The sequence below is a fragment of the Opisthocomus hoazin genome, chromosome W (assembly GCF_030867145.1).
Source record: "Opisthocomus hoazin isolate bOpiHoa1 chromosome W, bOpiHoa1.hap1, whole genome shotgun sequence".
Lineage (NCBI taxonomy): Eukaryota > Metazoa > Chordata > Aves > Opisthocomiformes > Opisthocomidae > Opisthocomus > Opisthocomus hoazin.
In genome coordinates, this window is record NC_134453.1 from 19,727,011 (window position 1) to 20,249,618 (window position 522,608).

At 47.5% G+C, this 522,608-nt stretch overlaps 6 protein-coding genes and 3 non-coding genes across 26 annotated transcripts; 2 read left to right on the plus strand and 7 right to left on the minus strand.

Moving 5' to 3' along the window:
• Positions 1-17,095: 17,095 nt before the first annotated feature.
• Positions 17,096-44,551, minus strand: LOC104335616 (mothers against decapentaplegic homolog 7). 3 transcript variants are annotated; one of them, XM_075446701.1, is made up of 4 exons: positions 43,955-44,551; positions 43,394-43,447; positions 38,269-38,340; positions 17,096-18,979 (listed from the first exon to the last, which is right to left on the minus strand). In XM_075446701.1, the coding sequence occupies exons 1-4, from the start codon at positions 44,457-44,459 to the stop codon at positions 18,441-18,443; spliced, it is 1,170 nt and encodes a 389-aa protein (XP_075302816.1). In that variant the 5' UTR covers positions 44,460-44,551; the 3' UTR covers positions 17,096-18,440. The 3 variants fall into 3 exon arrangements, with proteins under 3 accessions (XP_075302816.1, XP_075302815.1, XP_075302818.1); XM_075446700.1 differs by having other exon boundaries at positions 38,269-38,343; XM_075446703.1 differs by lacking the exon at positions 38,269-38,340.
• A 51,826-nt stretch (positions 44,552-96,377) lies between these two features.
• LOC142365682 (dymeclin-like) lies at positions 96,378-426,473 on the minus strand. 15 transcript variants are annotated; one of them, XR_012766548.1, is made up of 10 exons: positions 426,258-426,473; positions 373,057-373,129; positions 308,899-309,081; positions 303,859-304,037; positions 291,205-291,330; positions 238,124-238,237; positions 236,416-236,510; positions 226,046-226,210; positions 221,164-222,091; positions 216,282-218,020 (listed from the first exon to the last, which is right to left on the minus strand). XR_012766548.1 is itself a non-coding variant. In XM_075446734.1 (9 exons), the coding sequence occupies exons 4-9, from the start codon at positions 309,032-309,034 to the stop codon at positions 215,938-215,940; spliced, it is 1,086 nt and encodes a 361-aa protein (XP_075302849.1). In that variant the 5' UTR covers positions 309,035-309,081; positions 340,947-341,160; positions 373,057-373,129; positions 426,258-426,473; the 3' UTR covers positions 209,121-215,937. The 15 variants fall into 15 exon arrangements, 10 of the variants coding, with proteins under 10 accessions (XP_075302854.1, XP_075302856.1, XP_075302849.1 ...); XR_012766546.1 differs by having other exon boundaries at positions 220,921-222,091; XR_012766547.1 differs by having other exon boundaries at positions 216,291-216,373; positions 217,935-222,091.
• LOC142365457 (uncharacterized) lies at positions 329,283-338,469 on the plus strand. The gene is given in 10 exon segments (XM_075446290.1): positions 329,283-329,605; positions 329,607-329,718; positions 329,720-330,790; positions 331,045-331,107; positions 331,183-331,407; positions 332,233-332,300; positions 333,234-333,883; positions 334,069-334,172; positions 337,259-337,311; positions 338,421-338,469. Coding segments are annotated over 10 exon segments (2,718 nt in total).
• Positions 426,474-430,726: 4,253 nt separating the features above from the next.
• Positions 430,727-435,220, minus strand: LOC142365568 (UPF0729 protein C18orf32 homolog). The gene is made up of 3 exons (XM_075446450.1): positions 435,145-435,220; positions 433,107-433,359; positions 430,727-432,458 (listed from the first exon to the last, which is right to left on the minus strand). The coding sequence occupies exons 2-3, from the start codon at positions 433,332-433,334 to the stop codon at positions 432,384-432,386; spliced, it is 303 nt and encodes a 100-aa protein (XP_075302565.1). The 5' UTR covers positions 433,335-433,359; positions 435,145-435,220; the 3' UTR covers positions 430,727-432,383.
• Positions 435,221-435,414: 194 nt separating this feature from the next.
• Positions 435,415-439,426, minus strand: LOC142365544 (large ribosomal subunit protein uL22). 2 transcript variants are annotated; one of them, XM_075446389.1, is made up of 7 exons: positions 439,383-439,426; positions 438,948-439,000; positions 438,816-438,856; positions 437,317-437,451; positions 436,928-437,026; positions 435,821-436,012; positions 435,415-435,517 (listed from the first exon to the last, which is right to left on the minus strand). In XM_075446389.1, the coding sequence occupies exons 2-7, from the start codon at positions 438,985-438,987 to the stop codon at positions 435,470-435,472; spliced, it is 555 nt and encodes a 184-aa protein (XP_075302504.1). In that variant the 5' UTR covers positions 438,988-439,000; positions 439,383-439,426; the 3' UTR covers positions 435,415-435,469. The 2 variants fall into 2 exon arrangements, with proteins under 2 accessions (XP_075302504.1, XP_075302503.1); XM_075446388.1 differs by having other exon boundaries at positions 439,328-439,425.
• Positions 435,676-435,742, minus strand: LOC142365729 (small nucleolar RNA SNORD58). The gene has a single exon (XR_012766595.1). It is a non-coding gene; the product is annotated as a small nucleolar RNA SNORD58 (small nucleolar RNA).
• Positions 436,213-436,282, minus strand: LOC142365730 (small nucleolar RNA SNORD58). The gene has a single exon (XR_012766596.1). It is a non-coding gene; the product is annotated as a small nucleolar RNA SNORD58 (small nucleolar RNA).
• Positions 439,105-439,176, minus strand: LOC142365724 (small nucleolar RNA SNORD58). Its single transcript, XR_012766591.1, has one exon. It is a non-coding gene; the product is annotated as a small nucleolar RNA SNORD58 (small nucleolar RNA).
• A 14,007-nt stretch (positions 439,427-453,433) lies between the features above and the next one.
• LOC104335614 (endothelial lipase) lies at positions 453,434-463,639 on the plus strand. The gene is made up of 10 exons (XM_075446557.1): positions 453,434-453,545; positions 453,666-453,862; positions 454,740-454,919; positions 455,577-455,688; positions 456,825-457,049; positions 457,498-457,740; positions 458,233-458,353; positions 458,929-459,147; positions 460,417-460,509; positions 462,115-463,639. The coding sequence occupies exons 1-10, from the start codon at positions 453,449-453,451 to the stop codon at positions 462,134-462,136; spliced, it is 1,509 nt and encodes a 502-aa protein (XP_075302672.1). The 5' UTR covers positions 453,434-453,448; the 3' UTR covers positions 462,137-463,639.
• Positions 463,640-522,608: the final 58,969 nt, after the last annotated feature.

Consider the following 522,608-nt stretch of genomic DNA (forward strand, 5'->3'; position numbering starts at 1 on the left):
ATAACCTGCAGGAGCCTGGGCTTTCTCGGCATATAGCCCCGTGTTCCAGCATCAGATGTGCAACTCCCTGTGCAGGGGCCGGAGCCAGGGTGCTGTGCACAGGTAGGTCACGAGGAGCATCAGCCTGACGTGCCATGGTCAGGCATCAGCTGAGCTGGGTGTTCCCCAGTTCCCGTGTGTCAACCACAACCAAATTATGTCATTGGCACTTTTTTGTCCATGGGATAAAACCCGACAGAAATCCTGATCAACATTTACTACTTGCTGCCTTGATAACATCTCCTGAATCCCAGTGGTTCTCCTGTAGGTTGGACCTATCACGAGTAGGGAGAAGCCCTCCTGTGTGCTGTCCAGCCATGCCCTGGAGCTGCAGATCTCCCTCACTGCAGGTGAGTGTGTCCCAAACAGGTCCCAGCACTGGTGCAAAGGGGAAATCTGTGTTTTAACGCATTGCAGAAGGGCCCATAGCAATGAGATGATCCAGTCTCCTGGAGGTTCATCCCCTCCAGCAGACTTGCAGGGCCATCGTCTTCACCTACTATTTCCTCTCCAAACCCCCCTGGGCAATGAGGGACCATAGCTGGGGCATGGCCCTCCCAAAAACTCCCAGCCCAACCCTTGGTCCTACAGAAACCTCCAGGCATTTCTCCTCATCCATCAGCCCCATGAACAGAGAAGTGACACCACATCTCCCAGTAGTTAACACCACCAGCACGCTGGGGTGAGAAGAGCACCCTTCAAGCTCAGCGACTGATTTTGAAATTTCATTTTTTTTACTATTTTTAAATTTTGACCTCTAAAAGAGCTGAAATTCACCTTTTCAAGCAAGTCTGGAAGAGGCCAGATTGGGTAAATCAACGTCTACGCTGCATGAGGGTGGGGCGTCAGGAGATGGCTTACCAAAAACCTGTCTGGTGGTAATTACCCATGTCATCTGACAAAAAACTGGTTTGAGGGCAAACGCTGTGAAAATACTGCTCTGGGGAGAGAAAGACAACGAGGAAGGTTGTGAAATCCCATCGGTGGATTGTTTTACAGCGAAGGTAACTTCTGTCCCTGGGGCTCTATTTTACAACCCGTGCCAGAAGTCAAATCCCGGGTTGCAGGTCTGCTCTGTTCTTTTCAAGCGCAAAAAACGCGGTGCCATTGTTAAAAAACAAAGTTCTGTGTTGATATCCCAAAGATAAATGCAGCCTGGCTTCTCTGGGGCAATGAAGCGTAGGGGAGAGGGGCTGTGTTGCATGTGGAGGCTGCAAGTGGTCCATCATCGCGTGGACACATCCTCCTGTAGATTGAAAATTGTGTTTCTGTTGCTTCTGTGAGCACTTGAAAGCGGTGCTGCAGGGGCTTCACACCTCTCCCAGCAGCAGCTAAGCCCAAATAACCTGGCTCTGCTGCTTGGGTTTTGCTTTTCAGCCCAATTTACCTGCTTTTTTTTTCCCCATTTGGTCTCCGTCCTGTAACTTCAATTTGATGTTTGCAGACAGGGCTCCTTCCCTTCTCCAGCCCCGTGCGGTCACGTTCGACCACCTCGGCTCCCTGTCTACAGCGGAGGACGTCTCCTCTTCAGGGATGATCAGTTGTCCTGCTTCCAGTCCCCATCTGCACCCACCTTTTTGCGGACAGGTGACCATCCCTGGTCCCCACATCTCCAATTTAGACCCCCAGTGCCTTGTATGAGGGTTTTCTCCCTTTTTTAGCTCTTTCTGCTGCTGCAAATATCATGCCTGGGTCATGCCAGGTTTGCACCCCAAAATCCCACGGGCAGCGTGCATCACTGTCGCCCATGGAAATGCTGCAAGGAGGTTGCAGGGAGCCTCACGTCCCCCTGCTCCTCCTTGCACAACACATTGCCCCCCGATTCCTCCCCTAATCACCTAATTCCACTTCAGCTAATTGCCCCCATGGTGCCGGATCAAAGCACCGCTCCTAAGGGAAGCTCCCAGAGGAGCCCTGAGCAAAGCCAAGTCCAAGAGCAGTCATCATGTGGAGTCCAGGGTGGCTGTGGCTGGACACGGCGGGGGACAACCAGCCCCATGGGATGGGGATGTGCCATGGTCATCTCCAGGAGATGCTCCCAGGGGGGTGGCTGGGGCACGTGGCCTCGTGCTCGCCGTCCCACCTGGTCATGGCAGCTGGTGGGCAGGGGGTTTGGGGGACACCCAGGGGGGGCTGGCGGAGGGGTGAGGGTCAGGGCTGGCTTACCCCTCCAGCGCCGTGCTGGAGCCTATTTTCTGGTGGGAACCGTCGGGATAAAATTAGAAGTAGGCTGAACTTTATCTGCGACTTGAACTGAGGATGAACTCAGCCCTGTTTTGGCTTGGTTTTTCCAAGTTCAAAAGAGTTCACGGGGAGGGAGGCAAAGGGGGGGGCACTATTTTTTTTTTGTTAACTTGCTCTTTCTGTGATTTTGCTGGCGTTTGACTGCCTCATCTGCTTGGAAGGGTTTTTCTCGCAGTATTTCCATTTTGAGATGGTGATGTGGGGGCTCAAATACTGCCACAGTCCTTCATCTCATGTCAGAGATTTGGGGCTGGGGCAGCGCAGGGCTGATCAAGCCTTCCCTGTGCTGCCCTGAGCTGAGCCCTGGGTCTGTCCCAGCCCAGGCTGGGGAGGCAAAGGGGAAAACTGGAGTGGTGGGTACCACACTGTGCGAAAGGACCACAGTACTCCGCACTGGGAATGCTTCGAGGACTTTTGGGCACAGTTTTGTCCAGTGCCAGCTAGCTGGGCCTCCAGGAAACCTTCCAGCATCACCAAGGGGCTCATATGGACCTGACACTACTCCTAATCCTCAGCTTGCACGTGGCCACCCCATAGCGGAGATGAATTTGCTTGCCTGGATGCACATCAAGAGATCTGGGAGCTGGAGCAGTGCTCCACGTCCCTGACCCCAGCCCCGTGGGTTGTGCAAGCTGCTGGCATCCACACGCGTACGGGGCTGTGCACCTCACTCGGGGGATGACCATCCTCTCTGGGCCATGGGTGCTGGTGCAAGCAGCAGCACAAGGACGTGGTTGTGAAGGTTTCACATTGGACCCCTAGCAGAGCTGCAAAGGGACAAACGGCACCACGTCACTCCTGGGTGAGCTGAGTTTCCCAACGAGGCGATCATCTCTTCCCAGAAGAGACGGGAGGCTTTTACCGCGTGGTTATTTCACCTCCTAAATTACTCAAGAATTAGTAGAAACTTTACCAAATCGGACCTTCTAATTTTAACAAAGATGCCTCCTAGATCATGGAGAAATTTAGGGAATGCACAGGGCAGACTCATTTCCTGGAATAGGAGCTACTGGAGAAAAAGTCCCTCCAGGCTGGCTCCTAACTATGACACATTTGATAGCCATTCAAGGACAACTGGGAAACATGTGTCATTTGTCTCTGTGAAGCTTCAGACAGAGTTTCATCATCAAGTCTGATTGCTCCGTGAAATAAAACTAGCTAACATCTACTAGCGGCGACATAACCTCTGGTGTTTACATAGGATGTGTCACGAGGGTGATTTATTTTTCTTTTTCCTTCAAGGTTTTATCTATGGGAGCAAAGTGGCTTTATCCCGGTTGCACCTCGTTTTCTTTCCTCCTCACCGGGTGACCTGTGTCGTCCCCCGAAGGGTAGCACAGGCTGTGGGTGTGCCCGAGCCACCAGGACTGTCATTGAACCTTAAACCATGGAAAACCTGACGTGCCAGAGGGAGGGATAGGTGCCCGGCGTCCCGGAGGGAAGGATAGGTGCCCGGCGTACCAGAGATCGGATTGCCCCCGGGGGATTTGCTGGGAGTCCCATGACGAGCCTGGAAAGGAGCCCAGACGGCAGGGCACCGTTGTGCTTTCCACCCAGGGTGCTCGACCGGGGTCTCCGGAGGACAACCGGTGGCCTCTGTCCCTTACTGTAATCCTTGCGTGTGCAAATCCCAACCCCACAGCAACCCAAGGTCTCATTGCGGGGGGGGTGATTTTCACCCTACCACGTGGGACCACTGATACATGGGATGAGGGCACGCGGCGGTGGGTTGCCCTGGTGCAAATCCTCCCCATGTTTGCATCGCTGGTCCCAGGGGACCGTACCTGTGCTTGCCTACAAGGGGTATTTAACATGGCTTGACCCAAATCTCTCACCCCATGGGTCTCGGGGTGTCTTTTAGGACAAGTCTTCATGTCCAGCCATGACCCACTTTCCCGTGCTGCTTCAGGTGCACGAGCTGCCCTGCTCACTCCCAGTTCATGGGAGCTGCAGCTTTGGCCACCAGCACTGTCCACCTTCCCCAGCCTCATGGGGTCTTCCCACGTCCCCAGGGCCTCCTGCTGCTTTGTTTCGCCTCCGAGATGTCAGATGAGATCTCAGCGCCAGCTGTTTTGCAGGCAGATGAGGAATCCAGCACTGCAGAGGGGGTTTTTAATCTCACCCATCTCAGCTTCACCGTTCCCTGGGAGCTATTTCTAGGAGTCCTTGCCCAAGTGCTCCGTCTCCAGGAAATGCTGTTATCAGCCGCCCCCATCGGCCACTCCATTTCGAGCTCCCCATCTCACTCCCAGGGTGCCCGTTCCCAATCCAATTTCGACTGGAAGCAGATAAGGCAGAGGAAGGAGATGATCAGGGACAGCCGGCAGCCTGATCACCCTGCTGCTCTCCCTCCCAACTCACACGGGACAGATGTTGGCTCAGGGGGACAAGGGGACACCATCGGAGCGGTACTTGGGTGAGCACAGCATGGGCAGCCCAAGGTCCCCAGCCCTTTAGGACAGCCGGGTGGCATCGGGACCGAAGCGCTTGGGGTAGACTGGGGTGATGCATTCACCCTCTTTCTTGGGTGCACGCACCCAAAACTGGCCATTCATAATAATATACCTGGAGAGGGTTCAAGTTCAAGCTGGGCTAAGCGGGCTTTTGCATGGCTCAGTCCCTCATCCCTGTGCACACCATAGCATGAGGCTTTTCCTCTCTTCCCTCCTCAAAAGCTCCAGCACAACCTCACACCTCTTTTCCTAAGAACCCATCTCCCTCCCCTCCTCTGCAATACTAAAAATGACCAGATTAGTGAAAAAAAATGGGTGGACATGGTGATTAGGGACCGCCCAGTCAGTCTCCCAGCTGGTCAGTGACAGCAGACTGGTGAATGCCTTTAATTAAAACTAAATGGTTAATAGGAAGCTGAGCAAAGGTCTCCCGCTCAGCTCCTGACGCAGGTGCCAATGGAAATCGTGCCATGGGCTGAAGTGCTCGGTGTCGTAACAGCCAGCCTCCACCATGTCCCTTTGCCAGGCCGTCAACGTCACCGCGAAATCTTGCTCCCAAATACTGCTGCCCTGGTGCAGATTAAACCCCGCCTTGGAGGTGGGACATCCCCATGGGCATCCCTCCATTCGTTGAACTCCTTTCCAAAGGGGCCCCTTGTCTCTGATCTGCAGTTCTGGTAGGAAATGGTTTTTAAGCCCAGAGTAAGTTATATTTTGGCTGTTGTCCATTTGGGAACAAAAAAAAAAACCCACCAGGGATTACCCAATACAGAGCAGTTTTCCAAGGTTGGGAAGCAGGAGGCTGGAAGTAATAATTAATCAGCAGCAGCTGGTGGGGGCTTTGCTCACCTAAAACGACCTGGACTAAGGGTCATTTCACAGAGGTACCTGGAACTTAGAAAAGATCAAGATCTGGCCTGAGAAAGGGAGAAAGAGGGGAAAAAGATGAGGAAGACAAAGCAAGGAGTGACAAAGCCACCAGGATCCCACAGGGAAATTCATGCCGCCTCCTTCTCAGCCCCCCGCTCCCCGCATTCCCTTTCCATTTCCCAAATGCCTGAGCATCTTCTCCCTCACAAGTAATGGGCTCACAGGGCACCATGAAGCATCTCAGATGTCCAAACTCCCTTGGGATCAGCCACCCCTTCCCAGATCCAACGTGTTTGCTTCGGAGAGCAGGGCTTTGGGGGCAATTCACTGCTCTGCCCATTATCAGCGGAGGTGCCTTGACTCCAGAACAATGTCCACTCCATGGACACTGCACCTCCTCCCAGCTCTTTGAGAAATGGTGGGCTTGAAACTGAGCCTTGGAAAGCTGGATTTGGGATCATCACCCTTGATGGAGCCGACACCATTAAATGCTAGTGAAGATGCAGTTAAATGTATTTTAGTGTGTATTTTAGTCTCAGATAGCCTGAATTAAAATCTGCAGGTGAGTAAATGGAGCTCTTTGACCCAAACCTCTGCAATGGATGCAGACATCTCCACCAAAAACACAGCTTTCAGGCAGGAAAAAAAAATAAACGCACTGCATCGTTTCAAAATCCCATTTTCGTAGAATCACAGAATCACTAAGGTTGGAAAAGACCTCGAAGATCATCAAGTCCAACCGTCACCCCAACACCACCACACCTGCTAACTTTGCATTCGAAAGATCCTTAGCAGGCACGCAGCGCACGCGCAGCAATTTGCTGCTTGATCATACAGATCCCAGGCCAGGTCTTCGAGTGGAAAAAATATGTTTCTAGCTGCGTGTGTTTGGGTAGGGCTGGCCGTTTTTATTCTAGCGGGGGGTCTGACGTCCTCTGTTTGAAACAGAAACCCGCTGGGCGCTGATGGCTGTCACTTATCTCACTGGTGATGCTGCTTCTGCAGTTCCAGGGTCCTTATCTTCAGCAGAGTCAACTCAGAACTAATTGCAATAAATAACACAAAATACTTTTTCTTATCAAAATGCCTTTGTGGAGAAAAACATCATACGAAAATGGACAAAACGTGGTGTTCTCGTCCTTGCTTTCATTTAATGTCTGGCCGGGCTGCTGTGCTCCTCCCTGCCCAGGACAAATCTGAGGACTTGGGACATGGGGACCTTCTAAATGCTTATAAATATCTGCAGGGTGGGTATCAGGAGGATGGGGCCAGACTCTTTTCAGTGGTGCCCAGCGACAGGACAAGGGGCAATGGGCACAAACTGAAGCAGAGGAAGTTCCGTCTGAACATGAGGAAGAACTTCTTCCCTCTGAGGGTGATGGAGCCCTGGCACAGGCTGCCCAGGGAGGTTGTGGAGTCTCCTTCTCTGGAGATATTCAAGACCCACCTGGACTAGGTCCTGTGCAGCCTGCTCTGGGTGACCCTGCTTCGGCAGGGGGGTTGGATTAGTTGACCCACAGAGGTCCCTTCCAACCCCGAACATGCTGGGATTCTGTGATTCCGTGATTCCGTGACTTCACCCTGGTTTTCCACAGGACACTGCAAGGGCCAGTCCAGGGGCTCCCCAAACCCGCGTAGACCTGAGAGGAACCACAAATTCCTGGTGATGTTTCAAGTTCTTTTGAGGACAGGGTCCTCGAGTGATGGTTGGGAAATCTGGGAACCACTGAGCGAGAGCATCTCGTTAACCTCCCCCCCCCCCAAAGCTCCCTAAGATCCTATTGCAATTTGGTGCTGAGAGTAACTGCTCTTAACACACCCGTCCCTCACCTCTGCAAAGCCACAAAGAGCTGGAAGATGGCTGGATGACAGCTATTATATGCTATAATAATGAGAAGAATAAAGATATTATAATAAATGGCATTTACCTGAATAAGTAAGGTCTAATGAATGCTAGCTAATGATTTAGTAATAAAGGTGGTGAGCTCGTAATAGAGGGAATCTGGAGGAGAGTGTGTAAAGTGCTTAGAAAATTAAAAGATGTCCCAAAAAGGAAGCTTGAAGGACCTGGTGTTATTTAGTCTAGAGCATTAAAAACAGCAAGGGGACATAGTAAATTGTAAAATATAGCGGCTGAGGGAAAGGAAATCAACTCTTCGTAATCGCAGAGGAAGGGCGAAGAAGTCATGGGCTTAACCTGCAGGAAGGAAGACACAGCCTGGGTGACGGAGGGCCGTTTGCCAGCGGAGGGGATAATTAAGGTCTGGAAAAAATGCCTGAAAAAATAGTAGGGTTGCATTTAAGATTTCGAAGATCAGGTTGGAAAAACACCGACCACGGGGTTTATGGACGCCTGAATTGCCCTTGGGTTTAGGGGTAGATCCGCTGATTTTTCAGTGCTCTCTTTCAGCCCCATTTTCTCTTACTCCATTTATTTTTCTTCCTTGATTGGGTTGCATTTTGAAATTTAAGGAAATGTCTCACTTCAGCAGTTTTCTCCCTTCTCCGCAGACTGGTCTTCCTGCAGGGAAGCCGTCTTCTCCTCCAGCAAGGCTGACACATCTCCAAAGGACACACACACAGGGGCCCAAAAAAAACCTAGAGCAGAGAGAACTACCGAAAAACCCCAGGGATTTAGCAGACGTTATTCCAGCAATTTAAAGTCCAGTGCTGAACAGATGGGAGCTCGGTTCCTAAAATGTCATCTTTCAGAAAGACGTACGCAGTACCAACCCTGAAGACTTGTTTCCGTGTATCTGCCGATAGCGCGGGCTCTGGCATTCCTGGCACAGATAAAAGACCAGCGTAAGCATGATAAATCCTTTTGATGTTCCTCAAGCTTAAGCTCCAAGGACAGACAAAATGATAGATGGTGATGAGGAAAAAGCAGATGGTGCTTTACAGCTCGGAGGTTGTGGGGTTTTTTTACAGAGAGAGGAGGCACGTGGTACAGAGAAACGCTCCGAATAAAGCTGGGTCTGGAGAGTCTCGGCTTGGGAAGGTCCCAAAAATGAATGAGGTCTTAAGGAGGGGTTACAAGATGAGGGTGAGCAGGGAGTGGTTAGGAGGAATTTTAATTAACATCAGCATTTGCAGTGTTATTTAATAAGGTCCAAAAAACATCTGAGAGCAATGAAAGCTGAAACCGGCATTTTCGGAGCAAACAGAGGCAAGCGTGGGGCTGGGGGAGCAGGGTTGGCTTCCCTGGGGATGAGGGGCACCTGAAGAGGTGGAAGCTCCTGGGGCAAGAAAAGCTCAGAGATGTGGTTTTGGGGGCAGAAGAAGGTCTAAGCATCCCTGGGATGGGAGAAGCCCCGTGCGTCCTGGCTCCTGGGGCCGTGCGAGGGGTAGGGGCAGCACCAGCCACCCCAGGTGGCATTTAGAGAGGTGGGAGACCAGCAGCATCAGAAGCTGAGGCCCTTTTGGGACCCAGGCAACCCCCAGCCGAGGTGCTGGGTGCATTGAGGGGCTGCTGTGTGGATTAAGCACCCTGCAGAAGAAGCCAAGCCTCACATTTGCAAAGGGATGCCAATTCAGGCATAAAATGGAGGAAGCCAACCTTGATGGAGACAGAGTGAAGGCAAGCTGGGAACCCAGATTTGTGGCGTGAAGGTGAGGACAACCACAAGACCACAGCGGCAGCGCAAGGGGACAACGACCAGGCACCACGCGAGTCCATCACGCCTCCCACGAGCAGCTTTGCCCCCCCCCAGGACCCTGGCACGCCTTTTGCCCCACCTGGAGAGGACACCATGGATTTGCCATGGGGTTTGCCAGCCCAAATAACCCTGAGAAGAAGGGAGAGGAGACCAGACTGGGCCGTGCACGGTGCGCAGCGCACCAGCCTCGACCGTTCGGCTCTCCCCATGCCCAAACTTGTCAATGGGGTTGTTCAGAGCAATGACATAATTACAGTTTCAATTGCAGATTAATAAGAAGTGGGGGTTTTTTTTAGCAAACTCCGAGGCATGCCTGAACTGGAAGGGCATCTCACCTCCCCACTTCCTGGGAGCCGAGGGTGCCATACCCTCTTTGATGTCTCCTGGCGTGGAGATTTTACAAACACCGGCAGCGGCGGCGGCACTAATGTGCCTGCTGTAAACTACCCTTCCCATGGCGCGTTCTCCTTTGGGAAGCCACGCAGCTTTCATCTCTGGCACTCAGTTAGGCAACGGGTGTATAAATAGACCAGGGAGAAGCCATCACCAGCCTCTAAAATAAACAGCTTCTGCTGGTGGAGGGAAGTCAACCCAGACGCTGTCAAAAGCACAGGGGCTGGTAACTAGGATGAAGGGGAAACTGAGGCAGGAGCAGCTTTCCCAAGGTGGCTTCTGTGATGTGATGAGCTTAGGGATGCATCCGAAAGGCTGCAGGAGTGGGCGAAACTGGCAGAGCAAGGCTACCGTGGACCATGGACCACTCTGTAACCGTGAGATGCAAAGGAACGATCAAGCCCATGGGCCACATACTAAAAGCCAAGCTTAAAGTCCAGCTTTTAGGGTAGACCCTGAGATATAACTGCTTAAAGCGAAACCACAGAGGGGCAGAAATTTGTTGCTTCAGGAGATGATGGATGTGGAAGGATATATCCATACCCAGTGTGACTTCTTGTCCCTGTGTAAGGTCTCCCATTTTTCCTCCTCCCATGTGGACCAGGTGAATCTCTCGCATCATTCAGGAGGTTTCAGTGCCTGACAGAGGAGCTTTCACAGACCCCTGAGCATGTCAAGCCTGGGGCTGTCCCTCAGCTACTCCCATCGGGAGTCCCAGAGCCCAGTCAAGCCCTGCCAACCCAACCATTAAAAACAAAAAATCACCCATATCCTCAGGATGAGATAAAAGTCAGGATAGGTCCTAATAACCCTTTTCTTTTTTTCCTCTCTATGAGAGTCTTCAGCCTGCGCTTTTCAAATTTCTCCTGCAGTTGGAGGACTGGAGAGTTGTGTGTGCTTCCAGCTTTTTCCTGCCCACACAGCTCCTGGAGCTCTCAGATGCTCATGAGCCTCTGGTAGATGCCCAGGAGCCACCAAGCAGAGCCCATGAGTGGGAATCCTGCACAGAGCTTAAAAAAGCAGCTGAGACTTTGGGGCAGGAACATATGAACAGATCTGCTGTGGTTTCCTGCTCTTAGTATCGACCATCTCCACTTTCAGGTCCATTTTAGACATTCCTGGAATTCTGCCTTCTCATGACCCTGCGTCCCTTATTGCTTCAGCTGAGGTTGTTTTACTGGACTGTCCATCTCCGCTGGAAGGAGGTGAATGTATTTGAAGCTTCTGAGCTCTGAACACCAAAATCGCCCTGTCTCCGTCTTCGTGGAGCTTCCCAATCTGAGAGCAGGTGTGTATCTGGAGATCGGTTTCCTGGAACAAAGCAGGTCCCTATCTGGAGATCTGTTTACCTGCAACAGAAATATGCCCCAGGTGAGAAATTTGCCTCCTGAACTCAGCCTGACCTCCAAGAGCTGAAAGGCTTTGGTTTAGGAGCATCCGGATTGACCGTGCTGAAGATCAATCCAACCCTGGAGCCACGCTGCCCAGAGTGGCAATGCACCCCTGCGAAAGTCCTCAGAAGTCCCAAGAAATGCTGCTTTTGTAGGATACCCACTAAAACACCAGTGCCTGCTAGTGGTCCAGCCCAACAGCTTCTCTCAGGCCAGAGGTCTCCAGGGGATGATCCCAATTGTGGGTTGAGGACCCACTCAGAGGTCCCTCTCTCCGTGGGTGGCAGATGGAGCCGGCAGCGCCTCCAACAAGCGATGCTGCTGTGTGGACTTGGTGCTCCACCAACTACACCCCCAAAAAAAACCCCACCAAACCCTAAAAAAAGGGGCCTGAAGGGTTAAAGTAACAATGAAAGTTTTACGAGACCAGGCTCTAGATGTTGCAGGCAGGAAGATGAAAGCAATCCCCTCTGCCTGGTTGTGGAGGCATTAAGCCCATGAGAGCCCGTCCTGTGGAGGTAATGCCTTGGCTTCATCCCTGCTCGGCTTTGTCTCCCCGCTGGAAGCGGTTCGGCCGGGGAACCTGTGGGCAGCAAGTTCCTGCATGAAGCCTTTCTGTCCCACTCCTCACTCTTGATCAATTATTAAAAGCAGAAAATTCTCCGACCGTGAAATTCATCCCAGCTTCCCCGTGGTGTGCTGGGCTGGAAAAATCAAACGACAGGGCCCCCGCTTCCAGGGGAAGGAGTAAATACCGCTTCCAGTGGGGCATCTCCAAGGGTTTGGTTTTGCTGGAACCAACGTTCCTCCTCGGTTCCCGTGGCCAGCTCGGCCGAGCACCCTTCCCACCCACTGCTATGCGGGATCCCACCACCCTCCCAGCTGCCCCAGCTCCTGTCCAGATCAAGAAGGTTGGTTCTCTTCTTCCACCTCCGTCGGGCTCTAGCAAATGCCTTGGCACCTGGTTTCTGCTTTCTTTCACTGGACCCCTTTTACAGCAGCTTTATTTTCCATTTTCCTCCTCTTGCAAGCTCTCAGCCTTGGCTTGCCTTGCTGATGGGGGGCAAAACTTGTTTTCTGACCCATTTTCCTCTGGAGGTTGGCTCTAAACTGAGATACTGGAGGCCACTTATGGCCCTTCACTGGTTGAATGACGGGACCTCGAGCTGTCCTACTCCTTTCTTTGCAGGATGCCTTGCGCAAAACAGATACCTTTGGGGTTAGAATGTCATTTTTTTCCTAATTTTAAGAATATTCAGATTGGCATTTTCTCATCTGGGCAGCTGTAGGGAATAACAGGGGACCCCCCCCTCAGCTCTCACACAACTCCCCAGAGGTCTCTGGTGGCCCAGCTCCAGCTCCGGGTATGCACATGCCTCAGAATAACTTATTTTCTACAGGACAGAGAATATAAATACATCCATGGTAATACCAGTTTGCCACTGCAGCAAAATTAATTGTTAGTTCCTTGCAATAGATGAGATTTTTTTTTCCTTTTTGCCATGTGTGCTGTAACCCTGGTAACTGGCAGCACCCATATCGTCATCTGACTTAACGCTGCTTTGTTCCTGTCTGATACGAAGAAAGGCTGTGAACACTTCACCGCCACTGAAAGCTAATGAAACCAGCCCAACTTGACTCTCAGAGCTGCTCTAACACCTCGCAGGCCTCAACCTCCCTTCTTTTAGCCCTAACCCTGCCCAGATGCAAGGCTGCAAGTGATGGAGCCAAGAGCTTTGAGCATCTGCCTACAACATCGGGCTCAACTGGGCTCAAAGGGGCTCAGTGTCTTTGGTTGAAGGAGCTCAGAGGCCCCACTCCCCGATGGTGCCTACAGACTGAGCTGTGGGTGGTTGAAGGGTGTAATGGGATTCGCTCTTGTTCCAGCTCAAATGGGTGTGCATTTACAGGAGAAGAGCACATGGGCTTCCCATCCTCTGCAATAAATATCTCGCTGTATGGCACCAGGCACACGCCAGGACTGGGATGGGGATGTCAAAATTCCTTTGCACAGGGTGTCTTAACTGCTGAGGTAGAGCCCTGCTCCTGCTCAGTCTTGCTTTGCCTTGCTCACTGATCCAATGAGCATCTCAAAAGCCCGGCCACTGAAGGCCCCAGTCCAGACGACAGAGCACACCCTTGTTCTCACCACCAGGTCCTTCAAGGAGAACAAGTCATGGCACAGCTTGACCTGCCTCTGCTCCAGAACAGCTGCTAATTTAGGTCTTCTCCCTCCACCCAATCTTTTTCATTTCTAGAAGTGGAAATGGAATTCCCCCCCAGATTTCCACCACATTTCCAGATCTGATGAGGTTGTCACAAGGTTCAGGAGTTCCTGGGTGTGCAGCTGATGGCCAGATGGCCGTGTGAGCACTGGAGACTCTTGGCTTTCAGAAACCAGAGTGTTTAAAAAAAAGAAATAGGGTGGTCAGATTCATCACCAGGAGTAATGCAGCAGTTTATGATGCTGGTCCAGTCAGTGTGGCGAAGAGGAAACGTCCCGGGGTTTTCCACTGAAGCTGATGACAGGGACCTTGGCTGGTAAATGTGACACAGCGGTGACTTCCCTGTTAACTGCAAGAGCTACCTGAGCCTCTCAAGTGTTTCAGTTTTTGTTTTGTTTCATCCTTAAGCCACGCAAAAGTTGCACAATGACTCACTGGAGCACCCAGGGATGTCCCTCTGACTCCCCTGTGCAAATGTGCAAAGGCTGGGCAGGGAAGTCCTCCTGTCAAAGCCTGGTGAGACAGTGGGGTCACAGGGGATAGACCTCTCCCACCATGGACTGGGGGGTTGGATCTGATCCTGGCCTTGCTGTCACCCCCAGCACAACCTCTCACTGCCGCTCACGTGTAGGCTGCTTGGGGCAAGGTCTTTCTCTTTATAATGCCTGGCCCAAAAAGGCTCAGAACCCCATGTGAGTCCCTGTTACTGTACAAATAAATGACACAGGAGTATCTCCATCCATCGCTTCTTGCTGTGAACATGTCTCCCAATGGGTTGTCCGAGCTCACGTTCATCTCCTCCCTTAAACCACCAGAGATGTGTCCTCACCTGCACGTTTTATCTCCAGTCCTGTGCCCAGCAAACCAGAACATATTTTTAAACACATGTAGACAGCACAAAGTAAATTCTGTTTCCATGTACGGGTGGTTTTTATTCATTCATCTTATGCCAGTTCTTCACCACTTTGCCTCCAGAAGCCCTTGCAGACCAGGACATGCATACATAGACCCAACTGAGCTACCAGTTGCAGACTGAGTGAAGCTCCTCTGGGACAACTTTACACCAGTAAACAGTGAGAGCAAAACACAATCAGCATAAAGCAAATACTTTTTCCAAAGACTCACTCTTTGAGTCGTGTGGAGCTGCCAACCGCATCATCCTGCATGGACAGAAGGATCCATTCACCTGATGGGCTTGCAAACGATCTGCAAGACAAGAGACCACAGATGCCTTGGGGAGGATGGGGAACGCTAAGGATCACCTTAGCTCTGCACCATGATCCCAGTGGAAATCCATTTGCAAATGGTTTTCCCACGTGGAAGACCATGATCTCAAGATGGTGGAGTTTTACCTCCTTCTCTTGCAATACGTCAGCCATTATAGATATTATCTTTTATCAGTAGTTGACAGTTTGAGCATATTTAGCGTATGATTTAGCAGCAAAAAAAATCGCATTGTTTGACCCTTCTTTATTGCACTCTTCAATTACTGCTTGGCAACATCAGGGAAAAAAAGGTGCAACCGTGCTGTAATTTACGGCAGTGCAGTGTATCATTAGAAGATTTAGCACTGGTTATGCTGGAGCCGTGGTCCAAAGCAAGAGTGTTGTCAACTAGAACAGACTGATTTCAGACAGCCCAAGTTTCCAGAGAAATCCCTTTATAAGGAAGAGAGGAGGGAGCCATGTCCCACCGTCCACTGGGAAATCAGGACTCCAGACTGTCTCGACCAGCTTATGTCTGAGCCTCTGAAGTGAACGAGCTTTCAGTAAGGTGATTTCCAAGGAGGGAAGAGTGGAAACCACAGCTAAGTCGTACAGAGCATGATGATAGGTGAGGTCCCAGGGCCACCACTGCTCTGTTGGAAGACATCCATGGATGTCCATGGAGCTGGGGGTGCTCATGCCTGGGGAGGTGCCTGTATTTAGGTGCTGTGGGCGTGGAGCAAGGACATCATGTTGCTGGCCAGGAGTGACCTGGACATCAGCATTTTCTTTTGGGAAGCAGCTGGCTGTACCCTCACCCACAGCTCCTCTGTCCAAGGGCAGGTTGGGACTGCGGTTCTGCTCCTTAATCCGGCTGTTACTGGATCATCCAAATTTGACCAGATCAAGAGCGGCCCCGTAACTGCATTTCTGACAAATTACCTCCAGAACTCGGGGTTTAGGTAAGCGCGCATTTAAGTCTGGCTTTGGGCCAGCTACCAAGGGACTCCTGTAAAGCGAGAGCGGTACAACCAGACCAAGTCTCCAGCAGGACCGCATCGGACCAGGTTTATACCAGGTCAGCGCTTTGCTTTATGTGGCCGTAGCTTTGCTGAGCCCTAAAGATGGATTTACAGCATCGGCAAACCCGAGCCAAGGGGAAATTCTTCCTTGCTTTAACTTCCAATCTCTATTTTAACCTTCAGACTACATCCCACCCTGCACCTACCAGCCCTAGAGCTGAACAAGCTCTGGGTGAATGGGGACACACATGAGCTGGTGCTCAGCATCCTTCTGTCATGTTCTTTATTCCCTTTTTTTTTTTTTTGCATTGAAGGAGGGCTAAAATTAGCACAGCAGGAGGTGAAAACTGGAACATTTTAGCTAAAGCTGCTGTCATATTGAAAAGCCATAGTTTTGCTAATTATTTCCCAGCTTTCTTACTGCGAATGGCGTCGTCTGGTCTTTTATTTTGATAGATGAATGCAAGTAAAGCTGCCGTAAAATAAAGTGCTCTGCGAGGTGTTCCAGCTCATTCTCCAGATGATCACTGTAATGTTTGACCTGGAAAGCCCCGTCCAGCTGAAGGTCCAGCCAGCTCAACATGTCTCCAGCCATAGTCAGGGGTAGCCAGGTAGGACAAGGCACAAAAAGGGGTGCATGGAGGATATCCCAGGCCCAGCATGCCCTCGCTGCACCTTGCAATGGATACGATGGCCCACTGGCACTGTGACCGTCATGGGGCCACCTCCACAGCCAGCCTCTTCGCTGGGTTATTTTTCCTCTTTGCATTGTCATAGAACTGTAGTACACGGGGCTTCCGCCTTCCCCCATAGAACTCATCCAGTATCAAGCAAGATAGGGTGGGTGCATCCATCATGCCTTCCGCCTTGACGCTGACTCCCACATGAAGGACAAGAAACCCTCGAAACTCCTGGAAATCAAAACTCCCACGCAAATCTCGCAGATGATCAAACGCCATTCTGAGGCTGGTTCCTCGGCTCAGTGACACGAACCCAGCTGAAGGCACCGTCCATTCAGAGCGAACCAAGCACTGTGTCTCTATAAATCCTCTGGACTGGGCACGTCTCCCTTGAACGCTATGGCCATCAACCACATGAGGGATAGCAGAGGCTGGAAGTCATATTCCTGGGGTCCAGGTGCTTTGGCAAGAGGTACCTTACAAGCCCATCTGGACCCTCCACTTCTCCAGATCCTTCAGTCTGCAGGACTCGGGGTGGTTTCCACACAAGGTTCCTCTCCACAAAGGCAGGAATCAGCTGCAGGGACCTCCTCCCTGGCAGAGGACATGTGCAAGCGGGATGTGACACAGTGAGCAGCGAACATCTGAAGGCAGGGTGAGTGGGACAAAAGGAAGAATAACCTTGATTTCCAGAGGCATAGGAGACAAAGGGCGAAGGATAGGAAAAATCCTGGCTACCTGTGCCAGAGCAGTCCCACACGGGGCTGGGGTGGGTGTCCCCACCGCCGTCCCCATGCCATACCCCCTTAGAGCAGCATCTCTCCTACCTGCCTCATCCCCACCACTGAAAAAGCCACTCGGCACAGCCTGGGATCAAGTGTACGTTTTTATTTTTTAATGGAACATAAACTCCTTTAGAAAAAACATTCATCTGGATGATAACACCCATAGAAAAAAACACCAATCTCGTGTTCTTTTTTATTTTTTTTAATTTGGCATTTGTTATTTGCATTTATATTAAAGCAAAGTGCATCTTTCTCATTTTTTTTTCTCATTTATACACATTGCACAATACATAAATAATGGTGCTTATAAAACGTCTTTGTATTTACAAGTAATAATATATTTATATATAACATAAAATACATTTTTTTTCTTGAATAAATCTCAGGGGTTTTTTAAGGAGTCCTTTTCTCTGTGTGTTTTATTTCCAAAGCACTACAATGCTAAAGTTCCAATGAGAATGCTCTCCTGTTCATTTAACCTTTATATTTAGAAAAATAGCTTATGTTAAGGTCTAAACATGCTCATTGAGCTAAGAACAGTGTAAAAGTATCATACTTGTGTATGAATTCAAGAAGAAATGAAAGCACAACTGCATTTCCAGATAGGATGGTACCGGGATAACCTGAGCAAAGCCAGGTTACAACAGACCAACTATCGTGAACACTTTTTCTTTCATTTTCCCATTTGTTTTTCATTTGTTTTGTTGGTTTGGTTTAGTTTGGGTTGTTTTTTTTTTTAGGCTTAAGCTTCCGTCACTTCACGTCTCCGCTCGAATTGTAAAGCATGGGCCAACGCAGGAGGTTTCTCCACTGTTGTTTTCTCCCCTTGCATCAATCCACGACCATAAAAAAAAAAAAGAAAAAGCAGTGGAAGGATGAACACAGTGACAAGACGTGAACCCAGCAACAAGAAAAAAAAAAAAAGAAAAAAAAGAAAATACAAATGAAAAGGGTGGGTCAAGACCTGGTTGGGAAGGTTTTGCACCATCCTTTGGCGGCAACGTGGGGTTAGCACTGCTGGGGAAGAGGGTCCTCAGTGTCACCGTCACCGGGGACAGCTGGCGGCAAGGGGAAGGTGGTGCGTAAAAAATACAGGTATCTGGTTGTTTTTATCCAAGAGAAGGAGCTGTAACACATGGCAAGTGGCTTCCGGATCCGCTGATCACACAGGATAATCCTTTCAGAGGCATGAAAATAATTACCGTATGCGATCCATCCCCCCCGCACCCTTCTCTCGCCCTTCTGAGTTATTGGTCATTCACACTTTTAAAAAATAGATCTATTTATCAAAATACCCAAGGCAAAGAAAATCTTTCCATAAGCTATTTCTCAAAACAGAGGGGAAGGGGGGGGGGAAACAAACAAACAAACCAAAACAAAACAAAAAACAAAAAGTTTGCATGAAAAGCAAGCACTCAGAAGGAAAGAATAGCAGCAAAGTAGTATAAATGTCATGAGTCCACTCTGTCTCGAGTCATCGGTTATTAAAAATAACCTCCAACCAGCACGGGCAACTGCTGATAAACTGTCTCGTGTAGCACTGGCCCCAGCCTTTCACAAAGCTGATCTGAACAGTAAATCCGGTCCATGGTTGCTGCATGAACTCATGGTCGTTGGGTCTCTGCAAGCTGTACGCCTTCTCGTAGTCAAAAGCCTTGATGGAAAAACCCGGGAACACTTTGTGAACCAGCAACGTCCTGGAGTCGGGGTTGTCCAGTGTGGCCGACTTGATGAAGATGGGGTAACTGCTGCGGTTGTACACCCACACTCCGTCCACTTCCTTGGTGAGCTGGATGCCGTAGCCGATCTTGCTGCGGACCTTCTGCACCAGTTGGCTTTTGTTGTCCGAGTTGAGCTGTCCGAGGCAGAAACCATTCCCCTGAGGTAGATCATAGAAGATATCCAGGGAGGGCTCTTGGACAGAGTACAGCCGACCCACGCGCGTTTTCTCTTCCCAGTATGCCACCACGCACCAGTGTGACCGATCCCCCGGCTCCTGAAGAACTTGGGAATCTACACAACAGGAGAAAAAAAAGAAGAAATTGAGCACCGTGGGGGTAACAGGACCCAAGAGACGCAATGCTGGCACATCCTTGCCTGCCCATGTCTTCACGATGCTCTCCACGCACACACACCACCACCCATAGTACATCCACCGTTTCCAAAAGCCATGTGTTAAGGCCACTACTAAGACCACTAAAGTCGACCCAGGTTTGGGGGACTCCCGCGCTGCTTCAGTGCCAAGCTCTGGTTGGAGTTATGGGTCCTAAATCACCAGGTCCACCTTCAGAAGTGGCTTGAGACCCACAAGCAGCCATCTCTCACCCAAACCATCACTAAGACCACCTTCAGTGCCAACAGGATGGATGAGATGCTCCAGCCAGCTGCATCCAGCCAGACCAAACACCCCAAAATCTCTTATTTGCACCCACGAGACGACTGATCCATTACCATAAATAACTATCTCCATATCCATAAATAACTATCTCCATATCCATAAATAAACTATCGACTGTGTACAGACACTGAAAAAAACATGAGGTGCTGCTAAGAAAAGCAACATTGAATGTCACGCCACGGGATCGGAGGGGACAAGGACTCGCCTGCTCTAGTTCCCGGGGTTTTTCCCAGAGCCTGGGTGATGGAGAGGATGGAGATGGTGGATGAAGCCCAGACCCATGTGAAGGGCCATCAGATGGTGGCAGGGTTAGGACCAGAAATCTCACGCTTGTTAACAAAAATGGCCTAAAAAACCTAAAAAAACCCCCAGAAATTCGTTCTTGTAGCTGTTCTTTCTACTCCCTTGCCCGTAGCTATCCTGTGTGGGCAGTGAGGATACGACGTAGGAGGAAAAAGCACGGGGCGGGCTGAGCAATGTGAAGAAGAAAATAAGAAAAATCCCTAGCAGCCTGGCGCTGCTCACCGGGTAATTCCTCCCAGCCTCGGCAGGCATGTTAAGACCTGGGAACTATTCACCTCTATAATTGTATTTAAAAAATAATAATATATTTTTAAAAAATAAAATAAAATCAAGCTGGAAATACGAGTGAGTGCTACCAAAAGAATCCCCTGCACCACGGGAGCAGCTCCAGGGCTGGGGATGATGGATGACCCAGCGTCTCAAAGCCACCTTAGCAGCCCCCCCCCCAAACTCCCCTAGCACGAGCAACAGCAGCAGCATGCTGGCTGCCCTGTTTTCAATATATTTTTGTTATTAATAAGCCCCCATGCAGGCTTTTTTCCTCCTGTTTCAGAGCTTCAAGCCCTGCACTGTGCTTTTAAGAGAAAAAAAAAGCCCAGCCACACACTTTTAATTTCCTCATTTCTATGCCAGCGAGGAAAATATTTCTCCAGTCGCTGGAGGCAGCTACTAAAAATGAGCCCGATTGCATTAAGCCCCAAAATAGGGACCCCTCGCTGCCGGGGGTGGGGGTTCTGGCAGCGGGGGGGGTGCTCCCTGGGAGAGCACCCGTCAAGGCGTGCCCCGCTTTGTCCTTCCACCTCCCTTTTTTTGGTGCCTCCCAAGAATTTGTGGCGGATAACTTTTGATCCCGCCTGAAACCTGGCGCCGTGTGAGGGATCGAGGGGGAGGCGGGGTGGGCGGCTTGGGTTCCTACGCCCCAAACCCAAATGGGGTGCCCCCCCACCCAAGGGTGCACCCAGAGGGGCAACAACCACCCCCCGGATGGCGATTCCCCCACCCGCCCAGGAGACAGAGGAATTTGGGGGGAGGGGGTGGAGGGTGTTCCTGGATCCAGGGGGGGATGATGCTCTTGGATCCAGGAATTTGGGGGGGGGGGGATATGCTCCTGAATCCAGGGTGACGATGCTCCTAGATCCAGGAATTTGGGGGGAGGGGGAAGGGATGCTCCTGCATCCAGGGGGATGATGCTCTTGGATCCAAGAATTTGGGGGGGGGTGTGCTCCTGGATCCAGGGGGATGATGCTCCTGGATCCAAGAATTTCGGGGGGGGGATGCTCCTGAATCCGTCCCCATCTCAACCGCCCATCGCCCCCCTCCCCGACGCCTGCCCAGCAATGCTCAGAGCTTCTCGGGGTTTGTTTTACAGCAGCTGAGGGAATTCTGGAGCAACAGCCATTGAGCCCCACGGCAATTCCTATAGGTTTTTATTTATTTGAACATCAAAGCATCCCCTTCAGGAGGAGACGGGGGGGGGGGGGGGGAAAGACTTTTTCACCTGATATTTGTGCTTGCGTTAGTGAAGACCACTTAACAAGCAGCTCATTGCCGCTTACAAAGAGTTATTTAATTGCCAGCGCATTAAAAAAAAAAAACAAAACAACACCTTAAAAAAAAAAGAACCAACCACAAAAACTTCCTTGGCTATGAATGAACAGACCTTTATGGAGGGCTGGAAGTTCATGAATGAATCGCAATAGGTTTTTCAATGACATGGGGTGACCAGACCTCAAGGACAAGTCTTAGGTAATCCGGGGATGTTTTGGGTTTGTTGTTTTGTTTTTTAAGGAGTCAATGCCAGCACACAGTAGAAATACGCCAGAGCCTCTTCCGTTTGCGGGATTCGGCTGTTGACTGGACGTCTAGTCAAAAAGCCATGAGAATACATGGCTTGAGCTCAGATAAACAGTCTCAGGCCTCCCTGCCAGCCGCCACCAAAGCCGCTTTTCACGGTCGGCGGGACCCCGGCGGAGCCTTCCCCGCTCCCACCCGCCTCGCCGATTCTGGCATCCGCCGGGAAAAGGGCCGGGAAGAGACGGTGGCATCGCTTGGGCAATGGAGGAAGGAGAGGAGGTTGCAGGAAAGGAGGAAAAAAAGAGGCAGAGATGCTTCCTACGGGGATGGAGGCTTCCCTCCCACCTCCCAAAAGGCTTTTTTGGTGGCAATGCTCATGGGTCTGGGGCAAATGAAGCAAATAGATGGATTTTGCCCCAAAAATGCCCCGCCAGGTTCAGCCGGACCCGCCATCCAACACCCATCGCCGCCTGCTGCAAACTCAGGCAAAAACCCAGATCCTGGGAAATTCACAGTCACATCACCCCCTCAACATGTCCTCACGGGCGACAGCCCAGGAACGGCCGAGCGACGCGTTGGGATTCTTTTTTTGAGTTAAAAGCATCATTTTTTTATGAGCTCCTCGGAGCAAACACATCCCTTTCTAAATGCCTGGAAAACTCCCAGCAAACTGGGAGCATTCCCATATTCCAGCAAACAATGATAATGTTGAACACTATAAATATCCGCGCTGTTATTCCGTTATTAAGCATCCCTCCATTTGCTGCTGTCATTGGTTTATTATTATTATTATTTTCCATTGCAGCCTGCCTAGGGGCTCTGCCAGGCTCCCCCTCGTGCATAGTGCGAGCTCATTGTGAAAAATAAATAATATAAATAACGGAAAATAAAGCGAGTGCCCTCAGGAATTTCAAGAATTGATCGTATTGATCAGTTATAGCTGGGTCTATGGAGCATGGCCATCCGAAGCAGAGCACGTTTCTGCATGAAGAGGGGGAAATTAAGGCAATAGTTTGATACCCCAAAGTCTTCGGGGTAACATCTTTTGGAACTTTGGTGTGGATGGTGATGAAGATGGCGATGCCTGAGCACAACCACACGATTCAACATCGCCTTCCCATTGAGAAACTGAACTTTTTTCCCTATTTTTTACACCCTCCTGAAGGGCTGCCCTGACTTTTACCGGCACGTCCCTTGGAGAAGAAGGAGTGTCCTCCAGAAAAGCATCATCCCAGCTGCTTCCCAACACACCGACCAGCATGAGAGGCTGCGAGGTTTCCCACCACCTGCTTTGAACCTCACAAACATCGAGTCCTGCCCAAAATTGCTCAATAATAGAAGACCGCAGCCAGGATTTCTCTAGCTTCGGGTGTGCACATGCTGCTCGTGGGCTTGGGGCAATCTCCTGCTCCGGGGAGGGATGCTGCAGAAAATGCCACATCCATACAGAAATCCTGGAGGATGGGACACCGGAGCAATAACCCCTCAAAATTAAAAGCTGCTGAAACCAAGAAGGTCCAGATGAAGATGGATCTGGGAGATTCACACCATGGAAACACCCAAATTTATCAGTAACGGCCCCACACTTGGTTCTCCCAAGCTGTGGCAGGAGGACTCACATCTCGCATTGCTTGGAAGAGGCAGAACATTTCTGGTGTGGCTTTTCTCCTTGACACATGACCGCTTTTAAGATGATGAAACCATGTCATCTGTATATTTTCTTTCCAAGCTCTGGCAGTTTTATTAGGAGTTTGGGAAGAAAAAGTTCTTTTTTCGTTCAGGAAGAACCGAAACATCTCCGCAAAACTGAATTTAATAAAAAACAAAAAAACAAACAACAAAAACCCAACGCAGCTTCTGACTGGCTTTTGGATCTCAGCCTTGTCCCGGCGCCAAGTTCATGAACGTAGAGGGGAGGTGGGCTGGGGATCTTTTGTTTTGACATAGCTAAAGGTTTTCCTGTAATCAACCGACCTCTAAAGAAAACAACAAGTTTAGCACACACTGAGCTATCTCACCCGCTGGGACTACTCCCATCTGATCAAGTCAAGAGCTATCTAAACTCTCACCGATATCTGCAATAATAACAACTCGTGGCTGAACATGGGAATACAACTGCATTCCTGATTAGGTTTTTAAATGCCTGTAGTTGGACCTTTTCTCGGTGATATCAGGATTAGAGGCAAATTACATTATCCAACTGTAGAAGTGTTTCCAACTATGTATTTATACTATTATATATATAGTTATAGAATTTTTTTTAAGAGCACTTTTGACCCAAAGCATCTTCTCGTGGTCTTCCTAAACTTCTCACCCTCACACCCTCTCCACTCCCTCGTTCCTCTGTGATCCCTGGGGCTGGATGTCCCACCAAACACTGACCCTGACGCAAGACTCGCCATGGCATCATCTACCCTGAACCCCTAACAAAAGTCTTCTCATTTTCACAGAATGGTTTGAGTTGGAAGGGACCTTTGAAGGCCATCTAGTCCAACCCCCCTGCAACGAGCAGGGACGTCTTCAACCAGATCAGGTTGCTCAGGTGTTGTGGTACCTTCACCTGGGCCACCTGCAGAGGTGACACTGCACACATGACCAATAACCCAACACAAATGGGTAAAGGCAACAGATGAATTAATGTAGATGTCCACCAAGAAATCATAGCAGCAAAAGTAGATTGGTCTTATGAACCTTCCCCAGAAGGACCAGGACCCAGATGTGAGCTCCTGGGGCAGCAAGGAGACCTGGAGGCATGGTGAGATCCTTGCCTGGCTTCCCCCAAAACAGCTTTCTGCTGGAAAACAAGCGATGTAGGCACTGCCGATGAGCAGATGAACCTATGGCCCTTCCTCCTTTATCAGTCAGCACACGTGGAGGGCATCTGTGCTTAAAAAAAATTGGCTGGCCTGGTGTCAGCACAACGTGTCGTCTGGTCCCGGCCAAGGCTGAGACCAAGCTCAGCGCGTCTCGCACCCGGTAATCTCTCTCGGTTGACCTTAAGCAGCATTTGCGAGCCCGGGGCAGAGCCGTGCCCCCCATCTTCTCCTGCTTGTCGAGATGAAAGAGATGGGAGACACGAACCCTGGAGCTTTTTAAGGGGTCTTGCATGCTCTTCTTGAAGGTTCTCAGGGCAGCTCAAGGTACCCCAGTTGCCGTTTTGCCCCTCGTGTTACCGGCAAGTGCTGGTTTTGCAGGATCTCAGGACAAACACACCCCTGAACGCTTCCTCGAGAAGCAAACAGGCATTACGTCAAGGTGAGGAGAACATCAAGCATGACGTGCAACCATACAGCTCATCAAAGCAATGAAAAATGGGCACCAAAAAGGGAAATTTTACTTCCTTTCTAGTCTCTTGGATAATTTACAGGCTACTCGGGCAGGGGAACAAACACAAATAACCCCTAGAAAAATCCTTCAAAGCCGTACTTCCACGTATGCTTTGCAAAAAGCAAAGGGAAAAAAAAAATCAAAAATAAAGGATATATCCTGCTGCAGAAAAGGGTCTTTGTGCCTTTAATGGAGCTTGTGGGCAGCCTGGAGACACCACCCAATATTTGCCCCGAACCTTTTATATCTCCCTGCACATAAGGGCTAGACAGCTTCAGCTTCCTCACCGCCCCCCCTCTCCTGCTTTTGATGGCTGGGATGATTTCTGAAAGGCTAATTTAGAGGATGGTCACGTGCTGAGCTCCCGTTGTCTGCAGAGAAAACAAACTCTTACCTACTGCAGGGATGCCACCGCCCAAGGTGGCCCGTGGGGTCCCTCCACCGCACCAACACAAGAGCCCCCAAAGAGCTGGGACAGTCGGTCACGTCAACACGGACTCAGGGAGCCCTTAAGCTGTGGATTATTGACACGATAGACCATAACATCGCTTCAGGAGCCATTACAGCCCATCGTGTCAGTAGGTACTTACCGAGTCCTTAATCCGCGGATTGACAGGCCAGACCATAAATTTGTGTCTATGTCTAATTAGGCAGCTCATTACTCCACAGTCAGGCAGGCTAAAGAGCCTTAAGATGATTTCTTTAATTTATCAACAAGTTGTCCACCCAATCGCTTAAACGGCTCCTTGCTCCTAGCAAAGTAAGTCAACCTTGCATGAAAATCAATGTCCACCTGCGTTTCCCCGCAAGACTTCAGTTTGCTGAAATTTTCTAAGGGCCGGTATCCAGAAGCTGAAATGTTGCCGACGGATTGGAAACTTTGCAAATCTGACGGGGACACAGAGGATACAATTTAGCAGAAGCCATCAGAGGAAGGAGCCTAGGATTTCCCGGTATTTGTAACTAGGGCTTTGATTCAGACTCATGTTTGTGGCTACCTATGAGCTTGGAAGTGCTCTGCTCGGTCCCCTGGTGACCCAACCAAGAACTTCCATCACCTTCCCCATGCCTGGGAAACCCTCTTGTGAAACCAGGACAAGAACAAGGTCAGGTTAGACGGTGGCTAGAGACGACTGATCCCTGAGGACATCCCCTAAGGTTCCCACCCCAGCTTGGTGGCAACCTGAGTCAACCCAACCAGGAACCCAACCCTGACCTTTGAGGGTTAATCCAGGGATGGGACACAAAAGCAAGAAAACAACTTGAGAAAGGGTCCCTGCAAGCATGTTGCTGCAGACCAAGAAAGCCTCAAGAGCAGGCACCGGCGTGGCAAACAAACGCCAATGCTGGTCCAGGAGGGATGTCCAAGCCTGAAAAATATCGGGTGATCAATATCTACGTGTGAAGGAAGCCCAGCTCTCCCATGTCCCCTGCCTCGAAGGACGGCGAAGAAAGACCCAAGAGAAACTGCTGAGTTCATGGAGTCCACCAAACCAGAAATTCGATTCATAAACGTCCTATTAGTCACTGCTACTGTCTAATTACGGTGATTAATCAATTACCATGGCTAAAAACGACTCGAGAAGAACTTTTTTTTTGGTGCCCATTTTCTTTAAAAGCCAAGCAAGGCTGCAGCTACAAGAGGGATAAAAAAAAAAAAAATACGCAGGCACACACCAAAACTGCCTGTCTGCCTGTCTCCGGCGGTTAGAGAGGAGCCAGCTGACTCCAGTTTCCTCCGTACCAGGCTTTGGGCCTCATCAGCCATGCAAATTATAGAGTACCGTGCTGTCTGAAGGCCGAATTTCGACTCAGCTCAGAGAAAAGCCTTAGAGGAAGGGCGGGGATGAAGAAGCCAGCCAAATCCATTCATAATATTTACAGTAAATGGGCCTCTCTGCTGTTGTTTAGTATACAGCCGGTCTAATTATTTTTGAAGTTTTAATTTAAAGAACCTCCTTTATCTGCCTCTCCTTCTGCACCCCTCAAAGGTGTGGGAAAACTTTTCCCTTGTTTCCAAAAAGCGGTAGGATGGGAATCCCTTCCCTAAGCTCCAAGCCGGCACAGTCAGGCGGGACGAACGGATGCTTCAAGGGGGGAGACCCTTCCAGAGGGGTGCTGCTGACATCCATGGGGTTAAGACCCCCGAGCCACTCGGATAGATGTGAGGTCTGCGTGGAAAACCCCCCGAAATCCTATTTTTGCTGTGCGTTTCCCTGTTACTGTTCTCCTGTGCTGATGGGGATGCCTTGGGAAGGATCTGCTGGCTCAGAAGGTGTTGCAAAGATGCTCCGCAGCCCCACGCACCCTCCGACCTCCTCTCCTGCCTTGATGGCAACCCGGAACAATCACATTTTAATGACAATCAGCCAAGAGGTTCTTCTGGAAAATGCAGGAAGCCCAAGCCAGCGTTCCTGAGACACTGCCACGTGACCCTCGAGCGACTCGGGGCTGGGAGCAGCCCCAGCTCCTGGAGATGAGCAAACACCTCCGTGCTCCGAGTCACACCTCTTCCCCACCCACACCCAACCCAGACCTCAACCAGAAACCTTCCCAGAAAGAGAAACCAGCGCGCAAAGGGCCTCCTGACTTCACGACGATGCAAATCAGACCTGAGGATGAGCTTGGCCAAAATCTCTTTCCCGGCTCGGGTTGTGCCAGAGGCTCCCACGACAGCGTCCTACCTGTCACCTTCCTGGCACAGGGATAAATCACTGACGCCGAAGCCACCAAAGGGCGGCCAAGCCAGCCCCGAGGGTCACAACCAGCCACCCAGCTCCATTTTAGACGATGCAGACCTTCAAACGCTTTTGCAATTAAAAATAAAGCTCCGCTGTTGCGAGGGGGTGGGGGTGGGGGGGTCGCCTGGTACCCAGCGATGCCCTGGGGAGGGATCTGGCCCCCAGGAAAGCCACAGCTCTCCCCTGACAACATGTAGCTATGTGGGTTACACGTTAAAAACCTTGTAAAGACCTTCATAAAAACCAAAGCAGAGCAGTCTAGGATTTCCAAGTGGATACCTAATACTCAGATGTGTGTTAGGATTTCCCCCCCCCCCTCGAACTGCATTCCACGCACACACACGGCATCCCTGCCGCTCTCAATACCAAAAAAGAAAAAGTCTCCTCGCAGCGCACCGACCTAGAATTCTCCCCGAAGACTGAAAATAGATGTAAATACGTGTTTCCTCCACCCTCCCAAAAAAAGACCACCTCCCCCAGCTCCCTTTCCCAGAGCAGCATCCCTCGCCGGGATGCAAACCCATGGAAAAAAGCTGGGTCGGAACAAAAAGTTCTTTTCACGCCCATCGTGCCCCGCTCCCGTAACAATTCTGAAAACTGTTTAGCTGGGCTGGCATTTGGAGCATTTACTGCATTCCTGCCAATAAATTCCAGTCCCGGATCCGATGGAAAAGGCTCCCCCCCCCCTTCCCCTTTCCCCTCCCTCCCTCGCCTTCATTCCTCCTGGCTTTCTTTACAACCTAATACCCTGTCGACGTGGGGCCAGGGCCTACTTAGGGGGGGAAAAAACACCCAGCGCCAGACTGGAGACAGCATGCAGACTGAAAAAGTTAATCATTACTTCTGTCTGCCTTCGTAATCTAATCATGCCTATTCCTAAGAGCAGACGGTGAAGCATGCTCGCGTACAGGCAGGGTCACCACCCAGGGACGGACGGACCGACGGATAGACGGACGGACAGCATCGGCCCCTACCCTGGCAGGAGGCAAGCGAGGAGCAGACGGACAGACGGACGGCGTTGTGGATGGAGTTCGCAAGTCTGGCCACGCACGCACCCCTCCCCTCGCCTCTCACTTTGCTCTGGATTAATAATGTTTAGCAATTAGAGAGAATATTACATTCATTAAGTAATTAACCCTCCCGGCACTCCAGCGGGGTTGGCACCCCCCTTTCGCAGATGGAGGCTGGCAGAGGTTTGCCCTGGGCTATAAAACGGGGCAGGTTGACATTGCACGGATTAAAAAATTACCCAGAAAAGCTCCCTGTGCTCATCCCACCGCGCTTTCGGTGGCAGCGGCAGAGCCGTGTCCCAGGTGGGGACGACACCACAGTCGGAGTGGCATCACCGAAACCCAGCAGCATGCTCCCAGGGGGGCAAAAGCCCTCGGGATTTGGGCATCACCAAGACCAAACAGCATCCTCCCAGGAGGGGAAAGCCCAGGGGATCTGGGGATCATCTAGACCCAGCAGCATCCTCCCACGGGGACAAAGCCCTTGGGATTTGGGTATCACCACAACCCAACAGCATTCTCCCATGGGGGCAAAGCCCTTGGGATTTGGGCATCACCAAGACCCAGCACCATCTTCCCATGGGGACAAAGCCTTCGGGATTTGGGCATCACCACGACCCAACAGCATCCTCTCATGGGGGAAAAGCCCGGGGGTATATGGGGCTCGGCAAACCCAGCACCACGCCAGCTGCTCCAGAACACAACCCTGGTGCCCATCTCAGGTGTGTCCCGGTTTCGTGCTCTCGACACCCAGGATACATTTTCCATGCTCGGCTCTGACAGCGAACAGGAAAACTACGGGCCTCTGCGTATGAAGATTTATTGGTTTGTTCCTTATAATGAGCTAAAAAGTCTCAGCCCGGCTTCCAAAGAAAATGAATTCATCAGTTCAAACGCAGTGATGTAACTTCAGGCTCCCAACTCCTTTTCCAAATAAAACTCCTGTTATTTGATTCCTGCTCGAAGGATGATTTTATGGAGTTATTTACTCCGTCCGCTCTGCCCGGGAAGGTGCTGCCGGAGCCTAGCCACGGGGTCAGCGGCAGCCGTCCTGCGGGGGCAAGTAGCACCCCATCTCATGGTCTAATTTCTCAGCTATTTTGCTATTTTCTCTGCTTTTTTACTCAAACCCTCCCCTTGCACACCAATGTGCAAACAAACACACGACCCCTCCAGTATTATTTTGCATGACCCGCCGTGGAGGGAGCTCCCCCTCGCCGGCAATGCCCGGCAATTTTTCGCATCTATAAATTCAACTCACTGGCTTCCATCACCAAAAATCACCGGATCTGGAGCCAACTTTCACCGGTTGTCAAAGCAAAGGACATTTCAACTTTCACCACCTTTGCAACACCTGAGTTTCTCCAATGCAAAGCCAGCTGTTATTGATGCAGTTTTGGTGGCTCTACAAACAAGATCTATTCAACCTACATATATATATTATATTCCATATATTCTACAGAATATATAGATATATATTCTATAGAATATATAAAGAATTCTATAGATATACAACACATTCAATATATAATGAATATATTGAATATATTCAACCTATATATAACATAAATACAGAATATATTCATTATATATTGAATATATCTTATATAATTATACATCTAATATATTCAATACATTGAATACATTCAAAATAAATATATATATGTATTCAACCTATACATATATATATAGGTTGACTAGATTTTGTTGGAATATATAACTTGTCCACAGCCTCGATTATTACGGTACATAGTTGCAACAAGGTTTAACACCCCGAGCGGTTCCGAGTTACTTGTTTAATGGAGAAATCTGCCTTTCCACCTGCTCAGGTATTAAGGAAAAAGCCAACAAAGCCCATGGGAGCCAGGACTTCACCCCAAAGGATGGCTTGTCAAAATCCAGCACCCCACCGGGCATCTTACTTCATCCCCAAGGGAGGATGAGGAATGACCTCAGAGCCGGGTACCCGTCATCACACGTGGAGGAGAATCACCACGACCTCCTGCACCTACTCCATCGGGCATCTTCTTTCATCCCCGAGGGAGGATGAGGGAAGATCTCAGAGCCAGGTACCCGTCATCGCACATGGAGGAGCATCACCAGGACCTCCTGCAACCACCCCACCAGGCATCTTCATCCCCGAGGGAGGATGAGGAAGGACCACAGAGCCAGGTACCCATCATCGCATGTGGAGGGGCATCACCAAGACCTCCTGCAACCACTCCACCGGGCATCTTCTTTCATCCCCGAGGGAGGATGAGGGAAGATCTCAGAGCTGGGGACCCACCATCATACATGGAGGAGCATCACCAGGACCTCCTACAACCACCCCACGGTGCTTCAGCGTTGCCGGCACAACCCAACTGGCAAGCCGAAGCTGGGAGGTTTTTTCTGCAGCGAGGTTAAAAGGGTAGAGAAGGGCTGAGCCAGCTCTTACAGAGTGGTTTTTTTTTTCTTTTCCCCTTGCAAGTTAAAACCAAGATAATGACACTGGGTGGGGACCAAATTGAAGGGCTGAGCAGCGAAACCAAAATTAGTCTCCCGGCCAAGAGCTTCCTAGGCCTCACAGTTTGGGGAAGGAAGCCGAGAAAAGGCATGAAAAAAAAAAAAAAGATTCCTCGGGAATCTGGAGCGTCGTGCTCAAGCTAAGGTGACCCTGCTAGTCAAATATTTTTCAACATAATAAAAATAAAAATTAAATTGCTGGAGCAGCCTCCCTTGGAAAAGCGGGGCCCATGGAACGGGATTTTTTTTCTCCTTTTCTTCCTCCTCCTTCTCCAGTACTTTCTTTCCTTTCACTAATAACTATGTTTTCTTGAATTTTTTTTTTCTTGGCTCTTTCCTCATAAAAGACTGATGTAATTTTCTGTCTTGTCCTAATGTTTCCTGTGAATTAACAGGGTGAAAGTTATCATCATGTATTTAAATGGCGACCCAAAAGAGGGGAGGGGGGAAAAAAAACCAAGGGGAAAAACAAAAAAAAAGAAAATAAAAGAGAAAAGGGAGAGAAGGGCTGTCTGTTAGCGAACACCACGTCACACCCCCAGCAGCACAAAACCCCCCGGAAAAAAGCTTTTTGGACTGGATGACTGGAGCCCGTCGGCAAAGACCCCCCCAAGGGTGGCTCCTGCGGCAGGCTGGAGCTTGGGGGACACGAGCCCCCACCCCTCCCTGGATGGGGACGGAAAATCCCTGCAATGCTGGCCCAGAAGAGCTCTTTTCTTGCATTAGGAAAGTAGAATAACATAAACCAGAGAAAGTAAAGGGAGAGGAAGGGAGAGGAGAAGGAGAAGGAGAGGCGAAAAGGAAAAGGGAACAGGAAAAAGGAAAAAGGGAAAAAGAAAAAGAAAAAAGGAAAAGGAAAGAAAAAATAAAATTAAAAAATTAAAAATTAACAAATTAAAAAAAGAAACCAAAATCAACTGCAGTGAAGGAGGCAGCCAGCAACACCCAAGATGCTGCTTTTCTTAAAAGGAGAACTTCAAAAAAAAAAAAAACCCCAAACCAAGGGGCTAATGCAAAGCCAGCGGGTGGAAATCCTGCGCAACACCAAGCTCCCTCCCTTCCCTGACCTCAGCTCTGCGCAGGATCAGGCCACTCACTCCTCCGTGCCCTCCCGTTCCTCAAAAGCGGCCGTGATGCAGCCGGTACCCCGGCGGCACCAGAGCCAAGCCGGCGCCTCGGCACGCCAAAGCAGGGTTAAAAAGCGATTTAGGCAAAAAAGCAAGGGTGGTTAGAACAGTGACCGTGCCTCAGCGTTTAATAATATCTCAGGGCTGAAAATAAACTGGAAAGGAAGCTCCTTTGTGACAGTAGGCAGGCGGCCAGGCTGCAGCGTGGGTCATTCAAGCCGGCTGGGGACAGCGGTGGGGTTGGCACCCACCCACGCCAGGTCCCAGCCAGTACCCATCACCCACCCCATCACCCTCCTGAACACCCGGTCGGGGCTGGCAGGGGGTCCACATGCCCCGTTTTTCCCTGTGCACCCTAAAATGGGGTGTACCCCGTCTTAACCCAACGCCAAGGTTTACGGTCTTGGCCGTCGCGGTTAGAAATAGGCATCCCCCCCTCCACGCCGGCGGCGGGGAAATGCATGTGGTTAATGTTACTGGTTCCTCCAGCGTAAGCGATACCCGCTGGCAGACAGCGGGGATGGAAACGATGCAGCCCACATCCCTGCCAACCCCGGGCTGCTCCTCTACGAGTGTTTTTGTCCTGTCAGGTTTTAAATGTCCCCGACGATCAAGTTGCTGGCGCTCATCGGGACACCTTTCATGAGTGGAGCGTGGTTTGAATTGACACCTAACTTCCAAAATTCACCTTTTTGTCTTCGTTCCTCCCTGAATAACGATGGGTTGTGGGATGAAAACCCCAGCGGTCCCCGTCATGGTGCCCACCACGCTGGTGGTGGGGTCTTCTCCTGCACAGGCCAGGTTGGACGCGGCTTTGAGCACCCTGGGCTGGTGGACGGGGTCCCTGCCCATGGTTGGAACCAGATGGTCTATAAGGTCCCTTCCACCCCAAACCAGTCTCTGATTCTTTGATTTTGTTGTCAGCTGCTCTCCAGGCACCGTTCAGTTGGGAAACTCCAGCGGCGCCCGGGAAAATGGATTTAATGGAGCTGGACAGGGATGCATTGAAACACCCGGCATTTAATGGGGGGAGCACCTCTGCCGGAATTTTTTTTTAAAATCCATCCTAGAAGAGTATCTAGGAAAGGACTGAAAGGCTCTAGAGCACTTCAAAGTAATTATTAAATTGGTCCTATTAGCTTTTGGGAGATTTTAATTAGCTAAGGAGCCGGGAGGAGGATACCCCCAGCATCCCCGCAGCAGCACAGGGGCTATCCCGGGGGGGGGGTCCCTGCTTGGCAAGATCCCCCCTAAAAAAAAAACCAAAACAACAATAAAAACCCAAAACCAAACCAAAACAGAAAAAAAAACCCAAAACCCCATGGGGCCAAAGGAGCTGGAGCGGGCGGCCAAGCCAAGAGCCCCGGGGTCGGTGCCAAGCGCCGGCTCCCTCCTCCCCGCCGGCCACGGTCAGATGATGTGCGAGGCGAGGCGGGAGGCTCCTAGTCTGGCAGGCAGCCTGCTCCGCTCCAGAGGCTCCAGTGCTGTCATCTCGGCGTTAACCCCTGATAACCTTGTCCTTTCCAGGAGGGGACGGTGGGTTTTAGGTAAGTGACGGGTGGGGGGTGGTGGTGGTGGGGGTCGTGTCTCCAGCGAGGTTGGGAAGGAAAGGGTGCAACGCCCTGCGATGCTCAAAGCTAATAAAAAAAATATATATATTAAAAGGACATATGCTCAAAAATAAGCCAAGAATAAGTGACTTCAAAAAAACATTCCCAAGCAATTGTTTATCCCTGGGACAAATATACAATCCTCATTACACAGGAAGATGTCTCAATTTCAGATTAGAATAGGATGCCAATTTGTAAATAAAAGGCATTTCGCAGGAGGTTATAAACTCCGGACGAGAGGGAAGTGGAAAGGAGGGGGGGGGCAATGGGAAACCACAGGCAGGACTCTGCCGGAGAAACCGCGCGGGATCCTGTTTACATGGGGCGGGGAGCAATGGGAAGCCGCTTCGGGGGGCGAAGAGCTCCGGATTTGGACAAGGTGTTTCTTCCCCAGCGAGCAGATACCAGTGGGGATCAGAGGCATAGTGAAACATTCCCAGCCTGCCTGCGATTTTGGAATGAAATGTCACTCGGCCAAGAACCAGACAAGGTCCCAACCCCAGGAGAGCCGGGACAGGAAGCGATGTTGATGTTTCTCCAACCTCTGGAGGTCTTTGCCCATCTTTTTGGTATGGAGGAGTTGGGAGGGAGAAACCGAGGCTGCGCTAGCTCCAGAAGAGCCTGGCAGGTCTCCCAGCCTCCAGCCTTGTGGAGCCTGGATCCAGCGCCCACCAAGCATCGGCACTCAACATCTGCTGGCGCCAGGATACCCTGGGGCAGCTCCAGAATCAGGGCAAGTCAACAGGATTGGGCTCAAATCTGGGTAAACCCTCAGGTTGGGTATTTTATGAATACCCCTATAAATAAAAAGCAGTGGAGGTGGCAAGGACACAAGCCAGCGCATCTTGCTTTCCTTCCATGATGGGCTTCTTGGAGAGCTTTGCTATGCCAGCAGACCCAGCACCATTCACCTGTCCTGCCACCTTCTCACCTATCATGGGCACCACAACCTTCCATCAGCCAAGAGCCACCAGCCCTACATCACGCATGGGTCAAGAGGGAGACGTCTGGGACTGGGTGGACAGCATCCCATGGACACCCAGCACCAACACCACCAAGCACCATCAGCTCACACTCCTACCCTCGGAGCAGAGCTCCTCCATGGGTCATATGGGAATTCGACTCCCAGTAATTAGAGGCCACCGGACCATGGGCCAGCTACTTTCAGGCTCTCCAAGCATGGCTTTGCTTGTTTGAAAGAAGACTCATAACCAAACACATCTGCTAGGAACAAGACAGCTGAAAATACAGGAAAAACCACACTGTCTCCTATTTATGGAAATTATTTTTATCTCCAATGGGTTATTTTTGCTCTCTTTAACCACATCGAGGATACAAAGGTTCTGGACTGCTAATACCTGAGCACAACCATCTCGGTGGGAAGACACCATGAGCGAGGAGTCCTGACCTACCCACAGAGTGACCACTGATAAAAATAAAAATACAAGGAAATAAATTAAAGGCAAGACCATGGAAGTGCGAGCCAGCGCCTTGGGAGAGCGAGGGGGGCATCAGCTGGAGAACGAGTGTCTGGGGAAGAGACACTGGAGGTGGGATGAGAAGAGGACACCAGCACAGCATGAAGGACTACACAATATTGCATTCCTGGGCCAGGAAGGAGAACAGCAAGCGGAGGGAGAGGAAAGAGCGGCTCAGATAATTATCCCAAGGGGAAAACACTCCCCGTACATCCCTCCAACCACACCACTCCCCCTCCCACGTCCTCCAGCGCCTCTGGTATCCATCAATGAAACTGCCTTCAGCCTCCAGAAGGAGACCGTGACTCTGGCGGTGGCCAGACCTGAGCCTCCTCATCATCAAAGCATCCTCACGGAGAGCTGCAAGGGCGTTTGCTTCGATCTCCCTTTTCATGCTCCTCTTGCTGTCGTCCTCTTGGCCCACCCTGCGGTTTCCCTGCCAGAGTAGCTGTGAACCTCAGGCTGGCCCCGTTCCCAAATTCTCGGTGCCGAGAGCCATCTGCCCTACTAAACCCTGTCCTTCCAGCTTCCAGACGTTAGGTCTACTGACTCGGAACACCACTGCTACACCAGCAACCACCGTCCATCACTTGGTGGCCAAAGCCTACAGTGCTAGGTGGCCAAAGCAACTTGCCCATGATGCTACGGCAACCCACCGCCGCAGTCTTCCGCAGCCTCCTGCTCCCAAATCGACCAAAACTGAGGGTTTTTTGCTTTTCTTAAAGCCATCCTTTCATCAAGGAACTGCAAATCCAGCGCATACAGCCTGGAGGGGAAGAGGGATGCTGGATTCTCCACCTGGCATCACCAATCCCCATCTACCCAAGCTTAGGTGAAGACCCAGCCGAAGCGCTCCCCACATATCCTGCCAAGAAGTCACTCAAGCCCTCTTCAAATACACCCTTCTGCTAACTAAAATATGCAAGGGGGGGGGTTTAGAAGAAAGACGGAGAAAGCGAGCTTTGGAGGATCGCTGCAACACGCGTTTATTTTCCTTTCTCAACTGGGTCCCTCCAGTTGGGAATTTTCAGCGCTGCACTTCTGCGCGTGGAAGGGAGATGCCAGTAAATCAGAGAAATTCAAAACAAATGCTCTTTCATCTGGAGGCATTCGGCTTTGTTTCAGGGCTTGGGTAGCAAACCGTATCCCTTCGTTGAGTCAACTCTCCTATCAGCTCCTCATTAAACTAAATGGCTACAATTACATTTGGGGAGGGGAAAAAAAAAGAGCGGTTAATGATCGTAAAAGGTTCGGTTTCCAGGCATTGGGTGGGGGGGGAAACCTTCAATAAGGAAGACTGGAAAAATAAAAAATCCAATCTAATGAAATAATAAAAACATAATTAAAAAAAAAAGGCATTTTGGGGGGAGAACGTGCTTTCTTTTGGGGAGGAGGCTCTACTGAGGAGCCGGGGCTCCCCTTCCCGCAGCCCTTCAGGAGGCAGCGGGAATGAGCCCGTGTGATTTCCTGCAGCCCGAGCCCCCGCCTCCCGCCTTCCCTTCGGGAGCAGAGCAGCCAGACGAGATGTTATCGAACCGGCTGAACCTTACAGCAAGCCCCCTTTTAAAAGCGAGTATTTCCTCTGCTTATTTCATGCGGTATCCTGTGGAACCCAACTCTCTCCTCCCCTCTGCAACGGGTGTATTTCAGGAGGAAAATGGAAAAAAAAAAGATCTAACAACATCCTTATTGTGTTGTTTTGCTTTTTTTCTTTTTTTTTGGTTTTTTTCTTCCCTAAAGCTATAGGCTCCAATAGCGAAAAAATAAAGAAAAAACCCAAAAGTCTTCTCCATCAACACCCCCCCCCCCCCCCCCCCGAGATAAGTTTCTCTGTTCCCTCTCCCCTCCGTTTGATTAATTCTCATTAGGGCCTTTGAACAAACAATACGCTCCCCTCTCAAATAACAGACAGGGTATATATTACACCCAAAGAAAAACAAACAAGGCTCACTTCAAGACATCCACACCAAACGCAATTCCTGGAGAGAGGCAGGGGCAGATGCGTGCGTGCACGTGGCCGCCGCCGACCTATTTCTGAAATTCCAGTTACAGGGTGATGAATAAATCATAAATCACAGCGACATCCCCACAAAGCGAAGCACCTTCAAGCATCATTGAGCACACGCAGGTACATAGCTTCAGACACTTTAATTCTGGTAGAGACAGAGCCCGGCCACAGAGTTGGCCGTTCCAGAGTAGGAGATGAGGTGCTGGAGGCATCACACCTTGGAAAAGGTGCTGGAAGTTGGACTAGATGACCTTTAAAGGTCACTTCCAAGCCAAACCATTCTACGATTCCACGAAACGCCCAAGAGAGGTGGGGAAACCACCCTCCGAACCCCCATCCTATAATGGCACCGGGAGGCTGAAGGAGATGGCAAACGGGAAAAGGAGGGAAATCATAGAGTATCTCAAGTTGGAAGGGATCTGTAAGGATCATCGAATCCAACTCCCTCTGCAACATCTTCTGCAAAAAATGGGGTCAACCTTCCTCCCCAGGCACCACGAGCCTCGCACATGAGATGCAGCATGGTGGTTTACCCTACCAGGAGCAAAGCCCAAGCGCGGCTCTCACCCCAGAGACAAGAGGTGCCACCACCACCACCAAGCCAAGGAGAGCTTGACGCCAAATCCTTCTACAAGGCACGACCGCACCTGCTCCGATAATCCATGCATCCGAACGAACGGGTGGCCAACATCACTCTGCCTTCCCCAACACGCCTCTTCCTGCCTCGCTCCAAAAATTAATGGAGCATAAGGCTGGAATTCAAAGGAAACACGGGCTTTTGAGGACGGAGAACCTCGCCTGGGATTTCAACACATCCTCTGCATGAGAGGTACATGGCTGCTATCGAAACGAAACCTAATCCCCCCTTCGAGCATGCCTTTCTCAATGACTTGCATCCCCACCCCCTCCCAAACAACTCCCCACCATCATTTTGCCTCCCATCGGGACCCTTGGTCAATGCAACCCATGGCCAAAATCAAAGGCAACGAGAGATGGCTTACCTGAAAGCCCCCCAGGGGCTAGACAATTAGTTCCCCCTGTTTCAGTGGAGGAAGGCACAGAGTCTGGACAATCTGCTGGAGCGGAGGAAAAGGGGAAGAAAAAAAAAAAAACCAAACAAAAAAATCAGTATATAGGTGGCTCTTCGCAGGCTCCCAGCGTCGCCGCGAGCAGAACACACATTCCACAGGGTTTGGCAGGAAGCGATTACTAATTGTCCGCGCAGAGACGGTAGTTCATCAAGAAGCATCCACCCTAACTCGTCGTCTCAATCAAGGCTGCGTGCTGTGCTTCATCACCAGCCAACGCTGATTATAGACCGGCAAAAAATTACAGACCAGCTGCCAACTCGCTGGCCAAGTCACCGGGTAATGAGATCAAGGTTACTGTCATTCTGATGGAAGCGAGCTCCCAAAAATGCTTCGATCGTGGCTTTACGCACCTGATTTAGTCAACACCTGTAACTCGCCAAAACGGGAACCAAAAGGGAAACGTCTCATCGCCGCCCTTTTGTGGCAAAAGGCCGACGTTTATGTTCCTCCCCCCCGCTCAATTTTTGTCACTGCCAGCTGCTGGCATATCTTACAGCCCAGTGTCACCTCCTGGGACCGGCAGGCAACTGGATCTACTCCTCCATGCACTGCCAAAGGGCAAGGTTAAGATCGGCCGCCCTGCTGGAGGTTGCTCCTGGTGCGTGGAGGGGTTCGAGCTCAGGGTTTGGACCTCTCCATCCCCAGCCTGCTCCAGGTGACAACAGCCAGGAGCCAACACCGATCCCCTGGTCCTACGGGCAAACTCCAGGTTCTCGGTCGCTACCACAGGGGGAGAAAAGCTCAAGGACACTCCACGCCTGAGAAGATCCATGAGGTTCACGCGACCTTCTGGTCCTCAGCAGGTTCTCGGGGACTTTGGGTTTGATCAAACTTGGGCTCCCTAACAACATCGTTTTGCTAATGGCTGTATCTCAAAGCAAGGGCCACCACCAGGAGAGACGAGATCCGTTTTCTCCCTACTGATAAAAGTCATTCTCCCGGATTTTGTGCCCGAAATCCCAGTGAAGAAGAAATTCCTGTCTGCACAACCTCATTTGATAGGAGCAAAGAAGCAGCCCTAACAGGAATATACAGTTTAACAGGATATACTTAATCAAACCAAAAACAATGGGGGAGGCAGGAAATGGACTTACTTGTGAAATACTGTATACGATACGCTCTTGCAATGCCTCGTCAGGCTTTCTACACTTTAAAGAAATATGCTTTTTCTCTTTTATTTAACCCTTTCTAGGCCAGACGGAAGATTCCCCCTGCCCTTTCCCTGAGACGGCTTCAACTGCTTGGGCTACAGACGCCTTCTGAACGCAGGCCAGACCCCCTGCCCTGCGTTGGGCTCCCTCCGCCCCCAGTTCCAGCTCCCTGAGGAGTCCCCGTGGGATAAACTGGCCATAATTTGGCCTTTCCGTGTTGTCGTGCTCTAGGGATCATACGTGACCAGGTCCTCTGCTGGCACATTGGACAGGATGACAGGGGAGAATCCTATCCCTGCTTAAAATGCATCACCCTAGCAATGGGGTGATGTGCTTTCATGACATCTTCACAGCCGTCAGCTCCCTTCCCATGTCCCATCACCCAACAGCCAGTTCCCTTCATCAACTAATGACCCTCTGAAATCTCTAGAGGCCACAGAACTGATGCACCTCGACTCCGGACCAAGCGTGATGGTCAGGCATGGGATAAGCCCAAAAGCAGGACCCTCCTGGGCTCTCTGTTCTCCACGTGGCTGGTTTCATCCTTGCACTCTTCCCACCACCCATGGACCTGCCAAGGGCTCTTGCTAGTAGGGAGCACCTGGGCTCTTATTTTCAGCACCAGAGAGGTCACAGGATCAGAGGCAGGATCAAGCCTACTGCGTGTGAATCTCCTCCCAAAACTGCCTTCCCGCAACATAAAACCATCGTGGAGACATACAACTACTCCTGGTGGCCACCAGCCCAACCTTGCAAGGTGCCGAGCAGTTCTTCGAAGCTGCCAAACCTCCAAGCTGATCCCACAGGAGAGCATTCGGCTCTGCAGCCATATCTCAGTGGGTTCCCTGCACTCTCATGCTCCAGCACCACCATGACCAGCCACCCGGGAGCACGATGGACACAGCCACTTGCAGCCCCTTGTCCCACTTAATGATGGGTCAAAATATCTGCTTGAATTATTTGGGGCCATCACCATCCACCCTGCTTCCAACACAGCCGCAAGCGGCAGCTCCAGCAGGAACATGGGGGATGCTGAGCTCCCACACAGCTCCAGGATTGTAGGGTGAGCCCGGCCCTGTGCAAGCCACCATCACCCATCCCTGCAACCGTCCCATGTAAGGAAGAGGGGAAGTCCTCTCCTTGATGAACGAGCAAGCCAGCCTGGACCTACAGCCTTCCCGTAGGCAGCCCAGCTGTCAAGGGCAGATCTTTCCACTCTACGGCAAGTACGCCAACACCAGCTCCATCCTACCAACACACCGACTGAGGTGCCATTTCACTGCCCGCAGCAGAGCCCCCAGCTCCCTGTCCATCCCTGCTTTCCTCCAGCCAGCCTACCTCAGTGTCCATCATCTCCAAAAAAAAAAATAAAAAAAAAATCTAATCCCCACCATAATGGTTTTAAACTAAAGGAGGGGAGATTCAGACTAGATGTCAGGAAGAAATTATTTACGCTGAGGGTGAGGAGGCCCTGGCCCAGGTTGCCCAGAGAGGTGGTCAATGCCCCATCCCTGGGAACATTCCAGGCCAGGTTGGACGGGGCTCTGAGCAACCTGCTCTGGTTGGAGATGTCCCTGCTCATTGCAGGGTGGTTGGACTAGATGGCCTTCAAAGGTCCCTTCCTACCCAAAGCATCCTACAAATCTATGACCACGAGCACTGCCAGAGTCCAGGCTGGTCCAGGTATTCCCGTCTGCCTGTCCATATGAAGCACTTGCTTCAATACTAATAACAATAAGAATAATATTGTTATTATCACCATCACATTTGATGGAAAAGCAGAACTTTCCTGCTGGACGCACGTTCCCCGCTCCGTTGGCAGATGCGGTTGCCCAAGTTTAAATGGAGGAACCGTTCCCACCCAAGGTCCCAGGGCAGAAGATGACTGGTGAGCATCAGCCAGGTAAAACGCTTCACACCTTCCCATCGTCATCTACTGTCCTTCTCCCATCTAACCAGCCCATGGCGAGCAACCCTCAACAGACGGCTGGGAAAACGCCGCAGGAGACGGCACCAATGCCGGGACGGGAAACCTTCGGTCCCTCCATGGAGGAAACGCTGAGAAACCCTGAGCTTGCAAAACCCACCTGCAACAACAGACTTCCAGGTTCCACTCACGCCCGTCGTGGCCCCGCTAGTCAAGAGCTCAGCTGCCAAACGGATTTTTTTCCTTTGATAAAGGAGGACTTTTCGGTGAGTAACCCAGTAGTTTCGGCGTTTCCGATGGGCAGCGTTAATCACTTCCTATTGGCCGATAGGAATAACTTTTCCTTTCGAAATGGCACATTCATGTTCTGCAGCTTTTCTGTTTACACACATCTCGATACCTTATGTCAACACTTGCTAATGAATAAATATATCACTCTGCTCAGCTGAAAAGGAGGTCCTGGCAGAGGCAGATTGGAAGTTTAAACCCTGCTAATATAGATTGATCCCAACATATTTACAGGAGACTGAAGGCAAGCGTTAACCCTTCTCTCCCACACCTCCCAACCCTGTCGCATCCCATGCTGGGATCATCGTTGGGTGGGAAGAAAGGCAATCAAGGCAGAAACAGAAATATCTGGGGGAGCACGCTGCAGGGATGCAGTCGAAAAGATGCCAACCTCAACCAAACCCGCAAAACCTCGCAGACCCTCAGAGTCTGGCGTAGCCCTTCTGCATCCCGGCATGTGCTCGGGATGCTGAGCCTTACACCCGTTATCCCTCATCCATTCATGAGTTTTTTATCTCCTGTTTTTTCATGCTGAGGCAAAATATTTCATGCTCTGCAAGCCAGTTGTTTGTTCAACAGCTCTGCTTATTTCCACAAGGCATCCAAAGAGTTATTAGCGTTTCTTGGAGGGGGAAAACACCCGTCCAGGCTGCAAGGGAGCAGTAGGCAGGATGGGACCCCACGTGTCCCACGCAACCTCAAGTTCAGGTTCCTTTAAGCCCTGAGAAACTGAAGCGTAGCAATTTAAAAAAAAAAAAAAAATGCTTTTTTTGCCCCCCCCCAAGAAAATGTGGTCTTCAGAAACACATTTATCTTTGCCTCCCCGCACCGCCATGCCCCTCCTGCCTGCTGCGACCAAGGGATGCGACCGCTCAGACCTGACCCGAGCCCCCTGATCCTCGGGGAGCCGGGAGCCACTCCTCCCCGAGCTCCCCCCGGGTTTACGAGTCTCCCCACCTCTCCTCCTCCATCCAGCCCGATTTATCTCGCACCCAGCGAGCTCGCTGCCAACCAAGAGTTTACGCAGATGACCGCAAGAGAGCTGGTGCCAGCCTCAGATGGGCTTCTCCCCTGGCACCCTGACACTCAATTACCAGCAACAGGCATGCAGAGTGATGCTAAAAAAAAAAAAATAGGGGGGAAAACCCCCCCCCCACACACTTTCCAACCCCCTTTCCTCATTTTTTCAACCTGACAAGGTGGGATCAGGCTGCCTTGAAAGGGAGAAGGGTTTCCACCACCTCCATCTGTCGAGGCTTGCTGGCTCCCCGGCCATGGGGGAGATGCTGGGCAGAGCCGCGCCGCATCCCGCCCTAAACCTCTCCAAATTCACCCCGGGCGCAACGGCAGCACCGCTGCCATTTGCAGCCGGAGCCTTTGGTTTTCCGAGCGAACGGAGCGGCCAAGGCCCGCAATCCCTCATGGGGTTTGCTGCCAGGGCCTCGACACCTTGCTCTGCGTGGAAGGTGTCTTCGATATTCTAACGTTCGTTCTTCCGTCGGAAGGCGGAGAGGCACGCAAGCAGCCCAAAAACCGAAACGCATCGCGGCGTGCCAAAGGCAGGAGACGTTTCCCCCCCCTTGAGAAAGGGGCTGGTTTTTTTAAATTTAAAAAAAAAAAAAAATTAAAAAAAAAATTCTGGAGCCTGCATTGCAAAAAGTCCACTTACCAGTTGGTTTGAGAAAATCCATCGGGTATCTGGAATAGGGCGGAGGGGGAGACTCTGGAATTAGAAAAGCAGAGAGAAAATAAAGGCAGAGCCATGAGAAAGAGGAAAGGAAAAAGAAAAAAAAAGATAGGAACTTATGATAACAGTGGCATTTTTTTAGTCAAACTGTTTGTCTTAGCTCTGGGGGTTGGAGGCAGGGCAGCGAGGCGGTGATTGCCTTGATATTTAGCTGTCAGATAAACAAAAGGGGCCGTCTGGCGCCAGTCTCCCTGCTATCTGCCGCCCGGGCCGCCGGAGCGGGGCCTCCCCGGCCGGGAGCCGGAGCCGCGGCCCCCCCCATCCCGAGCGGGGGGGGGGGCGAACACACCGCGCGACCCCAAACAGAACAGCCGACCCCCCCCCCTTCCCCTAAATAACACAACACAAAAACCGCAACACAAAGATCGGCGTTGGGATTTTTGATTCCCCGGTGGGAAATGGAAGTTGAGCTGGGGTACCCGAGCCGACCCCCCCCCCCCCCGCCGCGTTGTGGTTCCCCCCCCCCGCCGCCCCGGCGCCTACCTAGCTCGCAGAGCCGGCTGAGGTGGTGCGGGTTGCAGCAGGCGAGCTCGGGCTGAGCCCCGCCGTAGGACTCGCAGCAAGGCAGGCGCTTCACCTCGGAGCAGTGGCGGAGGTCGGGCCAGCGGAACACCTTGCACAGCAGCACCGGCAGCGGGTACCAGTGCTGGCCCAGCCGGGAGTCGGCCTTGGCGGGCAGGAGGAGGCAGGGGGTCCGCACCCCGCCGCGGGACTCCACGGCGCGGAGCAGCCCCTCCAGCTGCCGCTCCTTCAGCCGCTTCAGCACGGCGTGGGTCAGCGCCTTCAGCTCCCCCTCGGCGGGCCCGGCCGCCCGCCCGCCTCGGCCCGCCTTGCCCGGGCAGCACCCGCGTCCCCCGCCGCAGACATGCGACCGGGCCTCGGCCGCCGCCGCCTCGCCGGGTTCGCCTCCCGCCGCCGCCTCCTCGCCGCCGGGCGCACGGCTCCGCCAGAGCCGCCGGACGAGCACCGAGCGTTTGGTCCTGAACATGCGGGACGAGAGGAGGGGCCCCCGGCTACGGAACGGCCATGTCGTCCGCCGCGCATGAAGGGGCCGGGAGCCGAGACGCGGCGGCGGGCAGCGGCGGGCGGCGGCGGCGGCGGGGGGAAGGCGGCGGCGGGGCCGAGGCGGGCTGTGGCATGCGCCAGTCTCCGCGCTGGGGCCGGGGGTCCCGCTGCCTCCCGCGGGAGGGGGGGGTGGTGGGGCTGCGCCTCTCCCCGCGGCAAAAAAACAACGACGATTTAAAACAAAAAAAATTAAAAATAAAAAAAAAGGGAGAGGGAAAATAAAAAAAAAAAAGGAGGGAGGGAGGGAGGAGGGGGGGAGCCGCCGGCCGCTCTGGCTTTGCCCAAAAAAGAAAAGAAAAATAAAATTAAAAAAAGCAGCCTCGTCTAGAGTCGGCAGCGCATGGGGCGGGGGGGGGCGGGCTGGACTCGCCGGCGCCGCGCCACCCTGCGCGGGTGCGGAGCGGGGCTGGGGCCGCGGGGGAGCCTCGGCCTGCCGGGGGCCGCAGCTCCCATCAACCCGGCACGGCTGGCCAGGGGGGGCCGGGGGGGGGGGATAGGGACTGATGCGACGCAGGGCAGACCTCAAAAAAAACACCACCAAAAAAAACCCCCACAAAAAAAAAAGCCAAAACGATGCCTTTTTTAAAAAAAAATAAATAAAGATTTTAAAAAAGCAAAGCACCAACCCTAAGATTGGGAGGTCGGGACCGGTTTAAGCATCTGTCGCGAAAGAGCAGCAGCAGCAGCGCATCCAGAGCGTTGTATCCCCTTTGAAAGCCCAAGTCGTCCTGATGCGGGGTTCGGGGGAGGGGGGGGTTTGGGGAGGGGGGGGGGTCGAGTTATTCTTTTTCTTTTTTTCCTCCTTCTTCCCAAAGGTTTTAATCCACACGCGGGGAGAGTCTTGATCCGGCCGCTACTACAAAAAGAAATGCAAAAAAAAGGAAAATAAATAAGAAAGCGAGGCTCCGCGTCCCCTCCTCCCCCTCCCCCCCCCGCTCCGCGCGGTGCTTACGGGGGTGCGGGGGCAGCCCGCGGCGACCCTCTCCCCGCTGCCGGCGCGTCTGCCTCGCCGCCTTGCGCTTTTTTTTTTCCTTTTTTTTTTCTCCTCCTCTCTCCTCCTTCCTGCCTTCCTTCCCCTCCTCCTCCTCCTCCTCCTCTTTTTTTTTTTTCCTCTCCTCCCCTCCGCTCCCCCCCCCCCCCTCCACCCCCGCTGCAGGGGGGGAGCCCCGGGAGCGGAGCCGGCGGCGGCGCGGTGCCCGCGCCCTCCCGTGTCCCCCCCCCTTCGCCGTGTGTCGTGTCCCCCCCCCCCCCCGCGGCTCTCAGTGCGCAGCGGCGCGGCCCCGTCACGTGGGCGTCTAGACACCGTGTCGCTCCGGGGGGGGAAAAAAACACCATAAAAATAAAAAAAAATCATAAATATATATATATGTATTCTACCTAGCTCAAACCGCCTTGCGCAAGCGGCGGCTCGGGTTGCTGAAAGGTTGAGGGGGGCCTCCCACCCCCCTCCCACCCCCCTTCCCACTCCCCCACCGCCCCCATCGTGGGGGTGCTGCCCCTGGAATGGGGGGGACACACATACACACACCCCCCGGACGGGAGCGCTGCCCCCGCACCCCCCCCACCCAGCACCACACCCCTGGGTGTGCCGCAGAGGCTGGGGCTCGTGGTAAAGAAGCGTTAAACCCCCACCCACCCATCAAAAAAATAATAAATATATATATATATGATTTTGAGTACTGAAAGAGGGCACGGCACAATAACGCTGATAATATTTTGAATTTTTACAGCACCTGTCACCAAAGGGAGGGAACGCATTTCATGGGGGGGGGGGTAAGTCTACCCCCCAATTCTCACATAAATGAGGAGCAGGAATGACGAGCGTGTCGCACCATGCCTATTCTTGCTACGGGTACTACTAGCGGTAGTAATTTCTGGCACCCGGGGTACTCCACAGATCCTCCTCCCCCCCCCCCCCCCCCCCCCCTCCATTTCGAATTCTGCCAGCGAGAACCCGCGGAGGATGGGGAAACTGAGCCACCAAGAGGCTGTGCAGCTTGGGGAGACCAAAGTCGGGCTTTGCAGGACAGGACGGCCACCTGGGCATCCCAAAGCCGGGCTTTGCGGGGCAGGACGGCTGCCTGGACATCCCAAAATCTGCTTTGTGATAAAGAGTATGAAAAAACTGAGGAGGGGAAACTGTTTGCTGGCATCTGAAAGAATAATTTAGGAAGGTTTGTTACGGAACTGGAGTCTGAGGAAGGGGATGGACTCCTCGCTTCACCTCCAAATCATTAACGGCACAAGTTTAAATTAAATGGCCCATCCAGTTCGGATGCCGCAGGCGAGGCCATTTCGGGAGGCGGGGGAGCTGCGGGGTCCCCAGGGTGCAGCCACCGGGCCTTGGGGTGACACAGGAGGGTGCCAAAGCAGAACAGCAGCATCAGCATCGGGGGGGGGGTGGGGGTGGGGTGGTGTCTGCTGCACTCGCCGAAAAAAATCCCATTGCTTTTAAAATGGCCGCTTCTGCATCCCAAAACAGGGAAATGTGATAACGTTTTTTGTTTGACACCTTGGTCACCAGCCTCCGGAGTGACCCCACGTACACCCAGGCCAATGTCCTCGGTTCCTTGGAGAACCTCAATCCCTTTTCCACCGTGATGGTGGAAAATTGATAGGGGGGGGAGAAAAAAAAAAGAGGGGGAAAAAAAAAGAGCATTCCTTCTCATTCCCGTATCTGCTGGTGAAAGACACACTGGACATGCCCATTAATACATGCATTGCACTTTTTAAATTTTAAAAACTTTCCAGGCGGTTATAAATGAGATTGATGTCTTTAGTGGGGTGTTTTCCCCTCCCTCTCAGTTCCTCTCGTCTTGCCGATGACTTGATGACTGCGATTGCTTTCTTGTCATGAGCAGAGTGACAAAAAAAGCATGGCATGGTGTATGCGGTGAAGGGGTGGAGAATAGGAATGGGGTCCAGGAGTTAATAATATATATATTTTTGGGCCCTGCCATAGGTTCTCTAGCTGGCCTTGGGCACATCCCTTTCCCCCCCCCCCCCCCCCCCCGAGTAGGGACCTGGGCTTCAGCACCTCTGGTTGCCGGTCCATACAGCAGCGCTCGCCTCTCTTTCTCATCTCTGCAGGTGAAAACTACTCCAGAAGTGCTAAATCTTAAAGAACTGATTAAGAACTGCTTTCTAATTAACCCTGCAAACTTCTTTAAACAGACCATATGCATGTGCCCATATGGAAAACACAGAAAGAAGCATAATAAAGCGGATCAAAACGCACGTGGTACCTGGGTTGGGGAGATGCTCTGAAAGGGGGGTGATCCCCTGCTGTGGACCAGAAACCTGTCCCAAAATGTCCCGGGGTCGCTGCTAACCCCAGAGAAGGAATAAAATCTATTTGAATCATGGAATCAGAGAATGGTTTGGGTGGGAAGGGGCCTTTGAAGGCCATCTAGTCTAGCCCCCCTGCCATGAGCAGGGACATCTTCAGCTAGACAAGGTTGCTCAGAGCCCCATCCAACCTGGCCTGGAATGTTTCCAGGGATGGGACATCGACCACCTCTCTGGGCAACCTCTGCCAGGGTTTCACCACCCTCATAAATAATTTCTTCCTTATATCCAGTCTGAATCTCCCCTCTTTTAGTTTAAATCCATTGCCCCTCGTCCTATCGCAACAGGCCCTGCTAAAAAGCCTGCACCCATCTTTCTTACAACCCCCCCTTTAAGCATTGAAAATATTTGTACGATATATTGCATTTCTATAATGGATTTCTATAACGTGTCGCATCCCTCAGGAGGTCCCGCATGTAAAATCCCACCGGGCCCACTGGTGTGGGACCTCAGGTCTCCCGGAGTTTTCTGGGGACCTTTCCCGTACCCAGCTGTCTTTGAAGAGCTCAACCCGAGTTTATTTGCATTGCAATTCAGGCTTTGACAGACAGTTGGAGCCAAGGCACTGTTCACCTAATTGTTTTGCTAACAGCATCAGGGTGTGAGGCTCACCAAAGGCGCTTCCAACAAAGGGGAGAAAACCAGACTTGGGGGGGGGGGGGGGGAAATAAACCTCTTTTCCTGACATCAATACCGGGTACAAACAAACAGAGCTGACCCCTCTTCATACCCTTTCAGAGGCGAGGGTCAAGAACAAACAGGCTTTGCTCTTTTGGGGCGATGTCTCTCTTTTTCAAGCCGTTTAGGGGAGGTAGGAGAGAACAAGCCAGGCTGTGGGCAGGGCAGAGGCAGGCTCCTGGCACTATCCCATCCTTTTGTGTGCATGAGGAATAGCTAAGCTTGCGGCCCTGCTGCTATTTTTATGCATTATTTTCAGAGCAGAGCTCTCAAGCGACGTTCAAAGTCTGGGTTACGATGCCATTTGGGCTGTACCCGAGGACTCCTGCTCCAGCAGCTCACATTGACACAGCAGATTCAAGCTACGAGACCTCAGGTCCGCAAAGTAAACTCTTCTCCCAGCAACCTTGAGCAGCAGGTCACAGGGAGACGAGGACCTCACGTCCTCACTCTTCCCACCCACTGCCGCAAGCTAAAATCATCATTCCAATGCTGGTGCTCCTGGGTGCCATCAGCCACACCACGGTTGCATCTGTTGGAATGAGATTCACTGCAAGCGGGTAGAATAAATGAGGAAAAAAAAGCCTGGCGAGATGGACCTGCAAACCCTCAAACCCTCCTTTCTCAAGCCCTGGGGGTTGGTCCATCGAAATCAAGCGGTCCATCAGTAGCTAACGGCAGGCACCAGCGCTGGCTCAGGGGACTCCAGTCGTGGGAACCAAAATTCATCAAAGCACTCACACACACCTGGCTTTCCATACCACAGAATGGTAGGGGTTGGAAGGGACCTCTGTGGGTCACCCAGTCCAACCCCCCTGCCGAAGCAGGGTCACCCAGAGCAGGCTGCACAGGACCGCGTCCAGGTGGGTCTTGAATATCTCCAGAGAAGGAGACTCCACAACCTCCCTGGGCAGGCCTGTGCCAGGGCTCCGTCACCCTCAGAGGGAAGAAGTTCTACCTCGTGTTCAGCTGGAACTTCCTCTGCTTCAGTTTGTGCCCATTGCCCCTTGTCCTGTCACTGGGCACCACTGGAAAGAGTCTGGCCCCGTCCTCCTGACACCCACCCTGCAGATATTTATAGGCATTTATTGGGTCCCCTCTCAGCCTTCTCTTCCCCAGGCTAAACAAGTTCAGCTCCCTCAGTCTTTCCTCATAGGAGAGATGCTCCAGTCCCCTCCTCATCCTTGTATCCCTCCGCTGGACTCTCTCCAGTAGCTCCTCAAAATGTGCTTTGCTAGCTGGAATTCTGTTAGCTTTATGGTTTGGCCACACAAATACCATGTTGCTGAGGTTTTCTAGCTAGAGAGGGGTTAAACACGGGGCGGTCTCCTTACCTTGACTCCCTTATGCCCACATAAAGGAAATGGCAGATATAAAAATATATATTAAATCACTATAACCTCACCCCAATTTGCTCTTTTGAACATAAAATGCCGGTGTAACAGTATTGGTCGAAGAGGAACATACACAGTGCGGGGATCAGGCCGGACCCAGTGCGCTGCAGGGAAGGGCAGAATGAACGTGGGCCGATATCTGGGGGCAAGTGCTGCTGCAAAAAAGGATCTGGCATCGCACAGCCACGATGGGCATAAGGACCAGTGCCTGCCCTTGGTGGCATCTCCAGCGGTCACTCGCAGCCATACGGTGCCCGCTAATCCGTGGCGCACCTACATCTTCATCCCCCAGATAACCCATGATAGCAGTGCCCCATCACCAGCGGGGCCGAGGGTCAGCCCAGCTCCTGCCGAACATCGCCGGTGGGATTTACGACCAGGAGGTAAGAGGAAAAGGACTTAGGTCAGGCAGTCTGGGAGGGGATGACCCAGGAGCTGGGGACTGCGGTGCAGCAGAACGTGACACCGTTAGGGAGCCACCGGCCAGACCGAGGAGACATGGGTCTGTTGGAGGGGAGATGGGAAGGGGAGGATGGCATATTTGGCTTTACAGAGAAAAGAAAGCCCGCAAATCCCTTTTGCTGGGGCATATTACGCTGAGGAAGAGAACGGCTGCTTCCTCCAGCAGTCCAACCCAGAGATCCCAATGCCTTTGGGATCTGCACGTACTCTGTGGAGCTCCTCAAGATCTTGCAGGGTGGGAGGCTCAAAAGTAATATAAAATATACAACCTTAATGCACCACCTTATGTGCAACTCTACCTTAATTTGTATCATCCAAAACACAGAAGTACGTGGACATCTGAAACAGTAAATACATATTTTCAGACTTGTTTTGATGCATCAGCCCTGAAGAAGGGATTTTTCTATACGAAAACAAAAAGTAGAGCAGCTTTGCTGCAACATTTTAAAGGTAAGCACCTATGGACAATACATCTGGTATCCCCCTTCCAGTTTTAGTCATATAAAGCAAAATCCTCTTTATTTCAAGTAAGGACACTTGCCAAATGCATGAACTGCCATGTTTTAGTTGTAGTCGGCTATGGCAAGCTCTGGACCAGGTAACAGGGAACGTGTAAAGAGCCGGGGCTGACGTGGGAAATAGGGGTGCCTGTTACCCTACGATTCCTCCTCCAGGAACCTCTGGAATCCAGCGTGGAGATGCAGACAGCTTCTTTCTGGTTGCAACTGGTGGTCCTGATGTGCCTGTAGACCTCAGGGTACGTCCCACATGTGGATCCACTGCCTCCTGGATGCCCAAATGTATGGCATAGATGCCATCGCAACACCTATGGCCAGGGGGGGCTGGGGAAGGGTGGGGTCTCCATCACTTAAAAAAAAAACCAAAAAACCAGCATTTCAGTCCTGACCTTGTCAAGCTGATCCCTGGCTTTAGGTGGGGATTTATCAGCTCCTGAGGTTGGGCTGCTCAGACGGCAGCCGCAACGCAAGCGCTGCGCCCTCCATCAGCATCAGCTGCTGGCCCAGACCAGTTCACCAGCAGGAGGAACCCACAGAATCACAGAATGTTCGGGGTTGGAAGGGACCTCTGTGGGTCATCTAGTCCAACCCCCTGCCAAAGCAGGGTCACCCAGAGCAGGCTGCACAGGACTGCGTCCAGGTGGGTCTTGAATATCTCCAGAAAAGGAGACTCCACAGCCTCCCTGGGCAGCCTGTTCCAGGGCTCCATCACCCTCAGAGGGAAGAAGTTCTTCCTCATGTTCAGACGGAACTTCCTCTGCTTCAGTTTGTGCCCATTGCCCCTTGTCCTGGAGCTGGGCAAAACTCACTATTCCTTCATTAAAATAAAATATAAAAAAAACTACCAAAACCCTTTCTGGCAGAAGGAAATAGTTGTAAAGTGGCTGGGAATGCAGCAGACAAAGCAAGAGGAAGATCACCAGCTTCTGTATTTCCTATTGCTAGCAGGTAGGGGTGTAATCTTGGAGTTCCTTCCTTTTTAATGGGCTAGGTCATAACCTTATCATCATTTATGTGACTTTCTGTATTTATGGCAGCGGCCTGGCCAGATGCATTGCGGAGCCGATTCCTCTCCCTTCGACCATGTCCTCATGGGTGGTGGGATACCAGCCAATGCTTTTCACCCTCCTTTTCCAAAAACAGTTCCCACTGGTGCTAATTGGACAAGTTGACCATGAGCCAGCAGTGTGCCCTGGTTGCCAAGAAGGCCAATGGGATCCTGGGGTGCATTAAGAGGAGTGTGGCCAGCAGGTCGAGGGAGGTTCTCCTCCCCCTCTACTCTGCCCTGGTGAGGCCCCATCTGGAGTACTGTGTCCGGTTCTGGGCTCCCCACTTCAAGAAAGATGAGGAGCTACTGGAGAGAGTCCAGCGGAGGGCTACAAGGATGGTGAGGGGACTGGAGCATCTCTCCTACGAGGAGAGGCTGAGGGAGCTGGGCTTGTTTAGCCTGGAGAAGAGAAGGCTGAGAGGGGACCTTCTAAATGCCTACAAATATCTGACGGATGGGTGTCAGGAGGATGGGGCCAAACTCTTTTCAGTGGTGCCCAGCGACAGGACAAGGGGCAATGGGCACAAACTGAAGCAGAGGAAGTTCCGTCTGAACATGAGGAAGAACTTCTTCCCTCTGAGGGTGACGGAGCACTGGAACAGGCTGCCCAGGGAGGTTGTGGAGTCTCCTTTTCTGGAGATATTCAAGACCCACCTGGATGCAGTCCTGTGCAGCCTGCTCTGGGTGACCCTGCTTCGGCAGAGGGTTGGACTAGATGACCCACAGAGGTCCCTTCCAACCCCTAATGTTCTGTGATTCTGTAATGGGAACTTTGTCTGGTCAGAGGCTGGGATCAGCCTCTGGTAAAAAGAAGATTCCCACGTTTATGATGGGTTGTTCGGGATCACTGTTCCTCACGCTGACCTACAGCTTGGCATAAAAAAAAAAAAAAATTCCATGTCCAGGCATCTGCCATGCCAGCCCTTGATAAAGCACTGACATTTTACTCATAGGGTATTGTGGTTCCATTGTGCAAGAGCCTGCTTTCAAGAACAGGTTTTCAACTTGTCCTCAAATCCAATACAGGTTCTCATTTGAAATGACAAATTCTTGGATGCTTCTTTCTATTTGAGCGTTTTACCTCTGTCTGACAGTATTTTGCACTTGGTATGATACACCCCTACAATTCGCTTGAGGGAACTAAGAAGATGCCTGCAAAAAATTAAAAGATGCTCCGAAAAAAAAAAAATCAGGACAATTGCAGACGAGCAATAGCTTTTATCTAGAAGCCTGCACTGATTTGGTCACAAAATATCTGCATGGGGGGGAAAAAGAAAGGTAGGTTTTGATCATGGTTTCTGGAGTCTCTCAAAGATACAGGATGAGCCGAAGGTTCTGCTGGGAGCATGGAAGTGAGAAACGAAGCATCATTTTTCACCGGTAACGATCCAGTTAGAGTAATTAACCACTGGTTGTGGTGGATGCTCTGTCAATAATAGTTTCGAAGTGAGGTTTTGGTGGTATTCAGAGGATGAGCTCCAGCTGGTTTAAACCTGTCTGGACTCAGGGAGTCTTTCTGGGCTGAGTTACTCAGGCGAGTAGTCTAGACAGTAGGGATAGCCCTTCGTACCCGATAATTTATGAATTAGTAGAGCCAGTGCATTAAAACAGATAATTGAAAAGTCCTCGTTTGTCTAAATGTAGGGTTGGGATTTTTTTTAAATACCTTTTTGCAAGTGTTAAGCCCAACAAGAAATGCTTTCATGACAGTCTTCCACGTGGCCCAGTTCCAGGAAAAACAGCCTGCTCAGAACTGGATTTTTTCTGTGAAATACCCAAGTGGTGGAAATCGCTTGAGAACTGGAGAGTGGCACCAAAATGAAATTGGGGCCCCATCCGACAGCGACTAGCTCCAGGATGAGAAATTCCCTTTGAACCTGAAATAAGGGAGTTTCAGGTAAACAAGAAATATAGGATCGGACACGAACTGACTATCCCGATTTCACAATCCAAATTGCACAAACTGAAGGGGAAAAAAAAAAGCATTAATAGTAAAGTGTAATTTAAAGCTTGGATTTCCAAAGGCACGTTCCCCAAAACTGCATGTTCATTTCATCTGGAGGGAAGCAGGCATGCCATTTGATAGCAGTGATTAATCCAAAGGAGGCCCAGACTTGTTCTCCTCATTTAAGAGGAAAAAGCTATATATTCTGCAAGAAGGTTGTTTTGGTTTCGGCTGCCGCCGGCAACAAAAGCGCCATGCGGCCGCCCCTCCCCCCGCCGCGGTGTGGAGGAGAATGAAAAGAAAGAGGCAGAAACCGGTGGGTCGGGATAAGGGCAGTTTAACAGAACAGCAAACAAAGGGAACAGTAACAACAACGGTACAAATAAGGAGAAAACACAACAAGGAACTGCACAACCCAGACAGCTGCTCTCCTGAACAGCACTGGCGCCGCGCCCCCCCAAGCCGCGAGTGAGTTCCCGCCGCGCCACCCCCCCCCACCGGAACCCAGCGTGACGTCACATGGTATGGAATACCCGGCTCTGTTTGGCCAGGTGGGGTCAGCCCCCACCCCCGGGCTGTGCCCCTTCCTGGAGTCCGATGAAAATTAACCCTGTCCTGGCCAAACCCAGGACATTATCCACCCCTTATTCCATACCATCTACGTCATGCCCAGGTCCCTCATTGTCCAGTTGATCACCACCACTTCTCCTGTCTCCAGATATCATTCCCTTAGTCTATGGATCATCACTCTAAAGTGTCCGTTGAGTTCATTTAATCCATGACTTTGGGCTCCATCTGTCGTAATGGTCTTCCGTGGTAGGAGAGGTGATGTGTGGTGATGGGCGGTCACTTGCTGCATCCGGAGCCCACGGCTGATGTATCTGGTGCGGCCCGTGCCCACAGTCTGCAGGAGATGTTGATCTTGATGAAGTTGCTGGGTGCCAGTTGTTGAAAACCAGGTCCAGTTCCATCATCGCTGTGCTCTGCTAGGTTTCATCAAAAAAGTCCATCCTTCTTTAATCTGGACGATTCTTACTATGCTACTACTGGTACTAAATATAACAATTATAACAGTGATAACAGACAGTGACAGGGTTATTTAACAATTAACTTTATACAATTTATTTATGGACTATTCTCGCCCAAAATCAAATCCCCATGAGGTACACACTGGACTTCCCCATCCTTCCGCATTACCCACCAGGTACACCCAGGTCCTTGAGCAAAAGCAATCCCCCGGACGGGCTTGCCTTTGCCCGAGGCAGGATTAACCCAAACCGTCTTCCCTAACATGTTCCGCATGTGCACTACAGGGACTTTATCCCCTTCTACGGGGCGCTGAGGTTTTGACTGGGCAGGACCAGACCGGTTGGTGGATCCTGTGGTGTTCACCAACCAGGTGGCCTTTGCTAAATGAGTATCCCAGTTTTTGAAAGTCCCACCCCCCATTGCCCTCAAAGTGGTTTTTAGCAGCCCATTGTACCGCTCGATCTTTCCAGAGGCTGGTGCATGGTAGGGGATGTGATACACCCACTCCATACCGTGTTCTTTGGCCCAGGTGTCTATGAGGCTGTTGCGAAAGTGAGTCCCGTTGTCCGACTCAATTCTTTCGGGAGTGCCATGTCGCCACAGGACTTGTTTTTCCAGGCCCAGGATGGTATTCCGGGCGGTGGCATGGGGCACAGGGTAGGTTTCCAGCCATCCGGTGGTGGCCTCCACCATTGTGAGCACATAGCGCTTGCCTTGGCGGGTTTGTGGCAGTGTGATGTAGTCAATCTGCCAAGCCTCCCCGTATTTATATTTTAGCCATCGTCCTCCATACCACTGAGGCTTTACCCGCTTGGCTTGCTTGATTGCAGCGCATGTTTCACATTCATGGATAACCTGTGCGATGGTGTCCATGGTCAAGTCCACCCCTCGGTCACGAGCCCATCTGTATGTTGCATCTCTTCCTTGGTGGCACGAGGTGTCATGGGCCCACCCAGCTATAAACAGTTCACCCTTATGTTGCCAGTCCAGATCCACCTGGGCCACTTCAATCTTGGCAGCCTGATCCACCTGCTGGTTGTTTTGATGTTCCTCAGTGGCCTGACTCTTAGGGACGTGGGCGTCCACGTGACGGACTTTTACAATCAACTGCGCTAGCCGGGCAGCAATATCTTGCTACAATGGGGCAGCCCAGATAGGTTTGCCTCTGCGCTGCCAGTTGTTCTTCTTCCATTGCTGCAGCCACCCCCACAAGGCATTGGCCACCATCCAGGAGTCGGTGTAAAGATAGAACACTGGCCACTTCTCTCGACTGGCAGTGTCTAAAGCCAGCTGGATGGCTTTCACCTCTGCAAACTGGCTCGACTCACCTTCTCCCTCGGCAGTTTCTGTGACTTGTCGTGTAGGGCTCCATACAGCAGCCTTCCACCTCCGCTGCTTCCCCACAATGCGACAGGACCCATCCATGAACAGGGCATACTGTTTCTTATCTTCTGGCAGCTGGTTATACAGTGGGGCCTCTTCAGCACGTGTCACCTCCTCCTCTGGCGATGCTCCAAAATCTTTGCCTTCTGGCCAGTCCATGATTACCTCCAGAATTCCTGGGCGACTGGGGTTTCCCATTCGGGCGCGCTGGGTGATCAGCGCGACCCACTTACTCCACGTAGCATCGGTGGCATGATGCGTAGAGGGGACCCTCTCTTTGAACATCCATCCCAGGACCGGCTATCGTGGTGCTAGGAGGAGCTGTGCTTCAGTGCCAACCACTTCTGAAGCATCTCGAAGGCCTTCACATGCTGCCAGAATCTCTTTTTCAGTGGGAGTATAGCGGGCCTCGGATCCTTTGTATCCCCGGCTCCAAAACCCCAGGGGTCGACCTCGAGTCTCCCCTGGTGCTTTCTGCCAGAGACTCCAGGTTGGGCCATTCTCCCCGGCTGCGGTGTAGAGCACGTTTTTAACATCTTGCCGTGACCGGACTGGACCAAGGGCTACGGCATGAAATATCTCCCGTTTAATTTGTTCAAATGCCTGTCGTTGCTCAGGGCCCCATTCAAAATCATTCTTCTTCCGGGTCACGTGGTACAGAGGACTTACAATCTGGCTGTAATTTGGGATGTGCATCCTCCAAAAACCCACAATGCCCAGGAAGGCCTGTGCTTCCTTTTTGTTGTTAGTGGAGACATAGCTGCTATTTTGTTGATGACTTCCACTGGGATTTGACGGCACCCATCCTGCCATTTTATTCCCAAAAACTGGATCTCTTGCGCAGGTCCCTTGACTTTACTTCGCTTAATGGCGAAACCGGCTTTCAGGAGGATCTGAACTATTTTCTCCCCTTTCTCAAAAACTTCTTCCGCGGTGTCACCCCATACAATGATGTCATCGATGTACTGCAGATGTTCTGGAGCTTCACCCTTTTCCAGTGCAGTCTGGATTAGTCCATGCAAATGGTGGGACTGTGTTTCCACCCCTGGGGCAGTCGCTTCCAGGTGTACTGGATGCCCCTCCAGGTGAAAGCAAACTGTGGCCTGCACTCTGCTGCCAAAGGGATGGAGAAGAATGCATTAGCAATGTCAGTTGTAGCGTACCACTTGGCTGCCTTTGACTCCAGCTGATCTTGAAGTTCTAGCATGTCTGGCACGGCAGCACTCAGCGGTGGTGTGACTTCATTCAGGCCACGGTAGTCTATTGTCAGTCTCCACTCTCCAGTAGATTTTCTCATTGGCCATATGGGACTATTAAAGGGTGAGCGAGTTTTGCTGATCACTCCTTGACTCTCCAGCTGGCGGATCAGCTGATGAATGGGGAGAAGGGAGTCTCGGTTGGTACGATACTGTCGCCGGTGCACCGTTGTGGTTGCGATTGGCACCTGTTGTTCTTCAACCCTCAGCAACCCCACAACGGAAGGATCCTCCGAGAGACCATGCAAAATGGACAGCTGTTTAATTTCTTCCCTCTCCAAAGCAGCTATGCCAAAAGCCCACCGATATCCCTTTGGGTGCTTGAAATACCCTCTCCTAAGACAGTCTATCCCAAGGATGCACGGAGCCTCGGGGTCAGTTACAATGGGGTGCTTCTGCCACTCCTTCCCAGTGAGGCTCACTTCAGCCTCCAATACACTCAGCTCTTGGGACCCCCCTGTCACTCCAGAAATGCAAATGGACTCTGACCCTTTGAAATCTGACGGCATTGAAGTACACTGTGCACCAGTGTCCACTAGAGCTTTATACTCTTGTGGGTCTGACGTGCCAGGGCACCGAATCCACACCGTCCAATGAACACGGTTGTCCCTTTCCTCCACCTGGCTGGAGGCAGGGCCCCTCTAATCCTGGTCAGAGAATTTGCTGCTCACCTGCTGTAAAAATGACTTGGAGGTCCCTTCCAGAGGATCGGAATCTAGATCAAACTGCCTACCTGGTCTGGAGAGCTGGCTGCTGGAAACTGGAGCGGCACTTTTCCTAACAGAATCCCCTTTGGTGATTGTTTTACCTCGCAACTCACGCCCTCGTGCCTCTAGACTTGAGGTGGGTTTTCCATCCCACTTCCTCATGTCCTCTCCGTGGTCACGCAGGTAAAACCACAGGGTGCCCTGTGGTGTGTAGCCTCTGTATTCCCTCTCCTGAGCAGAGAAACGCTTGCCCCTAATAGCTGAGATGCTGGCCCGCACAGGTGGGGAGTAGGACATATCCTCTTTGAATTGCTGGAACTCCCGGGACAATTTATTCACAGCTGAGACAAGGGAGGAAGAGAGACTTTCCTCATATTGCCAGAGTCGGACAGCCACCTCGTCCACTGTTGGTGCCTCCTTACCTTTCCAGTCTACTACTGCCAGTGAGTTGGCATATGAGGAGGGTGCGCTCCGCACAAACTTCCTCCACATGGACTGTGAGCACTGGACTTCATCTGGGTCTGTGGGTAACTGGTCATCGTCTGGTTCACGGTAAACCATCTCCCGCACAGTTAATTCTCTCAAGTACTCAATGCCCCTTTCCATATTGGTCCACTTGCCAGGATAGCATACAAAATCGTCACTGAAGGGGTACCTCTCCCTCACGCCTGACAGAAGTCTCCTCCAGAGGCTGAGGACTTGTTCCTTTTTCCCAATGGCCTTGTCAATGCCCCCATCCCTGGCCAGGGATCCCAGCTGCTTGGCTTCCTTGCCCTCTAATTCCAAGCTGCTGGCCCCGTTATCCCAGCACCGCAGCAGCCAGGTGGCAATGTGCTCGCCTGGGTGGCGGCTGAAATCTTTCCGCATGTCTCGCAGCTCGCCCAGGGACAGGGACCGGGTGATGATCTCTGTCTCTATCTCCCGCGATGACCCTGGCTCATTGTCATCCCTCCCGGAGCGATCTGCTCTCTTTGCGTCTTTCTTTAGTTTTACAGGGGCGACTGCTACCGGCACAGGTTGGTCACTGGGCTCAGTCACTGTGCCTGCGGCTGGAGCTGGGGCTGGAGCAGCTGCTGTGCCCGCCAGGGAAACCGAGGCAGACCCTGCAGCTGTGGCAGCGGTGGTGCCGGTCGGGGGGGCTGTGACTGCCTGCTGGGCTGGAGGGGCTGCAGGGCCGGGTGGGGGGGCAGCGCCAGTCACAGTGCCTGCCGCTTCGCTTCTCCCCCCTTTCCCCTTTAGGGCACTGAATCAGGTTGAACAGGGCTCGGTAGGCGTGGGCCAGACCCCAGCACATTGAGGTGATTTGTGTCTCTCTGGAGTTCCCAGGGTGGCAGCACACTTTTTGCGGGTATTTTACCAGATTGTCCGGATTCTGTATTTGTTCAGGGGTGGGTTTAAAACACACCGCAGGTGCCCACTGCTCTAGACACCTTCCCATGCTGTCCCACACACCCAGCCACTCACAGCTATCCGGCCCTGGGGCAGGTCTCTGCACGATGTTCTTAACTACTTGTTTAACCCTAAACAAAACCTGCAACCCATTCAGGAAGCAGAACAAAAGGAGAGTGCTGGCCTGAGCATCCCACGGGTACTCGAAATTCTCAAAAGCCGTTAGGACCAGCCTGAAGGAGAGAGGGAGGGCGAAAGAGTGGGGGGAGGTATCCCCTTCGCTTTTCCCCACAGATTGGGTTTGATTATTAACAAATTCTAAGACATAGGATCCGAGGTACGGAAATGACCGCAGTGCCGCATGCAAATACAAGCCTAATTTCATGCACAGTGATGTTATCATATCATAAGTCGATATCTTACAGTAGAACAAAATCATCATCCTGATCTTTTTCCCCGCGATGATGAACAGCACCACAGGGAAAACATAGCGCAAGTACGGATTCAAATACCACAGCCATCTGATCACAGACATAAACATTTTTTTACTGGCGACTAGTTAACTAACACAGAAAAATGCCTATAACAAAATTTAACAAAATGTAAGAAGGCAGTTTTAACACCCGCTGCTCAGCCCTGCCGTTATCCCCGCCCCACGCTTGGGCGCCAAATTTAATGTTTTGGTTTCGGCTGCCGCCAGCAACAAAAGCGCCACGCGGCCGCCCCTCCCCCCGCTGCAGTGCGGAGGAGAATGAAAAGAAAGAGGCAGAAACCGGTGGGTCGGGATAAGGGCAGTTTAACAGAACAGCAAACAAAGGGAACAGTAACAACAACGGTACAAATAAGGAGAAAACACAACAACGAACTGCACAACCCAGACAGCCGCTCTCCCGAACAGCACCGGCGCCGCACCCCCCCAAGCCGCGAGTGAGTTCCCGCTGTGCCGCCCCCCCCCACCCGGAACCCAGCGTGACGTCACATGGTATGGAATACCGGGCTCTGTTTGGCCAGGTGGGGTCAGCCCCCACCCCCCGGCTGTGCTCCTTCCTGGAGTCCGGTGAAAATTAACCCTGTCCTGGCCAAACCCAGGACAAAGGTGAAAGCAGCCACACTGGCAGTGATACCCGTGGGCTGCTTCTAAGGACTGCAGAACACAGCCTACCATTTCCCAAATGCATTAATATTCTTTTTTTTCAAAGACATAAAAGTAACTTTGGATCTGAAATATCCAAAGGATATTATAGTTTGTTTTTTTTTTTTCTTCTTCATTTTACAATTTTTTTTTCTGAGGGTTTGCTGGCATAATTTAATGCCACAAAGCTGAACCACCCAGCACCACCTATGGAACAGAGAAGAAAACCCATCTGAAGCAAAGAGGGAAAGGGCACTGCAATGCATCCCATGCCAGCTGTGCCTTCAAGTTCAAAGAAAGAGACAACTTTGAGATTAAAGCAGGTCAACTACATTGAGCAAAATTAAAAAGTGGTTTGTTTTTTTTTTTTTATTCGATAGCCCCAGTGATGGTATTTACCTGTGACCCCTCCCAGCACTCACCCCCCCCTCAAATCATAGAGACAGGGAAGAGCGCTTTACAAAGAATTAAAGGATGAGTTTATAGCCATTGTTCAAAAACATAATTAACACTGTGTTTAAAGCAAAAGTGAGACAATTACCACCTCCTAAAGGCCTTAAGAAATCCAGACCTCCTGCCAGACTGAGTGATATCACCGGCACCATAAACAGAGCTTTGCAAGAACCATCCCATTCACAGACCAAACAGCCATTGTCCTTACCTGCTAAGTATTATTATTATTACTCCTATTACTCTCTTTGTTTATGGTGATGTGCTAGGAAGTCTTCAGCTTGGGTTTCCCAAGACCATGCTGACTCCTGCAAGGAGTAGCCTCATCTCCAAAGGGTGTCAATGGGAGTTGCAAGCTCCCAGGGCTCCCCCACCAGCACTTTGTCCCTTGCAAGGTCCAGCTTTGGGTGGTAATTTTGTTAGGTGGAAGGATTAATCATATTCCAAAGCAAGAAGCCAAAGATTTTTATTTTTCCCTGCCCCATCTTGAGATCCTAAACCCAAGTGCCATGGCTTTTAGCTCACCTTGAGAAACGCCATCCAGATTTTCAGTCCCATTTTTCAGACTTGCAGGGGTGCGTGGCCGCACAAGAAGAGGGAAATGCCAACACGCGCTTAATTGATGGGACCAGTTGCATCAGCCCGATGACAGATTTGACCCATATATATGGCAAGCAGATGTACACCTGGCCATTTATGCTTGCAAACTCCAGCTTTTCATGTTCCGCTCCAATAACTGAACCCATAAATTCAATGCAAAACTTGAGCAGAGAGAGAAAGAAGGGCCAGCAAGCTCTCGGCTTCTCGGTTCAAGCTGGAAGCATCACGACATGTTGTCCTGATACCTCCGGTGAGTCTTCAGGTGAGCCCAAGTGCATCATCTTCCTCTGCCTCACCCCGGCGAGCGTGCCAGTCTGCAGGACAGCAGGCAAGCTAAATTGGCACCAATTTGAAGGTTCATTTGGTTCGGACTAGTTAAACTATTTTGCAACACATTCATCACAGCAAAATGTGGTAAATTAGATTAAGGAAAGCCAGAAAGCCCTCTTAATTGTTTTGACTTCCCGTGAACACAAGACAAGTCAGTCTCCAAAGCAAGGCTGTGTTTTCTATACATCTGAACCATTTCAAGCATCACCTCACTGCTGCGTACAAAGTTTTGCTGACAACACCCCCACCCCTCCCCACGGCTCTTGCACAGCACCAGTTGGGATGCAGCCCTGGGAGAAAAGATACGATCCATGCCATGGCTTCAGAGCATCTTTCAGTTGCACAAGTGTGAAATATTTGGCAAGATAAATAATTCGTAACTAATTTTATTATTTAACATAGAATAAAATTCCAACCCATGGTGCTTGCCCCGCATGCGTATCTGTGTCTGTGTGCACAGCACTGGTGGGGCCAGTGGATGCCTCTGCGCTGCTGGGATGGAATTGTCCCAGCATTTAATCAGGAGTATTGACAGCCCTGGTGTGGGGGAGCAGGTAAATAGGAAAAAAAAAAAAAAAAAATCATTTCAGTTTGGAAGTATGTTGTTCTCTATTAAATACTGTAAGTTTCATAGAGATTTTAATAGATTTATAGAGATTTTCATATATTCTGCAGAATTGCTTGTTTAATCCCTGTTACATAAGACCATTTTTTAAGAAATGGCCAATCCCCTGCCTTAGTTTACCAAGCTGTAACCTCGCTAACAGGTTCCTCACTGAGTTACTACTCCAAGGCTGATGAACCACTTGTAGTCCAGAGATGCACAGTTACTCATCCAAGACTTAAAAAGGCAGGTACTACAAAGCAGAACATATTTTTATTTACAGATAATATATATACAGCATGCACCTCTCCAAAAACTAAAACGAGAAATAGCTAAGAGGGAGGAAATCCTATAATGAAGCTAATTTCTCTCTCCCTCCTCTTAAACAAAGAGAAGAAAGTCTGTCATTAGATGACATGGCTTTAAAGGAATGTTGTAATGTACAGAAATCCCATGCCATTATATGCACCCCTGAGGGCAGTGTGTCTTTCTATTCCAGCATCTTCCAAGGCACTTCATCTCTACTCTCTAGGCCGGATGGGGAAAAAAAAATCTCAATTAACTCATCGACTCATTGACAATGACTGAATGAACATCACTATTGGTACTTACCTAGCTGGGGCATTTATGCGATGGTGTTCATCTTACCTAAATTTGGCCAGAAGAAATCTAGATTTCTGGTCTACTGTCATCTAGGATCTCTTCAGTGTCTCAGAGGAGACAAATCCCTCCAGAGGACAATTCCTTTCCCTTCTCCACAACACTCATCACAGTGTGGGTGAGGCACCCTTGGTGGGACACCACTCACTCCCAGGAGACGCCCATGGAGCTGCGTGGTCCACAGGAGAGACCAGGGTAAGGCACAGGTGAGTGACGTGCTGCAGCTCAGCGAGGTTTGATTTGGGGACCACAGCTTTGCACTCCAATGAACACTTGCATCCCAGGAGGTCTGCAGCAGCATGGGGGGAGATGGTGCCACTGCCCATCTGGGAGCAGCTGTGTTCATAGAATGGTTTGGGTTGGAAGGGACCCTTGAAAGCCATCTTGTCCAACCCCCCTGCCATGAGCAGGGACATCTGCAACCAGAGCGGGTTGCTCAGAGCCCCATCCAACCTGGGATGTTTCCAGGGATGGGGCATCTCCCACCTCTCTGGGCAACCTCTGCCAGTGCCTCACCACCCTCATCATAAATAATTTCTTCCTTATGTTTAGTCTGAATCTCTGCTCTTTCAGTCTACAGCTGTTACCCCTTGTCCTATCACTCCATGCCCTTGTCACAAGCCCCTCTCCAGCTCTCCTGTAGGTCCCTTCAGACACTGGCAGGCTGCTCTAAGGGCTCCCCGCAGCCTTCGCTTCCCCAGGCTGAACAGCCCCAGTTCTCCCAGCCTTTCCTCCCAGCAGAGGGGTTCCAGCCCTCGGATCATTGCTGGGGCCTCCTCTGGCCCCGCTCCAACAGCTCCAGGTCTTTCCTGTGCTGAGGGCTCCAGAGCTGGATGCAGGACTCCTGGGGGGTCTCACCAGAGTGGAGCAGAACCCCCTCCCTCAACTCGCTGTACCTAGCCCATGTACCTGGCACTGGCCCCAGTTGAGCAGCTTCAGGCAGTCAGAAAGCAGCTGTTTCCCTAAAAAAAGCTATGGCACAGCCCCGTTTGATAGAAAGCGAACAATGATGTGGCATTTCGCCATGCAATCCTGCTGAGCTCAGAGCTGCTGGAGGAAGGCAGATGTCCTCTTGCAAAAGCCCGTGTCCTATTGCCATCTCCCTCTGCATGGCGGCAAGCCCCAGGAATCCTGACTCCTGATCTCCCTGCCAACTTCTTTTCATGCAACGGCAGCGATATTGCGAAAGCTCTGCATTTTTCTTCCTTTCTGGTTCAAGAGGTTTATCAGTAGGAATAGCAGGGGCTGCGAGCATGGGGAGGCTGCAGGGATTTGAGCCACAACGCAGAGAAGAAAACAATGGTAGAGATAGGACATCCAATGCTCAAACCCCAGATGCTCTGAGAGCATCCATTTACTTGCCTGTGGCAGGGACTTGCTCCCTTGTTTCTCCAGATTTGGGTGCCCTGGTTCCCTGCCTGGCAGCGGTTGTCTGCACCCGCTCTCTCTTGTGCATCTGCCTATTCCCCCAACACACCGTCTCCATTATTCATTCAGGAGATGAAGCTTTCAGCCGAACTCAGCTGGCTGGGCGAGCCACCATGGTGGTGTTCTGGCAGGCATCAATGGGAGTCACCAGCCACTTGTCATGATCCGCAGACGATTACAGAAGCATTCAAAACCCTTTCTGCTTCCCTGTCCTGATTTCTGCTTCCCTCTTCCCACAGTTCATTGAGTTTTGCTCACTGAGAGCTGAGCTCCCCAAGCCAACCCATCCTTAATATTTAAATTACTGCATTACAGATAGCAAATGGCTCCGAGAAACATCCACCTCTCAACCCAGAGCCCAGCCTGACATTGCAAGAGCAGAGATAAGGCCAAATACCACATCCTGGTGACACAGAGGGAGTTATGGTTTTCTTGTGAATTTTCAAAATATCACGAGTGAGACAAAGATAACACAGAAGCAGAGGACTGAGTTACTTAGTTCTCATGCCATAGCGTCGTGCCCTGTGGAACACCGGACAAACCTCGTACGCACAATCAAAGCGAGAGCCCAATGGGATTATTTCATATGAGATGCCAAAATAACCTAAAGTACTTTTAAAATGCCTGGAAACAAAGCTTATTCCCATGGGAGGCAGAGCATCCTCAATTACTACTGATAGCAGGGAGAGCTTGAAAGTATTTACAACTTTTGTTGGGGGGGACAACGCCTTTAAAGACAGAGCTGATGCTGCCTGGAAAGTTGGGTTTGGTCTGTGCTCCACCATGAGGAGTGTGCGGTGGCATGGACCTCATTTTCCTGATGTTGACCTTTCTGGCAGATGGGTAACCATGGGCCAGCCATAAATGAAGCGAGCAACAAAGGTGGTAGGTTCTAGGAAGAAGGAGGGGAGAGATGTGTCTACAACCCATTTCCAGTCCCAAAGCTCGTTGCGTGCATAGGACTTGGACTTACGGGCTTTAATAGAAGAGTAGCCCATCAAAAATCTTTTCAGGTAACCGCCTGGTCATATGTGATTGTAGGCTATGCGCAACAAATAAACTCTTTCTAAGCACTCTTACGCTGGCACGCTGTGGGCGAGCTTGTCTCCTCTCCTGGACAAAGTGACCGCAGGAGTTTCTTGGCTCCAGACTCCCAGTCTAGACTCTAGGAATTTTTTTTCTTTTAAATTGGGAAATAGGCTTCTGTATCATGCTGGCACCTTTGTTAATTTTACCCCAGTTCTGGGTTTTCATTCCTCTGAAGTGTCGTATGCTATTTCTAGATTTTTATATATACATACACACACAGATATATGTATTTTTATATATATATATACACACTACTGCTGTCAATCATAATATCTGCTATACTTTCACTGTATTCATTAACACAACACCTTGCAGACCCTGGCTTTGCTGAAGGCAATTTATCTCCGGTTTGAACTCCTTGACTCCAGCCAGTTAGATGTTGGATGAATTTGGTCATTTATCCTCGCCTTCTGATAACGCTGCTGTTTGAGGGTTATCAGTTATGGTGATTTCATAACCCTTCTGGGTCCCTTTCATATCTTCAAAAGGCAGGAAATAGGGTTTTTTCCTTATTCGAGGGCTACTCGTCTGCAGGTAAAGAATTTAACAACTTGTGGGAGTGCTGCTTACTGCCAGAAATAATGCAACTGAACTTTCTTGGCACTGAAAAAATGCTTCCTAGAAGTCACACTGTGAAAGGCAAAAATTGAGATATTTTCTTTCACGCATCTACTAGGAACACTTCGCACATGAAAACGAACACCTAGCATTGAAAGGGGGCCTGTCTGCATCGATCTCTGTGGCAGAATTTAATTCTTCGGGGCTTCTTAGGTTTTTTTGTTTTCAGATTTGCAATAGGAAAGGAACAGCTTGCTCGAGGATTTTCCAATTTAGCTGTTTGTGGTAGAAAAAAACATGTTTAAAGTTAACTAGATTTGGTTTTTTTAGGACAGGCGGATTTAAGAGCGAAACCCAAATTGCATAGATTGTTGTATGACAGGTATCCAGATGGTTAGGCTGGCTTATCTTGATTCCAGGATTTGTATCTACTGAGCCCCAGTATGTGATTTTGGCATGTATCTTGCTATTTTTGCATTCGGATTTACCTGACGAACTCTTCCTTGGGCGAGCACTGACAGCGACTTCTCTTGTGCTTCGGGAGCTGTACTGTTTTATCTCAAGGCCGTGGTGCAGTATTCCCATTCCAGGCATGTGAAAATAGGCAGAAGCACAGGGTCAAGAGTAGTTAAATAGTGAGGCCCCGTCTGGAGTACTGCATCCAGTTCTGGGCTCCCCAGTTCAAGAAAGACGAGGAGCTACTGGAGAGAGTCCAGTGAAGGGCTACGAGGATGATGAGGGGACTGGAGCATCTCTCCTATGAGGAAAGGCTGAGGGAGCTGGGCTTGTTCAGCCTGGAGAAGAGAAGGCTGAGAGGGGACCTTATAAATGCTTATAAATATCTGCAGGATGGGTGTCAGGAGGACGGGGACAGACTCTTTTCAGTGGTGCCCAGTGACAGGACAAGGGGCAACGGGCACAAACTGAAGCAGAGGAAGTTCCAGCTGAACATGAGGAAGAACTTCTTCCCTCTGAGGGTGATGGAGCCCTGGCACAGGCTGCCCAGGGAGGTGGTGGAGTCTCCTTCTCTGGAGATATTCAAGACCCACCTGGACAAGGTCCTGTGCAGCCTGCTCTGGGTGACCCTGATTCGGCAGGGGGGTTGGACTAGATGACCCACAGAGGTCCCTTCCAACCCCTACCATTCTGTGATTCTGTGATTCTGTGATTTGATCTGATTTGCCTAAAATAACAGGCCGGCGCTGATAGGGTTGGTCCAAAAGAATGAACATACCTGGCTCCGTCTTGCCCAAGGTGGTTGTGTCTTTGGTGACCAACAACAAAGTGTTTATTGGGGCACTTCAATGCTGTTTCCAAGGTGGTTTGGATCATCTTGCTTGAACCTAGAAATACGCTGATGGCTAAATTCAGTCCATCCTGTGGAAAAAAAAAAATTAAAATAACAAGATCAGTGTTATGAAGGGTAACTTTAGTAACATTATTATTTCACACACACTTGCAAAATATTCAGATGAAACCATAGCCACAGTCCAACTGAGCAGAAACGTTACACAAGAACTCTTGAACACGTTTCCTATCTGGCTTTTGGTCTCCCATTGTAGAAGGTTTTGGACTCTGCAGTTGATTTTGTCTGGCAAATGACTACTTAATGTCTGTCTTCCTACACAACAGGAAAACAAATAAACGCCTCCTGCAGGTCAGAAACCTTTTTATGGCTAAGGATGTCTACTTGCCAGACATGGATCACGGACTTTCTCTCAAGAGGAGATGTATGGAGGTGGGAGCACACTGGGATGGGAGCTTTCATCCCAGGGTTGGTTTATACAGAGCTTCCCAGCACACTTGGCATGCAAGAAAAGGGCTCATGAAGCCCCGTTTGCAGTGCATAGTCCTCTCCTGGAGCTGTGCAACAGATTAGCTGACTTCACGAGCTGCTTCCCAAGCCTCATTTTTCATTTCAGTTTCCTAAGAGGAAATGAGACTCCTATTATTTTGGTCCAATGCTCTCATCGGCATGAAAATTACGATGTGAAAATATTCACTAACGATTTTCCTCTAATTAAAACCAATAAAAAAAAGAAATTACTTTTTTTTTTTTTTTTTTTCCATTTTGGGACACGCAGCCTGGATTTGCTTCCACTTGCCGATGTGTCCCAGCTCCTGTCAATAGTTTGGACGTGATGCCAGAAGAGAGCCGGGCAAATTGCAGCCGCATACGTATTGGCATGGCTTTTTTCTCCCAGTTCTCCGCCACCAGTTGGTTTCTACATTGAAGCTTGGGGATTATCTGTGCATATAAGTGTTTATTTCAGCAAGTATAGCGGGGTGATATTTTTAGTGGTAATAGCAGTTAGTAGCAGCTTCATGTGAAAGTCTGTAGTCCGTCAGCCTTTGCTGCCATGTATCTTATCTAGGAAATGTAAGCGTCTGCCGGGGAATATTGTGTACAATGCCGCCTTCGCTGCGCAGCGCTTAATCTACACGCGATTTATTTATTTGAGCAAATAGAGGAAGCAAACAACCTCTGCGTGTCTCATTTCAAGTAACCGCATTAATGCTGTGCGATACAGTATCACTCTGTTTAGGATGCTTTTTATCCTTCTTTAAAAACAAAAACAAAAACAAAACAAAACTCAAAAGCAAAAGCAAAAAACCCACAGCCCCAGGCAATGCAGGAGTTGGGGCTGTCTGGCTTTTCCAGGTACCAGGCAGCAGAAAAGCTCTTCAGCAAGCAAAAAAAATGCCAAATACTATACTAAAACATCTTCTTCCTAACCACTAGCACTGCTTGCTTTCTACAGTGAAGCTGGAAGAGATGTCCCCCACTGAAGTATTTATTTTTGCTGGTATAATTAGCTGATTTTTTTTTTTACTAGTAATAGTGCTTAGTAATGTTTTCCTCGAAAAAGATTTTTTTAAGCTGCTCAGATCTTGGCTTTGTGCGCGTGCAATGCCTTGAACTGGTAGGCTCCCCTCGATGTACTGAGGCAGCGCTGCTAATTAATTCTTGGCTGCAGAGGTCCTGATAAGAGTAAACAAAGAGTGAAATTAGCTCAGGAGAAGACACAGGAATTTGCAGGCAAACCCACATCCTTCCATGATATCATTGGGAATCCACCCATACTCCACCCATATGGTCAACTGAGCCCTGGCTGAAGGCAAAAGAGCCGATTTTTGGGAGGGTGAGCGGTAGATCCTAGAGACTCGGTGTAATTTACAGCCTGTAAGGATTTTATTCCCATACAATTAGCTTGGATAGCAAGATAATTTACATTTACTCTCACATGGAGAAGCCAAAAGCTTGAGCCCCCACACCCACAACGGCCATCATCACACCACCAGCAAACCCCCTTCAAGCGCTTGATCGGGTGAGATGGCTGCAAAGATAGCACACAGCTTTGGTCCTGTTGCTCGACTGAAAAGCTCCGTGCATGCTTGGGGAAGGATTTTAATAGTAGGCAGGGAGGTGCTGTCAAACGCCTGCTGAGAGGAATTCTGGGTTGGGCAGAGCAGAGGCCTCAAGGATGCTCGAAATGGGGCTGGCTGGAGATGCTCCCCCAAATCCAGCAGACCTGGTAGCATGGGTGATGCTTCCCCAGGAACGCTGCTCCCAGGAAACCTCAGCGCTAAACCGCTGCTGAAAATACGATTTTTTTTTCCTAGGGAGGACTGCAGCGAGGAGATGCGGAGATGCTCACTGTGCCGGTATGTGTTGCCATGACACTGCAGTAATGGCTGTCACCTTTCTCTCAGTCTTTCGGAATTAAAGGACCAATTTTGCCAACGCTCATCTGCGGGAGGGAAACAATTTTCCGTAATTCAGTAAATAGATACATTATACCTATACTTTCACAACGGCAGCAAAGCAAGTATTTTTACTGTTCCGACTGTTTGCTAACACCTTGCAGTTTACGTTAGCAAATTGTGGAGCTGATGGTAGAAAATAACAAACAGCAATCTCAGAATTTTCCCCGAAGGACTATAAGAAGAGAGCTCCAGAATACAAAGGTGCAAGGGGGTAAAATTACGTCTAGACTGGCTACCTTGAAAAACAAATCTAGTTCCCTCTGGATAGCCGCCTTCACGTTTGAGCAGCAGCTCTTTGACTTGGCAGACACCATGGATGTTCTGATTTACAGTTTTTTACAACGTTTATTGACCATGCTCTTGACAGAGCTGCCTAAATACCCAATAGCAGGACCCAGGCTCCATCTATCACGCTTTATATCCCAGCAAGGGCTGTTATATAAAAAGCTTGTTCTAGATAAGCCAAGGTAAAAAGCAATTCACTAAAAACCAGCCTGGATCAGGAAAAACTATAAACTAATAAAGGCTTAACGAGCGCAGGGAAACCTGATCTGGTTTAAGGAGCATCCCGATGTCTGGCCATCCGTTGTTCCTGCAAGGAGCTGAGTGCAGCCCGTTGGGTTTGGGTTTAGCCCCATCCATCTTCAGTACCTTCTCATTACCCTTCTCTTCCTATGCTGCGTCCACCAGCTCTTCCTCTCTCTGCTTTCTCGCGAGGTGCGGCAGAGCTTAGCAAGAGGACTTGCTGCAGCCCACATCTCTCCTTCCTCCTGCAAAGCCTGTGTACCCCATCCACCTCCCCAGCCACGGCATCTCGTAGCACATCTCGGCAGCCGAGCTGGAGTCACGACGGCCTTCTGATTTCCATGCGTCGACCTCTTCATCATGGGAAGTGGGTCATGGCATTCCTCTGGGAAACCCTGCCAGATCCAAGGTGGTATCAGATGTTTTGAGACAGTTCCCGCCAGCTACCTTTCCAGGCAGCAGATTATCAGTCTGCTGATGGAAGACTTCTGCCCGATTCCTCCAGTCTGGAAGGGGTCTCATTCGGGATTTGGCAGGTTTTGTCCATCTCCTTCCTTCTTTTGGGAGCAGCTGACACATCTCCTCTCTTGGATTCCCTCTACCTTAGAAAAATCTCTGTGATAATAAGGGGGAAAAGGCCACCTCACCCAGGAACTTTAGCTTTTGCTATGTAACAAATAGTGGTAACACCTCAGATTTCTATAGTACATCCTAATTTTTAAAAATATTTTTTGGAGTTCAACAGTCGTTAAAGGGGAGAGGAGAATACATAGTTTTCCTCCTCATCTTGTAGAGGGAGAAACTGAGGTTAAAGAGATCTGACTCGCAGCAAGACCACCCAACCAGCCCATGGGGGAGCTGGCAGATGAACAAAGCCCTCCTGATTTATTAGCAAGCATCCATTCTAGAAGATGTTGCTCTTTCCTCCAGTGAAGTGGATGGACCTTTAATAGCACAGTTAATTAGTGCTTTGTTTTATTTTTCTTTTAATCAGCTCATATTGCACCCCAAAGACTTTTCGTATTTTTCCTTCTAGTGCCAGTCAGAGGATATTGGAAAATCTCGTTGACGTTTGACCGCTCCAGACGCCCGATGGACTCCGCGCTGTCCGTGCAGCGTTGCTCTGCCTCCGGCACCTTCCACTGGTGACACACTGTGCAGCCTTCCTGTGTGAAACAGCGAGACATTTTGCTGAGGCGTGTTTTAAAAAAAGAGCTTCGGATGTGACCGAATGAGCATCTCGAATATTTCCTTGAAATCCTTTCATCTCCGAGGCATCAGAACTACTTTGGAAAGCAACCAGAGCAAAATAGCCCCATTCTCTCAGAGAAGCGGCAGTCCTGGCTCTCTGCTGGGCAGCATCAGCCCGTCGTGCCTCCACCTTGTTTCCAGACATAAGTCCTTGGTCGCTTGCCAAAGCCAGAACTGGATTATGATTTCCATGGCTGCGTCCCTAGGGTTCGATCGTCTTGCTCGAAACCCATCCTAGGTGTGCAAGACTCCTGAACGTCTTTTGATGATGGCAGGCTCTCTGCGCAGAGCAGCTGGGAATTGAACCTGTTGCACCTCAGTGAGAAAAATCCCAACCAAGCAACAGCCACCACTCTTTGTGACATGTGGACCTTCACACAAGATATACCCATGGGCTGAGAACCAGCTTCCTGAGAGGAAAGCTGGATGGCTTCTCAGCAGCCCGGGAAACCCCAGTGTGAGCAGGGTCATTGCTCTGCTGGACCACAAATAAGGAGAAAACTGGGGACTGATGCCCTGAGGGTAAGGACATCTCTGCTGCTCAGAGTGACTTGACCAGCAGACCATCTGGCTTTACCAGATGACAGATTGTAAAGGCATTTTTCAACATATTACAGCATAAACGTCAGTGCACAAGAACAGCAGTCGGACTACTAAAATGGACCTCATAATTAGACACCAAAATATTACATACAACTTTTTCTTTTCTAAGAATAGCTGGCAAATAAGATGGGGTCCACCAACGCGTATTACTAAAACCTGCACAGTCTTTTCCAAGTGTAACGATTGTGACTTAAGAGCAATCACAGAATCACAGAATGGTCGGGGTTGGAAGAGACCTCTGTGGGTCATCTAGTCCAACCCCCCTGCCGAAGCAGGGTCACCTACAGCAGGCTGCACAGGACCTTGTCCAGGTGGGTCTTGAATATCTCCAGAGAAGGAGACTCCACAACCTCCCTGGGCAGCCTGTGCCAGGGCTCCATCACCCTCAGAGGGAAGAAGTTCTTCCTCATGTTCAGCTGGAACTTCCTCTGCTTCAGTTTGTGCCCGTTGCCCCTTGTCCTGTCGCTGGGCACCACTGAAAAGAGTCTGGCCCCGTCCTCCTGACACCCACCCTTCAGATATTTAGAGGCATTTCTAAGGTCCCCTCTCAGCCTTCTCTTCTCCAGGCTGAACAAGCCCAGCTCCCTCAGCCTTTCCTCATAGAAGAGATGCTCCAGTCCCCTCCTCATCCTCGTAGCCCTCCTCTGGACTCTCTCCAGTAGCTCCTCATCTTTCTTATAGCAGGGATCTTCATATTTGGTGTATACTGGATAACCCAAAGGGCGATGGGTTACTGTTGTCAGGATTGATTTGGACTAGATAACCTATGAAGTAGCTTCTGGATCAGCTCGGCACGCCAAGAAGCAGGAAGAATTTATATGTGACTATACGCAACTGGAGACACAATCCTGTGTTAAAAACACCGAGTCCAGTTCCTTGGGGTAACATTTTGGGTACCCAAAAACACCAACCTGATCTGCCCCCAGTCTGCCTTTGGCGTTGGACCCTGACCCTGGGGGCAGAGAGAATGCCAGCCCCGTGTGATGCTGGGGGTCCCCATCTCTCGCTGTTCCAGGACACATTTACAAAACCTTCCGCAGATCGAGGCCATTTTGATGTCCCCCGGAGTTCAAGCAACCGTGCACTCTTGCTGCCAACAATCCTCGCCAACGAGGACCTGACGCGCAGTGACGCATCAGAGGTGTTGGGTGTAGCTCTGCGCAAGTCGTGGTGCACGCGAGGAAGGCCAGCACCTTTCTGACTTGCTCTGAAAATATTTGCTGTGAAACACAGAGGGCTGCTGCAACTGAGATGTGTCAAGATGCTACAAGGAAGTCCTCCTTTTCCCAATATAAAGAGTATTTTAAAGAACAAGTGCAATCTCTTCACCAGTATGTGATAATATGGAAATATATGTGCATGTGAAGAGGGTGCCCAGGCAGACTGTTATGGGATACAGTTCGGCTGTGCCAGAAACGAGTCCAGGAAAGGTGAATGCACGATTCACTCTTTTCTGTTTCATACATCTGCTAATTGGTCTTGCAAACAGTGTTTTTATTGATTTGGCACCAGACTTTTCCTTAATGGGTTTCTGAAAAGTTTTGATCATCTCAACCATTTGTGTTTCGAGTTAATCACTGACGCTTGCAGAGCCTGAGCTCTTGTTGATGCAAGTGGTCTTTACCCGAGCGAGCAGCTCCGTGGGCTTCAGGAAGTCCTCGTCCGGTCCAAGGTTCGCAGCACCCGGCCATTATGTTGCATTTGATACATTAGTAGGTGTTGTTAAGTATGAAAAAGCTGTACATCAATATCTAATTCATTTTTTGGGGAAAAGAAGCCTCCACCTATCCTACGAAGCGCATCTAATCTAAACAGCAGCAGTTTACAGGAACGCCTAGTGCATTACTTCCGCAGCTGCTGGGAAACTGGGGGGCTACTGGAGTTCTTTTGTCGAGAAGGTTTCAAGACAACGGAGCAGCATCTGAGGTGAGGCCTCCAAGCTGATACCCATGGCTGTTTGCAAAGTAATAATGTGCTTTGCCTAGTGGAAAATCCCCTCACCTTCCCTAACATCGCAGCATTTGCTGTCCAGGTTCAAAAAGGGAAATACTTTTTAAATTGAATGCCAGGGAATAAGGCACACGGTAGGGCTTGTTTTTAAGGGGAAGTTCACTGGCACAGCTTGCATAATAATTTTTATGATTATGGCATAACTCCTCCATCTAGCACCCTCTTCCAGCATGTGAGTGAATTTATTATGCCTCCAAAGCAGACAAGAACATCCCTGTTGTCCGCATGTGGCTGGTTGTGGTTAAGCAATGAAGACACAGCCCCCTTAACCCACGAGAAGTCAAACCACCGCCCCCAGTCCGTGCACCACAGACGTCACTTGGCTCTCAGAAATGTCAATACACATCTCTGCCATTGGCTTGTATCATTCCAATGTATAGCAAAATCAATTTTTAAAAGAGCCTGACCATGTGTTCTTGTTTTTTCCTCAACCAGTTGGATTTGCAAAGGTACATAATACCAGGATAAAGAATAATTTAACTCCGCTAACCCATAACTGGAACAGCAGACTCTCCCCCTTGGCTGTCTGCAGAACACACCTTTCACCTTCCCCTCCCTCCATCGATCTCCAACGAAGGAAGGTCTCACGCCCAGAAAGCCCAGGTTACACCGGCGCTTAGTCCTAACAGAAGTGCAAAATAAATTTTTACAAATATATTTGTAAATCTTGCCCACGTCTGTATTGAGGTGCTGTATTTCAGGCATGTGGGATGAGCTCACCTTCCCATGCAGACCAAGGGTAAAATTAGCTAAACAGAGTCAGGTAATGTTTGGAAAACCAGTGATCTGAAAGTGCTGTCTGCTCGTTGTCTTCATTTATTGTCCTACTTGTGTCACTCAGAGAACTTGCCCGTGACAGCTAGCACTTTCTTCTCCCATCTGCTCTGCCTTGGTTTTGTCAGTAGCAACCACTAGTCACTGTTGTCCTCCACTTGGCCCAGGCTATAGAAGAACATTTCTTGCTGGTGGCTGGGAAAGCTTGCAGCTCAGCATTGCTGATGGTGATGGGGCTTTTGCAAGAGCTGGGGTGCTGCCAGCACCCAACTGCAACCGTGTCTGCTCCAGTGCCGAGTTTCAGCATCCATGCAGGGACAGGAATGACTCTCACACATTGATGCAATGCACAGTCGATTCGCTTTATTGCTCCGCTTGCATGGTTATATACATTTTTCATATCTGTACATGCGATCACGCTTATTCGGATAGGCTACAGACATAAATCACACGCTGTTCACGCACCCCATATTCCCTTATGATTGGTAACTATGCACTAACGCTAATAGCAACAGACCGCCTCCACGTCCTTGAACACATCTTGTTTTTGCTAACCCACATCACGTACACTCTCAGAACTTTCTCAATGGCTATTCTTAGCTGTCTTTTCCAGCAGCCTGTTCAGTTATGCTGTTTTACTTAAACGGCCTAGTCGTGCTAATTCTCAAGCTACATCGACCCCAACACTCCAGGAAGAGCATCCTCGTGCAAACCTCCCTTCGCCAGTGGTTTAACTGATAGGAGGGAAGGTTGATCCAGGTGAGGGACACAGCAGTAATGCTGGGTGTTGCAGAACTGCCTTGCTGCTGAGCAAAGATGCCAGGGTTGGGGTCAAACTTGCAAGGAGGAGCTGTATGAGGCCTGATGCAGCCATTGAGTGACAGGCAGCAAGGTTTTACCATCTCTCTAACTGCCAGCTCTTTGCTTCCACCCTGCTACTGGAGGGCATGCAGCTTGGTGTGGGATGACTGACGAAGGCAGGCTGATGTGTGTGTTCCTCCCCTTCCCCAGGGCACCATCTCCTGGCATGAACTTTCAACAAGACATATTGCTAATTCCACCTGATAATACACGTTGGGAACGGTGACCATGTTGTAGACAACATCTGGATGTCCTGGTCAGCCAGAGACCAGAAGCAGAGTTACATTTAATTAGCACTTACTCGTCAATGCCTCAGGATATTAGGAGAAATTTCTTTACTGAAAGAGTGGCCAGGCATTGGCACAGGCTGCCCAGGGAAGTAGTGGAGTCCCCATCCCCGAAGGGGTTCAAAAAACATCTAGATGTGGCACTTTGGGACATGGTTTAGCAGGCATGGTGGTGTTGGGTTGATGGTTGGACTTGATGACCTTAGGGGTCTTTTCCAACCTTAATGATTCTATGATTCCAGGTACTTCTTTGGCCTCAAACCCTGCCATGAGCAACAAGACCCACAGCACCCCATGGAGAGCTTGGTTGCTCTTAGATCTTCGTACAATCAAAGGAGGGACTCGGCCAAGATGATGTGAGCCACAGCAGGCAGCATCCTCCTGGGACCGCCATGGACCTGGCATTGCAGCCCTTGCTCTGACTGGAGGAGAGCAGATCTGACCTACAAGGGGAGCGGTGATGGAAGGATGCTGACGATGCAGCCTGCTCAATTCCCTGGCAAAATACAAACACCCTGTTGTCTGCTAACGACCACTCGCAGAGGAACTGCTCCTCTGATACTGAAGCACGCTTGCAGACCTTTCAAACACAGGGACTGGAGCATCTCTCCTACGAGGAAAGGCTGAGGGAGCTGGGCTTGTTTAGCCTGGAGAAGAGAAGGCTGGGAGGGGACCTTAGAAATGCTTACAAATATCTGAAGGGTGGGTATCAGGAGGATGGGGCCAGACTCTTTTCAGTGGTGCCCAGCGACAGGACAAGGGGCAACGGGCACAAACTGAAGCAGAGGAAGTTCCATCTGAACATGAGGAAGAACTTCTTCCCTCTGAGGGTGACGGAGCCCTGGAACAGGCTGCCCAGGGAGGTTGTGGAGTCTCCTTCTCTGGAGATATTCAAGACCCGCCTGGACAAGGTCCTGTGCAGCCTGCTCTGGGTGATCCTGCTTTGGCAGGGGGGTTGGACTAGATGACCCACGGAGGTCCCTTCCAACCCCTACCATTCTGTGATTCTGTGATCACTCGACCCATGCGATTACCCTCGTTTGTATGTAAGAGCACATGGCCAGGTGAATGGGGCCAAACAGGTCCCTTCCCTGGGAGGCTTCGGGTTTGAAGACAACACAAGGGCAACGGCCCCGTTCCCCAAACAACTGGTTTGAATAAGTTATGGGCTACAAATCTGGAACATTTGTTCTTGTGCATATTAACGGCCATCCCTGGGTGCCGATGTTTATCTAACCAGGCCATTTAAATAATTGGAAGGCATACGTATGGGTTCAAAGCTGTCAGTTCAGCTGCGTTGCCTTCTTCCGTCGTTAGCTGTGTGCGTGTCAAGCGAGGCAACCTCTGTCAGGTCTTCAGCCTGATGCTTGGGCAGCTTCAGAGACCTCTGTAAATAGCTGCGAGGTGCTGCGCTCGGAGACACCCCTGCCCCACAGAAAGAAATTGTACAGACACGGTTTCTTTACTCTGTTTTTTGAGAAAAAACAGAATTGCCGTTTCCTTAACAAGCACTGATGGGCCACATACAAATCCTGCCTTCCCTCCTTTACTCCCTGCAGCCATGTGGCTGTTGTAATGGTATTGATAATCTACACATCTCACACTTCAGGCAGGTCCCTGATGGCAAAAAAAAAAAAAAATTAATTAAAGTAGTTCAGACGGCGTCTCCCTTGCTCGCTCCTCAGATGCCGGTTGTACAAAGGACATCTGTTTATAAGGCTCAGCTGGATTTTTCTTAAGAAGTTCCCTAAGCATTGCAGTTGCCATCTATGCACCTTTGTTGTTCCAGTGCATTAGCAGAACTTCCCCAGTTCAATCTAAATTGATAAATTTATCCAGTCTCCACTTAATATCACTGTAGAGCAGCTGCTTGCGGAGTTGTTTAATCTCCATTAGAGCGCTTTGGTTAAAATCCAAGCCTGCATCCATATGAAAGCATGACACCAGCAAGATGCTCTGCCTCGGCAGGGCTTCCCAGGCCAAGGGTGCCTGAGGCCGTGCAGAGCTGGATATTTAATATTTGCTGGAAAACCGAGCGGGCTGTGGGTCTCCCTGGAGACCTTGCCTTGCCTAAGGAGGTGATCCTCTTTCCTTGGTGTGTTTTTGCACCCCCCAGTTTAGTTTTTTCATCTGAAATTCATTTTGTGAGACGCTGAGATCACCGCGGCGCGGTACATGGTGCCAAGGCCGGGAAGGAGAGCTGGTGTTTATTCAAGGAAACACGCTCTACCAAAGCCTTTCTCTTAATCGTTGCCAGTGCTTCTGAAGGGATATACGTTACATCTTGTTTTGTCTGCAGGCAACGAAATGTGGATGGTTAGGCTCACTTTGAATTACCTCTGATAGAGAAATGGAATCTAGATTATTTTTAAATCTCCTTATTTTGTTTCTACATCTTCCCATACATCCATCTCAGGTGACAGCTGGGGAGAAATGCCCATCAGAGAAGTTCCTCTCCAGGATTTATGACAGGGCAGAGAAATTATTTTCTGGGATAACATTTACATATTAGAGAAAAAAAAAACCTACTTTCCCTTTCTTTTTTCCTTGATAACTTTTCATCAAACAAAACAGACATGAAGTACCAAGCTTCCTTGGTATTAGTGCCTCGGTCCTCTCTCCAAGCGTAACACCATTGGGATTTCAGCCAGAAATTGCTCCTCCATGTGACCCGCTGCTTTAGGAGAACAATTACTCCCTGCAACACAGCTGGGTTGTCCTTTGTGCTCTGGCCCTCCTGAAGACAACAGCAGTTTGATCATTGATCTCGAAGGGTTCCAGTTTCCAGTTTCTTGTATTTCCATCTACATTAGGTTTTGGCAGGGCTGCTCCTAACAGAAAATTTAAATTTATATTTTTTCCTTAAATTTAAAAGAACTTATTAATTTCAGCCACCAAATACTATTGTCCCACCTGGAGAAAGTCTGTCCTTACTGAGCCACACATCCCATCAGGAAAGGGCAAGCAAGCAGCTCATGGCTGCAGGATGCTGTTATCCAGCCAAAGCAGTGAGTAACCCAGATTTCCCGTGTCCGCACCCTCCATGGCCACCAGGAGTGATGAAGGTGGAGCAACCATCGTGGAGCAGCCTCCCTTCTCAGGATGACGTGGTGGGATGCACTATAATAAATAACAGAACCACAGAATCATTAAGGTTGGAAAAGACCTCTAAGATCATCAAGTCCAACCATCACCCCAACACCACCAGGCCTCCTAAACCTTGTTGCCAAGAAGGCCAATGGTATGCTGGGATGCATTAAGAGGAGTGTGGCCAGCAGGTCAAGGGAGGTTCTCCTCCCCCTCTAATCTACCCTAGTGAGGCCCCATCTGGAGTACTGTGTCCAGTTCTGGGCTCCCCACTTCAAGAAAGATGAGGAGCTACTGGAGAGAGTCCAGAGGAGGGCTACGAGGATGATAAGGGGACTGGAGCATCTCTCCTATGAGGAAAGGCTGAGGGAGCTGGGCTTGTTTAGCCTGGAGAAGAGAAGGCTGAGAGGGGACCTTAGAAATGCCTATAAATATCTGCAGGATGGGTGTCAGGAGGACGGGGCCAGACTCTTTTCAGTGGTGCCCAGCGACAGGACAAGGGGCAACGGGCACAAAGTGAAGCAGAGGAAGTTCCAGCTGAACATGAGGAAGAACTTCTTCCCTCTGAGGGTGACGGAGCCCTGGCACAGGCTGCCCAGGGAGGTTGTGGAGTCTCCTTCTCTGGAGATATTCAAGACCCGCCTGGACGCGGTCCTGTGCAGCCTGCTCTGGGTGACCCTGCTTCGGCAGGGGGTTGGACTAGATGACCCACAGAGGTCCCTTCCAACCCCTACCATTCTGTGATTCTGTGATTCTGTGATGTCCTGAAATATAATCCTATCGGGCCCAACATTGCACGTTTTGGCTGGGATTCTTCTCTCCTAATTATAGCTGTCTAAAAATTAAACCCTCATGATGAAGCGACTTTAATTACAGCCGGGTCAAGGCCAGCGTAGCCTTGGACGCCTGGATCAAGGACCGCGACCTCCGCCAGCAAGGGAAGAGCCGTGCGGCATCCCCGGGTGCTGGGAGCCAGACAGTCTCTCACCTTCCAACCTGGCCTGGAATTTTTCCAGGGATGAGGCATCGACCACCTCTCTGGGCAACCTGGGCCAGGGTTTCACCAACCTCATTGCAAAATTTTTTCCTTTTATCTACCCTAAATCTACCCTTCCTGAGTTTAAAGCCATTACTCCTTGTCCTGTCGCAACAGGCCTTGCTAAAAAGATTTTCTCCATCTTTCCTATAGGCCCCCTTCAGGTACTGAAAAGCTGCAAATCTGAATAGCTTGGTCCGTGCCGTAAAACGTCAGCATCACTCCTGCCATCCTGCCTGGGAGCAAGCTCCCTGCCTTGGCATTGCCGTTAGCACCAGCACGTTTGTCCGCATTTCACCAAGCAGTTCCTCCGTTTGCCCAAGACCTCCTGCCCTGATGGAGGCACTCAGCGTTTGCCACCACTGAGTTCATCTGCGTCGTTGTTATTCACAGAATCAGAGAATGGTTTGGGTGGGAAGGGACCTTTGAAGGCCATCTAGTCCAACCCTCCTGCCATGAGCAGGGATGTCTTCAGCTAGACAAGGTTGTTCAGAGCCCCATCCAACCTGGTCTTGAATGTTCCCAGGGATGGGGCATTAACCACCTCTCTGGGCAACTTCTGCCAGTGCCTCACCACCCTCAGCATAAAAAATATTTTCCTTATATCCAGTCTGAATCTCCCCTCTTTTAGTTTAAAACTATCACCCCTTGTCCTATCACCACAAGCCCTGCTAAAAAGTCCGTCTCCAGCTCTCTTCTAAGCCCCCTTTAAGCACTGGCAGCTGCTCCAAGGTCTCCCCGCAGCCTTCTCCTCTCCAGGATGAACAGACTCAGCTCTCCCAGCCTTTCCTCCCAGCAGAGGGGTTCCAGCCCTCGGATCATTGCTGGGGCCTCCTCTGACCCCCCTCCAGCAGCTCCAGGTCTGTCCTTACTGCTCATGTCCCCTCTGTGGCTCGCCATAATGAACCCGGACTTGACGCTGCGATGGCTGGGCGGGGTCTCCATCACCGCTCTAACCCTGCAGCAGCGCGGCAGCCTGATGGACAGGACCTTCCCCCGTCGCCTCCTCTAAGGTTTTGTTGAATATTTTTTTTTTACCGCAACTGACTTCCTGAATGCATTACCCACATTAAGAGGCTTGCCCTCCACCCCCCAAAACCGCATGCATTACGGTGCCCGGCCCTGCGTCACAGCATGCCGTGAGAAAGAGCAGGAGCCCGGCGCAAGTGGAAAGCCATCCATATGCTCCTGCAGGCTGGGCTCCAAGCATTAACGTTATCAATTTACAGCTAACGGGAGCAGATTAATGCACAGCGTGCCCCACGCCACTGGAGGAATTACCATGCGGATCAATGCGGCACAGAGTGTGCGGCCGCAGGCAGCCCCGGCTCTCCCAAATGCCGTGAGGTGGGGCCGTCTGGGGAGAAAAGCATGGACACAGCTGTGGGATTGGTTGGTACGATCTGAGGGATGCAGCAAAAATAGCAACGGGTGTGGAGCGAGGTGTCTTCTGGGTGCAGGGAATGGGGCTGTCACAGAATCACGCAGAATCACAGAATGGTAGGGGTTGGAAGGGACCTCTGTGGGTCATCTAGTCCAACCCCCTGCCGAAGCAGGGTCACCCAGAGCAGGCTGCACAGGACCGCGTCCAGGCGGGTCTTGAATATCTCCAGAGAAGGAGACTGCACAACCTCCCTGGGCAGCCTGTGCCAGGGCTCCGTCACCCTCAGAGGGAAGAAGTTCTTCCTTGTGTTCAGCTGGAACTTCCTCTGCTTCAGTTTGTGCCCATTGCCCCTTGTCCTGTCGCTGGGCACCACTGAAAAGAGTTTGGCCCCATCCTCCTGACACCCATCCTTCAGATATCTATAAGCATTTCTAAGGTCCCCTCTCAGCCTTCTCTTCTCCAGGCTAAACAAGCCCAGCTCCCTCAGCCTTTCCTCATAGGAGAGATGCTCCAGTCCCCTCATCATCCTCGTAGCCCTCCGCTGGACTCTCTCCAGTAGCTCCTCATCTTTCTTGAACTGTCCCCCCCTAAGCAGGCAAAATACAATGGAAAAAATACGCTTAATAAATATTTGTTGTAGCAGTGGTGGCTTTTCAGCAAGGATTTAGCGCAACGCTTGCCAACACCCTTTGTGAAGGGTGAAACACGGGAAAATGAAGCAGCTCAGCTGAGGTCTCCCCATGGGCTGCAGATGGGTGTCCCCATCTGTCACCTTTCTGCTGGGGCACCGAAGCCCAGACCTCGCATGGCAGCAGCTACGGCAGGCAGAAACGTGGTCTTCGCTATGAGAAATCCTGGGGCAACTCAAAAATGGGGCTGCTCAGCAAAAATCATGTCCTCAGCTGGCCAGGCACCATTGCGGTGGGCTTTCTGTACGCCAGGGCATGAGATTCGATTGTTCAAATATAATGAGTGGACTTTCGCTTCGCTTGCGGTGAGCATTTGTCAGGCTTAAGGGCATTGCTCAAGGGGAGTGTTGACAGCAAAAATAAGATTATTCAGCGTTTCTGTGGCATTTTACATTTTCAAGATGCCTTTCAGGTACTAACCAGACACCAAACATGAGCTAATCTTTTGTTATAGTTCCTCTGCAGCCATTAGATGGGATTAGGACTCAAATTGGGTGGGTACTGCAAAAAGAAAGAGTCAATTAAAAATATCCAATTGCTTTTAATGAATTTAAAAGGGCCCATACCATGGTCCATGTGTTACGAACAATAATGAGCACTCACACACTTCACATCGGGCTTGCGATGTTGAGCTAGGGCAATTCCAAACTAGTCAAAATGGTGGCAAAACCAGGAATGCAAAGAGCCCAACGACCAAACCCAGATGCCTCCACCTCATCTGAGCATTGTCTTACCTCACACGGACTTTGGGACCTGTCTGTGAGCGCTGCTGTCAACCAGCATCGGGTCCCAGCAGAGGGGACGTCAACCAGCATCTTGGTGGAGATGGGTGAGCCTCCTGGGTGGTCTGGGACAAAGCCCTGAAATCTTGGTTCACCATCTGCAAAGTGTGGATGAAAGCCCTTCCACAACACATGGGGATGCTTGACGATGCTCATACTCAATAATGAGGATCATATACAGACCCTAGCTAATGAGTGATGAAGTCCACTGCCACCACTTCGGCTGAAGATTATTTTTTGGTGTCCTCAGTGGGTTCTTGCATAAATGACATTAGGTAGCTGAGGGGTCAGCAGCATTTGTGGGTGCTCCTGGAGGGAATGGCTGCAGGGTGGCCACCCTACAGGGTAGCTTTCCCGTGAGACGGGTTTTGTTCATGGGAATTGTCTGGTTTTAGTGTCTCTGTGCCCTGGATGTGCCTCAAGCATCCCCAATAGGGAGGGGGATGTTGTCCACCTCCGACAGCTCTGGGAAGGTTCTCAGCGGCTTTGGGAAGCCGCTGTTTCCTTTGATGAGTAATGGTTCAAGGAACCTCGCTTTTGGGTTCAGTGTTTTCAAAACAGAAGAAGTCAAAGACCATTAGTAACTTCCCCAAGCCAGAGCATGACCCTGCATTGCCACACAACTGACCACAGAAGGGCTTTATAAGGCAGGAGCCGGCGTCACTAAGGGTGAAGCAACTCACCCGGCACGACACGCGACGTCGGTGGCAATGCTGGGAGCTGACTCAGGAGATCTGGGGATGGAGTCTGGTCCCTTAACTGCAGTCGTCTCCTGCCTCTGACTCTTCCCTCAGCGCGGCTGCAAAGGCTGCTCCGGGCAGATGCTCTGGGAAGCAAAGTAGCACTGAGCTACTCCTGGTGATCTTGACCACGGAAATGATGGTTGGCACTGACCCCAAGGAGAGCATGGGATGGGGCTCCTCAGCACCACGAGGCTGCTCGATGTCCTCAGACCCGCAGCAGACCTTGCTCAAAGGTTGGGGCATCACTTCCAAGTGGGTTACGTTGACCAGCATGGTCCCCCGTGTGCCGTTGCGTTCACTCCAGCACGCATCGCTCCACCGCCCCGCTTGGCTGGAAGATGCTGGTCCCTCCAGTGCCAGCGATGAAGCGGATAGAGGGGAGCAGGAGAGCTCAATAATTCCCATCCAGAAGATTGCCAAGAGGAAATGCACTTCCCATAAAGTAGGCTCTGTTACCGACTTGTTTGCTGGAATTGCTTGAGTGGTAATTATGCTCCCTTAATATTGACATATTTAAATAGTTTCCAAGCATAATAAGAGTCCTGCCCTGCTCCCCCCCTTTTCCGAATTTCTGTGGTGAGCTTTCACTTTGAACAACAGATTATCCGGAGGGGCGTGACTTGCCCACGTCTCATTTCTTGCACAGCACATCCAGATGTTTTGCTCTCGCGCAGCGCATTCGGATGTGCTGGCTGTTTGATGGTGCACTGCCCCGTAAAAGAGCGACAGGTGTCCATCATGCAAAGAAAAAAAATAAATATAAGGATATATATCTCCATTGTGCTGCTTCATGCGGGAGTCTGCTGGTCACGACCCCCAGCTCACCTCTCGATCCCGACAGGGTAACGCACAGCGGCATCAGCATCAGTCCCAAAACATTTGTCTTTCATTCGTTATTTGTCAGAAGTCCCGAGACACTCTGTCCCGAGCACGGCGGCCAAAAAAGACCATTCCCGTCTTACATCATTTCGTGCGTGGGCCACTCTCATAAATGTTGCAAAAGAAGTTGTTTTGGTGTCGTCCCCCCCCCCCCGAAAAACATCTTACACTAACACGTGGTAGGAATCTGGGTTACTCAGTGGCCCCAGTGGCCCCCCAGTTCCCTCCATCTGCAGGACATCCCATGCGTAAATTTATCTTGGTGGATGCAGACTCCTGTCTTGGTTTCGGCTGCCGCCAGCAACAAAAAGCGCCACGCGGCCGCCCCTCCCCCCGCCGCGGTGCAGAGGAGAATGGAAAGAAGAGGCAGAAACCGGTGGGTCGGGATAAGAGCAGTTTAACAGAACAGCAAACAGAGGGAACAGTAACAACAAAGATACAGATAAGGAGAAAATAGGACACAAACTCGCACAACAGACCCTCTCTCTCCGACAAGACCGGCGCCGCGTGCTCCCGAGCCGTGAGTGAGTCCCCGCCGCGCCGCCCCCCCCACCCGGAACCCAGCGTGACGTCACAGGGTATGGAATACCGGGCTCTGTTTGGCCAGGTGGGGTCAGCCCCCACCCCCCTGCTGTGCCCCTTCCTGGAGTCCGGTGAAAATTAACCCTGTCCTGGCCAAACCCAGGACAACTCCCAAATTCAATACCTTTTCCCCACCAAAATAAAATCCCTTTTTTCCTATGCTTCATTGCTGCAGTTGTTGGTTCCTGTATCCCTCTGAGAATCCAACCAGAGTAATGTCCACCTGCTTCTCCCAGTCCCGGGCAGCTTTTGGGAGAACTAGTCTTTGCAAATATCTCCTTGGGTCTTCCTCTCCACCCCAAGATGGGATTTTTCTATCACAAGGGCTGCCTGACTCCAGAGGTAAGCCCTCTTTGACTTTGGGGTTGCCCAGAGAGGTAGTGGAGGCCCCATCCCTAGAAACATTCAAGGCCAGGTTGGACGAGGCTCTGAGCAACCTCATCTGGTTGAAGATGTCCCTACTCGCTGCAAGGGGGCTAGATGACCTCCAAAGGTCCCTTCCAACCCAAACCATTCTACGATTCTATGATTCTTCTGCTCCACACCCAGGGTCATGGTACCCATGCACTGCAGGACAGATGCCCCATGGGGCAGCTCTCTGAGGGGCAGTCATGGTGGTAAGGGACCCGTGACCCTTTCCACTGGGCAGGACAGAGATAGGCACCTTGTAGAGCATCTCCCCTTCTCCAGGAGGCTGCAGTTGCACGGCCATCAGTCCTTACCTTGATCCAAGGGGACGTTTCATTTAAGCCGAGCATCACGTTGGCCAATCTGCTACGCTGCCTTGAGGCTAAAGGAAAGAATTTCTCACCCAGGTTCGGTGAAAGCCACGCAGACCACAAACCACCAAAGCTGGGCTAGAAAATGAGTGATTTCCCTGGGAATCTCTGCAAAGGATGGAGGAGAGACTGCTCATTCTCCCAGGTTGGGTTGCAATTGCTTGCACAAAAGGGTGTGTGTGCGTATTTTAATCTACGGCGGAGGGATGAGCAAGCAAAGAGAAAGCCAGCAAAGTGCCAGGGAGGCAGCAGAAATAGCACTGGGAAACGCAATGGGAAGGCACACAGGGTGTGCGGGAGTGGCTCCAGGCAGGCTTGGGCTTGGGCTCGTGGTTGTTACAGCCTACTTGGTCCTGTGGTGCTCAGGGAAATGGGACTTCACGTACATTCCCGATTAATACGCAGAATTGCATCAAAAAAATACCTGGCTGTCATCATCAGCGTATCCTCCCAGCGCAAAGGATCTTGGCAAGACCTTGAGCTGGCCCAGCGTCTCAGGCCAAGAGCCAACAATATGTTTGGTACAAGTTTCTTCACCTCCCCGTTTTTCATCGTCTCCCACATTCACCCCACCAGCTTGCTATCCCAAAGGTTACTGTCGAGGTAGGAGCAAGCTAGTAAGCAAAGACACTCTTAAAACTTGAAAAGGCAGCACTGCTAAGGCATCATTAAACATCCTAACCCCTATCCACTTGTCCTAAGCCTCACCCCTCTCCATCTGGCCTTCTCCTGGGAGTGCAGGGTGTGAAATCCTCTTCCAAGTCTCTTAAAGCAAAAGGATTCATAGGGCAACTTCTGGTCCTTCTCATCCACGATGGGGGATGGAGGCCCTGCTAGGATTGCCTAGCCACATTGCCCGACCACACGAGTCCCAGACCGTGGAGACCTGAGGAACAAGCCCTGGGTCCACCAGCCTTTGCCAGCACATCTCTGCAGGCCATGATTTGGGACATTTCAGAGATGCTCTCTATCCTACTCCACCTTTTTTGGGGGGATGGGGTAGGGTAAGGTTCTGCCACGGCACGAAGAGCTGCTGCCTTTGCTGATAGCTGCTGCTGGTGCACACCAGAGAGGTGAAAATCAGGGCTTCCCAGGACCAGGTCCTAAATTGTTTTGTCCTGAAGATGACTGTCAGCCCTCAAAGCTTATCAGAGCCAGTTGTGATGCTGAAATACATCAGCGCAAACAGGGGTTTTGCTCTCCGTTGGCTGCTGGACAGCCCAAGGCCATGGGGCAAGACACAGGATTTCAGGTCTAGGTTGGAGGGAGGGCTTCGGGACTCAATGCCGAGGGCTGGGGATAAGCTGCCCTGCCAGCCCCGGCACGAGGAGTGGGGAAGGAGGGGATTTCTTCCTTGCTCTTCATTTCAGCGGGAGCAGAGGGTTATACAACAGCGAGGCAGATGGAAATGTCACAACAGCGAGCTTGGCAGCTGCACAAACACAACTAATCTGCCCTGGTTTAATGCTCGTAGCCACAACATAAACATACGTGCCGCACAAGGTAATAGAGGAGGTAAATCTGTCATCGGCAGCCTCATTACATGGGGCGCGCTGCCTCGCCGCCCGCGGCTCCCGCTCCCTGCCGCCCTCCCGAAGCCCCAGCGTGGTGGCCAACTCAGCTGGGATGGTTGCAACCAGCCTGGGAAAAGCCTGGCATCCCCTAAAAGTCCTGTCCCAAACGCAACTGAGATGCTACCTGTAGTCACTACTCACCCTTCACCTCTTTATACATGTAGCGTACCACCGGGCACCCACCCAAACCCAACCAGCGCTGTGCCTCCACTCATGGCCCTTCAGCAGGTAGGGTGGTACCGTGAAAGGGGGTCATCTTATAGATAACCATAGAATAATGAATAATAACAGTATGGCATTCTGACATCTACATATGCACATCCTATATGTACACACAGACATCCAAGCTGCCTGTCTAGTCTTGGTCCTTTCCTGATCAGTGACTATTAGCTCTTTGGGTCATAGAATCGGAGAATCAGAGAATGGTTTGGGTTGGAAGGGACCTTTGAAGGCCATCTAGCCCAACCCCCCTGCCATGAGCAGGGACATCTCCAACCAGAGCAGGTTGCTCAGAGCCCCGTCCAACCTGGCCTGGAATGTTTCCAGGGATGGGGCATTGACCACCTCTCCAGGCAACCTCTGCCAGTCCCTCGTCACCCTCATTGTAAAAAGTTTCTTCCTTATACCTAGTCCGAATCTCCCCTCTTTTAGCTTAAAAAAACCTGAGCTTTGGGTCAGGACCACGTTTGGGTCAGGATCAGTTTGGGTCAGGACCACGGTTTCTGGTTTATTCTCTAGCTCTGCTCGTCCATGGACTTACTGGACTATCACCTGTATGCAGAGAGGCAGTGAAGGCATTGCTTGAAAATGGTTGTTTCTTCCCCAAATAGTCAAGGACCTCTGCCATCTGTCTCTAGCACACAGAGGGGTTGGTACCCTCATACACGGCATCAACCCACCCGTTCCCACGCTCCAGCCTCCTACCTCCTTCCCTGCTGTGAGGAGCCACAGGCCAGACTCTGCCCCTTTCTTCCCCAGTAGAGGGTCACTTTTCAGGACAGCGTCACCTCTGTCCTCTCAAGGTCACCCTTGGTCCTGGTGGCCATGGTGACCTGGCCATGGGCCTCTTGGTCTTGGTGCTGATGTGCGCTGGTGTGGCTCTGGTGTGGTTGTACATCCTGTCTAGTCCACCTAATTGAACAGAGAAACGCAACGCTGTGATGAGTGAAAGACGTACTACTGGCAAACATCTTCTGGGTCCATGTTAGGGATGGACATGCTGCAGATCCACCTCCCGAGCAGACTAGCTGCTCCGCCAGAAACGGTTGCCAGCCTGAAACTGGCCAGACTCAAACAACCAGGACAATGTTTGTTCAACCCAATTTCTTTGGTCCTACAGTAGTGGTTCTGTAAGGCGCGCAAGCGGTCTCTGAAACTGCTAACAAGTCCTCCAGGAAACCAAAGCAAGCAAGAAAGAGAACGAAAGAAAGAAAGGAGGCAATCCTACCTTGCGTGGCTCTGGTGATGCTCGTGCGAGGTTTTAGGAACTTTCTCCATGCCACCTTCATCAGGAGCTGCCACTTTCCTGGCCCAAACATGCTCTGGCAGGAAGGAGGAGAAACCAAGCGAGGAGATACAGGCAGCCAGAAGTTTATGGCTCTTGTTTAGGTCAATAATGTATTGATTACGTATTTTGTGGGCTAAAAGGTTGACCTTCTAAAGGGCAATTGGCGCCTGCGAGATTTGATTTAGGAGAAAGAAATGAATTTAAATTTAATTTTCACTTTGTATTTCAGTTGGGAGAAACCTGCAAGATTGCAGACGCCAAAGCTGCTTTTTCTTGGGGGAGGCTGAGGGATTTTTTTTTCCTGGAGCCATCACAAAGAGCTTGGTTTCAGGGTGAAAATGGCTCTGTTGCTGCTCACTCTCTGCTGCTCGGCACCGCAGAGATGTGTAGAAGATGCAAGGCACTAGGCAGGATATTTAATCTGAAGCTCAGCCAAGTAAATACACTGAATATCCCATCTCCAGGAACAAAGGTGGGTTCTTCCTCCCTGTAGGAACAGCCCAAACAGCGAGCAACAAAACACACAAGGTTGCATTAGGAAAAAAATCCACTTTCTTAGGCAATTCCCAGCCACCAATACTTCGCCCACCATTTATTCCCCGTTCCCCCAGCCACCATCCTGGGTCCAGCCGCTTTTCCCCCACTGGTTTTGCTGGCCCAGACCCCACCTGAAGAGGCCAGCGGGGTCCTCAAGCACCCGGTTTCGAAGAGGCTTGGAATTTCCAGATCCAGTTTTGTCCCTGGATGGTTTATTCCCGTTATTCTCTGGTTGATACGGATGATACAGCTGAGCACCCCAGGTCCCCTGCGCCCCCAGCACCCACGCTGGGCTGGATTCATGGGGGGGGAGCACGGCAGATTGGGATGCAGGAGCTGCGCCGGGAGCGGGGATGGACCCCGACAGTGGCTTCGGGGATAAAAATAGAAGCAGCAGGGCGAGGACAGCTGCTCCTACTTTAAATTGCCAGCTTTAATAAGCTGGTTTGCTCTTTGAAAAGCATTTGTTTTGTCGTTTCATAAATGGGAGGAGGGGCTGGGAGAGCATCATCAAGGGACATCACCGTTTTGTAGCTCCTCTCCGGATACTCAGAGATCCCCAATTTTCTCCCGGTGCCATCAGATTTAGGGTTTTCAGCAGCACAAAGTGACTATAAGGAGGACTGAAGTCTGCCATTGAGTTTGCCAAGGCAGCTGGCGAAAACTTTATGTATGGCTGAACATTTCATCACGTCTGCCAAGACGTATTCATTTTTGATTAATTTTAAGACAGTTTTTAAAGCGATGATGAAGGGCGCTTCAGCAGCATTAAAATAAAAAAAATAAAATGATCTCTCTTCTTTAAATCTCTCATTTGAATTTTCCCCATTTGGCAGCGCAGCGGTGTATGTGATTTGTGATTTGGAGGGATTCACCGATCGTGACATTTTCATTTATCTGAGTACGTGCAAGTGCTGGCACAACCCATGGGTGGTAGCGGTGCCTTCAATATTAAACACGGCTACTTGAAGTAATTTGTTTGCAAGAAGGCAGCATAGCCCTACCATAGGAAAAGCATCCATCCAGCAATAACCTAGCATTGATGATTAAATGCTGACAAGCTTTTTGTGCTGTAATCTCAGCTGGAGCCTTGCTGTTCAGGGTTAACCTCTCTTAAAGAGCAAAGTATTTACAACGCTGTTACTCCAGAGCGGTCCCAGGTCTTTCCAGTGAGGGGATGCCAAAAATCCATTGTCAGGGACACGCAAACTTGAGACGCAGCTCACGTGCTGCTGCTTTTGAGACCCCCAGCTCACGCAACCGTGCAGCCATTTCCATGATTATCTGAAATCGTTGCCTCCACAGCCTGCAGCACCTCCCCGCTTTGCTCCTAATGAGTCGTCCTACCCGAAGTCATGGCAGAAGTAGAGTTCTGCCGTCCCAGCCAACTGAGGTTGTAAGAGTTGCCCTTTTGCCTTTGAAATATCATTATCTTAGAATCATAGAATCATAGAATGGTAAGGGTTGGAAGGGACCTTAAAGATCATCTGGTTCCAACCCCCCTGCCATGACCAGGGACATCTTCCACTAGACCAGGTTGCTCAGAGCTCCATCCAACCCGGCCTTGAACACTGCCAGGGAGGGGGCAGCCACAGCCTCTCTGGGCAACCTGGGCCAGTGTTTCACCACCCTCATGGGGAAGAATTTCTTCTTAGTATCTAATCTAAATCTGCCCTCTTTTAGTTTAGAGCCACTCCCCCTTGTCCTATCACTACACACCCTTGTGAAAAGTCCCTCTCATCCTTCCTGTCGGTCCCTTCAGGCACTGGCAGCTGCTCTAAGGTCACCCTGGAGCCTTCTCTTTTCCAGGCTGAGCAGCCCCAGCTCCCTCAGCCTGTCCTCGTAGGAGAGGTGCTCCAGCCCTTGGATCATCTTCGTGGCCCTCCTCTGGACCCGCTCCAACACATCCATGTCCTTCTTGTGTTGGGGGTTCCAGAGCTGGACGCAGGACTCCAGGTGGGGTCTCACGAGAGTGGAGTCAAGGGGCAGAATCACCTCCCTCAACAGAGCTGTTATCGGCGTAACGCGTGACACTGGGGAGGTGGTGACGTCTCACGTGGAGGGAGGATGGCCCCGGAGCACTCGGGCAGCGTCTTGCTCGGTGATGCCACGGTGGCCTAGGGACGTCCTGCCAACAGGCTCCTTTCCTGAAAGGGGGGGAAAAAAAAGGCAAACTCCCTGCTTTCACGATCCTTTCCCTGAACCCATCCTCTTGCTGCCACCCCAGAGCGCTGCCGCTGAATCTGAACATTGCGAACGCACCATGAATGAATAGTTTGTGGATTTAAAAGCCTGCTAGCCAAGCCCACAATAATTGCCAGCCCCATCCAGCATAACCCAGACAACCAACCTTGTGACACCTGGGACATCCTTCCCCGCAGAATTCAGTCTCCAGGGACATCTGTACCATACTGAGAGCCCATGGCCACCATGGCTTCTTCTAGAAGATGCCCAGGAGCTGATGCTTCATCATCCAGATGCTCAGAACACACTGAGCAAGTTTGCTGCTAAGAGCTCTTTGGCAGTGGACCCAACTGGCTGCCCCCAACCAGCTCTTAATGGTGAAGATGGAGCAGCATGGATGGATCCAGCAGATGGATCTGGAGGCTGTCTCCCGAGGAGAACATTGCTCCTTCCTGACCAGTTGACTGCAGGGATTGATATTTGCCTCCCCTTTAAATGACATGTGACATTTGACTGCCAGAAATGTTAAAAATGATTGGGTCTGTGTCATGTTGCTGAGGACAACTTTATGGATGATCTGTTGTGTAATGAAAGAGAAAAGAGCCCTCTTGGAGCCTTCAGGGCGCAGGTACGTGCCTGACACAGAATTTAACCCGCTAATATCGGCTGGAGAAACCTCAAAAACCTTCGTGCAATGTTCACTACAAGCAAAAGCTCCCCAAACCAAACAGCTGTAGCAAGATCAGCGCCCTGATCCAGATCTCAGCACCCCGATCCGGGCTCGGGGAGGAGGGGGAGAACCCATAGCTACCAACAGGAATGTACCGAGTCGACGTTTCCTTCCTCTGAAGCTGACAGCTCTGTCGAGGCTGCTGCGTGTTGCTGTCACCTTAAACGCTGCTAGCTGTGTATTAGTAGAGTTCGTTATCATAGAATCATAGCATCACTTCAGTTGGAAAAGACCTTTCAGATCATCAAGTCCAATAATAGATAATAATAATAATAACAACAACAAAACAGACACAAAAGCAGCTGGGACCTTGAATTTTACAGTATTATGGCTACCAGTGGTACACATTTTTAAAGCTCGCTAGATACAGCGGCCAAAGGCAGGGAAGGATTTACGGTGGTCAGGCGATTACAGAAATGCAATCGTATAGAGAACCTCCTGGTCTTCAAGCACAGCAGCCAGGGTTTTCGCAGAAAAAGCCCGATCAGTCAGGAGGGAGCCTGGGGTTCGCCAACTATCAGGCGACATTTGACCTTTCGTTGGCTGAATTCGACAACGCACTCCAGAATAAAAGCTGAGCCGCCCTGTAGAAGAGGTTGTACCAAATGCTTTCGAGTTTCCAAAACAGTGAGGGGCGTTGCTTGCTTCTTCCTTTCCTGTTTAACTGGTAAATCAACAATCTAGCAGGCACGCAGAAAACAGTTTTTTTTGGTTTTTTTTTACAGTAACTTGCCTAATACTCCTTGGTTTTAGGCTTGCAGGGTCAAGAAACGCCACGAAATCTGGAAGGATTTTGGACTTCTTTGACCAAAGTGAATGATGCCCGCCCCATTCGTAGCTTCCAACCCACCACCACCTTTTCAGAGTGAGATGAGAAATTCTCTCAATTAAGTGAGGAAGGGTAATTTCTCCCTCGTCAGGGACGCAGGCATCAAGCTTCACATGCGCAACCTCCACTTGAGTAACAACTGCCTCCGCAGCTTTCCTGCCCCATCTCCCCAACGCTGCACAGACAGAGGAGACTCATGGAAGGGACGCAGCGTGGCCGGGCTGGGCTGAAGGGGACAGTCCCGTTCCTCCTCTGCCTCGCCCCACAGCTGCGCGTTCTCCTCTGGGCTGTGCCTATCGCGACCGCGGAAGTTGAGTTGGCAAGAGCCCTCCATTAGGCGGGATTTGGCATGACATTGCGTGACATATCCCTTCTTTCACCAAGCACGGACTGAAACAACCATCTCTTTAATCCAATAAATAAAACAATATCTTTTTATGACATGTCACAGAGAACGTTGTAAAAACCTCATGCCGATGACCACGCCAAGACCCGCTGGCCAACCGTCACCACGCGGCAGCTATCATGTAAAACAAACACAACTACAGCCTGTATTTACCGTTTTAAATTTACTGTTACGCATCATAAATCTTTCGCGCAAAGTAATGAAAAGGATCCCTAAGGTGATACTTTACAGATCTGAAAGAAAACAGAGTATTGGTGACCATGCCAGACTGCAGACTTCAGGATACTGCCAGACCCACAAAATGCTCCAACTCTTGGAAGAGCCAATGGGGCCAGAATGGATTTCAGCATAAATCTCAGTCTGACTCTGCTCTTTTGGCTTTGGATTGTAACTCCAGCTGTTCCAAAGCAGCTGGGCCCTGGGAGCATTGCATATTAATTAAATGCACAAGGAAATTACGCGATCGGAACAAACCCATTCCTTCTGTACCTCAATGTCATCACAACAAGAGGACAGCGAGAAATCACTTACTGTGCAACTCTTACGTTGATTCAGCAGCTGGTTTGACCTGTTCTATCAGATCACAGAATCACAAAATGGTCGGGGTTGGAAGGGACCTCTGTGAGTCATCTAGTCCAACCCCCCTGCTGAAGCAGGGTCACCCAGAGCAGGCTGCACAGGACCTTGTCCAGGTGGGTCTTGAATATCTCCAGAGAAGGAGACTCCACAGCCTCCCTGGGCAGCCTGTTCCAGGGCTCCGTCACCCTCAGAGAGAAGAAGTTCTTCCTCATGTTCAGACGGAACCTCCTCTTTCAAAAATGCCCTTTCAGATGAAAAATCAGGTTCTCTCCAGTTTGCCACCCGGCTGATGAACGTCTGCGCTGGCTGAGCCTTCCTTCGTGCCGTGCTCTGGGGCAGGGGGTTGGAAGGTGCTCACCTCCAGGAAGATTTGGGCGCTCACTGGTGGTTAAGACAGATGAAAACATAGCCATCCCGGTAGCTTCAGCATCCACAGTTTCAAAGTGCATCTTCAGCCCGACCTTTCCAAAGGCTGGGCAGCCCCCAAATGTCTTTTAATCAAGACAAAAAAACAAATCACTGCGATAACCAAGAGCAGCCATTCCCCATCCATCTTTGCCCAAAGACAAAAAAACCACCCACATTCGAAAACATAGTGTAAACTTACGTGCAGCTCAGTTAGGGTTCATTCATTTTCATATTTTCTGAAGAAAAACTGCATCTCCAGTCTCCCTATCACCTTTTCTCAAAAGCTTCTGCCATTTTTAAGTACTAAATGCTCCTGGGCTGTATACGTCGCTTTGTAGCTATATTTAAATAAATTTGAATAGCTTTTTTTTTTTTTTTAAGCCAGCATTTCCATTTGCGTAGGACTCCAACGGACTTCCACCGCTAAATAAGCAGATAAAAGGAAAGTACAACCCTAGTGCAACCTTCGGGGAGCAAAATAGGGTGCAAGAAATTCTATTTCAAGCCACTGGAAGGACTGTCTGGAAGCAAATGCAGTCCGTTCCTCAGGCCAGTAACCAGAACAGGCTGGAGCAGGCGGTGAATACAAGGGGTTGCCATGTGTGTTTTGGAGCTAATTCCTTGAGATTTAGGGTTTTGGGGTGCAGGACGAGGAGAGGGCGCGCGCATGGGCAGCGGGCACCGTCTGGAGCCTCCCCAGAGGAGGAACCATCCTCGTTTTGCAAAATGAGATGGGCTTTCAAAATCAGGCCAAGTCGTTTCTGTTGTTCTTCCAGCTGCGGGAACAGGTATATCAGAAAAGGACACTTTAAAACAACAATAAAAAAAAAAAAGAGAAGTATTCTACATTCAGATGAATTTATGCTTCTGCCATAAAACCTTTAATAGCAAAGAGGGGATTTTCAACATAGAACTTGGCCAAGGCTCCCCACGACACACTGCCACCATCACACACCTTTTTACAGGACACTGGTCTGTTTTACAATCTACAAACTATTTTCTTTGGAGATTTCTCCCCCCTTCCCCCTCCCCCCCCATTTCCAGGAACAACTTTTGCACAGGAGCACAGTAAAACAAGTCTGTAAGGGACCCAACTCTGGTGTTTCTAAGCCCTCTACAGAATATTTGTCAGTCAAACAACAAGGAAAAAAAATAAAAGATGATATTGAAAATCCTCCCACAAACATTTTGACACAGAAATCAAGTGTTCTGGAACTGCCTGGGAGCTAATCTGATTAATATGCTGCTTGCTTGGGTCACTCGGACGACCGCGTAGGCACCAATTTGACGACTGCAGCCCTGACAGTGCCACCAAATTAAAGGGCTGTGAGCGAGAGCGCGGGATTAGGTAACAAGCAACCTGGGGCAGAATCCAACAGACCAGAGAAAGCTCGACCCAGCGAAGCTGCCTAGCTTGGAAGAAACAAAAATACAAACTCTGCTTCCAAATCAAAGCCCGTGATATCTTTCTTCATTTACCCCATTCAGTTAAAAGAACAATCAGGTTTGTGGTTGGTAGTAACATCATACCCCATGTGTAAGGCCTCATTTCCATCAAACAAGCTCTAGGTTATAGGACTGGAAAGATAAGGTTGCCTACAAGCCGGCAGTTCCTTGCGCCACAGCCTGTTGCCATGTGTCGGTGGCAATCTGCTTCCAAACCATCAACGTCGGGCTGTATGCTAGCAGCAAGCTTCATTCTCCGTAAGCTTTGGGGTCAGAGGGTGCGTGTTGGGAGGGGTCACGTATTAACACGCGGTGCAGAGTTTTGTTTTTTGTGAGGAGACAGAGTTGAGTTGGCTTGGCTGGGGCATCTCCTTCAGCCGGAGTCCATAGTGAAGAGCTGGATGTCATGCGGGTTCCAATACAGGGCCACGGCGGAGTTGTAGACCAAGGACCAAATGTAGGGGATGAAGAACTCCTCGGGCTGCTCCTCCTCCACGTACTTGAACTTCAGCTCGGGGAACTTCTGCAACAAGAAACCAAAGCCCGCTGAGGGAAGTTTGGCATGTCTGTTTGCAAACACACACCCCACGTCAATGCTGCGGAAAGAGGGCTGGCGAAAAAAAATAACGGGAGGAACTGAACCATCAGACGCGAAGGGAAATATTTACGGGATGAAGAGATCATTTATAACTTCTTTGAACAGAACGGGACACTGGTGTATTGTATTCAGCCCTTTTGCCATTGGTCACACTCAATTTGCTTGTTAGCAAAGACTAAACATGTGAATCCTTCACAGGACACCCAGGTCTTAAGGAAAAGTGTCATATTTAGCAGCCCCACAAAAGCCTTCTTGCTTGCGCACGTACAGACCTATTCATTGCAGTTTTCTCCAAAAAGCACTTTGCTATTAATTGTACTCAGTTCCTTAGCAAGGGAATCCTTTGGAAAGGGTAAATACGGTCTGTGATACATTTTCAGGAACCCAGCGTTACAGCAAACTAACTTTTCCCCTCTAATTTTCAACAAGTTTCCAGGAGAAAAATGCTCTTCCTCGAGGAAGCGCGGTGGGAAGCATGGCTGGGCTCCCGGAGGCCACTTTTTTTGTTTTGTTACAGGTTCTTCTACAGTTTTGGGTGGGTCGTTACCTCTGTGCCTTGGCTTTCCCGTCGCTGATGAGCATGCTAATGGCATCGCCGTGGCAATCAAAGTGCAAAACCCCGCAAGCTCCTCAACTGCAACGCATCACGCATCTAACCTATGTCAGCCTCCGAGGCTGTAACCGCAAGACCTGTGCACATAGACCTCCTTGCCCATCCACGCAGATACCTCTCCTTCCTGGAAATTACAGGCTAGATGCTTAGCGTTTCCACAAAAGCCCTGGTTTTCAGTACCAGCAAAGTGCTTTCAGAATTAACGCACATCAGATGCACCAGCCCAGCCCATCCTAACTGGATAGACTGACCGCATCCTCAGTTTTCCAGTTTTCTCTCCTTTCTTCCCTTCCAAAGCAGCGGGAACACTGCAAACCCACCACGTTCACTCTTGGGAAGCACGTGTTTTGGGGAAGAGCCGAGTGTACTTTTGTACTGCGCTCTTCAATCATTTTATCTACTTCTCAATGTTGCCCGTGTCAAGAGCTTGGCAGAGTCTCAGCTGAAAGCCGCATTACAATGATCACTGGGATAAGATAAAACATGACCCATTTTATTATTTATAAGGCTGTGGCTAAGACTAAGAATAAACTCTATGGTGTGACATGATCAGAACAAGCACAGCGATGGCTAAGAAGCCTCTTTGCCCATGAATAATGAAGGCAAACCCTATCATCTTTCTCAGGCTCACAGGGTCCTGTTGCCTTGCGCTCGGGTACAAGACCCTTCTGGCTGGCACAGTCTCCTTCGAAGGGGCACTTCTTGGCCACTCGGCTTTCAGGGTTATTTAACTTCTACATATCCAGGTTATTTGGATTCTTGGGAGACAGAAAACATGGAAACTATTCCACTCTTTCCTTGTGTTGCTGCTCTTACCAGAGCGGTTTGGTGCAAATACCGAGCACACAATTACTCTAAGTCACAAAGGTGCCACCCGCATTATGCTCTGTGAGGAACACGTCTCCATGGACAGCTTCCTTCAACCCCATGCCATCTCCTACGGTGAAGGTGGCAGTGGTGTCACCTTCCAGCACGCTCCATCTGCAACTGCCATGATTTGGCTTCTGTTGGGGTCAGGCCCTTTACCACAGCTCTAACTTAGCTGGACGCCAGTATTTAGCCTGAGAAGAACCATTTTGGCCATCGGCGTGGCTGTCATTATTGTACTTGATGGCATTAGAACGTGTGGGGAGCTCATCCTCACAGCTATCAGGGAGGGAAGGAGGGCAGTATTGCTTCCAGCACTATTATCTCTGTTTAAGGAACTGAGGCAGCTAAAAGATAAGGTTGTTGAAGGCACGTCTGCATCTGACTCCTGGTGAGTTCAAAGCCCAGAACCTCAAAGGTACATCAGCAAGCTTCATTTCCTGCATCAGACAGGCAGTTTGCGGTAGAGAAGCTCTCCCATAGCCCTTTTGCACCCCTAAACCATTTTCTATCTCCTCCCTATAACCTCTCCGCCTCAAGCCTGTTTTGACCAGCCTGTTTAATCTTCTACATCATTTTGTTTCTTCACTCTCAGGTATCTTGCATTTATCTCCTAGTCTAGTCTCATCCTCAGCTCCCTTCCACTTCATCTTTCTGGTCTTTCTTTAGTGTATCTTTCTGTTTCGTACTTGCCCAAGTTTTCTTCTTTCTCATTGGCCTTGTGAGATCCCCCTTTTCCTTCACACCTTCTAGCCCTTCCCATTTCAGCTCCAAGCCCTCAAGCCGTGCCTGCCCTCCACCTCTGCCACCCCATCCCTCTTCTTAGGATACCCCAATTCTTTCAGCATCTTAAGCCTCACTCTAATCAAGCCCTCATGGAGATTTTAAGTATTTTTTTTTAAATAAAACAACTGATGTTCGACTCTGCTTATCCTCAGTGTAATCTTCCCCACTTCCCCCCCTAAACGCTTCCTGGCTTGTGGTCAGTGTAGACAGGAACGCGTTCAGTTCAGCCTTGCATCAGCAGAATGAATGGTTAAACCTCATGATGAAACCACGGCAACGTTTCCTAGCAGAGAAAAGCCCTTATGCAGCTGTCATTCTTCACCCCAAAGGTGGCTGCATGCCAGTGCTGCAGCGTGTAGTAGTCCTTCTGGGAGGGAATGGGGGGGGGAAAAAAGGCGATTAAAGATGCTGATTTGAGTTGAATTAAACACAGATAACTTCTTTCACTGTCAGGGTCACAGATGATAGCTACTGTTTTTGCAGACACTCTGGGAGCCCAGAATGGTCCCACTAGTCTGGGACTATTCTGGACTCTCAAGCAGCTTAACAAACACCTTCAGCTTTAAAACAGTGGGTAAAATTGTATTAGAAATTCCAACAGCTACTTCTGAGATGCTCAGCTCTTACTATCCCATCATCTCTCAGCTGGAAGGACAGCATAAATCAGATAGCATTCATATTTTCAGGCAATAACAGTCATGCATTGATTTTATTATGAAGCCTTTCTTCAGACTGATCAATGTTGCCATCTATTGTGATCGTCCTGTAGCAATTTAATAATCAATTTGAGATTAAAGACCGTAACTCACTGCAATCAGCCTGGACTCTCTCATACTCAACATATGCCTTGAACAGTCTGCAGCGTTATTTTGGGAATGCAGACAAGGATAATAAGACTTTTCAGGAGAGATATAATACACGTTTCCATTACACACACACAATGTCAAATGTATGTTTTTAAAAAAAAGAAGGTAAGTAGGGGCAGAAGTGATCCTTTTCTGATAGTCCCCCCGAACAGTGGACCCAAGACGCTAACGAGACATGGAGAATTTGACTTCCAAATCAGTAATGGAAACACAACTTCTTCAGATGACTTGAATGATCCATGGCTGTGGGGAGGCCATGTTTTCTCCTGCATTAAAAATGAGAAATCCTAGAGCCCCCCATGGAGAGAATGCCATAAAGCTTTAAGGTTTTTGAGGGGTGCTAGTTCAAGGAATGTTTAAATTCAGCTCTGTGCCATTTCTCTCCTGCATGCTCTGCTCCCAAATGAGCGACTGGGAGCCGTCGCCACGTGCTGCAGCCAGACAGGAGATGACACCAAAGGAATGATTCAGGAGAGCTGTAAAACAACCAGGTCACCGGAGTCTCGGGGACACTCGCAGAAAACACCGCAGCCAGCACTGGAGAGGGTTTTACGGAATTCCCAGAGTGGCACGTCAAAGCAGCAATGCAGAAAGCCATTTTCTTCTGCTTTGCTGTTGTTGTGTCCAACTTCACCCTGGAAAGGCATTTGCTCCCCAGCTGGTGACATCCAAATGAGCCCGATTTTTAGCACTGTCTGAAAAGAAGGACTATTCTAAGACACCTTCAATGGCAGTCCTAACTATAGAGGAAAAGTCTTGGCATGGGATAGATCATCCCTTTTTTACCTTCACAGCCCTATTGGTTCAGCTGGACGGTGTCGAAAGATGTACAAGTTCACAGAATCATAGAATGGTTTGGGTTGGAAGGGACCTTGAAGATCATCTGGTTCCAACCCCCCCCGCCATCAGCAGGGACATCTTCCACCAGACCAGGGTGCTCAGAGCTCCATCCAGCCTGGCCTTGAACACTGCCAGGGAGGGGGCAGCCACAGCTTCTCTGGACAACCTGGGCCAGAGCCTCACCACCCTCATGGGGAAGAATTGCTTCCTAATATCTAACCTAAATCTGCCCTCTTTTAGTTTAGAGCCATTCCCCCTTGTCCTATCACTACACACCCTTGTAAAAGTTCTTCATTACCCGCTCGCTTCGCTATTTAAGTTTTTGCACTCACTGCCCTGACATAAACGGGTCCAGCGGAGCCATTCTTTGCATTTCTCTCCAGTCATTACGAGAGCAGACAACCCCAGCTAGTTCACAACAAACCGACCTGAGACAAGGCTTGAAAACTTGCAAGCCGGAGGTAACACTAGGATTTCAACTGCACGATTGAAATACAGACACCACTTATCAGCTCTGGTGAATCAACCTACCACAGCACCCGATCTCGTTTTCTTCTGCCAGACAAAGCAGAAGTCAGATTTAGTGGTTGGGAAGAGGGTATAAACTAGACAGACCAAGAACTTTGCAGCCTGTCTGTGCTGTCAATCAGACGATTTGATGAAAAACCACAGGAAGTCCGATGAACAGATGCCGAAACTGAGCCGCAATAACTCCCCTACCGCAAGAGTTCAACAACATCGGGGTGTGTTTTTTCTCTTTTTTTTTTTTGCAGTTAACGATTATAGGAAGATAAAATCGCCGCATGCCAACAGCACCTGGCATGGCTCCAGGCAACTTGGTGGCATTTCAGCTAGACGACTTGAGCCATGCATTAAATCCAAAAATCCCCTTCACAAATGAACCATTAGAGCTGCTGTGTCATGTCAGTGGATGATCTCCACCCCGATAAACTAAGCAAGGGCAGATGGAGCTGCCTGAAGGGCGAGGGAGCGAAGGTTAGTCTTTGCTTCTTCGCTGATCTAGATGCTTTGCTGGAAGAAAAGCAGCCCTCAGCAAAGAAATGCGGCAGTCGCTGTAGGAAAGAAAGAAAACAAAGAATTGGATTAACAGACAACTGGAGAATCCTCTTTTCCTCGAGTCCCTGGTTAGCAACACTGGTTTCTGAAACAGCAATCCAACGCGAGTTTGTATTTTCGAAAGCATGTGACTGGTTTAGGAGAAAAGTACCATTACCAAAGGACTCTGAAGGCATTTGAGAGTCAAATTCACATTAACTTTCCATCAGTCCAAAGCTCTAAAGTCTTTCTGAGAAGGAGATTTGTGCGCGTTTGAAAAGCTTACCGTGCAGTGGTGCCCAGCGACAGGACAAGGGGCAACAGGCACAAACTGAAGCAGAGGAAGTTCCAGCTGAACATGAGGAAGAACTTCTTCACTCTGAGGGTGACGGAGCCCTGGAACAGACTGCCCAGGGAGGCTGTGGAGTCTCCTTCTCTGGAGATACTCAAGACCTGCCTGGACGCGGTCCTGTGCAGCCTGCTCTAGGTGACCCTGCTTCGGCAGGGGGGTTGGACTGGGTGACCCACAGAGGTCCCTTCCAACCCCGAACATTCTGTGATTCTGTGAGTCTTGTGTGGTAACCTAACGACATGCTGGCAAATTCTGTGTTTCATATTGCTTCAGCTAAATATAGTAGTATTGCCTGGGGAGCATGTGCAGGATTGGACCTTATTAGCAATATACATAAACTGGCAGAGGAAAAAAACAAGTCCTTGGATTCAGCACCATACCCAGTCTTCATTATAGGTGCCATAAGGAATATTTACCCCAGCAAGGTTTGGCCCTGCAACGTGCCTCGCACCAAACATGCTAGCCCGTAAGGAGTTTGGGCAGGGGAAGAACATTTCTACTGGTCTGCAAAATCCATGAGGCCACTTTGAAATCTGGTCCACCCAAATCCCAACCTGAGCCAAATTAATGGCTAATGATCTTGAAAACAACTCAACAGTCATGCCTGCTACACTGTTCATGGGGCAGATTTACACCTACATACGCAAACATTGATATATTTCGTTTCTATACAAATTGAAGCATTGAAGTGCTTTGACATGGCACAATTTACAGACAAAAATTTCTCAGTACTTAGCTTCTAAGATACTTCTAGACTGAATTTTTTGCAATTATTTAATTCTTCTGGGGAGATAATGCTGTTTCATCTTTCTCTGGTTCTTTGTATTTACAGCGCTTCTCTTTGACTTTAGACAGAAAGTCTATGTATGTGGCTTTGACAAAATATCTGTATGGGCTACACCACACCCACCCGATACCATCTTCGGCTCCTTCTCAGGCTTGAAGCACAGACAGCCCGGCAGAAGACGACGGCGGGGAGATGAAGGAAGCAAACAGGAAACCTGCTAGACTAAGCACGAGTTGCACATCGCGCTCAAAGATCTGTGCGAGGGATAGGGGCAAAGTCAAAGACGGAGAAGAAAACAGCAGCGTGTCGGGGGGGGGTTTGAAGAAGAGAACTCAAGGTGACAAGTAGAGGTTCAAAAACAATCTAGGCGCGGGTTAAGAGGAGAGGTAGTGGAGGCCCCATCCCTGAAAAGGTTGAAGGCCAGGTTGGCCTCACTGCAGGGGGGTTGGGCTAGATGACCTCTTGCCGAGTTTCAGCATCCGTGCAAGGACAGGAACAACTTTCACACACATTGATACGATGCACAGTCGGATTCCTTTATTATTCCGCTTGTGCGGTTATATACATTTTCCATATCTGTACACACGATTACACTTATTCGGATAGGCTACAGACATAAATCACGCGCTGTTCACGCACCCCATATTCCCTTATGATTGGTAACTATGCACTAACGCCAATAGCAACAGACTGCCTCCACGTCCTTGAACACATCTTGTTTTTGCTAACCCACATCATGTGCGCTATCAGAACTTTCTCAATGGCTATTCTTAGCTGTCTTTTCCAGCGGCCTGTTCAATTATGCTGTTTTGCTTAAGCGGCCTAGTCGTGCTAATTCTCAAGCTACATCGACCCAAACATCTCCCCCTTTTTCTTTTCAAAAAAGCTAAGCTATCTTATCATTGCCTTAAAAACATTTGCTCAATTTGTGTTAGTTGCATCACAAAAATTTTCTTCACAGTTACCTCTAGTGCCTTTTGTGTTGTGCGTATTATACACGGGACCAACATAATCACTGCCATAATCATTACAACAATAAGCAATAACATTTTGATTAGTGACATTAACCAGCCAGAAATTCCCCATCTGTTTCCTGCTGCATCAAATACTTCCGCAGCCCCAATAAATCAGAATGCAGATACAATAGTCTAAAGGCAGAACCCGGAAAACTTACCAAACCAGAAGATGCAAAGGCAGTTACTTAGTCCAGACAAATCCATTAGATCACAAAAACCAAATAAATCCATCAGATCACAGAAATACAAACACCATAACATAAAATCACACATTTATGGTTGCGACCACACATACACACACAAGCACACCAAGTTTTCAACATAAATCCAAATATTACAAAGACTTATGAACAGACAGCAGGCAGGCAACAAAAAGTAATACTGGAAGAATGCCTTTGTCTTATTAATAGTCCCTGCTCAGAACTTTTTGGTCCAGTGATCAGAGGTTCTCCCCGAGAATCCCTCGGTGCCGGCTGGAGGTCCTGCGATCACTGGGACCACTGATGTTCAAGAGCAGGGTCCTACCTGGGTACCCAAACTCTACTACCAGAAAGGAGCAAAATAACTTACTTTCCAAAACTTAACTCCAGAGCCCTAGAAAGCAGGCACTCATATTGACACTCGTCAGATAGTACAGATAACAGCGAAACATTGTTGGGATGTAGCGCCTACAACCATGTGGTTAGCATCTTTGTTAACCGGGCCCACTGTCTTTTTATCACCTCCCCTTCTTCTTCCGTGTTCATTCAAGATGGGTTTGATCCATTTTGCCGGCACCCACTCCATCTGTCCATTATCTGTAGAAATACAAGCGTATCCCCTCCCCCAAGTGAGTAGTCGTACTGGACCTTCCCAAAGCCCTTTATCCGGGCAGAATACCGTTACTAACACCACATCATTGTCATAGACATTTTTGTTTGTTCCCCTGTGCCGAACAGTTGGGGGGGTCAATATGACCTCCTCTAACATTCAACCAATTCAGGACAAAAAGGGTTTTGTGTAGACAGTCTATCGGGGACCGCTCTCCCCCCTTTTCTAAAATATTTAAATGATCTTTTAGTAAGCGATGGGAACGCTCAACAATAGCTTGACCAGTGGAGTTGTATGGGGTGCTCCGTACATGCTTAACACCCCACCGCTGAAGGAAACGGGCCACCACCTGAGACCTGTAGGCTGGGCCATTATCAGTTTTAATTTGTTCAGGTACTCCCAACACAGCAAAGGCTTGCGCCCAATGTCGTTGGGTTGCTTTGGCATTGGTAGAAGTAGCTGCTGTTGCCCAGATGGCAGCCGAACACGTATCGACAGAGACATGGATGTGCTTCAAACGCCCAAACTGGGGGAACTCAGTCACATCGGTTTGCCAAAGTTGTCTGGGCTGTGGACCTCGAGGATTTACACCACCATCCTGTACAGGAGTGAGTCTCGCACAGTCAGGGCAGGCTGCAACAATAGCACGCGCATCTGCTTTAGATAATGAAAACTGTCGTTGCAGCGCCGCCGCAGACTGATGGAAAAAATCATGCGCTGCTCGTGCAGCATCAAAGCTCGTGGACAGTTGTACGGGAGTGGCTGTCACTAGTTGGTCCGCACGGTGGTTGCTCTTAGGTCTTGTAAGAGTCTCCATTTTTCGGACTTTTTCTGAATGGTAAACACAGGAGTATTCCAAGGACTAGTGGACGGGACCAAGTGCCCCAACTTCACTTGTTCATCCACCAATTCTTGGAGATGGGCGAGCTTTTCAGTAGACAGCGGCCATTGGTCCACCCAGATCAGCTTTTTTGTCAACCACGTGAGCTTCAGTGTAGGCCTGGATGCGCTCGCTTCAATGGCCGCTGTCAAAAATGCGTCTGAATGACACAACCCCATTGTGATAATATGTCTCTGCCTAATAGCCAAATAGTGGTATTCAAGACATAAGGGCGTGCTTGTGCCAGCAACTTACCATCTTGGTCTACAAAAGTAATGAACTCAGTACTCATTTGTGTCGCTGTTGCACCACCGATTCCTGTCACCATGCCCGACACTACCGTCAATGGCCATGACTCTGGCCATTGGGCCCTCGGGATTATAATAACATCCGCTCCAGAGTCTAACAACATTTTCTGGTCTTTTAGTACAATGCCGTTCGGTCCTTTAATAGTGATCTTTCTTATGGGCTGTTCTGTGGAAAGAGATTGTACGAATGCCACCAAGGGGGGTCCACTTGAGCCAAAGGCGTCACTTCCCCTATAGTTAGGGTCAGTTGGGGGGACCTGAGCAATAAAAGGAATCAGTTGGGCAACCTTGCTGCCTCGTTTGATGGTTAATGGTGGCGTGAATATCTTTAATGTAATCCCTATTGGGCCTGTGAAATCTGCATCAATTACCCACGGTAGGACAAAAATTCCCTGTCTAGATGCAGAGGATCGCCCCACCAACAATGCACTCAGCCCATGGCCTAAAGGTCCTGTGGCTACCGAGGGGACGACATGCACCTTATCATCTTCTATAGTGATGTCTTGTCCCACGGCCAGATCGACTCCTGCGGAGCCGCTTGTGGCGGCTCGGAGCTCGTCGAGACAGCCATAGCTGTGGGGAACTTTCTTGTCCTCGCGCCCCCCATCCTGGCGCTGCTCTGCCCGTTTCCTGACAGGGGGGTACCATCCTTTTTAAACTGTGACCTGCATTGAGCTGCTTTATGCTCGAACTTGTCACATCTATGGCATGTCCCTACAAAATCATCAGCCACCACCTTTTGCTTCTTGACCTGAGGACAGTTTCTTTTGTAATGGTCTTTCTCTCCGCAAATAAGACAACCAGTTTTTGCTTTAGCACCTCGATCCCCTTTCCCCGTTTGCATGGCAGGTCGTAAAGCAGCGGCCATAGCAGCCGCATGTATTCTGGCCTTCTCTCTTTCCTCCGCTAAGCGAGGTAATTGGGAACAAGCCTCCACATACCGACTAAGGGTAGACCCACTAGGTAGGGACGCAATTATCTGTTGACATTGAGTGTTGGCATTTTGAAAAGCTAAATCCTTTCCTACTGCACCTTTTGCTTCACTTGGCAGATTTGGTGCCGCATCTAATGCTTCCTTTAATCGGTCTATAAAGTGCATGTACGGCTCATCAGGACCCTGACGAATCTGCGTATAAGGCAATACAGGCTGCCCAATCTGTGGTAACTCAGTTAAAGCGGCCAGGGCTAAGCTCTGTGACTGTTGCAATATTCGAGGGTGTAGCGCCGCTTGAGCTGCCCCGTCGCGGAAAGCGCCAGTACCCATGAGCTGGTCTAGGGTAACTACACGTAAAGGATCATCGGCACCTAGGTGAAGGTTTTGCATCATTGCAAACTCACATTTATCCCGCCACTTATCCTTCCACAACATAAAGGCAGTGGGGGGCAACACCAATTCTAACAAGGCTCGGGCATCAGCTGGCACTAATATCTGATTTTTGAAAAAGGTGGTAACCAGCGTCATAACTTGCTTGTTATCCAAACCATAGTTCATTACGGTTTTTTGTAACTGACTCACTGTTTTCCAGTCAAAAGGAGCCCATATCCGTTGATTCCCCTGCGTAAACACCGGGAATGCTGTTAAACTGTTTGGTAGCATTTGTCCTTCGATTACAGCATTTTCTATTACCCCCCTCCATCGTTGTCCCATATTAAAATTAGGGTCGAGTATCGGGGGCGTCCCATCTCCACTCTGACCTCCAGCGGCCACACCACCCCCCTCTGTACCGCCGGGTCCCTGCAGACCACACCCACCGCGCGCGCAATCAGGCTTTTGAACACCGGATGCCCCCCCTCCTTGCTCTCTCCACTTCACACCCCTCTTCCACGCCTCATGTTCGTCATCCCCCACCCCCTTACCATATTTACTGCGTAAATAGTGATCAGCGTCAGCTAAGCTCATTTCCCCGTCTTCCAGCATTAGCCTAACCCAGCGCCGTTGCGAATGCTGTGCCGGTGCACTTTCGTTAATGCTTCCATTATTTGACCCCCCTGAAATCACCTCCCTCATCCCGTCCGACTCCCCACATATCTGCTGCTCGACCGCTCGCAAACCGTCCATTATGGCTTGGTGAGCCTTTCGATATGCCTGTTTAATCGTGGCGTTACGGGATCCTTTATCTAGTCGTTGCATCTCGTCCAGCAGCTTTGTCATTTGATCCTGTTGCTTTCTCAATATGTCCATAAGTTCACTTTTATGAATCTTTGGGTATAACAGCGATGTTGCTCCTTCGGGCGAGTCAGTATCCATTTCTTGAGAATCGGAGTCTGGGAGCGGCACCTTCTCTGGCAGTGGTGGAGCTGTAGGTGGCGCTGGTGCCCAGTCTCCCAATTCAATACTCGGTCCTCCCCGGAACTCCTTTTCACTAGGACGAACGGGATAAGCCCGAGGCGCCGTACAGGGATCTTGACAGTCTCCAGCGGGTTGACTGATTGCATAAACAGCTCTCGCGGCGGCTGCAGCCACAGTAGCATCATCCTTCATATCGGCAATCATATTTTTAACAGTTCGGAAAACAGGGGCTAATTGTCGCGCCTCTTTGTTTCTGACCTGCACAGAGTCCCACAAGTCCATCCCAACTCTGTGCCACGCATCCGGATCGAACAGCTGATCCATTGTTGTTATCAGCTTTCGGCGGCGGCACCATAATAATAGTCCCGATATGTCTCCTTTAGTTAACTTAGCGTCGGCTCGATCTGCCAATTCCAACAGGCTTTTCTGCGCCGCCTTTTCCAACACTGACACAGTGGAACCCATACTGCCGATGTTCACGCCCCCCCCAGCGTGCCGCACATCCGCTCCTGCCTTTCTCGGGCAGCCCGGCTTACCTCGCCAGCCGGCAGTCCCCTGTGTTCTTCGGCTGCGATAAATCTTCAGGGTCACCACAATGCCAAGTTTCAGCATCCGTGCAAGGACAGGAACGACTTTCACACACATTGATATGATGCACAGTTGGTTTTCTTTATTATTCCGCTTGTGCGGTTATATACATTTTCCATATCTGTACACATGATTACGCTTATTCGGATAGGCTACAGACGTAAATCACACGCTGTTCACGCACCCCATATTCCCTTATGATTGGTAACTATGCACTAACGCCAATAGCAACAGACTGCCTCCATGTCCTTGAACACATCTTGTTTTTGCTAACCCACACCATGTGCACTATCAGAACTTTCTCAATGGCTATTCTTAGCTGTCTTTTCCAGCGGCCTGTTCAGTTATGCTGTTTTGCTTAAGCGGCCTAGTCGTGCTAATTCTCAAGCTACATCGACCCCAACAACCTCTAAAGGTCCCTTCCAACCCAAAGCAATCTATGATTCTAAATAGCCCCCGTTTAAGCAATCACATGAGCTGTAGCAGAAAACAACATTTCTCCCAGGGAGTAAAATTCAATAAGTAACCCAGAGTCATCTAACGAGATCCAGTCTTCCTGGTCCAGAAGGGCAGGGAAGTTTATCTCTCGAGACACAACCGTTTGAGCAAGTTGAGATCATTGATAGGCGATGTCCATTTCCAGATCACTCGGAGTAAAGGTTTGTACAAATTCCAAAAGCACCATACAAAAGTACCAATCTGAGCTTCGGATGAGGCCATCCAGAGAAAAATCCCTCACGCAGTTGGTTTGAGCAAGCAAGGGGATCCCCACTCAGCTTTGGGGGTGCTGTGTCTACCTGCAGACAGTTCGGAACGGGAAGAAAAGATTAAGAAGAAAAGGAAAGATGAAAGCAGGACTCACGTTATGTGCTATCAAAGCATCATTAACCCCTACATAACACTGCATGTATTATACGTGTATATAGTCGCAATTCAAGGACTTACAGTTGTAATTGCAATTTCCTCGCCATTTCTCTATACCGTGTTGTCTAGATGAACACACACCTTTCAGAACATTCCCAAGATGACAGCTCAACAGCCAGGAGCCAGACAGCGCGGTGACTTGCTGCCAGACCACAGAGAGACAGGGAACCGCAACAGGCAGAAACAGGCAGAACAGGGACGTTTGCAACACGGCAGAAAACACAATCTATGCTGGCTTTGCCAAACAGTAAGAAAAAAAGGACTAGAGGCCGATATATGTAACTAGACTTTAAGCTTGAGTATGAAGGCATGATGTGTAGATGAGGTGCTATCAACAAAATACCAGAACTTTCATTCACTTCAGGGTTTAACCTGAAATGCCAAAAATTCTTCAAAAATAAAGAAAAAAAAATTAAAATAACAATAATAAAAAAAATAATTAAAAAAAAATAAAGATGCCTTTTAGAGAAAAGAACACAGACATGGGATCAGAGCAAAAAATGAACCACCTCAAAATAACGACAGGTAAAAAAATGAGGAATTTTTTTTTAAATTGCAATAAATCTAACCACAAAAAGATTTAAATGGGTGGACTGAAGAAAGCTACCGGCCCAATCCAGTAACGGTAACCCAACCAGTAACCCAACCCCTAATGGTTCTAGCACCTGACCTGGCTCGAGTGTTCATGATCCTGTTACGTACACACAGCAACTACTCAGAAAAATAAGCAAAATCCTTTGTGTGCTTTTGAATTTAGGGAATTAAAACCTGAAAAGCAGAATAATCCCTGGACCCATTTCTCTGTAGCATCAAAGGGCACCACTGCACAAACGGGGCCAAACCTCTCAACTCAGAAAACTTTTACCGATATGAAGTGGATGCGTAAATCTTCCTACCGGGGGGGATTTGCAGAAAATGCACATTTCGTAACAGCAGAGCCTATTTTTACTGATGCTAAGGAAGGTGCAGATGAGTTCAAGTCCTGGCTTCCTGCCTTTCAGCTCGCAAGTCATCCTTCCCTCGAATAACGTGCAAAGCTTTGCACACCAGTGCAAACCAGTACGTTAGCAGCAAACAGTTCTGGTAGAAATGGACTGCGTTTAGAAATCACTCCTCCACCGCCAACTTTGCACAGAAAATTTGTCTAGTTGCTCAGAAAAGGTGACAAGATTAGGAGCAGATGTTGGATGCTTTGCTCTGCTACAACTCGCCATTAAGTCAACGATGCTTTCGTGGTACCCTCAAAGCAGGGCTTGGACACCCAGGAATTTTCCGAGTCTCAGAATCCAACCCTGAAACCTCACAAAGGCTTCCCCAAACCCAAAACATCATTGTCCCCCCCAAAAAAAAAGCAGATTCAAGGCTGAAATTTTTCTTTCGAGAATTTTATGAATGAGACAGTTGAAAATCTGCCACTTTTCAAGTATGCTAAATGTAAATTTTAAACAAAGAAACTGGCTTTAATAACTCCACTGGGAACCTCTCACTTACTTTCACATATTGTGTAAATCATGGGGTGGGGGTGGAAAATGAACTCTTTGAAGGTCTCAAACTGGGCAAAACCTGAAGTTGTCCTAAATCCGTACGTGCACTCTTTGGATCCCTCTGCCAAGGACAGAAAATATGAAGTTTAGCAGGCAGGGGAAGATGGCTCATGCACAGTCAAGCTGCAGATCTGCGAGAAGCCTTCAGAGAAAGCTGATGGTGCATTCAGAGCCCCAGCACCACCTGGGCGGTGGGGAAACCCCTTCCAGAAAGCGAAAAGGGCTTTTTATGGTTCAGGACTTGCCAAAGATCAAACGAATACCTCCCATGCAATTTGATTCTTTGCAACAACGTGAAGGAACTCAAAGGAGGGTAAAATAGGGGTGAAAAAGGCAAAGTCTCCTCTTGGACATATCACAGCTGACAAGAGAAGTCTGTTAGGTAAAGACAGCAGAGTATTAACTCATCTATCTGGGGTACAAAATCTGCTCCAACTTCTGGATAAAAAATACAGATCTGTATTCACTTCATCAACTCTTTTAAGAGCAAAAACAATACCATAAATGCCAACCAATATTCCAGTAGTTCTGTCAGAGACAACTATCTACTACTTATTTTCTGAAAAGTGAGCTTGTAGTCTAATTTATATAACTTCTTAAACTTTAACAATAAAGAAAAACTCACCTGAAAAGTTTTAAAAGAGCCTATGGAGCATAGGAACAACGGTAGGTTTGGAAAAAATCCTGCTGAATAATGAATGTATACCAATACACGTAGCTATATACTCCAAGACACAGCAAACCTACTCTACGCAAATCTCAGAGCCAACCATATATTTTAAATTTCTAGCAGCGAGTGCTACTATTTAAGTATTACAGAAACACAGAATCACAGAATGTTCGGGGTTGGAAGGGACCTCTGTGGGTCATCTAGTCCAACCCCCTGCCGAATCAGGGTCACCCAGAGCAGGCTGCACAGGACCTTGTCCAGGTGGGTCTTGAATATCTCCAGAGAAGGAGACTCCACAACCTCCCTGGGCAGCCTGTGCCAGGACTCCGTCACCCTCAGAGGGAAGAAGTTCTTCCTCATGTTCAGACGGAACTTCCTCTGCTTCGCTTTGTGCCCGTTGCCCCTTGTCCTGTCGCTGGGCACCACTGAAAAGAGTCTGGCCCCGTCCTCCTGACACCCACCCTGCAGATATTTGTAGGCATTTCTAAGGTCCCCTCTCAGCCTTCTCTTCTCCAGGCTGAACAAGCCCAGCTCCCTCAGCCTTTCCTCACAGGAGATGCTCCAATCCCCTCACCATCCTCATAGCCCTCCGCTGGACTCTCTCCAGTAGCTGCTCATCTTTCTTGAAGTGGGGAGCCCAGAACTGGACACAGTACTCCAGATGCGGCCTCACCAGGGCAGAGTAGAGGTGGAGGAGAACCTCCCTCGACCTGCTGGCCACACACTTCTTGATGCACCCCAGGATCCCATTGGCTGTTTTGATTTTGATAGCAGGCTGATCTAAAATATGAGGAATGTTGTTTGTTGTGGAAATGCTTTGTGCTCCAGATAACATCACGGACAATTGCTCCACCTAGGCTCATGCACCACCCTATTGTCCTAAACCAAACCCCAGATAAACATCTCCCTGGCTGCCCGACCTCTTCTATTCCCACCGAAATAACCCAGCGGTTGTGCAAAGAAAGCTCTTGCCACGGTCTGTGCCATGCAATCTGCAAGGCAAAACGAGCACAGTGTTTTCTACGAGTGTGGCAATGAAGGAAAAATGAAGGAAACCATTAAACTCCAAGAACACGACCCACCTCCGGAGCAAGCAAGATGGACTCTCCTCAGGACACCTGCCCGGACAATGCACAAATTCTGACCCAGTAATATGTAAATATTACACTTTTTTCACTTTTACATAGCAGTTATCATGCCAAGGATTGGGTTTTTCTTCCCCCACCCTGGGAAAGGAGCTGGAGGGTTTAGACTCAGTCCCACCTAGCACTTGCTGGTGGAGCTGGTGGCCACCGATCAAGTCTCTAGCGCTGACCTCCCTGCTCTTCAGCATCCGAGATGGGAAAGGACTGAAGTCTGCTGACAGCATAAACCCCACTAATTTCATAGATAGAGGATATTTCCTTTTGGAAACTGCTGATGTGAGCCCTTTCTGCTCAGTCCTGGGAGTAGCCAGCTGAAGCACAGAGTATCAGTGCTGGTTTCACCTGCCTGTTTCTTTCAACCAAAATTCAGAGTTACTACAATGTCACAGTTGTTTGTTTTCTCATTTAGTTGCGTAGAACATATTCCCCCAACACCAAAGGTGGCAGAAGAAGAGCAGAGTGATTCAGTTTGCATATTTTTCCCGTGACGATGTCCCAGACATGCTTTCACTGGAAACCGGTGCAATGCTGCAGCAGCATTCCAAACATCCCACCAAGCCAAAAAGAACATTACTTTGGACAACTGGGACCAAGCTCCTCTCTGTTATCACTGTACGGGGGTCCAAAGCAACGCCTAGACTTCGGCTTTGTGTATCACCCAGGGAAACGAGACCCCTCTCCCCGCTGCGTTTAACACCTTCCATTTGCCTCGCGGAGGGCTGACGTTTACGACATGATTCCTCATGCGGAAGGGCTCCTCACCGCCGGTTTTATGAGGTTTGACTTTTACATAACAGCGGCCACAAAGCCGAAGCCCGAGCCGACATCCTCCTCCGGTCCCTCCCACCCGGCACGGCAGCACGCCAAGCCCAAACATCCTTCCCCCCCTCCAGCGCCCAGTGAAGGAAGACCTCCTTTTGATTTTGTCCTTTTTAATCGGAGCGAGCCAGGCCTGTAAATATTAGAAAAAATGATAACAATGACTTCAGAACAGAGACAGACTCGCTGTCACCAACTGTTAACTCTCCAATCAGGGCAGCCTAGGAAGTGGACCCTTATCTGCCCCAGGTTCAGGACATGCTGACTAACAGCCCTATCGAGTCCGCGGACCTTTTGGCTCCCTAATCTCCCCAAACTGGAAACAGGACACCCCAACGAATGTACTCCCTTCTTCAGTATTTCGAGCCTCGGCAAACGGACAAACCATGCCGCGAGACGAGCGGCACTGCCCCACTATGCGCAGGAAATCCAATTTATTTGTCTCGAGGAGCAAAAGGTGAAATGACAGCAAAACCTCTCCAGCCATAGCAGGTAGTGCCAGATGGCAGCCTTATCTCTGCTGGGACCGCCAGCTGAGGAATCAGTGCCAAACGCGGACGTTTACGCTCTTCATTGTGAGGATGTGGACTTCATAACTTGGGTTTTTTTGTTTTCTATTTGTCCTAATGCTGAGAGTCCTGTGCAGACCCAAACTGGGGGGGGGGTTTAAGTTGACCTCAACAGATAACAAGGGTGCCTTTGCTTAAATGCATTTTTAGGTTGTTCATTCTATTCTACAGAGGGTGGTGAAACCCTGGCAGAGGTTGCCCAGAGAGGTAGTGGAGGCCCCATCCCTGGAAACATTCCAGGCCAGGCTGGATGGGGCTCTGAGCAACCTGCTCTGGGTGAAGATGTCCCTGCTCAGGGCTGGGCTAGATGGCCTTCAAAGGTCCCTTCCAACCCAAAGCATTCCGTGATTCTATATTCTATTCATGAAGGACATGTAGGTTGTGACAGCATGTTCAAATTAGCTACTGGAAACCAGCCTTCATCAATGATAGAGGCAAGTAGTGTGCAGGAGGGAGAAAGAGACGGCTACTAATGAGTAGGGACAAGGATTCCTTCGTGGTGAAGGACACCTTCATGGGTCTTGCAGCTGGGCAATGGCATCTGCCTTGACTAAGTCAGGGTAGCAAGGAGCTGACTGCATCCAAAAAGCCATCTGGATGCTTGGCGTCCTCCCGCAGCCGTCAGTTTAAAAAGCAGTGCTCTCCTCTAGTGAAACTGTTCTTTTTCTAATGCAAACAACCATCTCAAGCTGATAAATGGCCTCAGATGAGCTGCTCTTTCACTTTTGCATGAGAAACACTTGTGTTTTCTGATTTACTGTGCTTTAGACATAGCATTTCCACATCTGTTTGCCTTCACTGACCTTCACCGTACGAAGACCTCGTATCCTGCTACAGGCTGTCTTTCGGCCATGAATCTAACAGTTCTAGAGAACTGCCCACCTCAGGCTGGGGAATTTGAAAAATCATTTATTCATAAATGCTATTACGTCCCTTTGTTATCCAACGTAGCTGGCCCTTTCCTCCCTGCGCGTTCAGGTCAAGATTGTTTACTCTGGTGACAATAATCAGTCTTCGCTGGGCTTAGTAAGGGAGGATGGAGCCTGGCAAAACCTGACAGGATAGATAAGCGTGAGGAATTCAAATAAAGTTTTGCTGCCTGACTCCAAGCTCAGAGCTCCAGGCATCACCTGAATCTCACAAGTCTCCCATTAAAGCCAACTCACTTGAAGGGCTGTGCTCTTCTCCCACTCTACTCCACAGATATGAATTTGCCTGCTCTGTTTCGGAGCTGTCGGCTGCTCACACCATCTAGCAGACCTTCCTTCATCTGATACAAGCCTCTGGTTTCCTATCTGCAAAAAGCAATCCTGGCTGGCGCTTTTGATACCTAGCACACTGCAGCAAAGGAAGCAAAACCTTCCTCCTGGAGCTTCTGCAGCATTATCAAGCTGGGAAGTTCTCACCCCACTACTGTACTGTCTGTCCTCAAGCCGAACTCAGCTCACGAGCCACAGGTTGATTGCTCTCCCCATAGTTTAAACAACTTTTGTGACAAAGAACTCGTATAAATTACCCAGATGGCATGCAAGGAGTAAATGCAGTGTATGTGCCGCAGGAATCCCCATCTATCCTCATCTCCCGTGGTCCAAGAGCCCTCGGTGGCTGGAGACACTCAGCACCTACCTGCAGTGCTAGCACGGCCACGAAGAGCAAGGAGAAAAGCTGGGTAGAAGGGAGTATAGTAGGGTTTGTTAGGGTCAGGAGGCAACACGAGAACACGGTCAAGAAAAATCATTCCTTGTTTGCAAGCTCAATGGATCGTGGGTTGAGCGTTACGACCTCAGGAACCATAAACCCAGCCTAAATCCACATGGATTCAGGATTCAATGCAATCATCTGATCCTACGTAACAAATACAGCTACAGGGAAGGACTGGTGACCTAAACCAGCTGCCCTCTAAATCCTAATGGCAGAGTCCTCAGCAGCGACGCTGATACACATTAGAAATCCCCTCGCTTGGCCAGGAAAAAGCCATCTCCACCAGTAACCATCCCAAGCAGGAACAAACAGCCCGTAAATCAACCGGAGAGAAGCGCTGCGACTTCTACCAAGGGTTGTGACAAAATTCAGCTCGGTACGGGAAGGCAGCGGAGGCAGCCAGCAGCTGACAAAGTCCAATCTTCCTCATTCTCCCTTCTTGGTGTAGTCGCTGTGAACATTCAACACATTTCTCTAATTTATGCATTTAATTAAAAGATATCTATAACATCTGTGCTGTTTACATTTAACCCAAGCCTGCAATGAAAGCTGTCATTTTGGTCTGGGATTTATATTCTGTACTCAAAAGTTATTTTGATTCCTTGATTTAAACATACATACAGAAGTGAAAATGTGTCAACTCATGCAAATGGCAAAGATCATACTCCATTATCTAGTTCATCCGTCAACCAGGGCAGAGATCTTCGGAGGACTGTTTTTCTCAATCTGCCACGTGTTACGGAAACGTAATTGAAAAGACTAATTCAGAAAAGACAGCTGACCCTTCAAAGTGGAAGAGCAATTGGACTGGTATCACTGGAACTTGGTTATGGGATTTTTTCCTCCCTCCATCTTGTACTCAGTTGTTAGTAACTCGCCAAACCTTGTACCTTCTGGGATAAAATTGCTGGTTTCTGTCACATTATTTTAAATTTTTTAAAAAAAGAGATTAATCCATTTTTTTTTAAATGGAATGAGAAAAAATGTGGAGTTTTTTAATCAAAAAGTAACAAATTAATTTTAAATGCAATGTTTTTTCCTTTTCAAAAAGGAATATACTATATTCTAGTGTATACATATACTAGTCTATACTAAAGGTTTGCAGCAGAAAATGAACACATGGGTTGCAAACAGCTCTCAGCTGAGAAGGAAAAAAAATAAGATGTTAGAGCATTTCAGCCTAATTTTACTCTGCTTTGACCAAAGTCACAAGATATTTGGAAACACCACATCATGCACATGCAGTGCGTTTGGCACCGGGCTTTTCGTTAGACTCCCAACATATGCAGCCAAGTAAGGGAAGGCTGCACAACACACGCAAAGCAGATTTAGTCACAGCGAAAACTGTAATAAAAGTATAAGGTGGCTTTCTAGGGTACCGAGGAGGGAGACTCGGGAAATGTTCTTTAGCTCGAGCAAATGTAGAGCTCCTCGGTTAATCGGGGATGGGCTCTGGCTCGGAGCTCCTCCTGTCAGATGTTGTGGATGGGGAGTTGTGGGCTGCTCCTCCCAAGCAAAGCTCCGCAGCTCTGGGCAGGGAAGCTCCTCTCTGCCCTCTTTTCAAAAACTGTGATCATCCTCGAAGGTTAACAGAGTTCAGCCTCTGCGGCAGACAAGCGGGGAGCGAAATGGAAGTAGCTTTGAGAAAAGGATGCACGTAGAACGTTATTTACCAGCGTCAGAGGTCTGTTACTATGGGAAGTGGCTTGGGAAGTTTCACCCGGCTCTCCCACCCGCTCATTTCTCAAGCACATTCTTTCTGCCTTCTATTTTCTACGTCTTTCTTGCAGTAGCTTCCTTAAACCAATGAAATCAACCAATTTAAAGTAGCTGGAGACCAGTTCTGGGCTCCCCAGTTCAAGAAAGATGAAGAGCTACTGGAGAGAGTCCAGCAGAGGGCTACGAGGATGAGGAGGGGACTGGAGCATCTCTCCTATGAGGAAAGGCTGAGGGAGCTGGGCTTGTTTAGCCTGGAGAAGAGAAGGCTGAGAGGGGACCTTAGAAATGCCTCTAAATATCTGCAGGGTGGGTGTCAGGAGGATGGGGTCAGACTCTTCTCAGTGGTGCCCAGTGACAGGACAAGGGGCAATGGGCACAAACTGAAGCAGAGGAAGTTCCAGCTGAATATGAGGAAGAACTTCTTCACTCTGAAGGTGACGGAGCCCTGGCACAGGCTGCCCAGGGAGGTTGTGGAGTCTCCTTCTCTGGAGATATTCAAGACCCGCCTGGATGCGGTCCTGTGCAGCCTGCTTTGGGTGACCCTGCTTCGGCAGGGGGGTTGGACTGGGTGACCCACAGAGGTCCCTTCCAACCCCAAACATCCTGTGATTCTGCGAGACAACCAACCGGATACATAAAGATAGACTGTTTCACATTACAATCTCTATAAAGTTTAAAATCTCCTACTCAAAGTCACTATATGTCCCCTTGCTTCCTATAAAGTAAGAGAATGACCCGATCTCTACATGTGCCACTGAAAAATTAAATTTAGGGAATTTATTTTGAAATTGCACAGCTAAATAAAAGTAGATGAACTGACAGGCAATGCAGCCTCTCAAGAGCTCACGTGGAAAAATCAGATTCTGTTGCTACACTCGCTTCCCATCTCGTTGGGTACTTCACCGTGCCCTGAAAGGCCAAGACTAGACCTCAGCTACGCAGAAAGAAATAGTAGATTGATTTCTTCTGGCAATCCAACACTCCTTTCAGTGACTGGAGGTTGTATGTCACCTCCTGACTCTTCCCCTCCGCACAGCTTTCAGAGCACCTATCATCAGGCCTCGCATTTATCACCACTGACAATGCCTCATGCAAGGATGCTGGGCCACCTGGGGAGCAGCAGGAGGAGGGAAAACATCCCTCATCCTGGGCGACAGCAGGAAAATGCCACCACTTACCACCTTTTTCTCCTCCAAAACAATATTCCTAACAGCGCTGGCTCCTGCTCATCACTGCAAAACAGTGTCCTGGGTAAGAACTGGTTGGGAGCATCTTTCACTGGCCACGAGATGAAGATGCTGAAGGTCCCCTCTCACGCTGACTGCGCCACCGGCAAAGCACCACCAGGCTCTTCTGCTTCAAGGAAGGAGAAGATCCTCACCATGGACTTCCCTTGTGTCCATTACAGAAATGCTGCCCTGCTCTCTACAGGACGCAGAAAGAATTACAGATTTCTTTCTTCAGATGCGCCTTTAGTTACCTGGAGACTTATATATAACACCAATATTACATTTGTTGCTCTATTCCGTGAGAAAAGGCAAAATGTTCGCTGGTAGTGAAGAGGCAACCAGCCTCCATGAGAGTACCGCTGCCGCTTGTTCATCATCGTTTTTTATACTTTCCTTCATACTCCCTTCCCAGTTTTTATCACTGGGGGTACAAGGATGCTACCTAAACCCTCAGCAGATGCTGAACAGCAGCTTCTCTGCTCCCACCAGTGCTGCTCCTCCCCAGGCTAGCTGTCAACCAGCTCCTTCACCCCCTTTCTTATTTTTTTTTTTTTATTATGAACTTTAATCACAAACACGAATAAACAACTTTCTTATTACCTGGCTATGCACTGCATTGGAAAATCCTGATCACCAACCCACTGCCTTCTCCTATTCTGCCCAGAGCCCAGCTCTGCCCCTGCTCAGGTTCAAAGGAATTCTTCACAACACCGATAGTTTCCTGATGGCCTAATCCCGGGTCAGAAAGAAAAAAAACCCCAAAACCTTTAATAACTGTTGTTATAGGACACTGTTCCATCCTCTAAAGCCTCTGCATGTAACTGCATGAATTCTCATCTGCTGTCTTAACGGGAAGCAGTTAATTACGATCCACAAGCTGCCACAGGCAAGGCTGAGCCGTTCATCAGCTTGGCTGGGTACGGGGCTCTAATTGCAGTTGTAGCTCTGCGGAGCGGCGAGGGGACTAAACCCAGGTGACGGCAGAGTTCAGCCAAGCCCAGGAGAAACAGCAAAGTTCTCGCACTGCTGATCACCCTGCTCCTCCAAGGGCTGATTTTCCCTCTTATGCTTTTCTTGGTTTGAAGAATTAGTCTCAGAATCACTAACAAATGTGTGTGTGTATATATATAAAATTATATAATACATATTATTATATGTATAATATATATTATATACAAATTATATATAAAGAAATATATTTTATATATAGATATATATAGATATTTAATATATATAATATTATTATATTTGCATTTATACAATTAAATTATTACCTAGTGCCTTTCTCCTGGGCGGGTAGAGAGGACCTTGTCTTGAATATCTTGAATAAAGATATCGAATAAAGATTAAATAAAGATTCCAATCAAGAAATTGAATAAAGATTTCACTTTGTTCTCAAAACTGGCTTTGGATAACCAGAACATTGTCCAGACTTCTGCGGCAGGCTGACCTGCATAACAATATGATTAAATAGCTCTTCTGAAGCAGCTAGGGTATCTCCAGAATAAAGTGCTTCCACTCCAGTATAATTGTTCAGCTTTGTGAAGAAATCAATTACTCTGGAACGAAGCGACTGAATCCAGAATGTGGCTTCCAGAAGGCAACTGGAAGAGTTTTCAGGGGTGGAGGGGACATGTAGACAAGAGCTTGGGAATAGGAGCGCCCTGCACTAACCCACCCTTCGTCTTGGCCAACGCGCCTCATTCCTCAACTGCAGAATCACTGTTGCTCAAGTCACTCACCCAAGGCACCACCCTCCCAAGCTAACTTGTCTTCTGGTGCAATATCCGGCTCTCACTGCGTTCCTTCATCTCCGGATGAAATCCGCTTCTCTGGATTCCAGTAAGCTAAACAAAGCCCTGTGTATGAACAGGACGCACCTTTCCGAGAGAACGGTGATCAAACTATAGAGTAGGATGCAAAGGAGGTCATAAAAATACATAAAATACTGGATTTAAAAACCACAACTGCCACCACAATCCTGGAGCCAACAAAAGCCTCACCAGCACTTCTGAAAACCCTACATGTAAAGTTTTCCTACATTATATTTGCATTTATACAATTCAATTGTTCTTATTACCTACGACCCCAAATTAGCCTATTTTCAGCCTGTCGTTTATCTTGTAGGTATTCAACAAATGAAGGTGTTACGCAAGGGTCGAAGAAAGAAACTGGATTAAACTGTTCAGAGCTTCCCCTAATGATATTAATGGTCTTTTTGGGACCATGACAGGTCCACTGCTTTTTGAACATATAAAGCAAGTGCGGATTTGCGTGCGAGTGCTGCTTTGGCCTTGACCATCAGCAGTCTCTCACCGATAGATGTGATGGCTCTCCAAGCCTGCACAGCCCTGGGCAGTCTTCTGTCTTCCCCGGTTCAGAATGGACAGAACTAACGTTCTGAGATTCTCAGTAGCATACATGGTATGCTATTTTAAAATAAAAATAAGTTTTTTTTAAGGAAAATCATATTTATATTACTAAATCACTTTTTTTTTTTTTAAAGGCAAGGAATGCTAAATTTGCAATATTTTTAAGTGAACTTCAGCTGTAGACACGGCTCTGCAAGCATCTGATTTTCATGAGTCGCAGCCAAGTCAGGCCATGCCATCTCCTTATCTTCCACAACGGCTCAGCCTTGCAGGATGCAGGCACCCACGGTACCAACCGACTCTCGGCGAGCGGCAGATGAAACTTCTGTGGTGCGTTCGTGGGTTGCAGACAAGCTGTTTGCTAATGGACTCAGGATCCAAAATTGTAAGAAAGCTAAATGAGCTAAGGGAGCTCTAAATATTTTCAGTGATCTATTCTTAATAAAAAGGAGAAAGAGCTCTAATATAATGGAGCGCAAAAATTCTCATTACAGGATCTTCATATAAGAAGCAATGAAATGAAGTAAGGCTGTAGTACTTGCTACCGCTATCAATTAATGCAGCAACCACTTCCAGACATTATAATTACCGTGTGTGCACAGTGCTTTACCTCTGGGCTTATTAATTTCATACACAGGAGGTTACAACTATCGATTGCATTAAAGCCTATTGACATGTGATAACAGAAATGCTCCCACCACAACGTGTCGTTGCACAAACCGAAATGATTTGGGTGATACAGGAACGGCCAACTGCACCCAGCAGCCGACAACTCGCTCGTGGTCATTTCTCCATCTCCTCTTCAACACACAAAGACGGTATTGCAACATCGCCTGTAAGGTCCCTTCCAACCCAAACCGCTCTAAAATAAATAAAATAATTAAAAAAACTAAACAGGAGAATGACAGCAGTTTAGCTGCTTAGGGACAAAAATTAAAGGGCTTTAGCAGACAGATGTTGACCACTGGATAAATGCAAAATGACTACCAGTTCCTATCAATATAACTTAATTAATACAAATAAAATGGCTCTGATTTCCTCCGCTGGGTTTCTAACTACATGCAAACACAGCGACACATCCCGAAACAACCGCACCCCGTTTGCATTTGGGGTTTTTCTTTTCATTGCCATCCCACCTGCATGATTAGAGATCTATTTCTATACAATTCTGGTTAAGGTTCTATAAAGATACAACCTGCTTTAAAACCTCCCTTGAAACAACAAAGCATTGTTTGTAGTTTTAAGAAATCTTGATTTTTTAATTGCATTTTTACATAAAAATATGTTTGTATTTTTAATAAACCTTAATTGATTAAGATTTGTATTTTTAATAAATCTTAATTTTCCCTCTTCTACTTTAGAATATGTATTTCAAGCAAGAACACACCGAATTCGGTCGACGAATCTCACATTGAAGTAATTCAACTGTCCTAAAATAACACAACCCTTACAAAATAACCCAACCGCCTTCCAATAAGCCAACCGCCTTCCAATAGGCCAACCGTCCTCCAGTAATCCAACCGCCCTCCAAGAATATTTATAAAGACAGTGGCAATCGAGATGCAAAGGAACAAATGTAACAGGCAAAATCATCGAGTTTGCTGCATTGGTAGCACATTCACATCAGAAACCTTCAAAAATTAGGAGGAACCTGTTTTTTTTTCAGCAAAAGCACTAAAAGCAAGCTCCAAGCACAAAGAGTTAATGCATTCTTCCAACTTCGGAAAGTAGGAACGAAGCCGGTTTCGTCAGCGAGGTTTGGCAATGCGCGAAATCCTGTCACCGATTTCATTTCCTGCTAAACGAACAGTCCCGCAGGGGAAAGTCAGCCAGAGGCTTTGGGAACCGCCGAGAGCTCAGCCGTGACCGAGAGGCTCCTGGCAGGAGCCAGGCTGTCTCTTTGCTTATCGCCGCCCAGCCCAACAGCACCGTCCCAACGCCGGCACTGCCAAACTCCGTCTCAAGCCGGAGCCGCGGTGCAAGGCGATAGCGGGATCCCCCCCAAAAAATAAACCCACTCCAGTGCACGTCTTGTATCAGACTCGAAGCCACCAGGCTGAAAACCCACGGCTGTAGGAAAAAGGCATTGGGGTGGGACTCGTAACGGTCCGCACTGTTTATGTTTTGTTTTAAAGCTAGGAGGGACTCGGTATTCCGGAGCTCGGCATCTCCCTCCCACCCTTCCAACAGGAAAAAGCCAAACGCAGAGGGATAAATCCTTCGTTATCGGATAGGTTTTGGCATTGGTGCAACTGCAAGGATGGGTTTTCAAGTAGAGCGACGGTCGCGTGGAAAGCCGAACGCCGCTCTCAGTTTTAAACTCCTCTCAGACTATAAATTGATTTTTTGAGAAGTTCTCCTCCTAAATGTGACTGACAGTCTTACTGAACGCTAACAGCAAATACCAGTACTAATGGCAAAATGACAGATGTGCTTTAACAGAAGCTCAGCTGTGATTTTGCCAAACTATTTAAATGCCGTCTTTTCATACAGAATTAACCTCAATGCTCGGTTGCTTTTGTATTATTACAAATTGATTCCCAACGCCAACATTTTTACAGGGAATTCAAGTAGCTTGACACAGAGAGACTGGAACTTCTAAAAGTCTAAAGTTTGAGCTTGTAAAAAAAAAAAATATATATATATATATAGCCAGTCTGATGACCCCCGAAGGGAAGATAAAAAGATAAAAGGGGGAAAAAAAAAATTAGCTCAAATAATAACTTCAGGCCCTTCATTACCAAAATCCTGGGTAACTTTTCAAGTGGCTTGCAGACTCATAATAGCAACAAGGTCTGCGACTGATTAGCGACCCCAGCACAACCAGATGCCTCAGCAACAGGGAGAAAGTCCTGTTGGTTCTAGAGTTTATTGGGAAGTAGAACGTCATTTTACTGAAAACCAAAATATCGAAAAAGGAAGTTGGGGGAACTAAAGAAATATTACGCTTGTTTTCATCTGAAGTGTCTGAATTCAGTTTTATTGCGTCTTCCAGTTCTCTGGAAAGCCTGGGATAAATACTTTCTTGCTCCCAAGGAACATGCTGCTCACTTGACTCATTATGCCCTTTATCACAGAATCACAGAATCACAGAATAGTAGGGGTTGGAAGGGACCTCTGTGGGTCATCTAGTCCAACCCCCCTGCTGAAGCAGGGTCACCTACAGCAGGCCGCACAGGACCGCGTCCAGGCGGGTCTTGAATATCTCCAGAGAAGGAGACTCCACAACCTCCCTGGGCAGCCTGTTCCAGTGCTCCGTCACCCTCAGAGGGAAGAAGTTCCTCCTCATGTTCAGACGGAACTTCCTGTGCCTCAGTTTGTGCCCATTGCCCCTTGTCCTGTCACTGGGCACCACTGAAAAGAGCTTGGCCCCATCCTCCTGACACCCACCCTTCAGATATTTGTAGGCATTTATAAGGTCCCCTCGCAGCCTTCTCTTCTTCAGGCTGAACAAGCCCAGTTCCCTCAACCTCTCCTCGTAGGGGAGATGCTCCAGTCCCCTCACCATCCTCGTAGCCCTCCGCTGGACTCTCTCAAGTAGCTCTTCATCCTTCTTGAACTGGGGAGCCCAGAACTGGACACAGTACTCCAGATGAGGCCTCACTAGGGCAGTGTAGAGGGGAAGGAGAACCTCCCTCCTCCTGCTAGCCACACTCTTCTTGATGCATCCCAGGATCCCATTGGCTTTCTTGGCAGCCAGGGCACACTGCTGGCTCATGGTCAGCTTGTCGTCCACCAGGACACCCAGGTCCCTCTCCGCAGAGCTGCTCTCCAGCAGGTCCACCCCAAGCCTGTACTGGTGCATGAGGTTGTTCCTCCTTATCACACCACTGCTCCTCAGTGCTTATCTGGGATCTTTGACACATTCTGCTCCAGACTGTCACAAAGCTAATAATATCAAGAAAGACAGTTCTCTCTCTGTTAAATATCTACCCAGGTTTGTAAAGAAGGTGCTTGGCCTTTGAGGAATACCAGAGCATGACTCCAGATACATCAAGCTCTATGCTCAGAGCAAGCAAACTCCAGGAGCCCCATCCTCATTGCTCCTTCTATGACTTTTATAGCAGCCTGCCAGTGCCTGAAGGGGCCGACAGGAAGGATGGAGAGGGGCTTTTCACAAGGGTGTGTACTGATAGGACAAGGGGGAATGGCTCTAAACTAAAAGAGGGCAGATTTAGATTAGATATTAGGAAGAAATTCTTCCCCATGAGGGTGGTGAGGCACTGGCCTAAGTTGCCCAGAGAAGCTGTAGCTGCCCCCTCCCTGGCAGTGTTCAAGGCCAGGCTGGATGGAGCTCTGAGCAACCTGGTCTGGTGGAAGATGTCCCTGCTGATGGCAGGGGGGTTTGGAACCAGATGATCTTTAAGGTCCCTTCCAACCCTTACCATTCTAAGATTCTATGACTGCTGAGCACCGTGAGCACGGCTGCCCTGCAAAGGCACGGACAGCTTTGGTCGGGAGCCCTTTGAACCACTGCACATGCCGGGATGGGGCTGGTCTCCTCACCTCTACAGCGAAGCCATGCAAAAAACCCAGTCCTATGCTGTCCTTTAAAAGAACACAGGAAAGACAAAGTCAGGACACATCGTCTCAATTTTCTGAGCTACTGCTCGATCAACGCAACTCCTACGAAACAGCAGCCAGGGAAATGAAGGAGAGGACAGTGAAAAGTGGAGCGTAGTCCCTCTTCCCTCCAAATTAATACCGGTCGCTACAAGCCACGCACTCCCCACCGCGGGACATGGCAAGTCCCAGGCACCTGCCCAGCGTCCTGCTCGCATCATGCCGGAGAGCATCTCACGAGCGTGAAGATACGGCTTGAAAACCTTACTAGTGTTGAAGCCAACATTGAAGCTCTCCAGTGAGAGCCGGATTTTGCCCCACGGATCTCTGCAGCATCAGGATATAGCAATGAATGTTTCAGTGACAAGGAAGAAAACAAGGTCAAAGTTTTCAGTTTCAGAATCACACAGAATCACAGACTGGTAGGGGTTGGAAGGGACCTCTGTGGGTCATCTAGTCCAACCCTCCTGCTGAAGCAGGGTCACCCAGAGCAGGCTGCACAGGACCGCGTCCAGGCGGGTCTTGAATATCTCCAGAGAAGGAGACTCCACAACCTCTCTGGGCAGCCTGTGCCAGGGCTCCGTCACCCTCAGAGGGAAGAAGTTCTACCTCATGTTCAGCTGGAACTTCCTCTGCTTCAGTTTGTGCCCGTTGCCCCTTGTCCTGTCGCTGGGCACCACTGAAAAGAGTCTGGCCCCATCCTCCTGACACCCATCCTGCAGATATTTAGAGGCATTTCTAAGGTCCCCTCTCAGCCTTCTCTTCTCCAGGCTAAACAAGCCCAGCTCCCTCAGCCTTTCCTCATAGGAGAGATGCTCCAGTCCCCTCATCATCCTCGTAGCCCTCCGCTGGACTCTCTCCAGTAGCTCTTCATCTTTCTTGAAGTGGGGAGCCCAGCACTGGACAGAGTACTCCAGATGGGGCCTCACTAGGGCAGAGTAGAGGGGAAGGAGAACCTCCCTCGACCTGCTGGCCACACTCCTCTTGATGCACCCCAGGATGCCATTGGCCTTCTTGGCAACCAGGGCAAACTGCTGGCTCATGGTCAGCTTGTCATCCACCAGGACACCCAGGTCCCTCTCCGCAGAGCTGCTCTCCAGCAGAAAAGCTTTACAGAGTGCTCTCTCTAAGCTGAAAGCACGATTATTATTTTCTGTTCAAAGAGATTCTGGCTCCTTTACAGTAAGAAACTGATATGATGTGAGAAACAGTTTAAAGGTCAGAGATTCAGGAGTTTGCTAATGCATACTTTCCTGCGCCGATGCTGCAACGCTGTTTCTATCGCTCTTCAACGGGGAGGTGTCAGAAAAGCATTCATGTTTTTCACTGCGTGCCAGACAGACAAGCAAAACAAAATAGCTGGGTTTTTTGATTTTTTTTTCTTGTTCTAGTCAACAACGCCAAAAGTCACTGTTTATTTTTCTCCACCCCCACGGAAGAATTTATAACCACTGAAGTAAACTAAAGTTAAAAAAAAAGTTAATTGACTGACAGCTGCTATGCAAAAGCAAACCTAACTTGTTTGGGTTCTTGGGAGCATTCGCGTTCTAAGTTCCCTGGAGCCGTTTGAGGGGTGGGGTTTTTTTTGGTCCCTTCCCCAGAACGCTAAAAAATAAGATTTTTGAAGTGTGATACTGTATAGTTTTCCCATGCAGAAGACACTTGGGGAGAGGCAGAGAGCACATCCCCTTTTCAAAATGCCTTGAGAGTGACATATAAACTATGGTATCGGTTACAGTGTTAGCTAAATCTCCTTGGGAGTGCCAAAGAGAGGTGATGAATGCCACGGTGCACACCACCACCATCAGACCTGGCAGGGCTTGTTTAGCCTGGAGAAGAGAAGGCTGAGAGGGGACCTTAGAAATGCTTATAAATATCTGAAGGGTGGGTGTCAGGAGGATGGGGCCAGACTCTTTTCAGTGGTGCCCAGTGACAGGACAAGGGGCAATGGGCACAAACTGAAGCAGAGGAAGTTCCAGCTGAACATGAGGAAGAACTTCTTCACTCTGAGGGTGACGGAGCCCTGGCACAGGCTGCCCAGGGAGGTTGTGGAGTCTCCTTCTCTGGAGATATTCAAGACCCGCCTGGACGCGGTCCTGTGCAGCCTGCTCTGGGTGACCCTGCTTCGGCAGGGGGGTTGGACTGGGTGACCCACAGAGGTCCCTTCCAACCCTACCATTCTGTGATTCTGTGATGTCCTGCGCCTCTGTGTGGTGCAACGGTACAAATCCCTGCTGAATAGACGATGTCCTCTCCCTAGGAGAACATCTGCAGAAGCAGGACAGCCTTTCCCGAGAGAGCTCAAGTAGCTAAACGAAGAGACTGTTTAGATTCCCTCTGTTTTGGGGGCTTCACACGCACTTTCTTTTCTGGCTACACCTTTCCAGAGTTGGAAGTAGCTACGCTCGACGTCCCCCATCGAATTCACTGCCACCTCAGTCAACAACCACGTTATTTTTATGATGTTCTTGGGAGCTGAGCGCTCGCTGCTTCCCCAGGTGCGGGGTGATGCGCCAGGAGCACAAAGCTGTTCTGGCCCAACTACCATCACTCCGATGACAATTTACTCCTTTCCCCTGAGCTCTGGTGCCTTGATGATCCCAGGCTTTTTCCAGTGTAACAAATGGAACTGAAGAAGTTGGAAGCACATCGTTAATACAAGGGGAAACCTACGGGAAGTGCTTTTAACACCTGAAGCAAAGCTTGTTCCGCCAAGCGACTGAAGGCTTTTACCTCTGCTCCTTTTACATATTCTGTGGAATTTTAATGCCCGGTGAACTAGAATGCACCTCAGTAAATATTAAAGTTTGTACCATACCAAAAAGGTGCAAGTTGATGGCATAATGACATGTCTGCGTAACACATCAAGAACCTATGACAGAATGCACACTGATGACAAAATACTCCTTGACATGGGGAGAAAAGGAACGAGAGCAAAATAAAAGCAGCTCAGAATATGCTGACGAAAATGAAATCTCTGCCTTCAGTGGCTTAGCTAATGGGAACTTCTCTTTTCTACAGCATTAAATGTGGCCTCCCAAGAGCGATCATTCCATGAACCGGAATGTCAGCTTCCAGTCACTAGCTGGCATTCAAAACAAGTTCTCCCACTTCTTATCAAAGAGCGGTTATCTGCTGGCTAACTCCCCTCGAAAGCCGGAGATAACTCGCAGACTCCACACACAGCCCCACTCCTCTCACGCTCCTAATCCTGAGAGTACAGACAGCTCACCAAAGGGAAGAAAGGCAGCCTGAGAACTTAAAAAAAAAAAAAGAAAATAAAGAAAGAATGAGGCCAATTTTCACCTATCACTGTGATCTCTAAATTGCCTTTAATAAGCTTCTGCAATAAAACCGGGAGCCTGGCTTTGTGGGCTGCTCGTCTGCGAAGGAGACAGCTCTGTCTCCACGCTGCGGCTTCTGCCTCCATCCTGGGCGTATTCACTTCATTTCTCTCCTCCCACAGACCGAAGGAGCAATAACCAGGTCTCAGCACCTGCCCTTTATCTCTCTGTTTATGCCGAAGTCTTCTAAAAGGCTAATTACTCAGCCTGGACTTTCCCCTGCCTTCCACGGTACACGGCTAAAAGCATGCACTCAAAATAATGTCAATTATATTGTTTGGCTCCAGTCAGGTTGCTCAGCACTGGAAGGAAAATATGAGTTAGATCTCCGCATTTCCCAATAATTATTTGCTGAGAAAATGAAGGATATCTTTCCTAACGCGCCCACTTTTTTATATCTTTATACACACACACACACACTTTTATATTTACACACACACACATGCACAATAGAGAAAATGCAGGATATCTTTCCTAACGTGCACACTTTTTAATATATTTATATATATGACTTACTGCTAACACACACGCTCACTTTGCATCCCATGTTGCTTCCCACAGCGAAAGGGAGCAGGAGTAGCAGGGTGTGCTACAAAGCTGATAAGCACCATTACGCAGACCAGAATCATGGCTCTAAGTGCTGTTATTTTTCGTCGCATTTTCTTCATCTTTGAACTCCGGTCTAAGCAACAGACTCCAATCTGAATACACGTAACGCCTCTTGAATGCTCACTTCCTTGACAAAGGCCAAGATAAGCGACGTGAAAACATTCACCGTATTTATCTGTGCATACATGAAGTACTCATACAGAAGAAAAAAAACCAACCACCGTTGTCTGAGCTGCAGGGAGGCAAGTGAGGAAAAGCTTCAGTCCTCATTTTTCCTAATGAGAACCTCTTCTTTCATCCGCCTCCCTCAGAGGGCTTCAGCGGAAGCTGGTAATTTCTAGGAGGTAGGAGTAACATCTCCGTAGGGTCTCTTGTACTTTGGAGCACTTCAGGATGTTATAGCAAAGGGCACAAAAGGCAAGGATGGCTTGAAAATAACTTCGCAATTAACTGCAAAGCCAATCTATAAATTCTCAGGATTAAACTCCACAGCTTTGCGCATTGTAATTATGCGTAGGTCATGTCACCCCAGGCGCAACAGACCCCTAATTCCTCCAGCCATCGGCCAAGCTGGCCAGGCACAAGCCAACTCCTACCCAGCACCCACTTCTCCAATTTGGCTGTGCTGAAGCCAGCCCGTGCTAGAAAATTGTCCTTTCAGCAGGCAATATTAGCTGATCTACGCAGCCAGACATCTTCCAGCTCGCAGATGCGAGCTTAGCGACGTGAACAGCCACGGAGCCTATCGTGCAGGCAAAGCGACCATGAGTAGGGCTGCTCCCACCCATCCAGACATGCCCAGAGAGTGTCATTAAAGACATGTGGATTAAATCGTTCTCCTTTATTTAGCTGCTGAAATTCCTCTGAGTTGCCAGGGTTATTGTGTAACTATATCTTTAATCTAATCTTCATATGATTTTGTCTAGATTTAGAATAGCTTCCCCTGCAAACCTGAGAGACTGAGGTGGGAAGACCTGAGGAATTGTGAGATTCTCAGGAGAGAGGTACAAGCACAGAGGGCATGAAGACTCCCAAGGTCATTTCATAGAATCATTAAGGTTAGAAAAGACCTCTAAGATCATCAAGTCCAACCGTCACCCCAACACCACCATGCCTGCTAAACCATGTCCCCAAGTGCCACATCTACACATTTTTGAACCCCTCCAGGGATGAGGACTCCACCACCTCCCTGGGAAGCCCGTTCCAGTGCCTGGCCACTCTTTCAGTGAAGAAATTTTTCCTCATATCCAATCTGAACCTCCCCTGACTCAACTTGAGGCCATTTCCTCTCGTCCTATCGCTAGTTACCTGGGAGAAGAGACCAACACCTGCCTCACTACAACCTCCTTTCAGGCAGTGGTAGAGAGTGATAAGGTCTCCCCTCAGCCTCCTCTTCTCCAGACTAAACAGTCCCAGTTCCCTCAGCCGCTCCTCATAAGTCTCGTTCTCTAGACCCTTCACCAGCCTCGTTGCCCTTCTCTGAACATGCTCTAGCACCTCAATGTCCTTCTTGTAGTGAGGGGCCCTATATTCTACAGGAGGGGAATTGCGTGCTGCTCATCGTTACTGTTGGTGCAAAGAAAGGATGTTATCTGCATTTACAAATTCATGCATGACATTACAGATACCAAGGTCAGTCTCACCAGCTTTTCTCCACGCAGGAGTAACCTGCTCTGGCCAAACTGCTGCTCAGCAAAAGGATTTTGAAAAAATGATAAAATCCAGTAGGTGAAAGTGGAAACTGTAGAAGAATTATGTGCCAGATTGACTGTGTTCACTTGGCAAGCCTGCTCCCAAACTCGAGTCCTTCGGAGGAAAGGCAAGCCCTCCAAGTCACACTACAAGCAGCCTTCAAATTGGACGTGCTCGACTGCTTGGTGAGAACTTACAGAGCTTGCACTTGTAAAAAATTATGATCTACTGATTGAAGTGGCAATATAAACCTGTCATTTTGAACACCGAGTATCATTAATGCAGAAAATTTAAACTCGACAGGATTTCACTCCACAAACAACGTTTCTTTAAATTGTGGCCCAACATGCAAATCAATCCAGCAGACTAAGTAATTGATAAAATCTTCATTTTTTCGTAAGCAGCGAACTTGTTTAGTGATGGCTCTATGTCTGGAAGGAATCGCTGTAGTCGTTGAACGCAAGAGCTTTTCATTATCTGTACGTAAGAATAAATTTGTCGCGGAAAAAGCAAAAGGTCCCTGTATTCACCGCATCACAGCGTAGCAAGGACACAACCTGCAGGGCTGGATCTGGATCCAGCCACTCCTCGGGTGTTACTCGCACTATTCCTGTACCGCGGCTCAGGACTCGGGCTCTAGACCCACCTCTCCCGAAGTAATTCAGTCTGAGTGACTAAATACGCCCCATCTCAGGGACACAGGGAAAGACATTAGTCTATGCAGCCAGCTAGACAATCCCCACTGAGTGTTTAAAAATTTCCAGGGTATAAATAAATCACCAGCCGTCGCCAATGGCCATGAGCACTCAGTGTGCCTTCTCAGATGACATTTTTCTAAAGTTATCACAACAGAAACAGGTCTTGAGAAGATGCTCCCACTCTCTTATCATGGAGTAGGAACAAAAACGGTTCTGCAGAAAGTGGACAGTATTTAAAATACACTCGGCATAAGGGAGAAGAAAATTTGTTGTGCGTTTAAAAAACACACATAACTCATTCATTTACTTACCTACTTACACAGATTCATCACTGCAGTATTTAAACATCACACAGCCATTAACGGATTTTAGCCTCACAAAACCTGTCAAGTTGATAAATCGCTCGTGAGATTCACGAGGTGCTCAGAAGAGAACGGAGGGGTCTGGCTGAGGATCATACAGAAAGTTCATGATCATGTTGACCAGACTTACAGGTCCTGAATTGATTTTCAGTAGGTTGGTTAATCCGTAACTAAAGCCCCAGAAATTTATCTTTGCAGCATTTTATAGAGAAGCAGATGGAGGTGCAGAGCACTAGAGAAAAAAGAATAAGTTAAATTAAAAAAAAAAGAATGGTCAAAGTCTGGTTGCAGCTTAACCAAACAACGTACAGAGAGATGTGACTGCATCTCCGAGATGTGAAGAAGAAAGCCTTAGCCTCAGCAAACGTTAATTCCTCCACATCCTTCTATTTAATAACTAATGAAGAAAATTCACCCAAACATTTAGCACCAATTACGAATTTAAATTAAAACATACACCTACAGCAATCCACCATGGAATCCTTTATCAGTCGCTACCAATAGGAGAAATCACAGAATCACAGAATGGTCGGGGTTGGAAGGGACCTCTGTGGGTCACCCAGTCCAACCCCCTGCCAAAGCAGGGTCACCCAGAGCAGGCTGCACAGGACCGCGTCCAGGCGGGTCTTGAATATCTCCAGAGAAGGAGACTCCACAACCTCCCTGGGCAGCCTATGCCAGGGCTCCATCACCCTCAGAGGGAAGAAGTCCTTCCTCATGTTCAGATGGAACTTCCTCTGCTTCAGTTTGTGCCCATTGCCCCTTGTCCTGTCACTGGGCACCACTGAAAAGAGTCTGGCCCCGTCCTCCTGACACCCACCCTGCAGATATTTATAAGAATTTCTAAGGTCCCCTCTCAGCCTTCTCTTCTCCAGGCTAAACAAGCCCAGCTCCCTCAGCCTTTCCTCATAGGAGAGATGCTCCAGTCCCCTCCTCATCCTCCTAGCCCTCTGCTGGACTCTCTCCAGTAGCTCCTCATCTTTCTTGAAGTGGGGAGCCCAGCACTGGACGCAGTACTCCAGATGGGGCCTCACTAGGGCAGAGTAGAGGGGGAGGAGAACCTCCCTCGACCTGCTGGCCACACTCCTCTTAATGCACCCCAGGATGCCATTGGCCTTCTTGGCAACCAGGGCACACTGCTGGAGAAATGGTGTTTTGACGTTACAGACGTAAAGGGTACGTAAGTAATTGAGCGGAACAGTACGCTTTAACGGACGAGGTCTTGAGCACTAACTCTTAGCCTGTCTTTGGGCAAAGCAACAGCTCCTTGCTTGATGATTTCCAGAACTCGCTCCACTGACAGCTCAGCTCCAGCTTGCTCCAGTCGGGAGCTGAAAAAGCTGATCACCTAGAATGAAAAATCAGAGCCCATAAATAAATAGGGAAGAAGAGATCTTTGTATCAATTTACACACGAAGATGTCATCTTCTTCCCCTGGATCAACGTATCTGTACTTCTTAAAGAATAATCACATTATTGCTTGTGTCACAACCAGGGAGATTTTGTTATTTAGCACAATTACCAGTATCCACCTGCCGTCATTTTTCACAGATAGATGATTTTACAATTTAACACACACAGCTGAATTAAAAAAATTTACATTTTCAAGTACTGCCCACCGACACATGCTCATGTTTCTATCTGTCAGTACTTCTACACGTCAGGATTTTCGAGACCTTCCAGTCCACTTTTTACAGTTCGGGCTAGAAATTTACTTTCATTTTTTTAAGCATTAAGGTAAAATCCTTGTAGTTTCAATGACTCCTGGACAGAAGGCTTTAAGATAATGATGAAATATCCCAATACAAGAGTCTGCATGACATCCCAAGTATTTTGTAGCATTCAAAGCCACAGCAACTGGGGGAGGGGAGGAGGTGAAGCAGTCCACAGAGCTCCTCTTTTCTCCAAATGAACCTCTCAAAGTGCCCCATGTACCTTCCCCATCCCAGCTTCCAGGCCCAAGGACCTGTACATGTTGCCTCTCAATGCTCTCATATCCTCCACACATCTCCCTGGTGAGGCCAAATTGATTTTCACCGTATTTCTCTCTCCACTCCCTTTTCTGTGACCCAGCTGGTCCTTGTTAGCTAGAACACAGTTAGGTCAGGCTTTAACTTTCATCCCTCTCCAAGCTCAGTAGGTCACACCAGAAGCAGACATCCCACTGGCAGTTCTCCACGTGGGACATCAGAAAACCTCCACTTCTCTAGTTCCTTTCAGCCAAAAAGAGCGGACTTTGCAAACCCCACCTCTTCTCCCAGAGGAACACATCAGTCACGCCGGGGATCCAAAACGCAAAAAGGGTAGGGGAGAAGTTTCAACACCTACTTAGTCCTTTGAGAGTACCATGAGACAGTCAGAGCCACTTGGTAGAGCCTATCTACACACTTGAGCACCTGCCTACCCCTCGGCTGGAGGCAAGCACAGCTTTTACTCCGTTGCACGTGCTGCTAGTAGGCTCCCCAACATAGAAACATAGAATCATTAAGGTTGGAAAAGACCTCGAAGATCATGAAGTCCAACCATCAACCCAATACCACCATGCCTGCTAAACCATGTCCCCAAGTGCCACATCTACACGTTTTTTGAACCCCTCCAGGGATGGGGACTCCACCGCTGCCCTGGGCAGCCTGGTCCAATGCCTGACTGCTCTTTCCGTAAAGAAATTTTTCCCAATATCCAATCTAACCCCACCATGATGCAACTTGAGGCTATTTCCTCTTGTCCTATCCCTACATCTCGTAGGCTTCAGACATCTCTCCTGTGAAAAATACTGATGTCCACTCGTATCCGAATCCCAACCTCCAGCACATTGAGTAATCTTTGTTAATTCTCCCAAGTAGAAGGGGGGAAAAAAGTGTATTTTGTTACAAAATCTCTGCTGAGCTCTCTTTGTTCTGCAGTGAGACACAGCTGGAGCCAGAAACCATTACCCTAATTATGCCTCCTAGCTCAGCTGCTCCTAATAAAGACAGCTGATGGCTCCATTACTGTGAGATTCAAATTTGTTGTTCCCCTCTTGCAACCCCCCCAGAAACCCCAGCTCTTGTTTTGAGCAGGTAGGTTTGCTGGATCGCAGAGCTGTTTTCTCTAGAAACTGCAGTGCCAGGTGAGATAACAGACAGAGGATGCTTGCTGGAAGTTGCTTTTTGGGGTGGTTGTGGTTTGATTTTTCTTTTTCTTTGACTCTGTTTTGTTTTAAACAATGCAAGTGTGGAAATCAGTCAAGAAAAAATTAAGGTTTAACCTCCTGTACTGTCCTTATGATTATCTTCATACTTGAATACAAGGGGAGAATTTCACTGCCTCTGGTAGCCGTTGCAGGTAGGTTTTGCCTTCTCACAGATAAGGACCCACTGCACCGCTGTGATCTCTGATCCTTGTAAAAAAAAAAAAAAAACAACCCAGGAGTAAGAAGATGTGCAGAGCTCATAAGCAAAGGAGCTGGAGGGAGGAACCAGAAATTACAGAGGAAAATGTCAAGAAGCAGCTTGCGCAAAGAGCGTGAGGACCTCGCGGCAATGCTGACATGGTTTTGGCATTGAGTCTGGGACAAATTGCTGGTAGAGGATACGCAGCTCACGGAGGAATGAAAAAGTTGCCCACAAACTTTGAAAGAAAAAAAAAAAAGCAACCCATCTTCCTGCATTTCAACACTTCTCTGTTGTCAGTAATCACTGGCGAAACCCATCCTTGCCCAGGGTGGGCTCACGCAAAGCATCCATCCCACGAGCGCTGCCTCGTCAGCTCGAGTGCTGATAAACCACAACAAAAGCAAAACGTAATATTTGGCTTTTAATCAAAAGGATGAAATACTGTCCTCATGCATACACATGAAAAAACCTGAATGAAGCTTGCTGATACTACCTGAATTCTGGTGTTTCCTATTTTGGAAAGTTGAAGCCTCCAACCTTCACATGTTTTTCAAAGGCTTTTGTGTTTTTGCGGTAAAGGTACTCATCTTGCTTGGGTTCTATTTCCCAAAGAAGAAAAGCGCAGCAGGCTTCCAATATTTTCAGGCTATGGCAGCATTTCACAGAACTGCAAATGGCTATTATTGGCATGCAGTTTGGCCTGGGTTTGGCCAGGACAGGGTTAATTTTCACCGGAATCCAGGAAGGGACACAGCCGGGTGGGCTGACCACACCTGGCCAAACAGAGCAGGTTATTCCATAAAATGTGCCGTCATGCTGGGTTCCGGTGGGAGGGAGCGGGGTGGCAGGAACTGACTCGCGGCTCGGGAGTGTACGCAGTGGTATAGTCTGGGAGAGGGGCTCTGTGGGTTGTGCAGTTTGTGTTGTGTTTTTCTCCTTATCTGTATCGTTATTGTTGCTGTTCCCTTTGTTTGCTGTTCTGTTAAACTGCCCTTATCCCGACCCACCAGTTTCTGCCTGTTTCTTTCCATTCTCCTCCGCACCCCGGCGGGGGGAGGGGTGGCCGTGTGGCGCTTTTGTTGCCGGCCGCAGCCAAACCATAACATGAAATTTGGCACCCAGCGTGGGGTGGGGATAACGGCAGGGCTGAGCAGTGGGTTTTGAAACAGCTTTCTTACATTTTTGTTAATTTTTGTTATGCACATTTACTGTGTTAGTTAAATAGTCGCCGGTAAAAAATGTTTCTGTCTTTGATCAGGTGGCTGTGGTATTTGAATCCTTATTTGCTGTGTGTGTTCACTGCTGTGCTGTTCATCATCGCTGGGAAAAGGATCAGGATCATGATTTTACTCTACTGTACGATATCAACTTATGACATGATAACATCACTGTGCATGAAATTAGGCTTGTATTTGCATGCGGCACTGCGGTCATTTCCATACCTCGGATCCTATGTCTTAGAATTTGTTAATAGTCAAACCCAATCTGTGGGGAAAACCGGAGGAGATACCTTCCCCCACTCTTTCACCCCCCCCTCTCTCCTTCAGGCTGGTCCTAACTGCTTTTGAGAATTTCGAGTACCCTTGGGATGCTCAGACCAGTGTGTTTCTATTGTTCTGCCTCCTGAATGGGCTTCAGGTTTTGTTTAGGGTTAAACAAGTCGTTAAGAACATCATGCAGAGACCTGCCCCGGGGCTGGATAGCTGTGAGTGGCTGGATGTGTGGGACAGCATGGGCAAGTACCTAGGGCAGTGGGCACCCCGGTGTTTTTGAAACTCACCCCTGAACAAGTGCAGGATCCGGACAAAGTAGTAAAATAGCTGCAAAAAGTGTGCTGCCACCCTGGGAACTCGAGAGAGACACAAATCACTGCAACGTGCTGGGGTCTGGCCCACGCCTACCGAGCTGCCCTGTTCAACATTGTTCAGTGCCCTAAAGGGGAAGAGGGGGGGAAACGAAGCGGCAGGCACTGCGACTGGCGCTGCCCCCCCAGCTGGTCCTGCAGCCCCTCCAGCCCAGCAGGCAGTCACAGCCCACAGCAGCCACTGCCACGATCGCAGGGGTGGCCCCAGTTTCCCCGGCAGGCACGGCAGCAGCTCCAGCTGCAGGCATCGCGGCTGAGCCCAATGACCAACCTGTGCTGGTAGCAGTCGCCCCTGTAAAACTAAAGAAAGACACAAAGAGAGCAGATCGCTCCGGGAGGGATGACAATGAGCCAGGGTCATCGCAGTAGATAGAGACAGAGATCATTACCCCGTCCCTGTCCCTGAGCGAGCTGGGAGACGTGGAAATATTTCAGCCGCCACCCAGGTGAGCACATTGTGACCTGGCTGCTGCAGTGCTGGGATAACAGGGCCAGCAGCTTAGAATTAGAGGGCAAGGAAGCCAAGCAGCTGGGATCCCTGGCCAGGGAAGGGGGCATTGACAAGGCCATTGGGAAAAAGGAACAAGTCCTCAGCCTCTGGAGGAGACTTCTGTCAGGCGTGAGGGAGAGGTACCCCTTCAGTGATGATTTTGTACGCTACCCTGGCAAGTGGACCAATATGGAAAGGGGTATTCAGTACTTGAGGGAATTAGCTGTGCGGGAGCTGGTTTATAATGAACCAGATGATGAGCAGGTACCCACAGACCCAGATGAAGTCCAGTGCACAGCATCTATGTGGAGGAAGTTTGTGCGGAGCGCACCATCCTCATATGCCAACTCACTGGCAGTAGTAGACTGGAAAGGTAAGGAGGCACCAACAGTGGATGAGGTGGCTGTCAGACTCTGGCAATATGAGGAAAGTCTCTCTTCCTCCCTTGTCTCAGCCGTGGAGAAACTGGCCCAGGAGGTCCAGCGACTTGAAGAGAGCATGTCCTTCTCCCCACCTGTATGGGCCAGCATCTCAGCTATTAGGGGCAAGCGTTTCTCTGCTCAGGAGAGAGAATACAGAGGCTACACACCACGGGGAACCCTGTGGTTTTACCTGTGTGACCACGGAGAGGACATGAGGAAGTGGGATGGAAAACCCACCTCAAGTCTAGAGGCACGAGAGCGTGAGTTGCGAGGTAAAACAATCACCAAAGGGGATTCTGTTAGGGAAAAATGCTGCTCCAGTTTCCAGCAGCCAGTTCTCCAGACCAGGTAGACAGTTTGACCTTGATTCTGATCCTCTGGAGGGGACCTCCAAGTCATTCTTACAGCAAGTGAGCAGCAAATTCTCTGATGAGGATTAGAGGGGCCCTGCCTCCAGCCAGGTGGAGGAAAGGGACAACCGTGTTCATTGGACGGTGTGGATTCGGTGCCCTGGCACGTCAGACCCACAAGAGTAGAAAGCTCTAGTGGACACTGGTGCACAGTGTACTTTAATGCCATCAGATTTCCAAGGGTCAGAGTCCATTTGCATTTCTGGAGTGACAGGGGGGTCCCAAGAGCTGAGTGTATTGGAGGCTGAAGTGAGCCTCACTGGGCAGGAGTGGCAGAAGCACCCCATTGTAACTGGCCCCGAGGCTCCGTGCATCCTTGGGATAGACTATCTTAGGAGAGGCTATTTCAAGGACCCAAAGGGGTATCGGTGGGCTTTTGGCATAGCTGCTTTGGAGAGGGAAGAAATTAAACAGCTGTCCATTTTGCCTGGTCTCTCGGAGGATCCTTCCGTTGTGGGGTTGCTGAGGGTTGAAGAACAACAGGTGCCAATCGCGACCACAATGGTGCACCGGCGACAGTATCGTACCAACCGAGACTCCCTTCTCCCCATTCATCAGCTGATCCACCAGCTGGAGAAGTCAAGGAGTGATCAGCAAAACTCGCTCACCCTTTAATAGTCCCATATGGCCAGTGAGAAAATCTGCTGGAGAGTGGAGACTGACAATAGACTACCGTGGCCTGAATGAAGTCACACCACTGCTGAGTGCTGCCGTGCCAGACGTGCTAGAACTTCAATATCGGCTGGAGTCAAAGGCAGCCAAGTGGTACGCTACAACTGACATTGCTAATGCATTCTTCTCCATCCCTTTGGCAGCAGAGTGCAGGCCACAGTTTGCTTTCACCTGGAGGGGCATCCAGTACACCTGGAATCGACTGCCCCAGGGGTGGAAGCACAGTCCCACCATTTGCCATGGACTAATCCAGACTGCACTGGAAAAGGGTGAAGCTCCAGAACATCTGCAGTACATCCATGACATCATTGTATGGGGTGACACCGCAGGGGAAGTTTTTGAGAAAGGGGAGAAAATAGTTCAGATCCTTCTGAAAGCCGGTTTCCCCATTAAGCGAAGTCAAGGGACCTGCGCAAGAGATCCAGTTTTTGGGAATAAAATGGCAGGATGGGCGCCGTCAAATCCCAATGGATGTCATCAACAAAATAGCAGCTATGTCTCCACCAACCAGCAAAAAGGAAGCACAGGCCTTCCTGGGTGTTGTGGGTTTTTGGAGGATGCACATCCCAAATTACAGCCAGATTGTAAGTCCTCTGTACCACGTGACCCGGAAGAAGAATGATTTTGAATGGGGCCCTGAGCAACGACAGGCATTTGAACAAATTAAATGGGAGATAGTTCATGCCGTAGCCCTTGGTCCAGTCCGGTCAGGGCAAGATGTTAAAAACACGCTCTACACCGCAGCCGGGGAGAATGGCCCAACCTGGAGTCTCTGGCAGAAGGCACCAGGGGAGACCCGAGGTCAACCCCTGGGGTTTTGGAGCCAGGGATACAAAGGATCCGAGGCCCGCTATACTCCCACTGAAAAAGAGATTCTGGCAGCATATGAAGGCGTTCGAGCTGCTTCAGAAGTGGTCGGCACTGAAGCACAGCTCCTCCTAGCACCACGATTGCCGGTCCTGGGCTGGATGTTCAAAGAGAAGGTCCCCTCTACGCATCATGCCACCGATGCTACGTGGAGTAAGTGGGTCGCGCTGATCACCCAGCTCGCCCGAATGGGAAACCCCAGTCGCCCAGGAATTCTGGAGGTAATCATGGACTGGCCAGAAGGCAAAGATTTTTGGAGCATCGCCAGAGGAGGAGGTGACACGTGCTGAAGAGGCCCCACTGTATAACCAGCTGCCAGAAGATAAGAAACAGTATGCCCTGTTCACGGATGGGTCCTGTCGCATTGTGGGGAAGCAGCGGAGGTGGAAGGCTGCTGTATGGAGCCCTACACGACAAGTCGCAGAAACGGCCGAGGGAGAAGGTGAGTCCAGCCAGTTTGCAGAGATGAAAGCCATCCAGCTGGCTTTAGACATTGCCAGTCGAGAGACATAGCCAGTGCTCTATGTTTATACCGACTCCTGGATGGTGGCTGCAGCAATGGAAGAAGAACAACTGGCAGCGCAGGGGCCAACCTATCTGGGCTGCCCCATTGTGGCAAGATATTGTTGCCCGTCTGGTGCAGTTGGTTGTAAAAGTGCGTCACGTGGATGCCCATGTCCCTAAGAGTCGGTGCCACTGAGGAACATCAAAACAACCAGCAGGTGGATCAGGCTGCCAAGATTGAAGTGGCTCAGGTGGATCTGGACTGGCAACATAAGGGTGAACTGTTTATAGCTGGGTGGGCCCATGACCCCTCGGGCCACCAAGGAAGAGACGCGACATACAGATGGGCTCGTGACCGAGGGGTGGACTTGACCATGGACACCATCGCACAGGTTATCCATGAATGTGAAACATGCGCTGCAATGAAGCAAGCCAAATGGGTAAAGTCTCAGTGGTATGGAGGACGATGGCTAAAATATAAATATGGGGAGGCTTGGCAGATTGACTACATCACACTGCCACAAACCCGCCAAGGCAAGCGCTATGTGCTCACAATGGTGGAGGCCACCACCGGATGGCTGGAAACCTACCCTGTGCCCCATGCCACCACCTGGAATACCATCCTGGGCCTGGAAAAACAAGTCCTGTGGTGACATGGCACTCCTGAAAGAATTGAGTCGGACAACAGGACTCACTTTCGTAACAGCCTCATAGACACTTGGGCCAAAGAACACGGTATGGAGTGGGTGTATCACATCCCCTACCATGCACCAGCCTCTGGAAAGATCAAGCGGTACAATGGGCTGCTAAAAACCACTTTGAGAGCAATGGGGGGTGGAACTTTCAAGAACTGGGATACCCATTTAGCAAAGGCCACCTGGTTGGTGAACACCAGGGGATCCACCAACCGGTCTGGTCCTGCCCAGTCAACACCTCAGTGCCCCGTAGAAGGGGATAAAGTCCCTGTAGTGCACATGCGGAACATGTTAGGGAAGACAGTCTGGGTTAGTCCTGCCTCGGGCAAAGGCAAGCCCGTCCACGGGATTGCTTTTGCTCAAGGACCGGGGTGTACCTGGTGGGTAATGCGGAAGGATGGGGAAGTCCAGTGTGTACTTCATGGGGATTTGATTTTGGGCGAGAATAGTCCATAAATAAATTGTATAAAGTTAATTGTTGAATAACCCTGTCACTGTCTGTTATCACTGTTGTTATTGTTATATGTTGTACCAGTAGTAGCATAGTAAGAATCGTCTAGATTAAAGAAGGATGGACTTTTTGATGAAAACCTAGCAGAGCACAGCGATGATGGGACTGGACCTGGTTTTTAACAACTGGCACCCAGCAACTTCATCAAGATCGACATCTCCTGCAGACTGTGGGCACGGGCCGCACCAGATACATCAGCCGTGAGCTCCGGATGTAGCAAGTGACCGCCCATCACCACACGTCACCTCTCCTGCCACAGAAGACCATTACGACAGATGGAGCCCAAAGTCATGGGTTAAATGATCTCAACAGACACTCTAGAGTGATGACCCATAGATGAAGGGAATGATATCTGGAGACAGGAGAAGTGGTGGTGATCAACTGGACAATGGGGGACCTGGGCAATGATGTAGATGGTATGGAATAAGGGGTGGATAATGTCCTGGGTTTGGCCAGGACAGGGTTAATTTTCACCAGACTCCAGGAAGGGGCACAGCCGGGCCGGCTGACCCCACCTGGCCAAACAGAGCCGGGTATTCCATACCATGTGCCGCCATGCTGGGTTCTGGTGGCGGGGGAGGGGGGCGACAGGAACGCTCTCGTGGCTCGGGAGCGCGCGCAGCGGTCCGGTCCAGGAGAGCGTCTCTGTGGGTTGTGTGGTTTGTGTTGTCTTTTTCTCCTTATCTGTATCGTTGTTGTTGCTGTTCCCTTTGTTTGCTGTTCTGTTAAACTGCCCTTATCCCAACCCACCAATTTCTGCCTGTTTCTTTCCATTCTCCTCCGCACCCTGGCGGGGAGAGGGGTGGCTGCGTGGCGCTTTTGTTGCTGGCCGCATCCAAACCATAGCACAACTGAAGACTGAAATGAAAAATATCTACTTAAATAACAATACTTATCTCTATGTATTATTAGTATTGTGTAAGTATTATTTGCCTTAATCCTGAGCCAGCAGTGTGCCGTAGTTGCCAAGAAGGCCAATGGTCTCCTGGGGTGCATTAGGAGGAGTGTGGCCAGCAGGTCCAGGGAGGTGGTTCTTCCCCTCTACTCTGCCCCAGTGAGGCTCTATCTGGAGTACTGTGTCCAGTGCTGGGCTTCCCAGATCAAGAAAGATGAGGAGCTACTGGAGAGAGTCCAGCGGAGGGCTACGAGGATGGTGAGGGGACTGGAGCATCTCTCCTATGAGGAAAGGCTGAGGGAGCTGGGCTTGTTCAGCCTGGAGAAGAGAAGGCTGAGAGGGGACCTTAGAAATGCCTCTAAATAGCTGCAGGGTGGGTGTCAGGAGGACGGGGCCAGACTCTTTTCAGTGGTTCCCAGCGACAGGACAAGGGGCAACGGGCACAAACTGAGGCAGAGGAAGTTCCAGCTGAACATGAGGAAGAACTTTTTCACTGTGAGGGTGACGGAGCCCTGGAACAGGCTGCCCAGAGAGGCTGTGGAGTCTCCTTCTCTGGAGATATTCATGACCCGCCTGGATGCGGTCCTGTGCAGCCTGCTTTGGGTGACCCTGCTTCGGCAGGGGGGTTGGACTAGATGACCCACAGAGGTCCCTTCCAACCCCGAACATTCTGTGATTCTGTGATACTCCAGACAATATAGGAGTAATTCTTGACAGTAACCCTGATAGTACAGTACCTCAGTGAAATACTCAGGTACCCAATGAAACAACAAAAAAAAAAATGGCGGGGGAAGGAGGAGGAAAGAAAAAGGTAAGGAGGAAAAAATGAGAGAGATGATTTATCCAGAGGAGATCCTGAAAGAGGGGTTTTCTTATTACCATTAGATCAGTACTAAAACCAAGCAGCGTCCAGTATTCCGTCCCTACTGCACAAGCTCCCATCTCTTCTGTAGCAGAAGATCTATCATCTTACCTAGGAATCCGCCCAAATACAAAAACATCGAAAAGCTTAAGGTAATATTGAGGAAGTGTAGCCTTTTCCTTTGAAAGAGCTTTCATTATCTTTCACGCATAAGAAACAGAGCTACATTTAAAATAATCCTGCAAATTAACAGATTTCAAGGCCATGTCTTCTTAAGAAGAAATCAGAAAAGCAAGCTAGGTAGATAATAAATGAGGTCTGAGTTGTAGCACGTGCTTTAAAACCTAATGCTGAGCATATTATTGATCGAAAAAAGCAGATCTCGGGGCCAAAACTGAGAGACGGACACTTTTTTTTTTATGGTATCCATTTTTTGATATTCTGAATGTTGTTTTTCTCCTTAATTATTTGGGCAACCGGTCTAAGAAAACAGAAAATAACTGCAAAGACTGTTTCAGGAGATGAATAGCAAGAAACTTAATGCGTCGCAGTGATTTATTCATAGCCAAGTCATGCCGCATGCTGAAAGGCCCACTCCATGCAAGGCACACAACCCCTTTTAAAAAGCTTTCTCTCTCCAGTCTGGCTTCCGTATCAGCAGAGATTAAAAGGCATGTCTAATCCTGGATTAGACAACCCCTCGGCAGGACTATCTCACCAGCTCTAACGGTGTAGCTACAGCCCTACCCGCTACCCAGCCGTGTGGTGCGATGGGCGTGCAGCGACACAGCTTGGTCACTGGCAGCTCAGGGATCTCCAGGCTTCACATTAATAGACCATTCATGCACTCAAGATGTCTCCACAAAAACTGATGTCTACAGCGACTTCCAAAATCAGTTTTCATAAAGCTTTTCCATTGAAGAGGTCAGTTTTCCCCCCAGAGACTCATCTTTGGTCCTTTTGTTTTCTAAACAATAAATTTACAAAATATTTCCAGAGATTCTAGCTTTCTTGTAGCACTTTTAACGATTTCAAAGAGACATTTTAGGTTTTGGAGATGTCTTTTTTTTTTTTTTTTTTTTCACAGATTATGACTGAATAACCACAATGTCTGTTATTTCACCCATCTATTGTTTTCGATAGGGCCGAAAGGCCGAAGCAAAAAAATATTTATATTTACTACAGCACGCACCAAGCAGCAGAGCTATCAAGGACAAGATGTTTTCTCCGCTTGGATTCTTTCAGTGGATGCTGAAGTGCCGCGAGGCCCCAGCCCGTTCCCGGGTAGCGCTGCTGCCTAACTAACCCTACAGCTCCTCGCTTTCCCCTTCAGCTATAAATAACAGCGCGATTCACCGCTGCCGCTGTCAAGGTTAACTCGGCAAAAAGAGAAAAAAATAACTTAGCACCAAATGAAAAGTTCTGATTTTTTTTATTTTTTCTTTGGAAAGCGATGAAAAGGGAAAGATGCGCATTTTGACATCAGCTATTTTACATTTCCAGCCGTGTTCACCACTGAGTAGAATAACACGCTGTATTGACAGCACACCGAAAGGAGAAGAACAGAAGAAAACAAACCTCGTGTCGTAAAGTACCGCAGGATTAGCACTTCAGCTAAGTAGCTTTCTTGGGAAAACATAAATCACAGCTACGTTCAGTAGCTGATAGCTGTACCCTCTGTCCTGGAGCAAAAGTGAGGCAAAGCCAACCTTCGCTGATGTAAGCAGGGATGAAACGGCTCCAGATGATTCAACTGCAGGAGCATCACAAAAAGCTTAGCAGCGAAGTTGAACTACCAAAGTTTTTCAGATTCAGCTTGAAACTAGGAGCATGCTACACATGAAGTTTTCAAGCTACTCTGCTCCTCTCCCCACTCCTAGCAAAGAAAGTGGGTAGGAGTGGGGAGAAAAAGAAAAAAAAATCACAGTATAGAATCATTCAGGTTGGAGAAGACCTCTAAGATCATCAAGTCCAACCATCAACCCAACACCACCATGCCTGCTAAACCATGTCCCCAAGTGCCACATCTACACATTTTTTGGACACCTCCATGGATGTAATACTTAAAAGTATTTAGCCAGGCTCTAGTAATCAGTGGGGTCAGTGGGATCAAGGTTTTTCTAAGGGCACCTGAACATGAGGAAGAACTTCTTCACTCTGAGGGTGATGGAGCCCTGGCACAGGCTGCCCAGGGAGGTGGTGGAGTCTCCTTCTCTGGAGATACTCAAGACCCGCCTGGACAAGGTCCTGTGCAGCCTGCTCTGGGTGACCCTGCTTCGGCAGGGGGGTTGGACTAGATGACCCACAGAGGTCCCTTCCGACCCCTAACATCCTGTGATTCTGTGAAAACCGGGAAAAGTTATTTCTCACGTGCACTGCAAGTCCTGCAGGTCTTGAAATAGGAGTTGCTATGCCAGGGCCAAGCCAACTCAACTGATTTTAAAATCTATCAGGGAAACATCTCCGGAGAAATAAATTCCTAAATCAATCGGATCCTTTGCATCACCAAACCATTGCTGCCGACCTCCTGATTTCCATCAGACTACTTTGCAAACAAAATCCTAGCAGCTCCTAGTTAAGCCCGTTCAACTGCCCGATATCCATCACTAGGCTCATCGGAAACGTGAAAGTAATGAAAGCCACTGAGTTCTCACGATGGCCGTGAACCAACCTCATCTTTAGGAATTACTAGCCAAGAGTCTCCACCAAATTCCTGACACATCTGAGGTTGCTGACTGAATTACAGACCACCTCTGAAACAGAGGCATGCAGATAGCTCACAGCTGAAACATTTCTGCAGGAGGCCAGAACAGGAACCATCGCATTCCTCTTTGTTCACCATCCAGAGGAAGAATATCCCATTTAGCTAAACAAGATGCACAATATCCTATTAAGATGACTTTCGAAAATGAAAAGTAAATTAATAGGAAACAGAAGGTATTTTGATTTCAGTTTCTTCTGTACAGCTTTAACTGTTTCCATGTGTTCCCAATCAGCTGGCAATGGTGATTTTTAGCTTATTTATACAAAAACCCAGAGGCAGATAAGTAGTTTTCAATAAAAGAGTGTTCCACACACTGATGATCCTTAAACATTCACCCATTTTTGCCTCTATGATGAAGCACACAGAGGTTACGTGTTATCTCCAGAGTAAATGGAATGGTCCAAACCCCAAGGCAAAGTCTGTCGTCGCTGTGCCCAAGCCTGTCCTGCAGTTAACCAGGGCAATCACCGCACTGGTCTGAGCAGCCCACGGAGATGCAGAACCATCCCCACATTCACGTGTGCCTCCAGACACGTTCTGCTCCGTCTCCCGTCCCAGCGTCACCCTGCCAAACGTCTGCTATCCAGAGGTCTCCAACGCTGAAGTCCCTGGAAACCTACCACAGTGCTTCGTTATTATTAACATCAGAAAGTCTTTCCTTACCATCTGTGAACCCACACGTATGTGAAACGGGTTATGCCCTTTCCCTTCACAGCAGTGTTTTATTTAAAAAAAATATCCCATCACTTTCAGCCTTCCTTTGGCTAAACGAGCACCCGTTCTATTTGTCCCGACAAGTCCTGTTTTCTACAGCTCTCGTTTCTCCCCAGAATTTCTTCCATGGTGCCTAAACCCGGAGTAATCCAGCTAAGAAGTCACTAGCACGAGTAGGCTTAGAGGACACCTCTGGGCTATTCTCCCTTTGCATACCCACACAGGACTGAAGCAGACGCCTCTCTCCATCTGCACCGTCCACTAGTCGTTACTATCTTCTGAGTACATTTTCCAACTAATTCTGCATCCACTTTAGCATTTTCATCTCTTCCATGCTTCCTATGTGGATTATGAGGACATTCTGTGCAGCAGAGTAAAACCAGTAACTATTAAAGTCAAGATATGTCACATCCATTTTATACATTCTCGACAAGGCAATCTGACAACTGTTCTGGTGTCCTAAACTCATTACAGATTGTACATATTCTGTATTTTGGTCTGATTTCTTCAATATAGAACATAACCCTACTGTCTGATAGTATTTCCGTATGAAGTACAAATCTGGACTAGAGGTTGGGATCAGAGAATCTCACACCTAATGTACGGAGGACTCTACTGAAGTACAGAAGGATGTTGGAGAGACCCACAACATAAAATGCACCTGCTACTCGTGTGGACCTCTAGTAGCATCTGATGATGGAAATTACACTCATGCTTCTACTACAGCATGGGAGGATATAATACAAATGTACTTTGCCATTTACTGACCAGATAAAGTACTGATGGAGAGAACCAGGATGTAGCACAGCCCCTGCAGACATGCTTTTGGGTCTTCAGAAAGGGAACTTCTCTTCCCCCTGCTTCCATGACCAAAAGCTGCAACACTTACCATTTACACCTACAGTTCACACATTTTGGGCCACCAAATGATATTGCGCACAGCAACCTGAAACCCAACAGAGCTCCGCGATACATGGGAGGTTGGTGGATCCATCCTCCTCTGAATAACCAGCCTTGGCCACACAAAAATGGAGAGGGACTTTTCACAAGGGTGTGTAGTGACAGGACAAGGGGGAATGGCTCTAAACTAAAAGAGGGCAGATTTAGATTAGATATTAGGAAGAAATTCTTCCCCATGAGGGTGGTGAGGCACTGGCCCAGGTTTCCCAGAGAAGCTGTGGCTGCCCCCTCCCTGGCAGTGTTCAAGGCCAGGTTGGATGGAGCTCTGAGCACCCTGGTCTGGTGGAAGATGTCCCTGGTCATGGCGGGGGGGTTGGAACCAGATGATCTCTAAGGTCCCTTCCAACCCAAACCATTCTATGATTCTACAGTTTAAAAAGCCTGGCCAGCTCACTGTTCTGTCTCTGACAGTAGGCTGGGATGGATACTTAAAGAATATAAGAGCAGGTCAAGCACAGGGAGATCCTCCCCATGAATATACCCTCCCAGCTTCCAGCAACGTACAGTTTAGGAATTTGAGCCAAGTCTTTACAGATTTTTGTATCTCCCCCCATGATTTCCTGACTCCTTTCAGAGCACGCCCCCATTTCAGAAGTTCACAACATCCCGTGGCCATGAGGATGGAGCGCCCACCTCCAGCACTGCCGAGAAAAGCCTGAGCAAAGACTGGGAGCCAGGAACTCATTTTGGTTCTTATCCGACACTGCCCAGACGGTTCCAGCCATGTGTGTAGTAAAACTAACCTGATTTGCCTCTTTTTCAAGGGATAGGAAGACCAGTTAAAACATTTTGGCTGCAGCACATGAGACGAAGACTGGTTCTGTATGGGATGGCAGTGCTGCCGACACCGTGTATGAACCGGAGGACGTGACAGGGTAGAAGAGGAGTCAGCTAAATCTCATCTTTTATTCAGATCTGCAAGCCTGACAGCTCTCCCCACTTGCCAGCTGGTGACAGGTACATCTTAAAAAAAAAAAATAAAAATCTCTTTTTTTGACATCCTCACTTCTCTAACAAAGGAGCTATTTAAAAATTCAACATGCTCCCTTGGAAAGCTTTAAATAGTTTCTGAATGTAGCTGGCATTCTGCTATAACCCAGTAATAGATAGTTTTGGGAAGGAATTGTTTAAATTGTTGAGGAAAACCTACAGTTAAGTGTTGCAAAGGAAAGGACATGCTGCTATCTGTGGGAGGCACGGGGCTGTCATGCAGAAGGATCTGGCCACCACTAGTTTTCCTGGATCTGGACAAATGGCCAGAGAAGGTCCCCATTTCAGTCAGGAAAGAAGACAACCGTTACCCTCATTGCACCACATCCTCTCTTTACACAACTTGAAGACACCTTCTCCTAATGATCCAGGCGGTATCATGCTAGCTGTAGTCTACAGCTGCGAAAAGTTTGGAAAATTTTGAGCTCTGAATCCTCTGCTCTCCAAGCTCTCGTGTGACCAAAAAATGTGAAGTGAGAACAGAAGAGGAAGGGATAGCTACAGAGCAGGATTTCAGTTCGACATTCTGGGGTGCATTAAGAGGAGTGTGGCCAGCAGGTCGAGGGAGGTTCTCCTTCCCCTCTACTCTGCCCTAGTGAGGCCCCATCTGGAGTACTCTGTCCAGTTCTGGGCTCCCCAGTTCAAGAAAGATGAGGAGCTACTGGAGAGAGTCCAGCGGTGGACTATGAGGATGAGGAGGGGACTGGAGCATCTCTCCTACGAGGAAAGTCTGAGGGAGCTGGGCTTGTTCAGCCTGGAGAAGAGAAGGCTGAGTGGGGACCTTATAAATGCCTATAAATATCTGCAGGGTGGGTGTCAGGAGGACGGGGCCAGACTCTTTTCAGTGGTGCCCAGCGACAGGACAAGGGGCAACAGGCACAAACTGAAGCAGAGGAAGTTCCAGCTGAACATGAGGAAGAACTTCTTCCCTCTGAGGGTGACGGAGCCCTGGCACAGGCTGCCCAGGGAGGTTGTGGAGTCTCCTTCTCTGGAGACATTCAAGACCCGCCTGGACGCGGTCCTGTGCAGCCTGCTCTGGGTGACCCTGCTTCGGCAGGGGGGTTGGACTAGATGACCCACAGAGGTCCCTTCCAACCCCTACCATTCTGTGATTCTGTGATTTAAAATTACTTTCCTTTATGAATCACCAAAAATCTGTCAGTCTTCTGTAATGCTTCAAAACAAAAGCAGATCAAAACAGAACCTCAGCAGATCTTCATTCATGCTGAAGAAACGTGTTCTTCACCGCAGCAAGAAATTTTGCACCCTGTTCAGCCTCCCCTTCTAGTATTTCGCATCCAGCGGTCACAGCGTGACTTCAAGCACTGCTCAGCTCTGCAAGTATCGACTAGAGGACAGAGAAATACTTCTTGCACTTCAAATCTGCTATTTTCTAGCAGGAATTGTTACTCGGGTTCTCAACGTGAACATGAAAGCCACTATCACATGCAGCAGTAATTAACGAACGACTGTTTTCCAAAGTCATACTCCATGGAGAGCCACGCTGGTGGCAGCTTCTGATTCACCGCTATTTCCTTTTGTTTTCTCGTAAAACCGCTACTTACCCCAAGGGATTGCTGCGGAGAGACAATCTGCAGGTGAAAGCAACGCACGCCGAGATACAGCCCAGGGAATGAGGCAGCCCAATGCCTGCTCTTAGCGATTTAAAAAACTCCCGGTAATCATTAATAGGGTGGTGATGGGAGTGAGAGTAAAGTAAAAGCTTGGTTGATGATTAAAATCTGCTTTTCCCCCCCAAAAAAAACCAGGCTTCTAACAAGGAGCAGTTAAGAGAAGCTTATGGGGAATGAAAGATGTGTCGCAGGTTGGGAATTCCTTACCAGACGCATCCCAAATCCCCCCCCCCCCCCCCGGATCTGCCAAGTTAAAGATGTCACCCAGAATAAGTCGCAGTGGAGGCCCAGAAAACAGAAACTCCACATTTTAATACTTTCTACAAGAAACTGAGAGGATGAATATTTGCTGCCTCTCAAAAGGATCAAGAGATCAAACTACCAGAATCCAGGAAGGGGCACAGCCGGGTGGGCTGACCCAACCCCAACCTGGCCAAACAGAGCCGGGTATTCCATGCCATGTGCCGTCATGCTGGCTTCTGGTGGGGGGGGAGCTGGGGGGCGGGAACTCTCTTGCGGCTCGGGAGGGCAGAGCAGCGGTTCAGTCCGAGAGAGCGGTTCTGTTCTGCGGGCTCTGTTCTGCGGGTTTGCTCTGTGTAATCCCCTTTTCTGTATCGTTATTGTTCCTGTTCCCTTTGTTTGCTGTTCTGTTAAACTGCCCTTATCCCGACCCACCACTTTTCTGCCTGTTTCTTTCCAAAAGGGGCGGCCGCGTGGTGCTATTGTTGCCGGCTGCAGCCGAAACCAGAACATTAAATTGGCGCCCAAGCGTGGGGCGGGGATAATGGCAGGGCTGAGCAGAGTGTGTTAAAACAGCTTGCTTAGATTTTGTTATAATTTGTTGTATGTATTTACTGTGTTAGTTAAACAGTCGCCGGTAAAAAATGTTTCTGTCTTTGATCAGGTGGCTGTGGTATTTGAATCCTTATTTGCAGTATGTATTCAATGCCGTGCTGTTCATCATAGCTGGGAAAAAGATCAGGATGATAATTTTGCTGTACTGTACGATATCGACTTATGACATGATAACATCACTGTGCATGAAGTTAGGCTTGTATTTGCATGCGGCACTGCGGTCATTTCCATACCTCGGATCCTATGTCTTAGAATTTGTTAATAATCAAACCCAATCTGTGGGGAAAACCGAAGGGGATACCTTCCCCTACTCTTTCGTCCCCCCTCTCTCCTTCAGGCTGGTCCTAACTGCTTTTGAGAATTTCGAGTACCCTTGGGATGCTCAGACCAGTGTGTTTCTATTGTTCTGCCTCCTGAATGGGCTTCAGGTTTTGTTTAGGGTTAAACAAGTCGTTAAGAACATCATGCAGAGACCTGCCCCGGGGCTGGATAGCTGTGAGTGGCTGGATGTGTGGGACAGCATGGGCAAGTACCTAGGGCAGTGGGCACCCCGGTGTTTTTGAAACTCACCCCTGAACAAGTGCAGGATCCGGACAAAGTAGTAAAATAGCTGCAAAAAGTGTGCTGCCACCCTGGGAACTCGAGAGAGACACAAATCACTGCAACGTGCTGGGGTCTGGCCCACGCCTACCGAGCTGCCCTGTTCAACATTGTTCAGTGCCCTAAAGGGGAAGGGGGGGGGAAATGAAGCAGCAGGCACTGCGACTGGCGCTGCCCCCCCACCCGGCCCTGCAGCCCCTCCAGCCCAGCAGGCAGTCACAGCCCCCCCAACCGGCACCACGGCTGCCGCTGCCACAGCTGCAGGGTCTGCCTCGGTTTCCCCGGCGGGCACAGCAGCTGCTCCAGCCCCAGCTCCAGCTGCAGGCATCACGGCTGAGCCCAATGACCAACCTGTGCTGGTAGCAGTCGCCCCTGTAAAACTCAAGAAAGACACAAAGAGAGCAGATTGCTCCGGGAGGGATGACAATGAGCCAGGGTCATCGCGGGAGATAGAGACAGAGATCATCACCCGGTCCCTGTCCCTGAGTGAGCTGCGAGACATGAGGATAGATTTCAGCCGCCCCCCAGGCGAGCACATTGTCACCTGGCTGCTGCGGTGCTGGGATAATGGGGCCAGCAGCTTGGAATTAGAGGGCAAGGAAGCCAAGCAGCTGGGATCCCTGGCCAGGGATGGGGGCATTGACAAGGCCATTGGGAAAAAGGAACAAGTCCTCAGCCTCTGGAGGAGACTTCTGTCAGGCATGAGGGAGAGGTACCCCTTCAGTGATGATTTTGTATGTTATCCTGGCAAGTGGACCAATATGGAAAGGGGTATTCAGTACTTGAGGGAATTAGCTGTGCGGGAGCTGGTTTACTATGAACCAGACGATGAGCAGGTACCCACAGACCCAGATGAAGTCCAGTGCACAGCATCTATGTGGAGGAAGTTTGTGCGGAGCGCACCATCCTCATATGCCAACTCACTGGCAATAGTAGACTGGAAAGGTGAGGACGCACCAACAGTGGATGAGGTGGCTGTCAGACTCTGGCAATATGAAGAAAGCCTCTCTTCCTCCCTTGTTTCGGCCGTGGAGAAATTCTCCCAGAAGGTCCAGTGACTCGAACAGAGTATTTCCTACTCCCCACCTGTACGGGACAGCATCTCAGCTATCAGGGGCAAATGTTTCTCTGCTCAGGAGAGGGGATACAGAGGCTACACACCACGGGGCACCCTGTGGTTCTACCTGTGTGACCACGGAGAGGACATGAGGAAGTAGGATGGAAAACCCACCTCAAGTCTAGAGGCACGAGTGCATGAGTTGCGAGGTAAAACAATCACCAAAGGGGATTCTGTTAGGAAAAATGCCACTCCAGTTTCCATCAGCCAGCTCTCCAGACCAGATAGACAGTTTGACCTTGATTCCAATCCTCTGGAGGGGACCTCCAAGTCATTCTTACAGCAAGTGAGCAGCAAATTCTCTGATGAGGATTAGAGGGGCCCTGCCTCCAGCCAGGAGACCTGCAGCTCGGATTCCGCTACCCACACCGCTCGGCTTCCGCACACCCAAAGTAGATTCAAGGGATGAAAGCCTTTTGAAATCCTTGTTTGAAGAACCATGTTTGCTGCGCACGCTCCAATTAAATTTTCTTCTTTAGCAATGACGCCTGACTTACCGTGGAGGTTACAGATTGTTTTTTTTTTTTCCCTCAGACATAAGGAACTCCTCTTTTTTCAACAGCTTTGCCTCAGCCACCTGAATCACCGCCGTAGCGTCACTAACAACGGTGGCCCAAACCCTTACAAAGTTACTTTGGGATCGCATCCTTCTATGACAGAAAGAATCTTTACATTCAAAGCACAGGTGGTTCCTCTGTTGGTAGTTTCCTACTTGGCATGCTGTGAAATAGCGTCCCAGTTAGCCGCTCTGAAGTGTATATAATGCAAAACACTAGACAAAACCCGAAATAATTGCTTCAGCTGGCATCTGAAGAAAAACCCAGACCTGGCTATCTCATCTGCGGAGTGGTACGTGCCTCTCAACTTGGGTTTAATTCAGAATACGGTATATTAAGGTGGCTTTTAAAGAGCTCTGAGGGTCGGTGTAATCCTCTCCCCAGCACAGCAGGATGAGCTAGTGGCTGAGACGCTATCCTAAAACACAGTGGCCATTGCTTTGGCAGAAACATTATGAGTCAGGATCAACTGGGATCTCTTCAGTTACCAGTAAGGTAACAAGCCACACAACCGCTTTGCAAGAACTAAATGCTTTTTAATAAAATACGTTCACCTTAAAACCAAGGCACACAGCTAGTTTAAACAGCAAGGGTTGCTAACCATCTCCAAACGTGTTGCTTCAAGAAAAGGCAGACTCCACTATTGGTCAGCTCCAAGCAATTAAAAGTTATCAGAGGTTATTGCTCAGTAATTAAAGTTTTTAGAAGCTGCTGGACAGAACCAACCAACCGTTTTTCAGCTACAGTGTTCCAGGTGAAGAATCTGGGACCCAAAGGAAGACATCCAGGAGCTACAGTGAAGATTTTTACTCATAACATGCAGCAGTAATTAACGAACGACTGTTTTCCAAAGTCATACTCCATGGAGAGCCACGCTGGTGGCAGCTTCTGATTCACCGCTATTTCCTTTTGTTTTCTCGTAAAACCGCTACTTACCCCAAGGGATTGCTGCGGAGAGACAATCTGCAGGTGAAAGCAACGCACGCCGAGATACAGCCCAGGGAATGAGGCAGCCCAATGCCTGCTCTTAGCGATTTAAAAAACTCCCGGTAATCATTAATAGGGTGGTGATGGGAGTGAGAGTAAAGTAAAAGCTTGGTTGATGATTAAAATCTGCTTTTCCCCCCCAAAAAAAACCAGGCTTCTAACAAGGAGCAGTTAAGAGAAGCTTATGGGGAATGAAAGATGTGTCGCAGGTTGGGAATTCCTTACCAGACGCATCCCAAATCCCCCCCCCCCCCCCCCCGGATCTGCCAAGTTAAAGATGTCACCCAGAATAAGTCGCAGTGGAGGCCCAGAAAACAGAAACTCCACATTTTAATACTTTCTACAAGAAACTGAGAGGATGAATATTTGCTGCCTCTCAAAAGGATCAAGAGATCAAACTACCAGAATCCAGGAAGGGGCACAGCCGGGTGGGCTGACCCAACCCCAACCTGGCCAAACAGAGCCGGGTATTCCATGCCATGTGCCGTCATGCTGGCTTCTGGTGGGGGGGGAGCTGGGGGGCGGGAACTCTCTTGCGGCTCGGGAGGGCAGAGCAGCGGTTCAGTCCGAGAGAGCGGTTCTGTTCTGCGGGCTCTGTTCTGCGGGTTTGCTCTGTGTAATCCCCTTTTCTGTATCGTTATTGTTCCTGTTCCCTTTGTTTGCTGTTCTGTTAAACTGCCCTTATCCCGACCCACCACTTTTCTGCCTGTTTCTTTCCAAAAGGGGCGGCCGCGTGGTGCTATTGTTGCCGGCTGCAGCCGAAACCAGAACATTAAATTGGCGCCCAAGCGTGGGGCGGGGATAATGGCAGGGCTGAGCAGAGTGTGTTAAAACAGCTTGCTTAGATTTTGTTATAATTTGTTGTATGTATTTACTGTGTTAGTTAAACAGTCGCCGGTAAAAAATGTTTCTGTCTTTGATCAGGTGGCTGTGGTATTTGAATCCTTATTTGCAGTATGTATTCAATGCCGTGCTGTTCATCATAGCTGGGAAAAAGATCAGGATGATAATTTTGCTGTACTGTACGATATCGACTTATGACATGATAACATCACTGTGCATGAAGTTAGGCTTGTATTTGCATGCGGCACTGCGGTCATTTCCATACCTCGGATCCTATGTCTTAGAATTTGTTAATAATCAAACCCAATCTGTGGGGAAAACCGAAGGGGATACCTTCCCCTACTCTTTCGTCCCCCCTCTCTCCTTCAGGCTGGTCCTAACTGCTTTTGAGAATTTCGAGTACCCTTGGGATGCTCAGACCAGTGTGTTTCTATTGTTCTGCCTCCTGAATGGGCTTCAGGTTTTGTTTAGGGTTAAACAAGTCGTTAAGAACATCATGCAGAGACCTGCCCCGGGGCTGGATAGCTGTGAGTGGCTGGATGTGTGGGACAGCATGGGCAAGTACCTAGGGCAGTGGGCACCCCGGTGTTTTTGAAACTCACCCCTGAACAAGTGCAGGATCCGGACAAAGTAGTAAAATAGCTGCAAAAAGTGTGCTGCCACCCTGGGAACTCGAGAGAGACACAAATCACTGCAACGTGCTGGGGTCTGGCCCACGCCTACCGAGCTGCCCTGTTCAACATTGTTCAGTGCCCTAAAGGGGAAGGGGGGGGGAAATGAAGCAGCAGGCACTGCGACTGGCGCTGCCCCCCCACCCGGCCCTGCAGCCCCTCCAGCCCAGCAGGCAGTCACAGCCCCCCCAACCGGCACCACGGCTGCCGCTGCCACAGCTGCAGGGTCTGCCTCGGTTTCCCCGGCGGGCACAGCAGCTGCTCCAGCCCCAGCTCCAGCTGCAGGCATCACGGCTGAGCCCAATGACCAACCTGTGCTGGTAGCAGTCGCCCCTGTAAAACTCAAGAAAGACACAAAGAGAGCAGATTGCTCCGGGAGGGATGACAATGAGCCAGGGTCATCGCGGGAGATAGAGACAGAGATCATCACCCGGTCCCTGTCCCTGAGTGAGCTGCGAGACATGAGGATAGATTTCAGCCGCCCCCCAGGCGAGCACATTGTCACCTGGCTGCTGCGGTGCTGGGATAATGGGGCCAGCAGCTTGGAATTAGAGGGCAAGGAAGCCAAGCAGCTGGGATCCCTGGCCAGGGATGGGGGCATTGACAAGGCCATTGGGAAAAAGGAACAAGTCCTCAGCCTCTGGAGGAGACTTCTGTCAGGCATGAGGGAGAGGTACCCCTTCAGTGATGATTTTGTATGTTATCCTGGCAAGTGGACCAATATGGAAAGGGGTATTCAGTACTTGAGGGAATTAGCTGTGCGGGAGCTGGTTTACTATGAACCAGACGATGAGCAGGTACCCACAGACCCAGATGAAGTCCAGTGCACAGCATCTATGTGGAGGAAGTTTGTGCGGAGCGCACCATCCTCATATGCCAACTCACTGGCAATAGTAGACTGGAAAGGTGAGGACGCACCAACAGTGGATGAGGTGGCTGTCAGACTCTGGCAATATGAAGAAAGCCTCTCTTCCTCCCTTGTTTCGGCCGTGGAGAAATTCTCCCAGAAGGTCCAGTGACTCGAACAGAGTATTTCCTACTCCCCACCTGTACGGGACAGCATCTCAGCTATCAGGGGCAAATGTTTCTCTGCTCAGGAGAGGGGATACAGAGGCTACACACCACGGGGCACCCTGTGGTTCTACCTGTGTGACCACGGAGAGGACATGAGGAAGTAGGATGGAAAACCCACCTCAAGTCTAGAGGCACGAGTGCATGAGTTGCGAGGTAAAACAATCACCAAAGGGGATTCTGTTAGGAAAAATGCCACTCCAGTTTCCATCAGCCAGCTCTCCAGACCAGATAGACAGTTTGACCTTGATTCCAATCCTCTGGAGGGGACCTCCAAGTCATTCTTACAGCAAGTGAGCAGCAAATTCTCTGATGAGGATTAGAGGGGCCCTGCCTCCAGCCAGGAGACCTGCAGCTCGGATTCCGCTACCCACACCGCTCGGCTTCCGCACACCCAAAGTAGATTCAAGGGATGAAAGCCTTTTGAAATCCTTGTTTGAAGAACCATGTTTGCTGCGCACGCTCCAATTAAATTTTCTTCTTTAGCAATGACGCCTGACTTACCGTGGAGGTTACAGATTGTTTTTTTTTTTTCCCTCAGACATAAGGAACTCCTCTTTTTTCAACAGCTTTGCCTCAGCCACCTGAATCACCGCCGTAGCGTCACTAACAACGGTGGCCCAAACCCTTACAAAGTTACTTTGGGATCGCATCCTTCTATGACAGAAAGAATCTTTACATTCAAAGCACAGGTGGTTCCTCTGTTGGTAGTTTCCTACTTGGCATGCTGTGAAATAGCGTCCCAGTTAGCCGCTCTGAAGTGTATATAATGCAAAACACTAGACAAAACCCGAAATAATTGCTTCAGCTGGCATCTGAAGAAAAACCCAGACCTGGCTATCTCATCTGCGGAGTGGTACGTGCCTCTCAACTTGGGTTTAATTCAGAATACGGTATATTAAGGTGGCTTTTAAAGAGCTCTGAGGGTCGGTGTAATCCTCTCCCCAGCACAGCAGGATGAGCTAGTGGCTGAGACGCTATCCTAAAACACAGTGGCCATTGCTTTGGCAGAAACATTATGAGTCAGGATCAACTGGGATCTCTTCAGTTACCAGTAAGGTAACAAGCCACACAACCGCTTTGCAAGAACTAAATGCTTTTTAATAAAATACGTTCACCTTAAAACCAAGGCACACAGCTAGTTTAAACAGCAAGGGTTGCTAACCATCTCCAAACGTGTTGCTTCAAGAAAAGGCAGACTCCACTATTGGTCAGCTCCAAGCAATTAAAAGTTATCAGAGGTTATTGCTCAGTAATTAAAGTTTTTAGAAGCTGCTGGACAGAACCAACCAACCGTTTTTCAGCTACAGTGTTCCAGGTGAAGAATCTGGGACCCAAAGGAAGACATCCAGGAGCTACAGTGAAGATTTTTACTCATAACAGACTATACAAATTAAAAAAAAAAAATCATTTATAAGAAGAATGAGGTCCATAAAAGACAGAGAAGTGGGACTGAATCCCAGTATTGCATATATGTTATCTTGAGAGCTGTACGCTCCTATAATTAGCGATTAAAGCATTTGTAAAGGCTTAAAAGTTTTCAAAACAGGAAAAAACAAGCAGAAAGCCAAGGACAGCATTTGGATGAGACGATGGAGAAAACGCTGTAAGGGCTGATAAAATGCTGCGGGCTTTGGTTGCTATCACCAGTCTCAAGCTACGGCCCCTCGGCATCGAGCCATGGCGTCACGACAGATATAAATCAGGTTACAAAAACATTTTGCAGTCGAAGAGAAGTAGTTTATCACCCTGTGTATTAACTCGCAGACCAGCTGAACCCAGCTGAAACGCAGGACGTGTCTGGCCAAGACAAGGACTACCCCACCACCCACAACAATCTTGTAAGAGTATTTATTTTTGGATTGAATTGGCTGTTCATATGAAAAGAAAAGCCAGATATTGATGTGGGGGGACAGGTATACAAGTCTCAATCTATTAAGCAGTACATTTAAATTAGCAGTTAGAAGTAATGGCATTTTATTGCTTAGAATTGATGAATTCAGTAATTTAAAATTATTACAGTAATCCTTTACAAACCAGTGCTCAGCTAATGCCTGTCGACACTGATGACTACCAGTCCTCCCCCTTTTTTTTGTTTATGCCTATAGAAATAATTATACCCACCATTAAAAGAAATGTGGAAGCTAAAGCTTGGTACCAACTTTTTGAGACTGAAATTGTGCCTACAAAATGTAGGCACGGCACTAATCTTCTTGCGGGTAATCCTAGGTAACTACCTCATGGTTCCTTCTCAAGATAGGAACTAAACATGGTAGTTTTTTTTGCAAAGAATTTAATTTTTAAGGCAAAAAGCCAGATACCTTGCAATGTTCTGGTTGCACAAGGAACAAACGAGGCAGCGACAGCTACAAGGGATCCAGGCAGAGTTCTGGGCAGTCTGGGTCTCTTTTGTTAGAAGAAAAAGGAACAAACAAGCGATAATGCCAGAGAAAAGAGAATGGAAACAAGCTGAGAGGATGCAGAGGAAAACATGATGAGCACAGTAATGAGAACATTATCCAGAGAAACATGCGAGGTTGATAAACACTAAGAAGAATCATAGAATCATTAAGGCTGGAAAAGACCTCTAAGATCATCAAGTCCAACCGTCACCCCAACCCCACCGTGCCTGCTAAACCATGTCCCCAAGTGCCACATCTACACGTTTTTTGAACCCCTCCAGGGATGGGGACTCAACCACCTCCCTGGGAAGCCTGTTCCCGTGCCTGACCACTCTTTCTGTGAAGATATTTTTCCTAATATACAATCTGAACCTCCCATGACACAACTCGAGGCTGTTTCCTCTTGTCCTATTGCTAGTTAGTTGGGAGAAGAGACCAACACCTGCCTCGCTACAACCTCCTTTCAGGTAGTTGTAGAGAGCAATAAGGTCTCCCTTCAGCCTCCTCTTCTCCAGACTCAACAGCCCCAGCTCCCTCAGCCACTCCTCCTAAGACTTGTTCTCCAGACCCCTCATCAGCCTCATTGCCCTTCTCTGGACACGCTCCAGCAACTCTATGTCCTTCTTGTAGTGAGGGGCCCAAAACTGAACACAGTACTCCAGGCGCAGCCTCACCAGTGCTGAGTACAGGGGCACGATCCCCTCCCTACTCCTGGAGGCCACACTATTCCTGATACAAGCCAGGATGCCGTTGGTCTTCTTGGCCACCTGGGCACACTGCTGGCTCATGTTCTGCCAGCTGTTGACCAGCACTCCCAGGTCCTTTTCCACCGGGCAGCTTTCCAGCTACTCCTCCCCAAGGCTGTAGTGTTGCGTGGGGTTGTTGTGACCCAAGGGCACGACCCGGCACTTGGTCTGGTTGAACTTCATACAGTTGGCCTCGGCCCATTGATCCAGTCTGTCCAGAAACCACAAACGTGCAAAGCCAAGGCAAACTATGGGCAGAGCTGGATGTTCTCATCTCTGACCATCCTGGAATACCGTTGCTTTCCTCGCTCCAATATAATTAATAATTAGCACGACATCCTCCCAGGCAAAGACTTCCAGAGAATTCAATACGTACTGCTGGAAAGACACTGATGTGTAAAAACAGTTGAAAAGTATATGGCTTATAAAATAGCAGAGAAGTCCAGCAGCCCAAGTGCCAAACCCCGGGTATGTGCTTGCTGTTTGGTTCCTCACAGGCATATTTCCCCAGCAAGAGATAAAGCAGCTGAATCACTGTCAGGGGAGGATGCAAGAACTCAGTGTCACCAAAAACCTGCTTTGTTTACGGTACCCATCTTCTGTTTCCTGCGCTGGAACATTCTGAGGGCTCCTTAAACTAATTTTGATTTTTATAATAATAGAGAACTGGTTAAAAAAGTTCTATTATGAATGAATGTAAATCTTGAGCCTCTAAATGCTAATAATTTTGTGGAAAGAAAGGGAGGTATGCCCATATGTCATTAACTTTCCTTAACCAACCCTCATGACTTGTACTGTCTAATAAAAACCAAGGCAAAATTATTCTGCTTTGTTTTCTTTCCTCCTATGCTAGTTTATATTGAAAATAATAGCTGATTCGAGTGCTCCTGTCCCCACTTCGGCTCCGAGCTGCACAGAAGCCCCTCGCTTAAGCCTGGCTCACCTTCTGACCCTCGGTCCTGAGCACAGGCCGTAAGCCGAGCCCTGCCCGGTTCTGGGTGGTACCTGCAGTATTTCATAGCACGGATGCAAGCTGGATGGCAAAAGATTTCTTAATGACATTTTGCATTTTTTGAGCATTTACCCAGGAAGACGGCAAAGATCTGCTGGACACTCAGCTACAGCATCCCACTGTGGCCACGCGACCCGAGCTGGGTTGACCATTCAACTGCCAGTTACCAGCAGCAACCGCTACAGCTGAGTTCAACGAAATAGTGAAGTCATTTCATAGGAATGAAATAATTACAATTTTCTTTAGGCTAAAAATTGAGCCTTTCAGTACTTAAAAGGGGCTTCTAAGAAAGATGGTGACAGGATTTTTAGCAGGGCTGTTGCAATAGGACAAGGGGTAATGGCTTTAAACTAAAAGATGGGAGATTCAGACTAAATATAAGGAAGAAATTCTTTACACTGAGGGTGGTGGAACCCTGGCAGAGGTTGCCCAGAGAGGTGGTTGATGCCCCCTCCATGGAAACATCCCAGGCCAGGTTGGACGGGGCTCACACCAACCTGATCTGGGTGAAGATGTCCCTGCTCACGGCAGGGGGGTAGACCAGATGGCCTTCAAATGTCCCTTCCCACCCAAACCATTCTCTATTCTGTGATTCTAAAAAGCACTAGTGCACAAACTTAAGGCTTCTATCATGTGGACGTGATGTATTATAGTACGATTATGTATTTATTTACTGCAAGCTAGACATCACTTAAATGCAACAATTTTTTTTGTTTTCCTTTTTACCTGGATGTACACTAATCCGCAATCCAATGTGGCAAATCATTTTAAGCCTAACCCAGGTCTACTTTGCAACTTTTTTTAAAAGTCAGAGATCTAACCGAGCACCTTTTCCTTTGTGGTGGGATCAATACGAATGACGCTACACAGTATACAACACTACGTGTATACACCCAGGACACTGCTGCCTACTGAAAAAGCCCTGCTTCTTGCCATGCGTTCACTACGCAGCAATTTTCCAGCCAATCGATCCTTTCAGCTAAGTAACTGCTGGAGGTTTCTGCCTGTTGAAACCGCAAGATGACGAATGCTATCAAAAGGCAGTTATACAGTTAGCCCAATCTGAGCAGGAAGAAGCTTATCTGCCTAAAAAAAACCCCAAACCCGAGCAGGGACGGGCCATGCAATATGCTACAACAGCACAATGTAAATAGGCTAAAAAAAAAAACCAGGAAAGGCATGCTGTGGTGAAGTCTTAATCCAAAGGAACCTGATGAAATAAAGTGGAAAATATCATCTATAATAGCAAAACAAATACCTGATGGAAACGCAGGCTGACAAAAAACCATGTTCAAACTCAATTCTGAACTTATTGCTCATGACAATGAATGGCTTTTAGCGAGTGGTACCTTGCTGCCAGTAATGGGATGCCTTGACATTTGAATTTTGAAAAGTGCAAATTTCTTGACGTTGAAGCTTGGTGGCTTTAGTTTGTGGGAGTCGGCTGGGCCGCAGGCGGCCTTGATGATTTTGATGAATTTCAGCTATATCCTTGAGCAAAAAATATTGTGCAGCTGTGGTTGAAGAAAAGGAGGAAAGGAATAAAGAAATGGGATGCGAGACCCCAACTCCTAGCCAAGCGTGAAGGTCGGGTGAACGACGCAAGATGATCAATCAGAAGAACAAAGGAACCGTGTGCCAAGAGACCCTCACCAATGAGATTCTGGGGGTGGGGGACAAGGGAATATAAAAATGTTATGGATACCCAATAAAGTGCTTCTGCTTCTGCTTCTGTCTGCTTTTCTTTTGCTTTGCTTGCTTGCTTTTTGACTGCCGTAACTTATTGTGGCGTGCTGCCACATTAGTTCACCATTACTGACACTGTAGGCCCCTCTCCAGCAGAGCGAGGAGTCCATCCAGTATGCAAAAACTGTAAATCGGCTTCCTAAGGGAACTTTAGCTCCGTTAGTTCCTTCCTAGCAATCCCACAACTCAAAGCACCAAAACCATCTCTGACTTTCCGCTCTCCCAGCCAGCTCTGACTGTCCCCTCAAGGTCATTTGCTCCCTTTGTCTCTCTGTACAAGCCCAGTCCTCCTCTCCCAGCCAGGGAGCGTGGAGAAAATGCAATCACAGAATCATTAAGGTTGGAAAAGACCTCGAAGATCATCAAGTCCAACCATCAACCCAACACCACCATGCCTGCTAAACCATGTCCCCAAGTGCCACATCTACACGTTTTTGAACCCCTCCAGGGATGGGGACTCAACCACCTCCCTGGGCAGCTTGTTCCAATGCCTGGCCACTCTTTCAGTAAAGAAATTTTTCCTAATATCTAATCTAAACCTCCCCTCACGCAACTTGAGGCCATTGCCTCTCATCCTATCGCTGGTTACTTAGAAGAAGAGACCAACACCTGCCTCACTACAACCTCCTTTCAGGTAGTTGTAGAGAGAAATAAGGTCCCCCCTCAGCCTCCTCTTCTCCAGGCTAAACAACCCCAGTTCCCTCAGCCACTCCTCCTACAACTTGTTCTCTAGACCCTTCACCAGCCTCGTTGCCCTTCTCTGGACACACTCCAGCCCCTCAATGTTCTTCTTGTAGTGAGGGGCTCAAAAGAAAAAGGAAAAAGAGGAGTCAGAGGAAGGTGCAGCAAGCAGCACGTATGGCACTCGGCACGCGGGGAAGGGCTGCGTCACGTTTGTGTTGTTGCACCCGTGCAGTGGGGACCACCCATCCTCAGATCTGAGGCTGAAGGCTATCACATGGTTGAGGGGATAGAGGAAAGGTGAGGGCTGCGCAGGCAACCTTAAGTATGGCTCTTCTGCATTCTGAGCACTTATCTACTCACTAATTCTTCACGTGAAATATTTTCAGTAAGATACCCACCCCAAAAATATTAATTGCAAAACATAAAAACTTGTAATTGTAAACAACTACTTCCTTCATGATGCAGACATGACTTTCAAGGCACTTTCGTCAATGATGGAAAACAAAAGGATACACATACCAGATACTTAACACTTATCAAATAGACTAAGAATGCCAAATTAACCCCAAAGAGACAGCTCCTGCCGTTCTTTTTACCAGGGAGAGACAAAGAAGAAAAATTTGGTAACCTGCTCCAGATCCATAAAAAAATATCTAGATGAACAGCCAGCTTCAGTTCATTTCCCATTATATTTTTTTCAGCCAGTTTGTACATGCTAAGGAACGCTTCAAATGGGTATGGTTTTGGACATCCCGTTGTTGGCTCTTCCACGCCTGCTTGTAACGCAGCTATTGTAAACTCCAGGGTGATCTACTCTTTCGTGTGGAACAGCCAAGTTGACACTCTAGGGAATGTCACCTTGATAACATTATTTAACAGCATCCACAATTATAATGATGTAAACTTCCCTTTCCTCTCTACAGGGGAATATCTACAGCGAAATAGTTTCAAATCATTTACTTTATTTTTAGTTACTTCAAGAAAAGCATATGTATCTTGTTTGTATTAGCTTTGGGGAGTTTCCAAGAGAGCTGTCTGAATTTCCTGCATTTCCAGCAGAAAATAAAACCTTCAATGAAATCAACTTGCTCCGCCGAAGGACTGGAAGAGCAGAGGGGAAAGAAGGGAGCGCACAAGAGAGCTGCTCTTACACTCCATGCGCAAACGAACTTCAAAGCCAAGCCTTTGTTGACAGAAATCTTCTCTTTATCTGTTTTACTGGCATATACTCTCTGGCTGTTGTCTGTCAAACCCAGCTAACTCTTGGCCATAATGCTGAATTGTGGGAAAATAGGTATTAAGTGAAAAAATTGCAGGGTTTACACTGACTATAACCTCCAAAATGAACGCCAGCATCTCTGATCACTGCTTAGCAAGGAAAGTAGAGCTGTCACACCGGAGCAAAGTTTGTTGCCAGACATTTCCCTAAATAAACCCGTCACCCTGACACTCACTACCGTTGCCTTCCCCCATAACCGAGCAAGCTGAAAGAGCAGATTTTCAGCAACGTCTCACCGCTTTGTCAAGCCAATCCATGCAGTAACGCAACGTTTTCAAAGAGAAACACAACGCTTTCAGCCCGTATCATGACACAGACCTCCAGGACAGCCTGCGACAAAGCTACACTAGAGGTGATGCCGTGGTGGTGGGACTTGTCCCAGGGAAAACAGCCTGGGAGCAGTCTGCTCTGAGGGAAAACAAGCCGAACAAAACCTGCCAAGATATCAAACCCAACTGCTTTGATCCTCCAAAGACCTGTTTACCATGGGGTTTCACTTCAGTAGCCACTCACCACGAAAACATAAAGCTGTTTCTGAGGACACGGATATATCCGAGTGAAGGTCCAATTCGTTTATTGGTACTTCTCATGCGACTTCACCTTACCATGTTCATTGCTTGGCCGACCTACAGCTAATCCACAACTCATCTCCTGGTCACACCTCTGTCTTCATCTCTTCCTCTATCCCTGCCCTTGGTGTCTTTGAAATTCCAGTCCCAAAACACTTCACATTGAAATACTTCAGCTTATCCCTACTCCCTTACAAAGTCAGGTTTCCAAATCAACCAAAAATTTGTAGACATTGGCCTAGATACCCTCAGTGCTTTACTGATTCTTGGTGATGCTTTACTCTCACAGCCCTGTGCCCGTTTTACCTGTTTACTGCGGATTTTACAGTTACAGAATCACAGAATGGTAGGGGTTGGAAGGGACCTCTGTGGGTCATCTAGCCTAACCCCCCTGCCAAAGCAGGGTCACCCAGAGCAGGCTGCACAAGACCGCGTCCAGGCGGGTCTTGAATATCTCCAGAGAAGGAGACTCCACAACCTCCCTGGGCAGCCTGTGCCAGGGCTCAGTCACCCTCAGAGGGAAGAAGTTCTTCCTCATGTTCAGACGGAACTTCCTCTGCTTCGCTTTGTGCCCATTGCCCCTTGTCCTGTCGCTGGGCACCACTGAAAAGAGTCTGGCCCCGTCCTCCTGACACCCACCCTGCAGATATTTATAGGCATTTCTAAGGTCCCCTCTCAGCCTTCTCTTGTTCAGGCTGAACAAGCCCAACTCCCTCAGCCTTTCCTCGTAGGAGAGATGCTCCAGTCCCCTCCTCATCCTCGTAGCCCTCCGCTGGACTCTCTCCAGTAGCTCCTCATCTTTCTTGAAATGGGGAGCCCAGAACTGGACAGAGTACTCCAGATGGGGCCTCACTAGGGCAGTGTAGAGGGGAAGGAGAACCTCCCTCGACCTGCTGGCCACACTCTTCTTAATGCACCCCAGGACCCCATTGGCCTTCTTGGCAACCAGGGCACACTGCTGGCTCATGGTCAACCTGTTGTCCCCCAGGACACCCAGGTCCCTCTCCACAGAGCTGCTCTCCAGCAGTTGGGAAATCTGTTTGGTTAATTTAATTCTTGTTCTGCATATCCCGGTGTGAAATTAATGGTGGCATGGGAAGCTAACTGGCCAACAGTTTTCGCAGAGCAACTCCATCGCTGAACGAACAGTGAAGTAGATTCTCTCTTTGTAGAGAGGATCTCTGCTGGCAGCATGGCAAAACTTCAGGAGGAAGGCCGGATGTTGACTCTGCTTGCCGAACCTATGGTCTGGTTATCAGGGAGATGGGACCTAAAGGTGTTTCACTTTGTGGGGGGATGCTATGACCATTAAGCTGTCCTAAAAGTAGGGCTCCTCTGCTTTAAAAGGAAAGAACGAGCAGCCATCTGGACCCAAAAGGATGGAGAGGCACCTAAGTGCAGGAGCAATGCAGATGTTGGCATTTTTGTGAGACTGGGATGCAATATCATGACTGCAGAAGGTGTTCAGTTCCAGAGAAGAGGACTTTAGGTAGTCCTTCTCTTTGCCATTTCATCTCAGCGTCCCGGCTTTTCCAAACTCCATTCTTGGGAACCTCTCCATCTAACTCCAGTGCTGAATTCCACCCTGAAAAGCAAAGGGCTGACAAGTCTCCTTCTCCAGTGATTTCCCAAAGATGGCAAAATGACAAATCAAAATGATTTTCACCCCATCTAGCTTCAAAAAGTAAATGACTATGGAAGGCTTTTACTCAAGGTCAAGCTTCAGAGGCCAGTCTAAGCCAACCGAGAAGCTCCAGCACAAGGAGATCCACCACAGTGCTCAACATGCGTGATGGTCACCAGCTACAGGCTCCACCACTGTCCATGCAAGAACACAGTATTGCCAAACCGCACGCAACCGCCACAACAAAATGCAACTAGTACTTAGAAAAAACAAACCCGCTCATTTTCTAAGGTCCCACAAAACCTGGGAAGCAACTGGTGCTAGCAAAATGACAGTATTTACACCAAGAAAATGAAAGTTAAACCTGTGAATCTGTATTTTTCTCAAATCACGCCTGAAATAATAATGACATTTTCCTGCCTTTGAAAGGAAATAGAGAATTCTCCATTTCTCCTTGAAACTAAGCAGTATTCCCTAAAGGTATGGGAAGATTTTGGTTGGTTTGACTGGTAGAACAGGAAAGGACAAGTTCCATATGCAACCCCAACTCCATCACACAAAGGTAAGCAGATCACTGTGATACAGGTTTTAATTAGCAGAACCTGCCTACCCTGAGTAGAATTCAAGGACTTCAAAGATGTTACTTAAGCACAAAAGTTTCTGATTCCAGCCCTACACGTGCAGCTCAGCTGTAAAATGTCACCAGCAAAACCGTTCGGAGGTGCTACACGGTAATTGCTGCTATGTGAACTGAAACTCGACGCTTCCTCATTCTCTTTTTTTTCTTTTTTAAACTGCATGACATGTCTTATAGAACACTCCTGTTTGTGGTTTGGTGTGTACTTAAATCTAGATTTAAGAATCCTTATCACATCTTTAATGCTTGTTTGGAAAGCGTTCTTATCCTTTTCATCCTATGTGATGTTTAACTGAGGTAAAGAAGCCTTTATTTCTACCATGAAGAACAAGATGGAGAAACATCATATCTTGCAAAAAGACAGAAGAAAAGACCAATTAGCAATTTAAACCCAACAGTTTTCTTCACGTTTTCCCTTCACACCTCCCAAACTTTCTTCCATACAGTATGTCACACCTGTAAGAATGTAATTTATCCACCAGCTCCTGACAGCCCCTTCATTTACGCATCCTCTCTGACTATATTATCAACTATTTTCTTCACCCTTGGTATTATATTTAGCAGTAACAACTACGATACTCGTTGCAAAATATATACACATCTAAGAGTGTATTTCCAATGAACCAACTGCTGTCATTCAAGAAAATCACTCGGTGCTACAGATTTTGCAGACCTACCTTCAGTGTCTAAGCAATTCAAATCGAGAAAGTACCCAAACGAACGGAATAAATACCAGTTCCTCACGAAAGCTGTCAACTGCACAGAAGCTGAAGTTGTCCCCTCGTTCCTCACTGATTAGATCCTGCGATTCAGCATCTTTGCTGTCACATTCGAAAACCATCACTGCCTTGGAACTATGACAGTTGGCTTCCACCAAAAGTACCGCTCTGAGCAATTCTGACCCTACTTACGAGAAGAAACACCACAACTGAGACTACAGAATCCAAGTCCTCAATAATAAACACGGACTGCATCAAGTTTCCATAATCCCCATACTACCCAAGCAGAAGATCTTCTGGTCCTGATGACGCACAGGATGTCAGTGGGAAAAGTCAGCGCTATTCTGCACACACTCGGAAGCCAACAAGTTCCGTATTCTTGCCCTGAGGGTGAAAATTGCTATTGAAATTTCCGTGGGAGGCATAAGAAAGTCAGAAGGAGTCAGCAGAGCTGACACTTCACGTCAGCACCATTTGGGGAACGTCGAGGAGGCAAGCGAAGAGGTGTTCGGGCTGAGGCCGCCCGGCATTCCCACCACGGCTCGGCAGTGTACGGCTCCTGCTTTCCCCAAACAAGAAAAATCACTGCAAAGTTAACTTGAGGTGAATAAGACATTAATAGAAAATCACCACAAAATACAAACCAAACTGCCTCCTGACAGTGTTGGCCAGGTTTAAAAATAATAATAATAATAAAAAAGGCTGACTTAACCCGTTGCTGTTCATACAGAAGGTGACAGCGTGCACGCAGAAAACTTCTGATGATGATGCATATTCTTTGCATATTGTAGCTCGTTAAATACTAGCAGTGTCTGATAAAAAATGCCAGGTCCCAGATAATGGACACTTGATAAGAGCTTACGGTACAAGAGTCCCAAACTGTTGTGAGCAGGAATACGCTGCTTTACAGCCATCGTTTTACTCCAGAGCTGAAGTTAAATCATGAGGAGTGCTTTTATTTGTCCTAATGTATTAAGATACAGCAGCACAGTTAGAAAAGTAATTCAGAAATACAACTCTTGATGAGAATACTTGGCATACGTACTATACTAATTCTTTCCGTGGTGTTAAATATTTTGAAAATTAAAGGGGATAGATAAACACAGATGTGCGAAACCCACCATATTAAAAGGAAAAACTGCATTATCAATCTTTGAAGTGGTTTGCAGTCTAAAGGATCTATAAATAAGCCCTTTTAAAATATAATACAGTGTAAGAAAGTGTTTTTATTTGTTTTCCCTCTTACCTTACCACCTCTTCAGAACTAGTCACTGCCAGTTGTAATATCATTTATTCTATTAAGCCTCCATAACCAAATTTCAAGAACCGCTCTCTCCAGTTGAATAAAATGCAAATAGGAAGGAGATGAGAAACAGCCTTTTGAGAGCAACCAAATAAATGAGGCAAACCAAATAAATGGAGCAACTTCCAGATTAAATGTTGTTTTTACTGCATTCCATCTTCTTTCCTCACGTGCATTCCCCTGGACGCTGCATCAATTCTGATAAACAGAGAAGCTGACGACTGGAAGCACACAGCAACCTTAGCCTGAACGTCGAAAAATGAACCTTTCACTGAGGTTTGGGAAACCCAAAACTCCAGAAAACAATTCTAGAAGTCTATATACGCAGGTACCTGTTCCAAAATGAACTATAAGCAACAGAAGATGTTTTCTCGAACACTGAAGCAAAACACTCCTGACAGAAATACGTAAAAACTCCATTATCCAACTAAATAAAATCGGCTGAAATATTTATGAAGTCTCATCTATTTTGGGACGCAACTTCATTTTGTGTAGCCTGGTCCATGAAGCGGAGCAGTGACAGACACGGACAAGGGTGTGTAGTGACAGGACAAGGGGGAATGGCTCTAAACTAAAAGAGGGCAGATTTAGATTAGATTTTAGGAAGAAATTCTTCCCCATGAGGGTGGTGAAACCCTGGCCCAGGTTGCCCAGAGAAGCTGTGGCTGCCCCCTCCCTGGCAGTGTTCAAGGCCAGGTTGGATGGAGCTCTGAGCACCCTGGTCTGGTGGAAGATGTCCCTGCTGATGGCAGGGGGGTTGGAACCAGATGATCTTTAAGGTCCCTTCCAACCCAAACCATTCTATGATTCTAAGAGGAGAGAGCACTGGGTTTGAAAGACCGAGAAGCACTGGGGAATGTTGGACATCCATCCTGGAGTCGGTCAACCATTCCTTGCCAAAACCTGTAAGCAATCATGACTGTTTAACTAGAAATTAAGCTAAGTCTTCGAATGTATTCTAATTAACAGAGTCTATCACAAGGTAAAATGGCTAATCTATTGTAGAAAAATCATTTTAGATTTCAGAAAAATTCCATTAAGCTCTTTCCCCATGGGAATGTGACATGACTTTTCCTATCGTCTCGATTTATCAAAAACTAAAAGATTAGCGTGGCAATGGGAAAACTTAGCACAATTTGCTACAATATTTTTTTCTCTGCACTGAGTAAGCATCTGATTTCTTTGCAAACTCCATGGAGAAGTTGCTGGTGAGTAGCTTCAAGACCTGCCTTTAGGAACTGCAACATCCATTCTCTTTCCAGTTTACCTGGAGGGAAGAGATCCACTTAAGATTTTCATTCCTATCACAACGAAAAGAATTAAATCTAACCTGTAATGTTACAATCCCTCTTCTTTCCTCCTGAATGGGATGGCTGGGTTTTGTTCTCAGTAAAGTTTCTTTAAAGCCAAGCATTTGGATTAGCCCGCACACAAATGCTGGAGCGGAACAGCCTCTGCACACGCTGCACCAGCTCGATAGCAAGAAAAATACAGCAAAAATACAGCAGAACACAGCATCTGTAACGAAGATGTCATACGCTTCAGTAGCAGGCCACGGCTCGCTCAGCTTGGGCTCGAGCCTAAATATGTACACGAGCAGTTCTGGAAAACCTCCACCACGTTCCAGTAACATATCTGAAGGGCAATAAAAAACCAAAACACCAAAAACCCAAAACTTCCTCGTCTCAGCTTCGTTTCAGAGCAGCGTAGGCAATCACAGACATCTCCCAACAGTGTTGGGGACAAGAATAGAGCAGGATTAAATAATGGCAATATACTGGAGTCTTTGCTTGTTATGAATTTTTTTAAAGGGTACTTCCCTGAAATAGCTTTAGGCTTGGTATTCCACTGGCTAAAGAGAGATGTAGAATATGGGTGCCCAGAGAAGCTGTGGCTGCCCCCTCCCTGGCAGTGTTCAGGGCCAGGCTGGATGGAGCTCTGAGCAACCTGGGCTGGTGGAAGATGCCCCTGCTGATGGCAGGGCGGTTGGAACCAGATGATCTTTAAGGTCCCTTCCAACCCTGACCATTCTATGATTCTATAATATGACTATCAGCTTTTTGTTTTCTTTTGTTTTTACTTCTTTCCCCCTTGAAAAACATTAGAAAATTTTATGTTGGCATAAATCAAGGAAAAAAAAAAAGGAGTACTTATTTATGTGTTCATCCAAAACTCCCTCCCTGCTGTTGCTTTAACATTAAAGCTGCAGGCTCAAACCCCCAAAAGCCAGGCATCAGACTGGAAGCAGAGGCTCCCCCTTATCCCAACGTACATGTGTTATGATACAATTTAATTACAAGTTCACCTAACCATCACCACACAGAGTCCTTTCCATTCAACAGCGTGTTAAGAAATGATACTTTTTGTCCAGTTTCTGGGTTACTGTTTCTGTAATTAACCAATTCTGTGTAAGAATTCCTATCTACAAAAAATGATCCAGCATATAAAATGTACAATGTATTCCTCTATCTTGCTTCGTTCCTAAACTACAAAGAAATGAGAAACTTAGGAGAAATTGCTGGTTACGTGAAAGGGAAATAAAAGTTCATCTTTCCAATTACGCCTGTGAAAAACATTAGGGTGACTTTATAGAATTCAGCAAATACGAAAAACAGAGATTCTTCTGAATTTCTATTTCTTCTAAATACACTCTTCGTGTGCTTTGCCAGGCTTCCCACAAAGTTATTTCACAGAGAACAAGACTCCACCACTGTCAACAGGGATAAACAAAACTCAAACTCTGTATTCTGCATTTCTTCAACGCCGCTTTTCAGGTCCGGTGATGAGGAAATCAGTTTTCAGTGGCTTGTTTCGCTCCACGTGATGCTGCTTCTGTGCAGCAGGAGAGGAACTAGCCCTGGCAGTGTAATTTTGGTTTTGAACTTCTGCCTACATCAATTATTTTCATTCTCCAACCCTTTTTCACTTCACACCGAGACTGTCTTTCAATCTCATTTGACTCATTCCCTTATTCTCCTTTCCTTCATCCCATCCTTCGGTCCCCTGGCCACCCACACCGCCAACTACCAGCAGTTCACTTGCACGACCTTACAGTAAATATTAACAGCAGCCATTAGCGGGAGAAATGCCCTCAGCGAGACGGCGTGTTACATTGTTCGGGGGGGATAATACGTCTCCAAGGAAATAAATTGTAAATTGATGAGACCGTGCTTCTGTAACTTGGACACCACTGGAATAAACGCGGCTCTGTAGAGGGCAAAAATGGTCCCATTTTAACTTCTTCATGTTTCAGCTCAGACAGATTTGAGGAGCAATTTGACAGGTGAACAATTGCACGCGTGATTTTCTCCAGTCAGAAGCACGCGATCTTCCTCTTAACACCTTGCTTAAAATCACTAAGTCTTGATTTACCTTCGTGTCTCTCATTTTCTCTGGCTGCCCTTCCAATTCCAAATCACAGGTATCTGCAATGAAGGAATCTAAATAGCTCTGTTAGGCTACATTTTTTTTTAAATAACTATTTTTAAATAACTATAACATTTGATATAAATGGATAGATTTTTTTAAAACACCTAAAAGAGTCCCAAAACCTCGCTGCTTTGTCCATACGTGTCCCTGTAAAATATGAAGAGAAGTTGGAAATAGAAGGTGCAACATCAAAGTTCTCCTGTTTCACCAGTATCTCACACAGAAAAAGCAGCGTAAAAAGATTCCAATTCCAGTGAAGTACCAAACAGCCTAAAAGGCTCTGAACAGATGTCCTTCTGCATCCACTTCCTTTGCTTTATATGGCTTCATGTTTCAAAAAAGAATTACCGAGATGTTTATAACATATGGTACCATACTTCTGGTTCTTCAGCACTACATTTTTCAGTCAAAACCTTGCTTTAGGAAGACTAAAAATTTGGCTAACTACGTTGCTGAAATACATAGCAGTCAGGAAAACAAATCCTTCTCTTTGGCAAGCTACTGCACTGGGTTTTTCTGTTTGCCTCCGGAAGTTTGACCAAGCCCAACCATCCAGAGCAATCAGCTCCTCCCGAAAAGCTCTGAAGATCCCACTCATGTGAGGGAGGCAGCAGGAAAAGCCTCTGAAGTCCCAAGCAGCAAAGAAAGAGGCTTTGGAAGATCAGCACAAGACCAGCACCATTCCTTTTTCCATCCAAGAACTTCAAAATTTGTCATGAGTTTGAATCGAGCAAATGTTGGCTCACAAGGCAGAAATAAACAGGAATTACAGGGAGGCTTGTGAAGCCTGGCTCTTTATAATATATCCCATAATAACGTATCACATCTCTGGCCCTTCAAAAATACCCACACTGCAGCAGGCAGACAGCTCGCTCGAAGGCAACGCGAGGAGACACACGGTAGAAAAATCAGCGTACAAAATGCCACTGCTTTATCTGGGGAGGCATGAAGGGACCCTGGGACAGTGCTCATCCATTTACAGAATCACAGAATGGTAGGGGTTGGAAGGGACCTCTGTGGGTCATCTCGTCCAACCCCCCTGCCGAAGCAGGGTCACCCACAGCAGGCTGCAAAGGACCTTGTCCAGGTGGGTCTTGAATATCTCCAGAGAAGGAGACTCCACAACCTCCCTGGGCAGCCTGTTCCAGTGCTCCGTCACCCTCAGAGTGAAGAAGTTCTTCCTCATGTTCAGCTGGAACTTCCACTGCTTCAGTTTGTGCCCGTTGCCCCTTGTCCTGTCGCTGGGCACCACTGAAAAGAGTCTGGCCCCATCCTCCTGACACCCACCCTGCAGATATTTGTAGGCATTTCTAAGGTCCCCTCTCAGCCTTCTCTTCTCCAGGCTAAACAAGCCCAGCTCCCTCAGCCTTTCTTCGTAGGAGAGGTGCTCCAGTCCCCTCACCATCTTTGCAGCCCTAATTTCTAAAACAAGCTCTCACGACTTCTTTCGCTTAATCATTATCTTCTCTTTTAAGGACACTCATTCAAGCATTCTTACCAAAAACAGATCTTTTGGGAAAAAAAATACAATCATATATACCCTTTACTTCAAAATAACAGTGTTCTAAACCTGTATCACTATTAAAGGAGGAAAATAAGTAAAAAATCATGATGTTCATGTTTGTTCATTGCCGGGTCTCAACATCCGTGAAGGGACGGGAATGATCCTCACACGCATTGATGCGATGCACAGTCGGATACCTTTATTCCCCCGCTTCTGCGGTTATATACATTTGCCATATCTGTACACACGATTACGCTTACATCTGATAGGCTACAGACATAAATCACACACTGTTCACATGCCCCACATTCCCTTATAATTCGTAACTATGCACTAATGCCAATAGCAACAGACTGCCTCCACGTCCTTGAACACATCTTGATTTTGCTAACCCACATCATGTGCGCTATCAGAACTTTCTCAATGGCTATTCTTAGCTGTCTTTTCCAGGGGCCTGTTGAGTTATGCTGTTTTGCTTAAGCGGCCTAGTCGTGCTAATTCTCAAGCTACATCGACCCAAACATCTCCCCCTTTTTCTTTTTAAAAAAGCTAAGCTATCTTATCATTACCTTAAAAACATTTGCTCAATTTGTGTTAGTTGCATCACAAAAATTTTCTTCACAGTTACCTCTAGTGCCTCTTGTGTTATGCGTATTATACACGGGACCAACATAATCACTGCCATAATCATTACAACAATAAGCAATAACATTTTGATTAGTGACATTAACCAGCCAGAAATTCCCCATCTGTTTCCTGCTGCATCAAATACTTCCGCAGCCCCAATAAATCAGAATGCAGATACAATAGTCTAAAGGCAGAACCCGGAAAACTTACCAAACCAGAAGATGCAAAGGCAGTTACTTAGTCCAGACAAATCCATTAGATCACAAAACCCAAATAAATCCATCAGATCACAGAAATACAAACACTATGACAACAAGCACATAAAATCACACATTCATGGTTGCGACCACACACACACACACACACACACACACAGGCACACCAAGTTTTCAACATAAATCCAGATATTACAAAGACTTATGAACAGACAGCAGGCAGGCAACAAAAGTGATACTGCAAGAATGCCTTTGTCTTATTAATAGTCCCTGCTCAGAACTTTTTGGTCCAGTGATCAGAGGTTCTCCCCGAGAATCCCTCGGTGCCGGCTGGAAGTCCTGCGATCCCTGGGACCATTGATGTTCAAGAGCAGGGTCCTACCTGGGTACCCAAACTCTACTACCAGAAAGGAGCAAAATAACTTACTTTCCAAAACTTAACTCCAGAGCCCTAGAAAGCAGGCACTCATATTGACACTCGTCAGACAGTACAGATAACAGCGAAACATCGTTGGGATGTAGCGCCTACAACCATGTGGTTAGCATCTTTGTTAACCGGGCCCACTGTCTTTTTATCACCTCTCCTTCTTCTTCCGTGTTCATTCAAGATGGGTTTGATCCATTTTGCCGGCACCCACTCTGTCTGTCCATTATCTGTAGAAATACAAGCGTATCCCCTCCCCCAAGTGAGTAGTCGTACTGGACCTTCCCAAAGCCCTTTATCTGGGCGGAATACCGTTACTAACACCACATCATTGTCATAGACATTTTTGTTTGTTCCCCTGTGCCAAACAGCTGGCGGGTCACTATGACCTCCTCTAACATTCAACCAATTCAGGACAAAAAGGGTTTTGTGTAGACAGTCTATCGGGGACCGCTCTCCCCCCTTTTTTAAAATATTTAAATGATCTTTTAGTAAGCGATGGGAACGCTCAACAATAGCTTGACCAGTGGAGTTGTATGGGGTGCTCCGTACATGCTTAACACCCCACCGCTGAAGGAAACGGGCCACCACCTGAGACCTGTAGGCTGGGCCATTATCAGTTTTAATTTGTTCAGGTACTCCCAACACAGCAAAGGCTTGCGCCCAATGTCGTTGGGTTGCTTTGGCATTGGTAGAAGTAGCTGCTGTTGCCCAGATGGCAGCCGAACACGTATCGACAGAGACATGGATGTGCTTCAAACGCCCAAACTGGGGGAACTCAGTCACATCGGTTTGCCAAAGTTGTCTGGGCTGTGGACCTCGAGGATTTACACCACCATCCTGTACAGGAGTGAGTCTCGCACAGTCAGGGCAGGCTGCAGCAATAGCACGCGCATCTGCTTTAGATAATGAAAACTGTCGTTGCAGCGCCGCCGCAGACTGATGGAAAAAATCATGCGCTGCTCGTGCAGCAGCAAAGCTCGTGGACAGTTGTACGGGAGTGGCTGTCACTAGTTGGTCCGCACGGTGGTTGCTCTTAGGTCTTGTAAGAGTCTCCATTTTTCGGACTTTTTCTGAATGGTAAACACAGGAGTATTCCAAGGACTAGTGGACGGGACCAAGTGCCCCAACTTCACTTGTTCATCCACCAATTCTTGGAGATGGGCGAGCTTTTCAGTAGACAGCGGCCATTGGTCCACCCAGATCAGCTTTTTTGTCAACCACGTGAGCTTCAGTGTAGGCCTGGATGCGCTCGCTTCAATGGCCGCTGTCAAAAATGCGTCTGAATGACACAACCCCATTGTGATAATATGTCTCTGCCTAATAGCCAAATAGTGGTATTCAAGACATAAGGGCGTGCTTGTGCCAGCAACTTACCATCTTGGTCTACAAAAGTAATGAACTCAGTACTCATTTGTGTCGCTGTTGCACCACCGATTCCTGTCACCATGCCCGACACTACCGTCAATGGCCATGACTCTGGCCATTGGGCCCTCGGGATTATAATAACATCCGCTCCAGAGTCTAACAACATTTTCTGGTCTTTTAGTACAATGCCGTTCGGTCCTTTAATAGTGATCTTTCTTATGGGCTGTTCTGTGGAAAGAGATTGTACGAATGCCACCAAGGGGGGTCCACTTGAGCCAAAGGCGTCACTTCCCCTATAGTTAGGGTCAGTTGGGGGGACCTGAGCAATAAAAGGAATCAGTTGGGCAACCTTGCTGCCTCGTTTGATGGTTAATGGTGGCGTGAATATCTTTAATGTAATCCCTATTGGGCCTGTGAAATCTGCATCAATTACCCACGGTAGGACAAAAATTCCCTGTCTAGATGCAGAGGATCGCCCCACCAACAATGCACTCAGCCCATGGCCTAAAGGTCCTGTGGCTACCGAGGGGACGACATGCACCTTATCATCTTCTATAGTGATGTCTTGTCCCACGGCCAGATCGACTCCTGCGGAGCCGCTTGTGGCGGCTCGGAGCTTGTCGAGACAGCCATAGCTGTGGGGAACTTTCTTGTCCTCGCGCCCCCCATCCTGGCGCTGCTCTGCCCGTTTCCCGACAGGGGGGTACCATCCTTTTTAAACTGTGACCTGCATTGAGCTGCTTTATGCTCGAACTTGTCACATCTATGGCATGTCCCTACAAATTCATCAGCCACCACCTTTTGCTTCTTGACCTGAGGACAGTTTCTTTTGTAATGGTCTTCCTCTCCGCAAATAAGACAACCAGTTTTTGCTTTAGCACCTCGATCCCCTTTCCCCGTTTGCATGGCAGGTCGTAAAGCAGCGGCCATAGCAGCCGCATGTATTCTGGCCTTCTCTCTTTCCTCCGCTAAGCGAGGTAATTGGGAACAAGCCTCCACGTACTGACTAAGGGTAGACCCACTAGGTAGGGACGCAATTATCTGTTGACATTGAGTGTTGGCATTTTGAAAAGCTAAATCCTTTCCTACTGCACCTTTTGCTTCACTTGGCAGATTTGGTGCCGCATCTAATGCTTCCTTTAATCGGTCTATAAAGTGCATGTACGGCTCATCAGGACCCTGACGAATCTGCGTATAAGGTAATACAGGCTGCCCAATCTGTGGTAACTCAGTTAAAGCGGCCAGGGCTAAGCTCTGTGACTGTTGCAATATTCGAGGGTGTAGCGCCGCTTGAGCTGCCCCGTCGCGGAAAGCGCCAGTACCCATGAGCTGGTCTAGGGTAACTACACGTAAAGGATCATCGGCACCTAGGTGAAGGTTTTGCATCATTGCAAACTCACATTTATCCCGCCACTTATCCTTCCACAACATAAAGGCAGTGGGGGGCAACACCAATTCTAACAAGGCTCGGGCATCAGCTGGCACTAATATCTGATTTTTGAAAAAGGTGGTAACCAGCGTCATAACTTGCTTGTTATCCAAACCATAGTTCATTACGGTTTTTTGTAACTGACTCACTGTTTTCCAGTCAAAAGGAGCCCATATCCGTTGATTCCCCTGCGTAAACACCGGGAATGCTGTTAAACTGTTTGGTAGCATTTGTCCTTCAATTACAGCATTTTCTATTACCCCCCTCCATCGTTGTCCCATATTAAAATTAGGGTCGAGTATCGGGGGCGTCCCGTCTCCACTCCGACCTCCAGCGGCCACACCACCCCCCTCTGTACCGCCGGGTCCCTGCAGACCACACCCATCGTGCGCGCAATCAAGCTTTTGAACACCGGATGCCCCCCCTCCTTGCTCTCTCCACTTCACACCCCTCTTCCACGCCTCATGTTCATCATCCCCCACCCCCTTACCGTATTTACTGCATAAATAGTGATCAGCGTCAGCTAAGCTCATTTCCCCGTCTTCCAGTATTAGCCTAACCCAGCGCCGTTGCGAATGCTGTGCCGGTGCACTTTCGTTAATGCTTCCATTATTTGACCCCCCTGAAATCACCTCCCCCATCCCGTCCGACTCCCCACATATCTGCTGCTCGACCGCTCGCAAACCGTCCATTATGGCTTGGTGAGCCTTTCGATATGCCTGTTTAATCGTGGCGTTACGGGATCCTTTATCTAGTCATTGCATCTCATCCAGCAGCTTTGTCATTTGATCCTGTTGCTTTCTCAATATGTCCGTAAGTTCACTTTTATGAATCTTTGGGTATAACAGCGATGTTGCTCCTTCGGGCGAGTCAGTATCCATTTCTTGAGAATCGGAGTCCGGGAGCGGCACATTCTCCGGCAGTGGTGGGGCTGTAGGTGGCGCTGGTGCCCAGTCTCCCAATTCAATACTCAGTCCTTCCCAAAACTCAGTTTCACTGGAACAAACGGGGTATGCGTGGGGTGCCGTACAGGGATCTTGACAGTCTCCAGCGGGTTGACTGATTGCATAAACAGCTCTCGCGGCAGCTGCAGCCACAGTAGCATCGTCCTTCATATCGGCAATCATATTTTTAACAGTTCGGAAAACAGGGGCTAATTGTCGCGCCTCTTTGTTTCTGACCTGCACAGAGTCCCACAAGTCCATCCCAACTCTGTGCCACGCATCCGGATCGAACAGCTGATCCATTGTTGTTATCAGCTTTCGGCAGCGGCACCATAATAATAGTCCCGATATGTCTCCTTTAGTTAACTCAGCGTCGGCTCGATCCGCCAATTCCAACAGGCTTTTCAGCGCCGTGTTTTCTGATGCTGCTACAGTGGAACCCATACTGCCGATGTTCACGCCCCCCCCGGCGTGCCGCGGATCCGCTCCTGCCTTTCTCGGGCAGCCCGGCTTACCTCGCCAGCTGGCAGTCCCCTGCCTTTTTTTTTTCTGGCTGCGATAATAAATCCGTAGGGTCACCACAATGCCGGGTCTCAACATCCGTGAAGGGACGGGAATGATCCTCACACGCATTGATGCGATGCACAGTCGGATACCTTTATTCCCCTGCTTCTGCGGTTATATACATTTGCCATATCTGTACACACGATTACGCTTACATCTGATAGGCTACGGACATAAATCACACACTGTTCACATGCCCCACATTCCCTTATAATTCGTAACTATGCACTAATGCCAATAGCAACAGACTGCCTCCACGTCCTTGAACACATCTTGGTTTTGCTAACCCATACCATGTGCGCTATCAGAACTTTCTCAATGACTATTCTTAGCTGTCCTTTCCAGGGGCCTGTTGAGTTATGCTGTTTTGCTTAAGCGGCCTAGTCGTGCTAATTCTCAAGCTACATCTACCCCCAACAGTTCAGGTTCAAATGTGTGTAATGACCAAAATAACTGACTTTTAAAGAGACTTCTGTAGGTGTTTGTATTGCTAACGTCAGAAGTTCTTCCCACTTCTTCAAATTTGTTCTCATGTCTTGGAAACCTGAAGAATGATTTTCAATCAGATGATCATATGATGCTGCTGCAATGCTAAATGTTATTTTAAAAAACAAAGATAGTAATTTTCATCCTGATTCTCCCAAACACTGAGAATTTCTATGTGAAATAAGGCTTAATGCAATCTATGTGGCACGAATACCAGCCACCAATGAGACTTCTGTGTAATTCCTGAACGATGTGTAGTGATAGGACAAGGGGGAATGGCTCTAAACTAAAAGAGGGCAGATTTAGATTAGATTTTAGGAAGAAATTCTTCCCCATGAGGGTGGTGAAACCCTGGCCCAGGTTGCCCAGAGAAGCTGTGGCTGCCCCCTCCCTGGCAGTGTTCAAGGCCAGGTTGGATGGAGCTCTGAGCAACCTGGTCTGGTGGAAGATGTCCCTGCTGATGGCAGGGGGGTTGGAACCAGATGATCTTTAAGGTCCCTTCCAACCCTTACCATTCTATGATTCTATGATTCTCTGATTCTATGATGAAAGAATAAATCTTTTTGAACAACATCTTCATGATGTTCCTCAATATATTTGTCCAAAAATCCTTCAACCACAAGCATATGATTAAAGACACAATAATGCAAAGACCAGCTGTAAGTAACTCTGAGTCCTTCATACTAATATATGGAAGGTTAAATAGAGGGAACTTCACCCACATCTTTATCACAGGATTTTAGGACAGTTCTCGCTGTTTCAGGCTAATTTATGCAGCATTTTCTCAGGAAAGTTCCCAATTCATTTCAAGGAAAGAACTGATTAAGAATTCAGACCGAACTACAGAATTTGGCTATTACTCCATACAAAAGCTGGCTTCAGATTTGGGTTAGGCTGGTTATTTCAGTCTATTCTGAAATTGCTCTTTTGTGATGATATAAAAATAGGGGGAGATTAGGTAGGAGTAATATTCTTTAAACTAAACTATAATTCATCTGAAGGAGGGTATGACTAATATTTAGAAAACTTATTTCTAGGCCTCTGGCTCAATACTGAGACAGGCATACCCAAGAATAACCTGCTATTGAAAATGTCACTTCTGCTCATAAGCCATCAACTCAGAGCGCTCAAAAAGAACACAATTTAGTGCAAAACAAGGCGATTCTCCTACTAAATGTAACTTCAACTGCTAAAATCCACATACCATACAAAAACATTAAAATATTGCATTGGTTTACCATATACTACTAACTATAGTTATTACTATACTACCTTCAGTAAAAAACATCCTAAAAAAGTTTTCTCGTACAATGATATTTTCAGTTTATTATAGCAGACAACAAGAGGACTGAAAAATTCACACACAAAAATGCAGTTTTTTAGACTATGAGCAATGCCTGGCTCATGAAATCAAAAAAATTGGCCAAGTTACTTAGTGATATATAAAAATGGAAGGAAATATAGACAGAAAGAGTTCAATACTGTTCAATAAGTCTCTTCAATAGAGACCTAGGCAGTGCTTTTGGTGAAAAATAGGTGGCTTCTGAGTTTTGCAGAAACGTTATGACAAAATAAAGTACTTCAGCTTCTCCCCCCCTAGTATTCGTCACATATGGACATATCTCAATTAGGAGTCGTGATTTAATTTGGTAAAAATTTCCCATTCTGCCAATGTTGTAGTCAATTCTACAGCTACACAACCCATACCCATTTTGTACGTTCAGAGCAGTTACCACTAAGCAGTATTTTTACAGACAACCAGCGAAACAAGGTTAATTGCATCACGCTAACCCTATTATGGCTGACCAGTTTATTTGGAAGTGGCTTTAATTTCATTGCTGCATCATTACTAAAGTCATCAGATGATCGCCAGGAAGACTTCCTAATTCTTCACAAGAGCACACATTCATAGGAACACGCATCTTGTGGCAGAGTTCTGCATTAAAGCAGTTCTTCAGATAATTAAAATAATCAGATAGAGCCGCAGCACATCTAATATAACGTTAGATATGTAAGCAGAGAACATATGATAGGGCCCCAAAACATCATTTATTTACAGTTCAAATATTGTTCATGTTGCTAGTGAATGAAATACTTGTTTGCTACATAGGCTAAAACATTAACTTCTTTGCATGGCATCCTTCATAAAAAAATATCTGTATCACAAGATCCCGCAACCTGAACTGAAACAGCAAACTACTAGATGACGGAACTCTGGTAGGGCCATGAAAGGGACAAAGAAGGGCTTATATGACAATGTAACGGTAGATAAATTTCACGGATAAAAGATTTTAGTCTACAGTTGTTAATATCACCTATTTCTAGAATACGAATTTTGCTTTAGTTGTTCAGAAAGGCCGTGACTAAACCGCAGGTCCTGAAACTAAGGCTGACTTCAGTCCTTTGAATCTACGGTACCATCCTCTTTCATCCACTGTGATGTAACCGAATCCAGAAAATTTATGGATTTTAGATGTTTCACGATGGTTACAAGACAGCTAATGCTGCAGTTCATCGACCTTCTTTTCCCTACTCTTTTGCATTCCCAAATTTCTCAGAGAAATATGGAGATCTTACTTATAAAAGACAATGTCTTCCTAGGGAGTAAATGAAACAGGGGAACCTTTGAACATCTACCCATGTACAGGAGGGAGATCAGGTTGGTTCTCTTTGGAGAAACGAAAATAAAGGACTATTTATGAAGTACTTGCAACTTTTAATATAATCAACTGTAATAACAAGACACAAGTTACAAAAAAACTCTTTTTCTTGAAACCACTTTTGTAATACTGCTTTTTAATAACCCTCCTAATGGCTGAATTAGAAGGACCCCAACTGAAGTCATTCATCCCACATAAAACAAACATTGCTTTTTCTTCTTAGCTTTGTTTTACAAGCTACATTATTTCCAGATGATGCTTGAGGGGCCTTGGAGTTTCAAGAATTAGATGCTTAAATAGACAGCTGCTTTCTATTTACCATATAAATCAAGGATAAATCAAAGAAGAATCTAAATATTGGACTTCATTTAGCCTGTTAGGGAGCACAAACGAAATACAGAAATCTCATCACCCAAACGCAAAGTTTAATTCTCGTTATGAAGATGAGAGAAAAACTCATTGACATTTGCAGAATTCCAAGGCTCCATGTAACACCAGTTCAGCACGGCAGGTAGTTTTAACTGGACTGGGATGAAGCCAGGAACAGGGTCAGCTCTGATTGGGAACTCTCCCAGTGCCACCAGGCTTTGCTACTGCAGACTTCATATCTATCTATCTATCTATCTATCTATCTATCTATCTATCTATCTACACACACATACGTATATGTATATATATACACATATACACACACAGAGAGCTCATTGCATTCCTATTCTTCACATTTTTCCCTTTGGATTGCCAACCTGCATTTATTTCTACACCTTAACTAACACAGAAAGAGCCAATTTTGGACAGGGGGTGAAAGGATGGCTCTTCGCATATTCAGAGGAGTATATCTGTAAATAGGAGAAGTCTGACACTACACTACGTTGTTCCTATCACTGACAAATATCCTCCACCGTCGAAGTGCTGGTTAAGTGACAGTCCTATATATGAAATAATTAAAGATATCAGCACTAAGTGGGATTATTTTTAGAATTTTTCCTAACACGTTTAAGCTTCATCTGGATAGAACAATGCTTTTTTGTAGCCAAGATTTAGAAGGTAGAAGTTCAACTGAAGTGAATTTTAGATTTTTTTCCTATGTAGCTAGTAATCATCTTATCTACACTACTTTCTTTTATTCCATTAAAGCACCTGAAGATTGTCGGTAAAATCCCCACAGACGGTTGAGAGAAGAACTCCCAGCAGACGGCAATCTGGGGTGCTCAGAACCGTGACCCTACCCTGGGCGTTGAGCGGTTCTCAAGATGTGCTCAAAGGAGTTTTCATTTAACTACTAAGCCTTCACGCCCACCGCCAGTAAACAAGAATTTGGGCTCCCACTGCCGTAACATCACTTGCTCCTGCGTTGCATTAGATGGTGTTGAAATAAATTTAGAAACCAAGTCAAAAGCTACATCTCCAAACACAGACTCAAGTGATGATGCATGCCAAACTACTTTAATCCAACACTATTCCCGCATTTGATTTTTATTTTCCTCAATTTTTTGCACTAATCAATTTTTTTTATTAGATCAGTGAAAGAATTCTGAACCTCTGACATAAGCTTGCCAAATTCCAAATTTACTCTGTTCTTACCATCGATGGTTGGACTTGATGATCTTAGAGATCGTTTCCAACCTATGATTCTACGATCCCCTCCCTTCCCAGAAACAGTTATGGAGAATCCCTCGTTACCAGCTGCAGTATAACAAACCTTGAAGCACTAAAAAATCACAGACAATGCCGTGAAATGCTTAAAAAGCCACCAATTTGGTAGATGATAGCTCCAACAACAGGTCTGATGCGCTACTTTCTGAGGGAAGCTAGCATGCCTCCAGTTATGCTGTTAAGTATCTATGACTTCACAAATTACATTAGGTCGTAATAAAACTACACAGAAAATCGCTGATATGTTTACTTAAGTCATTTGTCTTGAACTGGAAGAAGCAAAATTCTCAATTATTTTATTACCAGTTTTCTTGTTTGTTAAAAATTTTAGAAATTGTGGTTTCGATGAATGCAAGAAAGCAATAAGAAAACCTAACTGGATTTCTCCAGTTTCTTCAAGCCTGGAGATACTCACGGACAAGGACAAGTTGACCGAAGTGTGGTATTCCAGAACAGGTCACTGCTACTACGAAAATAACGCTGAATAATAAACCTTGGTTTAACCAAGGACCCTGCCTCCGAGGCGATGATTTGACGACAGGGGGTTCTTCTCTCTTGCCCGCTGTCTTCTCCAACCCCCTCCTGAATCCCATCGTATTGACAACAGTTTATCAGAAAAGGACCAGGAAACTGGTCTAGCCTTAAATAAATAAAACCGTTTGCTCTGTTCTTTTTTAAAGGGCAGAAAACCTCAACAAGAACAATATAAAAGCCACCTGGCTCAGTTCCTTATTCTGGTGTACAGCAAGATACCCGCAGCTTTGTGGGTACACCAGAGACCTGATGGTAGTCCGCAGCAGATACTCCCCAAAAGACCCCAAGAAATATGAAGAAAGAGGATCCCACTTACCACCATCAACAATCAGCAGCTTAAGTCAAATATATATATACTTTTATAAATATATACTTTTATACATATATATTTGTATATTAGGTCAAAAACTTAAATTTTTTTCAGTAATGAAGACAAAGTACAGTAGAAACGCCACTCCTGCTCTAGTACTCAGGAATTAAGCGATGCCCATCTCCACTAACCTTCATTTGCTCCCTTCATGTGGATGGGTTACGGCACGGCATGCTGTGCCGCAGCACCTCTCCCTCCTCCCACGTTCCCGGCGGACAGGGCTCAGTTCAGGATCACTAATGCTGCCTTTTTCCTTCCATACCCTTCCTAGCCCTAAGAAAGGACACACACTATCTCCCATAATTTGTTTTTTCTAAGTCTAGCACTCACAAATGACCATGCACAGGAAGATAAGACCATAAGCAACACCTAGAATAATTTTATGTACAATTTAACCCTTGTGACTCAGGTGACATGAAAATTCACTTTTGGACAGCACAACACTAAGAAAAACAAACATTTATATATTAAATGAATAAAATAAATTAAAAAATAATTAAAATGATGACAAATACATTTTTGAAACACATTTGACTGCTCTGAATGAAACCTATGGAGAGAATAGCCTACTAAGCAATCCTCCTCTCTAGACATAAAGCTGGGCATAGTAGGCTATTTCAGCACCTTCCCCTTCTTCAGCTCCACGCTGGGGTACAGTGGTAGAATGGAGAAATGGAAAGAGAAAATCCTTTTCCAGTCAACACAGGCTTCAGATACTTAAGTTTTTTTCGTTCCTTGAGCCTTTGCTATTCTTACAGATGATACAACCATGGGCTTTCAGAATCACAGAATCACAGAATGGTCGAGGTTGGAAGGGACCTCTGTGGGTCATCTAGTCAAACCCCCCTGCCGAAGCAGGGTCACCCAGAGCAGGCTGCACATGATCTTGTCCAGGCGGGTCTTGAATATCTCCAGAGAAGGAGACTCCACAACCTCCCTGGGCAGCCTGTTCCAGGGCTCCGTCACCCTCAGAGTGAAGAAGTTCTTCCTCGTGTTGAGGTGAAACATCCTCTGCTTCAGTTTGTGCCCGTTGCCCCTTGTCCTGTCGCTGCGCACCACTTAAAAGAGTTTTAATCACCTCTGAGAAACAGGACCCCATGAGTCTTCTCAATGACAACGCTCAGCAATGCTTGGCGCATCCAAAATGCTGCAGTCCTCACAACGGTGGAAGCCCCGACACCAGGAGCCCCTATTACTTGAGAAGCAAAGCCATGGGAAACGGCCACCAAAACCCCTCCAAGGTGTCTGAAGTCTTGGGGGCTTCCAGTTGTTCATGCCCACACAGACGAAAGAGCTTCATCCAGCTTGTGTATCACCTTACCAGGCAAACAGAAGCGGAATCTCCTACTCTTTCACCACAAACTAACTCGAGGGGGTTCTTGCTGAAATCACAGAATGTTCGGGGTTGGAAGGGACCTCTGTGGGTCACCCAGTCCAACCCCCTGCCGAAGCAGGGTCACCCAGAGCAGGCTGCACAGGACCTTGTCCAGGCGGGTCTTGAATATCTCCAGAGAAGGAGACTCCACCACCTCCCTGGGCAGCCTGTGCCAGGGCTCTGTCACCCTCAGAGGGAAGTTCTTCCTCATGTTCAGGTGGAACTTCCTCTGCTTCAGTTTGTGCCCATTGCCCCTTGTCCTGTCACTGGGCACCACTGAAAAGAGTCTGGCCCCATCCTCCTGACACCCACCCTGCAGATATTTGTAAGTATATATTAGGTCCCCTCTCAGCCTTCTCTTCTTCAGGCTGAACAAGCCCAGCTCCCTCAGCCTCTCCTTGTAGGAGAGATGCTCCAGTCCCCTCACCATCCTCGTAGCCCTCCGCTGGACTCTCTCCAGTAGCTCCTCATCTTTCTCGAACTGGGGAGCCCAGAACTGGACAGAGTACTCCAGATGGGGCCTCACTAGGGCAGTGTAGAGGGGAAGGAGAACCTCCCTCGACCTACTGGCCACACTCCTCCTAATGCACACCAGGATCCCATTGGCCTTCTTGGCAGCCAGGGCACACTGCTGGCTCATGGTCAACCTGTCGTCCACCAGCACACCCAGGTCCCTCTCCGCAGAGCTGCTCTCCAGCAGGTCCGCCCCAAGCCTGTACTGATGCATTGAGTTGTTCCTCCCCAGGTGAAGGACCCTGCACTTGCCCTTGTTGAACCTCATCAGGTTCCTCTCTGCCCAACTTTCCAACCTGTCCAGGTCACGCTGAATGGCAGCACAGCCTTCTGGTGTATCTACCACACCTCCCAGTTTGGTGTCATCAGCAAACTTGCTGAGGGTACATTCTAACTCTTCATCCAGGTCGTTGATGAAGAAGTTGAACAAGACTGGGCCCAGTACTGACCCCTGGGGGACACCACTAGTTACCAGCCTCCAACTTGACTCAGCGCCGCTGATGACAACCCTCTGAGCTCTTCCATTCAGCCAGTTCTCTATCCATCTCACCGACCACTCATCCAGCCCATACTTCCTGAGCTTCCCTAAGAGAATATTATGGGAGACTGTGTTGAAAGCCTTGCTGAAGTCGAGGTAGACAACATCCACGGCTCTCCCTTCGTCTACCCAGCCAGTCATGTCATCGTAGAAAGCTATCAGACTGGTCAAGCATGATTTCCCCTTGGTGAATCCATGCTGAACTACTCCTGATAACCTTCTTTTCCGCCACTTGCTTGATGATGACCTCCAGCATAAGCTGCTCCATCACCTTTCCCGGGATGGAGGTGAGGCTGATCGGCCTGTAGTTCCCTGGGTCCTTCTTCTTGCCCTTTTTGAAGATTGGAGTGACATTGGCCTTTCTCCAGTCCTCGGGCACCTCTCCTGTCCTCCAGGACCTCTCAAAGATGATGGAGAGTGGCTCAGCAATGACATCCGCCAGCTCCCTCAGCACTCGTGGGTGCATTCCATCGGGGCCCATGGATTTGTGGGCTTAAGCAATCCCTCATGCAGTCCTCCTCGACCAAGGGAAAGTCGTCCTCTCTGTGGGCTTCTTCTCTTACCTCCAGGGTCTGGGATTCCTGAGGGCCTGCCTTGGCACTGAAGACTGAAGCAAAGAAGGCATTCAGTAGCTCTGCCTTCTCCGCATCCTCCGTCACCAGGACACCCTCCTCATTCAGCAGCGGCCCCACATTGTCCCTAGCCTTCCTTTTGCTGCTGATGTAGTTGAAGAAGCCCTTCTTGTTGTTTTTGACATCCCTTGCCAGCTTCAATTCCAGGTGGGCCTTGGCCTTCCTCATCATATCCCTGCACGCTCTGACCACGTTCCTGTTCTCTTCCCAAGTGGCCTGCCCCTCTTTCCACATTCCATGGACCTTTCTTTTCCACATGATCTTCGCTAGAAGCTCCTTGTTCAACCATGCCGGTCTCCTGTCTCCTTTGCTCGATTTCTTTCTCAGGGGGATGCACCGATCCTGAGCATGGAGGAAGTGACGTTTAAAGAGCGACCAGCACTCTTGGACCCCCCTGCCTTCGAGAGCCCTGGCCCACGGGACTCCTCCCAGTAGCTCCTTGAAGAGGCCAAAGTCAGCCCTCCTGAAGTCCAGTGTTTTGATCCTGCTTATCGCCCTGCTTCCTCCACGCAGGATCCTGAACTCGACCATTTCATGGTCACTGCAGCCGAGTCTACCTCCGACCTTCACATCCTCCACCAGTCCCTCCTTGTTTGTTAATACAAGGTCCAGCAGAGCACCTCTCCTTGTTGGTTCCTCCACCACTTGCATCAGAAAGTTATCATCGATGTTCTGTAGGAACCTCCTGGATTGCGCCTGCCTAGCTGTATGGTCTTCCCAGCTGATGTCAGGGTGGTTGAAGTCCCCCATGAGAACCAGGGCCTGTGACTGTGAGGCTGCTTGCAGCTGCTTGTAGAAGGCCTCATCAACTTCCTCTTCCTGGTCAGGTGGCCTGTAGTACACACCCAGAATAACATCACCCATATGAGGCTGTCCCTTAATTCAAACCCATAAGCTCTCAACTCGTTCACCTGCCCCCAGGCAAAGCTCAATGCATTCCAGTTGCTCCTTCACATACAGAGCAACTCCACCACCTCTCCTTGTTGGCCTGTTTTTCCTAAAGAGTCTGTAGCCATCCATGACAGCATGCCAGTCATGCGAGTTGTCCCACCACGTTTCTGTGATGGCGACCAAGTCGTAGCCGTCCTGCTGTACAATGGCTTCCAGCTCCTCCTGTTTATTGCCCATGCTACGTGTGTTGGTATAGACACACTTGAGCTGGGCTGTCGATCTCACCCCTGACCCTGGCACGCCAAGCCTGGGCTCATCCCTAGTGAGGTGGACGATGCCCCCTTCCCCCTTCGAACCTAGTTTAAAGCCCTCTCAATGAGCCCCGCCAGCTTGTGGCCAGGAATCCTTTTTCCTCTTTGAGATAGCAAAAAGATCCTGTGAAGGATATTGTATCCTTCACAGACGGTAGGAGTAGATTCCTTGGAGCATCAGGGCTTACCCCCTTGTTGCTAGTCAAGAGCCTCAGGAAAAGGTTTTTCCAACACTTCTCACCACCACAAGGAATTAGTTATGTGTCTCCAGGGAGATCTTACCTCTCGAGAGCCACCGCAATAAATTCCACCATTTCCCACCACCTCTTCAGTCAGATATTTCTTAGAATAAGATTAACAGCTTCCTTTCAAGGAGAAACTTCGCCACACTTGAGGCATCTAATCAACCCACATGAGAGCCCTTGGGTAGATTGTACCATCCTCAAGGTTCAGCCGGAGTCTGCCAGCACGAGGAACGGGCTCAAGACAGAGCAGCCGAAACCAGGGTCAGTACCACGGCCGCCCGACTCCCGATCCCACCAGGACACTATGTCCGGGGTAGTGATAGACGCAACTGGACTGATACAGCAAGAACAGCAGATGAGATTACAAGACCTCCCTGGTGGTTATGAGGGTGGAGAACATTTGTTTTTCAGGATAACACAATATATTTGACGTCATGAAAACGTGAATCTTATTTTTTCCTTCCTGTTAGCCCACAGAGCCTCGACAGGACGTATCATTCCTGGGAACAAATGCCAACCTCCCACTAAATCGCAGCTATTAGTCAAAACCACTAGAACATTCCTTGTTAAAGAGGGAAGAAGCAACACAGAAATAAGATAATATTAGTAGGCTTTCCAACTCCTTCCCCTCCCATAGCCTGCTATTGCATTCACAGACTGAAATTGTTGTTCTAATCAAAATTTGGATTTGCAAACTGGTCCTTGGGCTGTAAGAGCAGTGCTACGTTTCAAATCGCCAGTATTTTTGAAGGCTCGGATTTCAGAGATACTGTCATCAGCACCACCTAGTGCTGCGGAGACAGAATAATCAGCTAAAACCAACCTGGCGATGCTTCTGGAGGGAGCTGCAGCAAGAACAGGTTGAATTTGCTGTCCATCTGCTTCCGAAGATACAGATAATTTCACAAAGAGAAAGAATTTGAAAAAAAAATTTTCCCAGTAGTAGATTCTTTTCCAAAATACATAAAGTACTTTGGCTATAAAGGAAATTTAAATACAAACCAAGAGTTGGAACCAGGATTTGAAAAGTGCATTTATTCAATATATGTGAAGAGCAAAATGCACATATATTGGTATTCCACATGGAATTGGAATAGCGAAGAGCAAATTTATTTTCTCTGGCAGAAATTTAGAGAGCTGGGAAAAAGAGGGAGAAAGGAAAAGGACAGAAGACTATTTCTTTATATCCTATTTTTGCTTCCTTAAATAATTCCCCCCTTTTTTTTATTAAGTGCAAAGTACCTAAACTAGAGTGCTTGTTTCTGCCATAAGCAAGCCCTTGGTGGCTGATTTCTACTTCCAAGGCAGCAGCAAGGGGGTACGCTCGATTATATGCTGCCTTGTGAAGTTTTGCTTTCCTGCCACAGCTCATCACCTTTGCACCCGTGCTCAGACACTTCTTTGGGGGACCGCTGCCCAGCACACCAATATTCAGGTTAAAAAAAACCTCAACACGATTCTCTTCTTCGTAAAGAGAATAGAAATATTATATATTTCTCTCTATATATTCTATATATATAAAATATATATTCTATATTATTATATATTCTAATATATAGTTTTATAAATTATAAATAAAATGGTCTATATTGTATATAATATATATAATATATAAAATAAATATTATAATAGAAATAGAATATTGTAAAGAAATAAGGAAGGTTATTCTTCTCAAAGAACCATCCCTTAGAGGAGCACGAGGGAAGGGACACGTAGGCAGGAATTTTTCGTACTAAGACTAAAAACATATAGAACTGCACCCAGAGAAAACTCAAAAAGCTCCACAGAAACACTTCAACTAAACAGAAAAAATTCAGGCCAGATATCAGGATTAACTGATGAATCTGGAGCTCCGAAGGAAATCGCGTTGTCTCCTGAAATGGTGTAAAACTTCACCACAAAGTAATTCACTTCTTATTATGCCTCTATCTCTACCTCTGAAAACCACCTTGATAAATTTCAACTTCTTTTTAAAGTATCAGAACTGATTTAGTTACAATCCTCAAAAGGCATTTCCATGAAATTTAGCTCATAAATATCTTTCCTCATTGACCAAATTTGCCTTCTAAAGGAGCCACTTGATTTTGCAGCAGTCACATCTTCAGCGTCTGTAAGGTTCTGGGCTTTATTCTGATTTTGAAGGCACGAATAATGCAATGAAAAAAAGGCAACAATGTTTTACAACGAGGTTGTTCCCCTCCCCTCAACAAGGCACAAGAGACAAGCACCAATTCACGCAGAGGTGGAAATGAAGACCGTTTCCCAAACTTCCCGCCCCTGTCTTAGTCACACTTCTGTTTTCGCCCCGCTAAATATCATGTTGAGATCGAACTGAAAAATGTATATACTACACAGTCACGGAGGGCAGCCTGCACAGGTGGACAAGGACATAGATTTTTCTACCAGGATACTTTTCCTCTTTCTTTTGTTCTTCTCCACCGACTGTCAGACAGGCTACGGAGCTCGACAGCCCCTTCATCTCACCCACTATGGACATGTCATAACAATAACAAATTACGTTAGGAACAATGAAAATGTCTTGGTACCTTGACCCATCTCTCACAGAAGTACTCATAGACCAATGTTTAGCAAGCAAAATAATAGGTTGGAACAGCAGCAAGACAAAGTAACATCTGGCATTTATTACAGATCATCAGATCACACCATGGATGAGCTCAACCAACGAGGAAGACTCAAGGCCACACAACAATCTCAGGCTCTTGTGTTTCTGATTTTTAGGAATTAAGCAAGCATTGGTTTCCTAACTCCCTCCACGCACGTGAAGTTTTTAATTTAACACAAGGCTGAACTATGATCAATAAAGAAATGATTACAGACTAAACAGCAATGGTTGCCTAAACGCAAGTTATTTGATTATGTGTTATTTGCACACACAATAAAATTCAAACCAGCAATAGATGAACTTAACGCTTTCATACAGCCAATTCCACAAAGCCTGCGGATCCAAAAAAAAAAAAAAAAAAGCCAATAATAGGAACTCATTTAACAACTTTCTTCTTGGTCCACCAAAAATCACAAGCCAACAACCATGAAAAAAAAAAAAAGCTTCTGCAAGTTCTGCAGGAACTCTGATTTACACCAGATTGAAACAGCTCATAGCGTATACTTCTCACACACACAAAATGAATGTACAAAATGGAACTTTTCTAACTAAAAAATTAGAAAAAACAATGCGGGAGTTAAAATTAGAAGTTGAAAGTATATCCAAAATTAGAATTTGCCAAAAACTGGAGCTTTCTGGAAGCTTTGGACAACGAGAAGGAAAGGTACCAGTGTACTTTATTTTAAGCAAGTAAATAGGATGACCCAAGATAATGACATGCGCCGGTTAATTCTCGTTTTAACAGTGGAACAGCAATCGTAAGATTCCTTCAAAGGAGGATGTCACCGGCAGAGAAAAATAGACCTTGTCAAGCACACAATTTTTTTTCAATGAGACTAGAAATAAAATAAAGCACAATAGTACCCCTGTTGTAACAGGCTTCTACATGTCATTTATACGACTTTATTCCACACAGGATATTATTTATTACGAAATCTGAATGATATAAAGCAACACGGCATGTGTCATGTGAACTGAAAATGAGACATCGCACCAGTCTGAAAAATCTTCAAACTTGAATCTTGAAATAAGTTTCCTTAATAGGGCCAAACAGGAATATATTCTTGGCCTTTCTAAATACCAATAACTATTTAACACATGCTAAAGATACCAAAATACTTTCAACAATACAGAGATGATATCTAAGATGATGCACATCATTGATATACATCAACGATAAAGAAATATTACGATTAAACTTCACAAATGCCACAGCCATTACAGGAGTGTCAACTAAAGAGAAAAGGGCATTTTGATTAAATATTTCTTTATCTTTCAGGAAGTTGGACACAAAATACACTTGTTGAGATTCAACACAGCCAAACTTGAAGGCCTAAATTTAGCAGCAAAGAATCCACGCTGCTCCCTAAGCGTGAAGGATCTCACCCTGGGAGCAGCAACTAAAGACCACCAGCTCAACAAACAGCTGCCCGTAACGCAATAAAGATGCCGAAAGAGTAACTGGTATCAACAAAAATATGGCCCCTCACTACAAGAAGGACATTGAGGTGCTGCAGCGTGTCCAGAGAAGAGCAACAAAGCTGGTGAAGGGTCTAGAGAACAAGTCCTATGAGGAGTGGCTGAGGGAACTGGGGTTGTTCAATCTGGAGTAGAGGAAGCTGAGGGGAGACCTTCTCCCTCTCTACAACTACCTGAAAGGAGGTTGTGGCAAGGTGGTGGTCAGTCTCTCTTCCCAAATAAGAAGTGACAGTATGAGAGAAAAAAGTCTCAAGTTGTGCCAGAGGAGGTTTAGATTGGATATTGGGAAAAATTTCTTCACCACAACGGTTATCAAGCATTGGTCCAGGCTGCCCAGGGAAGTGGTGGAGTCCCCATCCCTGGAGGTATTTAAAAGATATGTAGATGTGGCGCTTAGTGATGTGATTTAGCGGTGGACTTGGTTAACTGTTGGACTTGGTGATCTTCAGGGTCTTTTCCAACCTGAACAATCCTGTGATTCTATACCCAGCCAAGCTTTGCTCTCCAGCACCTGGCAGTGGCACCCTGTGTGCAGGTTTCACAGCAGTGGTTTGAAAATGCAACGGTTGAGAGAAGAATCAGGATATTTGTTATTAACCCAGAAAACCTACCTCTCCATGAAACGCTCAGGAAACTCCATTATTTAATGGATTTAAGAAAAGATGAAAGGGTGATTTACCAAAATACAAAAATATGCACAAGGAGAAGTTTGTTTACAGAGAATCCTTCAAGCTATCGGAAGAAAAAAGAGCTATTGAAACAGCAACTAGAATATCAGTTGCATGGGCACAGAGGTGGCTGAAAGGAGGCTTGAGGCACCATAAATTTCTATTTACGCTGTCACAGCAATTGCAGAGAAGAGAGAAAGAGCTGGGAGGAAAGAAGAGAAGCTCAACACCAAGCGTATGAGTTGAGCTGTGGAAATTCAGACGTTCTGAATCTCTTCTCCTCACTCTCCCAGTTCAGAAGTATACTGCAAACCAACCGTACCGCACCCAAACACAACTCACTATCTGGTGATGGAAAAAAAACCAGTTCCACGCATCAAAAAATGTGATGATGAATGTTCTCAAACTATTCAGCAATACTCCGTGCTGTTCCTTCTCTCTGGTCTCGTACACATGCCAAATGTACTGTTGTTCTCAATTTTAAAGAATTAAATATAAGCCCTAAACACCAAAACCATCTTATGCAAATACTCCTTAAACAATAGGACCTTACAATGCCTGAGTGAACACTACAAACATATTGGGGAAAAACCCCTCCTTTATAGAGCAAGCTCTAAAAATATCTTCATTTTGAAACCTGACATCTGAAAGTGAAAACCTGCCCCTTTACTCCGCTCTCGTGAGACCCCACCTGGAGTCCTGTGTCCAGCTCTGGAGCCCCCAACACAAGAAGGACGTGGATGTGTTGGAGCGGGTCCAGAGGAGGGCCACGAAGATGATCTGAGGGCTGGAGCACCTCTCCTATGAGGACAGGCTGAGGGAGCTGGGGATGTTCAGCCTGGAAAAGAGAAGGCTCCGGGGTGACCTTAGAGCAGCCTTTCAGTACCTGAAGGGGCCGACAGGAAGGATGGAGAGGGACTTTTCACAAGGGTGTGTAGTGACAGGACAAGGGGGGATGGCTCTAAACTAAAAGAGGGAGATTTAGATTAGAGATTAGGAAGAAATTCTTCCCCATGAGGGTGGTGAAACCCTGGTACAGACAATAGTCCTATATGGGGGGACTGGTTGCAAGTCTAGTAGAGGCAGTTGAGCAGCCTTTCTGTGGGTGATGGAGAAGCAATCTGTAAGCACTTAAGGAACCAGGCCCTGGGAGAAATCCATTTAGCATGAACAAGCACAGAAAAATCACTAAGTCCCCAAATGCCCATGTCTGCTGAAGCGCCCTTGAGGCATTGTGCACTTGAATTATCCAAGCTGTAATGGCACATAAATAGAAATAACGAGAGAGAATTGCCATGGAGAACTCCAAGGGCTATCTGGGGCAGCTGACTCCACGGAGGGACACAGCTCTTATTTACTTGAGCCCAGCTCTAACGCCTGGGAGACATTTAGGATCCCAGGAATGAGAAGCTAACCAATTAAGATATCAAATTGCTAAGGAGAAAATAAGAACATAATTTATATCTTTCTTTCTGATCTGGTAAAGTGAAGCTTGATTAACTTCTGCTGAATAAAGTTTTGCTATATTTACTGCTAGGTCCATCTGGCTCATGAAGATGGTGTGAAACCAAGAGACTTGGGGTGTGCAGTCTCCACAAAGGTCATTTATGCGAATAAAATGGTTTGTATGGGCATCACAGATGGACTTCTTCATCAAAGAGTGCTTAAAGGATCAGGGAATGAACAGGGCTTCTCCCAGGTAGCAAAAGGTCCACGTGAGGCTGGTACTGCCACGTTCTGACTTTGCTGGTCGGTGATCAGACCTTTTTTAACTGTTCTTGCCTAATGCCTTCTCAAAAATGTTAAGTTTGTGTCCCCTTGGAAATGGGCTGTGCGCCTCTGCTGCCTGCTATTTCAGGGCAAATCCCAAAGCATCACAAATGATTTTAACACAACCTGGGTAAGCAAATGACTCCTATCCCCTCTACCTGTTAAACACTGAGCATTGAAGATTGTTCCTTTAATTCTAGTCCTGGACTTGACCATAATAAATAAAGTACTTCAAGATATCTCTAGTTCACAGCAAAAGCTTCTCATTAATTTTAAAGAGCATTCTTTTACCTGCCACTGCTTACATATGAACAGAGCTCTAACTGATGGACTAGAAAGACATTCCAAATTCTGTCTCCTAAAAAATTTTTTTTATTAATAAAAGTAAAAACACACGCAGGCACCATACAACTGTGGCAGAAGTACATAAGTAAATTCAGGAGTAACTTCGAACAATTAATAGAGGCTTTGCATTAGCAAACAGGATTTCCTGTAAAAATGGAATCGCAAAGACTAAAAAAAACATGGAAGCAAGGAATCTGATGTGGTGAGACAGAAGTAAATATTTACAAGAGTAAGCCGAGAGTTTAATTCGCAGAGAGCGGGAAATTTAATTTTCAACTGAAGGCATAAATTGTTAGGCAGCTCGTGGCCACTTTCCAAGAAATGCTGGGAAGCTGATGCTCCTATTGCTGGAGAAGTAAAAGGGAAAAAGAAAAAATAAAAGCAGTAAAATCCTTCCTTGGTACGGATAATCTCATTCCCCTTTTGTCTGGCATGCCAAACAACCACCTCGTAATTCCACTTGAAGGATGGAGTCAGGCAAGGATGGGGAGCGCTACCTAGAAACAGCATCTTCCTAACCCCACGTTGTATTAAAAGTATAAACTCAATAACCGGACTGCGATCTACTATAGACGCAACCCCCCCCGTGCAAATCTGCTGTGTGTTCCTCTAACCGAGAGAGTGGCAAACTGAAGTCACAGAATCACAGAATGGTCGAGGTTGGAAGGGAGCTCTGTGGGTCATCTAGCCCAACCCCCCTGCCGAAGCAGGATCACCTAGAGCAGGCTGCACAGGACCTTGTCTTGAATATCTCCAGAGAAGGAGACTCCACAACCTCCCTGGGCAGCCTGTGCCAGGGCTCTGTCACCCTCAGAGGGAAGAAGTCCTTCCTCATGTTCAGCTGGAACTTCCTCTGCTTCAGTTTGTGCCCGTTGCCCCTTGTCCTGTCGCTGGGCACCACTAAAAAGAGTCTGGCCCCGTCCTCCTGACACCCATCCTTCAGATATTTATAGGCATTTCTAAGGTCCCCTCTCAGCCTGCTCTTCCTCAGGCTGAACAAGCCCAGCTCCCTCAGCCTTTCCTCATAGGACAGATGTTCCAGTCCCCTCCTCATCCTCGTAGCCCTCCGCTGGACTCTCTCCAGTAGCTCCTCATCTTTCTTGAACTGGGGAGCCCAGCACTGGACACAGTACTCCAGATGGGGCCTCACTAGGGCAGAGTAGAGGGGGAGGAGAACCTCCCTCGAAGTCAGGAAGGCTTAAAGCTATGGGAGGAAATGTCTGCCATCCAGGATAAACAGAATGCACGTTTGTAAAGCTCAGACTAATTCTAAGGTTTCTTCTGAGCTGAATATCCTTGGATCTGCCTTGAGTGTCTCAAGGCATGAAAGTAGTTCCTTTCAATGCTCCCTGTATTTGCCTCATGAATATTTTATAGGAATACCGAAAGGGCAATAGGGTCCATCATACTTCCATTTCATCCACTTGTACTTAATTCAGTAGGAGAAGTGTTTCATCGCTGCTGAGAGAAGACGATTGTCTCGCATTAGGACAAAACTCTGTGGGTGAGAACCAGAGGAAATTGCTGGAGAAAGCAGCCCGAGCAAAACTCCCACTCAAAAACCCAATGACAGACTCTGAACAATGAAACAACCACGAGAAAATTAAAAAAACATCAGTGCCGTGCAGTCGAAGGTCCAAACCCCTATCCTTTGAGCAGCTTTTATCTGGCGTGGCTTTGCTCAAACACACTGGGTGTGCGTGTCCATATGTATTTATACACGTTTGGGTCACTGTTACACTTAGAAAATTGCTGTGCCTGTCTGCTCTGACAGGGAAGAATCTGGATCCACGTTAGGAGTTACCAGACTCACTCCATCCGCAGCAGAGCACAGGGTACGTGTGTTGCTAACCACCCTTTTTAGGCTAAGACTTCAGCAAAACATGAGTCTTGAACCGTGCTTCCATCACCCAGAGTCCTCACCACCGATATCGCCCGTCACCCGCACCCTCCCAGCAACCCTGCTCGGTGCAGATTCGGCTTTTCAGTGCCCCAACGTGAGTAAAATGAATCATTCATTGCACTCTCCTTTGAACCTCGGAAATAAGATCATGGCTTTGACCTAACTTCAGAGAAGTGACTTTTAACATTGAAGCAGTAGAACAAGAAACAAGCTGCTAGGAGGACACATCACTGTGCTGTAGACAGCTAATTTCGTATTAGGCTTTTGTTGCCTTTTCCTCACCTTTCTTCTTCTTCAAAGCCCTGTTCTAAAGGTCTCTTCACCATTCTTACTGCACAGGAATGAGTTTTATTGTTTTACTCATGGACTAACCTTCTCTTTGGTCAAGCGTCCCTCCTGGGCACGTCCTCCTCCCTCCATGGTGATCCTAGCAGCGTTCCACTAACAGGCATGGAAAGCATCCGCGTGTCTCTCCCCAATCACCGCAGTTAATTACCCTATTGACACAAACCTTCCACTTGTAACAAGCTAGAAACATTTGTTGGAGGAAACAAACACCAGCACTTGGATCTCTCAGGACTCTACAGTAAAGCTGTTGCTACGGGCCTTACAGAAACAACCCAAAACTCAAACCAGAGGTAGGTCTCACCGCTAAGACGCTCCCAAACATAATCCTGGATGCAAAGACTGTCTCTTGCGTAACAGCGAGGTCATTCCTAGACTTCTAAAACCCCATAAGGAAAGAAAATTTGGAAGATAATGCATTTGTATCTGTAGATAGCTTCCACAACTGTTCATAATGGGTAGTAGCTTTTTTCAACTCCAAATCCATGGATACTTTGTAATTTCTTTGTGAGCATTTATGAACCACTGAGAAACTGTTACGAGTACCACGGGATCTAAAAAAACAGTAATTAAGGAAATTCATATTTTTTTGTCTTCTGGACAGAGTTTTGCTGGCGTGTGTTCAGTGTGCCCCGAGGCCATGCAGGGAATAGAGACGACGTGAAAACACAAAGCAGTGAATAATACTACATTCAGAACAAAACCAAATGCATAATCGCTTCATTCCAGATTGCGGTTTTGCTTTCGAAAGACAGATGCTGAATTCAAACTTCACAGACAACCTTAATCTATTATTTTCTAAACTTCAAGTGAAATTTCAGTATTGATCAAAGCACGTTTTTTTTTTTTTAAATGCAGAAAGTGCATAAAACATAATAGACTGACTTGAATGTATTACGACCTTCTTCAGCAGAGTACCTCCACTCATGCTGCTTAGTGCTTTGGGCTCTAAAAATCTAGTTTTAACTGTATTTCCAGACATGAACAGAATTTATCGTTTGAGCTGCACCACCAAAAAGCTAACGTCAGAGCAGCAGCCGGTTCATTCCTCTACGATTTCACCAGGCAGTTACTCCGGAGGATGTTCCTTCTTGCTACACCAACGGCAATTCCCCAGGCACGCGTATTCAAACCAGCAAACACAGAATTTCTAGGCAATTTTCGAGTTTTACTTACGCATTCCTTTCTGAATAAATAACATTGGACATGAGACAGGTCGAAAGGAATCGAGCAGAGAGCTTTCTATGACAAGCGTACGGTATGTTATCATGAACTCAAAATTCACGCTACAGTATTTGGTATAACATTAATCTACGCACATATGTACGGATACACACAGCTTCCTCCAAGGGAGGTGTTTGTTGGAAACCTTACTTCTGTCTGCACATAGCACTGACATGCAGGTACACATGCTCTGGAAGACTGAAATGCTTATAAATTTTCCTAGGCATACTAAGATACTACTCCTTGAGAAAAGGAAAAATGCAGGATAATGTCAAATAATGGAATATATTAAACACTTTTTAACACCAAGATTAAGTTGAATCTCTATTATTAAACCTATCCTGTAAAAGCATAACAACCCTGTACTTTAAAAATAAGCATCACTAGTAAAAAATAAGTATCACTAGTAAAACTTGTCTACATCCTTCATTGTAATGTCAATGTCAGTCCCCTTTGTTGAATTTCTGTGGATTTATGTACCTTGATATAAACCTACAAAATGTAGCCAGTCATAAAGAAACCTCTTTCCAAAGGAAAAACTCATGTCAAAACAGATAGGAAATAAAAAAAGTAGGTCTTTTCATCCTGAGAAATATCCACATCTTCGAAAGAAAACATTTATTGAGAACACTAAATTTTTACGTGTTTGGGTTTTTTTAAGGGATGTTAATACCCAGTCAGAATCCCACAGCAGCGGATGCTGAACAAAACAAGGGATAATGAAGCATTTCGAAAGAGTTCAATTCACTACGGAAAAAGCTACAGTTAACGATCCACGTGGAGGTCAATTTGGCTTTAGGAAGCCCCAGCCTGCCCTTGCCCAGTTCAGTACAAGTCCTGCGCCAACGTCCTGGGAAGCCAGCCCGCGGCGTTTTCTTAATTCCTGTTATGCAACATTTTTCTTTATTTTCTTTATTTCTCTATTTCTTAGTAGCAAGAGCCTCTCAACAGTACCCACACCCATTCCTATGTATGTGTTAGAAATAACGAGAGGGTTTTTCATCTGCTTCATTTTCTGTGCATCTTTACTATGAACAGTAAAGCTGACCTTCCTAACATCGCATCCTAAATTTGGAGAATTTAGTGATTTTCTCCCACTTGTTTAAAAAAAAATCAAAACAACCAAATAATAAAATAAAATGTAAAAGGGAAAAACGATCTGTGCCAATACAGAGCAAAGACCTGTAATGGTTACGAACGCAACTCCCAGGTATGAGGCCTGTAACTAGTGGTATCCCTAGGGGTCAATACTGGGCCCAGTCTTATTCAACTTCTTCATCAATGACCTGGATGAAGAGTTAGAGTGTACCCTCAGCAAGTTTGCTGACGACACCAAACTGGGAGGAGTGGCAGATACACCAGAAGGCTGTGCTGCCATTCAGCGAGACCTGGACAGGCTGGAGAGTTGGGCAGAGAGGAACCTGACGAAGTTCAACAAGGGCAAGTGCAGCGTCCTGCACCTGGGGAGGAACAACCCAATGCACCAGTACAGGCTGGGGCTGATCTGCTGGAGAGCAACTCTGTGGAGAGGGACCTGGGTGTCCTGGGGGACAACAGGTTGACCATGAGCCAGCAGTGTGCCCTGGCTGCCAAGAAGGCCAATGAGATCCTGGGGTGCATCAAGAGGAGTGTGGCCAGCAGGTCGAGGGAGGTTCTCCTCCCCCTCTACTCTGCCCTAGTGAGGCCCCATCTGGAGTACTGTGTCCAGTGCTGGGCTCCCCACTTCAAGAAAGATGAGGAGCTGCTGGAGAGTGTCCAACGGAGGGCTACGAGGATGAGGAGGGGACTGGAGCATCTCTCCTACGAGGAGAGGCTGAGGGAGCTGGGCTTGTTTAGCCTGGAGAAGAGAAGGCTGAGAGGGGACTGTTTTGGTTTCGGCTGCCGCCGGCAACAAAAGCGCCACGCGGCCGCCCCTCCCCCCGCCGGCGTGCGGAGGAGAATGAAAAGAAAGAGGCAGACACTGGTGGGTCGGGATAAGGGCAGTTTAACAGAACAGCAAACAGAGGGAAACAGGAACAACAACGATACAAATAAAGAGAAAAACACACCAACGAACCGTACGACCCAGACAGCCGCTCTCCCGAAACAGGACCAGCGCCGCGCCCCCCCAAGCCGCGAGTGCGTTCCCGCCGTGCCGCCCCCCCCCCACCGGAACCCAGCGTGACGTCACATGGTATGGAATACCGGGCTCTGTTTGGCCAGGTGGGGTCAGCCCCCACCCCCCAGCTGTGCCCCTTCCTGGAGTCCGGTGAAAATTAACCCTGTTCTGGCCAAACCCAGGACAGGGACCTTAGAAATGCTTATAAATATCTGCAGGGTGGGTGTCAGGAGGATGGGGCCAGACTCTTTTCAGTGGTGCCCAGTGACAGGACAAGGAGCAATGGGCACAAACTGAAGCAGAGGAAGTTTCAGCTGAACACGAGGAAGAACTTCACTCTGAGGATGATGAAGCCCTGGAACAGATTGCCCAGGGAGGTTGAGGATTCTCCTTCTCTGGAGATATTCAAGACAAGGTCCTGTGCAGCCTGCTGTAGGTGACCCTGCTTCGGCAGGTGGTTGGACTAGATGACCCACAGAGCTCCCTTCCAACCCCTAACATTCTGTGATTCTGTATGGCATCTACGCATCAAGGTCTTCAGCATCTACAGAACATTTTTAGAAATATATTACAGACAGTTTAAACTACTTGTCACTGTAGGAAGATGGCTGCTACAGAATGGATCATTCGGAAGCCTTTAAGGAAGGAAAAATGTTCAGAGTACCAAATTCGCCCAGCTTTTGTTTCCATCGCCAGGACTGCTCTCCCAAGCGACAAACGCGGACGATCAAAGTCACCGCGGCTCACAGCAGGAAAAGGCTTGTCAGCATCCTGAAGGAGCTCAGTCCTCGACCGTCCCTTCATCTTTTAGAAAAACACTTTCCGTATTTAGCAAAAAGCACGTCTTGCCCATGTTTCGTAACTCGACCTTGACAGAGCTAAAATGTAATCACGGTTTTTCACTGTAGTCCGCCTGTCAGGGCTTTTTAATTTTGTTCTTCAGTTAAAAAAAGACATCACAGACATTACCGGTAAGATTTAGAAACACTACCTGGGTATGAACAGCCCTTACGCAAGAGAAAGTAGGTTTTGTTTTAGGTAACGCTTCAAAGTTATTGCCCGTTACTTTTTCAGTAGGGAAAAGGTCATTATTTCCCACGTACGCTGCCATCCCAAATTACTTTGTTCACTACTGAACTTGTCATTCTAAAGAGAAGTTACTTTATTGCCTTCGGACAAACACATACAAGCCTCGGGATTGGCGGGAAAACTGACACAGATTTGATTTCATGATTCATTTCGGCATACTTGCAGTTGTGCAATATTTTTCCATCTTCAAAACCAACACGATATATTTATTTTTTAAGTCCTAGTCCCTCAAGTGCACAGTAATTAAATTTACATTGTCTTCAGTTTATGTGGAAATTAACCTCATTCCCACAGCGAAAAGAGGTTGTGCTTTTGCGCTTTACCTCCCACTCAGTTTTATACATCTTAATCCCCTGTGTAATTCTCTCTGCCTCTATCAGTACAAAAATCCTCCTCAATTCCTGAAAAAATGCCCGCCCCAAAATGTACTTTTCAGAAGACAAAACTCTGTGACATTCGAGGTCATTTTGTGTTTTTCCCAAAGCGAAGAAAACACTTCCAATAGCAGAATTAGCATGATGATAAAGCAACCACCAACAGTTTTCTATTGTACACTGTACAAAAAGCAAGCACAACCCCCATGGGATGGGACGTTAATTCTCCTCCACCTTGGGAAAGAAATGACAGAGCTGGAGCATGGGACCAAATGCAAACGGCATTTCAGTGGGACATTCAGAAGAGACAAAACACGGCTTTCTAGGCACGTACAAACATCTTTCTGGATTTAAATTTATCCAGGTGACAATCAAAGGCGTGCAAAGATGAGTTTGCACAAGCCTGCTGGTATAATCAGGATTAATCCGAGGCCAAAACCGTTCTGGATACTACAACGATTTGCAAATGTGATCAACTATACGAACAGCATAATGGGTCTCAGAAGAAAAATCAAGGCAATCATAGCATTTTCCAGTTGAGCCAAATAGTGACAAACCGATGAAGCAGAGGCTTGGTAAGTGGACAGGGAGGTGGACAGAAAACGGGCTGAACAGATGGGCTCAGAGAGCTACAGCCAGCAGCACAAAGACCAGCTGGAGGCCAGGCAAGAGTGGTGTACCCCATGTGTTGATTTGGGGGCTGATGCTCTTCACCATCTTCACGAATGACCCGGCTGGTGGGACAGAGTGCACCCTCAGCAAGTTTGTAGGCGATACAGAACTGGGAGGAGAGATTGCTGCGCTAAACAGTTGTGCTGCTGCTCAGGAGGACCTGGGCAGGCTGGAGAAACAGGCCAACAGAAACCTCATGAAGCTCAACAAAGGGAGAATATCAGATCCTGCATGCTGAGGGCCGACCAGCAGGACCTAGGGGTCCTGGTGGACACCAAGCCGAACGTGTTGACACCAAGCCAAACGTGTTGACACCAAGCCAACGGCACCATGGGCTGCATCAGGCAGAGCATTGGCAGCCCATCAATGGAGGTGATCCTTCCTCTCTGCTCCGCACTGGGGGAGCCTTATCTGGAGCACCATGAGCACGGCTAAACGTTCATCACAGTTGCAACGAACAATCAAATGCAAGGACAACTGCCTGCTGGAAACTAACAGCGCATCTACGCAGAAACCTCGGCAAAGCCACAACTGTGCTATAAACGCTTTGGGAAATACAGGACATATATTTTAGGGTAAAATCCTGCAGTAGTAAGAGGATGGCTTGATGATTAATTAGAAGAATGCAGTATGAGAAAGACCTGATTTTATTTATTTTTAGGTTTTTTATAATCACCTATTTTTAATTTCTGCTGGGTGAACACTGCACTGAAAGCCGTTCCAAGGACTTGCATCTTCTTGCAATGTGGAGAAAAGTAAAATACATTGAATTCTCTTAAAACTCTGTTCTGCAAAACTGAGGAGCAATCACAGCAGAGGTCACAGCAAAACTCTAATTCCAAAAAGCGCAGCTTTTTGTAGGACTGTGCACTACCAAACACATACCAAGAGCTTCAGTGGTGTCTAACAGTCAGTAGGGCAGAGGTTCACCTCAGTAGGGGTTCACCTTTCGTAGGGTAAGGGTTCCTCCGAGACTCCCTTCTCGGAGGAAGACCACTAAGACCACAAGAGCTTCATTGGTGTCTAACAGTCAGTAGGGCAGCGGCTCACCTTTCGGAGGGTAGGGGTTCACCTTCCATAGGGTAGGGGTTCCTCCGAGGCTCCCTCCTTGGAACAAGACCACTAAGCTGGACTGCACACATCCATGCAAGGGATGAATGTAAACGTTGAATTTTCCACCAACTGGAAGTCAAAAACCCTATCGCTCTACTCCTGACGCTAAAATTGGCCTGATGGGTCACAGCTCTTCGGGCTACCTTATTTTATCCTGCCTACAAAATTGGATTTTCCTCTTTCATAAAAGATTTTGATAACTAATACGGAACACAGAGGAGATGTGATACCGCACACTATGCACCTAGAAGTATTTAAAGTAACCGAATACGTGAGGCAGGAACGTTAAATGGAAACTTTTAAATCTTCTTTCGTTATTGCACATGTATTGAACTAGTTTTCAGCTAGGCTGATGCGCCAGAAAACTTTTCCAGCATTTAGAAGAAAAGCCAAATGCTAATCACTGTCCTGGAGGTTACATTGGGGCTGCAGGATTAGTCATCTTTGGAAACCAGTTGTGGTTGTTCTTATTTTCCTCTCCCACTGCTTTTTCTGATCTGTGGCGGGTGCAGTGGGAGCATTCTCATCAATATGTTGTCACAAATTCAGCTTACAAACACGAAAGAACAAAACCACTTCAGAATAGCTCGCAGCTCCCAACCCCTACATCCTGCTGTAGAGTGGGGATCCAAAACCTCCTTACACAACTTCAATCAACCCTTTGGAGGATTAGAATAAAAAGCTGACTAATTTTCCCCTCTTTTTTTCCCTCCCCACCTCCGCATTTCTTGGTTAAGTAGGCTGCGGTGAGGAATGGCGATACCAAAATGGGAGAAGAAATGACAGTTCTTTGATGCTCTCATTAGAAACTGGAAATGAAAAGAACAGAAGAAATCGTTCTTATGGTGCTACTAACTCTGCTAAACTGGAATGTTTGGGGTCTAAATTGGGAATGTTTAGCCTGGAGAAGAGAAGGCTGGGAGGGGACCTTAGAAATGCCTCTAAATATCTCAAGGGTGGGTGTCAGGAGGATGGGGCCAGACTCTTTTCAGTGGTGCCCAGCGACAGGACAAGGGGCAAGGGGCACAAACTGAAGCAGAGGAAGTTCCACCTGAACATGAGGAAGGACTTCTTCCCTCTGAGGGTGACGGAGCCCTGGCCCAGGCTGCCCAGGGAGGTTGTGGAGTCTCCTTCTCTGGAGATATTCAAGACCCGCCTGGACAAGGTCCTGTGCAGCCTGCTCTGGGTGACCCTGCTTCGGCAGGGGGGTTGGACTAGATGACCCACAGAGGCCCCTTCCAACCCCTACTATTCTGTGATTCTGTGGGTCACTGAGACCAGGATGAATGTATCTGGATGCCCATTTCCAAGTCTTTCGCAACTACACCTTGCTTCTTTTTTGGAGAATCGCTAATTCAAATTGAATGCTGGACAGCTGAGAGACCACCCAGAACTACTCCAGAAGAACCACGAGGATGACATGTCTCACCACTTACATTGTTAATCAAATATTAAATATATTAATTTTTTTATTTTTTAATTTCCACAGTCATGCTACTTGGAGCTGCAATTAATTCGGAAAATGAAAACTCCCAGGTATTTAAAGCAGTTCTACCCTGTGGTTCCTGTGCAGAACATCCCTGCAGCACATCTCAACATCTGCTTCGAGACAGTCTGGGCTTACCGAAAAAACAAACCCTAGATTTTACTATACAAGGTTCATGTCTTGGACTCATCACTTGTAAACTAACAAACCATGCAGTATCGTGAAGTCAGCCAGTACGTGTAGAACAACCAGGTGTGCTTGCATAACCAGCCCCAACTGAGCGGACTACTCAGCCACCCATCTCACGCCCAGTATCCCACTAACCAAACTACACCTCCAGTGAAAGCCACTTACGACATCAAGAGCGTGTTGCGAGTTTTTTTTTTCTTCTTCTTTAACTGCACTATTGATTGTTGGGTTTATTGATTAGAAATTACTGCTGAGCTAAAATTTTATCTATTTTATGGAGCGGGATACTTTGCATCCAACCTCAAAAGCCAATGTCTTGTCTCCTACATCAACGACATAAATCTCTTGTTGCTTCTGTTCTTCGGAGCCTTTTGCCAAAGTTTCCTTCGTCCCCACTGTTCATCTGCATGATTTGAATCCCTTAAGCACCCGTATCTCTGTCTCCAAAGTTATTTGCTCCACCATTTTTCCAGGGAACTTGTGAATCCTTTGTTACTCCAGGTCTGCAAAGTTTTTTGAAACATTTTAGTACTACCCAGTTCCAGGTAGACACCCAGATCTCTCTCTTGACATCCATGTGCATGGATTAAACACTTAGTTCTCAACTCACTGCAAGATGTAGACACGCCTCGCTATTTAAAAGAAAAAATAAGCATATAGATTTTGATGCTTAACCACAGGCATTCTGGTTGGAATGTCTTAATTGCAATTATCAGCTGTGATAATTCTAGCTGCAGTCAGTATTTTTCACTAGTTTCTTCCGCACATAACAAGTGCTGGAATCACAGCTCCAGTCTGTTGATTTGCACCAAGAGCTCATGCTGAAGAGGACTTCTGCGTTAGCCAAAATGTCGCTTTGGTGAGAATCTGCGCTTTGATTTGACAAATTGGAAGATGTTTTGGATCACTAACATATGTTTGTCATTTTCTAAGTGAATAATTTTCTATATTTAGGCAATAATTACACATTTTACTAAGTTGCCTCCACTAACCAAAGTTCATACAACGCTGTCTGGGAAACCAAACCAGATACCAGCACACCACCAAGGTGGACAACACCCACGCTGCACTCCATGCTGCTGTGACGACGGCTGATCGGTCAAAGAGGTGATGTCCTGCACCCAGGAGGCCAGGCCCTGCACCCAGGAGGCCAGGCCCTGCACCCAGGAGGCCAGGCCCTGCGCCCTACGCAAGACAGCACATCCTACAGAGGAGCTGAACCTCGGGAAAAGGCTTTTTGGTCTCAGCAGAAGATTGGCTTGCATGAGCATAAATCCTTTCTGCTTTCAGCTATAAACTGTTAAATTATATTCAGCCTGACATTCATTTTATTAGCATTCTCCTGAACTCTTCAGGCAAGCTATAGAATATTTCTCTTTTTAGTCTCCAAACAATAGCTTATTTACATACTTCTAAAAGAATAAGACACCCTCCCCAATCCTGACTAATTGCCAGACATGACGTACGAATGCAAAACCCCTGGACTCTGAACGTACTACTACAATGGAAATGTGTGAAAGTAATTCTGTTCCAATTTCATCTCATGGGAATGTGGGCTCATAAGCATTCAATTAACAGAATTCCGTCTGATCGCGATGTGTTTTAGTTTCGCATGTTAATGTGGTAGAAAGCGCCTAGATCATGTCTGCGATAAATCTTTACCGGGGTGGGAGGAATAAAGATTATTATACAGAAAGAACATCACTTTCGCAATTTTTCCCTTTCAATTTAATTTTTTTTGTGCATGAAAATGCCGTGTTTTGGCAACCTGTGCTGTTCTGTGGTATTTGGGGCAGATCACCTGCAGGATAGTACCTGAAGAGGTAACATTTGTAACGGGAAAATTCTGAAGTAAAATGCAGTCTTTTAAAGCAATCTGAGGGACAAACAAAACAACAAACCCCTGCAGGGCAATCTGCCCGTAACTCTGATTTTTAATGCCAAAAGCAGCCGCTGCGACCGGCTCGTCTGACACAAGGCATTGGAATTCCCACAGCTACTTCCCCCTTCGAGTCCAATGGCTGTGGCTGGGCTTGGACATATCTTTCAGGAAAAAATCCAATCTCACTTCAAAATTCCAATCTTGGGAAATCCAGAGCCCTTGTTCAACTATTCAAGTGAATCATCCACTATGTCAAAAAATAAGAACCAGTCTCAGCTGGTTTTGTTTCAATTTCCAGCTACTGGAGTGCATTATACTTTACTGTGCAGCCCTGTAGTACGCAAAAGAACTTCTTTACCCTTAATCTCCCAAATTGTTTCAGAGTAAACTCATAAAACTGCCCTAGAGCACCTCCAAGTCTTTTCAAAGTCGACACTACCTGGACCTCTTCTCCGAAAAGCGTCGCCTACGTGCATGAAATTCTACTGGTGCTATGAAAATACACCTTGCCTGCGACAGGCTTAGACAGTTAATTTTTCATTATCAGCTAACTTTCCCCTTCACTGATGACTGCTCCCCTAAAAACTATTCTCGATACTTTATTTTAAATAGGGTAGGAGTTAATGAACCAATGCAGGAGGGTTTCCACTAGATGTGCACCCACACTTGATGGGCATCCAGTTAAACTGCATTTTGAGACCTACAAGCAAGGCAATTTTTCACCCACTGAATACCCACAGCATTGATTTTCTCTCTCCCTGGTTTCCCGATCGATATGCTGCACAGTACAAAGACAAATAGTTTGTAATAGAATTATTTATAAACAATTCCCCTCTGCCAAGTCATTCAATATTGAGTGTAAAGTGATCCTTCCATAATAAAAAACCCAAAACCTTCAATAAAATTATCAGCAGCTGACTGAAAATCACAATCAAAAAGCAATAAAACATTATAGTCATTCAACAGAGCTCGGACCATTATTTTTTATTTTTTAATTTTATTTTTTTTTCCCAACGGAAAATAGTTAAATGAGCTGAATTTCAGGGAAATGTTGTTCCACACCATCCCAGTGGCCAAAGAAAAAGCCTCATCTCCTGCCCTGTGACCCCAGATCGGGAACCGAGTCCACATAAAACATTTTGAGCCGAAGTTCAGAGAACAGTTTCCATAAAAACTTACAGGCTGCTCTATAGAAATCCCAGCATACCGGTATTCTCTGTAGACATCCCGGCATACTGGTATCACCAAACCAGCCTCCACCCTCCAAAAAATATCAAGGTGGCTTGATTGTCTCTTTTTTCCTTGTCCCATTTTAAATTATTCTTACTTTTACTTACTTCTTAAGTGAGTTACTTCAATTCTGTCAGCTGTTCCCTGGTCTACCTAAGGACTGAAATATAAAACGCACGTACCATAACCACTGAAATCAATTATTATTACAGCAACCCACAGCACTGGGTTTGCATTGAAAATAAAAAGTAGAACGATGAATATTAAACCCAATAGGAAAAAAGACCATCTTGGAGTCTTCAGGTTAAACACCGGTGATTGCAGCAGTCGGAATTTGTCAGTGTACAGGGGAGCACGTTAGAAGAAAAATTTTATTAATTGTCCCTAAAATGCAAAATCTCCAGCTTTGACACTAGAGGCTGGATGAATAACTCCATGTGTCTCAATAACAAGAAAAATTTCCCAACGAACCCATAATTCTACTCTACGATAACGCGGTGATATCGCGCTCCTTGAATGGGCACCAGTTCTGTTCTCACCAGCCTTCTGGCTCGGCAGGATGCTGAGCGGAGCGCACGGAACGGCGCTTGTGGGAGCAGAAAGGAAAAAGGAAAGGAAAAGCATCCAGATGTCGTCAGTTGGATGCTGGTTTTGGAGTCAAGGTGAAGAATCTTACTACAATATCCCGCAGAAAACAGTTTTTAATTAGTATTGTCAAAAAAAAGTATCAAGTTAATTTAGTCTTCAAAAGGACTTAAGTCTACCAAGATTTTTAGACCTTTTCCTTGGAGAAATAGAAGGGTTGGTTTTTTTTTTTGGGGGGGGGGGAACACCAAACAATTTTTAAACTAAGTTATCTACCATTCCAAAAATAGTTTGCTTTAGTGATAAATGAAGCGAAGCTATTTCTCGCCTGTGACGGGTCTGGACTCTGCCATTTTCATTATTCTGCTTCTAATCCTACAACGTTAAGTGAAGTTATTCATCAAACATGAAAAAAGCAAGCCATTTTTCAAATCTTATAAAGATTTAAAAAGCCTTTTCAACAAGGTCCAATTACTACATCATGAATTCTTTTCCTTCTCTCACAGATTTTTATCGAGTCCTTTACCAAAAAGGTGTTCGATAGGTCCTGTGCCTGAGGGCTCTTACGTGATAAGCAGACTCACGCATAATTTCCCCACAGAAGTAAGATTTTTGCCACCTTTGGAACTCGTCTCATTCTCAACTGGTTTCATCTGCCCACACCATTTTACAACGACGTTTTCGCTTTCACCCCCCCGCCTCGGCTGGGAGCCTACCCGCGCTGACTTCGCTCTGTCTGGGCGACTTCTCTGCAGAGCTGGCCGTGTTTACCCAAGGCGCGACACCAACTAGAGACCTTCCCATTTAAATGATCATTAACGTCAAAATAATACTGCTCATCATCTTGATTTCTGCGTTTATATGCTGTTCCGCCTACTAGAAGTCTATAACACAACTGTCATTATTTCTCAGCAATGCTTTGATTCCCTTTACGCGGCGAACACTTCCAATATCGTCTCTCAAGAGTACATCTCCCAGGGAAGTATGGTTCGTTATTTGGTACTTCACATTTAAAACATCACACAGAGCAAGGATCAGAAGTGATATCAATTATTTTCAAAAGTTATTTATAACTGAGTGCTTTAACTGGGAATAGCTGGAGAACAGAAAAGGGCCAGTTTTCAGGGGGCGGAAGGGGCTTTTGAAGAGAACACCCAGACCACGTTATCCAGCTCGTACTCACGCGAGGCTGACCTCCCAACTATTTCACCAACTTCGGGTGAGATTTTTACACCAACCGCTTAAAAACTGAATGTAAACAAATGCTCAAGATGATCTACGGAATCAGAAAAAGAATTTCACACTAGTCAAAAGCCATTTTAGAGAATACTAATTGATGCAATTCTCAGGCTTGATCAATGCAAAAATCATTTAAGGTTTGATAAAAAACATATCTGCTTTGTGTTTTTCCCCGTCTTCCCTTCACAGACTAAAGCCGAAGGAAATGGTGTCGCGTTAATTTGGCAGAAAATAAACCCCCTGCTTTCTAACGCTCTTCACCGAAGTGAGAGGCTAGGTGCGGTTAGGTTTAAATTCTGAGTGATGTCCAATTTGCCACTACCAGTCCAGTCACGTTTAATACATATATTAAACTACCAGGATTCTGGATACACTAATAGCAGGTCTGCACCTTCAGTCCAGTCGTGCTCATGAACTAGCACGGCCGCATTCGGTCGCGTTCAGTGAGACAACTGGCTACTGAAACAGTGCAGTTTTCAACAGATATATAGGTTTTTTGAATTGCCGGTGATAGTGACTGTCTGCAAGAAAGCACGTGCAAATCCAAAATGCGTGAAAAGATTATAAATAATACAGCCTGGCTATAAACATTAGGGAGTAACTATTCCCGAGAAAAGCGCTTAGTTTAAGTCTCACCCAAGGCGTCCCAAGGGGGGGAGAAGCAAGGCTCAGCCCGTCGGCCAATCCTGGTTGTCGGAGGCAGTCTGAGGTGGAGTTTTCCTTGACTTGCTTACGGTGTTATCTTCTTTTCCTCCGAAGATCTTCTTCTCCGAAAATCTATGGTGTTATCTTCTTCTCCGAAAATCCCCCATTTCCCTGGCTATTTTTATATCCTTTCTACCTTTAAGGTGGAGTTTGAGTGACTGTAGTCATACATACCTTTTATCATGATTGGTGTAAAATTCTCTCGCTTCACGTTTAAAGGTATAGTTTATGAAAAATCGAGAGCGCAGACTCGAAGAGGGGTGGTCGCACCTCGGAGGCGGGTAGCCTTTGGGATGGAGGTGTGTTTTGGTATTAAAATGATGTTAAAACGAGCAAAGTTCATGAGAGGATAGCACTTTGGCAAGGTTTCGAAAACCTGTTGGCTCAGGGGGCCAGATGAGCTGCTTATCAGTTCTAGAGAACCATTTCTTCCCGCTTTATCATCACGGAGCAGGGCCATGTAGTCTCCACTCCGTTCCGTCCTCTATGGTACATTGCAGGGAGTTGCTGTGTGAGTGGATTCCTTGCATGCCTGCTACAGCTGTGTCCCATCCTCAGAGCTCCTTTTGATTTCATGCTTTTCCTCAATGGGTGAACACTGCTATGTTTTTCATATAAACCTTAGTTTTCAGATGTAAAACCTTAATTTTACTAATAATTCCACATATTCCACCCCGTGACTAAAGTCACTCAAACTTCACTAGATTTGGGGTTAATCTGGAATGTCACATGTGTTCCTATGGTAAGGGTTGTCAAGTACAAACGAATTTTTGGGGAGCTAGCAAGCGAGTTAACTTTTTCATCATAAGCCAAAGTTTAACATACAAAGCAAATGTTAAAACAAAGCACAATATGATGAGTATTAATAAAACAACAATGGGATGCAACATTTTGTTAAAGAGTCCTGTAGCTGTTGGCGACCATCCGAAAAGAGTGTCCCACCATTTGTGTCCTCCGTCCTTTTTGACTCTTTCCAGTACTTGATGTATCTTTTCCACATCATGATGGACAGCAATTAGAGTCTTTTGTCCATTTTCTTGGGCTTCCTTTAACAGTCGTTTTAAGTCATCATGTTGTAGCAGCTTTTTCACCAATGTGATGTTCATTCCAATGGGGACAGGCAGTAAATCGTGAATCAGTGTATAGTTGGTCTGTAACAGTTGGTGAGACGTAACAGGAGTCGAATAACTGAAATCGCATCCAACAATGTTAGTGAAATTACAAACACAAAAATTCAAATTATTATTAATATTTGTGACCTTGTTATCTATGAATATAAAATTACAAGGAGATCTCATGCAAACACATCCCTTCCCACTATATACAAGCACAGTATGGGGGGTATCGTTGGGATGTATCTCAAAATGACAAATGTTTTGTTCAGTGTTGAGACAAATGCCTTGCGCTTTAAGGGTATTACTTTCACAAATAAAGCCTTGTTGTTCCCGTGTGATGCATGCATCGATGGCAACAGTTTGCCATTTGTCACCATCTTTTTTGGCCCACACTCTGTGCTCAATAGGATAGAGTACCGTTCCATTGGGATTCAATCCTAACGCAATGGTCGGGTGTATGGGCTATACTGAGGCATTTTGTATCGTTAAGACAAAAGCAGTGGCCTTACTCTCAGTGGGGTCATAGGTGAAATGAACCAGGTACCACCAGGATTGAAATGTTTTCTCAAAGTCAATTGCATTATCCCATATTACTTTTCAAATTTCGGTAGGTAAGGTGCCTTCTTCACCTTCCCTTATAATTGCAGCAGTTATTGATTGCATCCAAAGTTGGGCTTGGATATAACTGAGTGCTAAAGAAATATTGTTTTGGGCTGCACCAAGTGCATTTGCAATCAGCTGATGGTCCTTTTCACTTGTTTCTTCGCACTGAGGTAATATATTCGAAAAAAGCCATTGATGATTTCCCAGGGTTAAAAAGGAAGACCGTAGGGGTTGTTCTAACCTATTCAAGTCACCAATAGTTGTGACTAGTTTGTTAGCAAGTACTTCAGCATCTATACTGTTTAAGACTTTTAAGTTTGTTCTTAAGATACCAGCTACATCTCTCTTCAATCGTTGTGAGGAGGTAAGGGTTCGTTCACGTAACCACGCATAGCATCCCGCATAGGATGTACCTAGGAAAGGTGAGCAAATAGGTTTGATGGCAGAGACATTAATCTGCCTTGATAGTTCCACTCGCTTGAGAGAGTAGGTCGGGTTAAACAATATTTGTTGTTGACCAGTATTTTTGATAACGTAAGGACCAATGTTAAAAATGTAAGGATTTAGACTTGCGGGTGTCTGAATGGATTCATTCTCAAAATTTTGTTGGGGGTGACATCATGATTGATACAGGCATAGGTGTAGTTGAAGTCTTTTCCTGTGATATGTCTAACCCAAATTGAAATGATAGTGCTTTGTTTCCTCTGTCAGTGCTTCCCAAACAGACAACAGATACTGACTGAATTATAGTAAAATTGAGTCAACAAACATTAGATGTACAATGCTTCCTATCTATTGTGGGTTCTGTTTTTTGTTCAGGAAATTTTCTGCTAGTAACTTGGGTTGAAGGAGAGAAATCTTTTCTACTACTAGCATTAAAGGTTCAGCAACCTATGTGGATTGTTTTCCCTTTATCGACCTTCCATCTATGCATCGAATGCTCCCATTCTGATTCATGTATTTGCAATTCTCTGTTGTCATATATGATGACAGTTGCTAAACTCATTCATTCTAAGTAGAAATACTATTACAGTTAGAATGAAGGACAAAACTCCTTGGATGCACTCGAGGTTAGCGTAAGCCAATGTGTCCGTCCACTGCAGTTCATCCAGGATTCCTGTGAACACAAAAGGGAAGAAAAAACACGCTCGGTCAACAAGACCGACGGGGTTAAAAGGAAAGTGAAATTCATCGGGTGCTGATTAAGTGTATTTCTCTTGAGTAATCTTTCACTTCCCATGCATAGGGATTTTTTAGGAGTGACTAGTACCATTGGCACTGCTCCAGTTTGAGGCATTTTTATCAGCACAGGTTGTCTTGCATAAAAACTTGTAGGGTATTTCACCACTTCAGCAATATTTGGAACTGCGGCAGTTAGGGGTGTAGTATTGGCATTTACCTTTTTTTTCCAATTTTACTACCACCCTGTCAATACCGGCAAGTGCTGCTGCTGGCAATGGGTATTGCCGAACACTAGTGATTTTAGAGGGGGGTAATGGTATGGAGGTTTCTAGCAGACTCAGTGCCACTGTGTTTAATCCCTTTTCATGTCCTGCAAAGCTCCATACAGTTCCATCGGGGAGTTTCCACACTCGCCCGTGCAGCAAATCAAATCCTAAAAGATTAGTGTGTGCAGCACCCACTAACACTTCTTTCCTGGTTATTCTCTGTTCTCTTGGTAACCAGAGGGTAATTTTTGCAGTGGGGCATGTTTTTATCACACCATCAATCCCCATAAATTTGACTTTGCGTCGGGTGGGTTTTATGCCTAAAAGTTGTGCTGTTTTATTAGTGATTACTGACATTTGGGCCCCGGTATCGATGAGAAATTTGGTTAATATTTTTTGGGGTCCAATGGGAAGGGCAATAATAGGTTCGTTGATTTTACCAGGGAGCCATTGAATCGCTAGTACCCGCCGGGCAGGGTGGCTCACTGCCCTCCCCGAGGATGGGAGTTTTTTTGCTGGGACTCTGACAAATCAATCATGTTAGATTTTGGTACAGAAGGCACAACACTGTCATAACAAGGAGATTCTCCGGTTGGATGCTTTACCCCAACCGAATTATTTTTTCTAGTTAAGGATTGGACGAGTGCACGGAGATCTTCCGTAGGGACACCGTGCAGGAGCCATCGAGGCACCCCCAGGTCCAGGGCTTTATGCCACAACTCATTTCGCTCCTTATCGGGTTTAAATCTCCCATCAGGTTTAGGGTTGTGAGTATGCATTTGATCAGATTTGGAGTCTTTTATGTGGACTTGGCGAATCCTTCGGGTAGGATCGGGGGGCTTTTCACCAGTTAGGGTAGCCCAGCCCATTTGGCATCCGTATTTGTCTATTTCCTGTACAAATTCATTCCAAGTGGGTATATGGTTACGCCGACCCCGACCACAGTTAGGGTTATCACAAATCTCCCGTATGCGGTTTCGAGTTTCGACCGTAAATGGCTTAAGGCAATCGGGGAGACCACGGATGAGAGGGGCTAGTCAGTCTGGGTCAATAGGAGCTAACACCGGGGATTTTCGAAACTCTTCCCGGTTATACATAGCTTGTAGGCAAGCTGCTTTTCGTACTGCTGCAGACAGGTCAGAGTAACCCTTGGCTCTGATCTCTAGCGGCTCTCCCCTTTCCCGCGGATCCATACCGCCTGCCCAGTAGGCTGCTCGAGCGGTTAGGCAATAACAATGATCTCCTGGCACAGTGGTTAGAAACACTCCAGGTCCCCAGGTGTCTCCTGCTTCATCCTCACTTAACATAATTCTATCTCTGCCTTCAGCAGAAACTCGCCACACATACTCAACAGCTGACTCACTTGGCTGCCTGGAGTATTTCTCTTTTATTTTTTCCAACTCTGTCGGTGTCCACGGCACGGTACGTGTAGTGGTATGGATTTTATCACTATCATCAACAACTGTTTCAGTTTTAACCAGAGGTCACAAGGGAATCACTTAGGATTTAAAAGTCCCTTCGACTTCACTGACTTCCTCATCATCACTGTTACACCAAAAATCTTCAGTCTGCATTCCTGAGCTCGGGTAACGCATTAACTTACGAATCTGCTGGACCTGGGCAGAAGGCTGCATTTTATCTAAAAGCCCATTCATCTTTTCCAACAACATCCTAAAATGCTGAGCCTCACCCCTGAGTCTAGCATTTCGATATTCTAAATTTCTGTTTTCCCCCAAGAGCTCATCAACTTGGTTTTCTAATTTCTCATTTTCGCTTGTAAGTTTGCTAACCTGAGTTTCTAATTTTTCTCCTGTCTCCTTCTGGAAAGCTAATGCTGATTTCAGCACCTCATTTTCTGATTTTAAAGCTGCATGGTCTACGGCAGAGACCAGAGTAGGAGCAGGGGCTTCCTTAGCTTCTTTTTGTGCACAAGATAAACAGGCGCCTAACACCGCACAAATCACTCCTTTACCTTTACCCGTTCGGAGCTTTTGTGAAACCTGACACTGTTTAACACATTCAACTACATTCCTTTTGCCCTTCCAAAACTTCTGGGCCCACTCCTTCCCGACTTGGGAAGGGGCACAACCATATTTTTGCAGCAGTTTATCCATGGCAATCCTGTCCGTGACGCCAATTTTCTGTCACGTTAATTTGGCAGAAAATAAACCCCCTGCTTTCTAACGCTCTTCACCGGAGTGAGAGGCTAGGTGCGGTTAGGTTTAAATTCTGAGTGATGTCCAATTTGCCACTACCAGTCCAGTCACGTTTAATACATATATTAAACTACCAGGATTCTGGATACACTAATAGCAGGTCTGCACCTTCAGTCCAGTCGTGCTCATGAACTAGCACGGCCGCATTCGGTCACGTTCAGTGAGACAACTGGCTACTGAAACAGTGCAGTTTTCAACAGATATATAGGTTTTTTGAATTGCCGGTGATAGTGACTGTCTGCAAGAAAGCACGTGCAAATCCAAAATGCGTGAAAAGATTATAAATAATACAGCCTGGCTATAAACATTAGGGAGTAACTATTCCCGAGAAAAGCGCTTAGTTTAAGTCTCACCCAAGGCGTCCCAAGGGGGGGAGAAGCAAGGCTCAGCCCGTCGGCCAATCCTGGTTGTCGGAGGCAGTCTGAGGTGGAGTTTTCCTTGACTTGCTTACGGTGTTATCTTCTTTTCCTCCGAAGATCTTCTTCTCCGAAAATCTATGGTGTTATCTTCTTCTCCGAAAATCCCCCATTTCCCTGGCTATTTTTATATCCTTTCTACCTTTAAGGTGGAGTTTGAGTGACTGTAGTCATACATACCTTTTATCATGATTGGTGTAAAATTCTCTCGCTTCACGTTTAAAGGTATAGTTTATGAAAAATCGAGAGCGCAGACTCGAAGAGGGGTGGTCGCACCTCGGAGGCGGGTAGCCTTTGGGATGGAGGTGTGTTTTGGTATTAAAATGATGTTAAAACGAGCAAAGTTCACGAGAGGATAGCACTTTGGCAAGGTTTCGAAAACCTGTTGGCTCAGGGGGCCAGATGAGCTGCTTATCAGTTCTAGAGAACCATTTCTTCCCGCTTTATCATCACGGAGCAGGGCCACGTAGTCTCCACTCCGTTCCGTCCTCTATGGTACATTGCAGGGAGTTGCTGTGTGAGTGGATTCCTTGCATGCCTGCTACAGCTGTGTCCCATCCTCAGAGCTCCTTTTGATTTCATGCTTTTCCTCAATGGGTGAACACTGCTATGTTTTTCATATAAACCTTAGTTTTCAGATGTAAAACCTTAATTTTACTAATAATTCCACAAATGGGTTGGACTCACAGTGTTTTAGCCCTTTTCAAGGATGACACTCCGCTATCTTTCCTGTCTGTACCAAAGGACGGGCCAGGAATCCATACCATGTCAAAAATCCATACCATGACAAAGCACTGTCTATACGTTCCTGGGATCCGGCCCCAGTGCCCCAGCACAGCTCACATGCCAAGGAAAAAAGGAGCTGGCGACGGGAAAATGAACACAAGTCGGTTTCATGCAGTACTTCACCATCGCATTGCAGCAACAGAAACATTTCTGGTCATGAGCAGGATTTATTTCGAAGCTAAACTCCAAGACCATGGTCCCACAAAGACTGCAAATTCTTAAATTAACGTAATTGCATAATTACATCAGCTCTGACGGCACGGGAGGACAATGGTTGCAAAGCTTCTCCTCTACAGGCTTCAGACACTGTGCCAGAACACTTCTGCAAGGGAGTATTAAAATCTTACAAGATACATTTTGCTGTTTCAACGAACCTAGCATTAAGCAATAAAAGATATGCAGAATGGGTAAACTGCATGAATTTGACATCATATTTCTTTGTCTTTTTTTCTCTGGGCAAAAAGCTTCATCCAAATGAATCCATGTCATTTTGCCTTTCGCTCGACTCCTTCATGAACATGTTTACTCAATTTATGAGGCTCAGCAAAACCATATTTCCTGCTCTCATACACACAAATGAAAATAAAACTGTCCTTCATTTGTTCAGCATCCCAAAACAAATCATTGCTTCTTAGCTGCCTTTTGCTGGTACAGACACTACGCCAGTTTCATTTTCAAAAAAAAAACGATTTTCCCGAGCTGGACCGCAACCCAAAGAGGTTTAAAACACAAAGAGAGCACACACGAGCGTTCAAACGTCGACACAATGACCATGCAGTTCAGAAGGAAACCATAATGGTAAGAGTGGGAGAACATATTTCACACCACGAAGTCCAGTTACTGCAATAATCAATAAATAGCACAGCCACGTCAGAATAATTAGACACTAGCAATGACAGATTACAATCCCAGGCTTGGGACGGACGTGCTGCAGAGCAGCTCTGCGGAGAGGGACCTGGACGTCCTGGTGGATGACAAGTTGACCATGAGCCAGCAGTGTGCCCTGGCTGCCAAGAAGGCCAATGAGATCCTGGGGTGCATTAAGAGGAGTGTGGCCAGCAGGACGAGGGAGGTTCTCCTCCCCCTCTACTCTGCCCTAGTGAGGCCCCATCTGGAGTACTGTGTCCAGTGCTGGGCTCCCCAGTTCAAGAAAGATGAAGAGCTACTGGAGAGAGTCCAGCGGAGGGCTACGAGGATGAGGAGGGGACTGGAGCATCTCTCCTACAAGGAAAGGCTGAGGGAGCTGGGCTTGTTTAGCCTGGAGAAGAGAAGGCTGAGAGGGGACCTTAGAAATGCTTATAAATATCTGACGGATGGGTGTCAGGAGGACGGGGCCAGACTCTTTTCAGTGGTGCCCAGCAACAGGACAAGGGGCAACGGGCACAAACTGAAGCAGAGGAAGTTCCGTCTGAACATGGTGAAGAACTTTTTCACTCTGAGGGTGATGGAGCCCTGGCACAGGCTGCCCAGGGAGGTTGTGGAGTCTCCTTCTCTGGAGATATTCAAGACCCACCTGGACGCGGTCCTGTGCAGCCTGCTCTGGGTGACCCTGCTTCGGCAGGGGGGTTGGACGAGATGACCCACAGAGGTCCCTTCCAACCCCTACTATTCTGTGATTCTATGATTCTGTGAACATTTACGCTATGCTAATGCATTGCATAATAAAATAGGTATTGTGTCTCCTCCGTTTTTATGATTTAGAAAAGCCACCGAAAGCAACGCTGGCACTAAATCTCAGTTAAAGCTGCCCAGAGTCCTGGTGCTGCAGGCTTACTCCCTGTGGGATACTGGAATATATCCAATTTTCTTTCCCCTCTCCCCCGCTTTAACCAGTGTTAGCTGTGCGGTAAGCATGGGATGCTGGGTGCCTACGGATTTGCCAGGTCACCACCAGGATCTCACAGAAATGCACGGCAGCTTGAAAATGTGAACAACATTGGTCAGCATAAACGCACTTTTCTAAGTACTTTAATGGAGAAGAGTGGTTATTAACTACTTCTAATTAGTCACTGCTGTCATTCCAAAGCCGCCTTCACCTTTTCTCCTTTGTTTTAGTTTTCTCAATTCGCTCTCCCCATCTCCAAATTAAGGTTACAACTGCTCATGTCCATATTCCTGTTTGCACACAAAGTGTAATAAAATAGTAATAAAAACTTGAATTCTATGGGACATCTAAAGAGAGGCAACATCATCTGGGGGTATTGGGACAGCGTTAGAGACCAGCCATCATGCAGGCCTAAGTCTTCTGTTCTTTACTACAAGTCCTGCAAAGAGCCCTGGATGGGAGGGTCATGATTCATAGAATACCATAATTAATTCTCCCTTGCCTTTAGTAATTTATGCATTCCATCTCTTCTCGAAGCAGGCTGTTCACAGCAGTATTTAATAGAGTATGGATGCACGGATTCACGCAAAACTCACTTTCTTTTGACATCTCCATTTATGCCACTGTATTTGATGCTATTTAAGGACTTCTGCAGGCAGGTTTCCTGAGCACACATTTTTCTAATCATACATTAGCAGAACAACAGCAGAGAACTAGCCGCTAAAAACCGCTACCTGTGTGTATTTTCCTAGGATCAAGTTCTATTTTAAATACTGCGTCTTCATTCTATCTCATCAACAGATAGCCTATAATGAAAAACTGAGATTTTAGAGTCTCCCAGGCTATATCCTAATACATCTGCACCTTAATACATATCCCAGGATATATTCTAATATTTCTCAACCGATGCATAGCTCCCATTTCAGAAAGTAACATCAGTTAATTATTTCTCCATCAGTTTCAGCACGGGGATCAACTAGATGAGCTTTTTGCTCTCAAAACTTCACAAGCTTGTTATATGAAAACGCACGTAGCGTGATCAGTGCTCATTTTCAGCCAGAAAGCCACCTGAAAGACGCAATGCCCATGGAGTAGCACTCAGTATTAATTCCAAGGATGATTTTTCCAACTTCATGTTGTAGCATTGCCATTGTGCAGAGTTACCCAAATGTCACTGAAACAAGCTGGAATAATTAAGCCGTTTCTTTTATGTTTTCAGGATATCATTCCTACATGCAAAACATTCCTCTGTAAACAACATTTTGGTAGGGACCGCCCTCATTCTTCTTATGCTTCATTTTTCAATAATGCCTTTGAAATCTTGGGGGTTTGCCTACTTTTAATACCACACCCCTGTTCCAAATTAATCTGGAGAATGCCCCTGGGACAGCTAGATTTTCATCTCCTGTAGAGATCCTTCCCTGTAACTCTCCATCATTATGTACCACTATAAAATTTCTTTTGTACAAGAAGAGCTATTTCAGCTTACATGCCGTATTTTCGTCCCTTGATAATCAAGCTGGTTTTACTTATGTTTACTGTGTGGTCTGATGCTATTGTATGCTGGCTTAGCTGGGAAGCTGCATCTCCACCCTGGCTGCCTTCCATCTTCTGATCAATTTGGTCATGCAATTTTTCCCTTCTTTTCCTACAGCTCCTACCATCTCGGTTAATATATTTAACTACCCACAGCGTCAACAGTGAAATCGTAAAACTTGACTTTTTACTTGGAGTAAACATCTTTGAGAGAAAACATTTGGGTATTGCAAGTAGAATCGTTTTTTTTTAAATTCCCACTATTTTACAGTTTCAGTAGAGCATCTGTATTTCTACATCACGAACAAGGATTTTACGTTGTCATTTTGGGCTGATGGATTCTCTTCTTCTGTATAATCAACACTGATCAGGCATATCAAAAAAGGCAGATCTTTCTTCATTGATCCTTAAGTTCCATGACAATTTACTGCACTTGAGGGGAAGGGTCTATCGTTCCCGTTGTTGAAAAGCAATCCATATGGACAGCGTTACCGAAATAACAGGCACCAGGGAAGGATTGGACATTCAGATGTAAGACAACTCGTAGCTCTGCGCTAATTCCAAACAAACTACGTAACCGTGTGGAAGCTTTGTGAATCACAGCTTACGTTCTTGTATTGTAGCTTTGGAAAAGGACTGAAATAATTTAACATTAAAAGCATTTAAAACTTCCAAAGGCCACACATCAATTCCAGAAGTTGTATTCTAAATTAAAAAACAAACCCCAAACCAATCCCAAATCATTACTAGATCTCATCTCTACACCCACACTTTTTAGGACATCTCTCAAGGATGCCATCAAGACACAAACCATCCTCCTTAGATCTTAATGTTAGCCATCAGTTCACGGAAAACATGCACAGGGCAGTCCCAGAGCATGCAGCATGCAGTAAATGGAGAGCAAAGGTTAATAACCTGGCAGCATAGGATCTGAGAATGTGAGAACAAGTTAAAGACAAGAGTTCCTCTCCATTGTCACTGAGGGTCGAGAAGCAATGCTGCAGCATAGAGCAGTGAGAGTGGGGGAAATACAGTTTGTCCAAGACATAGACATATCTCCGCAAGTGGCAGCAGGTATAACTGAAAGACAAGGGTAAAGGGAGAAAAAACAGAAAAAAGAGGTATTTTCCTTTAAGCAAGCTAATTCATGGTTTAATGACCTTGGGTTTTGTGCCAAGAGCCAATGGAAGATGCCAAGTGAGCAATGAAGCAGTTTGACATAAAACAACAGTTTCAAAAGACAGATGGATCTGTTCGCCCGCGGCCATGAGCTGGCTCTGTCGCTACCGCAAAGAACTCGCCAAGTCTCACACGTCAGAGACACAAGACACAGGGCTTTATTTTTTTTGTGTGTGTCTGTGTTGATAACGCATCAAGAAAAGTTCTTTGCCTCTCTCAATTTGCCCTGAAAAAATAAATGCGTGAGTCAACCTTGTTTACAAAGTTTACCATCAAAACCGCTGAGAGTATTCACAAAATTTAACTGATTTTCACAGAAATTGATACCTAAGTTTAGGGGAAAAAATTCACGCAGAATTACTACTGATCAGTGTGAACTGCTCTCGCAGCCTGGGATTCCAGTGGGGGAGTATTCCTGTGGTTATTTCTCGCTCCTCAAACACGGTGCTTTATCGTAACCAACTTACACACTTAAGATCTGGTCAGCTTTTAAACACAAAGCTACAATCACTTCCATGAAATAACTACAGTCACCAAAACAATGTTTAGTATTCATGCTAACCAACTCTGAATGCTCTTGAGCTAGAGAGATATTGCCTGTGCCTACTCGCAGGATATCCTCCCACTCATAGAATCATGGAATGGTAAGGGTTGGAAAGGACCTTAAAGATCATCTGGTTCCAACCCCCCTGCCATCAGCAGGGACATCTTCCACCAGACCAGAGTGCTCAGAGCTCCAGCCAACCTGGCCTTGAACACTGCCAGGGAGGGGGCAGCCACAGCTTCTCTGGGCAACCTGGGCCAGGGTTTCACCACCCTCATGGGGAAGAATTTCTTCCTAATATCTAATCTAAATCTGCCCTCTTTTAGTTTACAGCCATTCCCCCCTTGTCCTATCACTACACATCCTTGTGAAAAGTCCCTCTCCATCCTTCCTGTTGGCCCCTTCAGGCACTGGAAGGTTGCTCTAAGGTCACCCTGGAGCCTTCTCGTTCAAATGCCGCTTTCTGACTCCAAAAGGGTAGAATTTGGAGTTTTTCCACCACTCCTAATGGAAAGGAGGATAAATTATTAAGAGTAGTTCATCGGCAACGAACCACATCAGTGGCAAGCTATGAAGCACATTGTATAACCCCATATGTCTATTACTATAGGTTTTGCATAGGAAAAACTTCATGGCGTAGCGGTGTACAATATGTGATAGTGCAGCTCACAGGGGAGCTCGGCCCTGGGTACAGAGTGGGGCAAGTCCTCCAGAAAGTACCTCAAGCAGCCCAACACATTGCCAGATAAATGAGACAGCTCTTCGCAAGCACTGGGACATGGTTTTGCAGGCATGGTGGTGTTGGGTTGAAGGTTGGACTTGATGATCTTAGAGGTCTTTTCCAACCTTAACGATTCTATGATTCTAAGATGCTTCTACCAGGCTGTTTGCTGTCCTTACCACAGCCTAAAGCAACAAACACCTGAACTGTAGGCTGAGACCTCCTTCCCAAATCAAAAACCCCATCGTTTCGCAGAATCACAGAATGTTCGGGGTTGGAAGGGACCTCTGTGGGTCATCTAGTCCAACCCCCCTGCCGAAGCAGGGTTACCCAGAGCAGGCTGCAAAGGACCTTGTCCAGGTGGGTCTTGAATATCTCCAGAGAAGGAGACTCCACAACCTCCCTGGGCAGCCTGTTCCAGGGCTCCATCACCCTCAGAGTGAAGAAGTTCTTCCTCATGTTCAGATGGAACTTCCTCTGCTTCAGTTTGTGCCCATTGCCCCTTGTCCTGTTGCTGGGCACCATTAAAAAGAGTCTGGCCCCATCCTCCTGACACCCATCCTTCAGATATTTATAAGCATTTCTAAGGTCCCCTCTCAGCCTTCTCTTCTCCAGGCTAAACAAGCCCAGCTCCCTCAGCCTTTCCTTGTAGGAGAGATGCTCCAGTCCCCTCCTCATCCTCGTAGCCCTCCGCTGGACTCTCTCCAGCAGCTCCTCATCTTTCTTGAACTGGGGAGCCCAGCACTGGACACAGTACTCCAGATGGGGCCTCACTAGGGCAGAGTAGAGGGAGAGGTGAACCTCCCTTGACCGACTGGCCACACTCCTCTTGATGCACCCCTGGCTGCCATTGGCCTTCTTGGCAGCCAGGGCACACTGCTGGCTCATGGTCAACCTGTCGTCCACCAGCACACCCAGGTCCCTCTCCACAGAGCTGCTCTCCAGCAGGTTCGCCCCGAGCCTGTACTGGTGCATGGGGTTGTTCCTCCCCAGGTGCAGGACCCTGCATTTGCCCTTGTTGAACCTCATCAGGTTCCTCTCTGCCCAACTCTCCAGCCTGTCCAGGTCTCGCTGAATGGCAGCACCCCATTCTTGGCACCGTTAAAAAATTTTATTAAGCAATTGGTAAATTCTAATTTAACCGCACTCACACCCTAACGATCGCAGATTTTTTGGTTGAATGAGGCCCGTAGTAAGGAGGTCAGATCACACAGGTCTTGCTGTGGCATGAACGGTTTTCTTCTTTGCTGAATACACATCCTGGGCTATCTGAACAAGCAAATGCCCTCCCAACTCCAAATGTCTTCTGCTCTATACACAGAGATCCTTGCTGAAGAGAGTTTAGGTTTAAAAACACTTCTTTTACATATATAATAGATTAGAAATACTTTCAATACATACTCATAGACCAGGGGAAAAAGGCCATGGTAGTAGACATAATTAACACATGCATTAGAGTCGTCATCACCATTCTGCCAAACACAGCAACACGTGAAAAATTTGATTAGTCTCCTCCTCCTCCCTAATTAATAAAAGCAAAAACCGACATAATCTAGGGGAAAACAGAGGTGAGCGATACGCTTTCTTCTTTTAAGGACAACACAGTATGAAAATTGTCAGTAATCACAACTAAACTGATTACTTACAGCCTATAAAAAGGTAGGCAGGAAAAATAATACGGGGGATATTACAAAGATGTGTAATTCTATAAAGATGCCTGAAAAAGGAAAACATTGCAAGAAAAAATTAACCACTTTCTTAGGGGACACTGTGAACTACCCAAACTTCAAACTCACAAACCCCACAGATATTTATATCGTCAGCAAAACCCATTCTTGGATAAGCACTGAACTCCTCTCTGCAGAAAAACTAAGTTTTATTTCTGCAAACCCAAGCACTTCAGAATTATACCAACATCCAAGAACAAGGCACATGTTTAAATGATTCAAAATTGTGTGCTAAAATAGGAAAAAAAAATTCAAAGCAAATGTTTTTGTAATTCACTTTTTAACCTGGAGTTACTGTTTTCATCACAGAAGTCTTACAGTACCCTCACAACTTTCCCTGGAGCAATTAGGGCCATCATTGAAAAAACGGCCGATAAACTCGAAATCATCAGGCTCTGGATGCATGTTATTACACATTTTCGAAAACTAGCTACATGTTTTCACATGCAGGAATATAAGATACACAGCTATATGCATCCATTATCAAAATTCAAGAATTCCTTAGGAAAAAGTCAAGGTAAAGGAGCAGTTATGAGCAACACATTTTCTCCTCACACCACACGGATCTTTCGCTCTCTGTAGCACTAACTACAGTAAGCTTTTTTCCCCATCCTGCACGAAATTTGCTGGTCAAAGCCATTTGCAGCTGGTTAAGTACTTAATAACTAACAAATACATTGCAGCAGCAGTACAATGTTTCTACAGAAACTCACACGTTACAACCCCAAGACAATTTTTAATCCAGCATAATCTTCAACCGAGCTTAAAAAGTGCAGTTTAAAGCAACGTAGAATCATAGAATTGTTAAGGTTGGAAAAGACCTCCAAGATCATCACGTCCAACCATTACCCCAACACCACTGTGCCTGCTAAACCACATCCTGAAGTGCCCCACCTACACGGCTTTTGAACCCCTCCAGGGATGGGGACTCCACCACTGCCCTCATGTAGTCTTATTCATAAAGAACTGTCCTAAATATTTTCACTGAAGAATCACAGAATGGTCGGGGTTGGAAGGGACCTCTGTGGGTCACCCAGTCCAACCCCCCTGCCGAAGCAGGGTCACCCAGAGCAGGCTGCACAGGACCGCATCCAGGCGGGTCTTGAATATCTCCAGAGAAGGAGATTCCACAACCTCCCTGGGCAGCCTATGCCAGGGCTCCGTCAAAGAAAATCCCATCAGACTCATACAAGGAAACCGTAGGAGAAAAATTAAGTCACCAACATAGGAAACCATAAAACCAATGGTACGGCAGCACGTACTAGCATGGCTGGGAATTTTTCTTGGTAGCTTACGAAACCTAACTGACTCTACAAAATGATGAAGACTTTGTTGCAGAGTGCGAAGGGAAAGAAAGGCTTCAGCCTCTGCTCAGATGAGAGCAAGAAGGCTTGGGGAACCACAGTGATGCAGTCATCCTTTACAAGCACGGATATTTCAGCACGCTACTTACAACTGTATTTAAAAGAATGCAAAAACCCAACATTGGGCTACTCCCGTGCCCAGCACCCCACTCCAGGCTATCCTACAGCGCTCATTGCCTCCAGCTCCAAGGCTGGCTGACCAGTGAGAAGTGGGGTTACCACCTCTGCTTCTTCCAGACAGCAACAGCATTGGTACGGCCAGCTGTACGTCTTGCGCTTTGCTCTCCTAACAGGTATAGCAGGGCTATGAGGACACTCAAGTACAACATACTGCACGCACAAGTTAGTCTCTGGTCTATATCCTTTTTAAGCACGCCTTTTTTCCTTAATTCCACCTGACTCCTACGAGCATCACAAGGATAAGAGAAACCTCCTCCTTCACATCATTCCCTGAATCTTACTGAACTCTCTACAATAGCCAAAGAAATCAACAAAATATGACATTGATATAATTATGTGCCATCTTTTGCTACTTGAGTTCCTTAAGTCGTCTAGCGGGGAGAAGTGCAACCGATAGCGTTCTTCGCGGCTCACACAGCCCTGCATGCGAGTAGCTTGCCGATAGTGTAGAAAAAAAGGAAAACTAGGTAAGTGTTTCTAGCTCCATAAAGTCATTTAACGTTAAATATGCATGTCTAATTAGCGAGGTGTATGGCAACCTCTAGTGGTATAACATTCCAATATATGAAGCTATAGGAAAAGCATATGCCTTAAGTATTCTGTCGTCTTCTCACCACCGATTTTATCAGAAGGACACGGTGATGAGATGTCAGAGTACCGCTGCTCAGGGAAAGACTCTCCTCTCCATTTCCAAGCGTCAGACATACAAGAGCAGGCAGGCTAGCTGTTGAAAAGTTGAATATCGTGAAAGCTGTTTCCAAATAGGTTAAAGGAATTAATGCCAACTGACCCGCAGCTTTAAGTGACAAATCGAATACCTGCACTAATGCGCCAGTGAGGCACGTGGCTACACTTTTTGGCAATTGGACTTGTCGAACGGAAACCAAGCAAAGGGAAAACCTACCCTCACTCCAGGTACGTAACACTGCGCCTGGTTGTGCTCTGTCGCTTAGAGACTACACAGCCACCTCTGGCAGTCGTCTGCAACATGGACGACATCGACACACATTCTTTTTTATTTCTTTTAATATAGTCTACCCGTGTAATTTAAAGATACTACAAATATTAGCACTCCACACATATGAGAGAGACAGTGCAGCGCCGTATCACCCTTGGCACTACGCTGATAAAATGACTCTGCCTATTTAAAAACAAACCAGTGGTGATAACGCATAGAGAAAGAAAGGATCTCAAAGTCAGGGCAGCCTCCAACAGAGGACATCCAACACTAAATGAATACTGCCCTGGATCTTCTTATAAAAGATCTCTTACATCTATTTGTACTTCCAGCAGCTGCTTGTGATCAATTTATACAAATCTGTCAATTTTCAGGCTTGTTGGAACATGGTACAAATTACCCAATATTATGAAGTTGTATTCCAGTGAGCTCTTAAGTACACTATGCTGAATATTCCCAGTTAATTCTTTCATAGAAAATAGTCTTCAGAAATTAAAACAATTGGCAGTCTCTGCTCAGAATAGGATTAGGAAAAAGCCTGCATGGAAATGGAATTACTTCTCACATTAAGGCAGGAATCATTAGAGCATCTAGTGAGGCTTAAATTATGACTGTCTATTCAGTTGTATTGCTAAGTAGATTTTGTTAAGTGTTTTACAGCTACTTAATTTAAAAACCTATACCCTAAAATACTTCATGTAATATGAAGTATCATCATCTTTTTATGCTTTTCCTGCAGAGCAAACACTGTTTCATTATGGATACTGTGGTTTCTTCTCTCCGAGACGCTTGCACTCTGGTGGTAGAACCAGAATAGGAATTTAAATATAAATACTCTGCTTTGGCATGATGGAGCAAGCTGGGTCCATCAGTGCTGGCTAAATTCAATAACAGTGGCTAACAGACTTCATAAGGTAGGAAAAGGAAGGACAACGCATGCCTCAAAACATCAGTCTTATGAAATATGTGTATTCCTATTGCTTCTCTTGGTAAATGAAGCTTTCTAACACATCTGTATATTTTGAGAGGAAATCAGGTTAAAATACTTCCTTTACAGTGCTTAAGCCTGCCAGGGAACCCAAGGTTGCAAAGCTCCAGAGAAGGAAATGCTACCACGCTAGCCACAAAGTCTCATGGGAGACAGGCTGCCCGTGGAACTGACCCCTCCTTCCAGCCTGCCCACGTCCTAGCCCCACAGGACATTTTACAACAGATTTGAATATATTTTTATAGTCGGGTCTTTTATTTTATAAGCAATCATGGTCATACTGACACATTAAAACCCAATCTCGGTGGCCATTTTTGCCTGTTGTCCAGATGGTCGGGGTAATCCCCGATATCAATACAGGCTGGGGGATGAAAGGATCAAGAGCAGCCCTGCTGAGAGGGACTTGGGGGTACTGATAGACGAAAGGCTGGACATGAGCCGGCAATGTGCGCTGGCAGCCCAGAGGGCCAACCGTGTCCTGGGCTGCATCAAGAGAAGCGTGGCCAGCAGGTCGAGAGAGGTGATTCTGCCCCTCTACTCTGCTCTGGTGAGACCTCACCTGGAGTAGTGCGTTCAGCTCTGGAGCCCTCAGCACAAGAAGGACATGGAACTGTTGGAGCGGGTCCAAAGGAGGGCTACAAAAATGATCCGAGGGCTGGAGCACCTCTCCTATGAGGACAGGCTGAGAGAGTTGGGGCTGTTCAGCCTGGAGAAGAGAAGGCTGCGGGGAGACCTGATTGCAGCCTTTCAGTACTTAAAGGGACCCTATAGGAAAGATGGGGACAATCTTTTTAGTAGAGACAGCAGTGACAGGACGAGGGGTAATGGTTTTAAACTAAAACAGGGTAGGTTTAGGCTGGATATAAGGAAGAAATTCTTTACAATGAGGGTGGTGAAACACTGGAACGGGTTGCCCAGAGAGGTAGTGGAGGCCCCATCCCTGGAAACATTCAAGACCAGGTTGGACAGGGCTCTGAGCAACCTGATCTAGTTGGCGGTGTCCCTGCTCGCTGCGGGGGGGTTGGACTAGATGACCTCTAGGGGTCCCTTCCGACACAAAACTTTCTATGATTCTATGATTCTATGTGCTGTTTTCTACCTGCAGAATAAGATCTTCGGTCAACATTACACATTAGAACTGGGGCCGAGGGGAATCAAACATATTCCATAACCCTCCTCTTCCATTTCTGGTTCCATTTGAAATTTAAATATGCCGCCTCCATTACAATTTCTACACCATAGTGATATGGCGCATCTGGCTACAACAAGGCAGAAGCTTAAAAATAATCATAGAATCATAGAATGGTTTGGGTTGGAAGGGACCTTAAAGATCATCTGGTTCCAAACCCCCTGCCATCAGCAGGGACATCTTCCACCAGACCAGAGTGCTCAGAGCTCCAGCCAACCTGGCCTTGAACACTGCCAGGGAGGGGGCAGCCACAGCTTCTCTGGGCAACCTGGGCCAGGGTTTCACCACCCTCATGGGGAAGAATTTCTTCCTAATATCTAATCTAAATCTGCCCTCTTTTAGTTTAGAGCCGTTCCCCCCTTGTCCTGTCACTACACACCCTTGTGAAAAGTCCCTGTACGATAAATATATATCATCTTGCCTTTTTGTTTTGCTTCCTCCGTTGATGAGCACATCCATTCTCTGTACCTATCCTCCCACTATTTCCAACCATAAAAATACAGCCCTGCCAGCATCCAATGTTTGGGATAACCAACGTCCTTCTCAGACTGCTATCCTACCACACTCCAGTTGGTTGAATAGTGTTTGGATATCATTAGTAATACTGCCCAGCTCAGGCCCTGCGTGAAGTCTCTCTGCTAAAAGCCGTACAGAAACCAACCAGCAGTAGCTACTAAGAGGTTACATCTTCGGAAGAACTAAGAGTTTCAAATATGCCAGTACTAAGTGTTTGCTCTAAGGGTGTTTCTTTCTGTTTCTTCACACAATAAGAGATAGGTAATTTAACAGAAAATTTCAATGTGACAGAATTTTTTTCCCCTGTTTTCTACCTCTCACCCCTATTGCCACCTTTCCTCCTGCATCAGTATCAAGCAACAACAGAAGTCTGTCTGCCTCCAGTACGAATATATATTATTTCGCAACTAAAATCAAGCAGCAATGTTAAAGTCTCATTGTAACTATGCAACAATAAATGTCCATAAACTCCGAGCATTTTGATAAAAGCCGAGTCGCACAGAAATACACATGCAGTTATGCTAGATGACTACAAGATCACTGAGTGGCGATAATGGCCGGCTCTAACGGGGAGTAGCAAGATAACCTCTTCCTGGCCCAAATACAACCAGAGGAACACATCTTGCTTTGGTCTGCAGAAACAGCAGTAGAGTAAAATGGAACAAAATCAGAAACCGGGAACATAGGAGAAAGCTCTGAAGTGGCAAACCAAGTATCACCCTAAAGACCAGACCAAGGTTTTGAGCATCAACATGGCATATCTCACACCACGCTAGGATCTGTGATTTCAGATGCCAACATCTGCAAATGCTTGGAAAACTCAGACTCCGTGTCTACGATTTGAGAAATGAAGGGAGCAGGAATTTAAGACAATGTCTGTGATACTTAACAGGAAAATAGCTTCAGTTCGAATTCTGAACACTCATTATTGCTGCCAAGGGTGTGAAAAGAGGGTGAGTATCAAGCAGGGAAATGGTAATGGCCTCCTGGTTACTTGTCCATACTTCTACAACCAACCATTTCCAAAAGCGAAGGGGCTCGGAGAGAATGAAATCCTGAAGAGCAGTGGTTTAAGGACAAGATGGATCTCTTGTTAACCCAGTCCTCTACAAAGTGCACAGGCACGCGATTATCGTTTACTTATTTTTGGCACACCATCTGTGCTTGACAAGCATTGTAACCGTTTATTCCAGATAGCAACAGCAAGGACCTTCCCAGTTTCCTTTGGAGCGTGGAGCAGGGCTGGCTGCCAAGACGAGAAGGATGCCCGATGCCTGGCTACCTGCCTTTCCAAAGTGGTCTGCAGCACAAATACGAAATAGGAAGGACCAACTTTGATGTCTCCTTCTTTAAAGTTATGGCCCTGTTCCAGAACCAGAGCAGATATTGATTATTTATTACTCTACAGGCCAATAAACCTTATCGGCTGAAAAGCACAGGTGCAGGGTTTATTGCCTGTATTTGCAGGGCCTTGTCACAAAATGATCACTGTGTTCTGTCTGATTCAACAAATAGATCTTTTGCTAAACACGTCAGGAGAAGCAAAGCGAGTTGAAAATCCAGTCTGCATAGTACTTGAGAACCACCATTCTGTGCATTTTTATAATAATGTGATACATGACTAAAAAAAAAGCAGAATTCATACAAATCCCTGAAAACCTTCCAGTTTGAAGGCAGCTACTGAGCCGCTCTGTTAAGAGAATCAAAAGTCAGAAGTTTCTCAGGCAGAGAAACGGATATTTTTTGTGCATTCAGAACAATTTCAAGTATAAAGCAAGATTTATTCTGGTATTATCTAATTATTCAGTTCTCATTTCATCTATTTAGTTCATCAGTATCTATTCAGGCATATAAAATTCAAACTCCTCTACTCCTGAGTTTCAGCAAAGACGAGTTGCAAGAGAAGTCTTTATATTTACCTGATGATCCTCTGAGCAGCATACTGATGAAGTGAGCGGAACTGTGCCGACATATTGGCTAAGGCTGCCAAACAATTTGTATGAAGGTATTTGTCCTGTCAGAAAGAGGAGGAAAGAAAAAAAAACACAACACATCAGACTGTCCTTTTGATACACACCGACACTGCAGGAATCATTTGAAAGACTACGTCGTGTATGTTGCTTTAAAGGACATGGTCCAAAGCATACAGCAGAAATGGAAAGTGTATACACTGGGTGACGTTTTAAATATGTTTTCTTAAAATATAATGCTTATAGAAGAGTGATTGTTTCACACAGATTTCAGAGTCTGTATGTCTTCATATCTTTAGCAATGTTGAGTTACAATGACATCATAGATGTAACAAATACTGAAAGACATCCTCCTCCTCTCCCTTCCTCTCTCTTCTTTCTGTAATCTTCTCCTAAAATTTTCTGCTTCATAACTCATCTCCCTATCAACTCTTTCAAAGCATTCTATACATCCCACAACTATAACCATATGATACTTCAGAGATGTGGTCCCCTCGTTAGCATCCCTGAAACCATTTGTCCAGATGAGCATTTATACGATGGCCCTATCAAAGGCAAGGGTTTTCACAGAACCAAACTTGTCCACTGATCCAATCCAATACGGATTTATTTTCCTTATTCAGGTCTTAAACATGCATTTACGTAACATAACAGATTCCAAATCCTACAAACACATGCCAAGAATGTCCTTGTTTCTTCCACTTCTTTTGATCATAAAAGTGAAATCCTTAAATTTTCCAATTTAACATGTATTTAAATATTTTTTGCTACTTTTTCATGTAAAAACTTCTGTGTCTTTAATTGTTGAAAATATTCAAAAGCGTACAATACCACGCTTACATGTTTGAGATCAGGTATAGAATCAAATGCTTGAAAAATGCACAAACCCAATCTTATAAACGAGGCTATAAAGCTGAAGTTTTGCTTTGCTAGAGCTCAAAAAGCTTTTATGACCCAGTCATGGTCCTACTTCATAAACACACTAACAATAGAGTGGAAAATCCCACTTCCGAGTAACTTAAGAGAGGCAAACCACCTAAAAGGAATCATTTCTTCTCAAGAAACTAAGGAACTTATTCTTCTCGTGTGAAGATGAGTTTGGTGCCTGAATTATGGTCTTTAGAGAACCCTACCCAATGAGCTGGATGATAGTACAGAAATTGTGTTGCAAGTTCAGAACCACTTAACATTCTGCTTAGTTAATACAGCTGATCTTCCCACTCCTTCCCTCCTGTAAATTCAGAAACCAACTGGTTACAACGGAATGAAGAAAATCCCATACCCTGTTTGAAATTTAATTCATCCTGTTGAAGAGGGACTTTTCACAAGGGTGTGTAGTGATAGGACAAGGGGGAACGGCTCTAAACTAAAAGAGGGCAGATTTAGATTAGATATTAGGAAGAAATTCTTCCCCATGAGGGTGGTGAAACCCTGGCCCAGGTTGCCCAGAGAAGCTGTGGCTGCCCCCTCCCTGGCAGTGTTCAAGGCCAGGTTGGCTGGAGCTCTGAGCACCCTGGTCTGGTGGAAGATGTCCCTGCTGATGGCAGGGGGTTTGGAACCAGATGATCTTTAAGGTCCCTTCCAACCCAAACCATTCTATGATTCTATGAAGTTAGGAATCCACACTACGCACCCAAGTGCTACACGTAACTCTTACCCTTGTCCGTGTCATGTTGTACTGGATGGTTCTTATCACGACTAGTATCAGGAGACTCCCAAGTGAGATCTCTGTTAAGACACGCTCAGCGTACCAAGTGATATTTTTCAATATCTGGAAAAAAAACAAAAAAAAGAACAAAGATCTTCAGCAGCTAGGTCTGAATAAGAATATCAAACGTTGTCTGGATTCTTGCATTCCTTAAGATAGGTAAATTAGCTTCCAGCCTCAAATGTGACCAAAACCTATTTTATTCTAAAGCAAGAATAAAAAAAGTAAAAAAACAAAAAACACAGACAGACCTCTGCAGCATTACCACCTAGTAGATCTCATCAATGCTATCATAAGTCATTTGGAAACATACCAAGTATAGAAGGACGACTAAATTTGGCTATTCCCTAACTTCTATACCCCGTGCCACCACACTCCTATATCCTTTTTATCTTACCCTTTACACTTCCAGAAGTCTCCAGTTCTACCGTAGCCACCTGAATAATGTTGTCAATTCCTTCCCGGTTTTCCTCACTACAAGTTGAGCGAGAGGCAGCACGTAGGAGCTCAGACTGATCGGCAAGAGCGCACACGCTGAAGGACGTCGGGCAGATCAACAGGTTAACTGTTGACTTCGCCCTGAAGCCTTTCTCTTGCCAGAGGCGAGGTCTCTTCCCTTAAATAGGGTATAGAGAAAGTCAGCAGCTAGGTGAAGAGCTTCGTATCTTTCAGTGCTCTCCACTAGTGTGGATGAAGTCTACTACCGTTTCCAAGTTTATTGCAGAAGGAGAATCAATCCACTCTTTCCTCTTAGAGCACTCAGCCGCCCAACCTGGAGCAAGACGGCAAACTTACGCACAAAACCCCCTGCTTTAAAGGACTGATAAAAGCGAGTCTACAGGAACTGCCCTAAAAACTTGGGGAAGATCCTCTACAAATTCTAGGTTATTCTAGGTCAAAACAAAAACTTGCTTAAGAAAGACTATTGCACACAAAGTTGTCACTCTGTATAACTTTGATATGTTTGATGTATTAAGTATGTTCATGTACAGATGTCTTAAAACAATCCAACCCCCACCAAGCTCAGCGATCAGCTTTGTCAATTAACCTCTTCTCATAAAAATGTATATGAAAACACACTTCTGACTCCATCCCTTCTTCCCACCTCTCCTTTGGATGAGTGAAAAGACTTGTCACCCTTCATTTGACATCATTTCTGCTGTTAGAATTCCTTCTTCCTCCCCCTAACAAGCTCACTCAGCAAAACAACTTCTTTCTCTAAGAGAGAGGATGGAGAAGCAGCAACTGTTTTCCTATGAGGAGATATGGAGAGTTGGCCACTGAACGACTTGCAGAAGACAAAGGGAAAGGCAATGCTGGGAACTACTTCAGGCTGTTGCTGATTTTGTACTATTTACTCCTCCTAAGAGACAAAATTTAATATAAACTGTGGCGGAAAGAATCATAATTTTATTTGTGAAAAAGAAGGGGTATCTGGGAAGCAAAATGAAAATCATACACAGATATTAGTTTAGTGACATTCTGAAATATTTAAAAAATAGCACTTTCAGAATATAAAGCCACATACAACTACCTAAAAAAAAGGATAACCTACGCAATGATATCTACACAGGTTTCTGAAGGAATACAATACTAAATTCTGAAAAATCTGTGGCAAAATCTAGGGCCAAAGTCTAGGTATCTCTCATTCTGAAGTGTTACACCACAGCATCACCCCTTGGTTTGGTAGCGCAGGACTCTTCCACTACAACTCAACATTGCCACAGAGAAATGATTCCACGTCTTAAAGTGAGAACATTGGTGGCACTCCCACATTCAGGTAACTTGGAGAAATGGACAATCTACACATAGGTACTTAGATCTTGTTATTTATTTGTTAAAAGGTGCAAAACACCACCTTGCCTCCTTAATGCTACTGGCAAAGGATTACTTCATTTCTCTGATAATCCGGTGTTTACTCTACAAACATTTGTATGTTATTTTTCAAATGATGTAGTCACTCGGTCGCTAATCACTACAAGAGCACGGAACTGGAATCCAAAAAGCTCAACCCATATTTGCAGTTTCCATCATATTAAATTTGTCATCTGAAACTCTGTATTTTATATATTTAAGGGGATTATTAAATGTGGTCATGCACACTATTCAGCTCAAAGGCGTACATGTTAAGCAATCTACTCCTCTCTCTCCGTATCTGAGAAGGAAATGGGGGGACGAGGAGCTATTTTACACAGCTTCTTCCATTCAGCCCAGAGCCTAGGTCTGCGCAAACCTTTCTGATTCACAGAATTATTTAGGTTGGAAAAGACCCTGAAGATCACCAAGTCCAACTGTTGAGCTAGCTTAACCAAGTCCACCACTAAACCATGTCCCTAAGCGCGACATCTTAAATACCTCCAGGGATGGGGACTCCACCACTTCCCTGGGCAGCCTGTCCAGTGCTTGACAACCCTTTCGGTAAAGGAATTTTTCCTAATATCCAATGTAAACCTCCCCTGGAACAACTCAAGGCTGTTTCCTCTCATCCTGTCACTTGTTACTTGTGAGAAGAGACTGACCCCCCACCTCGCCACAACCTCCTTTCAGGTAGTTGTAGAGAGTGAGAAGGTCTCCCCTCAGCCTGCTCTTCTCCAGACTGAACCACCCCAGTTCCCTCAGCCGCTCCTCATACGACTTGTTCTCTAGATCCCTCATCAGCTTTGTTGCCCTTCTTTGGACACACTCCAGCACACCAATGTCCTTCTTGTAGTGAGGGGCCCAAAACCAAACACAGGATTTGACAGTTGGATTTAATGATCTTGGAGGTCTTTTTCCAACCTTAATGATTCTATGAGTACAGGGGACAACCACTGCCCTCGTCCTGCTGGCCACACAATTTCTGATACAAGCCAGGATGCTTTTCATACAGTGGAATAAGAGTAGGCTGTATAGGAGTCCTATAAGAATATTAACAGCACAGTTGTCACTGCAAATGACAACTTGTTTTTAAATAAAACCTATTACTTTGGAGAGAAAATTAAAAGTTGTATTATAAAAAGAACACTTCAACTAGGAAGTTCTTAGTCTCCCTTTCTAATTATCTTCCCGATCTTTGTTTCTCTTCCATCAGTCTCCTTTGGTATTAGATTTTGCCCATGCTCCCTGTCAGTGGGTTTGGAATATCCCCAAGAAAGCCAACTGACCGCTGTTGACCAATCCTTCCCAATAGGAGTAGCGGCAAAGCAGTTTGATGTATTTTACAGCACACACATTGCTGAAGCTGCTGAAGGTGAAGGGCTCTGGAGCAGAGGCTCGTGCCGAGGGACCCTTTCTCCAGTGGCAAAACTGCAGCGGCGAGGCGGCAAAAAGCGCAGAGAGAGAGAGAGAGAGAGGAGACCCCAGCCCCCCCCCCTCCCAGCGGGAAAGCGGGAGGTGCCAACGAGCGGCAGCTCTGACTCAGCGGGGGCAGAGTCGAGTGTGACAGTGGCCAATCACCCTCACGGATAAGGGCAGCCCCCAGGGAGAGCGAGCGACCAGGAGCGCGGGCGAACACAGCCGGCAAACAGAGCCGGCAAACAGAGCCGGCGAAGCAGCCCGGGAGAGGCGCGGCAGTTCGTGCAGGCAGGGCGAGCAGGGAAGGCGAGCAGGCAGGGTGCAGCCGCCCCTCCTGGCAACTCAAGTAGTGGGCATTTCCTGTCCAGGAGATATTCTAGCCATGGTTACCACCCGTGGTAAAGCTGTTGCTAGAAGGAGTGTGGGGACCCAGACGGAAGCCCCACGCAAGAACACAAGTGTCCAGGTCTCTGGCTGCAGGGAGTGCCTGAGCCTGGCGCTCGTACCGGAGGACAGCAGAGACAATGGCTGTGTTCGGTGCGAGCAGGTGAATGATCTGCTCAGCCTGGTAGCAGAGCTGAAGGAGGAAGTGGAGAGGTTGAGGAGCATCCTGGAGTGTGAGAGGGAGATCGACTGGTGGAGACGCTCCCTGCCCTCCCTGAGGCAGAGGCAGCAGGAGGTGGCTCCACGAAAAGCAGAGAACCCCCTACCCTCTTGCCACCGAGCAGAAAGAGGGGACCTAAGAGATGGGGGGGAATGGAAACGGGTCCCTGCTCGGGGCGGCAAGCGAATCTCCCCCCGGCCTCCCTCACCTGCCCAGTTGCCCTTAACCAACAGATACGGGGCTCTGGAATGTGAGGGACCGGCCACAGAGGATGTGGGTGAAGGTGAAGCTCCATCTAGGGGGTTGCCTAGAACGAGTCAGACAGCCCCATGTATTACAACTGCCTCAGCTAAGACAAAAAGGAGGGTCATTGTCATAGGTGATTCCCTTCTGAGGGGAACAGAGGGCCCAATTTGCCGACCGGACCCATCCCACAGGGAAGTCTGCTGCCTCCCTGGGGCCCGGGTTAGGGATGCTGCTAAGAAACTCCCTGGTCTGGTGCAGCCTTCTGATTACTACCCCCTCTTGGTAATGCAGGTTGACATGGATGAGATAGCAGAGAGAAGTCCCAAGGCCATCAAAAGGGACTTCAGGGCACTGGGGCGACTGGTTGAGGGATCAGGGGCGCAGGTGGTGTTTTCCTCCATCCCATCAGTGGCAGGGAACAGCACTGAAAGGGGCAGGAAAACTCACCTGGTTAACAGGTGGCTCAGGGACTGGTGCCATCGGTTAAATTTTGGCTTCTTTGATCATGGGGAGGTGTACACAGCACCGGGCCTGCTGGCGACAGGTGGAACTCAGCTATCTCAAAGGGGAAAAAGGATTCTTGGCCACAAGCTGGCAGGGCTCATTGAGAGGGCTTTAAACTAGGTTCGAAGGGGGGAAGGGGACATCGCCCAGCTCACTAGGGATGAGCCTAGGGTTGGCGTGCCAGGGTCAGGGGTGAGACTGACAGCCCAGCTCAAGTGTGTCTATACCAACGCACGTAGCATGGGCAATAAACAGGAGGAGCTGGAAGCCATTATACAGCAGGACGGCTACGACTTGGTCGCCATCACAGAAACGTGGTGGGACAACTCACATGACTGGCATGCTGTCATGGATGGCTACAGACTCTTTAGGAAAGACAGGCCAACAAGGAGAGGTGGGGGAGTTGCTCTATATGTGAGGGAGCAACTGGAATGCATTGAGCTTGGCCTGGGGGCAAATGAGGAACGAGTTGAGAGCTTGTGGGTTAGAATTAAGGGACAGGCTCACAAGGGTGACATTACGGTGGGTGTGTACTACAGGCCACCTGACCAGGAGGAGGAAATTGATGAGGCCTTCTACAGGCAGCTGCAAGCAGCCTCACAGTCACAGGCCCTGGTTCTCATGGGGGACTTCAACCACCCTGACATCAGCTGGGAAGACCATACAGCTAGGCATTCGCAATCCAGGAGGTTCCTACAGAGCATCGATGATAACTTTCTGATGCAAGTGGTGGAGGAACCAACAAGGAAAGGCGCGTTGCTGGACCTTGTATTAACAAACAAGGAGGGACTGGTGGAGGATGTGAAGGTCGGAGGTAGACTCGGCTGCAGTGACCATGAAATGGTCGAGTTCAGGATCCTGCGTGGAGGAAGCAGGGCGATAAGCAGGATCAAAACCCTGGACCTCAGGAGGGCTGACTTTGCCCTCTTCAAGGAGCTACTGGGAGGAATCCCGTGGGCCAGGGCTCTCGAAGGCAGGGGGGTCCATGAGTGCTGGTCGCTCTTTAAACAACACTTCTTCCATGCACAGGAGCAATGCATCCCCCTGAGAAAGAAATTTAGCAAAGGAGGCAGGAGACCTGCATGGTTAAACAAGGAGCTTCTAGCGGAGATCAGGCAGAAGAGAAAGGTCCATGGAATGTGGAAAGAGGGACAGGCCACTTGGGAAGAGTACAGAAACGTGGTGAGAGCATGCAGGGATGCGACGAGGAAGGCCAAGGCTCACCTGGAATTGAAGCTGGCAAGGGATGTCAAAAACAACAAGAAGGGCTTCTTCAACTACATGAGCAGCAAAAGGAAGGCTAGGGACAATGTGGGGCCGCTGCTGAATGAGGCGGGTGTCCTGGTGACGGAGGATGCGGAGAAGGCAGAGCTACTGAATGCCTTCTTTGCTTCAGTCTTCAGTGCTAAGACTGGCCCTCAGGAATCCCAGGCCCCGGAGGTAAGAGAGAAAGCCTACAAAGAGGACGACTTTCCCTTGGTCGAGGAGGACTGTGTGAGGGATCGCTTAAGCGATCTGGACGTCCACAAATCCATGGGCCCCGATGGAATGCACCCACGAGTGCTGAGGGAGCTGGCGGATGTCATTGCTGAGCCACTCTCCATCATCTTTGAGAGGTCCTGGAGGACAGGAGAGGTGCCCGAGGACTGGAGAAAGGCCAATGTCACTCCAATCTTCAAAAAGGGCAAGAAGGAGGACCCAGGGAACTACAGGCCGGTCAGCCTCACCTCCATCCCGGGAAAGGTGATGGAGCAGCTTATCCTGGAGGCCATCATGAAGCAAGTGGAAGAAAAGAAGGTTATCAGGAGTAGTCAGCATGGATTCACCAAGGGGAAATCGTGCCTGACCAATCCGATAGCTTTCTACGATGACATGACTGGCTGGGTAGACGAAGGGAGAGCCGTGGATGTTGTCTACCTTGACTTCAGCAAGGCTTTCAACACAGTCTCCCATGATGTCCTCCTAGGGAAGCTGAGGAAGTGTGGGCTGGATGAGTGGTCGGTGAAGTGGATAGAGAACTGGCTGAATGGCAGAACTCAGAGGGTTGTCATCAGCGGCGCTGAGTCTAGTTGGAGGCTGGTGACAAGTGGTGTCCCCCAGGGGTCAGTACTGGGCCCAGTCTTGTTTAACTTCTTCATCAACGACCTGGATGAAGAGTTAGAATGTACCCTCAGCAAGTTTGCTGACGACACCAAACTGGGAGGTGTGGTAGATACACCAGAAGGCTGTGCTGCCATTCAGCGTGACCTGGATAGGCTGGAGAGCTGGGCAGAGAGGAACCTGATGAGGTTCAACAAGGGCAAGTGCAGGGTCCTGCACCTGGGGAGGAACAACCTCATGCACCAGTACAGGCTTGGGGTGGACCTGCTGGAGAGCAGCTCTGCGGAGAGGGACCTGGGGGTCCTGGTGGACGACAGGTTAACCATGAGCCAGCAGTGTGCCCTGGCTGCCAAGAAAGCCAATGGGATCCTGGGGTGCATCAAGAAGAGTGTGGCCAGCAGGACGAGGGAGGTTCTCCTTCCCCTCTACACTGCCCTGGTGAGGCCTCATCTAGAGTATTGTGTCCAGTTCTGGGCTCCCCAGTTCAAGAAAGATGAGGAGCTACTGGAGAGAGTCCAGCGGAGGGCTACAAGGATGGTGAGGGGACTGGAGCATCTCCCCTACGAGGAGAGGCTGAGGGAACTGGGCTTGTTCAGCCTGAAGAATAGAAGGCTGCGAGGGGACCTTATAAATGCCTCTAAATATCTGCAGGGTGGGTGTCAGGAGGATGGGGCCAAGCTCTTTTCAGTGGTGCCCAGTGACAGGACAAGGGGCAATGGGCACAAACTGAAGCAGAGGAAGTTCCGTCTGAACATGAGGAAGAACTTCTTCCCTCTGAGGGTGACGGAGCACTGAAACAGGCTGCCCAGGGAGGATGTGGAGTCTCCTTCTCTGGAGATATTCAAGACCCGCCTGGACAAGATCCTGTGCAGCCTACTGTAGGTGACCCTGCTTCGGCAGGGGGGTTGGACTAGATGACCCACAGAGGTCCCTTCCAACCCCTACTATTCTGTGATTCTGTGAAAAGAGGGTTATCAGGAGTAGTCAGCATGGATTCACCAAGGGGAAATCGTGCCTGACCAATCTAATAGCTTTCTACGATGACATGACTGGCTGGGTAGACGAAGGGAGAGCCGTGGATGTTGTCTACCTCGACTTCAGCAAGACTTTTGACACAGTCTCCCATAATATCCTCCTAGGGAAGCTGAGGAAGTGTGGGCTGGATGAGTGGTCGGTGAAGTGGATTGAGAACTGGCTGAATGGCAGAGCTCAGAGGGTTGTCGTCAGCGGCGCTGAGTCTAGTTGGAGGCTAGTAACTAGTGGTGTCCCTCAGGGGTCAGTACTGGGCCCAGTCTTGTTTAACTTCTTCATCAACGACCTGGATGAAGAGTTAGAATGTACCCTCAGCAAGTTTGCTGACGACACCAAACTGGGAGGTGTGGTAGACACACCGGAAGGCTGTGCTGCCATTCAGCGTGACCTGGATAGGCTGGAAAATTGGGCAGAGAGGAACCTGATGAGGTTCAACAAGGGCAAGTGCAGGGTCCTGCACCTGGGGAGGAACAACCCCATGCATCAGTACAGGCTTGGGGTGGACCTGCTGGAGAGCAGGTCTGTGGAGAGGGACCTGGGTGTCCTGGTGGACAACAGGTTGACCATGAGCCAGCAGTGTGCCCTGGCTGCCAAGAAGGCCAATGGGATCCTGGGGTGCATTAAGAGGTGTCCAGTTCTGGGCTCCCCAGTTCAAGAAAGATGAAGAGCTACTGGAGAGAGTCCAGCGGAGGGCTACAAGGATGGTGAGGGGACTGGAGCATCTCTCCTATGAGGAGAGGCTGAGGGAGCTGGGCTTGTTCAGCCAGGAGAAGGCTGCGAGGGGACCTAATAAATGCTTATAAATATCTTCAGGGTGGGTGTCAGGAGGATGGGGCCAAGCTCTTTTCAGTGGTGCCCAGTGACAGGACAAGGGGCAATGGGCACAAACCGAAGCAGAAGTTCCAGCTGAACATGAGGAAGGACTTCTTCCCTCTGAGGGTGATGGAGCCCTGGAACAGGCTGCCCAGGGAGGTTGTGGAGTCTCCTTCTCTGGAGATATTCAAGACCCGCCTGGACAAGGTCCTGTGCAGCCTGCTGTAGGTGACCCTGCTTCGGCGGGAGGGTTGGACTAGATGACCCACAGAGGTCCCTTCCAACCCCTTCGATTCTGTGATTCTGTGATTCTGTGAATTTCTTTTCTAGTCAGCAGCCTTCATTTTTGCAGTAGTTTAAAAGACATACATGGAACACATGCCTCCCACAAAGCCCTATAAACTCAGGAAATGATTTATACTACAATCTGTGAAGGAATCAAATGCAGTAGGTCCTCAAACACTGCAGTTATGCAAGCTGAATTAGTATTGAGAATGGAGAGGTTAGACTGTAACTGTTATAGGATCACAGAAAGGTAAGGGTTGGAAGGGACCTTCAAGATCATCTGGTTCCAACCCCCCTGCCATCAGCAGGGACATCTTCCACCAGACCAGGGTGCTCAGAGCTCCATCCAACCTGGCCTTGAACACTGCCAGGGAGGGGGCAGCCACAGCTGCTCTGGGCACCCTGGGCCAGTGTTTCACCACCCTCATGGGGAAGAATTTCTTCTTAGTATCTAATCTAAATCTGCCCTCTTTTAGTTTAGAGCCATCCCCCCTTGTCCTGTCACTACACACCCTTATGAAAAGTCCCTCTCCATCCTTCCTGTAGGTCCCCTTCAGGCACTGGCAGGCTGCTCTAAGGTCACCCTGGAGCCTTCTCCAGGCTGAACGGCCCCAGCTCCCTCAGCCTGTCCTCGTAGCAGAGGTGCTCCAGCCCTCAGATCATCTTCGTGGCCCTCCTCTGGACCCGCTCCAACACATCTATGTCCTTCTTATGTTGGGGGCTCCAGAGCTGGACACAGAACTCCAGGTGGGGTCTCATGAGAGCGTTATATGTCACCTACTCTGACATACATACTCAAAAGCCCCTGTAACTACATGTAATTCTGCTTTGTTTTACCCATCAACTTTTGCCCTTAAATCCCAAACACGTATGTAACAGGCTCTCCTTGCTTTAAGGGTTTCTTTTTGTTGTCAGCTGGGATCAAGTCCTTCTCCCCTTTGTTTTGGTTTTGTCTGCCGCCGGCAACAAAAGCGCCACGCAGCCGCCCCTCCCCCCGCCGCGGTGGGGAGGAGAACGGAAAGAAACAGGCAGAAAACTGGTGGGTCGGGATAAGGGCAGTTTAACAGAACAGCAAACAAAGGGAACAGGAACAACAACGATACAGATAAGGAGAAAACACGACAAAACAGACCGCAGAACAGACCCGCTCTCTCGGACAGGACCGGCGCCGCGCGCTCCCGAGCCGCGAGTTCCCACCACGCTGCCCCCCCCACCGGAACCCAGCATGATGGCACATGGTATGGAATATCCTGTTCTGTTTGGCCAGGTGGGGTCAGCCCCCACCCCCCGGCTGTGCCCCTTCCTGGATTCTGGTGAAAATTAACCCTGTCCTGGCCAAACCCAGGACATTATCCACCCCTTATTCCATACCATCTACGTCATGCCCAGGTCCCCCATTGTCCAGTTGATCACCACCACTTCTCCTGTCTCCAGATATCATTCCCTTAGTCTATGGATCATCACTCTAAAGTGTCCATTGAGTTAATTTAATCCATGACTTCAGGCTCCATCTGTCGTAATGGTCTTCCCTGGCAGGAGAGGTGATGTGTGGTGATGGGCGGTCACTTGCTGCATCCGGAGCTCACGGCTGATGTATCTGGTGCGGCCCGTGCCCACAGTCTGCAGGTTGGAGATGTCGATCTCGATGAAGTTGCTGGGTGCCAGTTGTTGAAAACCAGGTCCAGTTCCATCATCGCTGTGCTCTGCTAGGTTTTCATCAAAAAAGTCCATCCTTCTTTAATCTGGACGATTCTTACTATGCTACTACTGGTATAACATATAACAATTATAACAGTGATAACAGACAGTGACAGGGTTATTTAACAATTAACTTTATACAATTTATTTATGGACTATTCTCGCCCAAAATCAAATCCCCATGAAGTACACACTGGACTTCCCCATCCTTCCGCATTACCCACCAGGTACACCCAGGTCCTTGAGCAAAAGCAATCCCCCGGACGGGCTTGCCTTTGCCCAAGGCAGGACTAACCCAGACTGTCTTCCCTAACATGTTCCGCATGTGCACTACGGGGACTTTATCCCCTTCTACGGGGTGCTGAGGTGTTGACTGGGCAGGACCAGACCGGTTGGTGGATCCTCTGGTGTTCACCAACCAGGTGGCCTTTGCTAAATGAGTATCCCAGTTCTTGAAAGTCCCACCCCGCATTGCCCTCAAAGTGGTTTTTAGCAGCCCATTGTACCGCTTGATCTTTCCAGAGGCTGGTGCATGGTAGGGGATGTGATACACCCACTCCATACCGTGTTCTTTGACCCAGGTGTCTATGAGGCTGTTACGAAAGTGAGTCCCGTTGTCCGACTCAATTCTTTCGGGAGTGCCATGTCGCCACAGGACTTGTTTTTCCAGGCCCAGGATGGTATTCCGGGCGGTGGCATGGGGCACAGGGTAGGTTTCCAGCCATCCGGTGGTGGCCTCCACCATTGTGAGCACATAGCGCTTCCCTTGGCGGGTTTGTGGCAGTGTGATATAGTCAATCTGCCAAGCCTACCCATATTTATATTTTAGCCATCGTCCTCCACACCACTGAGGCTTTACCCGCTTGGCTTGCTTGATTGCAGCGCATGTTTCACATTGATGGATAACCTGTGCGATGGTGTCCATGGTCAAGTCCACCCCTCGGTCACGAGCCCATCTGTATGTTGGGTCTCTTCCTTGGTGGCCCGAGGTGTCATGGGCCCACCCAGCTATTAAAGAGTTCACCCTTATGTTGCCAGTCCAGATCCACCTGAGCCACTTCAATCTTGGCAGCCTGATCCACCTGCTGGTTGTTCTGATGTTCTTCAGTGGCCCGACACTTAGGGACGTGGGCGTCCACGTGATGGACTTTTACAACCAACTGCTCCAGCCGGGCAGCAATATCTTTCCACAATGGGGCAGCCCAGATAGGTTTGCCTCTGCGCTGCCAGTTGTTCTTCTTCCATTGCTGCAGCCACCCCCACAAGGCATTGGCCACCATCCAGGATTCGGTGTAAAGATAGAACACTGGCCACTTCTCTCGACTGGCAATCTCCAAAGCCAGCTGGATGGCTTTCACCTCTGCAAACTGGCTCGACTCACCTTCTCCCTCGGCAGTTTCCGCGACTTGTCGTGTAGGGCTCCATACAGCAGCCTTCCACCTCCGCTGCTTCCCCACAATGCGACAGGACCCATCCGTGAACAGGGCATACTGTTTCTTATCTTCTGGCAGCTGGTTATACAGTGGGGCCTCTTCAGCACATGTCACCTCCTCCTCTGGTGATGATCTAAAATCTTTGCCTTCTGGCCAGTCCATGATTACCTCCAGAATTCCTGGGCGACTGGGGTTTCCCATTCGGGCGCGCTAGTGATCAGTGTGACCCACTTACTCCACGTAGCATCGGTGGCATGATGCGTAGAGGGGACCCTCTCTTTGAACATCCAGCCCAGGACCGGCAATCGTGGTGCTAGGAGGAGCTGTGCTTCAGTGCCGACCACTTCCGAAGCAGCTCGAACGCCTTCATATGCTGCCAGAATCTCTTTTTTAGTGGGAGTATAACGGGCCTCGGATCCTTTGTATCCCCGGCTCCAAAACCCCAGGGGTCGACCTCGAGTCTCCCCTGGTGCCTTCTGCCAGAGACTCCAGGTTGGGCCATTCTCCCCGGCTGCGGTGTAGAGCATGTTTTTAACATCTTGCCCTGACCGGACTGGACCAAGGGCTACGGCATGAACTATCTCCCGTTTAATCTGTTCAAATGCCTGTCGTTGCTCAGGGCCCCATTCAAAATCATTCTTCTTCCGGGTCACGTGGTACAGAGGACTTACAATCTGGCTGTAATTTGAGATGTGCATCCTCCAAAAACCCACAACACCCAGGAAGGCCTGTGCTTCCTTTTTGCTGGTTGGTGGAGACATAGCTGCTGTTTTGTTGATGACATCCATTGGGATTTGACGGCGCCCATCCTGCCATTTTATTCCCAAAAACTGGATCTCTTGCGCAGGTCCCTTGACTTTACTTCGCTTAATGGCGAAACCGGCTTTCAGGAGGGTCTGAACTATTTTCTCCCCTTTTCTTAAAAACTTCCTCCGCTGTGTCACCCCATACAATGATGTCATGGATGTACTGCAGATGTTCTGGAGCTTCACCCTTTTCCAGTGCAGTCTGGATTAGTCCATGGCAAATGGTGGGACTGTGCTTCCACCCCTGGGGCAGTCGATTCCAGGTGTACTGGATGCCCCTCCAGGTGAAAGCAAACTGTGGCCTGCACTCTGCTGCCAAAGGGATGGAGAAGAATGCATTAGCAATGTCAGTTGTAGTGTACCACTTGGCTGCCTTGGACTCGAGCTGATAGTGAAGTTCTAACATGTCTGGCAGGGCAGCACTCAGCGGTGGTGTGACTTCATTCAGGCCACAGTAGTCTATTGTCAGTCTCCACTCCAGTAGATTTTCTCACTGGCCATATGGGACCATTAAAGGGTGAGTGAGTTTTGCTGATCACTCCTTGACTCTCCAGCTGGTGGATCAGCTGATGAATGCGGAGAAGGGAGTCTCGGTTGGTACGATGCTGTCGCCGGTGCACCGTTGTAGTCACGATTGGCACCTGTTGTTCTTCAACCCTCAGCAACCCCACAACAGAAGGATCCTCCAAGAGACCAGGCAAAATGGACAGCTGTTTAATTTCTTCCCTCTCCAAAGCAGCTATGCCAAAAGCCCACTGATACCCCTTTGGGTCCTTGAAATACCCTCTCCTAAGACAGTCTATACCAAGGGTGCACGGAGCCTCGGGGCCAGTTACAATGGGGTGTTTCTGCCACTCCTGCCCAGTGAGGCTCACTTCAGCCTCCAATGCACTCAACTCTTGGGACCCCCCTGTCACTCCAGAAATGCAAATGGACTCTGACCCTTTGAAATCTGATGGTATTAAAGTACACTGTGCACCAGTGTCCACTAGAGCGTTCTACTCTTGTGGATCTGACGTGCCAGGGCACCGAATCCACACCGTCCAATGAACACGGTTGTCCCTTTCCTCCACCTGGCTGGAGGCAGGGCCCCTCTAATCCTGGTCAGAGAATTTGCTGCTCACCTGCTGTAAAAAATGACTTGGAGGTCCCCTCCAGAGGATCGGAATCAAGATCAAACTATCTACCTGGCCTGGAGAGCTGGCTGCTGGAAACTGGAGCGGCACTTTTCCTAACAGAATCCCCTATGGTGATTGTTTTACCTCGCAACTCACGCCCTCGTGCCTCTAGACTTGAGGTGGGTTTTCCATCCCACTTCCTCATGTCCTCTCCGTGGTCACGCAGGCAGAACCACAGGGTGCCACGTGGTGTGTAGCCTCTCTATCCCCTCTCCTGAGCAGAGGGACGCTTGCCCCTAATAGCTGAGACGATGGCCCGTACAGGTGGGGAGTAGGATATATTCTCTTTCATTTGCTGGACCTCCTGGGCCAATTTCTCCACAGCTGAGACAAGGGAGGAAGAGAGACTTTCCTCATATTGCCAGAGTCTGACAGCCACCTCATCCACTTTTGGTGCCTCCTTAGCTTTCCATTTTACTACTGCCAGTGAGTTGGCATATGAGGATGGTCCGCTCCGCACAAACTTCCTCCACATAGATGCTGTGCACTGGACTTCATCTGGTCTGTGGGTAACTGGTCATCGTCTGTGTCATAGTAAACCAGCTCCCGCACAGCTAATTCCCTCAAGTACTGAATACCCCTTTCCATATTGGTCCACTTGCCAGGATAGCATACAAAATTGTCACTGAAGGGGTACCTCTCCCTCATGCCTGACAGAAGTCTCCTCCAGAGGCTGAGGACTTGTTCCTTTTTCCCAATGGCCTTGTCAATGCCCCCATCCCTGGCCAGGGATCCCAGCTGCTTGGCTTCCTTGCCCTCTAATTCCAAACTGCTGGCCTCGTTATCCCAGCACCGCAGCAGCCAGGTGGCAATGTGCTCGCCTGGGGGGCGGCTGAAATCTTTCCGCATGTCTCGCAGCTCGCCCAGGGACAGGGACCGGGTGATGATCTCTGTCTCTATCTCCCGCGATGACCCTGGCTCATCGTCATCCCTCCCGGAGCGATCTGCTCTCTTTGTGTCTGTCTTGAGTTTTACGGGAGCGACTGAAACCGGCACAGGTTGGTCATTGGGCTCAGCCGTGATGCCTGCAGCTGGAGCTGGGGCTGGAGCAACTGCTGTGCCCACTGGGGAAACCGAGGCAGACCCTGCAGCTGTGGCTGCAGCAGCCACGGTTCCGGTTGGGGGGGCTGTGACTGCCTGCTGGGCTGGAGGGGCTGCAGGGCTGGGTGGGGGGGCAGCACCAGTCGCAGTGCCTGCTGCTTCGTTTCCCCCCCTTTCCCCTTTAAGGCACTGAACAGTATTAAACAGGGCTCGGTAGGCGTGAGCCAGACCCCAGCAGATTGCAGTGATTTGTGTCTCTCTGGAGTTCCCAGGGTGGCAGCACACTTTCTGCAGATATTTCACTAGTTTGTCTGGATCCTGCGCTTGTTCAGGGGTGATTTTAAAATATATCGGGGGTGCCCACTGCCCTAGGTACTTGCCCATGCTGTCCCACACACCCAGCCACTCACAGCTATCCAGCCCCGGGGCAGGTCTCTGCATGATGTTCTTAACTACTTGTTTAAAGAATCACAGAATCACAGAATAGTAGGGGTTGGAAGGGACCTCTGTGGGTCATCTAGTCCAACCCTCCCGCCGAAGCAGGGTCACCTACAGAAGGCTGCACAGGACCTTGTCCAGGCGGGTCTTGAATATCTCCAGAGAAGGAGACTCCACCACCTCCCTGGGCAGCCTGTTCCAGGGCTCCATCACCCTCAGAGGGAAGAAGTTCTTCCTCATGTTCAGCTGGAACTTCCTCTGCTTCGGTTTGTGCCCATTGCCCCTTGTCCTGTCACTGGGCACCACTGAAAAGAGCTTGGCCCCGTCCTCCTGACACCCACCCTTCAGATATTTATAGGCATTTATTAGGTCCCCTCTCAGCCTTCTCTTCTTCAGGCTGAACAAGCCCAGCTCCCTCAGCCTCTCCTCGTAGGGGAGATGTTCCAGTCTCCTCACCATCCTCATAGCCCTCCGCTGGACTCTCTCCAGTAGCTCCTCATCGTTCTTGAACTGGGGAGCCCAGAACTGGACAGAGTACTCTAGATGAGGCCTCACCAGGGTAGTGTAGAGGGGAAGGAGAACCTCCCTCGTCCTGCTGGCCACACTCTTCTTGATGCACCCCAGGATCCCATTGGCTTTCTTGGCAGCCAGGGCACACTGCTGGCTCATGGTTAACCTGTCGTCCACCAGGACGCCCAGGTCCCTCTCCGCAGAGCTGCTCTCCAGCAGGTCCACCCCAAGCCTGTACTGATGCATGGGGTTGTTCCTCCCCAGGTGCAGGACCCTGCACTTGCCCTTGTTGAACCTCATCAGGTTCCTCTCTGCCCAGCTTTCCAGCCTGTCCAGGTCACGCTGAATGGCAGCACAGCCTTCTGGTGTATCTACCACACCTCCCAGTTTGGTGTCGTCAGCAAACTTGCTGAGGGTACATTCTAACTCTTCATCCAGGTCGTTGATGAAGAAGTTAAACAAGACTGGGCCCAGTACTGACCCCTGGGGGACAGCACTTGTTACCAGCCTCTAACTAGACTCAGCGCCGCTGACGACAACCCTCTGAGCTCTGCCATTCAGCCAGTTCTCAATCCACTTCACCGACCACTCATCCAGCCCACACTTCCTCAGCTTCCCTAGGAGGATATTATGGGAGACTGTGTCGAAAGCCTTGCTGAAGTCAAGGTAGACAACATCCACGGCTCTCCCTTCGTCTACCCAGCCAGTCATGTCATCGTAGAAAGCTATTAGATTGGTCAGGCACGATTTCCCCTTGGTGAATCCATGCTGACTACTCCTGATAACCTTCTTTTCTTCCACTTGCTTCATGATGGCCTCCAGGATAAGCTGCTCCATCACCTTTCCGGGGATGGAGGTGAGGCTGACCGGCCTGTAGTTCCCTGGGTCCTCCTTCTTGCCCTTTTTGAAGATTGGAGTGACATTGGCCTTTCTCCAGTCATCGGGCACCTCTCCTGTCCTCCAGGACCTCTCAAAGATGATGGAGAGTGGCTCAGCAACTCTTAGCCCTAAACAAAACCTGAAACCCATTCAGGAAGCATAACAATAGAAACCCGCTGGCCTAAGCATCCCACGGGCACTCGAAATTCTCAAAAGCAGTTAGGAACAGCCTGAAGGAGAGAGGGGGGGCGAAAGAGTGGGGGAAGGTATCCCCTCCGGTTTTCCCCACAGATTGGGTTTGATTATTAACAAATTCTAAGACATAGGATCCGAGGTATGGAAATGACCGCAGTGCCGCATGCAAATACAAGCCTAATTTCATGCACAGTGATGTTATCATGTCATAAGTCATTATTGTACAGCACAGCAAAATTATCATCCTGATCTTTTTCCCAGCGATGATGAACAGCACAGCAGTGAATACATACTGCAAATAAGGATTAAAAAACCACAGCCATCTGATCAAAGTCAGCAACATTTTTACCGGCGACTATTTAACTAACACAGAAAAAATGCCTATGACAAAATTTTAAAAAATCTAAGAAAGCAGTTTTAACACATGCTGCTCAGCCCTGTCGTTACCCCAGCCCCACGTTGGGCGCCAAATTAATGTTTTGGTTTCGGCTGCCGCCGGCATCAAAAGCGCCACGCGGCCGCCCCTCCCTCTGCCGCGGTGCGGAGGAGAATGGAAATAAACAGGCAGAAAACTGGTGGGTCGGGATAAGGGCAGTTTAACAGAACAGAAAACAAAGGGAACAGTAACAACAATGATACAGTGTGGAGTCCTGGCTGGACGAGAGTGAACATAGTTTAGTGCGTTGAGCAACCCAGGTTCCGATCCGGAAGTGAGCCTTGGGAGCGGCTGACACGGAACCCTGCTGGGAAGGCAGAGCGACGAGCTCAGGACACTGGAGCAGGGGGAACGTCACTGTTTCCTGCCACACTGTCACTTCCTTCCTGCCACGTTGTTGTTTCCTGCCACAGTACTGTTTTCACTTCGAGATGCAGCTCTGCACCAATCACAACAAGTTGCAGTAGTTTTGCCTATATATGGGTTGGGGTTTTAACCATTCAGATGCTGTAATAGTTTTGCTATATAAACCTTGTTTTGCTGACTAATAAAGGTTGAACAATCATACTCATATTGGGGTCACATCATTACAACGGATCCGTAACCCACGCCTACATTTGGTAGCAGAGGATGGACGGTTTCCCTGCAGGAGTCCCTCGGTCTGCGGTGAGCAGCTAGAGAGGGGGCGTGGGAACAATGGCTGGGAGGGTCCTGCCTGGGTGCGAACGTGCAGGGCAGACACGGACGGCCGACTCCCAGGAATTTTCGAGCCACACTAGGGCTGCCTGGCGCAGCTAAATTTTAACGTGGAGGCCGTGGTCGCAAGCACAGAGATAGGGGCTGCGGCAACGTTGCTCGTCGGTATTCTCTCTAAGAGAGGAATAGACGCAACGGCAAAGCAACTCATGAAGTTGATTAAACTGGGGCAACGATGGGGTCACTTTGCGGATACCCCGCTACTGTTTTCCATCTCGGAATGGCAAGAGTTAGGAGACACGATGTGGGAAAGGACAATAACCGGGGAGGACAAAGAGGAAAAGGAGATAAAAGCCGTCCGCGAGCTCTGGCGAACAGTATTACACACCTTAAAAGCCATGAAAGCTGAACGAGAGGTGGCGTGTGCTGCAGCTCAGATGCTAGCTCCAGAGCCCGGGAAAGATCATGCGCCTAACCCTGGGACATTATCACGGGTTTTTGGGCTACCTGCCGTTAGAGGGATGACTGGGATCACTTGTAACACAACTGCCGAGATTCGAGTGAGTGCAGCGTGCGGTTCCGGTCTGGGCGCAGAGGGGGGTGGTCCACCGGCAGTTGCTGCCAGAGACATCAACTCGAAATGCGAGCCGGACGCGATAGTACAACCGCCCCCGGGGAACGGGGAGGAGTCGGGCGCGGAAGTGCGACTGCCTTCCGGAAGAGGGGAGGAGTGGCTGCCTTTCGGAAGAGGGGAGGAGTGGCTAGTACCACCCCCACAGGGGGAGGGAGAAGGGGCGTGGCTTACAACATCGGCCCCTCCTCTGCGGCTAGTTCCACCCCCAGAGGGGGAGGGAGAAGGGGTGCGGCTTACAACATCGGCCCCTCCTGGGGCGTGGCCTGCAACATGGGCCCCTCCTCTCCCGACGCCCTCTGATGGCGGCCAGAACGAATTGCAAGGAAAAAAAGCATGCGATCTTTTGCAGTCAGTTTTGCAGAGTCTTCAAGACATGAGCTTGCAGTTCCAGCATATGTCAATCGTTACCAACCCCCCCCACCGGGAAAATGAGGCTTCCTCTCCGAGATGTTTAGCTGGGCCTCCGGCACCGATCACACCTGCCCGCTGGAGTGGTGTTATAAGAGATGCCATCCTAGATGGACAGTGGAACGTTGCCACCATTATCAGAGGTACACAAGCCTTAGCCTGTCCTGTGGTACAGGTTAATGGATGACAATCGTAAGTACAGGTGTTTGGCTGGAGGAGTGGCCACTAAGTTACCACCTGAAGAAAGATGTGAGCAGGGGCTGGGTCCAACAGACCCTGAGCAGGAATCAGGTCTGTTTCCCCCCCCGGCTCGCTGGAGAATGGGACAGTCACTGAGAAAAGGAGCGAAGGCTCCATTAAAGAATTTTTTACAGTGAAGTTTGAAAGAACGAAGTCTTGCAGTTTAAAATGCCTGAGAAAATCATTACTTGGAAATCAGTGCATACAGCTTTAAATGCTCTAAAACTTACAGAGACTATCTTAGAAGCAGCTGCTATACCTCTGTCCTTATCTCAAAAGCAAGGACAGAGCAGCAGTCTGTTGAAATTTAACCCTACATACGACGAAATTCCTACCGAGCATGAGAAATGCGGGAAGTAAATCTGCCAGAACCTGACGATCCTTTGAATCCAGAGAAATGGGAAGTGGGGTGTAAAAATCCGGCATCCCAAAAGTGCACGACAGGGTCTCTCGACAGCAATTGGCATACCCGACCTGAGATCAAAACGAGGTGAATTCCAACATAAAACTGCACAGTCCCTCAGACGCTGTACAGCCGCCTCGCCAGCAGTCACCGCATCGAACGGGTCAGCAAACCTTACACCTGGTGGGGCACATGGCTCCCCCCGGGCAACCGGCGGCACGGTTCCCCCCCCACCCCCTTTCCCCCCCCCCCCCCTTCCCTCGATCCCAGCGCGCCGGCCCGTCCCGGCCAGCCCAGAAGCGGTGCGGTGAGAACCATCTTTCTGACATTCAAGGACTTGGTTACAAAAAAATGTATACAATTCAATTACTGCAGTAGAATTCCTTGTGAACAAACAGCTGGACTTTATTATCTTTCCAAGGTTCAGATGGTCTATCTAGATTATGTTATTCACTCTGTTGAAAGGTGAAAATATTGACATTATGACTGAAGAGTTGTCCCCTCTATTTACTTTGTCAAAAAGGACTCAGATTTATTATTTTCCTGAAGATCAATGACAAAAACAAAAACTGTTTTACAAAAGATTTCAGATAGAATTGCAATTGCCTTTACCTTCAGAATTAATGTCGAATTGCCAACAAATTTGTATATCATTTATGAAGGTTTTGTTTTACAGCCTTACCCTCTTTTCGATCAGTGGTGTGTTAACACGCAGAAGTTGAAGACTCTGGAATGAATCTTTTTGTCTCATACGCCCATGAAAACATTGACTTCAAAGGTACACATCATAGTGTCCTTAATAGCACAAGGTTGGAATCACTGTCAGCAAGTTGATACTATTTGCCTGCTGCTGGCTAAAGATGACTTTGTGGCTTTAAACAGTGAATCCTTATCACTGCAAGCCGCTCTAGCTGATTATTTAAATAACATACGTTATACCCTTCCACAACATAAGCTGTTACATTCCCTCTCTCAAATTTCATTGCAGCCAAAACACCGATGTGTTTCTGTTCCTATTAAAGGAGCACGAACAGTGTTTCGGAAACAAACAAATTCATCAGATTAGCAATCATCTATTTTAGTCGTTGAAGGATCCACACAAATTTTTAAGCTATCAGCGGCCTTGCACGTCTTTGGATTGTTTTCGACTGAACCACTCAATGTTGTCACAGATGCTGCATATGTTGTGAATATTGTTCAATGCATTGCAGATGCAATGATAAGAGAAGTCAATAACAAACAATTTTTTTTCCTTGCTATTGAAATTAGAAAATCGCGTACGTGTATATTTTATAATGCATATATAGTTACATACTACTCTACTAAAACCAATAACTGAAGAAAAAGCTGTAGCAGATCAATTGACAATGGCAGCAGTACTGCCACACAGTTTCAAGCAAGCCCGATTATCTCATGACTTCTTTCATCAAAATGCCTCTTCCTTGCATAAACAATTTGCTTTGCCTCAGGGGCAAGCCACAAAAAATGTTCATGCATGCCCTGACTGTCAATGTATTACACCCGTACCATCGTGTGCAGGAGGGAACCCTCGTGGTTTACGAGCTGATGAGTTGTGGCAAAGTGATGTTACACATATATCAACATTTGGTCGACTGCGTTGTGTACATGTTAATGTGGATACTTTCTCAGGATTTCTGGTAGCCACGGCACATATGGGAGAAAAGGAACGTTTCACGGACAGTTTCTGTTTTCCTACAGGACTGGAGTATACAACATGTTACAGGTATACAACATTCTTCTACTGCACAAGCCCTTGTCGGAAGTGTCCACGGGAACCTCAAAGCTATGCTAAATAAACAAAAAAGGGGGAATCCTATGGGCAGTGTTACCCCACAGGAACAGTTAATGTACTTAATTTTTAAAATCGTTCTGATGATCAATTATTTACAACAGCAGCTGACCGTCAATTCGGGATGGTCCCTCCATTTGTGGTTCGACCAAAAGTATGGTATAAAGAATTTGGGGAATCACAATGGACAAGTCCTGTAGAACTAATAATGTGGGGAAGAGGGTATGCGTGTGTTCTTCTTTCAACAGGCCCTCGATGGTTACTGGCAAAATATGTGAAGCTATATCATGAGCTGAAAGAAGGTAACGCAGAATCCGATGCCAGAGGTGACCACGCTCACTCTCAGGGAGCAACCTCTGACATGGAAGCAGAAGAGATCCACTCTGGATGATCCTATTACACAGGGAACACTGAAAAAACTGCAGCAAACGCAAGTACTCTGATGACTGCAGTGGGTGCACCACCCACACCAATTAATACATTCCTTGCATATTTGGCAATTATCTCCCACAACAGCTTTTGTATAACGAAGCAATCTTGGAGGACACGGTATACGTGATTTTAGAACTGCATCTGCACAAGAGCAAAGGTCAACTAGCAGACACCGTGAGGAAAAGTATAAACCTTCACCTGAGGGCTCCTGACAACTGCCTAGAGGTGCCAATATGCATGTACAAAAGACATTAATATATATATATATTAAAAAAAAAAAAAGGGGAAGAAATGGAGAATGATAAGTACTTTGCAGAAATGTAATGATTATGTATGTTAACATGGCATAAATATCTAGTAGGAGTGTCTTTTCGGTACACACATTTGAGTAGAACTATTCCCTGTGCGTTCAGTACTGCAGTAAAGAATGCCTGCTTTCTAGAACTCCAACATTAAGTTTTAGGAAGTTAATTATTTTGCTGCTTTCTAGTAATAGATTTTGGGTACCCAGGTAGGACGCTGCTCTTGAACTTCAATGGTCCGAGGGATTGCAGGACCTCCAGCAGGCACAGAGGGATTCTCGGGGAGAACCTCTGATCACTGGACCAAAAAGTTCTGAGCAGGGACCATTAATAAGGCAAAGGCATTCTTCCAGTATTGTTTCTTGTTGCCTATTTGTTAGTCATAGTAAAAGCTTCACAGCATTGAACTATATCCCTGACGAGAAAGGAAAGCGTCCTTTCTAATCCAGAATTGAAAAGAGAGTACTCTTCCTGAAACTGAGGCTTGGGAATTTGTCTTTTAAATGTTGAATATTATTGTAAGTCCTGTCTTTGCAATATTTGGATTTATGCTGAAAACTTGGTGTGCCTCTGTGTGTGTGTGTGGTCGCGACCATGAACGTGTGATTTTATGTTACCGTGTTTGTATTTCTGTGATCTGATGGATTTATTTGGTTTCTGTGATCTAACGGATTTGTCTGGACTAAGTAACTGTTTTGTGTCTCTGGTTTGGTAAGTTCTGCAGGTATTGACTATTTCTGGTTTTTGACTTTAGATTGTTGTATTTGGACTCTGATTTATCAAAACTTCGGAAGCATTTGATGCAGCAGGGAATAGATGTGGTGATGTTTGCAGCTTTATGCTTTTATGTACATTAATTTTAGCCTATATAGTTAATGAGTCATAGTTCTAGATACATTGATCTTAACCTAGGTAATTAATATCGATAGCCAATACTACATGTTATGGATGTTTGTATATGTGATAAGTATACCTATAACCCAAGTGCAAATTTACTGAGCTCATATTATTGATACACTGCTATTTCGACGCCTAACGCGATGAGATGCATCCCCTCCCATTGACAATAATGATATGCTGTGGTCAAGCGGTACTTTAGTCCCACCATCCACACAGGAAGAAAATTGGATACAAGTAAATCCAGCAAGAAAATTGAATACAAGTAAATCAATCTACACCCATATGCTAGGTAACAGATTTACCATCAGTATGTATCATTCTCAAGTCAATTTAATCTTTCTTTATATCTAGCAGGTTATGGTATGCACTTCACATCTCTATGTCTTCAATTAGCATTTGTGTTCTTTTATCTGTTAGTATTGTAGTTTGTGTGGGCCTCTGAAAAAGGGGTAGCAAGCTGAAGACCAAAATTATGTCAGCTCTCATCATCATCAACAACCTCATCAACTATACCTGGCTTGCTCAAAAAACAAAAAGGGGGAATTGTGGAGTCCTGGCTGGATGAGAGGGGACATAGTTTGGTGCTGTTGAGCAACCCAGGCTTGGTAATGGAGATAGACCTTGAAAGTAGCGAACACGGAACACTGCTACAGAAGTAGAGTGGCGAACACGGAATGCTGGGCAGAGAAGCAAGCCAGTGTTACCACAAAAGTCTTGCAATCCCTGCTAGAAGATCAGAGTAGTCTACGACATGCAGTATTGCAAAATAGAGCCGCAATTGATTTTTTACTGCTGGCCCAGGGACATGGTTGTGAGGATTTTGAAGGCATGTGCTGTATGAACTTGTCCGATCATAGTAAATCCATCCACAAGCAATTACAATGGCTCGAACAGCACGCCAATCAAATACAACAAAACCAGGGTTTTTTTGATGGATTGCTCACCTCGCTCTTTGGTAATCTGCCCGCCTGGCTTAACAATTTAATTATAGAAATTTTGCGTATATGTATCGTGTTACTTGCTGTTGGAATTATAATATGTATTTGCTTTAGCTGTCTTAAAAGGTCTCTCTCCAAGATGACGAAGCAAACCTGGCTTGCTCAAAAACAAGAAGGGGGAATTGTGGAGTCCTGGCTGGATGAGAGGGGACATAGTTTGGTGCGTTGAGCAACCCAGGTTCCGATCCGGAAGTGAGCCTTGGGAGCGGCGGACACGGAACCCTGCTGGGAAGGCAGAGCGACGAGCTCGGGACACTGGAGCAGGGGGAACGTCACCGTTTCCTGCCACACTGTCACTTCCTTCCTGCCACGTTGTTGTTTCCTGCCACAGTACTGTTTTCACTTCGAGATGCAGCTCTGCACCAATCACAACAAGTTGCAGTAGTTTTGCCTATATATGGGTTGGGGTTTTAACCATTCAGATGCTGTAATAGTTTTGCTATATAAACCTTGTTTTTGCTGACTAATAAAGGTGTACGATCATACTCATATTGGGGTCACATCGTTACAACGGATCCGTAACCCACGCCAACAATACAGATAAGGAGAAAACACGACAAAACAGACCGCAGAACAGACTCGCTCTCTCGGACAGGACCGGCGTCGCTCTGTCCTCCCGAGCCGCGAGTAAGTTCCCGCTTCTCCGCCCCCCCCACCGGAACCCAGCATGACGCAACATGGTAAGGAATACTGGGTTCTGTTTGGCCAGGTGGGGTCAGCCCCTACCCCCTGGCTGTGCCCCTTCCTGGAGTCCGGTGAAAATTAACCCTGTCCTGGCCAAACCCAGGACACCTTCCACACCATACTCTCACCTACGCCTTTAAAAGCACTTTTATCAGCTCCAAACGCAAAGCAAAGTAAGACCTATCCTATCCAATACACAGCACGACGACAACAAAGACCTTTGAGAAACGCATCCAACAATTCCTCTCACAGCAAGATTTGCACTCATGACAGAACTGTATGTGATTAACCCCAACACCACCTCTGAGCAGCACAAGCTGAGCTCTGCAACAGCTACCGCGGCTTTTCCCAACATTTGTGACAGAAGTATTGCTGGAAAAAATCAGGGCATTATTTAACACAAGGCGCTGGGGGATATTATATTTCCCTTAGTACTGTGTAGGATCCTACCGTTAGTAATACTCAATAGTCAAGGCATAATTACACGTGCATTTTATCAAAACTCTTAGTCAATAGATTCTAAAGTAAAACCCAAGTGGGGAAAAAAAGAATCTTATGAAGCTTATTATAGACAAGGGTAATACTTCCAAAGTACTATCTTTAAAATGCCTTTTTGGGTGTTTTTGTGGTTTTTTAAAAACATTCTTTAACCTTCCAGGCTCTGCAAATTCCACGCACACATGCCCTTTTTTCATTTATCTCCCACCCTCCTTCTCACCTTGACTCTGTCTCTCGAAGCTCTTTCACAGTACAAGAGACATCCGAAACAGCTTCTTCATTAGGATTCATCAAGCTCCCTGCTCCCTCACTTTATTCCTAGCATACCTGAACGCCTCTCTTTCATGAAGTATTTCAGGGAAGATCGCATTTGCCCACACTGAAAGATCTTGGGTGCTTTTTGATGAACCTAACAGATGAACCTCCTAACAGAATTCTTAGCTATTTATGCTTTGAAAATCATGCATACAAAGGCCTATGCAACAAGAGGTACCCCCCAAATATCACTACAGATGAGATATTTTGCAGTGAAAATAAGATACAGCCGCTGAAGACATACTTGGTAGGCTCTGGAAATTCATGTTGGCAGGTAAGCTGATGCGGGTTGAGATACAAAAGTCATTTCTGTACCGTATGCAAACACACAAAAGTTCAGATCATGAAAATAAATTTAAAAAAATTAACAGGTGCCTCTTATCACACACTATACCTAGTACCTGACTTTTTACCAGCATCTTCCTATTTCCTTATAGGGGAGGTTAAAGTAAATCACAGAATCACAGAATAGTAGGAGTTGGAAGGGACCTCTGTGGGTCATGTAGTCCAACCCTCCTGCCGAAGCAGGGTCACCCAGAGAAGGCTGCACAGGACCTTGTCCAGGTGGGTCTTGAATATCTCCAGAGAAGGAGACTCCACCACCTCCCTGGGCAGCCTGTTCCAGTGCTCCGTCACCCTCAGAGGGAAGAAGTTCTTCCTCATGTTCAGCTGGAACTTCCTCTGCCTCAGTTTGTGCCCATTGCCCCTTGTCCTGTCACTGGGCACCACTGAAAAGAGTCTGGCCCTGTCCTCCTGACACCCACCCTTGAGATAATGAGAGGCATTTCTAAAGTCCCCTCTCAGCCTTCTCTTCTACAGGTTGAACAAGCCCAGCTCCCTCAGCCTTTCCTCGTAGGAGAGATGCTCCAGTGCCCTCCTCATCCTCGTAGCCCTCCGCTGGACTCTCTCCAGTAGCTCCTCATCGTTCTTGAACTGGGCAGCCCAGAACTGGACACAGTACTCCAGATGGGGCCTCACTAGGGCAGAGTAGAGGGGGAGGAGAACCTCCCTCGACCTGCTGGCCACACTCCTCCTAATGCACCCCAGGATGCCATTGGCCTTCTTGGCAACCAAGGCAAACTGCTGGCTCATGGTCAACCTGTCATCCACCAGGACACCCAGATCCCTCTCCACAGAGCTGCTCTGCAGCAGGTCAGCCCCAGCCTGTACTGGTGCATGGGGTTGTTCCTCCCCAGGTGCAGGACCCTGCACTTGCCCTTGTTGAACTTCATCAGGTTCGTCTCTGCCCAACTCTCCAGCCTGTCCAGTTCACGCTGAATGGCAGCATAGCCTGCCGGTGTATCCACCACTCCTCCCAATTTTGCGTCATCAGCAAACTTGCTGAGGGTACACTCACTCTTCATGAAGCAATGATTATAATTTAAAGATGGGAAAACCACGGTATAATAGCAGTGCAGTGCTGGCTAAGGTGACAAACATCCCCAGCAACAAGCTGAAGGGCGACAATTTCTGATAAACACCTTCTGTGAAAAGGACAGAAAAATCAGGATCTGGGGAAGAGGGAAAGACTTGAGACATATTTCAGGGAAAAACGGTTGTTATGGTTTGGCTGCGGCTAGCAACAAAAGCGCCACGTGGCCACCCCTCCCCCCGCCGCGGTGCGGAAGAGAATGGAAAGAAACAGGCCGAAACTGGTGGGTTGGGATAAGGGCAGTTTAACAGAACTGCAAACAAAGGGAACAGGAACAACAGTGATACAGATAAGGAGAAAACACAACACAAACCGAGGAACCCACAGAGCCGCTCTCCGGGACCGCCGCCGCAAGCTCCCGAGCCGTGAGTGAGTTCCCGCCACGCTGCCACCCCCCACCGGAACCCAGCATGATGGCACATGGTATGGAATACCCTGCTCTGTTTGGCCAGGTTGGGGTTAGGTCAGCCTGCCCGGCTGTGCCCCTTCCTGGATTCCGGTGAAAACTAACCCTGTCCTGGCCAAACCCAGTACATTATCCACCCCTTATTCCATACCATCTACGTCATGCCCAGGTCCCCCATTGTCCAGTTGATCACCACCACTTCTCCTGTCTCCAGATATCATTCCCTTAGTCTATGGATCATCACTCTAAAGTGTCCATTGAGTTAATTTAATCCATGACTTCAGGCTCCATCTGTCGTAATGGTCTTCCCTGGCAGGAGAGGTGATGTGTGGTGATGGGCGGTCACTTGCTGCACCCGGAGCTCACGGCTGATGTATCTGGTGCGGCCCGTGCCCACAGTCTGCAGGAGATGTTGATCCTGATGAAGTTGCTCGATGCCAGTTGTTGAAAACCAGGTCCAGTTCCATCATCGCTGTGCTCTGCTAGGTTTTCATCAAAGTCCATCCTTCTTTAATCTGGACGATTCTTACTATGCTACTACTGGTATAACATATAACAATTATAACAGTGATAACAGACAGTGACAGGGTTATTTAACAATTAACTTTATACAATTTATTTATGGACTATTCTCACCCAAAAACAAATCCTCATGAGGTACACATCGGACTTCCCCATCCTTCCACATTACCCACCAGGTACACCCAGGTCCTTGAGCAAAAGCAATCCCGCGGACGGGTTTGCCTTTGCCCGAGGCAGGACTAACCCAGGCTGTCTTCCCTAACATGTTCCGCATGTGCACTACGGGGACTTTATCCCCTTCTACGGGGTGCTGAGGTGTTGACTGGGCAGGACCAGACCGGTTGATGAATCCTCTGGTGTTCACCAACCAGGTGGCCTTTGCTAAATGAGTATCCCAGTTCTTGAAAGTCCCACCCCCCATTGCTCTCAAAGTGGTTTTTAGCAGCCCATTGTACCATTCCATCTTTCCAGAGGCTGGTGCATGGTAGGAGATGTGATACACTCACTCCATACCATGTTCTTTGGCCCAGGTGTCTATGAGGCTGTTACGAAAGTGAGTCCCATTGTCCGACTCAATTCTTTCGGGAGTGCCATGTCGCCACAGGACTTGTTTTTCCAGGCCCAGGATGGTATTCTAGGCAGTAGCATGGGGCACAGGGTAGGATGGTGGCCTCCACCATTGTGAGCACACAGCGCTTGCCTTGGCGGGTTTGTGGCAGTGTGATGTAGTCAATCTGCCAAGCCTACCCATATTTATATTTTAGCCATCGTCCTCCACACCACTGAGGCTTTACCCGCTTGGCTTGCTTGATTGCAGCGCATGTCTCACATTCATGGATAACCTGTGCGATAGTGTCCATGGTCAAGTCCACCCCTCGGTCACGAGCCCATCTGTATGTCGCGTCTCTTCCTTGGTGGCCCGAGGTGTCATGGGCCCACCCAGCTATAAACAGTTCACCCTTATGTTGCCAGTCCAGATCCACCTGAGCCACTTCAATCTTGGCAGCCTGATCCACCTGCTGGTTGTTTTGATCTTCCTCAGTGGCCTGACTCTTAGGGACGTGGGCGTCCACGTGACGGACTTTTACAACCAACTGCTCCAGACGGGCAGCAATATCTTGCCACAATGGGGCAGCCCAGATAGGTTTGCCTCTGTGCTGCCAGTTGTTCTTCTTCCATTGCTGCAGCCACCCCCACAAGGCATTGGCCACCATCCAGGATTCGGTGTAAAGATAGAACACTGGCCACTTCTCTCGACTGGCAATCTCCAAAGCCAGCTGGATGGCTTTCACCTCTGCAAACTGGCTCGACTCACCTTCTCCCTCGGCAGTTTCTGTGACTTGTCGTGTAGGGCTCCATACAGCAGCCTTCCACCTCCGCTGCTTCCCCACAATGCGACAGGACCCATCCGTGAACAGGGCATACTGTTTCTCATCTTCTGGTAGCTGGTTATACAGTGGGGCCTCTTCAGCATGTGTCACCTCCTCCTCTGGCGATGCTCCAAAATCTTTGCCTTCTGGCCAGTCCATGATTACCTCCAGAATTCCTGGGTGACTGGGGTTTCCCATTCGGGCGCTCTGGGTGATCAGCGCAACCCACTTACTCCACGTAGCATCGGTGGCATGATGCGTAGAGGGGACCCTCTCTTTGAACATCCAGCCCAGGACCGGCAATCGTGGTGCTAGGAGGAGCTGTGCTTCAGTGCCGACCACTTCCGAAGCAGCTCGAACGCCTTCATATGCTGCCAGAATCTCTTTTTCAGTGGGAGTATAACGGGCCTCAGATCCTTTGTATCCCCGGCTCCAGAACCCCAGGGGTCGACCTCGAGTCTCCCCTGCTGCCTTCTGCCAGAGACTCCAGGTTGGGCCATTCTCCCCGGCTGCGGTGTAGAGCATGTTTTTAACATCTTGCCCTGACCGGACTGGACCAAGGGCTACGGCATGAACTATCTCCCGTTTAATCTGTTCAAATGCCTGTCGTTGCTCAGGGCCCCATTCAAAATCATTCTTCTTCTGGGTCACATGGTACAGAGGACTTACAATCTAGCTGTAATTTGGGATGTGCATCCTCCAAAAACCCACAACACCCAGGAAGGCCTGTGCTTCCTTTTTGCTGGTTGGTGGAGACATAGCTGCTATTTTGTTGATGACATCCATTGGGATTTGACGGCGCCCATCCTGCCATTTTATTCCCAAAAACTGGATCTCTTGCGCAGGTCCCTTGACTTTACTTCGCTTAATGGGGAAACCGGCTTTCAGGAGGGTCTGAACTATTTTCTCCCCTTTCTCGAAAACCTCCTCCGCGGTGTCACCCCATATAATGATGTCATCGATGTACTGCAGATGTTCTGGAGCTTCACCCTTTTCCAGTGCAGTCTGGATTAGTCCATGGCAAATGGTGGGACTGTGTTTCCACCCCTGGGGCAGTCGATTCCAGGTGTACTGGATGCCCCTCCAGGTGAAAGCAAACTGTGGCCTGCACTCTGCTGCCAAAGGGATGGAGAAGAATGCATTAGCGATGTCAATTGTAGCGTACCACTTGGCTGCCTTGGACTCCAGCTGATAGTGAAGTTCTAGCATGTCTGGCACAGCAGCACTCAGCGGTGGTGTGACTTCATTCAGGCCACGGTAGTCTATTGTCAGTCTCCACTCTCCAGCAGATTTTCTCACTGGCCATATGGGACTATTAAAGGGTGAGCGAGTTTTGCTGATCACTCCTTGACTCTCCAGCTGGCAGATCAGCTGATGAATGGGGAGAAGGGAGTCTCGGTTGGTATGATACAGTCGCCGGTGCACCGCTGTGGTCGCAATTGGCACCTGGCTGGAGGCAGGGCCCCTCTAATCCTGGTCAGAGAATTTGCTGCTCACTTGCTGTAAGAATGACTTGGAGGTCCCCTCCAGAGGATCGGAATCCAGATCAAACTGTCTGCCTGGTCTGGAGAGCTGGCTGCTGGAAACTGGAGCGGCACTTTTCCTAACAGAATCCCCTATGGTGATTGTTTTGCCTCGCAACTCACGCTCTCGTGCCTCTAGACTTGAGGTGGGTTTTCCATCCCACTTCCTCATGTCCTCTCCGTGGTCACGCAGGCAGAACCACAGGGTGCCCCGTGGTGTGTAGCCTCTGTATTCTCTCTCCTGAGCAGAGGAATGCCTGCCCCTAATAGCTGAGATGATGGCCCGTACAGGTGGGGAGTAGGATATATTCTCTTTGATTTGCTGGACCTCCTGGGCCAATTTCTCCACGGCTGAGACAAGGGAGGAATAAAGACTTTCCTCATATTGCCGGAGTCTGACAGCCACCTCATCCACTTTTGGTGCCTCCTTACCTTTCCATTTTACAACTGCCAGTGAGTTGGCATATGAGGATGGTGCGCTCCGTACAAACTTCCTCCACATAGATGCTGTGCACTGGACTTCATCTGGTCTGTGGGTACCTGGTCATCGTCTGTGTCATAGTAAACCAGCTCCCGCACAGCAAAATTCCCTCAAGTACTGAATACCCCTTTCCATATTGGTCCACTTGCCAGGATAGCATACAGAATTGTCACTGAAGGGGTACCTCTCCCTCACGCCTGACAGAAGTCTCCTCCAGAGGCTGAGGACTTGTTCCTTTTTCCCAATGGCCTTGTCAATGCCCCCATCCCTGGCCAGGGATCCCAGCTGCTTGGCTTCCTTGCCCTCTAATTCCAAGCTGCTGGCCCCGTTGTAACCAGGGTGATAGAATCAGCTGACCATAAACATGAACAATGTTGCTATGTCCCTTGTACAGCCCTACCCACCTGGACATTAGGTCTGGGAACAGAGGGTCTAGTCTCTAGGTAACCATTAACACTAACCATAGTGGGTAATTGTGTTTCTGTCAAGAGAAATGATGGATTGTGGTTCTGTGAAACGGACTGAAGAGACTGACCAGGACTGCCAATATTGCGAGCCGAGCAGGCAAAAGGTAATTCCGGCAGGGGAGATCGCGACCACCGACTCACTGGCCCCCTACTCAAGTAATACCACCTACTCAAAAAGAAACAATAGAAGAGGGTAACTGAGACTGCGCAACCATTTACGTAAGAAGCGAGAAAAGTTTACACCAATCGCCAAAGAGAATAATACTGAATATGCATGCATAGAATAAATATGTATATCTTTGATCTGTATAAACTGCATGGAAAAGGTATGAGGTATGCACGTTTGGTGAAATTATCCCCCATGCATCCAGCGCTGCAATAAGGAATGCCTGCCTTTTAACACTACATTGGGGTTACGAGGTTTTATTCCCGGATTTTCGGTGACAGTTTCTGGCGACCCAGATGGGACCCCGCTTGTGAATACCGACGGATCCGTGGGATCATGGGACCTCCAGCCAGCATCGAGGGATTCTCGAGGAGAACCTCTGATCCCCGGACTCAAGGATTCCAAGTAAGTCCCCTGGAAATTAATTAAGGCATTCTTTTAACAAGTAATGGAGCTCCTGATAGCACATGGGTTAGAGTCCCACTGAAGCCTGCTCGTAAGGTGCGGCAAAAGCCACGCAGGGTTGGGCTAATGAGGTACCTGTGTTGGTAAGTCTCTGCTCGGTGAAAGCCGGTGGAGCAGGGCCCAAGGGGGGAGTCTTCAATGCGGGGGTTGAAGTCTCCAAGGTTGGGATCTCCAGCAGGGGGCTGGGATCCCAGAGGGAGCTCCAACAAGGGTTGGGGTCCCTCTGACTAGTGCCTGTGATAGTGCACAATCACAACCACTGGTCATACAGGAGATGGGCACATTTCTGAGTAAAAAGCCCATCCCACGGGGTACGCCTTTGGGATGTATTCTGAAACATTGGAAAGATCTGGGGGGTAATCCTTTGACTCGGAAGCAATGGATTGAGTACTGCAGTCATTGGTGGCCAAAGTATACCTTGGAAAGTGGGGAAAAATGGCCAGGGAATGGGGCACTGCGTTATAACACCATCTTGCAATTAATGTTGTTTTGTAAAAGGAAAGGTAAATGAGATAATATATGCAGATCTTTTTTTCACATTGAGAAATCATCCGGAGTGGCAGAAGCAGTGTGGCATACATCCACATGATTCTATGGTGATGGTTTTAAAGAAAGGGAAATCTGAAGAGGATTTTTAAAAGTGTTGTTCTGCTTGTAGTACTGGTAAAAGGTGTTTAAAATATGGATTTGAGGAAAATGATGTTAAATTAATGATTGTGCCTTGCCGGAGATGGGGAGATCATCAGGAGGATCAAAATTTGGAAGCTGATAGTCCTGCTTCTCCTATGGGAGAGGGGGGGCAGGGGGATTCAGCCCGGTTTCAGGAAGGACACGGAGAAGAATGGAGGGGGGTAGTGGCTGAACCAGCTCCCCTCCAAACCCCTCTCCAAGAAGCTAAGGAATGAGGAAGGAGAATTTTTAGTAGATACAGGGGCCACTTATTTGGTATTGAACACATGTAAAGGGAAATATAGTCATAAATCAGTAGATGTAGTTGGTGCGACAGGGCAAAAAGAAAATTAACCTTTCTTAAAGCTGTTGAAATTTAGATTGGGAAAACAGTGGGTAACTCACCAGTTTTTATATATGCCTGAACGTCCGTTGCCTTTGTTAGGATGAGATTTATTAAGCAAATTAGAGGCACAAATAACTTTTAAAAATGGGGAAATTGAATTATTGATACCAGAATGAAAAGCCATAGAGGCGAGAGTGTTTATGTTACAGGATTCTTTTAAGGAGGAACAAATTTCAGAAGAGGTGGAAAATGCAATAATCCCCTTGGTTTGGGCAAATGAAGTGCTGGGACGGTCCAAATTACCAGAACCAGTAAAAGTGACCTTGAAAAATAGATCCAAACCGGTAAGACAAAAACAATATCCTATTAAGTGGGAGGCTCGAAAAGGATTGGAGGGGTTAATCACGAAATTTTTGGAATATGGACTTTTGGTAGAACGTGAGCCAGAATATAACACTCCTATGTTACCGGTAAGGAAATCTGGAGGAAAAGAATATCGACTAGTCCAAGACTTAAGAACTATAAATCAGATAGTTCAAGATATACACCCAGTAGTAGCCAATCCCTATACTTTATTGACATCTCTGAAAGAGGAACATAAATGGTTTACTGTACTAGATTTAAAGGATGCCTTCTTTTGCATACCTCTGGATATACAAAGTCAAAGCATATTTGCTTTTGAATGGGAGAGCCCTGTAACAGGGCGAAAGATGCAAGTGACATGGATTGTACTTCCACAAGGATTCAAAAATAGCCCCACAATATTTGGGAATCAGTTGGCAAAAGAATTAGAAATATGGAAGAAACAGAACCAGGAAAAGGGAACACTGATGCAATATGTGGATGATATTCTGATAGCAGCAGAAAGCAAGGAAGAATGTTTTGAAATTACTATCAGTTTATTGAATTTTCTGGGCCAAGGGGGATACAGAGTTTCCAGAAACAAGGCTGTCCTGGGTTCGGCCAGGACAGGGTTAATTTTCACCAGAATCCAGGAAGGGGCAGAGCATGGAGGGGGCTGACCCAACCGGGCCAAACAGAGCAGGGTATTCCATACCATGTGCTGTCATGCTGGGTTCTGGTGGGAGGGAGCAGGGCGGGGGGAACTCACTCACGGCTCGGGAGCGCACGGTGCCGGTCCGGTGTGGGAGAGCGGCTCTGTGGGTTGTGCGGTTTGTGTTGTGTTTTCCCCTTTTCTGTATCGTTGTTCTTCCTGTTCCCTTTGTTTGCTGTTCTGTTAAACTGCCCTTATCCCGACCCACCAGTTTCTGCCTGTTTCTTTCCATTATCCTCAGCACCGCGGCGGGGGGAGAGGCGGCCGCATGGCACTTTTGTTGCCGGCCGCAGCCAAACCAGAACATTAAATTTGGCACCCAAGCATGGGGCAGGGATAACGGCAGGGCTGAGCAGAGTGTATTGAAACAGATTTCTTAGATTTTGTTAAAATTTGTTATACGCATTTACTGTGTTAGTTAAACAGTTGCCGGTAAAAATGTTTCTGTCTTTGATCAGGTGGCTGTGGTTTTTGAATCCTTACTTGCTGTATGTGTTCACTGCTGTGCTGTTCATCATCGCTGGGAAAAGGATCAGGATCATGATTTTACTCTACTGTACGATATCGACTTATGACATGGTAACATCACTGTGCATGAAATTAGGCTTGTATTTGCATGCGGCACTGCGGTCATTTCCGTATCTCGGATCCTATGTCTTAGAATTTGTTAATAATCAAACCCAGCCTGTGGGGAAAACCGGAGGGGATACCTTCCCCCACTCTTTCGCCCCCCCTCTCTCCTTCAGGCTGTTCCTAAAGGCTTTTGAGAATTTCAAGTACCCGTGGGATGCTTAGGGCACCACTCTCCTTTTGTTCTGCCTCCTGAATGGGTTTTGGGTCTTGTTTAGGGTAAAACAAGTAGTTCAGAACATCATGCAGAGACCTGCCCCGGGGCTGGATAGCTCTGAGTGGCTGGGTGTGTGGGACAGCATGGGCAGGTGTCTAGGGCAGTGGGCACCCCCGGTGTCTTTGAAACTCACCCCTGAACAAATGCAGAATCCGGACAAACTAGTAAAATATCTGCAAAAAGTGTGCTGCCACCCTGGGAACTCCAGAGAGACACAAATCACAGCAATGTGCTGGGGTCTGGCCCACGCCTACCGAGCCCTGTTCAACCTGATTCAGTGCCCTAAAGGAGAAGGGGGGGGAAATGAAGCGGCAGGCACTGTGACTGGCGCTGCCCCCCCAACTGGCCCTGCAGCCCCTCCAGCCCAGCAGGCAGTCACAGTGCCCCCAACCAGCACCACCGCTGCTGCAGCCACTGGCGTTGTCCCGGCTTCCCCGGCGGGCACAGCAGTTGCTGCAGCTCTTGCTGCAGGCATCGCAGCTGAGCCCAGTGACCAACCTGTGCCTGTAGCAGTTGCCCCTGTAAAACTAAAGAAAGACGCAAAGAGAGCAGATCGCTCCGGGAGGGATGACAATGAGCCAGGGTCATCGCGGGAGATAGAGACAGAGATCATCACCCGGTCCCTGTCCCTGAGCGAGCTGCAAGACATGTGGAAAGATTTCAGCCGCCACCCAGGCAAGTGTTGGGGTTGATGTAGCTTGAGAGTTAGCATGACTAGGCCGCTTAAGCAAAACAGTTAGCATAAACGAACAGGCCGCTGGAAAGGGCAGGTAAGAATAGCAATTGAGAAAGCTCTGATAGTGCACATGATGTGGGTTAGCAAAAACAAGATGTGCTCAAGGATGTAGAGGCGGTCTGTTGCTATTAGCGTTAGTGCATAGTTACCAATGATAAGGGAATATGGGGTGCGTGAACAGCACGTGATTTATGTCTGTAGCCTATCCGAATAAGCGTGATCGCGTGTGCAGATATGAAAAATGTATATAACCACGCAAGCGGAGCAATAAATGGAATCAACTGTGCATTGTATAAATGTGTGAGAGTCGTTCCTGTCCCTGCATGGATGCTGAAACTCGGCATTGTGGTGACCCCGACGTGATACCGCAGCCGAAGAAGGCAGGGGACTGCCGGCTGGTGAGGTAAGCCGGGCTGCCCGAGAGAGGCAGGAGCAGATCCACGGCATGCCGGGGGGGCGTGAACATCAGCAGTATGGGTTCCAATGTATCAGTGTTGGAAAAGGCGGTGCAGAAAAGCCTGCCGGAATTGGCAGATCGAGCCAACGTGAAGTTAACTGAAGGAGAGATATCGGGTCTATTATTGTGGTACCGCAGACGAAAGCTGATAGCAACGACAGATCGGTTGTTCGACTTGGATGTGTGGCAGAGAATCGGGGACTCTGTGCAGGTCGGCAACAAAGAGGAGTGATTATTAGCCCATGTTTTTCGAGCTGTCAAAAGCATGATCAGCTGAAAGGAACGAAAGCTCAATTGAAAGATTTTACAGACAATTTTGAAAGAACAAAGTCTTGCAGTTTAAAATCCCTGAGGAAATCTTTACTTGGAAATCAGTGCATACAGCTTTAAATGGTCTAAAATTCACAGAAACTATCTTAGAAGCGGCTGCTACTCCTCCACCATTATCTCCAAAGCAAGGACAGAGCTGCAGTCTTTTGAAATTTAACCCCACATATGATGAAATTCCTAACCCAAAACGAGAAATGTGGGAGGTAAATCTGCCAGAACCTGACGATTCTTTAAATCCAGAGAAATGGGAAGTGGGGTGCAAAATCCGGCACCCCGAAAGTGTACAACAGGGTCCCTCTACAGCAATTGGCGTGTCCAACCTGAGATGAAAGCAGGGTGAATTCCAACATAAAACTGCACAGTCCATCAGACACAGCACAGCCCGCAACCCCAGCGGGCAAACGGCAGCGCGGCGCAGCCCCAACCCCTCCCTTGTCTCTTCCTCCCTTGTCTCAGCCGTGGAGAAATTGGCCCAGGAGGTCCAGCAAATCAAAGAGAGCATGTCTTACTCCCCACCTGTTCGGGCCAGCATCTCAGCTATTAGGGGCAAGCGTTCCTCTGCTCAGGAGAGAGAATACAGAGGCTACACACCATGGGGCACCCTGTGGTTTTACCTGCGTGACCACGGAGAGGACATGAGGAAGTGGGATGGAAAACCCACCTCAAGTCTAGAGGCACGAGTGCGTGAGTTGCGAGGTAAAACAATCACCACAGGGGATTCTGTTAGGAAAAATGCCGCTCCAGTTTCCAGCAGCCAGCTCTCCAGACCAGGTAGGCAGTTTGATCTTGATTCCAATCCTCTGGAGGGGACCTCCAAGTCATTCTTACAGCAAGTGAGCAGCAAATTCTCTGACGAGGATTAGAGGGGCCCTGCCTCCAGCCAGGTGGAGGAAAGGGACAACCGCGTTTATTGGACGGTGTGGATTCGGTGGCCTGGCACGTCAGATCCACAAGAGTAGAAAGCTCTAGTGCACACTGGTGCACAGTGTACTTTAATGCCATCAGATTTCAAAGGGTCAGAGTCCATTTGCATTTCTGGAGTGACAGGGGGGTCCCAAGAGCTGAGTGTAGAAGTGGAAGCTACTGAAGGTGAAGGGCTCTGGAGCAGAGGCTCGCGCCGAGGGACCCTTTCTCCAGTGGCAAAACTGCAGCGGCGAGGCGGCAAAAAGCGCAGAGAGAGAGAGGGAGAGAGAGAGAGAGAGAGAGAGAGAGAGGAGACCCCAGCCCCCCCCCCCCAACCCAGCGGGAAAGCGGGAGGTGCCAACGAGTGGCAGCTCTGACTCAGCGGGGGCAGAGTCGAGTGTGACAGCTACCCTCACGGATAAGGGCAGCCCCCAGGGAGAGTGAGCGACCAGGAGCGCGGGCGAACACAGCCGGCAAACAGAGCCGGCAAACAGAGCCGGCGAAGCAGCCCGGGAGCGGCGCGGCAGTTCGTGCAGGCAGGGCGAGCAGGGAAGGCGAGCAGGCAGGGTGCAGCCGCCCCTCCTGGCAACTCAAGTAGTGGGTATTGCCTGTCCAGGAGATATTCTAGCCATGGTTACCACCCGTGGTAAAGCTGTTGCTAGAAGGAGTGTGGGGACCCAGACGGAGGCCCCACGCAAGAACACAAGTGTCCAGGTCTCTGGCTGCAGGGAGTGCCTGAGCCTGGCGCTCGTACCGGAGGACAGCAGAGACAACGGCTGTGTTCGGTGCGAGCAGGTGAATGATCTGCTCAGCCTGGTGGCAGAGCTGAAAGAGGAAGTGGAGAGGTTGAGGAGCATCCTGGAGTGTGAGAGGGAGATCGACTGGTGGAGACGCTCCCTGCCCTCCCTGAGGCAGAGGCAGCAGGAGGTGGCTCCACGAAAAGCAGAGAACCCCCTACCCTCTTGCCACCGAGCAGAAAGACGGGACCTAAGAGATGGGGGAGAATGGAAACGGGTCCCTGCTCGGGGCGGCAAGCGAATCTCCCCCCGGCCTCCCTCACCTGCCCAGTTGCCCTTAACCAACAGATACGGGGCTCTGGAATGTGAGGGACCGGCCACAGAGGATGTGGGTGAAGGTGAAGCTCCATGCAGGGGTTGCCTAGAACGAGTCAGACAGCCCCATGTATTACAACTGCTTCAGCTAAGAAAAAAAGGAGGGTCATTGTCATAGGTGATTCCCTTCTGAGGGGAACAGAGGGCCCGATCTGCCGACCGGACCCATCCCACAGGGAAGTCTGCTGCCTCCCTGGGGCCCGGGTTAGGGATGCTGCTAAGAAACTCCCTGGTCTGGTGCAGCCTTCTGATTACTACCCCCTCTTGGTAATACAGGTTGGCGGGGACGAGATAGCAGAGAGAAGTCCCAAGGCTATCAAAAGGGACTTCAGGGCACTGGGGCGACTGGTTGAGGGATCAGGGGCGCAGGTGGTGTTTTCCTCCATCCCATCAGTGGCAGGGAACAGCACTGAAAGGGGCAGGACAACTCACCTGGTTAACAGGTGGCTCAGGGACTGGTGCCATCGGTTAAATTTTGGCTTCTTTGATCATGGGGAGGTGTACACAGCACCGGGCCTGCTGGCGACAGGTGGAACTCAGCTATCCAAAGGGGAAAAAGGATTCTTGGCCATGAGCTGGCGGGGCTCATTGAGAGGGCTTTAAACTAGGTTCGAAGGGGGAAGGGGACATCGCCCAGCTCACTAGGGATGAGCCTAGGGTTGGTGTGCCAGGGTCAGGGGTGAGACTGACAGCCCAGCTCAAGTGTGTCTATACCAACGCACGTAGCATGGGCAATAAACAGGAGGAGCTGGAAGCCATTATACAGCAGGACGGCTACGACTTGGTCGCCATCACAGAAACATGGTGGTACAGCTCGCATGACTGGCATGCTGTCATGGATGGCTACAGACTCTTTAGGAAAGACAGGCCAACAAGGAGAGGTGGGGGAGTTGCTCTATATGTGAGGGAGCAACTGGAATGCATTGAGCTTGGCCTGGGGGCAAATGAGGAACGAGTTGAGAGCTTGTGGGTTAGAATTAAGGGACAGGCTCACAAGGGTGACATTACGGTGGGTGTGTACTACAGGCCACCTGACCAGGAGGAGGAAATTGATGAGGCCTTCTACAGGCAGCTGCAAGCAGCCTCACAGTCACAGGCCCTGGTTCTCATGGGGGACTTCAACCACCCTGACATCAGCTGGGAAGACCATACAGCTAGGCATTCGCAATCCAGGAGGTTCCTACAGAGCATCGATGATAACTTTCTGATGCAAGTGGTGGAGGAACCAACAAGGAAAGGCGCGTTGCTGGACCTTGTATTAACAAACAAGGAGGGACTGGTGGAGGATGTGAAGGTCGGAGGTAGACTCGGCTGCAGTGACCATGAAATGGTCGAGTTCAGGATCCTGCGTGGAGGAAGCAGGGCGATAAGCAGGATCAAAACCCTGGACCTCAGGAGGGCTGACTTTGCCCTCTTCAAGGAGCTACTGGGAGGAATCCCGTGGGCCAGGGCTCTCGAAGGCAGGGGGGTCCATGAGTGCTGGTCGCTCTTTAAATTACACTTCCTCCATGCTCAGGATTGGTGCATCCCCCTGAGAAAGAAATCGAGCAAAGGAGGCAGGAGACCTGCATGGTTAAACAAGGAGCTTCTAGCGGAGATCAGGCAGAAGAGAAAGGTCCATGGAATGTGGAAAGAGGGACAGGCCACTTGGGAAGAGTACAGAAACGTGGTCAGAGCATGCAGGGATGCGACGAGGAAGGCCAAGGCTCACCTGGAATTGAAGCTGGCAAGGGATGTCAAAAACAACAAGAAGGGCTTCTTCAACTACATCAGCAGCAAAAGGAAGGCTAGGGACAACGTGGGGCCGCTGCTGAATGAGGCGGGTGTCCTGGTGACGGAGGATGCGGAGAAGGCAGAGCTACTGAATGCCTTCTTTGCTTCAGTCTTCAGTGCTAAGACTGGCCCTCAGGAATCCCAGGCCCAGGTGGTAAGAGAAGAAGCCTACAAAGAGAACGACTTTCCCTTGGTCGAGGAGGACAGTGTGAGGGATCGCTTAAGCGATCTGGATGTCCACAAATCCATGGGCCCCGATGGAATGCACCCACGAGTGCTGAGGGAGCTGGCGGATGTCATTGCTGAGCCACTCTCCATCATCTTTGAGAGGTCCTGGAGGACAGGAGAGGTGCCCGAGGACTGGAGAAAGGCCAATGTCACTCCAATCTTCAAAAAGGGCAAGAAGGAGGACCCAGGGAACTACAGGCCGGTCAGCCTCACCTCCATCCCGGGAAAGGTGATGGAGCAGCTTATCCTGGAGGCCATCATCAAGCAAGAGGAAGAAAAGAAGGTTATCAGGAGTAGTCAGCATGGATTCACCAAGGGGAAATCATGCCTGACCAATCTGATAGCTTTCTACGATGACATGACTGGCTGGGTAGACGAAGGGAGAGCCGTGGATGTTATCTACCTTGACTTCAGCAAGGCTTTCGACACAGTCTCCCATAATATCCTCCTAGGGAAGCTGAGGAAGTGTGGGCTGGATGAGTGGTCGGTGAAGTGGATAGAGAACTGGCTGAATGGCAGAACTCAGAGGGTTGTCATCAGCGGCGCTGAGTCTAGTTGGAGGCTGGTGACAAGTGGTGTCCCTCAGGGGTCAGTACTGGGCCCAGTCTTGTTTAACTTCTTCATCAATGACCTGGATGAAGAGTTAGAATGTACCCTCAGCAAGTTTGCTGACGACACCAAACTGGGAGGTGTGGTAGATACACCAGAAGGCTGTGCTGCCATTCAGCGTGACCTGGATAGGCTGGAGAGCTGGGCAGAGAGGAACCTGATGAGGTTCAACAAGGGCAAGTGCAGGGTCCTGCACCTGGGGAGGAACAACCTCATGCACCAGTACAGGCTTGGGGTGGACCTGCTGGAGAGCAGGTCTGCGGAGAGGGACCTGGGTGTCCTGGTGGACGACAGGTTAACCATGAGCCAGCAGTGTGCCCTGGCTGCCAAGAAAGCCAATGGGATCCTGGGGTGCATCAAGAAGAGTGTGGCCAGCAGGACAAGGGAGGTTCTCCTTCCCCTCTACACTGCCCTGGTGAGGTCTCATCTGGAGTACTGTGTCCAGTTCTGGGCTCCCCAGTTCAAGAAGGATGAAGAGCTACTGGAGAGAGTCCAGCGGAGGGCTACAAGGATGGTGAGGGGACTGGAGCATCTCCACTACGAGGAGAGGTTGAGGGAACTGGGCTTGTTCAGCCTGAAGAAGAGAAGGCTGCGAGGGGACCTTATAAATGCCTACAAATATCTGAAGGGTGGGTGTCAGGAGGATGGGGCCAAGCTCTTTTCAGTGGTGCCCAGTGACAGGACAAGGGGCAATGGGCACAAACTGAAGCAGAGGAAGTTCCGTCTGAACATGAGGAGGAACTTCTTCTCTCTGAGGGTGACGGAGCACTGGAACAGGCTGCCCAGGGAGGTTGTGGAGTCTCCTTCTCTGGAGATATTCAAGACCCGCCTGGACAAGATCCTGTGCAGCCTACTGTAGGTGACCCTGCTTCGGCAGGGGGGTTGGACTAGATGACCCACAGAGGTCCCTTCCAACCCCTACTATTCTGTGATTCTGTGACCCCTGGGGTTTTGGAGCCGGGGATACAAAGGATCCAAGGCCCGCTATACTCCCACTGAAAAAGATATTCTGGCAGCATATGAAGGCGTTCGAGCTGCTTCGGAAGTGGTTGGCACTGAAGCACAGCTCCTCCTAGCACCACGATTGCCGGACCTGGGCTGGATGTCCAAAGAGAGGGTCCCCTCTACGCATCATGCCACCGATGCTACGTGGAGTAAGTGGGTCGCTCTGATCACCCAGAGTGCCCGAATGGGAAACCCCAGTCGCCCAGGAATTCTGGAGGTAATCATGGACTGGCCAGAAGGCAAAGATTTTGGAGCATCGCCAGAGGAGGAGGTGACACGTGCTGAAGAGGCCCCACTGTATAACCAGCTGCCAGAAGATAAGAAACAGTATGCCCTGTTCATGGATGGGTCCTGTCGCATTGTGGGGAAGCAGCGGAGGTGGAAGGCTGCTGTATGGAGCCCTACACGACAAGTCGCGGAAACTGCCGAGGGAGAAGGTGAGTCGAGCCAGTTTGCAGAGGTGAAAGCCATCCAGCTGGCTTTGGAGATTGCCAGTCGAGAGAAGTGGCCAGTGTTCTATCTTTACACCGAATCCTGGATGGTGGCCAATGCCTTGTGGGGGTGGCTGCAGCAATGGAAGAAGAACAACTGGCAGCGCAGAGGCAAACCTATCTGGGCTGCCCCATTGTGGCAAGATATTGCTGCCCGTCTGGAGCAGTTGGTTGTAAAAGTCCGTCACGTGGACGCCCACGTCCCTAAGTGTCGGGCCACTGAAGAACATCAGAACAACCAGCAGGTGGATCAGGCTGCCAAGATTGAAGTGGCTCAGGTGGATCTGGACTGGCAACATAAGGGTGAACTGTTTATAGCTGGGTGGGCCCATGACACCTCGGGCCACCAAGGAAGAGATGCGACATATAGGTGGGCTCGTGATCGAGGGGTGGACTTGACCATGGACACCATCGCACAGGTTATCCATCAATGTGAAACATGCGCTGCAATCAAGCAAGCCAAGCGGGTAAAGCCTCAGTGGTGTGGAGGACGATGGCTAAAATATAAATATGGGGAGGCTTGGCAGATTGACTACATCACACTGCCACAATCCCGCCAAGGCAAGCGCTATGTGCTCACAATGGTGGAGGCAACCACCGGATGGCTGGAAACCTACCCTGTGCCCCATGCCACCACCTGGAATACCATCCTGGGCCTGGAAAAACAAGTCCTGTGGCGACATGGCACTCCCGAAAGAATTGAGTCGGACAACGGGACTCACATTCGTAACAGCCTCATAGACACCTGGGCCAAAGAACACGGTATGGAGTGGGTGTATCACATCCCCTACCATGCACCAGCCTCTGGAAAGATTGAGCTCTGGAAAGAAGGAGCTGAGAGCTTTCTTGGGGATGATTGGATGGTGTCGACTTTGGATTCCAGACTATGGACTATATGTGAAACCACTCTATGAACCTTTAAGAGAATCCAAAGACTTGTATCTGACATGGACACCTGAATGCCAAAAATCATTTAGGGAACTTAAAAAGGCATTGATGATGGCCCCTGCCTTGGGTTTACCTGATCTAACCAAACCTTTTGAGCTGTTTGTACATGAGAGGCAACACCTGGCCCTTGGAGTGGTGGCACAACGTCTGGGATCCTGGAAGCGACCAGTAATATACTTCTCTAAACAACTTGACAACGTGAGTAAAGGATGGCCGGGATGTTTACGCACTGTGGCAGCAACGGTATTGCTGATTCAGGAAGCTCGAAAATTGACTATGGGCCAAAAGATGGTGGTATATGTACCACACATGGTGATAACCGTTTTAGAACAAAAGGGGGGTCATTGGTTATCCCCCAGCAGAATGCTGAAATATCAGGTTGTCTTGCTGGAACAAGACGATGTGGAATTAAAAACCACAACTATTGTAAATCCAGCAATGTTTCTGTTGACGGAAAATCCGACAGAAAGTCTAGAACATGACTTCCTGCTAACTGTTGAACAAGTCTATTCCAGCAGATCGGACCTGAAAGATGAACCTCTGGAAAATCCTTATTTGGAGTTATTTACGGATGTGAGCAGCTTTGTGAAAGAAGGAAGACGAACTGCCGGATATGCTGTTGTCACCACCACCGAGGTACTGGATTCAGGAACGCTGCCTGCAAATACCTCGGCACAGAAAGCAGAACTGGTGGCGTTGAAGCAAGCCTTGCGAATGGCAGAAGGAAAGAGGGTAAATATATGGACTGATTCCAAGTATGCATTTGGTGTGATTCATGCTCATGGGGCTATCTGGAAAGAAAGAAGACTGCTCTCAGCCTGAGAATCATCAATAAAACATAAAGAAGAAATCCTCCAGCTCCTAGAAGAGGTGCAGAAGCCAAAGGAAGTGGCGGTAATGCATTGCAAAGCTCATCAATTTGGTCAGACAGCTGTAAACATAGGTAATCGAGTGGCGGACAAAACGGCAAAAGAGGCTGCGGAACGAGGTATCCTTGCACTAGTACCAGTAAAACAGGTAAAAATCCCAAATCTGAAACCAAAATACAGTAAATTGCATGAACAATTGGCAGAACAATTGAAAGCATCACAAAGTACAGAAGGGTGGTGGGTAACGCCAGAAAAACAGGTAATAGTAACCCCGCAAGTCATGTTAGAACTTGCGAAAAAAAAGCATGCGCAGACACATTGGGGTGTAGAGGCTATGGTCTCAAGTTTAAAATCATCTGTAGTGTGTGTAGGAATGACAGGAATAATTAAATCGATAGTGGCCAAGTGTCCCATTTGTCTCAAAAATAATCCCTTAAATCAGAAAAAAGCACCCTTTGGAGTTATGAAACAAGGTAATTCCCCAGGAGACTATTGGCAGGTTGATTTTTCTGAATTGCCCAGGCAAAATGAATTTAAGTACTTATTAATATTAATTGATACATTTTCTGGATGGCCGGAAGCCTTTCCTTGTCACACCAACAAAGCAAGAGAAGTGGTTAAAATATTGCTAAAAGAAATAATACCAAGATTTGGAGTACCAATGAGCATGTCTTCTGATAGGGGACCACATTTTGTAGCAGAAATAGTTCAACAAGTAAGTAAAATTTTAGGAATAAATTGGGATTTACATACCCCCTGGAGGCCGCAATCAAGTGGGAAAATTGAAAGGATAAACCAAACATTAAAAAGACAAATAAGATTTGTCAAGAAGAATCTTTAAAATAGCCACAAGCCTTACCATTAGCACTCCTGAGAATCAGAATCCAACCAAGATCTAAAGATGGTGTAAGTCCATACAAAATCTTGTATGGCAGACCTTATCAAACTCCTCTAATCCCAGGGGATATGAAAATAGCAGGGGAAACAGATTTTAAAATGTATTTGATTTCTTTAGGAAAAACCCTCAAAGCACTCCAAAAATACCTTGTGCTGACCAGATCGTTTGCTTTGGATACACCTGTGCGTCAATATCCACCAGGTGATTTTTGTGTATATAAAGACTTGGAACTCTGAACCACTGCAGGAGAAGTGGAAGGGACCTTTCCAGGTACTGTTAACAACTTACACTGCTATCAAATTAGAAGGAGTGGAACCGTGGGTACACTATACTCAAATGAAGAAGGCCCCGTCATGGAGAATCATCAATAGAGATCCAGAGACTGCAAAACTGATCTTACAATATGTCTAAAAGGGGGGCTATCATTGTAAAATATGGAAAAAATGAATTCTGACCTGGAGACTGATGATGATGGGAGCATTGTTTAAAGTATTAAAAGTGAAAACAAGAAGTAAGGATCGGCTGTCAATAAAAGCAGAACAGTTAATATACTTCCCAAGAACTCTGGAAGAAAATTGGCTTGACAAAATTTTCAATGGATTGGGGTGGAATCTGAGTTCCTGGGTAAAATCCTTAATTAGTACTAAACTACATTTGTCAATCGTATTTTTAGTGATATTACTCATTTATTATTGTTTAAAAAGGAACTCACCAATAAAACAGCCTTCAATTGAATGATTATTCAGACAGTAGCCAAAAAACAAAATTTAAGTGATTCGGTCACGACGCTCCCACCATCATATAGTGGATAGTGGATAATTGAATTGTTATAAAATCATTATTGACAGTAGAGTATTGAATTAGTGTATAACTAAAATATAATTTAATTTAGGATGGAAGTAATGAAAAGATGTTTATTTCAAAACTTCCAAAGGGGGGAAATGTCACCAGGGTGATAGAATCAGTTGACCATAAACATGAACAATGTTGCTATGTCCCTTGTACAGCCCTACCCACCTGGACATTAGGTCTGGGAACAGAGGGTCTAGTCTCTAGGTAACCATTAACACTAACCATAGTGGGTAATTGTGTTTCTGTCAAGAGAAATGATGGATTGTGGTTCTGTGAAACGGACTGAAGAGACTGACCAGGACTGCCAAGATTGTGAGCCGAGCAGGCAAAAGGTAATTCCGGCAGGGGAGATCGCGACCACCGACTCACTGGCCCCCTACTCAAGTAATACCACCTACTCAAAAAGAAACAATAGAAGAGGGTAACTGAGACTGCGCAACCATTTACGTAAGAAGCGAGAAAAGTTTACACCAATCGCCAAAGAGAATAATACTGAATATGCATGCATAGAATAAATATGTATATCTTTGATCTGTATAAACTGCATGGAAAAGGTATGAGGTATGCACGTTTGGTGAAATTATCCCCTGTGCATCCAGCGCTGCAATAAAGAATGCCTGCCTTTTAACACTACATTGGGATTACGAGGTTTATTCCCGGATTTTCGGTTACGCTGTTATCCCAGCACCGCAGCAGCCAGGTGGCAATGTGCTCGCCTGGGTGGCGGCTGAAATCTTTCCGCATGTCTCGCAGTTCGCTCAGGAACAGGGACCGGGTGATGATCTCTGTCTCTATCTCCCGCGATGACCCTGGCTCATTGTCATCCCTCCCAGAGCGATCTGCTCTCTTTGCGTCTTTCTTTAGTTTTACAGGGGCGACTGCTACAGGCACAGGTTGGTCATTGGGCTCAGCCGCGATGCCTGCTGCTGGAGCTGGGGCTGGAGCAGCTGCTGTGCCCGCCGGGAAAACCGGGGCAGGCCCTGCAGCTGTGGCTGCAGCAGCGGTGGTGCCGGTTGGGGGGGCTGTGACTGCCTGCTGGGCTGGAGGGGCTGCAGGGCCGGCTGGGGGGGCAGTGCCACTCGCAGTGCCTGCTGCTTCGCTTCTCCCCCCTTCCCCTTTAGGGCACTGAACAGTGTTGAACATGGCAGCTCGGTAGGCATGGGCCAGACCCCAGCACATTGCTGTGATTTGTGTCTCTCTGGAGTTCCCAGGGTGGCAGCACACTTTTTGCAGATATTTTACTAGTTTGTCCGGATTCTGCACTTCCTCAAGGGTGAGTTTCAAAGACACCGGGGGTGCCCACTGCACTAGGTACTTGCCCATGCTGTCCCACACACCCAGCCACTCACAGCTATCCAGCCCCGGGGCAGGTCTCTGCATGATGTTCTTAACGACTTGTTTAACCCTAAACAAAACCTGAAACCCATTCAGGAGGCAGAACAATAGAAACACACTGCCCTGAGCATCCCAAGGGTACTCGAAATTCCAAAAGCCGTTAGGAACAGCCTGAAGGAGAGAGGGGGGGCGAAAGTGTGGGGGAAGGTATCCCCTCTGGTTTTCCCCACAGGCTGGGTTTGATTATTAACAAATTCTAAGACATAGGATCCGAGGTATGGAAATGACCGCAGTGCCGCATACAAATACAAGCCTAATTTCATGAACAGTGATGTTACCATGTCATAAGTCGATATCGTACAGTAGAGTAAAATCATGATCCTGATCCTTTTCCTAGCGATGATGAACAGCACAGCAGTGAACACATACAGCAAGTAAGGATTCAAATACCACAGCCACCTGATCAAAGACAGAAACATTTTTACCGGCAACTGTTTAACTAACACAATAAATGCGTATAACAAATTTTAACAAAATCTAAGAAAGCTGTTTCAACAGACTCTGCTCAGCCCTGCCGTTATCCCCACCCCACGCTTGGGTGCCAAATTTAATGTTCTGGTTTGGCTGCGGCCGGCAACAAAAGCGCCACGCGGCCGCCCCTCCCCCCGCCGCGGTGCGGAGGAGAATGGAAAGAAACAGGCAGAAACTGGTGGGTCGGGATAAGGGCAGTTTAACAGAACAGCAAACAAAGGGAACAGGAACAATAACGATACAGAAAAGGGGAATACACAAAACAAAACCGCATAACCCACAGAGCCGCTCTCCCGCACCGGACCGGCGCCGCGCGCTCCCGAGCCGTGAGTGAGTTCCCGCCGCCCAGCTCCCCCCCCACCGGAACCCAGCATGACGGCACATGGTATGGAATACCCGGCTCTGTTTGGTCAGGTTGGGGTTAGGTCAGCCTGCCCGGCTGTGCCCCTTCCTGGATTCCGGTGAAAATTAACCCTGTTCTGGCCAAACCCAGGACAACAGTCAAGGCTGAGGAATAAATAGGAAACATGAAATCACTACAAGAAAGGTGTCCCGATATAGAAGGTTAGGATGGATGCAGAAACAGGCATAATTTCTGGTTACAACAAGTCACTAATCCTATTTTAAGACAAAGTGATGATGGTATAAAACGAACCTAAGTTACCCAAGGAGTTTCAGTGAGCAAGGACAACTAGTCAGGATGGACAGCCAAGACAATGAACAGGCATAGCCTGAAAGATAAAATAAAATCTATGCGTATTTTCACAAAACAGGCAACGGAAAAGTTAAAAAGCTGCTATTTATGTAATTAATGGATTACATATACGAACTTCATTGCAAGAAGACACTAGAGGAGAGCTTGATCACCCCACAGCTGCTAAACATAAACCTATGAACAGATATAGCAAGTAAGCGGGTTACTTCACAACTGCAAAGTGCTACAATAAGTGTAGACGGCGACTTTGGTTGCAATTAATTGTGATTTTATAAAAGCAGCTTATTTATGATTATATGAGTATATCTGTTTTCAAGAGAAGATTTTATATAAAGAAATACATAAACCACTTTGACAATGAAAAATATCTGAAGCTGAGCACTTGAACCTTACAGAAGAAAAATATACTGTTATTTGAAGAACCATTCGTGACCATTAAGTAATGGTTACATTCTGTAATATATAATGTCCTGTGCAGCCTGCTCTGGGTGACCCTGTTTCGGCAGGGGGGTTGGACTAGATGACCCACAGAGGTCCCTTCCAACCCCTAACATTCTGTGATTCTGTGATAACAGTGCTAAGCTGTGGTTGCACGTTTCATTTCCTCACTTCTGAATGCTTAAATTATTGAAAATTTAACAGACTCTTTAAAACAAATTATAACTATGAAAATGAGTAGTATAAAATACTATTTGTTCTGACATGACGCACAATGTAAATCCAAACCAATAGTACATAACGGGACATATTTCCAGATGCTCATTGAAAAGCACAAATTTCACTAAATTCACTTTAAAACCCCCAAGGGTTGGGGTTTTTTTCCCCTCTAAGACAAAATACACCTACCCCGACAAAAAAGATCAACTTACTGATTCAATCTCTAATAAGCTATTTCTGATAGTCTCTCATTTACGAGTGAAATAGCAAAGCAACCTCCTCCCACAAATAAAACGAGGCCCATGCTTCCTCCCACCCCCTTTGGTGCTATTTTGTGGGGCACATCCCTGTATGTTACCAAAGTGGGAGTTCCTAGATCTGCACTATGATGGAACTCAGGAGTCTGGGGTCCCATCATGTGTAATTGCTAAAATTTGATAAATATTTGCAGTGAATAAGAGTTTCATTACAGTTGTGTAACCGACACTAGATGTTCACATTCTACAGCAATATTTCTACAGCTTTCCTGACTCCATTCATTTTGCTGCCCTGTAATACCCTCCCCCAGCCTTTAGCAGATGTGGAGTTTATAGCTAAGAAAGTATGAGACTAATTTCTTACTATAGACTGTGGTTTCACAGAATCACAGAATGTTAGGGTAACTTGGTCATTCATACCTGGAAACATCTCTTTAAATAATTCAAAAAGATGGGTGAGGGGAAGTGACGTATCCGTAAGATTTCTGAATCCTTCTTCCACAAAGGGGGGTGCTAACTATACCTATTGCCCATCACGGGATCTGCAGGAACCCCCTACCCATCCATCCACTCCACAATGGTTCACAAGATAGGATGCAATGCTCACATTTGTACTTTGATATTCACATCCCTCTAGGAAGTTCAGGAATGCCAAAGATAAAGGAGATCAAGAAGATAATTTTTTTTTTTTTTTTAAGTATAACAGAATGTGGTTTTTCTACAGATAAAGAATCCTTTCTGTAAGGAATACTGAAGAGTTGGTATCACAGTCATCAACACTCCTGTCTACATCATCATTTATTTAGGTGACTTTCAGAATGCATAGTTGATGTTTTGACAAGGGGAGACCTCCTCTTTCTCCTTCACTGCACCCAATCCAGTCACCTGACACCAAGATTACGAGCATGGAGAAAGAAAAACCACCCAAATCCAAGCACCCAAGGGAGGGAAAGCACTCTTCTTAGCCTCCAAGTTCGCCCTCTCCTTCAGCATGAAACGTGCCCCCATCCATCAAAGAATGGAGAAAAGGGTAAGAGAAAGAATAGTAAGGAAAAGAAGAGCAGAGGAAGAAGAATTAAGGTTATCCCACATCTACCCTCTGCAGTGCCACAGCACTCTATTGGCTTTTGATGGTAAAAGTTTCCATTTTCACAGCTTTTTCTGCAGCAGGGCTGACAGGAGAAGATCACGTGGACAGGTCTGAGGGCTCAGCCACTTCCCAGACACCTCTCACTACCGAGCTAAAAAGCAAAACTAGCAAAACTCTGGCCACATAATGCTCTTAATCAATGTATGCTTCTCAACAGACGCTATGGAGCAAAGGCGGGACTGAAAAAATCAGTGCAGGGTACTCGGGTGGGCTTTGGTTTTGTTTTTATCGAAATGGAAGCTGTAAACTAATACCCACATTGCATGGAAAATACTACAAATACATCGGCAGGGTTAGCTGCAAAGGAAAGAACAAACCAGACAAGAAAACTCAATTTCTGTTCTCATTCCACAGCTGGATCCTCATTAACAATTTTAGGGAAATCTTTCACTTTTACCTATCCAGTCAGGAATCTAGTGAAAGGCCACGTGTAAAGCCTTTAAAATGAATGAAGGATGATGGGGGAAGAGACTGAGGCAGGAGTGAAAACTTGTCTGCTGCACTCTAACCCTCAACAAGCTCAATTTCTGAGAGCACATCAATGACTTGATGATATGGAACCCAAAAATACACACCACACGCGTACATGCACGGTGCGTACGTGTAGGTTCAAGGCACATGAAGGTGAAGCAGAAGAAAGTTCCGGGAAAATGCTGCTCCAGTCATCTGCATGGTTGCTATAGGTGCTCCTCCTAAAAGGTACTCCCAGGAAATCGCATCTAAACATCACTTCTTCTTGCTTTCTACACACAGACCTAGAGGAAATAATCTGAAATTTCAGACTAAATACTTTAAGACTCTACCGCTTGGCACCAAGAAAAAAAATGCCAGTTCTCTCCAAAACAGGCTGGAAATTTACCTGGGAGAAGAATTCCGTGCAGATACCTTGCAACTTGCTTCCAGCTCTTTGCATTTCATTAATGTCACATAACCCCAACAGAGAGTTTCCATGTCCCAGCCAAAAAAAATTGCATAAAATCAGTGCAGTTACCTTCTGTGCTATCATAGCTTTAGAAGCAAGGAAATTAGAACGTAATCATCCAGGGTGTTCTCCAGCACAGATGGTCAAGGCCCATCAAAGCTAGTCAAAATTTGGATCGTATTATCTGAACAACATAAAATAAGATACTAATCTAGCGGAAAGAGAGAAAAAGAAATGCCAAGGAAGGAAGTAACATTCAATCTGGAAAATAAAACTCCAACTCAAAGCTCCTCTCAGCTGCATCACCCTTGTTAAGCAGAGTTTTTCATGAGAAATACAGAAGGTTTTCTAGTTTTCTCTCTCTTCTAGCCCCTCTCGTTCCACAGCAAACACTCAGCATCTCTGAGGCAGCCTGCCTGGCTATTACTATGTTTATTTGCAACACAAAACACCAAAAAAAAGACAGAAAAAGAGGTATACGCAGCATCTCCCTTACAAGAAGGAGCAGATTCATTCACTTCACTCAGGAAAGTTCTGAACTGACTCTTCTAACTTCGGGTCACCAGTTCTTACGAAAGAAATATGCACATGCCATGAAATTTGGATGAACACAGTCTCTGCTGAGGAAACAGATATATGGATGCATCTTTCTAAAAAGAAATATTCAAACGATTTTTAGAGCTGAAGAATTATTTAGCAAGACAACAACTCACCACTTCATGAATGGATCGGTTGAAGCCATCGTCCTCTGTAAGGATCAGCAAAATGATAAGAGCCATGTAAACATGGTGTGAATTCCTTTCTTCGACGTGGTACAGAATTTCAAGAATTGGCAGAACCTTTCAGGAAAGAAAAACGTGTGTATTAATTTAGTCTCTCAAATACCTCAGACAACAAAGAGAGGAGCCACTAAACCTCCCGTGTATCACCCTGCTCTTAATAATGTAATCACAGTTTCTCCCTCTTGAAATAGCCCCCCCTAAACAGTGACGTACAGTGTCCAAACACCTTCCATCTGTTTTATTCTGTCTCTGCTAGAGGCTAAACAAATTCTTTCTTGTGGTCAGACATGGAATTTCAATTCCTAATAAATGAGATTTCCAGTCATACCAGTTACCATAGGCTCCAAAAGCTTTTGTTCCCCTCTAGACTATGGGAAAATAAAATTGTTAAACAAGATTTTCACCAGCTCAAACAGGAAAAAAAGTGTTTCTAACCATTTGTGCTACAAGTCTGGTCTGAAGGGACTCGCCTCATAAAATATAGCCGAGCATATCAGAGCTGAGGTGCACAGAGGCATTGTGAGACCTGAAACTCAGATCCCAGTTTGGTGTGTGGAGATAATCCCAAAAAAGAATGACTCTGGGTTGGGTTAAGACTGGAAAAGGCCTGTTTTTCCAATTCTAGATAATCTGCAGCCAAAGACAGCTGACATTACGATAAGAGTTCAGCCCAAGGTCTTGCAACATTTCCACCAGGATGAACAGCTTCAGCCAAAGTCTTGCAATAATAATGAAAATGAGATTTCATTGCAACAGCAAGCATACCTGAATGCTAGTCTAAAGTTAATCCAGATGCAAACGTTGTCTCTCTACCAACTGAAAATTAGCTTTCCACTGGCTCAGTACAACGTGGCTTCCCCAGGCTGCAGAAACAGGCCTAAATCGCAAAATACCCTGGAATAAGGAACTGGAGAAAACTCTCCATTCCAAGATAGCGGATGAGATGCAGAATTTGTTCCAAGCAGCTTCTAGACACCTAAAGACTTGCTGTTTTTCAAAACAGGCCGAGTGCAGCGGGATGAATCATGTGAAACCTATTCTAGTGAGCGCCCAGGACACCGAGTGCTTCACGAGCCTCTGAAGCTACCAGAATGTTCTCTTACAATCAACCAGTCCCAACCCAGTTGGAACGTATTAAAAACATAGACCAAGTTCTATTAAAACCAATGAGATTGATCTAAATGCTGCAGGCCACAAAAGCTTTTGACAAGATGATTTGGCCAGGGTCAAGACAATACCACAACAAAAGCAGGGGGGGGGGGAAATAAAAAATATATTTATACATTGCAAGCATCCTTCCTTTACCATTTCAAAGGATCCTTCAAAAGGAAGGATCATTGCATGGTTCCAACCCAAACCATTCCACGACCCTACGATTCTTCCTTTACCATTTCAAAGGCTCCTTCAAAAGGAAGGATCACAGAATCATAGAATGGTTCCCACCCAAACCATTCCATGACACTACTATCCTTCCTTTACCATTTCCAAGGATCCTTCACAAACCTCTCTCCTCAGTTAAAACTGAAGCTGGTGTCTTTGTGTTTTGTGAATACAAGTCTTGAGAGTAAAGACCAAGTTTTCCTTATCTGGAATGAGGAAGCAGAAAGAGCATTCCAACAGCTAAAGAAAAGGCTGATGGACGCCCCTGCTTTGGGATTGACAGACACTACTAAGCCCTTCTGGCTGTTCTCTCATGAAAAAAAGGGAATAGCCCTAGGAATCCTAACCCAAAATCTGGGACCGTATCGGAGGGCGGTGGCATACTTCTCTAAACAACTTGATGAAGTAAGCAAGGGTTGGCCTAGCTGCCTGAGGGCAGTAGCAGCAGTAGTGCTGAACATTCAAGAAGCACGTAAATTTACACTAGGCCAAAAGATTACAGTACCGGTATCTCATACTGTATCAGCAGTATTGGAGGTGAAGGGAGGGCACTGGCTCTCACCACAAAGATTTCTTAGATATCAAGCTATCCTGGTAGAGCAGGATGATGTGGAAATAGTGGTTACTAACATTGTCAATCCAGCATCTTTCCTCAGCGGGGCCACAGGGGAACCAGTATCGCACGACTGCTTGGAAACGATTGAAGCGGTATATTCCAGCTGACCTGATCTAAAAGAGGAGCCACTGGAAGACGCTGAAGATTGCTGGTACACTGACAGAAGCAGCTTTGTTCGACAAGGAGTCCCGCAAAGCAGGATACGCAGTAACCACTACAGATCAGGTAATCGAGTCCAAAGCCCTTGCCCCAAACACCTCAGCTCAAAAGGCAGAAATAATAGCCTTAACTCGAGCATTAGAACTAGCTAAAGGCAAGAAAATTAATATCTGGACGGATTCTAAATACGCCTTTGGGGTAGTCCATGCTCATGGAGCTGTGTGGAAAGAAAGAGGACTTTTGTCTACCCAAGGAAAACATATAAAACATGCTGAAGAAATTCTTAAGCTCCTGGAAGCAGTGCAGCTGCCCGAGAAAGTGGCTATTATGCATTGCAAAGCTCATCAGAAAGGAGACACCGCTCAGGAACTGGGCAACGCCATGGCGGACTGCGAGGCTAAATGAGTAGCGGAGAAGAGCGAATTGGGGGTGCAGTCTTTAGTCCCAGACGGTAAAGTACAAATTGATTGTGAACCCAAGTATTCTAAAGAAGATCAAAAATTAATTGAAGACCTAGGGGGAAAACCAAAGAAAAATAGGTAGGCAAAGACTCCACAAGGTAAAACAATAATACCATTTGCATTGTTATGGGCCGTAGTTATGCCAGAACATAGAAAATCTCATTAGGGAACAGAGGCCCTGTATAAATATTTGAACCGGCTGATAGTTGCCCAAAATCTATACACTACTATCAAGCAGGTAACACAACAATGCGGGGTTTGTTTACAGACTAACCCTAAGACGGGACCTAAAGCCCAACTAGAACAAATCGGGAAAGGTAATTACCCAGGGCAGCAGTGGCAAATTGATTTCTCAGAACTGCCAAGAAAAGGGGGGTTTCGATACCTGCTAGTCTTGACGGATACCTTTTCAGGATGGCCAGAAGCATTCCCTTGTCGAACTAATAAAGCTAGGGAAGTAACCAAGGTACTATTGCAAGAAATAATACTGAAATTTGGGGTTCCTGCAGTAATCTCAGCAGACAGAGGTTGACATTTTATTGCCAAGGTCATTCAACAAGTTAGTAAACTTTTGGGAACAGATTGGCAATTACATACCCCATATAATCCAAAATCAAGCGGTCAAGTGGAAAAATGAACCACCTAATTAAACTGCAAATTGTAAAATTGGGTCAGGAGGCTAACCTGTCTTGGCCCCAATCATTGCCATTAGCACTCCTGAGAATTAGAACCAAACCCAGAACCAAAGAAGGACTAAGTGCTTTCGAAATAATATACGGGAGGCCCTACATGGTACAGGCAGAAACATCAACTCAAGTTGGGGATGAGGTATTAACTAGCTATATAATAAGTTTGCAGAAGCAGCTTCGAAAAGTAGAGAAGCTGGTCTTAGGAACTAGAGCCCGAGGTCTTGATGGGCCTGTACATAATATTGAACCTGGTGACTATGTATATATCAGATCTCTTTTAGATTCTCCACTAGAACCGAAATGGGAAGGACCGTTCCAAGTGCTGCTGACATCCCACACAGCAGTCAAGATTAAGGAGCAGACATCCTGGATTCATCATACAAGGGTGAAGAAAGCTCCTCAGCAGCAATGGAAAACAATGTCCACTGGACCCTTGAAGCTCCGCATCCAAAGACGCTAACATGGACTAACCAAACTAAGCTAAGAACCTTTGCAATAATGTGGGTGGTAACTGTGCTGAAACCCATGAGAGTTGATCCTTGGGAATGGCCTTGGTCAAAGGCCTATTTTTGATATACAGGAATTATGAGAAAAGACTTAGCGGGAATGAATCTAGCAACTGTCATCATATATGACAACAGGGAATTGCAATTACATGAATCAGAATGGAAGCATTCGATGCACAGACGGAAGGTTGATAAAAGAAAAACAATCCACATAGGTTGCAGAATCTTTAGTGCTAGCAGTAGAAAAGATTTCCCTCCTTTAACCCAAGTGACTATGAGAAGATTTTCTGAACAAAGAACAGAACCCACAAGAGGTGGGGAACATTGTGCATCTGATGTTTGTTGGTTCAATTTTACTATAATTCAATCAGTATCTGTTGTCTGTTTAAAGAGCACTGGCAGAGGAGACAGAGCATTATCATTTAAATTTGGGTTGGACATATCACAGGAAAAGATTTCGACTACGGCTATGCCCGTGCCCATCACGGTGTCAACTTCTACACCCCAGAAAATGACAGCACCTTATGTATATGAAGTGGGTCCCTATATAGTTAAGCGTATGGGCAAACAGAAAATGACAGTTAATCCAGCATGGTCATTAAAGAAAGTGGAGCTAATAATGCAAATCAACATTTCTGCCATTCAACCAGCTTGCACCCCTTTCCTTCTGACCTCCTACGCAGGGTGGAAAACTTGGCTGAAAATGAGGATTCTCACATCTCAAAGGAGAAAAAGGGATACAACAGGCCTTGTGGGAACGAGTTTAGGAATTCTGAACAGTGTAGATTCCGAGGTGATGGCGAATAAGTTGTCCACCATTACGCAAGATTTAAGTAGAATACAACACCCGTTACGATCGTCACTCTTAGCCGTAGGTAATAACCAATATCTAGTGTCAGATTTACTACCCCAATGGGAAGGGCTAAATGAGAAAAGCCTGAGATCCATAGTTGAAGCTGTAGAAGCCACCCAGAATAGTACCTCCTTGGCCTTTAGCTGTGTTCAGGCTCAGTTATGGACACAATCTATGACAGCAGCTATTGTCAGGGAGGGAGAAAAAGGCATATTACCTCTGGAAATTCGAAAGGTAATTTGGGAAAATGCAACAGAATTTGAGAAGAACTCTCAGTCTTGGTGGAAATTACTTAATTTTACATATAATCCCTTTAATAACATAGCCACAGCATTTGTGTTAACAATATCCGAGGCCACCGTATATGACATTTATCCTATTGTTGCATTAGGGATATTCCTTAATGGGACTTTGGTTCACCCTTTGGAACATGAAAAATGGGCGAGACGAAGTAGGAATAGGTGGCTAACAGTTAATGTAGAAACATGCATTACGAGAGAACACCAAGGCTACATTTGTGAAGGAAATACATTACAGGCCCAAGATATTTGTTTAGATACTGAACAGAATGTCTGTCACTTTGAAATTTACCCAAAAGAATTAAGGAACACAGTAGTGGTGTATATAGGAGAAGGATGTGCATGTTTAAGAACTTCTTGTAACAAAATACAGATAGATGGGTCCATCAAGGCTATGAAGAATCATAGTAATATTTGTGTTTGTAATTTCAAGAAATTAAATGGCTGTGATTTCAACCATTCACCTCCAATTACGTCCTACCAGTTGATGAGGGCCAATTACACCTTGATACAAAAGTTACAACCTGTCCCCATAGGAATGAGTTTAAATTTAGTAAAGGAACTACTACAACACAAAGATTTAAAACAGTTGTTGAAACAAATTCAGGAAAGTGGAAGAACTTTAATTACGGTGCAGCATGAATAGAAAGAATATACCAGGTCATTGAGCAAGTAAAAAGGGACGGAGAACATCACTGGTGGGACATGTTTATAGGTAAATCTCCTTCCACTACAAAGATACTAAACGTGCTTATACATCCCATAATAGCTTTATTGATAACAATGGTCCTTCTCACAATAGCTAATCTTGTATTCTGGTGCAAATTAAGGAATATGATGGGAAAGCTTCAAGCCTTATCTGCTATGGAAATCGTCATGAGAAACATAAGTTAAAACAGTGACAGTGCCAAATATTTTGCCAAAATCCTTGAGGAGGGTAACTTTATAGCAAAAGAATTTGCAAAAGAAGAAAGAAAAGGGGGGACTTGATGTGGGGAATTGACAATTAGTTCAATTTTGCTATAGCTTTAGTTTAATTTCGTTGTATAATTTTGCATCTATGTTAAAGTAAGAGTTAAACACTGTTATTCAGTTTAGTTCTGCTCTTTGTAATCTTGCTAACAAGGACTGTTGTGGCTCAAATGTAGCTAACAAGGGCTGCTTGCGAGACAGACGAAGGGAAACAAGGACTGATAACCAGAACTTTGCTGTCTGTAAGAAGCAAGTCTCTAGCTGAAACTGGTTCTGTGGTGGGGGACTCAGCCAACACAGACAACTCAGGAATCTTTGAGCCAAAGGTGAAAGCACACAGCGAGGAAGACTACGAGCCTTCATCCAGAAGACCCCCACAGACGACCACCAGACGACACTGCGCAAGTGCTAAAGGGGGGTGGAGTATGATAATGAATTCCTAGAAATAATTACAATAGTCCAGCCTACTTAGATAAGCTTTGTAATAAATAGGTGCATGCTTCGTGACTCGGTGTGCAAGTTAGGAGGAGCGATCCCCCTTGCACCCGGCGCCGCAATAAACATACCTGCTTTATAACTCTCTGAGTTGTGAAGTTTGATTACGCACGTCAACGTCACTGCATTAGTCCACCCTTCAAACTATTTCCATCTCCAATATTTATACTTTACGCAGCTCTGCATCACGTAAGCTCAACGTCATTTCCAAGTCCGAGCATTACAATAAGCTGCGGGAAGCAATACCAAACTACCAAACAACCGCACTTACAACTTGACTTTGCAGGAAGAAGAACAAAAGCCTTTCTGAAGGTAACCAGGGGAACAACTTCCGAGTTCCAAAGACAGCTCCCGAATGCCCGTGTATTCCTTCAGAATGGCCCGACATATCTCCTCTAATCACATTACTATTCAAACTGTAGCTGAAAAACTGCATTCATGTCCCTTCACTGCTCCAAGTCCTATAAGTGTATCGCTACAAACGACATTAAAAAGGGTACCTTGATTGCGACATGGAGACATTACAGACATTTCCGTACGAGACGATATGTGAAAGTACTTCTACAAAGATTTCAGAGCAGCTACTGAAATCCCTCTCCCTCTGAAGAGCGATTTGGCTCTCCAGATCGCTGCTATTTGGACAAGCCACCAATTTTTCAATTAAAAAGTTGGGATATAAGATAAAATAATTTAATTATAGTAAACTTTCTCTAGCACTGTAAGCAGAATGCGTTTCTACACTTTCATGCTATGCACATACATTCAAACTTTTATATCTGTTTTCTTCTGCACTGGCATTGCCAGCCACGTACTGAGCAGACGGTAACCACTTCTTTCTGTATTGCTGGCCCTTTGCTTCAGAATCATTCAACTATCGTTACTAGACTACTACTAACAGTCCTCCATCAGGAGCAGCTCCTAACTGGGAAGACACAGCCACCATCAAAAAGGTTACTTTTAATCCCCAAAACAAGCAGCGGGTAGAAACGGACACTGAAAATTGCAGGTGCTATATTCAGTCCAAGGTCAGGAACAGTTTCCCCAGCAAAAAGGTTTAAAATAGCTTGTCTTCAGTATACAACAAAATACAAGACCATGCGAGTAACCTGCTTATGCCAAATTTATACCACAGGAAAAGACGCTGCTGTAACATCACAGAATCACAGAATGGTAGGGGTTGGCAGGGACCTCTGTGGGTCATCTAGTCCAACCCCCCTGCCGAAGCAGGGTCACCTACAGCAGGCTGCACAGGACCGCATCCAGGCGGGTCTTGAATATCTCCAGAGAAGGAGACTCCACAACCTCCCTGGGCAGCCTGTTCCAGTGCTCCGTCACACTCAGAGTGAAGAAGTTCTTCCTCATGTTCAGGTGGAACTTCCTCTGCTTCAGTTTGTGCCCATTGCCCCTTGTCCTGTCACTGGGAACCACTGAAAAGAGTCTGGCCCCATCCTCCTGACACCCATCCTTCAGATATTTATAAGCATTTCTAAGGTCCCCTCTCAGCCTTCTCTTCTCCAGCCTGCACAAGCTCAGCACCCTCAGCCTTTCCTCGTAGGAGAGATGCTCCAGTCCCCTCCTCATCCTTGTAGCCCTCCGCTGGACTCTCTCCAGTAGCTCCTCATCTTTCTTGAAGTGGGGAGCCCAGCACTGGACACAGTACTCCAGATGGGACCTCACTAGGGCAGTGTAGAGGGGGAGGAGAACCTCCCTCGACCTGCTGGCCACACTCTGCTTAATGCACCCCAGGATTCCATTGGCCTTCTTGGCAACCAGGGCACACTGCTGGCTCATGGTCAACCTGTCATCCACCAGCACACCCAGGTCCCTTTCCACAAAGCTGCTCTTCAGCAGGTCAGCCCCAGCCTGTACTGGTGCATGGGGTTGTTCCTCCCCAGGTGCAGGACCCTGCACTTGCCCTCGTTGAACTTAGCATTTTCTCAGCTTTTCCCACAAAGTGTTTGATGTTGCTGATTTCTGGGATTTTCTGATTTAATTTTTTTTGAGGGGGAGGTGTTTTGGTTTCGTCGGCCGCCGGCAACAAAAGCGCCACACGGCCGCCCCTCCCCCCGCCGCGGTGCGGAGGAGAATGGAAAGAAACAGGCAGAAAATGGTGGGTCGGGATAAGGGCAGTTTAACAGAACAGCAAACAAAGGGAACAGTAACAACAACGAAACAGATAAGGAGAAAACACGACAAAACAATCCACACAACGGACCCTCTCTCTCGGACAGGACCGGCGCCGCGCGCTCCCGAGCTGCAAGTGAGTTCCCGCCGCGCCGCCACCCCCCACAAGAACCCAGCATTGCGGCACATGGTATGGAATATCCGGCTCTGTTTGGCCAGTTTGGGGTTAGGTCAGCCCGCCCGGCTGTGCCCCTTCCTGGATTCTGGTGAAAATTAACCCTGTCCTGGCCAAACCCAGTACATTATCCACCCCTTATTCCATACCATCTACATCATTGCCCAGGTCCCCCATTGTCCAGTTGATCACCACCACTTCTCCTGTCTCCAGATATCATTCCCTTAGTCTATGGATCATCACTCTAGAGTGTCCGTTGAGTTCATTTAATCCATGACTTCGGGCTCCATCTGTCGTAATGGTCTTCCGTGGCAGGAGAGGTGATGTGTGGTGATGGGCGGTCACTTGCTGCATCCGGAGCTCACAGTCTGCAGGAGATGTTGATCTTGATGAAGTTGCTGGGTGCCAGTTGTTGAAAACCAGGTCCAGTTTACAACTGCCAGTGAGTTGGCATATGAGGATGGTGCGCTCTGCACAAACTTCCTCCACATAGATGCTGTGCACTGGACTTCATCTGGGTCTGTGGGTACCTGGTCATCGTCTGGTTCATAGTAAACCAGCTCCCGCACAGCTAATTCCCTCAGGTACTGAATACCCCTTTCCATATTGGTCCACTTGCCAGGGTAGCATACAAAATCCTCACTGAAGGGGTACCTCTCCCTCACGCCTGACAGAAGTCTCCTCCAGAGGCTAAGGACTTGTTCCTTTTTCCCAATGGCCTTGTCAATGCCCCCATCCCTGGCCAGGGATCCCAGCTGCTTGGCTTCCTTGCCCTCTAATTCCAAGCTGCTGGCCCCGTTATCCCAGCACCGCAGCAGCCAGGTGACAATGTGCTCGCCTGGGTGGCGGCTGAAATCTTTCCGCATGTCTCGCAGCTCGCTCAGGGAGAGGGGCCGGGTGATGATCTCTGTCTCTGTCTCCCGTGATGACCCTGGCTCATTGTCATCCCTCCCGGAGCGATCTGCTCTCTTTGCGTCTTTCTTTAGTTTTACGGGGGCGACTGCTACTGGCACAGGTTGGTCATTGGGCTCAGTCACTGTGCCTGCGGCTGGAGCTGGGGCTGGAGCCGCTGCCATGCCCGCCGGAGGAGCCGGGACAACGCCAGTGGCTGCAGCAGCCGTCGTGCCGGTCGGGGGCGCTGTGACTGCCTGCTGGGCTGGAGGGGCTGCAGGGCCGGCTGGGGGGGCAGCGCCAGCCACAGTGCCTGATGCTTCGTTCCCCCCCCCTTTCCCTTTAGAGCACTGAATCAGGTTGAACAGGGCTCGGTAGGCGTGGGCCAGACCCCAGCACGTTGCAGTGATTTGTGTCTCTCTGGAGTTCCCAGGGTGGCAGCACACTTTTTGCAGATATTTTACTAGTTTGTCTGGATTCTGCACCTGTTCAGGGGTGAGTTTAAAAAACACCGGGGGTGTCCACTGCACTAGGTACTTGCCCATGCTGTCCCACACACCCAGCCACTCACAGCTATCCAGCCCCGGGGCAGGTCTCTGCATGATGTTCTTAACTACTTGTTTAACCCTAAACAAAACCTGAAACCCATTCAGGAGGCAGAACATTAGAAACACACTGGCCTGAGCATCCCACGGGTACTCGAAATTCTCAAAAGCCATTAGGAACAGCCTGAAGGAGAGAGAGGGGGCGAAAGAGTGGGGGAAGGTATCCCCTCCGGTTTTCCCCACAGGCTGGGTTCGATTATTAACAAATTCTAAGACATAGGATCCGAGGTACGGAAATGACCGCAGTGCCGCATGCAAACACAAGCCTAATTTCATTCACAGTGATGTTATCATATCATAAGTCGATATCACACAGTACAGCAAAATCATCATTCTGGTACTTTTCCCCGAGGTAATGAACAGCATGGCAGCGAACAGATACAGCAAATAAGGATTCAAATACCACAGCCATCTGATCAAAGACAGAAACATTTTTTACCGGATACTATTTAACACAATAAATGCATATAACAAAATTTAAGAAAGCTGTTTTAACACACACTGCTCAGCCCTGCTGTTATCCCCACCCCACGTTGGACGCCAATTAATGTTTTGGTTTCGGCTGCGGCCGGCAACAAAAGCGCCATGCGGCCGCCCCTCCCCCCGCCGCGGTGCGGAGGAGAATGGAAAGAAACAGGCAGAAAATGGTGGGTCGGGATAAGGGCAGTTTAACAGAACAGCAAAAAAAGGGAACAGCAACAACAACGATACAGATAAGGAGAAAACACGAGAAAACAAACCGCAGAACAGACCCGCTCTCTCAGACAGGACCGGCGCCGTGTGCTCCTGACCCGCAAGTGAGTTCCCGCACCCCCCCACCGGAACCCAGCATTGCGGCACATGATATGGAATACCCGGCTCTGTTTGGCCAGTTTGGGGTTAGGTCAGCCCACCCGGCTGTGCCCCTTCCTGGATTCTGGTGAAAATTAACCCTGTCCTGGCCGAACCCAGGACAGGAGGAAAGACAGGTGATAATGTATGAAAATATCCCCCACATTGCAGAGTATCCAAGTACCTGCATCTGGAGGTGTTTTGGACACAAGCACCTCGTGCTTCTTCTGGAAGTTTTACGACGTATCAGACATCACAATTATAAAACAACGCACACACCTAACCTTTATTTGTCTTAAGTAAATTGATATGTTTAGCAGCTGTGAAACATGTCATATCACATACTAACAGCCCAGAAAATTAAATGTAACCATTTATTCACAGAAATCATGCAAAAAGACTCAGCCCACACCTAGATTATCTGCAGAGACTACACAGGAGTTTTGTCTTGCATCAATTCAGTATCAACCATCTCACCTGAGTTTGCCAACAGTGGTGTCTATCAACTCTGATTTTAGCAATACATCTGCTAGAACTTGGACCAAGACCAAACTCATTCCCTATCTGCCATCAAACAGGCAAGGTAGCTAATCATCTGGCACGAGTTCAAATATTAAAATGGAAAGGGTTCTCCATTCCATTACCAATTGCCCTAGACAGCCATTAGCTTATTAAAGGAATGTTTTTAATAAGTAAGATTTGTTAAAGTGGTCTGTGACATTACTAAACGCACCAGGGAGCATAAGCTAATTTATAACCTACAAAAACTGTACCAGCTGTCTGTTACTGCAGTCATTAACCACAATCCTATTTAAAGCAGCTAAAAAGTCACGATAGTTGCATTTCTAAAAAATCTGTCAGCCGCTCCTCGAGGAGTTTCAGCCTCAGGTCAACCCTGTAGACATCTGGCATATTAGTCAAGTTACAGCTCATTTTGTTAACTCTTATCCCCATACGCACACAGTAAGCTCATGCAACTGAATCTAAAAAAGAAAAAGAAAATAATGACTAGGACAATGTCTGCTACCAGTTTCATAACACCATGCCCAGACGTCAGCAGGTTTGACTTGGATCATAGAATGGTTTGGGTTGGAAGGGACCTTAAAGATCATCTGGTTCCAACCCCCCTGCCATCAGCAGGGACATCTTCCACCAGACCAGGGTGCTCAGAGCTCCATCCAACCTGGCCTTGAACACTGCCAGGGAGGGGGCAGCCACAGCTTCTCTGGGCAACCTGGGCCAGTGTTTCACCACGCTCATGGGGAAGAATCAGACAGCGGCACTGAGACAGATGGAATCAAAGACAGCCTGGTAGCTTTATCAGTGTTATCTTTTACGGCAGTAACATGGTTAGCATCACACTCCTGAGAAGACGTAATAAAAATCACTAAGTGAGCTAGAAATGGTGAATAAGTGAGCCAGAACCTACTGTCCCCACAGCAAACGAGGGGACGCGGGCAGCTGGTGACAGCCAAGCTTCCAGGCCCAACCCCTCGCGATGAGCACAAGGCAAGCAGAGCAAAACTTACGAGGTTTTCTATGTCCGTCCGTGCCAACACATATGTCCGTACGTTGCCATTCTGATGCAGAAGCATGTATAAAAGGAGAGTCGCCTGATCGGATTTCTGTTGCTCACACAAAGCTGTGTATAAGCTGTTAAAATTAATCTGGAAAGTGTGTGGATTTGAGGATGAGAAAGCAGTGCTATCTGTAATAAAAAACAAACAAACAAACAAAAAATCTTTAACAAATACATTTACCATCGAGCGATTTGTTAACGTCATAACAGACACCATGATAAGGAGGAAACACAAATCACCCATCACTCTTCTCACCCATGGTCAGCAACCTTAACAGGGTCTCATGAAGCTTGTGCCAAAAAGCCGCGGTTGTCCTCCCACATGCAGGAGGACAAGACACCCATCTTTTTTCACAAAGCTACTCTGTCCATCCCAGTGGCTTCCACGGTTAGAAAAGGTGGCAATCCCAGGAGCTGCTGCAAGGAGGGGTACGGCGTCTTCTCGGGAACTGACACACCGATTCCCATGCAACCAGAACTCCCAGGTTTAGTTCGCTGGCATCAGAGTGGAGGTATCTCCTTTCCACTTCTTGGCATGATGGGTAGATGCGCGTAGGTCAAGACTATCACTATATTTTCAGGGAAACACAGGTGTTGCCAGGGCTTTGAAAGAAGCGTGTGTGGTGCAGAGTTTAGTGGGAGAAATAAAGTGATTTAAAACACCGCGTCCTACAGTCTAAAATCACTCACAGTACAATCTGTGCCAGAGCCGGAAGGGAGAATAAAACAGATTTCTGCTCGCAGAACCTTTTCACAAGAAGCTTTATCGGTTTGAACAAACACGTCCATCAGCACAGAGCTCTAACTTCTAGGAATTTCCAGTGGAAAAGGAAAAACCAAGCGTGACAGTAGATGCGCTCATACTGGTGTCAAAGCCAGATCCGTGTCCTCATTCAGCCTCCAGACCTCCTCGACTACGCTGTTCTGCCTTCACTTCCTTCACAAAAAAAAAAACCCTTCGAGAGGACAAGGTTTCATCCCAGCGCAGAACAGGTATGTTTCTCGACTCTCAAAAAGCTTCACAAAAATGGGTATTAAATATTTTCCTCTGTTTGAAATCATCCAACAAAAACTTGCATCTTCTGTGATGATAGATGAAGTAGGACAAGCCTGCCTTTTTAAGTTGAATTATTTCAGCATCCTAGCTACTGAATACAAAGGCTATCTTTTCTGAGCACACAAACAAGCCACATATATGGAAAAACTACAGCAATTTCACGGCAAGGGGATATTCTGGGAACAGCAGCAGTTTGGATATGCAAGTATACTAAAGGTCTGGACTTCAAAATTTCTGTATTACTATACACAAGATGTCCAAATTTGAAGAATTTAACTCAAATTCCTCAGTTCCCACAATAACAGACTACAGCTTTCCGAATTGTTTATTTTTTACTAAAAATGCATTAACTTAGGAAAGCTCTGCTGTATAAAACAGCGTGACAATATTGACGCTCGCAGTACTAACACACACGGTGATCTGTGGACAGAAGGGATTTTAACGAGAGGAAAAAAAGACTTAGAAGAATAAACTAAAAAAAAACCTGCAAATTTCAAAACCTGAATTTTTCAAGCCATTTTACAGCCAGCTGTATGGCAGTGGCCAGAATAAGAGGCAGAAACTACCGCACTGCATCCAAATCTTCCTTTTTCCTCAAATCCCGAAAGATTTCTCGGATGTGATAGACTGCATCCCCATGGAAAATGGCGAGAACAGTGTCACCATGTGTGTGCCCATGGGCAGCAACCATGAGCCAACACAAATTTGGCTCTTAAATGAGTACTCCCATGGACAGGTTAACCATGAGCCAGCAGTGTGCCCTGGCTGCCAAGAAAGCCAATGGAATCCTGGGGTGCATCAAGAAGAGTATGGCCAGCAGGACGAGGGAGGTTCTCCTCCCCCTCTACACTGCCCTGGTGAGGCCCCATCTGGAGTACTGTGTCCAGTTCTGGGCTCCCCAGTTCAAGAAAGATGAAGAGCTACTGGAGAGAGTCCAGCGGAGGGCTACAAGGATGATGAGGGGACTGGAGCATCTCCCCTACGAGGAGAGGCTGAGGGAGCCGGGCTTGTTCAGCCTGAAGAAGAGAAGGCTGCGAGGGGACCTAATAAATGCTTATAAATATCTGAAGGGTGGGTGTCAGGAGGATGGGGCCAAGCTCTTTTCAGTGGTGCCCAGTGACAGGACAAGGGGCAATGGGCACAAACTGAGGCACAGGAAGTTCCGTCTGAACATGAGGAAGAACTTCTTCACTCTGAGGGTGACAGAGCCCTGTAACAGGCTGCCCAGGGAGGTTGTGGAGTCTCCTTCTCTGGAGATATTCAAGACCCGCCTGGACAAGGTCCTGTGCAGCCTGCTGTAGGTGACCCTGCTTCAGCAGGAGGGTTGGACTAGATGACCCACAGAGGTCCCTTCCAACCCCTACTATTCTGTGATTCTGTGATTCTGTTTCTTACCAAACTTTTCCGCTCCTCTGGAGAAATCTCTCTACTGGTAGGAACACAAACCCTACCTACACCCATTGAGGTGTGGGTGTCTCGCTTTCTCCTTTCTTTTTAGCCCGTATTCTTCGCAAAATTTTAAATAGCTTTCAGCTGGAAGGATCTGGTAGTTGTCACGTTTTTTGAACAACGTTTCCATCCTCTTTGGAAGGAATGAGTGCTTGGAAGCCCTGCAGGAGCCCCACCGAACGCTGCGGGAGGCCCTGGAGCAAACGCTTCTCCTTTCTGCCACGCATGCGGAGACAAGACGTAGCCCGTCACCTCTCCCCACAACGACATACCAACGGGTAGAGGAGAGACCAAAACCCGGCTTTTCTGAACTACCATTTCAGCCGCCCCCCCCGCAGCATGGTCAGGGTTGGAAGGGACCTCTGTGGGTCACCCAGTCCAACCCCCCTGCTGAAGCAGGGTCACCCAGAGCAGGCTGCACAGGACCGCGTCCAAGCGGGTCTTGAATATCTCCAGAGAAGGAGACTCCACAACCTCCCTGGGCAGCCTGTTCCAGGGCTCCATCACCCTCAGAGGGAAGAAGTTCTTCCTCATGTTCAGCTGGAACTTCCTGTGCTTCAGTTTGTGCCCGTTGCCCCTTGTCCTGTCGCTGGGCACTACTGAAAAGAGTCTGGCCCCATCCTCCTGACACCCACCCTTCAGATATTTATAAGCATTTATTAGATCCCCATAAGCATTTATAAGGTCCCCATATTACGGAGGTCCCCATTATTAAGGTCCACAAATATTATGGACCGATTGGTTTAAAACCATCCCGCTTCAGGCGAGTATTTCTCTTTACTAGGGAAAATTTGGGTGTAGGCACAAAATCAGATCAATTCAACGTGTTCTGTTACACAGCAGCCTGATGCCACGGTTCATTAGCCAAGGAGTGTCCCTCGACTTTCAAGTTTTACTTCTGTAGTTGTTTCAAGTGTGCCACTTCTATTTATAGCACTTTGCTATCTGTTTTATTAAAGGATATTTAAAAAAACTCTAAAAACAAATCTAAACAGCATTAAAGAAACTCACCAAGCAACGGCAGCATATCCTGGATTATTCTACAGAAAGTTAAACCAACTGAAAAATTAAGCTATTCTAGACCATGTAGAATAAAGAAAACTATCCTGAATTTGGTTAGTTCTTCTCCAGTTAAATTAAATAAATTACTTCAACAAAAAGCCAGTTTTCATTTTATAGTCGCATACTACACATCATTATGGCCATAACCAGCCTTTCTTTTTCTTCTCATTTTCCTTTTACCAGCCCCTCAGAATGTTCACAGGAAGCAAGTTTAAGCTCAGTTATATAAATATTGCCAGTGGAAACCAGTTTACGATAAACAATAAGTCATTCTATAAATGTACACATCTAGAGAAAATACAGCTTTTCATGCTACTTTTAACATAGAATAGGTTCTTTTAAAACTTTATGATGCATGTATAACAGTTTTCAATGAAACACATTACTAGTTATTGATGACATTAAACAAAGTCAACCAAAAGAGAGCATTCATAAGGTCTCAGTTTAAAAAAAATACCCCAAAAAATCAACAGTATCCAATAAATCAAAGGGGGTGCTAGGACTAGGAATTCTTGAGAACAACCCTCCATCCTAATAACCAAAAAAAAAATCCCTAGCTAAAGGTGAATGAATTTAGAGCTCGACTCACTGAAGACTTCATGGTTAAAGGAGTATCAGAAGTCCCCCCCCAAATACAGTGAGTAACTCAGGGGTACTGGTGTGGCTTTGCAGCTGAGCGATGCCGAGTAGCTCCGTGCGTGCGGTCAACCTGCATAAAGCCAACAAAAGGTCAAACTCAGCGGCTAAAACCTGAAGAGATTTAAGTGTATGGATAAAGTGTATAGACGGCAAGCTGAGCTATCCAGACAGTCCAAGCTGTGTTAGGGCGTTACTGTGTCCCAAGTAAGACCCGCTGCGGCGGGGCGCTGAGCAGACCATCGTGCCTGCAGGTACCTGATACACGGACTGGAGCCAACCTTCTCTGAAACAAGCCTGAAGCTTTCCGTACGTACAAGTCTCATGGAAGTGTTTATATTAACCAGCTTCTCCTCACATTTGCAATACAAGAACGCAGCCAGGAAATCAATCCAGTCAGCCCTTCAATTGCTTCTCTTGGCTCTACAGAACACGACTCCAGCTAAACAGAATTCCCCAAGTGTTACAAAGTTTTAGGGGACTCCTGCAGACTCTTGGGTAACAGACCTACTTATAAGTCAGCTTTATTTATAGTTTATGAAATTATGAAGCTTTCTAAAATGTCTCCAGTCTGAAGGAAAGAGTATCCTTCTCCCTCCACCCCTTCAATTAAGTTCCCGCAGCTGAGGAACTCCACCTCCAAACTCCCAGAAGAAAATGCACTCGATTGCTCTTCCATGGACTGGCTGGAGGGAAAAATTTTGGGAAGAGAACTTCTCAATAGCCTCAGCAACTTAACACTTCATTTTCATCAGTTCATGCTTCGAAGTAAGAACAGCTACCAACCTTGTGTGTTCCTGAAGGACATAATAGCTTGCCTGTAGGAATTCGGCGTATCCGGATCATCGGTCAGATTAGCCAGGATGAGCAGAAGCAGCAGACTCTGGTTAGCAAGAGGGGAACATGGCTCCAGCTGCGGCATTGGTTTACTCCCCACACCACCAAGCGTGAAGACTGTCCACAGGCCAGCTGGAGAGAAAAGGCAAAGCAAATGTTACGTGTGTTCATATTTTAATGAAGAAAGCTCCTTTAGAGGAGAAGATCGCATCTGACACACAGGTCGAGAGAAGAGGGAAAACCAATTCAGCCCCGTACGATGAGATGACAGGTCTGGCTACTTGATGCCTCAAACTGAGAATTTCAGGAGTAACACAGCAGCAGGCATGGAGAGGTGAAAACTGAAAGATGAATGGAAATTCAAGAAAATTAAGTCATAGGAATATACAAAAACAAAATCAGGAGAGGTGAAACGAAAGCATACGTTTGAAGGGGAGAACCTTAACACAGAGCAGATACCAGCTGAAGGATTCATATGGTAATCTTCGTAATGCTTATATATTGAGAGGACAATGAGTTTGTGTATTGCCTTTAATAAAACCAAATTGGTCCATCATGCAGCATTTTCCTCATGTATTCTAATTTTAATAAACTCAGCATATTTTAGGCAAAACACAGTAACAAAAACTAGTACTGCTTCAACTACAATCCCCAATTGAGAGTCCTGTAGAGACCATCACCATTGCTCATTATTGTAGTTAGAAAACATAATAGTAAATAATAAAATTCTTGGGGGGAAAAAAGACAGGATCATCAGCAATTTAAATTCAAAGGTATTATTAAACTCAGCCTCATATTTTTGCATTGCTACAGAAGATGAAGCAACTTGAAAAGGCACACCAGCTGGAAGAACCAACACTGCTCTGAATCTCCTTTTTAAGAGCTTGCATATACGATGTAACAGTATGGAAGTACAAACTGTTTACCATAATTTGAAGTTAAAAATTTAGTTACAAAGAAATAAAATTTGAAATGACAAATCACTATTGATACTGTCCAAAAAAACCCAGTCAGACTGGTTGATCCCTCTTGGGAAAGCAAGTTTCTGTTGTCTCACAACTGCCTTGAAGATACACACGCAACAAAGCACCAAAACTTCATTCACTTGAGACCCGCAAAAATTTATTAGGCACAAAAAATGTAAATAGCTCATCATTCCACACCAACTCTCAGTTCTTTGCTCGGGAACTACAATAAGAATGCACATTAGAATAACCTCCCCTCTATCGAGGTGTATATACGTGATATGTACACAGCTCCAGGATTAAGGCTGCACCTGAAGGCTGCTCATTAAAATTCTCATTATCCTGTTTAAACTTTGAGGTTTGAGCCTGAAATGCAGAGTCATTTTCATACCTAATCCTTACAGCATTAAAAAAAAAAAATTAACTCCAGTACTATACTACTGCATTTGAAATTCCTGTTCCTAATTACAACGGCAGTGGTGAACCAAGCCAACCAGCTATGTGCCCAAGTACTGATTAACAGGAGACTGGAAGGGCAAAGGGGTGGCAGGGGAGGACTAGGGGACACCCCTCAGCCCTCATAAACCCTTATTTCCTTACCAGCATTTAGGAGACTATTACACCAGGGAGCGAGAAGAAAAGCACCAAAAGCTGAAGCAGAGATACTACAGACTCAACATTACTGGGGAAAAAGTCAGGGCAAAGGATAAAACTTGTCCCCCCTGCCATGGCTATGGTGGCACATGGCAACTTCAGGGTCACCGAGTCTCTACCGTTATCACATCTGGGCTCCTGATACTCTCCCAGGCGAGAAGAAGCAGCCCTTCCCAATCCCACTGGATTATATTCGTCCCCAAATGCCTGCTTAGCACTTAATTTATCTCCCTAAATTTTATGGCAGAGACTAAGCATCTCCTCAAATTATTCATTTAATAGGTTAAAGTCTTGAATTATACAGCACAAAAATAAGAAATAATCTCCACTTTAAAAAGAACCCCTAAAATCTTAAATTTTTTTATTAATGCCTAAATTAAGAATTAATTATAACATGCTTTCTTAAAGAAGACAGAAAATTTAAGAAAGCTTAGTTTTCAACCTTCTAGTCTGCGAGATTCAGGGTGTGAAGGATAAAAACCTGTAAGCAATCTGAATGCAAAACACAAGCACAGTATACATGATTCGAAGAATGTAAAGTACTCTCAGCCCCACAGAATTTCAAGCCAGCCAAAGCATATTTTTCTACAAATGTAATTATATAGTCAGATTCTGCAATAAACCAGCGCTTTCTTCATCAACACAATCGCGAGGCAATTACTGCCACGTCAAGGGCAAGGGAACTAATGCCATTCAGTGTTAAGCAGCTTGAAGGAGTTCTTATAATAAAAAGCACTATAATTACAGCCGCCTTAGCAAAAATTTCACGCTACATTAATAATCCTTTATCACTGTGGTTTTGATCCACAGTCCTTAAATCAGAACGAAGCTGAATAAAAACACTGACCATGACGTCAGCTTTTAAACTTACGTGAGTTATTCAGACAGGTAACATGCAAAGAAATTAATTTTAAAAAATCAAAATATTTGTTAAACGAATTCAAATTCGGCACATTTCCTCTCTTAAAGTTTAGTGCAGTCATCAGCTAAGCCAGCATTTTTTGTTTTCCACCACCCCACCCTTCTGCAGCTGGCATCTGCCATTACTACACCTTTCCTCAATGGTTAGGAAAAGAGGGATATGGCCAAAATACTAATAATTTGAATATTCCACTAGGAAGAATGAGGTAATTACGTCCAGGAGAAATCTGCACATCGGACCCATGCAACCTCCTCAAGTTGTGTCTCTTGTTGGCAAGCGGATTCCTCCAGAAAAGCACTCCCATGGGAATGGGTTCATAATACTCCTCACAGTTCCAAAACACAAAGTCAAATTAGCTGCTAAGCACTGGTTGGTGCTCCCGGCATACTCGAGAGACGTTTCTAAGGAAAATATTGTTTCTGATCATCGACAGAAGATTGAAGCACTAAATAGATAAAGAGCTTAGGAGGACGGAAAGGTAAGTAGTCAGTGTTTCTAGCTGTATTTCTGTATGTTTGCAAGATTTGAAATACCGCTTTGCTACACCTGGGTTTACACTTTTATAAATTTCCAAATCATTAAGCTATATTTAAGTTTTTTTAGCAAATGAAACAAAACTAGAGTAATCACAGAATCACAGAATGGTCGGGGTTGGCAGGGACCTCTGTGGGTCATCTGTTCCAACCCCCCTGCCGAAGCAGGGTCACCTACAGCAGGCTGCACAGGACCTTGTCCAGGCGGGTCTTGAATATCTCCAGAGAAGGAGACTCCACAACCTCCCTGGGCAGCCTGTTCCAGGGCTCCATCACCCTCAGAGGGAAGAAGTTCTTCCTCATGTTCAGACGGAACTTCCTCTGCTTCAGTTTGTGCCCGTTGCCCCTTGTCCTGTTGCTGGGTGACCCTGCTTCGGCAGGGGGGATGGACCAGGTGATCCACAGAGGTCCCTTTCAACTCCTACCACTCTGTGATTCTGTTCACTTTCCAACCATCAGTGTAACGGCTTGGAAGATAAACCCACTGAGCTCTCTCTCTTGAAAGAGCAGAGGAAACTGGTGTTACTTCTTTCGAAGTAAGTTTCTGGGAAAAAGAGAAATATTTTGAACTTCATCAAGTTTTCCTTTGAACAGCCTACCCTTCATTAAGCTTAAATGTAGGCATTAGATTTCAACTAATGGTGGCGCAGCCCCTTTGAGTAGACTCACTCCTCTCATCACCAGAGCTTGGTAACAGAGCAGACCCTTTCCTCATTCCCCCATACAGACAACCCAAGTCCTATCACCTATCAGTTAGCACTCTGTCAAGGAGTTTTAGTGCTTTGGAAACTATTTTGCAGAGTGCACCGGATTGAGGGGCAGCCAGGGGCTGCTTTCGAGACTGAAAAGGAAGAAGCAAGAGTTTTGGTAGACATGAAGAGCTTCAACAGATCTTCTTGACCTCATCCTGCCATTTTAACACTTCAAAAATTACAATCCTGCTCCTTTGTTGCAAAAATGGAAAGAACACAAGTAGACTAGAGAAGTCTGTAAATAAAAGAAGGCAGAAAACCCAACCCCAAACCCCCACCAAACAGAACAGATCTAACTTATGTTTCAGTCATCTGTTCGAAGCAAGCCCTAGCTCCACACCCTGCTTTCCTGTTTATGAAACGTTCAGCATATGGAAGATTTTTCAATGCTGCAACAACATCTGAGACAGCAGTAAATACAGATTATGAAGAACTAAAGCAAAAGTGATTTTCATTGCATCTAATTGGTACCATCATGTACTTCCTTCACCAAAACCAGTGAATACCACATTATAGAAAAACATTACAATTACTGTTTCATTCTTTTTACATTCAAGCGGCAGCTCTGGGAACTTGAGGGTTGGCTTTTTTTTATTTAATGCTTATTCTGTGTCACATTTCTTAAGTCAGTTCCATGGTTCTCACATTGTGGTCTGATGAACACTTTCTGGTGGCCCACGGAGAGCTGGCAGTTCACGTTGTGCTGGCTCTTGTCCTTGTCTCCAGATGCCACATTGTGTTAGAAGCAAGCTAAAAATACATAAATACTTTCCTACGATTACTTTTCCATGTAAGCAATTTCTCAAGTTGCCACAGGGATGTTACAGGATAATGGATGGGAGAGGAAAAAGTGGTCCATGGAACCGTAAAGGGGAGAGGCTGGATCAGCGAGGCAACTGCTCTGTCAAGATGCAGCTCACATAACGTCTCCAGCCCAAGTCATCTTCTACTTTATAAGCACATCCTTAGCATCTCAGGTCTTTCTTCAAGAACCTTCAAACTGCTACTTGTGAGGAGCGCTGGGTGCACTCGCTGAAAAGGCTATAAAAACTGCAGCTACATTAATTTTAGGAAAGTCCCACCACAAGTTTTTGGAAGATTCATTACAGCAAGAAACCAGCAAAGCTGAAATATAGGAAATAGGGAATTATTTTTATGCAGTTCATGAACCTGCATGTTAAGTATTACATCCTCAAGCAACGTTAAATTCATAAGGAGCATGAACACACTGATGTATACACGAACTACAGACGCTGACTGAAAAGGTGGATTTGATCACACTGTAGATTTTTTAGGTAGGGAAATTATAAAACTCCGAATCTGAGTAAAAATGGCTGTCCTAAATATTGCAGTTACCTTTTGCAGCGGACACAAGCTCTTATAAACGATCGATTTTTGCAACATTATATCTGACACGGTAATACAAATGCCAAAAGTAACAATTATTAATTTTCAGCAATATTTTTCATGCTCTCCACAGTCTGGCATTAGACTAATAGAATTAACCCAAGCTACCTTGTGACAAAGAAGGGAAGATGTTTTAAAAACAGCTACAAATTAATAGCTTCTGGGCAACATACAGCCTAGCAGAATAAATTCACATTTTAAATACCGGTAGGCTACTTGGTTTCTAAGTCATCAGCAGGCTGCAGCAAGAATCCACACGTGGGAAATAGTGAATTTAAAAGCTTGTGCGCAGTGCTGTGAGCATTTTGAGACAACAGCTATATCCCAGTCCACCTCGACTCCATTCACTGTTTGGAATATAGGAAGGGTAAAAGGATTTATAGTGGAGTAAAGGAATTTATATCGGAGTAGAAGCGCTGTCAGTTGAAACGGCACGTCTATGCTTAAAATGCTATCAAGCTACCGCTTAGTCCTAGATCCAAAGTGCTGTGCAAGGCCAACGACACATATGTGTCAACAGTTTACTCAGTGGATTGCCACGGGCTTTATTTCTGGTGCTTTATTATTATTATAATTTATTTTCAGTATTTAATTCCTAAATACTACAGAAAAGTAACTGCATTTCTAAAGAAAGATTAAAAGCATGCTTTAGATGCCATTTTTAAAATGTATTTAAAAACCATTCTAGAAGAGCTGTTTAAAAACTGAGTTACTTTCTTCTCACCAGATCACACTAAGACTGGCTCGTTGAACTATATGACTGAGTAGGAGTTGTTTGTTTGAGGTTTTTCACACCTAATAATACTACCCTAAAGGAGACGAGCATTTCATCCTACTTGCCAAGAACAGCAGAAGGCAGTCATTTCTGCGCAGCAACACAAATACCGCTGCCTGCCCCACTCCTGAGCATGGCTTCTCCAGGAACAGCCCAGTCCACATGTGTCTATATCTGTATTTTTTAAAACGCACCCCAAGGCACTGAATTTTTGCTGGTTCCCATTGCTCCCAGCAATGCTGCAGCAGCACGGGAAAGCTGCAGGGAATGGCTGAGCTGGGGGTGGGGGAATAAAGACAGCCCAGCAAATCTCCAAATAAAATCTCCGCAAGCCGCCGTGCTGAGCAGCCCTGAGGTGCCCGAGGAGGCCAGAGCCATGATGTCATTAACACTTTCTGGAAGCACTTTTTCAGGAAATGAATCATGGAAGCAAGCAAAATGCGAAGACATATTAGGTAACTGTGTTCATCCCCTCCCCGCGCGACAGCGTTCCCTCCAGTACATTTTGTTATTCTATCCAGTCTAATTTTAAGGGACCAGTAACGAAGCTTGAACCACATCCTTTGGGAAGAGTGTTCCATAATGTAATAAACCTCAACGTTCAGATTTTTTTCCTAATATTCAGCCTAAGCGTTACTTTGTCCAACTTGGGTCTAGTTATTCCTCCAAGTGGTTCTATGTAACACCATCAAACATTTCTTCCCCAGTTCAGCGTTTACAGCCTTTAAATAAAAGGCGCGGTCATGTCTCCTTTGTTGCCTGGCCAAATTCTATACACAGATTTTTCTTTCCTTTCTTTGAAAGTCTTTTCCACTTTGCTTCCTGCAATTAATCCCAGCTCCAACACCACGCGCCACCCCTCAAACGTCACCACACTGAAAAAGATTACAAATACTAAACCACATAGATTTATGGAATCATAGAATGGTTTGTGTTGGAAGGGACCTTAAAGATCATCTGGTTCCAACCCCCCTGCCATCAGCAGGGACATCTTCCACCAGACCAGGTTGCTAGGTGTTTAATACAAGAAACAAGCATATTCCTCAATTCACTGCCAAAAAACAATGTTTATATAATTTCAAACTATTTATCCTCTTTTTTATCCCTAGATCTCAGGAGTTCTTCCTGTGACATTTAAAATGGTACAGGCTATTTTTAGGGCAGGAACCCCACGTACGCCATTAGATTGTCTAACTCTTTCTTGGTCTGAACTTCAAAATAAGGAGAAGCCCGCCTTTACACCAGAGATTGAAGCTCAGCTAGAGCTGCATTCCCATCAAGCTTTTGACACCACAGCTGTATCAGAAATGTATAAAGACATCAAAAAAAACACCTATTACATCTGAAAAACTACAGAAATACTTATATACAAAGTCAACATCTTGAAACTGTCTCACTGAAGTTCTACATTCAACATTTCCAGATGGGGTCTACCTCTCTGATGCTGAAGAAGGGGATAGCTTTGTCAGCTGGAAACCTCAGATGGCATTTTTAGTGCCTGTAAGACGAATCCGAGTAGCGGATATATCTGGTGACAGACACCTTGAAGAATTAAGTAAAGCAAACTACATACCACATTCCTGAATCAAAAGGCTATAAAGTTGCCAAAGAAAGCTGGAAATAACTCTAATAAACCATTAATTCACGTCAAGAAATATATTAAAAAATTACTATAGACAAGGAACATCTTAAACAAGGAAGGACGTTTTTGCATTTTTATTAGCTCCACTCCCAGCCCGTTGCTGCAAAGCCCTATTTCAATCCTTGGGACACATGCGATACCGTTTCCGAGACGGAACAATATTTCTGCTGTGCATTTGAAGACTGTCCAGTACAACTGCTGCTGCAAATGTCACCACTACATATATATAAAAAAGTTTTTATGCTATAAGAATAAATACCACAGTATCAGGACTATTTGAAACCTGGGAAAGTAAGTGCAAGCTAGAAAAGAAGAGGGTGAGAGGGAGGAAAAGGTATGAGAGATGTGGGAAAACCAGCCATCCACCCGGCGCTGGATTCAGTTTGACAACTGACTCAGCTATCAGCCGTGGCACAGCAAACCAAGCCAACAAACTCACACAGTGAGACATTAAAAAAAGAAAGAGTAGTTGGGTATTGGGTTTTTAGGGCTTCTTTAGTTTGGGGTTTTTTGGGAGGGAGAAGGGGATTGGTTTTTGGTGGTTTTTTTGTTTGGGGGATTTTTTTGTGGCTTTTTTTTTTTTAATAGAAAACTCCTCTGGCTTTTGCCCAAGGCACTGTCCTGGTACTTTACTGTTGTGGTCAGAGTGGGAGGGAGCACAGGGAATGTGTATAATCCCCACTGACAGTGGGATTTTCGGTAACATTTCTTTGTCAACACAATCAGACAAAATCGGGGACAGAAACAAACATGGAAACATGTTTGAAAAATATCTTGGCAAAGGGAGAGCAACATTTCTTTGCAGCATTGCTTCTGACAACAAAATGATCAAGCGGGTCCACTGAAGAAAAACACTACCAGGACCAAACTGATGGCTCAAAGAAACCAGATGAAGAGGATGGAAAAGACAGAGAAGTCTTAGAAGTTGAGTAGAAAGGAAGAAATAAAATTTCAGAGGATAAGAGCGCAGGATGGCGCAGGCTGGAAAGGACCTCGGGAGGTCTTTGCCCCAACCTCCTGCTCCAAGCAGGGGCAGCTATGGGATCACACCAGGTTGCTCAGGGCTTTGTCCAGCTGAGTCCTGGAAACTTCCAAGGATGGGGATGGCGCAACCTCCCTGGGCAGCCTGCTCTGCTCCTCGACTGTCCTCACGGTCCTCACGCAGAAATATTTCCATAGGGTCTCAGCATCTTATTTTCTTTCCAAACTAATTCTTCATTTCTAAAATGGAAAAATCCCTTTCCAGTCCCACATGTGTTTAAAACAGGATTAAGGGAGAAGGAAGACAAGCAAAAAAACAGTTTTCAGAAGTATAAAATACATTTTTCAAGAAGAAAAGCGAGCTGTAGTGACACTGATATCCTGACATGCCAGTCATTATTTCTTTTCTAATGAAGCCGCTAGGTACTTGTCAGCAATCTGAGCTACACCTACCTCTGCACAAGGCATTGTAATACGAATGTGAAGAAACATGCACCTGCTTTCAGAGTCTATAACTGAGAATAGAAGGAAAAATATCAGCCCTGAAGGAAAGAGACAGGGAACAAAACAGATTAAGCAGCTAATTACATTTCGTATATTAATAATAGTTAAGAAAGGTTAAGGCATGCATAGTATAATCCATCAAGGTGATACCGGTCTAGCTATAAACACCTTGAGTATTTTAACAAAACAAAGACCATAGTCAGAGTAACACGTAAGCTCTCTTGGGGAAAAAAAAAAACCACAATCACACTCACATGGCCCTGGACACTAATTCCTATGCAGCCACGTCAACAGTGGGCAGAGAAACAGTGTACTCGAACTGATCAGTGTCGTAAGTTTGGAGCTGGCATAATGGTAAGATAATATTCTGAATTTAACAGAAATCCAGAGCATGAAAAGTGAGAAGCCTTTCAAGGGTCGCGTATCCATAAGTGCTCCATACACCACATACAGACATGTCCAGGAGAATCTCCTCTTTACGCACTGCAGAAGAGGTTTTAGATCCTCATGGAATGATCTTTGGAGAACATGAAGTATGAACCAGAAGAACAACTGGAGCTGCCGATGCCAGGCATTTCTGGAAGTCTGATTGCTTATTACTGGAGACGCGCAGCCAAAAGTTTTAAAATAGCTCCCAGCATATTGCAGAATACTCTCCGGATTTATCCTGATAACTTTGTCCCCAGATTCTTTTTGGTTTCCTGTGCACTCACAGAATTGCAAATATTCATTATCCCAAATTTACGCGCATGTTGCTCAACCTCCCTTTCAGAGCGAGGGAAGAAACCTTTTAAATCCCACTTAGCAGCAGGGAGGTTTGACAGATCCAAGAACAGGGCAACCAGTCTGAATTCCTCACTGCAGCAAAAAGGCCAGATAGTACTTTAATGGCTTTTACGTTTTATAGGGTTTTTAAATGTAGATATATGTATTTTTAGTTCTATATATGTATATATATAAATTACATTCTCTATAACCATGAAATTTCATTTATTACATAAATCATATTTTATACTGTATATAAAATTATAAAATATGTTATATATCAATGATAAACATATAAATACAGTACAATCATTGTCCTGGGTCTGGCCAGGACAGGGTTAATTTTCACCAGAATCCAGGAAGGGGCACAGCCGGGCGGGCTGACCCCACCTGGCCAAACAGAGCTGGGTATTCCATACCATGTGCCGTCATGCGGGGTTCCGGTGGGGGGGAGCGGGGCGGCGGAAACTCACTCAGGGCTCGGGAGCGCGCGACGCCGGTCCGGTGTGGGAGAGCGGCTTTGTGGGTTCTGTGGTTTCGTTCTGTGTATTCCCCTTTTCTGTATTGTTGTTGTTCCTGTTCCCTTTGTTTGCTGTTCTGTTAAACTGCCCTTATCCCGACCCACCAGTTTCTGCCTGTTTCTTTCCATTTTCCTCCGCACTGCGGCAGGAAGAGGGGCGGCCGCGTGGCGCTTTTGTTGCCGGCCGCAGCCAAACCAGAACATTAAATTTGGCGCCCAAGCGTGGGGCAGGGATAACAGCAGGGCTGAGCAGAGTGTATTGAAACAGATTTCTTAGATTTTGTTAAAATTTTTATACGCATTTACTGTGTTAGTTAAACAGTTGCAGGTAAAAATGTTTCTGTCTTTGATCAGATGGCTGTGGTTTTTGAATCCTTACTTGCTGTATGTGTTCACTGCTGTGCTGTTCATCATCGCTGGGAAAAAGATCAGGATCATGATTTTACTCTACTGTATGATATCGACTTATGACATGGTAACATCACTGTGCATGAAATTAGGCTTGTGTTTGCATGCGGCACTGCGGTCATTTCCATACCTCGGATCCTATGTCTTAGAATTTGTTAATAATCAAACCCAGCCTGTGGGGAAAACCGGAGGGGATACCTTCCCCCACTCTTTCGCCCCCCCTCTCTCCTTCAGGCTGTTCCTAACGGCTTTTGGAATTTTGAGTACCCGTGGGATGCTCACGCCAGAGGGTTTATATTGTTCTGCCTCCTGAATGGCTTTTGGGTCTTGTTTAGGGTTAAAAAAGTCGTTAAGAACATCGTGCAGAGACCTGCCCCAGGGCTGGATAGCTCTGAGTGGCTGGGTGTGTGGGACAGCATGGGCAAGTACCTAGGGCAGTGGGCACCCCCGATGATTTTTAAACTCACCCCTGAACAAGTGCAGGATCCGGACAAACTAGTAAAATATCTGCAAAAAGTGTACTGCCACCCTGGGAACTCCAGAGAGACACAAATCACCGCCACGTGCTGGGGTCTGGCCCACGCCTACCAAGCCCTGTTCAACCTGATTCAGTGCCCTAATGGGGAAAGGGGGGGGAAGCGAAGCGGCAGGCACTTCGACTGGCGCTGCCCCCCCAGCCGGCCCTGCAGCCCCTTCAGCCCAGCAGGCAGTCACAGCCCCCCCAACCGGCACGGCCGCTGCTGCAGCCACTGGCGTTGTCCCGGCTTCCCTGCCAGGCACAGCAGTTGCTGCAGCTCCAGCTGAACCCAATGACCAACCTGTGCCAGTAGCAGTCGCCCCTGTAAAACTCAAGAAAGACACAAAGAGAGCAGATCGCTCCGGGAGGGATGACAGTGAGCCAGGGTCGTCGCAGTAGATAGAGACAGAGATCATCACCCGGTCCCTCTCCCTGAGCGAGCTGCGAGACATGCGGAAAGATTTCAGCCACCACCCAGGCGAACACATTGTCACCTGGCTGCTGCGGTGCTGGGATAACGGGGCCAGCAGCTTGGAATTAGAGGGCAAGGAAGCCAAGCAGCTGGGATCCCTGGCCAAGGAAGGGGGCATTGACAAGGCCATTGGGAAAAAGGAACAAGTCCTCAGCCTCTGGAGGAGACTTCTGTCAGGCATGAGGGAGAGGTACCCCTTCAGTGAGGATTTTGTATGCTACCCTGGCAAGTGGACAAATTTGGAAAGGGGTATTCAGTACTTGAGGGAATTAGCTGTGCGGGAGCTGGTTTACTATGAACCAGATGATGACCACGTACCCACAGACCCAGATGAAGTCCAGTGCACAGCATCTATGTGGAGGAAGTTTGTGCGGAGTGCACCATCCTCATATGCCAACTCATTGGCAGTAGTAGACTGGAAAGGTAAAAAGGCACCAACAGCGGATGAGGTGGCTGTCAGACTCTGGCAATATGAGGAAAGTCTCTCTTCCTCCCTTGTCTCAGCCGTGGAGAAACTGGCCCAGGAGGTCCAGCAAATCAAAAAGAGCATGTCCTACTCCCCACCTGTATGGGTCAGCATCTCAGCTATTAGGGGCAAGCGTCCCTCTGCTCAGGAGAGGGGATAGAGAGGCTACACACCACGGGGCACCCTGTGATTTTACCTGCGTGACCACGGAGAGGACATGAGGAAGTGGGATGGAAAACCCACCTCAAGTCTAGAGGCACGAGTGCGTGAGTTGCGAGGTAAAACAATCACCACAGGGGATTCTGTTAGGAAAAATGCCGCTCCAGTTTCCAGCAGCCAGTTCTCCAGACCAGGTAGGCAGTTTGATCTTGATTCCGATCCTCTGGAGGGGACCTCCAAGTCATTCTTACAGCAGGTGAGCAGCAAATTCTCTGACCAGGATTAGAGGGGCCCTGCCTCCAGCCAGGTGGAGGAAACGGACAACCGCGTTTATTGGACGGTGTGGATTCGGTGGCCTGGCACGTCAGACCCACAAGAGTAGAAAGCTCTAGTGGACACTGGTGCACAGTGTACTTTAATGCCATCAGAGTTCAAAGGGTCAGAGTCCATTTGCATTTCTGGAGTGACAGGGGGGTCCCAAGAGCTGAGTGTACTGGAGGCTGAAGTGAGCCTCACTGGGCAGGAGTGGCAGAAGCACCCCATTGTAACAGGTCCCGAGGCTCCGTGCATCCTTGGTATAGACTGTCTTAGGAGAGGGTATTTCAAGGACCCAAAGGGGTATCGGTGGGCTTTTGGCATAGCTGCTTTGGAGAGGGAAGAAATTAAACAGCTGTCCATTTTGCGTGGTCTCTCGAAGGATCCTTCCGTTGTGGGGTTGCTGAGGGTTGAAGAACAGGTGCCAATCGCAACCACAACGGTGCACCGGCGACAGTATCAGCAAAACTCGCTCACCCTTTAATAGTCCCATATGGCCAGTGAGAAAATCTGCTGGAGAGTGGAGACCGACAATGGACTACTGTGGCCTGAATGAAGTCACACCACCGCTGAGTGCTGCTGTGCCAGACATGCTAGAACTTCACTATCAGCTGGAGTCCAAGGCAGCCAAGTGGTACGCTACAATTGACAATGCTAATGCATTCTTCTCCATCCCTTTGGCAGCAGAGTGCAGGCCACAGTTTGCTTTCACCTGGAGGGGCATCCAGTACACCTGGAATTGACTGCCCCAGGGGTGGAAACACAGTCCCACCATTTGCCATGGACTAATCCAGACTGCACTGGAAAAGGGTGAAGCTCCAAAACATCTGCAGTACATCGATGACATCATTGTATGGGGTAACACCGCGGAGGAAGTTTTTGAGAAAGGGGAGAAAATAGTTCAGACCCTCCTGAAAGCCGGTTTCGCCATTAAGCGAAGTAAAGTCAAGGGACCTGCGCAAAAGATCCAGTTTTTGGGAATAAAATGGCAGGATGGGCGCCGTCAAATCCCAATGGATGTCATCAACAAAATAGCAGCTATGTCTCCACCAACCAGCAAAAAGGAAGCACAGGCCTTCCTGGGTGTTGTGGGTTTTTGGAGGATGCACATCCCAAATTACAGCTAGATTGTAAGTCCTCTGTACCATGTGACCCGGAAGAAGAATGATTTTGAATGGGGCCCTGAGCAACGACAGGCATTTGAACAGATTAAACGGGAGATAGTTCATGCCGTAGCCCTTGGTCCAGTCCGGTCAGGGCAAGATGTTAAAAACATGCTCTACACCGCAGCCGGGGAGAATGGCCCAACCTGGAGTCTCTGGCAGAAGGCAGCAGGGGAGACTCGAGGTCGACCCCTGGGGTTCTGGAGCCGGGGATACAAAGGATCTGAGGCCCGTTATACTCCCACTGAAAAAGAGATTCTGGCAGCATATGAAGGCGTTCGAGCTGCTTCGGAAGTGGTCGGCACTGAAGCACAGCTCCTCCTAGCACCACGATTGCCGGTCCTGGGCTGGATGTTCAAAGAGAGGGTCCCCTCTACGCATCATGCCACCGATGCTACGTGGAGTAAGTGGGTTGCGCTGATCACCCAGAGCGCCCGAATGGGAAACCCCAGTCACCCAGGAATTCTGGAGGTAATCATGGACTGGCCAGAAGGCAAAGATTTTGGAGCATCGCCAGAGGAGGAGGTGACACATGCTGAAGAGGCCCCACTGTATAACCAGCTACCAGAAGATGAGAAACAGTATGCCCTGTTCACGGATGGGTCCTGTCGCATTGTGGGGAAGCAGCGGAGGTGGAAGGCTGCTGTATGGAGCCCTACACGACAAGTCACAGAAACTGCCGAGGGAGAAGGTGAGTCGAGCCAGTTTGCAGAGGTGAAAGCCATCCAGCTGGCTTTGGAGATTGCCAGTCGAGAGAAGTGGCCAGTGTTCTATCTTTACACCGAATCCTGGATGGTGGCCAATGCCTTGTGGGGGTGGCTGCAGCAATGGAAGAAGAACAACTGGCAGCACAGAGGCAAACCTATCTGGGCTGCCCCATTGTGGCAAGATATTGCTGCCCGTCTGGAGCAGTTGGTTGTAAAAGTCCGTCACGTGGACGCCCACGTCCCTAAGAGTCAGGCCACTGAGGAAGATCAAAACAACCAGCAGGTGGATCAGGCTGCCAAGATTGAAGTGGCTCAGGTGGATCTGGACTGGCAACATAAGGGTGAACTGTTTATAGCTGGGTGGGCCCATGACACCTCGGGCCACCAAGGAAGAGACGCGACATACAGATGGGCTCGTGACCGAGGGGTGGACTTGACCATGGACACTATCGCACAGGTTATCCATGAATGTGAGACATGCGCTGCAATCAAGCAAGCCAAGCGGGTAAAGCCTCAGTGGTGTGGAGGACGATGGCTAAAATATAAATATGGGTAGGCTTGGCAGATTGACTACATCACACTGCCACAAACCCGCCAAGGCAAGCGCTGTGTGCTCACAATGGTGGAGGCCACCATCCTACCCTGTGCCCCATGCTACTGCCTAGAATACCATCCTGGGCCTGGAAAAACAAGTCCTGTGGCGACATGGCACTCCCGAAAGAATTGAGTCGGACAATGGGACTCACTTTCGTAACAGCCTCATAGACACCTGGGCCAAAGAACATGGTATGGAGTGAGTGTATCACATCTCCTACCATGCACCAGCCTCTGGAAAGATGGAATGGTACAATGGGCTGCTAAAAACCACTTTGAGAGCAATGGGGGGTGGGACTTTCAAGAACTGGGATACTCATTTAGCAAAGGCCACCTGGTTGGTGAACACCAGAGGATTCATCAACCGGTCTGGTCCTGCCCAGTCAACACCTCAGCACCCCGTAGAAGGGGATAAAGTCCCCGTAGTGCACATGCGGAACATGTTAGGGAAGACAGCCTGGGTTAGTCCTGCCTCGGGCAAAGGCAAACCCGTCCGCGGGATTGCTTTTGCTCAAGGACCTGGGTGTACCTGGTGGGTAATGTGGAAGGATGGGGAAGTCCGATGTGTACCTCATGAGGATTTGTTTTTGGGTGAGAATAGTCCATAAATAAATTGTATAAAGTTAATTGTTAAATAACCCTGTCACTGTCTGTTATCACTGTTATAATTGTTATATGTTATACCAGTAGTAGCATAGTAAGAATCGTCCAGATTAAAGAAGGATGGACTTTGATGAAAACCTAGCAGAGCACAGCGATGATGGAACTGGACCTGGTTTTCAACAACTGGCATCGAGCAACTTCATCAGGATCAACATCTCCTGCAGACTGTGGGCACGGGCCGCACCAGATACATCAGCCGTGAGCTCCGGGTGCAGCAAGTGACCGCCCATCACCACACATCACCTCTCCTGCCAGGGAAGACCATTACGACAGATGGAGCCTGAAGTCATGGATTAAATTAACTCAATGGACACTTTAGAGTGATGATCCATAGACTAAGGGAATGATATCTGGAGACAGGAGAAGTGGTGGTGATCAACTGGACAATGGGGGACCTGGGCATGACGTAGATGGTATGGAATAAGGGGTGGATAATGTACTGGGTTTGGCCAGGACAGGGTTAGTTTTCACCGGAATCCAGGAAGGGGCACAGCCGGGCAGGCTGACCTAACCCCAACCTGGCCAAACAGAGCAGGGTATTCCATACCATGTGCCATCATGCTGGGTTCCGGTGGGGGGTGGCAGCGTGGCGGGAACTCACTCACGGCTCGGGAGCTTGCGGCGGCGGTCCCGGAGAGCGGCTCTGTGGGTTCCTCGGTTTGTGTTGTGTTTTCTCCTTATCTGTATCACTGTTGTTCCTGTTCCCTTTGTTTGCAGTTCTGTTAAACTGCCCTTATCCCAACCCACCAGTTTCGGCCTGTTTCTTTCCATTCTCTTCCGCACCGCGGCGGGGGGAGGGGTGGCCACGTGGCGCTTTTGTTGCTAGCCGCAGCCAAACCATAACAACCGTTTTTCCCTGAAATATGTCTCAAGTCTTTCCCTCTTCCCCAGATCCTGATTTTTCTGTCCTTTTCACAGAAGGTGTTTATCAGAAATTGTCGCCCTTCAGCTTGTTGCTGGGGATGTTTGTCACCTTAGCCAGCACTGCACTGCTATTATACCGTGGTTTTCCCATCTTTAAATTATAATCATTGCTTCATGAAGAGTGAGTGTACCCTCAGCAAGTTTGCTGATGACGCAAAATTGGGAGGAGTGGTGGATACACCGGCAGGCTATGCTGCCATTCAGCGTGAACTGGACAGGCTGGAGAGTTGGGCAGAGACGAACCTGATGAAGTTCAACAAGGGCAAGTGCAGGGTCCTGCACCTGGGGAGGAACAACCCCATGCACCAGTACAGGCTGGGGCTGACCTGCTGCAGAGCAGCTCTGTGGAGAGGGATCTGGGTGTCCTGGTGGATGACAGGTTGACCATGAGCCAGCAGTTTGCCTTGGTTGCCAAGAAGGCCAATGGCATCCTGGGGTGCATTAGGAGGAGTGTGGCCAGCAGGTCGAGGGAGGTTCTCCTCCCCCTCTACTCTGCCCTAGTGAGGCCCCATCTGGAGTACTGTGTCCAGTTCTGGGCTGCCCAGTTCAAGAACGATGAGGAGCTACTGGAGAGAGTCCAGCGGAGGGCTACGAGGATGAGGAGGGCACTGGAGCATCTCTCCTACGAGGAAAGGCTGAGGGAGCTGGGCTTGTTCAACCTGTAGAAGAGAAGGCTGAGAGGGGACTTTAGAAATGCCTCTCATTATCTCAAGGGTGGGTGTCAGGAGGACAGGGCCAGACTCTTTTCAGTGGTGCCCAGTGACAGGACAAGGGGCAATGGGCACAAACTGAGGCAGAGGAAGTTCCAGCTGAACATGAGGAAGAACTTCTTCCCTCTGAGGGTGACGGAGCACTGGAACAGGCTGCCCAGGGAGGTGGTGGAGTCTCCTTCTCTGGAGATATTCAAGACCCACCTGGACAAGGTCCTGTGCAGCCTTCTCTGGGTGACCCTGCTTCGGCAGGAGGGTTGGACTACATGACCCACAGAGGTCCCTTCCAACTCCTACTATTCTGTGATTCTGTGATTTACTTTAACCTCCCCTATAAGGAAATAGGAAGATGCTGGTAAAAAGTCAGGTACTAGGTATAGTGTGTGATAAGAGGCACCTGTTAATTTTTTTAAATTTATTTTCATGATCTGAACTTTTGTGTGTTTGCATACGGTACAGAAATGACTTTTGTATCTCAACCCGCATCAGCTTACCTGCCAACATGAATTTCCAGAGCCTACCAAGTATGTCTTCAGCGGCTGTATCTTATTTTCACTGCAAAATATCTCATCTGTAGTGATATTTGGGGGGTACCTCTTGTTGCATAGGCCTTTGTATGCATGATTTTCAAAGCATAAATAGCTAAGAATTCTGTTAGGAGGTTCATCTGTTAGGTTCATCAAAAAGCACCCAAGATCTTTCAGTGTGGGCAAATGCGATCTTCCCTGAAATACTTCATGAAAGAGAGGCGTTCAGGTATGCTAGGAATAAAGTGAGGGAGCAGGGAGCTTGATGAATCCTAATGAAGAAGCTGTTTCGGATGTCTCTTGTACTGTGAAAGAGCTTCGAGAGACAGAGTCAAGGTGAGAAGGAGGGTGGGAGATAAATGAAAAAAGGGCATGTGTGCGTGGAATTTGCAGAGCCTGGAAGGTTAAAGAATGTTTTTAAAAAACCACAAAAACACCCAAAAAGGCATTTTAAAGATAGTACTTTGGAAGTATTACCCTTGTCTATAATAAGCTTCATAAGATTCTTTTTTTCCCCACTTGGGTTTTACTTTAGAATCTATTGACTAAGAGTTTTGATAAAATGCACGTGTAATTATGCCTTGACTATTGAGTATTACTAACGGTAGGATCCTACACAGTACTAAGGGAAATATAATATCCCCCAGCGCCTTGTGTTAAATAATGCCCTGATTTTTTCCAGCAATACTTCTGTCACAAATGTTGGGAAAAGCCGCGGTAGCTGTTGCAGAGCTCAGCTTGTGCTGCTCAGAGGTGGTGTTGGGGTTAATCACATATAGTTCTGTCATGAGTGCAAATCTTGCTGTGAGAGGAATTGTTGGATGCGTTTCTCAAAGGTCTTTGTTGTCGTCGTGCTGTGTATTGGATAGGATAGGTCTTACTTTGCTTTGCGTTTGGAGCTGATAAAAGTGCTTTTAAAGGCTTTTAAAGGCGTAGGTGAGAGTATGGTTGGTTGTAAAAGTCCATCACATGGACGCCCACGTCCCTAAGAGTCGGGCCACTGAAGAACATCAGAACAACCAGCAGGTGGATCAGGCTGCCAAGATTGAAGTGGCTCAGGTGGATCTGGACTGGCAACATAAGGGTGAACTGTTTATAGCTGGGTGGGCCCATGACACCTTGGGCCACCAAGGAAGAGACCCAACATACAGATGGGCTCGTGACCGAGGGGTGGACTTGACCATGGACACCATCGCACAGGTGTAGAAGACCGCTACAAACTGGCTTTGTCTCGACATCGCTATTGCCATCTCTTGCTGGCCTCTGGAAGGAAGCCGCCACAACGACCTGCAGGAAAGCGCTTGCGCACAGAGTAGCCCATGGACGGGCAAAAACGGACTTGTCTAAGCGGGCAGCACACATGGCAGGAACTGCACGTATGCAGACATGCTCTGCGCATGCGCAAATGCCCCTATAAAAGGGCAGCACATGCTCCTCGCCGCCCTCTTGCTCGCCTCCTCACCGCCTGGCTGCTGGGCCCTACTCTCGCTGGGGCTCCACGCCTGCACAGAGACTGAGCCGACTGGACATCGCTGGACATCGTCGAATCCGTGGTGGTGGTAACTGATCCTCTCCCCCCCCCGCACTTCTTTTCCTCGCCCACTGGGGTTTTTCTGACTTTACCCTTTTTTTTTTCCTGTCTCGTCTTCTCCGCCCCCCCCCCGCTGCCGTCCCCGCCAGACCTCCGATTCCCGGTTCACCGAAAATAAAGTTTACAAGGTTGCACGGCATATGACTGCGTTTGCGTCTTAATCTCGTCTCCTGGGATCGAATCAAAACCTCCCCGATATCGGATCGGGACATTTTTATTGGCGTCACGGACAGGATCCCTGGAGACGAGAGTGCTGTGCCTCCTTCCTGTGGTGCTCTCTGTGATTGCCTGTGAATGAGGGCGAACGAAGTGTGAGGAAGGTGCGAATGGCGGTTTCCTTTTGTACTGCTCTTGTCACGGACTTGTGTATTAGTGTATGGTTTGGCCTCCTGGGAGTGAATAGGGGAAACTTGGACTTTAAGGTGTGACCCTCTCAGGAAGATATCCCCTTTGTAGGAAGGAACTTTATGGGAACTTTGTATATTAGTTTACGGTTTGGCCTCCTGGGAGCACATAGGGGAAACTTGGACTTTAAGGTGTGACCCTCTCAGGACGATATCCCCTTTGTTGGAATTTTTTGTAGGAACTTTGTGGGAATTTTGTGCTTTAGATTACGTTTTGGCCTCCCGGGAGCGTATAGGGGAAGCTCGGATTTCAAAGCGTGGCCCTCCCGGGACGACATCCCCTTTGTAGGAAAATGGCTGCCCAGCAGGCAGCCGACACATGTGATTGTGTGTCCGTGCGGGCTGAGGAAACAGAGAGGCTGTATGACTTTCTAGAGGCTCACCGAGCTCATCCCTCGCTCCAGGGGCAAGGCTGGGCGAGGGACCATTGGTTTCGGTTACAGAGTGTGGTAGACAGAATGAAAGTGTTGCAAAAAGAAGCCAGAGTTAAGAGGGGGAAGGGAAAAGCGATCATCTGTGCGGTGTTGGGAGCGAGTTTGGCTGCTGCAGTGGAGGAAAGGAACCAGAGGTCTGGTCAGGCTGAGGCGGTGGTAGATTCTCTACAAGCGGCGGTAGAAACTGCAAGAACAGTTGCGGGAAAGTAAGCGGCTGCTGGAGGAGGAGAGGTGCCAAAACGTAATATTGAAGGAGGAGTTAAGGAATCAGCTCCTGAGGGACGCAGACTCTGGCGGAAACAGAAGTAGCGCGGGCAGAGAAAGGGATACGATCGATCTATCCGAGGGGGGACTTGAAGGGAGCAAAAGAGACCGCAGGCAGCCCCCCCCACATGTATCCATTGGTTAAAACGGAATTCGTATATGAAGACGACGGTGATAATCGTCCCCAGGTTATTACTAAAGAAATCCCTTTTGCGGCAACCAAATTGGCAAAGCTGCGAAAAGATTTTGCGAGAACCGCGAGAGAATCGGAGACAGAATATGTCTGGAGGGTGTCCCTGTCGGGGGGGGACAGGATCTTGTTGTCGGAAAGGGAAGCAGAAGGGTACTGGGGCTCGGGCGTGTTCTTAACCACCGGCGATCGCCGAGCCCCGTGGTCGCTGACTCAGAGGGCTGCGTACTGGGCGGGGGGGTTGAACCCGCTGGAGAGGGGGGATCCCCTGGCCATAACGGGCACAACAGATCAGTTGCTGGAAAGTGTGCAGAAAGCGGCTTGTCTCCAGATGATGTATGATCGGTAGCTCAAGCCTAATCTGAGCTCCCCGATGCTGCTGCCGGCAGACCCCGAAAGAATGACTCCCCTAATACGGGGGCTTCCCGATTCCCTGAAACCCATAGGGATCCAGATGCAGGGGAGAATTCAAAACACCCCCAGCGAGGAGAGAATCGCGGCTACCCTGGAGGGGGGGGCGGCCCCCGACCGTCGGTGGCCGGGGAGGAAAGTGTGGACGTGGGGGGAGATAGCCCAAGAGCTGATTAACTATGGGAGGAAATACGGACCTGTTAACCGACCATATCCAAGGGCTGAAACCAGAGCTGTGCGAGCCGCAGAGCGAGGGAGTGGGCAGTCGTTTTTCTCGGGGAGAAGCCCGGATCTGGCCGGGAAAGAAAAGCCCCTAAATCGGCAGGGACTCTGGCAGTTAGGGCTTCAGAAGGGCATTCCCCGGGACCTCATGGATGGACTCCCAACCAAGAAGCTGGAGCAGCTTTTGCAGAGATGGTCAGGGCGAGGAATCGGTTCTGAGCCAGGTCCTAGTGCCCCACCCTTGGTGGATCTGGGGGGGGAGCAAAATAGGGAGAAGATGGTGGGAAACTAAATCCTCCGCTCCCCCAGGGTGAGGGGGGAGGCGGAGGGTGGATGTTTGTAAGACAGCTCACCTGCAATAACAAAGGGGATTTATTGATTACGGTGGCGGTAGGACCAAAGAGGAGACCAGTAACCTTTTTGGTTGACACTGGAGCACAAATTACTGCGCTAAGCCGGGTCGAGGCGGAACGGTGTGGTATTTCGGTCCCGTCCAAAAGCCTGATAGTTTTAAACGCCTTGGGGAAAACTCAGACTGTGCCCATGACTCCGGTGACATTATGGCTACCGGGGGAGGAAGACCCCGTGGACACCATGGTAGCTGTGGGACCTTTCCAAATGAACCTTTTAGGCATGGATGTTTTAAAGGGTAAACAGTGGCGTGATACCCAGGGAAATTCGTGGTCCTTCGGTGCCCCCCAAATTAGACAGTTGGCTAAAACCCCCAGCGCGGAGGTGCGTCTGCTACAAGCGGCGCCTGCCCTCCCCCCTTCTAAATTAACGAATGTGAAACCGTACCCGCTGCCGCTGGGAGCTGGGGCAGGCATAGCCCCGGTGCCGGCTGAGCTGCGGGAACAAGAAGTGGTGGTTCCCACCCACTCGCCTTACAATTCCCCGGTCTGGCCGTGCGAAAACCTAATGGAAAGTGGCGGTTAACGGTCGATTACCGCCGTTTGAATGCTAATATGGGACCGTTAACTGCTGCTGTGCCAAACATTGCCGAGCTCATCAGCACCATTCAGGAGCACCCGATTCTGGCAACTATTGATGTTAAGGACATGTTCTTTATGGTTCTCCTTCAACCTGAAGATCAAAAGCGTTTTGCTTTCACCTGGGAAGGACAGCAGGACACTTTCACACGGCTTCCCCAGGGCTATAAGCACTCCCCCACATTAGCTCACCATGCTCTAGCACAGGAATTGGAAGCGGTCCCCATACAAGCGGGGGTGAAGATTTATCAGTATATAGATGATGTGCTTGTGGGAGGGAGTCAGATAGAGGAAGTTAAGGAGGCGGGACATTATCACCCATTTAGAACATATAGGATTGACGGTTCCACCCGAAAAGATACAAGCCCCTTCTAGTGAAGTGAAATTTTTGGGAATCTGGTGGAGGGGGGGAATGACTTGTATCCCCCCTGATACTCTGTCCTCCCTTGACCTAATTAAAATGCCAGAATCAAAGAAAGATCTGCAACATGCATTAGGACTACTTGTGTTCTGGAGGAAACATATCCCTGATTTTTCGATTATTGCTAGACCTTTGTATGATTTACTGTGGAAAAAGGCCCAATGGGAGTGGACCCAGGTCCACGATGAGGCGTTACGACTGTTGGTGTTTGAGGCAAATGCATACCAAGCCCTGGGACCTATCCATCCAGTGGACCCAGTCCAAATCGAATGGGGGTTTGCCCGAACTGGGCTCTCAATTCATTTGTGGCAGAAGGGACCAGAGGGGCCCATTTGGCCCATCGGATTCTATTCACGTAGTTTCAAGGATGCTGAAAAAAGGTATACAACTTGGGAAAAGGGCCTATTTGTAGTTAGTCTAGCTTTGAGAGAGGCTGAACGAACTATCCGACAGCAGCCCATAATCCTTCGGGGCCCATTTAAAGTGACCAAAGCAGTTTTAACAGGAACCCCACCCCCTGACGGGGTGGCTCAAAGAGCCTCCATACGGAAATGGTATGCCCAAATAGAGCATTATTGTGAGATCTTTTCTGTATCTGAAGGAGCTACTAAAGTGTTGAATATACAGGATGAGGCAGACCTAGATAAGGATGCGCCCCAGCTTGCTCCTGTGATACAAATAGCTCCCCCATTTTCTGAACAGTTAAAGAATGTATGGTTTACAGATGCTTTGTCGAAGCGAGAAGGAAAGATTTGGAAGTATCGAGCTGTGGCACTTCAGGTCGGGACTAAGGAACAAATCATTACTGAAGGGGAGGGCAGCGCGCAGGTGGGAGAGCTAACTGCAGTGTGGAGTGTATTCCAGCATGAGGCCCAAGCTGCTTCCCCTGTATATATTTATACTGACTCCTATGCGGTTTTTAAAGGCTGCACAGAGTGGCTGCCATTCTGGGAACAGAATGACTGGGAGGTTAACAGGATACCGATATGGCAAAAGGAAAAATGGCAAGATATTCTTGCAATTGCTAAATGTGGGAAGTTTGCAGTGGCATGGGTTGCATCCTACCAACAAAGTGACACCCCAGTGAACCAATGGAATGCTGAAGCGGACGAACTAGCTCGACTAGCAACTCTGCAGAGCACCCAAATAACAGAAAATTGGGAACATTTATTAGAATGGCTGCATATAAAACGGAAACATTCAGGGATAAATGATTTACTTTGTGAGGCGCAAGCTCGAGGGTGGCCAGTTACCAGGGAGGAATGCAAAACATGTATATCCTCTTGTGAACAGTGTCGTGTCCGTTTGGACAGACACCCCCTGGAAAATGACCCCCTGCACTTAAGAGAAGGAAAAGGTTTGTGGGAGGCCTGGCAGGTTGAGTACGTTGGTCCGTTTCGAAAATCAGAGGGAAAATGTTACATATTGGTGGGTGTTGAAATAGTGTCTGGACTAGTACAGGCCAAGGCATGTGCCAAGGCGACAGGGGAGAATACTGTGAAGGCCCTGAAAGAATGGTTTGGGACCTTCCCTAAACCACAATCGATTCAATCAGACAATGGTTCACACTTCACAGCTAAAATAGTTCAAGAATGGGCAGCCCAAGAGGGAATTTCATGGGTGTTCCACACACCATACTACCCGCAAGCAAATGGGATCGTGGAAAGAACGAATGGTTTATTAAAGCGATTTCTGAAACCACACAAATCGGGATGGGCCGAGCGGGTGGGGGACACAGTGACCAGTGTCAATAGCCGCTGGGGAACAAATGGATGCCCAAAGATTACAGCGTTTTGCCCCCAGGCACCAACAATGATGCCCACCTCGCATGGCTCTGGTCACTCTAACAACCCATCCCATTTCCCCGGGCAACCTGTCCTGGTTGAACTCCCCACTGTGGGAGCAGTACCGTTGATATTGGACACCCCGGGGAACAAATATATTTGGAAGGCGAGAGACGCTTGTGGGAAGGTCCATAAGATTCACACTAAGTGGATTATTCCTTCCTTCTGACCCGAGAAGCAAGTTTGTTTCTGTTCTTACTTTCCAGGAAGGAACAACTGACCCGGACACACCCTCCCGGAGGAAGCAAAATGGACACAGATTGTGACTTAATCAGAATGCGCACGTTATTGTTGGTCATACTAGTTTGGGGATGCATCTATGGAAGCCATGGAAAACCACTTCCTCCACCTCCCACGGATCCCTACGATCCCTTTAAGGACAATGAGTTTGTGTTGTTAGCCAAGGCTGTAAGTCGAACTTTCAATCTGAGTCACTGTTGGGTCTGTGGTGGACCCCTGGGGTTATTGAGCTGGCCATGGACGTCTACACCCCTCACCCCAGCCCAGATTGTGAGCAATTACAGTGAGACCACAAATGCTACTTGGGGTGATAGCGGAACATGGCCAATTCAGTTTCCGGCTGTCGGGCAATATTGTTTAAACCGTGTCCAGGAGGGAGGGATCCATGTTAGGGAAAGCAAGTGCAAATGGACACTCACCCATAAGCTAGTTGATAAAGATAGAGGTGTCCACATATGGATGTGGCTTGATGAAGCCGGGCACGGTCGGGGATTTAAGGGATACTGGTCAAGCAAAAATGAAACCTTCCTCCAACGGTCCAATTATTACCCCTATAGTCAAGTGTGTGAGTGGAAAAATGATTCTGGCGCCTGGTACTGCACTGGCCGCATAAACGACAGCCCCACTGAGTTTTTTAGCCCTTTTGGCGACAAGGACACAACTCATTTTCAGTCTCCAAGGGAGACAGCTGGACCATTTGCTTATGGCACTAAGGCAAAAAGGGGTCATTATTGGATCTGCGGACATACTGCCTACAAACGTTTACCGGCAGAATGGGCAGGGACTTGTTACGTAGGGATTATCCGGCCCATGTTTTTCCTCCTCCCAGAGACGGGTGGACCTCATTTGGGGATAAGACCATATGATGATCTGGGGGATAGAAGGATTGCCCGTAAAACGCGATCTATTGAGGTTAACCTGGGTGGAACGCAAAAATGGGGGAGTGATGAGTGGCCTCCTGAGAGAATAATTCAGCATTACGGACCTGCCACCTGGAACCCCAATGAACCAACATCAGGGGCAAGGGAACCAATTTATAATCTAAATCAGATAATTCAATTGCAAGCAGCCCTGGAAATCATCACTAATAAAACTGCAGATGCCTTAGACCTTTTAACTCGACAGTCTCAACAGATGCGCACAGCAATCCTTCAACATCGCATGGTCCTGGATTACCTGTTAGCTGAAGAGGGGGGGGTGTGTGGGAAACTAAATATTTCTAACTGTTGCTTGGAGATCGATGACGTGGGTGAAGTGGTCCTCCAACTGACTAAAGATATTAGGAGAATCACTCACGTTCCAGTACAAACATGGAATGGTTGGACTGGTGATTTGTGGTCCTGGTTGCCAGGGACACGATGGGTAAAACAATTACTACTATTTTTGTTATGCGCGGTTGCTGCTTTAATGTTTTTACCATGTATTGTTCCCTGTTTTGTTCAGTTAATCCGACATGTGGTATCCAATATGCAATTCATACCCATCACATCACCTGACGGCGTAAGACAGATCCATGTCATTCGTCAACCAAAACCGACCACTGTACCCATCATTTAGACCCTATAGAACTCACAGACTGTCAAAGGGAAGAATTGCATACCTATATCCATGTCACACCCACCCTGATTTTCTGTGTTTGTTATCATGAAAAGACTACCTCATACTTACCTGATTCCTCAAACTTTTGTTCAGTAAGACATTGTTAAACTTAGCAGTGTTCGAAGAGACAGTGTTTACATTGTGTAATGTTTCAACCTGCCTACGATTGTGCATTTCTGTGCCATACCCCTTTTTCTTTTTTTTGGTCCCTCCTTCCCCTGCCGTGTCACCTATCCCTTCTATCCTGGTTTCTACCCCCCTTTTTTTTTTTTCTCTCTCTCTCTCTCTCCATCTTCCTCTCTTTCTCTTTTTCTTTCTCTCTCTCTCTCATTTCTCGTTCCCTCTTGTTCTGTATCTCTAGACCACCACCACCTCCCACACCACTGCAAAGGCAGCAATGTCGAGCCATGGGGTGGTGTAGAAGACCGCTACAAACTGGTTTTGTCTCAACATCACTATTGCCATCTCTTGCTGGCCTCTGGAAGGAAGCCGCCACAACGACCTGCAGGAAAGCGCTTGCGCACAGAGTAGCCCGTGGACAGGCAAAAACGGACTTGTCTAAGCGTGCAGCACGCATGGCAGGAACTGCACGTATGCAGACATGCTCTGCGCATGCGCAAATGCCCCTATAAAAGGGCAGCACATGCTCCTCGCCGCCCTCTTGCTCTCCTCGCCGCCCTCTTGCTCGCCTCCTCGCCGCCTGGCTGCTGGGCTCTACTCTCGCCGGGGCTCCACGCCTGCACAGAGACTGAGCCGACTGGACATCGCTGGACATCGTCAAATCCGTGGTGGTGGTAACTGATCCTCTCCCCCCCACACACTTCTTTTCCTCGCCCACTGGGGTTTTTCCGACTTTACCCTTTTTTTTTTCCTGTCTCATCTTCTCCGCCCCCCCCCCGCTGCCGTCCCCGCCAGACCTCCGATTCCCAGTTCACCGAAAATAAAGTTTACAAGTTTGCACGGCATATGACTGTGTTTGCATCTTAATCTCGTCTCCTGGGATTGAATCGAAACCTCCCCGATATCGGATCGGGACAACAGGTTATCCATGAATGTGAAACATGCGCTGCAATCAAGCAAGCCAAGCGGGTAAAGCCTCAGTGGTATGGAGGACGATGGCTAAAATATAAATACGGGGAGGCTTGGCAGATTGCTACATCACACTGCCACAAACCCTCCAAGGCAAGCGCTATGTGCTCACAATGGTGGAGGCCACCACCAGATGGCTGGAAACCTACCCTGTGCCCCATGCCACCACCCGGAATACCATCCTGGTGAAGGAAGGGGTCTGTAGCCTATTCAAATAGGCGTGATCGTGTGTACAGATATGAAAAATGTATATAATCACGCAAGCGGAGCAATAAATGGAATCAACTGTGCATTGCATCAATGCGTGAGAGTCGTTCCTGTCCCTGCACGGATGCTGAAACTTGGCATTGTGGTGACCCCGATGTGATACCGCAGCCGAAGAAGGCAGGGGACTGCCAGCCAGCGAGGTAAGCCGGGCTGCCCGAGAGAGGCAGGAGCGGATCCGCGGCATGCTGGGGGGGCGTGAATTTCGGCAGTATGGGTTCCACTGTATCAGTGTTGGAAAAGGCGGCGCAGAAAAGCCTGCCGGAATTGGCGGATTGAGCCAACGTTAAGTTAACTGAAAGAGAGATATCGGGACTATTATTGTGGTACGAAAGCTGACAGCAATGACAGATCGGTTGTTTGACTTGGCTGTGTGGCAGAGAATCGGGGACTCTGTGCAGGTCGGCAACAAAGAGAAGCAATTATTAGCCCATGTTTTTTGAGCTGTCAAAAGCATGATCAGCTGAAAGGAACAAAAGCTCCATTAAAAGATTTTACAGAGAATTTTGAAAGAACAAAGTCTTGCAGTTTAAAATCCCTGAGGAAATCATTACTTGGAAATCAGTGCATACAGCTTTAAATCCTCTAAAATCTGCAGAAACTATCTTACAAGCAGCTGCTACTCCTCCACCGTTATCTCAAAAGCAAGGACAGAGCTGCAGTCTTTTGAAATTTAACCCTACATATGATGAAACTCCTAACCCAACATGAGAAATGCGGGAGGTAAATCCGCCAGAACCTGACAATCCTTTAAATCCAGAGAAATGGGAAGCGGGACGCGAAACCAGGCACCCCGAAAGTATACAACAGGGTCCCTCTACAGCAACTGGTGTACCCGACCTGAGATGAAAGCAGGGTGAATTCCAGCACAAAACCGCACAGTCCCTCAGACACAGCACAAGCCCCCAGCACCAGCAGCCACCACACCAGATGGGTCAGCGAACCTCACACCTGGTGGGGCACACGGCCCCCCCCGGGCAACTGGTGGCATGGCCCGGCCTCCCCTCCGCCCCGATCCCAGCGCGCTGTCACAGCCCGGCTTTGCCTAACCCAGAAGCGGCGCGGCAAGAACCATTTTCCTGACATTCAAGGACTTGGTTGGAAAAACTGTGTATAATTCAATTACTGCAGTAGAATTCCTTGTATCCTTATCGCTGCAAACTGTTCTAGCTGATTATGATATTAATGTATGCTAATGAGTTCTCAAGAGTGCCTGCTTTCTGGGGTTCCGGAGTTAAGTTTTGGAGAGTGAATTATTTTGCTCCTTTCTGGGAATAGATTTTGGGTAGCCAGGTAGGACGCTGCTCTTGAACATCAGTGGTCCGAGGGATCGCAGGACCTCCAGCCGGCACCGAGGGATTCTCGGGGAGAACCTCTGATCCCTGGACCAAAAAGTTCTGAGCACGAACCATTAATAAGACAAAGGCATTCTTCCAGTGTTGTTTCTTGTTGCCTGCCTGCTAGTCATAGTGAAAGCTTCACAACATTTGGCTGTATCCCTGGGGAGAAGTGAAAGTGCCCTTCCTAAAACATAATTGAAAAGAGAGTACTCTTCCTGAAACTGAGGCTTGGGAATTTGTCTGTTAAATGTTAAATGTTATTGTAAGTTCTTGCCTGTTCATAAGTCTTTGCATTGCCAAAAAAAAAAAAAAAAAAAAAAAAAAAATCATAAGTCTTTGCAATATTTGGATTTAACTTGAAAACTTGGTGTGCTTGTGCGTGTGCGGTCGCGACTATAATGTGTGGTTTTATGTGTTTGTTGTCATAGTGTTTGTATTTCTGTGTTCTGATGGATTTATTTGGTTTCTGTGATCTAACGGATTTGTCTGGACTAAGTAACTGCCTTTGCATCTTTGGTTTGGTGAGTTCTGCAGATATTGTATATAGTTAATGAGTTATACCCTTAGATACATTGATTTTAGCCTAGGTGATTAATATGAATACAGGTTATGGTATGCACTTCACATCTATATATCTTTTTATTAGCATTTGTGTTCATTTTGAGTGTTGCACTGTAGCGAGGCTGTTACTGGACCATAATGCCAATAGTGATGCTTAGGTGTGTCAATGTAGAGCTTGCTTTAAATTCATTAAATAAAAAAGGGGGAGATGTAGAGGAAGCAGTGATTATATTGGTTCCGTGTATAATATGCATAACACAAAAGGCACTAGAGGCAACTGTAAAGAAAATATGAAGATAAAGTCCCCGTAGTGCACATGTGGAACTTGTTAGGGAAGGCAGTCTGGGTTAGTCCTGCCTCGGGCAAAGGCAAGCCCGTCCGCGGGATTGCTTTTGCTCAAGGACCGGGGTGTACCTGGTGGGTAATGCGGAAGGATGGGGAAGTCCAGTGTGTACCTCATGGGGATTTGATTTTGGGCGAGAATGGTCCATAAATAAATAAATTGTATAAAGTTAATTGTTAAATAACCCTGTCACTGTCTGTTATCACTGTTATAATTGTTATATGTTGTACCAGTAGTAGCATAGTAAGAATCGTCCAGATTAAAGAAGGATGGACTTTTTGATGAAAACCTAGCAGAGCACAGCGATGATGGAACTGGACCTGGTTTTCAACAACTGGCACCCAGCAACTTCATCGAGATCGACATCTCCAACCTGCAGACTGTGGGCACGGGCCGCACCAGGTACATCAGCCGTGAGGTCCGGATGCAGCAAGTGACCGCCCATCACCACACATCACCTCTCCTGCCAGGGAAGACCATTACGACAGATGGAGCCCGAAGTCATGGATTAAATGAACTCAACGGACACTCTAGAGTGATGATTCTTAGACGAAGGCAATGATATCTGGAGACAGGAGAAGTGGTGGTGATCAACTGGACAATGGGGGACCTGGGCATGACGTAGATGGTATGGAATAAGGGGTGGATAATGTCCTGGGTTTGGCCAGGACAGGGTTAATTTTCACCAGAATCCAGGAAGGGGCACAGCCGGGCAGGCTGACCCCACCTGGCCAAACAGAACAGGATATTCCATACCATGTGCCGCCATGCTGGGTTCCGGTGGGGGGGGGGGGGGGGGGGGGAGCGGGGCGGCGGGAACTCACTCGCGGCTCGGGAATGCGCGCCGCTGGTCCGGTCCGGGAGAGCGGCTCTGTGGGTTGTGCGGTTTGTGTTGTGTTTTCCCCTTATGTGTACCGTTGTTGTTGCTGTTCCCTTTGTTTGCTGTTCTGTTAAACTGTCCTTATCCCGACCCACTGGTTTCTGCCTGTTTCTTTCCATTCTCCTCCGCACCGCGGCGGGGGGAGGGGCGGCCGCGTGGCGCTTTTGTTTCCGGCCGCAGCCTAACTATAACAGCCATGAAGTAGTCATAATTTATAAATGCACATTTGCAAGGCATGCATAAGTGCAAATTTTATCCAAGGGCTTCTCCTATAGGCAAGTTTTCCGGTATTCCATGCAAACGGGCTCCGCTACACTTCGAACACAACGTGAAGACCTGACTTGGAAAAAGGTGGCAGTCAGTTACTGAAAGAAGTGGTAATAAAACTTTGTAACATACCCTCATTCTTCTCCTGCTGCAATGCCCATCTGTTCCGACCACGAACTACGAGATAAGCAGGCGACGCAGATGGTCCCAATTTTAGAAAACTGCAAAAACCATGGTCGTCCACGCCATGCCTCAGTTCCCCTCTTCTGTTTACAAAGATGATACCAACGCTTGCTCATGGCTGTCTTTTTTCTGTGCCTTAGATGATCCTATCACAGATGAGAGCACTCACATTTTGCTCGCTGCAGGGGCATTGGACTAGATGACCTTTGAAGGTCCCTTCCAACCCAAACCATTCCGTGATTTTTCATTTTACCACCAATCTTTATTTCTCGGATTCCAGTACTACTTTTAAATAGCTCTCATCAAGGTATCGACGGTACCTATTGCTTTTGAAGCAGTACCCTCAGAATAACATCATCCTGACATAGATGGGGAAAGGAGAAGAAGAAATCCAGACTGCCGTTAGCAGAACTCACCTGCAATGTTGCTAGACAGCTCACAGCATCCAACAACTGACTTTCCCAGAGCAGTTACAGTTTTATATCACTTAGCAGGTTTCACACGCTGCTCCTGCTGACTCTTGACTGCAGGCACTCAATTCAAAAAGAACCTGTTTCCTAAGTGAGACATCAGGAACATGATTGAGCGGCTCCTGGGCAAGTCTCCATCTAAAACCATCTGCCTAACATCCTAAAAAAAAAAGGAAAAAATAATGCAAAGAGGCAAGGGAGAACTAATTTTTTTTCCGGACTCCTTTGCATAAAACACAAGATAATTTTCATCTTTCTGTTCCTTTACTTGTTTAACATATGCAGCTCAGTTTCCACGACAAGACGTATTCCAACTCCACGACAAGTCATATTCCTTGCTGGAGAACTTCAGAGCTCATTCTTGTCACCGCTCAAGAGGTCAAATCCAGACTTATGCTCAAGTCCAGTATTCAGGAAACAACAAGGGTCAGCTTTACCATGGCAAAACTTAGCATCTCTCCATCTCCGTTTAACCAGGCAAGAACCAAGCAATTGTGATGGAGCAGGACAAGATAAGGGTTAATTCACTGCCCAAATCATAGCATCATAGCATGGTAAGGGTTGGAATGGACCTGAAAGATCATCTGGTTCCAACCCCCCTGCCATCAGCAGGGACATCTTCCACCAGACCAGGGTGCTCAGAGCTCCATCCAACCCGGCCTTGAACACTGCCAGGGAGGGGGCAGCCACAGCTGCTCTGGGCAACCTGGGCCAGGGCCTCACCACCCTCATGGGGAAGAATTGCTTCCTAATATCTAATCTAAATCTGCCCTCTTTTAGTTTAGAGCCATTCCCCCTTGTCCTGTCACTACACACCCTTGTGAAAAGTCCCTGTACGATAAATATATATCATCTTGCCTTTTTTTTCCGGCTGACACGGAACCCTGCTGGGAAGGCAGACCGACGAGCTCGGGACACTGGAGCAGGGGGAACGTCACCGTTTCCTGCCACGCTGTCACTTCCTTCCTGCCACGTTGTCGTTTCCTGCCACAGTACTGCTTTCACATCGAGATGCAGCTCTGCACCAATCACAACGAGTTGCAGTAGTTTTGCCTATATATGGATTGGGGTTTTAACCATTCAGATGCTGTAATAGTTTTGCTATATAAACCTTGGTTTTGCTGACTAATAAAGGTGAACGATCATACTCATATTGGGGTCACATGGTTACAACGGATCCGTAACCCACGCCTACATTTGGTAGCAGTGGATGGACGGTTTCCCTGCAGGAGTCCCTCAGTCTGCGGTGAGCAGCTAGAGAGGGGGCGTGGGAACAATGGCTGGGAGGGTCCTGCCTGGGTGCGAACGTGCAGGGCAGGTACGGACGGCCGACTCCCATGGATTTTCGAGCCACACTGGGGCTGCCTGGCGCAGCTAAATTTTAACGTGGAGGCCGTGGTCGCAGGCATGGAGGTGGATGCTGCAGCAACGTTGCTCGTCGGTATTCTCTCTAAGAGAGGAATAGACGCAACGGCAAAGCAACTCATGAAGTTGATTAAACTGGGGCAACGATGGGGTCACTTTGCGGATACCCCGCTACTGTTTTCCGTCTCAGAATGGCAAGAGTTAGGAGACACGATGTGGGAAAGGACAATAACCGGGGAGGAAAAGGAAGAAAAGGAGATAAAAGCCGTCCGCGAGCTCTGGTGAACAGTATTACAGACCTTAAAAGCCATGAAAGCTGAACGAGAGGTGGCGTGTGCTGCAGCTCAGATGCTAGCTCTGGAGCCCGGGAAAGATCACGCGCCTAACCCTGGGACATTATCACGGGTTTTCGGGCTACCTGCCGTTAGAGGGATGACTGGGATCACTTGTAACACAATTGCCGAGATTTGGGCGAGTGCGGAGCGCGGTTCCGGTCTGGGTGCAGAGGGGGGTGGCCCACTGGAAGATGCCGCTACAGAGATCAACTTGAAATGTGAGCCGGACGCGGGAGTACGACCGCCCCCGGGGAGCGGGGAGGAGTCGGGCGCAGAAGTGCAACTGTCTTCCGGAAGAGGGGAGGAGAGGCTGCCTTCCGGAAGAGGGGAGGAGCGGCTAGTACCACCCCCAGAGGGGGAGGGAGAAGGGGCACGGCTTACAACATTGGCCCCTCCTGGGGCGCGGCCTGCAACATCGGCCCCTCCTCTGCGGCTAGTACCACCCCCAGAGGGGGAGGGAGAAGGGGCGCAGCTTACGACATCGGCCCCTCCTGGGGCGCGGCCTGCAACATCGGCCCCTCCTCTCTATCCACCCTTGTCATCTTCCAGCGAGGCCTCTCCACTCCCAACGCCCTCTGATGGCGGCCAGAACGAATTGCAAGGAAAAAAAGCATGCGATCTTTTGCAGTCAGTTTTGCAGAGTCTTCAAGACATGAGCTTGCAGTTCCAGCATATGTCAATCGTTACCAACCCCCCCACCGGGAAAATGAGGCTTCCTCTCCGAGATGTTTAGCTGGGCCTCCGGCACTGATCACACCTGCCCGCTGGAGCGGTGTTACAAGAGATGCCATCCTAGATGGACAGTGGGACGTTGCCACATGTATGGGAGGTACACAAGCCTTAGCCTGTCCTGTGGTACAGGTTAATGGACAAAGCAAATAGGGCCACCACGTGACTGGAAGATTTTGCAACAGGCCCGTAATACCATAATTCAATATAGGGTGAAGTCTGAGGCTACTCGACAAATTGTTACCTGGATTTACTCCACTGACCTGATGTGTCCATATGACTGTCGAAGTTTAATGCGATTGTTACTCACTCCTACTCAGTTCTTGTTGTGGAGAGCACAGAATCACAGAATCACAGAATAGTAGGGGTCGGAAGGGACCTCTGTGGGTCATCTAGTCCAACCCTCCTGCCAAAGCAGGGTCACCTACAGCAGGATGCACAGGACCTTGTCCAGGCGGGTCTTGAATATCTCCAGAGAAGGAGAATCCACAACCTCCCTGGGCAGCCTGTGCCAGGGCTCCATCACCCTCAGAGGGAAGAAGTTCTTCCTCATGTTCAGACGGAACTTCCTGTGCTTCAGTTTGTGCCCATTGCCCCTTGTCCTGTCACTGGGCACCACTGAAAAGAGCTTGGCCCCGTCCTCCTGACACCCACCCTGAAGATATTTATAAGCATTTATTAGGTCCCCTCGCAGCCTTCTCTTCTCCAGGCTGAACAAGCCCAGCTCCCTCAGCCTCTCCTCGTAGGAGAGATGTTCCAGTCCCCTCATCATCCTTGTAGCCCTCCGCTGGACTCTCTCCAGTAGCTCTTCATCTTTCTTGAACTGGGGAGTCCAGAACTGGACACAGTACTCCAGATGAGGCCTCACCAGGGCAGTGTAGAGGGGAAGGAGAACCTCCCTCGTCCTGTTGGCTACACTCTTCTTGATGCACCCCGGGATTCCATTGGCTTTCTTGGTAGCCAGGGCACACTGCTGGCTCATGGTTAACCTGTCGTCCACCAGGACACCCAGGTCCCTCTCCGCAGACCTGCTCTCCAGCAGGTCCACCCCAAGCCTGTACTGGTGCATGAGGTTGTTCCTCCCCAGGTGCAGGACCCTGCATTTGCCTTTGTTGAACCTCATCAGGTTCCTCTCTGCCCAACTTTCCAGCCTGTCCAGGTCACGCTGAATGGCAGCACAGCCTTCCGGTGTGTCTACCACACCTCCCAGTTTGGTGTCGTCAGCAAACTTGCTGAGGGTACATTCTAACTCTTCATCCAGGTCGTTGATGAAGAAGTTAAACAAGACTGGGCCCAGTACTGACCCCTGGGGGACACCACTTGTCACCAGCCTCCAACTAGACTCAGCGCCACTGATGACAACCCTCTGAGTTCTGCCATTCAGCCAGTTCTCAATCCACTTCACCGACCACTCATCCAGCCCACACTTCCTCAGCTTCCCTAGGAGGATCTTATGGGAGACTGTGTCGAAAGCCTTGCTGAAGTCAAGGTAGACAACATCCACGGCTCTCCCTTCGTCTACCCAGCCAGTCATGTCATCGTAGAAAGCTATTAGATTGGTCAGGCACGATTTCCCCTTGGTGAATCCATGCTGACTACTCCTGAGAACCTTCTTTTCTTCTACTTGCTTGATGATGGCCAGGATAAGCTGCTCCATCACCTTTCCTGGGATGGAGGTGAGGCTGACCGGCCTGTAGTTCCCTGGGTCCTCCTTCTTGCCCTTTTTGAACATTGGAGTGACATTGGCCTTTCTCCAGTCCTCGGGCACCTCTCCTGTCCTCCAGGACCTCTCAAAGATGATGGAGAGTGGCTCAGCAATGACATCCGCCAGCTCCCTCAGCACTCGTGGGTGCATTCCATCGGGGCCCATGGATTTGTGGACGTCCAGATCGCTTAAGCGATCCCTCACACAGTCCTCCTCAACCAAGGGAAAGTCGTCCTCTTTGTAGGCTTCTTCTCTTACCTCCGGGGCCTGGGATTCCTGAGGGCCAGTCTTAGCACTGAAGACTGAAGCAAAGAAGGCATTCAGTAGCTCTGCCTTCTCCGCATCCTCCGTCACCAGGACACCCGCCTCATTCAGCAGCGGCCCCACATTGTCCCTAGCATTCCTTTTGCTGCTGATGTAGTTGAAGAAGCCCTTCTTGTTGTTTTTGACATCCCTTGCAAGATTCAATTCCAGGTGGGCCTTGGCCTTCCTCGTCGTATCCCCGCAGCGTGGGCACAACGGGCTATGGATGAGGCGATGCGACATCGGGACCAGCAAGATCCTTATCATGGAGTAACAGTGGACATACTTACCGGACAAGGAATTTATGCTAGCCTGGAACGGCAATTGACCTTCCCCGCCCATGTGCTTCAATTGTCAGCACGTCTTGCCCTGGAAGCTTTCTTTGCACTGCCTGGTTCGTCCGCTCCATCTTTTGGAACTGTAGTGCAAGGAGCCACTGAAACTTACAGCAACTTCATCGACCGGCTGTATAGTGCGTTAATGAATCATCCAGATTTAAATGACGAAAGCAAGCAGCAAATGTTTCGTGTGCTAGCCTTTGACAACGCCAATAAGACTACAAAACAGCTTCTGGCAGGTCTGCCGAGAGGGGCAGGAGTTGAAGACATGCTGTCCAGGGTCGAGAGGGCTGGAGAACAAAAGCAACAGGCGACGGTCGCTGCTGCCGTGCAAGGCGTGGTCAGGGAAGTTGTCCAACCACTTGCAGCTGCAGTGCAACAAAACAGTCCTCTGCAGGTGCAATCGTCAGTCCGCCATATTTGCTATCGGTGTGGGGAAAAGGGGCACGTCAGACGTTGCTGCCGTGGCGCCGTCTGGTGTGACAAATGTCAAAAGGATACCCATGCCACAAAAGTATGTTCGGGAAACGAGAGGAGGAGCGCGGACAGAGGCCGCGTGTGGAAACAAATCAATCCTCCGAGCAAAGCAAGAGTTTTTCACAACAGCCTCAAGCCGCAACCAGAGGCAGCTTGGGAATCGACTTGGCAACCACAATAGACGTTGTCCTTAACGACACGACCGTACATGAGATCCCTAGCAATGCGGTCGGGCCAAGGATTAATTCAAACGGCAGAATGAAAGGACTTTTAGTGGGACGTTCTTCTGCCGGCGTCAAGGGACTGCTAATTGTTCCTAAGGTTATTGATGTAAACTATGCGGACCAGATTCATATTATGGTCCATACTCTTTGTCCTCCTTTGTTTGTTCCAAAAGGCAGTAAGATAGCGCAGATCCTAGTGATAGGCAGCTCAATCGACCATTCTTTAGCAAAGACTTCCCATAAAAACCGAAGTCTTGATTCCACAGACCCTGCAGTTTGTTTCACTACGAAGATGGACCACCGGCCTAATATGCGCGTTGTGTTGAGTCAGAAAAACGCATCAGTACAAATCTATGCCATGCTAGACACCGGAGCTCACATCACAATCGTAAGTACGGGTGTTTGGCCGGAGGAGTGGCCACTAAGTGTTCCCACAACAGCTATCGCAGGTTTGGGGGGGCACTCCACTCCCATGATGAGCCAATACCCTGTGCAAATAACCTTTCCTGAAGGGCAGGAGGTCAGTTTAAAGGTCTATGTCATGCAGCTGCCCGAAACTCTTGCAGCCCTAATTGGCCACGACGTTTTGAGTCAAATTGGAGTTGTACTAACTACTACCCCTTTTTAGTTATGGGCACTGGCGAGCAGTCGCCCAACCCACCGCTAACCTGGCTTTCCAACGAACCCGTGTGGGTTGACCAGTGGCCCATGACAGAAGAGCGACTGCAAATAACACGGCAATTGGTAGCAGAGCAACTCGCTGCAGGCCACATCAAGCCTTCAGTCAGCCCATGGAATACCCCCATTTTCGTCATTCCGAAAAAGAGCGGCAAATGGCGCCTCTTACACAACCTATGTAAGATTAATGAGCAGATGCAACCCATGGGAGCTGTACAATCTGGAATGCCATCACCTGCTATGCTTCCGTCGGGTTGGCACGTGATCGTTGTTGACCTAAAAGACTGCTTTTTCACTATACCTTTACATCTGCGAGACACTCAGCGGTTTGCCTTTTCGATACCGGTAACCAACAAAGCAGCACCTTCAGAGCGATATGAGTGGGTTGTCTTGCCGCAAGGCATGAGAAACTCACCCACGCTGTGTCAACTTTATGTGGCTTGGGCCTTAGCTCCACTCAGGGAGCAATGGCCGAATACAATCATTTATCATTATATGGATGACATCCTCTGCTGTCAACAGGAAGCGTTCAATGACGATTCCTTGACACAGCTGAGTACTGTTTTAGCCAGCAAGGGCCTTGTTATTGCCCCAGAAAAGGTTCAGCGATCTGCACCATGGAAGTATTTGGGGTGGCGCATCTCTGACGCTAAGATCCAACCACAAAAGGCGGAGTTAGCCACGATTTGCGCACATTGACTGATCTACAGACTTTACTTGGAGATATCCAGTGGGTGCGCAACTGTGCTGGTCTTTCCAATGCTGACATTGCACCATTGACATTACTACTATGTGGCTTGCATCCCAGCACAGCAGTCACCCTATCACAGACGCAGCAAGCAGCTTTGCAACACATCGTACAGAAGCTTCAAACAGCCTGGACTGCTAGGCGATTGCTAACCCTACCTGTTTCCTTGCTTATTTGTAACCCTGCAGAGTCACCATATGCCCTTGTCTGTCAGTGGCAAAACAAGAAGGGGGAGACTCATTCCTGTACAGCATCGTTGAATAGTCCTGATTTTGCCACTGACAAGCCTATTAGGGGCGATGATCTATTTTACATACTAGAATGGGTGTTTTTAAGTGTGCAGCCAAAGACTAGTACACAGACAAGATCAGAAGCTGTGGGAGAGCTAATCAGAAAAGGTAGGACGAGGATAGTGGAAATATCAGGGGAAGAGCCGCAGGACATCAGTATACCGGTCAAAGCAGCAGATTTGGAATGGTGGTTGAGGCATGCTCTACCCATACAGGAAGCTCTGTTAGGCTATGGTGGGAGGATACATTCCCGACAGCCGAAAGGGAGATTGTGGCAGTTCTTGAAGCGTAATCTATGGCTTGAGAAGTCCAGAGTTCAGGAGAAGCCGCTGGCCAAAGGAATCACAGTGTATACAGATGCAGGCAGGAGGCTGCGTAAGGCAGTTTGTGTTTGGCAAGAAGGGGGCCAGTGGTGTCATCATATGATACAAGGACAGGATGGAGATTTGCTGCAAATTTTAGAGCTGACTGCCGTGGTCTGGGCTTTAACTAATTGGCTAAATGAGCCTTTAAATGATGTAACTGACTCCCTTTATGTAGCCGGGATAGTGCCTCGAATACCAGGTGCCTTGCTTAGGGAGGCAGCCAACTCTAGATTAGGCAAGCTGTTTATCCAGTTGCGGACCGTACTGTCTCAACGGGCCGTACCTTGTTGCATCATTCATGTACGTAGCCACCAATGGGATCTGGGACTAGGGCACAGCAATCAGATTGCTGACAACTTAGTCAGTCCCGCATGCCCTATGCCTCCAGTAGACAAGTTTCAGCAGGCCAGACAGAGTCATGAGAATTTTCACCAAAATGCAAGAGGTCTGCGAAGGCAATTTGGACTGACAGAGAATGAGGCTCGTTATATTGTACGGGCCTGTCCTAAGTGTGGAAACCAAGGACCAGGTATAGGCCAAGGGGTCAATCCAAAAGGGCTGCAGGCACTTGCGCTGTGGCAGATGGACGTCACGCACTTCTCCGAATTTGGGCGGTTGAAGTACGTGCATGTCACAATAGACACCTTTTCAAAAATGATATGGGCCACTGCTTTACCTGGGGAGAAAGCGCAACATGTTTGTAAGCATCTACTTTCGTGTTTCTCAGTACTGGGGGTCCATGAAGAAATTAAGACCGATAATGGACCTGCCTATGTCAGTCAAAAGCTGAGATCATTCTTGTTGACGTGTGGAATTAAGCACACCACGGGAATTGCGCATTCTCCGACAGGGCAAGGCCTCATAGAGCACACTCATCGTGTGCTGAAAGACTACTTAGATAAACAGCGAGGAGTTGAAACAGAAGCGCAATCAAGGTTGCATCGAGTTCTTTTTAATTTAAACTATTTGTGCCTTATGGGTGATCAGGAGGCACCGCCTGTTGTGGTGCATCACCAGAACTTAAAATTCAATAGTGCAACGACTTTACCGCGGTTTCAAGTGATCTATAGAGACCCAACTACTGGAGAGTGGGCTGGACCCGTACCAGTGATATTTAACGGTCGAGGTTATATGTGTGTTTCCACAGATCGCGGTCCAGTCTGGGTGCCTAGCCGAGCCGTGAAGCCTGCTTTGAATCAGCAAGACCAGTTAGCCAAGGAGCAACAAGCAGACTCTCACGACCAGAGCAATCAAGTAGAAGTAACCTGAATAGAGGAAAGAGTATAGGAGTGGTTACCAGGAGGTACTTGTCACCGATACCACCTGTGATGTTTTGTAAGATCTGTAAACCTCGGGTTTTATGTAATTGTTACACGTCCTAACCATAGCGGCGGCATCGAATATCGTTTGCAAAGCATCGGTGTAATCAGTGCCTTTAATAGGGCGCAGCGTAGCTCGCGCTTTAATTGTTACAAAGCTCAAGACAGAAGGAAGCGATGCTTATCTCTGTAGCCGCTTGAAGTAAGTAAGGTTAGCAAACCAGAGAGTTAAAACCGTATGGGTAAGTAGTTCTTTTAGTATAGCCAAAGTTAGTGCCTGCTGTTTGGACCGTCCCCAAAGCGGAGGGGGAAAGACGAGAGTGCGATGCTTACATCAGTTTTGAAGGGAATGGCAGGAAAGCGAGTGATTACCCTGTTAGCCGTACTCTTTACATGTTGTCAGATTATAGTAGGCGAAGAAACCCTTTACCGCATTGAGCCCCGACAAAATCTATGGGTTACCTGGGCGAACAAAACGGGCCAATCAGCATTTTGTTTGTCTCTTGCTTCCGCAACAGAACCTTTTCGCACCTGTCTAATAGGAGTACCAAGCTATAATGTTACTCATTTTGCTAATTACAGTGCAGGCAGATGTACAAAGGAGATTCAAGTGAGTAGTCGCAGTGCCAAACTCATACAAGGTCTGAATCACACATTGCCCTGGGATCCTCAAGAGTTGAACTTGCTAGGATCGATGAGGATTGGTAACATGACCAAAAACTGGACTCAAACTTGTTTTGTATTTGCAGGGCCTGCTATTGCTAGGCCTAACCATCGCCATTTCTTCAACCGGTCAGGGTGGACCAATGTCACTCCAATTGCTTCTCATTATAACTATCAGGGCCACTCTAGAGCTGTCACCTTCTGTGGTACCAATGACATGAACAAAAGAAGCCCCCAAAGTCTGGGCGCCTACGGGATGGAAGGTGGTATTCCCTTGTGGAATAATGCTACACCTAAAGCCTTGCCTCCTGACGTGTTTTTAATCTGTGGCGACAGGGCATGGCAAGGAATTCCTCGTAACGTCTATGGCGGCCCGTGTTACTTAGGTCAGCTGACATTGCTAGCTCCGGATCGACAGTGGTGGAAGAAGGTAACAACTCGTCCCAAACGAGGTGTTACGGGTCTTCCTCCTAACTGTGATGATCGAATCACTCTCCCAAGTACTACCGAGCGAGTATTTATGGCATTATTGGTGCCCGGTGCCGCCGCTGGCGCAGCGCTAAACCAGCTAGGGAAATTGGCATGCTGGGCAGAGAAGCAAGCCAGTGTTACCACAAAAGTCTTGCAATCCCTGCTAGAAGACCAGAGTAGTCTACGACATGCAGTATTGCAAAATAGAGCCGCAATTGATTTTTTACTGCTGGCCCAAGGACATGGTTGTGAGGATTTTGAAGGCATGTGCTGTATGAACTTGTCCGATCATAGTAAGTCCATCCACAAGCAATTACAATGGCTCGAACAGCACGCCAATCAAATACAACAAAACCAGGGAATTTTTGATGGATTTCTCACCTCGCTCTTTGGTAATCTGCCCACTTGGCTTAAAAGTTTAATTGTAGAAATTTTGCGTATATGTATCGTGTTACTTGCTGTTGGAATTATAATATGTATTTGCTTTAGCTGTCTTAAAAGGGCTCTCTCCAAGATGACGAAGCATACCTGGCTTGCTCAAAAACAAGAAGGGGGAATTGTGGAGTCCTGGCTGGACGAGAGGGGACGTAGTTTGGTGCATTGAGCAACCCAGGTTCCGATCCGGAGGTGAGCCTTGGGAGCGGCTGACACAGAACCCTGTTGGGAAGGCAGAGCGACGAGCTCAGGACACTGGAGCAGGGGCAACGTCACTGTTTCCTGCCACACTGTCACTTCCTTCCTGCCACGTTGTCGTTTCCTGCCACAGCACTGTTTTCACATCGAGATGCAGCTCTGCACCAATCACAATGAGTTGCAGTAGTTTTGCCTATATATGGATTGGGGGTTTAACCATTCAGATGCTGTAATAGTTTTGCTATATAAACCTTGTTTTTGCTGACTAATAAAGGTGAACGATCATACTCATATTGGGGTCACATGGTTACAACGGATCCGTAACCCACTCCAACACCTCGTCATGCCCTTCCTTCTACTGAAATAAATGCAACCTGCTGCACGTACGCCAGATAAAGATCTCAGCCTCCTGTTTCTTCTCCCAAACGAAACTCAGAAGGAATAGCTAGTACAGCAAAGATCTGCTGTTTCCCTGCTAGGCTTAGGTTTCGTTCCTCCAAACGTGTGAAGCACTGGTGCCTGCAGCAGTACCAACCAGCTTCTCCACCACAGCCTTCAGAAGAGCATTAAAAAACAGTTCCAACCAGCTTCTCCACCACAGCCTTCAGGAGAGCATTAAAAGCCACTAAATAAAACTGCAAATATAAGTACAGTCGGAAAACTCAGTGCTAAACCGTTCAGCTGCCACCCATATTTCTGAAGAGACTTGCTCACGCTCCTTGGACCCTGCCACCTCTCCCTGATGCACACATGCAATGGGCATGCCGGGTTTTAATCCGCCCCAGCCTGTCATTCTTTCTGCTCTAAGCCGTAACATTTTGTAACGCCGTGAGATAACCCCCTCCTCTATGCTACCTGCTCTGCCACAAAGAGAAACTCCCCGAGTGTTAATTCTCTTGCTTGAAACCTGGTCCACCAGCAACCGGTCCCCCACTGCATCCCAGACCGGGCTCAGAGACTTCACGAGGGGTGCTGCATCCCAAGCCTCGCTGGCATGATGCTCTGGGGAACACACTGCATGAAAACTCAACGTTCAGACAATTGTGCTGCCAGGTTTTCAACAAATTTCTGCTCAACGTATGCAAACTGCAAGTTTCAGGACCTTGTAACTGGGCCAGATTTAGTAAACTTTCAGAGAGCTTGCAAATGGCACATCTTTGTCCACGGTTTCACTCCCCTAAGCCACCCTTCCCAATTCTCAAGAGCCTGTTCCAAGGCATGAAGGCTCTAAAAGTCCTCAATGAAACAGATGTAAGAATTCAGCATTGATTAAATAACATTTTTCCCTAACCTCATTCTCAGAAACTGAAGAACTGTTTTCAATTAACACAGTGCTAAAAAAGAAAAAACATCAGCCTAAGGAAGATACTCAGCATGAAAAGTTTCACCACAAACAACTGAAGTTGGGAAAAAAAAAATTATGAGCAATTGAAAATTGGATTTTCACTCCAGCAAGTTCTATAAAGGCTTATCTACAGGTATCGGTACCAGCTCCAGGCACACAAACATCATTATTAAAATGGTACTTCTAGTGATAAAGCATTGAGAAAAGTGGCAGTCCTGAAGAACGAAGCCCTTTCCCTAGAACAAGCGTACCACAGGCAAAGCAGGGCAAAATTACTCATTTTCTTGACTAGAAAACACCGCCTCAGCTGAAGGAATCCGGTCTCCCTGCTCACTCTTCAGTGCAGGACGTAAATCACTGCCAACACTGACGAGCTGTTTTATGTTAGCACCTGCCCTTTGGCTTTGGTCTCCGAACTGGAATCAACTCCAGAGGCATCGGGTAGGAACAAGTTTTTGTCACCAGAGACCGGGGTTGGATTCAAACCAACAAAATGGAGCTGCAAGACACAACGTCCTATTTGAAGTCCTCTTATGCATCTCATACCTATTACGTTGCTTGTCTTTTGGGTAGACGGCCAGCGCGGAGGGAAGGGTGTGGGGAAAGGTTTTGGTGTATCAAATTTGCTGACTACAAAAATCCAACGCTATGGGGGGAGAAGAAGGCTAAGTATTACTGACTCTGCCTGTGTATACACACTTTTTAATAAAGAGACATTTTTTCCAACGAAAATTGATGGTTAACATTGAAATTATGTAGAATCATAGAATGTTCAGGGTTGGAAGGGACCTCTGTGGGTCATCTAGTCCAACCCCCCTGCCGAAGCAGGGTTACCCAGAGCAGGCTGCACAGGACCTTGTCCAGGTGGGTCTTGAATATCTCCAGAGAAGGAGACTCCACAACCTCCCTGGGCAGCCTGTTCCAGGGCTCCGCCACCCTCAGAGTGAAGAAGTCCTTCCTCATGTTCAGCTGGAACTTCCTCTGCTTCAGTTTGTGCCCATTGCCCCTTGTCCTGTCACTGGGCACCACTGAAAAGAGTCTGGCCCTGTCCTCCTGACACCCACCCTTCAGATATTTATTGGCATTTCTAAGGTCCCCTCTCAGTCTTCTCTTCTCCAGGCTGAACAAGCCCAGATCCCTCAGCCTTTCCTCGTAGGAGAGATGTTCCAGTCCCCTCACCATCCTTGTAGCCCTCCGCTGGACTCTCTCCAGTAGCTCCTCAATATAGAAGCATGTGCTAACACTCATCAACTTTACTACTAAAGACTAAAATTACATACAGTGTATTAAGAAAGTTTTGGTTCCAAATACTGATTTGCCAGTTGTTATTAACCCACCTTACGGCATGAATTACGTCAAGATTTGCACTTATCCCCATACAAGAAGCTACATTTCGAGGTGCTTTATTTTGTCTCCGGCATGCACGTTCAGTTCCAAAATGTTTCCTCTTCAATACCCAAAAATGTTTTACTGCAGGGCAAGGGATTCCTTTAGGCTTTTCCTCTTCATAAGGATTTTGCAATAGTGCCAAGCCATAAAGAGTAAAGCGTCCACTCTCTGGGAGTGCAATTAGGAAATACCAAGAACTACTGTGAAATACTGAGAATACGCGTGACCGCCTTCATCTACAACAGATCTGCGCCCATGCTTGAGAAAGAGAAGTTAATAGAACTTGTTACTCTGTAACTTTATACTCTAACCCACAAGGCAATTCTCATGGTGCCCAAAACCAACCCAGATGTTAAAAAATGGCCAGTCTGAGCAGTAGGACTGCCCTCAAGGGTGACAGCCGGCACTGCTGCCTCCAGCGCTGCCACACTCGCTTTTGAAAAGCGCTCTGGATTTTCACAGAGCTCTCGCTTCTGCTGAAACTATGTGGCAAGCCCTACCTAACCAAGCAAGCCCTACACAAGCCCTATCTAACCAAGCTCCCCTTCCTGCTCTTCTCCTCCGCCGTCGCTCTCTCACCTCCCATAATCACCCTTACTGAGGTTGGTTGATGACAGAGTTGCTTTTAACAGATAATTTCAGGCTCCACGAACTTAAATACTCCTATATTGAACTATTCAATGGTATTTGTATCTATCAAAATGAGAGTTGATCTCATAGGGTTTCACATTAATTACCTTAGTACGGGGGTTCTTCAGGAATACCGACAACATGCTTTGTCACAAGGGAAAACTGGATATTGACTACCTACATCCTAAACTTCACTTCGCAAAACAAAGAATTACGATGAGCAAGACCAGGCAAAAAGAGACGCGTCTACACTGTATATACATCTCATAAAATCATCTGTGATTGTTAGTTAAGTGGGAATCTTACACAAGTTCTCACATGCAAACAGCATGTTTTATTAACCTTGAAGCAAGGCCTAGCAGTTAAATCACGAGGATAAAGATCAGCACACTGGAATTTTATTCCTAGTTGTAATGTCAACTCATTGTGTAATTTTAGTCCAGCTGCAAGCATGTTATTTCCTCTATTTCCCCTATCTGTAAAAATGAGAATTTTCTACTTAATAAGGGCATTTACTTCTCAATGCCCTTGGCCTGAACACAAGCTGTTTGGTCTGGGTAAGGCGCTGGAACACATCCATTCATCATCTCAAGCAAGATTCCAGCTCAGCAAGGCACTTGAGCACAAGATTTCACTGGCTTTACCAAAACTGCTCGCGTAATTACAGTTTCCATAAGGACTGAAATAATGTTTCTGGAAATAATCCTTAGCTTTACAAGCGACTCCTGAATCTGGACCAAAGAACAAATATCAATTAGCAGTAAACTACCCAGCTACCCTATTAGTGCTTCAAGCAATAAAATCAACACTGGGCTGGTGCAAGTCAGGGATGGAGCAACAAGAAATCCCGAGCTAACACCCCCATCACCTAAGAAATCTCTGACTCATTGAAGAGAGTCAGAATAGATTATATATTCATTGTGTATATATACACACATATATATACAACTATATACAGTTATATAAATACATAGATATCACTTATAAATATACAGACAGATCTTCTATTGACAGATAGTCTCAGAATGCCAACTGCTGAGAGAAGCAGGTCCATAAACTATTGAAGCTCAATTCAAAAGTCAGCAGCAAGTTACATGGATAAACCTGAAGCCAAACTTCAAATTAAGCAAGTAAAAACCTTTTTTCTAGCAATAATTTTATATTTTTATTTTATCTACATCTTATAGCCATATATTTGCATATGTTTATAAAAACATTACCTTTGCTTATATTTATGTAACAAATCATTCTTATATAAAATTTATGCATCTTAATTTTTATCTCTCTGGGTATTTTGATACCTACAAGATATGTATTTGTATATATATACTAAATATATATTGATATAGTATACTAGGTCATATATATCTATATTATAAAGTGTATTCATGTTTATATATAGTCACTATATTTTTTCTAGTATATACACACAGACACATACAGAACTAGTGGGTATCAAACAACTGTCGACTGTCTCAGTGCCTAAAAACATCTCCCATTCTTGGTGGAATTAATTTGACCCAGTTTCTTTCCAGCTGAGAGCAAACTCTGCTGAAACCTCCCATACCTCCACTTTCCCTTCTCTTGCAGATGAGGAAAATCTTGGCTCCAGGTCATGATCTGACTTTTCTCCTAAAAAACAAAACCCCCACCAGCCTCCCACAGAGGTATTTCCACAAGCATTCTTAAGTCCGTTAACTATAAAGCATTCGGAGGATTCTCCCAGTTTCCAAGTCTCTTCTCAAAGTGGAATTCATCCTCCTAGTTAGCAAGCTCAGCGTTGACACAGCACTTGCCCAAAAGATTACGAAACAGGTAAGCAAAGAGGCTCAGCTGACGAACTGCTTGTAGATGGCACTTAGACAACTTAAAGTCACCGCGTTAAGGGCTGGTAGAAGATGTATATCAGATATTAGAGGCCCCGAACAGAACAAAAAAGCACCGTGACTCAACTGCAGAAGAAGGAGACTATTAAAATGTAAAAAGATTAAGTCTTTTCCAAATCAGGAAAGAAAAAGGTACATAAGCTTTGGCAAGTTCAGTGCTAAACCATATCAAGCCAAAAATAACTCAGGAACAGCTTGCTAAAGGCATAAAAACTAACAGTAAAAGCTTTTTTGAACAACCTGAAGTAGACCGCTTCTTGCAGAGGCCAAAAAGTGATGGAGGCATCAAGGGAGCACCCCGAGAAGGTCAGGCACCAGCGGATGAGCTAAATGAAGTACATCAGGTGCATTTTCCAACCCACTCCAGATCCACCAACAGCAGTGGAAGGAGTGGTTGCTGTGATGTCCCCACTCAGCCTCCTCTGGCAACAGGCACCTTCAATCAGATTAAGGCTCAACAGGAGGCTGCCTTTGGAGAAACAGTCTTCAGCTGAAGGGTCAGGAGAAGATTTAAGAAGAAATTCCCAACAACCACAAATGATCGAGACCAGAGGGCTCACCTGGTAGCGCTAAGCTCTACTATAAAATCCTCAAACATGAGGAGTCTGCTAATAGAGAAGCATCAGCTCGTAACTGCAACATCAACCTGTGAAGAGCTCCTTTGGATGCAGGACACGACATCTCCATACGTCACTGCGGGTGATGCATAAGCAGAGCAGTGACTACAAGCAGGAGACACAGGGATAAACTCTGATTTTTGGAGAAGACTGAAATCAGGTTCTTAAGATAGGTAGAGTCATACCTATTCCAAATGTTGCACTGACCCTTCCCATTAACATTTACACACTGGTTTATCTCACAGACCTTTCGAAACTGTTTGAAGGCATCAAACAGGAGTAAGAGCAATGTCGTTGATACAGAACGCACGTCAGCAGGGTTTTTACTATAGCTTCCACCAAAACCAGCAGTCCCTTCCCTCTGCGTGTTTCTTCCCACTTTCTGCAGACTTCTAAAAAAAGAAAAATCCAATATTTGTGTAGCCACAGAGGAAAATGAATTTCTTTAGCCAAGCTGAGGGGAAGGACAATTTTCAGCTAGCTCAGTTCTCTGCGACAGCTCACCAGATGGCCACACAAATGCAAATATCAGCAAAAAAAAAGAGAGGCAGAAGCACACAGGCAAAAGCAGCAGCACGTGGCTTGAGCTTCTTTCAACAGCAGCTCACACTTCTGTTGGATTCAAAGCAAACGTGGAACTTCACCCCATACAACTGGATTTCTCTGAGACTTTTGTCTTTCTTTTTTAAGGTAAAAAAAATAATTAATTTTAAAAAAATCAAGCTTCTGAAAGAATAAGAAAAGCATTCCTAAAATGCATATGCTAAAAAGCATATGTACACATGGCAGGGTAAGAAGTCTAAGCTACACTCCATAGCAAATCCTCAATTAACTATTTCCATTCCAGACAGAAATCTCTGAGCCATTACAGCTAGTCCCCTGAAAGTGTCAGCTCAAACCTTACTGTCACCCAGAAGAGAAAATGATTGATCTTCAGATCTCGTGAGTTCAACCATCCTCCCCGCCATGCCTTTGATCCGAGGCTGGTCAAAGTGAAAGCCCTGGAAGACGTTTAGATGTTCAGAGGGTGGGAGAGAGAAACGTAACTGAGTGGTGGAAGGTGGACAAACCACCGCGCTCTTCAATCCAGTGTCTCACCCACATAACACCCCGTTCAAAGACGCTATGGGAGACTGTCAAAAGCCTTAGCAAAGCCAGGTAAGACAACTTCAACTGCTCTTCCCTTGTCCGCAAGCTTTGTCATTTTACCACTGCAAAGGCAAGCCAGTTGGCCAAGCAAAATTTGCTTTTGCTCCAGCCATCCGACTGCTGCAGCTAAACCAGCCCCATCCGCACAGCTGGTGAGCACAGCTGCAATAGCATGCCAGACAATGATTCAGAACTGTATAATTTCATTTTTAAGACATGTGGCATTTTATATCATCCCACAAGCCTCAATATCCTCACCAACTGTTGAGTCTCAGCATTTATCTGTATCAGGACTCCAGTGCGTCAGCTGTACAGCTAAAGTGATGCCCATCTTTACTTTTTACTGTTCATACTAATTGCACATCTCGGAATCCTCATTGTAGATAGAATTACAGCTAAGCCAAGCTTCTCTTACCTGAGTTTCAGCCTTTAAGAAAAGCATAAGCAGCTATAGAAACACCTGCCTCCACAATAAGGAACTCCCTCACACCGATATCACAGCAAAAGCCTCAGTTCTAACTCAAAATCAGTATGAAGTTGCGTAAACATGCCTTACGTACTCAAGCAGAGCCTATGGACCTCATTGACTAGTTTCTAATCACCATTTGGTACAAGCCCAAAAGAGAAATGCAAAACAAAACACGGCACTTCTTAATTAATATCCCTTTAACCAAACACAGGCTTAATGTCTTTCAGGAAGACGTGAATTAAAGGACTCCAAAACACATTCAGCACAAATTATAAACAAGAAAATGTACAATTTATCAGCCATTATGTCCCAAGCTTTTCTTACCTCCCACACTTCTCAAACAGACATAAGAGTTTAATGATAAGACACCTACACGCATGCACGATTATAATTTATGGATAGTGGACCACATTCAGTTCCAGTGAAAAGCCGTTGGCGTCCAAGCAGATTATAAAATCCCTTCCTACGCTTGAGAAAGGATACAATGACGATTTCCATAGCGGACACCACACTTCACAAGGAATTATGTCTAGCATGACACCCACACGAACCAGACAGAAGTATAAATGTTAATTTATACAGTCATTATTTCTTTTCAAAGTCTGCCTCCTAAGGAGGATGAAGTGACAGGGAAAATGTCAGTTCTACACAACAAAGGGATTAATTTGTACATAAGATGCAATAATTACAAGTATTACAGGTTTCCATCTTTAGCAGTTGCCTTGTGCTGGTTTCAAGTATGTGCCAAACCACAGTGAAAATTTACAGAATCACGGAATGTTTGGGGTTGGAAGGGACCTCTGTGGGTCATCTAGTCCAATCCCCCTGCCAAAGCAGGGTCACCCAGAGCAGGCTGCACAGGACCGCGTCCAGGCGGGTCTTGAATATCTCCAGAGAAGGAGACTCCACAACCTCCCTGGGCAGCCTGTGCCAGGGCTCCGTCACCCTCAGAGGGAAGAAGTTCTTCCTCATGTTCAGCTGGAACTTCCTCTGCTTCACTTTGTGCCCGTTGCCCCTTGTCCTGTCGCTGGGCACCACCATATTCAAGACCCGCCTGGACGAGGTCCTGTGCAGCCTGCTCTGGGTGACCCTGCTTCAGCAAGGAGGTTGGACTAGATGCCCCACAGAGGTCCCTTCCAACCCCGACCATTCTGTGATTCTGCTTGACCTTGCACTACAGAAACCCAATGGAGTTCCCAACATTGCACTTGGAAATTAAAATAATTATGTCCTCTGTTTAGTAAAACTCTTTGCTTTAGACTTAATTTTGTTCCATTTTTCACACTTCTCTATAAGAAACAGCACTTCACACAGAAGATCTACGTGTTCGCAGTTGACTACAGAAATACAAGTTCTTCATTGGATTATTTAAATATCTAGAGATCAAGAAATTCTGAAATTGCATCTTAAGCTTTAAGCTCTTCCATGTGGAAGATGTCCTGTACAGCCTTGGGACCAAAAGTGGCTGGAGCCATTTTATCCCACCAAGCATCGAGGCGTTCCGCATATGTTGTACCACATGTACCAGGTCTGTAACCACAAGGTAACACCACCTTCCTTCTTCAAAGGCTTAAACATTGTGACCTTACATCTGTTTAAATTGTGGGTTTCTGATTGTTTTCAACGTAATTGTTTAAAAAAAACCCATACTCCACCTGGTATACTAGGAAAAAATAAATGTTCCTGTATTTCCTCCATCACTCAATTACAGAGCATCCTTCAGAAGTGTCCCTTCTTCCCTCCAAGCATTCAGTACCATTGCTAAAACTAAAGAGCTGAAAGTTTCGGGTCTGATCTCCAAAGATTTCCACTGAAGCTATTGAGATGCCGCACACGATGTCTCTGTGCGGAACCACACCCCAGAATCAGCACCGTACCCAGTTTTAAAGCCAGAAATACCTGTCATTTCCCATGGGGAGCAATAGGAAGGCTTTTACACCACACATCCTAGACTACGTTTAATGGCAGTCCTCAGGGTCCGTTCTCTTTTGAGAAAGACCTGCATAGCTTCTGATATGTTTAAACAAAAACTTCAAAATCAAAGTATTCAGAGTGTACTGTAAAGCCAGCTTACGCAGCTGGAAAAAGACAAGCCTTCAGGCACGCAGCCTCTAGTTAAATTTCTGTTTAAAGAAATGACATGTTTCTCTGCCAGTCCAAAATAAAAGTCTGTAAGCCTGATAACTATAATACAGGATTTTCCTTGAGAATACAGAGGGAAAAATAGCTAAGACAGTTCTCAACAAAACGATTCACTTCTATTGTACAGGCTAATCCCTTCTCCCCACTTTTTTTTCTGAATTTCACTTCGCAAAGCTATGTATTCGGGCAGGTATTACATGACTGGTATAGTAAGAACCAGTTGTGAAGGAGCTATTTCTTGCCTGCAAAGTCCTAGTTCATTTAAGCTCTAATTCGGATCTGCCAAAAACTAGCTGCTTCTAAAGGCTCAAAAGAATTTATAAATCGACCTTTTCCCAATGCTCAAACCTAGCTAGACGACAGACACCTCAGGGTTTCTAACGGTTGAATTTCTCTCAAGTAAAACTAGGACTTACGTACTGACAGTACATTCCGAGTGGCAGTGCAGAGCAGATTCGGTTACTTCGGATGGAGCGGCTGAGGGTCCTAGCAGTCCCCAGGCACACTCTCCTCAGTCTCAGCAAGGGGAGGAAGAATGGGCACACGGGTATTTTGCAGAAAGAGGATAACAAGATTGTAAGAGGAGAACTTCTCCATTTCATAAAAAGAAAGGCAAGACTTCAGTTTCCTACTCCCCAATTCTCTAAAATAAGAAAAAGGAGGAAAACAAAAATCCCAACGAAAATGAAAAGCAAACCCCTGTGTTAGCCATGCCTGCTGCCCCTTCCTAAAAGCCTTCAGCCACAGCACTAGCTGTGAGCAGCCACCACAACATCTCACTCGTGTAGGCTCTGCCTGCTGTGGACAGCAATGATGCAGGATGGCGATTACGAGTCTTGTGGTGGAAAGAAAGCAGATCTGATGCAGAACGGCCTCTTGACAGCATCCCGTTACAACCACTGTGGGTTCTAGGAATGGGGTTTCTGATGAACGCCTGCATTTTAGGTATGCACTTCACATCTTGCAAAGAGTAAAGTAAACCTGGGAGGCCAGCCTTAAACACTTTATTGAAGTCTTACTATCAAGTGTCAGCTGAAGCTGACCCAAGACAGCCTACCGCTACAAGACCTTCATCCTCAAACATCCTAAAGACTTGTCATAGAATCATAGAATGGTTTGGGTTGGAAGGGACCTTAAAGATCATCTGGTTCCAAACCCCCTGCCATCAGCAGGGACATCTTCCACCAGACCAGGGTGCTCAGAGCTCCATCCAACCTGGCCTTGAACACTGCCAGGGAGGGGGCAGCCACAGCTTCTCTGGGCAACCTGGGCCAGGGCCTCACCACCCTCATGGGGAAGAATTTCTTCCTAATCTCTAATCTAAATCTGCCCTCTTTTAGTTTAGAGCCGTTCCCCCTTGTCCTGTCACTACACACCCTTGTGAGAAGTCCCTCTCCATCCTTCCTGTAGGCCTCTTCAGGTACTGGCAGGCTGCTGTAAGGTCACCCCAGAGCCTTCTCTTTTCCAGGCTGAACAGCCCCAGCCACATTCAGATGTGAAGTTCTACAACAACTGTCTAATGCAGAAGACTCATGTATGTGCATGGCAGAAATAAATGGACTTAAACTGATTTTAAATGCTAGCGGCTGCATAAAATCATTTCACTTCATGTGAGGGGTTTGTGTGAACCAAAATGAATGGGAAAGTAAAAATTTTCATTTGAGACTGAGACTACAGGTCTGTATATTTATCAGCTACAGATCCTCATAACGCTGAGCAAAAATACAGAATATTAGCAGGGATGCTAAGAAATTTAGTCTTTTAGCAATTATTAGGAATTAATCCCAAGTAAGACTCACCCTGATTTTTTTCATTTAGAAAACCTTCTCCTGTTCCTGACCACAATTCTCTAATGAAACCTAGTTTCCGAATTTACCACCTACACTGCTCAGCAGAAGAGTGACAAGGTCTCAACTCTTGTCATTATTAATATCCACAACAGCAAGACAAGGTCTGGATCTCAGCCAAGGAAAACCTGCCATTGAACTGCAGCAGTTCCCCCGCTAACAGCCTACTTCAAACCTCACAAAACACTCCAAAACGAGTGGGAAAGAGGGCCGTGCTTGGCACAAAAGAAGAAATACCCTCCAGAGACCGATCTATAAAGGCCAGACATGAAAGCATTTGCTTAACGTGCTAAATAAAACCAACGTGCAAGAGCTCGTCAGACCAACACACTCTCCATCTTGCATTGGCAAGCCCCTAATGATGCTCCAACAATGGAAGTTTGTTCACCATTAACTTCTTTGTATATACATCCACATCAGGCATGTTATTATGTCCACAATAGTAATTTACATCTCATGTCAGGCAGCCAAATCATAGCTGAGTTGAAGAGACATCAGAGAGTCATCCTCCTCCCCATATCTACCCCACCTTCCCAGCTCCATGCCATCCCCTGTCCTTCTGTCTCGCAGGACACAAGCAGCAGATGGAAAGGACCAGAAGACCGTATGGGAAACTCATGCAATAAGGGATTTGCTTCTGCGCATTTCTCTCCAGCCTCTCACCTTTCTACTCCTTCCCTGACGTTCCATGGTGAAGGAGATAGAGCTCAAAGTTTATAACGCTGTTTTATTAAACTCAAATATTCGTTGATGGAAGTAAATGCTTGGGGCAGACCTGCTGGAGAGCAGCTCTGCGGAGAGGGACCTGGGTGTGCTGGTGGACGACAGGTTGACCATGAGCCAGCAGTGTGCCCTGGTAACGGGATCCTGGGATGCATCAAGAGGAGTGTGGCCAGCAGGTCGAGGGAGGTTCTCCTTCCCCTCTACTCTGCCCTAGTGAGGCCCCATCTGGAGTACTGTGTCCAGTGCTGGGCTCCCCAGTTCAAGAAAGATGAGGAGCTACTGGAGAGAGTCCAGCGGAGGGCTACGAGGATGATAAGGGGACTGGAGCATCTCTCCTACGAGGAAAGGCTGAGGGAGCTGGGCTTGTTTAGCCTGGAGAAGAGAAGGCTGAGTGGGGACCTAATATATGCTTACAAATATCTGAAGGGTGGGTGTCAGGAGGACGGGGCCAGACTCTTTTCAGTGGTGCCCAGTGACAGGACAAGGGGCAATGGGCACAAAGCGAAGCAGAGGAAGTTCCGTCTGAACATGAGGAAGAACTTCTTCCCTCTGAGGGTGACGGAGCCCTGGCACAGGCTGCCCAGGGAGGTTGTGGAGTCTCCTTCTCTGGAGATATTCAAGACCCGCCTGGACGCGGTCCTGTGCAGCCTGCTGTAGGCGACCCTGCTTCGGCAGGGGGATTGGACTAGATGACCCACAGAGGTCCCTTCCAATCCCTACCATTCTGTGATTCTGTGAATAAAGTTGTACTCCAGCTATGGTGCTGGTAACAGAATTTATATTTCAGAATCCCAATAGAATGGCTAGAGAAATCTTCCTTTGGGTTCCAACATCAAAGTCTTTAAGCCCTCTCGTAAGGTTAAGTTCTTAGAAGCTGTGCCATCAGAAGGTGGTTTGGGTAGCACACGTATGGTGTTACACTTTGCGTACGTCCCTGTGTTAGTCCAACTGCGGTAACCAGTCTAATGAAAATACTGCCTCTCTCTACAAACCTCCCCTCCCTACATCATCATGACCATACCACCGGGTGAACGTTAAAGCTGTTCTTGTAAGACTCAAAGACCCTGGTTTGTGGACACCTTCGGGAATGCCACCACGTTACATCGTCACCAGCAAAGCATTCTTAGCACAGCAGACACCAGCAAAATCCCATTTCTTCCCATTTGCTCCAGCCCTTCGCCCACACTAAGGGAGGGCCAGAACAATCAGGGCGAAGCTTTGTCTTTAAGCCTGTCCTAACGTGGCTGCGTGCTCCCAGCCAGCAGCCCAGCACGCACAAAAGCAGGACGTCACTTCGGTCCAAGCCATGTCCCCTCCACCCGTGACAGCTCCAGCCATCACCCAGACACCGACTGACACTGCTGGGCAGCAGCACAGCTCTGGACCCCGTGCAAATTCAAAAATCCAAATAAAAATCAAATTACTGAGAAGCAAGCAAAAATTCACACTTTCCCATACGGATAATTGAATTTCCATGTAATAGAGAAATTTCTTTTTCAATAATGGAAATCCATTCTTTTCACCAGGATGTCTATTCCTAGGTGCCACATTCTTTTCCTCTTAATAGAATTTTTCTTTCCCCAAACTGAGTCACTCTGGAAAACACCACTCACTTGAAAGAGAAAAATTGACAAACCAACCCAACTGTCATGAAAATTAATGGGCACTGCTCTACACTACAACTACCACATACCAATAACTTAAACTTCAATCAGAAAAGTTCCAAATTACTCAACAATAGTAACTGGCTCCAGGACAAGGAAATAAAATTTAAATCTGCAACTGTTAAAATAGTTTCTACTAATACACCGCTAAGCACATGATCTGTTTGGCTTTGCTCTAATTTGGCCGGGAAGTCTTTCACAGAAAGAAGGAAAATGTTTTTGATGGCTTGTTCAAAAGGAAAAATAGCCATTTATCAGGTTATGTAAAAATCTCATACTTGTGTTGGAAACTACAGTTTGGCAGAACACATTTAATTACCATTGGCTCTTCTAGAACATTAAGTAAAAAATAACTATGTTATAATCGTATTAAGGGTTTGTCTTTGTTGGTTTAAGACAAAGATTTTAGTCCAAGGCGTCATTAATCTTACATCATTCTTTGCAGAGCTTAGCTCCTCCGCGGGTCTACAAAAACAAGGAAGGACAGCTATAATCTGTAGGAATAAAGAAAGATGGCAAGACTTCCAAGCTTTTTGATGCTCAAACGTAAAGAGGAACAATTTTCCCTCTCAAACAAAAACAGTTAATTAGAAACTATAGCTGTTGAAACAAAATTACTTGCAAAATCAACCCTCAGTGTGAAACACTTCAGTCCATGTAGGCAATATTGTAAATACTTGCTCTTACGCACATCCCCAACAAGGCTCAGGAGAAGACACACTACGAGCCACATCAGATGGAGCGTGGCTCCAGCAAGGTTGTGTGCTACCCACAAAATGAATTACAGTCAAGATTTTCATAGTGCACCTACTTACCCTCCAAAGTATTTTTGTTTTGCACTATGCAAACTCCATTGTGAGTAACAATTAGAAAAATGCACTGCACAGCTGAATTAAAAACAATGTTGCAAAGGAAAATAAAAATTCTAGTTTTAGTCAAGGTTGGGAGTTTCTGCATGAATCTGCAAGACTGCAATCCGGAACTGCAGATGTCCTGATGCACACAAATATTTTCATTACAGATTCATCTGATTCGGGTGCTCAAGCTGATTTTGACTTTTGGCACCAGAGAGAGTTTTGCTTTTGTAACACATGTTTTGCTGCATTCCCCACAGAGCCCCTGCAAAACCTCCCACAGCCATATCCGAAAAGCACAGTATTCCTTCACACCATGTACATGCAACAACCAGAATGACGTCTTTCTGCCTTCGTTAATGACTTCGTTAACAAGGTAGTTAATTATCCACCTCCTTCTGGACAGGTTCTAAGCACTGGCAAGACAGCTACCACCTTATGTAAGGAACATTCTTGTCTTGGAAGTACCAGAATTAAACAAGAGTTCATCTGCAAGCTCCTTACGGAAACTACTCCTTACAGTTCAACATTGCAGCTGAGTAAACCGACACCACAGATTCAGGCTATATTCATACCAAATTCACATACTAGATCTGATCTGTTACATAAATTAAATGTCTACCACGAATTGGAAAAGCATAAGCTCTGCTGTATCTGCAAGATACATGTTTAGGAAGTTCTGCAGCCTTAATTTAAGGATTTAATTTAAGGATTTAATACAATTAACAGGTAAGCAAACTCACTGCTCCTCTCGTCCACTTCAGCGACAGTCTCCCTCTTCTCCCAGCTACCTATGCTTACATCCACAACTATGAAAATACACTCTTAGTTTTTTAATTTTAAATTCCACTCCCTTTCGAAGGCAAAGGCTGTTCTAATTTATTTTAAGCTTTGAAGTAATTTCTCCTCTCCCCTGACAAAACTATGGTTAAGGCAAATAACACTGTTTCAGACCTTAAACTAATCAGATCATGGCACAATGCTTCCACAACCGACTTGTGCTGCTCCTATCAGTAGCTCATTCTATGCCCAACACAACAGATATCTTATGAAAAAACAGAATCACAGAATCACAGAATGTTTGTGGTTGGAAGGGACCTCTGTGGGTCACCAGTCCAACCCCCCTGCCAAAGCAGGATCACTCAGAGCAGGCTGCACAGGACCGTGTCCAGGCGGGTCTTGAATATCTCCAGAGAAGGAGACTCCACAACCTCCCTGGGCAGCCTGTGCCAGGGCTCCGTCACCCTCAGAGGGAAGAAGTTCTTCCTCATGTTCAGCCGGAACTTCCTCGGCTTCAGTTTGTGCTCGTTGCCCCTTGTCCTGTCGCTGGGCACCACCTCCTCTTTCACCTTGTACATGTTAAAAAAGCCTACCAGACTTCAGGAGTTATTTGAGGAAGGGGTTAAAATACAGATTTTCATTGCAGATGCACTAAAAAAAAAAACCATCATCACTTATTTTGGGGGAAGGAGCAGGAAGCTAAAGGCAAAAGGGAAGAGAGAACTAAACAGAAAGCATGCAGACACACTTTCAGCTTCCACATGTGCCACCTGTAATGTATAAATAAGAAAATAAATAAAATAAGAAGAAAATCATACAGAGAAAATGCAAAATATAATGGCAACTTTACAGAATGGAGCTAGCTAACCAGTATTTCCAGCCAGGCAGTCCACAGCACAGCCTTTCTATTTCTTTAGTCTTTACAATAACTTGAGAAACAAATTTTAACAACGAAAAGGTGCTGCAGTAGAAGTGCACGCACCAGCCAGGAGGCAAAGCGACTCCCTTGCTGCGCTGAACTTGGGCAATGGTTAATCTGAATGATCTACCACCACAAAAGCTGGCACAGACATCTGGCAGGAGAATGAAGGGAAACCAGTCAACACGTAATTTAGTAACAAACGCAGATTTGGATGAATTTAACTCATTAGCAGACCTGAAAAAACAAATTTTGATACAGAGCAATAAGGAAAAAAAAAAAAAGAATTTATTGTGGTTTATCAGTGTTCCTCACCCCAACCTGAAACGCAGCTTGGCTTCTCCTGTCTTTAGACACTTAAGAGGCCACATATCCACCATCGCAAAAAAGAGAAAAGGATATGAGCGATGAAGAAAACCTTCCAAATAAATATTTTTTTATTTGCTGCACTACCAAATAAAACTCCCTTTATACTCATCAGATCCCACCTACACAGAGCACAATCGTTTTCAACTTTGAGGATCTTCAAAGTGAAGCAACAGAAACCTCTTTCAGTGTGGACATTTTTCCTAGCTTTAACCTAAGTTTCAACAGATGAAAGTTTCCCTTTGATGATCAAAGTTGCCAAAAATGCTGAAGTCAAATAGCTCTTGTAATACTGGAGCTGCGACAATCTTGATAAAAGTTCCTTGAATAGCCCTTTTTAAAGAAGCACTATTCCGACCTATTGTTCCGAAAGTAACAAAAATAAGAAAATCTTACACTCCTGAAATAGGAAAGGAGTTCTTAACCTCTTTGTTACTCACAATTAAAGCCTAAACATTTCTCATCACCTATACACAGCATCATTCCTACACTGCAATGATTTCGTAGAGCTTTATAAGCAATTATATCGCCCTCCTTCTGCCTACGTTAGACTTTTAAACTCCCAGAATATGTAGAACATCCTTAAATGAGTGAAAACATTGTTAGCATTTAAATTTGGAAATAACTAAGACTGCAACCCAAAACAACTGTAACTACAGAAAATAATGGAATGTAATAGAAATATCAATTAGCTTCCACTGGCACCACAGGGTGCTACTTTACAGGGATGTAACTAGATCATAGTATTTCATTTTTCCTCCATAAGCATTTATAGTTTTTAATGAAGTGAAAATGTACTGATAACAACCAGATATTCAGTTACGTATACCAGCTCTTAACAAGTCGCTGAAAGAAGCCTTTATAATTTAAAGCTTTGGGAGCTCTATCTTGCAACAAAATCTCAGCAATAGTTTCTACATAAATGTCACACAATTAAACACTGAAGTTGCATCTTTTGGCTGACTATGCAGTTTTAATCACTAATGTACACTCTTGAGTGCTAACATTAACAAAACCAAAGAAAAAGCAGCGTATCCGTAACGTACCCAAGGGAGCCATAAATCAAACATTAACATAACGCAAGTGTTACAAGGGACTGCACAAGTCTAATTCTTCAAAAGCAATAATGCTGCAGTTTCTATAAAATTTCTTAAAATTAAATGTTAATATGTGAAACCTTTTTCCTTGGTATTTTCTATAATGCAGCGGAGCCTGTTTTTCAAGAGAGTAATTCAAGGTCTTTTTAATAACTCTCAGAGACGGAGCCACAATGCTGCAGAGTCCCATGGTCCCTACTACCACCTGGTTTAGCTATGCTGAGCATAACCGCCCTAGAGCACATTTGCCTTTCCCAATATAAACTAAACTTTGAGAAACAGTTTCTTCAATTCATGGCAGACAATTCTGAGACACTCCTAGATACGCTTTGCTGTACATCTCTGCCGCCTTTCCCAACACAAATCAACACATTTTGGTTCTTCAGTTGCATTTTCATAGCAAGGGATATGGAGAGATGGGTTACAGATTTGCCATTTGTCTTCTTCCCCATCCCACACCTTCCTTAACTTTGAGCTAGACTGCCCACCTGCATTTTCCAAGTACGTCTGTAGGTTATTTTGTAGGCAGGCACGAGCTCATTCTGCCAAGGCTTCCGGCAGAGCAAGCCCGGAGGCGAGAGCAAGCTCTGTGCACGCTCAGGAAAAACTCAAGCCTTGGTGAACTCTGTGCCCTGCCAAGCCCAAACTCTTACTCTTGCTTTTGGTCAGTCTGGAACATGGGTTAACATTACGTACCTGCCTGCAAAATACAACACACAGAGGTATCCTAAGTTCTCCTCCCAACAGTACCTGTACATCTTCACCATGTGATACTCAGCAGTGAAGAAAAATAGGATCTATGATGTAATCACAAATGTCTTACTACTCCATGACAGTACCTACACAGCATCATCCAGCAATGCTGTCTACTCTTCAGTAACACATTTGCAAAAAAAAAAAATTAAGACAGGACATCTGAAATTTATAGAGAAGGGAAAAAAAATGATAGTACCTCTGCAGCGTACTGCTTCCACCAAAAAGCACCTGACGTGACATTTAGAACGATTTCAAAAGCAAAGAGTGCAGGACTGTTGCACAGGTACCTCTGCTCCTGCATTTTGGACACGGAGATGGTCTTCCATGCTTTAAAAAAAATCTTATTATTGCAGTGAAGGAGGAAAAAAAGAAGCTTAAACCAGGGTTTAGAGAAGCAATATATTTAGACAGCAGCTGCCAGCTGTAGCCACTCCTTCATGAAACTGCTTCTGCAGAACCCCAGGGACACACTAATTGTGACAATCCTCTGTTAAGGCTCCTAACAAAAACATTGCTGTTCTGAACGACGCTTCAAAGACAGGCTCAGGAGATCTTCACGGTCTGTCACAACAGAAACTCATTTTTAACAGCAGCTTTACAGACAGACACTCTGTTCGCAGTGCCACTGTAAGCTGCCAGAGCTGCCTACCCTCTAGCAAGTGATCCTAAGTCCTGCTGCAGAAATCACTATAAGTTTCAATATTTCATGAATTCCACTCAACCTATTCCTTCCCAAAATGCACCTACTAGGCTTGTAATTTGCTTGATTTATTCCAGCCAAAGACAGAAATTAACTACTCCCTTGACACAAAGTAGGGAAAGAATTTATAGTGTGAATCTGATCAGGGAGAGGGAGGGAAATAAAAAGCAAACTCACTACTAAAATAGTCCTGATCATTCTCTTGAAAAAAAACCAAAACAATATTACACTAAGCAAAACTGTCTCAGCCTTATAACGTCTTTATGAACAAGAGAGTTGGATTTTGTACTAGAGAAAGGAAGTTTTTCCGTATCTCCTCTCCCCTACCCTATTTCCCCTTCCATGACATGGGCATAAAATTGTTAGTAAAGGCATTATCACAGTTAAACATATTATACTGGTAAACAAGACAATAATCTACACTTTCGTAAGTGTTAGTATCTTACTAACCATTCAGTAGCTTGCTATTTCAGGAAAAATGTAGCCAAGAAAACTTCTTTGACAAAAAAAAAAACCACAACCCTCCACATCTATCTCTTATGAAAAGTGAGCATGTTTTCAATATAGCTGAACATTAAAGATTACAGACAGGCTTCATAACTTCTTTTTTAATAAGGCATTATTGTATCATATAGTAAAGTAAGTGCTTTCAACAGCCACTTCCAGTCCCAGCAGCCACATTCACACAGAAATACAGATGCTGACAGGCTCAGCTGTTGAAAAGGGTTAAGACCAATCGTGCCTGCAAAACTTTTTCTGCCAGAAAGACAGAATAAACGATATTGGACTCCACACGCACACCGGGACTTCCAAGAAAGAAAAATAAAACCCTACAGTATTTATGAACTTGCCCATATACCGTAGTCCCTTCACCCCTTTGTGCTTCCTCTAATCTGCTCCAAACAAAAAGCGTATCTCTTCCAGGAAGCCCGGACAAGCTTTGCAGCATGACACTAAATCATATCACTAATTCACTACACGGTACCTACCCAAACCCTCACGTCATGTTGACAGGGTTGTATTTAACGAGAGCAATGTTTCAAAAACTATTGCATCTTTGTCAGCTTTCCAACCGAAAGAACAATCCAAAGTACAAAAACCGAATCAGCAGCAGCGCTATACACCACACTGTAATAGATAATAATTTGCTGTAGGTGACCCTGCTTCGGCAGGGGGGTTGGACTAGATGACCCACAGAGGTCCCTTCCAACCCCTACTATTCTATGATTCTGTGATTCTGTAATCTGAAACTCTTCCAAAGCTGTGATGCTTTAATTTGGGCACTGCACTGTAGGCACTTTAACAGAAAAGATACTGCTAACACTGTATTTGGTAAAGCTTCTCTTGGGAAAAAAGAATTTAAAACTTATTCAGAACAGGTGTGGAAAATCACTTTAATTTCCAAAGTAAGTTGTCCTTCATGTAATACTGAAGTCTGTTTCATGGCACATATCCCAACGGGATGTGGAATCAACATATCTCAGGTACAGTGGATGCATCAAAAAAGCCACACAAACAAACCTGGAGATCTACAGAAACATTCCACTTGGTCATTTCTCATCTCTTCTCTCTTCTTCAGACATCAATTCATCGGTATTTAAGAAATTAGTATTAAGCAATGACTTATTTTAATGCACGTGCAGTTCAAAAACCCACACAACTGCAGAAGCAGAACTTCTGCTTGCACCTTGCTGCAACCCCCAGGGATGAAGCGACACCCCCAACATACCTTTCCCTGCACAATTAGCACAACCATTTCTAGGCAAAACTCAGCAGGATCTGTCTGCGTGCTGACAGAGGCACTTGAAACAAATGGCAAAAACTCCTACAAAATAGAACAGGATAACTTTTGTTGATGGTTTGAACTGGGTGCGAGATGCTGATCACGTACTTCTTCCAACAGCATATTCAGGGCTGGTACCGGCAGCAGGTTATCGTTATCAGTACTGCACCATCACATGGAGCATTCAAATACGAGTATTTAAACCTTCTAACCCCATCTCTCTAAGTTTTATATTCTCTCCAATGCTCGGTTTATACAAGGAGGCTGGAAAACAAAAAAAGAAAAAAGCCAACTTACAAGAGGGGAATTTCCACAATGAGCTGGATGAGGCAACACAGCAACTCTTCTATGAGGTCTTCACACTCTGCTCCTGAAAAGAAGCACACCAAAGGTTTTCTGGATTTTCAAATACCAAAAGAAAGCAAAGATTTAAACACAGAGATCCAGACAATCAATATTTAAATTAAGGGACAAACACCAGAAGATATACTCTACCCATTTAAGAAGATGGCATTCTATCCTGAAATGGAAAGCACTTGAGATTATCACCAGAGAAAACAATGCTACGCCTTTTGTATATAAAACATATAACAACTGGATAAATTCAATGAGATGCTGGTATTGTAGGAAGTGTGCTTAATATTAAGCACATCAGCCTTACTTTACTAATTGCTAAGTTCATATTAAATGGTGTTATTGCTAACAGTTGAACTGATCACTAGCGACTTCTCACTGGTCCACAGTTCAGGTCTCCTCTCAAAATTCCCTGCACTTCGCGTATTTTCCCACTCCTTTAATCCCAAAGAATAAGCAGACAGAAAACATAATTTCAGTTGTCTACCATACAGTGAACAATATTCTAAATTGTGATCTGTCAGATGAATGCAGCCTACCACACACATCACTGCTGCTCTTTAGCAATCAAATCTACACACTATTTGTTCACAAATACATTTATTTATTGAAGAGGTTTTACACATTTCCGTGACAAGTAAGGATTCACAAATTTCCAAAGTGCGTTTTAAGTGAGCAGAAATTATTCTCTACTCATACACAATGTGACAAAACGCACAGGACGCTTAAAATGATTTTTGAAAGACAACTATTCTAAGCAATAAAGTAGTATTTTACATTAGCACTGCAATTTTTAACAGCAACTGTAACAAAAGACTTGCAAGACTTACTGAGGAAAAAGCTTAATAAACAATTTGAAGTTGTCATATAATGCTAAATAAAATAGAAGATAAATCTCTTGGCTCATCAGGACTTTTTCTGCTTTCAAAATAAAATTATAAAGAGAAAACTCCAGCACAAAGAAGTGTGGGGGCTTATTGTGCCGAATGGCCTAAGAGCAGGCATAGCGTTTCCCTCTACGTTACACGACAGGCTTTACAGCATTGCAGCACAATGATTACCCAAATGATTGGTTTATTTTGTATTTCCAAATAAATACATCCTGCATTAAACACAACATTATAGCCAGGTTATGGCGGTGTCACTCTGTTTAACCCAAGGTTGTTCTTAAATCCAGGGCTCAATATTAAGCAGCACACCAGAGGGAATACTCACAATAAAGCAAAATTGTTTCTTTCCACAACTGGTTTATTAAAAACACATTAAAAATTGTCACCTAGTGAACTGCATGTTCTAAAGGAAATCAGTTTTTTTTATCACGGAAACATGGTTTCCTTTATATAGCATCCCCCATGAGTAACACAATGTAGCTCCTGTTAGTAAAAACCCAGAACTGCTAGGAGTATTTAACCTTGGACAGAAAGCACAGCCAGTGATAAAGCCCCGACAATGTATTCTAAAGTAACCTGAACGTGACAACTGCCTAAAGTTTTCTGAAAGTACTTATGTAGCAAGACTGCTCTTAGTTCCCAAAATGGACCAAATTTTTTCTCTTCACAGTTGAGGAAAGGGAGGAGGAGAGGGAAAAAAGGATAAAAAAAGAGAAGAGAGTGCATTTTAATATTGTTTCTTCCACCACGCCATATACACAACTCATTCGAATTGCATTATTTGAATATGAAAGAGGGCTTTTCCCCCACGCTCTGTTCAAAATAAAGCAAGAAAGTATTGGGTTCGCACAATCATATAGCATGCAAGATGTTAGTCTCTCCTGCTCTGTGCTCAAACTAGTTTTCTTCTTTTTTTAAAAAAAGCTTAATTGCTGTAATCGATGTCATTCAGCTACAATAATTAATGTATCCTTTTCCCCATCGGGGCACACGCATTCTTGTTTAATTCTCGTCTTGCCCAGACAATGAGGCGGATGCATGCCAAATCTATAACGTGAGAGTGAGCTATAAACATGGAATGCTATGTGTTTTCATCAACAATGCCTTTTTCAATAGCAGGATAAAGACAATAAACACAATACTCGTTCACATTAACAGATCACATACTTGGGTCAAAGACACGTGTAAAACCTTGGGGAAAAAAAGTAAAGGGTGAATCTGTCCAGATAAGATTCGAGCAGACTTGCAGAGAGAGGAATCCTAGGTGCATCTTCTACACTCTATCACGCTGCAGAGAAACTGCAAACACACACGGTTCTTAAAAAGTCCACTTACGCAGCAGCACCATTTTTCATCAGCCATATTTAAGTCCTCAAACACGTGGATTCCTTGCATTGTGGGGTTTTGGGCTTTTTGGTGGAGTTTGTTCCGTTTGGGTGGTGTGTTTGGTTTGTTACATAAAAAAATAAGGTTTTGTATTTAGCATTTTCAAAGCTACGGACGCCACAGACACTGGATTAGCAGACACTACGCAGGCAAAACAGCTTATCCAGAGGAAAGTACACATGCCAGGAGACTCCACTTCCAGTAAAACCAGCCCAGCTCCATCCTTGGCCATGATACAGGGTCTAACACAGAGAGTAATCAGTCTTTCTTCTCAGGAACCTAACTACTACACTGTCACGACCTGATCCAAGCTGCTGCAGCAACTGGACATGCCTAATGTTACAAAGATATTCAGGCAATCCCAAACACAAGTACAGGCTGGGCGGAGAGTGGCTCGAGAGCAGCCCTGAGGAGAAGGACTTGGGGGTACTGGTGGATGAGAAGCTCAACATGAGCCAGCAATGTGCACTGGCAGCCCAGAAAGCCAACCATGTCCTGGGCTGCATCAAGAGAAGCATGGCCAGCAGGTCGAGGGAGGGGATTCTGCCCCTTTACTCCGCTCTCGTGAGACCCCACCTGGAGTCCTGCGTCCAGCTCTGGAGCCCCCAAGACAAGAAGGACATGGATGTGTTGGAGCGGGTCCAGAGGAGGGCCACGAAGATGATCCGAGGGCTGGAGCACCTTTCCTACGAGGACAGGCTGAGGGAGCTGGGGCTGTTCAGCCTGGAGAAGAGAAGGCTCCGGGGTGACCTTAGAGCAGCCTGCCAGTACCTGAAGGGGACCTACAGGAAGGGTGGAGAGGGACTTTTCACAAGGGTGTGTAGTGATAGGACAAGGGGGAACGGCTCTAAACTAAAAGAGGGCAGATTTAGATTAGAGATTAGGAAGCAATTCTTCCCCATGAGGGTGGTGAGGCCCTGGCCCAGGTTGCCCAGAGAAGCTGTGGCTGCCCCCTCCCTGGCAGTGTTCAAGGCCAGGTTGGATGGAGCTCTGAGCACCCTGGTCTGGTGGAAGATGTCCCTGCTGATGGCAGGGGGGTTGGAACCAGATGATCTTGAAGGTCCCTTCCAACCCTGACCATTCTATGATTCTATGATTCTATAGCCTCACCTTAGATCCTACTTGGTTTTCCGCCCTGTTGCTCCTACAGACAGGGTAGAACCTGGACATCAGTAACAAAGTAATTCACTACTTGTAAAACAGTACCTCAAGCCTCAGCCGTTCAATTAATTACACAACCAGCAGGCTTAAAGCTTCTTTGGGTTTTGTGGTTTGATCTTCAGCTCTGAGGACTCTCAAAAGCTCCCATCTTTCCCCGAAGAGTGCTAATAACGAGTACATAAACTAACTGCCATCCCTCATTTCCTTCACATGACAGCTGAACACCCACGAAATCATTTCAGGGTTGCAGTAAACGCATTGTTATTTATTCCCTCCCCTCTACCCTCTTCTTTGCTATAATACACCAAATACAGTCCTTCGCAGCCTTGTGATAAAAACGTCTCTACAGAGAATGAATCAAGTTTCCTACTATAGGTCAGGGAATAGGTGGAATCAATTGACAGTTTGATTTAGAATACAATGCACAGCCTATGCTCTCTTACACCTCCGAATCACAACACAGGTAAAGACCGCACAGAAATTATGGGATACAGGCGGTGGAAGCATCACTGAAAGACAAATGTGTTAGCAAGACTAAGTCCAGCTTCGGATCAGCATATGCCGAGTCCAGTTTCGGGATTATTAATAGGGGGATTTTCTAGCTGAATCTTAAAGAATATGGTTAAAGTCTCTATAAGGACTTTCCTATAATCAAGATTGTGCAATATCCTCTAAAGCTGTATGCAAATTCCCAATTATGGGTGAAGAGACAAAGGTTGCCCTTCCTGGGCTGAAGAATCATCTGAAAACCGCCAAAAGGAGCAAGTTTCTGTTACTGGTCTGACTCTTCTGGAAGGAAATCAATAAACAGTGTCGCAGCTGGGACTTGATCCTATGCAATTCATCCACAACTTTCTAATGGTAGGCTACAACATACCCATGCACCGTACAATGAAAAACCTCGATAATCACATTTCACGACACAAAGCACAGTTGCACAGCTTGCTTCTGAGCTTAAAACAGAGTCTAGCAGGGAAAAGCACAAGTTGGACATTCAGAAAAAGTGAAAGCATATGAATTGCAAAATCTGGGAGGAGAATTCTTCCAGTTAAGACAGTTATAACAAAATACTAACCAAAAAATGAGGGTTATGTCCTGTATAACCTATCAAAACACAAGACGTATTGCTGAGCAGCCAGCGACAAGGATGTTCTCCGTGCATCACTGCTACCATACACTACACGTCTCTGCCTGACACAGCAAATACAGCACCGTGGGTGCTGATGCTCTGACCGACTGCGGTGTGAGCAGCCCGACGTGCTGACATTGCAGTTACGCACTTCGAGTTCCCAGGCGCTATATTTAAACTCAGAGAACATGGTACTAGGATATATTCTCTGACTAGAAGGGGAAAATATAGTAAAAAAAAAAAAATTACGCTCATAGTTTAAACAGGGAAACAAACATCACCACACACTCATTTCCAAAAGAGTTTAAAGATGATCGTGAAAAGAACGGTTACCTTTTAGATTGGGCAAGGCATACGTAAACAGATCAGGGGAGAGAGAGGTTCTTTGCACTGTTGGTTGTACTGTTCTTTACAGTAACTACTCACCAGCTATTTATGATAAAAATAAGCAAACAATATTTCAAAATTCAGGCACCATTTTAAGGCCTTTATCTATATACGTATTTTATTTACAGTCTATAACTAATACTATAATTCCTTGTATAAGTTTGGTTTTATCACGCTCACAATTGAAAAATAGTAAAATAATATCAAGTGCTGCGAAATGAAAAGACAGCAAAGACAACTAAGAAGAACTTGAATTTTTAAAAAGCATGCTCACCAAAGATAGTATTAAGTATGCACAACTGTAATGAATTTGTGTAAACTTCACAATAACAAGGCATGCTCTAGCTTCCGAAGAATTTAAGAAAAAAATATATTCAAGAAAGCTAATTGACTTCATTATGGAAATACAAACAAAAAGCCGCTTCATTTTTTTCTGCTCACTTTAATAGGTCCTAACACAACAGCGGTTTATTACGCTCCATTAACGATACTTCACGTTCTATAGCTAAGTATAAAAGCTATAGGAAGCCATTCGCTTTATTACCATACTCTACATAGATTTTGAAAATCCTGTGTGAAGATTGGTTAGGAGTAAAAACCAATGGCTATGGAAACACAGCACGTTACGAACCCCAGCCCCCTGAGGGTCCCAAGAGCCATCTCCAGTCAGAAATCCGAGCCGAAAGCAGCAGTGGACTCGAGGCAGGGCTGCACAGGGAGAGCCGAGGAGGAGCTCTCTTCCTGCCTCCATCCCCTCCTCTCGCCAGCAGACCACATGCAATTACTTTCCTAATCAAGAATATCCAGCGAACAATCTGCTCAAAGATAACTAAGTACATTTGCCATCAATATGCACAAAATTATCGCTAATAAATGTCACTGTGAATTACAGTCAAGTGCTACTAGACATGGATAAACACGGATCTACCCCAGTGACAAGAATCACTTTCCATACCACGCTGCGAGAACTCCCAGCATAAGGAATAAAGATCGCAGGGGTCCAAGCTAACAAAGCGTCTCAGCTTTTCCATCCGTTTTACTGCGTAACGCCAGAGGTGGGTGTTTTTTTAAGCCAAGTATAAACCCACAGGCAGCCCGCAGTGATAGCGGCTTAGCAGCAGGTGCTACTTTCTAACGCATTGGTTGGCTGACTTCATTCTCGGAGATTACTCATCACCGTTTAAATACATTAAACCATTTCAACATGTAGCACTTAATCTTTTGGCACCAGAAGTCTGACTTCCCCAGAGCAACGGCAGGCCCCAAGGAGTTAAACAGATTCTAACGAACTGTTTTCAGCACTCAACAAGCTCTCAGGCATTCTCGACGCGTGTCCTTGCTGGACTGACTGTTGAGGGAAATCCAGCCACATCCTTTCGGTTGTTCTTCCACAATTCACCCGCACTGTTGTAGCGTTCCGATACCAGTCCTTTTTGCCAGGCCTTTTTCAGCTTTATTCAATAAACAACCTGCAATTACGAACTCAACAGTTATCTTTACAATACAGCAAAGGAAATCAAGGCTCCTGTGCCAGCATCATCCATCACGTGTTCTGTAAGAGCATCTCGATGCGGCGCTACACAAAGATTTGGGGCAGACGGTGTTACGTTTTTCTTTTTTGCTGTAATTCACATTATTCATATTCAAAAGAAGGACGGGACAGCACAAAGAACAGCTAGATTATTTGAGCACCTTCCCTGCCATCTTTCGTCTTGTGTAATACATGCTCCATTTCCTAGAGATGCACTTATTTTTGAACATTCTGCCTAAATTCTTTGACTTTTCCTGTACTCTTGTATAAACTACTGCCCACGAATTACATTTTAGCAGTTGCTTTCTTAATGAATCAGTTCTAACCACAGTACTGTTATCTTCCCTCACTAGATTCCTAAAAATTGCATTAATCCCGCTCCCAGGCTGCTGGTGGTTTATGAAACGTATGTGAAAAGAAACACTAAATAACTGGAACACCACCATTCCTACAGTTGTATGTGGTCAGCTTCACCCCAATTCTACGCTGTGCTTCTGAAGAGGACCATTACCACCTTTCAAACTGTATGAAAGCTAAGGAAAGGTCTACGCCATCGCTTCTGAACAACTGTTCAAAAAAATGCCAAATGAAGTTCGTGAATAAATGACCATTTTAAGTTTAATACAAAACTTTAAAGAAAAAGCCAAACAACCCCTGCTCTAGAAGAGGTCTGTTTTTCTATGAGAACCCTGAATGTGCCAACAGCTTGTTCACAAACATTTCATTCTAGCAGATGACAGTCAACACATTACTAAAAGCTCTCAGCACATTTTGAAGATGTTCCCTTTCATACGTATGACACAAAGGAAGATGGTTTACACCAAACTACTTCAGACCTCAAAAGAAGTCAGTCTGTTTTACGACTGACTACACACTTTCACAGGTTGTCCTGAACAGTAAACTTCTTGTATGTGACCTCACTGGTACTTCATTTCCAGTTTTAAAGCAAAGTTTGGGATTCTTCGTCTAAACAAAACATAGAATTGTAGAATTATTTCGGTTGGAAAAGACCTTTAAGATCATCAAGTCCAACCATTAACCCAACACTACCAAGTTCACCACTAAACCATGTCCCTAAGCGCCACACCTACAAACACCAGAACTTTTCAATTTCTTCCAGGACATCTGTTTCGTGAGCACTAGCTAGTTTCACTACCTACCATACGAGCCTGGTGCTTGCTCTTCATATGCAAAATGAAGCTGCAGCTCCTCTTCCGACATTCAACTGATGAACACTTTCAGCAAACAGCAAATAATAAACAGTGCATTGTGAGCCTGCCAGATGAAGAAGTGACTAGAAAAGAAGCAGAAAGAAACACGAATCAGTAATGCTTAACCTGCGAACATCCATCAAAAACCACAAGAAAATATACGCCAGAGCAGACAAAGTAGTTCCCACAGCTGAAGCAAGGAAAAGCCAAGGTGCTCGAGCAGGGTGTCTTCAGTCGATGCTTCAGCAAACAAACTGGAAATGTATTTCAAAGATGTATTTTTTTTCTTCCCCCAAGAGATTACAATCTGACTCCTAATTACATTTGTATTGGTAAAAACACCACAATTGCCAGAAGAGCTCACCAGATGGCTCAGTGTACTTCTAAAGCTTTCTAGATACTACAGACTCAAGCCACCCAGATATTAAAAAATTTCCAACAGTTGTGGATATGAAAGCTACTCTGGCTCCCTGAACCTTAGCACTTTTCCCAGAAAAACAGCCTTCAGATGACCACAGGCATTTATGGACTTCAGGAGCACAACATAGCAAGATCTTTCTATGCAACACAGAGGTATTGTCCAAGCTTTCTGAATGAAAGGGGAATATAGCTTCATTATGTTTTCTTGAGTCCCAGTAAGCAGCTGCTGGGAAGCCCATACAATAGAATTCAGTCAAGCTCTTGCTTGAAGCTACAGTTTCAAGGTATTTTTGGATGAAAGCAGCAGCAGCTATCCAGGAGGAATAACTTCTTCCTTCAGCTATAAGCAAAAAGGTTGAGGGGAGTGAAAGCAGGGGGGCATTAAAAAGAAAACTTTCCTTATTGAAGCCCCAGATGTGATGAGAGTTGGACATCTGTCTTACTGGTGCAGGGGAACAATTACAGAAAGCTTCCCACAAAAACTACACAGTGCTGTGCACGTAACCTCTTGGCATTCTTGCTACTGCTGAAAGGGGCAAGCAAAACCAACAGTAGTTGCACGATATGATTTGTAAGCAATGCCTTTATATAGAAGGTTGTGTTCAAATCCAATCCAATTTAAAATATTTCCAAGATAAAATACTGGTTCATACATTAAGATTTAGCTAAAAAGGTCAGGTGATTTTTAAACAGTTCCAAACCAGTAGTAACCAGAAGTTACATCATTCGTACACAAACCTGCTTACCTAACACACAGGATGAACACAAACGTGTCTTTTTCCCCAGCAATCTATTTACCTATTACACTTACTCTTCTGTGTTTGGAAAAGTACTAGACACTTGTTCTGTTTCAAACAACAATTTAAGAGAATTCCAAGTCTTGGTCTGTGATTATGTTAACTAGCAAAGTAAAAAACTCTAGCTAGCGGCAAAAGGAACATTTCAAAAGTGAAATGGCACACGCAGCTCTTTCCTGGGTACTTACTTTTGACATTCTGCTGAAATTTTTAACTCTTTGGTTCTAGAAAGAAAAACTTTAATCAACGACCCAAGGTTTCCTGTTCGAGGATTCTTCTCAACTAGATGAGGAAAAATAAGATACGATTATATTGCACACGTAAGTTGACGTTATTTAGTTCCAACAATATATAGAATGAAACCAAATTTCAGTATCTTAAATATTTCACAGTATGTCTGTTTTTCTGTACAGCTGCTGTTCTTCTTTTAAGATTTTCCAGCACATGCCTTGCTACTCTGTAATTGTTCTCCAAACATACTTTTCATCCTAGATTTCAAATATCCCAAATGTGGAGCTCACGCTGCTTCCTTTCCAAGACTTGTCTACAGCACAACAGCCTCCTGTCAGAAAACTGGGCAGGTTTTCACAACTCGCTTTTCCCTTCTTGCAACATCATTGATTGCATTTATATGATCCCTTCCTTTTGTCATCTGATTAATTCTTTCCCCTCATTGATCAGCTTAGAGGGCACAGAGAAAAAGAGGTAGGAGGGATGGAGTTATTTGTTTTAAACCTTCCAGTCATTTGAAGTTCCACAAAACAGTTCACGATGGAAGTTTCTAAAAGTTTGCGATATATATAAACACACTCTTTACACTAATCTCACTAGTGGAACACAGCCAAGTAGAATTAAGTATACTGAAGACATGGATGTGTAAATGAATGCTGTTTCTTAATTATTCTGATCAAGCACACGGAAAAGAGTTAAGATGTCACAACTCCTCACCTAAAGACTTGCAGACTGAGATTGTGGCTTCTTCCAAGAGCTTTAAGTCAGCACTAGGGGAGGGGGGAAAAGAAAACAAAAATGGTTACACAAGCAATTGGGTTCCTGCACTTGAAGCGAAAATTCATTAGAAAACAGTAGTAAAATTTTTCTATGAAACACTTAATTTTACTAATCCATTAGCTGGTTGATGTAGATATCCCGGAAGCTGTGGTTGAGCTGAGCAGGGACCTCTGGAGAACATCTTGTCCAAGCTCCCTGCTGAAGAAGGCCCACCTACAGCCAGTTGCCCAGGACTACGTCCAGGTGGCTTTTGAGTATCCCCACAACCTCTCTGGGCAGCCCATTCCAGTGCTCGCTCATCCCAGCATCAAGCACTACAACGTGCATCTGAAGTACAGTGACAATAAAACAGGGAACTACTATTCATAAGTGACTTGTTTGTCACAGCAAAACGATGTCACTACATTATTCATATTACCACTACCTTCGTAGCTTCAATGATGCCATGCTTAGCTGGATGCCACTGAAAATACACATAGAAGGGCAGCCCACAGAAAGAACTTGTTTTTTTACAAGCACTATCATATGAAATAACATCTTTTCAAATAGCATAAATTAAAGAATCCTCAACCTGACATTTAACCTCCAGCTAACCTCTACTTCCCTCTAACTAATGTTATTATATTAATGCAACAATCACATCAGATACATCACATTTTTCATAACTTCATTAATTGCCTGTCAGTATGCCTCAGTGAAAGCCATCAGCTGAAAAGAACAATAAAGCACTACAGCAGAACCTGCTAACAATCACTGAAAGCAAACACCAGCTGCATCAAACACACAAAAAGACATTTGTATGCTCCTATCACTACAAACCTACCAGCACAGAGTAACCGATCCTTGAAAGCAAAACAGAAGAATACATGGGAAGTATATTTTTCCTTAACATATGGGGGGGGGGGGGAAACAAATAATAATCAGATATTGTGTCTAATGCCACATTAAGCAATATGAAGGTGTCCCAATATTAACACCTAAAGAGCAACCTGCACCAGTGATTCACCACTCGCATCGTAAAAAATTTCTTCCTTATATGTAGTCTGAATCTCCCCTTTTAGATTAAAACCATTTCCCCTTGTCCTATCACAACAGGCCCTACTGCTCAGGATATTGGAGAAGACTGTACAGCCTCTATACGGCCTCAATTCACGCACAGTCTGACCTACAGGAATGGCAGTCCTGCTCAAGTTCCCCAAATAAAAAGCCAGTCAAAAAAAAGCCCAGTTCAATGCTTGCAGACATAACATAGTACGTAATATAGGCTGAACAATTTCAGCTACATCCTTGTAATTAAAGGGATGTAAATCACCATCCTCAGAATAAATAGAAAAGTCGCAACATAATGAAAACTGAATAGTAACTAAGCCTATAGAAGTCAGTGGTATGGCCTCCGTTCAACCACTCCTTTCATATAAAAATTTTGCAAAACTTAATACTACCATAATTAGATTGCCAAAGTCAATGTTGCTTCCGAAGCATTAAGTTTTCTGTTGAGTAACCTGATTCATATGAAAACATCAGAGACTGAAGACAAAAAGGGCACGGTACTGCACGCACTCTCTCTGTCCCACCTGCTCAACCCCATCTCAGCAACCAGTGACCTTCTAAAAGGCAGTGGTGGGGGAAACAGTCCCCCTTCTTTCTGTATTTAAATTTCAATGGTAATCCAGCTTACAGCACAGTCCTAAGAACTGCTGTATCAACCAGAGATTAACTGTGGTGCTGTGCTAAACCAGCTCTACCGCTGAAAACCCATGTGGAGCCGAGCTCTCGGGAGCCATTGAGTTTGTCTGAGCTGCGCCCAAACTCCTGAGGACTAGAGGAGGAGGTAAGGATACTGGCAGAAACAGCAGCCAAAAGAATTATTTCAAAAGTTTTCAATAGGAAATGTTTCAAGATAGCGACATCAAAAAAATTAAGTTTTAAGATGCCTACAAGTTCTCCTGTACATCAGACCAATTTACTGTGTAGTGAGCAGACAGCTCTTCCCCTACAGCTGAATACCCTAAGACAACTTTAGATTATGCAGACTGGGTTTTTTTGATATCAAATATCAGCACTAGTTCCTCTCTTATAAACGGCTTTGAAACATAAGTTTCAGAAAGAACAAACTTACACTTTCATATATACTTGAAAAACACTAGACTTGGTCCCAAAGACGGTCTCCTGTTTCAGCACTAAAAACCTGCAGAGTAATTCAAAACAAATGGCATAAAGCTAGAACACCCTGCCAGCAACTACAGACAACGCCGTTTTCTAGGTCTATGTGAAACAAGGACTTTTTGCACTCTTTTTATAAAAAAAGCTTCTAAATTTCTCCAGCTGGCTGCTTGTCATCAGGATGTGTTCCTTCCGAAGAGCTGACAGGCAGGGTGAATATTATAATGGACACCAACTCAGCAGAGAGTTCTCAGGTGCTGACTAATTGTAATCTAACACACCGTGACCCACCTCCCACTATCCAAAGATGCTGGGGACTTCTGTAATACAGACCGAGTGATTATTGCAGTTGCTCCAGGATTTAAACCATCAAAGTAGACATTCAGCTTTTAATTATTGTTCATTTTCCCTAATTTCTAAGTAGTTAGGTTTTAAAGTATAGCATTCTTACAGGGGATTTTTTCCTTCCCTTTGAATTATTAAAAAAAACAACACAAAGCCCTCCAAATTCCACAGAGTTGCCCGATTTCTACAAGTTGTCAGGATCAAAAACAGTGGCAACTCAAGCAAGACCTTCAGATCTTCAGCAAAGCTTTTAACACTTGAGTCGTTCTTTTTCCTACCAAAACAAAGACAGGAGATAACTTTATATTAACAGTTCGGCAGAAAATGCCAGAGCCAAGATTCACAAGGTGGCATAAAAGAAACGCTACAACCAGCTATGGTACTGTCTTTGCTCTACAGTCCCTGTGGAGATGACATTTGGTTAATGACCGAATATAAGAATGGAAATCCAACACTAAAACATCCGTCCTTTCATTAGTCCGCAGAGCAGCACTGCTACTATTCAAACTCTTTTTCAGCACTAACAACCAGAGCAAGTACTGATAGAGTGAAGCTCTGTCACTGCACTGATCACAAATAAAAGCTCCAGTTCTCTTGGAAAACGGTCACCTGAGGAATACAGACTGCCTTGTTGCCAAATGTATGCGTATACACAGATAAATATTTTATGAGCTCACTATTTGGGACAAAAAAAGTCTAAAATGCATTTAAATTGATCCCCTTCAACACACCACACTTAATTGTAACAAAGTACTTAGGGGAGGACCCAGGAGAAAACAACCTTTCAGAAAAGAAAAGGAAAACATCCCACACATTTTTCTACTCTGTGATTTTATTTACCAAGAACTGGGAAAATAAAAATTACACTTTTTCAGAACCGAGAAGCTTCTGAAAGACAGTATTTTCTAGAACACCTAAAAATAGAAGAGAGATTCATTAGGGATGGAGGAGTAAAACATCCCCTGGCCTCTGAGAACTGTTAGTCCATTCTCAGCAAGATTATCAGCTTCTAGCAGTAAACAAGCAGCAAGGTCAGCAAACCCTTCCTGCTGCTTGATGGCACTGCTGAGCATCACCAGGAGAAAACCCGGAACCCCAGTAACACCCAGTAAGCCCTGCCAAGGAGCAGACACCACTCCGGAAGAAGTTCACGTGCACACGGCAGCAAACACCAGCTTCAGGCCACGGATCTTTAATATAACGATCACAGTGACCTGGGCGAGTTTGTACATGTAATCCTGTATTTCAGCTGGCACTACCTGAACTAAATCATTTGGTTTTGGGAAAGTGGTGTTCCAGTCACATTTACCAGTTCTACAATTTTCCGAGGCATAAGCAAAAGGTATCACCTGGTATGGGCATTCAAATAAGTTGTGAGCACAGGGGGAAACCACTAAGGATTCAGAGACAAGTACACTTAACCACACAGACTTGACCGGCTCATTTAGATCCAAACATGTGAGGTGCAGGATTGCTTCCCACATGCTTTAGGAAAAAATTCCAGGCTTCACAGGAATTCCTGTCTCATCCTGTGGCCAGTATTTTCAAAGTCCTTTATAAAAGCAATAAATTATTTTATTTGGTATTTTTCTGTACAGGATAGGCCTACAGACTTCAGCAAAACTGTAATTAACAGGGAAATTTGCTTCCTGACAGCACAGACTTCTTTAAAAAAAATTTTTTATCTTGTTTTATTTTAAAATGAAATCAAATCATGAGAGGTTTTACAGTGTCAGTGATTATTGTCTTGTAACATCTCAACATGGCAAGCAGTAAGAATATTTCGCATACAAATTGTCACGACAAACCCGTCTACACACAGGAAGCATCTGTGTGACAGCAGGTATCACACATCAGCGGTAGAAGTTAAGGGTAACCAAGGGTAATCCCCTTATGCAGGAGAAAGGACAGCACAACCCCTGCACCTAAGTCACACAATAAGGACTCCGTACTAGGAAAGGGAAAGAAGAAATCAAAATTGAGTTCAAACTTGCAAGTTCAAATCTTGCCCCTCTGATACTAGGTCACTTCCTTTTCCCGATGCAAAAGCTCAGTTCCCCCAAACCTGTACTATCACATAAATGGCACTTGGGAACACGATGCACACACACCCACCCACAGATACAGGAACACTAACACAAGCTAAAACTGCCTCTTTATATCTCACAAGAGAGTGAAAGTTATCAGTTACCTATCATATGTATAGGCAATGATTACTGATCAAGAAAAACATAACACTGAAACAGGATTTAGACAATAGAAATGCTGTTTTGTCTTGCTAAAATTGCTTTTCTATCATTTACTGATTGATCTCGTCAATTGTTTTTATTTTGTTGGGATTTAATCACTTTGTATGTGTAGTCACTGATCATAGTACAAGGAGTTTCTTCATCAGCAAGTTAGTTTTCTGTAAGAAAACATCTTTTCAGTAGAGGTGGGGAAGAATGGGAAACTAAGCAGTGTATTGCTCAAAAAAAAATCCATAGTTTTCATTGACTGCAGATTTTCATTTTTGGCTTCATACCACCATAGCTGGATTCTTCGGTCAGCTATTCTGGCATGTATTGTAAAAAAAAAAAAAAAAACAAAAAAAAAACCCCACCACATTACTTCCAAAAAGAAGGGGAAGGAAAAAAGAAAATCAGTGGAGTTATTTTAGAGGGGTTGAATTGAGTTGCCTTATTTTAAATTTACTAACAAATCAGTCCCACAGACCTCAGCAAAACCATAATTAATAAAAGACAGTGAAAGTTGCTTCCTGACAGCAGTCATCTTTGAAGAATGTGGCTTTATATGCCTTTATTTTAAAAGCATCACAATATAAGAGGTGTCAAAGTGGCAGTGACTGCTGTTGAAATGTCTCAACGTGGCAAGAGAAAGCATTCTGCATACAAACCGTAATTATAAACATACCCATATCATGACACCTATCCTTATTATGATAAGAATAAGACCCAAAGCGTAGCAGACAACTACCCCCTCTAAAAGAGGAGGGGGAAAAAAAAGGGAGCAGCTTTCCCAACAGCTTTTTCCTCCAAGTAAAGCTTTCTTCTTTACTGTTGAATATAAAACAGAAGAATCAGCCCATTCAGTAAATCCATACTGTGGGAATGCTGACTTTAATGAACTAGTTGGAGGAAAGACATCAAAGAATAAAAAGCTGCATATAATTTATTGTACCAATTTAAAAATGTACCATATTAAGGCAACATAAAAGTTGCTCATTTTTACGTCTTTCCATTAAAGGCTCATGCACACTATTCTTGAACCACCGACTCATTAAAAACTCCAGGGAAGGAACAAAGCGGAACAGTAAATATTCAGCACATGATTTTCAGCAAGTTCTGTGTCAGTTAACTGTTTTAAGTTTTCCATCAGGAAAGAATTGTAACTAATACCACCGCTAAGGAGGAGGTTGAATTCTTGGTAGCAACTCGTAAGAGAGCCAAACACAAAGGTCTGCCTAAATCGAGAGCTACGACTCCAAAAGCAAACCTCACAGCTCTTGTTCATAACAATAACTAAAAAGGTCATCCAGAAAAGCTGTATTTTATTTTTCCAATATCCAAATATTATTCAGATTGATGTCAGCCACTTGAAATGTAGGAAGCGGCAGATTTCAGAGGTTTTACATGATTTTAATTCAGCTCCCATGAGTCTGTTCTGTGCAACAAATAAGGATCCATGAAGAAAAATAATGAACGTGCAGGAGTGTGAATTTAGACCACCAAGCAGTTCCTAAAGGCTGAAACCAGAAATTTCTGAGCGGATGCTTCTGTAGCCCAAGCAGATTTTACCTGCTTAGCACCCATGACCTGCTTTACAAAAGAGGAGATCACAATACACCTTGTGCAGTGAAAAGCATGAGGCAACCTAAAACTAAATTGCTGGTAGCTTTTCCTTTTACTATCACTTATGCAAATATTACTTATTTCCTACCCCTCCCAAACTGTGCAAGGCCCCAGTGGCTTTCCCTGCCAAATCCCAGAGACTGGCTCTGGCTGTTACTATTGCTCGCTCCAGGGGAGTCACAGGCAGCGAGCAGGGATTCACCATCAGCTCCTTTCTGATTACTAAAGGCTGATGCATAATCAGGGTTTGGGAATGCACAGAACAGAATTACTCCCACCTAATAGTCCCTCTTAATACCTGCTTAACTATTAAGAAAATCAACATTGCGAGAGGAAGGACAAACAGCCCAGAAAAGCAGAATATTACAGTCCCAGCAGCCAGCTCGGCTTTGACCACACGGTTTCACATTCATTTTCGGATGGCACAGCAAGTTTAAGCAATCCCACCTTTTCGCCCAACAGTCTGCTGCGCCCCAAAAATCATTCCGCCCTCACTGTGCCAGAATTGTTTTGCAGTGCCATACCATGAATCACTCTAGGGAATTAACTTGGCTGGAAAAATAAACACTTCTTTTTGCTGTGTTGGTTTTCAGAGAGGTTAGTTCCTGATTAAACCCACAGCAGGCCCGAATAAACACTGGAAGGGATCATGAAAGGGCAAGAGCATCCCGCATCAGTATCGCTCACAGAGACACAGCAACTTTGCAGTCAGTAGCATTGATATTTGGCAAACTTTATTCCCTCCTGCAGACTACGCTGTGTTCTTCACAGAAACAGATGAAGTTAACTGGACTGAAAAAATAAACCCAGTAAAGATGACATGGCTGCATAAATGAGCAATGCTATAGAACTGTACACGGAACCACACAAGAGATTAACGTACACAATCGGGTAGGGGTGGGGAGAGAAAGCAAAACAGAGGGAATCAGGAAGATGAGAAACAGATGAATAGAAGAGATCAACCAAACCGAAAGGGCAAAGAGAAAAGCAAAACAATGACAAAGAAGAAAGAGAATACAAAGTGCCAAGAAAAGCAAAGCATAAGAAAATGAAGACAGCAAAGGAAAGAAAGCAGTGCCATTAAAAGATCAGATGTGGTATCACGCCTTCATCTTTCTCTTCACCAACTCTCAGGCCAAGGCCCTGGGTTTCTGATTTGGGGGATTAGAAGCCCATTGTTCCTCAGAAGATCCAACTCGGTTTGGCAGCCCGAAAGACCTTCCTTTGGCAGCTGTGATCAGCAGTACCTGGACTAATTCGCAACGGCTTCTGTAAAGTGAAGTACTACTCACATGTTCCTCACTGGAGAGAAAGCATACATGGAAAAGTGTTAAACACCCCACAAACTTTACTTATCCACCGTGATTCAAATTTCCCTTAAATGTATCACAAGTACCCTTTGCCTTCCTTGCAGATGCTGGTTCCTTCCTAGGGACAAGGTTTCCCAACGACAAGGTGAATGCGTCCGGCATCTGTCACCAAGAGGAGGCAATCTACCCTACGCCAGCCCCACCACCTCCTATGCGTCGCTGGTCTTCCATTGGCTTTTCTGACCTTGTCCGTTTGTTTTTCCTACTACCATGAATTCTCCTACTACCTTCGCTCTTCACGTTTTTCTCCTCCCTTCTCCCTATAGTACTGCCACATACAGAAGTATGTCCAAAGCAGCGTCCAGAGAATACGACCCTCTTCTCCCCGGGGATCGTATCAGTCCCATCTTTGCAAAAATTTGAGGAAGTAGGATAAATCTTTTACTCTAGAGTATCACCAATTATCTCCATGAAATCCACACACAGCACTTACATGGCTCCCAGTAACACTCGCTAACCATTGCCTACTATAAACACACTAATTTTGCAACACATAATTGGAAAAAGTATAATTTGAAGAGAAGCAAACTTTAAATTGTGTCCTGTTTGACAGCTGAAAACTGGCTCCTTTCCGCAACAGTCAAAACCTAGCATCTTGCTCCTGTCAGAAGGATGACCTACACTCTAGCCTCATTAAAACAAACCAGAGTTAACTTGATATTTCGCAAGCTTTCCATCTCAGAAATGAACATTGACCTCGATTGTTCTGTTCCTGCAGGCAAGGTTATCTGATTTAGACAATGGCTGAGGGTGCTGAGCAGCCAACAGCATCTGACATCATTTGTGAAATGGTTCTCTTGGGTAGACACAACTTAATGGGAAATTTCTGTTTCCTTCCAATTATTAAGCTGGACAAAAGATGCCTCTCAAAATACTTCTCTCCTAGCTGCCAGGCAAGAGCACCATCTGGTGTTCAGCTAATTAAACTTGCAACTGGATTTTTGGATCAGGTTTTTTTGTTTGCTTGGTTTTTCAATTATGTTTCTGATTCATTTGGGGTTTTTTTGTTTTGTTTTGAAGCAAACTTCCTCAGCACTGGATCTGACTCCATGAAATAGGCACAAATAAAGCTGCAAAGCGAGCTACAAAAAAAACTCTTACTTTGGTGGAGGAGGAAGGAGCAGTAGAACAACTGGAAGAAATTGCTGGGGCTTTATATTTAACTATTTCCTCCTAAGAAAACCCAATGCAGTATTATGTGACCTCTCAGAATATTGTCCATCTTGTTAGTCATGGGTATGCTGTAAGCAATTCTTGCATCTTCAGGGATCTTAGAGAAAAAACGACCGCTTCCTCACCCACTGCAAATTCTGTACCACGCTTTACAAGCTTTACAACCCTTCACAGCACGGTACCTTCTTGCTAACCTCTGGCAATTCTCTCCACGCAGAAGACAAAAAAGTCTTCCTCCTTCTCACTCTTTACAACAATAATGCTTAGTAAACACCTTCCAGTTGTTCACCTTAACCATTTTTCCTCCCAGCTGTCTGAACTTTCACTTACTCACAGGCACTGTACCACAAGACACAGATTATCTACCAGATCTGCTCCTAATTGTCACGACACAAATGTGGCTCGTCGCCTTTCAGAAGCTACCATGCACAAGACACAGCACAGAGCTCAGTCATGTAACGTGTAAACTGAATCTCACTAGAAATTACATTCCGTTCTTCATTCAATCATTATTTATATTCAAGGTTCAAGAGCTCAGAGTAGTCATAAATCTGCGCTAGTTTTTCACCTTCCGAAAAAAAGATACCTTTGACTACCACTCATTTTGACAGGAGCTCTGTCTTAACAAACAAACAAAAAAAAGAAAGCGGCAATAAAATTGGCCAGAACTACTCTCAAACACATTTCCAACTTATGAAAGATTAAAAGCGTTCCTGAGTTTAGCAGTAACACACTGTGGCCTATTTAAACCTGTTACACAAGTGTTTAGATGCAACCCATTATGACCCTTTACAAAAAAACTAGGTCCTTTGCAAGGAAATACTGCTAATAATACAGGGGCTAAGACATTCACCTGACAGAAAAGTATCAGGTCACTGGGTAAATTGCAAAATCAGTTTAAGTAATACCAAAAGGTATTAAGTAATACCAGATTGTTCTTGTAAGACTGATAATCATCACACAAGCCAACAAACATAGCAATGGACTTGGGTTAACAGAAGTCACAAAGATTTATGTTCTGTGGGCAAAACCCTTTCTAAATTTTCATTTCTTCAAGGAGAAAAAAAAAGGAGAAACATTTAAAGTGCTTTGTGTACAAATCAGGAATATACAGATCTTAAATTAGCTATCAGTAAAGCTTTAGTTCACTACCTTGAACAATTACTGAAATGTAGAAAAAAGGCTCATAGGAAGACATTAAGAAGATTTTCTTTCAACTTAGGTCAATAACATCTTCACCCAAAGTTAAAAGTTACTGCGCTATATACTTCAGTCCTTGTCTCACTTGGATCTTCATAGATTACACTCAGCAAGAACACAGCGTCACAGTTGTATCAATATCAAAGGCTGCTACCAGTGGGTAAAACTGCAAGGAATTCACAATTTAAACAAGGGCGTCGAGTTGAGAAGCTATTCAAAAATGTATTTTCCAACAGAATATGCATAGATGGAAAATGACTCCCATTGTCAAGAAAGGGAGTCAACTGTGCAGCTAATTCACCATTTCAGCGAAGCCACCGAGGCGAAGGGCTCCGGAGTGGACAACCGCGCCAGGGAACCCTTTCCCACAGCGGCAGTATCGCGAAGTCAAAAGCGCAGGGAGGGAGAAGGCACCCCACCCCCACCCCCCCCAGAGCAGGCAGGAGTCAGCTCCTAACGAGGGGGCAGCTCTGATTCAGCAGGGGCGGAGTCAGTGGTGACGGAGGCGTGACCCTCCTGAGTACAAGAGCAAACCCTAGGGAGCGCGAGCGACCAGGAGCGCAGCGAACAGGGTGGGCAAACAGGGTGTGGCACGTCAGAAGGGTGTGGCGTGGCAGTTTGCGCAGCAGTTTGCATGGCAGTTTGCGTGGCAGTTTGCGCAGGCAGGGCGTGCAGGGAAGGCGGAGGCCCTCCCCCAGCTCCCGAGGCAAGCTCAGGAATCTCATCTGCAGGAAGGAAGCCCAGCCATGGCACCCCACCGTCAGAAGGCTGCTTCTTCTCTGCTGGTCAGAAAGGAAGCCTCAACCCAGACTGAGGTCCCTGGAAAGCACGCAGCTGTCCAGGTCTCTGGCTGCAGGGAGTGCCACCAGCTAGCACTGGAAACGGACAACAGCAAAGGGAATAACTGCGTAAGGTGCGACCAGGTGGACTAACTACTCTGCCTGGTGGCAGAGCTAAGAGAAGAGGTAGATAGGCTACAGAGCATCAGGGAGGCCGAGCAGGAGATCGACTGGTGGAGCCGTGCCCTGACAACCCAGGAGTCTACCCAGGAACAACCTGTAAAAAAGGCCCAGGACCAAAGGGCACTAGTAACCTCCCCCCATCAGGCTGAAGGAAGGGGCGCAAAGGAAAACAGCGAGTGGAAGCAGGTCCGCAATCGGGGCAGGAGGCGAACCCTTCCCTTGCCCACCACGTCTCCACAGGTGCCTCTGCATAATAGGTATGAGGCTCTAGATGTGGAGGACAAGACGGTGGATGGTGCAGGGGTTGACCCATCCACATCAGAAGGACCTCCCTCTTGTATTACTACCAGTTCCACAAGGAGGAAGAGATGAGTCATAGTTGTAGGAGACTCCCAGCTGAGGGGAACAGAGGGTCCGATATGCCGGGCTGAACCTCCTCTCAGGGAAGTCTGTTGCCTCCCGGGAGCACGGGTCAAAGACATTGCTAGGAAACTTCCTAGACTGGTCCGACCCTCAGACTATTATCCTCTGCTGCTCTTCCATGTGGGTGTGGACAAAGTTGCAGTAAGTAGCCCGAGGGTAATTAAAAAAGAATTCAAAGCCCTAGGACGATTAGTAAAGGAATCTGGAGCACAGGTTATCTTTTCATCGCTCCTTCCAGTGGTGGGCAGAGACGTTGAGCGACATAGGTAGACTCAGTCTATTAACACATGGTTCCGTGACTGGTGTCACCGCCACAACTTTGGGTTCTTTGACCATGGGACAACATACACAGCACCAAGCTTGCTAGCATCAAATGGGAGCCAGCTTTCTCAAAGGGGGAAGAGGATCTTTCCCCAGGAGCTCGTGGGGCTCATTGACAGGGCTTTAAACTAGAGGTGAAGGGGGAAGGGGAACCTATCAGGCTTGCCAGCGACAGGCTAGGGGAGGATACACAATGGTTAGAGGGATGGGGGGCTAGTAGGAGCCCTCAACCCGTTGCCCAGCAGCATGCGAGGGACACTGCAGCAATGTGGAAGTCTTGCGGAAGGGAGCTGGAGGTGCCTGAGGTATCAGGTGCCAGCAAGAAAATACCCATGAAACACCTCAAGGGAAAAAGGGGGTGCTCTGCTATGAAGGTAACGAGGCCGACAGCTCAGATGAAATGCCTCTATACAAATGCACGCAGCATGGGAAACAAACAGGAGGAGTTGGAAGCAGTCGTGCTGCTGGAAAGCTACGACCTGATTGCCATCACGGAAACTTGGTGGGATGAATCCCATGACTGGAATGTAGCTCTTGATGGCTACAGGCTGTTCAGAAGGGACAGGCGAGGAAGGAGGGGCGGGGGCGTTGCCCTTTACATCAAGAAAACACTACAGAGTGAAGAGCTGTCCCTGAAGAATAGCCACGAGCAGGTCGAAGGCTTATGGGTAAGAATCGGAGAGAGAGGCAACAAAGGGAACCTAGTGGTTGGTGTCTACTACAGGCCGCCAAATCAAAAGGAGCTGACAGACGAAGCGTTCTTCCTCCAACTCCAGGAGGCTTTGCGCTCGCAGGCTCTCGTCCTACTGGGGGACTTCAACCACCCCGACATCTGCTGGAAAAGCAACACGGCAAGCTGTAGGCAATCCAGCAGGTTCCTAGAATGCACTGAGGACAACTTCTTAAGCCAGGTAATAAGCACCCCTACCCGAGGGGATGCGATACTAGACCTGGTGGTCACCAATGTGAGTGAGCTCGTTGGGGGATGTCAAGATCGGAGGCAGCCTGGGCTGCAGTGACCACGCGCTGGTGGAACTAATGCTACTGAGGGAAATGGGAATAACGAAGAGCATAGTCAGGACCCTAAATTTTAGGAGGGCAAATTTCCAGCTCTTCAAGGAGATAGTCAGAAGGACTCCCTGGGAAACAGTCCTCAGGGACAGGGGAACAGAACAGAGCTGGCAGGTCTTTAAGGATGTATTCCAGAGAGCGCAAGAGCTCTCGATCCCCAAGTGTAAGAAGTTGGGCAGAGAAGGGAAGAGACCAGCATGTCTGAGGCAAGAGATGCTGGTCAAACTAAGGAAGAAGAGGGAACTGCACAGGCAGTGGAAGCAGGGACTGGCTTCCTGGGAAGAGTATAGGGAAGCTGCCTGGTTGTGTAGGGATGGGGTCAGGAAGGCCATAGCACAGCTGGAGCTGAACTTGGCAAGGGATGCAAAAAATAACAAGAAGGGCTTCTACAGGTACGTCAGCCGGAAAAAGATGGTCAAAGAAAGCGTACCCCCACTCATGAGCGAGACCAGCAAACTGGTAACAGCAGATGAGGAGAAAGCTGATGTACTCCACAACTTTTTTGCCTCAGTCTTCACTGGCAACCTCTCTCCTCACCCCTCCCGAGTCGATGGATGGCATGAAGGAGACCAGGAGGGTAAAATCCCTCCAGCTGTAAGTGAAGACCAGGTTCGGGACCTCCTGAGGAACCTAAATGCACAGAAGTCCATGGGACCTGATGAGATGCATCCCAGAGTCCTGAGGGAACTGGCTGATGTAGTTGCCAAGCCACTCTCCACGATATTTGAAAAGTCATGGCAGTCAGGGGAAGTCCCCAGTGACTGGAAAAAGGGAAACATTGTGCCCCTTTTCAAGAAGGGTAGAAAGGAAGAGCCTGGGAACTACCGACCTGTCAGCCTCACCTCTGTGCCTGGGAAGATCAAGGAACAGATCCTCCTAGAAGATATGCCAAGGCACATGGAGGCCAGGGAGGTGATTTGAGACAGTCAGCATGGCTTCACCAAGGGCAAGTCCTGCCTCACCAACCTAGTGGCTTTCTATGATGGTGTAACAACAAGAGTGGACAAGGGAAAACCAATGGACGTCATCTATCTGGATTTTTGTAAAGCCTCTGACACGATCCCCCTCAACATCCTTCTCTCTAAATTGGAGAGCCATGGATTTGATGGGTGGACTGTTCGGTGGATAAGGAATTGGTTGGATGGTCGCAGCCAAAGGGTAGTGGTCAACGGCTCAATGTCCGGATGGAGACCAGTGACGAGTGGAGTCCCTCAGGGGTCCATACTGGGACCGGTGCTGTTCAATATATTTATCAATGACATGGACAGCAACATCGAGTGTACCCTCAACAAGTTTGCAGATGACACCAAGCTGAGTGGTACGGTCGAGACACCAGAAGGATGGGATGCCATCCAGAGGGACCTGGACAAGCTGGAGAGGTGGGCCTGCGTGAACCTCATGAGGTTCAACAAGGCCAAGTGCAAGGTCCTACACCTGGGTCGGGGTAATCCCCGATATCAATACAGGCTGGGGGATGAAAGGATCAAGAGCAGCCCTGCTGAGAGGGACTTGGGGGTACTGATAGACGAAAGGCTGGACATGAGCTGGCAATGTGCGCTGGCAGCCCAGAGGGCCAACCGTGTCCTGGGCTGCATCAAGAGAAGCGTGGCCAGCAGGTCGAGAGAGGTGATTCTGCCCCTCTGCTCTGGTGAGACCTCGCCTGGAGTACTGCGTTCAGCTCTGGAGCCCTCAGCACAAGAAGGACATGGAACTGTTGGAGCGGGTCCAAAGGAGAGCTACAAAAATGATCCGAGAGCTGGAGCACCTCTCCTATGAGGACAGGCTGAGAGAGTTGGGGCTGTTCAGCCTGGAGAAGAGAAGGCTGCGGGGAGACCTGATTGCAGCCTTTCAGTACTTAAAGGGAGCCTATAGGAAAGATGGAGACAATCTTTTTAGTAGAGACAGCAGTGACAGGACGAGGGGTAATGGTTTTAAACTAAAACAGGGTAGGTTTAGGCTGGATATAAGGAAGAAATTCTTTACAATGAGGGTGGTGAAACACTGGAACGGGTTGCCCAGAGAGGTAGTGGAGGCCCCATCCCTGGAAACATTCAAGACCAGGTTGGACAGGGCTCTGAGTAACCTGATCTAGTTGGCGGTATCCCTGCTTGCTGCAGGGGGGGTTGGACTAGATGACCTCTAGGGGTCCCTTCCAACCCAAAACTTTCTATGATTCTATGATTCTATGATTCTATGATTCTAATTCCTGCGTGCCATCGGTGATCTACACCTTGAAAGCTCCCACCTCGCCAAAAGCAGCACAGCCTTATGCTGCACAGTTAACCTGAATAAAGTGAAGAAAGGTACTACTGACCACACATGAACCTGCTGATCTTTGTAAAATCATGTGGTTGGTTCTAGTCAGCTACTTCAAGGGGGAAAAAAGCTAAAAAATGGACACATCAGAAGCACAACTGCTTTTTGAAGCAACGCCACAGTAGTTGGTAGAGACGCACTCCAAACCCTCTTGTCGTTACTAGCTATGTTGTACCTGATCTGTGTGAGGAACGAGAAGATTTCAATTCTCCACGGTGCTTATCAGTGCTTCGCACCTTTATCAACAATTTAATTAAAGGAAAACCCACCATGATGCTATTAACTATGTGCCAGGGATGCTCCTAAGCATCTTATGTCTTCCAGGACATCAGCTTCAATAATCTCCCATCTTTTGAGAAGAAATAACTGTGACTAATAGTTTAAAAGTTTATATTTTAAAAAAAAGCACCCCCATCAAGATAAAAGCGCTGTACAAGGTATTACTATGTAACCTAAATACTCCCTCCTGAGATATCATAAGACATGAGAACAGGAAAAGCTAAATTGGAAGATGTCAGCTACTACCCAGCAGCAACTCTTCCCTCGGTCTTGACAAAGATACAGGATCTGTTGCAAGAATTCTTGAAGAACTCAAGGAAGGGTCTAGAGAACAAGTCTGATGAGGAGCGGCTGAGGGAACTGGGGTTGTTCAGTCTGGAGAAGAGGAGGCTGAGGGAAGACTTTATCGCTCTCTACAACTACCTGAAAGGAGGTTGTAGTGAGGCAGGTGTTGGTCTCTTCTCCCAAGTAACTAGTGACAGGATGAGAGGCAATGGCCTCAGGTTGCGTCAGGGGAGGTTTAGATTAGGTATTAGGAAAAATTTCTTTACTGAAGGAGTGGTCAGGCATTGGACCAGGCTGCCCAGGGCAGTGGTGGAGTCCCCATCCATGGAGGGGTTTATAAAACGCGTAGATGTGGCACTTGGGGACATGGTTTAGCAGGCATGGTGGTGTTGGGGTGACATTTGAACTTGATGATCTTAGAGGTCTTTTCTAACCTTAATGATTCTATTTTATGATTCTAGGAATCACTCCAGTACTAATTCTCTTAGACTCCTCATCTTTACAGAAGCAGTTACGTCCAGAAAAGACCATTCTAGTACCAGTTATTTTTAATAAAGAACAGTATAAAAATGAGGAAAAGTTACTACAAAGAAACAAAGAGATGCAACAAAAAGCTGCAATGTTTGAAGCCATCACGGAGGCTATCTGAAGAACTTACATTTGAGATTTGGAGTGAATGCACAGTACCCAAATATTTCAGAAACAACAAAATGCCAGCACAGAGACTAGAATATAGAATCATAGGCTGGAAAAGACCTCTAAGATCATCAAGTCCAACCATCCACCCATCACCACCATGCCTACTAAACCATGTCCCCAAGTGCCATATCTACACATTTTTTAAACCCCTCCATGGATGGGGACTCCACCACTGCCCTGGGCAGCCTATTCCAATGCCTGACCACTCCTTCAGTAAAGAAATTTTTCCTAATACCTAATCTAAACCTCCCCTGATGCAACTTGAGGCCATTGCCTCTCGTCCTACAGGACACTACTAAGTAATAAAGAGGTCTTTAAAAGGTGAGATCCTACAAAAATGAGAAAAATATTTATTATTTTCTACATTTTGTTGGTAGGGGACACTATAGGCTGGGAAAATGCCACTCCACACTCCTCTCCATTCTAGTACTCCATCCTCAACCATCGTTATTCGCTGCTCTAGAAGACAGAGCAGAACACAGTGAGATGAAACTTTACACTGTCTCAGTACATCTGCTCTTACAACAACTCCACCACTGGAACTCTTCCATCATGCACCCAGGGAGCTCTATTTTCACGAGGCAGTTTGGTTTCTACCATCTCCCTTTATATCTGACCAAAGCGGAGACACACACGATAACCTTATAACCTCATCTATGTCTCATTTAGCAAAAAGCTCTGAAGACACTGTCTGTACCATTTGCAGAAGCCATTGTTTTCATGGGGACTACCTGCAGGAAGAGAAATTTAAAAGTGGCCTAGGAGTGAAAAATGGAAGTTTGTGCCAGGGAATTCTGTAGAGAAGCACTAAAGGATTATAAAACGTAATTATATTAAGAGGATTTCTAGAACTTTGGTTGAAGTTCTTACAGAACAGAATGAATGCACCTCACTTGAACACAAATTTTGCTGCTTCAAAGAAAAAAGCCTCAGACTCAGTGCACGCTACCTTTGAAATAAAGCCAATGATTACTAAAGCTAGAGAATATAGTAGAAGAGAAGCCCGTTTGCATAATATATGAGAATACTGGATCATCACTTCAAAGTAGAAGAATCAAGGTTCAGCTTGTACACAGATGTCTCAGCTCTGCAGCCCCTGGGCTGCACATGCCCAACTCCTGCAAAAGCCAACAACAATGCTCTTGGCCCTGGACCTGTATCTTGGCGCAAGTCCTTTCCCTGCACCTTTAAATGACTTAAAGGTCATACATTTAAACCGTTATTTCTTGGGAGTACAGACAGCTCAATTCCGTCTCTGCTTCAAGTTCGTGTCCTCTGCTAGTGCTTTTCAGCTCACGTAAGGAGAAGCTCACTTGCTCCAAGACGAACACCTAAGGGAAAAGACAAACAAGAGGTAGCTGGAGCTCTGCCTTCAAATTCCTCCACCTTAGCCTACAGCTCGAGTTCCCCGTGCCAGCGCTCCAACTGTGCCCTAAATCCTTAGCCCATCCTCCTACAGCGAGCAACTCCACTTTATTCTCTGTTTCACAAGCTATTCTCACAGCTTGCTGCAGCTCCCAAAGCTCTCCATTTAACCCACTTCCCCAGCAATAGGGGAGCGATGGAAACAGCTTGCAAGCTAGTTCTGGAAGAGTCTGCATACTTTCCACATTTCCTGCAGATCAATCCCAGTAGATTAAATTCCATTAAATCAAACCCTCCAAAACAAATAGTGCTGTCAAAGCAAGTTTAAATAAATGATTTATTGCCTATTTTCAGCATCAGTGTCAAATGGACATTGCCCAAGAACACGCCCACTTCTGTGGCCAAAGCTGTACTCCAGAGCAACTGGGTGAGCTGCTGGCTTGTGAGCTCTCCCCGCACCCTACCGCCCGCCCGGCTCCTTCCAAACTGTATTTGTTACTCCACAGCACTTCCTCAAAGTGACAGAAAAATACGGCACTAGTCTATCTTTTTTTCCTCTAAATGAAATAAACATCAAGCCATTGAGGTCTGTCAGAAGAACCCAATTGCTAGCTTGAGCTCTAAACACTTCTAGAGCTAGTTAGTAGCTATGTGGACTTTGCAAGCTTTGCCTTCTACTTATTTGTGAGCCAACAAATCTTGGTGCAATCAAATAAACATGGAGATTTTTCTCTCTGTTATGTCCCAGGAGGGTTTTTTTCCTCTCCTAAGAACATTATATTCACTGTACTCCTCTAAAGTAAAAAAATCTCAGCAAGTTCTACTGATACTTATTGTAGATGACCATACTTAGAAACAACATACAATGGGTGTAACAAAGCTAACTCCTTCCATGTGGAATTTACATTATCTCAAAACTTGCTGAAGTGCTCTGCAGCAATTCTGTGATGCAGCCTGAGCACCTTCAGCTCCTACAACCTTAACAGCCAGAGGCCCAGCTTTACATAAGTAAGACATTTCTGAAGGAACTCCAGGTGACAGAGGAAACAAGGCTCTCCTTCAGAGTCCACAAATATACTGCAGGAAAAATGTCTAAAAATAATTAAAAATTAAAAAAATAATCAAGACTATTCCCCAGCATTTTAACACTGGTAACAGATGAACCCCAATGCTTTAACTTTGATGGCTACATGCTATCCATGAGCTCCAACGCCTCTCCAAGACAGATGCTATTCTCCATTCACCACCCTAAATCATTTTCAAACACGCTATTAAATAGCAGACATGTTTCTTTTAGAAACAGCTGCCGTTAGCAGAAATTATCACTCAAAATTAGCAAACTGCTTTTGATCAAGAGGCCCTACTGCTGTGCCTCTAACTGCATGCTGGTTAAAGCAGTACAGGTTCAAATCTTTAGACGACATAAAAGGTTGGTCAGTATTTGGAACACAACACAATATTTTTTTAAATTGTTATTTTTTAAATTTTAAATTCTCACCCATGATTTTCCCTAAACTTGACTTTCCTAACAGCCCCCATTGCACAGAAAGGCAGGTCCAGGAGATCCCAGACACTGCAGAAGACAAGGTTAAACAGATTCTGCCTGCTCACACGCTGAAGTGGGACAACCACAAGAAACACCAAATAATAGGAAATCTCCTTTCACTCCAGAAAAGTCAGTCCTAACCCCAGCAGTAAATCACCAATGAAATACATTCTTTTTTTCCCATGCACATTAAATAAACGCATGGTTCACTGGAGAAAAAAAGGTTAAGTCTTTCCTTGAAAAAAATTAATCTAATTATTTGCTGAAAAAAATAGACACAACTTCTTAGCAAGTAATTTAGTTTAACACAGTATCATTATCACCACCACCAAGAGCTCTTTTGTTTCTAAACAAGCTGGAAACACCCCCAAATAATCATAGCCTGGTCTACAAGTGTCATGCTCTATATTAAACTCAACATCTGTTTAGTCCCAGAACTTGGCTCCACGATGCAGCAGCAGACGCTTCAGGGCAAGCACAAGGGAGTTTGGAATGAGTCCTGATGTGCAAAATAATCTCAAATAGCTAGGAGTAGATATAAATCCCGAGTTTACTGTCCCTTCTAAAAGATTTTAATATTAATTATTAACAATGTTTACAAGAATATAATTTTTCCTCTTCAAGCTAAAAGCAATCCAGCAATAGATACATGCTGCGTCTGAGCTCATAAGTGGAACTCAAGGTGCGGTATGTGTACTGTTGAACTTGGAGAAACTCTTGTCACGCTCTCTAAGCCTTCTATTTAAATAATTTTAGACAAGTAATTACAGTCCCATTAAGTATTAAATCTCCTACTGGTCTCAACTTCATTGCCAGTGTTAACTTTTTGCTAATCCATCCAGTACATCCAGCTCCCCCTTCCAAAACTATCCTTGCCATGATTGTCTGGCTGAGACTGCAGACAGTCTGAATAATATATATTATACATACTTTTTTTTTTTTTAAATGAGTACTTTAAAGTGCAAGAATTTGAGACGGTCACGCAGATGATTTTACCATGCCATCTGAGATCTGGTCTCTAGGTTGGGTCTTTGTCACAACCATATGAAAATAAATTAAGAAGTGATGCTGTTATACCTTTGAAAACCTAAAAAAATTTCATTTCCATATATAACAGCACTTTGGTTACCTTCATAGTTTGCTGCTTTATGAACTAAAAAAAATGGACACTGTGTTCCTTTCAAGCAAAACAGCCAATATCTCTGTAAAGATGAGCACGTATGAGGCGTAATGCTGCTTAGTCAAGTACTAGCCAAGCTGCCGCACCGAGGTGTTTGGCTGATTCCTGTTTCTTCCAAGAACTGTAGGTTTCAGACCATCGTTCACCTGTGAGACACTACAACGTCCCACAAAATCCTAGCATAAAACTTCCCACACAGTTTTGACACTACTGCAATATATATACAACTCTCCATGCAACAGAAGACACAGAAGATATATTCACAGTAGGTATTGTTCAGCTCCAAACGTTGAATTTTACAGTCCACACAATATATTTGAATTCTGCCTACCCATCCATATTACAATAATAGTTATACCCAAGTTGTATATATATATGCTTTGTGGACCACGTACCATACGCAACGCTTACCTACACAACTTACGAACAGATACCACATCCACAGATAAGAACAGTCTGAAAAAAACTTAAGTTACACCTTGTAGGTGTATTTTCACGTGCAGGATCAGAGCCAGTGGTCTAAGGCAGACCTAGTGTTTATTCACAGAAAATATATATTTAATGTGTTCCATTCTGCTTTACTAGAGCAGGGAAAGCTGCAGTAAACCAGAAGCCCTGCTTCTCCGGCCATCAAGATCCTCAACTTTCTGCTCCCAGCACATCAGCTTTCGCAACTCGCTAGCCTATTTCTGTCACGGTCTCAATGCGCTGTCCTAGCTTATTCCAATACGAGGTGTTCCTGTTTTCCAGGCAACACAACGTATCCCAAAACATCCCACTGCAAGGGAGGTAGTCAAACCAAAGACAGAGATCAAACAGGTCCCAGCTGGTCTCCGCAAGTGCTTGCCTGTACTGCTTTAATCCTCGCCCCTCCGCACCTCAGCTTTGCTAAGCCTGTACCACGTTTCATCATATCCCCACGACTGCAAAACCTCCATAAGGTACACGTAAGAGGTGTTATTCTGTCCATCAGCAAACAACCACGCAGCACTTTGGGACATGAAAAAAATGTTCCAAATGAAAACACAATGTCACCTGGTTCCCCAATGTATCTCAATATCAGAATCTTTGTATTGATTAACTTTAATTGCTGCTAGGAATACCTGTGGTGTCCGTACGGAACAATTTTCCACGAGGACAGCGAATTGGATACTGCACCAGAAAAGGATGAACAGATCTTAACTGTAGAAACGAACGTTGATGCTGTAAAAAACAAAAAGCTTTGATTTCAGCAGCTAAACTACAGTTTCTCTTCTCTACGTAGCCTCTGGTTGCCTTCTGTCCACTTCCAGAAAAGAAGGCAAACAACAGTAAGCAGCCCTTGTCATTTAAATCACAGTTAAATTCGTTCTCTGAAGCGTACACTTACACACCCGAAAAGCAAAGCGGTAAAGCTCCCTTAACAAGGATGGTTTTGCAGCTTTCCTGGCCTATAAAGTGTTTATTCAACGGTACTGTTTGGGGAATTGTTTTGGGGAAGTTTTGGTGCTGTTAGTCAGGCTGAAAAAAAAAACCACAACCACGAAATGTGATTTGAGCTTTCTTCAAAGACCAAAAGCAGTTATACAAATATTTCACTCGTGCCAAGAGCTCACTCATTAGACTTCACACATACTCCAAAACGAGGTACAAAAGTGTAAGAATATTGTTTTAACCAATTAAATTGGTAAAATTTTGCTAAATAAAACTAATGACGCAGAAATACACGACAATGAGAATTCATACCTATAAAAGAGAACTTTAAAAAGAAATCTTTACAATCCTCAGAACTTAGCAATTTTTGCCACTTTTAATCAGAGAAAAAGCACTGAAATAATCTTTGCTTTTAAAGCATGTTAACGAGTCAAAAATATTTCAGCTATAACTTAATGCCTGGCAATCATCAAATGCAACTGAGACACTACTCAGAATTCACCTTCTCTTATACACCAGTCCCAAGCAAGCGGCAGGGGAGATTTCAGAACAGAATAAATGCATCCTTCATGACTACGAACTAAAAACATTTCCTACTGGTTTTAAGGTAATGAGTTATGCAGAAAATACTGTTTCTGCTAATTTTACTTTTCACTGCACCAATTTGTAGTTTTCCTCCCCTTTTCTACTGCATATTTGGCGCCCACTCCTTTCTCCAATTCCTTTTACCCACACCTCTTACTTTTCCACACTCAGTGTTCAGACACATACAAGCACCAAAAAAAAAAAAATCACAAAAAAAACAGGTTTTGTGCAAAGCAGAAAGAGACAGGCAAGCTGGTTTTGTGAAAAATACAACACATGAGCACTTTTAGAGAATATGGGTGGCCACAAAGGGATTTATCTTTGCACCCTAGGGGCAAATACCATCTATCACGGCTTTCTAGATACTGGCCAAACTCTTCATTTCTCCTCTACCCACTATTTTCCAGGCTCTACCAAGTTTGATGCCTACCGTCTGACAGTCTCCGCTGTATCTACAGTCCTTCGATATATTTTTGCAGCAGCACAGCCCACAAACCATTCACCAGGTACCAAAGTACATTTCCTTAAAGCTCAATACCTTAGGACAGATGTACTTTTGGACAGCACTAAGAAGTGCAACACAATCATGAAGTGGTCCACGCCATGCTTAAGTACAAGAAAAACAAAGAAAATCACATTTTAATATCTGAAGGTCGCTTTGAAGATAATTTAATCTGATTTATCCACTGTTTATTCTGCTGGATGAACTCACACAGCATCTTTTCTGGTCCTCCTGGCCAGTAACTTGTTCTAGTACCTTCCTCTTCTGTAGCAAGAGCCTGAACAAAGCAGCACTGCAGTGACATAAGTCTGGTCCTTACGGGTTGCACCGAAGCCTAAAGAGTCTTGCACGTAGCAGAAGTGATTAATTTTCATAGCTTTACTGCAGGCAAAGAAGGCCCCTCACAAGGAAGGCAAACAGCAGCTGAAAAAGACAGTGACAATACTGCATTTTCTGCTCCAGATCCTTTTCCACACGCACTTCATGTGGAAGTCAGTCGTCAATAAAAGCCTAATTCTGAAGAGCACAATCTGCTTACTTCACATCCCACCTACAAGACAGTTGTTCTGCTCACAACTGAAGACAGGATTTTTCAAGACCTTCTTGGTTAAGCAGTGTATTTCAAGTAGAAGACATTGGATGCGAGCGAGCCCAGACACTGTGGTCATTGACCAAACTGCTACACAAGAGATGTTATCTATAAATCACCTTTCTCTTTGACAGGTGACCCCGCGGTAATCCCACAGTTCGCTGATTTTCAGTGCAGGGTTCTGAAAAGGAGTTGACAGAAAAATAAAAACCTAAATTCTACAAATGAGGCTAAGATGTCTCTTCTCAGTGCAACCTCAGGAACCTAACACACATTTTCTTTCATTCTTTATAACAACATATAATCACTAACCAACAGGTTACTGTTGTGGTGATCAAAACTACTAATTTTGATCACTAAGGAGATGCCTGTTTACTAATCTCAAAATAGTTTATTTCAGATGAACTACTAGCCACTTTCGGCAGTCATCTTTATGGCCTTGTCCTGAACTGAAACTACTGACTCACAGGGAAAGAAAAACCTTGCTCAAAGTGTCTTTCTCTAAAGCTATACAAGATCCAAAAAAGCTTGACATAAAAATGCCATTCCTTCTCACTGGTCCAACCTCTAGCCTCAAAACAAAACCATCTGACAAACCGCGATCTATGAAATCGGACAATGTTACATTATGGCATTGGACACCAATAAGTAAATCCATGCTTGTGGCAAACGATGATCTTGTTTTGAAGATCTGTTCTGGTTTGGCTGTGGTCGGCAATAAAAGCGCCACGCGGCTGCCCCTCCCCCCGCCAGGGTGCGGAGGAGAATGGAAAGAAACAGGCAGAAACCGGTGGGTCAGGATAAGGGCAGTTTAACAGAACAGCAAACAAACGGAACAGTAACAACAATGACACAGATAAGGAGAAAACACAACACAAACTGCACAACCCAGAGAGCCCCTCTCCCGGACCGGACAACCGCAACGCACTCCCAAGCCTCGAGTGAGTTCCTGCCGTCCCACTCCCCCCCACCGGAACCCAGCATGACGGCACATGGTATGGAATACCCTGCTCTGTTTGGCCAGGTGGGGTCAGCCCACCCGGCTGTGCCCCTTCCTGGATTCTGGTGAAAACTATCCCTGTCCTGGCCAAACCCAGGACATTATCCACCCCTTATTCCATACCATCTACGTCATGCCCAGGTCCCCCATTGTCCAGTTGATCACCACCACTTCTCCTGTCTCCAGATATCGTTCCCTTAGTCTATGGATCATCACTCTAAAGTGTCCGCTGAGTTCATTTAACCCATGTCTTCGGGCTCCATCTGTCGTAATGGTCTTCCCTGGCAGGAGAGGTGATGTGTGGTGATGGGTGGTCACTTGCTGCATCCAGAGCTCACGGCTGATGCATCTGGTGCGGCCCGTGCCCACAGTCTGCAGGAGATGTCGATCTCGATGAAGTTGCTGGGTGCCAGTTGTTGAAAACCAGGTCCAGTCCCATCACCAGACAGTGACAGGGTTATTTAACAATTAACTTTATACAATTTATTTATGGACTATTCTCCCCCAATATCAAATCCCCATGAGGTACACATTGGACTCCCCCATCCTTCCGCATTACCCACCAGGTACACCCAGGTCCTTGAGCAAAAGCAATCCCCCGGATGGGCTTGCCTTTTCCCGAGGCAGGACTAACCCAGACTGTCTTCCCTAACATGGTGCATGGTTAAACAAGGAGCTTCTAGCGGAGATCAGGCAGAAGAGAAAGGTGCATGGCATGTGGAAAGAGGGACAGGCCACTTGGGAAGAGTACAGAAACATAGTGAGAGCATGCAGGGATGCGACGAGGAAGGCCAAGGCTCACCTGGAATTGAAGCTGGCAAGGGATGTCAAAAACAACAAGAAGGGCTTCTTCAACTACATCAGCAGCAAAAGGAAGGCTAGGGACAACGTGGGGCCGCTGCTGAATGAGGCGGGTGTCCTGGTGACGGAGGATGCGGAGAAGGCAGAGCTACTGAATGCCTTCTTTGCTTCAGTCTTCAGTGCTAAGACTGGCCCTCAGGAATCCCAGGCCCCGGAGGTAAGAGAAGAAGCCTACAGAGAGGACGACTTTCCCTTGGTCGAGGAGGACTGTGTGAGGGATCGCTTAAGCGATCTGGATGTCCACAAATCCATGGGCCCCGACGGAATGCACCCACGAGTGCTGAGGGAGCTGGCGGATGTCATTGCTGAGCCACTCTCCATCATCTTTGAGAGGTCCTGGAGGACTGGAGAGGTGCCCGAGGACTGGAGAAAGGCCAATGTCACTCCAATCTTCAAAAAGGGCAAGAAGGAGGACCCAGGGAACTACAGGCCGGTCAGCCTCACCTCCATCCCGGGAAAGGTGATGGAGCAGCTTATCCTGGAGGCCATCATCAAGCAAGTGGAAGAAAAGAAGGTTATCAGGAGTAGTCAGCATGGATTCACCAAGGGGAAATCATGCCTGACCAATCTGATAGCTTTCTATGATGACATGACTGGCTGGGTAGACGAAGGGAGAGCTGTGGATGTTATCTACCTTGACTTCAGCAAGGCTTTCGACACAGTCTCCCATGATATCCTCCTGGGGAAGCTGAGGAAGTGTGGGCTGGATGAGTGGTCGGTGAAGTGGATAGAGAACTGGCTGAATGGCAGAACTCAGAGGGTTGTCATCAGGGGCGCTGAGTCTAGTTGGAGGCTGGTGACAAGTGGTGTCCCTCAGGGGTCAGTACTGGGCCCAGTCTTGTTTAGCTTCTTCATCAACGACCTGGATGAAGAGTTAGAATGTACCCTCAGCAAGTTTGCTGACGACACCAAACTGGGAGGTGTGGTAGATACACCGGAAGGCTGTGCTGCCATTCAGCGTGACCTGGATAGGCTGGAGAGCTGGGCAGAGAGGAACCTGATGAGGTTCAACAAGGGCAAGTGCAGGGTCCTGCACCTGGGGAGGAACAACCTCATGCACCAGTACAGGCTTGGGGTGGACCTGCTGGAGAGCAGCTCTGCGGAGAGGGACCTGGGTGTCCTGGTGGACGACAGGTTAACTATGAGCCAGCAGTGTGCCCTGGCTGCCAAGAAGGCCAATGGGATCCTGGGATGCATCAAGAAGAGTGTGGCCAGCAGGACAAGGGAGGTTCTCCTTCCCCTCTACACTACCCTGGTGAGGCCTCATCTGGAGTACTGTGTCCAGTTCTGGGCTCCCCAGTTCAAGAAGGATGAAGAGCTACTGGAGAGAGTCCAGCGGAGGGCTACAAGGATGGTGAGGGGACTGGAGCATCTCCACTACGAGGAGAGGTTGAGGGAACTGGGCTTGTTCAGCCTGAAGAAGAGAAGGCTGCGAGGGGACCTTATAAATGCCTACAAATATCTGAAGGGTGGGTGTCAGGAGGATGGGGCCAAGCTCTTTTCAGTGGTGCCCAGTGACAGGACAAGGGGTAATGGGCACAAACTGAGGCACAGGAAGTTCCGTCTGAACATGAGGAGGAACTTCTTCTCTCTGAGGGTGACGGAGCACTGGAACAGGCTGCCCAGGGAGGTTGTGGAGTCTCCTTCTCTGGAGATATTCAAGACCCGACTGGACAAGGTCCTGTGCAGCCTGCTGTAGGTGACCCTGCTTCGGCGGGGGGGTTGGACTAGATGACCCACAGAGGTCCCTTCCAACCCCTACTATTCTGTGATTCTGTGATTCTGTGATTCTATGTTCCGCATGTGCACTACGGGGACTTTATCCCCTTCTACGGGGCGCTGAGGTGTTGACTGGGCAGGACCAGACCGGTTGGTGGATCCCCTGGTGTTCACCAACCAGGTGGCCTTTGCTAAATGAGTATCCCAGTTTTTGAAAGTCCCACCCCCCATTGCCCTCAAAGTGGTTTTTAGCAGCCCATTGTACCGCTCGATCTTTCCAGAGGCTGGTGCATGGTAGGGGATGTGGTACACCCACTCCATACCATGTACTTTGGCCCACGTGTCTATGAGGCTGTTACGAAAGTGAGTCCCGTTGTCCGACTCAATTCTTTCGGGAGTGCCATGTCGCCACAGGACTTCTTTTTCCAGGCCCAGGATGGTATTCCGGGCGGTGGCATGGGGCACAGGGTAGGTTTCCAGCCATCCGGTGGCCTCCACCATTGCAAGCACATAGTGCTTCCCTTGGCGGGTTTGTGGCAGTGTGATGTAGTCAATCTGCCAAGCCTCCCCATATTTATATTTTAGCCATCGTCCTCCACACCACTGAGGCTTTACCCGCTTGGCTTGCTTGATTGCAGCGCATGTCTCACATTCATGGATAACCTATGCGATGGTGTCCATGGTCAAGTCCACCCCTCGGTCACGAGCCCATCTGTATGTCGCATCTCTTCCTTGGTGGCCCGAGGTGTCATGGGCCCACCCAGCTATAAACAGTTCACCCTTATGTTGCCAGTCCAGATGCACCTGAGCCACTTCAATCTTGGCAGCCTGATCCACCTGCTGGTTGTTTTGATCTTCCTCAGTAGCCTGACTCTTAGGGACGTGGGCGTCCATGTGATGGACTTTTACAACCAACTGCTCCAGACGGGCAGCAATATCTTGCCGCAATGGGGCAGCCCAGATGGGTTTGCCTCTGCGCTGCCAGTTGTTCTTCTTCCATTGCTGCAGCCACCCCCACAAGGCATCGGCCACCATCCAGGAGTCGGTGTAAAGATAGAACACTGGCCACTTCTCTCGACTGGCAATCTCCAAAGCCAGCTGGATGGCTTTCACCTCTGCAAACTGGCTCGACTCACCTTCTCCCTCGGCAGTTTCTGTGACTTGTCGTGTAGGGCTCCATACAGCAGCCTTCCACCTCCGCTGCTTCCCCAAAATGCGACAGGACCCATCCATGAACAGGGCATACTGTTTCTTCTCTTCTGGCAGCTGGTTATACAGTGGGGCCTCTTCAGCACGTGTCACCTCCTCCTCTGGCGATGCTCCAAAATCTTTGCCTTCTGGCCAGTCCATGATTACCTCCAGAATTCCTGGGCGACTGGGGTTTCCCATTTGGGCGCACTGGGCGATCAGCGCGACCCACTTACTCCATGTAGCATCGGTGGCATGATGCGTAGAGGGGACCCTCTCTTTGAACATCCAGGCCAGGACCGGCAATCGTGGTGCTAGAAGGAGCTGTGCTTCAGTGCCGACCACTTCTGAAGCAGCTCAAATGCCTTCATATGCTGCCAGAATCTCTTTTTCAGTGGGAGTATAACGGGCCTCGGATCCTTTGTATCCCCGGCTCCAAAACCCCAGAGGTCGACCTCAAGTCTCCCCTGGTGCTTTCTGCCAGAGACTCCAGGTTGGGCCATTCTCCCCGGCTGCGGTGTAGAGCCACAGTAGGTGGCATGCAAAGCAAAAGAAAGCAGACAGAAGCAGAAGCATTGTATTTGGTATCCATAACTTTTTTATATTCCCTTGTCCCCCACCCCCAGAGTCTCATTGGTGAGGGTCTCTTGGCACACGGTTCCTTTGTTCTTCTGATTGATCATCTTGCGTCGTTCACCCGACTTTCATACTTGGCTAGGAGTTGTGGTCTCGCATCCTGTTTCTTTGTTCTTTTCCTCCTGTTCTTCAACCACAGCTGCACAATATTTTTTGCTCAAGGATATAGCTGAAATTCATCAAGATCGTCAAGGCCGCCTGCAGCCCAGCTGACTCCCACATCCCCCCCTTTTTGTTTTTCTACCAAAAATGAAGTGTTTACCATCCTCTGCACGGCCCTATGCAGACAGGATAGCAAACACGGAATGATGAGAAGGAGGCCACACAACACACAATAGAATTAACCCCATCTTCATCAAACCTTTAAGCCAACCACTAATTCCCCAATCATTGAAAAGACTTTCTGTCCAACCCCATCCATCATCAATTTGCAGGTTTTTAACTTCCTGTTTCAGTCATTGAAGACTATGGTGAATAGATTCTGAATGATCGGAGAGATTCATACAACACATACTGTCAAATCCTTCACACCCATGCCCTTGTGCTAAAAGTAAAAAATCAATTGCTGCACGATTTTGTGATGTTGCGTGTCCAAGCGAATCAACATCTAAAAGCAAACTACTTAAGGCCTGAGAAGTAGCATTAGTCTTCTTGGCTAGCCAACATCCCAATTTCTTTGGGGTAGCTAGAGTCTGGGAGGCTGCAGTCCCGGAAGCCCAAAATGATGCAGTGATTATTTCACCACTATTCCAAAATCTGATATCGCCATTGCAATCTGGGATAAAAGCATGAATTGCTCTTTTCCCTCGGTATCGTGTATTTCGGTGGCCAATTATCATGATCTGATTTGGTGTTAAAAGCGTTAATCTCCCTGGACTACAGGGACCTCCCTTTATATGGGATGGGATGGCCGGCCAAGCACAATCCCCACTAATGAGAAATACTCCATGGGGTAAAGCAAGTGGTTGATCAGTCGATTTAGATATGTTGCTTGTGGTATAGTTGCACCAAGCGCTTGCATTGCAATATATAATATTCAATGTATTAACGCTCCATGCATGTGTTTGATTTCTCCCTGTATAGTTAAACAAACAAAAATCCATTCGTATGGAGCCAAGTAACTCTGTTTCCCGAGGCTCTAATTGTTCCAGCGGCAGTTGAACAGTCCATATGTCCCACATATCAGTGACTGTGCCATTGATCAGGGGAAACCACACTGGTCAGTGCCGGTGGTATGGGCCATGCATCCAAAGGGACACCAACAAGGCATGTTGAAAAGGGGTTCCCTGGAGATGCAATGGACAGGCAAATCGAATCTGGTCCTGTCAGATTCGCTAGCGAGACCCACACATTTGTTTTTGGTTGTGGTGGCACCCATATTGCTTGCATACACCCCATCAAGCTTAAGAGGATCATTATCATTTCCATCTTATATATCAATCTATGTTACAGCCAAAATAGGGGATTGAATAGATCTCACTTACGGTATTAATTCTTTTACAACGAATGCACAATGGTGTTAAGGTATGATTCAGATAAATGTGTTGATTACCATTAAAATAAATCAAATGCCTTTTACAAAATATGTCATGTGCAATAATATATCCACAACAGTGCTTACAGACTAAACGTATAGACACCTGCGGCCTAGTGAGGCCTGATACACCACTCCTTACAGTCTCAAACCAATCACTTCCCAAACAGTGTGTTATTACTCAAAACGTCTTCTGATGCTTCAGCAGGTGCTTCAGGGTCTTTTGTGGTTGTTTGCTGCTTGTCTAGAGCCGGCTTAATGCACTTCGCTGGGAACCATTTAGGTCCTACAGCTGTGGAAACACAAGCATACCCGCGCCCCCACATTAATAGTTCCCACGGCCCTGTCCAAGCTCCTGATTGCAGATCCCATGCCAACACCTTTGCCTGAGGCCGTATAGCAGCACTCTGTAAAGACAGAAAAGGAGTTAGGATTGGAGGCGATTCTCGAGATGCCGGAAGCGTTAGGTGGTTCCAGGTGAACACGGCTTTGTGCAAACAGTCATATACCCAGACGTTAGTTCCTGGGAACTTTCTATCCCCATCAGGCAGCTATTTGCACGAGGGTCTCTGTTCTGCTTCTGTGCAATCCATAGCCATATCACACGCCAGGTCAGCCGATGAGGTTGCTGATCACACACTGCCCATGCGCTGGCTGGCAGTACACAACCGCTACTTTTTAACTCCTGATCATGTACTCGGCTCCTTCAGCACATCCACAAGTCCTGTTTACTTCAGCATTTTTCTCTTCTGTTTATTACAGCAATCTGCTTTTGTCCCGTTCCTCTACCTCTCCCCCGTTTTTATTTAATGAATTTAAAGCAAGCGCTACATTGACATGTGTAAGCATCACTGTTGGCATTATGGTCCAGTAACAGCCCCGCTACAATGCAACACTAAAAACAAACATAAGAACACAAATGCTAATAAAAAGACATATAGATGTGAAGTGCATACCATAACCTGCCAGGTGTAAAGAAGGGTTAAATTAGCCTGAGAATGGTACATATTGATGGCAAATCTGTTACCTAACATATGGGTGTAGACTGATTTACCTGCATCCAATTTTCTTCCTGTGTGGATGGTGGGACCCAAGCACTGCCAATTGGAAGGGATGCATCCCCCCATGCCAGGCATTGAAATAATGGTGTATCAATGACATGAGCTCAGTAAATTTGTGCTTGGGTTATAGGTATACTTATCACACATGCAAATATCCATAACATTCAGTATTGGCTATCCACATTAATCACCTAGGTTAAGATCAATGTATCTAGAACTATGACTCATTAACTATATAGGCTAAAATTAATGTACATAAAAGCATAAATCTGCAAACATCAACACATCTATTCCCTGCTGCATCAAATGCTTCCGAAGTCCCGATAAATCAGAGTCGAAATGCAACAGTCTAAAGTCAAAAACTGAAATAATCAATACCTGCAGAACTCACCAAACCGAAGATGCAAAGGCAGTTACTTAGTCCAGACAAATCTGTTAGATCACAGAAATACAAACACTATGACAACAAACACATAAAATCACACATTTATAATCACGACCACACACGCACAAGCACACCAAGTTTCCAACAGAAAACCAAATATTACAAAGACTTATGAACAGACAAGGACTTAAAATAATATTCAACATTTAAGACACAAATTCCCAAGCCTCAGTTTCAGGAAGAGTACTCTCTTTTCAATTCTGTTTTAGGAATGGGCACTTTCCCTTCTCCCCAGGGATACAGCCAAATGTTGTGAAGCTTTCACTATGACTAGCAGGCAGGCAACAAGAAATAATACTGGAAGAATGCCTTTACCTTATTAATGGTCCCTGCTCAGAACTTTTTGGTCCAGGGATCAGAGGTTCTCCCCGAGAATCCCTCGGTGCCGGCTGGAGGTCCTGCGATCCCTCGGACCAATGATGTTCAAGAGCAGGGTCCTACCTGGCTACCCAAAATCTATTCCCAGAAAGGAGCAAAATAATTTACTTTCCAAAACTTAAACCCGGAGCCCTAGAAAGCAGGCACTCTCGAGAACTCATTAGCATATATTAATATCATAATTAGCTAGAGCGGCTTGCAGCAATAAGGATTCTCTATTTAATACCACAGAGTCGTCTGTAGCCAACAGCAGGTCAATAGTATCAGGATCACGTCCTGTCAATTGCTGACAACGATTCCAACCTTGTGCTATTAAGGACACTATCATATCTACCTTTGTGGTTACTGTTTTCATGGGCATATGAGACAAAAAGATCCATTCCAGAGTCTTCAACTCCTGCACGTTAACACACCACTGACCTAAAAGAGCATAAGGCTGGAAAAAAAAAAAAAAAAACCATAAATTATATACAAATCTATTGGCAACTTGAGATTGATTCTGGAGGCAAAGGAAGTTGCTATTTTATCTGAAACTTTCTGCAAGACAGTTTTTGCTTCTGGTGTCAATCTCCTGGAAGATAACAAATCTGAGTCCCCTTTCAACAAGGTAAATAGAGGGGACAACTCTTCAGTCGTAATGCCCAAAAGGGGTCGTACCCAATTAATTGTTCCTAGTAATTTTTTGTAAATCATGAAGAGTGGCGACCTGATCAACAATACCCAATGGTTGTGGGAACACTCGTGAAGTAAAAAGTTTCCATCCTAGATACTTCCAGGGCTGCTCTGTCTGCACCTTTTCCGGGGCTATCTGTAACCCGTAGATCTTGAATGACAACTCTAATTTAGCGAAAACAGTGAGCAGTACATTTTGTGTTTCAGCAGCAAGGAGGATGTCATCCATATAGTGATATAACTAAATCTGTTTAAAAGATTGCCGTACTTCTTTTAGCGCTGCATCCACGACTACCTGGCAAATCGTGGGGCTATTCATCATGCCCTGTGGCAGAACGACCCAACGGTATCGCTGCGTGGGTTTACTGTTGTTAATTGAAGGCACTGAAAATGCAAAATGGGCACAATCATCAGGGTGCAAAAAAATTGTAAAAATCCATCCTTTAAAGCAATAACAAGAGGAGGCCAATCTTCTGGAATTATAGTTGGGTTAGGGACACCAGGTTGTAGTGGCCCCATTGGGCTCATCACTGCATTTATAGCCCACAGATCTTGTAATAATCTCCATGTACCAGACTTTTTTGGAATGACAGATATAGGGGTATTCCGTGGGCTGGTAGATGGCACCAGGTGACCTAATGCCAGCTGCTTGTCCACAAGGAGTTCTGCTGCAGTAACTGAGCTGTACACACTTTTTCCAACCAAGGGCTTGAATGCAAGAAAGACGGTTCTCGCCACGCCGTTGTCGGGCCGGGCCGGGCGGGTGCGCCGGGGTGGGGGGGGAGTGCCAGGTTGGGCCGTGGTGCACAGCAGACGCGGCCCAAGGGAGCCCCAGGCCCCAGCAGTCTCCGGTTCGCTGACCTGTCCGGTGACCGCTGGCGCTGCAGCCATACCCGGCCCGGCGCTGCAGCCGTGCTGTGTTGGAGGGACTGCGCGGCTTTACACTGGAGTTCACCCTGCTCTGATCCCGGGTCGGGTCTGCCGATTGCTGCAGAGGGACCCTCTTTTACACTTTCGGGGTGCCGGGTTCTGCACCCCTCTTCCTGTTTCTCTGGATTAAAAGGATCGTCAGGTTCTGGCGGATTTACCTCCCACATTTCTCGCGTTGGGTTAGGAATTGCATCGTATGTGGGGTTAAATATTTCTAAAGACTGCGGCTCTGTCCCTGCTTTTGAGATAACGGTGGAGGAGTAGCAGCCGCTTGTAAGATAGTTTCTGCAGGTTTTAGAGCATTTAAAGCTGTATGCACTGATTTCCAAGTAATGATGTCCTCAGGGATTTTAAGCTGCAAGACTTTGTTCTTTCAAAATTCTCTGTAAAATCTTTTCATGGAGCTTTCGTTCCTTTCTAGCTGACTGTCCCATCCTTTAGTGAGCCAGGGGGGAACAGACCTGCTTCCTGCTCAGGGTCTGTTGGACCCAGCCCCTGCTCACGGCTCCTGCCCCTGGTTAAGATGGTTTGTGCGATACCCTTGCAGTCATGTGGTATGAGCTCAGCAGTAAAAATTGAGCGTAATAGTGACTGAGCATATGGGGATCCTAAGCCATGTTGCATGCATGTCGAACGCAATTCCTTGATGACTCCCCACTGAAAAGGTTCCATTCTACTGCTGCACCTTCAGCCCGATAAACCGGATAAGCGGCTATTTCCACCCTCATTGCCTTAGCTCCTTCTACATCGCCATCATCCCAAGCCTGTTGGCATAGGTGTTTCCAAAACTTAGCTGGATAAGGACCAGCGATAGTTACACGCGCTGGGGAGACACTACACAACTCACTAACAACACAAGACTCAGACACCCCAGCCCTATTAACACAAGGTGTATGTCCCATCCCATTACCCCCATATCAGACAAGTCAATCAGTGGAGGCTCAGGTGATGAGGAATGACGAGACTCAGGGAGAGGTATTGATGCAGCATCAATCAATTCTCCCGCAGTCTGTTGAGCCCCTTCAGTAGGGGAGAGTTGTGGTGCCGTGGGCACGGGGAAGGTAGAAGGTGACACTGGCTGAGGAGAAGGCTCAGGGTCCGTAGCACTGGCAGCAGCAGCTTTTGCTTTTTTATCCGACCGCAGCTGAGCTACTGAGTCTTTAACGAATAGCCATATCATCAGAGACTGGGTTGCAACCTGATCCCCTTTAGAAGCAGCCTCAAACAGTTTCTTTTCTGCTTTCTCCCATGTTTCTATATCAAAGACAGTTTTAGCAGTAGCAAGCAGCTCATTACGATTACAGCATAGCAAAAGCGTGCGCACAGCTCGTTCTTCATACTTAATGCCGCGCTTTTTGAGTATACACATTACTATATTCAGGATAGACCTTTCTTCTACAGAAATTTGCGCACTCATGTTCCCAACGGCTCACCTCTTCAGGTGTTGAAATTGCCGGCCAGCTACGGACTCTCCTTGTCCGTCCAATAGCTTCGTTGGGCTCTGCCGTCACCGCTCACCATCCGCGGCTGGTGCCTCAGCGAGATTTCATCACGTCGGGGTCACCACTTGTGGCAGCACGCCACAAAAGATTACGGCAGTCAAAAAGCAAGCATACAAAGCAAAAGAAAGCAGACAGAAGCAGAAGCACTGTATTTGGTATCCATAACTTTTTTATATTCCCTTGTCCCTCACCTCCAGAATCTCATTGGTGAGGGTCTCATGGCACACAGTTCCTTTGTTCTTCTGACTGATCATCTTGCATCGTTCACCCGACCTTCACACTTGGCTAGGAGTTCGGGTCTCACATCCTGTTTCTTTGTTCCTTTCCTCCTGTTCTTCAACCACAGCTGCACAATATTTTTTGCTCAAGGACATAGCTGAAATTCATCAAGATCATCAAGACCACCTGGGGGCAGCTGACTCCCACAAGGGCATGAACTATCTCCCATTTAATTTGTTCAAATGCCTGTAGTTGCTCAGGGCCCCATTCAAAATCATTCTTCTTCTGGGTCACGTGGTACAGAGGACTTACAATCTGGCTGTAATTTGGGATGTGCATCCTCCAAAAACCCACAACACCCAGGAAGGCCTGTGCTTCCTTTTTGCTGGTTGGTGGAGACATAGCTGCTATTTTGTTGATGACATCCATTGGGATTTGACGGCGCCCATCCTGCCATTTTATTCCCAAAAACTGGATCTCTTGCGCAGGTCCCTTGACTTTACTTCGCTTAATGGCGAAACCGGCTTTCAGGAGGGTCTGAACTATTTTCTCCCCTTTCTCAAAAACTTCCCCTGCGGTGTCACCCCATACAATGATATCATCAATGCACTGCAGGTGTCCTGGAGCTTCACCCTTTTCCAGTGCAGTCTGGATTAGTCCATGGCAAATGGTGGGACTGTGTTTCCACCCCTGGGGCAGTCGATTCCAGGTGTACTGGATGCCCCTCCAGGTGAAAGCAAACTGTGGCCTGCACTCTGCTGCCAAAGGGATGGAGAAGAATGCATTAGCAATGTCAATTGTAGCGTACCACTTGGCTGCCTTGGACTCCAGCTGATACTGAAGTTCTAGCATGTCTGGCACAGCAGCACTCAGCGGTGCTGTGACTTCATTCAGGCCACGGTAGTCCATTGTCAGTCTCCACTCTCCAATAGATTTTCTCACTGGCCATATGGGACTATTAAAGGGTGAGCGAGTTTTGCTGATACTGTCGCCGGTGCACCATGGTGGTTGCGATTGGCACCTGTTGTTCTTCAACCCTCAGCAACCCCACAACAGAAGGATCCTTCGAGAGACCACACAAAATGGACAGCTGTTTAATTTCTTCCGTCTCCACAGCAGCTATGCCAAAAGCCCACCGATACCCCTTTGGGTCCTTGAAATAGCCTCTCCTAAGATAGTCTATACCAAGGATGCACGGAGCCTAGGGGCCAGTTACAATGGGGTGCTTCTGCCACTCCTGCCCAGTGAGGCTCACTTCAGCCTCCAATACACTCAGCTCTTGGGACCCCCCTGTCACTCCAGAAATGCAAATGGACTCTGACCCTTGGAAATCTGATGGCATTAAAGTACACTGTGCACCAGTGTCCACTAGAGCTTTCTACTCTTGTGGATCTGACGTGCCAGGCCACCAAATCCACACCGTCCAATAAACGCGGTTGTCCCTTTCCTCCACCTGGCTGGAGGCAGGGCCCCTCTAATCCTGGTCAGAGAATTTGCTGCTCACCTGCTTTAAGAATGACTTGGAGGTCCCCTCCAGAGGATCGGAATCAAGATCAAACTGTCTACCTGGTCTGGAGAGCTGGCTGCTTGAAACTGGAGCGGCATTTTTCCTAACAGAATCCCCTTTTGTGATTGTTTTACCTCGCAACTCACGTACTCGTGCCTCTAGACTTGAGGTGGGTTTTCCATCCCACTTCCTCATGTCCTCTCCGTGGTCACGCAGGTAAAACCACAGGGTGCCCCGTGGTGTGTAGCCTCTGTATTCTCTCTCCTGAGCAGAGGAACATCTGCCCCTAATAGCTGAGATGCTGGCCTGTACAGGTGGGGAGTAGTACATATTCTCTTTGATTTGCTGGACCTCCCGGGCCAGTTACTCCACAGCTGAGACAAGGGAGAAAGAGAGACTTTCCTCATATTGCCAGAGTCGGACAGCCACCTCATCCACTGTTGGTGCCTCCTTACCTTTCCAGTCTATTATTGCCAGTGAGTTGGCATATGAGGATGGTGCGCTCCGCACAAACTTCCTCCACATAGATGCTGTGCACTGGACTTCATCTGGGTCCGTGGGTAACTGGTCATCGTCTGGTTCACGGTAAACCAGCTCCCGCACAGCTAATTCCCTCAGATACTGAATACCCCTTTCCATATTGGTCCACTTGCCAGGATAACATACAAAATCCTCACTGAAGGGGTACCTCTCCCTCATGCCTGACAGAAGTCTCCTCCAGAGGCTGAGGACTTGTGCCTTTTTCCCAATGGCCTTGTCAATGCCCCCTTCCTTGGCCAGAGATCCCAGCTGCTTGGCTTCCTTGCCCTCTAATTCCAAACTGCTGGCCCTGTTATCCCACCACTGCAGCAGCCAGGTGACAATGTGCTCGCCTGGGGGGCGGCTGAAATCTATCTGCATGTGTCGCAGCTCGCTCAGGGACAGGGACCAGGTGATGATCTCTGTCTCTATCTACTGCGATGACCCTGGCTCATTGTCATCCCTCCCGGAGCGATCTGCTCTCTTTGCATCTTTCTTTAGTTTTACAGGGGCGACTGCTACAGGCACAGGTTGGTTATTGGGCTCAGTCGCGATGCCTGCAGCTGGAGCTGCAGCAACTGCCATGCTTGCCAGGGAAGCCGGGACAACGCCAGTGGCTGCAGCAGCGGTGGTGCCAGTCGGGGGGGCTGTGACTGCCTGCTGGGCTGGGGGGGCAGTGCCAGTCCTGGTGCCTGCTGCTTCGTTTACCCCCCTTTCCCTTTAAGGCACTGAACAGTGTTGAACAGGGCTCAGTAGGCGTGGGCCAAACCCCACCACGTTGCGGTGATCTGTGTCTCTCTCGAGTTCCCAGGGTGGCAGCACACTTTTTGCAGATATTTTACTAGTTTGTCCGGATTCTGTACTTGCTCAGGGGTCAGTTTAAAAAACATCGGGGGTGTCCACTGCACTAGGTACTTGCCCATGCTGTCCCACACACCCAGCCACTCACAGCTATCCGGCCCCGGGGCAGGTCTCTGCACGATGTTCTTAACGATTTGCTTAACTCTAAACAAAACCTGAAACCCATTCAGGAGGCAGAACAAAAGGAGAGTGCTGCCCTGAGCATCCCACGGGTACTCGAAATTCTCAAAAGCCATTAGGAACAGCCTGAAGGAGAGAGAGGGGGTGAAAGAGTGGGGTTAGGTATCCCCTCTGGTTTTCCCCACAGGCTGGGTTCTATTATTAACAAATTCTAAGACATAGGATCCGAGGTATGGAAATGACCGCAGTGCCGCATGCAAATACAAGCCTAATTTCATGCACAGTGATGTTATGTCATAAGTCGATATTGTACAGTACAGGAAAATCATCATCCTGATCCTTTTCCCCAAGGTAATGAACACCACCACAGGGAACGCGTACACCAGGTACGGATTTACATACCACAGCCATTTGATCAAAGTCAGCAACATTTTTACCAGCGACTATTTAACTAACACAGTAAACGCGTACAACAAATCATAACAAAATCTAAGAAAGCTGTTTTAACACATGCTGCTCAGCCCTGCCGTTATCCCCACCCCATGTTGGGAGCCAAATTTAATGTTATGGTTTGGCTGCGGCCGGCAACAAAAGCACCACGCGGCCGCCCCTCCCCCTGCCAGGGTGTGGAGGAGAATGGAAAGAAACAGGCAGAAAACTGGTGGATTGCGATAAGGGCGGTTTAACAGAACAGCAAACAAAGGCAACAGGAACAACAATGACACAGATAAGGAGAAAACACAACACAAACCACACAACCAAGAGAGCCACTCTCCCGGACCGAGCCGACGCCCATGCTCCGGAGCCGAGAGAGTTCCCGCCCCCCCAGCTCCCCCCCACTGGAGCCCAGCATGACAGCACATGGTATGGAATACCCTGCTCTGTTTGGCCAGGTGGGGTCAGCCCACCCGGCTGTGCCCCTTCCTGGATTCCAGTGAAAATTAACCCTCTCCTGGCCGAACCCAGGACAAGATCTAAAACCCCAAACTATCGTATTTCCATCCACCAGGTACTGGACCTTACATTAGCACACACCCATTAAGTGGGTAAGAAACCCATTAATTGGTAGGTATTAAGCCTCTTGAAGGAGCTTTTGCTGATGGGATGTGACCCCCACCAATACCTTGCTGTTAAGAAGCTGATGTCGCTTCAGAGAGCTTCCACTTCACTTTTACAGGTAAATAAGCATTTACAGCATTTAAGTACTTCTTTGTCTGACTTACAAAGATGCAACGAAACCTGTCTCTAGTTCATTAGTATAAAATTCCCCAAGGTCTGTTAGAGGCTCTTTAATTTTGTCCATTTTTAATGCTGCTAGTTACACTCCCGCACTAAAACACAGTATTTGTGGCCAAATCTCCCTGAAGGTTCAAAAGCCTCTAAAATTTGTCATGAACTAACAAAATTTAAAGCTACAAAAACCATAAAGATCATTTTTCTGACCAGCTACGTAATTCCAGTCATAACATTTTATTAAGTAGTTACTGCATCAAGCCTACCAATCTGTGGGTAGAATGACAGCACCAGCTCTAGAAACACATCCCATCATCAAGGGAAGGAGAGGTGGTGTGGGAGGCAATTAAAAAAAAAATTACCTTTGTCCTTACTCCTACATTCCTACGTCCCAAGTAAAGGTCAGTACTCAAACATAGCAAGCGTTTTCTAGAATACATGCAGAAATAATTTCCTCAATCTGCTTAGCAAAACACCTTTACAAGGGAGGGAGTTTGGGTCAAGCACACCTTGTATTTCTCCGTAAAAGGCTCAACTTCTCTCCATCTGTTAAATAACCACTACAGGTACATAACATTTTTCAAAAGTTTCAAGAAGTGACAACTGAAATGTTAATTCTGCTCTTTGCAGTGGGCAGACACTTCTTTAAAGGTTTTATTTGCCCTCACCAGTGAGATTCCTGCTCCTTGCAGAACAGCTGTACTGGAACTATAAAATGAGAAGAACAAACTGAACTTTAAACCAGAGTATCAATGGAATATGGAGCTTAAAAAAATAAAAAAGACTAATCAAGAATATGCACAACTCATACCGAGACCTGACTTTACAGCTTAAGAATAAACTGTGTACCGGTACCAATATTACTGGTTTGATCATATCTTCTTTCCAGTGGCCGAAAAGAGACTTTTGTTACCACAAATATAGCAACGGCTTTCAAAAGCACAATTTTACACAAATTACCTGATAATCTACGACAGATTATAGCACTGTAAATTTGGTTTGATATGAAAATGTTTTATGATTATTGCTGACTGTCGTCTGTTTTTTTTTTAATAGTCAAGATAGCTACCTACCTAAAAATCAATTTGTAGTAACTCATTCAGTTACTACCATAATTAAAACAGGCAGTTGGGTTGGATACGACACAAGTCCTGCTAAACCCAGCATGATTTAATAATCCAGCTAGCTAATGGCTTGCTATGGTTATCTCTTTATGGAAGGGATATTAAGATTACTGTTACGCCCCTTGAAGATTTTTCTCCCTATTTCACTCTCCGACATAACTAAAACTTGTCTAACGGCCAAAGTGGTGCTGCAAAAAGAAAAATTCAACTCCCTTTTAAGCTTCAGAAAGATACTCAGATGTTCATTAACATGTCTGCACTTTTTTACTGCTGATATATTTTGCTGTATTTCAAAGGTTATACAATCATTTTGGCATCTGTACTCTTTCCACTTTGGGCATTACGTGTATTTTTCCAACAGCGCTATCTGTCTCTGCTTTAAATGTTTCCCACAGCTAGAAATCTAGCTACAGCATAGAAGAATACTTGTTGTACAGAAGACCATATATGTTTGGTACGTACACCCAACTTTCTATTATACTACACATCATGATTTATATCATCTATCTCCAGGGTCTACTGCAAAATGAAATTACACTGGCCAAAGTGCCTGATTACTCTAAGGTGCAACAGGCTTTCTGCTCTAGAGAATACACTTGGAAGAAATATCATTATCATGTTCAGTCGTCCACTTTGACAACAGTCCGTCAGCCATGAAACAGGGTTTCTAATTTTTAATTTATTTCTCACTTTTAATATCTTCTGTCAGTCATCGGCATGTTAAAAACACCCTGAGAATCTTCCTATTCATCCAATAAAACCACTGGAAGCACCAGAGCCATCTAAGTTTACTGTTAACTTGCTATAAATACTTTTCTACTGAATTTATCACAAACTACTAAGCAGTAGATGCCGTGCTAGTAAAATATCGGTACAGGGGCCGAAGAGAAGGAGCTGACAGTTGCTTCAGCCAGGTGAGAGGGCTGAGCAGAGTCCGACATCCCCAGGGCCATCCACGGACTTCCTCCTGACGCAGCAGCAACATCCGAGGAGAAAAGAGCCCGGGGAGAGAGCAGAATGAGGCCTTCCTGAGCTCCCGGCAACCTAAGGAGCGATGACGATTCCGAATTCGCCCCAACCAGAGCAACTTCAATGGTTTTCACTTGGGAATTGCCAAAAACGGGGGATTACGCAAGCCAGCAGCCTGCATTAGGAAACTGGACCCAACCACTCGGGAGCTTCTCTCCACTCCCCTGCACTCAAAAAGTGCTCAGTGCAGGAAATATTGACAACCCACTTACTTCTGGAAATGCCTCAAATTATTCTAATTGCAGCCCAGCATGTTATCCCTCGGTACAGGCAGCTAAAGAAATCAGATTAGGGCCTCGCAAATTCGCTACACTCAGCACAAAATATTAAAAAAATAATAAACAGCGCTTGGCAGGAAAGCCCACAAGACAAAACCTGATGTCAGTTACGGCAAGATACAAAACTCTCTTTGAAACCAAAATATTTCCCATTCTCGATAAACATTGCCCCACAGATGCAGGAAAACAAGCAGGCAGGAGCGACCAGGAGGCAGAGCCAGCCCCAGCAGCCCCGTTACACCGCAGGGGTGACCACCGAGCACCTCAAAAACCGCCCGGTTCACGGAAAACACGCTATTTTATAGTCTTTTCCTTCACGCTAAGTGTCATGAAGAGCACAACCCAGGAACGCAGGGACGAACCGCTCTCGCTCGGGTTCTGACTGCGTACAACGGGACAGCCAGGGACTCCGGAGAGCAGGGCCGGCCCGGAGGGCCCCGCAGGCCCCCGCGCTCCCCACCCGGGCGGGCACACGACGGGGCCGCTGCCCCGGGAGCGGAGACACAGCCTCGGCGGCGGCCCCGGGAACTCTCCTCTGAGAGTCACAACACAAGCGCAGCCCTATCGCGATATGGGGTCGAGCTACGGCGGGCGTTGGGACAAGCGGAACGTCTAGGGACGTGCGGCAGCTCCCCCCCCTCCCCTACCGAAAGGGGCAGGGGGACAGAGCCGCTGGGGCCCACTGGTCGCTGCCCGCGCCCCTCGGCCGCCCCGCCAGCCCCCCTCCACAGGGCGGGCCCGGAAGTAACGCCGAGGCACCCGCTTACCGCGTCCGCTGGCCCCGCCACGCTGGACGGCAGGAAGGCGACCGGCAACCGGGGCCCAGCCGCCGAGACGGCTCCCGCGGGCCCCTCAGCGGCCGCGCTCCCCTCACCGGGCTCGGGCCCCTCAGCAGCCGCGTGTCCACTCCTTCCGCGCGCCGCGGGGGCGCTACCCGACGACCCAGCCCGAGCATGCACGCACCCACCGCTGCCGCCCGCCTCCCTCCTTCCACGTCGCCAGCGCGTCCCGCCGCGCATGCGCACGGAGGGGGGGGGTGGAGGGGGACTCCGCCGCGGGGCACGCTGGGAAGTGTAGTCCAGCGGCGGGAGGCCGAGGCACTGAGGGGAACGGGACGGAACGGGACGGAACGGACGGGCTGGGCCGGTTGTCACCCTCCGGTGTGCCCTTCCCGCGGCGGGAGGCTTCGCTCTGCAACCCTAACCGCTTCGGCCCCCTCACCTCTCCTCTGCGACCCGCCTTTCCAGTCAGGGAGACGTGAGGTAACTGGAGCAAGCAGGACCAGAAGCGAGGGGAAGGGAGGATTCCCCAGGCACCGTCCTGCCCTCATGCTGCTTTAATTCACCGTTTCTACCTCTGGTTAACACCCCGTCATCGAATCACAGAATGGTTTGGGTTGGAAGGGACCTTAAAGATCATCTAGTTCCAACCCCCCTGCCATGACCAGGGACATCTTCCACCAGACCAGGGTGCTCAGAGCTCCATCCAACCTGGCCTTGAACACTGCCAGGGAGGGGGCAGCCACAGCTTCTCTGGGCAACCTGGGCCAGTGCCTCACCACCCTCATGGGGAAGAATTGCTTCCTAATCTCTAATCTAAATCTACCCTCTTTTAGTTTAGAGCCGTTCCCCCTTGTCCTGTCACTACACACCCTTGTGAAAAGTCCCTCTCCACCCTTCCTGTAGGTCCCCTTCAGGCACTGGCAGCTGCTCTAAGGTCACCCCGGAGCCTTCTCTTCTCCAGGCTGAACAGCCCCAGCTCCCTGAGCCTGTCCTCGTAGGAGAGGTACTCCAGCCCTAGGATCATCTTCGTGGCCCTCCTCTGGACCCGCTCCAACACATCCATGTCCTTCTTGTCTTGGGGGCTCCAGAGCTGGACGCAGGACTCCAGGTGGGGTCTCACAAGAGCTGAGTAAAGGGGCAGAATCGCCTCCCTTGACCTGCTGGCCACGCTTCTCTTGATGCAGCCCAGGATATGGCTGGCTTTCGGGGCTGCAAAGTCAGTCACCGTATCTGAGGTGGTTTTTGTGCCATCTGTAAGTACCCGATGGTTCCTTCAAAAGGGAAAGCCTTCCCAATGGAATTAATCCTGAGCATCATCTCGTTCCCGCGGCACTAAATACGTAGCCCGTCTCTCACACGTACCTGTGAATGGGCTGCGCAAGAAAATGGGGCTTATGGAAACAGCACGAGAGCAAAGGTGAGGTCTAACCACTGCAGATACATTGCCACGTAAAAGCAAAAACGTTGGCATGGGGTTTGGCCTCACATTTCTACAGTATTTGATGAGACCACTGTGGCAATAAAAATGGTGCCTGGTCAACAGAGTGGCTATCAAAGAGGTAAAGAAAAGGAATTGAAAAACAATCCTTGTGCAAAACACAAGGATCGCTGCATCTACATATCAATACGTCTGTTCACAACACAAATAATTCATGTTTCAAATACAACAATGAAAGAAAGATACAGCACTATGATCTAAACATATTTCTCAACCAAGAGAAACGCTGTGGCAAATACGGTCTTCTGGAGCATTTTAGTTAAACCACTGCAGTCAGGTTCACTTAAAAGCAGAAATAATGACAGTCTGCAAAACCCAAAATGGGATTTAGTTCATCCAGAATGTTCTAACAACCAGAAAACTGCATAAGGAAGATAATCCCTTCTTTCATGTATTACTCAGTTTAATGAGACAGGATTAGTTCTCATTGAACGCAAATTTAGTTAATCTAAGTGTAAATTAAATTTCTCTCCGTTTCCTTTACCTGCAGCCTCTGAAAACACTGCTCTTTCAGCAATAATGTTCTGCGTTGTGCAGAAATCAAGAAGGAGTGACTCCAAGGACTGAACCTTAGCAGCACGTCCAACTACTCCCAGAAGCCTGGAGCGCGATTGCTACATTTGGGGAATAACAGCACATTGCATTTCTGTCATGAGATCAGTTCAGTGGATAGAATTTAACTGTGTTCTATGAACACATCAGAAAAAAGAGCATTTTCCACAGAATTCATTGTCACTTTAGACATCCTTAGAGGCTGATCATGTTCCGTTTAACCTGCCAGAATTTCCTTTGCTTCCAGAATCAGGCCCATCAACATAATTGGCAACATAAAACTTTCTCGACTTTTACTTAAGAACTTTTTGCATATCCATGCAGCTTTCTAAAGGTGTATTTCAGTTAAGTCCTTGGCATCCAACTACCTGCGCAAACCAACTGTCCTGGGTTCGGCCAGGACAGGGTTAATTTTCACTGGAATCCAGGAAGGGGCACAGCTGGGCGGGCTGACCCCACCTGGCCAAACAGAGCAGGGTATTCCATACCATGTGCTGTCATGCTGGGTTCCGGTGGGAGAGAGCTGGGCGGCGGGAACTCACTCGCGGCTCGGGAGCGCGCGGCGCCGGTCTGGTCCTGGAGAGCGGCTCTCTGGGTTGTGTGGTTTGTGTTGTGTTTTTCTCCTTATCTGTATCGTTGTTGTTCCTGTTTTCCCTCTGTTTGCTGTTCTGTTAAACTGCCCTTATCCTGACCCACCAGTTTCTGCCTGTTTCTTTCCATTCTCCTCCACACCCTGGCAGGGGGAGGGGTGGCCGCGTGGCACTTTTGTTGCCGGCTGCAGCCAAACCATAACACCAATGCATGGAAGGTACCATGTCACATTTTGTCCTTCCCAAAAAGAAAAAAATATTTGAAATTAGTTGATTTGTGATTTTTTTCAAATATTTTCAAATATTTGTTGATTTATTGATTCTTCCTTAATAGTATCTAAATAAACCCAGACAGCTGTAATGCTGACAAATCTTAGATGTGCAGAAGTACTTTGGCCCCTAACTGTGCCCAATCTGCAACTTTCTAGAAGCCTTCAGTGGAAATGAAGCTGTTGCTTGCTGTAGTAAATTCTGGTAGATGTTCACACGCTATCATTACGTGCCTAAGCTCTTTTGTAAATCTTGCTTTTAGTGAGTAACAAACATATGGAAATTTCCTCAGTTAAATAAAATTTACTTGATCTATGTTGTTTTGTCATGTGAGGATTTCCTTAATTTCTGTCTAGTTATTTTCCTGAAACTTCTTTTCCTCTGTGCACTTCTTTGTGTCCCAGTACATCATTTCCTGCACTCCTGGTCAGGCTCAAGCGGTTCCTGTTTTTTGACTTTATTTTTTGCTTAACTAGTCACAGCACAATAGGATTACTGACCTATTCTTCGAAAATTTTCCAACACCAATCTGCCAGGACTTCCAGTGAAGTACCTCATTCAAGAAAGCTTTGTGATGAGGATTAGTCACATTAGTGTTTAACTGCAGCTAATCAAAGTACTGAAACACCATTCCAGAAAGCACAGACCGGGTCATTTTACTTGCATATCTGCCTCTTCTGCTTTTTCCAGTAGGCTTGCTGTTTAAATGTGGTGCCGGCACATGGCCAGAAGCCCGGTTCAGCCTGCAGTCTGATTTACTATATACAGTTGATTTTCCATGTTACTGCCTGATGCACTTCCTTGTATAATAATATCCTAAATAACTCAAAATAATTAATTATGTACACTTTATAAATTGACTGCACACATTTACAAATTAAAGGAGCCCCAGTACAGCTCTTGCTCTGCTTTTTGTCGTGTTCACAGCTGTTAGAGGTGAATAATACTGCTCCAAAACTTTGGCCTCTTTATGAGACGCCCAACCATTTTAAACCAGTGGCTGAGGCTACCTGCCCTGGGACAGGAAGCAGAGAGGAAGGGACAAACTTTTCAGCAATGCGTGCACGTGTTCAGATGTGCACCTGGAAGGCACCTTCATTTCTACAGCCCTTTGAAAGAGAGTGCTCGTGATCTCAGCTCTGGAGTGGCTTTCTCAGGCAGTTTACTCCCTTCTCATTGCAAGGTGATTTCAGACCCTTAGAAGTTCCCGGCTTTCAGGTTTAGAGCATGGACTTTTGACAGTAGTGGCAGCAGAGGAATTGATTGTTTGGGGTGAGGTGGGGGTTGACTGGTTTAGAAAACCCAATCCACCGCAGCAGAGATTACACCCACCTTTTACCAGCTGAGGTTTTGATGGATAGCGTACGATTTGTTGCAACAATATTGGCAAAACATGCAAAGATGACAAAAATTATGACAAAGGAGGACAAAAACAATCAGAAACTAGCGTGGCCTCTTCCCCTCGCTTCCACTTCCCAATCCCCGCCTTCTCTACTACATGATCCACACAACAATATCTGTGAGAAGTTTACAGGATTGCACAGTTAGTATTGTTATCCTTTATTGGATGAATTACACCATGTGTGCATGCTCAGAATAATAAAACCAGGTTTTCATATCACAAAGGGCAGGTACTTCACCCGTCTAGGGGAAAGCTCTAATTGTGATACACTGATCAGATGGGGGATCATGTTCCAAGGACGATGCGAAAGCCGATTAAGCAGCAATACCAGATTCACTTCCTAACAGACTAGCTCATTAAGGGAGAGCAAACAGTATTAGGGTACGTCTTAGAAGGAGTTTTCTGCGATTCAGCTCATTACAGAAGTAATGGCTGTAGCAACAAGGGCCTGATACCCACCTGCGAACACTGCAGATCGATTCACAAAAGAGCTGACAAAACCGGGTAGTGGCAGGAAACAATGCGCCTCACCAGAGGCATTTGGCAGACATCAAGCGAGTCTTTGGAATAATTAATTATCTAGTAGGAGAAAACACGTTGCAAGAACAAGGCTGGGCCTCGGTGACAGTCCAAGGACTGCGTATGTAAAAAGGTATGCAATTCTAGGCATACCTAACTGAGGACTTTTGGGAAAGTGATAAGTCCTAAACAGCAATCCCAAATTGCTGAAATGGGTTTCATTTGAATCTTTTCAAGAGCGCTCCGGTTTGGCGGAGAGGACAAAGTAGGAATTATCCCTTCTGTTCCCCTGGGGACATCTAAAATGCTGCACCACTGCACTACCATGTTGGGATGCAAGGCAGAGCCAGAAAGCATCTTCCCTGGAGCAGGCAACGCTGGGCTTTCCGAGGTCACTTTCTCTATCATGAAGTCAGTAGTTTTATGACCTCCTCCTGCGTGGGGCCTGTCTACGGTTTTTCAAAGATTTTGTTACCACTTTACGTATTTATAGGTCAGCAGCCTATGAACAGTTGTATCAAGCAACTTATTTTTAAATAAAATCCTGGTTTATTAGAATTCAAATTACACAAGCGAGTTAAAGAGATTTTAGTTGGATTTGTTTTTTCAAGGACAGACTGCACCGTTTTAAACCACTGCAACAGAATATGAAGCAACAATTTTCTTGCGTCATGCCCCTGTTGCTCCTCTTCAGGTAAGAAAGGCACAATGTTTCAAGGAAAACATGATTAACAGAAGCAGCAAATCAAGCCGTTGCTTTTAGTAAGCTAAGTAAATTTTGCACATAGCATAACTCCTTTAGTTCATCTACAGATTTGACATGAAAAAAAAAAAAAAAAAATCTATGTTCTTCATAGTTTAACCATGATGCTTAACATTGCCAGAATGCAATTCATAGGTTTTTAGCAAGGTCAAGCATAGCTACAGCTTTTAAGGTAAAATCCTGAAGTATTGCACCAGCAGTTAGCGAGATTAAGATGCTAAGATACATTTACCTTCCAAAGCTAGATTTATTCATAAGTTATTTAACCTAAACTCTAATCACACCAGATAGCTTACAGATGAAAAGTAGTTCCAGTGAGGAAAATAAAGAACTTCGGTTTTCAAACATTTTAAAGAAATGTTCTAGCTGCCGTTCCAGTGGCAAAGGAGACCCTCTCCTGCAAGTGATAAGGGGTTTTACTCAGCAAAAATGTGCAAAGAAAAAAGTCTCAAAGTGAGAGAAATATCACCAGTTCATATTGGCCACAAGGGAATAAAATCCTTAGGAGTGAATGCCTTTAATCCGTTTTCTTGTCAGAAACCTCTGTGGATATCTTTGCAGCGATTCCATTTGCAATGCCATCACTTTCAAACTGCAAAATAAAGGGCAGTGTCGTTAACGGGGTGTCCAAAAACGACTCCTCACCCAGAACAGCAACAGCCAGTAATGAAAACGGCTTTTAGAAGCCAGGCTGGTGAAGATCTATAAAGCAATCTGCAGCGAGAACCAAAGGGGTGGTGTCTCTTTAGATTTACACATAATTATTACGCGGCAGGGAGGAAATAAGGGCAAGAGACGGCACACACAAAGCTTTGCATTTTGTTAGGAGAGATAAATAATAATATTTTCCCCCATTATGAGTGGCAGAGCTAGCTGAAGAGTGTGGGGTTTTTTTTTTTCTAATTCTGCTTCATGCATCTGGTGCGGTGTAGCAAATTATTTGACTTCTTCCTTCTCTGAAAGAATACTCAGTCATTAAAAAAATAAATAAATAAAATTAACTAAGGTGTTTCAGAAAACAGGTGCAATTCCTATCCTTCCAAGACCTACCAGAAGCTGTCTTGGAGTAACTTCTGCTTCCAGCTGGCTCACTCCTGGTTGCTCCCTTTCATTCATAAGAAAACAGCCACAAAAACCTCCATAAAAACACCCAACTCTACTTTTTTGTGGTGCCCACCCTGAACTATTACTGGGTGCTTTATCCGGCATTTCTCTGGTTAGTTAAATGCATTAATCTTACTTTATACGTCCCAGACTCATCCTCTTGATCTCTTCTCGTGGCGGAAGGTGCCCATGGATTTCCAGCGCTGCCTGCTTGACCTTGTTTTGCGGCTGTCGGTTCTTGCACAGCTTTCTTGGGCCATACGCGCTTGATGAAGGGCACGATAACGGGATAGATGTAGGGTTCAAGGAACTTCTTGTACACCCAGAGGAGAACGGGAATGACAATGCAAGGAATGCACACCATGGCTTCCTCTTGTTCTGTGACAAAGCTGGTGAGGGGGAAAAAAAGACCAACAACAACTTAAGATGACGGTGTTTGTACGCCACGAGCTAAGAAAACAGTTTTAAATAATGAATAAAGATTGCAGCTGATATTCAAACATGAAAGATAATAGATTAACCGTCAGAGTTTCAAAAATGCTGTACGTTCCAATCTTATAAAGCCCACAACAAGGGAAACGTTCTTGACAGTTTAACAGGAAAGGAGTAGAGTTCGCTATTAATTCCTCAATCCTACAGCTGGAACTCAGAAAAAACACATTCAGAAAATAAAAGTTTTTGTTTAAACCATCCCCAAAAAAGTTTAAGCGGCAAGCTGCAGGTATTAGCCAGTTCTTACTGTATTGCAACAGAAGGTCCCAAAGGTTTGCTTTTCTCATTCCTTTTTTATTTAAGGTGAAATTAAATGGCAGGATGCCAGTCCATCTAATGATTAAGGGCAGGTCAGCGAGAGAAGGGAAGAAAATCCGAGTCGGGATTTGAGAAGAGGAGAATATGGGTTACTTCCCTCCTCTGACGCAGGTTCTGGAATCGCTCGATCCCACACCATCGGCCAAACCGTTAGAAAATGAATCCTTCCCTCTCTCCCTACACCGGGAAGAATTCTTCAGGAATGGCAGCCTGAACTCCGTGACAAAAGCGGCAGAAAACCGAAGCGCCGGGGCAGAAAGGTGCGACCGGGAGAGGACACAGGACGAGAGCTGCCATCCCTCTCAGTGCCGACGAGTGACATATCAGACACGCTCTGCTGCGCAGCACAGCTCTGCCCTTTGCACTCCTCCTTTCTAGGCTCAATTCTTACCTTACGAAGCAAAACGAAAGCTTTCCGGGATGGAGAATGAAGAGGCAGATGGGATCAGACTTTCACTTTTTAAGCTATCCTAAAGATTTGTACCCCAGGCCCTGTGGCAGAAACACCAATTTCCAACTGATGACTCCCAAGTGCAGTTTTGGCTACTTCAGATCTAATTTCCCAGGATCTGCCGTCTCCGAAATCAGAAAGGAACCTTAAATTGAGACGACGTGACCGAGGCGACCCATTAAAGCCCTTCAAAACAACAATTCACGTACTCTCTCTCCACCAGAACTTCCTCACTCCTGAATTTCCAGCGGATTCATCCGTTGGCTGCCGGACAGGGCCGGAGGGAAGGCCCTGTGTGTGCAGGCAGCCTCCTTGCCTCCAGATTCCGCACCAAAACACCGCCAAAGCTGCGCAAGGCAGGCAGCACCAGCGAGACCCTTAAATATTCTCCACCCGTTTCTTCCGTGACTTGGCGATGCTCCGTTGCCTAGTTCGCAGGCAATGAATTTTTAGGAAGACAAAAAATAAGGGGAAATGGTCCGGTTTAAATAGTGACCTCCTGTCTTTGTGACCCAAGAGTGTGTCCGTCTCCGTGAGCCACCGCACATCAGGATCAGTGAGGAGAGCGCGACACGGCACACTGAAGTGCGTGGGCTCAGGTGGCTTGCTTGTTACTCAACCGTTATTGGGGAAACCGGGGAAAAAAGGCCACGCAGACAACAGGGCGCCTTTGTCTCGCTTTTTTCTCCTCAGAAAGGATGCTTCCCAGGCACCAGCATTCCCGGCGTCCAGGCCGAGCCTCCCGCCGCACGGCAAGCGCCGGGCTGCTGCAGCCAACGGCCTTCCACCCCCCCGCCACCGGTACCGGCGCCAAGGCCGCTACGAGCCGGTGAGGTGCCACTCGGACACACGAGGCGAGGAGCTGTAGAGGACGGAGGGACCCCCGGGTGAGCAGCCCCGGCCCCGCACTCACCTCCCCCGCCAGCCACAGCCTCCTCCTTCCGCCGCACCGGAAACAGGCCCCGCACTTCCGGCTGACGCACCCGGCAGCCAATAGGAGGAGGCGGCGTACGCATCACGTGGCCCACACCCCGCCCCGCCTCCGAGCGGGCAGGGCCCCCGGCACGGAAGGCACCGAGCCCGTCCCCGGTAGCAGCACGGAATACCGGCGGTAACCCGCCCCCAGCCCCCCACCCCGGCTCCAGGCTGCGGGAGCAGAGCAGCAGACGCCGAGCGTGACCGGTTCGGTTTTATTTATGTACATTTATTGACGCGTTTCAGGTTTCCGAGCAGCTGCCTCACTCCCGGGCCATCAGCTTCTGCTTCTTCAGCTTCTTCTGGGATATCTGAAAGGGAAAAGGCAGCGTGAGGGCGGCGGGGGGGCTCCTGCGCCCCTCTGCAACCCGGTCCGCCCAAGTGAGCATCCACACGAGTGCCTGTGCCGACCCAACCACCTCGGCGACTCTCCCACGTCCTCATTGCTGTACTGACAATAAATATGCAGGTTGCTCAGAAATAAGTTATTTTTTCACGGGTGTTCCAAAGGTGTCCTAAGATAGTCATCACAGCAACCCAGAGAACCCATCGCCTCAACGCTCAGGTTTCGCGATGGCGAGGTGAGAGGGGACCAAGGGCACGGCGCTGGGTACCTTCTTCTTCTGGGCCACCTCCTCCTCCGGCTTGGGGACGATTTGCTCCTTCTCAGTGAGGATCATCTCGATGTGGCACGGGGAGCTCATGTAGGGGTTGATCCGGCCGTGGGCTCTGTAGGTGCGCCGGCGCATCTTGGGAGCCTTGTTCACCTGGATGTGCTCAATGACCAGAGAGTCCACGTCCAGACCCTAGGGAAGAAAACCCGCGACCTGGTTTGCTCTTCAAATAAATCATCTCTGCAGCGAAAACGTGAATGATCACCGCCAACAAATAAAATGGCAGAGCTTGGCAGCGTCACAGAACAGAGCGTCCGCCAAGTGAGGACCAGCCGAAGGCAGGACACCGACCGTCCTTCACCGCGTCACAGCGGGTTTTTAACACGGTGCCGATGGCTCAGAAAAAAGGAATTATTATTTCATGGCTGTTCCAAAGGTGTCCTAAGATAGTTATCACTGCCATTGGCTACCAAATCACAGAATCATTAAGGTTGGAAAAGACCTCTAAGATCATCAAGTCCAACCATCACCCCAACACCACCATGCCTGCTAAACCATGTCCCAAGTGCCACATCTACATGTTTTTTGAACACCTCCAGGGATGGGGACTCCACCACTGCCCTGGGCAGCCTGGTCCAATGCCTGACCACTCTTGCAGTAAAGAAATTTTTCTCCTAATATCCCATCTAAATCCCCCCTGACCAACTTGAGACCGTTTCCTCTCATCCTATTGCTAGTTACTTGGGAGAAGAGACCAACACCTGCCTCACTACAACCTCCTTTCAGGTAGTTGTAGACAATTAAGCGCTGAGCAGATGACAAAGATACACACTGACCAACAGCCCACAGGTTTTGTAGATTTTCAGAGCTCTAACCTATATTTAAACAGCCAATAACCACGCACAAACGAGCTACCTGTGAAAAACCCTCACTCCCATTTTAGCCCAAAGAACGCGCGCAGCCCAATTCAGATGAGCAGTATGCCAACGGCCTCTACACAGCTCGGTTCCATCCGCACCGCAGGCATCCCCCCGCCGCCGAGCTGGGGAGAGCCGACAGGCAGCACGACACCAACACGCTGCACTTCACGACGCCCACACAACCCACCTTGAGCTCCGCGTTGCTCTCTGCATTTTTGAGCATGTGCAGCAGGAACTCGGCGCTTTTCTTCGGCCAGCGTCCCTGCGTCCAGCCCCACTGCTTGGCCTGAAAAGAGAGGAGAGCTCCGGGTTTATCCTGGTACAGCACAACTCACCCTTTACACGCCGGTGATTTGCCATTATACCCCCTTTTATTAAGACTGCATACAAAAATAATTACATTTGATCAATAACTTGGCACTCCAAGTAGACGCAATGCTTGCTGTGCTGCAATTAACTCTTCCCTCCTTCTTAGGCTGATGCTATATATTAACGGACTGCTCCTACACTGTCTCAACATCGTCTTTTCTCTCCCCTCTACCCAGCCACAGCGTCCTCCCCACGCTTGGGCCTCACCTGGGCACAGCGGCCGACCCCCCCGTTGTAGCGGCGGAAAGGAACGCACTGCTTCTTCAGCGTGACATCCTTCAGGTACTTGGTGGCCTTGCGGATGTGCATCCCCTTGATGGCCTGGGCGGTCTCACGGGTGTTCTGGCAACACAGAGCACAGCAGAGTCCCTCTTAACAGCTCTTTCCAAGCCACAACATGAGCAAAAGCGCTCCTCGCTCCCTCCTGGGTCCTATTCTTTTTGCCACAAACTCAGTTTAGAAGCACTCACACAAAAAATAAAATTAAAGAATAAATACAAATGCTTTTTTTTTTTCTGCTACCTACTCTTCCAACCCTTAGTATGACTTCAATTACTGAATTTGCAGCTTTCGCACATCCTTATTGTTTTTCACCTAATAGCTAGATCTTTCCAACCAGCAAAATTAAAATTTGGGTATGTATAGTTCTCATAGCTCCTCTTTGGCCATTAATAAAAAAAACCAAAACAGGAGCCCCAAGGATAAATTCCTACTAAAATGTCAAATGTGGCACCTCAGAGAGGAAGCAACGAGAAAACAAGCTACACAAACAAGCTACAAGCAATCTCATTATCTATATAAGGGAATTTTAAAGGGGAGACAGAAAAAGGCTCAGAAAGAAAAATCAAGAATAAAATATCAGTGCTTAAGACAGCATATAAAACGTAAGAATTAAGAATGTTAACTATAATCATAGAATCATGGAATCATTAAGGTTGGAAAAGACCTCTAAGAGCATCAAGTCCAACTGTCACCCCAACACCACCATGCCTGCCAAACCATGTCCCCAAGTGCCACATCTACACGGTTTTTGAACCCCTCCAGGGATGGGGACTCCACCACTGCCCTGGGCAGCCTGGTCCAATGCCTGACCACTCTTGCAGTAAAGAAATTTTTTCCTAATATCCCATCTAAATCCCCCCTGACCAACTTGAGACTGTTTCCTCTCGTCCTATCGCTAGTTACTTGGGAGAAGCTCCTACCTGGTCACAATAAAAGAACAAAGCAAAATACCTGCAACCTCTTTTCACCCGCACTACATAACACCAAGCAGAAAAGCACCTGCTCAGCTCTGCTTTTATGGTTAACTCGAACGTGTCCTCAACTCACTGCCGCACCTAAACCTTCTCCAGAGGACCCTCCGTCCTCAAGCCCAACACCGCAACCCTCCCCTGACACACCTCCCGACCAGCAGCATGCTCAGATGAACAGCGTGTTCCTTCCAAACAAACCAAAAAAACAAATAATAATAAAATACGGTTGGAAAACTCTACGTTAAGACAATAAGCTCTTTAGGACCCACCATCTGATTACTGATCTTTTGGATAAAAACCATTACAAGCAGCAAAAGCCAACATAAATCATAACTTGCACTACCACCCCTAAGTAACTGTGTGATGATAGAGGAGAAAAGACACTTCCTTCAAAAAAAAACACCCCCAAAACCGGAGTGAATTCACGTTTCCCACTACGCAGACACCGCATACCTTGAAATGGACTCGCAGGTTAGATCCCCGCGACTTGCACGCTGTGGAGAGAAAAGACCGACTTTGGGAATTAAAACTTCCAACGGCTTGGCTGAAATCCTCCGCCAACGTTCACGAATAAGCCCAACTCACATTTCGTGGGGTTCTCCGGGTCCAGAGAGTAGCGCACCATCTTGCCAGCTCAACTGCAAAAAAAGCAATTAATAAGGGGCAATTAAACCCCCCCACATTACGCTTCTCATACAGACATGCACAACCCGCATCGTTCGTATTGCAGTGAACGGGAGGAGCTGCTCAGAAATCACGCTTTTTTATTTCACAGTTAAATCCAAAGGTGTCCTAAAAGAAGTCATCACCGCAGCCAGGGCTTCTCGCCAGGGCCCGCTCCCCCTCCCCGGGCTCCCCCACCTCCGTCCCCTGCCCGTCCCTCCCCCGCGCCAGCCCCGCAAATACCGAGGGCGTCCGGCGGGACGGACCGAGCCCTCGCCCCCTCATCGCCTCCCCGGGCCGACCTGGGCCGGATGGGAGCGGATTGCGCCGGCTCCCTGACCGCCATGGCTCCCTCACCTCAGGGCAGCGGCAGGGAAGAGGAAGAGCGGGGCAGGCCGGGAGCCGGGAGAGCCGCGCGCTCTCGCGAGAGTTCGGCCCCGAGGAGTGTCGCGGAGGTGCGGACGCCGCGCGGGACAAAGGGCGCTGCAGAGACCGTCAAGAAAGTGGCGGCGGGGGCCGGGCTGGGCAGCACAGTCCCGAGTGGGAGCCCACGACGTGACAAATAAAACGTGCGTGTGCACCGGCCAAACGTGGCTGTGCGCGGGCGTGTGGGCCCGGCCGCGCTCCTCAGGGGGGCTCCCCACAGCCCGGGGCTTACCGCCGCAAGATGGCGGCGGGCCCGCCGCCCTGAGGGGGATCAGCGTCTTGCGCAGGGAGGACGGCTGGTTTAGCCGGGAAAACCCGACTCTGGAGCCGAGACGTCGTTTTGTTACGCCCCCAGCTCAAGGCCAGTGTTGCTGGCAGGCCAGAAATCGGTCGGAACTCGAGCAAGGAGCAAACCCAATTGCTGCAGCTAGATGGCGGCTCAGGATGGGGATAGAGAGGGGCACAGGGCTTCACAGAGACACCCGAGAGGTGAATCATAGAATGGTTTGTGTTGGAAGGGACCTTAAAGACCATCCGGTTCCAACCCCCCTGCCATGACCAGGGACATCTTCCACCAGCCCAGGTTGCTCAGAGCTCCATCCAACCTGGCCTTGAACACTACCAGGGAGGGGGCAGCCACAGCTTCTCTGGGCAACCTGTTCCATCAGAGAGACTCACGTTTATGAGTTGCAACTGGTATTTAGTGCACCATAAAAACAAACAAACAAAACCAAAACTCAAATGCTTAATTGTTACAAGATTCCCCCCCCCCCCCCCCCCCCCATTTTAGGCTGCGTTTGCAACTCAAACTGCTTGGGAAATCCAAGAAAGCAGCGATTCAATAAAACCAAAACATTTCCTGGAACTGGTACCCAGCTCCAGCAAAAGCCTCATGGAGAAAAGTTTTAACAAAGCGGGGGAAAAAAGAGAAACATCTTGCCGAGCAGCTGGCAGACGGGTGTGCAGGCACCTCCCTGGCGTGAGAGAGCCCAGGTGCAGCTTTGCGTTCAGAAATAAGCAGAGCAGAGCAAGAACTTACTGCCCATGTAAATGCTTGGACTGCAAGGCTATTTTGGGATCTCTCAATTAGTGCTAAAAAACCCCAAAGCTTTGAAGCTAGCATTTCACCCAGATGGGAAGAGGAAAATATTGGAATTATCACAAATATTTACATGGCTGGAAGCTGTAGAGCACTTATTTTGACTGCAGCTCTCCATTTACCTGCCTTAAAAGGTGCCTTTTGCTTTGCTTTCAAGGAGAAGCTTTCTGCAAATCCTCCAAGTAGTTTCTAAGCTCTGCTCTCAAAGCAGGGAAAACCTGCCGGGATGCAGGCAAATATTATTTCATCTTTTTATATACAAAGTTCCTGTGCAAAAAAAGAGTTGGGAGCCCATACTCACAAGAAAACACACTAGCTTTCAGTCGCAGATGCTTGTTTTGAGATACTCGAGATGGGTTTTCACCCATTAGCACTTCCACCGTTGTCCATAGGATCAGAAGCCCCTCAGCACACACAGCCATTTCAGAACAGTGGTCACGTGAAGAAGGATCAGCACCGCCAAAACACACGCACGACAGCCTTTCTAAGCCACGCATTACTACAGAAAAATAAACAGACAAGAAAAAAGTGTCCTCTCTGGGGTCTCATGACTTCGAGGGAACAATAAATATGTAAAAAGAGATCCCAGCGATGGCTTCCAACACTTTACTGGTGTTTCAGTTCACCTTCCTATGGAACAAGAACCGTAATATTTCCAAGAGCGTTACGTTTCCACATGCAGTAAATTAAAACTAGCAAAAGCTGAGGTCCTCAAATGCTTCCACAGCCTTCCCCACCATATTGTGGGAATCTCCTCTCACAGCCCTCCCTCTTCCTCCTCCTCAGTCATTTCTGCCCTCCCCTCTGCACCTGCCTCCACACAGGGCACCAGTGCTGGCGGGGGAAACCAGCCTTTCCCTGGGAAGCACCTCTACGCGCAGCTGCTTCTTAGCAGCAGAGCACAGAAGCAACAGGACATTCAGAGCAAGCTGGAAGAGAGATGTGAAATATAAGGAGTTGACACATGGTGGGAATTATCACATGGTCATTGTGTTCATCAACCGGATCCAAAACAAACAGGGCACGTTTTCTGTTACTTACATTTTCTGTTTCCGCGACACGTGGAACTGTTTATGATCAGCTGCTGAGGGCTTGCGGTGGTGGAAGTGTAGAGGTAGGAGCTTCTGCGGATGGTGTCAGGAAATGAGATGCATGCTTTCATCTTTGTTGGGAGGTGAACAACTGCTCTCAGAGGCAGCCTAGCTCGTATCTGGTGCTGAGATCAGGGCTGAGGCAGCTGAGCACGTGCCCTTATTGAGATTTACCCAGCTTATTCCCCCAGTGCACCAACTGCTTTGGATATTTAGCTTGCATGAACTGACTCGAAAAGAGCTTTTGGATCCTAAGCGGAAATTTTAGGCACGTAAGTCCATAATCATGTTCCTGAAAACTCCTGCGTAGGAGGCAGCCGCCTCCTAGTCCTACCGGAATCTCAACTCCATAGGATTTTACCTTCAAGTCCCCTGGTGCCATCCCTCTTAGCTCCCCCGTCCATACCACCCAGCCCTGGGGACTGTGCTGTGCATGCCCAGGAAGACCTCACTCTCTCAGCAAGCGTTGAAAGCAAAGATCCAGCTGTGTTCAGACCTGAACTGTTCCTCTACTCTGTGCTCTGGGAGTTCCTCCTGGTAGCATCCTCCCGCGAAGGACTCATCACAAGGGCAACAAAGGTTTCTACCATCTCCTGAGGAAGAAACCTGAAGAAAGCAACAGCACCCATCTTAAACCCAGCGGCGCGGTGGCCACAGCACACTCCCAGGATGCGGGAGACCCACTTCCAATTTTCTTCCCTTGAGAAGTTTCAAAGCTGCACCCTAACCGGGAGGCCAGAGGCTGTTCTGGGGCAAAGATGTTCCCACCCTTCCTGCTGCAGGTTTTCTGCTGAGCAGCCCGTGATACGTTGGCTTCACACCTCTCCTCTGGATGTGCTTCTGGGGCCGGAACAGGGCTGCACCCATCAACCTGCCCTGGAAAAGCCCAGCAGGCAGTGGGGAGCGTACGGGTACAGGAACGTTGTATCACATAAGTCCTTTTGTGGATTTAGCTGTGAATAAACAAGCGGCCTTATCAGTGCTCCTGGAATTGCCAAGCCAAATGTCATCCTAAGTGACAAGCAGTCAACACCCTGGATAGCCAACGTCCCTCCTGGCCAGAGGGAGAGGTGAGCTCCAAGACTGGCCACAGCTAAGTTGTCACAGCAGCTCTGGAACCAAAAAGAGAGCTCACGTCCCGCCATAGGACCCCCCTGCTCACCTTCCAGCAGATGTGACAAGCAAACCCGTGCCTGTCCTCTGCCAGCCGGTTCAGAGGCCACGGCATGACTTTCAGCCCCTACTCCGTCGCAGCTCCGGCTGTCAGCTCAGGCACACCTCTACCTCTGCCACCTTCCCGAGGGTCACAACTGCTAACAGAGGGGCAGGTGGAGCAACAGGAGGGTCTGGGCTAAAATCCCCGTGATGGACAGGCCCACTGGGGCTGACCTGGCCAAGCTTATCTCGGGCTCGCTAAAACACACCGCGCGTCCACCGTGCTGCAGGAAGGGGTTTTGACCTGTTCTTTGCACAGGAACGGAAGCCAATTCCTCAAAATGTTTTGCAGATTTTTTGGCATTTATCCTACAGAACCAGTTTTTGGAGTCCAGGGGTTATGTGGGGATATTAACTGTCATTCACAAAATTACATACAAATGGGTTGCTTGCCCTAATGGTTAAAGCAGCAAACCTTGAAGACATACATTTTAAATTGAAACCAGCTTGAATGCTGGAAACACGGAAGCTTTCTAGCCTTCAGATGTCTGCCTGCACCTTCTCTCCCTGAACTCCCTCTTTCCTTGACCAGCCCACGGACTCTTGCACTCCCTCCTCCAGAGGCACAGCTCGCTCACGTTGTTTGCCTTTTCCTCCCACGGTCAGCAAGGCAGCCGCATTTGGACACACGGCAAGTGAGTTCTCCAGCTAAGCCACTCACCACAATCACATCTTAAAATCTACTGACCCAGGCAGTGAGCCCCAGGTGCAAAATCTGTGGGCCCGTAAAAGAAGGAAATGCATCTCCACAACGTGGACTGACCATTGTCATAAATGCTCTAGGGCTTACTCTGCATCGGTAACTCGATCGCTTGAAGAGTTCATTATGTTATATTCCTCCCTGTGATTTTTAAGAAGAGATGCTTCCACAGGGGGGCAAAAATTCCCTACTTAAGCAGATATAAAGTTATTTATCTATATATATTTATGCTTATATATCTGTATATATGTGTACATATATAAATCTTCGTAAGTGTATCACATAAAACATGTGAACAGCTGGAATGCTTCTGTTTCCTTGCAGGTCCTCCTAAAACACAGGCAATTCTTCACAAGAAGAGGTTGGTTACGCAGCCTATTTAGTTCTATCCTGTACCCAGTCCAGGGGTGACGAAACAGCCAAGGGACCTCGGCGTCAGGACAGCTGAGGATCCGTCCTTACCGTCACCACTGCTGAAGCGTGACGCAGCAGGCACAGCACCTTCCTGTCACTGCTGGTGACCAGCCAGCCAGGAGCACGGTCAAAACAAAGCAAAAAAACCCCACAGCAATCGGTGAGATTGTCTTAACACTCAATGTTTTTTGGCATGTTGTCCTAGAGCAAGGGGTTCATCCACCCCCTGCACGCCCAGCTAGGAGGGAATCACCGGTAAAACAAACCTCGTATGTGATTAAATAACCTTGTAGCTGAAGTTTGTGTTTGCTCGGTGTCTTTCTTGCCAGCAAATCATTTACGCAGGTTGTGCAGGGCTGTGACTGCTCGTTCATGGCTTTAATTGCCAGAAATGGACCAGCCAATCGCCCTGACATCGTGTTAAGTGCCTGATCATAAACACTATTTGGGATAAATTAAATCCTCAGCTTACGTTTGCTCCAACCTGTCTGGCTCATAACCGCGAAGTACTGCTTTAAATGTGTTTTTGGTTAATGAAACCAAATATATCCCCAGAGTCAGGGATATTGTCCGCAATTTACATCCTCAACTTAGGCACAAATGAAAATATGGGGAATTCTGTTTAAACATAAGAGAAAACCTTTTTTTTATGTACTGTGAGGATGGTTGAACCCTGGAACAGGTCGCTCAGAGAGGCCATAGAGTCTCCATCCTTGGAAGTATTAAAAAACCAGCTGGACAATATCTTGGGCAACCAGCTCTGGCTGACCCTGCTTTGAGCTGCAGGGTGCTTGCTCTATACGATCTCCACTGGCCCCTTCCAACCTCAACGTCTCTCGATCTGTGAATCCTCTAAACATTTCTAAAGCCGAGTGCACCCTGTGCTAGGAAACACAGCCTCAAACTCCATCCATTTGTTGCATTACATCTCCTAACCAACATGGATCAAAGATGTCTCCTCCTCTTATTATCTGCCCTTTCTTTTTGTGGCTGTCCTGTTTGAGAGCTCCTCTGGATCAGCTGTTAACCACAATCAAACCTGTTCTCTTCCAGGGGCTTCTGCACCGCCACCTCCCTGCTGAGAGACACCGCACGGAGGGACCTGGGGCAGGAACGGTCCTTGAAGCCAGGACCCATCTTTGTCACCACCACAGCCCTCTCTGTTCTGAACCAAGGTGGAGACCTGCTCAGAGCCTGGGAGACGAAGTGGGATGATGCCTGTTAACACAGCCTGTGCAAAAGCTTCAGCCAGCTGACAGGGTTCTGTTCGTGGCATGGTGAGAAGCTACAGCCCTGAGCATCTCTTCCCTTCTTCCAAACTTAATGTCCGTAGCGACCCTTCTGGCATCTTTCCTTATCATCCCAGCACGCAGTTTCTGTCTTCATTCCTTCCTATTCTTACTGTCAGAGATTTTCCCCAAGTTGCTGCTCCTGCTCTGACTTTCGCAGCATCTTCCTCTCCACAAGCTGCAGACTTCCCCACTTTGATCCCAAATGTCACCTCTGAGGTCAGCCCTCCCTCCTGGCTCACTCCCTCCCTCCCCCTTCCAATCACCCAGCTACCTCCCTCTTCGCCATTGCAACAACTCTGACACAAGCCTCCTCTTTCAAAACCTTCCCTATCTGTCCACGCTCACTAATCCTCTCTAGCCGAGCTGCCCTCCCCTTCTCCAACCTCTCCTCTCCGCTCCGCATGGTCTTTCCCAGCGCGCATGGCCCAGTCACATGCCGATGCTCGGGAGGGTCATATGATGGGCAGGGACCGCCAGGCAAGGCTGCGGCAGGACCTCGTTCGGTGGGACACCTCCATCTCCCACCCCATCCCACGGCCACCAGCCACCCCGTGACACAGCCATATGCCTGACCAGCAGCCTGCGGGGACGCAACGCTGACGGCACGGGCACGGCATGGGAGGCAGGGGCTGTGGAGCTGCATTGCAAATGCAAATCCTGCACCTGTGTCCCAGACCAGGCAGGTCTGCTGCCGCTGCTCCCCTGGCCTGCCCACCCAGCAGCTCTCCGCTCGCACCTCCTATGTTGTGCTCTGCTTGGGAAATAGCACCCTTGCTCTGCGAAGCGTAACACCGACCTGTACGGAAAAGCCCTCTTGTTTTGTCTGTGCCCTGACCTTAGTCTGTCTGCCTGTCCTTGGACTGGGAGTTCCTGGGATGAACATCAGCAATGTCTGTACATCACAGGCAGGAACACGAGTACAGAGTACTAAGAAATGCCCCAAGCTTTTCTTAATTAATTACAGAGTCGCTGACTCTTCCTAATAAGATCCACACGCTCAACAAACACAAGAAATGGGAGAAGTTAGGCAATTGGGAACAAATGGCCAGAGGCTGAAGCAGAGCCCGGTGGGGGACCAACATCCTCAGGGACGCTGCATTCTTTCCCATCTTCACATTGCACACGCTGTGACCGCATGTGATAGATGTCCTTAGCTTTTCACGGGGACACCAAGGAGTGAGGCTGGATTCAGGGATGGGATAACTGATGGGTTCTCAAAAAGTAAAATGTGCAAGCGAATGAAAACCAATAATGAAACAAAAATGAAACAAATAATATTGTCAGTATAGGTAAAGCCAACATCTGAGGAGAGCAGGAGGCTCCATGTATCTCCCGAGGATGGCTTGAGGCTTTGCCCTGTCTCAGGCAGGTGCCAGCACTAAGCCCAGCTCAGATTTGAGAAGGCAAAAGGTTCAAAAGAGAAGGTAAACGAAAAGCAGGGTGCTGGAGAACAAACGATACCCTGGCCATGATGATACACAGCACCATCTTGCACTGCTTATTTCCGTGCCCCAAACTGTAGGTCACCCTTTTTCTGAAAAATAGAAGATATCGCGTAAAGCCTATGTTTGTGGTTTAAAATACCATTCCACTTTAATGTGAATCACAGCAAAACATTGCCAAAGGATCTCCTAAAAACCCAGCCAAATCAGCAATCAGGACCGCAAGGAGAGGGAGAACGTGCACGAGCTGTCTGACCCAACACAGCCCAGGAAGAAAGAATTATCTGGGATTTGCAGCCATAAAGCTTGGGTGCAAATTAGCAATGATGGTGAGAACTAACATTATATGCTTTTATAAGGCTTTGCTAAAGCAAGCAGCAAATTACTTGCTTTTAATAAATACCTCCTATTCTTTCCTGTGGGCGCTGGCAAGTCGAGTGGCACACTCAGAGCTTCCTCGTTTTGGTGTCCATTCGGATTTGCAGAATCAGCTTTGAAAGCCTGAGTGCCACTGAGATCAATTTAAAGTGGCTTTAGGAGTGCTGAAAATCGAGCTCTAGATGGCTGGTTTGGGAAGTTTGCGGAGAAGGAGGAGATGTCAGCTTTTGAATTATTCTCACAAAATACCAACTTGCAAGAGCTTTTAGCTGCTAATTAGCAGAAATGAGCCTAAAGACAGAGCCATGGCCCGGCCTGACAACCCCTCTAAGCAGGCAGGAGAGCTGCTGCCTGCTCTGCCAGTTCTTAGGGTCTCCTCTCGAGCTGCAGTCCAGCTGCGTGTTGAGTACCTCTCACTGATGGTGCTACCTCATCCACTCCAGACTTGGGCCAAATATCCCTGCAGATATGAAGAAAAAGCACGTGGATAAGGATATGCACTCTAAAGCAATCCCTAAACCAAGCAACTGTCCTCCAAACTCCTCTCTGGCCTCTCGAGCACCCTCAGGCTCCACTTACTAAAAAGTCAGAGGAGTAGTGTTAGTAATGGATTATTTTTTTAATCTTTTCCCTTTGCTGGATGCAGGAGAGTTAAGGCAGAAGCGCCGGCTGGGGGCTCACCATCCACCATCTGAAGGGTCAAGCGATCAAAAACTGAAACATTTCTCCAATCCCCCCCCCCCCCCCCCAAAACAGGACCTCAGAAAGGAGCAGAAGCAAACACCCCCCTGACCACCCACGACACCTCTGCACTGCCAACGGGCTTGGCTCCAAGTCCACGTTCAAGCCCAAACATGCTCAGCATTCATACAGCTTGGATGGAAAAGCGTGGGCTTTGGGTAAAGGCGTAAGAAGAGAGAAAACATACGTCATTCCTCGGCACAGCCCTACAGACATCCCTGTCTGCAGAGTGGATGGAGCAGGCCCACCACCCACCACCAGGTCTTCTGTCCGACACAAAGCAGTCAGGTGGTCTGGATCCATCTCGCGTACCATGCGATGTGCTGGGAATGACAAGCCGCTGAATTGCACTTGTCCGCTTGGACACAGGGAATAGGCGTCAGGACACACTGAGCTCTTAGCGGCTTTCAGCCTGTGCTCCTGCACAGCTCTGCTGTGGCTAGAGATGGGGTAAGATCATTTGAAAGTCTCTGCAAGAACAGCATGCTCCATGAGAGCAACCTGGGGACTAATGCAAGGCATGGGCGGGGGTGAAAAGAGATAAAAACACCATCACAAAAATCACTTCGTGTCACTCAGGCACGTCTGGGAAAACGGCACAACAAAGAGAGGCCAAGAAGAAGTTTGTCCTTGGTGAAGGGTGGTCCAGTGGCAGGACCGGAGACCTGCCGTGGGAGGGGGGCAGCTGGCGGGGATCAAAGCTTTCTGGAACCCTCCCTGCAGATGGCGATGCCTGGAGGCAGGTACAAACTGTAACGTTCCTCCCTGTGTGACAATGTTCAGAAGAATTAGCATTTCGCAGGAATGCGGGGATTTATTCTTCAAGGCCCACCGTATCCGCGAGCGCTACAGCCCAAACACTGCACCGACAGAGCATGTGCTTGATAAGAACCCAGGAACAGATGCCAGCGGATTTAATGTGGGACAGGAGGCCCATTGCAGGTTTGCAGACTGCTGGCAGGGTCAGCTGTAAATATTCCCTCACAATCAAAGGCATTCATCTAAGGGTTACATGCTGGGGGCTTTGTGGTAAAGTGAATTTGCAACTAACAGGACCATTAATAGTCAGACAGTTTAGCTGGCTCGCTGGCTGCCATTTATTTCCCCCCCTAGTCATTTTTACTACATCTAAATACCATGGGGATGTGGGACTTGAATGATGTGGCCTAAGAAATCAGCTTAGAAGTAGGAGAAGGGGTTACCTCCAACAAAGAGAGCTCAATGGGGATCGACCGGGGATATCAATAGTGAGTAATGCCACTGAAGCATGTGAGCTGATTTCATAACCTGACAGAGATTAGCCTCTTCTGTAAGCAAGCAAAGCTATCGAGGGATGTGAAGTATTGGTCCTGCGCAGCACATTCATAGAGGGGCTGTGTTTGAAAGGCTGAGGAGGGCAGGAGAGACTTTGCGGGATTAGGAATGGCAGCGAAACAAACACACCGCGGCCTGTTTTCCCCCCAGTTTGATGCTCACAGAGCAAAAACATCCAGGGCAGAAACTGTGCCACAAAAGTAGTCTCTCCCCTCTCTGCAGTAAGCGCAAAGTATCAAATAATTGGTGGCGCGATGGGGACGTACGACAAACCAAGCGGTCCTGGGCTTGAGCAGGCACAGGGTGATGCCAGGATTAACCTGGGATGTTGTTTCACCGCAGAGCTGCCTCTCCAGGACTGCAGACCCTTTGAGGTGCAGCCAGCTCTGCACGCCCATCCGATGGGAGGGTCCTCCCACAGCCTTCTCCCCAGCTCAGCGCACCTTGAGGTCGCTGCCTTCTGAGCAGCCCTTCCCTCTCTCGGTTTGTTCTCCGGCCCCGTCTCTACCCCTCCTCCCTAATCATCTCAGAAACAAATTAGGCAGAAGGAGCCAAGAGGGAAACTAACACCAATACCATTAAATTCTACCACCTGGACTGTGTTTTGTAATTGAAAAGAAAAACTGTTTTATAACTTAAAAAAAAAGAGAACAATTCCTCTCTCTCCCTTACTCCTCCTCCTCCTCCTTCTCTCCTGCAAATCCTACTTCCTCTTTCATTGGAGAAAAGGAATGAAAATAGAGAAAAAACAGGCAGGAAGAATGGAGGGTGTGTAAAATACTCTCAGGTTTCGATATGTGGAATGAAAAATTTGCAGAATAGCGATAATCACTCCCTGACACTGAAGAGCTGATCTAAAGCAATGAAATCAATCTTTGGCTCGTGCAAAGGAGCAATCCTTAATAGGAGCATCTTTGACTCTCACCGTGCCATTGCTTTCAGTAACAAGCACCCCACGACCCCAAGAGCCACAATTCTCCCCCATCAGGAGGGCTCACTCGGGCCAAGTTCTTCTTCCACTTGCGCCTTCCTAGCGGTGTGGATGCGATGGGATGCAATGTTAGCCGTGGGAATACTGTGCAAATCCCTCCTGCAGCCACTCACCGAGGCAGCAGTACCCTGTTCCGGGCAGCAAAACACTCTTTCTGCTGCTCTTTCCATGGCGGGTTGTCCCTGGGAGAATGCGGGATGCGATGTTGGCAGCGCTGTTTGTGCACTGTGATGCTTTTTGTTATCCTTGTGATCTCCAGAGCCACTCACGCCAAAATTACTCTATCTCTGCAGGTCTTTAAAGAGGTCATGCGATGCTGAAGGCCTTTCCCTTTTCCCTTAATGCTCAGCTCTTCAAAGGTGCATCTCGTTTACACTTCTTGCTGTAATTTCTGCAAGGAAAGGAGATGGCAGTATGCTAATTTTAAAAACAGGGAAATAGAAGCATTAAAGACAGTTATTTTGCAGAAGGCTCCCGATTTCAGTTTCCTTCTGCCCAGCTCCTGCAGAAGATACTGACTCTAACCCAGTCTGAGATGTTCTGCTCATATGGAAACGGTATTGAAAGGGTCTCATTGCTGGATGTGCAGGCATGGAAACCTCTCAAATTAATTGCTGCTAATGAAAAACCTGTCTAATCCTTCCCCGGGATCATCAGCAGTCTCCAGACCTTTAAATATTTTGGCATGTTAATTTACAAATCATACTGATCTTAGCTTTTTGCTACAAAGAAAGAGGCTTAGGTCCTCTCACGTCCTTTCTGCCTCCGCTCTGACTCACCACATCTGGTGCTGAAGAAGAAACCGGCCTCAGCCACCCAGCACCCACCTGCAAAGAGCTTGTGACTGCAGCTGAGCGGGATGTTTTTCTATTTCGTATAAAAACGCTTGCAATTTCAGAAACGTTCCTGTTCTGCTCTTGGACTGACTGAGATCCTTAGGAAATCACAGTGGGGATGGAGAGTAGGAGAGCCAGAAAGACGCATCCAAGAACAGCCGTTATCTCCCCGGGCATTGCCCTGCTTGCACCAGCTGCTGGGATAAAGCTTCCAGAGTTCCTACAACTGCTGTAAATATTGAGCTTCCAGCTCTTCTAAGGCGGATTATTATCCATTTTACCCTGGTTTATTACTTATTACAATATCCAGAAATTCCATCTGGGAGCCATGAAATCTTTCCCAGTGAAAAACTAATCAAAACTAGGAATTTCTCCTTAAAATTATTGGGCTTAACGAACTATTATTTTCCCAGCAACTCTGGGTGGGAGCCTTCTTTCTCCCGGGCCATTAGGGTTACGGAGAGGTCAGTGCAGAGCCGCACTCGCTGCATTGATACGATGTCCATCACCACAGTTCCTGCGCATCTCCCCGGACGATCGTCACCTCTTGGCCAAAGCGGCCAGGGATTATTTGGATGCGCTTCTTCCTCGCTGTTGCTAAGCTATCCTCACTGCTACTGTCATTCTTGGAAGCCAGAGGTGAAGAGCAGGACCTCCCCGGAGCCTGGCCTTGCACAGACAAAAGGAGGGCACGTCCCCACCCGGCGCAGCTTTACAATGCCAAGAGGCAACAGCTGAATGCAAAGGCACGGGAGGAAGAATGAGAAGATGTCGCAGTGGCCGATGGTCTGGCAGGGGTTTGTTGGCACCAGGGATTTTTTTTAAAATGATGAAGCGTTTGGTGATGAGGCTTGGCTGATTCATTTCCTGCGGGAGTAAGTCTGGCCATGGGCTAGCAGCTGAGAAACCTCTATCCTTTCTTTTTCAGGCTGCTGCTGTCAGGATGCTGCACCTCGAGAGGGACCACGCAGCTGCGAGAGAGGCTGCGTCCCCAGGACGCTCCACGCAAACCCACGCTCCCTGGGGAGAAGCAGTTAGCGTCATCTCCAGCCTCCTGAAACAGGAGGTGCTTGAATACCTCCTGGGACACGTATTCATTCTGCAGGGTCAGAAACAAAGAGGCTCTGGAAATGATACCCAAGAGGAGAAGAGCAGCAGTCCCCAGCCACAACCTGCTGCTTGCACGGGAGCTATGAGAAAATCTTTTAGAAACAGAAGAGAATAGAATAGAATAGAATAGAATAGAATAGAATAGAATAGAATAGAATAGAATATTATATTTCAGTGGGAAGGGAGCTACAACGATCATCTTGTCCAGCTCCCGACCCAGGTGGAGTCAGGAGGTGGCTGACTTGAGTGAGGCTCGTAGGGACATGGGGTACAAACTCAGCACTTCGGGAAAGCGCTGCTGGAAAGTCAGATTAATGCTCTCCATCAGTATCTACTAGTGAGGGCTAAAGCCATGACCGTACCTGATTTCCCATTATTTCCCTTGCTGGTGACTGGTTTTAGGCCTCCAGCTTTTCCTCCTCTGCCTGTACGTTTTTCCTGCCTTCTCCCCTGTCATTTTTATGCACCGCAGACCCTGGTGCCCTCTCCTTGCTTTCTGCTGCGAGTTTGGAGGGAAAGCGAAGGAGCCACAGAAGGGGAAGAAAATCCTATCACAGAGTCACGGAACGGTTTGGGTGAGAAGGGACCTTTGAAGGCCATCTAGTCCAACCCCCTTGCTGTCAGCAGGGATGTCTTCAGCTAGACAAGGTTGCTCAGAGCCCTGTCCAACCCGGCCTGGGATGTTCCCAGGGACGGGGCATCGACCACCTCTCTGGACAACCTGGGCCAGGGTCTCACCACCCTCAGTGTAAAGAATTTCTTCCTTATTTCTAGCCTGAATCTCCCCTCTTTTAGTGTAAAGCCATCACCCCTTCGCCTGTTGCAATAGGCCCTACTAAAAAGCCTGTCCCCATCTTTCTTCTAAGCCCCCCTCCAGGCACTGGCAGCTGCTCTAAGGTCTCCCCGCAGCCTTCTCTTCCCCAGGCTGAACATCCCCAGCTCTCCCAGCCTTTCCCCATAGCAGAGGGGTTCCAGCCCTCGGGCCATCGGTTGGACTTGATGATCTTAGAGGTCTTTCTCAACCTATGGTTCTGTGATCATTGCTGTGGCCTCCTCCGGCCCCGCTCCAACAGCTCCGGGTCTGTCCTGTGCCTGAGAGCTCCAGAGCTGGACACAAAATGAAATAAAGACCCCAGAAAAGCGCGCGCCGCGCCGCCCCGCCCCGCCCCGCCCCGCGCCGCGCCCCCCCAGCACCCTTCCCTCTGGGCCGGCCCCCACGCGTGAGCGCCTCGCCCCCATTCAAGCTTTAGGGCGACGTCAGCGAGGGCGTGACCAATAGGAGCGGCGCGGCGGACCGGCCCCATCGGGCCACGAGCACCGCCCCGCTCGGCCCCTTAAAGCGCCCCGCCGGCCGCCCGTCTGTCCGTCCCAGCTATGTGGAGCCTGGTCTTCCTGCTCTGCATCGCCGTGACCTGTAGCGTCTCGGCGGAAGGCGCCCCGCGGGCGGCCGAGCCCGCTCTGCTGCGGGGAGGTGGGCGAGAGCTGGCTCAACGCGGGTTTCCCCTCTCCCGCGGACGGGAGACTGATGCCCGGCGGTGGGTTGGGAGCCGCTTGGCTGACCCTTCCTCCTCTCCCCTCCGTGGGTTTGTAGATGCCACCGTCGCCGAGCCGCTGGAGGACGAGCAGGAGCGTATGCCGACACCGAAACCGCAGGTGAAGTTCAACCTCTGCTCCACACCGGACGCCGAAGAGGACAGTTGCGCGCTCGCCATCGGCCAGCACGAGTGTCTGGAGCACTGCAAGTTCAATGTGACGGCGAAAACCTTCTTCATCATCCACGGCTGGACAGTAAGTCGGGAGGGTCCCGCGTGGCTCTAGGTGATGCTTGGCGTTCGGGCTGGCTGCTTGGAGAGAGCAAAGCACCCTGCAGATGGTCTGCGTCTCTCGAACACACAGGATTTGGGACGACTTGTCACGTTTCGAGGACTGTGGCTTCGTAGCTGCACCTGGGGTCTCTGGAGCAAAGCGATGCGGGTCGTGCTTCGCCCTGTGAAACCACCCAACTCGTTCACAGCTGCCCAAGATCGCTTCATCTCCACAGACTCCATGATCTTAAGGGTCTTTTCCAACCCGAATGATTTTATGCCCATGTAACATGAATGAGGTAAAGGGACCTTGAGATTTTTCCCTAAAATCCAACTCACTGACCGCTAGGAAGGTGGCACTTGGCTCGACAGACGCGCAGACCTTCTGTCAGCGTAGCTCTGTGTCCGCAGCCCTGCCTGCTGCTGCGTGGTCTCCTCAATAAAGAAACAGAGGGCAGACAGACTTTATTGAGCTTTCTTCTTCCGCACTGGATGCGGCTGAGCGTGTGGGACTCGGGGACTTATCACCTCTACCAAGGCTTATGCAAACAGTGGTGCCAGGGCTGGCAAATAATTTTGCAATCCGTCAGAATTTCTGAAACTCGTGAGACAAAGAGCGATAAGGTGGCATGTAACGCATGCCTCTCCTTCCTGCCTTAAAAGGCAAGGCGACTAATTACAGCCGGTCTCTCAAAACCTGTTTTCCTCACACCATTAGTGCAGTGCTGAAAAGTAGTGGGGCTCGCAGAGGAGCAGCACACAGCTGGAGCAGCATAGGTAAATGATATACAAATAACTTAACTGGGAATGTGTCATCTGGGTCCTGTGAGCTGGAAACTACCACCTGAATCTCTTTCTAGATAAGTGGTATGTTTGAAACCTGGCTGGGCAGCTTGGTATCCGCTCTTCGGGAGAGGGAGAAGGATGCCAACGTGGTCGTGGTGGACTGGCTTTTACTTGCCCACCAGCTCTATACCGATGCGGTGAACAACACACAGATCGTTGGAAAAAGCATTGCGAGGCTGCTTGACTGGTTACAGGTAACGCGAGTTGAGAACAGTCTCTGCTGTAACGCTCCGCGAGGGGCCGTTGCACAAGGGAACGGAGCAGTCACCAGCTCCAGTGCTCACGAGCGGGGAAGGCTCGTAATCCAAACCCCAAAGCTCAGTGGGGCGATGGCTTGTGGCTAAGGTGCTGTGCTCAGCCCTTGGGCGAGCAAGTGCTGCGGTGCTTTCCTAGGAGGTGTTGCTTGGAGTTGAAGTGGACTTGAAATTTAGGAGTCCTTCCTCCTGTCTGAGCAACGTGAACCCAGGAGTTGGGCGTTCAGAGTCAGCATTGACTTAGCAAGAGGGTGGAAAAGGAGAAGGCCCACGGTGCTACACGTGGCGCTTAAGTCCACGGCCGGTACTGACGTCTGCTGGCAGCTCCCTGGGGGAAGGCTGCTCCAGATGCTGCTTAAATGAAGAACATTGTAATTAGGGTTGGAAGATGGGTCCTGCGGGTGGGGGCATGCCACAAGTGACACCCAAACCCTTCAACTTTTACTTGATGAAATAAAGAATGAAGCATGCGTGTCTGCCCCCTCCTTCCAATCTATTCTAGAATTGGACTCTAGAGTCCTGCAGACAGGAGTGGTGCCAGATGTCCTGAAAGACAGGAGGGCAAATGATCATATCTTTTTTTTTTTTTCCTTGCAGGAGAACCCTCTCTTCCAGCTCAAGAACGTCCACCTGATCGGGTACAGCCTGGGCGCCCACGTTGCCGGCTTTGCTGGTAACCACGTCCATGGGACAATAGGCAGAATTACAGGCAAGTGACTTCTTGAGCAATCTCTTACCTTTCCTCAGCGGCAGCAAGTTTCCTGTGTTGCTGCGATGTTGTTTTGGGCTTGCTTAGTCAGAGATGACGAGTTTCCTACCTGCGGTGACAGTGGGGAGTATGGGTCTCTTGACATGAGAAAGTATCTTAATTTTGAACCCCAGACACTGGGGAGGTTCAGTGAAAACCCTTTCAGAGGACAACCTGATCTTGAGTGTATTTGAAGTTGAGTGTGGGTTCAAAATAAGTCCAGCTGTTAGTATCCAAATCCTAAGCCTCTGAGTGATACTGTTTCTGTAATTATAGCTCATAAACTAATGGGAGTGAAGGCTATTGGGTGCAGTTTGTTTCACGAAATGTTTGATTAAAAAAAAACCCCCACCCAAACCCTCTCATTCTGAAAATATCTTGAAGAGAGCGCTTCTGACTCCTGAGGAAAGTTGATTTCAACATGTGAGAACTTAAGGCATGGTACAAGGGGTTGCACTGAGCATTTAGATGTGACACTGGCAGTGAGAATTCCTCAGAGCCTAATGATAAATATCTAGATTTGGTTAAGCAGGAAAAGATCACCTACCAGTCAAGTTGGGAAACGGCTCAGGAGCACAGCTTCAGGTTGGGGGTGAGGCTCAGAGGTTAGCAGAACGTCCCAAACTCATCATGGGATCTCAGATGCAGGAATTACCTTGGCTGCTGCCTAAACTTGTCTCAGTCCCTCTGTATGTCCAGTCTGAAAATAGACTAAATGCAGCTAAGGCAGCTTTGGCTACCAACGGTCTTCATGGGGTGCTAGACCTCTTCTGGTGTTCAGTCATCTGCCTCTGGAAGTATCTCTTCACTGTGACTGAGCAAAGACTCATTGCTTCCAACAAGCAACCCGAAGCCATGGCCGTAGAGCAGACTGGTGCTACTACCAGATTGTATTGCACCAAAAGTGGTATGGGACATTTTCATTTGTCCCCTCAGTGAGCACATGGTGAAGAGCTCTTGGGGGACAGTATCTGCAACGGGGCAGGGACTGTGTAGCACCTGGTTAGGAGGGCTACTAGCAGCGGGCTCCTGGTTGTATTCTGTATGAAATAACCCAATTTCTCCCCTGGCATCTTGCCTACTGTCTCTGAAACCAGGCTTGGATCCGGCTGGCCCTATGTTTGAAGGAGTGGACCCTAGCAAGCGCCTCTCCCCTGATGATGCTAACTTTGTGGATGTCCTTCACACCTACACAAGGGAAATGCTAGGCGTTAGCATCGGGATCCATATGCCTGTAGGCCACGTTGACATCTACCCCAATGGGGGAGACTTCCAGCCTGGCTGTGGATTAAGCGATGTCTTGGGAGCAATTGCCTATGGGAGTAAGTTCTCGTTACTTATTTTGCCTCTAGTCAGCATAGACTCCTCACAAATAGACTTGGTTTGATGCTGGGGGATGATCTAATTTAAGAGAAAACTATTTTTTCCTTCTAAAATGCCTGTACTACTCGAGATAGTTGCTAGAAACTGGACCTGCTCTTAATTCTGAAGCAGCATGTTCTCACTCTAACACCTGATCATAAACTATGGTCTTCTTATGCTAGGTCTAGAATCCTCTTTACATCTCTTTTCATGGTAGACACTAAATGACAAGTCCTCTTCAAGTGTCTTGTGCTAACCTCTTGAATTAATACTGTTCAAAAAATGTTCAAGTTTGGCCATGCTCAACTCGTATTGGGCTACAAAAAGGTATTGCTGACTGTATCTTATGAGCTGCTGGATTGACAGATGCTTAAACTAAATGTATCCCTTGAAACTCTGCTTCTCTAGCAATCGGTGAAGTTGTTAAATGTGAACATGAGCGGTCTGTGCACCTCTTCGTGGACTCCCTCGTGAACCAGGACAAACAAAACTTTGCATTTCAATGTACCGATTCCAGTCGCTTCAAGAAGGGCATCTGCCTGAGCTGCCGGAAGAACCGCTGCAACGGCATTGGCTACAACGCCAGGAAAACACGGAACAAACGAAACAGCAAGATGTACTTAAAAACAAGAGCTGACATGCCGTTCAAAGGTACGCTTTCTCTCTTAGAGATGAGATGATGCTCTTTTTAAGAGCAGACGCCCAAAGTCAACGTTGGGAAAGATGTAGAGGTGGAAGAGCAGCAGCATCTCAAAGCAGCACAGCACCAGGCATTAGCCTTTCTCTGTTGCCTGGCTGCATTGCTGTCCTGTGCTCCTTCCTCCGTGTAAAATCAGCAGGGCTCTGGCCATAAGAACTCTCTGCCTTTTGAGCAGGACTACAGCTTACACAGGTCTTACTTGCGAGACCACTCCAAGCTTAGAGCAGCGTAAGGTTCAGGGAGCCCTCCCCAGAGTGGGCCTGCTGTTGTTGCTGTGTGAATGTCAACTTTGTAATGAGTAGGGGGTGGGAAAAAGTGATCAATGATGTCTCGATAAATACAGGGTCTGGCCTTTGCCAACGGTATTTCACAAAGAGCAATGCTGAGCAATGTTGTCTCTCAACAAAGTTGGTTCCATCTATGCTCTCCTTGTTTCTCTCCAGTCTACCATTATCAGATGAAAACGCATGTCTTCAGCTACAAAAGCTTGGGAGAGGCTGACCCCACTTTCTCCGTCACCCTTCATGGCACCAATGGAGACTCCGAACCCCTCTCTTTAGAAATGTAAGTAAGCTGGCCTGCTGTGCCTGCCAGGCTGAGAAGGCCACTGGGACTAGACAAGGTGGCATTATTCTTTTTCCTCTGGTAACGCTAGCATTGCACCTGAGCCTAGCAGCCTCACTTCATCACCATGCAAAACACTTTTCATCCAGTAGCTTAATTACAATTTATTGCTGAGAAAGCAATTTGATGTTCCCAGACCTCTATGTGTTAGCCTTCACGGCTTATTGTTGAAGTCCTTTGTTTTGCTTTTCGCCTCTACCATTTGGATATAGTCTGAAAGCACCCATTTCTCTGGAGGCTTTGTTGACCTCCTTTAGCCTCTCTGAGAAGAAACACAAGGGATGAAGTTCACCTTTAAGCTATGGAAAGATGGAGGAGCTGAGTAAATGATGCATTGTATTGAATCAACTATCCAAGCTCGCTTTCTTTAGTGTAATCAGCAATTAGCTGGTGACAGTTGAACACGGAGCACTTGATAAGCTGCGAAAGGCTCCGTTTAACTTCTGGCACGGAATGAATGAGCAGCTGGCATGCTTTCATAAGGAAGAGATGTTGAATCTCTGCTTGTCTTTCAGGCTTGATCAAATTGGCTTAAATGCTACTAACACCTTCCTGGTCTATACTGAAGAGGACATGGGTGAACTCTTAAAAATAAAGCTCAGCTGGGAGGGAACATCTCAGTCATGGTACGATCTGTGGAAAGAGCTGAAGAGCTACTGGTACCGGCCTGTGAAGTCTTCCCAGGAACTGCATATCAGACGTATACGTGTGAAATCTGGGGAAACGCAACAGAGGTAATAATTGCGTTAGACTGCACGTGAGCTGGCTTGAAATGGCAGTCAAAAGGAGAAATATTCAGAATCTAGCAAGAAAAGTTGGGGGTTTGAACTTAGCTGGTACCTTGAACTGTCCTTCATCTTTGGTGTTATCAGCTAATGCTTTATCCTGGTGTAGGAGAGCGGGATACATGCCAGCACGAGTTTGCAAACTAGGCTTTAAGCAAAACTAGTCACCACACATCAGATCTGAGATGTTCTTTTGCTTTATTTCAATACTGTGACACTGTTTGCCTGCGCTTGGGGACTAAATTAGCCTACTTCAAGGTGGTTTAGATCAATACCTGAAGGGTTAAAAGTACTGACAGCGCCAAAAATACCAAAACATAGATGGGCATGGCTTACTTACGTGCATAATGTGCTGATTTAGCACAACAAGCTAGACATTAAACTGCAACCAGTAACATGGTGACACCAACTCCTTAAGCACTACATTGCTTCTTCCGAGATCTCTGTAATTGGAAAGCTACCCGAGAAACCAACATGGAGGAAAGCTGCCAAGCGCGTAGCGCTACGCTCCCAGATCACAGAATGGTCAGGGTTGGAAGGGACCTCTGTGGGTCATCTAGTCCAACCCCCCTGCTGAAGCAGGGTCACCTAGAGCAGGCTGCACAGGACCTTGTCCAGGTGGGTCTTGAATATCTCCAGAGAAGGAGACTCCACAACCTCCCTGGGCAGCCTGTGCCAGGACTCCATCACCCTCAGAGTGAAGAAGTTCTTCCTCATGTTCAGGTGGAACTTCCTCTGCTTCAGTTTGTACCCATTGCCCCTTGTCCTGTTGCTGGGCACCACTGAGAAGAGTCTGGCCCCATCCTCTTGACACCCACCCTTCAGATATTTATAAACACTTATTAGGTCCCCTGTTCTCGTGTTAATGTTGTTCTGAAGGTAACCCAGATCTGTTGAAGAGCAGCAGTTGATATTGACAGTTTCCCACATTCCTCAGAGCTTTAAAGAAGCATCGCCTGTCATCCGTAAGGTATTCTGCATCCTAGTGTCTACAATCTATGTAACACAGGGGTAGCAGAAGCAAAGATCCCCAAATAAAATATTAAAGTAGGAAATAAACCAGCCATGCAACAGGTGAACGGTCTATCAAGATGCTCCAGGGGAAGGATATCAACGCAAACACCTTGTCCTAGAATTAGCTGCAGTCCACATTACGTGTTGTTTGTAAATCGTGGAGACAACAGGTACCTTCTCTTTACTTCTGATTCCCACTCCTAGGTTTGCTTTCTGTGTGGAGGATTCCCAGCTAACCAGTATATCTCCTGGTAAAGAGCTCTGGTTTGTGAAGTGCACAGAGGAATGGCAAAAAAGGTAAGGAAAATCAGCTGAGAGATCCTGTCTGATGCATGTGGCTGGGCTGGGATGAGTGGAGCCAGGTTTTTTTGTTTAGACTCCTGGAACCTCTTTTTCTTTTAAAAGACGTTACTAAATTCTAGCCCAAGATTCCCAGCTATTAAACTTCATTTTCACATGCGCCTTAACTATCATGAAGTAGGTGATATTATCCTCACTTCCAAGCTTGGTTTGACGCCTTGTACCTTTACATGCTTGCTACCAGATCGGCATAATGTGATCCCTGGGCCTCAAGAACCTGTCTGCTTGCTATTGTGGTAGATGCTAAAAAATGAGGGGCTGCCAATCCCAAAGATCCTTGCAGTAGCAGAGAGTTAATTAGAGGCATATATTAACTGCCCTGTAAAACAGAGGAAAGCTGGGAGTGCAGGAGGTTGCCTCAAAGATCGTTTCAGCCTAGTAGAAGACCTTCAGCTGCCAAGAAATCTCTCAATTAATGTTTGAGCTCAACTGCACAAGCCAGGCACAGCGGAGGACTTGCTGTGGTGTTCCAGTACTGACTCCAACCGCTTCATCTCCGGCTATGGTAATCTCTTCTGGTTCAGGAGAGTGCAAGCTCGGGCGTTGCCAGTGCATCTCAGCCCTGCTTAACCTCTGGGGGACTTCCCAGACACGCAGGATCAGTCCTCAGAGCACGACTTCTAGTAAATCTGGTCCCTGCAGTGACAGCTGGATTGCTTCTGACTGCCTCTGGTTATGTTTTGGATGAATCGCTGTTTGTTTGACTAAATGTTAGTCTCCGTCGGATGGAGCCCAGCCTTTCGCCCTCTCTTAAATTCCAATTTGTAAACTTAGAGCTTTGTCGCTTCTGATCCGGGAACAAAGCACCTGTTAGGGCTAGCAGAGCCCTGTGGAAGTCATGCTTTGCACAACCTTCTTGGGCAGCTCAGAAACGCGAACTGGGACCATTCCATGTTTGGCAGAAACGGGCGAGCTGTGCTACGTACAGTAGCAAACAACTCTGTGAATGAAAGCCCTGTGCAAAAACTTGTTGCTCTGCTACAAGTCTTGAAAGATCAAGTAACTATTCCTGCAGGTACAATAAAAGGCTGTTTTGATCTGCTACTCAGTAACCCCCATAAAACACAATTACTGGCAGATGTGCCCTTCCTGCTTACTCATGGAGTAGAGCTTTTGCAAGAGGCAGAGGAACAGATCTGAGCTCCGATGTGTGATGGTTTCTAGGAAACCATCTTCCCCTCCCAGAGATCACAAGCCATTCCTTGCCGTTCAGTACTCTGTTCCTGCTGAGTCACTGGAAGATTACGGTTCCCTGCTCAGAGACTGAGTCTGCAAACATCTGTCCGCCCTGAATGGATCTCAACAAGCAGTGTCCGGCATCGAGAGCTGCAATTTTTGTCTGCAGCCTGCTTGCACGCGTAATGTCTGCTTCAGGCTCTCATCGAGCAGCTACCAGGCAAAGCGCTGCTTTGACGGAATAAAACACCAACCTGTACCATCTGAACCTGTTCCTAGTGTCCCAGAGTTTCTTAGGAATTAATTATTACTCCTCTTAACTTCTCTGTTTAACTAGATTTTTTTCTTCCTCTCTGCTTTTCCCAGATCTGTCCCCAATTTGCTCTGAAGACTTCTCTAAAGACTCACCACTGAGCAACCTAGATGCGTGAAGACCACACAGGTGGCGAGATGCCCTGGCAAAAACCTGGCTTGGTAGCACTTGAAGCAACTAGCTCTTCAGGACAAAACATTGAGGGTCGGATGCAAGAAACCGAGGAGCCATTGATGGACTGTGGTCCTAGACTTAGAATAACTAGAACTACATTCTCCCTTCCCCAAGAAACCTGGTTGGTGCATTTAACCTTACCTTGACCTGTTACACGCTGCTCCCATTAACCAGGGACTATGGATGAGATCTTCACTGACCTAGACCTCAGCAATGATCTTCTGCTTTGCCTGCCAGGGGAGTTGAGAAGATAACCATGCTAACTGCCCATCAGCTTGTTTGTGACTGAGCTGCCAAGAACAAATTAGCATCTAGCATAGGAGTTACTGTGGGCCGGATAGCACTATGGGCTGTGGGAAGAGGAGACCGGCACAGGTCAGCTGTGTAAGGGTGTTCAGGGGAGGGGTGGGAATAAGCACAATGCCACTTATCTTCAAGTTGTCCTTTGCTTGACTTAAAAGTGATCCGTTTCATGTCTGACTGATGCCGAAATCTCTATATATTACCTTAGAAGAAGGTAGCAATCCGTCCTCCCCAAACCTAGGGCAGACCACGGTGCAGACGGCAGGGGATGGTGTTGGCAGCTGCTCCCTGCTCCCCAGTCCACATCTGCATCGAGGCTGCCTGCTCCTGTGCACTCGCCTCTCCGTAAGAGGCAAATGGCCCCTGCCCTTCTACTGACCGCTGGGTAGGAGGAAGGCAACGAACCACACTGCTTTAGGAGAGCTCTGCACCAGCCCTCCTAACTACTGAGAATGCGTTTGCCTTTGTTCAGGTGCTGTTGTCATACCAGTGCATGATTAAGACCTTATTTTTGTCCAAAGTATTTAAATAAGCCAAACAAATGACATCCTACCCTCATTGCCACAACGTCCCAGTTGGATTCCCTGGTGAAGTCGGCTTTGCTCCGAGTTCGACAGACTCTTTACAGCTGTCCTGTTGGCTGCAGCAGAGCAGACCTCCCCAGAGGTGAACTAGATAACTTTTTTTTTCCTGCTTTTTGGAAGGAGACTTAACATAACAGCTCTTGAACTTTTGGCATGCAGAAAGGCAACCTCAAAAAATGGCCTTGCCAGATGGTGCACTGAGTGCTGAAGACTTAGCGAGTCCTTCTGAGGCCTGCAATTCTCAGTTTTTGTAGAGCTTCAATCCAACCAAAGCAAGCACATTTGGATATCTTTTTCTTCTTTTTTTTTTTTTTGTTTCCATAGTTTTATGCAGAGGCTTTAATAACTGAAGCCTTTGCTAAGTATCTGTGACTTGTCACCGTGCCATACTTAGAGTGGTTTCAAAGCCCTGTTTGTATATTGTGGTTTTTGTATGACTTAAAACATAATTTATTTCTCATATTGTACATATGTAAAGTTTTAAACATTTTGGTTTTGAGTAACAGTTTTTATAAGCCTGAAGACAAAAAATAAAGGGCTTTTTAAAAATCAGTGAAGTCTTGTGATTGGTCGACCACAAGCTTTGATGTGCCCAGCCAGAACAGCAGCATGTGGCCACCTTGTTCCTCTCCTGCAGGCCCCTGAGACCAGCAGAAAGAGGACACGCAGGCAGAGCAGCACCCAGGTAGGTGCCCTTACCCAGCACCCTCCTTCCACCTCCTCTCCAGCCTGTGTCACCAAGGTGGGCTTGTTCCCTCCGTTCACAAACCGAGCAAAGTCACTCTACGTCTACTCTTGCGTTGTAGCTTCTGAGATGCCCATCATACAACACTACAGGTTTACTTCTAGCTTTAGCCTAGCACTGAGAACATGATTTCAAATGGTGCCCAAGGGATCTTCTCTTTTTTTGTCAGAGCAAGTATTACAAAATAAAGATCCCTGCCGGGGGAGGAGTAGAGGGGTTGTCTGTCTGCCCCTTCCCCACAATGGCTGTAAGACATCTTCAGCAGGGGGGAGTACCAAACCCATTAACTTTTCGTAGAATCAGAGAATGGTTTGGGTTGGAAGGGACCTTATAGACCATCTGGTTTCAACCACCTGCCATGGGCAGGGACCCCTTCCAGCAGCTGAGGGTGCTGAAAGCCCTGGCCAACCTGGCCTTGAACACTGCCAGGGAGGGGGAAACTTCTCTGGGCAACCTGGGCCAGTGCCTCATCGCCCTCAGAGTAAAGAATTTGATCCTTATACTTAGTCTGAATCTCCCCTCTTTTAGTCAAAACTGTTACCCCTTGCCCTGTCCCTACAGACCCTTGTCACAAGCCCCTCTCTAGCTCTCTTGCAGGCCCCTCCAGGAACTGGCAGCTGCTCTAAGGTCTCCCTGCAGCCTTATCTTCCCCAGGCTGAACAGCCCCAGCTCTCCCAGCAGAGGGGTTCCAGCCCTCGGATCACTGTTGGGGCCTCCTCTGGCCCCGTTCCAACAGCTCCAGGTCTGTCCTGTGCTGAGGGCTCCAGAGCTGGGCGCAGGAGTCCCACAGGGATCTCAGCAGAGCAGAGGGGCAGAACCCCCTCCCTCATCCTGCTGCCCTCACTGCTGGGGATGCAGCTCAGGGCACAGTTGGCTTTTCGGGCTGCCAGTGCACATTACTAGGTCACATTGAGCTTCTGGTCAACCAGCACCCCCCAAGTCTTTCTCCTCAGGGTTGCTTTCAATCCACTCGTGGCCCAGCCTGATTATCCTGACCCATGTACAGGACCTTGCACTTGGCCTTGTTGACCTTCATGATGTTCACAGGGTCCCACCTCTCAAGCCTGTCCAGGTCCCTCTGGATGGCATCCCTTCCCTCCAGTATGGCAACTGCACCACTCAGCTTGGTGCTGTCAGCAAAATTGCTGATGGTGCATGTGATCCCACTGTCCACGTCACCAGCAAGGATGTTAAACAGCACCACTCACAGCACCGACCCCTGAGGTGTTCCACTCCTCACTTGGGAGCCCACATTTTCCTTCCCACCCCATTTTCTTCCAGCCGTAGCAATATCACTGCTGCTTCTGGCTGGGTGGAAGGAAGATTTTGTGTTACTTGCTCTCTCTGACTATTGCAGTGAATACAGTGGACTCTGGAAAGACCTGGCCAGGCTAAGCCAGGACAAGTTCGGACAATCTCCCTCCTCCCTGTTGAATTCCTGCATTAATGCTTTTTTCCTCCATTGAATGTCTCTTTTTTTCCCTGCAATGCTTCACCTTTGGGCGAGTTCAATAGCTAGCCCACTGGTGAGTACTTTTAAGAAAACTTAACCAAATCTGATCACTCACGGAGGTTTTTCCTGGCTTCTCCCCGCAGCAATGCCATGAAGCTGAAGGAAACCTCTCCTCGTGCTCTGCCTATCCCTGACACAAACCGGAGGCACAAAGCCAGCAGCAACAGAAGGACTTTGCAAACACAGCAGATACCTCCAAGCTGTGGAAGATTTACATGAAATTAGTCAACAAGCTCCTATGAAAAGCCCAGCAATGGCTGGACCGCAAGGAAAACCACCTTTGTAGATATGGCAGAGCAAGGGGGAGACTGTTTGGTGCTTGTAGGGCCCCAAATTATTCCACACTCCAGAGCTGAAGGATTTTTCCTGATGTGTTCCACCCTGTGCAAAAACAGGGGGGACACTAATAACATTCCAGACATCGGGGACTCCTTTTTTTGCAAGATGCCCCTTGGATGCAGCTGCAAGATCATTCTCCCACAAGAACGAGCTGGTGCTGGCCCCTTCCACATCCAGCTTCTCTGTGCACGGAAAAGGCTGAAGAATACAAGCTCACAGGAGAGAAGAAACAGGCTGCAGCCCTCGCACATCCCTAGACATCCCCTCCACACCCTTCACATAGCAAACGTCGGCTCCCAAAAGCACTGCTCCTGCTGCTCCAGAGATTGAGGCAAACATCGCACCTCCTGGCATATCAAAACAGATCCCTGCGCAGTGTTCTGGTTTGGCTGCGGATGGCAACAAAAGCGCCACGCAGCTGCCCCTCCCCCTGCCAGGGTGCGGAGGAGAGTGGAAAGACACAGGCAGAAACTGGTGGGTCGGGATAAGGGCAATTTAACAGAACAGCAAACAAAGGGAACAGGAACAACAACGATACAGATGAGGAGAAAACACAACACAAACTGCACAACCCAGAGAGCCCCTCTCCCAAACCGGACCGCTATGCGTGCTCCCGAGCCGCAAGAGAGTTCCCGCCGCCCCGCTCCCCCCCCCCCCCCCCCCCCCCCACCGGAATCCAGCATGATGGCACATGGTATGGAACACCCTGCTCTGTTTGGCCAGGTGGGGTCAGCCCCCCCGGCTGCGCCCCTTCCTGGATTCTGGTGAAAACTAACCCTGTCCTGCCCAAACCCAGGACATTATCCACCCCTTATTCCATACCATCTACGTCATGCCCAGGTCCCCCATTGTCCAGTTGATCACCACCACTTCTCCTGTCTCCAGATATCGTTCCCTTAGTCTATGGATCATCACTCTAAAGTGTCCGCTGAGTTCATTTAATCCATGACTTTGGGCTCCATCTGTCGTAATGGTCTTCCCTGGCAGGAGAGGTGATGTGTGGTGATGGGTGGTCACTTGCTGCACCCGGAGCTCACGGCTGATGCATCTGGTGCGGCCCGTGCCCACAGTCTGCATGAGATGTCGATCTCGATGAAGTTGTTGGATGCCAGTTGTTGAAAACCAGGTCCAGTCCCATCATCGCTGTGCTCTGCTAGGTTTTCATCAAAAAAGTCCATCCTTCTTTAATCTGGACGATTCTTACTACGATACTACTGGTACAATATATAACAATTATAACAGTGATAACAGACAGTGACAGGGTGATTTAACAATTAACTTTATACAAATTATTTATGGACTATTCTCGCCCAAAATCAAATCCCCATGAGGTACACATCGGACTTCCCCATCCTTCCGCATTACCCACCAGGTACACCCAGGTCCTTGAGCAAAAGCAATCCCGTGGACGGGCTTGTCTTTGCCCGAGGCAGGACTAACCCAGACTGTCTTCCCTAACATGTTCCGCATGTGCACTATGGGGACTTTATCCCCTTCTACGGGGCGCTGAGGTTTTGACTGGGCAGGACCAGACCGGTTGGTGGATCCCCTGGTGTTCACCAACCAGGTGGCCTTTGCTAAATGAGTATCCCAGTTTTTGAAAGTCTCACCCCCCATTGCTCTCAAAGTGGTTTTTAGCAGCCCATTGTACCGCTCGATCTTTCCAGAGGCTGGTGCATGGTAGGCGATGTGATACACCCACTCGATACCATGTTCTTTGGCCCAGGTGTTTATGAGGCTGTTACGAAAGTGAGTCCTGTTGTCCGACTCAATTCTTTTGGGAGTGCCATGTCGCCACAGGACTTGTTTTTCAAGGCCCAGGATGGTATTCCAGGCAGTGGCATGGGGCACAGGGTAGGTTTCCAGCCATCCGGTGGTGGCCTCCACCATTGTGAGTACATAGCGCTTGCCTTGGCGGGTTTGTGGCAGTGTGATGTAGTCAATCTGCCAAGCCTCCCCGTATTTATAATTTAGCCATCGTCCTCCACACCACTGAGGCTTTACCCACTTGGCTTGCTTGATTGCAGCGCATGTTTCACATTCATGGATAACCTGTGCGATGGTGTCCATGGTCAAGTCCACCCCTCGGTCACGAGCCCATCTGTATGTTGGGTCTCTTCCTTGGTGGCCCGAGGTGTCATGCGCCCACCCAGCTATAAAGAGTTCACCCTTATGTTGCCAGTCCAGATCCACCTGAGCCACTTCAATCTTGTCAGCCTGATCCACCTGGTGGTTGTTTTGATGTTCCTAAGTGGCCTGACTCTTAGGGACGTGGGCGTCCACGTGATGGACTTTTACAACCAACTGCTCCAGCCGGGCAGCAATATCTTTCCACAATGGGGCAGCCCAGATAGGTTTGCCTCTGCGCTGCCAGTTGTTCTTCTTCCATTGCTGCAGCCACCCCCACAAGGCATTGGCCACCATCCAGGAGTCGGTGTAAAGATAGAGCACTGGCCACTTCTCTCGACTGGCAATGTCTAAAGCCAGCTGGATGGCTTTCACCTCTGCAAAATGGCTGGACTCACCTTCTCCCTCGGCAGTTTCCGCGACTTGTCGTGTAGAGCTCCATACAGCAGCCTTCCACCTCCGCTGCTTCCCCACAATGCGACAGGATCCATCCATGAACAGGGCATACTGTTTCTTCTCTTCTGGCAGCTGGTTATACAGTGGGGCCTCTGCAGCACGTGTCACCTCCTCCTCTGGCGATGCTCCAAAATCTTTACCATTATTACCTCCAGAATTCCTGGGCGACTGGGGTTTCCCATTCGGGCCCCCTGGGTGATCAGAGCGACCCACTTACTCCACGTAGCATCGGTGGCATGATGCGTAGAGGGGACCCTCTCTTTGAACATCCAGCCCAGGACCGGCAATCGTGGAGCTAGGAGGAGCTGTGCTTCAGTGCCGACCACTTCTGAAGCAGCTCCAACGCCTTCATATGCTGCCAGAATCTCTTTTTCAGTGGGAGTATAGCGGGCCTCGGATCCTTTGTATCCCCGGCTCCAGAACCCCAGGGGTCGACCTCGAGTCTCCCCTGGTGCTTTCTGCCAGAGACTCCAGGTTGGGCCATTCTCCCCGGCTGCGGTGTAGAGCACGTTTTTAACATCTTGCCCTGACCGGACTGGACCAAGGGCTACGGCATGAACTGTCTCCCATTTAATTTGTTCAAATGCCTGTCGTTGCTCAGGGCCCCATTCAAAATCATTCTTCTTCCGGGTCACGTGGTACAGAGGACTTACAATCTGGCTGTAATTTGGGATGTGCATCCTCCAAAAACCCACAACACCCAGGAAGGCCTGTGCTTCCTTTTTGCTGCTTGGTGGAGACATAGCTGCTATTTTGTTGATGACATCCATTGGGATTTGACGGCGCCCATCCTGCCATTTTATTCCCAAAAACTGGATCTCTTGCGCAGGTCCCTTGACTTTACTTCGCTTAATGGGGAAACCGGCTTTCAGGAGGATCTGAACTATTTTCTCCCCTTTCTCAAAAACTTCCTCCGCGGTGTCACCCCATATAATGATGTCGTCGATGTACTGCAGATGTTCTGGGGCTTCACCCTTTTCCAGTGCAGTCTGGATTAGTCCATGGCAAATGGTGGGACTGTGTTTCCACCCCTGGGGCAGTCGATTCCAGGTGTACTGGATGCCCCTCCAGGTGAAAGCAAACTGTGGCCTGCACTCTGCTGCCAAAGGGATGGAGAAGAATGCATTAGCGATGTCAATTGTAGCGTACCACTTGGCTGCCTTTGACTCCAGCTGATAGTGAAGTTCTAGCATGTCTGGCACGGCAGCACTCAGCGGTGGTGTGACTTCATTCAGGCCACGGTAGTCTGTTGTCAGTCTCCACTCTCCAGTAGATTTTCTCACTGGCCATATGGGACTATTAAAGGGTGAGCGAGTTTTGCTGATCACTCCTTGACTCTCCAGCTGGCGGATCAGCTGATGAATGGGGAGAAGGGAGTCTCGGTTGGTACGATACTGTCGCCGGTGCACCGTTGTGGTCGCGATTGGCACCTGTTGTTCTTCAACCCTCAGCAACCCCACAACAGAAGGATCCTCCGAGAGACCAGGCAAAATGGACAGCTGTTTAATTTCTTCCGTCTCCACAGCAGCTATGCCAAAAGCCCACCGATACCCCTTTGGGTCCTTGAAATAGCCTCTCCTAAGATAGTCTATACCAAGGATGCACGGAGCCTCGGGGCCAGTTACAATGGGGTGCTTCTGCCACTCCTGCCCAGTGAGGCTCACTTCAGCCTCCAATACACTCAGCTCTTGGGACCCCCCCCTGTCACTCCAGAAATGCAAATGGACTCTGACCCTTTGAACTCTGATGGCATTAAAGTACACTGTGCACCAGTGTCCACTAGAGCTTTATACTCTTGTGGAGCTGACGTGCCAGGCCACCGAATCCACACCGTCCAATAGACATGGTTGTCCCTTTCCTCCACCTGGCTGGAGGCAGGGCCCCTCTAATCCTGGTCAGAGAATTTGCTGCTCACCTGCTGTAAGAATGACTTGGAGGTCCCCTCCAGAGGATCGGAATCAAGATCAAACTGTCTACCTGGTCTGGAGAGCTGGCTTCTGGAAACTGGAGCGGCACTTTTCCTAACAGAATCCCCTTTGGTGATTGTTTTACCTCGCAACTCACGTACTCGTGCCTCTAGACTTGAGGTGGGTTTTCCATCCCACTTCTTCATATCCTCTCCGTGGTCATGCAGGTAGAACCACAGGGTGCCCCGGAGTGTATAGCCTCTGTATTCCCTCTCCTGAGCAGAGAAACGCCTGCCCCTAATAGCTGAGACACTGGCCCGTACAGGTGGGGAGTAGGACATATTCCTGTCTAGTCGCTTGACCAGTTTCTCCACAGCTGAGACAAGGGAGGAAGAGAGACTTTCCTCATATTGGCGGAGTCTGACAGCCACCTCGTCCACTGTTGGTGCGTCTTTACCTTTCCAGTTTACAACTGCCAGTGAGTTGGCATGCGAGGAGGGTGCACTCCGCACAAACTTCCTCCACATGGATTGCGAGCACTGGAGTTCATCTGGGTCTGTGGGTACCTGCTCATCGTCTGTGTCACAGTAAACCAGCTCCCGCACAGCTAATTCCCTCAAGTACTGAATACCCCTTTCCATATTGGTCCACTTGCCAAGGATAGCATACAAAATCCTCACTGAAGGGGTACCTCTCTCTCACGCCTGACAGAAGTCTCCTCCAGAGGCTGAGGACTTGTTCCTTTTTCCCAATGGCCTTGTCAATGCCCCCATCCCTGGCCAGGGATCCCAGGTGCTTGGCTTCCTTGCCCTCTAATTCCAAGCTGCTGGCCCCGTTATCCCAGCACCGCAGCAGCCAGGTGACAATGTGCTCGCCTGGGTGGCGGCTGAAATCTTTCCGCATGTCTCACAGCTTGCCCAGGGACAGGGACCGGGTGATGATCTCTGTCTCTATCTCCCGCGATGACCCTGGCTCATTGTCATCCCTCCCCCGGAGCGATCTGCTCTCTTTGCATCTTTCTTTAATTTTACGGGGGCGACTGCTACTGGCACAGGTTGGTCATTGGGCTCAGCCGCGATGCCTGCAGCTGGAGTTGGGGCTGGAGCAGCTGCTGTGCCTGCCAGGGAAACCGAGGCAGACCCTGCAGCTGTGGCTGCAGCAGCTGTGGTGCTGGTCGGGGGGGCTGTGACTGCCTGCTGGGCTGGAGGGGCTGCAGGGCCGGGTGGGGGGGCAGTGCCAGCCGCAGTGCCTGGCTGCTTCATTTCCCCCTCTTTCCCCTTTAGGGCACTGAACAGTGTTGAACATGGCTCGGTAGGCGTGGGCCAGACCCCAGCACGTTGCAGTGATTTGTGTCTCTCTGGAGTTCCCAGGGTGGCAGCACACTTTTTGCAGATATTTTACTAGACTGTCTGGATTCTGTATTTGTTCAGGGGTGAGTTTAAAACACACCGCAGGTGCCCACTGCTCTAGACATCTGCCCATGCTGTCCCACACACCCAGCCACTCACAGCTATCCAGCCCCGGGGCAGGTCTCTGCACGATGTTCTTAACGACTTGTTTAACCCTAAACAAAAGCTGAAACCCATTCAGGAGGCAGAACAATAGAAACCCGTTGGCCTAAGCATCCCACGGGTACTCGAAATTCTCAAAAGCCGTTAGGACCAGCCTGAAGGAGAGAGGGGGGGGGGGCGAAAGAGTGGGGGAAGGTATCCCCTTCGGTTTTCCCCACAGATTGGGTTTGATTACTAACAAATTCTAAGACATAGGATCCGAGGTACGGAAATGACCGCAGTGCCGCATGCAAATACGAGCCTAATTTCATGCACAGTGATGTTATCATATCATAAGTCGATATCATACAGTACAGCAAAATCATCATCCTGATCTTTTTTCCCCGAGGTAACAAACATCACGGCGGCAAACACATACAGCAAGTAAGGATTTACGTAGCACAGATATTTGATCAAAGTCAGAAACATTTTTACCGGCTACTTTAACTAACACAGTAAATGCGTATAATAAATTTTAACAAAATCTATGAAAGCAGTTTTAACACATGCTGCTCAGCCCTGCCGTTATCCCTGCCCCACGTCTGGGCGCCAATTTAATGTTTCGGTTTCGGCTGCCGCCAGCAACAAAAGCGCCACGCGGCCGCCCTTCCCCCCGCCGGCGTGCGGAGGAGAACGGAAAGAAAAAGGCAGAAACTGGTGGGTCGGGATAAGGGCAGTTTAACAGAACAGCAAACAGAGGGAAACAGGAACAACAACGATACAAATAAGGAGAAAACACAACAACGAACCGTAACGACCCAGACAGCCGCTCTCCCGAAACAGGACCGGCGCCGCGCCCCCCCCAAGCCGCGAGTGCGTTCCCGCCGCGCCGCCCCCCCCACCGGAACCCAGCGTGACGTCACATGGTATGGAATACCGGGCTCTGTTTGGCCAGGTGGGGTCAGCCCCCACCCCCCGGCTGTGCCCCTTCCTGGAGTCCGGTGAAAATTAACCCTGTCCTGGCCAAACCCAGGACAGGGCCGTAAAGAGCTTCAGTGTGTGACGCTGTGGGAAATTCCAGATTATTCAGGTTAGCTAAAGTAAAATTCAGGCTAGCCCAAACATCCCGAGTTCAAGAAGTCTCCATATTCATTTGGTCTTATAATTATAATGGTTTTTGGTTTTTTTAAACCTATTCATAGAACACTTGGGGGTTCTTGACCACTTTTTGTTGTTCCTTCTTACTGTATTTTAGAGAAACCAAGTATCTTTCTATTTATAGTTGTCTTGAGTATGAATGTCTAAAAAACAAAAGGCCTATGGGAAAATACAAATTAAAAATGTATTTTGGGGAAAAAAGCAACCCAGAGAACAAAAAAACACCCCCAAATAAGCCACCACAATTTGCATTCCCCACTGGTTTGGCCATTACTTTGGGCTCAGATGCCTTACAAAGCAGGAATAAACTTGGAAAACTGTCCAACTTCTCACCACTCCTCCCAATGAGCTTGCCATAGCCCCAGTGTTGAGGGACCTTCTGCCCCCCTCATCCTTCACATGTTCATCTTCCTCCACTTTTATACTTTCTCATCAAGTTTTTAATAGCCTTTCTTTGGCATATAAAGGGAATAGTAAGCTGTATTGTACGATGTATGCTGTGAAGCTGGTAGCCCACATGCACCACACAGCTATTTAGTAACTGTCTTGACCCTTTTCCTCCACAAAATTAATTTTTCCTCTCGGACATGTCTCCCAGGAAAGAAACAGTAAAACTCAGAACAGAGTAACCCAAAATCCTGACTGCCTTGCTTGTCCAAAGCAGCATGAGTCAGCAAGCAGCAAATACACCTTTGAGGAGGTTCTTGTTGGTACTTGTAACTTCAATTCCCATTCAGCTTCATGCAAATCAGCTAAACTGAATCCATTCTGCCTCTTAACATCTCACGGCTTTTGCCAAACCTCACTGCTGATATAAACAGCTACAGACCTTCTGAAGCTGGCCACATTACACCTGCTCACGCTGGATTTGAGTTCCAACAGTGATCATTATGGTCCTACCTCAAAGCTGCAGACTTAACTTTCCATGGCAGCTGCTTGTCTTGGGATGTAAAAAAGCTTTGTGCCTGCTTGAGACTCAACTCCATTTGGACACTCAAAATGAAGATTGCTTGGCATGGAAAGATATGCCTCCAACATGGACACCAGCTTTAGTGGAACATTAGGATGGTCTGGCTGCATGCAGGGTTTTGTAGCTGCTGGCAGCCTAAGGGAAACAAGGAAAATACCTTGGAAAAAAAAAAAGGTGGTGTAACTACGCCCAGAAGTAAAAGTTTATAGATACTTAGTATGTACATGTAATTAGTGGATGCATCTGCAAAAGCTCAGATGCAAGTGCATGTTTTTGTGCAGTATTAAGAAGATCAATGCAGACCCTATTTTGATGCCCAGGCTGCCTATTTTGCATCCACACTCTTACAACCCAAGTACAGCAGGATTAGACACTTTTAAGGCAGCAAAGTCCATCCAAGCTGCAGATGCCATCTCTGGCTCAAGAAATCATAGAATCACAGAATGGTTTGGGTTGGAAGGGACCTTTGAAGGCCATCCAGTCCCCCTGCAGTGAGCAGGGACAGCTTCAACCAGATCAGGTTGGTCAGAGCCCCATCCAACCTGGCCTTGAACACTGCCAGGGAAGGGGCAGCCACAGCTTCTCTGGGCAACCTCTGCCAGTGCCTCACCATCCTCAGAGTGAAGAGTTTCTTCCTTAAATCTAGTCTAAATCTCTCCTCTTTCAGCTTGAAGCCATTACCACTTGTTTTATCACCTCACGCCCTTGTCATAAATCCCTCTCTAGCTGTCTCGCAGGCCCCTTCAGACACTGGCCGGATGCTCCAAGGTCTCCCCACAGCCTTCTCCTCTCCAGGTTGAACAGCCCCAGCTCTCCCAGCCTTTCCTCCCAGCAGAGGGGTTCCAGCCCTCGGATCACTGTTGGGGCCTCCTCTGGCCCTGCTCCAACAGCTCCAGGTCTGTCCTGTGCTGAGGGCTCCAGAGCTGGGCGCAAGAGTCCCACAGGGGTCGCAGCAGAGCACAGGGGAAGAACCCCCTCCCTCATCCTGCTGCCCTCACTGCTGGGGATGCAGCCCAGGGCATGGTTGACTTTCTGGGCTGCCAGCACACGTTGCCGGGTCATATTGAGCTTCTCATCAACCAGCACCCCCCAAGTCCTCCTCCTTAGGGCTTCTCTCAATCCACTCATGGTCCAGTCCGATTGCCCCGACCCACATACAGGACCTTGCACTTGGCCTTGTTGAACCTCATGAAGTTCACAGATCCACCTCTCAAGACTGTCCAGGTCCCTCTGGTTGCCATCCCTTCCCTCCAGCGTGGCGACCGCACCACTCAGCTTGTGTGGTCCCAACAGTGCAGTCTGCGGGAGGGCATAGCTGCAGAATTACTGCTATGGCCTGTTGGCGTGGGTTATGGATCTGTTGTAACGATGTGACCCCAATATGAGTATGATCGTTCACCTTTATTAGTCAGCAAAACCAAGGTTTATATAGTAAAACTATTACAGCATCTGAATGGTTAAAACCCCAACCCATATATAGGCAAAACTACTGCAACTCGTTGTGATTGGTGCAGAGCTGCATCTCGATGTGAAAACAGTACTGTGGCAGGAAACAACAACGTGGCAGGAAGGAAGTGACAGCGTGGCAGGAAACGGTGACGTTCCCCCTGCTCCAGTGTCCCGAGCTCGTCGCTCTACCTTCCCAACAGGGTTCCATGTCCGCCGCTCCCAAGGCTCACTTCCGGATCAGAACCTGGGTTGCTCAACGCACCAAACTATGTCCCCTCTCGTCCAGCCAGGACTCCACAATGGCCTCATCCTTTTTTATGTTTTCCTGGAGCATCTGCTGTGTCTCAGCACATCCATTCACACCAATAATGCAACCGCTCAACTTATTAAATGCAGCAGTTGCAAACTTGTGGATAGTTAGGGCCTGGCAGTCGGAAGATGTCGTGCTGTACGGAAAGGTAGGCCCCCCCTCCTCTCCTGATAACCAGTAGCGTTTAGCCCATAGGTGTAAGCAGACGGAAGTGACGCTGTAAACCTAAGCTATATAATACTGTGCTACCCGTCAATAAACGCCATTTGCCGTCCACCACATTGGTGTCTGCGAGCTGATGGCCCGAGCGGCCTGGGGTTGGTCGCCGTGCCGTTCCTGAACCAGGTCGCCACGCCAACAAAGGCAACAAGTGGTGCCGAAACCCGGGAAAGACTCGCCTGGAGTCGGGTGAACGGCGGCCGGAGCGGCGGGACCAGCCCGGCGGGGAGGACGCTCCCGGACCAACAAGGAGGATGGAAGCCCTTGTGAAGGTCGTATTGCAATTACATAAGCAGTGGGGAATTGATTGTAAGCCCAAAGATTTTACGCTCGCAGTTGCGAGGCTTTTGCAAATTGGGGTCATTGACCAGCCGGTGGATATTCTCCACCCTGAGGTGTGGGATAAGTGCACTAAAGCATTAGCCGAGGAAACGATGTCCTCGGGTTGTGGGAAAAAGCTTAAGTCGTGGGGGAAAGTCGTGCAGGCCCTGCAAAAAGCTATACAAGAGCAGGAGACCTGGAAGGCGGCAAAGAACTGTTTGTTAGCTACCCCAAAATTGGGAATCGGGGCAGCTACACAGACTTCGCACCCCCCAGACGATAACGGTTCTGCTGAGCCTAAAAATCAGCAAGAGGGCGACATGTCCCCTCAACTCCCGGACCCCGATCCGCTTACGGAGGGAGAGAAACAAGCTAAATCCTTCTGGGGCGGGTTAGCCGAGGAGGCTAGGGGCGCCGCGAAAGAAACAGAGTCTGATAAAGTCTGGGCCACACCACCGCCCTATGCGCCCCAAGATGGCACCGAGCACAAAGGGGAAAGGCGGGACGAAAATTCCTTTGGTGATAACAGGGAGGAAGCGCTAAAGTTATCAAGCGCACACAAAGGGGAGGCGGAGGAGAACAGGGGGGAGAGGAGCGGTAGGAGCGACCTAGAAGGGGAAAGGGGGGCCAGCGGGGGGCAGAGAGCCAACTGGCGCGTGCATTTCAAAAGGTGCGCCTGTGAGGTGGGCACCCCGCCGAGCAGAGGGCGGGGCGGGCCCGGGTGGGGGGAGAAGCGGCCCGCCCATAGGGGAGGGGGCCAGAGCTCGGCAAAAAGGTACTGGAAGCCGAAAGTAACCAGTCAGTCGAGTTCCGACTCCGAGTCAGACACTAGCGGGGATGAGTGGCTCGTAACTAATTTAAGTTTAGAAGAGAAGAAAACAAAGATAAATAAAGTCAAGAGCCAAAATATCCCCATCCAAATTAAAGAGAAACTGCGAGGGGGAGAAATCCCTCTCACGGACTGGAGGAAAATAAAGATTACGTGCGCCGACTGGACCCCATCAGCCGCACTAGCGTTCCTGGTCCGGGTGACGGACGGGGGACAGAGGGTCCACACACCGATAAACCCTAAGGATATACAAGCGATTGTTAAGGCAATCGCAGATAAAGGCCTTAATTCTGCCATTGTCTCCGCCCTCATAGATGGTGTCTTCGGGGGAGACAATATGCTCCCGTTCGATATAAAACAAACTTGTAGATTGATCTTTGACGGGGCAGGGATGATCGTTTTTAAACAAGAATGGGAGGACATCTGTGCGAGGCAATTGGCCCAAGTAACTGGGGCAGACCATCCACTGCATGGCTCCAGCCTGCAGCGGTTAATGGGCACAGATCCCACAATGATTACTCCCCAGGCACAAGCCCAGGGCCTGCGGGCCCATGAAGTCATTACAACTACTCGTGCGGCCAGAGAAGCTATTCGCATAGCCTCTAGAGTCATTGCCAAACCATCGCCATGGTCCACAATTAAGCAAAGTGAAAGTGAGAGTTTCACAACATTTGTGGATCGTCTCCAAGCAGCGGTCGATTCATCAGCCTTGCCTGTGGAGGCAAAAGGCACAGTCGTAGCAGAAGGTTTACGTCAGCAGTGTAATTCGACAACCAAAGAAATCCTGCGATCACTATCAGCGGGGTCGAGTATCGCAGACATGATTAAGCATGTCGCGAAGGAAGAGCATCTAACCCCGATCCAGGTGGCTGTTCGCACCATACTAGCCAGAATAAAACTAATGAAAACTGTGAGTTTTTGTTCACAGGACCAGATCATCAGACACCCCCATAACCCGCACACCCTGACGACAAAAGAAGATAACAAGTCAGCAAACGTTCTGTCCAAGCCTGGAAGTTCCTCACTATCAGAAGTTGTGTTACAAAATAGGAGGGGAATGGATATTCTTTTCTTGTGACAGGGAGGCCTCTGCGCTGCATTAGGGGAAGAGTGCTGTTTTTATGCTGATCACATCGGAGTAGTCAGAGATACCATGGCCAAACTTAGAGAAGGTCTAGAAAAAAGAAAAAGAGACAAAGAAGCCCAACAAGGATGGTTTGAGTCGTGGTTTAACCATTCGCCATGGTTAATCACCCTGATATCCACCTTGATAGGGCCGATCGCGATGATCGTAATGACACTAATTTTTGGACCCTGTATACTGAACAAGATCGTGTCATTCGTCAAGAGTCGGCTAGAGAAAGTTAACATCATGTTCGTAGAACACCAACAACTGCTTTAAAAATGTACCTACCCAGTGTTATCCTCAATCGTCCCTAAAAGTTACCTCAACTTCTACCCGTTTACTGTGCCTTATGTTTTCTATTCAAGTTTATAGCATATACTTTTTAACACTACTGTACAATATAGAATAAGAATAAGAATAACAATAGAATTTTTAAGATTATATTTTAGCTAATTTACAAATGCATTTGTCTAAGGTACCTTATCTTCGTAATCGTAAGATTTTAATATTTACATTTTTTAAATTGTAGTTAAGGTTAAGTAAGGTTAAGTCTGGCCAGATATTAAGTTTAAGTCTTAAGGTTAAGTATTAACACTTTTATATTTTATATTAACCTATTTAGTTAAGCATAAGGAGGGGGGAAATGTGGATAGTTAGGGCCTGGCGGTCGGAAGATGTCGTGCTGTACGGAAAGGTAGGCCCCCCCTCCTCTCCTGATAACCAGTAGCGTTTAGCCCATAGGTGTAAGCAGACGGAAGTGACGCTGTAAACCTAAGCTATATAATACTGTGCTACCCGTCAATAAACGCCATTTGCCGTCCACCACATTGGTGTCTGCGAGCTGATGGCCCGAGCGGCCTGGGGTTGGTCGCCGTGCCGTTCCTGAACCAGGTCGCCACGCCAACAAAGGCAACACAAACTGGAGGGAGACAACATCAATACCAGCTGTTTGCTACACACTCTGCCTTTCCAGCTGCCTTCCCCGCTGTTAACAGCTGCTGCCTTGCTGTCTACACAGGTGGAAATCCTACATAAAAGTGCCAAATCGCAGGCTTAAAAAGGCCTTTTCAGGGGGAAAAAGTCTCCTCTCCAGCACTCTCCCCGACGTGGGCTGGGAAGACCAATGCAAAGCAGGGAAATAGAAACAATAAAACATGTTAATCACTCTTTTGCTTAGAGGAGAGCGGAGCTGGGCCCCAAGGGGTAAGCAACATTTCGGGGAGTTTTATCTCAGCGGCCCTGCTCCCTTCAACTCTGAAAAATCATTGCTAGGAACCACTTTTTCATTACAACTATCTGAATATTCAATACATAATTTAAACCGGCCTCAGATCTGTTCCCATAGCCACCATCCCTCCAAGAAGCCCAGTGAGCCTAAACCACTGAGCTGATAGACAAAACAACCTGATGTGAGATAAGTCCCAACTCTGTTTTGGGAAACAAAAACAACCCTGCCTGCTTCAAGTGACTAACTGGGATTTCATGCGCAAGGACAGTTCTGCAGTGCTCCCGTTGCACACGATGAGCGACAGAGCAATTAGCTTAACCACCAGAAAAGCCTGCCTTCCCCCAAAATTCAGGAGGAGTGACTTTTCGTTCTGTTTTGATGCCAAGCGCAGTATCACAAATGGAGAAAAATCACTATTTGCAGTCTGAAAGGGATTTTAATGGAAGTAAACATTCATTTTGAAGAGAAAGAATAGAGCCTTTGCAGGGAAATCAACTTGCTGGGCTTAAAGAACTCCAGGAAGGATGAAGAAAGGGCCTTTGAGATCTGTAGGGTACCCGTGTCCCCCTCCCTACTCCCAAAAGCAACACTTCGGTTGCCTGTACCTACTAAGGAGAAGCTCACGTTGGCTCTGCATTTAGGATTCCCGGCTCCACAGTCCCCTGTGTCCTAGTAAATAGAATCATAGAATGGTAAAGGTTCCAACCCCCCTGCCATGACCAAGGACACCTTCCACTAGACCAGGTTGCTCAGAGCTCCATCCAACCTGGCCTTGAACACTGCCAGGGAGGAGACATCCACATAAATAGATGGTGTGCTCTCACCTGGGCACTAAAAAACAAGAGCCACAAAAGCTCCATCTACATATTCTTAAATAAAACAGCCAGGGAACAAGTTCAAGCACCGAACCAACTGTATCTGTACTACAGAGTTGTCTGCATATTTACTAGCACTTTTTTCCAAGCTAACATGACCTCAAACATGATTTGGGCATCATGGGTTGGGCTAGATGACCTCTGAAGGTCCCTTCCAACCCAAAGCATTCGATGATCACACAGAGGATAGCTCACACCATGTTCCCAAAGGGAGCATGAATAGGATTGAGCCTGGCTGGGCTCCCACCACCCAAGGCTGGGCTCAGCAAGGTTTGCACCCACAGGCACATGTACTCCCTCAGGACACTTTTGGGGAAACTCCCAAAGCCCCAGCCAAGCTGCTGTGGAACACATCTCCAAGCTCCCAAACCACACCCCAGCCCAGTCAGGGAAGCGATATCCCTTTTGACTCAGACACTGGAATATTTTAAGTAGGGTGATGGAGCACCAGGTTCAAATCCTCCTTGTCTAGGTTTGAGCTTGGTTCCTCTGCCCTCAGCCAGTACCTCCTGTTGAGGCAGCTCTCATTTATATAAGTAATTGTGTATAGGTTGAAGAGATTGCAGCTCAATGCTCTTCGCTATCTCAGGTGAATAGTCTCTCCATTAGACTACTCAGAGACAGGCCTTGCTTTGCTCAGTTTTCATTAAAAAAAAAAATCCCCCTCCCCACCCTGCCTTAGTTCCACCTCCCAAAATGAAGAGAAATCCTGCTTTATCCCAGGAGGGCCAAACTCCAGCCACACTTGGGAGGATGCTCCAGTAGCTCCAGCACTCCAACCTCTTGAGCTCTCTCCTGGGGGTCCAACCCTCCCCCTGCGAGGACGTGGTACCCTGCTCCTCCCATCCCCAAGTCCCTCAGCGCATTTAGCTCTTTATTTATCATTGACCATCCTCACAAGCTTCCACGCACAGATGCCTCTGTTACCATGTGCTACCTGCTTGCATACTCCTTTCCTTATTACAGGTATCACAGCAACAGCATCTCTTACAGCATAAAACATATTCAGAGCAAATTAGTCGAACGCTATTGCTTGAGTCACAAAAAACTAGCAGTTAAAAGCAGGGGGGTACATAGAGGCTTACTTCTAAAAACCTTTGCTCTTGCTTGGTTAATTCTGTTCAACAGATCAGCCTTTGGGCAAGCCAGTTACTTGCATTTGAAAACGCACTCCTGCATCCACACGATACCAGCAGCCTTTTACAGTCCTTTTTAGATTGTTGCAAAAAAAAAAAAAAAAAAAATACAGCACAGCTGACCTCAGCTTCAAGAAGCATTTTAGTTTTCTAGAAAGTAACACTGCTAAGAGAAAGGAAAATCTCAGCAGCCGAGAGAGGAAGAGAGAATTCCCCAATCCCGCTGGTTTTGTGCCTGTGCCCAGTTTTTATAGTCCCTGGGGAGCTTTCAAAAACCACAATTACAAAACGTGGGAAGGTGCGTTTGGGAAACCGCAGCATCAGAGAAAGTGTCAAATGCCTTCAAACCTTTTTCTGTAAAAATTTACTACCTTCATAGTTAATTAGAACCTTTGAACACACTGGTGTGATAGATAGGAGATGAAGGATTTGTTGTTGTCATTGCGTGATGTCAGGAGAGACGTGCCACGAGCCCATGTAACGCTGGGAGCAACGCACTCCTTGAGGCTCCCAGGGATGCCAGCACAGCCAAGCCAACGCAAAGGAAAAAAACAAGGGCTAAACGGACAAATTCACTGTCTTGTCATTTATCTTCTCCCTGGCATCACCAAGATCAGACATGCTTTAAGAAACTACCTTTAGCCTGAGTAGGCTTTTACTTCTCCCCATCTTTTTTTTTTTTTTAAAAAAAAAAAAAAGAAAAAAAAAGAGTGAGCATACCACACCTCCCGCTTTTTTGGGAATCACAAACCTGTTTCACAGTTTGGGAATATTTTGCAGGAGGAGTCAAACCAACCTATAAAAAAACCTAACAAAAAAAATCTCTTGGCCTCCCATTTTCACACGTGCAGCCAAGATTCCTGCTTTGACTTGATCCCAAGCGAGGGAGGGAACACAGCCTGTTCCTCTGACACTGAGATGCAAAGGGTATTTGTTCTCTGTTATCAGCAGAGAGCGGTTATGAGCTTACTGGCCTGCTCCATCCATGAGATAATCTTTTTTTTTTTTTTATTACTGTGGGTTAGGTCAGACGCACCATGGTTTGGAACAGTAACAGAAGACTTAAAATCCCCCCCCAAACCAAAAAAACCCACCCTTCTCTTTTGCATTTGTGATAAAGTGGTATTTTTCCTGTCAGGGTGCCCACCCTAAAATGTGCTTTAGTAATATTAGTGCTTATTACATGTAGAGGCGGCTTTTCACATCACACGAGCCAAGCTTGAAAGCAATTCCCAGCCTCTCCGTGAAATCTGCTTGATCCCTGTGCTGAAATGCAGCTATTTCCAGATGATACAAAGCACCTGTTTCACAAGGGGCAGGGGCAGGAAAACCCCATATTCCAGCCAAAACAGCAGGAGGAACTTCTGGACCAAATCACTCAGTTGGCCACGTAGGGTAGATTACAGGTTCCTGTCGTGCTTCGACAAGAATAGTTCCACCATGAAAGTGTCCCAGAAATATCCTGACCAAGGTTGAGTCAGAAAGAAGCATCCTCTGCTTCCACCCAAGCACACAACCAGCATGACCATCTTTCACCATGACTACAAGGGACCAGCATTCAGCTAGTACAGCTACAGGCTGATCAGTTAATATAATTATGGTGTTGAGAAGACAGAAAGATGATACAAAGACTGGCCACATGACTAAGCAAGTCGAGGTTCCTGCTTGCAGAGGAGATCTTTAAGCACATCTCAGCATGAAGCGGCAGATGCTGCTCAGATTCTCCTGTAAAACACCACAGAAATTCTCCAGAGAGAAGAAAAGCTAGAAAGCACTCAAGATAAATGAAGTTATTTGCTCAGGATAAATGGCTAGAAGGCATTCAGGGACTTGTTCTTCCCATGCTTGCAAAATCTGAATTAATAGGCTTTATCCAGATTCAGTCTACTTGTGGCAGGAAGATTACAACATAACTCCCATTCACATAGTAAAATTAAACTGACTTCTCCCCTTCCTGTCTTCCCAACCCGACATGGTAATTCACAGACTCCGATTACTCAGAACCCATAGGTCTGACACCACACATCACTCGCAGGATCACCCGTAAAGAACGCAGAGCCCACGCCACCCTGATCCAGCTGACCAAAGGCTTCCAGCTTCTGGGAGGCAGGAGTTAAAACAACACAGAAAACATCAAACAAGTCATAGCATCCACAAAATGCGCTGCCAAAACCCAACAAGGATGTCTCTTATGAGCAAGAGGGCATGAATAAAAGAACAATATGATTCAGAGCAGACAAAAGGCTTGAAATCTGAGCCATCGACATATCCAGGCAGCCACTATAGCAAAGGCTCTCCTAGCAGAGCCTCCAAAGGATCTGCAGTCACCCAACTTTCTTGGGTGCAATCAAAGGAAGAAGAATGAAGACATCTCCATAGACTTAGAGGAGCACAGAGACAGGAAGGACAGCTGAAGCATCCAGCCTGGGGAACGCAAGGCTCCTGTGAAGGATGGGAATTAAGAAGCAGCTCTGAATGTCCTTGACTGTCTCAATGTTGTTTCTGTGCCACCATGTATGCAGTGTCAACATTCAAAGTTGACTAAATGAAAGAAAAAACCCACCCCTAACTCAGAGACAGGATTTGCTAATCCCAAGCATTCAAAAAGGATGAATCACAGACCCTCTGAAACATCACAGAATTAGAAGACAGAAACGCTTCCATTGTGATGTTTTAAAAACCTGGGGCATGGTTGCTTCATATTTTGCAGAATTCCCCTGCCACAGCGATGAGCAGACATAATTTTAAACTGAAACCGGGAATCTCAACACCATTCCTGAAGCCCACCACGTGGAATCCTTGGGAAAGAAACTCCTGGGATGTCACAAAAACCTTCACGCCACCAGGCTGGGTGATGCTGCTGTGACAGGGGTCCAAGCCTCCCCAGCAGGACAAGGGCTGACACACCAGGATGGGGACACTGCTGTGGTCCACCACAAGAGCTAAAATAAATATTTCACAGGTCACCAAGTCAGAGTCACCTCACTTAATCTTGGTTTGCTCGAAGTTTGACATTCAAGTCTCAGCAAGAGGTTTCTTATAGTCAGAGATAATGGGCACTTTAGAAGATGATTTATCTCATTTGTCCTTTTGCTTAGGGAGGGATAGACACTCCTGAGTAGGCCCTGTAGCTCCACTGCCTGCAGTGAAGTTCTCCACGACCACATGAGTGGAGCCCACCATGAAGCTACTCCATCTCCAGATGTGTCTTCTCCAAGGAGCCACTTTTATCTACATTAGCATTTGCATTTTTCATAGCCTCCTTTTTTTCCCCACTCAACATCAACAATGTTGGAAGAATTAAGTCTTTTCAGAGCATTTCATTGTCAGGATGTTCCCAAAACAGCTTTCAGCACGGTTCTTGGACTGGTCACATCAGCAGTGTGTCTTTGAGCATCACGCACCCATGAGTTAAGGGGCAAGTGAAGCGTCACCAGTTGCACACAGGGAAGGGCTTTGGGTTTTGGTGGTGGTGGTGTTTTGGGGTTTTTTTTTTTGTTGTTGTTGTTTTTCAAGTAAAGTTGGCCAGGAGCTTGGGGTTCTCCCTGAGTTTTCCAGCAGAGCATATCTGCAGCACTACAGCTCTGAAGCTGCAGACTAGGCAGGCTTCCAGTTTTTACCAGCTTCAGTCCCAGTATCAACTGCCTGCAGGCAGTTGTCCCTGTGACCCACATGCTACAGCTCATACCTCTGAGAAGTCAAAATAACACACATTATAGAAAACCTGGCCAGGAATATTCTCCCTGCCACTGGTGGAGATGTGTAGGGTTTGATGCTTAAAACCACATTTTGGATAGAGAGGGAGAAGCTTAGAAGCCTGTTCTGGGGAAGCTACTTGGAGTTTTTAATTTGCAGTCAAATTTTTTGTTGTTGTTCTTACACTTCCGAATTTGCCTTTCTGTGAAAGGGAAACCACATTTTCTTTCTCATTCCTACCTCTCAAGTGTTCCTGTTGTCATTTGCTGACAGTGACAGAGAGCTTTTTACATTTCAGTTTCTTAGAAAAGCTGAAAGTACTCAGAGCTTCTGCTTAGAAATGTGCAGCAGCCTGTGCACAGCCACAAAGTGTCACCGACTAATTATTGAGCATCATCAGCCAGTTGGACATTTAAATCCAGCTAATCCATCTGATGTATGTTGAAAGAGGGGAAGCAGGAGCAGGGAAAGGAACCACAGAACAGGATAGCACTGAAAAAAGAAATTCTCTGTTTAGTGATCCCCTAATAGGAAAAGCTGAGCTGTTTCTATTAGCTGTTTTTTTTTTTCCTAATTTTTTTTGGGGGGTTGGCATAAAAACCTGGAGGCCACTTGCAAAAATGACAAGGGTAACCCCAGCAAACAGGACACCTGCAGCTCCCAGTAAGTAGACCCACAGCCACTCCTCATTGCCTCACCCTGGGGAGGCTCACTGTTTGGAAGGAAGGGCTGCTCAACCTTCAAATGGATCCCCAGATCCTCTTCCTCCTCTCATGGCAGTCCAAGCAGATGAAATTCCCGGAAAACGTTTGTGCCAGAAATGGATATAAACATGAACAAGCCATTTGTAGTGAAGAAGAGGCAGTGTTTACTGCTGTTGAGCAGTAGAACGGATAAATAAAAGTATTCTCAAGCACATTCAGCTGCATACTGCTACAGGGAGCCGCGCTGGGCATTCATAAAACCTTTACAGACCAAGCATCAGGGGCTTTTCTCATCCAGTGCTGCTCACACACCTCTACTTCCACAGGAGCAGCTTTTTGTTAGGAGCTAAATAATCATTTGAGGCCCTTAATTATTAAGGCTGTCTTTTTGGTGAAGCATTTCTGTGATACTGGTCCTTCGCTCAGGAGGAACTGGGAAGTAGCCACCCTGTCTCCCCAGCATCTTCATCCCCTCCACAGCCCGGGGAGAGTTTCTGCTCACTGCAAACATCACTTTGTACCAACCGCGTACAGGTAGGGCATCCAATTCTCATTTTGGATATATCTTCAAATACAATTGTTTCTTGCAGGATACACCTGACAGATACTCAATCTCAGGCTTGCTCAGAAAATTACATTGCATCCAAGAAAGGGGGGGGACCCCTCACCAACTTGCCACCACCATAAATCCGCCATCTGCAGAATGTAAACCAGTCTGACATGGCTCTATCAGCACTTACAGCAATGAGGGCTTCCCGAAGGTTTATACAACGTGAAGATTTCTTTTAGGAAAGACAGAAATGAAGTACTATAAATTAAGAAACTTCCCAGGAAACAAAACAAAAAAAAATCCACTAATTAGTGCTGACCTCCAGGGTTCAGTCACATAGCCCAGAAAAAGGAGAAGTTTGCCACGCTAGTGAAAGGAACTAAAAAGCTATGTTTATCTCCAAAGGTTGAAGGAAGAAGATTACTTACAGCACACCGTGATGTCATTGCAACGCGAGAAGGTGTTTCGGGAAGAGTTTGACAGGTGATGGGGGGAAGAGAGCAGGAGATGAACACATTCCTGTCCTTCTTGGCCTCCAGCATCAGCCTGAAACCATGGTGAAACTCTTGCTGAACCCAATGGGGCAGGGACAGATATTACTTCATTTCTAAGACTTCATCAACCACCCATATTTTCAGCTGCAGGAGCAGAGGCTCTTCTCCAAGTGCAGCAATGCTTTTTGCCCGCCTTCCCCCCCCCCGATCACATTTCTCAAATCTTGGACAGAGATAACGCTGCTGTGAAACAAACCCTGGAGCCAAGAACGCACTGCAACATCACATTTCTCCTCTCAGCTCCTTCAAAGTTTGTACAGATGGCTCATTAAGAGCAACGTCCTCTCCCTCGTGCACTCGGACTGGCAAATAACTGCTAATTCTAGGGAAATTTCATCAAACTTGAGTGAGAGGAGATGCAAATACCCATCATATTCTACATGGTTGTATCAATACCAGGTAGAACATGGGATTGGGGGGTAAAAAAACACAGGATTGATTTCTCCCTGCAGAGTCACCTTTGGGAAAAGGAGCCAAAGAGGTGGCCTAGTGCATACCGCTATTTTTTTTTTTCTCCCCCGTTAGGAAAGCACCATCATTCTGCAAGACTCGCCAGCTCTTAGTAATTTCTTAGTACTCAGTATATTTGTAAAGCTCTTTTGCTTCCTGTTTTATCTACTCCAGTCCTCAGGACTTTAATGCAGTGTTATAAATCAGCAACAGTCTCCAGCTATGGAGCTTGGGGGATCAACAACAAAAGCAGACACACAGCCAGGTTTTACTCTATTCTGGGACACGATGAGCTTCACACTGGGTTTCTTGGCCCTCTTTGCCATGCAAAGCTCCTCTGTTTTTGATAGGGCACAAACCCCTTCAGCAGAGCCCCAACGTGCCCATGCTGCCTGCGTGGTAGCATCAAACCTGCTAAAGCAGGCCTGGAGACTTGACACTGCTTTAAAAAACATCCTTGCCATACAATAAAGTCAGTCAAACAATGAAAACAGGAAACCACAAGTGGTTTCACCCACAGTAAGCTAAGCTGTTAAAAAAAACCAATACAGAACCCCAAAACTTACTGAGCTGCGTTTTCTGTGACAGGCTGTCCTGACACCCTGGCTATTTTCTGTCTACCACCATGGCCCAAGATTCCACCCTGCTTTTCAGAGCATCAGTACCCTGTTAGTAATTCTGCTCATGGCAAAGAATTCTTCTTATTTTGCTGTTGTTGGCAACCCTTCCCTGCAGCCAAGTCTCCCTCCAAGCAGTCTTGCTAATAGACTGGAGAGGAGAAATATCTCGGAGACCTTCATCCCAAGGGAATTTGGATGAATTGCCCCAGGAGAAGGTCTGGGAGTTCCAAAGTCTCCCTGGTGCCCCCAAGAAGTCAGTGCACACCCACCAGTGAAGGGGCTTCATTTCTCCCATGCCCTGCTCCCAACCCATCCCTGGTACTCCATGTCCGTCCATCCTTCCTTCCTCTCCTTGGCTCTTGGTCTACACCAGCCACACACCCAAAGATGCTAAGGGAAAACATTCTTGTGCAGGAAAGTTCGATTTCACATTGGAGATTGAAAGCCAACAAACAAGCCAGCCTCCCCTCCCAAGCCCAAAAAGTCCCCAAAGAAGGACTTTCTGAACACTGAAAGAAGGAGCCAGAAGTAGCAAATTCCTGCTTCTGCCCAAACACAGGGGCAGGAGCTGTGGCAGAACACACCTCTTCATATAGAGCCTAACAGAGAAAAATCACAGGGGTTTGGGCCTGTCCTCCTTGCTTTCCCCCATCTCACTCTTGTCACAGGTCACACAACCCTCTCCCTCCCCATGGGAATCCTTGCAGGATCAGGCAAACAAGCTGGAGGACACCTGACACACATCCAGCTCCACAGCCAGCAATTCCTTGCCCCAAAGGTACTGCTCAGCCTCAGCATGGATTTGTGCATAAAAGGCCTAACTAGATTAAAATATAACAACAAGAAAGCACCAATCCAAGTGCCAAGAAGGCACGATGAAGAGATCATCCCTTGACAGCCCTCCTGGCTCTCTGCTTGCTGCTCGGTTTCATCACGGCACTCCCCTTCTCCCCAGACATGCTGCCCTCTCCCTCAGGACCACCTCCTCTCTCCCTCCAGGGAGACACAGGACAGGGACATCCAAATCCAAGAAATCACAGCAGCTCCATGTGTGGAGCTTCTGGTGTCAACACTGCAGTCTGGAGAGGACACCAATGGAAAGTGGTGTTTTCTCTCCCTCTAGCCATCACCATCTCATCTACAGCCAGGAGGAGAGGAGCACTCCCAGAAGAGGAATGATCTCAACATGAAAAGCAATGTGTAAGAAGACACATGGGCAAATGACTTTGAGAAGTCTTGTCCCAGCATGAAAAAAAAAAACCACCCTGAAGTAGTAACAAAAAACCCAGCACAGTTGGGCTGATTGCTTCATGAAGTTGTCTCTCTCCAGCAGCTATGGAGAGAGGTGGGGTGATGACCTTAGAGCAGCCTGCCAGTACCTGAAGAGGCCTACAGGAAGGGTGGAGAGGGACTTTTCACAAGGGTGTGTAGTGATAGGACAAGGGGGAACGGCTCTAAACTAAAAGAGGGCAGATTTAGATTAGGAAGAAATTCTTCCCCATGAGGGTGGTGAGGCCCTGGCCCAGGTTGCCCAGAGAAGCTGTGGCTGCCCCCTCCCTGGCAGTGTTCAAGGCCAGCTTGGACGGGGCTCTGAGCAACCTGGGCTGGTGGAAGGGGTCCCTGCCCAGGGCAGGGGGGTTGGAACCAGGTTGTCTTTAAGATCCCTTCCAACCCAAACCATTCTGTGATTCTATTTCTAACTTTCCTCCTTCAGCAGCCAAGTGAGACAGTGAGACACAGCTCGCCTTCACAATAAAGAAGGGATCAAAGATTATTTTATTGTAAATAGAATTTGTATCTAATAACACAATGCTGTGAAACAGGAAAAACATGTGAAGGATTTCATGCAAGGGTGTGCCTTAACTCCCCAAATACACAGGGAAGGATTATTTGTACACAGAGCACTGCGTGTTGAAAGATTCAGGAACATGCAGTGCTTCTGGGACCCTGAAGAAAGAAATTATCTAATCTTTTTATCTTCAAAAAACCCAGCTCTTCAGTTCTGTAAAACTTCAGGAATTTGTTGTCTTCATTCCCTATCCTAGCGAGAAGGGGATTCTGCTTTCATAAATATATAGTTTGATGGACTTCTCCATCTAAATAATTCTATTAAAACTAAGTTTCAAAATGGAAGTTAATTTTAACAGTACATGTACATAATTTCAAGGACCGATTGAAAAATTTAATATCTATTTTCATTATATGTTCTGAATATATTTAAACTGACAATAAGTATGTTTTGAATGATAAAGAGAAACTTTGACAAATAAACCATACACTCAAAGATTGAAAGTGTTCATGCTACATTAACAAAAATAAATTTTTGGGAAAAAATAATTTAACATCTGTCCCTTTTATTTCAAAGTAGTTCTTCTGAATTCCATATGAGGTATACGCTTATACTGTATTCTCCGAGAATAGCAACATGCAGATACATAAAAAAGCTATTATAATAGAGTAGGTGAACAAACAAAAAAAACAAACCAGGATATGAATAATTCATGATAGCTTGTCTTCCAAACATTATACTTTCCAACTCCATTAGCCTTCCAACAGTTATATTGGACCTTTAGCCAGGAAACATTTCTGAAACAAGTCTAGTAACCGCATAGAGTAATATCTCCAAGAAGAAAAATCCCTCATTTCGTTTGTCAATGTAAACCACTCCAAAATCCCTAAAGAGTAGGAAAAAAAAGCAGCAATCTTTGTTCTCTAGGTTGCAGTCACAGTCTGCGGAAGCAGATGAAATGCAAGAGACCCTAATTACCAGAGCTGGAGATACCATATCCTCAGCTACACAGAGCTAACATTCAACAGCCCACTTGTACAAAGGGAGCAGAACACTCCACCGCAGCTAAATGAGCAAATGTCCACATGGCTGCTTGCACGTCTATCCACACCAGCATGCCATAGACTGGTTTGGGTTGGAAGAGACCTTAGAGATCATCTGGTCCCAACTTCCCCTGCCATAAGCAGGGACATCTTCCACTAGACCAGGTTGCTCAGAGCTCCATCCAACCTGGCCTTGAACACTGCCAGGGAGGGGGCAGCCACAGCTTCTCTGAGCAGCCTGGGTCAGGACCTCACCACCCTCAGCGTAAAACACTTCTTTCTTGTATCTAATCTAAGTCTTCCCTCTTTCAGCTTAAAGCCATCACCCCTTGTCCTATCACCACAAGCCCTGCTAAAAAGTCCCTCTTCAGCTTTCTTCTAAGCCCCCTTCAGGTCCTGACAGGCTGCTCCAAGGTCTCCCCACAGCCTTCTCCTCTCCAGGCTGAACAGCCCCAGCTCTCCCAGCCTTTCCTCACAGCAGAAAGGTTGCAGCCCTCAGGTCATTGCTAGGGCCTCCTCCAGCCCCACTCCAACAGCTCCAGGTCTGTCTTGTGCTGAGGGCTCCAGAGCTGGACACACATCCTCCTCCCTGCCCCTTCAAAATAACAACACCTACCAGCCACAGCAAGCACCCCTGAAGAAAATCAATAGAAATAAATCACTTTTTTTGGAACAAATGTCTGGAAATAAAGGCAACAGACCATCCTCTAAGCCACTGCACAATTTAAGGACACTTCTGCTCCACTACCCATCCTTCTCCAATCATCCCAATACTGCTCCAGCCTCACTACCCAGCTCCATATAAAGTTAAGAAGGGGAGGCCAACCTAACTTATTGCCCCTCTCTGCTGATGGGGTAATTAGCAGCAGGGGTTATTGCATTCTCTGACAGCAGCAAGAGCACATGTCCTTGTGGCCAAGGCCTGAGAAACCATCTGTGTAGAAACCAAGCTGTTGAATTTGGGCAGTGGTTTTACTACAGGGTTGTCTCTACCTCCCATTTTCCATCTGTGTGCCTGAACTCCGGATGAACACATCACTCTGAAATTGGTGAGCTCAGTGACGTTCCTGTCTGCAGGCATGTGTAAGGAGGTGGACTTGCGACATCTTCAGCGAGGCTTTTTTCCGATTGCATTTGGATTTCTGAAACAAAGCTGCACGTCCCCTGCTGACAGAGACACCCCTTCCTTGGCAGATTTCTGGTAATTAATTGCAGATGTGCTCAGAAACAACCCACCAGAATCCATCCTCGCAGGTGAATTGCATCTTTTCTGGTGCTAATTCTGAAGATGTTCTCAGTGGCAAAGGACACCTGCAGACTGACTGTGCTGCAGGGAGAGGGGAGCTACTTCAGACTGAGATAAGACTGACTTTCATGGCTGTGTGGGAAGGGAACCAGCAGTGATTCATGGGCTGCTGAGACGGTCCAGATTTGTGTTAGTTAAGAGAGTTCCAGCAATTGGTGTTCCTCCTGCCATGGGAGGAAAGGCATAGGTAATTAAGTGCTCCAAGTTTATGCAGGCACCCATGGCAGCTTTATCATTGCAAAAAATTGGATGATGAGGAAATTTAGCTTCTAGGTGAAAGCAAAAAAATGTAACTCCTCTGAGTTAATTAATAACTGAAGTAATCCACCTGGAACTAACTGTTAGCTGGCTTCCTGGGGTTATTATTCTGCCCTACTGAGGCCCCATCTGGAGTACTGTGTACAGTTCTGGGCTGCCCAGTTCAAGAAAGACAAGGAGCTACTGGAGAGAGTCCAGCAGAGGGCTACAAGGATGATGAGGGGACTGGAGCATCTCTCCTACGAGGAGAGGCTGAGGGAGCTGGGCTTATATAAAAAATAAAATAAAAAAAAAAAATTTAAAAAAATTAAAAATAAAAATAAGTGTTTGCACCAGGTGTTTTTAGAATCAATCCCAGCAATACCACAGATTTTCACCTGCACTTCATTGTTGACTGAGGTAAAGGGAGCCCTTCTGATGACCCAGACTTTTCCCTGCTATGTCCTGGGCATAAACCCCTCCCTCTCCACAGGCAAACGGGGTTAGTCAGTTGGTCACACAACAACCCACTAATACGCAGATTGTGGGAAACCATATAACTTGAGACAGAACAGCACTGTCTCATGACCCTGAAAGATCAGCGCGTCCTGTGCCTCCCTTCTCTGTTCTCAGGAGATAAGCTGTTTTCACACATCCAGCTGCAAAAGACCCTAGAAAACAGCAACCTTGAACTGGCATTCACAAAGCCACGAATCCAAAGCTGATTTGCTCTAGTAACTATCGTATGAGTATATAAGGTATTCACTTGAGCAATAAAATGATTCTGATCGAGCACAAGATGGGGGTCTGTGAAGTCATTCACCACAGATGGCGCCCGAACATGGGTTTTCGAACATGAAGATATTCGGACATAAAGATATTTGGATATAAAGATATTTAGACATGAAGATATTCAGAGTTGGAGATCATTACCGGTGGTGAACCGCAGCTGGGACCAAGAGGAGACACATATGCACGTGTGCGCACACACAAGAGGAGACATCACCCTTCGCTGGAACGATTGAGGTGAGTGGCTGAGGATTTATAAGATGGGACAGTCAGCTACAAAGGAGCAAAAGCTCCATCAAGAGATTTTACAGAGAATTTTGAAAGAACAAGGCTTTGCAGTATCAGTTACAAAGTTGGTTAAATTGTTAGTTTGGATAAGAGACTATTGCTCGTGGTACCCTTCCTCAGGTTCATATGATAGCTCGTTGTGGGCAAAGGTGGGGGAGGAATTGCAGACAAAAAAGGACTTGCGACTTGAAGTCCCTGAGGAAATCATTATGACTTGGAAAACAGTGTATACAGCTTTAAATGCTCTAAAACCTGCAGAAACTATCTTACAAGCATCGGCTGCCCCTCCTCTGTTCTCACAAAAGCAGGAACAGACTGAGCTGCAGTCTTTTCAAACATTTAGTCCTGTGTAGGATGAAACCCCTAACTTAACACAGGGAATGCGGGGGGTAGATTTGCCAGAACCTGACGATCCTTTTGATCCCAGAGAAACAGACACCGAGGACAGACCTGATTTATACCTGCCGCTAACTCCGGTGAAGGTTACGGCAACCCCTGCCGCCACAGCAGATGAAATTTTACAGGCACAACGACAAAAATCAATATCGCGTATGTCACTTATCAACCCCCCCCTTTTGCTCCTAAAACGCTCCCTTCTGCTCCTACACCCCCCCCCCTTTGGCTCCTACACAGCCTCTGACTTGTACGGGACCATTGAATGTTGTTGGATGGTCGAACGTATTGTTAGATAAATGTAGGATTGATGCGCTCTGCAAAGGAGATCTTTCTATCCTTCAAGCTATGCCTGTAGTATATAAGCCTAACCAAGCCCCAGAGTATGCTTATTTATCATATGAGGTTATTAAGGAAGTTTGGAAATCCATACGACAATATGGTCTCCAGGCTTCGTTTACTATGAACCTCATACAGGCTATAGGAGAATCTTATGTCATGACCCCTTCTGACTGGCGATCAGTACTTAGAATGGTTCTATCATCTGCACAATATACCATCTGGGCATCAGAATATAAGGAACTTGTAACTGTACAGGTTATGGAGAATATTTCTGCTGAATTAAGTATTGGAGAAAACGAGTTGCTGGGTCAAGAAAATTAAGCCACGGGGGGAGCGCAAGCAGCACTACCAAGAGCAGTATTTGTGCAAGCCTTGGATTTAACTCTCAAGGCCTTGCGAAAGGTGGCGAGAAATGTCTTTCATGTCAATTCAACAGGGATCTCAGGAACCCTATGTTCAGTTTTTAGATTGGTTACAAACTGATCAGGCCAACAAGGAGACGTGGGGGAGTTGCTCTATATGTGAGGGAGCAACTGGAATGCATTGAGCTTGGCCTGGGGGCAAATGAGGAACAAGTTGAAAGCTTGTGGGTTAGAATTAAGGGACAGGCTCACAAGGGTGACATTACGGTGGGTGTGTACTACAGGCCACCTGACCAGGAGGAGGAGGTTGATGAGGCCTTCTACAGGCAGCTGCAAGCAGCCTCACAGTCACAGGCCCTGGTTCTCATGGGGGACTTCAACCACCCTGACATCAGCTGGGAAGAGCATACAGCTAGGCAGGCGCAATCCAGGAGGTTCCTACAGAGCATCGATGATAACTTTCTGATGCAAGTGGTGGAGGACCCAACAAGGAAAGGCGCGTTGCTGGACCTTGTATTAACAAACAAGGAGGGACTGGTGGAGGATGTGAAGGTTGGAGGTAGACTTGGCTGCAGTGACCATGAAATGGTGGAATTCAGGATCCTGCGTGGAGGAAGCAGGGCGATAAGCAGGATCAAAACCTTGGACCTCAGGAGGGCTAACTTTGGCCTCTTCAAGGAGCTACTGGGAGGAATCCCGTGGGCCAGGGCTCTCGAAGGCAGGGGGGTCCATGAGTGCTGGTCGCTCTTTAAACAACACTTCTTCCATGCTCAGGAGCAATGCATCCCCCTGAGAAAGAAATCTAGAAAAGGAGGCAGGAGACCTGCATGGTTAAACAAGGAGCTTCTAGCAGAGATCAGGTGGAAGACAAAGGTCCATGGAATGTGGAAAGAGGGGCAGGCCACTTGGGAAGAGTACAGGAATGTGGTCAGAGTGTGCAGGGATGCAACGAGGAAGGCCAAGGCTCACCTGGAATTGAAGCTGGCAAGGGATGTCAAAAACAACAAGAAGGGCTTCTTCAACTACATCAGCAGCAAAAGGAAGGCTAGGGACAATGTGGGGCCATGCTGAATGAGGCGGGTGTCCTGGTGACGGAGGATGCGGAGAAGGCAGAGCTACTGAATGCCTTCTTTGCTTCAGTCTTCAGTGCTAAGACTGGCCCTCAGGAATCCCAGGCCCCAGAGGTAAGAGAGGAAGCCTACAGAGAGGATGACTTTCCCTTGGTCGAGGAAGACTGTGTGAGGGATCGCTTAAGCAATCTGGACGTCCACAAATCCATGGGCCCCGATGGAATGCACCCACGAGTGCTGAGGGAGCTGGCGGATGTCATTGCTGAGCCACTCTCCATCATCTTTGAGAGGTCCTGGAGGACAGGAGAGGTGCCCGAGGACTGGAGAAAGGCCAATGTCACTCCAATCTTCAAAAAGGGCAAGAAGGAGGACCCAGGGAACTACAGGCCGGTCAGCCTCACCTCCATCCCGGGAAAGGTGATGGAGCAGCTTATCCTGGAGGCCATCATCAAGCAAGAGGAAGAAAAGAAGGTTATCAGGAGTAGTCAGCATGGATTCACCAAGGGGAAATCACGCCTGACCAATCTAATAGCTTTCTACGATGACATGACTGGCTGGGTAGACGAAGGGAGAGCCGTGGATGTTGTCTACCTTGACTTCAGCAAGGCTTTTGACACAGTCTCCCATAATATCCTCCTAGGGAAGCTCAGGAAGTATGGGCTGGATGAGTGGTCGGTGAGGTGGATTGAGAACTGGCTGAATGGCAGAACTCAGAGGGTTGTCATCAGCGGCGCTGAGTCTAGTTGGAGGCTGGTAACTAGTGGTGTCCCCCAGGGGTCAGTACTGGGCCCAGTCTTGTTTAACTTCTTCATCAACGACCTGGATGAAGAGTTAGAATGTACCCTCAGCAAGTTTGCTGATGACACCAAACTGGGAGGTGTGGTAGACACACCAGAAGGCTGTACTGCCATTCAGCGTGACCTGGACAGGCTGGAGAGTTGGGCAGAGAGGAACCTGATGAGGTTCAACAAGGGCAAGTGCAGGGTCCTTCACCTGGGGAAGAACAACCCCATGCAGCAGTACAGGCTTGGGGCGGATCTGCTGGAGAGCAGCTCTGTGGAGAGGGACCTGGGTGTCCTGGTGGACAACAGGTTGACCATGAGCCAGCAGTGTGCCCTGGCTGCCAAGAAGGCCAATGGCATTCTGGGGTGCATTAGGAGGAGTGTGGTCAGCAGGTCGAGGGAGGTTCTCCTTCCCCTCTACACTGCCCCAGTGAGGCCTCATCTAGAGTACTGTGTCCAGTTCTGGACTCCCCAGTTCAAGAAAGATGAAGAGCTACTGGAGAGAGTCCAGCGGAGGGCTACAAGGATGATGAGGGGACTGGAACATCTCTCCTATGAGGAGAGGCTGAGGGAGCTGGGCTTGTTCAGCCTGAAGAAGAGAAGGCTGCGAGGGGACCTCATATATACTTACAAATATCTGAAGGGTGGGTGTCAGGAGGATGGGGCCAAGCTCTTTTCAGTAGTGCCCAGCGACAGGACAAGGGGCAATGGGCACAAACTGAAGCAGAGGAAGTTCCAGCTGAACACGAGGAAGAATTTCTTCCCTCTGAGGGTGATGGAGCCCTGGCACAGGCTGCCCAGGGAGGTTGTGGAGTCTCCTTCTCTGGAGATATTCAAGACCCGCCTGGACAAGGTCCTCTACAGCCTGCTGTAGGTGACCCTGCTTCGGCAGGAGGGTTGGACTAAATGACCCACAGAGGTCCCTTCCAATCCCTACCATTCTGTGATTCTGTGACAAATTGAACAAAAGGAAGCTGCTGAGATCTTGCTATTTCAGCTTGCAACCGCGCAAGTACAACAGGGTCCCTCTACAACAGTCGACGTACCCGACCTGAGATCAAAGCAGGGTGAATTCCAGCCTAAAACCGCGCAGTCCCTCCAACGCAGCACAGCCCGCAGCGCCAGCAGCCACCACACAGGACGGGTCAGCAAATTTGGCACTGCTGGGGCACACGGCCCCCCGCGCGCCGTCCCTTCCAGCCGAGCCGGCTGGCTGCCCTCGCTCAGCAACCGGCAGCGCAGCATGGCCCGGCCCCCCCACACCCCACCCCTGGCGCGCCCACCCAACCCGGCGCGACCCAGAAGCGGCGCGGCGAGAACCGTTTTCCTTACATTCAAGCCCTTGGCTGGAAAAAGTGTGTACAATTCAATTACTGCAGTAGAATTCCTTGTGGACAAGCAGCTGGCATTAGTTCACCTGGTACCATCTACTAGTCCACGGAACACCCCTAGATTTGTCATTCCAAAAAAGTCTGGTAAATGGAGATTATTACAAGATCTGCGGGCTATAAATGCAGTAATCAGCCCAATGGGGCCACTACAGCCTGGTGTCCCTAACCCAACTATGATTCCAGAAGATTGGCCTCCTCTTGTTATTGATTGAAAGGACTGGGTTTTTACAATTTTTTTACACCCTGATGATTGTGCCCACTTTGCATTTTCTGTGCCTTCAATTAACAACAGCAAAGCCACGCAGCGATACCGTTGGGTTGTTCTGCCACAGGGCATGGTGAATAGCCCCATGATTTGCCAGGTAGTCGTGGATGCAGCATTAAAAGAAGTACGGCAATCCTTCAATCAGATCTACTTATATCACTATATGGACGACATCCTCCTTGCTGCTGAAACACAAAATGTACTGCTCACTGTTTTCACTAAATTAGAGTTGTCATTAAAGATCTACGGATTACAGATAGCCCCAGAAAAGGTGCAGACAGAGCAGCCCTGGAAGTATCTAGGATGTAAACTTTTTACTTCACAAGTGTTCCCACAACCATTGGGTATTGTTGATCAGGTCACCACTCTTCATGATTTACAGAAATTATTAGGAACAATTAATTGGGTACAACCCCTTTTAGGCATCACAACTGAAGAATTGTCCCCTCTATTTACCTTGTTGAAAGGGGACTCAGATTTGTTATCTTCCAGGAGATTGACACCAGAAGCAAAAACTGTCTTGCAGAAAGTTTCAGATAAAATAGCAACTTCCTTTGCCTCCAGAATCAATCTCAAGTTACCAATAGATTTGTATATAATTTATGCTTTTTTCCAGCCTTATGCTCTTTTAGGTCAGTGGTGTGTTAACATGCAGGAGTTGAAGACTCTGGAATGGATCTTTTTGTCTCATACGCCCATGAAAACATTAACCACAAAGGTAGATATGATAGTGTCCTTAACAGCACAAGGTCGGAATCGCTGTCAGCAATTGACAGGATGTGATCCAGATACTATTGACCTGCTGCTGGCTAAAGATGACTTTGTGGTATTAAACAGGGAATCCTTATCGCTGCAAGCCGCTCTAGCTGATTATTTGAATGACATACGTTATACCCTTCCACAACATAAGCTGTTACATTCCCTCTCTCAAATTCCATTGCCAATAGACATGTACAAAGGATATTTATATATATATATATATATACAAAAAAAAGGGGGGGAATGATAAGCACTTCTCAGAAATGTAATGATTATGTATGTTAACATGGCATAAATACCTAGCAGTAGTGTCTTTTTGGTACGCACATTTGGGTGGAACTATCCCCTGTGCGTCCAGTACTGCAGTAAAGAATGCCTGCTTTCTAGAACTCCAAAATTAAGTTTTAGAGAGTGAATTATTTTGCCGCTTTCCGGTAACAGATTTTGGCGACACAGATGGGACCCTGCTCCTGAGCCTCAACGATCCGAGGGATCGCAGGACCTCCAGCCGGCACCGAGGGATTCTCGGGGAGAACCTCCGATCCCTGGACCGAGATGTTCTGAGCAAGGACCATCAATAAGGTAAAGGCATTCTTCTAGTATTATTTCTTGTTGCCTACCTGTTAGTTATAGTGAAAGCTTCACAGCTTCACAACTTCACAGCTTTGGGCTATATCACTGGGGAGGAGGGAAAGTACACTTCCTACTTTCCTACGAGGAAAAGCTGAGGGAGCTGGGCTTGTTCAGCCTGAAGAAGAGAAGGCTGGGAGGGGACCTAATAAATGCTTATAAATATCTCAAGGGTGGGTGTCAAGAGGATGGGGCCAGACTCTTTTCAGTGGTGCCCAGCAACAGGACAAGGGGCAATGGGCACAAACTGAAGCAGAGGAAGTTCCGTCTGAACATGAGGAAGAACTTCTTCCCTCTGAGGGTGACGGAGCCCTGGAACAGGCTGCCCAGGGAGGTTGTGGAGTCTCCTTCTCTGGAGATATTCAAGACCCACCTGGACAAGGTCCTGTGCAGCCTGCTCTGGGTGACCCTGCTTTGGCAGGGGGGTTGGACTAGATGACCCACAGAGGTCCCTTCCAACCCCTAACATTCTGTGATTCTGTGATTCTGTTAAGCAAACTAAAAAGAGAGTACTCTTCCTGAAACCGAGGCTCGGGAATTTGTCTGTTAAATGTTGAATATTATTGTAAGTCTCTGTCTATTTGTAATATTCAGATTTATGTTGAAAACTTGGTGTGCTTGTGCAGTCGCGACTATGATTGTGTGGTTTTATGTGTTTGTTGTCATAGTGTTTGTATTTATGTGATCTGATGGATTTATTTGGTTTCTGTGATCTAACGGATTTGTCTGGACTAGAGTAACTGCCTTTGCGTCTTTGGTTTGGTGACTTCTGCAGGTATTGTATATAGTTAATGAGTTATAGCCTTAGATACATTGATCTTAGCCTAGGTGATTAATATGGATAGCCAATACTAACTGTTATGGATGTTTGTATGTGTGATGAGTATACCTATAACCCAAGAGCAAATTTACTGAGCTTATATCATTGATCCACCATTATTTCGACTCCTGACATAGTGGGATGCATCCCCTCCAATTGGCAATAATGCTATGTTGCGGTCAGGCGGTGCTTGGATCCCACCATCCACACAGAAAGAAAATTGGATGCAAGTAAATCAATCTACACCCATATGTTAGGTAACAGATTTGCCATCAATATGTACCATTCTCAGGCTAATTTGATCTTTCTTTACACCCAGCAGGTCATGATATGCACTTCACATCTCTATGTCTTCTATTTGCATTTGTGTTCTTATGTCTGTTTTTAGTATTGTAGTTTGTGTGGGCCTCTGAGAAAGTGGTAGCAAGCTGAAGGCCAAATTATGTCAGCTCTTATCATCAACAGTGTCTGGCTAAACAAAAAAGGGGGAGATGTGGGAAACCATATAATTTGAGACAGAACAGCACTGTCTCATGACCCTGAAGGATCAGCGCATCCTGCGCCTCCCTTCTCTGTTCTCAGGAGATAAGCTGTTTTCACACATCCAGCTGCAAAAGACCCTGGAAAACAGCAACCTTGAACTGGCATTTGCAAAGCCACGAATTCAAAGCTGATTGGCTCTAGTAACTATTGTGTGAGTATATAAGGTATTCGCTTGAGCAACAGAATGATTCTGACTGAGCACAAGATGGGGTTCCGTGAAGTCATTCACCACAGCAGATATTTTAAACACCATCCAGATCCTTTGGCAAATTGCTCGGCGTGGGTTTTTCAAAGCACACAACTAATTTCCTGATTTTTAGTGGCACTTCTTCAAAAGTTTCTCATCTCTCCGGAACACCTTTCCCTTCTCAGGAGATCCAGCACACGCTGGGATTTATCACCAGTTCTGCAGCCTAAAAACGGAACTTTCGAGTCAGAGAAGACTCGTCTTCAGAAAGCAAACTGCCTTTCTCTAAAACCAGTAGCTAATTCAGCTGAACTGACCATTCACAGAATCACAGAATGTTCAGGGTTGGAAGGGACCTCTGTGGGTCATTTAGTCCAACCCCCCTGCCAAAGCAGGGTCACCCAGAGCAGGCTGCACAGGACCTTGTCCAGGTGGGTCTTGAATATCTCCAGAGAAGGAGACTCCACAACCTCCCTGGGCAGCCTGTTCCAGGGCTCCGTCACCCTCAGAGGGAAGAAGTTCTTCCTCATGTTCAGACGGAACTTCCTCTGCTTCAGTTTGTGCCCATTGCCCCTTGTCCTGTTGCTGGGCACCACTGAAAAGAGTCTGGCCCTATCCTCCTGACACCCACCCTTCAGATATTTATAAGCATTTATTAGGTCCCCTCCCAGCCTTCTTTTCTTCAGGCTGAACAAGCCCAGCTCCCTCAGCCTCTCCTCGTAGGAGAGATGCTCCAGTCTGCTCATCATCCTCGTAGCCCTTCGCTGGACTCTCTCCAGTAGCTCCTCATCTTTCTTGAACTGGGGAGCCCAGAACTGGACACAGATGGGGCCTCACCAGGGCAGAGTAGAGAGTAAGGAGAACCTCCCTCAACCTACTGGCCACACTCCTATTAATGCACCCCAGGATCCCATTGGCCTTCTTGGCAACCAGGGCACACTGCTGGCTCATGGTCAGCTTGTCATCCACCAGCACACCAAGGTCCCTCTCCACAGAGCTGCTCTCCAGCAGATCCGCCCCAAGCCTGTACTGGTGCACGGGGTTGTTCCTCCCCAGGTTCAGGACCCTGCATTTGCCCTTGTTGAACCTCATCAGGTTCCTCTCTGCCCAACTCTCCAGCCTGTCCAGGTCTCGCTGAATGGCAGCACAGCCTGCCAGTGTATCCGCCACTCCTCCCAGTTTTGTGTCATCAGCAAACTTGCTGAGGGTACACTCTAACTCTTCATCCAGGTCAAAGGGTTCAGCGGTGATTTCGTACAGCGAGAAGCATACCTGGGGAACTCCCTGCCCTGTGATCTCCTCTCAAATTAGCCATTATAAATGAAGCAATGGGGATGAAAGACCGTGACCCCCTCCGCTTTCTTAGCAACAATAAAAAAAAACTCAGGAAAAAAGTTTCAAACCCCCTTGTGTTAGGAAGCAAGCCCGTGAAAGGTTGGGAGAATCAGTGGATTAGAGATGGTAAAATGAATCTTTAAGCAAATTCACATCAAGCAGCAGCGCTGGGATACCAGAGCTAAAGGAAGAGGCAGCTGAATTAGAAAAAAAGAGAAAGACATAAGGAAATTTCTCCTCCCTGATGTCTTTGTGTACAGGAAATTGTGCTCGCCGAGAAGCTATTCAACACCTCTGCCAAACAAGGCTCTGCATGTCGTAGCCAGCCAGGCTGACCAAACTCCCGAAGAAATACGACAGCTGGAATAAAACAGAAACCCTGGCAGAGCAAATACATCAAAATGATTCAAAATGGTAACAGGAAAAAAAAAAACTAAACACCCAGAAAAACCCAACTTTGAGACACCAGGAACCATTCAGGGGCCAGAACCGAAAAAATGAAATGCAAATGGGTCTTGCAGTGCAGGCAAAAAAAAAATCAGGCTCTTGAGATGTGTCATCTCATGACACGTTTTGGTGGAGCAATACTGAAAACCAGCGAGCTGTAAAACAGTCATCTGTTTCCGAGTGGGAAGCGCGCGATTTCAGAACCAGACCTTTTCCATACATAAATGATGGGAGAAGCACTCTGTTCTTTTTATGGTATTAAAAAAAAAACCCCAAACCCTGTGACTATCTTTGGCTGCAATTAAAATCTGATGGTCAGATGCACGCTCGTATCAGTCTGGCTCCGTCGGGACCCCTGACAGTGACTCTGTACGGGCCAGTGTGTGTGTCCTGATGTGATCTCTGCGTTTTGGCATTTCCAAAGTGAACCTCCAGTGCGTCACTCAAACTCCAAAAACCAGCTTAGCTCCGTCACGGGGCGGGTTTCGGCACCAAGGTTTGCCCCAGCGTGGGTATGGTTACTCCTGGGGCGACTGTGGTGGTACCCTTTGGAAAACTGTCCGTAAGCCTGATGTTTTTTACATGTATTTTAATATTTTTAAACAAAAGAAATCTGCTTTTTATGCAAATAAGTGTGCAAATATACGCAAAAATTGAAATAGATTGCTTGCTTTTCCTCATGCCTTGGAGACGCCGCCACTAGCTCTTCACAAGCTATCCTTTTAAGTTTTTTTGTTATATATGGCTATGAGGAGACAGGCCCTGCAGTTTTTACTCAAGTAAAACTCTTTTTCTGCTGTCAGTGAGTAGTTTTTTCCTAGTAAAAACAACCATTATTTTTACTAGCAACAGCTGTTGCCCTGGACTTAGCTCAGCAGCACCCGCTCTCCTCATTAGATGTGGCTGGTAAGCCCTTCAATCTGGAAACCACCAGCCCCAAACTCTGATCTTTTTTCCTTTTTTCTTTAAAATCAGGTGCAGCTTTGCTTGCCCAGGGATGAGCAGGGCCTGAGTCTGGCCCCTTGCTCTCAGAAACAGCTCTGTGATGTCTGGCACCATAGCATCGTGTCGGCACAGTGACCTGGGGGGAATGCAGATATGGAGTGATGCTCATAGCTGGGCACCGCATGTGGCCAATCTACGGAGATGAGGTCTACAAAGCTGAGCCAGACCGAAGACCACAGATTGGGAGCCTTGAACATCTGCACGCCAAGCATCCCCCATGTCTGCACCAGCCTCCTGCCGACCATCAACGGGATTTGGGTTCCTAAACCCCTTGGCATTGCTGGGAAACTTCAAAAGAGAGAAAAAGGATCCTTTTCCTGCTCTTTGGTGTGTTGAAGGTTTGCGATGCCAGACATTTTGGCTTCCTACATTCAGCCTAAGGCCTCTTTTGTCTAATGTGACTTATTCATAATTACTCAAGCTGCTAATTTTACTCTTATGTAAATGACATTGGGAGGCAAAGCATGAAGGCAGCGAGGCACATACAGGATAATGGATGGCAGGAGGAAAGAATGAAGCTAGGACGACCCGAGAATGGCTCTGGCTGCTGAGCAGATTCCAGCAAACTGAAATGCTTTTGGGAATTTCCTAGAAATGCAGGTGGTACGAAGAAGTTCCTCTTCAGATTAACAACCAAAAAGTCGGCAGGGCAAAACACTTCATCTCATCTGGAAAAAATGAGTTCTAGTGCCACGGTCCTCCCCAAATCAGCCCTGTCGCTGCCTCTTTTAGCACTGGGGTCTTCAGTTCAGCCATCCCAAAGGCACAGCCCTTGGAGACACCTGGGTCAAGACTTCCAAGGACACCCTGTCTTCATTTACTCCACTGGCAAAACTTCAAATGAGGCCTTATAAACAAGCTCATCTTTTTTCACAGCATCTCCACCTGACAGCTGAGCGGCCATCTCCTGGGAACACGCAGCGTTTAGCACACAGCCACCAAGTGCTCGCTTGCTTTTGGATGCAAAGTAAACACCAGCAGATGCAGGCAGTAATTATCAGGAGGTTATCCTAGGCACTTCTCTTTCGGTGCTGGTATTTACCCACATAACCAGCACTTGTTTTCCATCTTAAACCTCATTACTCTTTAATAAAAGGAGCTTACACTCACAGTGCATGCCTTAGCTCTCTGGCTGGCCGCACCGTATGTTCTGCAAGCCATGAAGATGTCAAGAGAGGACAAGACTGGATTTCCACAGAACGCTGATGTTGTTACTTGTCTCACATAATTTGGAGAAGTGCTGAAAAGCCAAACACAGCCCTTAAAAGACCTACCAGAAGTCCAGTGAATTCAATGAGTCAATAGACTTCAGCACTAATTTTTTCATCTGTGAACCTTCACTTACAAGCCACAGACGTGGGTTGAGGTTTTCACGCGTCTCTGTTAATTTTTAACATAATGGGCCCGCACCCTACAGCCAGCGTTTTCAAATCTGACTTTTTCCCATGGAAGGTTTGGCCTTGTGTATGGGAACACCTACTGCCAGCACGTTTCCTTTTCTTGGCTACCTTGCACAGACCCCCAACAACTTCATCACAGAGTGCTTCTAGCAAAAAAGAGTTAAAACTCATGCAGCAAAGTCAGGATATTCTCAAGATACAAAGAGTTTTACTGATACATCCTTAGACAGCCGAACAGGGAGAAAGCAGCCAGAGGCCAGTGAAGTGCTAACCAAGATGCAAACGTTCACAGGAGGCTTCAGGAGGACACAATTTCACCTCTCCCAAGTCCACATGCTATCCCAACACAGTCACAGAGAACAAGCCATGGAGCTTTCTTGAGCAGATACGCACAACTAGGGATACTTCAGTGTGGGCCTAGTCACATATTATTCTCTGGACCTCTTCCTCTTCCAGAGGAGAGGAAACAAAGATGCGGGATCTGTCTTAGTTACTGGAGGAAAAAGAGGATGATTCCAGCTGCTTCTTCCCAGGAGAAAGAGCAGCATGTGCCAGCCAAAGTTCTAAGCCAGCTAAGCACCATCTCTGTAATTAAACACAACCTTAAGAAGGTATTTTCTTGTTTTATCTTCTTTTATCTTTGTTCCTTTACTCCAAATCTATGTTTTTAGCCTCATGTACCCTTTCATCTGTCTGTCTTGTCTCGTGGTACGGCTGGGTGAGTGCAAGCTGAGACACAACAAGGTATTCTCCTCCCCTGGGGTTGGCAACTCTTCAAACTGGGATACAGGGATGTGATCCCGCAGCACTACCTCTGCTAAGCACTGCTTTCACTGGTTTGCTTCGGGTCAGACGCTGCTTGGGTCATGAGCTGCTAATGGTCAGGTTTGGGATGGAAAAAAGTGTCTCCAGTGGCCAAAAAACTCAAGAAAGGTCTCTGACCTACAGCAAGATAGTTGAACACGTGTGTGAGCTCATGGTCCCTAAGAAATCTGCAGTGCTTTCCACATAATATATGAATATTTCTCAGCAGGAACATCATAGCTCACCTATGCCTTGGCATGCTCCTTGGGCCAGGTACCTCACTGAAACAGTTATGTCTAAGTCTAATAACAGCCTACATTGTGTGACACCGGCTGATGCTGTTCAGAACTTTTCTTCAGCTTTTAAATCCTATTTTTGTTTTACCTCCCCCAGTGCCATCTGTCTCGACGTGAGCCATCTACCACACATGAGGCTTTTCAGCTCTACCAAGCCACAATAGGCAACTTCGTGCATAAACCACTAGTTCATCATATGGTAAAAAAGCCCTCATACTTTGCATTTGCAAATGCAACTTCGTGAAGCAGCACGCTCTTAGGAGATCACCCGATGGGCCTATTCCTTATTTGCCGCCCAGAGACACCCCTTAGTCTTCAACGGCTGTAGCTCAGGGCAGCAACCTACCCCTCATCATTTCTGTTTATCACTTGGGCTCAAGAACGCAAAATGGGGCTGAGAATACTGAGATGTCAACAGTCCATTTCCAAATTGCTCCATGTTCTCCAGAGCTTCATGAGCAATAAGCCACCTCCCGTCACCTGTCTTCATCCCTTGCTATCTCCTTTTTCAATAGTTCATTTGAGGCTGCATAAATCAGTGAGCTGTAAGAGAATAAAATTATTCTTTGAGTCTTGACCGGGTAAAAAGGTGATTTTACATTTTGATATTCTCTTTAAGTCAAATTATAGCTAAATAATAGACTGGGGCACTTCAGAAATGAATCAAATGTACTGAAAACCAAAACGCTTCCATTTTTGTTGAACAAAAGTGGTACAAGACTACTGAATAGCTGCTCTGCATGGGGCTGAAGTCCTCCCCTCCTGGGAAGGATGTTCACGCAAGCTTTCAGTTCTACGTGGAAACCACATGTTGTAGCTTCATGTATTCAAAATCATCGGCCCCATGGTGTCCCTTCACAGAGTTGGAAACACGCCCAAAGAACCTTCACAACCATTTAGCAGGCATCAAACAGCAGAAAAGACATCTGTTTCCATTGTACGTCTTCTTTCCAAACTCAAAGCATAGCCAAGCAGTGGAATTACTCGCAAGCTGAGCCTTGCGTGCCCAGAGCAGGCTGTTACCTTTCACAATGGGATAATAAATTAAATCAGAGCTGTCTCACTCTTCTCCACTCATACCAACCCCTGAGGTTCACGGCGTTTAGTGGTTTCTTTAAAATCTTTGCTCCTGGGCTTCTGCGCTTACAGGAAAAATTTGGCTGTCGCCAACATAAAACCAAAAACTGTTTCTTGTGGATGTTGGAAAACCAGTGATCAAACAGCTCCAAAATTAAAAGGTAAACAAACCTCACTGAATACGTTATTTCAAACAAGCCACTGAGATTTCAGGCAATTTTCTGTGTTGGGAAGAAGAGATAGGCAAGGAATTAACTTTTAGTCAATATAATAAGTAAGAGGGTAAGGGCTAAAGCTGCCACTGAATTCCAACGCCTCTGTAAGACAGAGGTGAGAAGGGACTGTTTCAGGAGATGCCTTCACCTCTGTGAACAGGCTCCTGGTCGAGTTCAAGATCTCCAAGCACTACGCCTACTATATTTTCTCACCATGTAATCATACAAAACCAGAAGGAACAATTGGGAAGCAAAGCGTTCTGCTTCTCTTTCGAACTCTACCATGCGACAGCTGCTTCCCCAGGAAATAACTGGCCAACAAGTTGGGGTCAACAGAACATTTTTTCAGGGATTTTTTCTTTTTTTAAGTCTAAATCCTGACAACTAGAAAAAAAAAGGAGAAACTAATAGCACCAGCACCCACAAATGATGATGCTGCAAATCCAAATTCAAAAAAAAAATAAGTTGGAGAATGTCTATTTCAGCAAAAATTTTAGCTCCCAACACTGCGTTATTTGAAGATCAGGCTACAGAGATGCAAAAATCAGACAACGGAATAATTTCAAGATAGATCACTAGAAGGGACAATGTTGTTATTGTCAGATTATAGCATTTACCTCCAGAACATTCCGCTATCAGTGAAAAGCAAAAAGCATCTACCTAAGAACACAGCCCATCTATAGAGATTAGTTTGAGGGGAAAGAAAAAAGAGGGGAAAAATCCCAACTGAGGATGTGGATTTCTGCAGAATGGCAAAATGAAAGCCAAGTGTTAATAAGCTTCAATCAGCAAAATTTACTGACACTCATTAATGGGTTTTTTAAAATGTCTTTTATGGATGCTCGCATGCAGAACTGATATATTTGATTCTCCCCAAAGTCATACTCCCCAGGCTCACAGCAAACCATCCAGGCATGGGACTAGGGCTCGGCAGAGACTTTTTTTTTTTTACCGCTGTGAGATTGCACTGGGGGGTTTTCTTTGAAGAGCAGCAGCCGCCGATGGCAGCAAACCAAATTCCCCAGCTAAAATTTCAAGGAAATGAGAAGCCTGTGTTGAAAGCCTCTTCTGTCACCGCATAGCATGAGCGTATCCGCTGAATTAACGCTGCAAAAGTCCCCCTCTCAAGTAAGGGCTCTGAAACTTTCTCAGAAAGTGAAACCCCGCGAATTTCTCTGTAGCAAGAGATTTCTGTCTGTCTGAAGCATAAATTTGTCAGGGTGAAAAATAAAGGCTTCGCAGACTTTACTTAGGGAAAGCCTTTGTAACTGGGTTTTCTTTGAAATACTTGTGCAATGATAGGGTATACTTGAGCAGGGATCCCACCAACCCCTCCCAGCTTGCAGGACGGGATGATTTAATGGCACCTGGTGCTTTTATAGGCTGGACCATTCCTGTAATACCCATCTTATGCAAATGGCAACAACCTGTTGGGTAAAACATGGCTCGACCTGGCTTAGGGACAGGCAGTTCCTGGCTCTCAAGGGGCAAGTTTGGTTCATGGTCTCGCTGGGACCCTTCCCACCCCACGGGGCATGGTGTGATCCCCCAACAGCCACCCTCATCTATAGAATCATGGAATGATTTGGGTGGGAAGGGACCTTTGAAGGCCATCTAGTCCAAACCCCCTGCTGTCAGCAGGGACATCTTCACCCAGATCAGGTTGCTCAGAGCCCCGTCCAACCTGGCCTTCAATGTCTCCAGGGAGGGGGCATCGACCACCTCTCTGAGGAACCTGTTTCTTCCCTTGAAGATGGGCAGCACACATACATGGTGATTTTTGGCCACGGGGACCGTAGGCTGAGGCTTTCATCAGAGAGATGCTGACAGTGACGTGCCTAGTTGTCATTTCCAACAGAGGCTCCTTCCCACCACCCCTGCAAGTAAAAGCCAGGTCCTTTGAGCCCCTGCCCCAAGCCTTTACCAGCTAATGTGAAACACATGCCACAGCTAGAGACTGATAAATAATGGGAAGAGGTAACAACAGGGACATTAGCTAAATCTGTTGGCTGAACCACATCCAGATCAGTGCTCCCAGCTCCCCCAGCCATCCAGGGAAGCTGTCACAAGTGGAGTTCCATTTCGGCTCGCCTCAGCACACGAGCCAAAGGTGCCCTGGCCATAGCAATACCTTCAAATCTTGCTCTTATTATTCACAAACTGTAATTAGAGAAGGCTTTCTCCATCCATGCGGTATGCAGCAGAGCTGGCTGCATCCTTTGCTTTGATGCTGAACTACATCAACCAGTTTGGCCCTATCCAAGGAGCTATTTATCCAGGAGACCCCCAACCTGGAGAAGACATTGTGTACCTTGAAGGGTACCAGCTCAGAGCTCCCCTTGGATGCGAGACGAGCAGGATTGTACCGTTCTTTGGAGCAGAGCCACGAGCAAACATTGCTACCAGCTCTCCCTTTACAGTAGATCTGAGAATATTATTTTCTAGCTCCTTTTCATATGAAAAGCCCTAAAAATGTGAATGAACCAGTTGGTACGGCTGAGACCAGCTGCACTTTGTTTCTTCAGCAGGAAGCCAAAGGGATGAGAACAGCCTTCCTGACATACATATTGGATGGGAAATGACTTAGTTTGGTGTGGGTAAAGCTCAGGATAACATCCAGCCTGGCACAGCAGCAGAAGAGAGGTGGACGGAGTCCTGAGAAACAGCAATTTTTTTTATTTTATTTTTTTTAAGTCTCATTCCAAAAATACTGCAACAGTATTTGCTTGTAGAAATATTTAGTTCTGTCTGGGACTGCCCTTCCTGAAGCCAGTGTGGGATTATTTACCTAGGCAGAAAATTGCAGGGCAGAATCAGATAGGAATAGCGTGACCTCAGCCGGGATCTGATCCCGTCACTGGTCAAACAACTGGCCTGGTGCAGCAGCCTGTGGGACTGGGGGATCAAGAAGTCCCTTTCCCTCCTGCCCCGGAGGAGCATGCAACGTGAAAGCTACCGCATCTCCTCGCAGAGCCCCCGAGCAGGGCGAGAAGATGAAGATGGAGGTAGTGGGGCTCACAGTTCCCCCATGCATGTGGGGGCCTGGTGTCCTGTGGCATCCCCCTGTGCTTCTCAGCCTGCGGTGGGATGGGTGGTGGAGTCATGGGGGATTAGGGGAAAAACACCTATTCCAGGCAAAGGCCAGGGTTGTTAGAAGGTTGAAGGCTATGGAAGATAAAAATCACCGACAACTCACAGCTCTAACAGGAGCGTATTTAGACTTCTCCTGCCTTCTGGGTACCTGCATGAGGTGGAGAAGAGTCCGTCTGAAGACCTAACTGCTGACCAGATCTGTGTCGCAGCCCCCTAAACACACAGAGACCGGGACGAGCCTTGCTGAATGCTTTCACTCCCCAGCAAAATTTTTGATTGAATTCCGTTAGGAATCTGTCTCAAGCAGTTTTCCCAAGACAAGGGAGGCAGCCCCCACCCCCAGCAGTCACCTGCTCCAGCCAAACACCGTATGGGTCCCTCTCTCCTTTCCTTTCCCGTGAAGCCACTCCTGAGCTGCTATCAGGAGGTTGCCGCTCCTTAATTTGCCCCTCTTCCCATCCTCCCCATCGTCACTCTTGCGCTTTCCCTGGCAGCTGCTGCCACAGTAGCAAAGGTGTGTCAGGCTTGTGCCCGTTTCTCACCAGCAATGAGGTTTGCAGGTCAGGAGGGTGGCAGAGCAGCAGCTGCAGGGACAGGCGTCCGCAGGCATCCCCATGCTTGCTGTCTGAGGGGGATGAAGGCCTGACAGCAGAGACAGGGCTGTGGCATGTTGGTGGGGGTACCATGGATAGGGCTGCAGCCCTCCGTGCCCTGTGATGTCTTTTTCCTGTGGATAAAGCGGGGATCTCATCGTCGCTGGTTCTGGGATGTCTCATGCACACCAGGAGGAACACAGAGTAATATAAACCAGAAATATTTCCCAGACCTGGCAACCTCATAGCTGATAATGAGAAACATTTTCTGACAGAAGATTTCCAGGGATAGAACCACTAAGAAACCATCTTCATGTTAAAAATCAAGACAAATTATTCCAACCCAAGACAAAGACTGTATAAAGCTGTGAATTGGTCCCAGCGGTGGAAAGGGAAAGACAGCAAGCATCTTGTCAGGAGGCCACGCAGAGGTGGGTACCGCTCCCGGAGAACCCTGGCTAATCTGTGGGGGGGCTGGCCTGTCCCTCTGTTTCACCCCAGTGCCGGATAGCAACGGGATCCGGGATCACTGCTGGGGACGGTGGGCAGCACACCAGGGAGCAGCCCGAAGCATAAGATTGGAAACCTGCTCCGGAGCAACCTCGTACAAATGCCACAAAGGCTGAAAATCCTCCGGGCCAACTGCTCCACAACCCCCAAAGGCTCCATCTTTGTCCCAGATAGGAATTTTGGGATACGAGTGCCAGCAGGTATGCGGAGCATTTACAAGATTGCATTTCACCCAGCACAGCTGTGACTCATGCTCCTAGCACGGTGAAGTAAATCTTCCCCTCCCCCCCCACACCTCTTCCCCTGCCCCATCTGCACAAACCACCGCGGGCGCAGAACTATAGAAACTAGTATTAATAAAGGTCTTTTATGTGGGTTTAATCATCTCTCCGAATCTGCCAGACCACGAACTTGAAACTCTTTATGGATGTGACTCACCCCCAGAGCCAGCGTTCATTGGTCGACAAACTCTCCTGATTTTGCCCCGTAAAAGTCCCTTCCCGATTGGAAGGGAGGGCCTGAGGTGTTACCTATGCTGCAATTCAAGTTCACTGACTCAGAGTACCCCCAGGCACTGGGATCACAAGATTTTAGGCTCATTCATTCCTCCTCGAGCGGGCTGACAATAAATACCGGCCCCTTCAGCAGAAACCCTTGCAGAAATTCCCCTTTGTACAGCCATGCTTCCAACTTCCGCAGCCAGCACGTTTTTATAGAGTAAGACTACCTGCAAGAAAAAAAAAGCTGGTTTTCTCCTCAGATGTATTAAACATCCAGATCCACCACGGTGCACTAAAAGAAAAGCATTTCGACGAAAAGCCTCAATCTGTTTTGAATCAGCATCAGATACCACTTTAGAGCTGGTGTCCGACCAGGCGATAAAGGCAGCAAAATTCAAGATGAAAGAATTTTAGAAACATTTCTAGAGTCCAATCAGGGCTTTGCAAGTGATTCATAAAGAAGAAAGCTGATACACAGGACCTTGTCCAGGCAGGTCTTGAATATCTCCAGAGAAGGAGACTCCACAACCTCCCTGGGCAGCCTGTTCCAGGACTCCATCACCCTCAGAGTGAAGAAGTCCTTCCTCATGTTCAGCCGGAACTTCCTCTGCTTCAGTTTGTGCCCATTGCCCCTTGTCCTGTCGCTGGGCACCACTGAAAAGAGTCTGGCCCCATCCTCCTGACACCCACCCTTGAGATATTTATAAGCATTTATAAGGTCCCCTCTCAGCCTTCTCTTCTTCAGGCTGAACAAGCCCAGCTGTAGGTGACCCTGCTTCAGCAGGGGGGTTGGACTAGATGACCCACAGAGGTCCCTTCCAACCCCTACCATTCTGTGATGCAGATGGATACCGTATGGCTCAGCCCTGAGGATTTAAGATGAGCCGAGGTTTCTGCAATATTAAAACTCCTGGGATTGCTGCACTGTACAAAGTTCTCCCGAGGTCCTGCTCTCTTGCCTCTCCTGGAGCCGCAGATGGATGGAGTATCCCAGGTCAGGCTCACGGGCAGGAGTGGCTTAAAGGCTCAAGCATATCATCACATCTCTCCTAGCCTAGAAAAAAAAGTAAGGAAACATTTCCTGGTCAAAGAGAGCCAGGAGCTGTCAAACTCAGAGGTGTCCAACCCAAGCCCTGAACATGGGTGATGAGCTCAGTTGCTGGAGAGGAAGCCATTCATGGAGGGGGGGCATATAGAGACATACAGATTTGACCTCCTTAACAAGCATCTGGTTTTCAGGTGCCCCACGTACATGAGCCTAGAGGGGAACCTCCTCTGTCCGTGTTTATTTGTACATCTGCGTTCGTAGCGCTGCATGGAGTGTCTCCCGCCAGGACCAGGGCTGCTCCTCAGGTAACCTCCCAGGTTACCATCCCAGCAGAGCAGAGATCAGTCCCCAAATCCGGACCAACTCATTTCAGTAACACATTGACACCAGTTAAACTGCCTTATTTAGTAAATTCAGAGCGAAGCAGGCAAGTGAGAAGTAAACACATTCAGAAACTGCTTCTCCAAGGCACTGGTTTCTCCGCAGGAACAGGACATAATAAAAAGCTAACCTCACCACGGCATGTCCTCCCCAGATGGAGCATTGGCCTGCGCATTAAAGACGATATCTTGGATGTCTGCGTGGAACACAGCCACTTGCTGACAGCCTACCATAACATTATATACACAGCTATTTTACCTTCCAATTACACTTCCCCAGGGTGTTCCCTAAATAAGACTACGGTAGATTATATTAGGTAAACCTCCTTTTTCTGATAGACACTTCTTCCCTTACCCCCCTGCACCCAATTTATTCCAGGCATACCAGAAGGCTGAAGTAAAAGCACCGTTGTACTCTGAAGCACGCTAAAATCTTCCTTTAAAAGCACAATTTTTGTTTTACATGCTTCTCAAAACCCTACAGTATCCTGCTGCATCACACTGATTACTCGTTACCAATACATTTTTTTCCCAGAGCAACCATCTTTACTGAGTATATTCCCCTCCCTTCTCTGCGAGGAAGTTGGTAGTAGGGGGTCAAAGAGGAGTAGAAAGTCCCAACGATGGATGGAGAATGAAAGGGCGTCTCTTCTCCAGCTATCCGCTTTGGACACGATAGCCCACTCGCAAGACATTATAGACTTCCTATCACGTAGGAAAGGTGACTCACATAATTTTTTCCATTTACACAATATATTCGGCTTCCCAGTGAGCTGCAACCACGTCAGTGTTGGCAAACTCCAACCCAATGTTGACATCTTCTGCAAACACCCGCTTGATTCAAAAAACAGCATTAAGAAACACATTAAATTATTTGAGATGACAGCGGAGCTAAATAATACACACACGGATATTTTCCCAGTGTACTCACGAACTAGAGAAAAATCCTTATTCACCACAGATTAGCGGAACTCATCCGTTAAAGGACCAAAAAAAACCTCAGCCTTAAATAGAAACAAACATTTTGGTCATCGTGGCACTGAGGTCAGTCCTGATCTCCTGACAAGCTCTTTGTCACCCGACCTTACAGAAGTCAGACATACCTACAAATTGTTGTGATTGCAGTCATAGGCATGTGGTTGGGCAACGCTGGGAGACATCGCCGTGCCACATCCATCACACGTTTCAGCGCCTTGAACCCCAGCCGACATCCCCCAATGGCCGTCATCCCATGCCATGCGGGACATGCAGCGGGGCAGCTCCTGAAACTCGCCGACTCCTTTCTTAGGAGCCGATACAAGAGCAAAATCGGTGCAAAGCCAACCTGACAACAAGTCCCCAGCCTCCAGCTGCCCCACAAGCCTCCAAAAACCCCAAAGCTAATCAGTGATTGCCAGCACCAACATTTGGATTCACTGAATCCACGTCGTGGCTTTGATTTGCTGTAATTCACCTGCGAGATAAACTGTTCTATGAACTGCATCAGCTACAGGGTAGAAAAACACGTCACTATATGCTTTTTGGAAAACCTGAAGCACATTGAGACCTTGGTTGAGGTCAGGTTTTCCAGCACTCGAGGACGCCTGCCCCGCAAGCCTCTGGGGCTCCCCAAAGCAGCATGCGTGGCAGACATTCCTAGAAGCCTTGCTCCAGTAATTTGGTTGTCAGATCATCTCTATTTCAGGCTGTTCACAGGAGACAGAGGAATAATCATCACCAGATGAAATCCAGAGCGAGCGGGCTGCGTTACCACGAGGTGCAGCTGTTTGTCTCTCTGGCCCCCCCACTCCAGTAAACTGCAGGGAGGTGGTTACAGAGCAACATGCTGCAATAGAGGCACTGGGGTTTTTTTTTGGTGTTTTTTTTTTTTTCTTTCATAAAGAGCTAATATCTTGGGAAATCTTCCAAGGCGGCTAGAAAGAGATGGACATGCCAAAACACAATGCACGCTGGACACCACTCCCCAAGGCAGCCTGCCAACTAGCTTCTCCAGCCGGCTGCTTTATGAGATGACGAGTTTTTCCATGCACTGGGATCAAATTTAGAAACAGCGATGGAGCTAGCAGCCAGACGGACAGATGGTTTCTTTGTCATGACAGCAGCGGGTATAGATCTTCCAGCTCAGAGGCTCAAGGACCCGCGCCGTCTGGCCTCAGGTCTCCCTGTTGACTCAGGCCGGTCATCTGTTTTCCTAGGAGAAACCTTAGCAAACTTGGATGGGGTTCAGGCTGGAAGAGCCAAACCCACCCCAGGTAGGAGATGCCAAATGGGCCCTTTTATCTCCCCCATCACCTTGTTCTGCCACCCATATGTGTATTTACTCTGCAGGTGTGGCCCCTATCTGCTCCAAGAGACCTTGGTGTCTGCCACTTTCCAGTCATTACGTTCCAAATAAAATTTGAGCAAGCCCATAAAACCAAGGGAAAAAATCCAGCTCGAGTACAAGTTCGGCCCAGGAAGAAGCACGAGTTACACCGGGCTTAGCTCAGAGGCACTCAGATCTCAGCCCAGGCTTGCTGCCAGGAACGGAAAGCTTCCTGCAAAGCCAGTCTGGAGACAGAGCTTTGTCATGGCCTGGATTTGGAACACATCTGAAGGGGTTCCAGGAATCCCCGTGCGCTTGGGCAGGGCCCCTGCTTGGAGCGAGGTGGGATGGATGGCAAGGACCCAGGAGACAGCGCTGGACAGCAGGTTCAGGGGGTTTTATAATTTTAAAGTTCAGGTCTGAACTTCACCTAAATCCCATCTTAGGCACCTGAGCTTTGTGGTGTGTCACACTCCGGAGTGGGACCACTGCTGTGGCTCTTTCAGTGTCTGGGCTGCTCCCTAGGGCTGATCAGCACAAAAGCAGCAAAATCTGTCTCCATCTCTAGCACTGAGCCATTTCCTCACCTCAAGCGAGGACCAAAGCTGCATGCCTCAGTTTCCCTATCTGCTACAGGAGCCCGGCAGCACATACCTAGCAGTGCTTTGAAGCCTCTCAGTGAAACTAACACCATTTGTGAGACCCAGCTACCACTGCAACGTAATTATAACAATTCCCCTTATTAAATGTGGCTTCTTCTGGTCTGCTGAGAGCTTTCTCTGCTGGTTTGCAGGAGGTGAAGCCAAGCCGCAGGAGTCCTGCTCACAGCACTGCTGCTTCAGGCCATGTCGTTTGGCTCGCACCACCCTCCCGCACCATATTTCTTTCGGGAATGCAGCACAAAGAGCGTGGGAAGCACGGAGGGACCAACCCATTGATCCACAGCACTCGGAAAAAGCCCATGGCGCTTGCTCCTTCTCCTGTGCCTCTGCATCTTTGTAGTCATAACCTCTCCCTGGCAAGGCTGATCTTCTCCTTGATGGCATTTCAGAGCTGACCAGGGCACTGAATGGAGAATTAGCCAGAACACAGCGTTCTTTGTTAAAATCCTTATTTTAATATATGTAAATGGAGCAGGTTACCGTTCAGACTCTTACATCCATCAGCAGGTATGGACCTTCCTTGAGCGGCAGAAGCCAGAGTGTAACCAAGCCTGTGTTTCTGTGTGAAATGCAAGCTGCATTCCTCCATCCCAGCCCTCCCAGCAGAGAAAGCTGACTGCCTAAAATAAAACAGTATCAGACACATGATATTTTGCAGGGCAAGAATGCCCCTTCTCCTCTCTAGGAGGTCCAAGGTTTTCATGTCACCTCTTCTTGCTGCTGGATTGCTGTCATTCAGCTGGCTTTGGGATCTTGAACATGGCACAACACCCCTTAGAGCGAGCTGGCAGTACCTCCAGACCCCGACAAACCTTCTTGCTCCTTGCCCTTGTTGTCCTTTAACTTTACACAGTGTGGTGACACTAGTTGTCAAGGGACTGGAAACCTTCACAAGAAGGTAACAGGCTGCCCAGGGGAGTGGTGGAGTCACCATCCCTGGAGGCATTCAAAAAATGTGTAGATGTGGCACTTCAGGACATGGTTTAGCAGGCATGGTGGTGCTGGGTTGATGGTTGGACTCAATGATCTTAGAGGTCTTTTCCAACCTTTATGATTCTAAGGTAGCACTACTCATGGGACTTCATTATCTCATCACACTTTGGGGCACTATGCTGATGGTTAGATACCTCCTGGCATCTGAGATGGGAGAAAAGGGTCAGAGAAGCCTCATCTACCATATCTTCCCTACAAATTGTAAAATACTTCTTTCAGACACTGACTGCTACTCTCAGGTTCATGCTGGGGCTTCACAGAACAGGGAATTCAGACCCCCATTTGCAGGACTATCACTTTGAAGCCCAGGACTTGTCCCATGTTTTGGTCAACCCAATCAATAAACACAAAAATCAAGGTTGGACTGAGGGACACAGAAATCCTTTATACACTCCAGAAGGGACCTCCAAGACAGACCATAGGCTTTCATGCCACGGTGTTTTAGCGACTAAGAGTCTACTGCAACACTATCCCATGGCAGAAAGCAGTTGAGTTGAGCCACCAAAAGGAAAAGCGGGGTGGGATTTTGTTCTAAAAGGCAACAAAGAAAGCAAAGGAAAGTAAAAAGGAAGTGGAGGAGACAGAGCGGGAGGAGGATCAGAGGCTAAAGGGCACCCCGAGCCTCATACAAAGCACTTTCCTGTCTTTTTGATCCGGTCCTTGATCAAGAAGGTCCATCCTACTTTTGTAGCACAGTCACAGGCCATATTTTGACTTGTTTTCTTGACCGAAAGAAATACAACACTAGATATTTGCAGATATCAGCTCTCATGTGCAAACCTGAATAAGGGTCACATTTTCAAAGAGGTCGGTGTCTACGATCTCCTAAACCGAGGACATAAGAGGGCCCAAAAGATCTGGGGTTTGCCTGCAGCTCTGCACTCCGTGTGAACGTAGACAAGCAGTTTAGGATCCCTCTTCCTCCACCACACCTCAGGTCAGCAAGTTTTTAAGCAAATTGGACAAAGAAGGAGTGATCTCAAAGAATTAGCTTTTCTATGAGGTTTCTCAATGAGGTTTCTATGAGGCTGGGGAGAACAGAGAGAGAAAGACCCTGTTAGCATCTCTGCTCAGAGTAAGAATCAATCTATGGGTCCATATCCTACTAAATACGGGAGAAACAGACACACCAGAGACCCATTAAAATGCCTTGACCATCAGACAGCTTTCAGAGTTCATATTTTCCTAAACGCCAATCAACCTCAAGACACAAAGGAAATCAGGTTTCCAAGCTGCAATGCTCACAGGAACGTGGGTTTTTCCTCCCTTTTGGACAACATATAAGGAATAGAAAGCTGGTTTCCAACCAACACAAATTTAAAATGAGCAGCTGTTCACCGGGGGACAGACCCAGAGCTAATTATCAAGCTCATCTAGCAACCTCAACATCAGGCTCATAGGCTGATTCAGCTTGGAATGGGCCTCAGGGGGCCTCCAGCCCAAACCCCTGCTCAAAGCAAGGTCAGCTATGAAGTCACACCAGGTTGCTCAAGGCTTTGTCCAGCTGAGTCACAAAAGCCTCCGAGGATGGAGGCTGCACAACATCCCTGGGCAGAGCTCCCCCCTCAGCTCCCTGAGTTGCAATGCTCATGAACTGGAAGGTATCGATTGATGGCAAGTGAGTCACAGAAAGCTCATAGTCAGAGAGCGCTGACTGATCTCTCCCTTGGGGTTCCTCATCTTATCAACACTCATTAACACCAGAAGAACTAATAGCTTCGGCGGACTCCAGAATAAACCCCACATTATTTAAAAACATCTCTGCAAAGTAAAGTTCTCTAGGGAAAGCGCAGAGCACAGCCTCTTTCCCTGCAGCTGCATTAAAAAAAATAATTAAAAAATCCACCTGTTGCCTGCAGTGACCTCAATCCCTAAATTTACACTAGGAAATCAGCTGTCACCCAGAAAGTAACCTCGGTATTTTTGGCCACCGATCCCTGACATAGCCTGGAGCTCCTCCATCGCAGTAACAACGCCTCCAGTGCTGCCTTATGTGGGAATGTGTGTCTGCCAGTCCCCAACCGGCCCGGGCAGGAGGGCTGCGCAAGCAGGTTCAGCTGGTCTAAGGTATGATGGGTGCAAGTCACAGCCCATGCCTGGGCTTACTTCACATACCCTGCCATCCTGCAACACGATCAAGCCCTCAGAAGGCTTTGGCAAGACCAAACATATCTTAAGAGCAGTTAGTAGATCCAGAAAGAGTTAGCCTGTAACTACTGCTAGCAAGCAGCTGGCTAGGTCCATCAACGCAGGTATATGAGACTCCAGCCCATCACACATAGGGGCTGGCCTCAGCTAATTTTCATTCCTGTGTTATTCATAGGCCTGTGAGGTTCACACCTCCACGGAGGCAGCAATCAAGACCCATCTGTGGGATTATTCTTGTTAATGAGCAAATGGGAAAGAGCCCAGAATGACTCTCCGTTTCCAGACTGAGCTTCAGAGATTGGCACTCAAACTAACTCCCTATTTATCTGTAATTTCAATTTTCATTTTGCTGTGGGTCTTTCTATAATTTCCCTCTGGCTGTAACTCTCTAATCCTTTCCTTCACATGAAAATGCAGCTCTGGGGACACGTACCTAAGCACAAGGCATCTGGGATCAGCTCAGCATTCCTGTGCTTATTCTAGACTCCACTGCCAGGCTCTTCATCACAGTGTTATGAAAAAGCCCCTGTAATAAAGTTGCTGACTCAGGCTTTTTTCCTCATGTGCCACACCTTACGCGATACATAAACGAAAGGCTCCGCACCCCATTTTCGCATTCAGCATCTCCCAGCTCCGCTCCCTCTCACTCGCTGGGCTGCCAGAGATATCTCTGTTGCAGACTAACACTTGTGATGCTCCTAGCAAGGGCACTCAACACTGAAACGCAGACACCGCTTCTCCACTTTGCTTCTAACAATCCAAGGCATTTTCCTTCCCTCCTCTTTATTCACCACTTCCCCTTTCATCTCCAAGAGCTCCTACTCCAGAAGGCCACAAGCCCAGTTGCTTGGCTTCTTGCTCTTGGGCTCAACTCCACCTTCCTTGGGTCTCAGTCAGTAGAGCTCGGTTCTCCTCTATCCTCCCTCCCAACCTAAAATCAAATTGCTTAGCACCACCTCAGACTTCATCACTCCTGCACCTCTAGCACCATTCCAAGCCGCACAAGGTTCTCCCTTTCCCATCAGCATTACGCTCCACACCTCCTGGTAGCGGAGACAGAGGAAGCTGAACCACAGGGACAAGTGCTGGATGACAACGATGCCAAGAAACCTGCAGATTTCCTGCTGGAGCACCTATGGAAAAGGAACAACTTTTTCCCTTCGCGTGTCCCCATTTATCCGCGTTGGGTACTCCCCGGTGCTTCCCGTCTCAGCAGAAGCTATGCTTGCTGTATGCAAAACCCTCACTCAAAACACACAAGCCTGGACACTTCCTGGGATCACAGCACCAAATAGGTTGTATCTGCATTATTTCAATCAAAAATAATTCTCCCCACCTTCCAAGAAGTAAGTTCAAGAACAGTATTTAACCTTTTTTTAAAATTCTTTAAATTATTCCATAATTTCTTGAAGGCCACTTCTTCTACCATCAGCAGAAATAATCAGATTTCAAAAACCATTTGAAAAACCTCGCCCTGAGTAAATGAATCCCAGTAAAAAAAAAAATAAAAGACTTCTTGCTACTTATTTAAGAATTCAAAAGCTTTTTGGGGGAAGGCGTAAGCCAGTTTGGAAAGCTTGCTCCACATTTCTGAACCTGCTGATAAAGTCACTGCCAACAGATCCGTCACCTCCACGAGGAGACGCAGAGGATATTTCTATCCTAAAAAAGCTGTGAATGCAACTTCACTTCTGTACTTAACACATAAAATGCCTCACTTTTAAAGATAATAGAGCTGGACATTTTTGTAACCTCTTCTATCACAACTTAATTATTTTTTTCTTCCAATAAACCAGAAATATTTTTTTCCTCTGGATTTCTTGAAACAAGGAGACTCCACGCACCATTTGGCAGCTCTGTGCAAGCAGTTTGTACTTGAATTACCAGAAACACGGTGTGTTATTTACATTGCCAGCTGCAATACTATTTTTGCGTAAAAGCCCCCTTAGATTTCACCAATCATTCCCCCCTTTTTTTTTTTTTGAATAAACAACTGATAAAGGCAAGAAGAGACTGCCAGGAAGATAAATAGCCCTGCTGCCCTTAGAGCTGGAGGCTCAATACAAGTACCACGCTCGCCACTGATGAACTTGCTGGGATTTCATGCTGCGGCCCCAAAATTTCAGCTTCTCATCAGGGCTGACACACAAAATACCTCTTTGAATATGATATACTCCAAGGGGTGATGAGTTGATCAGCCCTCAATTTAGAGAAGACGCATTGCTCGCTGAAGGGGTTTTTTTGCCCTTCAGAAGTATTTTGGGCTTCTCCGAGGAGATGGTTGGATAAGAGAGTTGGCCAAACGTTAAGTAATAGTAGGGAAGGTAAATCGTAATAATCTGATGCCGATGCTCGAATACCAAAACGCACAGACCCCATACTGCTGGCTGCAGGGAGACCTCAAACACCCACACTCATTTTTCTTTAAGCAAGCCAGACATCATGAAGTAGGAGACGCCACGTGACTGTAGAATTAAGAGTTGATATTCCACATTTACAAGGTTTTCGAAAGAAAACAAGAGCTTGCAATAAACTAACCACATTGGAATAATATGTATCAAAGAATCACAGAATGGTCACGGTTGGAAGGGACCTCTGTGGGTCATCTAGTCCAACCCCCCTGCCAAAGCAGGGTCACCTACAGCAGGCTGCACAGGACCACATCCAGGCAGGTCTTGAATATCTCCAGAGAAGGAGACTCCACAACCTCCCTGGGCAGCCTGTGCCAGGGCTCTGTCACCCTCAGAGGGAAGAAGTTCTTCCTCAGGTTCAGACGGAACTTCCTCTGCTTCAGTTTGTGCCCATTGCCCCTTGTCCTGTCACTGGGCACCACTGAAAAGAGTCTGGCCCCGTCCTTCTGACACCCACCCTTCAGATATTTAGAGGCATTTCTAAGGTCCCCTCTCA

What these genes read in the sequence shown, in the direction of transcription:
- LOC142365568 (XM_075446450.1), bottom strand. Translation starts at nt 433,334, where the DNA reads ATGGTGTGCATTCCTTGCATTGTCATTCCCGTTCTCCTCTGGGTGTAC. An exon ending in ATGAGTCTGGGACGTATAAA is followed by an intron (nt 432,459 to 433,106) that starts GTAAGATTAATG and finishes TTTATTTTGCAG; the next exon opens with TTTGAAAGTGATGGCATTGC.
- LOC142365682 (XM_075446736.1), bottom strand. Translation starts at nt 309,034, where the DNA reads ATGCCGCAGCTGGAGCCATGTTCCCCTCTTGCTAACCAGAGTCTGCTG. An exon ending in GTCCTTCAGGAACACACAAG is followed by an intron (nt 304,038 to 308,898) that starts GTTGGTAGCTGT and finishes TTTTTATTACAG; the next exon opens with ATAGCACTGCTTTCTCATCC. An exon ending in ACAACATGACACGGACAAGG is followed by an intron (nt 236,511 to 238,123) that starts GTAAGAGTTACG and finishes TCTTTCTGACAG; the next exon opens with GACAAATACCTTCATACAAA.
- LOC104335614 (XM_075446557.1), top strand. Translation starts at nt 453,449, where the DNA reads ATGTGGAGCCTGGTCTTCCTGCTCTGCATCGCCGTGACCTGTAGCGTC. An exon ending in GCCCGCTCTGCTGCGGGGAG is followed by an intron (nt 453,546 to 453,665) that starts GTGGGCGAGAGC and finishes GTGGGTTTGTAG; the next exon opens with ATGCCACCGTCGCCGAGCCG. An exon ending in GGGAGCAATTGCCTATGGGA is followed by an intron (nt 457,050 to 457,497) that starts GTAAGTTCTCGT and finishes CTGCTTCTCTAG; the next exon opens with CAATCGGTGAAGTTGTTAAA.
- LOC142365544 (XM_075446389.1), bottom strand. Translation starts at nt 438,987, where the DNA reads ATGGTGCGCTACTCTCTGGACCCGGAGAACCCCACGAAAT. An exon ending in AGAGCAACGCGGAGCTCAAG is followed by an intron (nt 436,013 to 436,927) that starts GTGGGTTGTGTG and finishes TTTCTTCCCTAG; the next exon opens with GGTCTGGACGTGGACTCTCT. An exon ending in AGGTGGCCCAGAAGAAGAAG is followed by an intron (nt 435,518 to 435,820) that starts GTACCCAGCGCC and finishes TTTCCCTTTCAG; the next exon opens with ATATCCCAGAAGAAGCTGAA.
- LOC104335616 (XM_075446700.1), bottom strand. Translation starts at nt 44,459, where the DNA reads ATGTTCAGGACCAAACGCTCGGTGCTCGTCCGGCGGCTCTGGCGGAGC. An exon ending in GGATTTTCTCAAACCAACTG is followed by an intron (nt 38,344 to 43,393) that starts GTAAGTGGACTT and finishes CCTCCGCTCCAG; the next exon opens with CAGATTGTCCAGACTCTGTG. An exon ending in AGCCCCTGGGGGGCTTTCAG is followed by an intron (nt 18,980 to 38,268) that starts GTAAGCCATCTC and finishes CCTGTTGTGTAG; the next exon opens with ATTCCCAAGTTCTTCAGGAG.